This window comes from Corvus hawaiiensis, chromosome 1, assembly GCF_020740725.1.
Source record: "Corvus hawaiiensis isolate bCorHaw1 chromosome 1, bCorHaw1.pri.cur, whole genome shotgun sequence".
NCBI lineage: Eukaryota > Metazoa > Chordata > Aves > Passeriformes > Corvidae > Corvus > Corvus hawaiiensis.
Genome location: NC_063213.1, coordinates 5,926,480 through 6,403,107, shown reverse-complemented (window position 1 = coordinate 6,403,107; position 476,628 = coordinate 5,926,480). Strand labels below are relative to the sequence as shown.

Genomic DNA, 476,628 nt, shown 5'->3' with positions numbered 1-476,628 from the left:
GAAATCCTTCTAATTTGGCCAGTTGTTGCCCACTTTGTAATTCCAGCTATTTAATCTCTTTTAATTCTTATCTATAAGAGTTTCCCTGGTACTTGGATTATCATTTTATTAATGGAATTAATAAACCTCTACTTTTTAGAGTAATTTACTGTAAGGTCTTTGAGACATGTTTCACTTCTCAAAATTCCTGATAATGATAATCTGTCCAGCCCAATTGCTTAATAAGATCTGTGATAACTCCAAAGTGTTAACTAGTTGACCCACTTCCTATGTGCTCACAGCAAGAGACAAGAACTCATATAAAAGTCCTGGCAAGTAGCCATAACCCAAAATAATCCTGTCAGTGTGGGTTGAGGTCAAAATTTGGGTTCCCTATGTACTCAAGCACTGAAATTTCATGTCTTCTTCATTGTTGACATGTCTTGGGCACAAATTATACAAGAGAAAAGGACAGTCAGCCACCAAAGATATTCTTTAAATCCTGCCTCATTTCTTAGATTGACCCATCTACCTCATGAAAAAGGAGGCAAATGTCCTCAAAACCAAACAGAATTAACATGTATTATTTTTCCAAATCCAAATTGTTCAGAATAAATTTGCCCAGCTGATGTGTAGTGCTTGTTGACCAGGTGTGATAGAGAAGACTGGAGGAAACTCCAAGTGTTCTTTCAATAACTGAGAGGACTTGCATTTGTTTCAGTGGTTTCCTGTTAGAACTGTTTGCCTATGGGCTGTCTATGACTGAAGTCAGTCTGCACACCCCCTACTAGAGTTTCTAAGTGGTTTTGGTTTTGTGTGGCATAAAAAAGCCCTTGTAAGTGCTGGAGAGTTTATTTGGAGTGTTTGAGGAAACAGGACATTTATCTGGGTGCTCTCAAACCTCTTCCTTCCTATTGTTATTTTTGCTGCAGACCACTTGACATGTTTTTTGCCTGCTTTCCCAAGGAAATAAGGTTAAATGACAACTCAGAATATGTATATGGGCTTATCTGTTCTGCTGTCTCTTCTCAAGTACTTCTGAAATCTTGGGCCATATATCTCAAATTTGACAGTGGGTGGAGATGTCAAAGGGATTATATGCTAAATAGCTTTGCAAAAACAGATGTCTGAACAGGATAGATTGTTACCCACCACCAAGGAAAAGCCTGTAGGACAAGGTCACCCCACATACCCTTAAATGTATTAGGAGCACTCAGGAAAGAATCTTGTGGTTCATCTATTGAAGGCATCAATTCTGTGCTTTGGAGCAGGTGAAAAAGCAAAAAGGATGTTCAGTACGTTAAGACAGGAATAAAGAACAAGATGGGAAGATTTATAAAATCAAAAATGCTTGCCCATCTTGAATATTGTGTGGAATTCTCCCTAAAGCACCACAAAAGGTACAGAGAAAAGCAATGAACTGATTGGAGATCTGGAATGGCTTCCTTAAAAAAAAAAAAGTGTTTGAATACACTTGAATGGTTTAATTTGGAAAAAGACTGTGAATGAACATGAATGTGATAATGGTCAAAAAAATCTATTGTAATAGAGAAAGTGAATTCTATGTTTCTTACAGCATTAAGATTTAGTTGTCCTGAGTGAAATTTCCAGGCAATAAATTTAAAAGAAACAAAAGAAAGTATGTTTTCTCTAGAGTTACAGTTGTAAATTGCTGCAAGTGTATTGGAGAGGGCAAAAGTATAAATGTTCTCATGAGTGGATTAGAAATGGAAATGAGAAAAATGTCAGTTGAAGCCTCTTAAGCATAATGCTAATGCAGCTGCCAGCTGAAGAAATCTCCAAGTAAAGGGGTGGATTCAGCCAGCAGATTAAGGCACCTAAATTTGGTTTTCAGTGTGTAGGTGTCTCCATGTGAACCAGATGTCTAAGCTCTCCTTATACTCAGCAGAGAATTAATGTGGGATTTAGTTACATAAATGCAGGCATCGAGTACCAGTTTAAGCACTGTGGAGTTTTCTACCTGGCCTCCTGCTCCAAGAAGCAGCAGGTATCCTAAAAAGCCTGTTCTGTCTGAAATCTCATGTGGAAGTCGTTGGTATCTCAGTCCACCACAGTTGTCTCTGAGCACAGATGGTTGGCAAGCTGAACCCTGCTCATGGTTGCACAGCAAGCTGTTCAGCCCACCTCAAGGCAGATATGTACAATCAGTGGATTCTGAACAGCTGAATAGCTCTTAGCTTCATCACTGTATTGAGTAGTTCTGTATCGACTATAGGAGGAATTTGTATGCAGATGAAGACGTCGGCATGGGGATACTTCAGTCTAGGTGTCAGAATCTGTAGGCTTTGCCAGGCTGTACAGAGGGAATATTGCTTAGTTTTTAATGCTGTTTCCTGAAGTTTCCTTAGCTAGTCAGACCAGTGAGTTGATTCAGCAAGTATTGATTTAGGGGAAGAATCCAAGAGATTATGTATTAAAAAGCCATCTTAAAATACTCAGATCTGTTGGTAATGAGGCTTGTGTGAAGGATTAGTGACAGTGTGGTATATCATGGTACATGGATATGGAGTGACACGTGGAACACGGCTGCATGACGCCCTAAGCCTGGAAGATACCCAAAGGCCAAGAGTTCTGGGGCAACCACAGATACTGCTGCTGACACGCAGAATGGCCAGTTCTTAAGCCATTAGATCCTGTAGCTGAAAGGGATTTTTATTTTTTCACAAAGGTAAATCAAAACCAATTTGGATGATGACAGGCTTTGCACCCTGTCATCTGTGAATCTGACCAGTTAGATCTTGTTAGAGTAGCAGAACTTGCCTAAGAAGAATTTAGGCTAAGATTCAGGGCAAAGAAATCAAAAAGAAGGATAACTAGAAAAGCCAGATGATAATTAAATGAGTTTTGGAATTTTGAATAAGTTTTTTCCTCAGTCTCTCATGCTTCAAATTATTTACATTTTCTTGTTGGAACTAAAAAACTTTTAGCACTAATGCTGTCCTCTTGGGCTGATGAAAATTCTAACAAAACAAGTCAGGAAGCTCAAGAGTTTCTTTTTTGGATGTCCTACAACAAGCTATGAAGGAGTGTTTGTGCTTTTCAAACTGCATTGGGCACCAGCTGTGCTCCTGCACATTTGCTGTTTATTGACAGAATGCCTTGATAGTGCAATAAATGATAAAAATAAAGACTCCCTTTTAGTATTGCTGGTGTCAGCAGAGCATCTGCACCTCTCAAATGTTGTGCTCAGAAAGAGACGAGAGTAAACCTAATATGTTACAATAAACAGGTTCTCTCCCTTTTCCCATACATAAGACACAGATAAGATCTACAAACCGTCTAAATATATGAACCCATGCTAATGAAGCAGGAAACAAGTAGTGAGCTGGAATGATGAGTATGTGTGATGTGTCCCTTAAATCCACAGGAATATGAGGAAGGAGCCAGTTGCATGAGATGCAGTGCCTGGGAGAATTCATAGATCTGAGGATCTTGCTAAGAGTTGTTTTGCCTTAGCAAGGAATTGCAGCACTGAGCATACAGAGTAGTATTGTCATGCTCTCTTCAATTCCCTTCACATTTTTTTCCTTCATTTTTCAGCCCAGGCTGTGTTATTTTTCTGTACTTCTTAACACTTCTTAACTTCTCCTGTAGAGTCTCTCCAGAACTGTGGAAGAGTTGTGTTTTATCTTCGAGGTGTTGCTGACTAAATTCCATCTGGTTTTCATGTTCAGAAGTTCTCACTCTTAAGATCTGGGAGTGAGATGCTACATTTTCTAGAATTTTTTTTTTTACTGAAATAAAACTTTCCTTGGAATCTGTGGAGGGAGGTAATTGGCTAAACATTCTGTCCAGTGTTGCTCAACAGTGCTCAGATCACTTCACAGGCTCTGGAGTCTGGGCCAGCCTGGGCTGATTTCTTTTCCACTTTGGACTGTTTTGCAAAGTTTGAGAATGAAAACAATCCCATAAACCTAAGAAATCTCCTAATTCAATTGGCTTTTTACCAACGAACTATATTAGAACTCTACCAAGAGTTTCCTTCCATCGTTGTTTCAACTCCCTGATAAGAGAAGGAAAAAGGTTTATTTGCAGAGGAGCTGAGTCTCATTATCTTCTTTTTACAGATGTGGAAGTTAAAGCACAGCAAGATGAAGTTGTTTGTTCCAGGTCATCCAACAAAGCAGTGACAGACAAAAAAATAGAACTGAGTCCTTCAGTGCTTATTGTGTTGCATCACTCTGTCTTCCTGTTTTGATGAAAACTTCTAAAATGTCATTTTCCTAGGTAAGAATGTGAGAAATATTCAGACTTCCTGAAAAGTCTGACAAAACCTTTAGTTATGTCACATAAACAGAGGTTAGATAGAGTTCAAACTGAGACTAAGGCTCAAACCCTGAATTGTGGCATTTCTGTTATACAGGTATTTTTTTTTCTTTGTAATTTTTTCTTACAGCAGGTGTAATCTTTCATAAAAAGATACCTCAGCCTCTAGCCCTAAACCTGATGTACAACAGGATGCTGAGCCCTTTTGGTTTTTTTCACTCTACAGGGTTTTTTTCTGCATTCTCAGGGATGGGCTTTCACTTTTCTAGAACTGAGAAACGCGTAAAAAAAGGATGTATGTGTAACAAGCAAAGGATGACTATCCAGTAATAGTCATAGTTCCACTTGAGATCTATTTTTCTCACTGGTTTTATAAAATTATGCTGCTTTGTACTAACTAGGGGTAGTTCCTGCTTCTCTGTAGCAGTTTTGATCACAGAGTGGTACCCTTCTTCTTTTTCTTCTACCTCCCCCCCCCCCCAATCCAATTTGTCTTTCTTGTCTGTTTCTATAACACATCCTAAAAAAATTTCACAGCTTGACAATTTTCATGAACAATCAGACAGTGATTTAGAAACTTGTACTTTAAATAGTTCTTCTTTTTCAGGGGCCTGACATATGTTTGCAGTAAACCTCATCTCTGTATTGTTTTTTCAAGGAAGATGTGAAATTCAGTAGTAGTTACGTTTCCTACCTTATGCACATGTGAGAAACTGCAGAGGAAATTATATTCCTATAGCTAAGAGGACAAGAATTAGGAGAAATGACTTTCCCTCAAGGCACTCTTGCCATAAATCTGGATTTACTGCTTGATGTCTTCATTTGTTATGTACAGTATGTTGATAAAATTCTTTCTCCCATACAGTATATTGATAAAATACTTGCCTGTGCCTACTTTATCTGTTTAGATTAGAACCACTTGCAGCCAAACACAGTTTCTTGTTAGACAATTAAATATCACTACAAGCAGGGATGCCTGACCTCTCTCAGAATTCCCAGGCAAATCAAAAGCAAAACAAGGAAAAAGAATCCCCATCAGCAACGTACTCTTTGTTGCATCACTAACTTGTGGTTTACCAGAGAAATATGTTAAAGTAGGCTGTAAAAAACAGTATTTCTAAAATGCAAGTTTTAGAAGTGTCATAAACTTGATTTCAATAAATGATGAAAATGAAAATAAGTATTCTAATTGGTCCATACAGAACCCAAGAGCTGTGCAGTTACGTATAAATTTACTCCTTATTTAAGCATGAAAAAGATCTGTATGATTAAAATGCTTAAGGTAGTTTGGGGGCCTATTAAATTAAATTAATGACTGGAGGGAACCATTATTTCCCTATCTGAAAATTTCAAGCTCTGAAAGAAGTGAACTGCCTAAGGAAAATGGTGAAATTGGAAGATAAATACCACAGAAATCTATCCTGAATAGACATTGTGCTGTTTTAGGGAACAGCATGTTAATAGCAAGCGAATTCTGTGCGAGCTGTGAGATGCCCCCTGGTGTATTTCTGCTGAGACACTGTACATGGTCAGAGCAGGACAAAACACCAGGACAGAACACCTGAAGCACTGACAGAGGATAAGAATGTGTAAAAGGTACAGGAAGCTATGTAAGGACACAAAGCTGCAGAAGAGGGATTGGTAGCAATGTCATTTAGCATCTAACAGCCATTTGCAATAAGCAGAATTAACTGTAAGCTACTCAGGTTTAGGTAACATTTTCAGTAGTATTAGAATTAGCTGAATTAGCTGTAAGCTACTCAGGTTTAGGTAACATTTTCGGTAGTACAGGTTAGAGGATGCTGTATGGTGATGGGGATCCAGCTGGGGAACTGCTCAGCAGCATTTTATAGATGCTATAGATGGAAGGGAGGTTGGAGAGGCTTTGGAGAGCCACAGAGAAAGGAGTTCCATTTTTCACCCTGATGTCTCTGATAGAGAGCATTGTGAGGGTTAAGGGACCCCCAAATCTGCCTGTGCAGCCCTATTGGAATTCCTGTCACCACAGGTCACATCTGTCTTCTTCCTACTGAAAATTCTACTTGTTTGGGGCTGCTAAGAAGAGGAAGAAGCAGGGAGGGGACAGGAGAAAAGGAACTATTTCAGCAGAGGGGAAGGGAGGAATGGAAGGCACTGAGCCAAAGAGGAAGGCCTTAGAGGGCAAGGATTTCTGTTCCTATTACTGGGGTCAAAAACCACTGCTCCAAAGCACCAGAGCCCTGACAGTAATACCTGCTCCCTTTACCTTCAGGGACAGCAGTGGCTGGGCAGGTAGAAATCAAGTATGGCCTTTGTGCCTTGATGCTTGTGTGTAATCCAGAACCCTGAGCAGAGTCCCTGTGTCCCAAGTAGCAGTGCAGTGACTGCTGGGACATGCTCTTACAGCAGCCCTGGATTTCAGGTAGAACTTTAAGTAAAGTATCATTTGTTAGAGAAATGCTAGCAAGTAGCAATAGTATCTTGAAAAGGATAGAAGAGAAAGAAGTGGAAATATTTCAAGGTCTGAGATTAGGCTGGTTGGCACAAGGAGGATTTAGAAAAGTTGAGATTTTCTTGGAACAGTCTTGGCAAGGAAGAGAGAAGAAAACTGTGATTGGGGTAAGATAAATTAGAATCCTGTTGCCTCTAAACTGGTATGGATGGTTCTTCTCCAAACTTAAGTGGCAGTTCTAGATGCTAGGAAGTTGTCCTGTGGTGTTGATTATCCAGGACTTTCCAATGAATAAAGTCACATAAACCATGTATGACCTAAATATGTGTAGACAAGAGCAGAATCAAAAGCAGGTGATTTGAAGAGTTTGGTGGGGAGCTCCTGCACTATAAATTACCTGTTTAAACTGGATATTTAGTATTTGCAACTCTCTTTTGGAGGATGACTGAACAAAATGTGCTTGTTGCTTCATTCAAGCAGAAAAAGAGTATTATAAACTATTTTCATAAGTAAATTAATACCAAAACTCAGTCCTTTTTGTATGCCCTTGTGATGGAAAAAAAAAAAAAAGAGTATATAATTTTTTATCATTAAGAGAAAATACCAGTGGTTGAGCCAAGTATCTGATTTTAATGTATACATATTTTGGCGATCTTTTACTAATGAAAGTTTTGGTTCTCTTGTGGATTAAATAAGTGAGAACAGGGAAATGAGGAAATGAGGGCAAAATCCCTTTGAAGAGATCAATATTGGCTGTAACAAAATTTCATTTCAGCACTTCATTGCATAAAAATCTGTTGTAAACCAAACAATCCTGGTGGTGTTCTTACAACCTTTGTTGCCAAAAGAAAGAAGATAAAAATTTCAGCTTTCATTGTAATGAAAACCTCCAGTCCTTGTGATCGCAGGAATAAAGCCTTAAAGATTTGACAAATACATAAAATGATGGCTCATCCTACAGAGTCAAATTAAAAATAAAAATAAATGAAGAGACAAAGGGAAATGTCTTCTAGTATTTTTTAACAAACCCATTATTTTGTTTTTACAAAGACCAACTCCAGGTTTTGTTAGTGCTCAGGCTGGTAATGCTGAGCAGAAGTCCCAAATGTCGTCTGGCAGTGCACCAGTTTGAGTTAAACCAAAATGTATTAATCCATTCTCCTAAATGCAAGCTTCTGCTGTACCAGATTTTGAAACCAAGTTATCTGAGAGTTACAAAGCAATACCAGATGGTGACTGTAGGTTGGCTGGAATTTGCGGTCTCTCTCGTCTTGCCACGTTTCACCACTTGGAATATTCTAAATTATATTGTTCAGTTATTTGTCTCCTTGGCTCAGTTTTTCCTTTCTTTCATGTCCTGGACTAGTGCAATTCTTCATGGTTTCACTAGGTGGGTCCCCACAACAGTGCACTGGGGAAGCAAATTATCGAGTAGCCTGAACACACCCAGGTAACTTTATCTCCCAGTCAGCTTTATTTCCACTTTCTTTGGCAGAAGTTCAATGCACCACGTGTTTTGATGTACAATCTGGTGATCAGAGTGTTGGGAAGTTGTCATAAAGGGGCTGGTTCTTCCTAGGACTATTGCATTTCTAACTTACCTATTTCAAATGGAATTTAAAACCAATGTGGGGTTTTTTACAGCCAGTTAGGTTCAGTCCTATCAATTTTTACAATTATTTTACCTTTCAAAGGTTGATCAGCAGTGTTACATACACCCTTCCTTTCCAAAATCAAGTAATCTTTAATGTTTTGATACTTTCTATACTAGTCAAAAACAAACAAAAAAATTCCTTTTCTGTGTGTGTGAAGTATTAACTCGATGCCTTAAAGATCTAGGCATAAAAGAACACACTTTCAAGACAATAGTAGTATAGGAGGTAATATAAAGTCTGGTCTTTATTGGAGGCCTCCAAGGGGCAGATATGGAAAATGCCCACCCCTGCATGGGGTGAATACAGTTTTATAAGTTTAGCAAATTAGCATAATTTACATGAATCACCAGTTAGAAGCATAAGTGATGAAGCAATTCCCCCTTTTTGGTTCCACATCTTCTGTAGCCCCCCTTTAGATAGGAGCTGAACTTTGTTTATGAAAATGTGTATTGAAGAGCTGGTTTCTACCTTGGCTCCAGAGAGCCAAGATAGGATAGGGACCTTGGACCCCTGGGGTTTGGAGCCTCTGGAATGTGTTTTGTCTTTCTGCCTATCAGGGTAGGGAAGAGTTAGGGAAAAGTACTGGAGCTAGCTACGAATACACTAATAGGCTACAGAGCTACAAATATGTGTGTAAAGAATATAGAGAATATATAAAAGCAAAAAAGGCAAAAATCAATTCGGCATCAATTGACTACTGTTAAAAAGAAAGACGTTTTAGCTAAAATCTTCAAAAATTTTCTTTCCAAGTGTTTTGTATGTGTGTATTTAACACAGAAAAGTATTTACTCCCTAGACCTGACCAAAACTCAACACAAAGCTTCAGATCTCTGTATCCCATAATGTCACATAAAGAAGAGAAAGGAAAAAGAAATCATATATTACCAATATTTTTAATGTCCATGGTGCTCTGACTGAGGAGGCAAGTGTCTTCTTTACTGTTTCAGGTTGTCTTCATCCGGCAAAGAAAGAGGATCCTTTAACCTGCAGAGAGCTCTGTACTGTCATGTCCAGGCTGTTTCTGTCATTCAGACTTGTACACCAAAACCCCTGTCCCTTTATAGTGTAGTCTGTCTTAACTGACTTGACTTAGAATAGTTAACTCTTACTCTGGGAGACTTACCTAAAGATAATTTCAGTGCCCACTTCTCATATCTTGGCACTTACAGAATGAAATCAAAACAGACAATTTACATTATTGTGAGGTTTGGGATTACTTTTTCTTCCTCCTTTGTTGCCTGCTTATCCAGACTCACTAAGTGAATCTATTTCATCTGCTTATTTGACATGATTAGACAATTCATGTGGAAGCCTATCAAGAAGCACAAATTTTGATTGAACTGAAGGTTTTATTCCCTGTGATTTATGTTGAAAGGGCAAAAAAAGGTATAGAAAATTCTTACATTATGTATTACAGAGATAAACTGAAAATTAAAATTGATTGTTTTCTTGGTCAGTAACCAAATCACATTAAATAAAACTCATAATCATTATTGATTATATTTAAAGTCAGAAAATCTTGGTTTGTCAAATGGAAGATGAGAAAGGCTTTCATAGTACAAACAGACATGGTAGTACTTTATGTCAGAGATCTGGCTCAAAATTCATCCTCAGGAGTGACTATAACATCTGATTTCTTGTTTTTAGCAAGTAGGTAGGTAGAAGCTTCTGTGTTTTACCCAAACCAGTTTTAATGGTCTGCTTGTCCTCATTTTGATGGCAAGACCCAACTTGGAAAAAAAATAGCTTCTGTACTGTTTTAGTTGACTTATGTCTCTGAATGGTGGTTGTGAGCTCCAGTAGTTCTCTCTCCATTATCAAGCTTGCATCAGTTACAATCCCCCTTCTTCAACTGCAGTCCAGATCTCCATTTTAGGCTGAGTGCAAAAGCTCTAGGAATCCCAGGCAATGAAGAGTGGTGAGAATTCCAATAAAACCCTGACTGATATTTGGAAAGTGCTTTTGTGTCTGAATCTGAAGGCTCGATGTGGGTAGGGGGATCTCATGCTCTCCTGGAGTAGAGTCACCCTTCTGTGTCCCTGGGCAATGACCGCAGTGTGGTGGGAGTGCTCATCATTTCAGCTTGCAGAGTTACAAACCACACAGCCAGACACACTATATGAGGTTGGTCTGCTCACACTTGTCTGGCACCATCATTTCCTCTGGGAAAATGGCAAAGGCAAATAGCAACTTGTCTCTTTGCATGTAGGCGTGAGCCTCCTGAGAACGCAGAATTTGGCACCGTGTGCAAGCGAAGTTCAAACGTCCTCAAGCTATGAGTTGTTGACAACTTCTCTCAGAATAGACATAAACTACTTAAAGCAGTTTTGATGCTGCCTTATCTCAACATTACCTTCAAAACTTATCATGATTCCCAAGTCACTAAGTCACCCTGACCGGGAAAATGTGCCTGTGGCAAAGGGTGTTAACATTTGCATCGTCCCACTTGTCTGCAGGCAAAGGGTAACAGCACTTACAGCCTCATCGGGATCCTGGGAGAAGCAAGGCACACTCCATTAAATGCTTATGTCTTGCTGCCCCACAGTGGCTGTGTTTACAAAAGGAATAGTCCCCACAACAAAGGCAAATGGTGAACATTTCAAACAGCAGCAGTTTCTCAATGAGATTATCAGCTCTGCAAAACAGGCATTGCATTTGCACAGTTCCATGTTTGCTACACTGAATTTGAATGCAATTAAGCATGGCTGGTGTTGTCACACCTGAGCTACCAGTGAGGGACCTGTCCCTCCTTTAGAGGAGGTAGTATAGAAGTGCCAAGTATCACTCTTGGAATGAAATCAGGGGAGGGTAAAGACACCATATAAATATTCCAAGGCCTCTTGAGGCTGAGAGTCAGCAAGCAAACCTTGGCTACAACACTGAAATTCTGAGAGTTGTTAACGGAGGATTAAAGTGGCAGGCATCCTCTGGGCTACAGCAGGATTTAACAAATACCTGTGAATGAAACGTTCAAAAGGGACTCCAAGGCAAAGCTCGACTGCAACTTGGAGTGTGCACAGAGGGAAAAGAGAAAGCAGTCCAGGATCATGTTACTCATCTGATTGCAAAGGGCTCTGTTTTCAGCACTGCCCCCAGGGCTTTACCTGATCTATCCAAATAAGTCTGCCCTTCCCACCCTGCAATCATTCATACATAAACAACTCTAAATACTTTTCTGACTGTTCTGCCAGCTTCAGCTCTTCTTGCTTATTCAGTGCCTGCTCTCCTGCCAAAACAACAAACTGAGCTCATGTGGGTTGTGGTTGGGGGCAGAGGCAGGCAACAGTGGTCTGCTCATTTCCTTTGTTTTTCATGTTTCTCTTTGGCCTTTCCTTGGGTAGAATCCAAGGGATGGATCATTGCTGGTTCCATCATGATACAGAAGGAACAGACATCACTTTTCAAACAATGACAGCTTTATGAAGCTTAACAATCTCAGCCAAAGTCTTGATGCTATCATCAGTCATGTCTTTCTTCCCAGTCCCTGCAGGTGACTGCAGCTGGCAGGAGATCTTTTGACAGTCAGATTCTCTATGTTACCTCTTTTGGACCAAGCCTTTTAATAATTGGACAGGAAGATCTGGGAGAGATATGCTGTTTCAAGGCATAAATAACATTGTGCTGAGCACTACAGAAAGCTTTTATTTAATGTAGTTTGATTTGGTTCAAACGTGGTCATCTGGTTTGGGTTGCAACCATGGTTTCTGTAGATTTATGCTCAGTTTCTTCTTAGACTACTGACTGTCATACACAAATCATTTCACTGTGCCTCCTATTCCTCAGCTCTTCAGTGGGAATAAGAAGATGTTCTTGACTTACAGGACATGGAGATAAAGAGTGATGGGACAAGGAGTTTGTGAAATTTTCTGATTTTCTACTAATAGAGATCCATATACACGGGGCTGAAATGCCAAGAGTCTTTGCTACTAACAACAAAGAAATGTGGAGAGTATTGCTGGTACCCTGCCATCAAATCATGTGTTCCACCCCTATGGAGAAAGCTAGACCATGCAAAGTTGAAACTATTTAAGCTCTCAGAGATTGAGTGAACTTAAGCTTTGGGTACTGTGTCTGACAAAGTCACTGTGATGATGACTAGTTATAAGGAAGAAATGTTTTACAATGAGGGTGGTGAGGCACTGACACAGGTTGCCTGGAGAGGTGGTGGATGCCCCATCCCTGAAAACATTCAAGGTCAGTCTGGACAGGGCTCTGAGCAACCTGGCCTGATTTAAGATGTCCCTGCTTTTTTCTGGGGCTAGATAGGCTTTAAAGGTTCCTTCCAACCCAAACCATTCTATGACTCCGTGGTTTAAAGAAATTTAATTTTTCAATTTCCTTTTTGCCAATTGTGATGATTACTCAGACCTTCATTTTAGGTCACAAAGTACTTTTGATAGTGATCAACTTCACCTTTTAACCTGCAGGTATTAGCCCAAGGCTGTTCTTTTGCTTCCAACACACCAAAAGTATTTACCTAAATGAAAAAAAAAAAAAAAAAAAAAGATCCTCGACCAAGGACACAAACACATTCATGTTTGCCTTTTCTTATTCTGCCACCCTTTTTCACAAAGGGGCAATTGCAATGGCCTTTTCTGGAATGTAATCTGGGAGGTGATTTCATTTTTGCTGTGGTAAGAGGAACAGCACAGTCCTAGCAGCAACAGCATCCTGCCAGCTAGTGCTGCCACCAGAATATCAGCAGGAACCCTCAGCCTGACCATGAGCAGTTCCCCAACAGCTACGGATCAGGGGTAGCATTAAAGAAGCATTAGATGGTTTGACCTATGGCATTTTATGATATTTACTTGCTTCCCAGAAGTCTGGGAGGCTCTGGATTCCTTGGCGTCCAGCTGAAGCAGGAAGATAGATTAACTGAAGGACTGTTACTGTTTTGTCTTGGGTGAGGCCTTGTGGGCAGCCAGCTGTTTTATTTTGTGTATTGCACAAAAGGTTCCTTTAAATCTGTGTATTCTAGGGATGAAAGCTTGGAAGTGAGAGGGTAAACTGGGATTTTTTTGTCTTTACACAGCAGGCTTCACTAGCCAGCACTGTTGGCAAAAGCATACAGAAGAGAGAAATTCCCTCAGAGCAATGCTCATGCACACTGCCCTGTCATGTAAAGTTTAAACCAGAAGGGTCAGTCCAATATGGTGCTAAGGGCCTGGTTATAAAATTCTCTTGCTGCCTGTCCCTAGCTGTTACAGGTCACTGTTTGAGCCCTGTAACATGCTGAACATATTAAAGTTCTGAAAGTCAGGATCCAAAAGTCTAATGCTGTAGCTGGACTAAAATCACCATCCTTATGTGTACACAGGGGACTCTGCTGACTTCAGTGGGTTTCTCCATAGACAAAAGTGTTCACCTAGAATTAAATGCTTATCTGTTTGCAGATATTAGATGATGGGTGTCCTCCTATCAGGAGACAGCCTGAACAAAACCAGGAGACACTGTGGGGTCAGAGATATTTGTATAAATGACACAGAGTGAGCTTTCCTAGATCATCCTTTTATAGTGCCATGTTCTTGTTACACAGTTCTTACTTTCTTTCACATTTTAGAACAGAAAAATTATTGTGTGCTCTCTGTACTACAGCTCTTTCTGCCAAAGCTGCTTCAGAACAGAAGGAAAAGACAGCTTTGCTTTTCCAGCTATGGCTTTGTAAAACATTTTTGTCTGATTCAGTTAGGCTCCCAGAGAATGTTCCATGGATATGTAGCATATTATGTTATTGCTGCAGTCTATCTGTGCTAAACCCTTTATCATTCCACAGCCCTTTGAAATAGGAAAGGCTTGTAAGTCCTGGTTTACAAATGAGAAAACAGTAGCACAGCACTTAACCCCTGTAAGATTTCTCTTGGGCAAAATTCCCACATGGGAAGAGCCTGTTGCCTTCTTTGTTCTTGCCTCAGACCACTAATGTCAGTGATGTGAATGAACCATGCGGGATTGTGTCCCTGCTGGAGACAGGGAGAAAGAAGATATAACCAGACCAGCTCCCACATATTTCAATAAAAATTCTGAGCACACAGTACTCTGGAAAGGTGGGTCTTAAGTGATTTGGAGTAGGCACCCTCTAACTGCCTGTAAGAAAACAGCCAGGGATTCTGCTATTTGTGTGTAAGTCTCGACCTGTCTTTGTTTTCTTACACAGTAATGAACAAAATTTAAAATTGATAAGCATATTAATAAGTTAATGATTAACTTACTTAACAATGTTGGCCTTCAGATTGCCATTAGGAAGCATTTAAGCTAATAGAGAGGTCTCAGAATTCTTACTCTATCTTCTTGGCACACCTGTCTGTCTGTACTGATCAAATCTTTGAGGTTTTCCTCACAGCTGTTAAGAGATAGAAACTTTAATAGAATGTGTACATATGTTGTATGGGCAGGTTAAAGTCCATACAGCTAAAAGAAACTCAGGTCTCAGGTTTCCAGGTTTATATATAGATATTTTTCTGATGCAACAAAATGAAAAACAAACCCATAGAGCATGTGGACCCATACCAAGCTGTGGGTGAACACACTTTAAACCCCAACACAATGTAAAGAGGAAAGTGCTTGCTGCGTTCAGGCTTCTGTCCTAGATTCACCCAGACAGTTCCAAACTGTTTCGGTTTTCCTGTCAAGTTTCTGGATATATAACTTACATAACTGACATCTCACTAATATATTAAATGAGATATATACATAATATTAGAGGATCTCACCAGTATAAGTTGAGATGTAATTTATATTGTCAGTGTAAAAACTGGCATTGTAGTTGTGACTCTCTGTCTCCAACCCCTCCATTACTTCACTGCTCACCACTGCTTGGACTAAAACTTGCTGAACAAGTGTAGCTTTTCACTCCAGGAATTTTTGCTGTCTGCCAATGGCTTGGGCCTTGCAACTCAGTCACAGATTTCCCTTGTGACTTGAGCGAGTCCCACAGTTGGTGTGCAATAAGTATTCCAGGAGTTTCCCATTTACCCCCTCAAGGAACAGATCCATAATGCTGAAAGGAGTGCTGTATTCATAGGCCACCTATGTAGAATCTGTTTTACCACTAGAGAAGATTTGGGGATAAAACAATACTTAAACCCACAAGATTTTCAATAATGGAAAAATTACAAAAATATACAAGATGGGTCACTAGGATTGTGTTTGTCAATAAAGTGCTTTCATAGTTGGTCCAACATCTCATCCAGTAAAAGGCTGACACACTGATTAGTTTCTGCTGTCTACATCAGTTGGCTCCCCTAGAAAACTTGAGAGCTGCCTTTTTCATGTCCTTGTGATAAAGAGGTTACTCAGAGTCTGGAATAGCCACTCCAACCTGAAGCAGAATATCTCGTCACCAAACCCTGAGAACACTTTCCCTTATCTCTTACAATAGGGCACTCAGATTAATGAAGGAGATAAGGTTACTACTGTACTCTGTAAAATGCCCTTTTTTTTCTGTTGTACGATTAGAACACATTCTTGGTTTCAGTTTTGAATTAGTTTTGGTTTTGTTTGGGGTTTTTTTTCTTCTACAGGTCCTTTCAGACAGGGTGATAATTTTTGCAAATCATAGCTTATAAATATGTGCAATTCATAAATAATAAATTACTATTATAATTCCACTTGAAAATGCAGCTGAAATTTGCTCATTTTTAGGAATTTAATGCAATTAAATTTTTAACAATTTAATGAAGATAAATGGATGGCAAAAATGGGAATTGAAGTTTTTGGAAAGATAGTTTCTAGGAACTCTTAATTTCAAAGGCCTTTTTCCTTCTTAGCCCCTCAAAACCCTGCTTAGCAGGGAGATGGGAGAGTTTAGCCACCAGATATATTAAACACAACACTCAAGTGTTCTTTGTTTCAGTGTGCAGGGTTATGTATGGGAGTGTAGAGCCCTCATCCCTCTACACCTCTGGTGCAACCTTTCTCAGGTGTTTTTACTTTGATGTGACTTTGAACTTGGTACAGAATAAATACGGCCTCAGCACGGTGTGAAGAGCAGTAACACAGCCCTCCTTGCATTAATATTGCCTGTACCAGACACAACAGTACAAAGTTCAGGCAGCTTGTTGAAGGCTGAGCTGGACTGTTCCGATACGATTTTCTTTATCTTATCAAAAGTCCCCCAATGAGCTGGTGAGTCCAGGCTGTTTCTCGGTCTCTGGTTCCTTGGCTCACTCTCTGTCTTCAGGCTACATGAGTCAGTTTGCTGTTCTCTGGCTACTGTTTTCTAACTATCTGCCTATTTTTTCTCTGGTAATTTTTATCTGTAACTATATGTTAGGAATATTTTGGTTCACAAAACTCTGACTTGCCTTAATCCATCTCAGAATAAAACATTTCTCTCTCACATTTTCCTAGTTCTGTCTCCAAACGTAGCCACAAAAATTTTGATTGCTCTGTGTACTTAGCCAGGGCATTTGGAGTTCCCTGCCACCTCATTTTCTATGCACAAAATCGTATTTAACTTGTTTGCTGCTTCCCGACTTACAAATTCTACATCCTCAAAATGATGATTGGATATTAATTAGCAATTGCATTTTCACAGGGACAGTCAGAGCTGTGGTCAGCACCAGTCGCCTGAAGCCGTGGGTTGTAAACTTGGCCCATGACACTTATTACATCTCTCTAATCTGAGAAACGTTCAAATCACAGTTTAAGACCATTACAGACAGTTTGTCCAGACTGAAGTGAGGCTGGTGGGTGCATGTCAAATGCCAGCCTGGGACTACTACAAAATAAAAATCATTTTTCATATGTTTAGTTCCAGTTTTATTTCTCATGATGTGTGGCTAGTGGCTCATTTCTTCTGAAAGGCCTGTCTTTGGCCACTTTTCAGCTGACCTTATAAGATTGCACTATGTGTCTGAAAAATCAATTTAAAAAGAACTGAAATACACTTCTATTATATATTAACACATGTCCTTGTAAAGAAAGGCCATGATCTGAGTATGCAAAAGCTAATAATTGACCAACTTGTGGTGCCATACTATTTGTTCTATTTATTTTCTTTGCAGAAAGCATGCAAACTCTTTGCAGGGACGCTAAAAAAAATCTGTGGAATACCCACACCAAGTTTAAACAGGCACAATTTAAATGTTGAGCAATGATTATCAGTGTTTGTCACCAAGGCTGCAAAACTCTTCTACAAAAGAGAAAATTTAGATTTTATAGGTTAATAGTAGTGCATGAAAAATAGGTTTACTTTGGCTCATTTTAAGACTTTAAAAGAAACCCAACTGAAGATCTAATGTGACAAAGGCACATGAAACGACAGGTTTGTGGCTTTGTGTTACAAGAAACAAGTTCAGCATTTGACTTCAGGAAGTTTCTGAGGGCACTACGAGGTGTCCAGCATTTACTCAACTGTGTCTGCAAACCACTCGAACACTGAAGCTCAACAGTGACATTTGACTCAGAGCAGAAAGTCCTTGTGGTCACCTGGGGGGGGCAAAGAGGACAATGCATTCCTGTGTCAATTGTAGTGGCAGAGGGGACATGGTCTGGAACTATCATGTCCAGTGGCAGCTGAGAACTGATTTGGCCTCCACCCTTGTTTGCCTTCTTTAACTTATCTGCAGTCCTTTGTAATCCTTTTCCTCCAATGAGAACTGTCCTGTGCCCTGGAAATATTTCACTTCCACAGATTTCATACCACAGGACTATTTCTTCCCTAAACTACTTTTACCACAATAATCTTTCATAGAATCATCAGCATAGAATAATAAAATAGCCAGGGTTGGAGGGGACCTTAAAAATCACCCAGTTCCAACGTCTCTGCCATATGCAAGACACTTTCCACTAAACCAGGTTGCTCAGAGCTCCATCCAACCTGGCCTTAAACACTTCCAGGGATCCACAGCTTCTCTAGGCAACCTGTTCCAGTGCCTCACCACCCTCACAGTAAAGAATTTTTTTCAGTTTGAGGCCATTCCCTCTTGTCCTATCAGTACATGCTCTTGTAAATAGTCTCTCTCCATGTTTCTCGTGGGCTCCCTTCAGGTACTGGAAGGCTGCAATTAGGTCACCTCAAAGTCTTCTATTTTCCAGTCTAATTGGTGTAATTTTGAGAATAATTTTGAGTTTCCACGCTCATAGTGGTACCACACCTTCTTTGGCTTCACGGTACTTCCACGTGATGCCAGAACCTCTGGAAAAGTCTCATAATGTTCAGAACTATCTCACAGTCTGTAGGACTTAGGTTAAAATTAGTCACTCTTGCCTTTTCTCAGTAATTTTTGGGAGAACTCACCTTTCCTTCTGGGCAAGGATGTACATTCTGGGAAAACATCAGAGGACTTGGAGCATTTGTATAGTAAAATTCTATCCACATTGTTGTAAGGGAATAAGGGTCTTTCACCCAAATGAGTATATTCTTTAATTCAGTTTATAACTCACAATGACCATGAGAGATGAGCTAATCTGTGGTGCTTCCAATTCCAGCTTTGTAGCTTGAGAGCACCAAGACTGAAGGGTTACATTTTATTTCTCTTACTTAGAGTTAAGCTGGGAGCCGTATTTGAACAATGTAAGAACAGGGCAGACCCAGCCCTGGTATCCAGCTGAGAATTGGACACTAATCTTTTGGTAGTCATACCTTATTTGGCCTAATTCTGAGATTAACATTTACATTCTGGGTGGGAACATATTCCAGTCACCTGTTATTACCCTGTTATCATGCTGAATATAATTATTTTCATTAATATGTTGCCATTATCTTTTTTGCCCGTTTCTCATTGAAAATCTATTCCTTAACTTACTTGCTCTTATACTTAAGAAATTCTTCCAGTTCTAAATGTTTTCATGCCAGGTTTTTTTACATTTTTTCGTGCAGCAACTTTAGATTTCAGCTTAATTGATTTGACTGAGAACACTCTGAGTCAGGCTGATGCTTTTTGAACAGTTTATAAATCTGTAATTCCAGTGCTCTCCAGTTTTCTTCAAGGAGAAAGTACGTGTTTCCTCCTGCCCAGCAATCCTTTGATACCAAGAGCTACTTACTTGTTTAGAGCAATTCTTCAGTTTTGGGAGTTTGTTTTAATTTTGCTTTTGCAGCTTGAAATATGTGGCCTCTCATAGTAGATATTAAAGAGAAAACCAGCACATACTACCCAGGATCAACTTTGCTACTAATTGCTTACTCAGAGGATAAATAATGAAGCAGCTTTGCTGTGAAGAGAATTAATGAGGGGCATTATTTTTTTATGGATAAGAAAATTGCATCATTCACTCAACTTTACCATTGAAGCTGTAATTTTTTGTGTGATTCAGTGATAAATATTAGTGTGACCTTTGATGTGTACTTGTTTGGGTATTGGGATTCCCTCAGCTTCTCCTTTAGTGCTAATGAGCAGAATGCACTAAAAATATTTTTCCTGAACTTGCCCATGAACTTTCATGGGACATCAGTGCTCTATTGGGACTAAGCCTTTTGCTAAGGGATTACTGTCAGGTTCTGCAGACATAAATGGCAAAAGTTGTTCTCTCTTCTCCAAAAAGACTAAAATAAATTGAGTTTCCACTTGCAGGAATGGAAGTCTTGCTGATGAGTTGAATGACAACAAACCTCACGGATTTGAATATGAACGGCATAAATGTTTGTCCAAATACTAAAAAGTAAATTCTGAGTATTAACTGACTAAGAGTGGCATTTGACTATTCCATTAAATCAAACACATTGTACCAAGTACTTTGTATTTTATTTTGCCAGTGGGATAATATTTGTTTAATATGGATCCTCAAGTCCTGATAAAAACAAAACTTCCATTACGGTAAGATTGCAGGATTAGCCTCAGCTTTAGTAATTAATGGCCTGCTTCCAGCAAATTTCATATGGAATGCTTCAGACTGGTTTGAGAGAAATGTGCCACAAATGTTTATGTTTGCATATCAGCAATTCTGTATCTTTAAGATAGTATAAAATTAGACCTGTTTATGGTGGGTTTTTACATAGGAGTGGTTCTTCTATATTCTTAATTAGTTATACATTATTTAATTACTCTTGTAGTGTATGCAATCAAAATACAAATGTATTACAGTTCTGATTTGAAGTTGCCAGACATAAAATGCTTGTCATGATAATCTTCTAGATATTAAATATCAGTTCAGATATTCATAATTCTGATAATTCTGAATAACTGATAATTTTATTCATTCACACAGTAGAATAATGTTCAGTAGAGCTTACTACTGTACAGTAAAAATATCTTCCACATGATCAGCCTTGTGCCAACAGGAGTAGTGTGGATGGGCATGAGGAAATTTGACAGGAGGATGACTGCTCTCTCTCTCCTTTCACCCAAAGCAGCTTATCAAAACACACTGGACTGCAGTGTGTACTGCAATACTACAGCACTGAGACTCTTGGGACCACTCACCTCATGGTCAGCTCCCAGTGGACCTGGGTCTTGTGTAGACCACAGTAATGCTGGGCATAATGAACGTATTTCACTCAGCTTAGAGAGCCTCCCACATTTCCACCCACATTTTTATGCGTACCAGAAAATAAAAGAAAATAATTTTTTATTTCACTAGACAACCATAAGGTCAAGATTATACACTTTCTGTTGTCTCTGAAGCTTGCAGAGATGCTTGCAGAAATCATTTGCATCTCACCTGATCCAAGACTTCACAATTTTTCCAGTCATGCCCCTGCTCTTCACTCTCCTCCAGTATGTAAATCCTGTGCCATTCCTACATGGGATTCCTGACTTTCTTGCCCTGTCAGCCAGCAGTAGCACTTTTTCACACTTTGTGGCAGACTTTCTTGGTCTGTAGAAGTGGATATAATCTTGACATCTGCTCTTTCCAAGCAGATGTTTGTATCCCATGTCTCATGATTCCAGCAGGCAATTGCACTGTATTGATGCTCACTTTCCCAGCACTTTGTGTGAGCTTCTGACTGTGTTCTCATGCACTAAAACAAGAGAGATTCCTGCTGGTTGCTTCTGTTTGTTTGGCTCTCTAAGCTGACTGTTGAAGAAGGAGTAAAGAACACAAATAGGGAAGTCAAATTGACTTCAAATAACCTAAATTCAAACTGTTGTTCTCTGTGCTCTCCTTGCAGAGTTGAGTACCCAGAGAGCTGAGAGGACTGGCTGCTTTCTGCAGGAAGTTAAGTTGGCCCAAAATGAGGACCTATCAGTTACTATCTACAAAGGTAAGAACTACTTTCATTTTATGGAGGATATTCAGCAGAAAATACTCTGATTGCATGGCCAGCATAACTCTGAGGATTCATGTTAATTACCTTGTACCCTTCATATGTAAATTCATGCCTATCTAGGAATATTACAACTATAACCTTTTCATCAGTAACAGAACACAATCAATTAATAATTTTGTTTGTTCGTTTTGCCATCTGTCCTCAACATCTGGAAGTTCTCCTTGAGCCATTCCTTTTCTTTAACTCACTTTTTACCTTCAATGTATCTACTGAGCTTGCATGTCTCTCTAATGTTAACTTGCAATTTTTCATTTAAAGACTCTGAAGTCCACGTACTTTGCATAATAAGACAATCAAAATTTTAATCAAGAATAAAATAATAATCTTAATGAAGCTACACTGAATTATATTAACTATTTTTTGGATTCACTGTGGGGACCACTTTTATGTTCTAGGGCCATTTCTAGATAGCTGTTGCTTCTAAAGATCTTCTGATAAGATTTTAGACCCTCTTCTTAAGAAAAACAATAAAAATAAAATGATTTTGAGGTATTTTGTATTTATAAACAAAAATTCTTCCTGACATGAAATTATGTTATTATAAACCTTTCCTTACTGTCATTTTCTCCATTTTCTAACACTGTTAGTCAGATCCAAAGCTATTCTCCTGGCTTTAGAATCTGACTGCATGAAATTTGTTAAATCTGCACTTGCTATGTTATAAATATATACTTATTTTGTAATTACATCAGTGCTATGGTTATGTACAATCTGCAGTCTTTAACTGGATATATCCATCACCATTCATGTGTCAGAATGTTTTGCTAATAATCAAGACCCTTGGTACCTTCATCATTGTACATCTGAGGATTTCTCCTTGTATGGCTCATTTTCTGCCAAAACCAGGAGTAGTATAGTGGGAAGGAACTGTGTTGGTCTCTTCCTATGGAAGTGGTCTCCTGACAGGCATTGAAAAGACTGAAGAATAACTTCAGTTTAGTTTGCAGAGAGCCCAGGCATGCAGGAAAGCCAGGAGCTAACATTTCCATCCTTTTGGAACAGGTCTGAGCTGCAGATCTCGGATGGTACAGCAAGGCTTTTAGGAAAACTCTTACCTCTCAGACAGAGCAGCCATGACCAAGCTTCCTACTGGCAATGACCCCTGACTGGTGTTAATTCCTGAACCATGCCTTGGCAGTGTCTTGGAGAGCTGCAGGCAGCCTGAGCCAAAGCTCTGCAGGGACTGTGAATAATTTAACAATCAGGACAGTTCCAGGACAGTGCTCAGGCCTGTGCCCTGGTGCTCTGATTTGCTGGTGGAAATGACAGTTCTGAACCACCTTTCCAACCTGTCACCTTTTGTCCTGGGGAGATGGCATCTTGGATCTGCATGGATGCACACTAAACACCTGCTCATCATGATTGCCTGTGCCCATCACATCACACATGGAAAAGCATAAAAACAAATCCTGCAGCACCTCAATTACACAGAATAGGTACCTGGGATTAAAGAAAGTGTTGGCGTTGTTGCAAACAAGCCTACTTTGGAAAGACTGTGCTCTTAATACAAGAGAAATACGATTTATTTATGAAAACAAGGAGGAGTTGCCATTCACCTTTCATGCTTTTTAGATGTTTGGTTTTTGTTGCACACATGTTGTGATACCCATAGGTCCTGGATACCAAGGTGAGTAGCCAAGCAAAGTTTTGGTGCATTCTGATCCTCTGGAAGCCATTGTGCAGAAGAGGTTTCATATCACTCTGCTCTTTCTTCCTGTTTTTATTCAGTCCTCTGTCTCATCCATAAACTATCACCTCCTCATTGATCCTTCACACATAAGATGGTTCCTGGGGCTCTCCTGTTACAAGTTAATACCATGTGAGATAACATGTTTGGATTGTCTTACAGCTGTTGCAATTTTGCTTTCCCTAAACAGAGTCTTGCCACAGGTCACAGGTCTTAGCTGGAGGTCAAGTGGAGGAACACTGTTACAGGTGTGTTCTGGGACACTGTGCAACCAGTACCTTGCAGCATAACAAATTTGAAGTTGAACATGCAAAAATGATTTTCTTCGAGATCTTACAGACCATCCTGGAGTCGACTGCTTATGATTGCTTTGGAAACCTCACGTCTTTTTGCATCTGCACCATCAGGCAGTAACAGCTGATGTTTTGGGACAGTCTCACCCTCTTCACTACAGAAGGAAAGTGGTGTTCCTGCCCACTGTCCTGTCTGAGGCCCAGCACACTCCATGCCAAGGAATAAATTCTGGTATTATCACACAGAGAAGGCTCACAGAAAGTGTGTTTGTAATTCTTCAGCTCTCTGAATTCTTCCCAGTTCACTGGGAAGAACATGGAAGTACTTTCAGATTTGCACTGCTGAAAACACTTTTTGTTCTTATGTCCACACATATCTGGTAGAACCACGTCTCTGCCTCCTTTAAATGTTCTTTTAGCTAATGTACTGCATTATGCATATTGTTGGAAAAGAAAATGAAAAGCAGACTCCTCTTGAATTCTATCTGTAATTCTCTGTGTTAATTTGCACAACTGACAAAAATCACTCAATATGGGAAATGAATCTTCTTCCACTGGTTTTGCATATAATCTGTTAAATTAAATTTTGATTGAGGTTATCTGTCTAACTTGTAGGCCTATATATGCAAATCAAAAGCTCAAAGTATTGTGTTTGGCTAACAGCCAGAAATTCTGACTCACAATCAGTATAAAATACAAAAGAAATTTTTCTGTATCAGTAAGGAGGAAATTAGATACTTTAAAAAGGCTTTGTCATTTCTTCTATGACTCTTAAGCACTTAGAAAACTTCAGGCTGAACAGCATCATTCCAGTTAATGGAAATTTTTTTATATATAGAAACCAATATAAAAAAATAATGTCTCATAAGGTACTTCAATTATTGGAAGGCTCTCCTGGCTCTCAGAACCAACAGAGGTTGTGTGAACTTTGAAAAATCAGCCTCAAGGTCTTTTATCAAGCTGTTGTGGTTCAAACAAGAAATGTGTTTTTCATATTTGTACCTAGCCAGGTCTCCCAGACACTTTCTAGCAGAGATGACAGAGAGTATTATTCTTATTTTACTCTTACAGTGTAGAGATAAAAATGAGAAACAGAACTTACCTGTCAACGTAGTTTACAGAACAGTGCTGGCACTAATGCAACCACTCAACGGGGTTCAGGTCACAGCACCATGCACCCATCTCATTTCCTGCACCTGCATCTGTTCCTGTGGGGTCAGTGCTCTTCAGCATGAGGGAAACCTTGTGGGGATTGTGGCTCTGGAGCCATGAAGATGGGACACAGTAAGGCAAGCGCTGCAGCTTCCAAACAGGGAGCCTCCTGCTAATCCTTGCCCCAGTGCCCGTGCCAGAGCCTTCTGTGTACCAAATAAACCCATTCCATGAACCTACTCATTTTCAATGAAACTTTTTGATACCCAGGATCAGTTGTCAAGATAGAGAAGATCTGCAAGTGAAAAAGGAAGTAAACTCAAAAAACTGCCCCTTTCTTTGGCTGTTTGAGAGAAATTAACAGTCAGATTAAATTAGAGAAACAGCCTAGAAAGTTCCTATGAAACTGCTTCTCTCTCACTTCCTCTCCTCTGCGTTGTGGTCCGGATGAGAAGACATCACAGTGACTCAGTGGATGAAGCAGTGCAACAGCTCCGGAGGGAGTGACCAGCACCCAGCAGAAATGGTGTGACAGGAAGGAGGGAGCTGTAGGGGAGACTGTGCTGCTGAGCTTCAGGTGACAAGAGAATTCATTGCAGTAACCAGTCACGTACCAGAAGGTGTCTGACAGCCTGGAGAGGAAGCACAGCCATCCCTCCACACAACCTTATCTTTCAGCATAAACATTTGTCACTCTTTGCTGCTGTTATGTTCCTGGGGACCTTCTGGGGACAAGAAGCTCCTCTCATTAACCTCATTATCTCACCTTGCTTCAGCCACTCAGGCTTTCCTGGCAGACTTGCAATTTCTCTTGCAAATTTCCCCATGGAAGGCAATTTTAATTGCAGTTTTGCTGAAAACAATGCAATTTAGCTGTCTACAGGAATTTCCTCACGTTGAATCTATATTCTACTTGGCTTGAAATCTGTGCCCTGCACTGTGCTAAGTGTCAGCAGGTAGCAGGTGAGTGTGGGCAGACAGATGTTGGGGCTGTGTCCTCTCTGGCCTCTACAGAAGGCTTGTGCAGGGACTACTGCATCCCAATACTGCATCAGGTTAATTAGATTTTTCTGGGAATTAAGTTAAGGAGCCCTATGCAGCAGGGTCGAATTCAATCTAATAAATGTGTTGAACAGAAACTGAGCAATTGACTTCAAGTGCGCTCAAGGAACTGAGTGGCAAATTGGAGAACAGAGAAAGATGGAGAACAAAATCAGAAGGATGAGAACAAGAGATGAAATGTGAAAAGAAAGGGACAGGCAGAGGAGGAAGTGCAGAGACCAACATGACCAAATATTAACATAAGAAGAGAATAAAGAGAAAAACTGCTGCAATGAAGCACAGGTAGGTGCTGGGATATTGGATACCAGTAACAGCCAGACAAGGTCTTGGGCATCCAGATCTCAAAATATCTTGATTTTTACAGATTTGTCTCTAAATCCTGAAAGCATTTTAGAAAGGTTTGAAAGTCCCAAATAAGAATACATATATACATATCATTAAGAAATAATGTGGTTGATCTGAGAAATCATAATATTTATCCTGGTATGGAATATGCACATGGTAGGAAATTTAGTTCCCCAAAATGGGACTTCTGCAGGGTTTTGTGCCTAAAATATACCTACAGATTGCATGTGTGAACAATCTACATTAAATGCTCACAGTAAGATTAATATGTCATCTGCAGAGGAAAAATAATAGTTTTTTTCACAGATAGCTTTTTTTTCTCTAATACAATGATATTACTAACAACAAACTTTAAAGCATTACCAAAAAATGCTTGTTTTAATAAAGATTTAAAACCCACCAGCAACTCACATAGCTTTCTCCATTCACCACTTTTTTTAGACACACTTTTTCATTTAACCATAAAGTCTTTAAAAAATCTCGACATATTGCATATGAAATCTCAGCACAAAAGTTTGCTGGTGACATATTATTTTCCTTACAGCAACTATAATCGATATAACCAAGGCTCAAAGCAAAGTTTTATGGCTATTTTATAAACTTAGGAATGTACTCAGGGAAATTTATTATGGAAAAATTGACTCAACCTGTATTTAAGGATTAACTATGGCAAGTCCTGTGGCAGGGTGTAGCCCAAAATGTGCTGCTTCTGCTGAGTTACAGGTAGGGCTGAGTTACAGTAATGGGGAGCATTCAGGTGGTGTAGGGGAGACGCAAAGTGTGGCTGGTGTGTTTGAAATGCTGTTCTGCTTTGCCCCCCTGAGAGGTCATGAAACCTGTAGGTATTTGGGTGGTAAGTGTGGCTGCCCCATCCCTGGAAGTGTTCAAGGCCAGGCTGGGTGGAGCTCTGAGCAACCTGGTCTAGTGGAAGGTGTCCTTGCCCATGGCAGGGGGGCTAGAACCAGATAATCTTTAAAGGTCTCTTCCAATCCAAACCACTCTGTGATTCTATGATATTCTCCAAAGTGTTTTAGTACCCATTTGTCTCTGAAATTAGTAATTCAGATGCTTACATGCATCTGAAAACATGGTTGTTGGTAGTCAAATTGATCAAAATAACTTTAAATCTCATTAAAAGATTACAGTGTTGTTTGTTCATATACTGCCTACATTTATCCATGGAAGACAAAAAGCAAAGAAAGATAAGAACATGGTGCCTTAATCTCTGAAATAATTGGTGATTATTTTATAGCAGGGTCTTATTAACACTTGATTTTACAAGGAGTCAAGGTCCTGAAGTCTAGCAGCTGTAGGAGGATTTTGGCTTTGTTTTGTTGTTTGTTGTATTTTTTGTGGTTTGTTGTTTTTTGGTTGTGTTTTGTTGTTTTGTTTTTTTTTTTTAATGTGTCTCTAATCCTCAGAGCTGCAATGAAAAGTTTAAAAATATGACTGAAGGATCAAAGGTCATATTTGAGATCTTAGAGGGTCAAAGGAAAAAAAATAAGAATAATCCCTTATTGTGGTATTCTGAAAGTTATAAACATGCTTAAGGCAATATGCTGATGGAGAGAGGTTGATTTGTGGGTTTTTTAGGTTTGGGAGTTTGGTAATACTGTCTTTACGTCACTTTCTGAAGCTTCTTTTACAATAACCACAATTATTCATATAAACAATCTAAAAGAAGAAAAAAATAATTTAGATTTAAAACACTAAATGTAGAAAATAAATTATAATATTGTGGGAAACAATTTTGCATAAACAAGGGAAAGGACTATTTATATGGTAGATTCTTTCCACCTTGAATGTTTGCTAATTTAATGAAGAATGGCCAGGAGATCTGCTTGCTTGTGATAACCAATGCTAAAATCCTTCTAAAGAAATTCTACCCTTTTCTTCCCTAATTTTTTAACTTTCAAGACCACAGTAGCTAGAAAAATATTGTGACAGTTTTATTCATAGGCACGCTTATTAGTAATTTTTTCATTTGTTTATTCCAGTCATTCCCATATCCCTTGGCAACAGCACTTTGTTGGCAGAGTTCATATAAATGCTGGGAGAAAGCAGGTTTTATAGACCCATTCACATCCCTTCCTGACCTGGTGTCAATGTTGTTAACCCCTCTCTCATTTCCAGGTCTGTTTCCTTCCATGATATCCTGTAGGAACCTATAGGACAGTTGTCTATTACATTAAGAAAAGGGGTCACATTTTTATTTAATTCTGTATGGTTTTAGAGAAGTGGCTACAGACTTTACACCTGACCGAGCTTTGCACCTGTTAAATACAGAGACTTCCATAAGGAGGGAAATAAATCTTAATTCTTGTATTTCTTGATGATAACCACTGCAACCCTGTATTTTTTCAGAAGATTTTTGAGGAAAACTCTTCCCCCTTCTCTCCTCAATCGTTGTTTTATAGAATCCTCTGTGATTTGTTGGGAGCGATTACAGTGCAGGCTTTGTGAATACATACACGCACGGCTTTGAACCCAGGGAAAATCTCAGTTTAAGTGCTGTGATCAAAGGTCTGTGGCTGTAACGGGCTTGGTCTTATCCTCAAATTCAGTCCGTGTAAAAAGGTGCAGGGATCGTCAAGGAAAGAGCCACTTCTAAAACAAACTCTCATATTTTGATGCAGAATGTATGCTTGTTTCTATGCGTATAGAAACCACCTGCTGTTCTAAAGAAAAGACACCTCTCTCTCTGCTGTCCCAGACTCTCAGCCCTAGTGGCAGCCTGGCACCAAGGGTGGCACTGCCCTGGGTCTGCCCTGAGGCAGCAGAGCAGCCACAGGTGAAGCTTTTCCTTCTCTGAGACTCTGTGACGCCAAATCCATTCGCCCGCGGGGGCCGAGCTGCCTCTTTCGCTCGGCTGAATTTGCAAGCGCGTTGAAGGCTTTTTGGAGGGAGGGAGCGGAAAAATCTACGATCAGGAGTGGACTGCGGCCCTCCTGGGCTTGGCACACGTTTCCTCTCAGCCCGGGGGGGGGAAGGGCAGCGTGGGGCTTTGCCCAGCGGGAATGAGCCTGGCGGGGCCCCCTCCTTGCCCAGCGCCATCCCGGGGCCGCTGCAGCGGGCGGGCTGGGCTGCGGGGAGCGCGGCTGGGAAGCGACTGCCTCGGGGGAAAGAAATAACCCTCCCTGATGGCACGGCCGGGAGAAATCCTGCGGGGCGGGAGGCGAGGAGACAGCCTGGGAGGTCGGGAGGGAGAGGAACCGCGCCGCCTTTGGGCGTTTTTGGCAAGGTGAAACCCAGCCTTTTCGCCCACCTCCGTGCTCCGGCAGCCCGGGGAATGCAGGCACAGCTCCAGCTCCTCTCCCCCCGCCAAGGGGCCGCCAGGGCGGCCCGGGGCGAGCGGCAGCCGCGGGGAGCGGTCCGACTGCGGGAAAGTTGCGTGGTGTTCGTTTTGCAGCTCCTGGGGACCCTGCCGGGCTCTCGGAGCGCCCGGACACCTCCTCCCATCCTCCTGCCTTCCTTCCCTCCCTCCCCCGCCCCCCCCGGCTCGGGCTCCCCGCGGGAGTCCCCGCTCTGCCACAAGCGTCGCCCGCGCGTCTTCCCCTTTTCGGGGTTTTGGGGGTTTTTGGGTTTTTTTCTCTCTCTCTCTTTCGGTGAGAGTGCGACCGGGCTGGACGAGGGGAAGGAAACTTTCTCCCCCCCTCCTCCAGGATGCTCCGGATATTTTTGAAAGGGCGGAAGAGTGAGAAAGGGAGCAGCGTCTGTGAGGGCATCTCATGCTCCTGCGAAGGTCCCCCCTGACACCTCGCTGCTGGGATTAAAGACCGGAGCTGGAGAAACTCCTCCCCCTCCCTGGCTTTTCTCATCTTCCCCCCTCCGCTTGCCTCCCCCCCTTCCCGCTTCCCCAAATTTCCTAAGGCCATTAGGAAGGGGGGGAAAAAAAAAAAAGAGAGAGGAAAGAAAAAAGAAAATAAGGAGCCTGGACTAACTGCGGCCCGTGGGACGGTGGGGAGAGGTGGAAGAGGAGCCTCCCTCTCCAGATCCATCGCTCAGCACCGCGCTTGGGTGAAGGCATGGGAAGCACTGCCATGGACAAGAAGAAGGATGCCTCCAGCAGCAGCAGCAGCAGGAAAAGCTCCAGCCACAAGAAACTCATGTTGCGACTGCACATCCCCGTAAGTGGCTCCTTGCTCTTCCTCCCTTTCGGCAGCTGGCGTGGCTTGGGCATGTTTTTCTCTGACATGGTGCGCAGCGAAAGGCAGGGAGAGGTGTTTCCTGCGCCGAGCTCTGGAGTTGGGGCATGCTGGGCTGGGGGTGCACTCCCGCAACAGGCGAGTCCTCCACATCTGGCGTGGGCTGAAGAGTGGGGTCTTGGCCCCCCGTGCAGTGCTGGGAGCTCAGGATGCAGTGTCCGTGGCACGGAGGAGTATCTTCACTATCCTAGTTTCAGAAGTGACTCTTACTCCCTGCTGTACAAGTGCTCATGTGCCTTGGGCTGTGGGTTTGGCTCAGTTGATCTCACCCAGTTCCCTCTCACACTCGCAGCACCGTTTAGCAAAAGGTCTGTTCACCCCCAAACTCCGGTTTTAACATTTCCAGGTTCGGCTCCGGGAACTGTCCCTGCCTGTGGCTGAACCCGGGTTTAATCTGACTCTTCCCTCTCTCTCAAAAGTAATCCACTTCTGAATTTCCCAGGGCTGGGCAACCCAGAGCTCGCTCAGATTTGGATCCAAGCAGTCTGGTCATTGCCGAAAGAGCAGGGCAGTTGTATTCACAGTGGAGCAGACTAGTGAGCCATGCAGTCTGTTCACCAGCTCTGTTTTGTTTTGTGTATTCCACTGTAAAGTAACACACAAGAAATTAGAGTATATAGATACGGAATAACCACAGATCAAAAGTTTCTATTTCTAGTGAGTACTAAAAGGCTGACTGGCTGCATCTTCAGAATTACATGCCTCTCAAAACTTAGGTTATTGGTTTTTTACTATTAGATTATTTTACTATTAGGTTGTTCTTGTGATCTATGTAGCTATTAGTTTTCTATTCTCAGTCCTGATGTACTTTTGGTTTCAGTGCTTCTGGCAAGAAATGACAAAGTCCTTCTATCTTTCCTGTGCACTCTGTGTTTTATTGATTGTTGGTGTTTATGGTTTTTTTGTTTATTAGTTTGTTTTAAATCTCATTATCTCAAAGTGGGAAACAGTTCTACCCGTGTCTCTGCCAGGCCACCAAGGAGCAAAAAGATATTTCTGATTGTAAGTTTTTCCTTTGTTTTAGGAAAGAATAAGAAGTCAAAGCAAATTTATTAGGTGTCTTGAGTGTGTGGAATAAAATGGAGGAAAAATACATGACTCTTCTGCAGATTTTATTTTTCTCTGGGGAGGAATGCAAGCCCAAGAGCACAAGCCAAACTTCTGGAGCTCTGAGTGCATTCAGTACTAGAGGAAAAGGGTCTGTTTCTGCTAACATGGGTGTTGCCTATGTATTTGTGACAGAAGATTTTAAGCAATAAACTTTACCATGTTGCCAGTAGTACTTCACAATAGGGATGTAAAATACCAGCAAATAAAATGTACCACACCAAAGCACCACTCACCCTGTGCTCATTATTCCTTCCCACCCTGCCTGCAATATTGTCTCTGCCATCTCTTTCCACTGCCCCCCCCCCCACCTCTGACTCAGTCTAGCCAGAAACTCTTGTGGCAGCTGCATCCCCACTGCTGCTCCCAGGAGCTGCATTTTCTGCCTGCTCAGGAGCCATAGGTAGTTTTGGAGTGTCCTGTGATTGTTGCAGGATTTTACACCATCCAACTGGTGTTTTTGAAATCCCTGCTCACCACCAGATACCTGTGACCACACCAGAACTTAGAACAATTTTCTTCCTTTTATGGTGTGAAGCTAACATGAAAAAAGTACCTAAGGAACTCCTTTGCACTAAATCATTATTGATAGAGGAATGCTAACGTTTTTGCCTAATTTTCTCCCTAATCCGTGGACAACCTTTCTTTATGAGTGTTGCCTTAGTTCTGTCTTGGATAGAGCATTTTTAGTAGTGGGTCATAATTTTTCATGTTCATCCATCTCTTGGCTTTTTGCTCTGCAGTTTGTCACCTGGGTAGTGGCAGTGATTCAGATACAAGCCTGCAAATGCCTGATGTTGCACTGAAGTCAACATAAGTTTTGTTGTTCACCCAGTTGGAAGTGATTCAAGATTTAGTAATGAGATAACACCTTCAATCCTTCCTCTCCATCCCCAAGATATGATCCTTCTCTTCCATTCTACATCGTTCTAACATTCCTTAAATGGACTTTGGGCTGGCCAGGGTCTTTCAGGTTGTACGCACATTTTTAGTGGTTTTCTGTAATCTGGCAGAGTTTGAACATGGCTGTGCTGTAAGAAAGAACATTTTTCTCATTCTCCTTACTTGACAGTGGAATCTGCATTTGAAAAGATCTGTTTAGACTGTTTTTTTTTCTCTTTCATAACGTTGTCTTGGCTGTTGTTTTGAAGCATCATTCCTATTATTTCAGTGGCGCCTGTCAGTGTAGCTGTAGTTGTCAAGGGAGCTTTCACCAGACAGTAATTTTTATTTTGTTCATCCTCTTCTTTGTGTTTCTGAGATCATGTTTATTGCTGAGGCATGTAATTCATGCTCATTTGGATCTTCAAATTAGGAACAAGAGAAGAGCTAACAAGGTCTGAGTAGGAGAGGAGAGAGGAGTCAATTCTGAAAGAGAAAGTAATAGGACAGAGAGGTACTGTTGTGATGCAGGCTGGCCTAAAACATATTTATTGGTCACGTAGAAACGCTGTCTGAAAAAGTAATACATATTGTGAAAAGAAAAAAAAAGGTGACGGATGCAAAATACACTATAATTAGGTTAATTAGAGGATTGTGGAATAACAGGGATTTCTGAAAAGAAGGTTGTACACATTTCTTCTCTCTCCCACATAGTTTGTTTTGGGTCTGTCTTTGACAGTGGGAAAAAATGGATCCGTTAAAGAAAGCTGGTTTGTGGTTGCAACACTACAGGTTTTCTCAGGTACATCTTTCTCAAGGAAGAACAAGACATGATACAAAAAACCTGGGAACACTCTATTTTCACCTTCTTTCTGTGCCCAGTCTCCTTCAGCACAGGTGGGTGGTGCCTTGCCTGTCCTTCTGGGGGTGGTGGAGGATCACTAAGTTCCTGCAGGTTGGCTTTCCTCACTGCTCTCATCTTCTGTTCAGTAGCCAAGAATAAAGAAGGGGCCACTGTATTCTGTAGTGTGGCAGGGAAGTGTTTGCTGAATGGCTGGAATGATGGAACATCTTCTTGGTTGGTTGTTGTTTTATTTGTAAATACACAACTGACTTAAACTAGTAATTTAGATGGACAATAATATAATTGCAGGAGCCTTTGTAAAGGTCCTGTCAACTTCTGTCTGTCCCAGCAGCACATTCAGAAGTCTTGAAATTAGAGATGCCTAAATGGAAATTTCTGGTCTGAATATCTTTGAAAGCTGCTACAGTTTTAAATAGAAACCTTTGCTCTCTAAATGCATCATATCTGTAATATGAAGGCGTTAGCATTATAAAATTCCTTTTTAAGCCATTACAAGATAATGCTTGCACATTGCTTTGAACATTTTAAAAACTCTATTCTGAGATGGGATGCAATTGTCTGCTGAGTAGGAGCTCACAGCAGTGAGATCAGAATGTTCTTTTGTCATTTTGCAAAATCAATCTGTTCTAATGTTAACATTGCCATTGTAGGCCCTGGTGCTGCAAAAAAAAAAAAAAAAAAAAAGAGATATTCTGCTCTTGTTTACTTTGAATTTCATCTGGGATGGTTCAGTCAGTACCAGCAAAGTTGTTGTATTTACATGAGTGCAACTGACAGCAGAACCTGTCTCAAGAGCTTCACTATGCCAGGTGCCAAGCACCCACTGCTCTTCAGCAGGTGGGAATTGCAGGAGCTTGGCACTTCTTGGATTTTTCTCAAATACATTGCAAGGTGACTTTTTATTCAAAAGAACAAAGAAATTTTGTCACAATAAGCACAAAAGTAACATCTGTGGATGAATATCAAAACATCTTCAGTTCAGTGAGGTCGCTCTTGCCTCTGGTATTTCAGCCCTGACAGCAGAGTTGATGCCCTGGAAGGATGTGGTGGGAGATCAGGATTCTTTGTTTTCAATGCCACACAAAGAAACATCTCTGGATACTTTCTCCCATTTCTTTGTCAGCCTCTGTGATTTTGAAGAGACTCCTCAATGTCAAAATTTATTGCTGTTTCCAGGCTGGGTGTTATGTTGGGATGCCAGGCTGAACATCAGATGGCTTAAATAGTTCTAACCTGATAGATGACAGTGATGTTCTGACAGCTACTGTTGGCTGAGGCTCTGCCCCTCCATCTTGCTTTCCACACTTGCAAAGTCATTAATGGCTGCATGCCTAATAAATCACTGTGAAATGATTTTGTTCTGTCACAGTTTTTGCAGGGTGCTTCTTGTCTCCCGGTAATTGCAGGGTGGGCTGATGAGAACAGCACTTCAGTCTAGGAATCGCTTTAGGAAGCTGCAGATGGGGAATAATCTAGTGAATTCTTTCAAAGGTGAAAAGAAATCAGCTTCCAGTGTGATCTAGGAATGAAAGAAATGTTTGTTTTCTTGGTAGAAGGCGGTGAAGGGAGAGAGACAGGGGAGAGAGAAATGTTTCTCAAAAATTAAATCTGCAACTGTTCTCCCTCTCGCTCTCACAGGGCGGGCTGTGAGTTGTCCTGAGCCTCTGTGGCCTCGAAGTTTAAATTTGGATTCCTTCCTCAAGGGCTGATATATTTAAAGACAGGAAGGGGCGAGAGGTATTTGCTCAGGAGTGTTAAGATGGCACTTTGAATTTATCTCAAGGATAAAAGAAAGGATTCATGTTTACAATCATAACAGCTAGCAATGCAACTAAGGGAGCTCTGAGTCTTTTTTGTTCTAAAGCATAACACAAACAGACCATCGGCTTATAGAAAAGTGTGGTGTCTTATAAAACATCACTTTTTGTAGTAGGAGATTATCCTAAATGGTCTCACCCAACCTCTTAGACCATATTTGTTTATTTGTGAGCCTGTGAGGACTTTGAGCTCAGAGGAATGCAAATTTCCTTGGAGAAATCAGTCATGAATGTGGAAGGAACCTCATAGAAATATGGATGGTGAGACTTTTGGCCTCAGGGAAGTTTACACCATGCTTGTATTGGGAATTAGTGGAACAGAAGAAGAGTCATGCTCCAGAGGGATCAGGAGTGAAGTTGAGGGTAGTGATCTCTACCTAGGAGGTTCCAGCACCTGTTCACAGACCCACAGGGTTCAGCTTTTGCTCAGCTTCACCTGGGCACCACATTGCATTCAAGGGAGCTACACAGATATGACTGAAACCAGAATTCAAACCTCATTTTGTTGATGGTATACGGACAGTCATGGAAGTAGGTTGGTGTGCCCAGTGCTGGCTTGGCAGGGCTAATGGGAGCAGAAAGGAGCCAAAAACTGAGTCAGCATTGGTTGCCCAATCTGTGGACATTCATGTTGAGTGAAGTAACACAGGTGGTTCCCATCCCTTTGAAGAAAAGCTGAATTTCTGTCAAAAGGCATCCCATGCACAGGGAATAATGAAAGAGCAGAGTTGGTTACAAGAGAAATGCAGTATCCAGGAAGACATCAACAGCAGACAAGAGATGTCACAATGTGGGCTATTTGACCCTAGACTGATCACCAGGCTTTGGGAATTGGCTCCAGGCCTTGATCTGGTTGCAGGGGGCTGCTGTCTCAATTTTCTACTGTTGCTTGCACTGTAGGCACCCTGGAGAAAGTGTTACAGTCTCTCGAACAGGGAGACTTGTGCGTGTCTTCAAAGGCTAAAAGTAAAAGATTTCAATCTTGAATGGAGTGTGGGTTTTCTACTGAAAAGGAAAACATATGTACACACATACATAAGGAATATAAGATGCCATCAATAAATATAAACTATTATTGGTTGTTTGGTGACACAGTTCTGTACTGCTACTGAACTATTTCTCATACTAGCAGTGAGCTAAAACACTGATGTATGTGACAATTTCTGCTGCAGAATGATTTTTGTGTTTATTCTTTAGGTAGTTGTAGAAACTGGAGTGTAATGCTTCAGTTTAGTGTTTGCTTCTGTATTACTGTCTCTCTTAAGTTGCTTGCATATAAATACATATGAAATCTTTAAAGCATGAAAGCATTATTTACACAGTAGAGAGCCGAAACTTAACACAGTCTTTCAGTTTTTGACACTGAGGATTCATAGAATGCTTTATAACATCCTTCAAATTTTCATAAGATTTAGCTTGACAGTAAATTACATTATGTAAGCGTGACCCAGTGGGATGCAGAGCAAATGCATTGCAGTGTGTGTTTCATGGCTGTCATTTATTTCACACACCGTGACTCTTCAGACCTTATGGTCATTATTGCAAAGGGTGCCTGTGACGTTCTGCTCCAAAAACAGAACCTGTGTCATAAGATGAAGACTTAATCTATTTTTGTGACCAGGGTGAGAGAGCTATATGCCTTTTTTTAAGCTGCTGGAGAACACATTCATACAACTGGCGATTCATTAGGTGGAAGTGTGTGCATTGTCTGCCATGTTCTGAAGCCCTTATCGTCATTTATTTACAACAGGCATTGTGCACTTTTCAGTCAACTTTTCATGTCAGTAATGCTGCTGGAACAATGAAAATAAGAAAATACTCTGTTTCTGCAAGCTGAAGAAAGCAAGCCTCTCTGAGTGCTGCCTGACAACTCTACAAAACACAGGACTTCCAGTTACGGACTTACCAGGGGTCATTTATGAATGACTGAAGTTTGGGTCTCGTTTGTAGAAGCTACATGTCTGTTGTTTCCTTTAGAAGAGGTTGGAAACGTGTTTTCCATGGAATTGTAGAAATCAGTACTTGGTGAGCTAGATTGGGGTAAAATCTGAGTCCAAGCATGAAGTAACTTTTCAGTGAAGACAAGCTCTCCATAGAAATGGGATGGCTTTAGGAATGTGGTGGACTAAACAGGTGCCATAAGCAGTGCCTGTTGCCTGGCTAGTGGAAGAAATGGATTGTTACCTGCTTGCTATTTATTTTGAATGGACTGTACAAGGAAATCTGCAAAGAGGAATTATGTAGAGATTGCTCAAGTGTGTCACTCTATTTTTGCTACCTAGCCTTAATCCTTGGCAAATTTCCACTGGTACAGGACTGTTCTATGCCTTTAAATAGGTGTGCATTTAATGTGTTTGCTAAGCCTGTGTTGCCTTGCTTTTGGCCATGTGGATTTTAGCAGGTATAAGTGCAAACAAGTGTTTTTACAGAACCTTGGAATTGTTGAGTTTGGAAGAGAGAGATCTGGAGGTTGTCTAGTCCAGATGTTACTGCTGACCCAGTGGTCAGCTAGAGCACGTTGCTCAGGACTGTGCCCCATCAGATTTTGAATTTCCCCAAGGATGGAAACTCCCTGGTTTCACTGCTCTGACAAAACACACTCAGGCAAGTGAAAGTTCCTGGAGACAGACTATTGTTCAGCCACTACACAGGCACATGGAATTGAACTCCACAGTTGGTTGGATCTTGTTCCAAAGGCATAGAGTCAATCTGAGGAGTGAAATTGGATTTGACTAGTAGGAGTGTAGTGTAGAGACTTCTGGGAAAAGGATTCTCTGAGATGGATGTCGAAACTGGAGGCACAATAGTCCCAACAAGACTTGAGAAAGAAAGGAAGAGTAAGGACGAGGTAAAAAAAGGTGCTTAGTCAGTATTCTTATGCTGTGTATGAGTTTGCCAGCTTCTCAGTAGATCATTGCATGTTCTGGAATGTGGTTTTCATCATGTGTTGTCATTCCTTTTGCATAAATTCATTAGAGGGGGATTTGCTGTTACTATTAATCATGGCTTCCGTGTTGGAAGTGTGATCTAAACCAAGAAGCATGAGGAAAGACAGTTCCGGGCTAAGAGCACTAAATCATCAGCAATCTGAGTCTCTATCTGCTGTATGGCCTGAGGGCAGAGGAGGCGTAAACTGTGCACTGATGAATGGCTGAGGCTTGAGGTCCACAAAGAATGAACTTTTAAAGTGTTAGTGTGCCACACTGAAACACCAAAATGTCTTGTGGGATCTTCTTTCCACCCATGACTGAATGCTGTTAGATGTCTGTACATATGTTGGTGAAGACAGACTCTCTGAAGAATTTTAAGCCTTGACAGATTGTATTGGCTGGAGGAGGTGCAAAGAAACAACTTCATCCCTGCAGTGCTGATATTCAAGGAAACGACTGGAGTTTAAGCAATTTTTCCCATGTTGTATAGCAATGTGACAGTTGGATTCCTGAAGTCTTCAGACCCAGTTCCCTTACCTTAATCATAAGCCAAACCTTCTTCCTATGGTATTTGTTCCAGAAGGATCCATGTATAAGCTCAACCCAAGTCAAACCCATGTATAACGTTAACCTGAGTCAGCAGTCACGGGAAGTATTTTTCCTTTTGCTTTTTGAAAATATGTGTGAAGTGAAAGCATTCCAGTCTAATGTCTACAGACAGTCCTGCCATGTCTTAAAATAACACTCTTAGGCCTCTTGGCAGCCTGATCAGGAAGCCCAAGGATTGAGGATATTAGATAAATTAGAGGAGACTATTTTAATTTCCAGCATCAAAAGTGGTACCAATGAGTGTGCCTAATTATCACACACTCCATGTGGTTCATGTGGTTGTTGAAAGCTGTGAAATGTTAGTCTTTTTATTTTTTCTGTATGACTGGTGGCACATCAGTTGTAGAATTCTTAAAAAAAGGCATCTACAGCCATTTCACATGTAGTCATCTACATAGTCAAGAAAATGGGGTTTGGGTACACCTGAAATGGCCCTTTACCAGCCATGTTCAATCTACAGCAATCTCCAAAGAGTTTGCAGGCATTCTGTCTCCCTTCCTGCATTCCACTGACTTGTCCTTCCAGTTGCTGGAGCTGGGCATTCTCGAGTGCTGCTGTCAGCTAGAGCAGGAGAGACAATACCAGCATGGTCTCAACACCATTATTAGATGCTCCTTCCACTAATTCTGGATGAACTCTACATTTTTATGGGGAAATGGGGAGATTCTGCCCTTTGAAAAGTTGAGCCAACACTATACATAAACATAAAATTTATAGCCTGAAAAGAACGGGAGGTAGATGTTATTCAGCTGTTCTCTTTGCTCTTTATTTAGTGAGTTGGTGTTAAGGGTAAATACTAATTTAAGAGGCTTCTTTTAGTTGAGTGGTGATTAATTATACATTTTACTTATATTTTTTATGTGGTTTAGAATGACTCTATGTGCTTTAAGCTGCGCAGAGGCAGGAGAGTACATGCCAGCATTTTTCTTTATAAAGTAAATCCAGTAATTCAAAAAGTGCAATTACTTGAATTCCTTTTTTTTCTGTATTGTACTAAGAGTTCTGGCTCTTTTCACTGCTGCAGACCTGTGGACACGTCATCAGTTGGCATCCAAAAGTTGCTGTTAAAGGACCTCTTCTCATTTCCAGCTGTAAAACACGAGTCAGTAAAAGAGGAAATGTCTTACTTAACCATGTACAGGGGTGGGCTCATCTCCATTACTTAGTCAGACAAAGCTGTTTTTCACCAGTATTCCTCTGCTGTCCTGGTGGACCTCGACCAGTAGTTACCAAGGCAAGGGAAGCTGCTGTTCCCCAGCTGGATTTCCCAACAGACTGTGTGCATCCTCCCGTCCCCCTGCAGTGCTGAACAAAGGATGTTGCCTTACAATGCCTTCCCACTTAGCCAGTATGTTTTATTTTCATTGTCAGAGAAAATGCGTGGTAACTTGGTAAGCCTTAGTAACTCATTCGCTTTTGATGCCCATCTGTCTGTAGTCTCAGATCCAAAAATCTGCAAACAGCAGATGACTCAATTTACTTGAAATGCCATTCACAAGATTAAGCCTGGAGAAAAGAAAATAGGTGCTAAGAAGACTAGTAGCTCAAAGAGATGAGATTTTCAAAGGAATTTAGGCATCTTAGGTTCCTTTACAGCGTTTGAAGATCCTGCCAGTCCATTTGCACCAGGATATCCTTAATTACATTTGAAAATTAAGCTTTACATCTTTCAAACTTTCAAGATGCTATTCTTCCCTCTTTGCTATTTATACCTGCATTACAAACAGAAGCTGCTTTCCTATTTTTCCACTTCCAGTAACATTCTCTTGTGCCTGATAGCTAAAATGGAAAAAACAAACAAACAAAAAAACTACAAAAAAAACCCCCAAGTCGTAAATTGTTTTTTTCAATGGAACAGAGATTGAAAGTAATACTAGGAAGCAATTTGGGAAGAGATAAATAGCAGCTGCTCTCTTGATGATAAAGACTGAAACTAATACTGATACTTGGTGCATTGCAATCTGTTGTGACACACAATAAAGTCCGTGTTTGTTTGTCTTACATTTGACTGAAGGGACCAAGTATTACATGTGACAAAGACTTCAGAAAGAAATTTCTTTTCAATGTAACTTGAGAAAAGTCTGCAATCATTTAAAATTGTGAGAGGATTTTTTATTTATATATTTTTTTACCCGGGTAAACTTTAAAACTTTTATGAGCATTTAATGTGTTTGAACTCTCTGTGGGTAATTATTTGAAATTTACTTTCAAATATAAATGTTTTAAAATGAAAAAAATTATATTTCATTGCCATAATCTGCATATACTGTTTTGTCAGCAAGTTTATGAAACAGAAGTATTTGGGTTGAAGTAATCAAGGAAGAGGCACACATGTAAAAGAAAAGGCTGTAAGATCAATGGCATTTTAATGGGTGAGAGTTGTGACACACAAGCTGAAATCTGGAAACTTACATCTGGGGATCAATCATCTTCTCTTGGAGGAATGATAAAATCGAATTTCTTGACTTCAGCAACAAAGTGAGAGAAGATACTAACTACTCACTCTATATATTTCTAAAAGTTCGTTTTCAGAGGGCAATAGGTTCCTTTGTTTGTGTTTTATGGTCTTGAATGTTCTGTGCACCTGACTAGGTTAATTTAAAAAACAGGTAAGGACACAAGACCATATGAAGTTCAACAAGGGGCTGGGGGTCCTGGTCAATGGCAAGCTGAATGTGAATCAGCAGTGCCCTGGAGTCACGAGGGCCAACAGTCATGGGGGGCATCAGGCACAGCATCGCCAGCTGGGCAAGGGAGGGGATTGTCCCGCTCTGATCTGCACTGGGGCATCCTCATCTCGAGTGCTGGGAGCAGTTTTGGGAGCCACACAACAAGAAAGACTTTAAACTATTAGAGACCATCCAAAGGAGGACAATGAAGAGGATGAAGGGCCTTGATAAGAAACCGTGTGAGGAGCAGCTGAGGACACTTGGTCTGTTCAGCTGGAGAAGAGGAGACTGAGGGGAGACCTCACTGCAGTTACAACTTCGTGAGGGGCCAAGGAGGGGCAGGCACGGATCTCTTCTCTGTGGTGACCAGTGACAGGATCTGAGGGAATGGCCTGAAGCTGTGGCAGGGGAGGTTTAGGTTGGATGTTAGAAAAAGATTTTTTTCCCAGAGGGTGGTTGGGCACTGAACAGGCTCCCCAGGACAGCGGTCACAGCACCAACCCTGACAGAGTTCAAGCGTTTGGACAACGCTCTTGGTAACATGGTGGAATTCTTGGGGATGGTCCTGTACAGGGCCAGGAGCTGGACTTGATGTTCCTTGTGGGTCCCTTCCAACTCATCTTATTCTGTGATTCTGTGAAGTTCAGAGCCTGTGTGTATGGAGGAAAGCTGCCCTGTGTGCAGCTGTTTGCTCTAAACTGAATACATTCCGTGTGTATAGACAAGCTGGCAAATTGCTCATGTTGCAGAGAAATGAGCCGTGATGGAAAATACAATAGATATTTAATTATTTCAGGGGAAAACCCCATGTTATGAATATCCTGTGTTTTCATGTCACAAAGCAAACAGAGCAATGAGCTTGACCTTTAGGCTGTTTTTATTTCTGGTGGTTTTTGGTTTACAAGACTTAAGTAATTTAAAGTTCAGTCACCTGGGCTCTTGTGATAAGGGATTAACACATCTTGACTTGAGTCCTACTGTTCCAGATGTAACCAGGACTAACTTCTTCCTTGCCTCTGTCTGCTTCCCTGCATACAGCCATTGCTGTAGAAGGCCTCCAAGTCATGTCATGTCAAATAATGCATGGTCTTCAGAACTCACTGAGGGAGAGAAAAGTCTGGGAACAATGTGAACAGGCACAGCCAGGCACTTCCACTAATTGTTGATGTGGACGATGGAACACAAAAGCAGAAGAAGGGAGGGGGAAATGGAAATGTGTCTTGGTGTGGAAACGACTGTGTAAAAACAAATATGTCTGGACTTGCTTATTGGGAATGTAAATGTAGCACAGGAGAACTCCCACGACAAGAATCCTCTGCTTTAGTCTGCCCCTGCCAGATAATTTTAGAAGGTTTCTTTTTTTATTTATTTGCCGTAGAGACTTTTTGGGCTATTTGGGGTTGTGGACTTCAGCAACCTTGAATTGTAACAGGTAGTTGTATTTTACTGCTGAGCTAGCTTGAAAATGTCTGTGAATTTTTAGTTCTAGTAATTTCATATTGCCTAAGTATTGGAAATGAGAAACTTCAATGACTTAATAATGTAACATGCTAGTTGCATTTCAAAGTATATCATGCTGGAGTTAAATACATAAGTAACTCTCTTCCATATTGTGTACTCTAACCCAAAGCAGGGTGGAGTGATTTGCAGATCAACTGTATAAAATAAATGAAGTAAAACTGTATATTTGGATGTGTGGGGAGGATTATTCATAATGGAAAACCTCAATTTCCTCTTGAGAACTGTTGTGCTGAAATACCTATACTGTATTTTCTTTAAACTCAGAAACAAATCAGGTAAGGCAGTGATGAAGAGAGTTGATAGGATGAGCCTGAAAATGGAACATTTATCCTATAGAATGGGAGCTATATGGAATTATGAGCAACTGAAAATGAAATCAGTAAATTTAGTGAGATTAATAAAGTAAAATGAGTAGATTTATATTTTGCTACATGGTGGAAATTTTTGTACACAGGTAAGCTACCAGCCCATGCTGAGATTCTTCATTCCCTGGAGATGTAAAGTTTTTTTTACATCAAGAAGGCAGAAAACACAGGTGATGGACAGGGCACTTGCATGTTCAGGCACATGCCTGAAGGATGATCCTACCTATGCTGAAAAGTAGATATTTCTGCAGTGAAATGCAACAGCTGCAATCAGCACAATGCAACACAACTGGTAAAAATCCAAATGCTTACTTTGTCCATTTACTAAATGAATTGCAAATGTCTGAGTGAACTGAGAGCTATTATGGAGGCAAGAGGAAAGGGAATAGCCAGCAGAAACACCAATTTGTTGATTATATAATGGATCTGTCATTAGTAACTTGATCATGCCAATGCAATTGCTTTTTCTCCAAGACAGATACTTGTTCTTACCAGGACTGATTGAAAAGCACTCTGATTATGCCAAAGTGTGTTTTAAATGGAAAGAGGGAGATGGAAAACTATTTAACAGTAAAAATATGATTGCTGATAGCATTGCAGAAAAGTGACAATGCAGAAAGATAGCATGATTTTATCCAAGCAGTTAGATTGATTCCTTTTTAGTTAGAAATACGTAAATGCAATGCTGTGAAAATTATCACAAGGACAGCTGTGAAGACCGATCGTGGGTCAGAGTGAAAGTGAGTTCATCCTGTGAAATTCATCACAGCAGTCCATTGTGGCACTTCTATTTCGACAGGCAGGATTGGCCTCCTAGCAATTACCATTGAAAATATTTATCATTGTAGTGTGGAAATCTGACTTCCTGGCATTGGGCTGGGAACTTCATTTCATGGTAATCTCCTGAACATCTTTGCTGACTAAGGGTGATTCTGAGCATGTTGCCAAAAGATCTGTTTCTCCACCTTTTTCCCAGACTTCCAGTTTTCACATCAGATTTCTCTTTATTATGTGCTCCTATTTTTGTAATCCTGTGATTTCCAAAGGCCACTGTAACCTCCACACAAGTAATATTCTTTATTTAAACTTCTTTATTGTGTGGGTGACCACACACTGGGACAGATTATCCAAAGAGAGTGTGGAGTCTCCCTCCATGGAGATATTCCAGAACCGTCTGGACATAGTTCTGTGCCATGTGCTCTGGGACAACCCTGCTTGAGCAGGGAGGTTGGACCAGATGTCCCTCTGTGGTACCCTCCAACCTGAGCTGTTCTGTGATTCTGTGAATATTCCCTTAGCAGTTTTCCCTGAGTCAAAGGCACTAGTGCTCTCTCTAGAGTTTCCAAAACCCACCACAATCACAAAGAACAAAAATCAGGCTCACAGAAATATATAGGATCTTTATGGAAGGGATTTTTAGATTTGTTTACATCCATGAGACATGGGCAAACTTTAGGGGTGAATATCTTGTTTTTCAGAATTTTGGTGACTTTGTCTGCTCACAGGTGGAGTACTTAAACGCTAATGTGTGCCACAAGGTTCCTGCTGTTTCATGGGGGATACCCACAATTATCATTTTAGGGGATTTAAAAATTACTTTGAATGGCTTAGGTAACCTGTTCAGCACAGAGCACGGAGGAAGATCTCCAGCTTCCTGAGCTGCTCACCACTACTATGCTGAGTGCCATTCTGGTGTTATTTGCCTTAGCAGGAATATTTTCCCTGTCATCACTGGAGTTGCTATGGACAGTGGGGTTGGAACTAGAGACACTATTTCTGCATGGGATGGAAGTGTTAGGATTTCATTATGGCTCTGTGCAGGTTAGAGGGAGGGGAGAAATAACCACCTAAAGCTTGTGAGTGTATAAAGTATAAGTGAGCAATATATGGTGTACCAGAAATATCCTGGATACCAAAATATCAGTATTTTTGGTTTTGATTTTGCAGTAATTCCATTTGACAAACAACCGGTTTTCTTCTAGTTGTTCTGCTGAGAGCTTTCTCTCCTTGCACACAAATTTTACAGCTCTTCTTACCACAAGTTTTACCACATGTGACAGGATTGTGCAAAGTGTTTGATATAAGAGAGCTGTGATGGAGATGGGGGAGTGAAACCAGGGAACAGTGGTAATATTTATGGCTAATGCTATGATGCACCCTCTCTGCTATTCTGATTGTGTTACAGCTGTAATTCTGTAGCTGTGGTCCAAACGGGGAGACAGGTAAGAGGTTGAACCCACTGTGAGCCAGGAAACCTACAATATCTCTTTTACTTTTGGCCAGATGCCCAGACCAGAATAAATACATTCAGTCTTTCTCTTTCACATCCCTGTTGTAGAGACAAAATACAAAAATGGCCAAACAAAAATCTGACAGACCATATTTTGTTTATACAGAGGCTTGGTAACTATAAGAGATGAAGAGACAGTTACAAAGCTAAGCCCTGTACTTTAAATGGATTTATAACAGTCATTTAAATAAAGTATGCCTTTGTGCTCAGGCTGAGAATTTGTAAATTCAAACTGGTTTATGCATGTTTGCATAATATATGAGGAGGTTTTATGTGTAGTACATATACTTGGCTAGATGTTTTTGTTGTTGGAATGATCATGGTGATTTAGTTAATGTTGTTTTCTTTTCTAAGCATCATCTCAGAATTTATCATTATTTCATTAATAGAAAAAACCCTTCTTTTATCTGTCCTGATTTGTACACAAGGCCAGTTTGAGGGAAAGCGTGACTTTTCTGAGAAGCTTTCAGGAGTTCCAAGAAGGGTTTATTTCCATCTGCAAATTAATTAAAAATAGTCCTTAAAAAGTTCATATTTTCTTTTCTAGGATATTCTGTTACTCAGGCCTTCCAGCACTGCTGTCCATGAGTCTGATGGTGCGTCACTTTACAGAACTGCTCAGAAAAAGATCTGTGACACCAGTGGAGGGACAGGACTTTCCTCTGATGGCTGGAGCTCGAGTTCTTGTTCTGGCACTTTGGTTGGGCTTCACAGGAGGTTTATAGCTTTGGGAAGGAAACTTAATTATATGTTTTGGCAGTAGCCTTAACATTTTCTTGCTCTTCTTATTGTTGGGAAATTACATGTAAAGTGACTGGAACGGGTGCAACGTATTTCTGTATTTTATGTATAACTTCAAAGAAGAGTGAGCACAAATGTTTATCTCAGCTAAGTGTTTTCCAAGTACATGTATTCATTAAGCTGACTGTAGAAATTCAGTCAAACATAAGCTCAGCTCTTGCTGGTAATTCATTAAGGGATTCATCTAAAACTTTGTCCAAAGCTTTAGTTTCTGAATCAGGTCATGAACATCTCATTTCCTCACCAGTCCAAAAATACACAGTCAATTTGGTGGTTAAAGCCAAGTTTAACCAGACTGAGCAACAGTGTAACCTCCTAACCGCAAGCTTGCTTTATCTTGGATCCATGTGTCAGGGCTGAGGAGGAAGAGGATATCCTTGGAGTGTGAAACATGGCAGTTTTGACCCTGACACCCTGATGGCTTTATTCTCCACCTTGAAGGGAATGTGTAGCCCAAACCAAGCGCTCGCTCCACTGACCTTTGGGTGGTTCATTACTTGGCTGGGAACAGAGTGTGTAGAGTAAACTCTGGAGCTGATACAGACTTTTGCATATGAGAAGCCCTGAAGTGCTTTAGGAGTTATGTTTTGTCATACATGACTGACATATAGATAGCTATCATAGATATCTGGGACAGAGATCACGAGGTGCTTTGCTGGTGTTTAGCAGTGCTAGGAACATTTATGCAGGAATTCAAGGAAGTTACTTCATCTGGAATACATGATAGGGAGGACTTTGCCAAAATCTGCCAAGTGTGGAACAGAGTTTGGAGTAAAAATGCATTTTCTGAAGGAAACTGTTGTGAGATCCTGAATTAACACAAGAAGTTTGCTTCTCTGTGTCTGGAGAAGAACATGTTTTTGTTCATTCCATGTAAACTCAAGTTCCTCTGTAGCACTTTGCCTGTCTGCACTGGCCCTGGTTTGGAGAGCTTCCTATGAACCCAGTAACATCAGTGCCCTGATCAGGAATCAGGATCAGGAATGTAAAGTATCACCAATGATTGAACTGTCAGTTCTTGGATACATGCAGGATCCTGGTTTTTCCCCAGTCTCATCTTGTTACCCACGTGCTATTCAGTTTATCCTCTGTAGCTCTTATCAGACAAGTGTGCCTTCTAATATCAACCTCCTGTGCACTCAAGCTTTCACTTACACCTCAAACACTGGGAGACCTGATTTATTTGCTCTTGCCAAAGAAGTGGACCCTTGGATGATATCCAGGTTATTATTGATGGGGTATTTGATCCAAGCATTTCTTTTAAAACTCTCCTCAAAAGAAAGCCTGGGGAAGAGCCAACATAATAACCCTAATGCACTGCCCCCCTCTGTGTCTTTCCTTCTGCAAATTTTTAAATGTTCAGGAGAAATGCTTGAGTTAATGTTGTCCTAGAAATATCATTATTTCTGATGTGAAGCTTGGAAAGCAAAAATTTAAGAAGTAATTTGCCCAAGACCATAGCATGCTGGAAAGTAGAGCTCAATGGCTCCCTAGTCTTGTAACTAAGCTAAAACTCATCATGGTTAAAGCCAGACCATTGTAGGTGATTCAGCACTGCAGATGTCTTGGCCCACTCTACTCCTGATTCTGCACTGGCTGTGTATGGAGCTTTCCCTATGTAAGATCATCCATAACATGGCTCCCATTGGCCTCAGGGGTTTACCTGTGATGAGGTCTGTTGCCAGGCTCCTGTGTCAATACATTTACTGCCTTCAGTTGTGGACAAAGTCAATTTGACTCACTTGAAGCAAAATCAAAGAGCACCGTGAGCTTATGGCTCCCCATAAAACATCCCTTCCCTACCATTCACCGTTGTTACGGCTGATGGAAATAAGCCAGTGTTAAATAAGGGGTGGGAAAGCATTGCCCTGCCTGAAACTGAGTACAGCTGCACTTTTGTTACTCAAGTTATATGCAAGGGCAAGCAGTGTTTTGGCATGCTCTGGGCTCCTAAAAGCACTGCTGGGGCAGCAACGGAAGTTACTCCCACTATTTTAAAAGGCAGGTCACCAGTCTCCCAAAGTTTCAGCAGCTGAAGCCTCTGGAGAGCTGCCTGTTCCCTAAGCCCTTGGGAGAGCTGAGGAAGAGCCTGTGCTGTGTAGTTCCACCGTGGGAACTGTGGTTTGAACCTGCAAGGTTCAAAGCAGTTCAGAAATCCCCCAATGAGGGTCTTTTATTGTGGGTTTTTTATTGTGATAAAAGTAGTCTGCCTGATGGCTGAGACAGGTGAAAGTTGGGATTGTGATGGTGGCTGGTCAAATGCTGGAAATACCAATGCTGTGTATTTCTAGGTGGCCTTTCCCATCCATTTTCAGGAAGTTGGGTTTTTTTTCTTTTCTTTCTCTGTCCTTGTTTACTTGTAATTTCATTTTAAAAGCTCTTCCTTCCTCTTTCTGGGCTTGTCTTTCAAATCTGTTAGAAAGAAATTTCTTTCAGATTCACAGAAACAGTGTTTGCTTGCTTGTATGTTTTCCCAGGCTGTTCAGTAGGTTACAAAGATAATTTCTTCTTGGTTAGTTTACATAGGTAGGATTCTCTTGATTCCCTTCTGGAGTCATTATACAACCCTTCATCAAAACTTGGGACATTTGAAACTCTTAAATAAGCAGATGATACATTTTTATGAGCAGTATCCCATGTTTGTCATGTATATGTGTTTGTGGTTGTGCCTGCACACACCCATATTTCCATGTGTATTTTTTGTATGTAGTCCTTGGGGCACATCTCATCTGAGGCTTTTGAGAATGACCGGAACTGTGGCATTAGGGAGCCAGGATTTCTTATGACAAGTCTGGTATGTTTTGATGCAGGTGTAGCCAAAGAAAATGGGTATCACAGCCTGAATGTGGAAAAGGCCACAGGTTGTGTACCAGGCTCTTTCCAGACTTGGAAAACAGGTCAGAATTAGCCTTTCTGAATCATTGTATATTTTTATGTCAACCTTCACATTATACATAGAATAACTCCTTTCCTTTGTCCGCAGCCCTTCCTCATCTTTCAGTCATTAGACATCAGAGCTGTTTTTCTTCTGGAGATTAGTCAGTTATTGGGTCTCAACAGAAGGATCAGAATTTCTTGAGCCTAGAAAAAAAATCCTAGAAATAATAATTATTTATTTCCTTTCTTGCTCTAGAGGATGCATAAAGCAAGAAGGAGCCTTTAACCTGCCATTTATTTCCTGCTCCTGTAGGAAAACCCTTTAGGCAGTACCATCATATCTTCCCTGCAATAAACTTCATCAGTCTGAAAAGTGTTGATGTTGCTCTCATTAGAGCTTTCCTCCAGAATGTCACTCTTTTTCCCCTTCCTAATTTCCAACCTCAATTTGTGCAAAATAATTTTCCATTTTCTAATTGCACCCACAAAGTGCCCTTTATCTCTTGTCCCTTGTTGATGTTTATGCACCTTATGTAACTGTGGAGAAGGATCACTTACACTATCAGCTGTCAATTGCAGAACCAAGTAAGCCAAGCCCTTTTAGTCACGTCCCACGAGAGAGACTCTCTGTTCTTCTCATCATCAAAACAGCCTTGTGGTGCACCTGTTGCCAGCTGAATTAATCTGTCCTGAGCAGATGACCAGAACTGTACACATTATTCCAGATGAGCTTTCACAGTGCTTATATACATCAGTATGGGATTAACGCTTTTTATCTGTTCTGGAGGCCTCATGATGCCTGTTCTGTGCTTTATCCATAGCAACATTACCATGATAGCTCCCAGTTAACCTTTTGAGACAGGTACACTTCAGTTTGTCTCTATCCAGCTGTTGAATGCTCAAGTTTTAGACAAAACTACAGCCCTTGAATACATAATTGAGGGATTAAGGATTAAACTAAAAAAATTAAATTAAATTGATTAAATTAAACTTATTTCTGTTCCTCCACTTGTTCATATTATCCAGTCCTTCCCATGAGAGATCCTCATGTTTTTGTTAGGGAGTGAGCCCAGTACGTTGGTATCATCACCAAGGTGCCTATCTTAGCTTAAACACACTGTTACTCTTGCTGTTTACTCAGGTTTCAGGAAATTGTTTCATGAAAAGATTATTGCTTTTCTTTGCACTTGGGACTTGAAATTCCTTGTCCTCCAAGCTGCCCAGGATGTCAGCAAGAGAGAGCACAAGGGACTTCCCCTTTTCTCAGCAAGGTTAGCTGGCACTTGAGTGGCAAAGAAAAACAGCAAGAGGATGTAAAGTGGGTCACAAGGGTTTTCTGGGTGCAAACTAAATCTTGGCAGAATTATTAAGAAATTGAGGTGTCTCCCACAGCTGTCTGGTTTATTGCTAGGCCAGAGCTGGGCAGAGTCTCACAGAGATGGCACAAGACATCTACCAGATTTCGTGGTCATAGTGACAGTGACAGATCTTTGTGATTCAATATTACATTTTTTATTTGACAAATAATATATTTTCCTAAATTTTCCTTTTTAATCTTAATTTTAGCTAAAACTTAGCTTAAAAAAATTACATCATAAGGGAACATCTGTCAAAGTTTGTTGAATTACAGCCCACTAAGACGGGAGATGTTTTCTAAGTTATTTGTGTAGCCATAGGTTGTATAGCCTGTAGACCTCTTGTTGCAGAACTGTGAGTGAAAACAGATGAGTTTTGTGCAGGAAGGCAAAATAATTATCTGACCAAGTTATTAGCACAGTTTACATGTTTACATGTTTAGTTAGGACTACATCTGTCTTCCTTGCAGCAGTAAAGGATGATCTAAAAATCTAAAGCTGTCTAGAGCTTTAGATTTAGAGACAGTGACTAGAGCCAAGTGGATGGACTAGATGTTGGGTGGTTTGACTAAAACAACGTGACCTTTGGAGCTAAACCTGCTTACATTTTGTCTCCCTCTGTTTAGGGTAACCTGCTTTCCACACTTTTGTTATTGATCAGGTGTATATTTCTTGAGAGAAACTGAGCTCATGTAAAGTAGAAGTTGCTGAGATTCTTTTTCAGGGTCTTCTTCAGCTGGCTTGAGAGGTGCTTGGAATAATTTTTGAAGTTTTGTTTCCTTTGTTTTTTATGCTACACTTTATAAACTTTCCTTATTCCCTGTTTCCCTGACCTATCTCCTTATTTATTTTTTAATTTTATTTTTGCTGTTTTCTCTGGTCTCTTTGAAGGGCATGAGCTGTCCTTTTTCAGTGGTGATACTCAAGGGAAATAAAAGGTTAATACAAGATCTGGGCAAATAATGATTCATTTCCAACAGTGCTACCAGCAGAATTGGCTTTCAGCTGTGTTGTGTGCTGAAAACTGATGACTTACAATTGGCTAAAGCTGACGGTGGGGCTGGAACAGCTGTGGTACAGCAGGGCAGCAGAAACTTGCAGAAACAACCAGTTTTGTTAAAGCTGCAAAAGAATGTCGTTTTCGTCCCCTCTTGTGTAAGCAGGTGCTCCAAAGGTTTTCTTGTGCTCTTAAATACCTACTGAGAAACAGCAAGATTTCAAGAGCAAAGCTGTTTGCATGTATGTAAACTTACATAGTGAAATGTTTAGGTAATTGATTTGGTAATGCTTAAGCTTTAGTAAAGTGTGGGGTTTTTTCTTTTCCTCTGGACTTAGTGCTTGTGGTAAAATTACTGGATGAACAGCCCTGTAGTAGTCCATTTATCCGGGGAGCAGGTACTGCCCAGCCCCTGGCCTGGCATTTCCTTTGGCTCACCTCCCAAGATTCCCTGGAGAAGGAATCTGTCTGTCCACCCCACCACCATCTTGTGGAGGTCGGAGAAGTTAAGCTTTGCTGAAAGCTGTGATAGTTTTGTGTTGCAGACTCTGGACCATGCAAAATTCAACCAAGTACAAATTCATCTCGTGGCAGTGAAGCTGATTTACGAGGGCACTGTCAGGGAAGGCAAACCAGCTGCTGCTCCTGCCTGTTACTCCTACCAGCTCCTCTTTCTGCTCTGTTTCTATTAGGACCAATGTTCTAGCCGAGAGATAGAACTCTTCTTCTGGGAAAAAATATTTTCTTCTGGGAAAATGCATTGGTTTGGTTTGGTTTTGTTTTTAGCACTACCTAGAGTCTTTTCATCTGTGCTGGTGATGTTACTGCTGCTTCCTCTGCGGCTGCAGCGTGCACCCTGAAATGCGTCAGTGTGTTGCCATAAATGCTGAGCGCTTCGTTGTTTCCTTAATCCGTGCTGACTCCATCGTTTCTGGGTATTATCGGGAAAGTGCTCACCTCGGTAGCAATTACACATGGTCCACTGGACTTCATGTTCTTGCCTGCGTCACCACATGAAGTGGTGTTAGAACTGGTGAGATCTTCCCTCCAAAGAGAGAAGAAAACAGAGGGGAAGGAAGAGCGTAAGTGGCTCTTATCAGCAAAAAAAGAGGATTTGTTTTCAAAGGCTAAGCTGCTAATGCTGAATGACATCAAGAAAGAGATAAGAGAGCTGCTAAGTCTTTGAGGAGGGTGGTGGAGACAACGTGCTCCCTCTAAGGAGGATACAAAAGACAAAACAAAGCAAAACTGATACAGTTATGGAAAGAAAAAGTAAGCCCCTCCAAGAGGAAGCTTAGCAGAGAAGATGGGCAGCAATCAGGAAAGTTGTGATGTCCACATCAAGGAAGCCAGGGCCAATAGAGGCTGGTGAAGATCGTCCTCCATGTAACAGAGGTAAGATCCATAAGCAGCAGGAGAAAAATTTAAAAGGTAAGGGCCCTAATTTTCCTCACCTTCCTCCAAGCTATTTTACTATAGCTGCACTGTCTGGAAGAATTACTGCATCAGGATGGGTTGTTTCCATATAAACTCCCCTGGCTTCCAGTGGTTGATAACAAATAAGCTTTCATGACGAAAGGTAAAAAATGTCTTCTACTGATGTAATTTTTTCCAGAAACAGAAAGAAGTATATGAAATAGCAGAGAATGATATCCAAGACTGCATGTCTTTCTCAAGGAAAGGTACTGAAGAACCAATAAATGGATTTGAGTATTTAGCTGGGATGCCTAAATTACCTTCAGAAAACATTAGAAGTAAGAAAAAAATTTTGCAGTGTGATGAGATCAGATGAACAGCCTGAAGCAGAGGTGGCAGAATATCTGACCTTTGTTCTTGGTTAAGTAGCTGCCAGATTACCTGTGGAATGAGAAGCTTCCAGTAAACGCTGTGGTGAGATACCTTTTCGTTCCTGACAAACCTGAGAACTTTTTTTAAGAGTCAACCAGGATGTCTTGAGTAATGTCCTGATCTTTGATGTAGTTATGAGTGGGACTTGGTGAAAAGAACTGGTGGAAAAAGCAAGACCAGCTGGCTTTAGGAATTCACCAGGCTCTTTGGAGTTGGTGATGTCTGTTACTGAGCCATTTTACCTCATTTCCTAACAATCCTAGTAATAGTGGAAATGGAGATCTGACACAACACAGCCATACACAGCCTTGTGTATTTTGGTATTTCCCCCAGATTAAGTTTATTTTAGCAGTCTGAAATTTTGACAGGGGCATGGTCTATCCTTACTTTTTGCCATGGATTTTGCTGTATTTGCCATCTGAGCTTCTAGTGTGCTGGACAACACAAAGCATGGCTGCTTCAAAACATAACAGTCGACTTGTTATTAGTAGATTGTTTGTTTGTCCTCAGGCCTATTTATAAAAACAGCCCCAGGCAGGGAATTCTGCCAGCAGCCCAACCACTAAACAATTACAGATCTTTTCTCAGAGCTGTGTTTTCCAACCTATGCAATAATTCAGCAGCAAACCATAGTCACTGCTCACAAGTGTATGAAAGTAGCCATTTTTCTGTGTGGCACTGTTTTTGTTGGTTTTGAAAAAATAAAAATAGAGTCTCAAAAGGTATCCCTGTTCATGCTAAAAAAATACAGAATTTAGCTTACAGGTATCGCTGCCAGTTTAGTAAAACCAGGCCCAGCGTGAGATGCAGAACTCAAAAATAAGTCAAAGTGGTCAAATAGATATTAATCTAAATAGATATTAATCTAAAACTACACATAGGCTGCAAACTCAGACAAGGCATTCAAGGGACTGGTACTCATAAAGAACCAGGCTTTCCAGCTCCCTCCTATTAGGTTTGAGAAAAACAAAACAAAAAACCTAACAAAAAAACCCCACCACTACCACCAAAGCCCAAAAACAACTCTGAGGAAGAAGATCCAGGTAATTTTGAAAGGACAGTGTAATATCTGGTTTTACTGGTGCTATGCTATTTCATAGATTTCAATTCACAAGTGTGACAGGCGGTTGATAGGGTTTGCATGGTTAGTGGTGTAATGCGGATGAGATGCACCCTTTAATTAGTGGATATGAAACTATAGGGAGCAAATTATAGTCCCTTGGTGGCCAAAATGGGATAGAAGGAGGCCTAAACATTTGGTGTTGTTCAGACTGCTGTAACAGCATAGCAAGAGTATTTTGTGAAAATAGCCTGATAAACAAGTCAGTAGATGAGTCTGGTAAGTCTTTTGAAAGGTGGGAATGGTCAAATGAGGCTTTGGGGGGAAGTCCTCTCCAATGGAGATAACTTTGCATGAGGCTGGATCACTTCTCTGTACAAAGTTCAGAAGTCATGAACCAGAACATCTCTGCTCAGAGAATGTGGGTTTGTTAACCAGATTTGTTGTGTTTCAAGGGTTTGAAATGTTCTTTCTGCACTTGAAATACGTGTCTGTGTTTGCTAGATATGACACAAGGTTTTGGCAGTTTTGTACTTGATTTGTAATTTAAGCCTTAAGGAAGACCTTGAATTTGGGATTTAACCCCAAATCACCATGAAACTTGTTAGGTTTTTAGATATTGGGTTTTTAAAAACTGTTATTTTATTATTATTTTACTTTATTCTTCCTTGGAGGGAAAAAGAAAGCTAATCTGCCTGGCCGCTGCCATGGAGAGGTGTGGCAGGGACAATTTGTTCCGTAGATAACTTAGGCCTGGCTTATATGAATACACCCTTGAAACGTTCAGTCCCTCTGCTGATGTCTCAAGATTGAGGCAAATCCTGAAGTAGCTTAAGATTCAATTCCTCTGCAGAGGACAAGGGTTGGAAATGCAGAAACCCTGTGTTTTCCTGTGTGCCTGTGAAAACATGATCTGTTAAAGCTATGACAAAAGCAGAGCCACTGCATCTCCGGCACATACAGCAAACTGTAGGGATATGGAGCATGGATGGTGGAAGCTCAGCGTTGTCTGCTGCTTGTCCCACACACCAGCCTGGGAATGTGGTTGAGAAAGGTTGTATTTTAGGAGGCAAACTCTGTCCACTCCTCAGGTTAACGAAAAAGACCAAATATGTCATGTTTTGGATGTCATGGCTCAAAATCTAGTCAACCAGTACTGAAAAGTGTCTATGAAGTGTCTTGAACTAGGAGATGGGGGAGAGGGAGAAATCCTGTAGCATTTGTAGAGGCTTTTCTCCTATGGCTGGTTTACTTTCTCAAATGAAAACTAGTATATAGTATTGTATTAAGGAGCAGAGGCAGACCTTTAACAATAAAGTTTTAAATTATGCAAAGTTAGCAGCCTTTTTTTTTTTTTTTTTCTCCTTCCCATCCCATCCCCCCTGCCTTTTGCCTTGTCTTCTTTAGAGTTTAAAAACGGGGAGCAGCAGAATTGTAGCTTTCGGTCTCAGTTCCTCCTTTTTGCACAAAGCCCTTGTTGGATTGCCCTGATCTCCCTCCCTACAGAGTATTCAGCCACTCTTCTTATAAAAGGTTAAGATCTGATGGTGTTGAAACCTCTTGTTTACAATCATTGCAGAACTGTAGTATGGAAATTTCCATCTGCAGCAAGATTTAAAAAAAAAAAAAAAAATCCCCGCTGCTTTTGTGAACATTTGGATCCAAATAAAGAAATAGTGCCTGAATCAAGCATGTTAATTCTGATTAGCACATACGGTCTGTTCAGCCAAAGAGGTCTAAGGTAATATTCCCCATCCTCTGAAGAAATTACCTTGCTTTGCTCCTCCAGGAACCACTTGCAGAGGTACCTAAACTGCTCTGATAATCATTGTATTGAGGTCCTCTAAAGTGCAGTGCTGCCTTCCTTAGGGAGATAAGATCAAGGTAAAAAATTACTGATTTTGTTGCCAGCAGTGGGTTAATTTTTCTTGTTATTTAGCTCTTTCACCTGTTTGGGCAATGACATGTGCAAGGATATCAGTGCTTTTGGAGAGTAGTGTTCATAGTGCAAGATGCCTGTGACAGATTTAAGTCTATGATTTGATTGTTTTGGGAAGGGAAAAAAAATGTGGATCCTACAGGCCTTTTGGAGAAATCAGACAGTTAACTTCTCTAAAAACAGCGCCAGTGCTGCTTGTGTTTCACAGACTGTGTTCTATACATTTCCAGTATTACAAGGGGTGTAATTTCACGTAGGACTTGGATTTTCCGTATCAGTTCTGAGCACACACAAATAAAGCACCCATTGCCCTTGCAGCCACAGCTGCCTCTCCTGCTTCCTCCACAGCCCAGCAGGGCAGCAGTTGTGTAGTGTTTACATTGGGCACAGAAGGGTACACTGCTTGCATTTAACACTTGCTTTGAAGACTTTGATATTTTCTCTTAACGCAGCAACAGTTATTTAAATTCTGGGGTTAAGTTCCTGACAGAAGCAGATGACGAAAAGCAGACTTTATGACAAAATGCAGGGTTGTGGTATTGGGAAGAGGTTCTTTCCTAAGCTGATGCTTTTCAGTTGTGTGCATGTTAAGGTTTGTCACTGGGCCAGTCTGAGAAGGAGCATTGGATACGTTTGTGAAGCTCTTCTGCTGGTGCATGTGCTGCTGAGAGGCAGGAACTGACTGATCCCTTTCTTGTGGGCTGAGTGCTCAGTGCTCACTTGAGCACCCTTGGCCACTGCCTAATGAGCTCAGTGATCTCAGCATCTTCAGGCTGCTCTAAGTGACCGTGTTTTTTGCGTGAGAGCAAAATTGAGGGTGTTCCACTTCCTCCTATTTTGCTTTTGGGACAAGTTATAATTAATCTTCTCTTGCCTTTGTGAGCCCTAACCCAAAGCACTGCACAAGCAATAATAATCAAGGTTAATAATTCAACACTATAGTGATTTATATTTTCAGAGGCCTCTACCAGCATTACTCAGTTAACTGTCGCAATACTTTTATGTGTTTATTTTTTATGTGGGGAAACATTTTGCTGAAGTGCAGGGCTGTGTTGAAAGCATGAGGGAAACAAATGGTGGTATTGGGATGGATTCCAATAAGGCCTTTTGCCAGAATAAGGCAGGATGCCTTGGGTTTACCTGGCAAGGGAGAATATATGATAATGCATAACCTCTATACCTGCTGGGAAGAGCAGGCATCTCCCGACAGCATCCAAGGGGGCTGTGCTGTGCATGTTTTCAGCTGTGCACTGACAGCTGCAGGTGATTTCCTGTCAGATAACGTGGAAGGTGCCTGGCTGGCTCTCTGCTGCTGTGTTGATCACTTGCAGAGGTGTTCGCCTAGTGCTCATTAACTTGCTGGTGCAGGGCACGCTGGAACAGTCAGGCGGAATTTGTCTGGGGGAATGAGGAAACGCTGTAAAAATCGGGATCAGAATTTACTTTTAATCTGACTGCCTTTGGGCTGCCAATCTCCACGTGAAACAGTATCTGTGGCACAAGGAACACTTCAGTGACTGCTTTTAGGCTGGTTGGTCTTGTTTCTTTTCAGTCATAGAGTCGTTCCCCTGGCAGCATCCCTGTGGTAAAGGCAGGTGGACATTAAAAAGGAGAATGTGGATATACAGATGAAATGCCAGTGTGAACAGTATTCCCATCTCATAGCTTGGGTTCTGGATCTCTGGATCAGGTCTGCCCTGTCTCAGGGTGCTTTTCTAAAGGATGCTCTGCAAGCTCCTGTGTGTCAGGATACCACCCTTGTGCCACTATTGAGGTTGGACCAGGGTCACGCCAGCTTCACCAGTAGTGGGAAAGGCAGTGAAGTGGGAGGAAGGTTTCTGTATTCCTTGCTATTCCTAAAGCCATGGTTTCAAAAACAACAGAAAAATCCATTTCACAGGGTTTTTTTCCCAGGCTGTTCCATTGTTTTTGTTTGCATTCACAATCTTCCTACTTTGTACAGAAAGAAAAATCTACAGTGGAAGAGAGAATATCTTAAAAATGAGAAAAACCCACACACAGCTCTGCGGGAGATCACAAAAAGTTTTCCAAGTTTAATTGTTGCAGAGAGATGCACTTGTAAGGTCCACCTGCATCTGCATGGGTGGCTTTGCCTGGTAAAACAGGGGCACGTTAGAGGCGGAATCCTGGCAGTGGTCAAGCCAGTGGGATTTTTGCCAGTGATTTTAATCAGAGCCAGAATTTCACCCTAGGTCTATAATCTTATGTAATCTCCCTTTGAAGTCACATGGATTTTTAACCAATGTCTTATATAACACCAAAGCAATTCACTGTCCACTCAACAATGTCTGTTTTCCTGCATAACCAAAACGAAATGTTCCAAATGTGTCTTCCAAAACCTGAGATGAGATTGAATTTAAAACTGTTTGTTTCCCCCTTGTTTTTTTAAATATTTGGTGTTTGTATTTGATGTTGTGGGCGGAGTCTTCTTTTAAACCCTTGGTCTGACCTCACAGCTAAATTTTAAACTTGAGGTTTGTGATAAAGATGTATGTAGTTCCCTTCCAACCTGAAGTATTCTCTGTTCTCACAATCCTGCTTTGGATTTTAGAGAACTGCCTTTCAGGCTCATTTGCTGGTTAAGAAACTGATAGGCCGCTGAAAACACAGTTTGTCCCATTAAAATGAATATAATTATTAACCCTAATAATTCCATGTAAGAATTTGAGTTTGGGGGTTTTTCTCTGCATATTTGGGGTCCTGTAGCCACTGTCTGGCTCTGCTGAAACCTGAGGAAATTCCATTTCCAGTTTACATGGTCCCAGAATTTCACTCTATCATCAATGAAACATCTGAGACTTTTAAGACTGCAGATTTGTCTTGAGCCTTCTGGAGTAAAAAAGAGAAGGTGAGATGAAAATACGTTCAGTACAGTAGTAAAATGCTTCCATGCCAAAGACAATTAGAGGAGTATCACATAAACCACTATTTTGAGGCAAGAACTCCTGTGTTATTTTGAAATGAGTAGTTTCTTTCAGATCTTAAAGATTATGAATATCTGGAGTTTTTCAAGACAAGGCTGGCTAAAGCCCTGTGCACCCTGGTTGAAATTCCCTGTTGACCCTACTTTCAGTAGGAGCTGGGTCTAAAGACTTAGAAATTCCTTCCCCTTTGAATTGTTTTATGATCTTGAATCATGCACAGATCTCCTTAAATAAGCACTAGTAAATCCTTGTCAAACACAGACTATAAAGCATCAGGTGATAGTACACAGTTTGTCTTTCCAGTGCAGATTGTTTTTAAATTCTGTATTTACACAGGACTGAAAGCTGGATTTTTGCTTTGCTTTAATAAAAGTCAGAAGGTATATCAGTGACAGAGACAACTCTTAATTCCTGACCTGATGGCCTGATAATAGTCTTCCAGGTCTGAGGAGTTGTAACCTACATCTGGGAAGATTTTATACTCCCCAACAACAGCATCTTAATTCACAAGTAAAATTGCTGTTGACCTGGTTTATATACACGTATTTTAATTTAAAAACAGTTAAGGAAATCTTTCCAGCTGTATTAATCTATTTTTATTGTCAGTTTAATGAGTTACCTTTTTTACCTTACAGCAATACCTTGGTGGTTTGGGTTTGTTAAAAATAACCGGCTGACAGTTCCTGTTCTTTGTGGCTTCTTAATTTGTGTGATTTTTACCTTAGTAATTTTTTTAACTGTTCATTTCCTTTCAGTTCTTTTCTTAAAAGAAAAACCTCTGCAGATCAGTCAGGTTTGAATGAACTTGCAAGTATCTGACTCAACCTAAATTTGCTGTAAAGCACATCTTTGTAAAGCCATTAGTTTTCTTTGTTGAGGGTTAACTTTATATTACTTTGATTTAAATGCTTCAACCTGGGAATTGTTTCAAGTGGCGGATTAAGAGGTTTGTCTAAAGTACTTAGGAATGCAGGATTTGCAGTAGCAGGTGAAATAATTTGTCAGTTAAGTCTGGTAACCTGCCTCCAGCAGTTGTCAGTCTCTGTAGCCTTGGTGAAAATTGGTTCTCTTTTTCTCAGCATCCCTTGTATAATTGGGCTGGTTACTTGTGTAATGCAGTATAGGATAACTGTGGGGAAACACATCGTGTTTTTAAAGAATAATTAAGCTATTTACACTGCAAATTTGACCCATATTTTAAAATTTTGAATTTGGTACAGAAAGTTTAAGACTGTAAACCTGGTTTTTGTTCCCCTTCCCCCAAAAATGGACAGAAGGCTTTACTCAGTTTTCTAACTTTTCTGAAGTAATGTATTTTTTCTATAGAAGTCAATATAGTTCAGAACAAAAGAGTGCATTAGGCTTAGTGATGTACCCAAGAACTACTTTAAGACAATAATTGGTAATCAATAGATGACCAGAATTAGAAATCAGTGAATCAAAATTTGTTTGGTTGAAATAAGGCTGCATTTCTAAATGAGAAGATGACCATGGACTCAGTACCACTTTTTGGGATCCATGATTAGTAACCTGAGAGTTAAAATCTGCATCTGATATTTGGGATTTGGAGGCCAAAGGAAGCATGTCCTGCTCGCGTGACTGCCAGCCCTGACCTGTCACCACAGTGGCCTTTCCTTTTTGTCATCCTGAGGCATGTTTTCATCAGCCTGCGACAGAAAAATGGACATGTAACATTATAATCTCTCTGTCTAGCTCCCAAATGACAGCCAAACAGGAAGGTTTGGGGATTTTTTCCCCCATTTCTCTTTTGTCTGTTCAGAGAGTGCAGGCTGTAATCAGTTATGTGGCTTTTCTTTTGCATCATGAATGTCAGCACCTGAAGGAAAATCTTAAATTGGCAAGCTCTGCTATAAGTTGGACAGGTTGTACCATGCCTGTGTTTCTCCAGCTAAAACAAAAGGAGTAAAGAATTGTGTTGAAATGAAAGCTTTACATTTTTGGCTGCTCACTTCTACGTTTGTAATAAAACACTTTTGAAGACAGTATTTACTGCTTTGATACTAATCAGGGCAATGTTTCTGTATCTTGAAACTCCAAAACTTGCTTAATTATTAAATGTCATACTATGCCAGGGTCATATTTCACCCTTGCACTCTCAGCAACTCTTTATTATATATATGTTTTCACAGCAAGCCCACTGTGGTGGAACAGGGCTTTCCTCAGTGTTACCCAGACAGCGTGTGAAGGAAAATCCGTAAGCAGCAGAGCAGACAAGAACAGTGCTGGGATTTGGTGTTACAGTACAGTGACAGCCAGTTCACATCTTCCAGCTCCAGTCTTCAGCCAGTTCCATAACCCATGAGAAGATGAAGAAGGGTGTGTTGGCTGAGGAACATTAATGAGTCAGGCAGCTTTTTGCTCTTGAGCCTGTGATTGACTTTATGGGCACTCTGTGCTGTGTTCTTACTAAACGAAATGGAAAGTGTTTTTGCGTTTTGCAAGAAATGCTTATAGGTAGCTGAAGTGTTTGATGAGCAGCCTGGGTGGGATCTTAGCCTGCTTGGAGCATTTTGCAGTGTAAACATAGCATAAAAAATAGATCTGATCAGAAAATCTACTTGACCTGTTTGTGAGTTGAACTTCGCGCTTTTTCTGGAGCTCTCTTTCCTTCAGGTTATCCCCGAGTCTTGCTGAAGGGAAGGTACAGTTTCTGATTAAATTATGCCATGTTTCTGGTGCCAAACAAGAGGACTTGAGATGCAAAGGTTGGCACCTGCAGGACCTTACCCATTCACTGTGGGAGCAGAGGATGGCCTAACCCTAACTTCTGTCCAGCAGTCTCGCCTGAAGTTCTGAGTGCATAGGGAAGGTGGATTCGATGTGGTTGAAGGAACATGAATGGCTCTCAGTATGCTTGTGTCTGCTCGTGTGTTTCAGGGATTGTTTTCTTTGTTAATTATGTTATTTATTGGAAACTATAGACTTTGCATGGAGTCCTGTTTGTGGAACGTATGTATTCTATACCAGGAATAATTCAAATAGCTAAACACTGAATAAAAGCCAAGAAAAATTATTACAAGTTTTGTGTTTGTATTAATATATTGAAGACTGTAGCATGTGAGAGAGCTATTGGGACACTTAAAACCAGGACTATTCAAATATATATTTTTCTTTGCATTTGTTATATGGGGTGAAGGGAACCAGATCTGATGTTACGAAAATTATATTTCATTCCTGCTGTGAATCATCAGTTCATGATTGTCTGTTGTGAGAGAAAACAGTTGAAACTAGAGTGGATTCAGCCTCAATGAAATCAAAGCCAAGGTCTTAAGCCCCATTGGTGTGACACACCCTCTGGAAGCATTGGCTTCCCATTCTGGACCTTAGGAGATCACTCAGTCCAGACTCCTGCATTAAAGCAGGGTAGGTGGAGCGGGACTGGACTGAGGCCATGGATGGCAGATAGGTCACAAAAATCCAGCAGGATCAATGAAAAGAGGGAATGCCTGCTAAAGCAGCACATGGTACTTCTACAACCAAGCCTCCCATCCTGGCCCTGCACACACACAGATGTTCAGGTTGAAGCTCTGCCTCTGCTGAATCCAGATGGGAGGAGGAGATAATGCTGCAAATTCCCTTATCCAAGACCACCTTTTCTGTGAAAGTGGGGTGTGTGGGATGCCACAAAACTCAGATGCAGCCTCCAAAGCAACCAGACCATCTCTAGATAAGCTCTTTTTGATAGAAGCTCTTTCTAGTAAGATCTACCACCTTCCAAAGCAGCAGGTTCTTCAGCATCCCTTGACTGTCTCTTAAACTTTGTGACGGGTTTGTGACAGAAAATTATCCCTGCTGTCCAACCTAAATCTTCCTTCCTGTTAATTAAGTTGATTTACCTTTGTTCTTGGGTTAGTGATGATGGAGAGTATTTGACCACTGGCATGTTTATTTCTTGTCTTCTCTTTCCTAGTCTGGAAACCCCAGTTCTATCAGCACATAGACCATATGTGATTGTCCTCCTCTGGTTCTCTGGACTGTTCCATTTTGGAGCACTGTGTTTTGAAGAAGCTGTGGACAAACAAGATCTAAAGTTAGACTCACAAAAGTCTTATGAAGTGGGAAAATTGCCTGTAATGCTGTCTGACAGCTCTCCTAGTAGTGTACCTATTTGGATACATTTGGGGTTTTTTTGCAGTTTCATGTCACTGACTCATTCTCAAGTAGTTTTCCCTTTTAGCAGCCTGGCTAATAGCCAGCTGTTCCCTGCTTCATATTTAGGTGTTGCCTCCCTTTTTTCTCTAACCTGTTGTAGTTTATAGTATTTCATTTCATGGATGAGGATCTTTTCTTGGTTTGCAAGATCACACTGGTTACTCTTGCTGTCCTTAAAAAAGCTCAGAAACCTCATGCAGTCTAAATAAAATTATTTAATAATTATTGTGAACTGTCTTCTCAAAGCAGTCATCCAGGTGATAAATAAAGCACTGCCTACAACCAGGCCAACAGTGATGCTATGCAGGAGACTTCCAGCCTTAGTGGCAAGTTACTAATCCCCCTGTTGAGGGCTTTTTGAGGGGACACTTTCACAGTGATTTCTATCTGTAGCTTATTTCTCTAATTTGGTTATGAGAGTGTCCTGTGTGGGAACGTAAGAAGTTTTACAGCATTCAAGGCATATCACATCTATTCTTCCTTCTGGATTCACAGACTGCTGCTTCAGATTACATTAGATGAGTCTGTGATTTACTCATAACCTACCTATGTAAGATATTTCTCTTACTGTCATATGGCAACAATTCACTGGTCCCTCCAAATAATCCTAAATTACAGAATAGTTTTGTGCCTCCTACTCTGTAATTCCATCATTTGGATAATCAAAAGTACCAGTCTGAGAGAAGAAAACTTCAGAGCAGCCATTTATTTTATTTTTTTTAATACATATTTTTGGAAGTTTTTGTTTACTGCCTGTATATAAATTGAGAAAAAAGAGTTAAAGATTTTCTCTGCAGACCTCAGTGGTCACACAGGTGACAGTATGGCTGTTACTTGAGTGGGCAGAAAGTGCTTCTCATACTGGTGGAGAGCAGAGCATTATTTTCTTTGGAGACAGGAGTGTTTGAGAAGCTTCTGTACACTTTGTTTTTTCTCTTTATGTGCTTAAGAATGACCAAGTTTCGTATTATTTATTATTATTTTGTATTATTGTTGCCAATCTAAGACTGTTCTGTCATGTAACACGTCTCTAGAAATATTCTCTGCTCTGACACCTTACAGCATTTGTGTATAGATAATGTTTTCTTGAGTAGCTTTATTTTTTAAGGGTTGAGTACAAATGTGTGTTGAGTACAAATACAAATGTGCCATTTTTAAGTTTTCACTGGGTCCAGGTAAACACAGTAAGGGTCTTGAAAAGACCCTGTTGATTTGTGGCCTGGGGGATCTGGAATGTGGAAAAAAATCTAGAAAGGGGCTCTGGTGAGCAAAGGAGAGGAGAGCAGTCCTGTGCTAAGCAGGTAGGAAAAGTGGGGTTTGTGGAGCCAAAAGGTAGCTGTGGAGTCCTTCCTTGGATTGATTTGAGCATTTTTGGTTACAAAAAACCCAAAATAAGCACAATGCTTGGCTGTTACTGTGAACAATAGTTTGAAAACTGCTTCTGTGTGTGACATATGAACTGCAGAGCTATTCTGGCTGTGAAAGAAGTGTATTGCTAATCAAGAATATTCCCAAAAAGCCATTTCCCACAATCTGCTGGTGCATTTTTGTTGTGTTGAACAAAGAAATAAGGAGCATGTGTACATATTCATCCCTCTGGACAGTTTCTCAGCCTTCACAGAAGTATGAGCTTTTAGTTTGGTTTTTTTTTTTTTGAAGTCCATAATTCTGTAACAGTCCCTAATCCTCACCTTCCCAGTTATCCAGGTGTGACCATTTTTACTGATAGAGACAGCCCTGTTAGCAGCAACGCTGAACACATAATATTTAAATTTCTCAAAAAAAAAACATTGCCACAGAAAGAAAAATGTAAGTACAATTAAACTTCCTTGGGAAAGCAGCATCAGTGTGGGCAGTAAAGGAGTTGTTGAAGTGGTACAATGTGGCAAACGCGACGTTGATTTGATTTAAGGCTCTAATCACTTTCCCTTGCACATGAGTCTCATATCTGTTGTTAACTTTAATGAGACTTACGTGCCAAGCCTGCAAGGAGAATTGGTCCTTAATTCTCCTCACTGCCGCGCTGTTTCATTAGGGAGCGTTTCCATGTCTTCCTGCTGAAGTTTCAGTCAGCAGCACTGACACAGACACAGTCCTGGCGATGAGGAATTCTCCTCAGATCTGGGAGCTGTGGTGAGAGAAGGGCTTGGGTAGATCCAAGGCTTGTGCCAACAAGTGCATGACTAAACATCTAAAGCTCTTTACCTCCTGCTCTCTCCTGCAGTGACTCTGGGTGAATGACTTTCTTTGCCTTTTCTTTCCTTAGTTTCCAAAAAGGAGCAGGATTTGTCCTTATCTCCTTGATGAAGCTATTGGGAGGATGAATCAGGACGTGTTTGCAGAATTCTGGGCATGAAAACTTTTATTTGAATGGTACTTCTTATTAACCCCACCAGCATTTCTCTGAACTTTGATGTTAAGCTTTGGCCTACAAATATTGTCTGTGATTGCATAAAAACGAATACCAGGTGAGCAGCTTCACCACATTTTGCAGTGGCTTAATGAGTATGTTTATAGTAATGATCTTATTAACCCAGAGTAATTGAACAACAAGCCACAAATCAGTCGCAGCCTGGAAAATCCTAATTTGGGACCATTTTCTGCCTCCATCTGCATAACATTTTTAATACGTTGCTCTTCATTTTCATGCTAATTTGCCCTGTGTGTTTCAAAGACTACTTCAGCCTGTTGGCAGCTCAGGAATGGGAGCAGGCCTGCTGCTCCTTGGCAGCAGGTGAATACCTTGGCCCTTGAAGAGCCTTCCATAGTCACATTTCCCCAGCAGCTGGCAGTTCAGCCAGGCCTCTTTGCTGCAGAGCTTTTCTGGGGGAAATTCCTGACTTATTTACAAACTTCTGAATAGCGTTTTGGCTTCAGAATTTCCTTCTTCTCCCAGCACCCTGAGGTTTTGTCTGCTGGGCTGCCTTGGCTCCAGAATTCAGATCTTTTTGGCTTGAAGGTAGCATTATTTAGGAATTACTCAAAAACCTTTCAACCATGTAGGACAAACAAAGAGAACCAAATTACCATTTTAAGGTGTTGAGGTACTGCAGGAAGGTAGGTTGTTTTTCCTGGAGTTGTTCTTCGTTGCTATAGTTGATGCAAATATTCCTTTAGTTTTATGTAATACTATTTGTGGTCAAAAATATTCATGGATATCAGTAGGGAAACATGACCTGTGTGGGGCTTGCTGTTGTTGGCAATGTAATGCAGCCTCTGGGTTGCTATTGATATTAATAAATGATATTGTTAGCAAACAGTATTTGAGGGTTGTCAGTCACTGGGAGGTCTGCTATGGGTCATTTTGGGCTTTCTTGGCTCCTTCACTGGCAAAGCTCAATGTCATTTGGGATAACATTAAACTGAATTCTCTAAACTAACCCTGCACTTTTTCAAACTGAAACTGCAATTCCTGTGAGTTGAGCTGGTGACAAGTCTTCAGCAAAAACATGTATTCTGTTTTTCACTAATTACAAAGCTCTAAGATCTCCTAAGTGAAACATATTGAGTTATATATGGGCTGTCAATCATGTTTTCCTTTGCTCATGCTGCATTCCTACATAGAAAAATAAGCTAAATTATAGATTGTCACTTCCTTTAGTAGCTCTTACAAGAAATGTGCACACCTCAGTTGCTCAGCCTCTGGTCAGTAATGATGCCTCTAAAGCTTTACATGGATGTCTGACATGTTTTTCTCACCTTGTTTTTGTGGATATGGATGGTAACTTTGGGATTTTGCCTTGTTTTTCTCATACACAACTTTACTGGGGTGTTTGGCTTACAAAGCCATCAAGAGGCAGGGAAATTCTGAGAGCATTTCTGTAACAGCTACTGGCGAGTACATATTGCAAATAATAAATGTGGGCATTTCAGAATGGTTTTGCTCTGTTGGTTTAGATCAGCGTAAACAGGGGATGGGGATGTGTCTTTGTGAGGACCAGTTCATGCGGTTGTGCTCGTTTTTCATCAGGATACAGAAGGAACCCCTAGAGTCACTGAGAGATACCTCTGTAGCATTCACTGGAATCCCCAATAAGACTCCAAAGGCAGGAGAACCTGGGATGCCGCTGGCAAGGCCTGCAGGAGTAATTCATGGGGTTCTGTTGTGCTGCTGTCAGGCTCAAACAGGAGTCAAGCTTAAGTAGCTGATGACTCCCTGACGTTTTTTGGTCCAGTTCGATGTGCAGCCCTCCCGTGGTTGATGGGGTTCTCTCCACACAGCCCTCTGGAAGAAGGTGTGTGAGCTTGAGGTTTTAGGTGGTGGTAAGAAGGACTGAGATTTAACAGGATAATCCTGCCTTTCAGCCCCTGAAGGACACAATTTACTTCATAGGCTTGACCTACATGGCAACAATGCTCACGCTGAGAAGAGATGTAATCATGCTGGAATATGTGCATTTTAGGATGTGTTTGGGGTAAATTGTATCGTATATGTGAAACTAGAGTGTGAGCCCAAGAGACAGGGAACAGATACCTAATGAGGATGAAGGTTAAAGACTGAGTTTTATATGTGTGTTAGTTGGCCAAGCAAAATTATGAAAGGGCAGAAATAAGAGGAAGCAAAAGAAGTGGCAATTAGAAATGCAGGTAAATGTGTTATTGCCAAAAATCAGCCAGCTGAATTGATTGCAGTGTATCAATAGTTTAGCTAAATAAAATGAAGTACTCCCTAAAGTTACACAGATTAGTAAACTGCAGTGCATTATAACCAGATGAAGCCAGTTTTTACATACCCACTACTGGTTAAGGCAAGAATGGTATTGCTGAGATAACTTTCTTTCATATCTGAAAAAATTCCTGTATGATGCTGCTTGGAGACATCTGCTTTTGCACTGGGGGAAAAAATAGGTGTTTGCAAATGGAGTAACATAGAAGAGAAGACATGTTCCCAAAGTAACAAAACAATTTCTTAAATAATTGAGAAAAACTAAAAAAAAAAAAAAAAAAAAAAAAAAAAAAAAAAAAAAAAATTGAAAAATTAAAAATTCTTTTACAAGTTTGTAAGAACTGTGGTAGATTCATAAGACAATTGAAATATGGGGGGGGAAAAAAAAGGAGAGAAAAGAAAATGAAAGCAAATTTATTCCTGTTTTATCTTGGGATCCCATACTTCTCTCTTCTGTTGCCTGTTTTTTTATCTCAGCTTGTTCCTTCAGTGAAAGCAACAAATCAAAAAGTTTTGATTAGAAGAAATAGCAACAGAATATCAAAATCAGTTGAAATACATTAGATGTTAGTACAGTTTTGGGATGACACACTGGCATTATCCTAGGGATATTGTGGATTTTTTCCCCCAAGGGCATCTGCTCATTCCCACTTAGAGGATCTGGTGTGGAGCTGTGAACTTCTTACTGAAATGTTGTACAGCTACAAAACTGGGCCTAAAAAGCTGAGTTTGCTGAGATGGCTTTGATTTAACCTTTCTGTGTGTCTGGTAGAAATCACGATCCCCTGAGTGTGGAGAAGGTCATTCAGTGCTCACTGTGAGAGCATGGGATGTGTCTGACACGTGAGCACCCAGGCAGTGCTGCTCAGTGTGATGGGCTGAGGCAGAGGGACTGGGGCAGGCTGCCCTTTAGTGCCTCTGTGAAGATCCATACAGCCCATCCCTGCTGAAAAAAATACTGTGTCCCCTTGAAGGGGGAGATTTCGGCTTCCATTCCCTTTCACAGTTAGTCTCCTAGGCTCATGGTGGCTGGGATTTTTTCTGAGGTAAACTGGTAAGTGAGAAATCATCTGCATTTTTTTTCTTTTTTTTTCTTTTCTTTTATTTTTTTTTAAGCTAGCTGACAGCTGATTTCCTTCCTCTTTCTCTTTGAAGATCTGAACTCTTCTTTTGTAGTTGTTTGTTGAACTGCTGGCCGAAGGTCTGGTACAGTTCTCAAACCTTTGCAGCTCTGTGGTTACAGAACTTATTCTAAGATCTCAGGAACTGCGAACTCACGCCAGAAAGTAAACAGCTCTAACAGCAGTACAAAGAGCAGGGTTTTCTTTATTCTTTTGCACACAGATTGGTGATTGCCAAATATCCGCATCAGGTTTGGGGCCTGAATTGCTTGAGCTTGTGTTTGAGATTTCAAACAGAAACTGTTCATGATTAACATAGTGCAAAGCATGTATCTGTTTCCAGTTGTTGTCTTCACTAACCTTTTCACAGTGCTTTGAGCTTCCTCTTTGGTCTTCATGAGTTACACAAGGACTTCTCCGTTTGAATTCCTCATGGAGAGATAAACAGGAGGCAGAGAAATCAAACTAGACTGGCCTTGCTCTCAGTGCCTTGCTATTGGATTTCATAAACCATTTGTTTAAGCATGTTTGTCTTTAGTGGTTACCATCTCTGGGGTTGCTTTAGTTGGCAGAGGTACCTATCTGTAGAGAACATGCTGTGCATTACGTATGCCTAGTGCTGTTTTATGGACTATCACAAATCAAAGAGGATTTGTTTGAATTTCATTAGATGCTTCTGGCTACCCCAGTCCAAATTCATGTATAAGGCCTTTATTTAAAAATATTCAGGAAGTGTTGAAAGAATATTGGTAAGGTTACAAAGTCAGTGCCTCAAAAGCTGGGAAATGTTTGGACACAAGTAGCTTGTCCAACTTAATTCCTTTCTTTTCTGCAGATCCATTAGGGTGCCCATTTCTAAGCCTGTAAGCTACCACTGGAGCTGTGCTAAGGTACCCTGCCAGACCTTCAGCTTTCCTCATTGACACTGGGATACTGCTGGTATCTTCTCTCAGGGCAGAGGAGAGGATATGTCAGTCACAAACAGTAACATCTTTTCTGCCAAAGGACTCCAGGCAAATGGGTGAAGTGTTCTCCCGTAGAGTGCAGGCCACATGTGGATGCTGTGGCAGATGTCAGTCTTGTGCCCTCACCTGTGCCATCTCAGATGGCAATAAGGACCTCTGTTTCAGCCACTGAATGCCACCCTTTGTATCTGTTTACTATCCTGGGAATTTAAACACGTGGTCATATGTAGGCACTTGCGGTGAGACACCTGAGCTTAGGTGTCTCAGTCTTAGTTGACTCCTGCCCATGATGTCAGTTTACCCAGTCCTGTTGCTTTCTTCAGGAGGAATTGATTCTGTTTAATCTGTTGGAGATGGGCAGGAAGTGAAGTCTCTTTTGCCCATTCCCCATAAAGCTGTCTCACTCACATCCTATGCCTTCAGCCACTCTTCACTGTCTCTACCTCATGTCTGCTTCTTAATCCCACTTTCCATTCTGTGGGTGTCTGAACTCAATTTCAGTCTCCTTGTCCAGCAAGTATTAGATTCTATCCTCTTCTTCAGTCCCTTTCTCCTTTTGAGATATTCCCAGGCACCATGGCTGCTTACTAGTTAGACTGGCCACATTATCTCCCACATTTCCTCTTGTCTTATTTCAAGGAGGCCAGTTTTTCAGTCCCACTGCTGCCAGTGCTTGTCCAGTGTAAGCATGAAAGTCCCTGTGCAAAGTAGTTGAATTTAGGTCCATTTTTCTATAGAGAATAGAAACATTTGCTTTATGCAGTCTGTTCTGCCAAGTCATAACTCTTAGACCCAAACCAAGGAGGAGCTAGAAATCTCCCTCTAAAATTCACCTGAAAATTGTTTCTTATACAGAAATATTCTCTGCAACATTTTTTGGAATGCTTAAATATTTTGGCTGAAGTTTTCTCAGATAGTTCCTCTTTGGGCAGACGCAGCTTTGGAAAATTTCTGCTCTTTCTCATTATAGTTTGGCAAGACTTGAAGGCAACTTAAACCAGGTTGTTAAAATTGCAATTGCAAAACACTAGATTCAGATGCAATCCTTGTTTCGAGCATGTGTCCGTAGCTGTAGCCATACATCAAACTTATGACTTTACAACTAGTTTTGTAACATGTTAGAGGCACTGACTTGCTCTGCAGCTTTCTGAGTAGCTGGCACAGAAACTGCCTCTTAGTGATTTTCATAAACTGAAGAAATTTAGTAGTGGAGTAAGATCAATATGGACTGCTCTGCATTGTCCTGTTACCTCATTTCCTCAATGAAAAAAAAATAAAAGCCATGAAATTGGCCAGAGAGCTTAGCTTAAACTGCTGAATGTTTGTGGTTACATCTGGAGGAACAAGCTGATCTGCTGGTTGCTTAGGACAAGTTGAATGTCTCAGAAAATCTGTGTGCAGTGGCACTGGTTGCCATGAGCTGCAGGTGTGTGCGGGGATGTTTGTGAGAGACAGAAACTTGGAGCTGCATCCCTCAAGTGCTGTGTTTGCTTTTTGTTCCATGTGGATGACGCCAGTTCTTTCCAGGAGGTTCTTCTCTGTCAGCATTGGTAGTTGCCATCTCCAAAGGTTTCGTGCTACAAGGATCTACAGAACACTTATTACACCCTATATGCAGGGACCCACTACAGTCCAGAGCACATCACAGCCTCCAGCAGAGTGTCACTGAAACCAAAAGCCACCACCATGATGTACTGCAGGAAAGGGGCTGGAGTAATCAAGACTGCCAGCAGCTTTTTATTCTGAAATTTACTTTCCCAGCAGAAAGACTTTGTTAGATAATTTTCCGAGGTGGCCCTGGAAACAGGACCACACAGAAAAAGATGAAAAACTACCAAACAAAGCACTTTCACATCGGGGCAGGAAGGAAGGAAGAAGAGGAAATCCTTTCTGTCCCAAACAGCTCCATTTGTTTTAACCTTGAGCATGTGAATCACCTTTTCTTCTCCCAGTGATCCAATAATCAGTTCATGCAAGAACATTATGCTTGTCCCTTCAGTACATGAAGCTCAAACTCTAGCACTAAGTTAGACTAACCTCTTTGTTTTTGTAAACTTGAAGTGAGGAATGGATTCAGAAAGGTTAGCCATGTCAGAAACTAGTGGATGTTGTTGGTGCTCAGTTTTCTCTGGATGCTCCTGAAGCACTTGTCTGGGCAAGCTCTGGCTTGGAAGACCACAGCTAAAAATATCACAGGCAGGTTAAGGCTAAGACATTTTGAGGGATACTGGCTGCACTGCCTTTCAGCTGGGATGTAATCTAGAGTCTGACATGACATCTGGATCATTTCTGACTGGAGTAAATGTTGGACTTGGACCCGGGGAAGGAAACTCCATCCTGGAAATGCACTGCTAATATCTCTTTGGTGGCAGGAAAAAATCAGCGTTCCTGTAGGCAGCCATATAGCCCCCTTCTGTGCTCCTGACAATGTTAGGATTTGCCCAGGCTCACTCTTTGGACAGGATGCCTGTTAGGAATACGTTTGTACAGAAGAAAGGGGAATAGTTATTATTCTTGCCTAAAAATAACCACAGTATTGAGCTTCATAGTGCATTTAAATATAGTCCAGTCAGTGGTCACTTCCTTCTGTGCCCTTGAAATCTAGCATTTGAAATGGTGTTTTCCAGGCAGTTGTAGGGGTTTAAGTTTCTTCTTCCAGATGCTTTCTGCTTCCCTTCTTCCTGCCCTGGAGGAAATAAAACAAATTAGCTCCGTATCTACTGATGCTCGAGATGTTGTCAGTGTATTACACAAAAATCTGACTTCACAGAGTAGATTCCAAAGGCAATGCAAGGCTGCACTGCAAAGTTCAAGTTAGATATATTTCTTTTATTCCTTTCCCAAAAACAGTGCTTGCTGATAAACTTTCAGTGAAAATCTGTACTGATGCTCTGAAGAGAGGTAATCAGACTCTTAAAACTAAGGAATGAGTTCTGTATGGAAAAACCTTTAGTAAAAAAGCTTTAGCTGAGGTGGAAGCCAGTTTATTACACGTCTGTGTGCTGTCAGAGTTTCAGCAGGAGGTCCCTGAGGCCCTCCTGCAACTTGTTAAACGGGCATATTTCAGAAGCATTAGAGTGGAAAGGTGAGGGACTGAGAAATCTGCTTTCAAAAGCTGCTTTGCAATCAAGAGAGGCAGTGGTCTTGGAGAAACAAATATCTTGAGCTGTACATGGATGGAAATGTTTATTCTATTTTGGGACAGTATAACTGGTATTTTATGCCACCCTCATAATCATTCATTTCAAGTGCTAGGAGGGGGTAAACCCAGGGGTATTTTTTAGCTGCAATTCCTCCCTTTTTTTCTTCCAAAATAGCTGACAACTTATGCATTCTTAAGAAATTGCTGCTAATAACACACAGAAATAGTAATTAACATATCCTAAAATAAATCAAAATTTTTTTTCAGAATATATTACTGGACTGTAGGGGAAAATTATCTTTGGCAAGAGCACTACAGAGGTATCCGACAACAAGGGCAAGGTTGAAAGCCTTTCTGGAGTTGTTTGCAGAGCCCTCAACCACTGGTTATTTGTTGATCAAGATCCAAAGCTTTGTCATACTTACTGGTGGTGTTGTGGCCAAATGATCTCTCAGGTTTCTTGGTGCTTCCTTATTTAATGCCATATCATTATCTTTATATCATAATTTCAGTAAACAATAATTGTTACTGTATGATGTTCTGTTAAAAGGTGGTACCTCTGAAGAGAGTGTAGTCTAAAAAAACAACAAAGAATAGCCAGGAGGGGAGAAATGAAAACAGAAGAGATTTTAGGACAACCATTAATGATTTTTCCTTTTCATGATAAATAAAGAAGAGTTGTGGTTGTACCTGCTTGCTCTAAACTGATAATCCTGCATTTTGCAAATATGGCTGCACAGCCTGGTGTGGAAGAGTGATTCTTGCTTATAAATCAATGGAAGTATTATTAGATCTTGTATTAAGTCTATGAGATCTCATTAGACCTGCCACAGCAAAGCACATTTTTGCCCAGGACCATGTGGGGAGTCAGCTCAGAGACTGGGACTGGGACCCATGTCCACCACGCTGGTTCCCACTGGAAAATGTGTATAGGTTCAAAAGTACTAGGAAAAGAAGAAAAAGACATTTCATGGAACATGTAAAAATGTGCTTTGAATTACTGAATGTTGCCAAGAAACAAGATTTCAGTCTTCAACCTTCAAAACAGATGATCCTGCTGTTTATGGGATGTGTTCCTGTTCAGAAGCTGCTCTGGTGCTGACAGCTGGAGGGAAGTGGTTGGGCACTCGCAGGGGGATTTCTGTCAGCTCAAAAGCTTTTGGGCTTATGTTACCCAATGCAGCACTGTAACATAGTGATTAAAACAAACACTGTATAAATGTGGTATTTTGAGGTATGGAACTGGTCTTTCCAGGAGATTTTCAAGATGTGACTGGACAGGGTGCTAGATAATCTCATCCAGGCTCCTTTTCCATGAAAGGTTGGTAGGGATGATCTTTTGAGGTCCTTTTGAACTTGGGCTATTCTATGACTTGGGGAAGGTTGGGTCAAATTGGTTGATCTTTTAAACTGATATGACACAATTACTGTTCTGATTGCAATCTGCAGTATTCTTGCAGCATAATTCGTAGAATCTCCCCAAAGCAGGTTTGGGATTTGTGGTGCTGCCCCCAGTGGAGTCTGGGGCGTTTGGGGCAGGTTTGGAAGCCCAAGTGTCTGTGGAGGACAACTTCAGTGTGAGGAGTCACACAAGTGATGCTTTGTGTGTAGGTTGTAGTTGTTGCTGCTATTTTATTTGTGGGTTTAGGTCAATATTGTGTCAAATGTACAAAGTTTAAAAAAAACACCATCGCTTTTTCTTCCAGTTCTACAAAATGCTGAAAGTATGTTAAAAAAAAAAACAACTCTTCCTAGGTAAACCTAGTCAAGGTTTGATTGAGAGAAATGACCCATCAGCCTTCAGGGCTTGCTGGAATTTATCTACTGGGAATAGAATGTGGATACTCTGCCAACCTCAACCTCAAAGTCATCCTTCATCATTTAAAATATAGACTAACAGGGAGGCCACAGAAGGTGGGAAGAACTAAAAATATTCACCTGCAACCGTAGTTTTTATGTGTGTTTATATATATGTGTGTGTGTAATTTTTCAGATAGATGTACATATATTCACACACATTATCCTCCTATTAATCAGGATCAGGGTATGAGTAAAATTAATTGACTGACAGTTTACACCCTTTTTTTGTAAGGTGTAAAGGTTACAGCCTTTAAAAGAATTCCCCTTTAAAATTATTTCATTAACCTCTTAAGTGAAAAAAGCCTGTTTTATATACATGCCTGTTTGGGGTTAGTGATTGCTTTGTGTGCAATGTTGTCTTACCTTTAAAAAACCCAACGCAGACAAACAAAAAACCAAATGAAAACCAGAGTGCTGAAGAAATGGACATAAGTGTTTCTTCTGACATGATCATTTGTACTTGTATTTGATTTCTTAAAAGTTTTTTGGTTCTTTATTAGCTGGTTTCTTTACAATCAAATTGCATTCACTTTTCTTTAGGCAAATTTTGTGTCCAGGATGTATTTAAAGTGCTGTTGTCTGTGGTGAGAGACTTTGAGAGCACACTTCTGTTTCCGGTGTGGGTAGATTATTTTAAATTATTATTTACATGACCAAATTGGGAAGTAAAACCTAAACTTGTGTATTGTGTATGCTCTTACTTGGGGTTTGGTGGTTTTGGGTTTTTTTTTTTTTTTTGGTTGGTTGGTTTTTTGGAGTTATTTTGCAAGTAAGTCCCTGTGGTGGTAATCAAATATTTGATCTTAAAATAACTGCACTCTCACTGGGTGCATCCTATATGCAGAGTTGCCTCTGGGGGTTACATAAACACTGAACTTTTCTCATAGATGGCATCTATTTCAGAGCTCATCACCACAGGGCTTCCACTGTGCTTGTGGATGCCACAATGAAACAGTGGGGCTTTGCCTCCGAGCACTTTGCATCTTTTTGGGGAGGGGGCGTGGCTCTGCTGGGAGGGTCCCTGAGCTGCACCGCAGCAGAGGGGAGCCGGTGCCACCAGCCCCGTGTGACACATCTGCTCTGACACCAGCCTTGTGGAGCATCTTCCTGAGAGCTGGGCAACCACCAGTGCTGTGGGAGCAAATGAAACAGCTCTCAGGGCAATGGTCCATCTGTATTCCAGAAATCCCTGTGATCATCTCTAGCTACAGTCTGAAAGTCTGACTGCTCATTCTGATAGGAACCAGTGTAATTCTGTGGATGTAACTATTCCTAGGGCGTTCATGCCAGTCTGCAAATGTTCATGTGGCTCATACCCATTAGATTCAGCCCCAACTGCTGCATGTGTCTAAATTAAATTGAGTGGATAAACTCATTTACATCTTTTTTTGATTAAGCTCACAAATTCTTTCTGGTGAATTTGTAACTCCGAGTCAGGTTTCTGCATCACAATGTATTTAAAAGTATTTCTTTCCTGGCAGTGCTGACCTACTTTAAATGCTGCAAGGTGCTCTTACCTCCTTTTTTTTTTTTTTAACAGCCAGCTGATACCAGCAGAGATCTTTGTACTTGAGCTGCTAAACCTTTGATGACATTTTAACTGTTCATTCCTATATGTAGGCAGCCACTTCATCCTTTTCTAGGTGGGCCTTTGCTTCAATTCAGAGTTAATGGTTACTATTTATTGCACACCTACAAAAGGTAAAACCTACATACAGCAAAGTTGCTACGTGCACAGAGTGCCTTAGAAAGCCCAGAATGCCTGACCTGAAGAACATACCATCCCTATCCAGGCTGTGCAGAGATGTGAGGACGTGGGTAATTCACCTGGGCCCTGCAGGCAGGGGGACAACTTCAATGAAATAACTCAACATCCAGCACAACAGTCGAACCTAAGTCATGAGGTTTAAAGAAAATAAAACATGCTGTGAGCGTGCAAGAGCATCTTAATTCCAGGATGGGTGTGCTGTGATGTTATTGTAGCGGGATGTTTTCTTTTGGGTAAATAATTAGTGCTCTCCTGAGAGCTGCAGATGTGCTGTAGCATTGTATGTTCTCCACCACAATCTCAGAGCCAGTCTTAAAATGTTACAGGCTGCTCAGGTGTGGCTGGGTTTATGTGCAACTAATTACCATCTCCTTTTTCTCCTTCCTGCCTAAATTTTCCACCCTATTCCCCTGGCTTTTTTGGTACTGACTCCCCCATCCCTGTTGCTGGCACAGCCCTCAGGAGCAGTGTGTGTTGCCAAGGGAGGGAGCACAGAGCAGCCCAAAGGCAGAGAGATGGAGGAGGCAGCAGAGCTGAGGCATCTCCATTCAGCCATGTTGCCACTGCTGTGTCTTCATGGAAGTGCTGGTCCTTAGAGATCCCACTCTGGGACCAGTGAAGCTGAAAGTCATATTGGAGAATTCATATTTTCATAGATCCCAATACCCTTTGCATGCAGATATAAAAGGATTTTATGCTGAAGCCTGTGGTCAGAGTTCTTACCCATAACCCACCAGATCCTACTTTCCTGTGGTTTTCTCCCACTTCTAGATGCTGCAGTATCATTCTTCTGTTGTCTTGTGGGACTGTTTCTGGCCCACAAAGGGTGTTTCTCATCCAAGCTCTTAAGGGATACACTAGAAGCAAGGTAAGACCCATCCTGTGTCTTTCAAAACTTCTAAAAATCAGTGTCTTTGTAGAGAAGGTAAGCAATGGGGGCTCTGAGCTGGTCCACAGTGCTTAAATCTGGTCATCCTGAATCACCAATTGCTACTGATTCAAAACCTCCCAGAGCATCACTGATACCAGTGTGGCAGCCCCTCTGAATGCCTCAAGCAAAGCTGAATGAGGCACCACCGAGTCACCACCAAGTCCCTGACATAAATTTTGCTCTCTGGTTTATTCATCCTCAGAGACCAGGACATCTCTGAGGAGTTTCACCCACACCACAGAGGATTATAGTCCAAAGTGTTGGTCCTTCACTCCCTAAATTATTGAACATCATGTCCTAGCTCAGACTTAGTAATTTTCCCCAGGCACCCAGAGACCTCCACTGACCCCAGACACAGCAGAGCTCTGCACTGGCACCTCTCCAGAAGTGTCTTCATCCACCTCCTCCCCACCATGATACAGGAAAGAGGCTCCATCCCTCCATCTGTGAGCTCTAGACTGGTGGGAAGGGCAGTGGGGTCCATGTGGAGCAGGGCACAAGGCTGCTGTTGTGCAGCCTCCAGTACTGCCTTTGTATGAACAGCTCATCATTTCAATGTCATTTGCATTTGGGTATATTTGCAAATGCAGAGGAAAAACCCCTCTGTGTGAGTCCTGCTGAAGAACTAGATTTGAAAATGCAGTTCTCCCGCTTTTGGTAACCAAACTGGCTGAGGCATCCCTGGTGCAGTGTGATCCATCTTCATTGCAGAGGCTGGCAGGGTACTCCCTCCCCCGAGAGAGATGGGTGATTGCTCACTGGGGTTTGATATTTCTCACATGGATGTTCTCCTTCTGGCTTGTCAGCAGTGAGTCAGGAATCCCAGCTACTTGGTTCATTGCTTGATAGATCATGCCGAAAAATTGCACGGAAAAAACTGTGTCTGTTTTGAGATTAAAAAAGGAGTAAACTGGATTTTGTTTGTCATGGGGTATTTTTCTCTGCTCCTCTCTTTCCATTTTGTACCATCTCGATCACTCTTCTTTGCAGTTTTGCCTGATTTGGGGGAGTGGACTCCACAGTTCATCCCTACCTCTTACTCTTGGGGCTAAATGTTTTGGTTTTTTTCTTGTACTCCCTTTTGCAACTCTTGCAGGTCACAGCTGTCCTTTGCCAGACATCAACTCTTGAGGGACTACTTTGGGTGTTCTACTAAGAGCTGATGTAGTTTATAGTGCAGTTTAGGACTTTTTTCTCCCTGTTTCGTCTTCCCCTTGGGCTCTGCTGGTCTCCCAGCTGCTGCTGTGGCTTTCCCTGCCCTTCAAGGAGTTGCTTCTCTCATCTGAGCATTCCCCAGGTGCTTTGGCTTCTTTGCTGAAGGCTGCACGTCTGTATTGCGTGTTGCTTTTGGTTGCTGCTCCTCATGCTCAGTAGGAGTGGGGATAGGGCAACCATGAATGTGATGGGAGTGTTGGCTGTAAAAATGTAAAACATATTTCTTAATTACACACTGGACAAAAGCCCTGCCCTGCCATGCAGAGCTCTGGCTCACCATGCACTTCAATAATTGCTGTATCTGCTGTGTTCTGAAGTGATATCTTCACAGAGAGAAGCTCCATTGATTTCAAGGGACTGTTTGCCTTGTAAGAAAAAGAAAACTATAATGGAAGCTGGCTCCATGAACTCGTTTAATTTATGTAGTACTTACAAAACCACCAGATCTTTGTGGAAAATTATGGAATATAAATAACAACAACCAATAGCCAGACATTTTCAGTCTCTTCTGGGAAATTGTGGAAGGTTGCTGTACTGCCAGTTAGAAATTTATGATACTTTAGGCTTGTACTTGGACCAAAAAGACGAAATAGAGTTGGTGTTTTGGAACAGTTCAAGGAAATTGTGCAGGAATTATGTGCAGTCAAATCTGAAGTTGATTGAGAGGTCTGGCTCTGAATTTTTGAAAACCAGAATCATTAAACTCTTCAAATGGAAAAATAAACCAGTACAACAATGCCTGTTTCAGTTGGGCAAGCAATTCTGTAGCTTTATGCTGGTGAAAATGTGACAGTCATAAATCTGCTTTCCTCAGAGTTTGGTCTTTGGGCCATAAGTGAGTGTGTGATTCACAGACCAAGGCACAAGCAGGTTTTGGTGATTTGTTTACCCTCCAGCATTACTGCCTGGTAAAGTGTGAGAATCCTACAATCAGTCCAAATATATGAGGGATCTAGAGGTGCTCTAAAAGGAACTTTTTTAGAAAGACATAGATTTATATGAATAATGACTGCTGAGCTTGAGACACAAGGACTTAAGAATTGGGGGGGGGGGGAATGGAAAGCATCTGAAAAATCTATTGTCATGGAAAGTTGAATATATAAAGCATTTTCTGGAACATCCTGAATTGCCCTTAATATATAAGGAAATGAAATCGTGGAATTTTCGATCCCTGTTCATAGAGACTCATAGAACTTGTGGATGAAGTATGGTTGAATATGAGACTCATAGAACTTGTTGATAAAATATGGTTGAAACTTTGTGTGATTTCCCATATTGCACCATCTTGTGCTAGATGATGGGCACTAACTCACTGCTGCTTTTAGTCACAGAGCCTTAGCATCTCTGAGAGAGCACAGGCACGTGAAATCCCAATGTGAAACAAGGTATTTATTCAGAAATTAGTTGGTTTATCTCAGATCTTCACCACTTGCTTACACAGCCACATATGAGCCCAGGTATTCAGGATGGAAATATTTAATAAAGAATATATAAATATTTACGTAAATGTGATTTGGACACCTCAGGGCTGTAGATTCAAAAATCACTTGGACTGCTTCGGCAGGACACATCAACATAAATGCAAGTAGTCATTAAATAATGGTAAGAAATTATAGCAATAAAACCTTCTTGCCTATTTTTCATCCCAGAAGGGTGAGAGAAAATGGCAAATTATTCAATGTTTTTAATGGTTGTCAGAAACTGGACAGAATCCAAAACCTAGTTCAGCAAATATTTATGAAATGGTATCTAAACCATTAACTGTTCTGCTTATCTGAGATGTAGTTGTGCAATCTGTTTCATATTCCTTATCCAGAGGTGGGGAGGAAAAGGCATGTTTTTGAGGTAGAATTTGTGCCAATCAGACTTTGAGACCAGAAGCAGTTTTAAGATTAATTTTTTTAAAAAAACACTTTAATAGGTCTGGATGATTCTTGAAATTGGCTACATCAAACTGAGCCCTGTGAGTGATTTGAAAGGGATGATTTAGAAATATGGGACATTTTCCTGGCTGTTAATGCCCCATTTTATTTGATCTGATCACTAATCAGAATAATCCTTAGAAGTTAACTGTACAGAGAAGCATTTGACCTGAACTGTGCTTTGCAGGAGAACCTTTTTTATTCCAATATGAATCCAGTCCTCCCTTTTACCCTCTCTAGGTCAGCCACAGTTTCCTTCCTTTCTACTACTGCTCAAGGAGGAAAGACAAAATGGTTTTGCTTGCTCCAGCTGGTTGACTGGTTTCTTTTGTACCCCTTAGACAGAATTTAAGAGGAAGCTTGTTTATTTTCCTGAACTATTTGTACATGCTGCATGCGTAAAATATTCATTTAGCTGGGGAAAAACCTTCTAAACACTAAGTATTTGTTCATTTTGATGTTAAAAAGGGCTGCCAGTGATCTTGTCTTAAAATGATTCAAGTAATAGCTGCCATTTGTGAGTGAACACTATGTACCATTTTCAGCTTTTTTGCTCCCAAGGGCCTTGTGTTATCAGAGGCACTTAGCACACCAAAGGAAAGGAAAGCAGTGGATGGTTCCTAGGATGTGCTGTCTGCCTGGTGCACAAGGGATGTCAGCTGGACCTCATCTCTTTTGCTGCTCAAGAAAAGGTACTGCCTAGCCTCAGTGATATTTATTATTTGATGTAGACGGAATTAAGGGCGGTGTTGGCTGCACCCAGTTGCAAAAGGGTGAAGCATCATCCAATAAATGGGATTAATAGACTGAGTGATGTGTAAGCCAAGTCCACTTCACTGATTTAGTGATCTGGAGTCATCAATTAAAGCAAGCCCTCCATCTTAGAGAGTATTTCAGTAGATCATCACAAATGGTATTTTGAGATGACCAAGAAAGGATTGGCAATGCTCTGTGGCTCAGGATCTGGCTACCTGTTTCTCCAGAGAGGTGCCAGTTCATTGCATGGTATTTTGATACCTCTGTTCAAGTATTGGAAGCTGCAGGGATGACCTTTCCGCCTTTTGCTTTCTTTTGCTTTCTTTTGCTTTGTTCTAGCAGAGGTGTCTTCATCTGAGCCAGCCTTTGATAGCATCTTGGCCAAAGATATGTCCCCATGGTCTGGGGAGTGTTTGCATTGCCAGTAAAGGACACTGTGAGACTGGTTGGTGAAGTAATCAAAGCTGAATGTGGTTATAAAAGAGGGATTTATCTTGATGAAGAAAAAAACTCAGATCCCCACCATCCCTCAGCTCCTACAGGGAGAGTTTGCATTGCTCTGCTAAGCACTTGCTCATGTGGTGTCCTTTCAAAATAGCTATTATCTTTTTTTTTTTTTTTTTTTTGGATGGTGATACTTTTGATGATTATACTTTGTGCTCAGGCACTTTATTTTCCCAATGAGGTCTTTATAATAAATTAAAAAGTCAACCCTGTTTGTGCTGCAGATGGGAAAACTTAAGCCCAGAGAAATAATGTGACTTTTGTGCAGCTACAAAGTGGAGCTGTGGTTAAGTGGGGAATAGGGCTGTTATGGAGCAGCAGAGACTCCAGCCTCATGCATTTGCTGCTCTGTGCTTCCTTCCCCCAGGTATTCGATACTGATGCAGACGCAGCCTCAGTCATCTGAAACTTCTGCTATTGAAAACGGGATCTTTTTCTTCCTCCTTCAGATCGCATTAAAAACGCCTGCGGTTATTTGAACCCTCCGACTTGCCCTGTGCCCCCTGAACATTTCGCTAATGCACCCAAAGCGGTGCTTAATGACCTGCCCGCGCTGTCGGAGCGCTCCTGCCCCCGCCCGAGTTCGTGTGGCAGGTTCTGCAGCCGGGGGGGAATCGAGCCCTGCGGCGATGCCCGAAGCGCTCCTGGCAGGGAGCCCGCAGCCGGGAGAATCCCGCCCGCCTGCCTTCTCCTGCGGTACCCACCGCTCTGCCATCCCCGCGCCGTGCCGCGATGGGAGGCAGGAACACACCCAGCCCTGGTCCCCATCTGTTGCAGCATCGGCTCCAGTAGCAGAGCCCGAGATGTTTAAATGCGCTTGCCTTTAGGGAAAAGCTTTCAATGCAGTTCTTCGATGGACGTTTCCAGCCAGACTGCAGGATTTTTCAGAGCTGTAAGTCAGAGCGGGGGCTCGATTGTCGCTGGGTTTCTCTGGATTTGATTATCTTTATTGTTAAATTTATTTATCTTAGCACGGGAAAATAGGTTTTGCATTCATTTAGGTGGATTCCCGAGTGCACTGCAGGAGTCTGCCGAGAGGCAGGAATTCTTCAGGCTGTGTAAGAAATGCATGGTTCTTGGGTATTTTGGTTTTTTCATCGTGTTTTGTCTCTTTTTTATGCATGACTGGCACGGAGCTGTTGTACTGTTTTTAGAGCATTTAATTACAATAGATACTCCAAGGCTGAACAAAATGTTCTTTTATCTAGTTAAAGAATGTAGCTTGGGTTTGGGGTTGTTATTTTTTTTTTCCCTTGCATAACTTTTCGTTAATGTTTTGGAAAGAGAGATTATCATTTGGGGGGTGTTCATTTATTTTCAGCCTAAAACCATCTGGTCTCTGCATCCTGCAATGCTTGGTTTCTCCTACTGCTCATCTCAGAGCCTCCTGAACTGCTGAGCAACTAACTGCCATGGCTAGCCACTGCAACCCCAAATCACAGGTTTTCAGGAACTGCTGTTTTGCTTAATGATTTTAATTTGGTATTTAATGAGGTTTGTTGGGATAAAGAGATATATTACAGGCTTCATGTGTTCCTCCTTGCATTTTTTCCTTTTGATTACCAGAATTAATGCTGAACACATGCAATTTGCACTGCAATTAATGGATCTGTGAGATAATGAATGTCCAAAAGGGATGAGGCGGCTCTGTCCTGGGATCAGAGCCTGGAAGGTTTAAAGATCCTCCTTTAGTGAGGTGATGGAGAATAGCAAATGAAATTTAATTCAGTATAAGATGCAGGGTATTTTGCCAGCATCTTGTGTGTTTTGCTTGTTGTTCCCTGTGTTATGGGCCACAGGAGAGATGAGGGTGTCAGCCTTTGGGGAAGAGATTTCACCCTCAGCTCTGTCCCCTGTCATGAGTCCAGGAGGGGCTGGAGAGCAGAGGTGGTGCTGACTTGGAGCAGCCCTGGGAGCTGTGAGGAAACTGGAGTTGCTGCAGTTGGGAGCCTGGGGGACAGGATTATCTGATGGAAGAGGGAATGATGGGCAGCAGGATGAAATGGATCCTGCTGACAAGGGGCCAGCCCTCAACTCAAAGGGAAGAAACCCAGCAAAAGAAGACTTGGTTGTACTTCAATTTAGTACATTTTTATTACTGGGAGTGCAATACAAATGTATTTATTTTTTTAAAATGCCCCGGTTTGAAATAAACAAAAAAACTCACCCACCCTCCCAAATCCATCCCATCAGTCTGTACAAGCATGTCTGACATTCATCAAGAAGAAACTAAGAGAATTAAATGCAATATTGTTGCAAATCTTTAAAGGCAAAACACAGTGTAGATGGAAATCACCTGTAACCAGAGTTTGCTTCAGGCAGCCAAGAGCCCTCGGGTTTCCATCAGGAGAAACAAATGCTCCTGTCATTTCAGCCTGTTTTGCCACCCAAGTAGGGGCAGTGACAAGCTGATTTGAAGACAAGAAATATTTAATCATCTTACATTTAAAATAAATGGCAGTTAAAAAACTGTAAGAGCTTGTTACCGTGTCTGTATGCACATATGATTATATCTGTTTCCCATATGCATTGCCCTATATGAGAGCATGTTTTAGATGTGTGTAAAAATACTGATGCCTTACAAGTTGAACTCTGTCACATCTACATCTGGGAGGACACAGTCACCAGGGGAGTTTGTTTCTGCATCTCAGTTTAGGTGTCAGTGCCTTTGCTTTTAGAACTGATGTGTATTTTGATGAAGTTACCCTTTTTGTGCTGATGCAAGAGACACTTTCCTAATAGGCATTTAATGATTTCTAGTGCCTGATTGTGGTTCTAAGTCCAATTTCCATTTCTAATAGATCTCAAAATAAGTGTTAATAAAACTTGGATGTAAATATATACTAATAGTTCTACAGCTGTTCAGTACATATAGATAGAAATTAATGTTCCTGATGAGAAAAAAATACCCAGTATTTTAGGGCCATATTACTGGCATGAACTTAATTTTTGGTAGTAATGAAAAATAAAATTGTTATTCTGAATCAAAATTTCCTGCTTGTGGATTTAATTTGTCTTGAGGGAAAAAAAAAGCTTGGCTGTGTTTTGCTTAGTTTTGTTTCCTTCTTGGGTGCTCATTAATTTCATGGGAGGTTTTCAGTGATGCTCCTTGGCAGGGTGGGTGTCTGTGCCAGGCTGAGCTGCAGGCAGGGGCTCTCCCTGAGCCTTGGTTTGGTAATTCCACTGTGAGCTTTATTTTTTTATGACAAACGGGTTTGGTCTGTCTGCCACATGGCTTGGAGCAACAGCCAGTTCTAAAATGGCCTCTCCCATGCCAGGCTCGTACTCTGCCCATCTGTCACCGTGTCCGGGGTGTCCTGCTAAGTTGGAAATGTTTCCCACACTCTCCAAGCAGGATCAAATGCTTCTCGACACATTTTGATGCACAAATTGTCAGCCAAATCAAATGCAGATTTGCCTGTTTCAGCTCACCAGTGCCCGCTGGGTTTCCAAGCCATTGCAGAGGGCAGAAATTACTTTTGGCATATGTGGATAACAAGCTTAAGTTTTCAGTTGGGTTTCTCTGAGCGTGTGTTTGCTTGTCCTTTCTCCACAGCATGTTCAGATTGGTCCATTGTAACTGTGGTGCTTAAATAACCTCATGAAGAATAGTAAGATGGCTAAAATCAGAAGACCCCTGCTAAAGGAGTCAGAATATGATATGGCTCATTTCTAAGGTTTTCTTCCCCACACTGAATCTAACCTAGGAATAATTTCTTGAAAAAAAAAATTTAATGAAGTCATAGTCTTTGAAAGAAGCCTGAAGTTTACTTGGGGAAATATCTTTCTCAAAATTTTAGTACTGCATATACAATGCTTAGAAAAAAACCCTGGGTATGTGTCATTTCTTCCCTTTCCATCTGAGGATTATTTCCAAACCAGACCCACTGCAAAAATTTATTTTCAGTGGTGGCTATTTCTAGTGTGAGTGAGTAATCCCTTTGTTGTGTTCTTCTGTTTGTCTCATTGTTCACAAGATTTTCCAGATGGGCAAGTATTTTATCCATATTTCTTCCAGAGATGGTCACTGGTGTCTTCTAACACCTTCTTCCAAGCAGAACTGTGGTGCTTTTTGAAGCACATCCCTTGAGACAGACTTTAACAAGTGACCAGGGCTTGGTGTGGGTAGGCCTGGAAGTGTGGTATTTACTATCCCTTGGACATTGCCAATTCTCTTAACAAACATGCTTTTTCTCAGAAGTTGTATAGCTGGCCTGTTTTCTTAAAATTTAAATTTTGTGGTTTTTTAGTTGGACATGGTGGTTCCTTCATCTCACTCCACTGGACACTCACACCATCAGAGAGTTAACCCTGTTTTCTGCACAGCAGCCAAAGCTGTGCAAAGAGAATGTCATCTTAGTAACACTTGGAAGTGCCCACAGAGCTTGGGGCCTCATTATGCTCCCACTGCAGGGATGCCTGGAGCATGTCTCGACAGCGAGCAAATCCGTGACTGAAACTGGGCTGAAATGATCCCAGCCAGCCCAACACCGGAGCTCGGAGCGAGCTCTGCTGCCGGAGTGTTTGCTCAGCCTCCTGCGGGGATGGAGCAGCCTCCCCAGCCCGAGTGTTGTCATGGCTACGCTGGTACCGGTGTGTGGAGCCGGGGACGGAGCCGGAGTAAAGCACGCTCGGCACTGCCGCGTACGCCCTAGTAAGAGGCAGCCCCTTGTTTGGACAGCTTGCTTTCTAAATAAGGGGGGGGGGGGGGGGGAACCCAAACAAAAACAATAAAAACCAACCAACCAGCCCACCAAAAAACCAAAACAACAACAAAAAACAAACAAGCCCCCCCCCAACCAAAAAACAATTAAAAACCAAACAAACCCACAGCTTGATTCCCACTTTATAGGCAGTAAAGATGGAGAGGTGAGATGCACAGTTCACTTATCCTATGTTGAATCCTTCAGAGTATAAGCAAGTTGTCTGGCTTCTCCCATACCAGGGAAACAGGAGCAAATTGCCCATTGGAGATGCTGGCTTTCACCTTCTCTCTAGGCTGGACAGAAAGTGTGGAGTAGATGACAAGTGACAGATACCCTTAATGCCTTCCCAGATGTAATCCAGAAAGCCAGAGCAGGCAATGAAAGCCTCATCACTGAAGTGCACTGATGAAGCTGTTCTGGATTGGATATGCAGTTTGTAAAGTGCTCTGGATTCCCACAGCATGAGTGATGTATTGTAATTTATCAGTGTGCATGGCACTGTTAACTGAAAACTTAGGAATGGCACAAAATCTCAGTATCTCTTAGCTCAGTCAGGGGTGGGACCAAAACGACATGAAGGCTGGGTTTGGGCAGAATGCTGTACTATGAGTGTGATAAAGTTTTCTGGGTTGTCCCTGAGAATTTGAGGTTTCTTCTGTCCTTGGGGGCATTTTATGTTGCCAGCTTCAGCAAAGTGCACCTTTATTTAAAGAGTTCAGAGGGTAATAAATGAAGACATCCATTCTTTTGGGAAAAGAAAAACTAGTTCAGCTTACAAAATAAAGCATATTGTATTTATTGGTTTCTTGTTACATGTGGTGCTAAATCTGTAAAAAAAGCTGTAGCAAAGTGACTGTAAACTTTATAGATGTGAAGTTGTTCTCTGTAGCTGCAGAATGATATAGGAAAATGTGTCAGGAAAGCACCAAGAGGGGAATCTTTCCTCACCATGGACTCCATGTGCTGTCTCCCTTTGACCTCCCCCTCAGGTCTTCAGCACACGAAGCACAGAATCATCTTGTTCTTCCTTTCCTTCCCTAATTTCCTCTTTGCTTCTGCTTTTTTTCCCTTTCTTTTTTTTTTTAGTTGAGGGACTACTAGATCAGAGCAGGTCCCTCACTTGCCTGGCTTTCCAGCTGTAAGCTTTCTTCTAATTGTCAAGATTATTCACGGTTATTGACTGACAAGAATGGAAAGAGGAGACAACAGGCAGCTGTCTTCCTAAATGCAGTGAACTGGAAAAAATATTTTCAGTTTGAGTATTTATGGCAGAGATATTTTGCCTGGTGTGAATGTCACCTTTTTTAGTCATGTATATGCAAGGGAGAACCCTGCAAGTCCTTCTCAGATAAGGCCATCAGTTGGAGGTTTTCAGTTTTGATTCTGTTCTGTTTTACTCTTCCTTGAGGAAATGGTTTTTGAAGAGATTTGGCCAATAGAGAGTGGGGAAAAACATAAAAAATGCAAAGCACAGTGACTTTTAAAGTAGCTGAAGTGTGGAGATGACTTAGTAAGCCTCAGGATGATCCTTGTATTGAATCCCCTTCAGATTGTTTGCTCCTGTGCTGCAGTGGCTCAAGTGTTTTCATTACATTATGGCAAAATCGTCTTTTGTTTCCTGCAGTTCTGCTATTTCACTGTGGCTGAAGTTGTGTTTTGTAACAAATGCTGGCTTTTCTCTGCAAATACATTGGGATCGTGTGTCTCATTTATGTAAGACAAACTCGTAAGTATTGGAAAGCAAGTACGAGTATGTGCCATCCGAAGGGTAACATTTCCAGTCTCCTGCAGTCCTTCCTTAGAGTCTTAATTCCCTCATCACTCACCTAACCACATTTTCCAGGACTGAGGTGTGTCATCTTTTGCTTTTACCTTCTGTTTCTAAACTTTGGGTGCTTCGTGAATGAAATGTCTCGCCAGAGAAAGGTTGTCTTTGGCTGAGCACCCAGAAATAGCACTTAATAATGGGTTTGTATGTGCATCCTGCTGATGTCACAGGGACTATTGAGAATTTTGGTTTCCTCCCTGGCATGCTTTCTCTGCTGTTCTCTCACTTTCTCTCTCCCTCTCCTTTTTTTTAAGTGGCATTTCATTATTTGCCCGTTTGCTAGGTTGTCCATCTGCTGTTGTAATAAACACGCTGCCAGTCACTGCTGTGTGGTTCGTGGTGTGAAGGAGCTGACAAACCAGGCTGTTGTGTGCTTGGGGATCGTAGTCAGGCTTTGTCAGAGTGCCTCTATGCTGCTCTGTGACTTACTGATGAGATGGAGAGCAGCACCCTCCACCACAGCATTGCCATACAGCCGTGAGCTCTCTGCACATTATAAACATGGTGGGGCTCCAGGCAGGAGGGATTCCATCCCATCCCAGGCTGTCTGTGCTCAGCTCATCTGCAAAGGCTGAATCACCAATGAGATATGGTGGGGTTTCCTGGCAGGAGAGCACAAGGCTTGAAAGAAAACTTCATTTTTTTCTGTAAACAGCATAGGAATGTGTTCTAGTGATTTAAGTCTGAGGTTGGGAACAACACAAAAAAAAAATCCATGCTCTCTTGGAAGTTTTTCTGATGTATCTTGTCTACAGCCTCAGAAACAAAAACAGTGAATTTGCTGTAGATTGCTGGAGATTAATGCCTGTCAGGATCAGTGAAGAGTTTCAGAAATTAAGAAGGTTGTGCTGGATGCTGCCAGTATCCCATGATCAGGATAACTCAGGAAGAACAGCTTGGAAGACAGCTGTTTTCAGGGAAATATCAAAGAATTACTGGTTTCATGACTCTCTTTAACCCCTTCCCTTTGAGATTCTTAGTTTTAGCAGCTTTTTCTGCCCAAGTGGGGGCAATCCAAGCTGAAGGACCTGTAGTGAGAACAGGGGAGAAGTGGCTTCAGTAGCTCTTTAGGACCATGTCCATTTCTTTTTGCAGCTGAAAGAAATGCCTTTAAATTGCACATAGGCTGGTTTTCTTATGCCAAGTTTTCATATGCGAGATTTTTTACACAGAACATTGAATAATCACCTGATGGATGGGGATTTTCACATATTGAAATCTGGATTAGATTTCAGTCAGCCATTACTCCATAACCTTTTAGATAGCACCTCTTTGAGACTGAATATTTCCCATTTGTTCCAGGCATATCATTTAGGGTGGCTTACCCTCTGTTATTTTAAATCTGATGCTGTATCCACCTTGAAGTGCACACAGCTGGTCCTGCACAGTCACCCAGTAACCCCTGGACTGTGCTGCCTCTGGAATCTTCATGCTCTGGACAAAATCATAGGATCATTAAGGTTGGAAAAGGCCTCTAATATCATTGAGTTCACTGCTGACCTGCCATCTCCACCATTTCTTCTTGTCCTCTCACTTGTTTTGGGAGAAGAGACCAACCCTCACCTGGCTACAGCCTCCTTTTAAGGAGTTGTGGAGAGTGATAAGGTCTCCCCTGAGCCTTTTTTCCTCCAGGCTAAACTTCCCGAGCTGCCTCAGCTTCTCCTCATAGGACTTGTGCTCCAGACCCTTCCCCATGTCCCTTGCCCTTTTCTAGACACTCTCCAGCACCTCAGTGTCTTTCTTGTAGTGAGGGGCCCAAAACTCAGCACAGGATTCAAGGTACAGCCTCACCAATCAAGTCTCTATATCTTATTTCTACCATCTCAAACTCTCCAGACCTACACTTTTGGGTTTTGGGTTTTTTTTTAAATACAAATAGCCTTAAAAGTAATAGCAAACACATAAATTGGAATAGCTTTGTGCAGTACAAAGCTGGCTTGCACAAATCCAACCAGCTTTGTACATCTGTTCCTGCCCACTCCCATTGAGTCATACCGAGACTTAGTCACCATCATCCTCAGTCTCACAGTACAACTTATATATTTCTCTCCAAAACACATGCTACAGTCTAGATGGCATGGGGGAGTGAGAAAAGCAAAGCAATGAGCAACCTACTCCTAAGGGAATAAAGGAATGTAACAAGTCTTATTATACTTTACTAGAACTGGTATATCAAAACAACAATAACAAAAGGACAGAAGTTTCTGTGTATGTCAGTTTTGAATCTTTCCTTGTGCAATAATGGAGTGATTTGTTATAAATCCCCAAAGGCTTCTAGATAGGATTGTTCTCAGAAAAAGACAATTTTCTATTCAAGCACAGCTACCAAGCTATGCCCTCTATTCCATGGAGATCAGACTGTGGATTCTGCTCATAGGCTATTAGCATATGTAGCATAGGCTTGTAATAGGTACGAATTCAAGGTTGATCTAAAAAAAATCTGCTGGTGTGCAGAGTGCAATGAAACAAACTGTTCACAGCTGATGTTAATAAAAATCCCGACCTTCTTTGTCCTTGGTAGGATACTTGAAGTGCTCATAGCTCAGTAATATCAGCAGAGGAAAAGACTTTGTTAAGGTGTGATGCTGAAGAGTGCAGCTTTTAGCAATTTTTTGTGAGATCAGAGCTCTTGTCAGCACTCAGCTTTATTCCTCTGTATGTTGTTTTCTTTGTTTATTTTATTAAAGGAGCTGTCTCCCCATATTGAAAAGCTGCCTTAGTAAAGTGTCACCTTCTGCTTGAGTTATGTTGTAAAAAGAAACTGTAATGTCTGGCAGGCATTTCACATCCTTAAATTTGGTGCAATCCTAGCACATATATAGAACTTAGTGAGGCAGAAAAATAATGCCTCAAAGGTGACACCATCCGTAGTCAGGACTGTGTGATGCTACCCACACTAGGACTCTGAAGTTGTTTATAGCTGAGGAACCCAGACTTTCAGCTGAGGTTGGTTATGGGACTACCACAAAGCTCTTCTGACCTGAGTCACCTCTGAAACGTGGCCAAAGAGTTGACCATGTTCGTGGGGACCCACTGCCGTGGGCACAGATTTCACATCCCCGTGTTCACAGTCATTCCTCATGGTTGAATAGACAGTTGCAAAAGATGCCAGCAGGGAGCCGTTTGTGAAATACTCTTTTGATACCCAGCCCTGAAGTTTTGGACCACTGTCGAGTGGGGCCATAAAAAGGTTCTTCTTCCACCCAAAACATGTTGGAAATTGGTCTCTGGCCTGTCAGTCACAGCATGCCCCAGCCCTCGCTGGCTCTTTGGCTTCAGCCCTTGCAGAGAGGCTTTATCGGCCTGGCTGCCAAAGTAGCCTTGAAGTGAAGCAATAACACAACAAGAATCCTGTTTATTCTGTGTTGCTTGCTGGATTCAAGGCTTTAGTGGTCTGTTATTTAAGTGGGCAGCCTCTGCAACAGAATTGCTGGAAACCTTCTTCTGACACCAAGGTCTCCAACTGCAGCAACCTCCAGACCAGCGTGTCTGGGCAAGCCTTTTTGGCAGGAATTCTCCTCAGTAAGGAAAGAAACAGTGAAACTGTCTGGAAAAGGTGAAAAATGGTTTGTCTAACCAGATCTTGCTCCTGCTATTGACTATGCTATATATATGCTTTCTGCATCCTCAAATGTGGTTTTCCTTCCTATTCTCCAAAATAGTTCTGAGAAAAGCTTCTTTGTTTTCCCAGGATATCAAAGAACAAAAATTTTATTCTTACTTCTTTTCACATAATCCCAAATATTCTGATATAATAGATGCCAAAGGAAAAGGAGCTGGAATTAAGAAGAGTCATCCTCTAGATGTAGGGGTAACCCAGACCAGAATCATGCTAGAGTTAGTCTCACCTTTTGAGGAGAAATTTGTGTGAAGAATCTGTAACCTTCCAGATATCTGTTGTTTCCCCAGAGGAAATAGAGAAAGAAGTGGTAGAGAGGATAAGTGCAAATACAGACAGAATAATCCTGACTTGCACTGGAAGATCACCTGTTGAGTACGTGTTGTGGGAGATTTCCCTCCCCAAGAGGGAGCCTGACTGGTGACAGGAGCACTGAGCCGTGGTTCTGCTGTGTCACAGCTCTGCTGTCCTCCAGGAAAAGCTTTGCTGTCCCTAGGGCTTTGTTCTTCAGTGAATATAACAGGAGCTGCCATGACAACCTCTTGTAAATAAGAGTGGATTGAGAACAAAATAAATCTGAGGTGGCTTTGTGGCTGTAAAGTAAATCTAAAGTGCTTGAGAGGTCATTTTTTCTAACGGGATGGCAGGAGTGATGTCTGGCTGTCAGATGGTGCAGAGCGTTGGAAGGACTGACTAAGGAGCACAAGCATGACAGGAAAGCCAATGAAACTACCAAAACAGCCTTTTCATACTCTTAATTCCAGGTTAGCAGCACTTTACAGGGGTGATCACAGACTGTGGTCTCCGCAGAAGTTGTCTGTCCAAGGTTACAATGCAGGACTGATGGATACAGGGCATGATGCTGTTAGTTTCTCAGCCAGGGCTCTGCAGACTGAAGAACTCTTCCTCCTACCAGGATGTCACTGTGTGCCTTTGATGGAAGTTTTAAATGTCTCTGCAGAACCATGTGGTTGTCCAGGGCAGTTATTCCAAGTGGAGTAAAGCAGAGCTGGAGAGCTGGAAAGCTGTCTAAGAACGGCTTCAGTCCCTGGTTACTGGCAGAGAAGCCTTCAGTGTGTATCTGTTGGCATCAGATCAGAGCAGTCAAATCTGTGACAAGGGCAAGGGTTGCACCATTGGTCTGTCAAGAGTTCTGTGGTGTTTTGCAACACTTTTGGAGCAGGTTTTGTTTGTTTGTTTGTTTGTTTGTTTGTTTTTTTAAGAGTTAATGTATCATCAACTGCATCATCACGTGTTTCTGGATGAAGAGGAACACAAGAAAGAAATTGGTATATCTATCTTTATTCTGCAGAAATACTCATAAAGGGAAAAAAGACACCTAGTATTTCCTTGCTTAACCAACAGATTGGAACTGAGAGAGCAGTATTTGCAGCCTGGTATTTGATACATGTATTTTGTTCCTTCTGTGAATGGATGCCTTCATGTATAGAATCCCATGAGAGATGAAGAAATTGTTAGGTAGCAGTTACAATTATAGACTTTTTCACAGGACTAGAAGTACAATTATTACCCACTTTGAAATGTTCAGCAGTGCTGTATTAACAAAGAAAGGTCTCATGCTGCCCAGAAAGCTCCAGCTCCAGTTATTTTGGCTTCCAAGTGGAGACTTGTTCTGGATGTAAAGGCAGATGAAGTCAATACCTCCATGATAGCTGAGAGTTACAAATCAAAATAGAGTTGTCATCTGGGTTTCCTGATACTTTTAGACTTCAGACTTTAATATATATATGGCTTTAAACTTAGAATTGTAACTGAGAACTGAAATTTAGCTCCTAGAAAAATAGTTGTATCTACCTACCCCTCCTGGTTTTGAAGGTTTCTGCTCAAATAAGACATTTTGGTTTCATTCGTGGCAGTTCTAGATTTTCTGAACAGCTTTTTCAACCCTGTTTAGTAGACACATGTCCCCTTCAACCCAGTTTCTTCCATCCAGTCCCCAGCCTTCCTAAACATGTGGTTTTCTCCCTGGAAGTTACACCAGGGAGTAATACAGGGGTGCTAATATGTAGAGATCAAAAGAGGTTATTTTCTTGATTTATTCCATGAAAAATGACTTAGCTCACATCAGATTCCAGGTTCTGCACTACTGAAGATGGGTAGAGGAAAATGTTGGTAAGTCCTTTGGCTAAATTAAAGTAAACCCAAGGGGATATGCTGTTGTGTAACTTTCCATTAGGGTCTTAAACATCTTCACAGAGATTCTTCTCTTCAGTCCTGCAGTAGCATATGAAGTCATAATAATAATAATGATGATAATCTGTTTATTGATGCCATTTATGGCTGAATAATTTTTATATGGAGTAATTTTAATCTTAACTGCAGTGCCTGGTCCAGCATCAGTCAAATCTTGGTAAGAGTGAAAACCTAAACCGAACAAGTTGCCTCTTCCTTTGGTTTTGAGATGTTTCCTTATGTTTTTGTTTGCAAACAAAGGTGATGTGAAACACAGATGCCTGGGCAAGAGGGAGCTGCATAGTTGAGCCTTTGTAGATAGTTCCCATTGAATGTGTATAGACAGGGCTGGGAGCAGACAAATTTGTCAGGAATACATTTGTTTGGGGCCTAATGATTTGGGGCCAGCTTGGCCAAGCCTGGCTGCTGCTTTTTTTTTTTCCTTTTCAACTTGGCATGAATTACTCCCATGTGTTTCAGTTCCAGTAATTCAATATTTTGTTCCTTATTTTTGTTGTTCATTATGTAACCAGAATATTTTCAAACACTTGTAAGAATTATGCCCGAGTTATACACAATTTTTGAGCATATTTTGAATTTAGTATGATTACACAAAGCAATGTGATTAGACCTGTGGCTGTTCTGAATTCTGAAGACAATCAAGCCCTGCAGACTTCATGGATGGTGCTAATTTGTAATTAAGCTCTGTTTGATCACAAATTAGGTTTACGTGAAATTGCTATTTATTTATATTTTGAACTCTTTTAAATGGGTGCAGATGTGGTGGTTGAGAAGCACTGAATCATTGCATGGAAAGGGTGATGCCTCGCATCTGGGAGGTTTTGTGTTGGGGAGGTATTCCTGACATTTAGGACCCAAGACAGTTCTTCAGCACACAGCATTAGGCAACCTCATGCTTCTGGTCACAGAATTGCTCATTATGTACTTTTCTGATCAAACAGATGCTAAACTTGACACTAACATAATTTCCTTATGCATGTGGAAAGGAGTTCTAAAAACCCTGCGGCTGGAACATGAAGTATCATAAACAGAACAGACGGCAGGAGGTGGAATATAATTGCAGTTTGTTTTTGTTAGTTAAAAATGAACATGTGTGCTTTTCTCATGGTTTTATTGTCTTTCATCCTGCAGAATTGGGTGCTCCTCTCTCATTTGTGCAAGTGAATTGATTATTTCCTCCCTGAGCACCATGTCAGTTTTCTCTGTCTTTTTTTCAGAAGTTACGTATTTCTCAGAATGTTGACATACTTTCATTCTGGCTGTGTTTATTGCCATAAATACTCTTTAAGATCATACATCCCACTAAAGGCAAGAAGCATTTGCTGAGCAAGTGGATGTGTTTATAATTTCCTACCAATTTTTCTGTGGGCTTTCGGTACCTCCCCTTGAAAGTTTTAACACAGGACTTTTGACTTTGGCTGTGCAGGTTGTTTTTGATGGTGATGTGGTGCAAGTGCTGCTGAGGGCTCCCTGTTCACTTGTAACTTACATCTGACATTGTTTCATAGCCAAGGAGAATGATCAGAGTCCGTGTTATTGCTTCCAGCAATTGCCATGGGTAAAGCAATGGGCACTCTGAAATAGATCTGTGGGCTTCAGTCATGGGATGCTCTGAGGGAAGGAAAAAGGCATTAATAAAAGACATCAGTTTTTCTTCTCTGTCCTTGCAGGATCTCAGCTCTTTTGCCATGCCATTCTTGGACGGTGATGTGGAGAGCACGGACAAAAATGCTTCTCGCAAGGTAGGATATATCCAAAGCTTCCCCTTCTTTGCACTGCTTGAATCCCTTGGTGGTAAACACAGTTTGTTAGGCTTAAAAAAGCCTGGGTTTTCATCTTCCCTACCATACCATTAACCTGTTGAGAGTGGTGCACTAAGGTGAATCCAGTGGCTTTTGCAGACCTTACCGTGACGGTGCTTGTGCACTATAACCTGCAAAGCATGCAAGCTGCTGCTGGTACTGTTGTAAATGCAGATGTTGTGTGTAACACAGCTGTAAAAGAATGAGCTGATGTTGCATAGCAGTATTCTCAGGAATATTGTTAGCTTACAAGATCTGTGGTGGTGCTGCAGAAATAGTCACTGCCCAAAGGAGTACCTGTGGCTGTTGGTAGGTTTTCCTGGAATTGCCTCCTGATGGTTGCTCTCTGTCTGTGGAGGCTTTAACTGTTCACTGTCCTTGATCTCTCTGTCCTTGGCACTGGAAAAACGAACTGCCTTCATTTGCTGAAGCCATAGTGATAGAGCCTTCCCGTGAACAAAGTAGAAAGGTTCCTCCTTGATGTGAGATTAACTCAAGGTTATCCTTGGAGGCATTGATTTGTTCTTCTGATGCTATTAAATTAAGCCAATGTAGTCACAGAGTTGGCTTGCTTTAAAAAGGATTAGGGGAGCACATTCAATGGAAAACATTAGAGATGGTTATACCAATCTTCAAAGCAATAAAAATGGTGGGTGGGATCTGTCATCTTCAGGTCCTGGCCTCCTCATTTTCACAAAGCATTGAAGTGCAAGCTGGTCTGCTAAATGTAAGCCTCCTACCAGCCACGTTCTGAGCTTGGCAAAGAGGGATTCTCCTCCAACCCATAGACAACCCCGAAAGCTACCAGTTTGACTTGTCACAGTATTTACAAAGCTGTGGACCTCCATGATCATTAAACCTGCTACAATCCATTTGGCAGAGAGTCTGCAGATTTAGTTAAAGGCAGGAAAAGCAATAAATATCTCTTTACTGAAGCTGATCTGCATCTACAACAGTAATACCTTAGCTCTGTTGACAGCATGAGTTTCTATTCCTTTGCACCTCACAACTAAGGACAGATGTTTTAAGAATTTCTGCAATCCATCAGCAATTGAATATGTTTATAGCATTGGCCTTGTTCTTTTCTGTATTGGATGTTTTAGACTGAGGTAGGAGTTGCTGATGCTGGAGAACCTTTGTAGATGCCAGGGAAGCTCAAACATACAGTGCTACCAAAAGGTGCTTGTTTGGAGGGTTTGAATAAAGTGAACAATGTGATGGTTTTGGAAAGGATAGTCATGCTGGAAGAAGGCAGGGGTTTCTGGCTAAAACTTGATTTTTTTATTTACCTGCTTGCCACAAAGAAAGGTGAGAAGAATGCATGAATCTCAGTCACAAGGAAATAATGTGCCAAGGCTAATTGCACTGATGTGCAGAATTACGTGGTATCATTTAATGACTTCCACTCTACCATTCCTGAATCCTGCTGTTTTCTTATAACTGGTCTCAGGACTCTCTTTTCACAAAAGCACAGAACCATTTAGGTTGGAAAAGACCTCTGAGATTATTGAGTCCAACCTTTGACTCATCACCACCTGGCTTTTGAGGAGTTCATGTCTGAAGAGGAGCTGGAAGAGCGTTTCAATAGTTGCTTCTTTTTTCGTAGCACTGGTAAATTCTGGGGCAAGTTCCGCTTATGGAAGTGCAACTGACTTTGGAATAACCATGGAACTGGGGCTTAATATCTGCATTTTTAACTGACCTTCTTGACTGTGTAAGAGCCTGAGGTTTTTTCTACCATTATCCTTGGAGCTCTGTTCAACACATGCAACAAAATAGTAGGAAGGGAGCTGGCAGTGCCCCACTTCTGATAAAAAACCAGATCATCTTCTAAAACTCATTGCCACACATACCATCCTATATATTGTTTTCCTCAGTGTGAAGTATGGGATTTTTGCTGGTAGTGAATGATGAGTAGCAGCAGACTGCAGCAATTATTTAATTCTAACTAAAAGTTTGCCAGTCCCCACTGCTGATACATAAAAAAGTCCCCAAGCTACCCTTCCTTTTCAAGGAGGAGGGCTTTTCTTAGTTCCAGTTTGAAATCACCATCTGATGTGTAAATTTTGTCTATTAAAAGTCAGTATTTCTCAGTAGTTTGGCTTTTTCCATTCACTTGTCATGTTGGAGACAGGCAATTCATCAGGGATGTCTCTCTTCCTGCACTTAACTCTTCTGTCGCCTGGGCTATAGATCAAGAGGAGTTCACAACCCATCTTTCTGATCTGCCTTTAATTTAATTCTCCTGTTCTTTTTGAAAGGCTTTTAGAAACTGTATTAACATTTTTCACAGAAACTCTCAGCAGTTTACCATGCAAGTGTCTCTCAATCATTATCCTGTGACAACAATCCTCATTACACAGCTAGGAAATTCAAGTCTCGAATTATTTGTTCAGGTTCACGTAGGAATTTTTTGGCAGCGGTGGTAAAGTGACACACATTTCCTGAATTTCAACCTTAATCACTTCTCATTAATATGTCTACTATTATAAATGATGTATTCTTCTCTCCTTAATGACTCATGGCAGGAAGAGGATAGGGATAGTTTTCACCCTCCTCCTTTGAAGATAGAGAATATAATACTGTGAAGGGTCTTATGTAGAAGTGTTTGGCATGGTGTGATGGAGAAAGGTGCCTGTGACAGATATTTTTGCCCTTCTTATTGCCAGACAAATTGTCTTAACACTCACATGGGCGGCTTTGTCTAAAGCAACTGATATTGCTGACTGCCCCATGCTCAAAGGTGGAACTCTCCAGAAATGGCTTCAATTCTTCCTGCAGAGAGAACTTACAGGGTCATTAAAGAGAGAAATAAAAACAAGGACAACTGGGAGCTGAAAAGCAATCAGATTTACTGCATTTCCTCAGCCTGGGAAAAGACAGTGGAAGAGGGGCAGTTTGGAGACCTGGAAAATCACAAGTGATTTGGAGCATCATTCAGAAAATAATTCTGGTACAACAGGGCAGCAGTCAGGGATGAGTGGCCCTCTGCACCCAAATGCCTCTATCACTTTTAGAGGTCTTAACACCTTGAATGTTTATAGATCTTTCATCTAAAATGTAGGTTAAAGGATAAGGTGTGGAAATTACAGGAAACAGATAGCCATTGGTTTCAAATGAAAGCCCAGGGTTGTGAATGATCAAAAAGAAAAAAAAAAAAAATGACACAGGAAACTTGTCCATGGGGAACCAGCTAGCAAATTATAGATGGAGGAGGGAGGAGGTGGGAGAAAAGACCTTTGAAGAATAATATTGATTAATTTATTTATGGAAATAACGGAATTGTCATAAAAATGTAGACAAAAGCTTGGAAAAGAAGTATGCATTAAAAATTCTTTTCTCTCTGTGGGAAAAAGCTGGTGAGATGTTTACATTAGATGACAAAGGTGGATCTGTCCTATTAATAGCCTAAGTGTCTTTAAAGCACAAGCTGTTAAAGTAAAATATTTTAAAATTAAATCCAAACAACTCTGATAAAACACTCTTGAATGAAGTGGCAGAGCTTTCTCTGCCAAGTGTTGATTGGGAATAAATCATGGAGCAGAGATGAAGATTCACAAGACTGCTAAAAAGGCAATTACTGTGTTAATACATGATGTTTGCAATTAGGATAATGTACAGGTTTGTCAAACATTAGTCCTGCGCAAAACAATGAAATAGCTGATGTTGGCTAGTTAATGATGCTGTTACAATGGACTCATTTGGATTGAAATTAATTGTAAATGGTCCTTTTTGAATAAATGTGGGGGTTTAAATGAGTTATAAATTTGGTTGAGAAATGTCATAGTGTGGGTGTCATATATATAGAGAAGTAGCACAAGTCATTTTGATTTAAGAAATTGGAATGAGACTGAACAAACATGGAGCCTAGTAAATGAATAAAAACCTGGCTGCTAAAATAAATGGAGACTACCAGTGGAAAACTTTGTTTATAGGCAGACAAAACATTCTGTTGCTATACTATATCATACCTTATCAGTGGCTTGAAAGATAGACAGACTCATTACTGGTACAATTTTTGGTTCATACAAAAATGAGAGGGGAGAGAGTGGTAAATTCTGAGCAAGAGACTCTGATGAAGAATGACATGACTCACTTAAAACACGTTTTGCAAACAAACAGCCCATCTCAATTTTGCCAACTGGTGATCAGTTACCCCTAGGACCATCTAATGCAGACTTCTTGGGAAGTTTTTCACGAAGCCTGGGTTAGATTTTGAGAATAGCTGTAGGTAATCAGCTGTTTGTGGATTCTGGATGTGACTCAGGTGAAAGGATTAGTTTGGGTTCTGGGGGTATAAATGAAGGAATAGAGTGAAAGTAGAGGTTTTGTTATGACTGCATTTGGCACTAACTCACTGTTCTGCTATCAGCAATGCAGGGAACTGTTGGTAAACTAGAATCAGACTGTTGGAGAAGTAACTTCAATATTGAAGGATTCCAAGGAGTGCTTTGTCCTGCTTCTGGTCCCAAAATAGTTTTCGTTTTGTCCAGTGACTCATGGGAATGGCACGAGCAACCCCAGAACAGGGAGGAGAAGAAAAAAAACCACCACATTTTCAGCCCCTCCTTCACTGGAAAATAAATCTCCTTTGGATTTATTTTTTTCAGAGTCTTTTAATTGTCCATTTTTTATGAGCAGTGAAGATGGGGAGCAAGTCCTGGGTAGTGCCACATAGGGCACATATTGGCATAGGGCACCTGCAGTGGATGCAGGGAGCCTCAGGGCAAGGGCGTGTCGGACAACCACTGCACTGTGATGTGCACGGCTTCTCCTCATCCACTGCTTAAAAATAGATGTAGTTAGGGATTAGGAATTGGACAGGGAGCCAGCCCTGCTCTCCCCTTTCCTAATGCCTGCTTCTGTCGTTGAGCAGCCCTGCTCACTGCTGGAAACCTTCCCCTGACCACGTGTGCAGCAGTGCCGAGTTCTCAGAGCCTGCCAGAGCAGCCAGCATCATCCTGTTGTATTTTAATCTGGGAAAGTGTCATTGTACTTTAGTTTTGGGAAGTGACATCTCTGACCCTGTAAAATACGATGTCATCTCAATTGGTACAGCTCATGCAGAACAAAAGGGACCTGTGGTTGTGAATGTGAACACTGGAAGAGCAAGTCCTTCATTACCTTTCAGTCTAATGAAGTCAGCTCTTGTGTCTCTGTGAGCTCTTTTATTCCAGCAGAATGAGAGAATCATCCAATTAACTTTATCAAAGGACTTTTTTGTTGGGATTCAGTGGAAGGGCAGGAAACAAGTGCAGACATCTATCTGGTGTATTGTCTCTAATTGTGTTTACTGTCCCTGTTGAGGATGGTGGGAGGTAATTCCTTTTCTGTTACTTGCCTTTCAAAAAATTTTTAAGTGAAGAGGCAAAATAAAGGTCAAATAACTCACTGTTGTTAAAGCAAACAGAACTCCATAGTGCTCCATAAATGTTCTCACTATTCAGAGTTGGAGAAAAAGGGAACAGAGCTCAGGAGCATTTTATAACTTTCACTTAAATTCAGAAGTATTTTGAAAGGCTATTTAGATTCAGCCCATTTGTATTTGACAGATTATTTTTTCAGCCTGTTCTGAGAAATGAAACTGAATTTACCACAAACTGAACCTAAGCCAGAGATTTTTCAGAGAGAGCATCCTCTGGGGAAGGCTATGTGCTCAATCAAGGATCTGTTGCTGGAGCACCCTTGGCAGGAGAGCAGAGGGGATGGCTGTGAAGAGGTGCTGCAGCAGGGGCACAGGCAGTGCCTGGATTTCCAAAACAGTCTCTGCCTGTCCGTGGTCAGGGTCTTCTCAGCAGAGCTTGTTCATTTTTCTGGGCATGTAGCTTTGGCAGGACACTTCTCTTCCCTGCAGTTCAGTGCTCCTTAAGTTCTAGGTTGAGACCAGAAATTTCTTCTTAGAGAGGACTTTATCTGGCAAAAAAAGAGGGATCAGATTTCCAGTATAAAACAAAGGAACAAAAATAACAATGTTGGGAAAATTTCTGCCTGTGGCAGGGCTGAGATGGTGGTGTGAGGATGATGAGAGACCAGTTTGTGGGGAAATATGAATAGTTTGGTATCTTAGCCCATTGCACTGGGGATTATCATATGGTAGTGATTAAGTGTTGTGCACTTCAATATTTCTTGTGAAATAATGAAGAATTGCAAGCCAGGTAAGAAAACAGATGAAGGAAAAGATTGGTATTGAAAGGATGAGTGCTGGATGGAGGGACAGAACTGGTGGGGTTTCCCCAACAGTCCTGGGTCTTTGCCAGTAAAGCTGAGACAAAAAATAGAAGCACAGTAACCAAAGTTGTTGAAGGTGCAAAGAAAGGTGTTTTTTTAATCATAGGGAAGGATCTTATACAGGAGGACCCGGATGACCTTCAGGATGGATAATTCTTACCAGCACAAGATAAAAGGTTGTTCACTTGATGTATGTTAACCAGAGCAACAAATAAAAGAGGTCAGGGAGTGTTCTCTTCACCTGAAGATGAAGGGTTTGGGCACAATCCTGTTGAAGAGCCAAACTCTAGGCTAGGAGAAAGGAAGAAGAGATTAGGAAGAGAGAAAGATTCCATCATCCGGGTGAAATGACAGGGGCAGCTTTCATAATCTTATTCCTTTTAGTAAAATCTTCCAGAGCTGCTTGACTTGGGGCAAGTGCCCCACTATCACTTTATATTTCACTCAAAAAATTGAATGCTAAGTTTGCTAAATGCCAAGCACTGTGAGACGTGTCTCATTCTGTTGCTTTGTTTTCAGCAGTGGATCGTTCTGGATGTATTTTAGAAACGTGCCTATGATTATTTAGTGTGTACAACAGGGCAAAGTCTCTCCATGGTCCCCAGCCAGGGATCCTTTTTGTGCTCCAAAGCACGAAAGCTGATAGCAACTTAGAGCATTTTAGGAGATACTTACTCAGTGCTGTGCAAGGTGGCCAGTTCAGCCTTGAACAAGTGCAGTCAGTCACTACAACCAGTGCATCTGATGTAGCACAGGCTCTGCTCTGTTGCTTCACCTCCCTGGGGAGCAGATTGCTCTAGGCTGAGAGTAGGGTCACCAAGCTGCTAATTTAGCCCAAAGCCAGCTCCCCTGTTCGCTGCAGGCATAAGGTCAGGGGCTGACATTTCTCTCCAACATAAGCAGTTTTAAGGTCTAAGGAGTCCAGGGTTGGGCAGAGAGCTCAAAGATCCCATATATGCTCTGCATAAAGCCAACACAGGAAGTGTTTTGTTGTTGGTTGGTTGGATTTTTTTAATTAGGTGAACAATCCTAGAGGAAGTTTTCAATTTGCTTGATTAGATTTTATTTGTGCATTTATTAGTATTGTACTTGTATTGTGAGTTTGGATTCCTTATCTCCAAGACGCCAATTATCTGTTTGGGATAAAATGAGCCATATCACTGTGAGCGTTTTTGGTTTTTTTAGGTGTGTTTTATATTTCTGCCCGTTCTCACTTTACAGCTTCTCCTGGACCAAAACAAAGTGATTAACAGTGGTTACTAATGTGAGAAACCAGGGTGTAATACTTTTATTTTGCTACTACAGCTCAGCTGGGGGAATAGTTATTTTTCCAAGGCACATGTGGGAGTTTTCAGCCCACCTGCCTATCATAGCTTCAGGAAATGAGTCCAAAAAGCATGAAGAACAAGCTGATGAATGATCTAGCTGTGTAACCTGCCTCTAGCATCACTGCCAGAGTTGTCACACCGAGTCTGCATGGGATGATGGGGTTTATTCCACAGCAAAGATTCTTCTTCATTCCCAGCTGAAGCATGAAAATGAACATTGTCTTACGACTTTTGGATATGCTGTGATAACTTGCTGCTGATTTTACTTGCAGAAGCACCTAATAGTCTCTTTAAACTTGCAATACATTAGCCACAAATGATATTCTAAGCAAGCAATGCTGTTGTAATTCCCCAAGCAAAATCACAAGTGTTTACCCACCGTGATGGTGGGTGTAACCTGTGTGTAATTAACAGGCTGAGGAAGAATTCAATGTAGTAATTTCCTTTAATTTGGTAGTGTGCACATGTGTATTTAGCAGTGTGCCCCTGGTGCTCTGACAATTAATTAATTCATCTGCCTGGCACAATGGAGTGAAGGCAACTGGTTGTGATTGCAATAAATAAAAACACCCCACTGCTTCTGCTCAGAATTTGAGAACGATTTGCTTTTGTGCTTGACTTGCATGTACAAGGGAATGCTGACCTTTTTGACAAATTGTTGTTTGACACTTCACATCTCTAAAATTGCTTTAGTGTGTAAGGACACCATAGTCCTTTTGAAGTTACTCCTATCAGTGTGTCATTTTAACCAAACAAGCATGCAAAAAAGATAACGTGAAGCATTAAGGACAGTGCCAGAATGAGCTCCTTGGCTTTACAAATGTCATGGCTTGTCATTTTAGGAAAAATTATAATGAACTTATCATCCTGGAAACACACCTAAACTACAGTAGCAGCGGCAGATTTGTATTATTATTAAAATAAGCTAGAAAATGTTCTTACTCCTCACTTTCAGGCAGTAGATTTGGCAGCAGACCTGTTAAAATTGCAATGCAGAAGGAGGTGCCATTGTGCTACTTGGTTGTTTCTTAAACTGTGTAGTTGTGAAGAGAACAAGGCATAAGTAGTCTCAGGTGATTTACAGATGATATTTTAGTAAAGTTAATGAGCTTTTATGAGAAAGCTATCACTTTGGAACTGTTTTACCCATGACAAAAGTGCCATTTGTTTATTAGTTTCCTGTAGTGTAGTTATTATTCCAGCTCTCCGTTGAGGCACTGTGCCCTATTATTCTTGATAAATACTCACTGGGAGACAGTCTGAGTACTGGAGGACTTAAGAGTGGGAATAAAGGAGGTACAGTCCTCATGGCAGAATAGATGTGTAATTCGGATTTTCAAGACTGTACACAGCATCCATGACAGAGCTGGGAGGCAAACCTGAGCCTCAGGCAACTGCATTAAGCATGAAACACTGCTTTTTTCTCCTCTTGTGGAGACTGTCCAGAGTCTGTTGTTGCTTCTGGTAGTTGCTATTGCTTCAGTTAGAATTGACTTATCTTTTTCAAAAACTTCCCCTTGAGGACAACTGCTCTCCTAACTTATCTGTAAAAGGACACGTGTATGTTTGAGACATTTTTGCCCACACTGTCAAAAACAGGAATTCAGGTATAAAAAGTTGTTCTGTCTCTTGTCAGACATCTCTGTGCTGTGCAGAGGAACACAGAGCAGAATTCATCATCTATCTAACCAGGGCTGTGCTGGCACAGGTCTGTGCCCCTCCTAGTGACCCACGCTATTTGTGTCCATCTCCCAGACCAGGTGCCACTTGCCCTTTAGGTTAGAAACCTTCCCAAAAGGGAGACTGTAATCTCTGCAGGCCTTTCTGCAATTCCACACATCAGGACATGCTCCAGGTCTGTCCCACCCCAAGTGGAAAGAGGAGCTGGTCCAAAGTGCATTGCAGAAGACAGAAAGAACTACAAGAAGTGGGACCCTGGGTTATGGAGGGAGCAGCTGTTTGGCCATTATGCTGCTGTCTACAAGTGTTTTGGAGCTGTGAATAAACATTATTTTGAAAAGAGAGTTATTTGCATGGATTTTAAACTCAGCTGACCATTTTTAGCTGGGTTCATACACACAAGCCTTCACCAACCCAAAGGAGAGCATGTGTGCCCATGAGGTTTCCTTTCATCTAAATAATCCTAATGCAAGATGCTGTTTCTCCCTAAAATGACTCCCATGGCAGCAATGCCCTTACCTAACTGGACTGACACACATCAGGAGGCATCTTCACAGGCAAGAGCTGCTGCCTGCTCTATCCCTCCTGGTTTGTGTTGAGTAATTGGGCAGAGAGGAGCAGGCATGCAGAGGGCTGTGGGCACATCCACCTTGGCCTTGGCTCAAGCATTCCCCAGTGACCTGAACCCCACTGCTGCCTTCTGCCAGGAACAGAGCCCTTCATTCATGAGAAATGCCCCCAGCTAAAACAGCAGCCTTATACCCACAGAAGTACTTTGTGCATCCAGAAGGAAATAAACTTAATGTATAGCCCAGGCACGTGCAAATCCCACAGACATTTTGGGTCAGCTTCTGTTAATTGTATGGGGGAAGAATTTGATCTCTGCTCCTTTTTTTTTGTTTGTTTTTCTGTGTTCTTTTCTCCCCCTCACTGGGTGAGCCCACCCAGTGCAGAACTGTGCTGTGCTGTGCACAGATATTTACACTGCTGGAAAGCCAGCAGAGGTCCCAAAAGGGATACAACTGTTAGAAAGGTCATATCCCAGCTCAGGTAATTAGCAGGAGCGTCGCCACACTAAAATGGTTCCTCTATTTTTGGGATAGGAGGTGCAATCCCACAGTTGTGGCTGTGGCTGGCATCATGGAGACCTGTCAGGCACTTGGGGACTTGTGTGCTGTGCTGAGTCACATCATGGGATGGAGGTTTAAGTACTGTGGGTGGGTGCTTAAATTCACGAGGAAGACTTTGGGGCACCGTGTTTCCTTAACCACGCCCATTCACCGCCTTAAATAAATTCATTGCCAGTCATCTTTCATTTGTCCAAGGAAGGAAGAGGTATGTGTAACAAATAAGAGCAGTAGAAAAATTCCTGCATTATATGTGTGATAATAAAATGTGTGCACACATGGAAATGGTTTTGTGCAATTCAGGGTGTCTTTAAGAGCAAGGGGGAGCATGAGGCCAGAGAGGTGACACACACACACACCTGCATGTCAGTGGAGGCAGGTGCTGGGGAAGGTGAGCTCTGGCTAATCCACCAACCCAACAAACAGGAGTTGCCTCTGTTGGGACAAGTTCAGAGATCCTGAGAGGCCTGAATTGAACTGAATTAATGGTGATTTTTCTTTTTTCTTCCTTCTTCTCTCCTCCTCAGGTGGATGAAAGCTACTCAGCTGGCAGTCCTTCAAAAGGCATTTTCTCAAAAGGTCTCCAGAACCGACCTTCCAGCCCCGTTTCTGCCCCTGTGAGATCCAAACACAGTCCTGGCTCACCCAAAACAGTGTTCCCCTTCCCCTACCAGGAGTCTCCCCCACGCTCCCCACGCCGAATGAGCTTCAGTGGGATCTTCAGGTCCTCCTCCAAAGAGTCTTCCCCCAATTCTAACCCGTCTACCTCTCCTGGGGGCATCAAGTTTTTCTCCAGATCAAGAAAAAGTAAGAAATTGCTCATGTTATTTCAGGAAGATACACGGTACCCCTGGGCTTGGCCCATTCTTTACCTGCGGTAGTGAAGTAAGTGCAGATGAGGCATGTGCTAACTGTTCGTTATCTCTTTCACTGACCATGTGTTGTGGGTTTCTGACTTGCTGGCTATTAGGTGTGACTTCTGCAGGGCTATGGACACCTCAGGGGCACCTACCAGGGCTGAGGATGGAAATCACACTCCTAAGCTTTGCTTAGAAATCCTTTGTCCATGTTAGTGGGAGTTTTCTGGGTGGTTTCTCCAAGGTTGGTTGGACATCAGTGCCAGGACATGAGAACAGCTGGAGACATTCTCGGGATGTGTGGTGGAGGTGGGCACTGACATGAGGTCACTCAGGAGTTACAGGTTCTGTAGACCCCAAAGGGAATTTCAGCTGTGTTTTTAAATTGGTATTTCTTTGTCCTGTTGTAGGAAGGGAAAGCATCCTTTACTGGACAGAAGTAAATTATATATGTTTCCAGTCAAATGAGCATTAAGGGGATATTTGAGCTCCTCTGCAAGAATATGAAAGGCATAGCAAACCTTCATGTTTCAGAGCAGTTACTTTGTACAGCTTTATACTGGGCACAGATTTTAGCTTTTCAGCAGCCTGTGTGCTATTAACCACTGCTAGAACTCAGAAATGATCAGGATTGAGAACGTGCTTCAATTTTAAAGCTTTCTTACTGAACAGAGGTTCCCAGTGCTGGTCAACAAACCAAACCTGCTCTTCACAAGGGGTTAGTGACTGTGGGAAGGAAGCAGAGTTACAGGGGAAAGAAAGGAATAATATCTTACCACAGAGGGTGCTGGATTGTCAGACCAGAGTGAGTTTTCAGTCTGTGAACAGAAGAGATAATGTTAAATTGTTGGCAAATCTTCTGTGACGATGTAGGTACAGAATTGGTCATGCATATACTTGTGTTGGGCTGTGTGTTCCTGCAATGTATTGATAGTTTTCAGTGATTTTGAATAGTAGAGAGGGACCTTCTTATTTTTCTTCATGAGAATTTCTCTTAAAAACCTTGACTTTGATCAGAACAAGTCATTTCATAGTGACTTGTGCACAAGAACACACCAATACAAACCAATATAGGATTTTTCTTTACCAGAAGTGCTGCTGAAGGTTAATTGAAATGGTATCTTTTCCACTCCTTGCTTCTCTCTAAAGCACCATCAGGAGATTGAAAGTAGGAGTCTGTGCTTCTGAAGGACTTAGAGAAGGCTCTAAACATCTGTTCAAGGACATTTGTTCATCCCTGCTTGAAGTTCAAGTGTGCTTTTTACGCTCCCCTCTTGTTCAAACTTGACAATAATTAAAATCCATTTAAGCTCTTCTTGCTAGTCCACATAGATTTAAATATTGCCCCTAAATATTGGCAGTGTTCTGCTGATGGAGTACACAGAGAGGGGCTCTCTGCTGCATGAATAGCAGCAATTTAGACTGCAGAGCAAAGCCATCCTGGGACTTTGTAATCAACTTATCTAACCAGCCAGCACTATTTAAGTCCTAGCTAGGTACAACAGAATATTAAATAAAGGAATCGTCCAGGAGTCAGCAAAATCCTTTTGATAAGGTCACATCACTGCCTCAGGACCAGGCTTGGAATGGAGCCATGCTATATTTGAGCTAACAGAAAATACCCATGACCCTGCTGCTCCGAGAGCCTTGCAGGAATTGCCCTGGGCTTGGGTGCTTGTGGTCTTTTGTTCCTAAGGCAGGCAAGACAGCCTCTTGGAAAGAATGTGCTGATTTTAATTGGTGTTTAAATTGATAACTCTTCTCTTTCCACAGCTTTTGGCAAAATAGAACATTTCTTACCATGCTTTCACAGCATTTAGCTCTCTTACAGAGGGTCTAATCTGTAAGGTATCCTAATCTGAAGGTATCCTGCACTACCATGTTAAAGTAGGTTTTATTCAGAACATGCTAAACGGGGCAGTAATGAACTGCACTCTTAGAGTCTACTATATTTTATTAACTTTTATAGGATTTTATTTAGCAAAACGCTTTCAAGACTTCTGGAAAAGTATGGGTTAGCATTTCTGCTGTATTGTTATTTTTTTACAAGCAATACTTCTGCATTCTGCTACTTTGCAAATAGAGTAACCCTATGTACTACAGAACAGTAAGTTAATTGGTTGTGTGCCACTGAAAGCAAAGTCTCTGTGGCTTGAACAGCATTTCCTGAGAGACAAGACTTCTTAGATGCTCCTTAGACCAGATACCTCAGGCTTTTGCAGAGATGCTGTGCTGAAGAGCTCTGAGAAGAGCTAAGCCAGCACGTGGCTCCACATTTCTAAAGGTGCTTAAATGCTTCACTGCTCAAAATTGTCACAATTTATGTGATTAAAATTCCATTTTCTCAAACAGCTTGGGATACCTGTGTAAAAGTGAATGGAACTCAGGTTGCTTTACCAGTTCTGAAACTGTGTGTGCATTGAGATCAGCTGGACTTGCTGCGTTTGCCTGCCTTTACATCCCTGCTGGTGCTGGGTTAATTGCATTAAAATGAAAATTAACTCCGTGCTGGACTGCACTAGGAGGATCACCAGCAGGTCAAGGGAAGTCATCCTCCCCCTCTGCTTGGTACCAATGAGACACATCAGCAGTGCTGGGTCCAGTTGTGTGTTGGGGTCCCTCCCCTGCCGTGTAGCCCTGGGAGAGGGGCCCTGAGGGCACAGACACGGGGCTTCCCTGCCCCTGCTCAGCCTCGTTCCCATTGGTTGGTTTGTGTTCCCTGCGCGGGCAGAAGGACCCTTGGTCCCGTGACTGGAACAGTTCCTGGGCAGAGCCCCGGCCATGCGGCTGGAGAAATAAACATCTCTGAAACAGCTATCAAGAATCTGTCTGTCCATATATATTTCCTTTCCACGGGACTCCTGGTTTGATATATGCGTGTTGCAGGATCCCCACTGCAACAAATGGTGGAGATTTGAGAGCAGAACGATCCCCGATCCCTAAGCGACTGATTTGTGTGAGTAAACCCTGGAAACTTTGGATTCCTCTTCTTGGTTTTGCTTTGCTATTCCATATCTAAACTATGGAGGAACCGTGGGAAGACTCCTGGCTCTCAGAGCCGCATATGGACATTTATCTTAAACTTAAAATGATTCTTGAACAACGATTTGTAAATTTTAGCTTGATTCAAGCTCAAAAAGAACTGAAACACTTCCTGGCATGGTTGTTTAAGAACTTTTTCTATGTTTCTTGGGATTTAATTCTTACCAAGGGCTTTTGGAAAACCGTTTGGACACAGTTAATATTGGAGTCAAAATATATGCCGATGGAAGAATATTTTCGTGAATATTATTTAGTTACTGAGACTGTTGAGCAATGTCAGCTGTGTCCTGGCGAAGGGAAGCGTGGCGCAGGGACCATGCGGCCCAGGCCACGTGCACCGAGCGCTCTGAGAGCAGCAGCGAGGCAGTTCCCGCGCGCGGGCGGAGCCACGCGAGCCGCAGTGTCGGCGGCGGAGCGAGGCGCGGCGGGACCCGGCGGTGCCCGCCCGGTCCTGTGCAGCGCATGGTGGAGCGAGCCCCGTGAACGCCCGACCGAGAGGGGCGGCGCGCGGGCGGTGGCTGGAGGCGGTGGCGGTGGAACGGAGCCGCGCCCGGCCGAGACGCGCGCTGGAGCAGGGCGCGGGGGAGTCATCGCCCGGGGACCCGGCCGAGACGTGGGTGCAGCGCCCGGCAGCGGCAGCGAAGCTGCGACCAGAGGAGGCGACGCACGGAGAACTGAGCGGCGTGGCCCGGCCCGGCCCGCGCAGCCCCGAACGCGACCCCGGGAAGAGCGCGCAGGCACGAGCAGCTCCGAGAATTCCAACACGGGAGCGACCGAAGGAGAGAGCAAAGACGCAGCGAGACAGAAAACAGCAGCCACTCGGAAAAAGGAAAAGATCATAGCAACTAAGACCTTAGGGATAGTAAAATGGTATAATGTTAAGCAAAATTATGGTTTTATAACAAGGTGTGACAACCAGCAAGACATATTCGTGCATAGAACTGCTATTAAAAAGAATAACCCTGAAAAATGCATCCCAAGCTTGGGAGATGGAGAGGTGGTGGAATTTAATATTGTAGTAGGGAGAAAAGGGTTACAAGCATCGCAGGTCACTGGGCCTGATGGTGTTCCTGTAAAAGGCAGTATATATGCAAAAAATCGTAGTCATGTTAGACAGTATCTCCATTGTAAGTCCCCCCTACAGTTTCCCTTTCCTAATCCCACCTTTCCCTTTTACCCTATATCCTATTACCCCCAGTGTACTCCCAATCCGTTTTTTCATCCATGGTTTCCCTCACAAAACCATGCTTTTGCCAATTGTTTCCCCAAAAATCTCTTTCCAATGCCGAGTGGGGGATGAAAAGGGGAAGGGAAGAAGTTAAACCCTCTCCTGCCTCAGTTTCCCCACAAAGCATGCTCAGAGTTCTGTCTCCCTTCTGTCAGCCCTAAGATGTTCCACAGAATCTGTTTGGACATTTAAAGACTCAGGAGGGTGGCTTGTTTTGTCTTGAAACCGTTCTTGTTATGTTTATCCAGTTGTTTTCATTCTCTTTTTATTAAAATAAAACGGGTGAGGTGTTGGGGTCCCTCCCCTGCCGTGTAGCCCTGGGAGAGGGGCCCTGAGGGCACAGACACGGGGCTTCCCTGTCCCTGCTCAGCCTCGTTCCCATTGGTTGGTTTGTGTTCCCTGCGCGGGCAGAAGGACCCTTGGTCCCGTGACTGGAACAGTTCCTCGGCAGAGCTCCGGCCATGCGGCTGGAGAAATAAACATCTCTGAAACAGCTATCAAGAATCTGTCTGTCCATATATATTTCCTTTCCACGGGACTCCTGGTTTGATATATGCGTGTTGCAGGATCCCCACTGCAACAGTTGTGGGCTCCCCAGTACGAGAGAGGTGGGGACATACTGGTCCAGCAAAGGGCCATTGCACTGCGGTTGCTGCACGTGGTGTAGGGGGAGGAAGAAAAAGGAAGAGAAGCCTTTGTGGTGTCTTCCTAATGGGGTTATGACAAGACAGTGCCAGGCCCTTCAGGGATGGCCAGGGAAAGTGCAAGGGTCAGTGAGCGAAACGCCAGGAATGTGTAGGAAAAATGTCCTTGGAGGGGCTGGTATGGCAGCAGGGGTCCAGAGGGGCTGTGAAATTGCTGCCCTTGCAGATTTTAATAAATTGACTGGACTAGGCTCTGAGCACCACAGTTTAAAGTTGCTCTGAGCAGGGATCAGACCAGAGATCTGCAGATGTCCCTCCCAGCTGTGGCTCTTCTGGGAAACTCTGCACTTGAGTCTTCCCTTTGGGTTTATAACAAATCTGTATTTTATCCAGGCAATCAGCAATTAAAAAAAAAAGCATCAAATAAAAGTTCACAGGGACCTGGAGTTTGTTTTTGTCCCCCACTTTATCTGAAAGGAGTCTGTGCTGCACTCCTTTCCTGTCATCATGAGCAGTATGTGGGGGAAAGTAGATGCAGTCTTTGTTTTAAATAACATACCCCGTCTTCCCTCCACTTCCTACTCCCACACATTGTTCAAAACATAGACTAACCTGTTACTCTGCATATTCCCTGTTTTTCTTGGAAGCAACTTCTTCCTTGCTTGTTTTCATTTTAAAGACTATGTGTGGTATTCGCAGCTCTTGCTTTCCCATGTAGTTGCTCTTTTCCCAGCTATGTTATTTTGCCTTTTGAATATACACAGTTTAGGAAGGGCTGGGGTAGGACAGTGTTAAACCAGAAAGTGATTTGCAGATGTGAAACTTAAAATATTTTCCACTGCAGGCTGGGAGTTTAAAGGTTTTGCTCATCTTCAATATTTTATCACTGGTTTCGACAATATCCAAGAGCTCGTCTTTGTACCTTTTCTCTTTGGTTATCCCACTTCAGTATCTGGTCATAACCCCACAGGTGTGATCTGACAAAAGATTTGCCTTGGAAGGCAAAAATACCTTCCCACAATATGTACTTGGCTGCCAGCCACTTCAGGTAGTTCTTAAGTACAGCTTTGAAGCAGTAAATGGCTGGTTGGGGCTTCACATTCAGCATCCCACCTTTGTAGCAAATCCACCTCAGCCCCCTCTGGAAGAGGCTCTGGAGTGACCTTTTTGGGCGAGGTGTGTGCTTGGCCACTGGTGCAGCCCCTTCAGTCTGAGAAGTTCCCTGCAGAAAAATCCAAGACAGCTCTTTGCATGCTGGGTTTCTGCACAAATGCTCTGAAATTTAATTATCAGATTTATTTAATTTTTCATTTATTTTTTGTCTGAGAATTTCTTTGCAACAGCACTGTTAGACTGACAGCTGAAAACTGAATATGGGTTGAGGGTGAATTAAGCCTGGCTTTGAGGTAGTGCAGAGGGCTTCTTAGTGCTGTTCCCCTGCACTGTGATGCTTGGTAGATGCATCCCCCCAGTGCTGCCCACCTTCAACCTCCCAGAGCCAGGTGCCTTCTGCAGGTGGAGATTGGCTCCAGCAGCTGGAACCAGAGCTGGCTTCAGCCTGCAACAGTCCAACACTGTGTGTGTATATCAAAGGACAGGAAAGGTGATTGTGATTAATTGGGATGAACTGGAAAATATTGGACCTGAGCATGACATCACAGCATAGAATAAGAGATGGATACTGTCCTGGTTTTGGCTGGGATAGAGTTAATTTTCCTCTAGTGGCTGCTACAGTGCTGTGTTTTGGATTCAGTATGAGAATAACGTTGGTAACTGCACTGGATTTGTGTGGCCAGGTTTTGGTGGGGGGGGGGGACTACAGGAGTGGCTTCTGGGAGAAGCTGCTGGAAGCTTCCCCCATGTCCAACAGAGCCAAAGCCAGATGGCTCCGAGAAGGACCCACTGCTGGGCAAAGCTGAGCCCATCAGCAACAGTGGTAGCACCTCTGGAATAACATCTTTAAGAAGGGGAAAGAAATCCTGCACAATTGAGGATGTACAGTTCAGTGCCACCACCAGCAGCATGGGCATGTGAGCAGCCATGGAACATTAAAATAATTACATTTTAATTGGATATGAAAAAATAAGTGAATTAATATGACCTGTAGCTTGCAGTAGGCTCCCACAAAGCTGACACTGATTCCACAGGTTTTCTTCAGGGACAACAGGAGGAAAGGGTGAGTGAAGAGGTGCAAGTTGAAGTTTGAGGTGCTGTGAAAAGTGATTTCAAAATTGGCATTGTGGAACTGCTTCCCAGTTTGCTTTAGGTTGGCTCAAAACTGCATGAGCTGCTCTCATGAGGCACAACTTGGGACCTGCTGCTCCAAGACACTGTTGAGTCCTGGCTGCAGTGGGAGGGCATTTCCCATGTGTATCACTTTTGTGAGAGGTGTAATGCTGGGAGAAAGCAGTGACACATTTCAGTAAAGCAAATGGAGGTGATCCAAAGTAAACACTGGAGGATGACCTGCACTGGGAAGAAACACAATGCAGATGACACTTTTCTTGTGTGAGCTCTCCCTTCACAGCCAATACAGGTACTAATAAATGAGAACAGCTTTATTTCACCAAGTGGAAATTAGGGAGCTACCCCTGCAGATAGGCTAAAACCAAGTACCCTGAACACTTTATTAAAAATAGATAGTAGTATGAAATTTCAGTCATTAAAATGTAGCTTTTCTGATGGGTCTGGGTGACCCATTTGAAGGACATCAGTGCTGCTTCCCCTTCTGAAACAATCAGTTCAAGTAACAGCAGTACTCATGACACATTAATGATGCTGTCAGTTTTACCAGCAACAGGAAATCAGTTAAAAGGTTTCCATTGACCTGAAGCCTTGGGTTGTGGTGCATGGGAGCAAAAGATAAATTTAGCTCAGAATTAAAGGTTGCTTATGGAACTTTGAATTGAAGATTACACAGCTTTCAAACACCTTGATGCTGGTGGTCAGATTTGAATCATGGTGAATTTGCACTGTACTTGAGGAAGGAAATGTTTTTCAATATAAGGTTTTAATGTTCTGCTTCCTCTTAATAATTTTTCTCCTCCTGAAATTCAACTCTATTAACTGTGGTGCCTAAAGTAATCAATAAGGAAGACTCCTGGTGCCTCCATAAAAAGGTCCAGATGGTATTTTTTTCCAAAAGACTGTGAGAAGAAAGGCAGAATGGTTGTCATATACCTTATTCATTCGAATAATTTATTTTCTTGGAGAACATCTTGTGGTTAGACAATGCCCTCTGAGAAAAGCCTGTGACTACTAATTTTTACCCATAGATGGAGCAAGTAGCTCTCATTTGCAGTAACCCAGGAAAGAAATTGGGAAAACCCTGCCACATTGTTGCCAGTTTGTGCTATGATGCCTTGAAGACCTTTGGATTGTGGCTGATCTCTGCTAAAATTTTTCTTCAAGCATTAGACTGAAGTTCATCCTTTCCCAAGATTTTACTCCATATTTGTGGTATTTAGGTAACATCTTGGAGTGAAGTGACTTTAGTCCGGGACAGGCTGCTGTGGAGGGTTGGCTGCTGGGCACAGACATTTCATGTTCCCTTTGGTCGAGCTATTTCCCACCATCACTCTTCAGGAATGCTTCCCTGCAGAATGGCACCATGCAATGGGGTGTCCTTCCTCATGCCGGCTGCTGCAATCTACATTTGGATTTTTCTTTGCTAAACCAACACATTCCTCCCATAGTCTGGGAGCCGCCCAGCCTTCGGAGCACAGCTGCAGAGACCCATCAATTCCAGCCTGCACCAGGACTCTGAACAGCTGAGGCCACTCCATTTCCAGTTCTTTTCCCTTGTTCACAGTCTCCCGGCTTTCTGAATGGGCAGGAGGGGGGGATGCCAGGGGGAAAGGGCAGCTGTGATTTCTGGCTGTGACTACTGTGCAGGACAAGGGTACCAAGCTGGGGAAGGACAGGTCCACCTTGGGAGGGGGATGTAGACTCTTCCACAGTCATCCCATAAAACCTGGGAAAGGAGAAAAGCTGTTTGTCTTGCTTTATTTTTCAGTACTGGTATGCAAGGACATCTAATCATCCTTTCTGAAGCTTGCTTTGCCCTCAGAGGCAGACAAGAGGACCAACACTGTTCATTTTGGTCTCATCTACACTAGAAAAATGACTTTTTGTGGACAAAATGTGTCAGCACTGCTGCAGCTGAGCTGGTGCTGCACACATGGCCAAAGACCAGCCACGTTCAGCACCATTCCTACTGCCAGTTACTGACATCTGCTGTCAGCAGCAGATGATTTGTCTGCTTAAAATGCACCTATGGTGATTGTTCTTAGTTTATTTGGAGATATCTTTCAATGTGCTTCCCTTTTCACCTTAGTTTTCCATGGTCAGTGTTGTCTGCATGGGGGGAGTACATCCAGTATAATTTTATATTCCTGCCCTCTCTGTCTAGGCAAGAAGGATTTTTCAGATTGTCTTCAAATTCCTAATGATTTATATGCAATCATTAAAAAAAAAAAAGGAATTTTTTCAGTCTCTAACTTTCATTTGGGGGGTATGGGACAGACCTGCGACCAGATTCATTTCCATTTTCTATATCTTTCCTGGGGTTTCAGCTGTGGAACATACTACAAATAATCAAACTTTTAAATAACAACCAAAGTAGTATTTCTTGTGATGTATGGACAAGACCTTGGTTTAGTATTTGATCTTTTAGAGACTGCTGCTGGCATGAAGGGGAAATAGAAACTGCAGTTTGAGCATCTCCAAAGGCTGAGGAACTGCTGCTCTTCTTTGTGTCTTTTGATAAAAGATGCCTGGAGGGCATTGCTGATTGCAGGTGACTTTTCCACACAGGCAACAATGTAAGCAATACTAAAGCTAAAGAGAGTTTTTTGCCGTCTTAAGCTGTCTAATCACAGGAAATCATTTGGAAATAAATTATTGGGGAAGTTTTTGAGGTTGTGGGCTGTTTATATTTAACTATCTGTATTTTACAAATCCAAGAATACATGTAGGAGCAGACCTTCAATTATATGTCCATTTTCCATTTTGATCAATCATTTCAGAATTTGGTCCCTAAGCAAGTATTTGTTTATAAGTGCTGGAGAAATCCTATTTATTTTAGTAGGTTTGTTCACACATTTAAAAGTACACTTCTTTTCCTTATTCTAAGTGAATGTTTGTCATAACTCCACTGAAAAACCATTGTGCATCCAAGCTTTTTTGCTATGTGGTTGGAGTCTGGAGGAGTAATAATGACCTAAGATATCCAAGCTTTACAGATATCATGGGTTTTCAGCTTCTTAGATAAAGTGCCTGGAGAATGCCTCAAAAATGGGCTGAGTAAAAATGATAAATGTTGACTCAATCGGTTTTCTGATCTGGAAAAATATGTAATGAAAGAACCTGATCACAAGGCAGGAAAATGCATGGATTGAGGAATAGTGTGTATAGTAGAGTGGGTAAAATACTGTTAAATCCCAGGCTCAGGCCAGCTCTTAAGTAGCCCTTCTTGGGTCAGTGTGAGTTATGACTGAGCTTGGTCTGATTTTAAGAATAAAATAAGCCCCATAAAAATGATGGTAAATTGCTGTGCACTGTGAGAGTCAATAGGGCAAGGAGCTGATCACTATCATGTCTCAATTAATGGGCTTTGTGGAAATGAGCCTTTGCTTTTTGCAGCCTTTGGGGCTGTGAAAACATCTTGGAGGAGAGCCCTGCTGGTAACCAGTGGTTTGACTGAGAGGGTTTTATAGACTTCACGCAGACTCTGCTACCTGCCCACGTGGTTTTCTGGATTTGTTCCCTGCTTTCACATGTACATTTTCCCATGGACCATAAAGCCAACTGAAGGTAACATTCCCATTTGTATGGCAAGTAACCACGGGCAGGCACTGCAGTGTCACAGCTGAGCTGATGAACCTTCGCATGAGCTTCCAGCAGCTGCTTTAGCAACTCCTCACTTCCAGCAGTCACTGGCAGAATCCTGAACTGGGCAAGGAGAACCTGGATCATCTATTTGGATTCACTCAAGGGCTGGAACACTTTCTACTTGTATAGTGATCATCTGACAGTGGAGTTGTCATTAGCCCATTTGATCTGTACAGCAAATTTAGAAGCAGGTTGGTTGGTACTGGGAGGAGGAAATGTGGAAAAGCAAAGAGTAAAAAGTATAAAGCTCTGCATGGTGCCAGGTTTAGGATTTTTTCCCCCATGGCCATACCAAGTCAAATAAATGTCAGTCTGAATTAGGAGATCTAGGAGGAAGCCTTTTGTAATTGCAGTTTGACAGAGGTAAAACTTTTGTGTAATTCTAGCCTGTGTCACTGATCTAATTCTTGTTCTCTCGAATCTGTGTACTGCAGCTGAATCTTTCCATGCTGCTTTCTCTTTGACCAAAGTGAGCTCATGTTTCCTTTGTCAAAGCCAAAGAGAACAGAGATGCCACTTTTTAAAATTAATTAGTTTAGGATTTTCTAGCCCAGTGAGTTAATTGATTTGAGGTTTATTGTGAGTAGAATAATAAACACATCAGCTGGAGGAGGCTAGAAGTTCTTAGTTTAAAATGACAGGCAAGGTCTTTTACTCATGTCAGAAAACAGGTCTTGGGTCTAATTTTTGGACACTGATCTATGAACAGTTCCCATCCATCAGAACCTTTCAATAAATTTGTTTGATAATCCATCAAAACTTCTGACAAGCTTACCTGGCACACTGTGGGATTTACTGAATGAAGGACTGTGCAAAGGACCCAATTCAGGTTTATAAAAGCCTTTTATTACCCGCAGGCACTCACATGCATGTTAGCCAGAGGTCCAGGCTCCCCAAATTTTGCACCATTTTGTGATTTGCCCTCTCTCTGCTGCATCAGTGTTGTATGAAATGGTTTGTGCTGCTAAGTGGGGGTGTGTGGATGCTCCACAAAAAAGGTGCAAAGGATGGGGCAGGGAGATGAGAATTTGTGGGGGTACAGTGTGAAGCTGGAGTAAGCAAAAATGTTGTCGTGAATGTGATTTTGAGAGTAAAGCCCTGAATAGAAAACTTTCTGAAGGGAAGATTTTGGTCTGTGGAGTCATCTCTGATTATACATCTCTGGCAATAATCTGTAACTGGTCTTCTCACACAGTGCTTCCCCTTTGGTCTGCTTGGGTATTAGAATTTGTTATCCAGCTGGACAACTAAACCAGTGCATCTGCAGAGCATTGCTGAAAGATCCAAATGTCAGAAATTAACTATTTATGACAATCCTAAACCATTTACCAGTGGTGACTGCTAAATGACAAACTTAAAGCCAGCAGAGACCTTGCAAAGGTCCCTATGCCTGGGATCTCTAAGATGGATCAATAGACTCAACCACCCTCCCACCAGGGAAAGCTGGTTCTAGAAAGGACACCAAGTGTTAAATGAAATCTAAATTTTCCTATTTTAGTTTTAAAACAAAACAAACAAACAAAAAAAGGGTTGTGGATTTTTTGGTTTTGATTCGTTGTTGTTTTGGATTTTTTCTATACAAACTTTCTGCTATGCCCTTTCCTTCTGCAGTTCACACAGTATTTGAAGATTCTTCTCTATCTTAAAATAATTCTTGCCTTAGATGATGAAAATATTAATGTGTGTAGTTGATATGTGAAACAAGTACTCAGAGCCTTTGATCATCAACCATCAAAACACCTCAGTTCTTTAGTTAGATTATTTGGAAGCTTGCCTTGGGTTTCCTGTAAGCACACTTTACTGGTTGGCAGCTGTGGTGGGTTCCTTTGTAGTTTGTTTCTTGCAGCATCTGCTGCTGCTTACGTCTCTCTGAGCCCCAGATGGGAGCGAGTGCAGGGCTGGGAGCCCTGTGTGGGCGTGTGACACGGCGCTGCGGTGACAAGGGCGTGGGAGCAGCTGCTCCAGACAGTGCCACACTGTGCCAGCCCAGACTGCACCTCCCTGGCAGCTCCTACAGGATTGTGAAACATAGGTGCCCTCCTGTGGGCATCCCACTGCTTCTCCTTCTTGGGTGGAGAGGCTGGGATTGCCTTGTCTGCCTGGAGGTGCTTTGGCTTAGGTTTTGAGCAGAATGCTAAGAATCTTTGACTATGCTTGCTGTTGTTTTGTTTTGTTTTGCTTTTTTTTTTCACTTCTAAACCAATTAAAACATCAGGGACTAAAAGCATCCTGCCCTCCAAACTGTAATTTCAGCATTTGTTCAGGAAATCAACTTCTCCTCCCCTCATCCCAGGAGAGTTTGACGTTGCCCTCAGGTCAGGATATGGCCCTCCATATCAAGGTAGATATTTAATTGTGTTGGTAAATGCATGGACCATAATACAATTAATTTTTGGCTGGGGAACACATGTGAAGGTAAGCCATTAATCAAATATTCTTCAACAAACACTGTTTGTTGTTCGGGAGTACAGAGCATTTCATTTCAGGGTCACTGTGAATGTAGCTGCTTCATTGCCTGCCTGAGCTGGGCAGAAGGTCTCATGTCAGATTTGTTTGCTTAACCTCAGTATAAGGTTTCCATAGCTCTTCAGGTTTACAATCTTTCCATGAAGCTGTTTAATGGCAGAGAACTGCACTTGGCAACCTGAGCTGTAGCTCCAGCAGGATGATGCTGTTTGCAGTAAAGCCTTTGCTCCAGTTCCTCTCTCACACTGATGTGGCCTGGAACACTGAGCATCCAGAGGCCAAAACTGACTTTAATCCATGTGAAATAGAGGTGCACATCCAAACTCTGCAAAGGTCAAGACTTTCTGGAGAGAAGGTGAAAGAATTTCACATGAGCTAATGCTTAATATAGGAGCAAGAGTGGCAAACAGTGCCCGTGTGATTTATTCTGTCTTTAGCATCTGTATTAGTGCTGCCTCCTTTGTGTGTGGTAGAGAAGGGGTGAGTTTGGCCATGTTCAGTGCACCTTGAAGGATTTCTGAAAGACAAGCATCAATGGCAGCTGAAACATGTATCCAGGTGATAGAAATGGGCTTTTGGCAAAGGAGTCCTTGGCGAGGCAGCACCAGCCTAAACTCGTTCAGGAGAGTGAACCTCAAAAATAAATGAGTGGTTAGCTGAGTTTCTTCATCTTTTAGAAGGAAGTATTGCCTCTTTCAGCAAAGCTAGTTAAAATGTGCTTCTACCCCTGTGAAGATCAAATTCTGCTCTGTTACGTGTATTTAAATACATTGGATTTACTATGTCTGACTTTTTCAGAGTGGCACAGGGGAAGATTTGATCATTGGGCGCTGAACACAGTGAAACAATTTCCAGACTTGGGTGCCTGAAATTAATAGTATATATCCTTGCTGAGCCATTTAAGCCAGTTGATCTGAAGAAAAAAGCAAAGACCTTAAAAAAAAAAAGAGAGAGAGAAGAAAACCAGAAATATTTTGGCTAATTTCAGCAATATTTGCTCATCACCCCAATAAAGGTGGTGAACAATAAGCAATAGTTTCCTACATAGGGAGTCTAAGCTTTGCAGTATTGGGTTTTGTCCTTAAAAGCCAGAGGAAAACCCTTACCTCTAAAGCAATCAAAGGGATAAATAGTAAGTAGTGAGGAGTATTGCTGATCTGACATCTTGTATATTTGCTGGTGTTCACAGAAATCTTTCAAACAAATGATGGGGATTAGTGCAAACCCATTTGCACAGCTGTCTAGATTTTGTTGGATCAGAAGCCCAGTCTGCAGAAAAATAGGTGGATTATCAGCAAATTCTTCCTAATGGCAAGGGAAGACAGGTAGGGAGAGATGTTCTAAATTTAGAGAAATGGTCAAATCCATGGCTGTGGAGTGACAGATTTGGGCTTTGTTGCAGATGTTAAGAACATTTTTCTTTTTCCCTTTTTGTTGTTGTAGAAACAAAGACTAAAAAAGAAGCCAAGATTTAGCATTTGTCTTAATTTCAGTAATGTATTTAATGAATAGCCATGCCTTTGGGATTCCTTTGTGATAGGCCAACTTTAACTTGATATTTGTTTAAACAAAGTGGACTTACACTCTGGTATTATCCAGGCCACTGGAGTGAAGAATGTGTAAAAAATACTAGATTATGAAAATACAGAGAAGAAGATTATCATGTCTTATTTCTGCGTGTTATATGGAACAGCTGCATGTAGCAATAGTCACACATATCCATGCTGTCAGATAAATCCTGAAAGATAAGGCTCTCCTGATTTTTGGGTGGTGTGGGGGGTGTGTGGAGCTTCTGTGCAAGGGAGATATCATCAGGGGGTTTCTGCCCCATGCTGATGTGTCACTTTTTCATTTGACCACAGAGTTTAGGCATGATGGAGAGAGTTGAAATCTCAGACTTTTCTTTAAGGGAGAAAGCCCCACTGGACACCCAAGGACGGTGGCTACCTTGGAGTTGTCCCCAGCCTCAGAGAATGGTGCTGGAGGAGCACGTGGCTATTCCAGAGGTGAAATTTGGGGTAAGGCTCCTCATTCTGTATGGCTGTGCTGAGGGGCTGGAGAAGCTGTGGGTGGCTGCAGTCCCCTCAGTGACCCCAGAGAGGTTGTGCAGCACCCAGGAGGCCACAAGTTAGAGAAGAGAGGATTGAAAACCCTTTGGAAACTGGCCTTAGGTCAGCTCTTGTTCCAACTGCAGTTTCTTGGCATGGGTTTTGTTATTAAAGACATGTCACTGCAATTAAGTGGCATTAAAGTCAACCGAGCTGCTGCTGAGGGCTGAACAGAAGTCATGCTGCTGCTAAAGTCACCCATCATTTTGGGAGGAGCTTTGAGGCAGAGTGTTTGGAGCTTTGTTTGGAGAAGCTGGAAGCCACAGTGGCTATCACAGGAAGCTCCTATAGCCCCTCGGTTTGGAAAACCAGGATATGGGGACAATGAACATTGTCAGTGGAGGAGCTTACAAAGCAGAACATGTGAAAGATCTGTGCTGCAGAATGGGAAACTTACATCCAGTGCATGCAGCTGCTTCCCTGGAGAGCCCAGGCAAACTCAGGAAGGGGGAATGCCAATGGAGCATGGACCTACAGCAATGGTGCTGGGGCTTTAGCCATATTTGTCTCTAGGCAAGAGAGCCTAGAGGGGATCCAGCTGCCCTGGGCTGGGCGAGGGCTCTCACCTGTGCTTGGAAAGGAGAATTGGAGAGTATGATTCCCAGTATTCACACCATCATTTTCACCCCTTTATTACATTTTGTATTTAAGAAGATGTGTGCAGCTGGGAGGAGGCTTTTCTTGTGCACAAGCGTGTTTTCAGCAGGAGCATCCTGGCACTGCCTCCATGCACTGACTTTTGCATCTTCAAACACATCCAAGTGCTCTGATGGTTCCAGCAACATCAGACTTGGGGAAGGCAACAGCAAAAGGCATCACCACAAAATGAGCCTGTTGAGTCATCTCCAGCCTTTCTTTCCTCTGCCTATCACTTTGTCCATTCCAGTTTTAACAGTGAAAAGAAGAGACATTTTTAAGAGCTGGTTTCTGCTTCAAGGTTTCCATCTATTTTTTGTCAGGGTGAAGTTTTTCCATGTAAAATTTTTTGACAGTGCTTAAATTTTAGGATTTGGAGTGCTACAACAGGAAAGTGTCTTCTGCTCCCCACAGAGCTGTTGAAGCCAAGAGTGTCCAAAATCTCACGTCTGCTACCACAGTAATGAGAGGGAAAACAGGATTATGTTGAATAGATGAACCTCACATGTTCACACTGCGTTGTGCTTGGGATCAGTTGGGAAGAGTTATGAGATTGTGGTTCATGTTCTTGTTGCATTCAAGCTTTATTTATCCTTCTGAGATGATGCAGTCATGATGTTTAGTGTTAGAATATATGGATTTGTTAGGTTTTTTTTTAATGAAGAACTGGAAGAGGAAGGAGAGTATGCCCTTTGCTTCAGCATGGCTAAACCGAGTCATTCCCTGCTGCAGAGGGGCTCTGCAGGAATGGGGCACTGATGTTTGGGATGGCATTGTTGAAAGACCTGCTTGCATATTCAAATCCTGTGACATTATTAAATAAATAAATCAAGTGACATTAAAGGAAGTATCTGAACAGCACATCCTTTCCTTTGGAAAATAACCCTGCAGGGTACTGAAATCTGCTGCTGTGGGGCACCAGGATAACTGTGCATCATTCCTCACTTGGGAACCATGTCAGGGACCAGACTGGAAAAATTGTCTGCAGTGGATGTTTTTTACTTCTCTGTCATCTAGCTGCCAGGAAGAGGAGTTTAGTGCTGTATTTTGTATATGCACTGTTTCTGTTTCTGCATGAAGCTCTCTTAAGTCTTTCCAAATTCTTTACCATAAAAGATAATAAAACACTACAGCACTTCATTAAATGGCATCCAGAACTCTTCCAACACTAAGGCACAAATCAGATTGGGAGCAGGAGAGCAATAACAGGAAAGACTGTGGAAAATTCACTTCCCTTTGGAGTATCTGGATTTTTGCCATCAGAGAAAACCTGGAATCCATCCACTGTAACAAAAAATTAGCAGGTACTTAATAATGTACTTTTTTCCCAAGACTCCATGGATACCCACCAGTAATGATTTACTGTAAGCACGCCATGAAAAGCAATGTTAAATCCTGCTGCCTTCTGCTTTGGAGGTCACAGAGAGACAGCTGAGCAAATCTCAGCAGTGGCAAATACAAGGCATGAAATACTGTCACTGGGAAAGAAGGAGCCAAGTCTTAATCACATAAGCAGATTCTCATATACTTTTGCCATGATATTTTATAAAGTGTTTATATAACTGAAAAGATTAACCTGGAGGAAAAAAAAAAAGCTAGAAAAAATATTTTTACGGCTTCTTATTTATGGCTTTACTATGGTTGAGGAATTAGTTTGCATTTTACAAAGCCAAAAAGTGGGGGAGGAGAGAGAAGGAGGGATCTGAGTAAGGAGAGATATTTGCACGGCTCTCAAAATATTAAAGAAAACCTAAAATCCCAAGGAGTTACTTCTGTCAAATGCAGACACGCAGGCAAATCCGAGGCTGGAGCAGGACTCAGTATCCAGGCAACGTCAACATTTTTTGTTAAGCTACTGCCAGTGCCACTGACAGCTTTTGCCATTTTATGGTCACATTAAAAAAAGAAAATGCCTGACATCACTGAAATTCTTAGAAATTACTTTCTTATCCATCCAGCAGATGTGAGGCTCGGCAACACACGGCACATGCACAACTTGCAAAAATTCCAAGGGAGAAATCCTGTGATGAGTTCATGGCTGGGAGCTTGTGTTTCTCTCTAGACCTGGCACTTCGTTTCCCCAAAATTTGTTATCCTCTCCCTTGGACACAGATACTTGCTGTGGATTAGGGAAGGAATCGTGTTCAATTAAGCCCTTTATAAACAACTTCTGCCACTTCACTGAAGGCTGCAGGATTAGAGGAGCCCTTTGCTGTGCTAAAGAAGCCTCCATCTCTTCTTTCCTCGTTCGTTTTGCGTGGTGCAAAAGCCAAGGAGGTAAATGAGGTCAGGAACTTAATGAATATGCTAATAATGTCAATATATGAGGGGAAGAAGCCCTTGCTTTTGCAGCCTTAAAGGGGTAAGGTGGGACTGGTGGGCACAGAGCAGTGCAGCCTGGTGGGCTCAGTGCTGTAAAGAAAGGACACTGGTTTGCAGTGTCCTCGGAGAACCACAAGTGGTTTTGTACTGAAGTTGTTAACACAGTGAAGCCAAAACTTTTCTTGGAGCTGAGCAGTTAAAACTGTTGAAGAGCCAGCTTCATTCTTCACTGTGGACCAACTCAGGGAGCACTGAGTGCTCTCCAGGCATGGCTGCATGTTTTGTGCCCTTGGAGCAGAAAGTAAAACTGTCTGTCACTTTGGGAAGTGCCTGGTGACAGCAACCAAGGCAAGGTTGTGAAGACACATGGAGCTTTGCAATCATGGAGGGGGGTAACACAAAAACCCAGTAAAAACTTGCTGCTGACGTGAAGATGTTGAGCTCACTGCTGGCTAAGTAGCTAAGCACATTAGGAGGAGATGCACAGGGAGCTGCTCAGCTGCAGAAAGTCCTTTGGGCTCTGCTGGTGCCCCACACGTTCCCTCCCACGCCGGATTTGTGCAGGCTCGATGTGGCAGGTTTGTGCAGGCAGGGGGGGTAAAGACTGGGACAGGAGCATCCCCTTCTGCTCCCACTTTCCCCAGAGCTCCGTCCATGACCCTGAGTGGATCTTCTCCATGTTTTGGTGAAGTTTCATTAATTCATGTAGTTCAAGAGTGTGAATTTTGTAGTAGGTGACTGTGAATAGGGAGGACTGAAGGGTGGAGGGGGAATTTGAAGGACTGACTTAGGCTGCTGGTGTTGAGGGCTCTGATTCAAAGATCAGCAGGACCTTCCTAGTCAGTGCTGTGCTTGGCACAGGAGCTAGTGTCATATCTTTTAACATGTGCAGGAAAAAACCCACTTGGAAATTAATTTAAAGACATCTTGACAAGCTCAGTTTTGCTGGCAATGAGCCTGGGTTTTGCTACTGAGACCAGTGGAAGTTTGGTCTCTTGGGTTGAGGGTTGGTGCTTTCCACCCTGCACTTATCCCACTCTGAGCAATTCCTGAAGACACAGGAATTTTGCTGTTTGCCTTTGAACACATAGGCTTGTAATGGAAATAGGCAGAAAATAAACATGAAGGAATGCCAGAAACCTGTGGTCACTGTAAAAAACTACTTCATCTGCTGTGGGTCTTTATTTTCTTTAAGATTTTTTTATTAACTTTCTGGTTAATAGGAGTAGAGAAGGGATTAGTCTAAGCATGAGACTCTTGCAGTGCAGTAACATCTGAAAGCAGATTTTCATCTGAAGCTCTCACAGAGGTGATGTGAGTTTTCCCTGGTTGTGCAGTTGCCTGATAGCAGAGTTTAGAATAAAACCAAAGTCTATTAATGCACTCAGTCACATTTCAGTGCTTCTTCCTTCCCTCCTCTGCCCTGTCAGTATTTTATTATGACTAGAAACAACCTACTTGATTTAAAGGAATATGTGGCTTGGAGAAGTAATTTCTGTTTGTGTCTGTTAGCACAGCGGTTTTAATATTTTTTTGCTCCAGTGACGTGCTTGCAAATGAGCTGAGGGTCAGATTTGCCAGGCTTTATTGCCAGCTGCCAGGTGATGATGGAGTGGGGTTTTTCCACAAATATGTAATAATAACAAAAGTGTTCACTCTGAAACATGGGTAGGTTTTTACAGGCTGTTTTAGGCAACCTTGACTCTGAGAGCCGGAATTGCACCAGGTGGGATTATGGAAAGCTCATAAGCCTGGGTTAGAAATCTGCCCATGAGAACAGAGGCACCTGAGTGAGGGACTAAGGATGCAGGAGGCTTTTGAGGCAGACCAAGAAATTCAAGAGTCTCTGCTGCTGGATATATGCAGAGCTCTGTGACCATAACACCGAGTTTCTGCTTTGTTTCTTGATGTGGAATTTAAGGATTAGTAACATGAGAGCTACTTGGTAGAGTGCTTTCTACTTTAAGCACTGAAGCCACTGCATGACCCTTGACAAGATTTGGAGACCTGATGGCTCTCTATAACGAATTCAGGTCATCTGTGGCACTATTTTAGATCATTTTAAAACTACTTGACAAGGTACAAATAGTATTGTGATTAACCCAATGTATTGCTAAGCTAAGTCACCACTGAAAGAGATGCCATGATTCCAGAAGCCTCTCCATTTGAGGCTCAGTGTGTTTTGATGAAGTGAACAGGGAAAGATGCTGGCTGCAAATTACGTGTCAGCTGGGATATGCCTGAGCACTGGTCATGATTCATAAAGGGATCCTAAAACATAAATGACCAAGGAAGCATTGTGCAAGGAGTGACAGTGGTGTTGCCTCTTCCCCGCTGTGTCTCTGGCTTTCAAGCAGATCTCCAAGGACGTGGCTGACAGCCTTTTCAGTCTCTATTATTAGCTGTTGTGAAAAGTTTCAGACTATTTTTTCTCCTGTCAGGTATTTTGTGTTGCAGACTGGCAGAGTTGGCTTTTCCAGGAATATTCTCTTGCTGCCTTGTAGCTCCCAGGTTTCCAGTCCTTCTGTCATCTTGAGGCATAAAGACTCAAAGCTTTCTCTAGTTCATGTCTGTGTTGGTCCCAGCCAACCCACTGAGATTTTTCACACAATCCTAAAAATAGCAACTCTGAACTTTACAGCACTTGGTATTTTCACTCATACAATGAATGAACAGAGAACTTTTCACTACCCAAGCTGTTCCACACTATCCTTTGATTCACTGTTATAATAGGATTGTGGCTCCCACAGTCACAGCAGCTTTTTAGCTGGATGCTGTGGATCCTTTTTTCCAAGTTATCTGTCTGCCTGTTACACGAATTGGTAGAATCACCAAGAAATGGGAAATACTTGGGTGGTTTCTACATCACTGTAGAGAGCAAAACAATCCAGTTTTCCCTTCCATGTCCACTGTCTCTTTCTTTATCCCTTCTGTACCTTTGGAGATTGTTAAGGTGCTTCTGTACCACCTCAAAAAGCTTCAGGGTCTGTCTTTCTCACTGTGCTTTCACCTCTTCTAAAAAAGTCAGTGAAGTTCCTTTTGCTATCAAAATTGCTCAGTTTGATCTGGGTGCAAAGAATCTAAAAAAAGCCCCATTAAAACAAACAATAACAAAAAAACCTGGAAAAAGAAAGCAGAAATATTTTCTCTTCCAGACCTCATGTGTGAGATAATATATGTTTTTTTTCCTCTGTATTCCTCTCTCTCCTGGCATATTTGGAAAACTAATTCTGGTAAACTCTTAATGAAATGACCACCTCATAAACAGAGTGGTTTAACACAGCATGAAAAATATGTCCTTGCATAGAAGGACCAGAGCCATTGAGTCCAACAGACCCCTGTCTTGTTCTCTTCCTGGCCAGCCTCATGCCAGAGGAGGTCTGCTCCCTGCTGCTCAGGGACTTCTGGAAAGTCACTTCTCCCTGTGCAAAGAAGCTTCAATCCATGGCACTTAGCTCCCTTCTGCTGAAGGTGAAGAGGTGCTGTATGAGATGGAGCTGGTGGTGGTTCCTGAGATGTTTATCTTGAGAAGTTAACAGAGCTGGTTTGCCAGTTGTTCAGTTATTATGGCATTAAAGCATGCAAAGCACTTGGCTTTATTCCTTTGCTTACAACTAATGATGCTTCTGAATCATTAATTTGTAGCAAAAGGAAAGGTAGAAAATAAGGACAGATTTTGCGGGTTTTTTGTGGACTTTTTTTTTGCATTTAGGTTTTTTTGGTGCAAATTTGGGGGTTTTTAAATCTTTTATTTTTTTTAAAGGCCTGATGAAGGTCTACTGTATTTTGCTAAGGATGGCTTGAACAAACAGACGAAGGGAGCTGCTGCAATGCAAAAAGACTGTCCAGGGGGGTGGATTTCAGTGCAGCCCCTGTCTGCATACAGAGGATTCCTCTCTTTCTATTATATTCCCCTTGCTGGAGCAATCCCACTTGTATTAAGAATGTGGTGTTGGGTGATCTTGTAGGAATTTTCCCTCTTGGCATTATTCCTGTCTTTAGCCCACGAGGACGGAGTCCTGTGGGATGTCCTTGGCCATTGATGTAACCAGATTGGCAGTGGCTGTATAATTAGTTGAAGTCCTTCCCATGGATACCCAGGCTAGTCCTTGGGATTTCGTGAGCTTTGAGCTTGAGTTCAATGAGGAGTTCAGCTCACTGCTACAAGACCCTGCTTTCACTGCCAAAAAAAAAATTGTGGCAACACCTATAGGTGACTTCATCATAGGTTTCAGGTTCTTCTGCACCATCACAGCATCAAAGAGCAGGAGAGCCACACGTATACTCCTTGGCCCTGGAGATTCATAGGGAATGTTTCATTCCTCTAGAAGTTGCTGATCTCTTGCAGCTGAACTATGAGGTCCATTTTTAATCAGTGAAGAACAGGAGAGTCATCAGTGAAACTGCTGGAGCCAGGAATGGGAAAGGCTTTTCAAGCCTTATTGAAGCATTTAGCTTTTCAAGGTGTGGTTCAATTTTCTCTTCAGTCAGCATTTCTGTGTTGTCTCACATGCCTAACAGGATGCTGCTGACCACTGTGTCTGACTTTATGTTAGTAATACATATATAACATACATGTCTTTATTTCACCCACTGTGGCATAGGAATGGGTCACTTTGGGGTGACTGCCACCCCAGTGTTGCAGTAATCATAATTTTGTATTGTAAGAGAACACTTAAGATTATTTTCAACCAAAAATAGCAGGTAATACTATTACCAAGCCAGGACAAGAGTCTTTTATTGTCTTATTTTGTATGTCAGCAGATTTCTGGCTTTTGCTGTCAGATTAGTCTGCTTCTTGCAGGGAGCAGAGGGATACAGAACTTGAAATGGCTGAGAAATCTCATAATCCCATCTAGATTTTAGGATGAGGGTGTTGTTTCCAGTGTGCACTCTTGTCACTAAAGTTGCATTTTGGGATAACTGTGCCAGTCTGAACGTTAAAGCTGCAGTAAATGGGTGTGAAGCTGTGTCACTCCTAATGCTCCTGCCACCTTAGGAATTGCAAAGGCATGGCTGTGCCATGAGGAATGCTCACTGGGTTTGTGTAGGGATGACATCCAAGGACAGCTGAGCACTGGCGCAAACTGTTGCTAATTCAGTGAGTTTTTCTCTTCTCTCCAAATAAATCTCCAAAAGCAGAATCGGTGGAGGTCCATATTTCTGTAGAGTTATGATGCTCTGATTTTTTAGTCTCTTATGTTTCATGGCAGCTCAGTATGGGATAGTTGCAGGAATTTCACTTTTCGGGTCGTTTCACTGGCCATCCCAAACATATCACTTTTTTGGAGCAATTTCTGTCTTTATTCATTAGCTGACATTCCCTTTACAATCCGTTCAGTGCTGGTTGTAAGATTTTAATTTAAACTGAAGGGGTTATTTTGTTCAGCCCTACAATGCCCATTTTAACTTTAACATCATTTAATCTGTTCCAATTCTGCATGAGAAGTGAAGAAGCAGGAAAGAAAGAAGGACAGGAAGAGAACAAAAAGGAGATTTGTGATGTTCCAGTGAATCCTATCTCCTTCTCAAGGTTTTGTGGATCAATATAGTTGAAAGGCTTGACAGAAGCAAGAAGAAAGAGAAGCAAGAAGAGATGAGAAAAACACAAGTGGAAAATGCTTCTAAGGAACTTACTATCTCTGCTGGGTTTTTTTTCATAAAAGTTACTGCTGAGATGTTTTTCTTTAGCTGAGAACTTACTAAATTTTAGAAGTGGTGTTGTCACCAGACATCTTGTACTTCTTGGATCAAATACTGTTTTGGTGTTTTGAGCACAGCCAGATTGTGATGCATTTAAAAACAGCTCAGCTTTTCACAATAAGATCTGAAATTGCTGAAGAAGTGAGTGCTGGAAACATATGCACCAAGTTTATTAAAGGATGCGGAGAAATGATAAAATTGTCATTTGGATGGTATCATAGTCATCAGTCCCAGCTTATTGCTCTTCTGGGATAGATGCTCTGAGTCTGAAATAATGTTTTTCTTACTAGATATCACCAATATGCCAACGCTACCATCACTGTTCCTCCTATTCCTGCTGGTTTGTGTTACAAGCTCTGGAAAGGTAGGATAGGAGAACATCACAAAGACGCCAGGATGTAATTTAAAAGTAATTTACCAAGAATTCTGGGGAATATAGTGTGCACCTTAGGGGACTGCTAAAAAGAAGTGAAATTAGCTTTTAGATTTTTCTGACAGATTTTTCTGAGATTTAAATCTTTCTTAATGTACAGTGAAAGCAGCATGAAGTAGTATTAGAAAAGGGGGACGAAAACTTGTTACAGGGAAACACTTGGTTATGATTATGGGAAGTAATTGAGCCCAGCTTGGAGTCATAAACTTGCAATTCTTTTATGGGGTGTGAGCTGGGCTTGGACCAGATGGAGAAAGTGGTAGTTTGTGTTTCTCTTTGAAAACATGGGCTGCATGCTCTGTTCAACCAGCCTGCAAATGGTGTTTGGACTAAACAGGCTTTTTGTTATGGTGCATTGCATCACCTGGACTCTTTTTTTTAGAGCAAAAATCTCCTTTACGTATTTATTTGAATGGTTTTTTGAAATATTTTCCACATTTTCTATTTATATGAAATATGGTTGCAGTTAAAATCAGTCTGGTGTTGTAAGACATGTAAGCATATGCCAGCACCACTGACAGCATTCGAAAATGTTCAGTTTTGCCAGCATCATTATGTAGAGCTTAAAAATAGAAAATTAGAAAAAAATCCAATTTAGGGAAAACTTTAAGGACAACATGGCAGAGAAACATGATTCATGTAGAAGTGCAAGCATGATTCATGCTTTACCTTTCTGAGCGTGGATCTGAACTTTATTTCTCTTAGCAATGACAAAAACAGAGGGCATTTTGAACGAGGAAATTCTCAGCAACAGGGAAAGGGAAATACTTGGTTTTGCTGATTTGCAGTCAGCAGCCAGTTCAAACAGTAATTGTCACTAAGGGGATACATATTCCTCTTAGCCTTCCTGTTTTGAGCTAAATGAGCTCTTAAATTTCGAGGAAGAAAACATTGTTTTTTCCATTTTCACATCAGAATAAATTAAATAGGACTAACTGGTCCCCATTGCTTGCCCTGTGTTCTGCTGCTGCATTTTTATGTCAGGCTCAAGCTCCTGTTAAAAAGGCAGCTGAGGAAATGGTTTGAAATATCAGTATTAAAGTATTTTCACCATGGCACAGAATTTACACCTCCATGAGATGGATGAATCAGTTTGTGTTTCAAAGCTCTGATGGCTGCACTTGTTTGGTACGATGGCATCTTCCATATTGTCTATCTGATGACCAAATCTGAACACTCACCCTCAATTCTACCTTCTAGAACAAATCTTCGTGTCACATCCAGAGGATAAAAGATTTTTGTTATGTTTGTGCCTGAAGAGTCCTGGTGAATCACTGGGGGCAGGTTCTTTTATCCTAAGAGATGGAGAACTTAAAAGCAAGGAGCATCAAAAAGGGGGAGCCCAGCCACTGATGGGGCTTTTTTGGGCTCAGGTCTGGTGAGCTCTGCAGATACAGTGGGACTAGAGAACTGCTTCACACACATACACCAGTGTTTGTTTGCTCCCTCCCTGAAAATAATTTTGTTAAGCTGCCCACTGCTTGGTACCTCTCAGAGTGAGTTTGTGTAGGATTTTTGGAAGGGCACAGTGTTATCCTTACGCAGCTAAAAAACCGTAATACAGGATAACTAATTGGGGAGACTTCAATGTAGCTTGACAAGAGTCCATTTCATGGTTGTTTGGAAGGGATGGAAGGGATTTGTGTTTTCAATCTCCAGAACATAGATGGCCCCAAAGGAACTCTTTGGAATAATTAAGATGTAGTACCTGGTGTAAATGTGCAAGTATCTGCTAGACCATTAGCTGTGGGAGACAGACTGATTATACTCAAAACACTTAGTGCTTTTTTAACAAATTACTGTGAAAGTCAGTTGTTAAACAGTGTTGTTTCATTTTCTAGTAGCTCTGTGTAGAAACATTAGAGTCTTGCTGCTTCCCTTAATAAGGGGAAATGAGCTCTCCTGGTGCAATGGCCCTGCTTGAAAAGGTCATCAGCGACTATTTATCCTTGGTTGCTATCAGAAAGGGGGCTGTTTCCATGCTGAAGCAATAGCAATTTGTTTCATTCTCATTAAAAAGGGATTTAAATTTTTTGCTTTCTGATGACATTAAGTCATTCTTAGCAATCCTTTGGCCACCGAAGAATGAGGAATGCTTTTATAAAAGAGAGGCAGCTTGAGGTTCAGACTGCATTGGTGGTGTAGGCAGCACTTCTTGTGTCTTTGGCCAAGTGAAAACTGGAAAGGGAACTAAATAACTGTTGTAAAATATGCCAGGGGTGACTCCGGATCAGAAAGGAACACTTTGTTCTCAGTGTGCATGTCCCTCTGTGTGCATGGTGAGTAAGAGAAGAATGACTAGGCTTAGTAGGCAGCAAGGAGAATCCAGGTTTGGTTTTGGGGTGCTGGTTTTCAAATGGGAAGTACTTATGGAAGTAGGTTGAGAATCAGCACATGAAACGTGCTTGTGGGGAGAACCAGAGCTTGTCCCACTGCAGCTGCTGTCTCAGTTGCGGTGCCATGATCGTGGCAGAATGCAGGGAGGGGACAATGCAGATGAAGTTGCAGAGGTGAATGTGGTGGTCACACAAAGCCAGATGGGGTGTGCAGAGCTTAAGAGTTCTTACAGCTACATTAAACCAAATACTGAAGCTAACACAGACACTTTCCCATGCTAATTCCTCAACTCGTTGCTCCATTTGCTTCTCCTCTGTGCTGGGTGAACAGTGAGCCTCAAAAGAGAGGCTGGGGAAGGGGCTTTGTAAACACACTCTGCTGACAGGAGATTTTATGCCAAGGATTGTTATTTGGTGGAAAGCATCAGGATTTTCGCTTGCAGAACTGAAACAGGGGCACAAAGATGAGGGTAAAAGAAAGTAGGAGGACTAGTCAGGAGGGATAAGTCTGGGAACAGCTCCATGTTAATTATCATTGTGCCTCACTTGGAGATCAGTTCAGAGCCTTGTCTGGAAGGTAATGAAGTGTCTTGGTAATAATTTGATTGTTTCGGTTGCTAGGTGGAAGAACAGTGGTGTCCTCTGTACTGTCCTCTTCCACGTTCTCCATAGGGTAGACTTGGGGAAGCATCTGGTAGCTGAAGATGGCAGAGGAACCTCCTGTCACCTCTGCACATATTCTTGGAGTCCCCTAAGTCCCAAGACATCCTTGCATTAATGCATCTTTTGGAAAAAACAGAGCTTGCAGGGAATCTGTGTTGATAGAGGCCTTTTCTGCAGTAGTCATGGCTGGGTTTTGTTTTCCTTCCTAATGATACTAAGTCCCAGAAGCAATCATGGGCACAAGGAAAAAGGCGTGTTTCTTTGTAGAGGAAAAAGGTGATATAACCTTTAATTCCACCTAAGAATTAAAAAGATAAGACTCTCATTACTCATACAGGGTTCGATTTTTGAAAGAGCTGAGCCTCACAGTCTAGTGGTGTCCGGAGGAAAGGCTGATGCTCTGTGATTTTAAAAAAAGCTTTTGATTTAACAGAGCATTTACTATAATCTTAGGAAGGTTGGCTGTGATGCTTTGACCATGCCTTGGATCATGCTTGCACCCCTTTCCAGATGCTCAAGATCCAGCCCACGATAATCAAGCCTTTCCTAAAATAAACAGCTCTTATGTACAGACTCAGAGCCGAACATCATCATACAGCCTGACTGATTGGGATGAGCAACAGCCTCGTGCATGTTTGTCTCATTGAAAAGACCACGAGGTGGATTTAGCCGTGTTACAAACAGCTGTGCTGGTGCCTTTTGCTTTGCAGACAGCAAATTTGAACAGCGCAATCTACACTGAGCACGGGGATGGATATGTGCAGCACGGGGAGGGCATGTCACAGAGAAACTCCAGTCCATCACTCCAGCTATGGTTTCCAGAAAGTATCAGCCTTCTTTTTATGAATTGGCAGGAGCTCGATCCCATGAATCCATTAGTCATTAGCTGTGGAGGGCCGGGCATTCCAGAGCTCATGGACAGTCAGCTGGGCTCTCCTGTCACTCCCAAGACCCAGCACACATGAATCAAAATAGTTGGGTGATGTCACGTCACGGTGCCAGCGCGCCCGGGACGCTGCTGCCAGGATTTGTCTGTCCAGGGGTGGTTTCCTTTTACAGCCTGTTGAAAGAGTCATCATGCCGAGCTGCACATGACAGTTCCCTTCAAGAGGGCTGGTGGCTCCTTCGCACAGTCAGTATTTTTTAAACAAGGGAGCTTATCAGGTGGCTCCTGACCTTTTCCACATGAGCTGATCCACTGGGAAATGTTGTTTTGGTTTCCGAGGCTTCTGACAGCTGATGTATAAGACCTCTGTGGCTGCAAGCTGGGCAGACTTTGAACTTCTCCCTGTCTCCACACAGACCTGCAGGACAGTTACTGTATGCCAGAACTAAGGCTGGAAGTGCCTGGCAAGGAAGGGTCGGCAGCCTGCTGCAGGACAGCTCTCCACGAAGACACAGCCAGGCACCTCAGAGCTGAGCTGCTGGCCAGCTGGACTTCTTTTGCAGCCACACTGTCTTTCTGGAGCTTTATTTTCTCACAACTGGGCTTTTGGTGTAAGCCACACCTCTCCTTGCCCCTTGCGCTGCTCTTTTTTCTCCAACCCCGGGCATGAGCGACAGCTGCCGCCACGCGAGTGCATGTTGCAGCTCATGAAACGTTTTGGCAGCTTCAGAGGGAGCAAGAAGAGAAAGGAGCGATGCAAAGTCTTGGAGAGGCGCCACTCCGACCCCCACGGCCTGTCCGGTAAGGACCCTCTGCATCCAGAAAGGAGGGACTTTGCTCTTTGGGAGAGGGTGGTAGTGAATAATTGAGCAACAACGTTGTGCTCCCAATTTCACTGACTGAACCGTGCAGTTGTTGTGTGGAGGTTATTTTGGTGTTGGTTCGCACCAGAGATGAAAATCTGAGCTGACACCTGTAACACACATCAGCCATAACCTTTAGGAAAAGAGTGATGGTACAGGAAGCTTTACAGTGAATCCTATGGCAGTCAGAAGGGGCTGTTGCCTGATGTCACTTTAATTGAACAATAATAACTAAGTTCTGTTTTATCTATTGAAACATGAATTTTAAATAGAAAACTTTTCTTATCAGTCCCATAACGAATGCATTTAAAAACAGCTTTCTGATACTGCAGTTGTCGATATAATTGCGTTTGAGTTGCAATTAGGGACTGTTCTCTCTTAATCAAAAGCTTTTCCTGGTCACGGAGTATTAAATAGCTCCAGTGCAGGTGCTGAGTTGTGTGTGTCAGAGAGTATCTGTGTGTCACACAGGGATCAGCTGGTCAGGAGAGAAGGGATTTTTCAACAGGATCTGGCTGTTTTCTTAGTAATGGAGAAATACCAGTTTTAATGCATTTCCTATATAGACTAATGGTAGCTGGTTCTCTGAAGACCATGAGTGTTACTGAGCAATTCTGTTCTGTGACTAAGGGGGTTAAAACTGATGTTACACTGAATCAGCTGAATAAGGCTCAGTTTAGAGAGGCTGATGTGTACAAAGGGTAGGCAAGGCTCTTTTGCTCTCTATTGATCAGGAGTCACTGTGTCAAATCCAGCAGAATGATGAAGGTAGGAGTAGTGTTGGACCAAATGGATGGTGTGGAGACATATGCGTACATTTAGTGATGAGGAGTTACAACTGTTGGATGGGTGGCTGCCCAGGGAGCTTATTTTTCTACTATTTAATGTTTTGCAGTTTATTTAGTGATGGGTTGTGTCATTTTTAAGTTATAATCCTTGCAAACACTTCTCCTTTTGTTCCTGTTGTGTACAGTTAAGTGGTTTTAAATCTAAACCTGTGTACTGTGTCTTGTTTTGCATTTCCCAAAACCTACCTGAGGGTTTCTGTGAGAGTGGTAGGAAGGTCAAGGCAATGTGAATGAGAAATGACCCAGGTCTTTGTAGTTTCACAGTGTCAGCAACATGCACAAAGACAGATCACAGAGTTTATGCAACAAGAACAGGAATATTTAGCTTAAAGATTGCCCAGACATAAAATGCCTTCCCAAATTTCTAATTAAACACCCTAAATTCTCATGTAGATAGAAACATACATGCAATTTGTTGATTGAATGTTGAATGGCACTTTGGACCACTAATTCACTGTCTTGTTGTGGTTTCATCAACAGAGGGAATAGCCAATATCTGCAAAAAGATTCACTGCCGGAAGCACTAAACATGGTGTTGCATGTCTGCTTCCCCTGAGTCTAACTCTTAAGCCCTGTCCTCAACTCCCTTCATGGAGAAAATCATTTGTTCTGCACCAAAAAACCTGACTATATGAACTGTACCATTTGTGGCAGAGTTATATAAAAAAAATTGGAAGTGTAATACCAGCAGTGCCAAAACATGTGCTCCTTATTTTCCTCATTCCCATTATTCCAGATTTGTAGCCCACTCCAGTGGTACACAGCGAGCACCAGGCAGAGTTTTCTGTACAGTTTTTACTCTACAGGCTTTGCAGATGCCATTCTTGTAAGAGTGTGACCAGGTCAGCTCCCTGTGCTGCCATCATCAACAGAGAACTACTGAGTCACAAGAGTGGGAAAAAGCAAAGGGGATGTGTCCAGGTTACTTCCTTCCTTGGATGCTCTGCTGCGGGGATCGCCTTTGCCATCCCAGCAGAGTCTGAGTTCCTTTCAAGAAATGGGTTAACACACTTAGAAATGCCTTCCCCTCATGCCCCCCCACCCCAGTGGCCTTAATTAATTGCAGGGAAATGTCAGAACAAAAGCTTTGCATTATTTGCTACATTTAATCTGTATCCTGTAGCTATTAGGCCTCAATAAACACTTTCTGAGCAGATTTCAAGGGAACTGCTGGCATTCAGCAGGTGTTATGATCAGTATTAGTGTGTGCAAGAGCACTGGTAGCAGCCAGGCTTGGTGGCTCCTCGGGGTTGGTCACAGATCAGCACATCCCATTTGGTTGTCATCTGCCACCAGGGGTGAGAAATGAATGACAGCAGCCTCCCTGTTGCTCAATGAGCTTGGATTGTATTCAGAAAAGGGGTGGAAAAGAAAACAAGAGGAAAATATCCCCTGATGCCCCAAAAGGGGTAATCTGACACCTGGACTGGTTGAATTTGAAATTTTTGATTTTTCTTGTCCCATTCTGTAAAGTGTTTTAAGGAAGAATCCTCCAGTCCTTGTAAATAGGATTGGGCCAGTGCAGCTTCTTGGCTTCCCAGGGGTAGATGCCATCAGGCATCTAAGATCTCAGCTAAGATTATCAGCTAGTACCATTCTTCTGTGTATCTGTTGAGCTAAACCCCATCCCTCCGCTGCACCAGTGCAGAGGTTGCATCCTGGTGGAGAAATGAAGAGTGGCATTGCCAAGGATGGTCGTCTCTGTATTTCCCTGGGTTTGGAGCCTTACAGTCCTTTCATTCCAAGTGAACAGCGAGGGGAGACCTGAGTATGGCCAAACAGAAGCAGAGAACACACAGAGAGGGAAAGGAGGAAAACATGAATGAGCACCAGGAGCAAACGAGAGCAGAAGTGAAGGCAGAGATCCCACAGTTTGCTCCAGGAGAGGAGCAGCCAACAGGGAGACCTCGAAGCTTGAGCTGTCCACCAAACAGCAGGGAAGCTGATTTATGCAATAGGATTTTTGCAGGGCTGAGGATGGGGATTACCCAAAATTTCTCCAGTGTCTAGATCACCACTGCATAGTTTCCTCCTTCCTCTTGCAGTTGCGGTGCAGGGTTCTAGCGGTTTCTCCTCCTGGCAGCTCTCACCACAGCTTGATGAGTTGTACATGGATAGGCTCTGTGGCATTTCTGAAGGGGAAAAATTTTTGACCCCAGAGAGGTTAATTGCTCTACCCTTTAAAGGACACCATGTATTCCACAAAGGACTGTGTGACATATGCAAAAGGAGTAATGTTTAAAGTATTTTTTCCCTACCCAAGCCATGAGTGCCCAGCAAAGGAACCCTTCTGCAGCACATGTGGCTGCTGTGAGCCTGCACCTGGGCTGCCTTGTGCTGGGCATTTAGCCTCAAAAAACTCCTTTAGGAGTCGTTTAGCTGCATGGAAATGCCCAGGAACTTCTCCTTGCCCATGCTGCTCCTCTTGGGGTTTGTTACTTTTCTCAGGTGGCTTTTAATCATCAGGTGCCAAAGCTGAGCCCCAACAAGCCAGGTCCAAGGGGCTCTAAGCGACCCTCAGTGCTGCCTGTCAGCACCTGTTGTGTCCCACCTCAACAGCACTCTTGAGGATAATTTCCCTGCCAGTTGTTATAATTAGGTGCATATTAGGACTAAATTAGGAGTGAGCCTGCTGGATGTCTCAGACCCCAATAAACACATGTGCAAAGATGCTTCAGCCCCGCCATGTGCATGAATCAGGCGGTCCTGGAGTCGCTCCATAACTTGCTTGATGCACGTTTTATCTCATGTCTCTGAGAACCACCGTGGAATGGAATCACAGAATGACGGAATCACCAGGCTGGAAGAGATCTTCAAGATCACTGAGTCCAACCCATGCCCTAACACCACCTCAACTAAACCATGGCACTGAATGCCACATGCAATCTTTCTTTAAACACATCCAGGGATGGTGACTCCCCCACCTCCCAGGGCAGACGATTCCAGTACTTTATCACTCTTCCAGTAAAAAACTTTTTCCTAACATCCAGCCTAAATTTCCCTTGGTGCAGCTTAGGACTGTATCCTCTCGTTCTGTCAGTTGCTGCCTGGAGAAAGAGACCAACCCCAACCTGACACCTTTTAGGATGTTGTAGAGAGTGATAAGGTCACCTCTGAGTCTTCTTTTCTCCAGCCTAAACAACCCCAGCTTCCTCAATCATTCCTCAGAGGGCTTGTGTTCCAAGCCCTTCATCAGCCTTGTCACCCTCCTTTGGACACTCTCAAGCACCTCAACGTCCTTCCTGAACTGAGGGGCCCAGAACTGGACACAGCACTCGAGGTGCAGCCTCACCACGGCCAAGTACAGGGGAAGAATGACTTTCCTGGTCCTGCTGGCCACACTATTCCTGATACAAGGGGAGGGGCTGCTCAGGCTCTAGAGTGCATCTGGGAGGTGCTGTGAGGTATCTTTAAATACTCAACCTAAAGGGAAATGTCTTCCCCTTTCAGTCAAAAACTCAAGGGGTTTCTTCCATCTCTTGTCATGGTCCTTCCCAGACCCCTGGGGTTGGGTGTGAATGTGGATTGTGTGTCGAGCAGAGAAATTATATTCTTCCTTCTCAACAATGGAGATGTGGTGACTGCCTCCATGACGTCCACATGCAGGTAATGTGCCGTGGTATGTGACCAGCTTGCACAGCTGTCCATGGGCGGGACTGACACCAAACCAAAGAGCTGGTGCTTCACAGCCTCTCCAAGTGGAATGAATACCCAGGGGATAATTCAGCTTGGCTCTCATCACAAGCCTGAGAACAGGGAGAGAAAACATGGGAGAAGTGCCGGGTGAAAACATGAAGCACAGAAAACATGATGGAGAAGCAATTGCAAAAATGAAATGGGGCTTGATCTCCTTCTCTTCCAGTCTGGAGAGCTGCAGCTCACCCAGTGCTTCACCCCAAAGTGGGTGGTGCTGCACGTGGGAGGATCAGAGATACTTATTTTTCTCATTCTAGTGGGATGTTTTTGTTATGAGGCAGTGGGGGAGAAATCATAGTGAAAAAAATTCTGAAGAAATAAATGAGAGTGAAGGAATTGCTGCATGTTCCAGCACTGCCATAAATGACCTGAAAGAGCAAAATCCTGTTGCTCCACTAAAGCAGCTTAAAACCACCATCATCAGAGACTGGGCATGAGAAACTGAGACAGCTTTGGTTTGTTAATGATTTTCTCTACTGGTTTTCATGCTCTGTTGAGCTGACAGTGATTTTAGAAGATGTGCAGCCCCGGCTGATCAGTAGTCATTAATCTTGTACTACAGAGAGCACCGAGACCTGGAAGCTGTGAAATTTCTATAGTTGGTTGTCGGGAAGGAGAAAAGCAGTGACAAGTCTGATTAAATATCTGAGACTTTTTAATTTGCCACTTTCTGCTTCCTTATAGTCACTGTCCTGGTGCTTTCTGGCACCTCCTGGCTTTGTGCACAGCTTTGAGGCATTCTGAATGGGGGGAAAAGGACTGTGGCCGTGAAGCAGTAGAAACAGCAAGGTATTTTCAAGCAGGTACCTGTACATTCAGATAGTAATAAACCTTATAAGAATACACTGATTTGGTGGAAACTGAAATGGAGGTAGATTGAGCAGAGTGCAGCATCCTGCCTCTGCAACCCTTTGCAGGCTTAAAGAAGATGTAGACTCTGCCCTCACGATGAGTTGTCCAAGAATGCAAATTCTCTGAGTAATTTATTTTCAAAGAAGTTATTTTTGCCTGAAGGGCAGGTTAGACATGTAAAAATACAGTATGTTCTCAAGGCACAAATTTCCAGATCAGTGCTGCAAATGAATCTGCCCACGGACTCTTCTTCCCAGTCCTGCTCCAGGCAGCTCTGTGTGTCTCATCACAAAGTTTGGTCAAAAATATCTGTATTACTATAAATGACTGAATTACTCAGCACTGACGTGCTGTTGTCAACAACGTGGTGGGTGAGAGCAGCCGTGCCAAGCCTCCCTTTTGATGGGCTGCTTTACAAACCGTGCAGGTTTTTGGGCAGGGAGATCTCCAGTCTGGGAGTAGTCCATGTGGTTCTGGTCCTTGTTGCTGCTTGTGGGTGCAGTTGTTTGTCCCCCAGACACAGCAACAGCAGAAAGACTAAATTTTTTACTGTCTGAAGGACACTTTCCTGTAATTCTGCAACTATTCAAATAGTGTTATTTGAAAAGCGGGATAAATGTTATTCCTGAAAGAAAGAAATTAAATACAAATCTTGGGATTGAATCTGAGCAAAGATGTGAAATGCAAGTATGGGGAGGAGTTCATTGAAGTGGAAAAGGACAAACTGAGATAGAAGGAAGCTGGATACTGACTGTGAGTGAAAGAGGGTGCAGATCCTGCCTGTTTCTGACATCATATGATATTTATGTATTTATCAGAATTTCCTTTTTCCACCCTCTCCTTCTGTTATTTTCAGGTAACAAGTCATTTCTGATATGTATGTAATGCTGGAATACTATCTCTGTTACTTCTGATATAAATAAATATCTGATTCATTTTTGAGGCTGAAATAATGTAGATAAGACTTTTATATGTGACACCTCAGTTTAACGAACACAGCCTGGAGTGCCTTCATGATGGATGCTGGAGGGTCACAGCCTACATGCTAAAAATCACTGGAATTACTCATTTCCATGCATCCTCTCTCATCCTTATTACACCAGCTGGGAGTAGCATAGAGATAATTTTTTCTCTGTTTTCGCTGTACTTTCCAAGGGTTCTCACTTCAAAAGAATATCTGCATGAGAAGCTGTTATCCTAGACTGACTTTCTACTTATTTGAATGTGCTAAGCTAGACCACAATTTATTTATACTCCCATGCATCCATATTACAAATCCTGTTGCCAGATTTTAAAAGCAAATTTCAAGCCCAGGTCTGTTTTCACGGCCTAAAATTGCACTTGACAGTAGCATTTAGGTAGGTGGGTACTTTTGTTTAATTAGAAATCAATGTTTTGGACTATTGACTCCTTGCTCAAAGTTTCAGTGAATTGCCCAAGAGTGCAATTTCAAAGATGTTGTTAAGGCAGTTTGTTTGTCAGGTTTAGTGGATCAGCAAATCCCAGGAATTACCAAGATTCAGCTGTTTTCTACTTTCACCTCTATTCTTGTCCAACCTAAAAGCAGTTCAAGGACTTAAAAGTGCTCTTAATGCTGAGATTGAATGCCTTGAAATTGTTTCAGCCATTTGATTGTCATTCCAGAGTCACACTGACACGTGAAGGCTTCGCTCTTGGGAGATGAAGGGCTCCTCTGTGAGATATCGTGGTGCAGCTGGCAGGCTTGGCTCAGGGGCCTGAACTCTCCCTGCTGGAAAGGTCACACAGCCTTACTTGGTTTAAGGACAGACCCCAGTGCTTGCACCAGAGAGTTCCCATCCTGTCCTTTTTCTGCTCCTCCTTTGATAAAGTTGGGGCCATTTAGCTGGAGGAGGAGTGATGGGATTAGCTGACATTAATTAGCAGCATCCTGTTGTTTCTTCGGAGTTTTTTCCAGGCATTGGAAAACAGCTGCTTCCCAGTGCTCTGTTCCCTGTGGGGCAACAAGGACCCTTTTGACACACTCGGGGCTACAGTCACCGGATGTTTAACAGATCCTGCCCATCTGGCCCCATGGTTTTATTTCAGTCAGAGCAAGAATGATGAGAGTGAAACGAGGATCCCTGTGACAATCCTGCCTCCCCTGGAGGGCGATGCTCATGGAGAGGAACAGATGATTTGTGACATTCTCACTGCTTGCACAGAGTACAGTTAGAGATGATAAACAAGAGCAGGGCAATAAATCAATTTAAGAAATAAAGGTGAGGCAGAAATGAGATAGCGAGTCAAACTGAGACATGAAGGAGATGGAAAGCTTGCAATGGCAGGGTTCTTGCTGCAGCAGTCACAACAAAAGTTGGGTGGGTGTTCAGAGGTGAGGGTTGCATCAGTCTCAGTGAGAGAAGGGCTGAGTTGAAAGGATGAGAAGCTGGAATAAGGCATATAATTGCATTACTGAATTTAGGGATAGTTAACACCCAGGGATCAGTATGGGGACTGCTAATGTTCGTCAGGGACCTGGGTGGTGAGGTGAGCCTGCAGCAGGACATACTGGGTCCTGACTCCCAGTGAGTCAGTCACCCCAGGACTTGGGGTTGTGGTGGATATAATCTGGAAAATGATCCAGAAATGTGCTGGAGCTATCAGTAGGTGAAGCACATACTGGGCTACATCAGGAGGAGTGAAGCAATCCAGTCTAGGAAGTTTTTATCCCACTCCACCTTGGCCTTGTGGGGCTGCACCTGGAACAAGGTGTCCAATTTCTGGTTCCGCCCCACCTGAAGGACAGCAGAATGCAGGGAAACTGGAGAGGGTTTTCCTGGAGGACTGTCAAAATGTCTTTTGTGACCCACAGCAGATGTTTTGGGTTCTGTGAGGAGAGACTGAGAAAACTGGGGGGGATTTTTTGTCCAGCAGAGAGAAGACTAAGGTGCAATTTAATAGCAGCTTGAAACTGAAGGGCAGTTTCAAAGGTGATAGAGCCAACTTAGTAGTTGCAGATGGTAAAAGAAGGTGGAAAAGGCAAGAGTTTATGGCTGAAGAGGATCAGATTCAGGCAGCAAAAACTCCCTCAAGAAGCTGGTGTGGTACTGGCACAGGTACCTAGAGAGGCTGTGGCCTCCGTCCTAAGAGATTTTCAAGACTCTTCTAATCAAAGCCATGGTTGACCTGGTCTTGGTTGATCCAGACCTGTTTTGAGTGGGACACAGAAGAAGAAGCCTCCAGACATCCTTTCCAATAACATTTCTATGATGCTCAATTGTTCCGTTACAAGGAAAGCTGAAGTTGCAAATACTGTGGCTGTACATTCTTTCCCACCCAATTCTCAATGCAGGCACAAAATTGTTCTTGTTTTTGATGAATATTCATGGACAGGATGACTTCTTGGTAGATACCAAGCTGGTACAAGCTGGCCGTGCTTGTACAGCTGATTTGGAGAACGGGACCACTGTGAAGCCCAAGACCAACACCAATACATTTATTGGGCCAACAAAGGCAGCAAGATGTGTGTGTTTCCTATGACAGGCACCCAGGCTGCCTTCTGGCTGTTTCATATGCTTTAAGCATCACCCTGAGAGTCCAGGGCAGTTTTTAATGTCCCCTGAGCTGAGCAGTGTCTGGGCACCCCCAGCTACTGCCCCACTTCAGGGAATGTTAATTTACGCCTGAGGAGTTGCAGTGGGACTCAGTTTGTATCAGCTATGTGTCACTATAGCAACTCCTCACTTAACCAGTCCCTGCACTAAAAATAGATCACCTTGATCTCAAGGAAAGAAAACCAAAGGAAATCAAAAGGGGCAATGATAGCAAGAGCTGTAGAGTCAGGTATTGACTGAAGTCTGGAGCATTTGAAACCTCTTAGGAATAATCTATCACATAAAACAAATATTTCAGGGGAATCTGTTTTTCCAGAAACTCCTCTGTGCCACTGGGTTTGAAGCTTTCGCAAAGGACATGCATGACTTTTTATCAGAGGGATGTGTTTGCAGCTATCACCCAGCACATGGGATGTGAAACCCTGTAGGATGTTGTTTAGCTGGTTAAACCACATAAGGGGACTTATCTTCCCAATAAGCAGATCTGCAGCTCTGTCACTAGAGCTGATAGCCTCCTGTGCTCCTGTATATGAGTTATCAAAATCCCTACTTGTTTATGAAATTGTTGCTGGTGTCTGCAGAAATCTGTGAGGGACCCAAACCTGAAAAAAGATGAATGCTGTTGGCGAAGTCGCCACTATCTCACGTTGCAGTTAAGGGGAGTTGAGTGTTTTGGCACCTGATAGGGACAGGGCCCTCTGTAAGGGACGTGCAAATGATACTTGATCTTATTTTTCCTCCAAACCCAGCTAGTGCTTGCATCTTATCCTGGTGAAGATAGGGCAGTAGGTGTGAAGGTAAAATAGCAACAAGATTAAAAGCTTGTCAAAGAACTACAGAATTAACTGAAAATGCTTTTGATGGGAGAAGAACAGAATTTGCATAAAGACAGCTCATAAATCACAGGCAGTACATATGATGCTCAGGAAAGGGTTAATTTAGCTTCTAGAGATGACTGGAATTAGTATCATGTATTCAGCATTATCAGTCAGCAAGAGTTTTCTCTTGATAAAGGGTCAGATTATTTTAATGACCTTTTAGGGCTGAGAATTTGCAGACATAGCTGATACTGAAATGTGTAGGTGCTTAACTGCCCCTGCCCTGTATATACTGATTCTTGTTTCATTTAGTACTATAAATTGTATCTTTTACATTTAGTTAATCTTCCAAGAACTAAGATAAGCAGCTTTCAATGCTGGCATGCACCTGTGCAGCAGGGGAGGGTGAGAGATGGCACCAATCCCCATTCCCTCCATCCTTGTCAAGTTTACAGCATATTATTGGAAAGCAAAAATGTAGCTTTAGTTCTTACTACATTTTTTGACCTCACTTGAGATCCACTGCTTTTACACAATCTGGGGATCAGACCCATATTCCTCACCTCTCTCTTCACCAGATGATCTTTTTAATCAGCTTTGGAGCTGTGAAGGAATTGCATTGCAAAGTTATTGGATATCCTAAGTGTATTCCCAAACAGCAGACATGGAGGCGTGAAAATAGAAATGTAGGTTTTGCAAACAGAAGAAAATCATTCATTGAAAAGGTCCTGCGATGCTAAGGCCATAAGCCCACCCCAAGAATGACTCCAGCCCTCTGTCACTGCATTTTGGGGAGCAAAAGCTTCATCAACGTTTGGATGAGTATCTCTAACACACAGATGTTAATGAGGAAGAGATGAGAACAAATGAACTGTACATATCATTCAAAGACTTGCACAGGCATAGTCAACAAGTCTTCTGGAGATGCTGGTTGCCATCACTCGAGGTGACAGTGCTGTATTTGCCAAAAGGCAGTAGTTCCCCCAAACTGCAGAGTTAGTGCCATTAAATGCCCTGTCTAGTGCTTTTAGTCCCAGCTCCAGCCTGGCAGCAGATTTGGCACAGTTACAAAATTTGCTATAGGAAAGAGCAGGGTACCCAGTACCAGTATTCTCCTTCATGACAGTAAACTAGTTTTTACCTCTTGTCTCGGTTTTGAAAGACAGGTGTCTGTTAAGGAAGGCAGAGGCCCCCCTTGAAGTGGCAGATATAACCCCTTTTCCCTCCAAGTTATTATATTTTGAAATCAAGGGCCTTTAGGCAAAGATGTGGGAAATAGGAATAACAGTTCTTTACTATATATATATATGTATATAACCAGTCAAACAAAACAACAACAACTCTGGCAGTAACAGCAATCACAAACCCAGTGCCAGCCTTCTCGGCTGTCAGGCCCTTTCCCCTCGGGTGCAGTTCCGCTCGCAGCCGGCAGGGGCGCTGGCGGCTCCCGGTGAGCAGGGCAGGTGCGATGGTTCCCCCGCGGCTGCAGGGGGCGCTCCGGAGCGAGCTCGGGAAACCCGCGGCTCTGGTGCCCTGGGATCCCGGGAAGGGATGGAACAAAGGCTTCACAAACCCCTGGGCAGCCGATCCCGGGCTCTCAGGAACAGCAGGCTGGAATGGCAGGGACGAACGCAAATCCCGGGTGGCAGACGAGATGTATCCAGATGGGAAAAACCACGGAGGCCCAGGCAGGCAGGGCGAGCAGGGCTACAGCGTAGCGAAAGCTCGAAACAGCAGCGGGGCAGGACAGCCACAGCTCGGTCTCCAGCAGGGCAGGGAAAAGCGGCTTTTGGGGTCCCGGCGTTGCTTCCAGCAGGAAGAAAGAACGGCCAAAAAGAAAGCAGCAGCAGCTCCTTTCTCTGCAGCTTCTCTCTCCGGACGCTCAGAGCGAACTGTCCCCACACCCAGGTGTAGACAAAAGAGTAGCCAGGCCCGCCTCACTCCCCTTTTTGTCTTTCTTAAGTACAGCTATTTGTCCCCTAGCAACATGCATATGGGAGAAAATTCCTTTAACAGGAAAACCTAAGACTAAACTAAAACCCCAACATTATCCACCCCGAATTTTTTCCCATACTAACATGTTACATGAAACTTAACTTTTTTTTAACTATATAAATCTATGCATTACCCAAATTATATACAAATATACATGCTGATACTGATACAAGTACAGAGCCATGGGTAGTTCACCCTAAAACAAGGTCCTCTTGAGGTAAGCATCGGATCTCTCCATCCTTTTGCATCACCCACCAGGTGCAACCTGGTCCCTGAGCAAAAACAACCCCACGGATGGGTTTGTCTTTGCTCAAGGCAGACTTTACCCAAACAGTTTTTCCAAGCATACCTCTCATGTGCACCACTGGAACCTTATCTCCATCTGTTGTTTGTAGGGGTTCGGATTGGGCAGGGCCTGCTCGGCTGGTGGAACCTCGAGTGTTAACTAACCAGGTGGCTCTTGCTAAATGCATCTCTGTTGCAGTGGGGATACTGCAACACGCATATATCAAACCAGGAGTCCCGTGGAAAGGAAATATATATGGACAGACAGATTCTTGATAGCTGTTTCAGAGAGATGTTTATTTCTCCAGCCGCATGGCCGGGGCTCTGCTGAGGAACTGTTCCAGTCACGGGACCAAGGGTCCTTCTGCCCGCGCAGGGAACACAAACCAACCAATGGGAACGAGGCTGAGCAGGGACAGGGAAGCCCCGTGTCTGTGCCCTCAGGGCCCCTCTCCCAGGGCTACACGGCAGGGGAGGGACCCCAACACATCTCCTAGTTTTTGAAAGTCCCCCCACCCAGTGCCTTCAAGGTGGTTTTAAGCAGTCCATTACACCGCTCAACCTTCCCAGCTGCTGGTGCATGGTAAGGGATGTGGTACACCCACTCAATGCCATGTTCTCTAGCCCAGGTGTTTATAAGGCTGTTCTTGAAATGAGTCCCATTGTCAGACTCGATTCTCTCAGGGGTGCCATGCCTCCAAAGGACTTGCTTTTCCAGGCCCAGGATGGTGTTCCGGGCAGTAGCGTGAGGCACAGGGTAGGTCTCCAGCCACCCAGTGGTGGCTTCTACCATTGTGAGCACATAGCGCTTGCCTTGGCGGGTTTGAGGCAGTGTGATGTAATCAATCTGCCAGGCCTCCCCATACTTGTATTTGGACCATCGCCCACCATACCACAGAGGCTTCATCTGCTTGGCCTGCTTGATCGCAGCGCATGTCTCACAATCATGGATAACCTGGGAGATACTGTCCATGGTTAGATCCACCCCTCGGTCTCGTGCCCACTTATAGGTGGCATCTCTGCCCTGATGGCCTGAGGCATCATGGGCCCATCGAGCTAGGAACAGTTCTCCTTTATGTTGCCAATCCAAGTCTATCTGGGACACCTCTATTTTCGCAGCTTGATCTACCTGTTTGTTGTTACGATGTTCTTCATTAGCCCGGCTCTTGGGGATGTGAGCATCTACATGACGGACCTTCACGGATAGCTTCTCTACCCGAGTGGCAATGTCTTTCCACTCTTCAGCAGCCCAGATTGGTTTTCCTCTGCGCTGCCAGTTTGCCTTCTTCCACCTTTCCAGCCAACCCCACAGAGCATTGGCTACCATCCATGAATCGGTGTAGAGGTAGAGCTTTGGCCACTTCTCTCTTTCAGCTATGTCCAGAGCTAATTGGACAGCTTTGAGCTCAGCAAATTGGCTCGATCCACCTTCTCCTTCAGTGGCCTGTGCAACTTGTCGTGTGGGGCTCCATACAGCAGCTTTCCATTTCCGGCTAGCGCCTACAATTCGGCAGGAACCATCAGTGAAGAGGGCGTATTGTCTTTCACTCTCTGGTAGCTCGTTATATGGTGGGGCTTCTTCGGCACGTGTCATCTGCTCCTCTTCTTCTTCAGAAGATAACCCAAAAGTCTCACCTTCTGGCCAGTTTGTAATTATTTCCAAGATCCCAGGGCGACTTGGGTTTCCAATTCGGGCGCGCTGCGTGATGAGGGCAATCCATTTGCTCCAAGTAGCGTCGGTGGCGTGATGCGTGGAAGGAACCTTTCCCTTGAACATCCAACCCAGCACCGGTAGTCGGGGTGCCAGGAGGAGTTGTGCCTCTGTGCTGATTACTTCTGAGGCAGCCTGGACTCCTTCATAAGCTGCCAGGATTTCCTTCTCGGTGGGAGTGTAGTTGGCTTCAGATCCTCTGTAGCTTCGGCTCCAGAATCCCAGTGGTCGGCCCCGAGTCTCACCAGGCACCTTCTGCCAGAGGCTCCAGGACAGACCATTGTTCCCGGCTGCAGAGTAGAGCACGTTCTTCACCTCTGGTCCTGTCCTGACTGGGCCAAGGGCTACGGCGTGAGCAATTTCCTGTTTGATCTGGGCGAAGGCTTGCTGCTGTTCAGGGCCCCAGTGGAAATCATTCTTCTTGCGGGTAACCAGGTAGAGAGGACTCACGATCTGGCTGTACTCGGGAATGTGCATCCTCCAGAAACCTATAGCACCTAGGAAAGCTTGTGTTTCCTTCTTGTTGGTCGGCGGAGACATTGCAGTGATCTTATTGATGACCTCAGTGGGAATCTGACGTTGTCCATCTTGCCACTTTACTCCCAGGAACTGGATCTCTCGGGCAGGTCCCTTGACCTTGCTCTTCTTGATGGCAAAACCAGCTTGCAGGAGAATTTGAATTATTCTCTTTCCTTTCTCAAACACTTCGGTTGCAGTGTTCCCCCACACAATGATGTCATCAATGTACTGCAGATGTTCTGGAGCCTCACTCTTTTCTAGTGCAGTCTGGATCAGTCCATGACAGATGGTGGGACTGTGCTTCCACCCCTGGGGCAGTCGGTTCCAGGTGTACTGCACGCCCCTCCAGGTGAAGGCAAACTGAGGCCTGCACTCTGCTGCCAGAGGAATGGAGAAGAATGCATTGGCAATGTCAATAGTGGCGTACCACTTTGCTGCTTTGGACTCCAGCTCGTACTGGAGCTCCAACATGTCTGGCACGGCAGCGCTCAATGGTGGAGTCACTTCATTCAGGGCACGATAGTCCACAGTCAATCTCCATTCCCCGTCAGACTTGCGCACAGGCCAGATGGGGCTGTTGAAGGGTGAGTGGGTCTTGCTGACCACCCCTTGACTCTCCAGCTCGCGGATCATCTTGTGGATGGGGATCACAGCATCTCGATTTGTCCGATACTGCCGGCGGTGCACTGTCGAGGTGGCAATTGGCACTCGTTGCTCTTCCACTTTCAGGAGCCCAACTGCAGAAGGATTCTCAGATAGTCCAGGCAGGGTGTTCAATTGCCTAATGCCCTCTGCCTCCACAGCAGCAATCCCAAATGCCCACCTGAGTCCTTTTGGGTCTTTGTAATAGCCATTCCGGAGGAAGTCTATGCCCAGAATACACGGGGCCTCTGGGCCGGTCACAATCGGGTGCTTTTGCCACTCCTTCCCAGTCAGGCTCACCTCAGCTTCCAAAAGGGTCAACTGCTGTGATCCCCCGGTCACCCCAGCGATGGATACAGGTTCTGCCCCCACATGTCCCGATGGCATTAAAGTACACTGTGCCCCAGTAGCAACCAATGCATCATATTTTTGTGGCTCTGATGTGCCAGGCCATCGGATCCACACCGTCCAGAAAACTCGGTTCTCCCGTGCCTCTTCCTGGCTAGAGGCAGGGCCCCTCTAGCCCTGGTTATCATTCTTTCCCTGGGCGTACATGCTCGAGGTACCTTCAAGGGGATCCGACATATCATCCTCCCTTCTGTAATGCCTGGCAGCTCGGTCACGGGAGGCTGAGGCTACCTTCACCTTAGCGGAACCCCCTCGGTTAGTGCCTCCCTCCTTGAGTTCACGCACCCGCGCTGCCAGGGCAGAGGTGGGTTTCCCATCCCACCTTCTCATGTCTTCCCCATGCTCACACAGGAAAAACCACAGCTCAGCTCGTGGGGTGTACCCTCTCTCTCTAGCAGGGGGACGACGGGCTCTGACTTGGGGGCCTGTGACTCGCACTGGTGCCACACTGACCCTCCTCATCTCCTCCCTCATCTCCTCCCTCATCTCCTCCCTCATTTCCTTCCTCATCTCCTTTATCTCCTCTTTGAGGTCCTGGACCACAGCAGAGACATGAGCTTTCAGCGGGCCATTGATCATGCTGTCATAATGCCTGAGCCTGTTGGCAACAGAGCCCACTGTTTCTCGGGTATTGTCAGCATCAATCGTTGCAATGAAGGTGGTGTATTGCGATGGCCCTAGCCTTGCCAGGTTCCACATCATCTGTCCTGTGCACCTGACCTTATCGGGGTCATTATCATGCTGTCCATCCTTCCCAAAGAGTACCTCTAATATTGCCACCTCTCTTAGCTGTTGGATCCCTTGCTCGAGTGTCTTCCACTGCATTCTATGATGATACTCCTGCATTCTTTCTTTGTGAATGAACCTTTCTCTCACACTCATTAAGAGCCGCTCCCAAAGAGAGAGAGGCCCTGGCTCTCTCACAAATATCTGGTCCACACCTGGGTCCTGGGTCAACGATCCCAGATACCTTGCCTCACCACTATCGAGTTGCACACTTGTGCCTATAAGGTCCCAAACCCGAAGCAGCCAGGTGGTATAAGGCTCACGCCCCCTTCGCACAATGTCGTTTCGCATAGCACGGAGACTGTCGTGCGACAGGGACTCAGTGATGACTTCTGGCTCTGGCTCTCCTGCTGGTTGTGAGGGCCCTGGTTGCCCATCATCATTAACTGGTCGTACTGATTTGGTCTTATACTTCCTCCTTTGCACAGGGGCGACCGCTGCTGGCTGTGGTTGCCCTTGTGGTTCAGCTGAAGCCTGGACGGTTGTAACATCCGTGGGTTCCACTGCTGCACCATCGGACTCACCCTCTTTGGGGCAGGGAGAGGGTTTTTCATTAGCTGAGGAGGTGTATTCCCTTAGCAATTGGCATATCTCCTGGCGCACCTGGCCCATCTCCTGGCACATCTCCTTGCGCACCTGGCCCATCTCCTGGCACATCTCCTGCATCTCTTTTTCCAGTACCCCCACCCAGTTTGGGTAGTCCATTTCTGAGGTGGACTGTTGGGCGGTATCAGTCTGTGGGGCGGGATCTCTAGTGTCTGGGGCTGTGGCAGGCTCTGGCTCTGGGGTAGGATCTCTAGTGTCTGGGGCCGTGTCAGGTTCTGGGGTAGGATCTCTAGTGTCTGGGGCCGTGTCAGGCTCTGGAGCAGGATCAGGCTCTGGGGTAGGAACTCTACTCTCTGGGGCCATGTCAGGTTCTGGGGCAGGATCTCTAGTCTCTGGGGCTGGTGTCCGGGTAGATATCTAAGCCAATCTCAACTTATCCTTGAATGCTAAATAGAGTAGGCCTATCAGCAGCAGATGGTTAGTATTCAGAGGGAATTTAAACCCTTCGAAAATTGATGGGGTGGGCCCAAAGAACTGGTTGAGGGGTTGGGAGAAAACTTCCCCTGGTGTCATTTCCTCACAGAAGGTACCATTGTTAACATAACCCCAAAAACATGTGCTCAGTGTGTGATAGCTGTTTATCCATGTGCCCACATTCCGGAGGAAGTTAAAAACCCATGAATTCCTCACCTTCTCGACCCATAACGCAAGCTGGATAACAGCAATGGTAGCCTTAGTCAGAGGACCCATACTCAAGTAAGGAGCTGCAAAGGGGAAGAATATAGCCACGGCTACGTGCCACCCAAACCAGGGTAAACTAGACCACATAGTGCTGCCTAACAAGGTTCCAATATCCAGCACACAAAATAAAGTTATCCAGGAACTGTTACTCCTTTTTCACCTCTATCTCTTAATGCCCTCAGGCCCCACGTTGGGCGCCAAGATCTGTCTCGGTTTTGAAAGACAGGTGTCTGCTAAGGAAGGCAGAGGCCCCCCTTGAAGTGGCAGATATAACCCCTTTTCCCTCCAAGTTATTATATTTTGAAATCAAGGGCCTTTAGGCAAAGATGTGGGAAATAGGAATAACAGTTCTTTACTATATATATATGTATATAACCAGTCAAACAAAACAACAACAACTCTGGCAGTAACAGCAATCACAAACCCAGTGCCAGCCTTCTCGGCTGTCAGGCTATTTCCCCTCGGGTGCAGTTCCGCTCGCAGCCGGCAGGGGCGCTGGCGGCTCCCGGTGAGCAGGGCAGGTGCGATGGTTCCCCCGCGGCTGCAGGGGGCGCTCCGGAGCGAGCTCGGGAAACCCGCGGCTCTGGTGCCCTGGGATCCCGGGAAGGATGGAACAAAGGCTTCACAAACCCCTGGGCAGCCGATCCCGGGCTCTCAGGAACAGCAGGCTGGAATGGCAGGGACGAACGCAAATCCCGGGTGGCAGACGAGATGTATCCAGATGGGAAAAACCACGGAGGCCCAGGCAGGCAGGGCGAGCAGGGCTACAGCGTAGCGAAAGCTCGAAGCAGCAGCAGGCAGGACAGCCACAGCCCGGTCTCCAGCAGGGCAGGGAAAAGCGGCTTTTGGGGTCCCGGCGTTGCTTCCAGCAGGAAGAAAGAACGGCCAAAAAGAAAGCAGCAGCAGCTCCTTTCTCTGCAGCTTCTCTCTCCGGACGCTCAGAGCGAACTGTCCCCACACCCAGGTGTAGACAAAAGAGTAGCCAGGCCCGCCCCACTCCCCTTTTTGTCTTTCTTAAGTACAGCTATTTGTCCCCTAGCAACATGCATATGGGAGAAAATTCCTTTAACAGGAAAACCTAAGACTAAACTAAAACCCCAACACCTCTCTTAGCTGGCAAGATGATTCTGCCTCTAAAGAGGCTGCTGCTTCCACTGAGATGCAGAAAAGCTCCCCTTCATACCCCAGAGCAGGTGACAACTTTCTCCTGCTGTCAAGATTTGGGTTTATTTTCTTCCTTTCTAATAGGATACAAGAGTTTTCCTTTCTATCAGCCAGGTCCTTGTTTAAAACTTTATGGAGATCCTTCCTGGCAGCGGTAATAGGAAAACTAGAGACTATGTGAAGTCTGTTTGAAATTAAAACTAAGGGCTGTAAAACAAAGGTCTTATTGTAAATCATTATAATTTTTTCTCAAAATAAACACCAGTCTAATACAGAGCACAAAGCGAAGCAGCAAGATACCCATACAAGAAATCCCAGCAGCATAAACTAACCTTGAGATGTAGGACACTAATACAGAAAAACCGTAAAATACTCTGATTTACAAAACTAATCCTCACTGAGGAGACTTGTAGAGAAATTATGATATTATGGAAGTGAAGTGCCAGCTGAAATGAAAGCCTGAAAAACAATGAATGAGCAGCACTCTTCAATATTTAATTACAAAACTCTCTGGGAGATCAAGAGATGCTGCTTCTCTGTTGTGGGGAGCTGGTGAGTGGTCAGGACCTGAAATGATACACCTGGTGCTTGCTCTCAACCAAAAATTAGATCTGTGAGGCTCATACATGAAGGGAAAAGTCAGCCTAAACTAGAAAATAATTAGACTGAAGAAATCATACTAGTGGAGGTTTCTTCCTCCGTGTGGCGATGTGGCCTCAGTCTCACTGCAGCTGCCAAGGTGGGTTTGTGTCCCTGCCTCATCCCTGGATGACCACAAAGACCTGATTGTGCCTCTGCTGCAGTCCTGCTATGCAAAATGACTCCACAGAAGCCAACTTTAAGTTATCTAATTGCCAATTTAAAGGAGAGTAGCAGCTTCCTAACTGCCCAGTAATGGAGTTCATAATTCACCTTGCTTCCCAGGCAAGCCCTGCAGCTGTGCTGACACGGCGTGTCCGAGTGCTGTGTTTAAAGGTGACTTGGATCCATCCTCTCTGCATTGCAGGCAGGACAATTCCAGCTTGCTTTTTCCTCCCCAACTTCTTTCCTAATAGGATTCAGGAATCCACCAGGTCTGATCCTCTCACTGCTGTTGCAATATCTTGTAACCATAAACAGGCCACGTAAGCTTGGACTTGACTCCTCACACTTCTGAAAACAGCAGCCTGAGCCCCTCATCCTAGATTCCAAAATAAGCACAAAAAGGAGGATTTGACCTCAAAAGGCATTAAATACTCTGCAACAGTTGCTGTTTCTGAAAATCAGATTTAATGCCTAATGTCTTTTTACCCCTTCTTTTAAGACCTTGTCACAGACTCTTGACTAATTGGAGCAGCACATATCGACACACTTAGGTGGGTGAAAGGTTTTGGCTAATAACATGAGCAACTCCTTGTCATTGTGTTATTTGTTCAGCTGTAGATCGTGGAGTATCTCTAAAAGATGGGCACCCTTAGTATCATTTCACAAATGGTAGAGTTTAGGCTGTAGAAAATAAGGTGTTTTATCATAACCATCGTGTGGATGGCACTAGGATAAAGGCATGTCCTGCTTGGGTGTGAGGTTACATTACTATTTTTACTGCTTTGAAACTTACTTTCAGTTAGAGCACAAGAACAAGTGTACCAGGTCAGGCCAATTATCCATCCAGTTCAGTCTCTTTTTTGCCAATTGCCACTGACATAGGTAGTGTAAGAACAGGACAGGAACATAAAGGACATGTTTCCTATTGTACTCTCCCAGCCTTCAGCACTTTGTGGCTCACATCCTAAGCTAAAGCTGATGTTTAGAAGGTTTTAAATAGTTTCTTTCTAGGATCTTGTCCAATTTCATTTCAAAATCTAACTTCTGTCACCAACAGTGACACCTGTTCTGCTGTTTAAGAAGTATTTATTTGTATTTGCTTGGAGCTTCCCACCAGATAATTTCATCTGATGCTCCTTCCCTGTTTGCTGTCTCAAACCCATGCCAAATTTTACAGGCTTCTGTCATATTCTTTCCTTGCAGTCATATTTTCCTAAACTGAAGAGTCACTCTGTACCTTTGATCAGCCTTATCAGCCTTTTCTACATCTTCTCTGGTTTTACTGAGTCCTCTCTGAGGTTTCTCAGTAGAAACCCAAAGTTATCTCTTGCAGCATATAACTGCAGCTCACTCTGCACCTCTGTATCATGAAGCTGCCTTTGAGCACAGCCCAGAAGTGACCAGATAGACAGGAGAAGGTCACCACTGATGGCACCCTGGGGCCTGACCTGTAGAGCTTGACACAAAAGAAGGTTATTTTTTATTCTGCAGCCCATCCATTTACCTCTGTAGATTGTCCACTCTGGTATGCAACCCTTGGCCACCCAAGTCACTGCTTACCTGAAAAGAAGTGGGCTTGACCTTCGTGGTACATTTTTCTCCTATATTGATGAACAAGGAATGGGTACATTTGAGAGGTAGGACACATAAGGGGAAAGCATTTCTTGGTTCACTGATAGGATTAGGAAAGTAGCTTGGTAAGACCTGTAATAAGGATAGTCAAAAATAGTTCCCTGTCTAGCAGATGGGAAAATGATAAACCTGAAAAGTGTTATTATGTGATTTATCTGTCTGGAAGATTTAACTCAAATAGCTGGAAAGCTTTTTGCAAAGAAAAGGCAGAGATCAGACTGCCTTGAAGACAAATTCAACTGTGCACACAACTGTGCCTATAGTAAAATAATTCTCTGAAAAGTGGAGTTGTATATTTATTATTTCCTTGGCTTGTGTCTGACTATCTAATCAGTCTTTGTACATGTCAGCAGCACATCCATAATAAGAAAGGGCTGTGTGGATTGTGTGAACTGGAATTAGAAATGTGATAATCAGCCAAACTGTTGGAGGCAATGTAAAGGCTGCCTGGCATTTGCATTCCTCTAGCTGAGGAGAAAAACCTTATATGTGCAAATGAGTTCTTGGGGTTTTTTTCCTTCCTGGTATGTTATAACCAAATTTCTCCTGGAGCAGCACTTCCCTGACAGCGGGCCAGCTCACACTGGAGTGCCTCCATGCCTGGTTAGACCTGTTCCAGCCTGGTGGTGACAGCTGTGCTATTACTCATATGGGAGGTGATGTGGCAGATAGAGGCACAGAGATGTATATATGCCATGGAAAAATTGCTGATATATAGGTGGGCCCACGGTTTCATCATAGGGAGACCACAATTAGGATCAGAAAATCTATTTTCCCATCTGTAAAATTCTGATAATATTAATCCATCCCATCAAGATGTTCAAAAGTAACTAAGAATTACAAAAGAAGCCTCACTTTGTGATCCTCATGGTGCCTCAATATCCTAAATTGTTATCGATCCTGAAGCAAGCAATATGCCAGTTACCTGGTTATTCTTCAGTCTCAGGATTTTCTGTCTAAATTCTCCTTGGCTCCTTTCTTCCCATATTTGGATTCACATCACTGCTACAAGGTTATCAAGGTATAAGGAGACTGTAAGCAAAAGTCTGATGTTGCAGAGGAAAGGTGTGAAGTGCTGAGCTGGTAAAAGCAAGGTTAGAAGTGATGAGTAGGACAAGTTCAGCAAAGTCTGATCCAAAATTCAATAGCAGCTCTGTATGGCTACCACACCTTTCCTGGGTGCAGGAGGGGAAGTGTGGGTGGGCCACTGGTGTGTTGCTGCTCAGTCCCTGTGTTCAGCCCTGCCCATACCCAGTGTCCCTGCTTGTCATGGTGAGAAAATGAGACAGAAATAGGTGAGACTTGAAATGTAGAGCTTTTTCACTTTAAAGGTTTTTGTGACAAGAGCTGTCCTGACATACCCCCCAGGGCAGACATCACTTATCAAACTATTCTTTAATGTATATACTTTTAAGCCATTCCTGGAAAGTATTTATCTATATTTATAAAATGTCAAATTTGACATTGCTCTATACATAAAGAACATCCTGCTCCCAAAAGCTGCTAATCAGCTAAATGGAAATGAGAGAGGTTTTGCATGTTTTAATGGTTTGGATAACTAAAAGATAGATGAGGTGTTAGCTCACCCTGCAGCAGGGCAGACTTCTGTCCCTTGTTGGGTTACATGACCCAACACAATCACCCTCATGCCACGAAGAGCTGGATATTTAAGTTCTCAAGGGTACAGCTTGAGAGAGGGAGGCAGAACAAACCCCCTTTATGCAGTTCTAAAGGCATAATAGGACAGGGCTGTATCCGTTTTCTGGTTTCTGAAATTCAGGCTCATTATCCCAGCCCAAACCTACTCCCTGCTCACATTGATGTTGTGTTTAGTGGCAGGTGCCAGAGCTCATCCCGGCTCCACTGGCATCTGGAAGAACAGGAAATACAAAGGGAACTTTAAGCCTGCAATCTAGGAGACAGTCTGAAGAGCTCATAGCTAAGACACTGTTCACTGATGATGGGAAACAGGAACTCACATGGGGTTCTTGGATTTATTCCATTGTTTAGTGGCAAAAGGAACATTTCAGGACAGAGGAAGCTGATTATGTTCTTTGCAATAATATTCTTCATCGAAGACAATGAGGTGTCCTTCTGGTTAAACAGAAATATGAGCTGACAAATGTAGTTATACACTTGAAAAGTAGCAAATCTGAGCTCTGTGTTGCTTACTCAGGCATTGTGAAGGATGTGAGAACAAAATAGCTGAGTTGTATTTAAATGCCATATTTTGCAGGAAAGTGATACGATGATGCAGATCGATTCCCCCCTTGCACCCAGTCTCCTACAGCTCTTTTCAGCCTTGAGAAAAGACTTGACAGAAGAAATCTGACCCATTCAATTTTCAAGTCCCTTAGGTGAGGTTGTTCAGGAAAATGTGTTGTCATAAGAAGAGGAATTAATGTACCAGATGAAAATTAGAGTTGTGTTCACTGCACTGGTAGCTTGAGTTTCACCCCAGCTGACTCCTACTCACATGCAGGAGGTTCTGACTTCGATTATGGGATGCTCTGAAGCTGAGCTGCTTTGCTCAGGGGGGACTGTGCTGCTGACACTCAAACTGGAGCAGGGAGGGGGCAGCTGAATTGCAGAGGGGCTGCTCTTGCTGCTGACACTGCTCAAGTCAGTAGGACTTTTTTTTTTTCTCTCTCATTCACAGGGAAGAAATCAAATATAGTAAATCCTGGCTAACAGTGGCAGACAGCTCCTACAGGAGAGGGCAAGGAGCACAAACAGGATAAGAGGGTAACAAGGGGATGTGAGGGACAGTAGCAGAATGGTGTCAATAACTGGAGGATTTCATAAAGACTAATTGTGTATACATGCAACGTTTTTAGCGTTACTTACCCAAAACACATTTTGCCTAAATATCTCTTTTCAGGAGTCTTATTGTAGCAGTTCCAAAGAGTCTTTATGATCTATTTTCTCTCTGCCATAATGTATCATGGTCTGGGGTAGTAATAGAGGTTTCAGTCTTGATTCCCTGTTTTTTACAGAAGATGATAAGCCTCAGCCACAAAAAGATGAAGGAAGTCCACCAGGATAGATTCAGTATCAAAACCAGAACTGAAATTTAAAGTTTTTTTATTTCAAATTGCACTTCCCTGCTCACATGAAGGGGACCTTTCTGCTGGCTAGCTCACCTAGTTTGTGTGTAACAGGTGCTTCTATTTAAATTAGCATTCCTGAATTCCCATTTTTCTTGGGCTTGTATAAATCACATCACTCATTTTGTCCTGCTTGTTGCTTGTGAAGAATTTGGAGAGTAGACCAGACAAACTACATCTCCTCCTTGGGTTACAAAGCGGGTAACTCAGGGCCTGGTTTGCTCAGGATGCCTTCAGCTGTATCAGTGCCTGTTTTCCACTTGCATATCCAAAGACAGTGTTTTGTGCTCAGTTATCTCATCCATGTAACTATCCTCAGGTCTCTCATAAGTGTTTCCCATGGGCAGGTGCATTTGCAGAGATCTTTGTTAATTTTTCCAACAGAAATAGTTTTATGAATGGTAGGAGGACAAACACTGACTTTCTGCTGAACGGTGATTTAGTTATTAGCGAGTAAGAGCAAGCAGACAAATTCAGGTAGAATGGGATTTTTGTTGGTACTATGTCCCTTTAAATGTGGGATTATATTTCGAGGTTTGGGAAAGCCAAATGGACACAGAGAATAATCCTTAATTTTGCAATTATGACAGACACTGCTGAGCACACAGAGAGGAAACCAGCATATTTTAATGCACTTTTTTGGCTCACTTGGAGGAAATCTGAAGGCCCATATGAGTGTGTCTGCCTCTGACACACTGTGATGACACACAGCCACCTTACAGGTGTACTGAGTAGGCTTTAATTTAGTTAAATCAGGTAACCCTGTGGCAGGGAACTCTCTGCATAAATAGCCCAAGGTGTTGGCAGGCCTCGTGAGTGCATTTTCACATCTCTTGGTTGTGGTGCAGACACGCTCTTTGTTGCAGTCAGTACATTGTTTGCCCAGATTTTTTTGTATTGTGAAGTTTAAAAGGATGCTCAAGAAAATATTCTGCTGAGTTTCAGATGACTGGGATTGCCATTTCAGATTGGGGTGTTGATAGGGCATAGACTGCTTAGACCAAAGAGAGGGGAAATGAAAGGTTTTGATTTTGCTGATCAGAGCTTGCTGAGTGATTTTGGTAAAATCAGATAAAAATTTTCCCATTCAGGTGCTGGCAGTTCATTTCCTAAAGCCCTGTGGAAAAATGCCAGAACGGTTTTCAGTAGTACAGTGGAATCTCTGAATCCAGTGAGTGCCCTTTGCCTTAGCTAAGGCACTTGGGCAATTATTTGAATAATTTCGATGGATTTGGGTGTCAGATCAAGTTTGCAATTCTTGCCTTAAGCTCTCTGTTTACCCAGCTGGCAAAAAACGTGGAAGAGTGAGCTCCCTCCTGTGAGGCTACATTTCGTAATAGTGCTGAATGTGGAGGGAGAGCCTCATTTGGCAACAAGCTCACTATATTCACCATTATCACCAATCTCCCCTAATTTAATTTAGCTGAATGATCACCATCTGATGCACATTAATATAGGATGGAGAGTTGAAGATTCATTGATCTGAGACAAATATGAAATGATGGTTGATGCATTGTAAGGCTTTTGGAAAAGGAGATGGTATTTGCTGTCCCTTTGTTGCATCCCCCGTAAGTTTTGAATCATCCTGCAGTTCTGGGAAGGAGTCTGCAATTGCAGTATCCTCTGCTGTGGGTATTTCTGTAGGGAGAGGCAGCTGTGCTAGAGCTCATGGTCTTTATTTTACCAGTGCAGTCAGTGAGGGAGAAGTAGGACACGCAGCCAAGAGTCTAAAAGTCAAAGGCGTGCTGATGCTTCCAGAAAGGAGGTGTTGGTAGCACAAGTAGTAATGCAGTGTGTCACTAAACAGCAAAAAAAAAAAAACAGGAACAGGTTTTCTTCCCCAGAAAACAAGTTTCTGAGAGCTTTCTGAAAAGGAGGTGGAAGTGTCAAACTCCCAGAACAGGAAAGAAAGGAGCAGAAACTGCGAAAGTTGTTTGGCTTTTTGCTTTCTAACTCCCTGTGTTTCATTCTAATGATTTAATGGGCTGTTGAAGGTACGTGGGTGAGTTCTTGGAATCTAATCCACCTATAAAAATCTCAACTGGTCCTGTCAGTGCTCATTAGCTGACATAGAACTTCCTTCATTTCAGCCTTTCATCTCATGATAGAAGAGGTTTGCAGGTGGGGCCTCTGGGTAGGTTTGCTGTCCTGCCTTCTTGGGCACATGCTGAGCATGACTCTTCCAAAAGCAGACTCAGTGTGAATCAAGCTCATGTGATGCTTGAACCTGAAATACATGAGCTATGGATCACAAACTTCTAGGGTTTTGAACTCCTGTGATTTTATTTTAAATATAAAATATATGTGACTAGGCGTTCCTGTTGTCATATGGTTTCAACACAAATATTACCCACGTTAGGCACAGAATTTTAGTTGTGTACAGGGAATGGTAATGCACAAGAGTCTAAAGCAGTGTGGCTGTACACAGTAACTGGTGACAGACCAGGGACATACCATCTAATGATACGACCCATTGTACTTTTCAGTGAGTTATTCTGTGTCCATATGGTTTTTAATGCCATAAGTAAATGCAGGTTTTTATGGCATTAAAAATCACAGCAGAATTTCTGAGCTTAGCTTTTCAACACTGTAAAAGCTTCCTTATGTGAATAACTCATGGAGAGACTATTCATAGCAATAACTGCTTCTTCCAGCCCTAAGGATTTCTATTTTATTTTGCATAAACCTTGCCATACAGACAGGACAGGGAGCATCTGTCCTGATAACATTATGGAATTCAACTTTTTATAGGAGATAATATTGAAACATAGGCATGGGGGTGGATGAGTCAGAGCTGGCAATCAGCAGAGGGGCTTCGGGGCAGAAATGTATGGCTATTTCTTACTCCAGGATCGTATTTGCCTGGGATTGGTGTTACAATTATTTTCTTCTCAGAAGATGGAATAGGAGCTGAATTTAACTTCCTGTTTAAAAAGCATCAAACTGTAGTGTTCCTTCTACATAACCAGCAGAGTTACTTTAGACTGTTTTTCAACCCTTGTTAAAAACTCAGGGTTTGGCAGTCAGGCAGGCTGGGTTTCAGGATTTTCTATGACTAAATTCCTGGTACTGTTTGGAGTATTGGAGCCTGACAGTTATCTGTAGCTGTCTGACAAACACTTGCTTGTCTTCAGCTGTTCTCACAGGCAGCTTTGCTTGATTTCCATGAGGGTTTTTTTGGCAGCCAGTTAGATCTAAGAATACATTATCAGTCTCCATCCAGATCCCCATAACTTGTAAACCAGGCTGCACCCAGGCTATCTGGAAGGAGCAAAGGGGAGAATCTCCTCTATAGGCTGTGGAGCAGCAGAGATGATCCAGGGCTGTGGCAAGTCTTTTGATGGCTGTGGTTGTCTCTGGCCCTTTGTGAGTGCATCCTTAGCCCTTCATCAGCTGGGACCCAGCACCGCCATAAAGTTGGTAGAAGGCAAAAAATGACTTGCCAAGGCAAAGCTGCTCTCTGTGCTAAGAACATGAACACAAAGACCTTGCTGGGGAAGGTTTGAACTCATCCCTCTGCCCTCAGCCATGCTTTGGCTGGTTTGGCCCATCTCTGCCCCATCCTTGCTGCTGCAGAGGCCAGCGATGTCTCTCGCAGAGCCTCTCCATTTCCTGTCCTTCCCAAACTGCATTTGCCCGGTTTTATGGAGACCTTCCACCTCTGCATCCAGCAGGTTTGGCCATGACAAGAAACTATGTGCTAAGTTCTCAGCACAGAGCAAGAAGTGTAAAAACGGGAGGTTTAACCTCGGGGTGTTTCACCCAGGCATGTCCCAAGCCCAGGTGTCTCTCTGTAGTGAGTGGTATAATATTTATCCCACTGCAGCGAGGCTGCCAAGCCACGTGGCTCGGCAATCGGACATGGAGGCGGATTATTCTTTGACATGTTTAGAGAGGCACACCTACCAGGCAGCATGTCTGCCCACATTTGAAAGAATCTTGGTTTAAACAAGAGGGATTACAACATTCAGTGTTCAGTCTCAGGCTGCAGCAGTGATTTCAATTAATTAAATGGCATTGGGACAAGTTTGGGAGTTGTGTAAGAACGTAAAATCGAATATGAAGGAGTCATGGAAAGGCGTCTCAGCACAGCTGTGAAATGAGTGAGGCACCTTCACTGCCCCGTTCTATTGTGCATTTGGGGCTAAGGATTTAGAGAATCACCATTTTATGTAGTGGCAATCAATTAGACAAATATTGCATTGATTTAAAAGTATTTCCACTGGTTTTGAGATTCCTCTTGCTGACTTGTGATGGAGCTGAATTCATAGTCCTTCCACTGACACAGAAAATAGCCTTCATACTGGCTGGTAGGATTGTAATTGTTTTCTCATTCTCCGCATTACTGGTGTATAAATGCTTCTATTTTGACTAGTGAGGGAGTCAATTTTTTTTTAATATCATAGATATTTCCATTTCAGTTTCTTTACCACACCCTATGGGACATCAGAAAGAACAGCTTGTTATTCTTCTTTTTTCTTAGACATGCTTTATACTAAAGTCCCCAAAATTTGCTTCTCTAGTATAGTTTTATGCATAGAAAATCTGAAATATGTCCAGTCTGCGTTTTTACATGGAATGGTTGCTCTAAAAACCCAAGTTATGATTTTTTTCAATTTCCTTATTTACATGTGTACACATATACAGATACAAGTACAGGCAGCTGGAAGTTGGTAACCTGTAAATCTGGTAACAAATCAAATGTCACAGCCAAATCAAAACACAGTCCCTGACCATGACTGAAGTTGTCACACAGATTTCTGTAGGAACTAACGCATGCATGGAAAAGACCAATTATACGTAAAGTGGGGCAAACCCCACCCCCCATCCTGAATACAGTAGTTCAAGTTCTTTTGAATTTTAAATTCAATTGGGGAATAAAAGTGGCAGAGACTGTGCAATTCAGATATGAGCAACCTGCTCTAGAAGTTACTCTGAGGCAGGAAGTGCATGAGTAGATATGCAGAGTGAGTTGTTAACTCTCTTGGAGTCCAGATAATGTTTACTGGAAGTCTCTCTATTGATTTTTATTGGGATTTAGATCAAGACTTTTTCTTGAGAGTGAAATGAGAGAAGGAATCAATCACAAACCATTTCCCCTTTTCCAAAATACAGCTTCACTAAATAACAACAACAATTAAACAAGTCAGCTTATTGTGGCTTGTTCCATCAGTTTTGAAGATGTGGAGCACACATTTCAGTGTTGCTAAGACGGTGTCATATTCTATTTTACATTTTCCCAATATTGTTTGTATAAAATTCAAAAGGCTTCTTAGATATTATAGCATGATATAGCAAGTCATAAATCATCACTGTCTGGTAGGTAAGAAATGTCCCCAGGATTCACAGAAAGGGAAGCAGAATCAGAGGAAAATAAGATTGTGGAGCTGGAATGCTGTTTAATTTCTCTTGTTTTTATATCCTATGCCATTATTTCAGTTGAACATTTACAATTTTTTGTGATCATAACTCATAAATTGTTGGGTTTATGATCATATTATGTACAATGAAAGTCTGATTCTTGCTTCATAAATAGGTACAAATCAGGAGTAAGTTGAGATATTTCTTTTTCATATGTGTATATAAATGAGAAAAGAAATCAAAAGTAATTTATGAAGCAGAATTACCAGTCTAAATTTATTGCAGCTTATTGAATCCGTAGTCTCTAATGTCCCTGGCTTCTGGAATCATGTTACTTTATAAAAGCTTTAATTTTCTTTCCTTAAAAAAAAGGAAACAAAAATAAAATCTTATTTTTTTATTTTTCTTCTTGGAATTTATAGCCCCTCAGAGTGGAGAGAAATATTGGAAAGACTTAATGTCTCAAAAGAAGAAAATGCACATAGGAATCCTGGAATTTATAGGTTTAAATACCATGACACTTTGAGGGTTGAGCTGGTGATTTTTTGTGGCATTTGAAACCAGTCTTAGTGATGAACACAGTATGTGCACACAAATGTTGTGTTCATCACGGTAGGACCATATGCATTAAAATGTCTGCATAGTCCCAGTGGACTTTTGTTTGTTGAATCCTGGGACATGGCAGTGGAAAACCAGGCAGCTAAACCAGAGGTTGGTTTCATCATCAGAGCTGCATTACACAGGCTCCACATGCACAGCTTTTGGTACAGTTCTTTGAAAATTTTGGCTCTTGGTCTGGGTTGTGCAATGCTCAAGCAAAGGTGGCTGAGCTGCCTGTGATGCCAGTCAATGAATGAGTTAAAATTGGATCAGCTTGTGAAACATCTGTGTCTAATCCGGTGTTTTGGTAGCTCTGCTGTGGCCATATCAAGTCCACTTATAACAACATGGCAATTGAAATGCTGGGTTATATTTACATTTGAGAGGGGAATGGTTTGTTGGTGTTGCTGTACCTAACTTAGAGTGTGAGATCCGGCGTTTGTGCCAGGGGATCTGAAACACCCTGAGCAAAACAAGGTGTTCGGGAGCATGTTCAGCTTGGCCACGCTCTGGGGTTATGGCCAGCAGAAGCCACAGCTCTCAGAAGTGACAGTCTTCCCTTATGCATGGAGTAGATAGATAAACACAGCCTAAGAATCCAACCCTATATTAGTTACATTGAGTTATGAATGTATAAATAACCCCCTGTGAATCCCAGAGGGAATTTTTTTTAAGAACTGTTCAACAAAGGCAGCAGCTCAGTTTGGAAATCGCAGAAAAACCCACCCTCAACTTCAGCAGAATGGCTGGAGAGGGTTTTAGGCCTGTTCACAGGGGTGGGGGTGGAGCCAGCATCCTCAGCCAGAAAGCATAAGGGCCACATTAGAGGCAAAGCATAAAGATCCCCTGGGAGTAGGACTGGAGCAGGGGGAAATTAAAATAGCATATGTACTCTATTATTGAAATGTGTATGTATTACAGATGCTCATGTAAGAAAGGTTTCATGGCATTTCAGTGAAGTTCACTTGTTTCTGTCTGCAGCACAGACCTGTGCATTGCAGGCTTGTTCTCACAGGGAGATCTGGGAAGCCCCGGCGCCACTTGAAGTAAGGAGTGGTCAAATGAGAATCAGTTTAATTATCCAAGTGGAATGAAATGTATAGAAGATGGAAAGCAGATCAGATCTGAAAGCTGCCTAAAGCAAGACAGCTTGTCTTTAGGAAAAACAAATAAATTCATGATTAGCCATGATTAGCCACATTTCAGACTGGAGTCACCCCGTGTGTTACCGTGATGATAAGCATGTGCTTTTCCCATGAATTTCTGTGGCACGTTCCGTTTTACACGTTATCTGCAAGCTGGCCTCTCACGAAGCCAAATATTTGAGCAGGAGTCATCTCCATGGCATTGGAGGGATCCGATTAGCAACCCAAGTGCAAGCGGGGGCAGCTGAGTCAATGGCAGAGGCTGACCCCAGCAGCCTGCCAGGAACGGGCAGCTCCGCATTCCAGCTCGGCGCGGTGGGAACGCGGCCAGCCCCAGCTGCCCAGGAAAAGTCATAATTAATGCATGTCTCTGCCGAGGAACAGGGATGTGCCGGGGCCTCTCGGGAAGGAAGGGAATGCACTGGTTTGTGCTTCTGCCCTCCATTCAAAGAGCAACTTTTAACCATGGGGAGCATGGATTTGTAAACCGAGATGTGTAGGTTGTTATTTTGGTCTACATCTCGTTGTGGATAATGCTCTACATTATTTGATGTAAATGATACAATGGGTCTGACTCCAAAAGAAGTGTGTAGCTCAAGGGATAAATTGCATCTCTGTTCTCAGGGGAGTAAGAGATGCTGCTCTGGTTAAGTCTAATGCAAGCTAATTTCTGCAGAGCCCAGTATATTCTACTGCTGCTGTCTTGCCTTTGTTGGGTTTTGTTTCACATGATTAATTAACCATACTGCTGCTTCCAAGCACCTGAGACCCCTTTGAAGTTGCAGTTTGATCAATTGATATGTGTTGTGCTACAGGTATAAACAACCTTAGTGCATTAAACTGACACTTTAAGTAGTTCTGCAGCGATAAACTTTCCTAGGAAGAAGTTCTTCCTGCTGAATCATGACTCTATCTTCTCGCAAAATCTCCACCACCAAATGTTGGCTTTGGTCTTTAAAAATGCCAGTTGTTCTAAGCAAATGTATTATCACTTTTAAGAGACAAAATATGCATTGCCACATGTTTAAGGCAGTTGTATTGGCAAATACAGCTCTCCAGAGAGAAGAGAACAGAAGCCTGGAAGGGATCTATACAGTGAATAATCTGCTGTAGAAGAGCTTACTGTGAGGACTATTTGGTTACTTCTTCTCTGCAAAGTGCTCGGTATTTGGGGTGGTGTAGCTCTTCCGTGACAACATTGCAGAGCTGAGTGAACATGTTTGTATTTGATGCCATTTCTCCTAGGATTTGCAGAAATCTGGCTCTGTGCTTGGAGCCATCTGACCTTCCCCTCCTTTGGGAAGGCCTGCTCGCACGTGGGTGATGCCACCAGGGAGAGTGATGGTGTGAGCACATTGTGCTCCTGGTTGCTCTTCCTCAGCAAACCATGGGGGCAGGAACACCATGACTGCCAGGATGCAGGAGGGAAGGAAGAGATTTGTTAATAGAGTCTGGTAATCCCCACAGGAATATAGAAGGACATAACAACATCGCATTTTCAGCAGGAATCGTCCCTGTAACCTTCATGAGGGAATGAAATCCTGCAAGGACAGCACCTGGCTCCAGCAAGGTCCCCATCTCCGCTAGTGATGTCATCAAAGACACATCTTCCACCTGTGCAATTGCATGATTATTTCTGGCCTTAGTCCTGAATCTGAATCCTGTTCACCAGGTGCTTTAGACCTTGGCTAAAGGTTTTAGGCCTGCCTGAAAGGGAGAGCCCAGAGCTAAGTGAAGGAAGGATGAAGTGGCTGTGGATGACTGTGAATATCAAGGCATTTCCTGCACCCTTCACTTCGTATATACTGGTGGCAGACAGCTTCCCTGTGTTCAGCACACATTTCTCCTTTCTTGCTTAATTTAATTGAGATAAATCCCCTGTGCCAGACAAACCAAAGGGCTCCAAGTGTGACAGAGGAAAACCAGCTCCACAGGGAAGGGGAGGAGGAGAGGAAGGCAGTTGAGGGAAAGGACTGAGCCAGTTATCCTTGATCACATTGTGGCACGTGGCCGGGAATCACAGGGTCCCCGGCTGCATGTCCTCCCATCTACAGCAGCCGTCCACATGTCTGTCACACTCTGACACTGGATCTGCAGCAACTGTTGCTTCAGCAGCTGCTGGCACGTACTTATCATCAGGGGTGTTGAAAACAGAGCCTGAGCAAAATGTCATTAAAACTCCAGCTCTGGGCACCAACAAGAGAAAAATGGAGAACTATCAATATGGGATATATCTTTAAGTGCAGGGTTTGGGATATTTTCTTTTGGATTTTGATTGGTTTCAGGTAACAACCAAAGGAATAAACCAAAATATAGTTAGTAATGCATTCTGTTGTTCCTGTATGGATTTATTTCTACCTATTTCTTGCACTCTGCTGTAGTACAAAGCAGTGACTGGGAGCCCTGTAACCGCTGGTGGGACACAGGGCATGGGGAACAAGGTCACTGATTGGTGCCGTTGTGTCTCAGCAATGACAGAGTTACATAATTATGTCTGTTGAGAATCCTTTTTTCCTTTTGCATATTGCTCAGGGACTCTCACAGATTGGGCCTTGTTTACCTTGGCCATTTCAGTGGTGGGGCCCGCTCTGGTTGATACCCGTTTGTTTCTGCAGCTCTCGCCTCCTCCCATGGCCAGCTGTGCCCCCTGCCCAGCTCTGATTATTTTCCTTCACACGAAATAGTTTTGATTCACTGTCAGAGCCCTTTATTTTCACTGTGCCTTTGTTTACTGAGATGAAGCAATGCACTCAGAGCCCAGAGTAACACAAATAATTGCAATTTTGGGGAAACTGGTCCCCTAGCTCCTGAGGTCTCAACCTTCCTGCTCCGCCTGCTTGGTACCAGTGGTACCAGCACACCCAGCTCCCACCTCATCTTGGTTTTAACCTACAGCCGGTTTTGCTGCTACTGCACTTGAATGGAAGTCAGTGCTTTCTCCAAAAACTGTTTGCTGGTTGCAAAGTTTCAGGTTTGTGGTACGAAGTTGTTTACCTCCAAACTCCAGGACTTTGTGGGGTGGCAGAACCTGGCACAATCTGTGCTTGGAATAGGGCTGAGCACTCTTTTGGCATCACTGACGTGGACAGGGCTGAGGCAAATGCTATCACAAATCCCACACTTGGCTCCACATAGTGTGAATACCTTGGACATAAACTCTGCAAGACCAGTGGCCAGCCACGTGATGGTCCAGAGATCTCAGCTGGCCTGGGCTGGTGTTCAGCTTGTACCAACCACTGATACAGCTGAGTTGTTCCAAGCTGGATCCCATTCAAGTTCTACAGAACTTCACTGAGATGCTTCATATTCAATCTCATTTCAAGAAAAAACATCAGTGCCAGCTGCCTTCCCCAAAACAGTGACTGAATTACTTTTACAGTGGTGAAACTTCAGCAGACTACATCTGTTTAATCAATGCAATAGCGGGGATTTTTTTTAAAAAAGAGAAAAAAAGGCTTCTTTTGGCCACAGCTTTACAGTGTAATGGAACAAGTGGTGCAAATGAACTGCTGAAGCCCCTTGGTGTTCCAAGAGCCCATAAGGATAAATATTAGGGTAACTTATGGAGAGCCACGAGCATTATTCTGTACCATCCTGCCCTCTTTTGAGAAGAGAACATTGCAGAACTTCGTGGCGTTCTTTGCAGTCAATCTGGAAGCTCATGGTTGATAGGAGTTAAGGAGCTCATACTGCCTCTGCAGTATCATCTATTTTTCTGGAGATATTGGGAACATAATCAGTCAGAAAAAAACAGAGGCTCAGGAAAGCAAAGAATGTGATTTTTCTTGGCAAGTGCAGTCTCCTAATCTTATGTCCTCGGAATCTGGACTGGAAAGACTAGACACCAGTCCCCTTTTCTGACTAGTTTTTGCAAGACCTGGCTCAGCTCATGTGCTGTCAGCCATGAACCCTTGTCTGGGTGGCTCTTTAAAGCCAGCTGGTCTTTTACCACCTGACTGATTCATTTGTGTTGAGAAGCAGCAGCAAACTCCCAGCATCAAATACATTTTTTCCAGTGTTCCGTAAACTGGGGTAATATATAGAGGTTTACTACTTGCAGAAGTGCCTGAATACTTGTCACAATGTTTGTGGAGGCAGATTCAATCTGAATGGCTTCCTGAGCAGGAGCCCTGGGTATCTTGGGGATATGCAGACATTGAGATAGCGATGCACTTGTCCCAGAGCTGCCAGTGCTTCGAGGAGCAGGTTGCAGCCCTTACTTGCTTTAACACCTGAAAACAACCAGTTTCCCACTGTAATAGTTACTTGTTACAAAGACAAAACAGCTCATAATTTATTTTCATGAATGAGGTCAAAACAGTGCAGCTTGGGAGGGGAATGACTGGTGCAGTGGGTTGGTGATGAGATAAAAAGCTAAAAAGCCTTTCCCTGCTAGGTTAAATCCAGCTTTGGTCAGCAGTGACTGAAATCTTTTATCATTTGGCAGTTGTTCCCCGTGGCCTTTGCGGTGCTGGCTTTGCTCCCTGACATCTGAGTCAGTCCTTGCATAACCAGCCCCCTCCTCGGGCCTGCACAGGGGCTGGGGAGGTTGGCAGGGAAGCATCCGCTGCCCTTGCTGGGATCACACGTGTCCTGTGAAGAGACCTTCTGCTCTTCAGAAGGGTTCAGGTTGAATGTACTTTCTTCCAGGTTTGAAGCCCTGACCCCTGCCTGTTTCCAGCTGTCCCACTGGGCAGGGTGGTGAGGTGGAGCTTGTAGTAATCATCTGCTCCAAGCTGAAGAGCAGCATTTCAGTGGCTCTGCCGGGGCTGTCGCAGCAGCCTCACCAATTGCTCCATCTGGAGTCATCCCTTCCCCAGGAGATCTGGCCCTGCCCTCAGGTCCCTTCCTCACAGCTTCCTCCGAAGCCCCTCTCCTGTATACACAGATTCTCACGGGATTAAAGCCTTAACTAGAAGAGTTTACAAGTCTTCCGTGCATTTCCTTTCCTTGACCATTGCAGAGTTAACAGAAGACAACAGGGCAGGCAGTCAGACCTCTGCCCACAGGCTGCCCCCTATTGCAGAGCTTCTTGAGTAATCGATGTGGCTTTCTTACTGACCCTTCTCGGGTGGGAAATACTGGGAGCAGATGCTTAAGAGCTGTCCATGCTTCTTTTCTCTGGCACATTAGCAGGTCAGAATTGCTCCTGCAACTGCTCCCCTTTCAGTATATAAACACTTATGTTGTAGACTTTGTCTGCATCTCTCATGCCCATGATTTTGGATACTGTGTTGTCCTAGTCAAAGAGGCAGCAGGCTTCAAGGAAGAGCCTCTGCAAATGTACGTGCTTGGAGATGCACCGAGTTTTATCCTGATGCAAAGGAAACACCAGTCTGTTCACCTTTTGATTTTTATGGCTGCTGGCTTTGCCTGGCTTCTGCAGCTTCCAGCGTGCCACTCCTCTGGGTTTGCACCTGGCTGGCTGTGAGCAGGAATGGCTCAGCCTTCCGGAGTCCAAGGACTGAAGTGATGCTGTAAAATCCTACCCCACTTTGGAATATTAACATGAGTGGGAAGTGAGGCTGGGTTGGCGTGTCAGTGTGAACTGCCTGTCCACAGCTGATGCTGGTGTGCAGGAATGGGACCAAAGTCTCTGGGGACATAGGGAGACACCTGCAAAAGATGAGAACAGGGGTGATGGAGAGGAGCAGAATGAAAGGGCAGAAGTAGATCTGCTTAAATAGATCACATTTCCCACTGAGCTGGGGGAATCTCTGGCATGGAGATGTCCTCTGTTCCAACAAGCCTGCTGTTGAGGTACTCACTCTCAACATGCCGAATCCTTTTGGCTCCTATGTTTTCATTTGCTTTATAGCAGGATGACAGCTCTGGGGAGTAGAACAAGCCAGGAATGACTGTGTCATGCGCTGGAGGCACGCTGTAATAGTGACCTGGGATGGGCCGTGGGGTGAAGCTGGGGTTGGATGACAGGGGAGGGGAAGGATTTCCTAGAGATGCAAACTGCCTGGCCAGCCCTTGGAAAAATGTGCTCTGCTAAAGGGCCCACGTGCTCTTTGCTGCCAGAGACTTGCAGCACCACAGGGCTGCGTGTTGAGAGATGTATCAACTGTGACCTGTTGGGCAGCCAAGCAAAGAAAGCCACCCTGTGCGTGCTTTTGGGGGCTGGTCTTGCAGGTACTCTGGTGACTTGGCAAGTGGAGGAGATAGGTCTAAATCAGCCTGCAAGTGGAAGATGAAATTGCAAGAAAAAAGAAAATGTGTGAGGAATTCCTCTAACTTATTCTCGTAGCATCAGTCTGTACTGGTCCTGAAGTGGAGAGTTAGATATAACATTTTAGCAGGAAGCATGGAGGGGAGAGGAGATGGTTGGTCTGAAGACGAGGGAGGCAGATCAGAAGTGAAGAAAGCCTATGTGGCTGGGAAGGCACAGGCCAACCTTGTGCCATGTAGTTGGTGCAGAAGTGTCAGAAATGTTGTGGTCAATAGAAACACTTGGCAACAGAAACATGAAATCGCACCAGGTGTTGGTTGATCCAATGCAATGGACATCACTGAAATGTTGTCCCCTCCCATGAGTTTGAATTTCACTCATGGGCAGGTAAGAGGAATAAGATGATGCAGTTTAACTAGATAGAATCATCAAACATCCCAAGGGGAGTTTTTGTTCATTCCATGTAACTGATATGTATCCAGGCAGGAGTTTGAAGTTCCCTTTAGACTTACATTAGCAAAGTAGGGATTCATTTCTGGCTGAACTCCTTAAGTAGGATGGGCCCAAGTGTTCATGGCTTTCTTGGGCAGGTAGCATGCTTGCTAAGTCTGTTTGACTTCACAGCTGTGGCAACACCAGCATCTAAAACTCTGTAGCTGTATCTTGTGGTAACCCTTGGATAGCCTCTTGGGGTACTTCCTGACTCCATCCTGAAGTTTTAATGTACAGATGTGATATTGCTGCTCTTCAACCTCATTTCATTACTGAGTATCGTAACAGTACTTTATGGGTAAGAGTGTGGAGAGTCACAGCAAGAGGACAGGGCTTAATTTGATTTTAATCTTACCCATTTTCTGTGCTGGGAGAAGAAAATAAGATGGTAACTGATTCCTCATGTGTGGACAGCGTGGACTTGCCAGTGGTTGATGAGTACATCACAGTTCAGGGCATTGATACAGTTGTGGGTGCATGGCTGTGCAGCTGTCTTCTCTCCTTTTTCCTCCCTTGTGCCCTCAGCCAGATCCTAGGTGGACAACTCTGTCCCACAGGAGAACTTGGGTTGTAGTTTCCTGTACACTTCCAGGGGTATAAACCAGCAATGCCACTGTACAAAGTGATTCTGCTTTGCTCCTGGCCCCTTTCCCACTGCTGCCTGCCTGTGCCAAGAGGAGTGTTTGTACTGCACTGGAAAACCAGTCCAGTTTAGAACTAACCAGAAGGACGGAGGTCTGAGGTTCTTTGTCATCCACATCACCTTGAGATCTAATTGTGAAAGGCAGAAGAAAGCTGGTGCTGCATGGATCATTTCAAGGGAAGAGGAGGGGAAGTTCTGTGCTGGCTAGTGTCTAGAGAAAGCAGCCATTTACTGCACTAACGTTCTGCTAAAAGCACCATCCAGTACCATCTAAGGCAATGGAAATTATGCTACCAAGTGGCATAAGGAGCAGGAGCAGTCCCACAGCAATTTATTTTCAATCAAACAAGAGCCATGAAGTCATTAGTTATTTCTTGAGAAGGCTTTGGTAGGTGTGCTAGAGAGCACTGTGTTGTCTCTGCCATGCCATATGTGCACAAAAAGATTAATTCCCGGGTTAGCAAGACAGGAATGATGATGAGGCACCAATCTGACTCAGACACAGTAGGAAGAGGCAAATGCCACAGGCTGAAGCAGTGCTTGGACTCTTGCTGAATTTTGAAAAGAGCTAGAATGAGAGATTTTTTTTTTCTTTTGATGAAAGAAGACTAGAAGGTTTTAAAAAATTAATATCAGAAGCAAAGAAATGTCAAATTGTGGCTTCTTTCTTCAGCTACAGCTTTCCTGAGGATGTGGAGTACTTTGCAAATATTTAATTACTCACACCTCAGTGCCCTTGCAAACATTGCAGAGAATAAACAAAATTAAACTGTGCTGTGAGACTGGTAATCCAGCTGTAACTCTGGTGCTATTACTGGCACCTCTGGAGCTATCCTACTCATTGCAAAGTAGGAACCCGAGGCTAACATAAACCGATAAACTAAACAGAGAACAGGTCCCAGGGCCTGAGTCCTGAAGTCTCTCTGATAGCCTTATATCCTGCTATTCCCAACCTCGGGAAGTGTCACAGTGTACACACAGCCTTTAGCTGTATGCACGGTACAGTGCACATTCCCCTGGCACCAGCCCTGGAGCTGTCATGCCTACCCTGCAAATAGATACCCTACTGGTCTTTATGTGCATTAATATTCTGTCTCTCGGTTACACAGCGAGTGGATGTCCTGTGCAGATGAAATCGCCCACAGGGATTTCAGTGGGGTTCTTATTTAGACTGTTCATTTTGTTGACTTGCACCTCTAATGACATATTTGTAAAATGTTTGGAGCTTTTTTTTTTTCAGTTTCCACGGGGTATTCCTCTGCTTTAGTGTGTTACAGAAATAAGGTTCATGGTTAAGGCACTGTTTTATTGCAAGCAAATCTTTGCCTCAATTACCTAATTTTTAAAAAATTTGCACTGGATGAACGTATTGTAAATCATAGGTGAAGCAACAACCTACCCTGTTCTGGAACCCCTCACGCAGCTGCTTTCGAAAAGCTGACATTTAGTGCAGTGATTAAATATGAAATCCCTAAATGTGAAACTAAGCATCAGAGCAAGTAGGTAATTACCTCCAAACTTGTCTTTATATATTGTGCATGCAGCGTTCCTCCTCCCACCTTACCCCCCTAATTTTCCTCCTCTTTGCCTGCCAAAATGCAAACCCTTCAGGCCGGGGCCTCTGTTTCCCTGTCTGTCTGTGAAGAACTTTGCACGCAGAGGATGGCACCAGAAGCAGAACGTGAGCGGTGATGATTGTGGCTGTGCTTCGGGAGCTCTGCTGTGCAAAGGCAAGGGAGAGTGGCAGAAAGCAGTTCTAGCAGCCTCTGGCAAGAGGGCAGGGTGATGGAGGGACAGAGAGTGTTGGCCACCAAAGTGTCTCCAAAGACGGGCAACTTGCAACTTTCTGTAATGGCAGGGGAGCATTTAGCTCAGCTTGGCTCAAAACAGAAGAAAGCCTGGGTAGGACAATGGAGGTTAATGTGGAAAGCGCTGTTAAATGCCCGCCTGAGCAGCCAGCCTCTTTGCTAAAATAGAAAACAAAAGTTATTTCATTAAGGGCTCTGAACACAAAGTACTCAGTGAAAGTTTAAATGCCAGGTGGTGTATTAAGTAAATAAAGGCGTCCTGCTGTAGGCATTGTTTCTCCCAGCAGCCGGCTATAACCAGCAGCGGTACCAGCGACCATGTGAATCCCTGCCATGTGATGCGGGGCTGTGCCCGGCCGAGGCGCTGACACGGCGCTGGGAAGGCGGCGGGGACTTTCTTTCAGCAGCTCCCAGCACATTGATTGATAAGGGCCAACTGCGGCACGTGGCTCGTTTGCCTGGATTGGCTTTCGCTCATTACTCATCTGGTGTGGATCAGAAACGCGGGGCTTGCACAGATGCCATGCGTCTCTCCAGCGCAGTTTGAATGAAGAGGAGTGATTGATTTTCGTTTTAGTGACGTTTTAGATGGGTATCACAGCACTGCACGGTCAGGTTTTGTTCTAGCCCAGCGGTCGTCCCCCGGCAGCGGCTGCAGGATGTCACATCCCGTTAGCGGCAGCCCCGGGTCTGTGTGCAGCAGGAGCCCTTTGAGAGGTGGCCCTCCTAAACTGCTCCTGCTCTGCGGTCAGTGGCAGGACAGGGGAGTTGCCTGGTGAAAGTGAAAAGCTGGTATTTGCAAACTTCCTGACCCCGTGCTCTGTGGGTGATGGATGCACAGGAGGGTGAAGCATTCTTTGTTCATGTGTGCCCGACCCTCCTTCTCCTGCTTCTCCTCGTTCTATAGGATGTTTGTTCTCCCACCAGGCTGTTACCTGCTGAGGATCTCTGTTCATACTTTTCTCCTCTCAGTGGCACTTTTGCTGGCAAGGTACATGTTGTTGGCTGTGTTTCTGACACTGTCTTGGCCATAGCCATCTGGTGTCTGATGAAGTCTTGGTACTGAGTCTCTCAGTATAATTACCATGCCGAGTTAATTGTTCGTGCCAGCCCAGGCACTTATTCAGTGACTACCTCAACCATTACTAGGACCTCTTCATTCATCACCTGTCAGGCTGTCGAACAGCAATGGAATGTGCATTTGGCTGTCTCAAAAAAAAGCCATTCTTTGCCATCAAGCTTGTGAGTGATCCCCCTTTCTTTGCTCTGAATTATTTGGCCGTGGTCTCTTCTCCAGTATTTGCAAGACAAAGGAGAAGCATTGGCAGAAAATTAGTAGTTAGAAGCCAGGCTGGAACCTTGCTGCCAATGAGAACTAGAAAAAGCCCATTGGGAAGGATGCTCTCCACCAGGATTTCTGGTCTCTGCTTGCTGTGTTTGGATCTCATGTGTTTATTGCTTTTTGAGCTGATATAATGTGTCAAGTCTCCTCAGATTTGGCGAGTACATTTAAAAAATGCGAGATAATCAATGTGAGGTTCTGGGCAAGGTGGAAGATCCTCTGTCTAATCATCATTGCAGGAGAGATCTGCAGTAAACCCCTTAAAGGATACAGCATCATCTCTTTTAAGGGATACAGGCAAGAGTTTCTGCTGATCAGCCTTTCCTCATAAAGGGGCCTTGAGATCTTCACAAAGCAGCACAATTCTCAAAACCTGCTAATTAAGCTCTTCAGCTCCTGATTGTCTCAGTTTTACGAGGAAAAGGTGTTACATTGCAGATTCCGCAGATACAAGTGTGGTTTCAGCACATAAATAGACCACAAGTAACAGGCTAAATTCTGGTAACCAGTGGGGCTTTGTCTTTGTTTTACAAAATGAAGTAACATCTGAAGCAAAAGCTGGAGCTTTCAGGGTCAGGTATTTCTGTGGCTTAGACCACTTAAGAAGTGGTTTCCTTTACTGTGTTAGAACTACTATAAATAAATTTGATTTTTTAAGATTTTTTTTTAAGTGGCAGAAATCTACGTTTTCCTGTGAAATTTTCAGGCAGCATATGATATTTTAATTACTTAAAAGGTGTATTTTTCTCTCCCTCTGATTATTGAAAAAATCAGAGTTGTGTTTTTGGAAACAAGTAAGCTTCCCATTGCATGGTGTACCCACTACATGGAAAAAAGCCATGGAGTTGTTCCAGTAAGACTGAAACAAATGTGTTTGCTAATGCAGCTGGGATAGATGCTGCTCAGCTGGAACCGGGGAGCTTGGAAGGACTGGAAGGCCTGACCATTACATGGGTGATTCACTGTCAATCACAGATAAAAGCTATAGGGTTCAAGAGTAGGAGCTGTAATTCTTACATGGTGGGAAGCACCTGAATTGGTGTGTAAGTGACAATGTTAGATAAAACAGGAAATTTCCTGGGCAGTATCCATGCTGGGTTTTGGTACAATAACTCTTCAGATTTACTCTTCAGGCTTATTTTATTATTTTTTAAACTAACGGATATTCTACAACATTTAGTGCCAATGTCACCAGGACTGTTTGGATGGAAACAGGCAGTAGCCATTTACCTGCTGATGGGTTCAGAGCTTTACTGCCATTAAGTGGCATTAAACCTCATTTCATATAATTTGCATTGATTTGCTTATGTGTCAGAATTAACATAGTATTGTGTCTGAAGAGTGAATCAACTTAATGAACCAGCAGCTCAACTCAGATTCACTTGTGCTGCAGGGTACTTAAAATTCAGCAGCCACAGCCTGCCACCTTCTCTGTTTCACTGCCAGCTGAGAATGCAAATGAAAGGACAGTGTTGTCCTGGGAAGGAGTCAAGACAAAAAGTTTCACATGGAGACACTGCAAATGGAAATTCCTTTTGGTTTTTTGTTTTGGGTTTGTTGTTTGGTTTTTTCCCTGAGAAGTTTGACTCTAAATGGTAAATGAATATATCCCTTTATATAAACTTGGAAAACTCTTTTAGCCACAGTTTTATGTATTAGCAGTGTTGCTATTTGCTTGATTAGGTACAGGGTGAGAGAATATTGACGTGTGATTCCTAGGGAAAGTGCAAAAAGTGATTTCATTTTCATGGCCAGTAACTCTCACCAGTTTCAGCAATTTCATCTTATGCACACAAATGCAAAAGTAAAAGTTTGAGAGCAAGCTGCTGGCTCCATCCTTTGGGCCCTCAATGGGGAGTGTGACCCTATTACTGTCCCCCTGAAGCCAACCTCTGTACAGCAGTGTTAGCACATCCCTGAAATGCCTACCAGCATCCTTTGGGGGCAGGTGGCTCCAAAGGTTCATGGGGGCAGCAGCTGTTTTTCTTTCTGGAAAAGGATTGATGAAAAGGGAGGCGTTGGCAGGAATCACTGGGCTGTGAGAGTCCTTCCTCCCAGAAACCACCAGATGCATCCTGCCAGGTCAGGCATGAAATGTAGGTGACAGAACTCATTGTGGGTGTCACCCTGGGAATGTAGGAAATGTAGGAGGCATCCACCCTTCTTCCCTTGGGAGTACACGGATGACAACGCAACACTTCATCCTTTCCTGTTAAGGATCAGTGGAGGGCTGGTTTGGATCAGAATGCCCAAGTATGTCAGTGAAAAACTTAATCTGTGCAAAATAGGGGCTTTATTTAAAAGAAATTGTTGTAAATACCCAGAGAAACAAGTGAAGGAAGCAACACTGATTTTATATGTCTGTGCCCAGCTCCATACCAGCCAGTGCTGGGTGTGACTTGAGCCAAAGGTGTGGGCACTGCCATTCCAGCAGCACTTCCTCGGGGCTTTTGCATCCAGCCCATGATGTGTGGCTCAATCCCAGCTGAAGTTGCTCAAATAGAAGCACAGAACTGTGTTGGGGCATCCCTGTGTGCTATCACTGTCACGGGGAAAGCAGCTGGAGGCAGCCCCATTCTGCTCAAAGTCTAGGCTATCCAGTTCTGTTAGGATCTCACATACACATTCAGTGTAAAGTTGTGATATGAAAGTTGTTTTGCACCATGTATTCATGTGAATTTTATGAATGTTCTTATTCATATACATATTCAGTTATGCAAATATTAGTACTTACGATTCATCAATATGGAGACTACAAAGTTATCCTCTTTATTTGCTCTTGTTTTGTCCTGAGAAAGGTAATGTGAGAATGAGTCAGAACAAAGCAAAACTCTCAGATTGTTTCAAAACTGGATAGGGTTAATCAATAGGAACTATAGAATCATTGAATCATTTAATGTTTTGGGTTGGAAGAGACCTTAAAGATCATCCCGTTCCAACCCCAAAGGACAACCTTAAAGATCATCCAGTTCCAACCCCTTTTGTTAGCCAGACACACAGCAACCAATCTGCTAGACCTTTTTCTCTCTTTTTGATTTTTTTCTAAAATTCTTTTGTGCTCTGAAGAAAAGAAACAGCTATTCAGTTTCATAACATGAAAACACCACATTTTGTTCATATTGTTACCAGAACTAGTAGGGTTTGTAGCCAATGTCAAAGTTTGTTTCTTCCTCAAAATCCTACAGACATACTGAATTGTTTCAGCTTCATTACAGAAGAATCCAGAATTGTTGCCTGGTTTTCACTGCTTAATTGTTTTAAGTACATTCTCCCAAATAAACTGGTTTTAGCCATGGGATAGAGTTGTATCTTGTTTCTTCACTGGATTCCTTCTGCTGTAGTAGAGCAGGGCACCTACTGCATGTACAGATAATGATATATTTACACCAATGCTGCTGTTCAGTTGGCAGTCCAATAGGACTAAAGTTAATACAAAGTCCTGTTACTCCTGACCTGATTATGGTCTGGAGATATATTACAGATTTTCATTCTTTGATGTGGAAGGCTTTTACAAAAAACTTCATAGGGTTTAGGGTGTTAAGCTGTATCACAGCAGTCAAAAGTATTTCGTTTTAATAATCACAAAATATTTAATATTTCCTATGTGATTATGACTTTAATCTCAGTATTGTACAAATGTAAATAACATAGATACCACAATAATGCTATGAGGTAGGCTTCTAAAAGACTGAAAAGCTTAATTACATTATTTTATCAAGTACCCTGCAAAATAATTATATTTTTTCCTCCAACTCTGTGCAGAAACTGAGTCACAGACAAATTGAACCTCAGATGTATTAAGGTGTGCCTCACAGCAGTACTTTATGTTTGAAGTGCCTGGTTGAAACAAACAGTTCTAAGGCTCAGTGTTCTGGAGTCACAGATGCTCTTAATCCATAAAATACTCATGCCAAGTATCCAAGGCTGACATGCAAAAGGAGATTCACCACCAGTGAATGTTCTTGTAAGATGGAAACCACGCTGTCTGTCCTGCCTGGGCTGTTACACATCTGTGATGAGGTGACAACAATTTTCACAGGATGTAAGAGATGTTACTTCCATGGTCCCCTTTGATCCCCCTGTGTCCTACGGATGTCCTCTACACTTGGCAGGCCAGACTTGCTCGGCTGCTGAGTGTGTGGTTTCTGTATGTCTGGTAAAAGCTTTTCTGGCAGAGCCTCTCAGCCCTGGAAATGGTTCTTGTGGACTTTCTGAATACATTAGCACACGATGAACACATCCCAGCAGCAAGACTTTAAGATCTAATGGTGTTTTTCTCCCTTTTAGTGGTTTTCCATTTGCATCGATTACAGCTACCTCAGTCTCCAATCGCAGCACTCAGGGAACATTTGTACATCCATAAAAACACAGAGGAGCATCTTCCCCAGAACAGCTTATTTAAATTTGTCTGTAAGCAAAAACTGAACAAGCAAGTTAGGTGTCCTTTCAGTCCTTGAGGAAGTGGAACACACTCTCCAGTCCCCCTGAAATGAGCAGGGGTTGAAGACATTCAAAATGCCAGGGTGGTTACTCTCGCCTCACTCCATGGCATGGCACATCAGCCAACATCTGTACCTGCATTCAACCCCAGTCTCCTCTGGGCCTGTGGCTGCTTGACTGGCAGAGCTGCAGGGCTCCTTAGGAAATTAAATGGAAGTCCAGCTGCAATTTTGGAACAGGACCAAAGATAGGAACTGAGTAGGGGGACCTTTTTGATTCCAGAAAAGCTAAATTTATCAGTGAGAATTAGGATTTTCTTTGAAGGAAATAAATACAGTACTCTATACCACTAAACCCATAAACTAATAAAACATATTAGAGCCTAATTATTTTGCAGGTTTCATGTTGAGTGACTATTATTAGAAAGTTGTCTCTTATTATGTAAAAGCCATCAAGAAAGTTTGTTTTCAGAGAAGAATAATAGCTAAAGAACAGTTACCCATATTACATGTTAATTCCTTTAAACACAGAAGATGCTAACTCTTCCCCAGATATGTCAGGAGTAATAGTTTCTTCAAGTAATAGATCCCACCCTGAGTTGTTGATGTCCAGTGTTCCAAGTCTGCCATCTTAGGAAAAAACCTCTGGTGCAGTAATCTCTGGTGGAGCCCTGAAAGCTCACACTGAGGACCCAGACTGACCATGAAGATGCATCCTTGTGTTCTCAAACTCTCCTTTGAGTGGCTTGGGATTTTATGCTCATTAATCTGCTCCCTTTTGATGGGCTTGAGTCCCCTCTGGACTAACCGATCATCTACACAAATCTATGGAAGCACAAGAAGTGAACCAAATTCAGAGGTCTTACAGCCCGCTTAAAAATACATATCCCAGTTCAGCCTCATAGTTTTTATGCGTCTAAGTCTGTCCTGATTTATGCTGGCATCAGAGAACCACCCTTGGTTTGCTGATGTACGTATAACCAGAAACACAGATGTTGGAACCTGAATTTTCTAACTGGTGGTGGATGTCTGCTGGTTCTTAAATGGGTAATAAACACAGTTTAAATCTGTCTGTTCACAATTCAGACCTGCCCTAGGAACATGACCAAAAATACAGCTGGGGTAGATACACATGTCAAATAAAAACCAGGGTGCTTACAAGAGAAATTATCTGCTGCTGACACTGATTTTTGGCAGAAGATAAGATCAATCTTTCTCCTCAAAGGCTGCTGAAAACAATTCTAGTTTGTACAAAGGCTGTACAAGAGCTTTACAGAAAGCAAACTGAGGCTCAGAAGAAATATGCCCTGTTCTTTTTTGTCTCTGCTCCTGATTGTATTTTAACTGCTGGCTGAGATACTGTTAAAATAATGAAAAAGAAGAAAAAGCAACCATTAAAGCTTTTAAGCCATGTGCCATGAGATAAAGGTAATCCTGATACTCACAGGAGTATTAAAATGACAACAATAAAGTAATACCCATGCTGAGTGTCATTTTAGAAATAAGCAGTCAGACAGGAGGTTAATACAACACAAACCTCCAGCCCTCCCATCCTGCCACTGTGCCTCCCTATAGTGGATCAGACAGTTCAACCAGCTTAAGAGTTTTTAGTGGCAAGGCAGAGATTCCCTTTCATAAACAAGGAGGTGAAATCCATACTTTTAGTTTGGGGAAGTGTGATGAAAAAGTACAGGATTTCTGTAAAGCTGAGATCTCCATCTGCTTTTCACCTGAACTGATCTTCGGTAATTATTGTTCACAGCCTCTGGCCTCTCCTCTTCTCCATCTACCCCAACACAAGTGACCAAGCAGCCCACGTTTCCTCTTGAATCCTATAAGCATGAGCCTGAGAGACTAGAAACACGGATTCATTGTTCCTCGCCTCCGGACACAGGGCAGAGATTTTCTCTGCCTCCATCTCAAAGCGCAGCCAAGCCTCCCATCATGACACCAGCTCCCAGTGCTACCTCAAAACCAGTAAGTAAAGCTTGTGTCCGGTTTTCCACTGGGAAATGTACAGGGTTGTGTGTGGACTGTGTCTTGTGGTACAACTGATGGGCTGCAGTGTGTGTCCATACTGTGGGACAGAATGAGAACAAAGCCTTTTACTTCAATTTCCTTCAGAATTTGGCTGGGAGGGTATTGGGAATCCAGAGGTGGTGGCTCTCTTCTGATTTACCTAACTAGTAACTAATCTTTGCACTACCTTCAAAGTGAGTTTTGCAATGGCTACAGATCTCGGCATACACTGCTGAGATGCCACCCCAGAGATGGATAAAATTTTATTTAGGATCGTCTTTTATCTCCTTTTAAGAAGAGCTGATGAGAGAGTTAGCAGCCAAAGAGAGCACATAAAAAAGAAATTCAAAGTCTAAGCTGCCGGGGTTCTGAGTTCCTGCTGCCTCTGGAGTCTGAGATGACTGGAACAGCTGGTGACTAATAGCACAAGTCGCTATCACACCTCCTGCCCCAGCTCAGAGAGTAGAAAAAGAAGGGCAGCTCTACCAGGGCATTTATCCAGCCTCCCACATAGCACAGGTGTCTTCATAAGAGTGGTTTCTTCAGTTCCTGGTAATGCATGAACTCAGCAGTTCCTGGGAATACATGAATTCCAGCCTCTGATATTCTCCAGTACTGCATGGCTCTGTGCCTCCTCCCCTCTCCCTTGGCCAGCCTGAGCTGCAGAGGCATCACTCTCCTTTTCTTTCTCCTCTGCCATTTTGCCCATTTTCCCTTTTGTGTTAATTCCTTCACATTGACTGTATCTTTCCATTCCTCTGACTCATGGAACCAGCAGACCATGACATGTCACCAGAGTAAACTACCCTGCATGTGCCTTGCCCAGCTTTTTCTCTTTTTTTCCCTCTGAAATACAAAATCTTCAACATTTTCTGTATCTAGACATCTAGAACTGCAAAGGGCATACAGGTTCACAAGGTCAGTTGCTACAAATTCTGTTTTGTTCCAGTTCTCAGTAATTTATTTAAAAGCAGGAAGTTTCCTCCCACTCACCCATGGGAAAGTTGTTCCAGGATCTGAACACGGTAACACAGCAATCCCAAAGCCTTTTTGCTTTTGTGTGAGGTACCTCCAGTAGCAGCAGCTGATGTGATGCTGAAAGCATTTGGGTCCTGGATCAGAGTTCATGTGCCATGTCAAAGTCGTTCACACACATCCCATAAAACACCTGCCCTGTTTTGGGGGGCCCTTCTCTAAACATGAGGAAGTCTCTGGTTTTCAATCTCATTTTTTCATGGACAGGTTATAACTATTTGCTCTTATAATTAATGGCCGTTTTCATTCATTGTTTGCTACATCCTGTTTTACCAGTAGCCAACCTTTGTTTTTTTAGATCAAGCAAGCCAAACTCTCCCTACAAATTACAGACTTTCTGTTCTTCTGCTGTGCAAAAGTAAATCATTTAAGTATTAAAATAAGTCCTACATTTGTAGTTAGGGAACCCCAGCAGTAGTTTTTCTCCAGCCAGCTCACTGCCTTTCCATGTCAAAATATTCTTGGGAATATACTGACCAAACCCAAAGGTTTGTAGGATAGAAAAATGTTTTGGGTAGGTTTTAGTCAATCAGTTATATTATTTGCATATGAATGTGTTTATCTGTGTTATGCAGCTACAGAAGAGTCTTTTGTACCTGTTAGAATAGAAGTGAGGAAACAGCATAATCTTAGCACATTCCGCTGACTGAAAGACTGCAAAGTTTGTTTTGGTTTTGATTATCTGCTGATTCAGAAAACATGAAGCTGAGTACAAGATGCCAGAATAAAGAAACAAAATTCTCAGCAGGTTTTTATGAACAGTTGTGGTTGTATATGTGTACAAGAGAGAGTCTGGGGGGGGTAACTCAGAATGCTGGACTCAATTCTCTCCTCTTCAGAAGATACAGAAATACATGGGATGTGTAGCACCTGATTGTCTGGTACCCTCTGTACTCATTTATGTCTGAGAGCAGTGAGTGTGCAGAGCTGCCAGTGAATCATTAGGGTTTTGGTTTACTTGGCAATAAATGTCAGCAGCCACAGATCAGTGAGGAACAAAGCTCTGGATATTTAATTTTCAACAGAGACTGGAGAGAGAGATTAGATTTGCCATTCTCTTCTAGAAGGAGACACTGTTAGAGAGAAAGGCTGAGTTCCCGCAGAAGGACATGAATCTGAAGCTGATGAGTGTTCCCTCAGGACTGCTGTCTTTCAATCCCTGCAAATTATTGACCCAACATTCCTTTGCAAATACAATAGCAGTAGACAAACATTCTTGACTTGAGTACTGTATTTCAAGCATTTCATTTATTCTGAGCTGTGTGTTCGTAAATACATCATTTCACAATCATGTGCCATAAACAAATCTGTAAGAGGCAAACTCAATTTCTTCTTTACTTACATCACCATTTGCTGGCAGAACAATTTCAGTTATTTTAAAAATACGTTATAAATTACATGATAAACGGTTTCATAGTGGCCATGCTGTTAGGTGATCAGTTTAATGATATGGAAGCTTCTATGTTGACATCTGAAATGAGAAGTTGACTCTTGTCTACAGGGCTCTGTCAACTTAAATCTCATTTACTTATTACATTGCTTAACTGGTAATGATAATGTGTGAGACCCCAGAACTATTACAAATGATTCACGATTGCCATATATATTGCAGTAGGAAACCCTTGGACCCAGACACGGAAATATATTATTTTAAAAAAACCCAAACAAATCAGAAGAACAGATGACTATAGGAAGATGCAGTATCAGGACTTGGAATTGGTCTTAGCCCATTTTTATAATTGATGGCATTTAAAGCTGGTTCTGAAATTGTTTTTTACCTGTCTGAGACTCAGGTGCAGAATGGTTAAATCTGTTCAGTAAGAGAGAAGACATGGAGGGAAGAATAAAAATACTTATTTCCCAGCAGATATAACCAAAACCTTTCATGTTGTAGTAGCACTTCCAACAGTGGGTATTTTGATGTGATTTTTAAGCCTTTGATTCGGGGGGGGGGGGGGGGGGGGGGGCGGGGATAAATAGCAGGAGGCAGTTCCTCACAGAGGGAGATCCTCCTTCAGTGAGTATGATCTCAACACAGTACACAAAGCTAAGCAATTAACCTCATGCTAAATGGGTGTCTGTGGTAATCACCAAGGTCTGGATTTATCCCGCCTAAGTTTAGAAACCTATCTGAGCTGCTTAAGCTGGGAGTTCGGTAGCTCCACTTGTCTCTGTATCCCCCAGAGAGGCATTCGCAGAGGATGAATCAGATCCCCAGGGGGCTGAGGAGCCTCCGGTGCTGACTGTGAAGGGATTGACTGACCGAGGCACGCTTTAGATGCCCAAAGCTGGAAGTGCTGGGGCTGTCACACACCACTGCAGCAGCTCTGTCAGGCTCTCCCCTGCGTGTGTGGGTGTTCCTAGTGGCTGAGTTAGAAGGTTATAAAGAGAAATTCAGCTGATAAGAGATCAAAGCTGTACCTAGAGATTACTGTGCGCTGCATTAAACGGTAAAGGAGCAACTTGATTTTTCACAATGCAGTTCAGGACTCTGTACTTTGGCCTTGTGTTGTTTGGATGGTGTAACCTTCAGGCAGGAAGTGGTAAATGATAACTCTTCTCTAGTGTGACATTACGAACCATGAAAGGAATGCAGAGAGGTTGCAAATTCAGTAAGGAACGTGTTTGCGCCGTTTCCACCTTGTCCATATTTTGAAGTGGAGTGTGGTACATTGGGCATTATGTGGCTGGATCCTTTTCTTTCATCCTTTCTTCTTCCCCTGATGCATAAGACACTGTGAAAATGGCACTATTTCCTGCAAACACAAGCATTTCTGTGGTACCTCATTTCCTGGCCCTTACAGGTTTCCCCTTTCCCAACATGAGAGGAGCCCAGGCCAGAAGGTGCTGGCTCCAGATTGGAGTGTTGTCCTTGAGGTCTCTTTTGGTGGAAGACAAGGCTGGGGCTTCCTCTGCTTGCAAGAAGTGACAACGGCAGAACATGCCTACAAGGGGTCCTTTCCATATGATTGTGTAGTGAGCCACTGTCCTCCAAATAACTTTCAAGCCAAGTAATGTCCCAGAGTGTTCTTAACAAGAGGAAAAGTCAGCCAGAAGGTAGTCAGAGACTTATCTTGTGTGACTGAGTCCTGTTAAAACTGCAGACAGAGCACACAGAAGGGAGTCTGGTCTGTATTCATTTTGCACAGTCCTTGCTGGTCCAGCATATGGGAGAGGAGAGACGTAATGTACAGCTGGGACTCTCTTCCAGTCCTGGATAAAAGGGAGAAACCAGATTGTTCCTGCAGCTACTTGCTTGTTAAACAGTAGCGCTTCCCTGCAAAGCTATTCATGCTGTTTCTTAGCCAAAATGTAGTAAACTCCAAAACAGGGCTGTTAACTTGTTCAGCGTGAGAGGCTGTTACATCACACCCTGTGCTGGCAAGGAGCCTGGGAGCCAGGATGTGTGCAGCAGGTCCTTTGGTTTGGCTCTCTCCAAAAAGCCACCTATCAGAGCTCCATAATCTGCTGGGTGAGTAAAGAGATTGAAATTTGATGAAGAGAACAGAAAAGTGTTCTTTGATTCTGAGGTTGTCTTAAAAAAAACCCGAAACAGTACAGGCAGGGGATAAAGGAATCCAGTTTTCCAACGTACCAAAACTCCTTATTTCAGCATTTGTGTGGTTTAAGGCAGTGTATGAGAGTGCCAAGACATTACTGAGATTCAGCTGTGATTCACACCACAGTGAACTGATCACCAAAATTAGAGCCCAAAAGGCTCTCATTTAGCGGTGACAAAGCTCTGGCAGTGCTGGTGTGTCCAGGCTTCTTTTAAGTGCCTTAATAGCAGCACTCAGGTAGGTGCTTGTGTTCCCTAAGAGATCCCAGGGGCTCTAACAAGCTATCCTTGCTTAACCCTTTCTCCCTATGGGAACTGTTGCTATCCATGTGAAAATGTGTTTAAATTTAAAATATTTCTCCAATAGTGAGCACATTACTAATTAGTTGCAAACCCAGTAAAGGAATCACTCTGCGATGAGCTCTACAACAATTATGAAAATACTCTTGGGAAAATGTTTGGACCCACCTGATTTTGATTTCAGTCTCCTTTGACAGAGCATCATGCTGGCTCCACTGAATCGAATATAAATTCATAGGAGAATTATTTAATATGGTGGGAAAGTCCGTAGTGAGATTTAGTGCAACATAAAGAATAAGTGAACCAGCTCATTTGAATCTGAACTTTACAAAAATAGAAAGCTTCAGCTGTATCACACTTTTTAATTACAGCTCCCATTTTTTTAATGTTCTGTTTCCCCACTTCACTTTCTCCCTATTAGCCATATCTTTTGTATCCCATTTGGTGGTTTTCTCCCATTTTAGTATTTAGAATATGCAAAAAGCATCTTGTTTTCCCTTTTATACTGATTTGTTGGGGTTTTTTTTTAAAGCTACTTACTTGTTTTAAAAGAAAAAATGTTCAACCACAACCTCCTGAAACACTGGTGTCCTCATATATTTGTATTCTGGTTGCAGTGTCCAGATTCATGCAATCAGTCTTACAATGCAGAGAAATTTTATTGCATAAAGATGATTTTTTCTGCCCTAAGGAAATGTGCATCTGTGTCAACTTTAGGCTTTTTCTGCAGCTACAGAAATAATTTAATTTACTATCTATGGGTTCACTCAGTGGAGAATTTATTTTAATGACATGAAGTCCTACCATTCCTGTTCCTCCTGGTCCTAGATCAAAAGGAGGAAGGTGAGGTGGAAAGGATGAATATCCAGCATGCTGAGTCCAATCGATTCCCAGCTGCTTCGACAGCTCTCATGAGGCTATAAGTAGCTAAGGCAATTAAAAGTAGAGCATCTCTGGGGCTTTTTAAAGATACTCATTGGTACTGCAAAATCATGACCCCAGCACCCTGAAGACAGAGTCAGTAGCTTAAACCTAAATTACTTTTATCACCGTAAATCCTGCACTATGCATGGTATAAAAAGGCTAAACCTAAGGATCTGGCCTCGTGTGTCTATATAAATAGATACCTTTTGGTTAAGTACCATGATGTAAGAGGGTGCTGGAGGGACAGCCTCATGTTACCCATTGAACTGATTTCTCATGGCACTTTTTTTTCTGAATTTTAGACTTGTTAATTTAATAAGCATCCTGTTATTCTGCGTAGAAGATCAGAACTTCTGGTAAGAGTGACCTCCATCAGTGATTAGAAGCCGGATGTCTACTCTGTGATTTAATATAAAGCTGCAGTTTCATGCAGGGTCAGTGACAGTTTCTTACCAGCTGTATCTGGGCAATTTTGGAACACTGAAATTATCCACCATCAGGGTTGTTAATTCATAAAGCAGTAGGGATTATAGACCAAAGTTTTTCCATGAGAATGGAAGAGAGATACACAGCTTTGAACCTGTTTGGCTGTACCTTTCCTGCTTCTGGATCAGACTAGAGGGAAAGTGACCTAAGAATAAGGAAAAAATTCTTATGGAAGGGAACTCCTAGAATTCCTAATCATCTTCATCTCTCTTAACTCAGTTTTGTCTGTATTTTATTTTTAGATGCACTGTCTTTAATGGCCAACAGATCTTTAAAGAATGTAAAAGGCTGGTTGATACCAGAAGGAAATTTTCTGTGTAAAGCAGTCGTATTCCTTTCTCACTTCCTCACAACATTCCCCAATGCCTTCCTCTGACTGGATGAAATAAACTGGTGAAGTTAGGAGAAATAAAGGAGACAACCCAAAAAGGGCTCACTCCTGTTTGCCTTCTTTCTCTCAGCTTTCACATTTTATAGTGTCACTACCTGCTTGTGCAAGAGGAGAGCAAAACAGCTCTTTAAAAATGCAGCTGGTTTGTTTTTTGGTTTGTTTTTTTTTCTTTTAAGATTACAATCAAGCAAGTTTGGCCATTTGAAAGTCAGCTGCATGGGCTGCTGACTCAGAGAAGGACTAGATACCATCTTGGCAGCAGCTTGGAAAAATGTTTCCATTGTGCTGGTGAAATGAATGCAAAATATTTATTCTTTGAGCTTGTTCACAACAGCAGCTCAGTTCTCAGCTGGAACTGAGGGTGGGGCCATGTGGAAAGCATTTGTAGGAAGACAATAATGATTTGTACAGGGCCCAAGGTGTGCATAATCTTAATTTATGATTAACAAAGGAGAAGTCTCCTGCCATATGGGGTTTATAAGTTGAAGCGTAAACCAGTGAAGTAATCAACAGAGAATAAAAGAGATAAAGTAATGGAGGGAGAAGGTCAGCAAAACAAAGGAAGGGAGCAGAATTCAAGGGGGAGGGATTACTTCAGTCTTTTTGCATGTTTAGGGTTACAGTAAACTGCCAGTGCTAAGGTTAGTACCTTAGACTTTTGAAATTTTGATTTATCATACTTTGTCACTTGCAACTGCACAAGCCAGGGCATCTGTGGTATGTAGAGAATCTTCTTCCTTGTACCTCTGAACAGAAAGTTATTAACTGCTATTTTGTGGTATATGAGCACATATGATTCAAGCAGAAAAATAAACATGCTTTTTGCCCTGGGGACCTCGTTGTCCAAGAGCCTGATCTAGCAAAACAGGCCAGGCAAATTCTAAAACTGTAAGAAAGCATTGGCTTAAGCAGGGTTGTTCCTAAACACTACCTCCAGTGCATGCCTGCAGAAGAGATTTTAAGTGTAGCCATAACAGAGTTAGCAATGACAGAAGGCACTGAGGAAAGGTAACCTGAAGGTTACAGTACTGGGTTTGGTTGGGGTTGCTATGTATTTATGTTGCTGAATCTCAGGTGCTGTTTTGTTCTGGCTGATGTCAATGTGGTGATGGCCTTGATCCAGGAAAACACTTAAATGTGTGGTTGGATTTAAGCACACTGGTAGCTCTGTTGGAGTCAACAGTACTGGAGCACTTAAAGCTAAGTGTGTGTCAAGTCACTTTGCTGGATCAGGGTCTTTGTGCAATTTTTATGGTCTATTAAAACATTTAAAAATGACAACAGCAGGTACTGAAGATGAGAAAGGAAGCTGAAGGACAGAGGATGAGAAAAGAGGAAAATATTAAAGGTTCAGAAAAGAGAGGAGAGAGGAGAGGAGAGAGGAGAGGAGAGGAGAGGAGAGGAGAGGAGAGGAGAGGAGAGGAGAGGAGAGGAGAGGAGAGGAGAGGAGAGGAGAGGAGAGGAGAGGAGAGGAGAGGAGAGGAGAGGAGAGGAGAGGAGAGGAGAGGAGAGGAGAGGAGAGGAGAGGAGAGGAGAGGAGAGGAGAGCTCTTGGTGACAAATGCTGCTGACTGAGTGGCAGGGAGGGTGGCAGCTGGAAGATGGCTATCTGCCTGCTGTTGTGTGTCTGGCATTTCTTTGGGTGTCAGGATTGTATTTACTTGGAAACATTCATGGTGTGTCCTACCTCAGGACCGAGCTCCTTGTGTAAATGGGAACAGCTACAGATGGAGACACAACTTATGAGAGAAGACACCTGACCCCTTTCCTATCCCTTTCCCTTGAGGCTGCCAGAAACAACTGCACAAAAGTACATCCCAACAGACATCCTGCACACAGGAACAGGACACTGCCAAAGCTGATCTCTTAGGAAGCACTGTGAGGAATACAGAATCACAGAATCATTCAGGCTGGAAAAGACCTCTAAGATTATTGAGCCCAACCTTTGACTGGTCACTGAGTGCCACATCCAGTCATTTCTTGAACACCTCCAGGGATGGTGACTCCGGCACCTCCTTGGGCCTCTTTTCCAATGTTTAACAACCCTTTCCATGAAGAAATTCCTCCTGATGTCCAAACTGAACCTCCCCTCATGCACCTTGAGGCTATGGCCTCTTGTCTTGTCACTGGTTGCCTGGGAGCAGAGCCCAACCCCACCTGGCTGCACCCTCCTGTCAGGGAGCTGTAGAGAGTGATAAGGTCTCCCCTGGAGCCTCCTTGTCTCCAGGCAAAACCCCCCAGCTCCCTCAGCTGCTGCTAACAGAACTCACTCTCTAGACCTTTCTCCAGCTCCACTGCCCTTCTCTGGACACGCTCCATCCCCTCAATGTTTTTCTTGTGAGGAGCTCAGAACTGGACACAGCACTTGAGGTGTGACCTCACCTGTGCTGACTACAGACGGACAATCATTTCCCCAGTCCTGCTGGCCGCACGAGTCTTGATACAAAATAGTTGCCACAGAAAGTGCACAACTGTCTTTCCTGGAGTATGCCATGAGGGCATGGCTATGGTACAATATAAACAGGTTACTAAGTAGTTTCTTCCATCATCAAAGATTTTATAGGTACAGAGGTTACACTCTGAAGATACAGATGTGTTCTTTGGCCTTCTTTTTCTCATGACCTCGAGCATTTGGCTGTTGCTGTTTCAGGGAAGAAATCTTGGAATTCACTGAGGGTTTCAGTTGCAGAGTCATTAAGGAAAGCAAGAGTTTAAAGAGGAGAAAAATAATGCCAACAGCTGATCAAGGAGACCTGGCTGCAACCATCTGCACCATCAGAGATTACTTGTGCAGCCCCATGTCACTTGGTCTCTCAGTGCCTCAGTTTCCCATTTATAAAAAAATGGGGCTACAGTGCTCTAAGTCAGAAATGTTCTAGTGATAAATACATTAAAAAATTATACTTAACTCAGATATTTTTTGAACAGGAGCTGCAAGTGGCTTAAGATAAGCTAAGCAGATTCTATCTAAGATAGAATCTGTTGTGTTTAAAGTTTGTAGCAACAAGCTTTTACACTCCAGGCTGTAACTGTGGCCAGGAAGCCCTCATGTTTTCAGAGCACATCAAGATTTACACAAAAGATCACTGTGAAGTCAGCTGCTCTTCTGAGCCCCAGGGAGGCATGTCAAGAAATAATTTCAGCTCTTCGCCGACATTTAACTACAGACTCAATCTGCATCTAAGGTTACATGCTATGAACCCAGCATTTGACATATCCACACTGAAAGCATCCACTGCCCATGACTAAACTTTTGTATCTGCATCTCTACCAGCTCTGCAGGAACATGAGCATGGTGGCTGGCTTGCTGGAGGTGTATCCCTGCTCCTTAGTGTGGAACTCATTTCACTTTTTTCAGTTCTACTTCCTGGAATACAGGGAAAAGCCTTACCACTATTTGCATGTCCCTTTATGATCTTGTTTGTAGTCATGAAACATTGAGCTCAGGTGCTTGATACGCTTCTTGCTCAGCACAACCCTTGTTTCAGCCCTTCCAGAGCGTGTCAAACCACAGAACCAGCACTGAACACAATCTGGTTTCACTGGCAGTGTACCTGGAATGATGGAAGGATGTAGTTAAGAGGCTGTTAAAAGGGAAAGCATGTGTGGCAGAAGGAAGATATCCATTGCATGTTGCTGTCATGGCAGATTATTTTGTGCATAGCAATTAAAAAAAAGAGGCAGCACACAAAAATGAGGCCTGGAGTGATCAGCAGTAATCTGGAATGAATTCAGGAAGGTTAGGTTCCTCCAGCTATGCACATTCAGTGCCATCTGAAAAACAGCTTTTAGTGAAAAATTAATTTACTTGGAGATTACAGGTCAACCATAGTCTGTATGTTGAAGGAAGTTCATTAATATGTTGGGGGTTTTGTGCATAATAGCAGCTACTGTGAGATAACAGGCCTCACAAGCTATAGTGGGGCCCCTGATAGCATTCATGCCTCGAGTTTGTCAGCTGCAGGGTGGGCTTGAAATCTAATGCAAACACACAAGCCCTGAGTGCTACAAGGAAGTTCTCCTCAGTGTTCAAAGTCTTCCTAGAACTTCACTGAAAAAATACATCATTATATTTGCCTGCCTCTTTGAGAGAGCTTCCAAAAGCTCCTTCTGTAGCTCTCCTGGGATTCTCAGTTGTGGTGAGCCCTGCAGAAAGTGCAGAAAGTTTCCTATTTAGCTGGAGTTACCTGCACCTTGAGGCACAGCAGCTCGTGCCACAGAGGGGGTTATTTGTTCAGTCCAGGTCCATGCAAATTTCTTGAAGTTTTATTGAGGTTCTGGGTGACTCAGCTCTGAGCAGAAGGTTGTCTGTATTTCTCAGAAAGCCACCCTTGTAACTCTGCCCTACATCTGATGTCCAGGTTCAGTAGATCTGATTCCAGCCTTTCAGAACTGCTGATGGTCATAAAAATGACAGGCTGGGAGAGCTGGGGCTGCTTGAAATGGAAAGAACTTCAGGGAGACCTTAGAGCACCTTCCAGTGCCGTAAGGGGCTACAAGAGAGCTGGAGAGAGACTCTTCACAAGGGCATGTAGTGACTGGACAGGGGGAAATGGTCTTAAGCTGAAGGAGGGAAGGTTTAGAATAGATTTTAAGAAGAAATTATTTACTGTAAGGCTGGTGAAGCACTGGACTTGAGGTTGTGGCTGCCCCATCTCTGAAAATGTTCAAGGCCAGGTTGGATGGGGCGCTGAGCCAACCTGGTCTAGTGGAAGGTGTCCCTGACCAGAGCAGGGGGTTGGAACAAGATGATCTTTAGGATCCCTTCCAACCCAAACCATTTTGTGATTCTAAAATTACATTTTGATGATGTACTACAAGTAGTTTACTAGAATTTTGCATAGTTTACTCAAGCCTCAAGTGTGGTATCAATTAACTTCAGGCTTTTATGGGGGAAAGTGTTTCATTTTAAGTTTAAAAAATATCACTGAAAGCTGGTGTAATAAGTGTTCACACAGTGAAGTCACTACTCATGAATGAGCTTTGAAATATAACCCTAAGATGAAGAAAGCAAAATGGTAGATAGTAAATGTGTTTATTTGAATCAGATTTGGCTCTGAGTATTTTTTTTTCATTTGTTATTCTCAGTGGCCTCAGTTCTGCAGATTACTCATCAGTACTCTGGCCTCAATCCAGCTAAAGTACTTAAGTAAGTGCATAACTTTAACTAACACGAATAATCCTGTACTCAATGCCAGCAAATGAAGACACACATCAATATGGGCTCACTTTCTTCTTTTCCATTCACTTCAACTTAGTGGATGCTTACCTGTTTTTACCATTAGTAGCATCTTAATCTGTTCTGTTTGTTTAAATGTACATTTCTCACAAGAAAATATCTACGATATTCAGGCTTAGCACCTGATTGCTGCAGCTCTCTCCCGCAATAATTTCCCCTTGCTCTTAACTGAGCCCCTGAGTGTGATGAGAGGTTGGTCCTATTTCAAAGAGCCTAAGGAGCACTCAAGCATATGTGTAAAAGCAGCTGAAGTCTTTTTGAGCATATACAGTAACAAATATTTACTACAAGAACACTTAAAAACTCTGGAAGAGATAAAAACCAAGTGGCATCCCTGTGTTTGCAGTCAGGTAGAACACTTGTGACATCTGTATTCGTAACAAACTCAGGTTGGTTCCTCACAAGTGCTTGACTTTGACAGTTGTGTTCAAAAGGACAGGATTTAAATTGTTGGGCTGTTTGATTAATAACATGTCACACTGATAATTTTGATTTGGACTCCACCTATACTCAACATGAGTAATCTGAGGAAGGAATGCTGGCCACAAGGGCTTGTCTAGAGAATGCCTCTGATATTCTTGACTCAAAACTCCACCTTAGCTGAGTAGCAGAGTGATACAGGATCAGACACACAGCTACAGATTAGAGGTTATGTAAACAAATCCTGACTCTTCTCCACTCCTGCCTTGACTTCTCTCTAAGAATTTCACTTGGGATCTAGTCTATTCCTTCATATTTTCCTTTCTTTGAAGTTTATTTTTCAGAAGTGCTTAACTCTTCTCTCACTGGGACCATTTTTTTTGCCTTAAACTGAGGTGCTGGAGGACACTGTTTGTGTGTAAAATAGGTTGTTTCTGGTGTTAGATCAAAGGAAGTTTTGTAAATCTTTTCTGTTCTCAATTAAGTCAGGAACAAAACTCACTGGGATTAAAATGCAAGTTCATTTCCATACAGAAATATTTAGGCAGGGCTCACCACTAAAAATGTGAAATCTCTCTGCACGTTCATTTCACGTATCTCCAGGGTAAGGAGATTTCAATACTCAGTATTGCAGTGGGGAATTAGTAGAAAAGAATATTGTCCATTTCATCATCTTTCCTTGTGCAGAATGCACTCCAAATTTCCTTTTTTTTTTTTTTATTATTAATGATTTGGCTAAAATTTATTGTTGTTCCATTTATGTTACCCATTTGGCCTGCTGAAGATCCTCAACTGCTTATCACTAACAATTAACTCTGTAAAGTAATTAATATCATAGCTACTGTTATGTGGGAGGATACCTGTAGCAGGAGGCTCGTTATAAAATGTAAAAGCAATATACAGTTCTTCTGTATTCCATGCCAAAAGGCTCCTGCTTTGGATCACTGTGTGAGTCATATTCTGATGATATTGGGATGAAGTAAAAAAATCCTTTCAGGGTAGAGTTCTTATCCAATGGTAGACTCTGTCTGAGCTGTTTCGAAATGAAATCATTAGAGCTTTTTCAGCCTCACTGTAAATACTAGAAATACATTTAGACTAGATACTCTTGCTCCCTCACTTTCATATCTGCTGCAGGACAGGTGTGCCCCTAATTCGTCGAGGGCCTCTCAGATTAGGGACAGAGCACCCAGCTGAATCCAGTAAGGATCCAGTGAGGAACATTGTCAGTGACAGGCTTTTTAATGGGGCTTGGCTACCCTGTTCTAAACAAATTGTAAAATCTGAGCCACCTTCATTACACACAGTATGCACTGACGTGAGTAGAGCATTTAATATTTCAAAAGCCTTTTAAGACCAAAGCAATTTTTATTGCATTCCTTCTGGATATGGGAAATAAAAACCCGAATCCAGTATTTTGTATGAAGCATCCCCTTCCTTACTGGTTTGTTTGGTGCTGGAGCAGACTTTCTTTAGAATAAAAGGTAGAAACTACAGTTCCTGCTCAGCTGCTTTGTTCACTCTGAGCTTTTTGAGATGAAGAGGACTCCGTGTCAGACCAGACCCAGAGCTCTGTGCTGGGACCGTATCCTCAAACACCCCACAGACTCAGGGACTGCCACTCCAGTCAGCATTTGTACCACACAGGTGGCATTTTCAAATACAGAAGGGATCCAAGCTGGGATCCTGACCTCAGCCTCACTGATTAAAGTGTTCTCAGCTGTCATAAACCCACCGGTATCAGTTATCACACTATAGCAAAAAACAAGTAGGAGTTTAATTTACAGTTTAACCAGCAGATGAAAACTTTTTCTCTCCAATAACTTGTCCTTTTCCACTTCACAAACCAGGCTAAAGTAAACCAAAAATAAGCAGGAAGTGTTCTAAATTAATTTTGCACAGATTGCAAGAGAATAAACATATTTATGACATACATTTGGGAAAAATGGTAAGTTGTTCTTTGACAGTTCATCAGGAGAGGAGTTGTTAACTACTTCAGTTGTGTAGAACTGTAATTGTAGTACGGAGCAGTAGCAAATGGTGGGAAAATTACCATTCGTAGTTTACTCTTGCATTCAAAATGGCTTTGCCTTGATTTGCATTTAGATGGGAATTCCTTCTGTTGCTCTTCAATCCATTAGGTTTTATAAGGTAAGTAGCTTTTTTTTTTCTGAAGTGCTGGGAAGGGCATTCAGTTTTACTGCTGAGCTGTGCAGGTGGCACCCCAGCATATCCATATTCAGCCATCAGGAAAGAGAAAGGCAGCCTTGAATTTACCTGGAAATGCCTATTTCTAAATAAAGCACAGGTAACACTTTTGTTGCAATGCCTGAGTAAGTCTGTTCCACACAGAGTTGTGACTTGCAGCAGCATTTCTTTTTTTAGGTTATTCATTCTATTCCTACCTAGTCACCAAAGACCAATATGTAATCTTTATTAGTACTCAGACAATATTTGCTTTAGAATTTTTCTCTTTCAGGATTAAGGCTACTTTTTTGAAGGGAGGGAGAAAAAGAAAATTTACATTTGTATTAGATGCTTAGTAAACTGGTTTTTGTACATAACGTACATATAAAGAATTCTCATTGAATTATCATACTAAGACTATAAATATTTTTCTAAAGATTGGACAAATATAGAAAATAAAAAAAAAAAACCAAGTCTGGAAGGGACATTAAAAATTCATTTTCCCCCATCAACACAATCAACTATATGAAAATAATAATGAAAAAATGAGATTTTTTTTAGCCTATTAATCCTCCTGTGATGAAGATTTTAGAGTTTTTTTCAGCAAAACATGCTGGTGCTTCACTTCTCTTGCACTCAGAAAGTTCTCCCAAAGTCCAACCTAAGAATTCTTTGCTAAAGGCTAAGTAGATAACTTCTCATCCCATAACCAGTGGACGCAGAAGATAATTAATCATTTTTCTTCTTGCAAAAACACATCATGTTTGGAGACTGTTGAGGTATTTTCCTTCCATCTTCTTTTTTTTCTTTTTTTTTTTTTTTGCCTTTGTAGATGAAGAAACTGGGATGTTTTCAAGTTCTTCTTTACAGGTCATGTTTTCTGAACACCTAGGTCATTGCTGTTCCTTTTTTTAGACTTAGTTCATTCTTCAGTTTAATCCCTAAAACTGAATGCAGTATCCCAGCTGGCATCTAACCAGGGAATGTGTAGAACAGATGCTCCATGTCTTACCTTTAACACATTTGTAAATAGTGTGATTTTTTTTTTAATTTCCAAGAAACTGACATTGTAGTCTCACATTTAGTTTCACTCCCAGGTCTTTTCCTTGCAGGACTTCTGAAAGTCAGTCCTTTCCCATTTTATTTTTATTCCCACACACAACTTACCCATATTAAAGTGCATCCTGTTTTTCAAAGCACTGCAGCAATTTTCAAGATTATTTCAAGTTCTAGGGCTGTCCCTAAAAGAGCAGCTTCTTTTACCACTGAGTCACTGTGAGTCATTTGAAAATGTGGTCAGATTATTCATTATTTCTTCATCGAGCCATCGGTGGAAACACTGAATGATATTAGACAGAACACAGACCTCTGTGGAACCCTCTCTTAAACCCTTCCAGTTAGATAAAGAAATCTTAGTACCTTCCTTGAGAATATTGTTGTGACCTTTAGCAGTTGTTTCACCCAGACAATCTGGTTTGCTTGTGTGTGTGTCAGGCAAGTGTCAAAAGTCCAGTGAACTCACACTGCATCTGCTCCCCTCAGCACTTCCAGCCTGTCATTAGAGAGACTGAGAGTGCCTTGGCTTTGGGTGCACACCTTGGCTGTTACTGATGATCCTTCTTCCCTTTATCTGCTTGAAATGGGGGTAGTTGTTCTCTTACACATCCTGGAATCAAAGTTACACCAAAGAGTGTAGGGCAAGATGACAGGAAACTATATAAAAAATGATGATCTGCTGATGTTAATCAGGGTTCACGTTCCTGAACCATGGCTTAAATACTTAGCATGTTCTTATGATAAAGAATGATGTTCCTTCAGTAGGACACAGGACTGAAAGGACTCCTAGATTATCAGAAAAAAGAAACAGAGATTATCAGATAAGCTTTAATGTATTCATTATAAGTGCATCTATAATTTACAGGACTGATTTTACTTCCACAGAGTATTAGTCACTCCTCACTCCCTTTACCCTAGGAAGCTAAAGAAAACAGCCAAAGTAAGCAGTTACCAATTAAAATTTACATTCCAGCCTTCCCAGAAATCTTAAAATCTCTTTTGTTTACATCTACCTTTTATGACTTTTGCTGTTGTATCAACCATGAATTGTTTTACTTTGTCTCTACAAAGATTGATGCCACTGCTGTATTAAGGTTGTGTTGTAGGTCTGTGGGGGTTTTTTGGCATAAATAGCATTCCTGTAAAAATGTGGCAAACAAAAAATGTATTCAGGCAGTTTTGGGTTTGCACATATTTCTCTTCTTAACTTTTCTCTCTAGCATTTATGTTGCCTGGCAGTATTTAGGATACAAGTGTGTACTGTCCTGTTGCAGTGGGTATCTCAAACAGTTAAAATGGGTTACCTGATACACTCTGATAGCAAATTTTTGAAGTATAATTTGGATAAATCCCTTGGTTATAGTTAAGGGAAACCTTCTGTGGCAGTAGAACAAATAGGCACAGAAAACCTAGGTAGGAAATGTTGCAATATATAATATCACCCTACTGGAAATTACAGGTCCTTTTAAGGAAACATTTTTTCTTTACCCAGTAATCCTTGTGTAAAATTACAGAAGGAGTTTATATAGAGACAATACTGTTGAAAAGATCTTCTAATTTGTCTAATCCTGTCCACAACGAACAGGACAGTGTGTTGACCATGATTTAGGCTGACTTAAGAGTGGGTTGTTCCCAGAAGGTGTGGTCCCACTGTCACTCCTGCCCTAGACAATTTGTGTGCCAGTGCTGATACAACTAAACAGTGAGTTGGATCAGGAGCTGATCTGGATAAAACCCAATCTTTTCTTTTAGTCCCTTTGGTTTTCAGCTGCATCAGTTTCCTGTTCTGAGTCACTGTGTTGCCTACAAGCCAAAAGGAGCCAGAAAGCAAAGCGAGGAGCAAAAGGAATGCCATGATCAGCAGCTTGTGCCAAAATCGGTTTAAACAAATAGTGAGACTGCAGGCACATTGAAGGATGGGGTTTCAGCCTTTAGTTCTCCATTTCCTTTGGGTTTCTTTTTTGAGCAGTGTGGATGGTACAACATGTTTCCATTACAAATCTCTGTTGTATATTAAATTACTGTCTTTTTATTATGCTGAGTTTCTCATAGTACTCTTGGTCTGGATGTAGATTCTGCCACTGTAAAACCCCAATCTTGCAGTGAGCTCTGAGGTTCACAGCACAGTGTAGGCTTAACTGACTTCTTATGAACATATCATGTTCTGTAGCAGGTGAAATTCAATGCACACCTTTCAGGTCTCAGTGTCACTTCCAGCTACATTTCCTCATGGCTAGTGCTTACTAGATAATTATGGGGAGTAAATAAAAAAAAAAAAATAAAATCAAGGCAGTTATTTCCAATCAGATAGGTCATTTTCTTCTCTTCCTTTGGTTAGGAAATGATGTTAAAAATTCTTATCACTATCAAGGTACACGATAAGGAAGATAATTAATTTGGAGCTGTTACAGCTAGCTCACAGAGATAATTAAAAGCTTCCAAAGCATTTTGATTAGTAGGCTGAAAATATTATAAATTAATATGAACTGCTCTGGTATCTTGTGTGAGTGGTCAGTTAGAACATTTACTGAAATCCTGTAAGTGTCTTAAAAATACACCTATGAATGAAATACTCTAGAATTTTATTTTCAAAGGATCTTTACAGTAAAGAAGAACTGACTATTGTTAACTTCCTCATATATCCTTAGAAGTGTCCTTAGAAAGAGGCAGCTTGGGAAAAGAAAAAAGCTGTCATCAACAGTTAGTTTTCTTGCTTGAAGCTTCACTGGACTTGAGAAATTACAAGACGGCTTTCTGTTTTCCCATAAATTTTGGCACTCTCTCCCCATCATAGTTTTATTTTCATTATCTTTCATATTTCCCTGCGTTTTATGCACATTACTGTGCTGTCCTAGGTCTAATCAACCTTCCCTCCTTGAAGGGCTTGCTGAACTTTTGAAACGTGAGCTTCCCCTTGGGACCAGTAGGTTTAAAATGTTCCCTGATGGCTCCTGTGACTCCTTTGGAGTACCATCCATGTGTGTCTGCCCACAAGATCTGCTGCTATTGCCAAAGAAATAATCTGTTTATCCCCTTCTACAGCATCTGTGCCTGAACTGGTCGTGCTGAGCTTCCTAAGCAGCCAGTGGGGACCTGCTCATTACAGTTAAGGAAGCCCAGCTAAAGCTTACCACACCTCACCGTCAAAATAAATGTAAATGACGAATCTATTTCGAATATTTTCTTATTTCCCTTGCTTCTGCCGTAGCCTGGCTTAGGGGCTCTGATGCAGATTTGGGGGCAGTAAATCCCATCCCTCGTAAACGGAAGCGTCCCGTGGTGTGAACCTCGTCCTTCAGTCTCTGCTGCCAGGGCGGCTTTGGGAGGGCAGAGCCGCGCCGCGTACCCGGGAGACGCCGACATTCGGGCTAATCTTGAATTGTAACTTAATCTGGAATTGTTTTAAATGGGAACGAGCGCGCCCGTGCCCAGAGCGGGTACCCCGGGATAGAGCGGGTACCCTGGGACAGAGGGCACCTCGGGACAGAGCGCGTATCCCGAGATAGGGAACACCCCGGGATAGAGGGTACCCCGGGATGGCGGGTGTCCCGGGATAGAGGGGTATCCCGACATAGAGCGGGTATCCCGACATAGAGCGGGTGTCCCGACAAAGAGGACACCCCGGGATAGAGAGGGTATCCCGGGAGAGAGCGGGGGCCCCGGGATGGCGGTACCCCGGGACAGACCGGGTATCCCGGGATAAAGGGCACCCCAGGAGCGGGATAGCGGCTCGGCGCACTTGCGGGAGCTCCCGTCACACACAGGGGAAACCCCCTCAACACCCCCTACACCCCCCGGGGGGCAGTGGAACCGTCCGCTTCCCCGCCGCTGCCTCGCAGGTGAACGCGCGGGAGCGTACCAATCCCCACTAGCGGGGGGAGAGAAGGGTTTCCCCCGCTTCACCTTCTCTCGCACTCCTCTAGTCCAGAGCAGCCCGGAGAACAACCGAGCCTGAGGAACGGGATGCGAGAGACAGCGGCCTCGGCAGAGCTCTCAGGGCACTAAACCTCCCCCTCCTCGCCCTCCCTTTTCCACGCGGAAGTGGTAGCTCCTTCCCCCTCCCGCCGCTGACCAACGGGCTTGACTGCAGCAAAACGGAACGTACCAACCGCTCCGCCGGGGGGAGGGGGGAGCAGCGAGGCGTGGCGGGAAGCGCCGTCCTGCGAACGGGCGCCTGGGGAGCCGCTCCCGCCGAGCGGGGAAGAGGCGGCGCCCGCAGGAGGCACGGCCGGGGAGCCCGGGGGGAGCCCGGGGCTTCACCCGGGGGTTCATGGGCTGGGGGAGGGCGAGCCTCGGTTCCTCCCCCCGGTTCCTCCCCCCGCGGTGTGTGCGAGCGGCAGCGTGTGCGGAGGCCGAGGGGCAGCAGCCGCCGTCCCGCCTTCCCTCCCCTCCGCCCGCTTCGCGCTACCACTCCCCGCCCGATGCCGCCGCGGGGCCGGTGAGTCCGCGCCTGGATGCTCATCTCCTTCTCCTCTCTTCCCTCCCGCAGGCGGCGGCAGCGGCTCCGGCTCCCTCGCAGCTCCCGGCCGCCTCCGAAGGGATGCTGGAGAAACTAGAGCTCGAAGATGAAGGTAAAAATCCACGGCAGCAGCGGGGGGCCGGGGGCGGGCTGGGGACACCCACGCGCCCGGCAGGGTCCGGGCGGGGACACGGGAGCGGGGGATCCCCGGCGAGGAGCGGGGGATGCGCCGTGCCCAGGCCGTGTCCTTGCGGGGCGGGTCGCAGCCTCGCCGGCCGCGGAGACAGCCCGATGCCGCTGCGGTGCTTTTGTGCCCGTGCCGTTCCCGTTGCGGCGCTTTTGTGCCGGTGCCGCCGCCGGGCCGTGTCCGATCCGCGGCTGCCGCCGGCTGGGTCCCGCTCCGGGGGAACGCAGCCTTCATGGCACCCACACCTCCTCCTCCCCGTAAAACACCCGTTCTCCTCGAATACGTCTGCGATACCAAATATAGACTTTGAGAGCAGTGATGGAAAGCTCTTTCAACTAAAGCTTCCACTCCGTATGGCAGCACATACATCTGTTCAAAGCGGCAGCTGTACACTGAATTTTCCTTATGTGGCTGCGCTCTGTGGTTGTTCTTTGCTGTGCTCTGAAGAGCTGCAGTTCTGACAGAGTGTGCTGTGCTTCACAGGGCAACTCCTGGCAAGTTTTTCCTTCTTGCAAGCACCAAACCGTGCTGTGGGAAAGCGTGGATGTTTTTTTTCCTCCAACTTGCACCAAGCAGCCACTTTACCTCTGAAAGATCTGTGTTGAATATCTCGAGCTTTCATTTTCAGAAAGGATTAGCTTAGTGGATGCAAATGTGGATGCATGGCTTAATCTCTATGCTCAGCATTGTGAGGTGGCTAAGACTTCATGGGATGTGTTTTTCTGTAGTTGGTAACTCCTATTGTAAAATGTAGGACAAATATTTAAGGAAAACTTTGGAAATAGCAGGCTGAGTCATTCTGTGAGAAGATATATCTAAGCTTGTATGCTAATAAGGCAGCTTCTTGGTTACTAGCATGCTGCCTGCAGTTGTGAGACTGGTCTGGAAAAGTAACACCTTTTATTTTAATCTTTCTGTGTGAGAGAAAAGGAAGCTCTTAACAATTGCATTCTTTGAGCTGCTTTTTTTTTTTTTTTTTTTTTTTTTTTTGGAGTCCAGACAGAGTTTGAATTGCAATGAAATGCTTGTGCCTTTGTGCATCTTGAACATGCTTAAGTATGAGTATTTGGTGGGGGGGATCTGGTACTAACTTGTAGGGGTTTTTTTCCTCACACTGTTTAACTATTTTTGGTTAGGCATTCATGTTATGCTTATGGAGAGGTACAAAGTTACCGATTTATCTATTTATTTTTACATAAAGCTTGCTACTGTGAGATACAAGTTCCTAAAACCTGCTGAATCATTAATAGTTAAGCCATTTTAAAATCTATTTTAAACATCTTACAAATGTAAGTATCTGGAAAGGATCTCTAGGTTAAAAAAAAATCTGAAACTACAAACCTTCAGTTTTGAAACACTTTTGCACTTTTAAAAGTATAACATAGGGTTATGTGGAGACACTTGATAAGAGTAAAGATCTACATGTCTTCTAAAACCCTGCAATAAAATAATCTGAATTCTTTAGAAAGTTTAGTAGTTTCAGATTTTTTTTTCTGACTTTCAAGCTTCTGTTTTGCTTTGTCTCCTAATTCGTTTAGCTCTAAAGTGCAGGCTTTGCGGATGCTCACGCTGGGTGGGTGAGAGCAGTTCAGGGGCCTGTCAAAAGATCATGTCTAATAGCAAACCTCTGGCCAGTTTAAAGTAGGGTGTGAGTTTTGAAAGGAAGCAGTCACCTTATTAGCCTTTCAGACTAAATGAGAACCTGGCTTTAGGCCTGATTTAAAGCCAAGTGTAAAGGATGTAGAGTGCTGTATTCAGAACCTAGGATGTGACTAAAAGTGAGAGTGTGAATGTCAGACCAAACCCTGCTGCCCAGAGTGCTTCTGTGTGAGAGGGCCCAGAGAAAGAGACTCATAGAAAATTGAGATGCAGCTGGAAATGCGGCAGCTTAGTTGCAGTACCTGTTTTATGACCTAAATTTTTGCACTGGTTGCTGTCGTTGTATTTGTGCTAATATTGGGGGTGGGAGAGTAAAATGACATCTGAGATGTTCACTTTGTTGTTGGATGGCAAGTGGTAAGTGCTCAGAAGTTGAGAAACACCTTAGAAATCTTGATAAGGTTTCATTAAGTGGCTGTAGCCAAACTGTAACTGATGGATCTTTTGTCAAACTTAAAGTTTCTCTTCTGACACTTAAAATTGTGAGTTGAATGAGAAATTTGAGACTTGTTTTGGAACTGCTTTCCTGGCTTTGGAGTACTTGCTCTTGTGAGCTTTCCAGTTCTGTATCCATCAACAGTTGCTAACTATTTTGTGTATCAAATTATGCTGCAGTTTTGTTGAAACAGGGAGCTTAATAAAAAGAGCTGAAAAATGAGGCTCAGTGTGTGCACTGAATGCCATCCGGTATGTGAAATGGATTTGTTTGTCCCTGTCCTGAAAGGTTACACAAATGAGAATGTGAAAGGACAGAAGGCATTCATTTAATTTGGATTCTAATTAAGAGAGTGAAATTGAAAATAATGGTGCTAGAAAGATTTATGATCTATGTAGTACTGTAATGAAATATGCTGAGTCTGGCCTGATGATGTGACTTCTAAATAAAACAGTGCTGTCAATTGAAGAGCTGTTTTAATTTTGTTTATATAAAAAGAATGTATATAAACTGGTTGGTACCTAATTAGCATGGACAGTATTAGATAGGATGTTATTGTTGCAGAGAGAAGTGCTGGTCATGTGTTTTGCTTAAAACATATTCATATATTTGGCTGAACTCTCTAAGATCAGCATAACTTCCTACTGGGTGGGTCACTGGCCCTGTCTAGGGCTGGCTTCATAATGTTGCTTGGGTGATGTGTGAGTCTGTATCTGAGTGAGATGATGTTAAACAGCTCCAATGCACCACGGCTGAAACAGGCTGCAGGCTCAGTATGTGCACAGAGGAGAAGGACTGGATAGGCCAGGGATATTTATTTTATTTAGGGCTCCCTAAAGAACCTTTCTGCAAGCAGCAGTCAGAGCAGGAAAGGAAAAACTCCCATGTAAGAAGTCCAGAGTCTCTTTTTAACTGAAGGGTGCTCAGCTTAAACAGAAAACTTCGAGTAAAATAGTCTGAACTCATCCTGCTCATCATTCCTTGGATGGGAATGACCTACCTACATTTCCTCAAAAAGTGTGAGAGCTACCTGTTGATGGGTGTGGAGTTTTTCATTGTAGCCTGAAATACAGTGCTGAGACCTCTCATGAAGGTAATAAATTATCAAAAACTGGTTATCTTCATACATATAATGGGTTTTCTTCTTAAGCTCCAGTGTTTGTGCAATAATGTTTCTATAGTAAGATTATTTCTGCTTCTGATAAGTGTCAGGAGTGGTTCTGGGTTTTCTTTTACGGATGATATGATGAGCTTGGAAAAGGACAACGAGAAATTATTCCAAAGATCTCATATGAAAAAGGACTTTAGTTAATGATTTACACTTACAAGCTTTAATTTGTTAAGCTGGAATTCCATAAATGGTTGTATTCCAACATCTACCTGTGCTGTGAGAGGAGAAACTAGGGTAGAGTAGCAAATGGATGCCTGTCAGGTGTATTGATTCAGTGGGTATAGTTCTAGCATGTTATTTTGGAAACCAGTTTTGTTGCAATGTTGTCTCTTACCCATTTTAAGCTCTTCCTTCTGCTCACATTGAGTAATTAAGTAGTAGCTGCTGAAAGCAGAGTTAACTACTTTTCTGTAGCATCTGCAAACCCTTTTTGGAGGTGTTTTCTGCAGACTGAGTTAATTTAATTGCAGGGTTACGCTGTGTCTGTGCTCAGTTCCTAGTCTGGAAAAAGGGAATTCTGCAGAGTGTGTGCAGCAGTTGTAGCATCAGCGTCATGGGACCGATGTGCTCCTTCTTGAACGCTCTACTTCTCTGGATTGTTGCACAAGCAGCATTTAGACATTGGATAAACAGTTGGCATTAGAGTGGAATCTCTCCTAGGAATGCTCTGGCCTTCATCTCACTCTCCCTGAATCATGCATCTCTTCTGTTACCTGCTCCTTTCTGGCTGTCCTTTGAAATAGACTTTCACCAGTAATTGCATCTTCTCTTCGCTGCTGTTGTGTCTGGGGTCATTCCTTCCCTGCTCTGTGGGTTTTCTTACTGTGTCTTATTAAAAGTAGTTTCTTGAGCTCTTCCTGCCTGCCGGCCTCCCGCTGTCAAGTGAATATCTGAATCAAGGTATGAAAATAGATGTCACTCTGGGGCCAAAAATAATTAAAAGAAGCTTGTAATAAAATGCATGTTAATAGGCAGGTTGGGTTTTGTTTCCTTCTTAAGACTGAAGGATCAAGTGCTTGGGTTAGGAGGTGGTAAAGTTAAGCCATTGTTTTGCAACTGTAATTAATTTCTAATAAACATTCATTATGTGATTGTTACAGCTGATGCTCTCTGGCACATAGAAACAGCATTTTACCCACAAGATGTGCTTTGAGATACCAGGGGACACGGTGATAGTGATAAGGGGATGTTTTGTATTAAGTTTTCCGTAGTTTAGAATCCTGAGTGAATAGTAAGAAATTGTTAAGCAGAGATGATAATTGGTATTAGTAGATTCATAAAATCTTTCCTATGATCTACTTTCCAAAGTAGTTAAAGAACAACATATGTGGAGTATTCAGATGTTCAGCTTTATTCGTTTATGCAAGAAATCATGGTCAAGTGCTCCACCGTCCTAGGCAACCTTGTCCTTTGCCTTCCAGTTGGCTATATAGTAACATCATACTTTTTTTTTTTTCCCTCCAGGAGACTTCCATCCTCAAAGTTTAAAGGTGGAAATTATGTATAAAGTGATACGTAATTAAAAGTATAAAACTTTATTGAGCAGTGCAAGAGAAACTATTGAAAGTTTGTTGTCTTCAGTGAAGGCTGTTCTGTGATCCACACAAGAGTCTTTATCTTGTGCAAGTATTGCAGGGGATTCATGTGAGCCCAGTGCACACTGTCTCCAAACAGTCCTGTTTTCCTACTCCTACAGAAGATACAACTGTCTTATTCTTAACATGGTATTTAGCCTTACAGTGAGGAAAGCCCTACTCTGTTTTGACTAGGAAATCCATTTAGCAGCTAAAGTTTGCAGTCTTCCTCAGGAAGCAAAAATTTTTAAGCCTTACCCATCTAGGAAGTGATGTTTTAGTACAGCAAAAGATACATAGGACATGCTTCAAATCTCTGCTTTGGGTCTTGAGGGTTGCAGGAGCTTCTTGATGAGAAAGCTTTCATAAAATTTTAATGTGGTCAAAACATGTATTTTCCCTAACTTTTTTGTGGAAACAGTGAAGCCATTCTGGCTGAGACTTCCTAGAAAATGCTTACCATGGCAGAGATTCCATGTAATTGCTTTGGCAAAGCTGCAGGGAACTGAGAACAGTTTTACAGGAAGTGTTGGGGCTGATTGTGTCTAGCCAGTGTTGCACCTGCATGATTTGCAAACATTATCTTCTGAGTGAAAGCCATTGTTGGCCAGCAGCTATCCCTGAGAAATATTGGGACAACGAGGTGTTCTCTTCTACTTGGATGATATTGCTGCTTCAGGCTATGCATATGTGTTAGTGTCTGATGGACAAGTACTGATTTACAGTCACCTTTACCAGCCACTCCTGCTGGTGTTGTCACTTCTGTGTGCACCAGATGAGGGCCAGCATCAACTCTGGCAAGAGCTTTGCTGGTCCAGAAGCTGCTAGGTTTGATAGTGGGGCTGTCACAGCTGGTAAGCAACTGCTTGATAGGAGGTTGAAGTCTTTGGCCAATATCATCTCAATTTCCTGGTTGGGAGGTATTGAGTTCACAGTGTCTTGGGCTTGAGCAAGGATAGACCTGGAAGATGTGATGTGACAGTGTCAGTGTGGCCTTGTAGGTGACTCCAGAATGCTGTTTGTTACTTGTCTGTGACTGCTTTGCTGAGCACTACCAGGATGGAGAATGGTGACTACAGAGCCCTTCCCTTAAGAAACTTCCTAGGGGGTGGTTTTCAATGTTGTATCCAGTAGACTTCTTTAATGCCCTGCATGTATGTGGGCAGGGCAGTACAGATGAAACAGGTAACTGTCTTGGTGGTTTGATACCCTGTGCTGTTAAATTTGGCTAACCTGATCAAGTCAGTGCTCTTGGAAAACCTACTGCCTTGGGGCATGGCTGAGTTCTGAATGGAGGTGACTTGGTTCAAACTGTAATAATGCCAGTGTGACAGGAATGCCAGCAAAATATTTGCATCAGTTGGCTCAATCTAACTGTTGCTAAACAAGCATAAGAAATGTTTCTGCTTATTAATCATCTGCAGCAGATGTGGGTGTTCTGTAAGATAGGACTTTTTTTGTAATGTGCGCTGTGGTTTTGATAACTGAAGGGTGCATGATCACAGCATTTGGAGCCTGAAGTCATGACACTGACGCCATTTCTGCTTTTTGTTAGGAGCTTGATCTTTGGGTAGCAACAATCTGTCTGCAGGTACTTTGTTGATTTGAGTATTTTTAGCTTCCAGAATGTACAACTGTATTAGCATTGGATGGGTTTGGGGAAGTAGATAAGTTTGAAATGCAGCATTTCCAGAGTAAGTACAGGAGTTGATGGCACTGTTTTTCTGAACAGTTCTTGTATCTTGAAGCAAAATGTTCCTCTCCATACTGGGACTGTTTGCCTTGGATGCCTGTTGTGGTAGGCTTTACTGTGGCTCTTCTATGAATAAAGAAGACTGACAAATGGAAAACCTGGCAATTCAGGGGGAAATCCTTCTGTGGAAGGGTTGCACTAATGGCTGGGATTAACATAAAGCCCAAGCAGTTTAATACAAGCCCAACTATGTTAGAGCAAAGTCAAATTTGTCTTTTAGGCATCCAGCTTGGCATCTGGATGGAGCTTTGGAAAGCTTAAATAACCTTGTCCTAAGAGTGGACCACACCTAAAAGGTTTTTGAGTATGATGTGGATATCTTCAAGGTAGCTTCTGAATACTATTTGAATAAAACTAACTTGGTTTTAGGTTCTTTCCTCCTCTGCTGAATTTTTTATGGATTTTACAGTTTCAGTGAACCAATTGGGTGATTTTACCAATTTTGACTGTGGCAGAAGTTAATGGCGCTCCTACATTTTGTCTAAAAAGCAATTTGCCTGTGCTATAGACCAGTGGTTTTACTTGTGATGTGATTTTTCTTTTGCCTTTTTTTAGGGTGTTTCTTAAGTTGTATTGGGGTTTGTTTTGTTGGGTTTTTTTAGTATATTTTATTTTTACGATATTATTTTTATTTTCTCTTTTTATTGTGATGGAATGTTTCATTCTGACACTGGGCATTTTAAGAAACAGAATCAGAAAGGATTTCTTTTGTACCGTTCCCTCACACTGTGGTATCCTTTTTTGCTGCTTATTTTGAATATCTGATGATTTAAAGACAGAGAGAAAAAAGATGTCTGAGATGCTGGACAAGGGAGCAAACTGAAATAGACACAGAAAAAGGCCATTTATGAGGAAAACATGAGGCTTTGCTCACTTAGCTCAGTAGAAGGAAAGCCAAGAAGGGATGTGGTAACACTGTGTGTATGAAAACATCTTGTAAGGGATGGGAAGGGGGTAAACACCAGGGAGGGAAATTAGATGAAGAACAGCATCGGCACAAGAATAAATGGATATAAACTCTTCCTATAAGAGCTTTGAAACAGTATTCTGACTTCCAGCATAGTTACTGTAGGATGGGTTGTAGGACAGACTTTAATGCTTCGACCCGGTTCAGGATGGAGCGGGATCACTCGGGGAAAGGGATTGTGTGGCTGCCTTTGACAGAAGTCTGTGAATGCCGGAGTGCAGAAGGTGAATGCTCTGCTCTACACAAGCAGTTGCATGGATCTCTCCTGCCATAGTCTTGCTTGAATTTCTCTAGTATAATTTTGAGTCAGTTCCTGAAAAAAAAATAAAGCAAAAAGAACCCCTCAAAAACTCCAGTGCTGTTCTGTATGGATGTCGTGTCAGCTCAGAGGAAGGTCAACTTTGGGGAGAGCTGCAGTTTAGCTGTGGTATTTAGGAGGGATCAATAAAAGCTGTAAAATGGGTTCCAGAAAACTGTTTCCAAATCTGTTGTGTTGAATGTGTGTTGGAAGTCACCTGCTTGAGTTAGGGAGCTGTTGGTTCTTTCTCTGTGTAGCTTCAAGCTACACTTGCTGTAGGTAAATCTCCTAAGGGGTGTATTGGAACAGAACACTTGATAGTCTATTAAAGCGTGCATACAGAGTCAAATTTTTATAAGAAATGCCAATAATAGCTATTTAGAGGGTGTTGGCATGCATGGGGGGGGAAGAAGAAGAAGTGTGCATGGGCAGACTAGAGAGAAATGAAAATGTAAATATGGAATTATTAAAGGCTTCAAGTTAAGATATTGTAAGGATCATTCAGGGTTTGAGATCAACATTTTATTAGACCTCACAAAACTGTTTCTTCAGCAAACATAGTCCAAAGCCCTTATGGCTGAAGTCTTAAAAAGTATTTCTTCCTTAAAGTGTTGATACTTTGAGTTCAGTCTTCAGTGGAAGATTGCTTCTAGATTAAGTATTTGCCCTGTTCTGTAGGGATATGGCTGCAGCTTGTGAAGATGCTGTGTGCTCATTTTGAAAATGCTTGTCGTGTGATTAATGCTTTGGTTAAGCTGTGTGTTTAGGTTTGACTAATTCCTAGAAGACTTAAATGACTATTTTTTTTCTAAAAGTGTGTGCAAATTGTGTATCTAGTAGGGCTTGGGCTTGTTTTCAAGATACAGCAAAAGTTCAAATTGTTTACTAATCTTCCAGCAGAGATACAGGCTGGTTTATTCTCTCATTAATCACATACCTTAAACTTTCCTTGAATCCAACTCTGCACAAAGTGGTTGCTGATATTAATATTCAGAAGTTTAATACCTTTTTTAGTTTCTTGCGTTTCGTGTCTCGCAATCTTGAAGAGCAGGCCCACATTCCAGACAGGCGACATCTTAATTTAGATCTTTGCTTGGGATGCTTAGGGAAAAATTGTAGTGCCTGTTGTCAAGGGAAGATCTTGAACATGTTTTAGAAAATTCTTCAGGTCATCTTATTCTTTGTTGTGGTGAAAATCTTAGAAGCGTTAAGGTTGCAGGCTGAAGTTGCTGCCTTTATTCACAAAACCACAGGGATGCTTTTCTCAAAGATCAAACCTTTGACCAAAAGTTGATTTAAGAGATACAGCACTGTTTCAAAAGTATTCAGTTGGACTTTTGATACTGTTTACCAGTTAGTTCCTAAACAAGGCAGCTCTTGCTTGTACACAAATAAGTTTCTCTGCCTGCCTGGACAAGGAACTTCAGAGTTACTATGATTAGGTCTGGAATGTGGAGTTTCTTAAGCTGCCCATCACTTTTTTTGTCTGTCTCAAATCTCAGTCATCATTTGCTTATCCACACTTCCAGTGGAGAGCTGGAGTAAAACAGAAGCGTTAACTTCTCAGCCCAGTTACCAGGACTTACTAACGCCAATAATGAGGAACAAAATTCAGTGCAGGATTTTGAAGCGTGCTGCGACTGTAAGACTGCAACACAATCCGAATCTTTCATTGTTTCAAAAAAGCTATTTGTATCAGTTTTCTCTTACAAGTCTTAGGTACTGCAGGAATTTGAAGACATGTGGGTATCTAAACCTCAAAACCAGAAAAGTGGATCTTTTGAGGTATTGTCAAGAGCCAGTAACTCCTTTGTTCTAAGCAGGATGTGCTTTTGTAGACACTTGTCTCATTCTACATTTAGGACCTTTCAGGAAGGATGTTGTACAGTGTCCTAAGGTTGCTTTGTTCTGTTTAACCAGCTTTTGGAATGCAGTAATAGCTCTCTGACACCTGTGCTGGTTTTTTTGTTTGCCTATTTGTTTAAGCAAACTGCCTTTTCTTCCCTACTTCTGCCATAGCAAATTAAGTTAATAACGAGGTACATCTCTCTCAATAGTTGTGATATTTAGTCACTCCATAATTTGAACTCTTCCAGTTGAGTGTTTCTTTCAGATTTTGATGTTTTCTGAATATTTGTATTATCTCCAAGTCACTTATAAATTCAATTTGAAGACATTGTGAGGTTTTAAGTCTTGAAACCATTTCTAACTCTTACTGCAAGCTCTTCGAAGCATGGTCTGTTCCTGTTTTGAAGATCACTAAAGAGAATAAAATGAATAAAATGAAGTCCTGATCCTCTGATACTCTTTTGGACTGGGAAGTATCAAACTACTGGTAAAAGCACTTCCAGATTGACTGGTAGAAATGTAAAGTCCTGCAGTATGACCTTGTGTGCCTTTCTGCCTGATTTGCATAAGGTGGGCCTTGCAAATGTTCCAGCTTGGGGAAGAGTTTGAACTGGAGTCCATCCATGTCTTGTTAAAAACACACCGTTGTCATCCAGTCTTGCAAACCCACCGAAAAAAAAGAAATATTACTAGTTTTGCTGCAGCTGGGATTGCTTGTTAGGCAGCTACCATGGGGTGATTCTATCTGTCTTTTCTTCGTGCAGTAATATCCGTGCTTGCTTTGAAATCAGTGTCTCAACCATACTGTGATTTTTTATTATTATTTTTATTTTGTATCTACTTTCTTTTTCATCCAGTTGATCATTTTATTCTGGGTAAAAACTGATTAGTCTGAACTGTTCCTGACACAGCCATGTTGACTTTCTCCATGGCTTTTGATGAGCTGCTTTTGTAGGTGCTTACAAATACACTGTTTTTAATAATGTGCTTCAATACACTCCTAGGAATTCTGACTGCATTTGAATTTGTTTGGCTTTCCTTTAGACTGGTACTATATCTTCTCCTTCATGAACGTGCAGAGTTGAGGAATGGTTGCTTTTAGCTAGGGTGACCCCTGCTCATATACGTAATAACCTGTGGTCTGTGTATGAAGCAACTCCTTGTGACAAGGGGAGAAAACATCTCAATTACCTTGGTGACCTAAAGTGGCTGAGCAGTTGCACCGACTCTAGAATTCAGAGAACACACTAAAATGTGTGCAAAAAGAAAAAAAGTAGGTGCACACAGGACTGAAGGTTGTGTTTGAAAGTGTCTTAAGCAAATCTGAATGTAGTTCTTAAACATGTGTTCTGGTTTCTTTTAGCTTTTACTGTTATTAGAAGGATTAACCTTCTTCTGAAGACCTGAGCAACAAGACAGTGCATTTACTTCTCTATTCACTGTTATTTATCTGTTCATGTACCTGTTCTCCCCTCTTACTTTGTGTGCCTCTGGACCCTCTTCCTATTTGCAGGATGAGGTGCAGTTAGCAAGAGAGAGCTCACTTACTCTGTTGTTGTTCCTGTGTTCACACGTCTTTTTTAAGTCCTTTTCCTTTGTCACATCATATATCCATGCTGTAATATGCAATTGAATTAATCTTGGAACACTGAAGAAGCTCCTGATACTGATCTCTAGCTACATTTCCTATCACTTCTTTGTATCAGAGTTTTTTATGTCTGTTAACCTGTTGTAATCTTTATCTGCCAGCTCATGCATTCCTTTAGATTGGAGTGGGAAATGTTCAATCTGCAACATCCATATTGAATAGCCCGTGGCTGCATGAATAATGCTACTGTGTAACTTCAATGTGTGGTCTTCCAGGATATTTTAAAGCGCTTTGCAGTTCTCAGAAAGAAAAATAAAGTCTTGTTTCTGTCTCTACATTCTCTCTTCCTGTTCTTTGCATTCGAAAGCCTTTCAGCTTGTGATGGAGTTATTAACTCCTATCGCTATCATCCTATTATTTCCTATATATTGGACTGTATACCTGTTTTTTTGTTTCCTCTGTGTAATTGGAAGTAGTCCATTGCTAGTCTTGGCTGCCATCTCTGCAACAGTTGTGTCAAGCCTGTTCTAAAACTTCTGGGGTTGTCCTGTGTAGAGTCAGGAGCTGGACTCTGATCCTTGGAAGTCCCTTCCAACTCAGGATATTCTGTGGTTCTGTAATTTATCTCCTGCCATATAGAGTGGGTATCCTGGTGACCATCCTGCTTTTTCTGTCTTTTTTTACGACTTAGTCTTACCCTGTGGCTGATTACATGGGAGGTTGTTTTGGTGGTGTTTTTTTCTTTTTCTGAGATAAGTTTCCTCATGAATAAACAGAAATCAAATGATACAGTACAACACTGCTTCTTTTCTCTTGTGCTTGTTCTTCTTAAACTATGTTAGTATTCCCTTCCTACCAAGTCTGATGTTGATTCAGCTTCTGGTGTCTGGTTTCTCATCCACTGTTTGCAGTGTTCCTGGCTCTTTAGCAGACAGCTCAGCAAACTCAGCAGCCATGCTGCCTTACCATTACTCTGTGACAAATTGCATTTTCTTGTTCTCTGACAGCCCTTTGGTTCCCAAGTTTTTTACTGGGTATACCATGTACATTTTAATTTGTATATCATTCAAACCTAGCTAAAAATCTGCCAAATGAGCCGTATTTGTCTTCTAGAAGGTAGGTTGAAGTAAAGCTCTTGTTCATGATCACAGCAACATCCTGTACACAGTGAGTACTGCATCCCTCTGCAGAATCTCTGTCCCTTTGCTGAGGAATGCTGATAAAATCCTGCCTGGACATTTGATTCCCAGAACATTATTCTTGAAACCCTGCTTCATCCAGATGCCTCCACTTCCCTTAAAAGCTGTGTTTCAGGGCCTGTTGGTGAGGAATAGTTTATGGTTCCTTCTGAGTAGTGTCACTGTTGCTCTTGGAGTGGATGAACTGTATCCACTGTGGATGTTTTTTCCAGATCTGTATTATGTTAGTGACTTATACTAGAGCTCCTACAATCTCCAGTACTGTGAAAGCTGTGTAGGAGGTTTTCAAGGATATTAAGGAACTCCTTCAGTAAATTCAGAGCAGGAATTATCAGAAACTTTAAAGCCATTTTTGGTGACAGTTTTCAGATAAAACCGCAGTCAGAAGAACAATTTACAGGGTTGATGATGTCTTTTACCTGTTGTATTCTCTGCCAAGGGTTATCTCTAAAAGGAGGGAGAGAGGGTAACTTGTCCTGGCTTATTGAAGTGATTGCTCACCCTGGTGTCTTCTAGCAGCATTTGGCACACCTAAGCTGATCTTAGATGTGGATGCTGTCCTTGTCCTGTGTAGCTTCTAGTGTAAGAAAAGGGCAGGAGATAAATAAATAGATATATAAAAAAATATATATATAAGTCTGTATATATATATATGTATATATGAGAGAATACTATAGAATACTTTGGTGTAACACCTTTCAATAAAGTTTATCAGTATAATTACACCAATAAATTTGACTTAATGTATTGCAGTTGGATCAGTTCCATAGTAAACGTTGTGGTCTCTAATATTTTAATTCTCTGGCATCTGAAATGTGATATTCAGCATATCACATGACTTCTAAAATAGAAGTATGGCTTGGAGTACCCTGAAGTGCAGATATGTATGTGTGCAGTAAGAGAAAATGAAGTGTGTTTTCCACTAACTAGGTTATTTAGTACAAGTGAGAACATTGCAAAACTACATTTCTACTTCCCCATTTCCTTTTGTCCATTGGATCTGGCTGAGGGGAGATGATTATGCCAATAATAGTCAAGGTGAAAAGTAGTGCTGGGAGCTGGGAGTGCTTAGCTCAGCTCCTGCTGCTGTAAGAAAATCCTAAGCTTTTTAAGTTGCACAGTTTCTATGCTGATTGTTATTAAAAAATCAGAGGGAGTGGTGTAATTACTGCGTACATTTGTGGTTTCTGTCTTCCTCCAAGCTGTTCACCAGGCCGGGCAGTTATCTGAGTGTATTTTTTTACATACTGCTATCTGCTGGTTTTTCCCTACTTTTTAAAAGGCCTTTAAAAGTTGGCAGTTGATTTCATACGAAGCTTGGAGAAGTCAGTTATACAAACAGTTGTTTAGGTTAATAAGAAGGTTTAGGTTCAGAAGTTTGAGTTCTTCCAGTGACTGAGGGTTGCCAGAGGTCCCAGCACTCAATCTAGCCATGAGGACACGGATGCTATGGGGAGCTGCTGTGGCATGGTTGTGGTGGAATTAATGCTTTAAAGAAGGTGAGAGAACCCACCCAGCCTCTGTGAAACCTCTGTCTTCCTTTCAAATGCTCTTGAAACCAATGACTGAACTTGAAATATGACTGGATACCAGGAGCATAATACAGCTGTAACATAAAATATAATAGAAAAGGTAATGATGTTGTATTGTTGAAATCAGGAAGCACATGTGGTCCAGGATCTTGTTGTTGGGCCAGCCCAGTAAGAACACAGCCCAGAAATGCAGGCTGTGGCTTGCAGTAGACACTTCTGAGGAAGTTTCTGTAGTTCTTTTATGTTGCAGTATTTGGAAGCTTTTCCATAAGTGTTGACATTATATTCCTATTCTCAATCTGCAGGCACTTCTTCCTTTGTTTGTTTTTCCCTCTCCTCTTTTCTTCTTTTGAAGGCCTTGAGATTCTGAGGGGAAAGCTACAGTAGGAAAGTGCCGTGCGTGGTGGCAAAGGTATGAGTGGAACTGAAGGCATCTGTTCAGTAGATCTCTGAGGAAATGGCTTCAGCAATGCTGCAGAAGTTTCTGTGTCATTCATGAGTATTCAGATGGTAGTTCTACCTTGGAGCTCTCTGAACAGACAATTATTCTTAGTATGGAGTCCCACTGCAATCTCTGAGTCAGTATTGTTGAATAATTAATCTGTCAAAAAAAAAGCTGTGATGCTCTTGTAAATAATATTTACTGGCTGAAATAAAAAACAATAAAAAACAAAAGCATCTGTCATGTTATAGGGAAGGCTGGGAGAAAGGAAGGAAGTAAAAATCATTTTATTGAATAAGATTTGGGACAGAAATACAAATAGATTGATCTTCTACTCTTCAAAGGATCTCTAACAGTAGGAACAAATAAAATGACAGTGCAGAGAATTTACTCTGTAAAAGCCTCTCTGACAAGGTGCTCAACTTCAGGTGTCAAACAGGGTTTATTTGTAACCTTCGGATGACATCTCTTTCTGCTCTATTAAAAATCACAAGAAAACAGCAGTGGGAATTTGGATATTTTTCCCTTCACCTATGGCTTGGGGAAAGGGGGTGCACATGGGCAATGTCCACTTGCAAAATAAGTTTCAGATGAATCTTCAAAAGGGAAGCTTTCCTGAACAAGCATCCCCATGGAAATAAATACACATTCAACTACTTATTAGTGGATTCTTCTCCTGCCCGATCCTGCTCTAGATTCAGATGCCTCCTGCTGGGAATCTGCTCTGTGAGCCAGCTGATTTCCAGAGCATGAGCTGTAGCGAGCTGAGGTTTGGCTGGAGGCAGTTCTGTGTTCATACCTTCTGCATGTTGGGCAGATGATCTCAGGTGCAGATCAGAGATGACGTGCGGAGACCGAGGGAGGTTGTAAGTCAAGCCAGAAGGGATCTGTCCATGTCTGTCTGAAGGAAGTGCTGCTTTGCAGGTGCTAGGTAAAACTGCAGAAGCTTCAGAAAGAATGGGCATTTATTGGGAAAACAAATAAGAGTGGAACAAGAAACTAAGCAGGTAATAAAGTAGAAATATCCTCATGGAGACGAGGGTGTTCTTACTTGATTATTTATGTTTGCAGCACAGTGGTGGTTGGATACAACCCAAAGCAGCAAGTTTTTCCTCAGGAAGGGGAGAGAAACTGTAAAGAAGATTATGCCCTGTGCAATTGTGCTATGCAGGACAGATGGGTGTGAGTGCATTCCTGAGATGTGCTGAGCCTTTGGTTCGGGAGACCTTTTTCTCCATTGAACAGCTGTGTATATACATAATACACAATACCTGTACAAAGATTTGGGCTGTGGCAGCTGTTTGGTATCCCCAGGTAGCTGAAGGTGTTAGAAGGTCTTAAATATCCTTTCCAGCAGGCACTTGATGGAGTGGTGTAGGACATGAGAGTTAAGTCAGTGGTGCTGATGTTTTGCATGTTTAGTTAATAACTAATAAAGAGGTGCATTGTACTTATTTATAGTATAAGGATGTTCTGTAGCAATAAACCTCAGTTCCAGCTGGACAATTGGATCCTTGTCCAGATCCTGCTAGAGTTTCCTAGCTGTTTACGGGGGTGTTAACAGGGCTCACAGATGGTTGTCTCATGCTTCTTTTAATTGTAACTTTCCAGTTAAAATTAAAGGGAAGCAGTTGCTTTGTGGTGTCTCCCCTGAACTGGAAGACGGCAGAGGGTGAGATAACACTTCACCAGTCCTGTGCATCTGGGTGGGGATTGTTGAGGTCCAGTTGAAGTTGTGTTTGGAGGGTGGGAATGTTTGGTAAGTGAGAGGAGGGTTTATGGGCACACCTTCACTGTGCTGTGGCTGCTGTGAACAGCCTCCCCTGATTGAATTGTTTGGGCTCACAGTTACTGTGCTTGTTATCCTGATGCATTTGAAATTTGTTGGTGAGTTGGCAAGACTCCGTGGAGCCATGACGTGCTCTGAGTGTTCATTTTTTTCAGCTGGTTGTTCTGTGGTTTACAGAGTCGTTGAATCACGTAGGTTGGAAAAAACCCCTTGAGACCATCAAGTGCAACTATTAACACCAGTCCCATGTCCCTAAGTGCCACATCCACACCTTTTTTGAACATGTCCAGGGATGGTGATTCCGCTATTCTGGTGGACTTTGAGGTGTTTCTATGTGTGTTTCTACCTATAATATCTTAGTTGTTTATGAACTTGAGATTGAAGTAAGTAAGGACTCTGATACTGCACAGAGGGACTGCACTTAGGGTTGTAGAAGCAAACATAACTTTCTAAAGACCAGACTTACTGGTCTGTCATTTCAATATTCATGTAATATTGTTTCTATTTCTTAGTATCTCGTCCCCTCTCTGCTTCTAATTTGTGTGTCTAAAAAAATAACTAAACAAAACTGACACAACAAAAATCTCTGACAGCTCCATTGCAGACAGTAATTAATTTCCTGCAGACAGTAGCCATTTATGGTACTGCAGAAGTTAGAGGATGATAAGTGGTAGTATATTATAGACTTTACAAACTTACAAACTACTTTTTTTAGCTCTCCTATACATGCCCTTGATGAGTCCGTACCCATTCCTCTTTGGGATCACCCCAAGAAGGTGGCTTCCTACCAACATTGTCCAAGTCTGTCTGCCTAATCCTTTCCCTCTCAGTTACCTCACATGGTTTCCTAATTTCTTACCAATTTTTCCAAGTTCCTTCTATTTCCACTTCTGGTCCTGACTTCTGTAGGAGCATAAATCCAACAAATATTTTTTTTCTTCTTCCACTTCCTCCATTTTGGACACTGTGTTCTCTATTCCTATGGAACTTCTATTCCATGTTGTTTGTGTTTCAGCGGGGAAATAGGCTTTGTTTGTTTGTTTGTTTGTTTTAAGAGTAATGGGAGTAGGAGATGAAGGACTTGCTTAGTACATAGAAGAGGCTGGATCCTGGAGCAGCCACTTGTAGGGCAGATCCAGCTTTGCTTCTCTAAATTTGGACTGAAAAGCCTGTGCTGAGCCATTTGGTAGAAATGACAAATAGTTTATCCAGAGCAAGATAACTGATTTTGAGCAAATCTAGCAAATGAGAATTCTGAGTTTTTAATGCCCTAATATGAAGTTCTTTAATGATCAGTAGGTATTTCAAGGGGTTTTTTACTTATTGTCTTTTTTATTCTGCTCTTCCAAAGTTTAATATATGATCAAGTTTCTGTGGATTATTACAGGGTCTAAAGGGTACATCTCTGATGGAGGGATTATCCTTGACCAAGTTCTAGGTACCTGCTGGAAAGAATGGAGGGCCAAAGTGCTTAAAAAAGAAAAAAGTTAATGTACCTGAGCATATCTGGGGGTTGTATGCATATGCATCTGAACTCTGGCAAATGCAAAGGAGATTTAAAGTAATATGGACTGGATTGCATGTCTGTGCTATAGACATGCCATGCTACAACTATTCCAGCCACGTGGATCCTGTTTTTGTAAATAAAGTGTTGGATTTGTCATGCTCTGTTTAGCCTGAAGAAAATGAAGCTGATTACAGAACCTGCCTGCTGCTTCTTTAGAAAATAGAAAATTACTATGTGGCAGTGGAACAGGCAGAGGTAAGATTCAAGAAATACTAATTTAAGGAGCTTGAGTTAGTCAAGCCCGACACTACTTAAGTTTCCAGCTGTCTTCTCTGTACTTAACTAGAGTTCAGCTGCATATTCCAGTAGGTTGCTGTTGGGGGAAAAAAAAAAAAAGATATTTTAAAAAATGTAGCTCCTCAGTACAGAAGTCCTTTCTCATCAAAGAAGAACAATGCATTTTGTCTTTGTTCTGTTTAATCTGAAAGGAAAGATGAGTCTGAAATGCAAAGTGCAAACCTGTGACTGTCTGTCCAGATCTGAAAGTGTGAATTTGACTTTTGCCTTAGGGTTGTCCTTCTGCGGTGGTGTTCAGTTGATTTGCCATGCTTTTTATTGCTCTTTTTTTAAAGGTTACTTAAATAAAACAACATAATGTTTTTACTTGCAGCACTTGAAGAATCGGAAAGTGACATTTATGTGCGATTCATGAGGTCACACAAGTGTTATGACATTGTTCCAACAAGCTCTAAGCTTGTTGTTTTCGACACTACGCTACAAGTGAGTATACTCCTTTCAGTCTGCCTTTGCTTGCAGTTCATTTTTTTTTAATGTTTCCTGACTGTTAAATGAAAGCTGATCTCTTGAAGAGAAGCACTCACTGCCATAGTGCTGTGCTTTGACTGTACAAAACTGTATTGTTTCAACTGTATCTTTCATGTTATGCTAGAGGAGGAGTTGGGGGAAAGACTTCCTAGCAGAACAGAAAGAGAGGATGTAATTTGTTCTGCAGTTGGAATCTCTATCAAAATAAAAATTTCAAATGAGCCCAACTTATATTGGCCTCTTCATGGCTACCTGAATCTACAAAAAGACATTTGATGTAAGATCCTTGTGCAACAGCTAAAGAGTACCCAGGTGCTATGAGTCTGTTCCTGCTATACTGATAAGACAATTTAGGACTCAAATGGATGGCTTAATTATGCAAATTATTACATTCTCCAGAAAATTTTTGTTTTCAGCTTCTCATTTTGCATTTAATCAGTAAATCATCTGCTAGACTCTTGGCTCTGTCTGAAGAGTTTGTTTGCCAAAAGAAGGCATTAGCTGCCTGCTATAGAAGCAGACTAATCTGTTCTGCAGTGTGGTGGAAAGCTGTGGCTTTCTTTGTTTCCTGTATTTTGCAATTGGTATTTTTTTGCTTGCTTTGGTTTTTGCTGTTTCAGTGTGTTTTTCCTTGTAAAGATGCTCCAATTCTGACTTAACTAAGCCCATTAAGTAATTTTGGTCTGGAATGTACTACTCAGACCTCAGCTTTCCACAGTCAGAGGCAGCCATGTAACAGATACTCGTTCCCAAAACATTCACAGAACCGTCTTGTGTATCAGATAATTGTATATAATGTTGGACTGAGTGCTGTGATCTGAAAGGTGGAAAATCTGCATTGACTTTTTCACCATCTTAGAGGGGGGAAAAGTTCTTCAATGTTTCCTTTCTTGTGCCTGAAAGAGAGGATGACTGTCAGCTCTTGAGTAAAAAATTCAGACCTCTTTGATCTGAAAAATCAGTTTTAGGATGGTGGGGTTCGCTGTACTCTTTCAGCTCTTCTCAAAGACTGTTGGCCTCCTTTTCATTCCAGGGGGTATTTTTTCCTCACACCATGAGATGGCGTGCTGGGAGTTGGTGCCTGCAATGGGCATCACCCATGGCCTGCTTTGTCAGTGCTCACCTGGGTCAAAGGCTTGAGCCTCGTCACTGTTGCAGGTGGAGAGATGATTGTTCTTTATTCCGTTAACCAGTTAATCTTGAGGCCCTTGGGGCAGGCCACTGATTCCTTTTGGAGTCTCCAGATTTCTTGATGAATTAGATCATGCCAGATACCGGTTTTCATTGCTGGAGCTGTGTTGAGATAATGCTATTAAAGAAGTGAGAGTTTCCTCCCCAGCTCATGAGCCAGTGGGAGGTAACACCTGGGGAGACAGAGTGTGAGTGAGTGAGTGAGCCTTGTGAGTTTTCACCATAAAGGAGAGCAGGTGACTTAATGGTGATGGAAAAACTTCCACCAGCACTTCACCAAAGTCCCTGTCTTAATTGGCATCTCCAGTGATGGTCATGGATTACAGCTAGAGGAGAACAAGGTATGCCTTGGTCTGTGATCATGGAGTCGTATTCTCAGTCTGCTTCTCCAGGTGTTTGAAAGCAGGGAAGGGAAGTCTGGAGTTGCTCATTCAGATGCTAGTATACAATAAATACAGACCAAATCTTGAGTTTGTATTGCTGGTGAGGAGCTTTTTTCCCCCCTCTAAACTGCTTTTTTTTTTACTTTGCACTATTACATTTAATCCATTTGCATTACTTTTAATTTATAAAGTCATAATACTGTAAAGCAGGAGTCCTCTTCCAGCATGGGCACTGTCCTCCAACTTAGCAGATTTTGTGAAACTGTTTAAGAAAACACTAAAAAGGTAGATCTGAATGATTACCTGGCCTACACTGCTAGGAGGTCTTTTAAGTATTTCCCTTTGGTTCTTTACCTGGCCCCCTGTGTTCATGTGCCACCATCAGTGTCTTCAAACCACATTATGGTCATTCAGTTTGATTGGTGTGGCTGGTGCAGGAACGTGTATGGAATGCAAAAATAGAATAGCTTCTTTTGTTTGTCTAAAACAGCAGAATAAGTACATGGTGGAGAATTAACCCAATAAGGGTGGGCAAATAAAACTTCTAAACTGTTCTTTGCATTTTAATTTTTAATGTAGAAAGTATTTATTGTCCAGTACTTCAGGACTGTGTATCAGTTCATATTTTGAAAACACAGCTCTGAAACATTCAGTGTCCATGAATCCTCTCATATGGATATTTGTCTTTGCTGGGTCTGTTTCATTCCTACCCACATCAGTGTTTCTCCTAATTTAAAAAAAAAACCAAACAAACAAAAAACATCCACCAAAAAAAAAAAGATACGGTGCCTTGAAATAGTTCTCCAGAGATTTGAATTCTGGTTTTGAATAATGTTAGAGCTAAAACACACAACATAAGGGCTCACTTTCTGCCTCCTTTAATAAAAGCTGGTAATAATCAATGGAGGAAGAATTAAAAATGGAGCTGGGTTGAGTTCTCATGGCATCCTTTGAAAGATTCTGGATTTCGGATTTTTGTTTGGCTGCAGTATCCCGTCTCCCTCTGCTGGTCAGCGATCATAGCACACATGATGTGTTTCTACCCTGGAAAATTATTCATGAGATACTGTGGAAAGTATTCTAAACCTATTGTTAGCTGTGGGAAAAGTGGAGATATTATCCTTATATAATATCCTTATATCCTTATATATCCCTATGTAATTATATATCCTTATATAATGTGGCACCAGGTCATACCACTGAAGCAACATTGATTCATAAAAGTAAATGTTTAGTCTCAGTATCTGTGAAGGAATTAGTGTAAAGTTTCATAAGGAACCTTGTTTTAGCCCTAAGAGAGGGGATGGTGAGATGCCCTTACACTGGAAATAAAAAGAAGGCTTTAAATAGCAGAAATAGCAGCTAATAAAGAGCAGGATGGGCTGAGTCTCTTCAGCCCTGCTTATGTGTCAGTCAGAAGGCATGGGGGGCTTGATTCCAGCAGCTGCCAACAGCTCCCAGTGCTGGCACAGCACGCTGGGCTGGAGTGTCCAGAGCACACGTGTGTGTTTTACCTGGCACCTGCACGTGGCTGGGACAGCTGTGCTGTGGCTCTTGCACCTCTGCTGGGCATCAGCTCCTGTGGTGCAGGAGAGCTGTGCTTCCGCAAGACAGTGTGCCCCTTGGCACACAGCATCCACACTAAAGGAATACAGTGTGCTGAGCCCTGCTCTGTTGGCCTGCCTGAGGCCAACTAGCACAGCCCAGTTTGCCTCAGTGAGGTTTCACTTAGGGCTGCCCCAAAGCAGGATCTGCATCCAGTCTACCTGGCTGGAGTGGTGCCTATTCCGTGCTGAACCCTGGAAGTGGCAGATGTTGCCTGGGAAAGTGCTGGCTGGCACAGTTTCTTTGATTTAGACTGACAGTGGACTGTTCTTTCACCCTTTCAGTTTATTAATACTTATTTGCTCCTCATAAATATTTATAGAATCATATTGAACTTCATGACTGTGGCTTTCCCCTGCCTGTGACCCACAACTGCTCCTTGTTTGTGACAGGCTGCAGCCTTTGGCTTTTCCCAGGGAAGATGCTATCTTTGCTTGGCACATATTAAAGAAACTTCATAAAGTCTGATCTGACCAGGAAGAGAGTCAGGAGACAATTAGATGTTATGAGCTTTCCTGTGAAGTATGGAAATTTGACTGTGGATGGTGGGGAAATGGAGCAAGTTGCAACAGTGTGCAGCTCACAGTGGGTAAACTTTCTCGTCTTTTGCACACATCTCCTGAGATGCAACCAGGAGAATAAACCCTTCACAGCCCCTAGCAGGAGTGAGGGGGTTGTCCTTTGAAGGGCTACTCTAAGCATTCACTTACTGCTCTTCTTCATTCTAATTATGCTAAATATAACTATGGATCTGGATTGTCTTTATAATAGACTTCAGGAAGTCACTGAGCTGAATGAAAATTTACTGCTCACCAGCTTGTGTCTTCACACAGCATTTGAGCGCTGTGCAAGTGTTCATGCATTTAGTGTGCAGATGATCTGGAGGAAGGAGGAGACACCCAGGTCTGCCTTTCCTTTCTTGTTGTTGGTTTTAACCTGTATCAAGTACATACAGTGACACAGCCATTGGATCTTTTCCTTTGATGGAAAACAATTCCCGTATTAAATTCAAAGATGAATGAAATACAACACTTAGTTCACATTCTGTCAGGTTACTTTGTCTAACGTAATTTAATGTGATTTCAATTTTTCCTTGTTGCTGCATGCATCTGGTTGTTTTAGAGACCAATGCATTTCCCCCCCACCCTGAACTGTATTAGAATTTTTTAAGGAAATGCCTCTTACCTAGCTTATAGCAATCTCTGAAGCTTAACTCCAGAAGCTTTCTTAAGGCCAGATTTTTGTCTGACCTTGAAAGAAATGTATTAATTTGTTGTGGCTTTGCCCAGACTACATAAAGATGAGAAGGATTAGCTTGTTTTCTAGTGCAGAGCAATTAACCCTTGAAGAGGAGCGTAGAAGGTGAATGTAAGACAGGGACTTCCCTGCTTTGTATCAAGCAGCAATATGCAGTCCAAGAGTGATCTGTTAGCAAATGTAGTGGCTGTGTCATGTGGAGCTTGCATAAGCTCTCTTTGGGTCAAAAGCTCTATCTAATCTTTGACTAAATGATATTCATGCCTGTTACGAGTCAATTTGGGTTTTAATAATAAAGCATATGTGGCTTTTGCTTACCGTGACCTTGAAAGTGTTTTCAAAGCATTTGTCCAGCACTTCTTCATAAACTAATAAAAATCATGTTTATGTGTAAACAGTCATCAGAATAAGCTTTCAGAATGCTGAAGACTCTTTCCTTTTATTTCCTTCTATATGCTGAAGAAATCTTTGTGTGGCTTGGTTAAATTATTTAACCTGTTTGTTTAATGAAATTACCTAAGTTGTTAATGGACCAGGTGCTGTTATCACCAATGCAGGATTTTGTCAGAACCTGTCACGCTAGTAAGAGCTTAAATAATTTTCTACCACATAACTAAAAAAAAAAAATTTTAAACAATGTTCTGGAAACTTCTTTAGTGATCTGACAAGCTGGCAGTAAATATACCTGGTAACTTCTGCAGCACATACAATGGATTCAGCATTAGAATGGAAGAGGATTTGTATTTCTCTCCCTTGTGCTGACTCTATTCAGTAAATGGATTTATTATTCTGGTTCCCTCTAGGTCATTCTTGACTGGGGTGTTGCCTCTCGCCACGGTAATGAGATAAATCAGGCTTCCAGGAATAATGCTCCAGAATGATTTGCTCCCAGAACCGCACAGCAGACTCTGGGTCTGCTGTCACACAGCTTTACAAAAGGATTGACTGTCTGTTCCTTAGTTGGCTTTGAGGTTTTTCCCTGATGAAGCTGCTGCTGTCTGCATTTCTGAGGAGTGTGAATAGCCCTCCTTGCTTACACTGCCCACAGAACTGTAAGAGAATCATCTAATTTAGCTTTTAATCAGCATGTGGGCTGAGGCAGTTGAGCAGCCACATAAAAGCTCCCTTCATTGAGATCAGGCTGGAATCAGTAGCACAATATGGCAAGACTGTTGGGTTTTTTCAGAGCTTCTCCTGTTGCTGGTATACAAGCATAGGAGTTTAATTCCTGCAGCTCTCAAAACCAATAGGAAGTGTTCATTTGTGGATCTCGGAGGAATGATAAGTGCCACTTAAGCAGAAATTTCAACACAGGGTGTGGGTAAGGTGTTTGTGCTTGCCTGAGTGAAAGTCGTATACCATTCTTCTTGCCTTCTCTGCCCCATCACCACTTTTTGGATAAGATCTTAATCTGGGACAGAATTTCTGTGCCCTTCCCCATGCAGTTGTTGCCACTGGCTCTTCCCATCAGATTCACCTGATGTTCCCTCTTAGCCCATTGTGGTGTGCAATCTGACAGCAGAAATCTGCAGTTTGGACACATTGACACAGAGTATCAGTGCTGGTCTTGGTTTGGTGTCTTTGCTGGACTGGGACCTTTTCATGGGAATGTGGTGTGGGGAAGAATTCTGCATGTGGACATGGCACCTGCTCCTTGGGGAAAAATCTGGAACAAGTACATAGTTTTAACTTGAGAATAAGACTCCAGCTGTGACTTCTGGGGTTTGGCTTGAGCCTGAAGGGTGGTATTAAACCATCACATCTTAAATTTTACTAAGCTATGGCCAGTAGAAGTGCATTTTCTACCAGGAGTGTTCCCTTTGCACCACCTGTGAAAGAGAAATGAATTTTATCTGGTTTCATATAAGCTTTCCAAAATTCAGCTGGAGCTAGAGGACAAATGTTTTTGGGTGAGGTTTTTCAGATGTTGAAGCAAATGTAGCCACCCTGTTAATAAGAGATCTGTCCAATGTTTCTCCAATCTACTTGGTAAGGTAAAGGAGGAAATTCTACTTGATATGGTCCAAGACCTGGTTGTCCCTCGCCCTGGGCAAAAGTCTTTATTGTCTTTAAGTAGTCTCTTTATTTAGTCCTTTCAGAAGGAAATGCTTCTAACAAATTCATAGACCAAAGAAGAGAATAATTGGAAAATGAATTTGAATGCAGCAGTCATCATGCTGAGATGGTTGGTTGTGTTTAGTCTCCCCAGACAAATCAGTTTGTAAAAACACTGAATTACGTAAATGCACTACAAGAGAGATTTTTAACTTTTCAAAATAGCTCCTTTACAGGAGTGTAGTTCTCTGTAACTTAAAAAGAAGTCTGGATTGGGCATCACAACTTTATTTGAAGGAAAAAAAAAAGGAATTGCAAGTTAAATACAGTTCCCAATGTGAATTGCTTCAAAGTGAAAGTGCGTGGTGGGTTTGGAGAATATTTAGTTCATATTGCTTTTGTATTATCAGGATGATAATTGTGGGATCTGGTGATGAATGCAGGAGTCCTCAATTCCAGCTTAGCTCATAGGAATAAGTCCTTTGAAGGTGATATCAACAGCGAGGAAGAGAAGCACTGTCCAAAGAGCTTTCTGTGGCAAAGCTGTGTTTTCAGCTTACTAACGTGTGTACAGTATGTTCCCAAATAATGTTTCATGGGCTCTGTTCAGGTGGCAGTCTCATACAGAGGAAGCACTGCCTGAAATCCTGGTGATGTGAGGGAGTAGCAGGGGAGATCTGTTGTACACCTGTCTTATGCAGCAAGACAATCAGCTTTACCTGCAGGAGTTTCTTCTTTTTCCTCGCTTGGAGACCTGCCAAGGTTTGGGCAGCCAGAGAACTTGTCATGCTGCTTAAAGAAATACAGTCTTGTTTGTGTTGGGCTAGAAACTGTTGCCTCATTCCTCATGTTTTCACATCAAAAGCATTTGGGAGTCAGTTGGCTCATAAACACACTTGAACCAAGGGAATAAAGTGTGGGTTGCCCAGGTTTTATGCAGTACAAAGGTTGCAGCAGAGCCCTGATGATTTTCCTGTTAAGACAAAGACCAGTTGTTCTACACTGTGTCTTCCTACTTGGTAAGAACTACTGAAATGAGAGTGTTTTGCCTCTTAAGAAGGAATTCTCAGAGTAACTTTTTCTTGCACCTTCATGCTCTTAACAGTGAGAACAAAGTCTGTGTCTGGAATGACTTTGCCACATTTGCTCATGCTGTGAAGATAGAGATGAAGCTGTTCTCCTTTGAAAGTATAGAACTTTTCCCCCTTTACAAGGGGAAGCCATTGAGAATCCTCCTCATGCCATGGTGTTTGGTATTTAGAGCATGTGAGTATATGAGTATAGGAGTTCAACCTCCTGCTTTAGTTCTTCAGCTGTTCTTACCCAATCTGCTAAGACTGGATGCCTTCCTCTTGTAAATTCCTTTCAACTACATGTCAAACTTAGTACTTTGTTATGCTAGGAAAGGTGGTTGTTTCTCAGGGACTGCCTGAATGATTTGGGTTTGATACTGTGGTCCACATGTGTATTTTTGGAGGCATGTGTTCCCTCTAGTTTTGTAGTCCTTAAAAATAATCGTAAAACAAAACTGGGAATTTGTCAACTTAATCAGTGAAAATGATGATGAATGTTGTAGATCACCTTAGAGCATCCATCCATCAGGAGTCAGAGATGATAAAAATGTCAAGGTTCAGCTGGGTCTGATACTGCTTTTATGGGAGCTCTGTGCCAAAAATTAGAAGAAGGAGCTTCTTCCTTTCAATTCTGATCTGATAAAATACACATTTCCTGGGGTTACATTAGGGGCTTTGCAGGCAAATGCCTGGTGCTGGCTTACACAGTGAAAGATGAGGCAAGAGAGGTCCATGTTTATCATCCTGCCCTTGGATGGCAGCCGCACCACAGAAGCTCTGTCAGGTTTTTTAGCACTGTCCTTGCTACTGGACAATCATTTGCATCATCCTCTTGCTTCATATTGGCATGTCTGAAGGTGCTCTGTAGCTTTGTTGGTTATTTCTGCTACCTTTGAGCCTTTTCACGAGGCACTGGTGCTGAGTTGTGTCTGTCAGCTCAGTAGGATTCTCTGCTCAGCTCTGACCCTTTAGCACCAGGAACTGTGACAGCTCTTTTCTCCCAACAATTTGTCAAGGGCATGAATCTTTTTGCAAGGCAAATGAAGCGAATTATTGCAACGGCAGCAGTCACCCTCCTTGCCTTATGGAACAGTCCTGGAAGACAAGTCTGAAACCACTGGTTACTTCTGGACATAGTTACAGTTTTCATAACACAGTGTTGGGTAAAACAAATGTGTGTGTGTGCTGTACACACACTGAATTTTTGGAAAAGACAAAAAAGTTTTCCTTTCAGGTGTTTCCCTCATTCACAGATGTTCACTGGAGAGAGCATTTCTGCAAGGGCCTGTAAAATCACTGGTATCTCATAACAAAGGGTGTCCCATTCAGTGTTTCCCGTCAGTGAGGAAAAACTTATTCTCCAGTCTGGTGAAATCTTCTACTGCTGTTTCTGGTTTCACTGCCCAATAATCGAGTTATTTTAAGAGCTCACTAACCGTAAGGGACAAGGTTTTCCAAATATTCTACCCAAAATAGGGCTTTTATGTCTGGATCTCTTGCTTTCTTGGTAATGACTGTTGTATTGGAAGAGGCTTTGTCCTCCTTCAGACTTGCAGTGGAAGTGTTTGAATGGTGTGCAGAACAGTGACCTCCAGAGGTTCTGTCTAACCTAAATTAGTCTGTTTTTTTATTCATCATATTCACAGTGTAATAAGTTCCTGTTGTGCTCAGTGTAGTGTAATAGCAGCTATTGTTGAGGTGATCTATGGTATATCTAGGATTTAATTGCTGTGTTCTTTTGCTATAATGTGACTCTTCTACTTAGGGGCAAAATCTTGGAGTAGACAGTCACACAAAGGGGGATTCCTCATCTAACTGTAAATGTCTAGACATCTTAGTGAGGGGGGAAATGGCATCTGTGTTAATCAGGTTAATCCCTGGGGAAGGCTGCTGAGTCATGCCCCAGCTGACAGTGAAAAGTCCGGTGAATATGCGAGGTCAGGGTAAATGTCAGAGTGACCTCTACATTTGGGCAGATAAATCCTGTTTTTAGTGGTTCATTGTGTGTGTTAGGACATGGTTAATAAAACAAAAGTGCTTTGTTTAAAGAGTGTTTGTACATGGTGTTGAGCAGCAACAATCTATGGGCTCTGGCTGCTGAACAATGGGTTTGTGAAGGTCAGGCCAGTCCAACACTGTGGAGTCGCGACTAAACGGCGCTGTTGGAGGTCCAAAGATGGGACATGGTGGAGATGTTCAAAGGCTACTAACCATATATCATCAGAAAGCAAGGTCCTTGTGGGTATTTTCTGCATGAACTTCACTGAAACATCTAAAAGTGCTGGGCAGAAGCCCAGCTCCACACCCCGGTGCTTTGGCTGACCACCAAGCAGTACTTGGGGCAACTGAAATTGGTCAACCACAGAAACTGCAGGAAAGTGTGAGTGGATGAGTATATGTTTGTGCTTGCAAGCAGTTTTAGCAAATAAGAATTAAGTTGAGTTTTTGTTTTGTAATTATCTTACTTAAATAAGGGACAAGTATTAAGAACTGATGGCATTGTTACTTTATTTAAAAGATGGCCGTGTAACACTTTCTACAACTGAAGACAACAACAGCAGTGTCACTTGAGCTGTGGTCTAGGAGGACAGCCCAGGGGGTTGAGTTTAAGTATTTCTTTACTAAATGTGGGTGATTTATTCCATCAAGTGTTTAGTATCCTAGTGGTTAAGCTAAGATCTTGGTCTTTTATGAAGGATTTAATTCTGAGCTGTCTTAGTAGCTGTATCTGTTCAGCAGCCCTCAGTTTTTCCAAAATGTGTCTTTTAAAGCGAGACAAGATGGAGCCTAACTGAAGATTCTTGTGATTCTTGGAGACAAATGATTTGCAAATAAACAGGATCAGGGCAAGAACTTACCCTTTGAAGAATTCTTTCTTTTCCTTCTGGATTGTCTACAAGCTCAGCATCTTGAGTAGTATCTTTGCAACTGTCTCTCTTGAGAATCTCTCTTGATTCTTTTCTGAATCTGAAATAATACCTCAAATTTGCTGTCTCACCCATCTGAGCATGGTGCTAGGTGCTGTTCTTTGCTGCTACTGTGTCTGGGAAAGAAGTAGTAGCAGAAATTTAGAGACTGCCTGAAGTGCTGTAGTTGGCTTTCCACACCTTTTCTGCCACAGGCATTCCTCTATTCCAGGTTATCAATTACAGGGTTTGTAAACTTGCTGGAGGAGTTGCGTTGCATGATGGCTATCTCAGAGAAGGCTATTTCCCCCTGGCCTTAATAGATTAGCTGTTCCCTTCTTGCTCTGATCCAGCCTGAACATCTTTCTCTTGTGAAGAACTGGGGACATGAACTGACAGTGACTGTGACCTCACGTGATGGCTCTTGCTGGGGAAAGATACCAAAGCTGCAGGCTCAGGGTTTTGGGCAGTGTGAGTGTCCTTCCCCCCTTTTTTGGGGAAGAATGGTTAGAACTTACTTTACTCCGAGGTGGAGTTGGTCTGTGCGAGCTCACATCTGTCTCGTATCTGCTCCCCAAATGGCTCACTGCTTTTGCTGCCTTAACTCAAAGTGTGATGCTCTTATGTGGGAACACTTCATGTATCTTGCCTGCAGGGTTTCTTTGTGGTTTCAGTCTTCCTCATGAGTTAGGATGCTGCTGTGGTGGATTTGGTAATGTTTGTTAGCCTGACTCCTCCTTGTGTCAGCGGGTTGGCTGAACACCTCTGGCACCTTTCTGTTTAACCATTTTCTAGATAAATGCTATGTATTTAGTCTTGTGGCCCTGGTTTTTCCCCATGTGGCTTCTTCAGTTTCAGTGCAGTTAAGGGATGATAGCTGATGGTTATTCCTGTTCATTGGTGATATGGCATCTCTGAAGTCAGGAGGCAACTTTGAGGACTGTCATCTGCTGATGTTTGGAGGGTGGATGTGCTTCTCATGGTCAGGGAGAAAGCAGTCAGGCTGTGTAGACGTAGCAAGAAATACAGGTCACTGCCTACATTTTTCTTTGCCACTACTTTATTGAATGCTGATTCCATTGACTGTGAAGCCCTTTTATTCCTAAATCTGTTGTGGAGAGGATCCCCTTGGCACATAATTTAAAGTAGACCTTTAAGATACTGCTGTGAAATCATGATCTGTTCAGATTTTAGTCATCAAGCAATTGCAGTTCTCTGTTATTTGGACTAAGGACCAATTTAATGGATATAGAAATACAGGTTGGTTGTGTCCTAGTTTTGTGCCGGGTCAAGACCTGGACAAGAGCCATCACTTCTGTATTGTGTTTTCCATAGGAAAACTATTTAGGGGGGTGGGCAGGACAGGAAGGATGTCATGCTCAAGCACATCACCAGGAGAACAGGATTTTGAGGTGCACCAGTGCCTGAGTCCTTCAGAGAACCAGAGTTTACAAGGAAGTGTTTCTTTTCAGAATGACACCATGGCCCTGTAACCTCTGATTCTGGGGAGGATTAATTCATTAAAAAATTGAAATACTTGGTTGATTTCTTTAGCAGCAAAACAGGCTAGGTAATTCTTTTAACTCTCAGTTATATTTAAAACAATCAAACAATTTTTTAAAATTTGTATAAATCAGGTGTCTAAAAGCTGTAGGGGACATGAAACTGCTATTGTTTCAATCTCATTTTTTTAACAACTTGCTATAGTAAACATTGACTAGGACGTAGCACAGTCTTCAGGTGTTAAACTAAAGGCTCCCTCTAGTTTATGGATATATCAGAGGCTTTCATTTAGAATACTCAAAAAATAAAAGAAAAACAGATTTGGTTTTGCTAAGCTTTTTTCTAGCTTTTAAATCATTTTAAAAGTAAAAGGCTTAAGGGGTTTTTTGTTTGGCATTTGTGGTTTCTGTTCCGTTTCGAATGCCAGCTACCTGTTTATACTGCTTCTGATTTTTTTCTGGGGAGAGGGGAAATCCTTCTGTTGGTGTCTGGTATGCTAAATCAAGGCAAAGATTTATTTAGTTTTCCTTTTCTTTGTTTGTTTGCAGGTAAAGAAAGCCTTCTTTGCCTTGGTGGCAAATGGTGTGAGAGCAGCTCCACTGTGGGAGAGTAAAAAACAGAGTTTTGTAGGTAAGTAGTTCAGACATATTTCAGGATTACTTGGATTTCCAAGGTGCTTTATTGTTTCAGAAGGTGATCTGAGCCTGGATATCATGTAACATCCTAGAGAAATACTGGCAAAGAGAGTTTCTTTTTCCTCCTTGTGAGGAGTGGAACGGTGCCAGCTTTCACAGCGTTTCTGTGCCTTGAGAATCATGATCCATCTTCTAGGTCCCAACCTTCTGAAATTCAGTCTCTAGTATTTGCATGTCACTGTGTATTTAAAAATGAAGGCAATGGTCACAGAAAGGAAATTTGAAAACAGGAACTATAAAGAGAGTAATTTCATATTCCAGTATCCTAGTATGAGTGCAATACAAGCCTGTCTCTCTGTCTGTGCTCAATAAGGTGCACTAAGGATCTCTAAAACCAGAACTAAAGCTACAGAGGTGTCTCATGTTGGGAGGAAAACATTAGACCTATGTATTGCTGTTTTTAAAAATCCTGTCATTAATTGCCACAACAATAATCTTACAAAACTAGATCTCTGTTGCATTTAGAAAATGGGGTCACAGTGGCAGTGACAAGTAGAATTATATGTACTTCTTGTGACCTGGAACATAGGCTGAGGATTCCTGGAAATGAATGGTAGATGCTTAATAAAGCATTTGTTAAAATACTTTAAATCCAAGAGGGGAGGAGCAGTAGTTTCTTGCAATACACCATAGGAGTGCTGTGGTTTTTATTTTCATTTCTTTTCATTTCATGTTCTGTCTGTAACTAAGCTCTACTGGTTTAAAGCTGACCTCCAGATAAATTTTTCCCTTCCCCATTTCTTAGTTTCTTTAGTTTAGTTGTAAGCGTAGTAAACAGTGGCGCAATTGCATCTTCTCAAATCTAGAACTAGAAAGCTCAAAAAAGATAATTATTTTCAGGCAACTAGACTAATCATCAATATTATATTACATAGCTTGGTGTTGGTGCTTAAAATATATATAAATGATGGATGTGCTGTTTTTTTCTTTTGAAAAGTCACATTTCAATACAGACCTTGAGGATTACCATGGAAATGATTGAATGAAGTTCTGTAATAAGTAATAGTCAAGAAAAATGTATTATACTGTTCCTTCATTTGAGTCTAGGAGTCTGCCTGACTTGGCAAGTACATAATGAAAATGTGTCTTATTCAAAAAGAAAATGAAAGGCAAGAGTAGTTCTCCAGCCTTGAAAGATGTTCTAAACCCGCTCTTTTCTTTACATGCTTTTGGGGGTGGATGTGGCCTGAATTCCAGGGGTTTTTTGAGTCAGATCGAAAGTGAGGAGAAACACATAGGTTATAATTTTGAATATTACTTCAGATGCGTTTTTATTCTTAAACACTGTGTCAGTGTGAAAGTGAATAGACGTGGTTTTGAAATCCTGCTGTTAAGTAGTCCAATACCAGTATATTTTACATGGATTTAACATTTATTATATTATATGTTGTGAATATAAATTGAGAAAATAACTGAAAGTTCTGTATGTTAAGCATATATCTAAAGACCTTTTTTTTATATATTGCTTGTTACAGGAATGTTAACAATTACAGATTTCATTAACATACTGCATAGATACTATAAGTCTCCAATGGTAAGTATGATGTTAAACTATAATTTGATCATTTGCCATACAGTACAGAGACTGAAATACCTGAAGGGTTTAGGATGACTGTCATTATTATTTAAGGCTTTGGATGGTAACTTACAGAGGCTTGGATGCTGTAAAAAATTACTGTTCTTGGAGTGATGGTGTAGAATAAACAAGTCAAACTAGTTAAATATATGCAAATATTTAGTTACGTGGCTGAATTGCACCATCAGTTGGAGATCTGTTGACTTCAATTAACTGTAATTTGATATTCCCATTGGCAGTCAGTTGATGAAATTCTCTAGCTTGCATGTTCATACAAACATTTACATCCCTTTCTTGTTCCTGTCAAATCACAATTCCCCCTCTACCAATTAAAACATATGTACTATGTTGTACTAGCTAAAAAATTCAAGAACAGTTGGATGGAGCAGACATCTCATGTATTTGCCTTCTCAAAGCTCATGTTACTTTTTAATAGTGAAATTCTCATCAGATGCTAGGAGCGTGGTGCACTGTCCTTTCTTCATGTTAAAGAATTGTTTTTCTCTCCTTGGGGATTTACAAGGAGTAGGGGGAGGAACAAATGAAAAGTGCTTGCACACTGGTAACTTCTTTAAAATTGTTTCCATGTTGTAATGACCCTCTACATCAATATTACTGATTTTTCCATGAGACTTTACCTAATGAGTTGTCACTCATTTACACTGTGTAAGGTCCTATTCATGGGTTCTGCTTAAACTGGCAGCAGTAAGGAGAAATAGCTGAGGAGTGACAATATTGGACTTAAGTGACTGATGCAGTCTTCTCTAAGAAAAATAAATGACTGTTCCATCTGGGAATGCTCTCATCTTGATAGATGAAATTATGCTGAAAATATAATTCTTACAGTATTTTAGTCATTCTTTCTGAATGCATCAGGACATACAGTGTGAAGCACATTGCTATTCATGTGCTAGATAATATCCACCGTTGAATGATGAGAAATACCCAGGTACTTTCTCCCTAAAGAAGTGTTCTTGCTTGTTAGTGATCAGGTAACATTAATCTGTTAGCATGAAGCAGTCAGGTGATCAGGGTAAGCTTGACTGGTGTGGGTGTGTGAGGAATCACCCAAGGGATGCTTGTTTTAAGGTGATGCAAATTACTGAGGAGATGCCTTTGAGTCCAGAAAAGAACTGGACTGCAAACCTAGGCCAGTAAAAGGCTTTCCTGTCCCCTGCAATGATAAATCCAGGATTTTAGTTCTGCATTGGGCAGGATTGCACCCTTTCTTCTTGTTACAAGAAATGTTGTGTTGGACTGTTCTTATTCTTGTTAGATTTCTGGCAATGAAAATTTTTCAGGTGTTTACAATGTTAATGATGGATTTAAAATTACATTACTTCAAGTTGAACTTCCATCTACCCATTGTAGGTTCAGATTTATGAATTGGAGGAGCACAAGATAGAAACCTGGAGGGGTAAGAATATTTACTACTTGGTTGATAATTTACTAGGTTCTGATGTTTTTCAGTATAGTGTATTTGTAATTCATTGTAGACTTCACATATTTTTTAATGAAAGCAGAAATAGTAAAAGCTTCTCTTTGGGCTTCTGTTCCTTATTTTTCTATCTGAAACAGCAATGGACTGGTGATCTGGGCTGTATAACATTTTGCCCCTCATTCATGGTTCATACCAGCTGGCTCTTTAAGAAAGGGAAAAAAGCAAGTGGAGTGAGACAGATGTGGAGTGGGAATGAACAGAGCTGTGCCTGAGTGAGCTGCACGATGCATCCAGAAATCCATACAACATTCTGGGTGTGAACACAAGTTCTGAATGCAGGGAGGCAGCTCCGTGTAAAAATAGACTGTATCCCATGGAATGATACAGGGAGGTAGTCTGTGCTGCAGGCACTTACAGAACCAGAATGAGTAAAGAATTATTTGCTGTGTTTACAGTGACCTCTGCTGGTATCAAGCTTAGTCCTGCTTTTAAATTTTATGTCTTTTTAATGTCAATATAGAGCACTGTGCATAAATGGTAGAATAACTAACTGTAAATTGCTATCTGCCACTTAATTTTGTACGAATGAATTAATGAAATGCTTTCATAAAAAAACGTAATGTTTTTGTGTGAAGTGGTAACAGTTTATTAATTTTCTATCCACAGAGCTTTATTTACAAGAGACTTTTAAACCTTTAGTGAACATCTCCCCAGATGCAAGGTAGGATTTCGCTGTTCACTCTGCTTAACTTGAAATACACTAACGCCATCTCAACACTGAATTTAAGGCTTCTTTATGTAAGAAGGAACAATTTATACTGTAAACTACAGTACAGTCATGAAGGACTGTCTTTTAATAAAATTGAGAAGGGGTGAGAGCTTTTTATTTATTGTGAGTAATGACTTTTTGGATTATCCAGAGAAGGGAATTTTTAATTGAACTTTTGCCTTTTATCAGCATAACTGTTCTGGTAAATAAACTAGACATGGATCAAAATTAATTACTCCAAAATATGCAAAACAGGCAATAGGATGATGCTTCAAGCTAGCCTGCAGGTCATCTTTGTTTCATGAAAATAAAAACTTTAGAGCACTTCAGCTGTCTTGTTCTCAGCAGTCACAGTAATTGGAAACTTAAAGTGCTTTTCAAGGCAAGTAACTTTCCTTAACTAAAGGAAAGACAGTATCTCTCTGGTTTGTTCGGGTCTGCCACAGGGCTGTGTTTCTTAAAATATAAATGACTGTCCTTCTTGATGGAAGTTGAAAGAAGTAGTTTTTAAACAATCATTATGCCTTATTTACTAAATAATTTAAGAGACTTAGTTGATCACTTAAATCTTGAGTACTACTTAATTGCTGAACTGGAGGGTGAAGTTCTGGTTCTTGCTTTCAGTTTGTGGACTGGGATTGTGCCCTGGCAAAGGCAGCTGGTGAAGGGAGCTGTAGTGATTACACTGAAGTAATGATATGCTGTATCCTCAGTGGAATTGCCATTTAGTCTTGAAAAATTCATTCCATCCAGTCATGAGGAATGTATTTTGAATGGTGACAGGTTGCAAAGAATATCCTTCAGACAACAGAAGAACTTTAATTGTTTTCAGTCAGAGGTGCAGCACGAGGAACCTTGCCACAAAGAAGATGCAGTAAAACTTTTATAAAAGGTTACAGCAAGTCAGCTTCAGACCTGATCCAGAGGTGGGCTTGGGTTCTGTGACAATCAGATTGCAGCACTTAAATGCTTAGTCCAGGAGTGGAATCTGCAGCAGTGGGGGAATCTTGGCTCTGTGTACATTCAATGGGGCTATTTCATCCCTGTGATGGGCTCAGAACACACAGCTTGTGTATGGGAAGAAGCCTGCTTCAGCAAGTAGGTATTTATCAGAGTTTTACCAAATTTATTACTTGCTAATTTATTGCAGTTGCTGGTCAGCTGCTTTTTCATGGTCTTACTACAACCAAGGGAAAAAACAAAGTGTCACTTGCAAGATGAGTGGACTTGCACAGGTTGGAGTGTTGCTAAATCCCAGTCTGCAGTGCATGGGAATGTTTTAGATCTCCTAAGGATAACTTTTTTTGCCAATCCCCAGTGATAATTCAGTGAACTGATTAGATAATTGTTTTGGGTTAATTGCATATATGCACGTAGTCATAAAAATGCTCTTTGTGGAACATGTTACAGAAGTTTGGGATTGAGGTTCATTAAGTGCAAGAACTCTGTTTTTCATTTTTTGTTTCTGAACAGAAAGACCCATTCTGAGTGCAGGGATACTGCAAGCAGAGTACTTGCTGGAAAACCAATTTACACTTGTGAAGAAATATTTCTGCCATACTTTATACCACAAAATGAACTTTCCATCTCATTTTCTTAATGGATTTAGATTTCCATGAGCATATAGTTGTTGATGTGTTGCAAAACAAAAAGCTGCAAAAGTTAATTTGAAATCCCTCAACTTCTGTTTTTTATAACATTAAAGATAATGCAAATAATTACCACATATACTTCATGTGGGTTTGTAAATGTGTGCATATATATCACATGGCATTACTTGTTGTTAGCTAGAATTCATTAAGAAAATAAAATGTTTTTCTCCTCAGCCTTTTTGATGCTGTATATTCGTTGATCAAAAACAAAATCCACAGATTGCCAGTTATAGATCCAGTCAGTGGAAATGCACTTTATATACTTACCCATAAAAGAATCCTCAAGTTCCTCCAGCTTTTTGTAAGTATTTAAAGCTATGCTGTGCTTAACTGATTTTTCCCCACAGTAGAATGTAATTAAGTAATTAAAGTCTTAGTGCAGAAATTTCTTTATGGACTTCCATATTCATTGTGTCTGTGTGTATCTTTAATTGGTAACAGGGAAATTAGAGCTTCGTGTAAGGCCCATATTTTACCTTTACTTTGTTTTAGTCCTTTAAAGAAACCTAAACACTGAGGACTTGTCTGTTGGATTAATCTGCTGTCCATTCTGGAACATCTCCTTGGCTTCAGAAGCTTGTTTCCATGAAAAGAAAAATGAATTGTCTTCCAGAGATGAGATTGTCATTACTTTCTGTAGTAATGTTAGTCACAGCAATGAACAGGAGGCCAAACCAAGCAACAAGAGTTCAGAATAAATATTCAGATTAATGCTTTTCTATCTTCTCTCTCCAGTTTTAGTGGGAATGACATAGTTTAAGATCTACAGCTTTCACTGATGTGTTACTGCAAAAAAACCCGAGCGAAAATCTTAGTTACATTGTCTTAATTTAGAGCTGCTTTGAACAGAAACTCCTTCGGTCTGAGCTTGTTTGGGTTTTGTATTAATCTGGTAGCAGGAAACTGCAGTGACCTGTAACCATCAGTTGGAGTCTGCAGATGGATGAATGTAAATGTAAATAATTCCTTCTGACTCCCTTAGATGTCAGAGATGCCAAAGCCTGCCTTTATGAAGAAGAATCTGGATGAACTTGGAATAGGAACATATCACAACATTGCCTTCATACATCCAGACACTCCTATCATTAAAGCCTTGAATATATTTGTAGAGCGAAGGATATCGGCATTACCTGTTGTGGATGAGTCAGGTGGGTACAAAAGTGTGGGAAGAGAAGTGGTGCTGAGCCCTGGATTGATGCTGGGGTGGGGGGAAAACACAAGAAAGAGTTAAAAAAAAAAAATCAATAAAAGGCATGGGGGAAGAAAGGGAATATAAAGAAATACTTAGGCAAAGTGTAGGTTGATGGGCTTGGAAGAATTTCATTATTTGATAGGTTGTTTGGGGTGTTTTGTTCAGTCTTTCCTGCTTGACCTGTCATTTCTTTCTGAGTAATTATAACAGATGAAAGCAGGAAGCAAGAAAACGGATTTCATGTTTTAAGCGCTTTGTTAAGTTTTGTTTTTCTTTTCTTTTTAGGAAAAGTTGTAGATATTTATTCCAAATTTGATGTAATAGTAAGTATATCTCTCAAATTCTACTAAATACTTTATATGTAGTAAACGTTTGCAAATTAATTTGGTAGTATGACAATTTTATTTTATTCCTTAGGGCTGTAGTTAACAGACTGAATGAAAGAGATCCAAGTCACCCTGCACGTCATTTTTTTTTCTTACTACTTTTATTTTAAGTTATCCTTAGTAGTACTAGTTGCACACAGGCTCCTACTGCTCTGGATGTTACCCAAAATTAGATCTGGCTGGGCATAATCCAGAGGAGGGGATCAAAGCTGGCGAAAGGGCTGGAAGGAATATCCTATGAGGAATATCTGAGGACTCTGGGTTTGTCTGGTGTGGAGAAAAGGAGGCTGAGGGGTGATGGGCTCATTGCTCTTGAGGCTTCCTGGGGAGGGGAGGTGCAGAGGGATGTGCTGAGCTCTTCTCCCTGGAATCCGGTGGCAGGACACGTGGGAATGGTTCAAAGCCACACTGCAGGGGCTTTACATGGGACATTAGGGAGCATTTCTTTGCCAAGAGGTAGTTGAACACTGACCAGGTTTCCCAGGGAGGTGGTCGATGCCCCAAGCCCGTCAGTGCTCAAGAGGCCCTTGGACAGTGCCCTTAATAAGTGCCTTAGCTTTTGCTCCTGCCTGGAGTGTCAGGCACTTGGACCAGGTGATCACCGTAGGTTCCTTACAGCTGAACTGTTCTGTCCTTTTTGTTTGTTTCTGTTTTTGAGTGAGGACTTCCTTTTTCCAGCTGCTGCCACGCCACACTCTGTTCTCAAAGAGAATGCAGGTTTCTCGGTGCAGTCTGAGTACTTTGTACAGCTTGACCTTCTCAGGGATCTAGAAACCACTTGGCCCATTCTTCTGTGTCTCTGACTGCAGTCTTGCATCTGTATTCCTTCTGCTTTAGATCTAATCCAGGATGCTGTTTCTGTATTACCCTCAGGATTCCAGCAGCACAGTCAGATTCATGCCATGATTTACCAGCCTCCAAGGGCAAGGGCTCTTCTATTCTCATGGCTTTCAGAAACTTGAAAAATATTTATATATATTTATCCCTGTCCCCTCCTAGCTGTGTGCACCTGCTTTCTAATTGCAGCATCTGACAACTACATTATTTTCTAGAGACTTCACTGCCCAGGTTGCCACCAACCAGCTGCACTAAGGAGGAATCCAGATGTCTGAAACCCTGCCTAGAAGGCCTTCAGTAAAATGGAGAATAGTCTCAAGTGGAAATACTTTAAGCTTATAAATATCTCTGGCTGCAAACATTGTTCTTATTACCAAAAATTCTGTGCTATCACTGCTCTTGCCTGTCATTTCTAGGCATTTGTCTTTGTTATTTGGGATTCTCTACTGTGTAAGATCCTGTTCTGCCATAAAAACTTGTCAGGGAATAGGCAGTAGCTATAGAGAGAAGGACCTGATCTGTCAGAGACAATCAAATTTCATGGTTGGTGCATTCAGTGTTTCAATTTATTTTGTAACTGTATTAGATTTTGAGGCAGGACATTTTTCCTTCATTTTCCATTCTTCTTCAGAAAGACACCAAAAGGAAGAGGGTTCCTTGTGTTTTTCACATCTTTCCTCACTTTAAGTGATGAGGCAACAAAAATTAATAGGATTTTTAGAGATGTTGGATCATTTATTTGGAAAAATATGTATTGGGAACTGGAAAAAAACCCCACACCACGAAGATACAATTTTTAGAATATAATTGTTTGCTCCCAGCTAGTAACATGGGAAAGAGTTACAGCATCTATTGATTACTTGGGATTTTCCTCATATGTCCTAGTTTGCTTATTAAGGTGGGGGGAAAACATTCTATTCTTAGAAGAGAATCACCTCTGAGCTTCCAGGTTTTCATCAGTCTGCTTCAACCTGATCTTCAGCTTTAAAAGAAGGAAACAAAATGTAATCTGAAGTGTCTGATCTGGTCTTCCAATAAACATAGAATTTCCAAGATGGTGATTTTTAACTTTAACCATGTGGCTAACATGCTTACTTGGTGGTTGAAGCTATGCCTGTATATACATCTGGCTAAGTTGATAGATTTCTGATAGATTTCTTTCATTTTGAGAGTTCTGAATTCATTTTCAGGTTCTTGATTGGAGAAGCCTGGGAATGGAGTGATGTATAGAAATAGCTTTATATTGCACTAGTTATTGTGTGTAGGGTAACTTCAGTTTGCAGAGGCTTTTTATGTCTTCTCAATGTCCTTCATTAGGACCTGGTTAAATGAATTAACTAAAATTGCTTTTATCTTCATGATCATCTCAAACCTGTCTTGTCATGCTCAGTGTAATTCAATCAAAAAACTTGACCCGAGTATCTTTTAGCCAAAAATTAATTTAATTTTATTGCTTGGTCCAGTGCTTTCATTTAAAAGCTCTGTCTTTGTTCTTCCTTCAGTGTCTCAGCAGCAAAATCAGTAGGCCAGGGTGTGCCAACACTGCTGAAATACCACTATGGTCTCACATACAGAAAGCTTTTGCAGGTCTAGACAGAGTCCCCTCACTGCAGGCACGGTTCTGTTCTTAAAATGAAAGTTTAAAATGTCAGCTTTCAAATTCTTTTAATCTCTTCCTTTTAGTGGTGGGGATGGAATTTCATTTGTATTATTCTTATAGTAGTTACTAAAATACACCCAGACACACAAATTGTCATCAAATGACAGCACCAGCTGAGTCCAGGAGAGGGAGTTTGAGCCCGCAAATTAGAAAGGTGAAGAATGTGAATTTGCTCTCCACTTAGATCTCAGCCACTGACATCTACTCAGTGGGTGGTGCTCAGAGCAGTTGGTGTCCTCCCCTGTCCTGTTAAAAACAAACAACAGAAAAATTGTATATTCTGTGTGGCATGAAATCTGAAGAGCTTCACCTTTACATTTGCTGCTCATGACAAAAGCAGGATGAGTGACACCAAGCCAAAGATCAGATACAAAGTAAGATTTTCACTGGCCTAATGCATATCACCAGTTTCAGCAATTAACCCAGCACGTCAGGTGGTGTTCAGCATCATTGTGTTTGACAGTTCCCAGAATCTGAAGCTGAAGAGCATCTGCTTTGTTTAATATGTTATTTGGAATGGACTCAGCTTAGACCAGAAATGCCTATCTACTTGATGCCAAAATATTTAGTTTATTGAGTACTTTGTTGCTAAGTACTGAGCTGTCTGATGTGGCCTGGGTTTGTTTTTCTGCAGAATCTTGCTGCTGAAAAAACGTATAATAACTTAGATATCACGGTGACACAAGCCCTACAGCACCGCTCTCAGTATTTTGAAGGTGTTGTAAAGTGTAGTATGCTGGAAACACTGGAGACCATTGTGGATAGAATAGTGAAGGCTGAGGTGAGTCCCTGCACAATAAGTTACAATTTGTGTTATGAAACTGATGAACAGTACAAATTTATCCTCTTTAAGTTGTTTTGATTACTTGGTGAAAGTATTTTTTAATAATTATGTCTGTTAGGTCTCAGTCTGCTCTCTAGATTCAGATTTTAGATGCTTACAGGGATGTGCAAAAATATTATACAGTGTATCTGTAATAATATTCAGTTATTTACATTTCTGTTTACTGGCATTAACTAAACTGAATGCAAAGCTTTCCCAAGTGTTTTCCAAGCCTGCTATAAGTTTTGGAGACAAATCATTTGTTAACCTCCAGTTTATAGCTTGGCTCAGGAAATATATTGGGTGCAATTCATTGATACATATGGAATACTGCACTGCTCTCATAGAAATGCTGTGAAAGGGCCATAAAGCAAATTCTTGTGAGGAAGCCTTCACTAACTGCTCTTGTAAATTTTGTATCTGTGTGCTGTCCATTCTTTTGGTGCTGTTTATCTTGTTTGTTAGTTCTGGGAACTTCCTTACACACAGAGGTGAATGAGTTTGTAGGTTTTCCTCCCCTGTAAGGCTTCTCTGCAGCAGAAAATCAATACTCCCAGTTTCAGTCATCTCTGTGGTGTGATCAGCTCCATTTAGATGCCTTAACTTCATCAATTACAAGATTTATTTATTTTTTAGGGCTGTAACCAGGCATATAATTGATAAAAGGAAAACTTCCACTTTGTTAACAAGCCCTTAGAACCTCCATTAGGCAGTTTTTTCTTTTAACTTTCTGCATTTTCTTGAGCTTCCTCCTGAAACAGAGTAATTTTAGCACTGCTGATACACAGATTTCAAACTTGGATTATTTTATTACTATCTTAAGATGCTTTAGACATTTGGGTTTTAAGAACAACTCCTACCCTCTCATTCAGTCTAAACACAGATTACATGTAAAAATGAGTCCGTCAAAACTACTACAAAGCTATTTTTAGCTGCCAGCCAACTGCTTGATCTTACAGGCAATTAAACAAATGAAACAATTACATTGTCCATTTTTCTTGAATTCATTACACAGAGAGAGGAATAAAATGATTAAACATGTGCATATGCAGAAACTAATAAACCTGTCTAAAATATCACCAGCATAGTTTCCTCAAAAATAAAACATTTTTTCTCAACTTAATAGCGAAGAGAGATAATTCACATGGGTAAAATAAACATGTAGTAGGCTCTAAACTTTGGACAGACACTTTCTGGTTCTGCAGTGGCTTTTCACAGCTTTGCACAGGCCAGTGAGCCTCAGGATACAGGAGTATCCACCTAATTTCCTACAGTTAGGACAAAAGTTTTGTAGTGTCAAATGTTCCATAGAAGAGGTTTGTAAGGATAAGATGATTATTTGAAAATACAGTCTTACTGTTGATAATCTTTCTTCCAAGTTGTGTCCTTGTGTTTATTTGCATGGACAAATTGAATCCTTTTTCTGTCTTAAATTGTTTAAAACGAATTGTTTTAAAACCAATCTGGCACTCACTTTTCATTGTGTAGTCCTGTGAGAAAAATAAAATTAAAACCAACTCAGAGATGTCAAAATACAACAAGTTTTAGTGCTGTGCCTCTCTGCTGAGAAAATTAGGAAGTATTTTTCAGAAGGAATTCTCACTTCATTACTGTATCTAATTTTTTGGAGATCACAGGCTGAGTTGGGCAGAGGCTGTAACTTGAAGAAAAGTGTTTGATGTGAGTGCCACATTTTGAGAGCAGAAGTATTTTCAAGACCTAGATCTCGACTTACCTGTCACTTCATATCAGATTCTGTTGCCATGTCAGCTGGCTGTGTGCTTTTTAAACATGCACTATTTTCATTTATGTAGGGCAAGCATGTTTGTGTTGCTGTGAGAAAATTGCTGTTACTGACATTTTGAACCATTTTGGGTTGGTTTTTTCCTACTTGTCTTCATAGTGCTTTACTTTAGGGGTTTTGTTTGTTTCTTTATTTGGTTTTCTTTGCTTTGTCTACTTTAAATCAAGAAAATATGTCTCAGACTCTTCTCCCTGCTGGCAGGTTCATCGTTTGGTGGTAGTGAATGAAGCTGATAGCATTGTGGGTATCATCTCCCTCTCTGACATCCTACAAGCTCTGGTACTCACACCTGCAGGTACGGATCTGCCCTCGGGGCTTTGCCATGAGGCACTGGTGGTGTGCACACCCTGCTGGCTTTCATTTATTTCACTGTGATAAATGTCTGATTTTCAGCTTCTGTTAACTGATTATAGTTCTTAAATGCACAAGTCATTTCAGGAGAAAGCTGACAGAATATTAATTATCAGTTTCCTGTTCACTGAGGAGGGCATGCAAAAGCTTCGTGAATGTCCCTGCTGTTCACGTGTCTTTTTTTCTAGAGAAAAAAAAAGGGTTTGATTAATGTTTTAACAGGGTGAAGCTGAATGTATAGACAACATCTACAACAGGGCACCTTCCCCACCTTCTGAGTTTCTGTACTCTGGCCAAGTGTGGGTACAGCTGTGTTTTCCACTAAAAAATCTCTTATTGGAGCCTTGCTGTTGTCCAGCTATGGTGGGGGTTTTTGTTGGCACAACTTAAGTCAGAGATGGCACCTCAGCTCACCAGAACTCTTCCAGTAAAAAACTCTGCTGTGATCCAGTTAAATCTCTAGTGATCAATCTAAACATGATCAGGTTCCTTTTAACAAGAGTATCCAGCAATAGGTTTATTTCTGCTACTTTTATCTAGGTTGTTGGGGATTGGTTTGATTGGGTTTTGTTTGGTTTTGGTTTTAAGTTTTGCCCAAGTTCTTAACCTGCTTTATGTTCTTAATTGTAACTTCACTTTGACCACATCAGTTACTTCAGTGTCAAAGCCTTCAAGCAAAGCCCTGTTTTGGCTCTGTGAGGAAAGCAAAATGTCGTGAGGATTATCACCATTTTGCCTCAAAAAAAAAAAATCAGACAAATAGAGCCAGATACATCCTTAAAAAAAAAAAAAAAAGTCTAAATGTACCTTGTTTAAATAGTAATATTTCTGTTCTGAAGAGAAGTAATCGGTGATACTGCTGGAGGTATTAAACATCTGGTTCCTTTTAATGACCTGGAAGAGCAAGGAACCCAGCTCTGTGTGAAAGTATGGATGAGAAATCAGCCCAGAGGTCTGGGTCAAATGGAATCCTTGCCTGGAGAAAGAAGAAGATGGAGGTGTAAAGACAGGCAGCTGGTGCTTCTCCAGGCAGAGAAAGGAGTTTCATCCATTACTGGAGGGTAGAAGGATCCCAGGAGAGCAGAATTTAGTGCTAATGGGGCAAAGTTCAGACAGAAAAGATGCATTTGGATACTGACAGCCAAGAGCTTTGTTGTACTTGGAATTACGTGGACACCTACGTTGGAACTCTGAGCTGATCTAAAAGTGCTCCTGAATTACTGCAAAGGGCAGTTCCTGCTCCCACTCTGGGGCAGCCCCACGCTCTGAGATCCCTGAGCTGCTGTAATTCACTGAGCTAACAGGAAACTGAGCCAGCAAAAAAAGCTGCAGTTTTGTCAGCCTGGCACACTGAACCTGCCCACAGAACAGTCTGGTACTGAGGACAGGGGTTAGAGCAACAGAGAGGGCAGGATTATGTCACTGGAAGGGATGAGGGAAGGTGTTTTTGGGGAGCAGTTGAGCATTAGACTGCATTTCCTTCCACAGGCAACTGCCCAGTTTTAGACTAGAATTTGTCTCATGCAGGGAGGATGTCTGTGATGTAAATCTGATTTGTAGAGTATGAAGTGGGACTTAGCTCCTAAGAACACCAGATAAATCATGTGTACAGTTCTCTTCACAGATTGGAAAGGAAAATTTATTGACTGGCAGGAATTAAGACCAGCCTGTGTTTGGGAAAAAATTAGCAGTTGTGGTGTGAAAACTGGATGTATTTAATGAATCTTTCAGTGTTTGATTATACATTACAAGTAGCAACTCCAGGTTTCTGGCAAGAGATTCTTGCTCTGTAGAGTTGGATGCTGAAACCAAGCTCACCATAGGGTTCAGTCATTGCCCAGCATGTTTAAGTACCTGGAGAAGAGATGAGATGCTGCACAGTCCTGCTGGACAGGTCTCTCAGATCCCTGCTGTAAGCAAAATCTGCCTCTGAGCCAGGAAAAATGGGTCCATCAACAGAGTGTAGTTAAACTGAATTCTTACATAGTTTGTGCTCAAGCAGGACTTATTTTTTTGGGGCTATTGTGATGATTAAGCTTGGCTCTAGGCTGAAGGACAGGTTTGGGCTGTGGGTTTTTAGTTGAGAGTTTTTAAACTAATTTTTTTTTGTGCTGAGGAGAATCTTCAAAGGCACTTGGAGTAACTTCCCAGAAGGGTTACTTAGATTTAGCAATGAAGTTAGAGCAACGCTGGTCTCAAGGCCTCCCTCGCTCTGTCTCACATTGGCATTTAGCAGTCCTGCAGTTTATTCTTTATAAATGTTGCATCCAGTACTCAGATTCTGGTAATGCCACCAGGGAAAGTTGCAGCAGTTGGAATGAGCTTTTCCAGTTCTGTGTGCCCAAGGAAATCACAGCTGGTTTCCTCTTCTGTTCCCAGGTGCCAAACAAAAGGAGAACGAGAGCGAATGACTGCTGTGAATGTACGCGTGTGTAGGAGAACTTGAACAAAGTTTCTGGGTCGTTTGTCTCAAGAGCAGTGACTGCAATCGAACAGAGCAGGATGGTTGAGAATGTGTTTTGGGACTTAGTGATGGATGACGAGTCTCTTCCCCCCAGTGATGTCGCAAAAAAAAAGCAGCATGACAAAAGCTTATGTTAAAATGTAGGCTCGTATTTCAAAATGTCTTCAAAACATTTGCTGGAAGACTTCACATGATGTCCTTCATTAAAATGCACTGTATTCTGAAACTTTTTCATTTTGTATTTGACAGAAGTCACTGGTCAGCAATGGATATATGTGACATAAGGCAAGTGTATGGCATATTCATATCATAGTGCCTTATGTCAAAATACAGCAATATGTCATCACTGTTGCCCATCACTGTCAAAGGAAGTGTTGTGCTAAACGAGACACTGTATTTGAATGTGAAAGTCTTTAAACCTAAAACCAAATCAGTTTCAGTTCTCATTAGATTTGTCATAAAAGCTGTAATTTGGGTATCGCTAGACTTCTTTAAAACTTCAATGACAGTTTTGTGTTCAATGTTGCATTCTGAACTGAAATGTAAAATGAGACTGATTTAAAAACAGCTTTATTTATTTTTACTTTCATGACAATTTTTTACACATCTTTGGTGGATAGCTAAAATTTCACCATATCCATTAATAAACTGTTGATTGTTATACAAACAAGTGGGAGATTTTTCTCATTATTTAAAACTGTGCAGTTGCAGAAGCTGCGGCCTGTTCACCAGTCTGTGTTACGTGAGCTGAAGATTTCGGAAGCATGGATTGAAAGTGCTCTGTACTGTCATGCACAGGCACCATGGAGGAAACGAGGTGCCAGAGGACAATATTTTCACCTGTATTAAAGTGTAAAATGATGTTTGTACAATGAAAACCCGAAACTTTTTATTGTATATGATTTGTACAGAAGCGGAGGAGTGAGGAAAGCCATGGGGTATTTGCTAATGTAAATGTACTGTAAAGTTTGAAGATGAGACTTTTATAATTGTAGATTCTTGTAGATGGAAGAAATTAAACCCTACAACATCAGTTTGGTTTTAGCAGTTCGTGCCAAGTTCTTTCGCATGTATGGATGTACGTGCATTGGGATTAGTGCAAACCAGGAATAGGAGCATTCTTATTTTTATTTGACTTTAAAGGTGGCTTATGCTAATGAAATACTGCAGGCAGGACTTCTGCACTATGTTTCCAGCCTGAATACTGCAGTGGAATAATGCAGGAAAGGGCTACATTATTTTTTCATTTATAAACATGGAGGTAAAAGGTGAACAGTTTTCAGTTTGCTTATAAAATGTAAATGTATTAGTAATAATAGTAATGAAAAACTTTCTTCAGAACTTTTCCCCTTTCTACAAGAATTTAAATTTTTAACTAAATGTGTGAAAACTTTTTTCTTACAGGTATCTTTCATGACCAAAAATATTCCTGTAGTACATGATGGAAACTGTTCACTTAGACATTCTCCCACTTTCTTATGTTGTGAAAAATACAGTCAGGTCTTCTCCAGCACCTTTTCTGACTGGGTAAATACTGACTCTGTTCCCTGCAGTTCCTGATGGTGTTGAATTGGAGCAGCTGCTTTGTCCTAACAGCAACAACCTCGGGGTCTGGTGCTCGTTGCTGCCATCAGAGCTGACACCAGCCCAGCTCTGGTTATCTCTGTGTGGGAGATGGAATGATTGAAACTAAAAATAGTGGCTCTCGTTCTTTGCAGGGTGTGTGGAGGGGAGAATTTGTGGTAGGTAACTCTGATTAAGGGTAAGTGGGCAGCAGTGCTACCTGTAAATGCCACACAAACCACGTAGGTGCAGCTTTGTGAAAGCCAGGGTTCTGTTCCAGCACAGGGCACTGCAGCTTCCTCTGGGACATGGGATGGCAGGGAGTTGCCCAAAAGCATTGTGAGATCTCTCTATCACTTGCCTGCATGAGCACATTCTTCGGCCCTCTGGTCAAGCTATTTTTAAAGATAAGGGTTGAACCACTGATAACTTTTTAATACGTATTTTATAGCACAAATTCTTCTGTCCCTGTTCCATGCAGATGCTGTGTGCCTGCCTGCATGCAGCAGTGTGCAGAAAGCCAGAATGAATTTGCAGTTTTCAGATAACCACGTCTCATTTTCACATTATTACAACTGCCGTTAAAATGTTGTGGACACAGGACTAACAAAATTATGGAGAACAGCCTCCTCAGTGGTACAAAACTGTGTTTAGAGAATTTTCACCCTTTCTTTCTGGAATTCAGCTCTGAACTCCGCATCTGTGAGTGGCAGAACCGTGGTGTGACCCCACCAGCACGAATAAACAGCAGTGCCATCAAAATGCACTCTGCTTGTGCTGGCACGAGTGCCAGTGCTGATGCAGTAAACAAAGCTAAAGAAATCGTGTCATTTTTAATACAGATCAGTTTTCTACAGAGCTAGAAAAATGCGTGTTCCAGCATAAGGGAGGGACAGGAGTAAGTAAATGAGGGTGGAGAGAGGAGGGGTGACTCAGCAGCGCTGCCGCATGTTCCAGATTAAAGGGACAGTGTACTAAAGCTTCAGTCTAGGGCTCTTCATGTAGCTCATTAGAGGCCTCAGCCATGAAAAAGAATTAATAAAATGTCATTAGACTCCAGTTCTTGTGTATTCTCCCATCTGGACAGGCAGCAAGCAGTACCTATAGATCTGAGACCACAGCAACAGCTCCAGAAGCTCCTTTTTTTGCCACAGACGGGACCATGCTGCAGATGGAGGTGTCAGTAAATGTCCCCTGTGACTCCTGAAAGCCTCTTTGGTAGTGCAGGTGAAGAAATGGGTTCTATTTTAACCAGCAGGACTGTAATAACATGTGATTGATGCCTTTGCTTTCCTGTGCATTTCCTTGCCCAGCAATAGATGTCTGTGAAAGATAATTATTCTGAAGGGCTTCTTTGTCTTGGAAGGGCTTTTACCTGCTCTGGATATTTTTGGCTGCTTAGGTATAAGAAAATGTTTCCTTGTAGACTTCAGCCCTCAGTATTTTTCAGTACCTAGAGATGCTCTGAACTAAGGCAAAATCACCCTTTGCTGACATTGATGAAAAACATTTTCCTGTTTTACTTCTGGAATCCTTTAGGTAAAAGCTCCAAGATCAGACAGTATTTGCTGTTTGCTAGGAACTGAAGTCTAACTGTTGTGTATCCAAGGCCTATTCATCTTTTACTAAGGGATACTGTTGTGCTGGGAATGTTGGAGTAAACAGAAAGAACAAGCCTTTGATTTCCAGGGTCTGAGCTCTTGTCCTCATGGCAGACAGGAGGAATCTGACTGAAGCAGTTCCAAGACTCCACATGGAGAACACTCCTTGCCATTTCTAGAGGGAGCATAGCATAAGTTGGAGTTTTTCAGTTTTGGTCCAACTAGAAGTGAAACTACACATGCTTAATCCTGTCTCACAGCAGGCCCTGTAACTGCTCCCACTGAGCTCTCCAGGCAGCTTCAGAAGGAACCAGTTCACTTCTAAAGTTTCTGGGAACTTTCACCCATATTGAACACTTATTAAGGGTAATTTCCAGAGGAAAATGCCATTCAGAGTAATTTAATGCTATCCTTGTACTCACATAATGCATTTATGCAAAAAGAATGTTCTGCAGACACTGCTCTTTACTCTTCACTTTAGGTCTTAATTTAAATGTGGTTTTGAAAGTCACTTTCTTGGTACTCATTTGTTTTCTGGTGGTTGCAGTCAGACCTGTTCCCACTGAAGTGAATTGGCAGGAGGTGACCTGTACTCACATCAAACTCAGTCCTTCAGAAAAAACCCTATGGAACGTGTGTCCCTGCCAGCTGTACACCAGGACCTGTAGGGCACCAAGCTGTGGTGTCAGCAGCCCCTCTGAACTGAATTAGTCCCTTAATTTGCTTCTGCTAACATTTTGCCAGCGTTTCTATCTGAATATTGCAAAATACAATCACTGTGAAAAGGCAGGAGGGAGCAGAAACAAGTGCACGGCTGAACTGAATGTACTTTGTAACCTCTGTGGGCAGCTAAGGCTGTGCTGTGCCTGTGGAAGCACGCCCGGTGCAAACACTGGACACACTTCAAAACACTCCTCGGGAAGGTCCCGCTTTGCTGAAGGACAGAGCAGGTAATTGTGCTGGTAATTGCTGCTGCAGGAGTTGAAGGTACAAGTCAGAGCTGTTCTGTGTTTGGGATGTGAGAAGCTGGCTGCCTGTGGGTTTGCACGTACTGGATTAGCATAAAATACTTGGCTGTTGAGTTACCTTTACTACATGAAATCTATTACGGTTTTTCAATCATCAGGGAAAAGTAGATACTGGCAACAAAAGAAAAGTCATGCTCCATTTGTCCAGCCTCCCTCAACATCCTGATCTCCCCACAGACACTCACTCCACCGCTGCTTGCAGTTTTCCCCTTTGGTATCCCCTTTCAGAACCACATCCGATGCGTTGCATTCTTTGACCATGCTGTTATCTCATTTACAATAACATTAATGTCATTGATCATCTGAACTGATCCCAAGGCTGTGTGTGATTTGAGGGAGTATCTGGCAGAGGGAGACAGGGAAAAGGCCTGGGGCACAGCCAGGGCAGAGGCACACAGGGTATGGCGCTTGTCCCAGAGTTCTCTGAACTCCTTTGTAGCTCAAAATTTGCAGTGTAGACATAAGGAGGCTGCAGCAGGAGCAGGGAATGTACAGGCAGAGCCCTAATTCCTCATGCTACTGATGCTATGGAATGCTGCCCTGGGAAAACACAACCTGAGCATCACACCTGGATTCTTCTAAGGGAGAGAATTTCAGCAAAGGGGTACTTGGTGTGGGAGGCTGTTCAGCCCTAAACACACAAAGAGTAAGAGTTCAGACAATGCCTGGATTAGACACCCACAGCCACAGGTGTGCTGTCCCTCTGCTCAAAGCACTCTAGGAAGTGTTTAGATTTCACCTGGGCAGGAGAAATGCAATGACAGCCTTACCACAGTCCAGATCCTCTCATCTCTGCTTAAGCTACTGCCGCTTGAGTACCAGTGTCCCAGAGTGCTGCCAAAGGCCATCAGTAGTGTCAGCCAGCCCTAGAGCATGGAAAAACAACAAACTTCCCTGAAAGCTCCATATTTGCCTGTATTCTGAGTGTCCCAGCCAAGATAAAATGAAGCACTGATGTGATCCTGTTGGAGTAAGTATTAGCCAATTCTTTCCAAAGAAACCATAGAAAAAGAGGAAGTTTAAGGTTTTTCTTCAAAACAAACCCATGCCCAGAAAGGATGAGTTCTGTGTTCCTGCTGACAAACATCCTAAGGTGAGACAACTCCATTACAATTTGAGGCAATAAAAGGGGGCGGGGGATGGAAACCCTGCAGCACTGAAACCCCCTAGACAAGCACAGAGCCAGGGGCAAATTAACAGAAACCAGATAAATAAATAGACATGGGTCCAAAAGGTGAGTGGGATAAGAAAAAGTAAGGGAAAAGACCTAATCAAAAGAAGTGGAGGGAACAAAACCAGAAACTCCCACAAGTGGAAAAAATGCTGATGCTCACCACTCTGAGCATGTGGAGGGGTACAGATATATTTTCTGAAAATACAGATTAGGTTTCACCAGAGTAAAAAGCCCAGCACCAAAATACAACAGGCAAGTAATTAGAGCTGTAAGGAGATGGAAGTTGAAGGCATAACTACCACAAACATCAGGTATTTTTCCAAATCTATGTATATCATTGCAAGGTAATTCTTCTCTCAGTCCTCTCAGTCTTCTGGCTCAGTAAAAAGCCCAAATTTTGGACCATGGCATGGTTCCAGAGGGAGCAAATGTAAAGATGATGGCACAGCTCCAAGGGTTGCTTCTGCAGGTTTACAGCTACTGCAATCCTCATGTCCTTCATAAACAATTGTCTTTTTTTAAAAGACACAAGACAAAGAGGAATATGGTGCTGTACATCAGGCAGGGCTGTCCCTCTGCACCTCTTGGAGAGCTTTGAACAGGCTCCCTGTTTACAAAGGCTGGATTTCCACAGGCTGCTGCTTTTCTGCAGGCCCCCCAAGTCCCTGCGGGGCGATGCTCGAGGGCTGTGATGAGGTGGGAATCTGCGCTGTAATGAGGGGAAAAGAGAAGCTGGACACAGAAAATGAGCACGCAGAGTTATATCACCACAGCCATCACTGAGAAAGTACAAAACCCCATGTTTCCTCATGAAATGACTATCCTTCCATCATGTACCTATGCACTGAAGGCTGTTATTCCTGCTGTTATATATATATACCAGCACTTGTCCTGTAAAACCCCATAATCCAGAAGATGAAGGGTATAATTAGACTATCCCAAAAAATGCAGCTATCTCCTAAAAACCCGTCTGCTCCTCCAGAAGCGAATCACTTTTGTGTACAAATGGCTTTCTTTAGCTTTAGTTCCCCGCCCTCTCACCAGGTTAGATGAATATGTGGGAATTGATGGGTGAGATCAGGGAGAAGCCAGTCCATGTCACTTAACATCACCCAGCTGTTAGGTTGGTTTATTTGTACCCTGCCATAGTTGCGTGTTAGGTATCAGTGTTCCCCAAAAAGACAAGATGCACATTGAAAAAAATTACTTCTAACTAACATTCATTTTTCAAAAAATTGTGGAAAGGGTAGACTATTAACCCAAGGTGTTCAAAATCAGTAGCAGAGGGGGAAAGTACAACTTTCCTGTTCTTCATGTCTTTCTCCCTTAAATTCTGCATCCATTAGGTGTTAACAGTCACCAGCAGTACATGCAGCTCTCTTTTCAAAGCGGAGAAGTCTCCACGGCTTGAATCTCATTTCGATGCCCCCAGACGCCTCCCCGCCTTCCCTTCCATGCAATTCCCAGCACTTTATCGACGCTGGGACCCGACGTTTCTCCATAAATCATCGGCGCGCACGGGGAACGCTATGAAGAGGCACCGAGATCAATTCAAACAAGCGCCACAGCCCGGCCGAGCGGCCCTTCCCGGGACGGGCCGTGACCCTGCAGCCTGAGGGCCCCAGGGAGGCGAGAGGGGCAGCGCCAGATCCCACTGCCCGCGGAGAACCCTGGGACGGGGACAGAGATGAGGATGGGGATGGGGACCGGGATGAACAAGGTGACGGGGACAGGGACGGGGACAGGGACGGGGACAGGGACAGGGGAAGGGCCGGGGCCGGCCGCGGGCAGCGCGCGCGGGACGCACCAACCGCCGCACGCCGCGCGCGCACGCGCGCGAGCCCTTGGCGCGCGCCTCCTCCCCTCCTCCCGCGTCCCCGCTCGCCCTTGCCCGCCCGGCCCCGCCCCCTCCCCTTCGAACGCGGCCGTTGCCGCGCCCCGGCCAATCCCCGCCCGCCGCCGCCGCCGCGCCGGCCAATCGGCGGGCGGGAGGGGGGCGCGCGCCGGGCGGGGGTGACGCAGAGAGTTTTTTCCTGTGACGCGCAGGTGCGTGCGCGGGGCCGGCGCGCGGCGGCGGCGGTCACGTGGTGCGGCCCCGCCGCTGCCAGCGCCGCGCGTCCCGAGCGCGCTCCGGCCGCCGCCGCTCCCCCCGCGCCCCCCGCATGTCGCTGGCGCCGCGCCCCGCGCCCGCACAGCCTCCCGCCGCCGCCTTCCGCAGCCGCAGCCGCCGCCGCCCTTGATGTGGTTCGGGGCCGGGCGGGGGAGAAGATGCCGCCGTCCAAGTCCCGCAAGATCGCGATCCTGGGCTACCGGAGCGTGGGTGAGCGCGGCGCGGGTGTCGCGGCGGGGGTGCGGGCGGGGTGCCCCGGGTGCCGCCGCATCACCCTCCCCCGCGGCGGCGGCAGGTGCAGCGGAGGCAGCGGCGCTTCCCGCCGCCCCGAGCGCGCAGCCGCGGCCCGAGGGAGGGAGCGAGGGAGGGCCCCGCCATGGCGGCGCCGCAGAGCTGCGGGCCCGCGGCTGCCGTGCCCTTAATAGGAAGTTTCACCCCCTCCCCCCCCGCCCGCCCTGAACGCAGCCTGGAAAAGCGGGATCGGAAGAGTTGGGGAGAGGGTTCCTGCCCCGTCGGCTCAGGGATGCTGGGGTCCAGCTTCATCCAGCGCTCCCTGTGGAGCGAGCCCGGAGAAGGGCAGCGGAGCTGAGGAAGGGTCTGGAGCGCGTGTCCTGTGAGGAGCGGCTCAGCCCGGAGAAAAGGATGCTCAGGGGAGGCCTCGTCGCTCTCCACAAGTCCCTGACAGGAGGGTGCAGCCAGGTGCGGGTCGGGCTCTGCTCCCAGGCAGTCAGCGTTAGGACAAGAGGACATGGTCTTAAGCTGCACCAGGGGAGGTTTAGGTTGGCCATCAGGAGGAATTTCTTCCCAGAAAGGGTGATCAGACACTGGAATGGGCAGCTGAGGGAAGTGGTGGAGTCACCGTCCCTGGAGGAGTGTAAGCAAAGACTGGACGTGGCACTCGGTGCCGTCGGTGACACGGTGGTGTTGGGTCCTGGCTCGACCTCGGTGGCCTCAGAGCTCTTTTCCAGCCTCGGTGATTCTGATTTAGAGCCAGTTTGAAATGCTGGGGAAGCCAGGTGGATCTGTTGCCCGATCTGTCTGGCCTGTTTTTGCCCCCTTGGAGGTGTTGGTGCGGCAGCAGCAGCGCAGCCGCTGTTCCCGAGGGGTCGCGTCGGCTCCGGGCTGTCCCCAGCACGGCGCTACTGGGACAATCCAGCACGGGCTCATCCACTGGGACGAACTTCCTGGAAGCGTCCAGCACGAGTCTATAGCAGCTGATAGAGGGTTTTGTTCCATACAAAAGGTGTGATCCTTTCTCCCGCATTCACTGTCTTTGATGGAACACGGTTTCCGATGTTTCAGCATTTGGGTTCTTGAAGCAGAGGGTACCAGGCTGTAGTACAGCCAGTGCTAATCGATCAAACTTAAAAGCATAGATCAATGTGGAAGATAATGTGTGGTTGGGGGAAAAAAAAGATGCTACGGAGAGATACTACTCTGATATAAAAGGGGTTTATACATTAAAGTAATGGCTGTATCAGTAATTTGTCTTACATGGCACACAGCGTAAAGAACCCTTTAAAAAAGCTTTTTTAAATATTAAAAAAACCAAGGGGAGCTGTTTCTTGGATTTTGTGCATAACTGCAGCCAGATTGGTGTACAAAGGATGATGAATTTGTCCAGTCCTTAAACAGAACTGTGAGTAGTAGACTGATCAGTTTGTACAGTCTGTATGGCATCACTTGTTGCAGTCTGTTCATTGTCTTGTGTGTTATGTTTTCTTTCTTCTTTGAGCACTGGTGGGAGCAAGCAATGGGGAGTGTGAGTGGGAAGGGAGAATGCTTGAAATTCTGTCCTTTGGAAGTCTGTGATGGGAACTGGGTTTACTGTTGAGCTTTGGTCCTTCATCTGTTGACATTGACAAGAAGCAGTCAAAAAATCAGACGTTAGAAGGGTGTAGGACCAGTTGAGGAAAAACAGAGAAATAGGATAATGTTAGTTTGGTTGGTGATGTGAGGAATAGCACTCATGGAAGGGATGGGCAAAAAGTTACCTAACTGTTAAAGCCTGCTGCTGAACTTCCTCAACTTAAGTTTTCTGAGACTAGTGTGGAATTGGGCTTGATGGGACAACGCCAGTTTTATTAGGAGAGCAAAAGTTGTATGAACACAGAATTAAGAGGGGAGGAAAAATCTGGTTTACTGGAATTTGCCTTTCATTGTCATTAAATTTCTAGGTAAATAATTAGGTTGAAGTTCAAGCAGTAGAAATGGGCCATTGAGGTCTTACTTCCATCTTGTAAAGCTGTCAGAAAAGCAGGAAGGTTAAACTGTGAGATTTAGGCTGAGTACTTCACCAAATACGCCTCCTAAAATGTAGTAGGATGGGGATTTAGTTTGGCTTCAGGGAAACGTTTGATTAAGTCTTGCTTTGTATTATGATGGTAAGAATATCACTTGAGCCCTGGGTAAGAAAGAATATAATCTTGTTTTAGGACAAGTGTTTGGGTGGTAGAAAAGGAAGTACATTTCTTTTGGAGGAAATGCTGCATTGTATAGAGGTAATGCTCATTAAAGTGGGAAATAATTCCAGAATCTGAAGGACTGGAAGGAAATGCTTTCTACATTTCCTTTTGTAATTAGGGAACAGCATTGTTTTGCTATTAACATTAATCTTGACCCTGGAATGAGGGAGGCTAAGTCTGGTGAGTTGTAAAATGCTTGCAGTTTTTTTTATAGGTTGGCCTGAATTCTTAGGTGACCTGCTGTGAGAAGTTGGGTGCTCCCCCTGTAACTACAGTGTTTGAGATGAAGCTGTCAGAAAATGGGGAGCTCTTATTCCTGTGTATCTCTCAGGTGCTGAAATAGCCAGGTTTTGATGATGTATTTCAGGCACTGAGCTGTTCCCTACTGCTGATGATTCAATGATGCTGTGGGTCTCTCAGGTTACAAGCGTGTACAGGGAAGGGTGGGCACGTCCTCCACGGGGATTTGTGAAACAGGGTCTGAAAATTGTACTGGCTTCATGCTAAGCCCTTGTTTATTTTACTTACATTAAATTTTAATCTTATCCCAGTGCTGTTGTCAGGTAAACTAGAGGTTGGGAGTGGTATTCTGGTATAATAGTTCTCGGAATAGAAAATTCAGGAGTCTGCTTGTTTGAATACACTCCCTCTATCTTTCAACACCACCGTCAAGCCTTTCATACGTGAAACTCTTATTCTTTGCTGATGGGAAAGATCACAGTGGAAGCCTCGTGAGTTCCCAGGCAGGCATACTTTCTGAGATGCAGACAGAGTATTTGCCAGGAGCTTCAGGAGTCGTTTTTTGGTGATGAAGACCGATTATCTGTGGATATAGCATGCAGGTCGTGGCATGACGTGAGACAAAATCACGCAAGAATGTCTCTGTTGCGTTTTGCTCAGGCCTAAATTGGTCTAAGAAAGTTAAATTCCATTATGTAAGTGTGCTTGTCTCAGCAAGGTTCTGAGTAGAAATCAGATGGATTTCATCCCAAGATCTGAATAGCTTCACAGCAGAGGAACTTGACTTCCATTACTGTTAGTTGGGAAGTGACCAGAGTGAGCCAGCTACTTGACATTTGGTTCTGGAAGAAGTCTGTTTTATGCATGATGAAGCATAAAATTTTCTAAAGTTACTGCCTTCACTAAAAAGAATCTTCATACTTGTATTGTGGTTATAATTTAATATATCCCAAATATAATTGGAAATAATGGATTTGCTTAGAAATAAATCAAGCAGGACTAAGATTTTCTGAATCTTTTCAGAGTAACCGCCACTCTAAAAAGCAGCGTAGTAGTCATCAAAAATGCTTTGTGCTCAGTTTCATTCTTTCTCTGTTTATAGAGCAAATATGCAAATTCAGACCACAAGTGCCTGTATGAAAGAAGAGGTTTCTTAGATCATCTTGTAAAGTACCTTATTACTGGGATTCTCTGTATTATATTGAACTGATAGATTTAAGATAAGCAGGGAGGTGGTGTTTGGATCAGCCACTTCAGTCTTAGGTCATTATCTCAGCCTGGTTTCTGCTGTTCGTATGAGTTGTGCTACTGGTTTTACAGACGTACTTGCAGAAACTGGAATTCTCTTTCTGAATTCTACACGTTTGGACTGGTCATCTGAAAATGCTTTCCTGGGAAGTTTATAGCTCTGAGGGGGAAATCCAGTTAAGAATAGGGGTCTTAACCTGTTTTCTTCCCCAGATAAATAAATCAACTTGTTTTGTGTGGGTAGGTGTAGAGCAGACCGTGCTGCAGGCAGAAGTAGTCATGGACTGACTGCAGCATGCAGGTATCAGAAAAAAATCCTGTGATGGAACAAAATGATCTGTCAGGGTTCGTTTTGTGTGGAAAGGCTTCCAGGTGGTTGTATTAAGCTTAAAAACGTCTCTCCCCCCTCCACCTTGCCTGAAAAGCAAGAAGGGCAGAAAAAGCAGTACCTTCAATATGGACCTGTAAATAATAAAAAGAATTGTTATGGCAAAACGTAGTTACGGGGTTTGAAAACATGAGTTGTTTGAATATTAGGAGGTTTGCACTGTAAAATGGAGCTGAAGCATTGCTGTTCGTGTCGGAAAGATGGCATCTGCTCGCACAGCAGCGTTCCGCCCCGAGCAGGGATCCCTCTGGGATTGGACGGGGAAGTGGTAATTTTAGCAGGCGATAAATTGCCCGTGTAAATGTCAACAGAGGAGGAATGGAGAAATTACCACTGTCGTGTGCTGTAATTTGGTTTACACAATCAGCTGTGTCCGCAACATGGGAAAGCCTGAGATTTAACAGGAAAATTGAGCGGTTCGGGAGCCAGCTGATACGTAAGGTTAACATTTTCCCGAGTCCCTTGTAAGTGCCAAGATGACTTCCACAGCTCTTCCCTCGCCAGGGCCGCAGTTGGCTCTGCCAGGGTGCGGCAATGCTGCGAGGAGGAAAGGTTGCAGCTCCCAGGGGACTGGGATGAGGCTGGAAATGCCAGCTTTGATTGCATTTCGGTGTTAGTGACTGCAATAGTGGCTACAGCAGGGAAAGTTGCTACAGAGCATTTGATAGCAGTAGCTGGAAGCACTAGAGGCAGCATGTTCAGCTGTAATATCAAGCCACCGTAGGGTTATTTGAGGACACTGCTCCAGGATTAACTCTTAAATTGCCTACTCTGATTTGTCAGTGGTAACAGTTGCACGTTTTGCTTGTATATATGGGGGTGTTTTGGTGTTTGATTACACAACTTAGAGTTAACACTGACAGGAAAAGCCAGATGAAATGTGGATCCTGTAATTTATAAGCTATATAAAGTTGGAGCTCTTCATTTAGATGTACTACAGTGCCTTAAGTATAGGTTCTGGCTCAGGCAGCCACCTCTGCGGTACAGGCTGCTGCGGAAACTCGGCATGACCACGCGCCCGGGATTACAAGACCAGGCTAAAAAGTGATAAATGCCGATTTTGATTAACTTCCTGTAGCTCTCCTGAAGGTGATGTCCAAGGGCGTACTTTAAAAACTGCTCAACTTAATTGTTTATTCCATCCAAAATCGAAGCAGCTTCTCTGTGGGATGTTCATAATGCACTCAGGCTCTGCGAATCCTGCATGAGTCAATTGGCTGGTGTCATCTCAAATTATCCTAAATCAGAAGCTGCAGACATGAAGCACGGTGCGTAAAAACACGAAGCAGCCCTTGTCAGTCGTGAGTTTGTCTCCTTAAGGATTTGAGAGGTTCCCTTTTGTTTTCTAAGGTCTGTATTTGAAGTGAGTGGCAGATTTGTTGTGAACTTGATAATGTGAGAAAGGAAAATGTGCTTCCTGAGTCTGGGGAATGGTTGTTCCTTAAAATTTCTGTCTTCCAATCCTGGTCTGGACATTTGCATTCCAGTATGGTTCCTGCAACTTGGTGGCACCTCTCCTGTAAATGAGGCTATATGGGATGGGGGGAAAAGGGGAGAATGTGGACAAAATCCATGTTATATGCTGCCTAGCAGGCCTTTTAACAAGATTTCAGATTATTAAGTTTACTAAAAGCATATTAATAAGGACCATTACATGTTGAATTTCATTTTTGAGAAATACAAAGTACAGAGGATTCTGAATTGGGTTTTTTGTGGGGAGAAGTCGCTTGTATCAAACTTTTCACAAGGAAGTAAACTGAGGCAGTTTTTGAACAAAGCACCGAAACAGGCTTTCAGGTGCAGCTTTTCTCAAGAACATCCAAGCCACTTCCTTTTTTAATTGCCATGTAATGAAGGCAGCTGCAAATGAACTCTGTAGGGTGGGGCATCTCTTGGCCCAAGTTGAGCTAATCCTGCGCTGTGGCCGGAAGTTGGACCTTGCTACCCCCACCCAGGTGCTGGCACTGGTGTGATGGAAGGCTGTCCACCAGCTCAGGGAATTGATTGCTTTGAAAAGTAAAGCAACCAGAAGGGAAAGCTTTTGTATCCTTCAGCTGGTTGGCTCTGTGAGTGCAGCCCTGACAGGGGGAATGGGGTCAGGAGCAGAGGCTTTTGGGGGAGGATGGTGGAGGCTCTTTGTGGCTGTGCAGACTTTCTTTCACTCAGGCTTGTTATGGAACCACACGTGTGTTTTCCTCCACCACCTGAGATAGGTGTGGATGCTTTTTGGTCAGCTTTCAGCAGTGGAACTTCTGAGCTGGATTCGTGCTCTTGATGGAAAAAGATGGCCTTGTGCAGGTGGTGAGGTGTGTGCTAGGGAACCATGGAGGAATCAAGTTTTCAAGGTTCTTGTTTAAATAACCTTCTGTAGTCAAATCTAATTGATTCATGCGGAATTGAGGAAAAGTTAAATATTTGACCTGGGGTAAACCTAAGCCTTGTTCTGAGAGTCTTCAAATTCAGATGATGCCTCAAGTGATACAATCTGGAATATTCTGGAAACACGTGCTATTAAAGATGTTGCAATGGATCAAAGCCAAAGCTTCAGGAAAAGACCTCTAAGAACGTGGAATCCCTTAACCCAGTGCTGCCTGGTCCACCACTGAACCATGTCCCTGAGTGCCACATCCACACATCTTTTAAATACCTCCAGGGGTGGCGACTCAACTGCTTCCCTGGACAGCCTGTTCCAATGTTTGATAACACTTTCTGTGAAGAAATTTTTCCTACCATCTATCTAAATCTAAACTTCTCTTGGTGCAACTGTTTTCTCTTGTTCTATTGCTTGTTATTTGGGAGAAATGACTGACCCCCACTTTGCTACAACCTGTCCAACGACGTGAAAGGCATTCAGGGTCACTGATTGTCTTCCTACTTGGAAAGCCAGTGGAAACAATCTAAACTGTGTTGCCTTTCACCGTGGTCTTCTGTCTTTGATAAGATACCCTACAAAGTATCTGTTTCTTGCAAATACTGGTTGACTCCTCAACTTGGTTGACTCCTTTGGTTGTGTTTAGCGACGCTTGGAGCGCAGAGATGAATCACAGCTACTGAATTGTTGAGAGGCTCTGGTTCTTCCTCAGTTTACCATACACAGTTTGGTTGCTGGGCATGTACATTTTAAGAATAGCTGAATGAAGGATGCTGGATGAGACAGTGGTGAATGAGGCAGTTGTGCTAACGGATGACACGGGTTCTGAAAATGCAGATTTTGGATTATCAAGCACAGTGTTCCACAAGATGAAGTTAGGACAAGCAAAAGAGCGGTTTGAGCCTTGGGGGCTCCTGCAAAAGGGAAGCCCACTGGAATTTCTCATGGGATTCTTATGTGAATTAGAGAACTTGAGGCTAGAACACAAGGAGGAAATGTACAGCAGTTTGTTTTGGATGGAATCATCAGGAGTTTGTGGGTAATGGCCAAAGGTTATGAGGCATAAGACTAAGTGCATGATTTCTGAAGGGCTTTTAAGGAATGAAAGACCCTGTGTGACACTTGGAAGATTAGTTCAGAAAAGTTGTGGTCTTTCTGTGTTACGTAGATATCAGCTGCTGAAATCACAGTTCCCTGATAGATTATGCTTTAAACAGTGAATTTGTCTTTCAACTTTTTTTTTAGTATAACACTAAAATCTCAAAGATTGAGGAGTCTGTATTTCTGGGATGGTTGTCAGTGTTCTTGGGTATTTTAGATTACAGGAACCAGAACATCATGTGTGCCAAACCTAGTTATTTGTGTTCTGTGGGGTATGGAGTTAAATTAATTTTAATTTGGAAAAAGAGGGAATATATAAGTGGTCCTCAGTGTGTGGATGTAAACATGTGCAAGTGTAATACAAAATTAGGATATGAACGTGTCTCTTGACAACATTGTCTCCAGAGTTAGTGGGATACATCTGTCTAGCTTCAACAACTTGTCAGATTGTATTGCCAAAACTTCATTCAATATGTATGACCTCCTTTAAAGGTACTCTTGCTGTATGCAAAAGAGCTGGGATGCAATATGTAGGAAAACTCCATTAAATCTGTCCCACAAACTGTCAAAACAATCAAGCACTTGGCATTAATGCAGTAAAGTGTATTTTGCTTCAAGGCTTGTTATTCCATCAATAACAAATTTTGGTCTTCTGAAATCTGTTTCAAAATTAGCATTTTTTAATTAGAACTGGAAGTTTCTGCTTTGAAATGTGCATATAAACAAGCACCATGTTTCTTAGTGTGCTGAAGTACCTTGTTCTCCATTGCTTTCTTGGAAATGCTGTTTGCTTCTTTTGTATGGTTTGACCCTGGTGAAAAATTCTAAAAGAAGGTGTTGGTTGTGCTGTTTTGACCTTTGTATGTTGAGAGAAAACATCAAAACTCTTCATAAACCTTTTGAGGTTGCTAAACTTAAGTGTAAAAAAAATGTTTCAGTTGGAAGGTAATTCAACATTTTCTGAATAGTGAAGGTAGGAAGAATAAGTTGTCTGAATGTTTCAAAATCTTGTTCCTTATGCAGAGTGTATAGGAGTCTTAGGCACCTAAACCTTTTTTCTGCTTCTCTGTCCTCAACTGCACATTTTTATCACACTTTTATCCCCAAGTGTGGTGATAGGACAGAGGAGGAGCTAACATGAAACTTGCAGAACTGATGGGTTGATGTGCAGTGTGCAGCAGACAAATACAATGTTCTACTGTGTCTGCTGAAGCCTGATCTGACTTTAGGTTGTCTTAGACTGTAGTTCAATACTCAGCTGCTTGTCCAGGCTGTGTGGTTGTGCTAGTGGAGCACTGGGAAGTGAAGAATCCAGCTTCTATTTGCAAGGGCTTCCTCAGGTGCTGGACCTGGACTGGCTGGAAGATGCTTGATTGAGAAAAAATGGAAAAATAATTTCATGTCAAGTTGCAGGTGTCATCCTCATTTATCCCCCTGGGATACTGTCAGGGGGTTGGGGGAAGGCGGGAGTGAGATGCAGTAGTGGGCTTTTTTTTGATTTATTCTGTGTTTTTCTTCTTCCCTGCAAAGGTCAGAGTTTTGTATTGTGACCTTTTTTGCTATATAAGATGAAAACTGAAGATAGGAAAGTATGATTCTTATCCAAAACCTGTTCATTTGAAGTACCTTGTGAGCCAGCAGATGGATACATGCTGGTTAGGAAGGTAAGAAAGCCAGCTGGCTGTCATGGCAGGCAAGAACTTGATAGTATGATGTAGCAAACAAGGGTTACCTGTTCTATCTTCTCTGCCCTGTGGCAAAATCAACTATGTCATGTCATATCTGGCAGATCTTTGGCTTAAATTCCCTTAATGTTTCCCAAGGTTGGGGGCTCTAATGATTCTCCTGGTATTCTGCATGGTGTTATTCTTACCCCGGAGTCTTGTTTTTGCCCTGCTGTTTTACCCATGTGTGTCATGCAGAGATTTTGGTATATTATTACTTTAAACCTTCCTTACTGTTGACAGATTGTCCTCTGTATTCAGCAGCTACTCCTGGGTAGATGGGTAAGTGTGTAAATGCAGGAGGCTTGCAGCCAGCATTGGCAGGGAGGGGTTGATGACTAACTCCAGCTGGGTAAAGTGCAAGGCTGTGAGGATGGCATTTAACAGATTGTGGCTTTCTTCAACCCTGATAAATAGAGGGAAGGAGCTTCACATGGTAAGCAGAAGTAACATGGAAGGTGGTGCCTATGCAGTTAATTCAGAGAAGATCTAGAGTTGAAATGGAGAAGAGACAACGGTAACAACAAAAGCTGATTGGAACCTGGTGATGAGGAGAGAGTTGTGTAGAGGAAGGAGCAGTTCAGGCACACCCTGGTTTTTATGTTGGCATGGTTGTGTATAGATCCACTGGGCTTATGCAGGAGAAGTGGTCAAGGCTCAACAATGTGAATATTAATCAAAACTGTCTTAGTGTTTACTAGTGGATTTGTGGACAGAGATGTGATGGAGCTGACCATGTCCTGCTCTGCCGGAGGAAGGAGTCAACACAAATCTTTGTCAGTATCCCTGAAATCAGCTTCCCTCTTCTGTGTTAAGAGCTTTTGGTGTTGTCAGGGTTGGTACTGCAGTGCCTGATGCTTCGTGCAGCCGTGGGGACTTCCCCAGTGTAGGAATAGCAGGTGAATAGTGCTGTGTGCTGATGTTGTGTGCTGGTAGCAGCTGTCCCATGAGTGTCAGGGTTTGCTGGCCACATGCGTTGCTGGCATTGGGTTCATCGGACCTGGGACCATCAGTGGTGACACAAAGAGCCTGAAACATTGGCTGACCACCTCACAGATACATACTGCTGCAGGGTGGAGCTGTCTGTTGTTGCCAAGATCTTCTAGTGGTTATTATGCAGTTTGATTTGTGTATTTTTATAATATGTTGTAAAAGTAGCCTGTCCTTGTTGGCACAAATAAGTTGTGTCTTCCAGCTTTTGCCCACAGCTGGTGGAGAGCTCTGTGGACCTCCCTTCAGAGTAAGGCTGAAACTTCTTAGCAGTAGTTACAGAATGTACATCACATTATTTGCTTGGATGATGTTACAAAGAGAGGGAGTATTATCATTATTGTCTTGTCGGGATTTTGTCAGGTACGTGCCTTCTGTCATCCTACAGCAAGGAAAAGAGAAATACATCTCTTACTATTGTTCCTGCAATTCCAAGAAGATCCTGGGGCCCTCTGGTCATATGCCTTTCAATAGTACTGCCAAGATGGTCTATTCCTCACCCATTTCAGGTGCTTTTGGTATTACTTGGTGTTACAATATGCTCAGGGTCATGTTCCTAGACTTATGTTCTTAAATGATGCCAGGAAAGGTTTGCTGACATTTTCAGAGCCTTTGCCATCTGCTTGGTGGTTGCTGTAAGCAGTGATTGATGTATGGTGGCCACAGTGTTGGCAACCATGAATCCTATGGCTCCAGTCCTAAAGGTCCTTTTTAGGGAAGACCTGCATGTCAGTGGAACTGAGGTCTTTCATCTTGGTAAGGGTTCTCTTTTACTGGTGAGACTTGCAGAGGGAAGAGTTCATCCTGTTTTCCAATGGAACTGGGAAGTTTATCAGGCAGTATCTGTGCAGAGGGTGGAGAATGGTGCTGGTGACTGCAGCTGGAATGATCCACTTCAAGAAAGAAAGGCAATTTAAGTTATACATCCCAGCAACCTTTAGCCCCAAGAAACTGACCGGCAGTGGGGAGTTTGATCCCTTGTGTGGAAACTAAAACCTTGAAGACGGGAAAGGGGAATGCATGGAATGCATTAAAGCAAGGGAGATGTGTTATTTCTGATGACATAGCATTTAAAACGGATTTAATGATGAAACAATGGCAGTTCCTAAAAGGATCTTTCAAAGACATTTCATTTCATGTTGTACCTACCTGATGTTTCAAGAAAAGGTCAAGTTTATTCAAACACCTAAGTGTGTGTTTAGGGAGAAAGGACTTGGATTCTACCCAGCAGCAGAAGTTGAATTTTGCCCCTTTGGGGAGAGGAAGTCAGTACAAATTTCAGGCTCTTTGCCTCTAAGTGTGTCATAAACTGAAATGTTAGGATCTGATCTTTAAGCTTAATAAGCTTCCTTTTAGAAGTTGTTAAGGTTTAACCCAGTGGTCAGCTGAACACCATGCAGCCATTCACTCACTGATGGGGGACAGAATTGGGGAAAAAAGGTAAAATGGAATTGGGATAAAGACACTTTAATAGTACAGAAAAGGAAAGGTAAATTATAGTAATGGTAAAAGAATATACAAGTGATGCACAACTCAGTTGCTCACCACCCACCTACCGATGCCATTGAATATCTGCTGCTACCTGAAATATTTTAGGCCTTATGCTGTGGGAAGGTGGTGCAGGGATGCACAGTTTCTGCAGGAAGTCTGAAGGGAATACAGAGGATGGTATTTATCTGAGAAAGTACAGGTTGACTGTCTGGGGTATGAATGTCTGAATTTCCTTTGCAGTTAGGGAACACCAGGATGCAGTTCTCCTGACCTATTTAGAGGATCCTGGATGCAGCCAGATATGCATGCATTCCATGGTCAGGTGAGGTGTATGCCACAGAGGTTTTCTGGTTTTTTTTTTTTAAGCTTTTTAACAGCTTTTCCCGTATTTGACAACTGACAGTAAACTCATGGAATTAAAATTCATGTAACTTATTAAAAGGGAAATAGCAGGAAACCTGCAGCCCTCTGCTTTTCTGCCATCAAGGGTAACAAGCAGAGGTAACTGGACTGTGTGCTAAAATAGCTGAAAGATTTCTTTTGACAGTCCTTTGCTGTGGTTACTGACTTTATTGGAGACAAAATGGACTGCTTGGTAGTATAAGCTGTTGCAGGAAAGCAATGGAATTTTTCCCTACATACTTGCTTGGACGTGTAATACATTGCAACAAAGTGTAAGGGACCGTTGAGGAATGAGCACTGCTGTAGGAGGGAGCAAGCCTGCTGCTAAATATCAGGGAATAAGGCACACGCTCTCTTCTTGCTTTCCTTACAGAAAATATGATTGAAAATATGATCTAGATAGCATTAAGACTCTTGGCTTGTGTTCAGAAGGCTCACTGCTGCCGACCTAGCAAGGGCCTGCAAGTACTCTTGTGAGTTTGACTGATTGCTTTGAAATCTGAAAAAAATAAAGGAAGCCATGTGGCTTTCTTTCTAAATGACTGCTCTCAGATTTCTTCTGGCTTGCAGAGGAATACCTTTGATAAACCTCAAGAAGATTGGGCAATGCAGAAGGAAGGGAAACAAGCATCTCCCAGCTGGCTTGTGCTCTTGGGTGTTACAGACCATCATGTGAAGCTCCTCTTTTACAGCAGAAATAGTTCTTGCTACAAAACCTTGCCTTAGGCTGTCAAACAGATTTCCTTGTATGCTAATAAAAAAATAGATCAGGAGAAGCTGTAGCAATGAGACAGAGTGCCAAAGATGTTAAAAAAGAGTTTGTGTTGTCCTGAAAAGCTGATCTACTCTTTGGTTTGTCATAAAGGGTTCTGCAATGTTTGAGGCTCCTTATCACATTACCAAAAGAAGTGTCATTGAGGTCCTCTGACTTTCACTCTTACAGGATTGTAACCTTTAGCCTGTCCTCCAGAAAGCTCAGAGAGCATGTTGAGAGAGGAGTGCCACCACTCTGTGTTGCAAATCAAGCACGAATGTCATGAGCAAGTGCAGGAATTGAGCTCTTTGCAGGGATTGAGGAAGAGTTTTTTCTCTAAGCAACAGAAAATAATTTTTTAGTCCTCTTACTGTAATGCTGACATCACGAGGAAATCACTACAAAAACATATAAAACTACAGCTCAAAGTAGATGTTTATATAATTCCTCACAATTAAAAGTCTAATAGTAGAATTATGTTGCATCTGAGTGAAACAAAACTACTCATTGTATTGCTGTCTCCAGAGATTTAGAAACAGAATTCTTTATTGACCCAGATGTATCATTTTTATAGTCATTAAACTAATTCACCAAACTACAAAGCAATGATCAGCAAAACAGCAACTACACAGCCATAATTAGTACCTGGGGGGGGGGGGGTATCTTAATTAACCATAGAAAGTTGCTCATGATGTGGCCTGAGATGAATGATGAGCTAGTGATGGGTTCTGAGATAGTGTTCGATCTTGTGAGAAGATCTTTGTCGAAGAGGGATGCTGTAATCCTCTTTGCTGCCCAATTAACCCCCATCGGCTCCAGGAAGTTGTTCAGTCCCGCTCTGTGCTCTGAGGATGAATAGATTATCTGCACTATGGAAATGCCACTGTCTCTCTTTTTTGCGTCTTGGTATTGTGAATCAAAGAAGATCAAGGTCCCAACATGCAGGTTAAGTCAAGTGCATCTTTTGGTATGAAAACTTAATCTCTGTGCAATGTAGTAAGTTGAGTGTACAGCCAGACTTACCTAAATTGACATGACTGACAACATTTCATTATGAAATTTGTTGAATGCTTTTTGTGACAAAGCCTAAAGTGGTTTGTTCTGTGGGCAAGACTGGTAGACCTAAGGAGAGTCTGAGACTAGGTAAGTCTAGTTACTAAGTTAGTCTAGAGACTAGCTTAGGTAAGGTGCTAGGCTTGTGGTAGGAGTAGATGAGATGCTGCCAGCTGTTAAATGTTTGATTATGCAAACTACATAATCAGGCATTTTAATAGCAAAAGATAGGTTAGAGGAGCTCTGCATCTACGCTGCCAACAGAATTGCAGCTCTTCAGTAGTTGTTGTTCTTAAGCAGGACAAACTGTTTACTGATGGCTTGTGTGGGCAGTTTCAAGGATTGAGAAACCCTTCCTGTTGAGATAAGCTGTGCTGTGCTGCCCGTGGCTGTCAGCGTGGCCGTGCCACGTCCGAGGGCAGCTGTGCAGCCCCGCTTGCACAATGCCCTGCTTGTGGAGCTGTTGTTTGACTTGCTTGCTGCCCGGTTGCATCATTTTTGTCTCCTGGGTTTGGGCGGAAGTGGGCTGCCGATGAGAGTTTAATCTGGGCTTTCCCCCTGCCTGTTGCTAGGAGAACGGGGTGGGGTGGGGACAGCAGGCAGGTAGTGGTGCTCAGAAGAGGGGCATGACCTCTTTGGGGAGGCCAGCTGTCCCCGAGCCCACCCAGGCTCAGTTACTCATCTGCTTGGTAAACTGCCTGGTGTTGTAAAGCTTGAATTTTAAGTCTAGATTATAAATACCACAGCTCTTGTCCAAGTAGTAAAAGGACAAGTAAAACACAATTTGGCAATTGTTTTGCCTTGACAATTGCAATGGCATTTGAAACTGATGTGCTATGATTGCACTAGTCAGTGTTTATGGGATGTTCTGCTTTATGGTGTAAGTGGTCTAGTGTACGAACAGAAACATGACAGCTTTAGTTTTTGAACTGGCTTTCTGTCTGAAAATCTGCTCCTTTTCTGTTTTAACAGCGGAAAACTCTTTTCTTTGCCACTCTCACATAATACCATAAATAATGAATTGTGTATGCAAATACACTTTGGTTACTTGTGGACAACTTGAATTGAGTTTTCAGCCACCTGGGACTTGTATTCTAAACACCCATGAAACCCATTTCTCACAGCCTATGCCTTCTGCCCCATTCCTTCAGGGAGAGAGAGAGTCAATAAACTTGGAGGATTTTGATTACAACTCTGCCATGGAGTATCTGGTGCTTTGAGTTACTGTAGCAAGGCTCTGCACCCAGCTTCCAGCCTTGCTTCTGCTCGTGTCACTTCTCCTTTTGGTCTCAGTGGATGTTTGTTTTCCTAACACTCGAATACAGTGGATATGTCAAATGTACCAGCATGGAGGATGCTACAAAGGAGAAGCTTAGCAAACTGCAAAAACGTGTGGCTGTGTTCCAAACGAGGGCACATTAGAGCTGAGCCTCTTTGAGGTGTGCACCCTTGAGTAATCAGCTAATCAAGCCTTTGCTGCTGGTGTCAGACTCTCATGCTGTTGAGGCTGCAGTGTGCCCGTGGTGCCTGCGCATCCAGACAGCTGTGTCTTCCCTGCTGTGCTCTGAGATGGAGTTGGCACACCGGCAGGGCTGGTGCGGTTGTGTGTGCTCCCTTGGCCTCACGGACATTGTGTTTGTGTTGCAATCCTTGCTGAAAGCCTTGTCTGATCATTCTGGGGCAAGAGCAGATAGGAGCTAAATTGTCAACTTGATTTTCCGCTCTGTCCATGAGCATAGGTCAAAGGCCTGGAATAAAACCTGTGGGACAAAGTTCAAGCCAAGCTGTTGTTTACGTGGTTCTGCCTGCTGCTTGCTCATGGGCTGCGACGCTGTGGCAGGGTGTTAATGACTCAGGGTTTCCATTTCTCATGACTGTGGAAGCCTTGGTTTAGTGGGATACAGTTGCCTGCAGTTACCCCGAGGGGATAGGTGCTGAATCCCGGGCTGGAGAGCTTCGCTGTGGCTCATGGAAGAGAGAGCAAGCTTCCTCTTGTGATCATGAACACATCATTGCTGGAAGGCTTGTTATAAAGCTTGGAGGAATTTAGGAGGAGAGTGTTGGAACACTGGTTTTGTCTGTTTCCTCCTCTTTCACTGTTAGGAGGAAAGCAGTAATTAATACAGCTGAGTGTGAAATGCAGCATTTTCTGTTGGCTCCGACTTCTTTCTGCTATTCAGTTTCTAGGCTTCACACAGACAGACGGCAGCAGTCAAGTCTTTCAGTTAGTTCAAGATCCTTCTTAGGAGGAAAAGAGTTCAGTGATGATCTTTACTGAACTTATCTCTCTTATCCTGAAGATCTATCAGCCTAATATAGGAGTAGTTAGCCTTTTTTTTTAAATGGAGTGCTTAATGTGGTGGTATTGGCAAAGAATCTGGGAGCGTGAACTCTGGGTAGCAACTTCATAAGTTTATAGCTAAAGAAGAAATAACTTGAAAGTTCACTCACTTTTGAAAGGGTGTCCAAAATACACAGTTTCAGAAAGTTGCTGAGATGCACAGTTTCAATCCTTAATCTGACCTTATTAGGATGATTTGGGTGATGTGTATGTGTGTGCCTTGCTGGAGCAATGGTGTAAAGTGAAATGTCCTCTGTCAAGTCATGCACATGAGCATGACACCCTCAGTTGTGGTGTTAGATAAGACTGGAAAATTGTATCTTAAGAATTTGATTTTAGAAAAAACAACTCAATAAAATCTTGGTGATGGTTGATTTTTGTGGTGTTTGTCTGGAATTTTTTTTAGCATTGTTCCTTGAATAAACTGCCATGATTGATGGGAGACAGCAAAGGCCTAAGCATGGCAGAGAATGAAATGGAAGACTGTTTTTTTAACATCTCCTGAAGGAATGCTTAGGAAAAAACTTTTCCTGTGTACTGGAAGTGGGCAATTTTTACCCAAAGCATTTTATTCTTGAAAACAATGATAGTGTTATTTCTACCACAACGTTGGTTACTTAAGAGGTCATTGAGAGGTTTCAACTGAGTTGGATGGTCTTGAGTCAAAATTTTGACTTGGGGTTGTATTTTGTTTGTGCTTCTTGATGATGAAAAGGGTATAAAGGAGCATGAAGAATATGCTTGTTTCCAAAAGCAGCTAATGCACTTGGCAATCTTTGTAAGAGTGTATTTGTCCAGTAAACATAATGTAATAGGATCTAGGAGATTCCCAAATGTAGAAGATGTGCTGTAATGGAAATTGTGTTAATGCTTCAGTAATGCTTTGAGAAGTCTTCAGTTGCAGAGCTTTACAGGTGCTTTTTATGGTCAATGTATGTGATTCACCATCTTGTAAAATCTTTCAAGACTAAATGAGTTTTCATTTTTTCAATCTGCTACTAAGTTCAGTGCTTTGCATTACTCTTTAACTGAAATGGGGAACATTGTCTGGTAAAGTAGCAGTTAAATTGCTTTAAAAAAAAAAAAACCAATTATGCCCCCTCAGTCACTGCTTAAAATACAGCATCCACTGGCCTGTTGTGGTGTGGCAGTAGGAGGATTAATAGGAGAGTATATTGGTCTCAGGAATTTTGAGATCATCCTTTTGTCATGGGAAATATGTCCAGTCTCCAAGTAAAACCAAATTTGGCTAATGCTATCCAAGTTTTCGCTGTGATTACTGAAAATTATTTTGAATTTTACTTGCTTCTTGACAGAAAAACGTTCCAAGTATAGCAGTTTGTTAAATTTAGTTCTATGAGGATTGTGTGCTGCTGCTTTTAGATTTGTTTTAAACTGGAGGAGTCATTTAAATTATGCCCTGTTAAAACAAAAGCAGAACACATGCCGAGTAGCTTTTGCACTGCTTTTTATATGTTCAGGAGACCCAGTTACTAGAAATAGGCACTTAAATTAAAAATAGGTCAGTTGTCATGTATAGATAGTTTAAATGAACCACACAGAGCTCATAGTGGCTAGATAGAAAATTGGTGTATCCGCTAGTAAGCACTGAAGTGATAGTAACCTGAAGACTTTGTTTCATTCCAGATTTTTCTTTCATTTGCTTTACAGGAAAATCTTCACTGACGATTCAGTTTGTGGAAGGACAGTTTGTTGATTCATATGATCCAACCATAGAGAACAGTAAGTAAATAACTGCCAAGCTGCTCTTCTGTATCAAACTAACTTGTATCAGAAGCCATTGGGGTTATACATATTTCTTATGTGGGTATTTATATATTAACATTAAAGCCCATTAATTAACACAGAAGTTTTATTATTCTTTTAAACCAGTGCTTACATTGTTGTAGCATGGAAATCACTGTCTGCATATTTCTCCAACAGCTGGGCTTTTAGCACTAAATGAAGGGACACCTAATGAATGTGGCCAAAATGCCTCTCCGTGTATTTTATGTATGTTGTTGAACATCTGCTTTCCCTAATATACTTGGGGCACTTTAAATTCCTTACATCACACTGTATGAAAATGTGCCACTAAATACAGGTATTCTAAAGTCTCACATAGGATCAGTGTATCCAGATGAACAGAAAGCCAGCAGTACCCATCAGGATTAAACGACTACCTTAGAAGGTAGATGTGCTGTAGTGATGATAACACGATAATCTTTTAAAAAACTCCTTTCCAGCAGCTTGATAACAAGGCTGGTACACAATCAGCCTGCTGCAAATACTGGGTATTTGACTTCTCAAGTGGTTTTTTTTCTCTTAGCAGTTTTTTTAAATAATTTTAGCACCTTTGTGAGTAGCTGGCATAGCAGGTGAGTAAAGACGCTAATGCTAAAAATGCTGCCAAGAGCAAAAAGTCACTTCAGAGGTTACCTGGCATTCATTACAATCCAGTCACCTCTTTCTGAGCTAGCAATGGCCATAAAGTACTTGAACAACTGCAGTGGTGGGCTGAGTAACTTGATCATATTGGCTTACTTTAGTCATGTGGCAAATAAAACTGGTTTCATTATCGTAGCCCTGGGGTTCTTGTATTTTAATGACTTCTGAAATGCAGTGGTGTAGCAGACATTTTTTAGTATTTTGAACTTCTGCAGTAGGATGTTAAACCTGTGTGATACTCTGGAAGTCTGAATGAAGCAATCAGCAGAACAAGGTTTCTTTTGAATATATATGTGGTATAGAATTACAAATCAGTAGCTATTGGGATATTTTACTTGGGATTATTTTATTGCTTAGAACTAAAATTCAAATGCTACTTTTTGAGAAACTCTAAATTTGCTTTAGCAAGTCAGAGTGGATAATTTGGCCCTTGGCCTGAATGTTAGCTCTTATACAGATGTCATTAATACTAACACTTTCCATTGTCCCTTTTTACTTTGTTTGAATTATAAGTCAGATATGTCTTGAATTAGAGCTGCTAGCAAAACACTGGGGATTAAGTTTCTATATTTTAAATTTTAATGCCAGTTGGGACAGGTTATTTTTTACTATCTGTGCCATATAAATGCAAATTATTTAAAGTACTCTTTTAGTTTTATGCAGCTACATGGGGATGAATAAAAATCGAGAGACGTGGAGTCAAAGTCTCTACAAAATACTGAGTCTGTGTCTTCTCGTAGGATTTTGACACATTGGTACAATATTGTCTTGTTTCATACTTTACCTGTGTGTAGCTGCTGTCTGTAATTGTAGTTGTGTGTCTCACAACTTCAGCATTTCTGAACTATACAAAAATACACTGTAGATGAATTTTGCTCTAATTTGACTCTCGTAGTCTGCACTGTTTGCTTGATCTGAGTTCTAAGCATTGAGCATGTCCTGGCCATGAAGACTTGTTGGGAGGGGGCATCTTGAAAAGCCTTAACTTTTCCCTTGATTTCTTACTTGTTTGGAAAACAAACAACATTATTCATTTGGTGTAAGTCTTGTGATCTGTGATGTGGCTGGAGGAATTTGCTTCCTGAAAGGTAGAGAATTGAAGGGTCCTTCTGACATCAAAAAATGTTGCTGGGAAGTAAAGGTTGAAAAGATAGAAGTTAAGCCCTGAGGTTCAAAACAGTGGGAAATCTGTTCCATCTTTAAGCCCCAGAAAGCCTGATAGAGTTAATGTTTTAAAAAATGCTTCTGTGAGGAACAGACAAGAGAGCACATTCTAATTTAACACTAAAATTTAAAATTTATTGAAAAATTTTTTGAGACAGATACGAAACTAGTTTTGTTGGTTTAGGTGTAAAATAATTCTTTTGACTTCAGAACATCATATTTCAATTTTTTTTTCCTTAATATAAATCTTTGTTCATTGAAGTCTTTGGACACTCCCAGCTGTGTTTCTGATTCTATGCAGGGTCATAAGACACAAAGTAAGTGATCAACTCTTATACTTTTCCTAGCTCGTGATTTCATATTTGGTGGACAATGTTGGCAAAAAGGGTTGAAAAGTCCAGGCTCTAATACTAGGGACAGTGTTGGAGAATGTTGCGTTTTTCCAGGGCATTATAGCAGGTTGTAAAACCTGTTCCGTTTCTTCTGGTGGTTGGGTCTACACATGTAACAAAACTTGGAAATTAAAAGAATACATGGGAAAGGATAGTCTGGCCTAATTGTTGGTGGTAATTTATTACAGTATTCTACCAGCAGTGAAGAAAGGGTAGAAATCTGCAGTACTGCTGCTAATGCAATCTTTCTAATTTTTGTCTTTAAATAATAAAACTTGCACAAAATATTGACTGCAAGGTTAAATTGTATAGAAGGCAGTCTGTAGTCAAGCTCTTCCAGGAACAAGTTGTGTAGCTTATAAGCCTTGAGCAATAGGAGTAAGACCTAATATTGAAGAAATTTCAGGTTTTAAGTGTGAAAATCTCTGCCTTTGGAAGTGGTAAAAGGAAAATAAGGTGCATCAGATTTTGCTTGGTGTTTGTGAAGGTTAGCACAGTTTCACTGCTACATTTTCCTTTGATTATATTACAGTAGCACCAAAAAAGTTAATTTATTTCAGTAAGGAGCATGTTGGACTCCGTTGCTTCTACTAAACTTGTACGTCAGGAAGAGTAACTTGTATCCTTTTGTGGCAGCAGTGGAGATGAGAGATAATTGCTTTGGAAAAGAGACTTTCCCTGTCTGAATGTCCCAACAGGAGTGACATCTCAATGGGTGGCTAGTCTTGAGACAGCCGGCTTGAGAAACTAGTGGAACTACTACTTGCAGGAATGTTGGAAAGAGAAGAAAGAGCCTTGGAGAGCAGGAGCGTGTGCAGGGAGTCTCTGTGGAGACTGGGCTGGATGGGGCTCTGCAGGCAGATCAGCTCATGTGAAGTAAGACCAGTGCAATTTAAAACTCAACAATTTTACAGGAATGAAAACTAGAATCTGAATTTGTAACTCAAATAGGTCAGAAGGAACAGGTAGTGAAGATGTGCATATAGCTCCACCCACCTCATCTTTGCAGGGATGTCTTGTGTTGCAGGTAAGATGACTTGACTGCCCAAGTCACAAATGTGTCCCTCCAAGGCCTGCCAGGCTGCTTTTTCATTTTTGTTGCAGTTTTAGAGGGCCTTCTAGCACTGTTCCCCAGCTCTGTGGTCTTCCTTTCTCCTGTAAACAGCCTCACTCGCTCCCTAAGGAAAGGAACATCTTTCCCCATGGGCTTCCTACCTCCATCCCGTGTTTTTTAATACAAATGTGAGTAGAAGCATATTAGAAAGGGGCAGGGGGCTGAAGGACCCTTACTAGTTGTGGAGGGGGCACCTATAGGTTTAGATGAGTCTGACAGAAAATTTTCAAGGCTAAATTTCTACACATGCCTTGGCAACGGCACTGGAAAGGTGAACTGTGCTTCTCCTTAGGAGCTGCTGGTGAGCAGCTTTCTAAGGGGTGCAAGTGAGGCTTCTGAGGAAAACTAAAACTAGCTCTGTTGCATCACACATCTCAGTGTTGTGAAAGATGTCCTTGTAGATTAGTGGCAGGCATTGACTTAGGAATGCAGATGAGTAGAAAAGGATGCAGGAGGTGGTAACCAAGGAACCCTCGCCAGGTAGTTGTATTTAGCTACCAGCCAGTGATGATGTTATGGCAATGATGTTACAGTACTCTTACACTTTTCCTCACTGTCACTGTTTTATCTAAAGGCCTGCATTTCTTTGCCTGTTACTATTTGGGTTTTTTAATCATAATGGCTTGTTTCCACAGCAGCTGTCATTTGAGTTGCATATGCAAATCATTTCATTCATGCTGGTCTAATTGCAATGTACTTGATCTTCATGTACCAATGATCACTGGAGTTGTGTTGCAAGGTGTGAGAATGTCCTGTTCCAAAATCTATGTTCCAGTTGATGAGCAGTGTTTTGCAGATGCTCACATTACGATTTAGAGGTGCAGAGATTGGTCAGGTCTGCTGAAATGTGTTCTTGGCCCACCAGGAAGAGCCAAGTTGTGCAGGGATCGTATTGTTGTTTGTCTTATGCACAGGCACAGCAGAAGTCCCAGGATGATAGGTGATGGAATTGGAAGTGAACATTTCCCTGGATCAAGGGGACCAGTTTTTTCACAAAATTAAATTCTTAACCAGGAATGTTTTTAAAAAGCTTCAGCAAAGAAATGGGAGTCATTAGTTGTGACTTCATCGAAGCAGATTTGTCTTCACCCAGTGGGCTGCGCTTAGTGCTGCAAGATACTGCACTAACAGCTCTCCTCACCAGGCTGTGGTGACTCCTCCACTGTTTCCCTTCTCCTGTCTCTATCACATTCTGCTTCCAGTAATGATGATGATGTCGTTGTTGCTGTGTCTCTTTTAGGCTTCTAGAATAGTCTGAAAAAGCTTCTGTCTGTCCCTTTTTAAATATTAACTTCATGATGTTCTTGAAGCTACTTTGACTGCAGAGTGCTTTGATGTGTATGTGAAGTGTCAAGAGACTGGAGAGGCTGTTACTTCCATGCACCTGTTAATGCAGGGTGTCTCCAGAGGAGTCTGTTTTCCCTCTAACTCCAAGCAGTGAGATTGTATATAGCAACGCTGCCTGCAAACATCTGTTCAAACAAACAGTTTGTCCCCATCATAGCATTCATCCAAGGCAAAAAGCCATTGTGGATCCATGTTTCATAACCTAAAACTTTTGTGCAGCAATAACAACAGCGTCCAGACTGATTTGAGGGGAGCACATGTGCTAAAGCAGCTTTCTTAGGGGACAGCCAGGGTAAGGCAGTTAGTTGCTGTCTTTGAGGCTCCATTTCAAATGTCATTTGCTGATTTTGTAATGGAAACTGTAGGTATACTTTTCACTGTTGATTTAGACCCTGTTAGCTTGGCTTTGCTGTTTGAATTGCTCCCTTTTTTTGAGGATTGGATTTATGAGGTGGGTTGAAACCTCCAGTTTCAGCTATTTCAGCCCACTTACTCAAGATAATGCTCACATTGTGGGGACTTGCCAGGGCAACGAGCTTTGGCTGAGAGGAGGAGAGTTAGCCAACTCCAGCTACTTCAGGCATGGGCAGGAACTGCACGGCAGGGTCAGGAACGTTCAGCTGTGCAGCTTTGGGAAGCTGTTGGACAACTTAGCTCACCTAAGTGACCTGTTCATCTGACTCTGTTTCCCTGCTCATCACTGCAGTGACAGATGAGGTTTCTGGGGACTGTTGGTACTTGGGGAAACCACCCCAACCAGAGGATAACACAGACTTTGCTCGGTGTATCAGTACTGTCCAGCAATGGTGTCTGGAGTGTGTCTTGAAGGCCAGATCAGACCTCCAGATCCAGGTTTGTGTGCTCTAGTTGGGACATTATTCCTGCAAGAGCTGTGACACTGTTTGCTTTTGCAGTTGCGTAACACAAACACTGAGTAAGATTCCTCGGCTCACAGCGCGTTGGCATTTCATGAATCTGAGGAAGAGCAGCAATTCTCATCACTTTTAGGGACTGAATGTACTTCGTGACTGGGGACTGCCTAGGCTGGTAGCTACAGCAAGTGTGAAAGCAGCACGGTGAACTTTTAGCTAATTGTCATTATTTAGGCTTAATATAATCATAAGTTCTGTGTGTTTTAGCCCCCAAAGATTTTTCCTTTTTTCAATCCAGATCACTTACTTCATAGTATTTACATTTAGGAAATTGATCTTGCTAAACTGCTTGGAAACCAAGGAAAATATCCTGTAATAAGTTCAAACTTAGCTTTGATGCCAGTTGAATTTAAGTGGCTTGTGTTACCACAAATTACAGTTGTCTGTAAGTCTCATAGAAATGCATGCAAACCCCCTTTTTATTCCTTTTATTCCCTCTTTCCTTTTAAGAGAGCAAAGAAGCTGCTGCATCCAAATGTGAGAATCATCTGAAATTTGAAGTCTTAAATTAAATTTCTGAGTTTTGCTATCTGCAATAGACTAGTTAAAAGTACAGCACCTGATCAGCCTTTATTGCTACTTAAAAACCTGTAACTGGAATTGTTTTTCTCTCATGCCTTGGCTGATGATAGCACAGATGAGTGACTTTTGATCCCTTCCTTGTGTGTAATTCTGACCTGTTTATGTATTTCATTTTTGTTCTAGCTTTTACAAAACTGATCACAGTAAATGGCCAAGAATATCATCTTCAGCTGGTTGACACTGCTGGCCAGGTAAGTTATCTTTCTTTGAGTCTTTCTTCCAGGTGAAGACAACAGATATTCATACTCTGTTGAGCTTAGTTGGTAGTGACTGTGCATTCAAAGGTGCAAGTTAACTTAAAAATGATCCTGACTTGTTGTTTAGTCACTAAAGAACTTTTTCTGTAGTATTTATTTAAAGGTTTTGGTTTGTGTTTTGTTACTGGGTTTTTTTTTTCCCCCTATCTATTGAATTAGTGCCTAAAAAAGGGAAGAGGGAACTGCCTTAACACTGATGTCCCAAAAGTTCATCAGTGGCTTGTGTGATATTTACAGAGTAAATCAGCAGTCTTGCTTTAGATAAAAAATGGCACTTGGATAAACCCTGGGGAAATTTTTCATGGCTTTTTCCTATTCGTGTGCTCCAGCTACACCAGCATGACTTGTATCCGTGAAGCAGTCATGGGCAGCAGACAGATTCATGTAGGTGGTACTTACTGAGTTACCAATAAACTGCTGCAGTTTGTCTGCATTTTAATATGATGGTTCACATGTGTGTCTGAGCTCCACGTCATGACAGGGAGCAAGGAGGAGACAGGGAGCACGTGTCCTGCAGCATGCTGGGGAGCTTTGGGAAGTTCAGGTGTTCATTATTTACAGGTACAGGTGTTCATTACATGGTGCTGCTTGGCTGAACCTATGTACAGGAGTGCTGCATCTTTTGAGAGACTCTATATTAGGGAAAATGACCATCAGGGACCACTAAATCTCCGTATTTTTATCCTAAAGTTTTTTTTGTGCTTACATGCCCTTGCCTTCGTGATCTCATACTATGCCTCTGGATTTTTCCAAACTATGAGTAGTGCTAAACAATGTTAGTGTTGTAAAATATTCTGCTAGTACTTGAGGCTTTAAAGCTGCAGGACACCTGCTCATAGCTGGGAGACTATTCAGAAGGGTTGTAACCTTCTAGGTATGTTTGATTGCTTTCTTGGAAGAGAGCTGTGTGACTGGGGAATTGCCATGCTGTGTTTATATGGTGTCAGCCCGTGGTGCTCATCAGCAACACATGTAATCACTCAGAGGTGTCTGAGCACAACACTGGCCGCACGTTCCGGGGCAGGATTGCTGGATGGGAAATGCTCTGCAGAGAAGAGGGAGGGTGAGAGAGGGCCAGGCTGAGGAGTGTGAGCAGCAGAACGAGCTCCATAGGTGTCACTCTGTGCCATTGAGTGCACTTGCATTACAGCTCCAATTGTGTAGCATAGTGATAAAAGAAGAATTCCTCTCTGGGGAGGAAATTGCCTTCTGGGAAGGCAGCATGACTCACCACTAACATACCTCTATTGCTGAGGATTAATTTAATGTTACACAGTATTGTGGAACCTAGATAGCTTATTTGCCAGCCTGTGGTTATTTTCAGATTTAATTCTTCACAGAACGATTTTAACTTTGATTTCTGGCTCACAGGGTTAGAGGGGAGAGATGATGTTGGGTTATGGAAGGTGTGGCTTGGACAGATTTCTTTCTCAAGTCTGTCTTGCTTAATGGCCCATAGGGAGTCCTCACGTGTATACAGCGCAGCAAGAATTGTATTGTAGACACTTTTGAAAACCTGGCTTTGGCTTGAAAAGTTGTAGCAACGTTATTTTATCACTTGAAAAATTTCTTTATTTGACCCGTAAGTTCCAGGGAGCATAGCAGCTTTTCTTCTTCTTGTAACAAGCTAAAAATAAAGTCATGAATTGGGAACAGTTGAGATTATGGCACTTATTTTTCTTGGTATTCCTCTTCTGTCCTGTGCCTCTGTACTTTCCTGGTTATTTACTGAGCTTTGTGCAGTTTAGTTCAACAGGGGTCTTGATACAGGGTCACAGAAGAGGAGTGTAAAAGGAAATGTTACCTAACACCAAATTCAGCTGGGGCAGTCCTGGGAAATTCTGGGTAAAGTCAAGCCACTACAGAGTTGCACTTTCACCTGTTTTACACAGACTTAGCTCAGATCCCTTCTGTATTGACTTTGAGATTTCACATCCAGCTGGAGTGGCACTTTGGCATTTCAGAGAAGATTGGGGGGGCTGCCCTCACTGTGTAGCAATAAAGGCAAATGAGCGCAGCTTTTGCCAAGTGTTATTCTTTCAAACTTTTTTTGGCTGGATCTGTGAATTTGATTTTATGAAGAGTTTTTCCTCTTCTGCCAGTGAGGGAAGTTTGATTCCTTTTGGCTGTCTAGATTTAAGCTGTGTGATTGCACTGCTCTACCTGTTCAGCCATGACAATAAACAGAGAGGTTATTTGATCTTCAGCTAAAATTACCATCCTCAAAAGCATTGGTTTAGCAATTTGAGAACTCATACATTAGGAAGTATGGCTCTTGTCAAAATGGAAATGTTTCCTGGGAATATCTGTTGGAAGAGGCTTTTAACATTGGATTCATAATATTTGTGTTGCATTACCTGCAATATGTCAATTTTGTTTGCCTATTTGGTCAGTCCCTTTTCTAGAGGGGTAATAAATTCAGTAATTAAGTTTCTGGTGGTTTTGTCTGGGTTTTTTTATTTATGCAAACACTTGTCATATAATGTAAACTTATAGTTGTCATAAAGCAACTAATAACTGTATTTTTTGCATCTCTAGCTGGTAAGCATTAGCTGGTAAGCCACAATTATTCGCTTCCTACCAGATTCCTTAGGTAATTTAGATGTGATCAGTGTCACTTGAAATTACAAACTGCTAGATCCTGTTGTCAGCTGTTGAAATTAAGATTTTGAAATGTATCACCAGCAAGATAAGAGGTGTAATTGCTAATTAGTGGTGGGACAGAGTGGATGTTTTGTACTAATACAAACAGATAATTAAGCAGGATAAGAGGATTGGGAAGAGCTTCAGCTCATCCGTAGTCTTAGAGGGAAGAAAACATAAAAGCTGTAGATTAAATTGTTGCATATCCAGACTGACTTCTAGCTTTCTCTTGGTTTGGTAAAGATGCCACATGTGACATTATGATGAAAAAATTCTGGAAGTGCTACCTATACAAAATGTCTTAGAGATATGACCAACTTACCTGATGGTGATCTGATGGCAGCAAGTTCTGAACTGTGGCACCCTTAATTTTAAATGCAATATTCCTTCCACAGGATGAATACTCCATATTTCCTCAGACGTACTCCATAGACATCAATGGCTACATTCTTGTTTATTCAGTCACGTCAATAAAAAGGTAATAAAATCTGTTTGTGTTCTTTTCTTTAAATATTTCCTGGGTTTAGCTCCTGCCTCTGGTATATTTTATGTGTGATTATTCAATTAATCTCTCTTTCCCTTAGAAGTATAATAGGAGTGAGTATTAATGTTTTTTCAGAAACGTCCCCTCAGACCCATATGTCACAGATGCTTCTCAGAATAATGTGCAAAGTACCATTAAGAAATGAGATAGTGTTAAACTACACTGTTTTGAGGTGTAAGTAAAAGTACAAAGGATTATTTCAGAAATAAGTAGAGTTTATTGGTCTTGCATCAGATACAATGGCAGACTTAAATACAAAGCTAAAGGGCACTGTACATTTATGTGAAGTACCCAATTTGTTGCTAGATCATTCCTTCAGCCTTGTAGCTTTTTACAGTACTGAGATTCCTTTGACTTCTTGTCTTGAATTGTCCTGATTAACCATAGAAATATTCATACAAACAGCAACATATGACTTTTGGACTGTAAATGCACTCTTGGCATGCTGCAGCAATTAATCTTCCCTGAAGGTTGTCCCAGAGAATCTCTCTTGTCCTTGCTGTTCCCTGTCCATTCTGACAAAAGGACAGAATCCATCTTACCTGAAGACAGGCAAGACACATCGGCCTTTGTGCGACTTTGTCATCTTCTGTTATTTCCTCCCTTCCTCTGGTCATCTTGCTTTGTTTAAATACTGGTTATCCTTGAATAGGTGTTGATTTTCTAATATTGTACAGCATCTTTATTAGGACAGCTGAATATTTTCTGAAATTTTTGTTTGAATAAAGTGATTAAGACCTTAGACCTTCCAGCCTCATCAAGTACGAGAGAAGTTGATGCTTCCCTTCTATTTTCAAAGCAGCTGGTGAGCTTTTTACAAGTGCTGAAGTGTTTCATATATTTTGCTCTGAATCAAACAAAACTGGATATTTCAAGCTCTTTGATAGAATGTCATAAAATACAGGTAAAGCAACTTGCCTGTTGGCTCTTTTTCTTCTCAAAGGAAGGATACAGTCTGGTTATAAACTTGTGCTTCTTGCAAGGTCTTTAATGTCGAACAGATTTCACAGTTCTTCATTCTTGGTTTTCATCTTCAGTTCTGAAGTAGAGAAGGGCAAGCATGTGTTAGGCTTTTATGTGTGTCTAGAGATACTAAACTACCAAACTGTTGGGTCTGAGTTTTTTAGTGAGAAGTTCAGTGGTGGTGCTGATTAACTTGTATGAAATAGGAGTCAGTATTCTCTGCCCTAAGTAGACAGTGGTCCACTCCTAAAGCAAATACAAAGGTGTTCACTGATATATGGTACTTGGAGGACAGAAATGCCTCTGACTGAAACCAGTGTGCATCACTCAGAGGATTCTGCAACCTATGCTGTTCCCTGTTTGGCAGCTGAAGGACATGTTCTTTCTCAGCCACTGCAGTTGTTGCCTCATGGTGTCTTGAGCTCAACAGGTGAAGAAATGAACATCTGATGTTGTGGTAGCATTCAATCAGTTAAACCAGGTTTTTATGGTAAAAATACAAACAGGACAAAACAGAGTGAGGCTGTAGGTCAAAAGTCTTTTCATCACTATTTAATCTTGATCAGTTTATTATGAGTTTTTATTGTTGTTGTTGTTATTTCTTCCTTAAAATTTCGAAGTGTCAGTGATCCTGTCTTATTCAATTCCTTGTGTTCTGTATCAAGACAGTGTTAAGGTGATAGGAAAGATCTTCCACAATACTCTGGTAGCTTCGATGACTTGCCCAGACAATGAGATCACAGTCACCATCTGTCCTGACTTCTGTCAAAGTGTGTCTATTGATCCAGCTGGGCGAGAGCTTTGACAGCAGACTTAATAGAAATGCTCTTTTTAAAGTTACCATCTTCCCTGCTAACCTCCAGTGGGAAGTTTAAATAGAACTTGAATAAAAGCTACTGGCCTACATTTTTCATATTCCCAGGCTCTCAGCAGCAAGGTTACTGGAAGGCTTTTGCTCTAGTTCAGCTTAATTAAATTCCAATTTTGTATCTTGCTAGGTTCCATGATTTTGTGTAACACGTTTATCTGACAGCTAGTAATGGTTTTTTTTGTATTTCACACATTGAACTGTTTGCTGTAACCCATTTGCTTGACAGAATTGGATGGGACCTCTTATGGTCTCCAAATCTCAGAGTTTCACAGCTTGATGTGGTGGTGCAATTTTTGGATTGGTCAGTCCTTGCTCCTTTTTTGTCCTTTCTCCTTTCAACATTATTAATTTGGAAAGCTTTCTAGAACATTAGTTGGTCAAGCCAATTTCATTCCTGGCAGTTCTTAGCAACTTGTTTCTGTGTCAGAATTGTGTTTGAGTTTAAACAGCACTTCTCCTGTGGTTTCGACCTTGATCTGTTAACGTGGATCAGTTTTTTACTTGTAGTATTTTCACTAAAAAAGGAAGCTCGTGCACGATCTCAGACAAGCAGATAAGTACCCAAAGTGGGGAAATGGATAACCTAGGTTGGACAAGAGCACTTGGCAGCATTGTGCATGGGAGCCTCAGGTGAGGAGTCGCCAGGGTGCTGTGGTGTTTTTCTGGCTAAGCTGAAAACAACACACCTAACAGGAAAGGGAAGCAGGGATTGTACTGTCCTAGGGATTCAGTTAGCCTGTGGATAGTGTGCTAAGATCTTTCCTCTTGCTTCAGACTGAGAAACAGTTTTGTAGTCTGTAGCAGATGTCTTTTTGGTAGCATTTTTATTCTTTCAGTTTGCAGGGTCACTGAGTTTGTGCGTAGCAATGCCTCTCGACTCTGTCACAGCCAAGCTCCATTCAACTCATGTTTCCTAAGTAATTATGAGTGTCTAAGGCAAGTTCTCAAGACTAGAATTTCACTAATACCTTCTCAGCATAAGCTCCTTGGGTCCCTGAAGTCCTTTCATTGATTCCACATTTTCGTGTAATCTGTAGTATCCTCCTTGAGTTACCAGTAGCAATTTGTGCCAGACCAAGTCACGCTTATGTTTACAAAGAACTCATTTTCTTGATAGGATACACTGAAACTATTAGCTGAGCATGGAGAAGCATTGTGTTCCACACAGTCTCAAATATTATTGCTGGAGTCTGACAAATTGACCTACTTGACAGAAAATCCGTCTTAAATGTGGTACAGTTTATTGTTCTGGAAGTGAGAGGTTTTAATGCTTTGAATGGTGTTTTTAGGCACCAGGTCTTTGATTGCTCTGAGCTGGAAGCGTGTTTGAGTGCTGCTCTATTTTTAAGAGTTTCAATTCTAATTGAAATGCAGTGCAAGTCAAGGCACTGCCTGTAGCTAACAACCTTGGAAACTGGAAAAGTTCAGGTCCCTTTTCTGTTGTCTAGTTGTGTGTCTCATCCCTGAGCCTGTGCCTCTCTTAAAACAAATCCGAGCTGTGCACTTCATGTACCAGCATTTTTTCTGTAATGTAACCAGAGGAGCACAACATCTGCTCTTCAACCCTGTTTGTAGCTTGTTCTGCAAAGTACTGAATGTCAAATGCAGTGGATTTTGTTAGTGAGGTTTTTGACTTGATATTTTATAGTACTGCTTCTTACCTCCTGTCATCCAAACTTCACCTATGTGGTAGGGGAACAGACAAAGAGTATTTGAATAATCATTGTTTCAGTGCCATCTTGCTAATCAGTTTACTCACTTCCCATAGAAAATTAAAATTTTGGGCTCCTTTTGGCTTTTACAGAAATAAAACATAATTATTATATATGAACTAAATGTGCTTTAAAAAGAATGTGTTCTTTTAAGATGGAGCTTGCCTAACTAATTACTTTTTCTTCCAATTTGCTTTAATTTGACATACTCATCCAGGATTGTTGGACTGCAGCAGTTAAATTTCTCACTGCTGATAAAAACCAGATGAGAGGTGGGAGGGACTTGGGGTGATTCTGTGTTAGATGCATCAGTCCTGGGTAATGTTATTTATTTCTGCAAATACCATAACTGGGGAGGCTGTAAGAGTAGGCTCAGGCTGGTCTCTGCTGCTGCTGGGACCAGTTTGCTGTTATTACAGAAACGAGTAAGACTTCCAGCATCTTTGTAGTTGTGCATACATAGAGTAAGTTTTAAACACAACCTACATATGCATTTAATTGCTTGTGTATTGGGTATTGAGGATAAACATCAGAGTGCATGTGTGACTTCATCCCTTTATTTTGCAGTTTTGAAGTGATAAAAGTTATCCATGGCAAGTTATTGGATATGGTGGGAAAAGTCCAGTAAGTAGTGACACTTTCATCTCATTTCATTGCAGGCATGTTGCTAGTGCTTTGTTCAGTATACTGTAACTGTTCTGAAGTTCTGAACTTTCTTTCACAGAATACCCATTATGCTGGTTGGAAATAAAAAAGACCTGCATATGGAACGGTATGTGAACTCCAGAATGTGGGAAATGCAAGGCAGCAGCCCACATTCCTGTGGCTGCAATGCGCTGGGTTTGTTCTTGGCTTTCCAGAGCCAAAATCAAATTGTAGGTTAAAATAAGTTACTGGCAAAGGAATTGTGTCCAGAATGTGAACTCCAAGCCATGAACTTCTGTTGTAATGTTGACTTTTTGCTGTGAGGTTCTAGAGACAGTCATTAACACACCGGGTTTTTTTCAAAGTAAGTAACAGAAGTGTATTTGTCACAAGAGCAATACAAGATGATATTACAGATTATGAAAACAAAGCAATACTTTGGGACAACTGCACTTCTGGGTCACAGAGCAGTTTTACCTGGCCCAGAAGTGCATTTGGCAGCAGCCAAAAGCAAATGCTTTGGATCAGACTTCACAAGACGTTCTTATTACAATGCACTTAAGTGTTTTGGTACTCTGAGGTATTTCTTGACATAGCAGATTCCAATTCTTCTGCAAGTTATGAGAAACATATTTTTCTTTCTTTGGTCAGGGTGATCAGCTATGAAGAAGGGAAAGCTTTAGCAGAATCCTGGAATGCAGCTTTCTTGGAATCCTCTGCTAAAGAAAATCAGGTAATGGATTCAAGAATCACTTTAGTCAAATAGCAGTGTAATGGATGACTCAGAGTTTCACTAAATAAAGGAACCTAAAATATTTGCATGTACTGTACAGATATTTTGTGTAGATGGAAGCAGAATGGCTGTATGCACTCAGGTTTATGTACACAAGTTTTTCCCTGCAACTGTCAATGGGAGGAGGAAGTGAAGAACTGTAAGTTCAGCTTCACTGAACATATCAGAACATATAGTGACAAACTAAAGCTCAGATCCACAGGGTGGGTGGAACAGGGTCTGTTACCTTAAATCGGAGTCACTGCTGGCAGAGCAGTGATTTGATGTAAAGTGATGAACCTCATGTTTTAAGGTCCTGGGCAGGCTCAGTCTCTCTAATGGGGGAATAATCATTTTGTCTCATGTTTATGGTCAACAATGCTACAAGTTATTTGAGTAAAGTTGGATTTTCCCTGAAAGAAAGACTTGGATTATTTTTTGGCAACAGATATGGAACACTTGGAGTTAGTTTATCAGTATTTCTCTTTCTGGCTAAGGCTTGCATTAACCTTGTCAAAACTGGGCATGATGGAGGCATGAAATTTCTCAATATCTTCTCTGTATGCAGGAGAGCTTCAAATGCATACCAAGGGAAATCAAATTGACAGTGTAAAGAATAAACCTGTTTAAAATGTCTGATCCTTTTTTTTCCCACCCTTTTTTTTTAAATAACTTAATCTGGATTAGGCAAAGCTGTTGCCTGTGCTTTTGAAACGCATCTTCAATATGCTCTCCTGCATACAGAGAAAATAAAAAGAGCACAAGATGCTCCTTGATTTGCATTCTCTGTCCCAAGCATCAACTTTTGGCATATGTTCACAATGTGTAACAGTGCAGCAATTGATATCCAACAGAAGAATATCTTACTGATAACATTTCTGGAGTTTTTATTGTTCTTGAACCAAGAAGAAAAAAGTCATGTTTATTTATGTAAAGAAGCTACAAGCTTTGCAGGATGCTTGGTATGTCCTGTGTGTTAACTTGCTGCACTGACACAGTCTCCTGGACTGCCGTGTATTTGTGCTCCTGTATTAAGTTAAGCTGCCAGCTGTAGTTTATGTATCAAACTTGGTACCCTTCAGGGAAATCAAAATGGGAATTGTATATCAGATATTCAAAATCCTGAACAGTCCTGTACAAATCCCACCCAAAAAATCCAGAAGTCCTGTGCATTCTGGCTGTCAAAGGTCTTCCTTTCTGCAGGATCCTTCAGAATAGTGATTGCAGGTCGCTGTAAATTCTGTTCCTCTGGATTTAGCAGGAGGTTGTTAGAGGCAGGTGCCTGAACACAATTCCTGCTTCATGCCTGCTACATAATACACTTGGTAAATTTGTCCAGCTTCAGAAGTCTGGCAGATCAGATGTCACTTCTGAGATGGGCGCCCGCAGCATGTGACCATCCTTCAGGCTCTCTGGCACGTTTCCTTCAGAGGCTTGGGATGCGTGGAATAAAGTGTGAAGGAACCCAACACTGGCACTGCTGCCTCAGTCTTCTCACACGTTTCCAGCTCCAAAGAGGTGGAAGATTGAGTTTTCAAAGCCAAGTGTGGAGTCTGGAGCTGTGAGGTGCTGGGGGAAGAGGAGACACCAGGCATTGTAACATCTCTCCCTGTGAGTTGGACCAGGAGCACTTCTGAACTCATTTGGGTTTTCTCCTCCAAATCCTAATCTGACAGGATCAAAAATGCTGATACATAGACTTCTGTCAGGACAGGGCATCTTTTCTTACTCTGAAACTGTCTGGTCTGGGGGGAAAGAGGGTTTGTTTTGAACTTGATAACAAGCTGTGTTGTCATTTTCCTGGTACTGAGTGTTCATCTTACGTAAGTCAACATTACTGGAAAAAGAAGTCTATTGGCACTTCTTGCATGGAGGTTCATCCAAATAATCACCTGTACTGGCGTGGTACAGCAAATGTAACTTGACTATGAAGATTAATTCCAAACTTCTTCCAGAAGTGCTTCAGCTTTTGTTTGTTTAACAGAAAGCTGGTTTATGCTTAAGGCATGAGTTGGACTGGATCAGGGATTTGGAACTTGAGCAGAGTTCAAAGCTTCTTGACTGGGAGGATGTGTTAATTCTCTTTAAAACCAAGCCCATCTGTATTTAATGGATTTGGAACAGAAATGTGACAATTTCTGATGTGCTGGTCTGAGACTGGTTGTGTACATGATGTTCTTCACAGTGGTGAGGAGAGGGGATCTCCCTGATAGCGAAGGCTCTTTTCCCTCTCTTCTACCTTCCTGCTTTGCCCCTCCCACCCCCAAAAAATCCTTTTTGGAGCATCTGTGAGAGTCCAAGGAGCATAACCCAATTATATTGGGCAATTAAAATAGTTCTATAGATTAACTTAAACAAACTATGCCTATTCTGCCAAGAGTTATCAAAAGATAACACGTCCTAGAAATGGCATGACTTGAAGTAGATGGAAAGTGAGAGAGGCAAAGATTAAAGCTGCAGTGATGATAAATGGTAGTGGCTGGCAAGAGTTCTCAAGGTCAGATAGATTTGAGTGTGTTCCAGCTCCTCCAGACGTGGGTGACCTGGTAGGACTTTGGGAGGAGCCTGCATATCACCAGCACATCAGTCATCAAGGGAAATCCCCGGGCTTTGGGAAGGCAGTCCTGACACTTAATGGAAAAGACCTCCCTGAGAGGGCTGCTGGGCTGTTACTGTCATATCTTCTCAAGCTGCTTAATTATTACCAGACATGTTGAACTGCTTTGGCTAACTTCAGTGACTTCAGGCCTTTCTTGTGGAATTCCCTGCACAGTGTCACCCAGGCAGTAGTAGAGTGCTTTGTCTTAATCCCAGTGCAATAAAGTCACTCTTGGAAATACAGTCAGAATCCAAATTGGTCTTAAACCCAGGTGAAGCTGGGAGCCAACTTCTACTGGAAGAATTTAGGAAGTAACAAGCAACTAAGTTGTGTTCATCCAGTTATGCAAAATTCATTAGATAAATTGCAAGAGGAGCAAAGAAATAGCAGAATAATTGCTTCTTACCAAAATGGAGCTCTCTTAAAAAGCAATTGCTTGGTTGTGCTTTTTTCAAAGGCAGCTTCATCTTGGAGCTCAGAAGTTGCACTGCTTAGTAAATGCTTCAGAGTAGCTTGGAATCCAGAGATCTGATGTGTTTGGACTGGCAAAGGATGGGGGGCAAAACCCTCTTTTACCTGGCTGTTGTTGAAATTCCTGTGACCAGTTCTGTGCTAGGATAAACCAATAGTGTGAGCAGCTGAGAGTTTCCTCTTTGAAATAATAAAATAGTTGCCAAAGGATGACTGCAGCACTGTGGGCTGGGTTTGGGTGGTTGTACCTCCCTGCTGGCTCCTGGCAGCACATTCCCGACTCCCTGCTCGTGCAGGGAATCTGCCTCCCCAGCTGCCTGTCCTGCTCACACCAAGGGCACATCTGCAGCAGCAGCTGAGCCTCTGGTGTCCCCTGCTCAGGGATGGGCTCTCCAGGCAGCAGGTGTTGCCCAGCCTGGCATCTCTTCTGTTTCCTCAGGGAGAAAGGTAGAAGGAAAAGCCAGATGGCTTCCTGTGGGCTAGGTGTGACCCACATTCCATAATTGGACCATATGGAGGCAGATGCATATAAAGTCTGGCTGTGTCCTTTATTCCTTGTCACAAAAGATCTTCCTGCATTGTTTAAAGGCTCGGTCTGAAACTCTTCAGCATGTTTGAGCTGAATTACAAATTCCAAAGTGTTCACTGTAGGACAGTGATTAAACCTTCCCAGTGTATATGTATTTTCTGTGAAATGAATTAACAAACCCTGTGAACTCCTACATCTCAGTGCTTCAAACAGCATGTCTTTGACAGGGAATGTGCAGCTTTTTGGTTGACAGAGTAAGTTGTGGAGGTTTTTTAATGGGCGCTGTGAAACGTGGGCAAAAAGAACTTGTGCAATAAAATGAAACCATTGAAAATTTCAACTCTAAGGAAACAGTGGTGCAGTATATTTGTAAATCAGTGCATCACCAGGTTTTGATTAAAGCAGTTTGATAGCAACTCCAGTCCTGGCCATGTTTCTCCTAAAGTCTTAATTTGCCCAGGAAGGGTGTTGTATCATTACTGAACTAACAAGCCACTTCTGTCAAGTTCTGTTGGGATTGCAGGAAACTCCATTATAAGGAGGAATACCCTATTTCCAGCTGGTGAAGTACTTTAAATAGTTCCAGAGATCATACTGTGCACAAACAGTATAAATATGGGAAACTTTAACATTAAGTCTAATCTTGTTAAGATTGCTGTAGGGCTTCAGTCAATGGGATTAATTTGGAAGTGATCCAGTTAAGAATTATATCTTGTGGAGGTGGAAAAACATCTGTTAGATCAGAATATGTAGCCATAAATCACAGGGTGCTCTTCAGCCTGCTGATTAAAACCAACAAAACCCCCTTTTTATCCTCTTTCTAGCATGGCTGCTTTTATATAATTTATATACTTTCCTATGCCTGAAATTCTGAAGTGGATGGCCAGAGCTTGGATCAAATGGCAGTCTGAGACAGTCAGGAGACCATTTCCAAGCTGAAGATTCACACACTGAAGCTCTAGTCATGCCGTTCAGGCTATTTAAAGTGTAACCCCTTTACTCTCAAAAGGACTTCATCAAAAGATATTGCTCAATATTAGTGATAGTTCAGCTTGTGCTTTCCCCTCGTGTCCTTGCACTGTGTCTAACACTGATCTTACTGATAGGGACAATGAGAAAATCAAGAGTTGTAAAGTCATCCCTCATACTGAGCTGTGCAAAGTCACTGTTGAGAGCTGGAAAATCTGCTGCCTTCTGTAATTACTCATTATCTTAGAGATTACTGAGAGCAAGTGGATTGGTTTATTCTCCGGAGCAGCGCAGCATCCAAACCTTCCGTGCTGTCAGTCACTCGGGGCAGGCTCACCATGCAAAGTACAGTGATTACAGTTGTGAACAAGCTCTGTTGTGAACCTGGCTCAGTTTGTGCCTGCCCTCCCTGCCAAGGGTTGCTGTGGATGAGGGTTTGCACTTCCCTTTGAAACTAAAATTACTGCGTATTCCCTCTTCACTTTCAGAATAAGCATTGGATGTGCGTTTATCTGCTGATGTAGCTGGTAAAACTGCTAACATTTTTTAGTTTTTCTTTCAGTAAGTGGGAGGTCCCTCCTAATGGTGTGCTCTCTCTTTGCAGACTGCCGTTGATGTTTTTAAGAGGATAATTTTGGAGGCAGAAAAAATCGATGGGGCAGCTTCACAAGGGAAGTCTTCATGCTCAGTAATGTAATTCCACTGCAGAACCTGAGAACACTGGGAATACATTCTACCTGAAGAAGCAAAACTGCCCATTATCTTTAAGGATAAACTATGCTTCTTTTTTTTTTTTTTTTTTTTTTTTTTTTCCCTTTTTTTAATTTTTTTTTTCTTCTGTTAACCTGAAAGATAAAGAGTTGGTTTGGAGCCTTTCCCTTCAGATTATGTTAAACTCTGACTCCTGTGCAAATGGCTTCACTTCCATTTTCAAATTCTAAGCAATCATATTTTCAATTTATATATTGTATTTCTTAATATTATGACCAAGAATTTTACTGGCATTAATTTTTCAGTGTAGTTTGTTGGTTAGAATAATCATCAAAATGATGCATATTGTTACACTACTATTAACTAGGCTTGGATATCAGTGTTTCTTTGTGTTAAATGTATACTTGTAAATAAAATAGCTGCAAACCTTAAATGTTCTGTTTATAATTTTTCGTTGATTCTTCCATATCAACTTTTTTTTTTTTTTGTGAAAAATGTTCACCTGCTGACCTTAAGAGGAGGCGTGAGATCCTTGGAGCCAATGGATTGTTTGACTATTGCTTGGGAAGTTGTTTGCGAGTGATCCCAAACGTTTTTGCTACTGGAACTCCAGGCTGGCCAGGCAGCTCTGCTTTGCTTTGTGCCCAGTCACGGGAAGGAGAGACAAGTGCCAGCGTTATTTGGAAGGGAAGGCCTGGGTTTCAGTCAGAACCTGCTCTGTGTTTTCCTCTGTAACCGTTGAGTAAAGGGTGCGCAGACCCGCCCCGAGTTCCTGCGCTACGGACTGTTCACGCGGACTTGTGACTGGGAGCGCTGTCAGGATGGAGTGGATTTATCCAGGTCACAAGCGTAGACTTGTTAAGAGAACAAAAATGTCATTTAAAATAAACTGCACGTCCTGAACAAATCAGTGTGGGCTGTTTGTTGTGAATTCCTGTGCTCCTGGGTAGCGCTGGTAGAGGTGAGCGGCCTCTGGATGCCTGGCCATGGATAGTTCAGGGTCCCTGCACAGCTTTCTGTGACCAGTTCCAAGCTTTTCCGTGGCTTTTGGACTAGAGGCTTAGCAAGCTGTAATGTCTCAAGTCTGGAAACAAACTACTTACAACTACAATATATTTTAAAATTTACAATATATTTTAAAAATTTGCAGTTGACCTACTTTGTACTGAAAAGCAGAACAAAACCCAAAACAGTGAAAACAAACAAGGCTGACTTGGGGAACAGTTAATGAAATGAAGTGTTTCTCCTGCATTTTTGTGTTCATTTGAAAACTTAATTTTTGGCAGAAGTACATAGGAAGGGAAAGTTGGAGTGGTTTTGCAACCAGAATTAGCTTTTACCTTCCAGTCTGTCCTAAAAGATACAAATGAAGCATTTTGTTCCTTTGTTTTCTTTGTGCAGTTGTTCCCTCATAAGATATAGAAACTGGTCTACACCTCTCAAAAGTGTATGTAGGAAAACTTGGTATTGTCTTTGCTCATCATGAGAGTAACTGGTAAAAAAAAAGTTGCCCTTTTTCTGCACTTAGGATATTTCCCAGTGTTTCTGAAAACCCGTGTTCCATGGATTCTCGGACCTTGTGCCAAGCACAGGTTGCGTAGCTGGATGATTGTCATGCATGAGGGATTGCTGGAGTTCAGCAGAGAGCTTGTTCAGGGAAACAAGTCCACACTTTGATTTTGGAACCAGACTGAGCCGGGGCTGTTTCCTGCCCAAGAACCTGCAGCACTGGAGCAAGGGTTGCTGGGCTGGCAGTGGAAGGCTGAGGATGCAGAGCATGGCCCGAGGAGCACAGCACAGGGTGTGTCAGTTCAGTGTGATCCTTCAGTGCCCGATCCCTGGGATGGATGAGCTGTTGCATGACCTGAGGCTGTGGTGTTGTATCACTGACACAATGTCGTGTTCTGCGTCACAGGGTGGAAATTCTGGAGTAACACAAACTTCAGTGACCACATCTGCTCCAGTTTTTTGTCAAACTGGCTGCAGGTGTACTGGCATCAGTCTAGCCCCCGAAACAGCTGGTGCATTGCTTCTTGAGGTGTGCCAGCTGCTGAAGGTTTTAAAGGAGATGGATGAGGACATGTGCAATTTAATACTCTGGGATAACAGGTCCTGCCTTCCAGTGGTGAGGCTTTCCAGAAGGGCTTAAAGGCAGGCCCTGGCTCTCTGGATGGCTTGTGGTGGGAGTTTCTGAGACTTGAAAGGGACATTTCATGAGGACATTTAGTGATAGGACAAGGGACAGCGGCTTCAAACTGCAAGAGAGTAGGTTTAGAATAATTAATAGGAAGAAACTCTTAAGGGCAGTGATGCACTGGAACAGGCTGCCCAGTTTATGGATGCTCCACAAAGCCAGGCTGGATGGGGCTCTGAGCAACCTGCTCTAGTGGAAGGTGTCCCTGCCCATGGCAGGGGGGTGTGAACTGCATGGGCTTTTGGGTCCCTTCCAGCCCAAACAATTCACTGAGCCCTGGGAGACATGTACTGCTCTTGCATTTGCTGTAATAGCTGGAGAATTGAACTCATTCACATACGTTCTTCCCTTCCTGTTTCTGCTTCATCCAGTAAAAAATGGAAATTATTCCACTTGTCCCAGCCTTTCTCTGCTAATAAGATCTAAAGGCCAGCCATGTGCAATAGTCTTGCAGTTCTGCTGAAACGTGTAGTCAAGCGTGAACTCCTCGTCCTTGGCTGTACAATCTGAAAGAGATTGCCCTTGGCTTCTCAGGGTGGCACCTTCAGCAGCTGGAGTCTTAACAGAGGCTGGGGCAGCCTCGTGCTTCCTTGTACTGAGCTGGCACAGGTTGGTTCTTCACCCTGAGAGCCCTGAAGTGGGCGGTGGGCAATCGCAAAGTCCTGTTATGTACAGAAGCAAAATACTGCTGCCTAGCAAACTGCTGCTTGCCTGGAGTTAATGAATTTATACAGCTTTGTCTGCCAGCTGCCCTGATCCTTTGGAGGCTTCTGGAGGATTGTGATAAATGGTGCATGGATGAGCAGGTAAGTCATGGAGGAAATAAGTTCTCTGGTCCAGGCTAGGAGAAGAATTATGTAAACCTAATAACGTTGTTCTTAAGGGATGATCATTTGCAAAAGTGGAAGTGCAAAGATCCTTTTCCTGTTGAGGAAATGAGGGAAATTTTTTCACTGTGAGGTTGAGTGCATTCCACCAGCTTCCCACTTTGGACATACTCAAAAGCTACTTGGATGTGGTCCCAAGCAACCAGCTCTGGGTGACCCTGCTTGCGCAGGGGCTGGGCCAGGTGTCCTCCAGAGGTCCCTGCCAACCCCAGCCATTCTGTGATTGTATGAAGATTAACTACTCTAAGTCATGTTCAGTTCTCATTGACTTGTGTGGATTTACAATGCCCTGGTTTGGAAGTGACTCTTGCCTTGCTTGTGCCCCTGTCCAGCTCCTCGCTTTGCTGTGTGAATAATCCTGAGTCCCAGAGCAAGAACTGCCTGTCTTCCAGCCTGCTATGCCTGGAAATGCCAAGGACGAGGAAGGCAGTGGGGCAGGTGAGCTCAGCAGGGGAAGGATGGACTGCAGGTGCTAAGTGGATACATGAGCCGCCTTCTTCCTCTTGTTTCCATGCATAGTAAAGTTTGTTCCTGCCTGATTAACTCCATGACGGGGAAAGTTTGGGGAGTCAGCTGTGGGTCTCTGTGTAATGCTTCTTCCCAGCTTCTGGAAAGGGTTGGTGAGTCCATGCCAGAGAAGAAAAAAGCTGGGAACTGTTCTCATTGTTCCTGTGTGTCTGCAGTAGCTGTGCTGTAGCATCTGGACGAGGTGCAGATGTCCCAGGCGCTGTGCAAGCGCGGTGCAGGTGGTGACCATGTGCCCAGGCTTGCTGGGCTTAGCCTGCTAATTACCACTGCTGAGCTTGAGCCTCTCCAGAAGGAGAAATCAACAGCTTCTAATTAGCCCTTATGTAATCAGGACTGCTCATCTTCAGAGCATTTTGCTAATACTGACTCATCTTCACAACTTCATCTAATAAGGTCAAAATCGCTCCCCTTTGTCAACTGGGGAGGGGGAGTGAAAACCTTTGCACAAAAAAACCTTTGCCTTCAACTCCTGCAAGCATGCAGAAATGTAGCTAAACTGGTCTGGGTGATGGGTGTCCTCAGCATGTAGCTTTTCCTTGGATATCCTGTTTCCCTACTGGAAGTTTTACTGTTTTGAAATACAATGAAAACTGAAAGGATTTCACCCCCCAGGCTTTCTGATGCTTTCCAAAATGAAGTCCAGGTCCCATCTCAGATGCTGAGATGTGCGATGATCCCTGGACAGAATACTGATGAAAACAGGACTGTAATGGGCTAAACCTACCAGCAGGTCCCATTTCCAAGGTGAAGAGCTGTTTTTCCTAGCAGGAAGCCACCCAGATCCATCATTCTGTGGCAGGGTTTGCTCAGTCTGAGAAGGTTTTTTGGAGTCCTTACCCCACATGGGTGACATGAGGTGTTGCTGGCATGGGATGTGTGGTGGGTCAGGGTGTAGGATGGCCACCCTTGATAGAGATATTCTAGAGATTTTTATGTTGTAGTCCATCCATGCTGAAGGCAACACATTGAACCCCAAACTAGTGCCTGGCAGCTGATTCCCTTTTCCAGCAACAGGGGATGTATTCTGCCAGTGAGGGTGTGGGTTGGATGTTTTCCAGAGATGTTCTGCAGTCAGTGTACCCAGCCCTGCAGGCAGCTCTGGGAGGCAGCACATGGTGTATTCAGGTTCAGGGAGTGGGTTAATCACCAGCAGAAATTGGTACTTTTGGCAGCTGGTCTGAGATGGGCCAGGTCTTCAACAAGCAGCATTTATTTCACACAGAAACTCTCCCTTGAGTCATGAAGATGGTTTCTCCCTCAGGTCTTGCTGCTCTGAAGAGGCCCACAGGATGTGCTCATCATTCCCAGCAGCAAGCCAAAAATTTGTCTGTGGGAAGGAGCAAAACCCATGGTTGTTTCATATTTAATGAGCTCAAAGTATCTCCTACTGAGTTATGTGAAAAATCTATGAGCTTTTCAAAGCAAGGTGGTGTTTTGAAAGCCCTGAGCTAGGGATTTTCTGTGCCAGGTCTTACACTGTTTTGCAAATACTACAGGCTCCTCCCGAAGCTGTGGCCTTGTCAGAGGATGTGGAGCAACTCTTTGGCTGCTGCTCCATTAAGGGTTGTGTGGGGCTGCATTGGCTGTAGGAGGTACCTCTGAGCAGAATGCTAATCCAGCTAAGCCTCTGACACAGAATATTCCTGTTCACATTAGCGAGGTCACTCCCAAAGATTCACCTCCAGGAGTCACACCCTGCTCAGCTCCCCTGGCTCTGGCCTGGACAATTTGGAGAGCAAATTGTCTCTCACCACCTCACTCCTCAGTCTCGTGGCAGCAAAGGCAGGCAGGGATAGCACAGCCTGGAGCAGCCCCTGCAGACATCAAACCCAATTCCTCCCTCTAAACCAAACCCACAAAAGAATGTCAGATTTTTGGGTTTTCACTGTTAAAGCCAAATACTCAAACTTGTAAGTTCATTTCCGATGTTTTGTCCTTAAAGCAGCCACAGTGGAGGAAGGCTGCCCACAAACCTTTTGCTGTGGGACTCATGGTCAGATGTGATCCTGCACCTGGGCATGAGCAGGAGGCAAGGTCAGCCCCATCATGACATGCCTGAAATGCTGCTAGTGGCCACAGGCTCCTCAGGCTCTCTTTTCTCCCTTCCATTGATAGCCTTTCTGTCTTTGGCAAGGAGTTAAGGGGGTTTGTCTAGGAATTACCATTTATATTTATCCATATTCTTTTTTTCCCATCATTTTCCTTTCTTATTTCATATCTTTAACATGGTTTCTCAAAGAAATGAGGATAAAGTTGCCACACTTTTTCTCCATCTCTCCCGAAATAGCTTTTGAACCTGTTGGACAATTTCTAAGAAATCTGACAGCCAGGCACAAGTCTCAGGTTCATCAAGCTCTGGCACATTGAATTAAATGTCACACCTTAAGAGAAACAGGAAAATCCCCTCATGAGACAGAGCTGGAGGAAACCAGGCTTTTATCGTTCCATAAAAATCTCCTTCTGAGGCAATATTTGCTTTCCTGGGTGCTTTGGGGCAGTTTGCCATGGGTGCCGTGGGTCTTCCTCTCCAGGCACCCAACAGCTCATGGTCAATGCAAAGAGTGCATGAGCTACAACCTCAATGGATGGAGAATTGGGTCCCAGTGCCACCAACAGTGTCACCCCATTGTCCTTATGCTCCCAGCCATGACTCGGAAGAGGGACACTTCTCCTTCCCTCCCAGGGCACTGAGTGCCACAGGGAACTCTGCTGATGCCCCCATCTTGGCTGCTGCTCTTCCAAGTGGGACTTCCAAGTGCACTGTTGCTTTTCCCTCCACCATCTGGTGATTAATTTAACACCTTAAAATTGGCACCGGCATTTCAAAGAGGGTTTGGGCAGGGTTTTTTTTTTCAATCAGATGCGGCTTTTTTCATTGTTTCCTGCCTCACAGCACAACATGTACGTGTGAGCCGTGTTCCCGCGATGCCGGGGCAGGTTTGCCTGCATCAGCTGGAGGATATGTTTCCTGTCCCAGCACAAAGTGCCACCTCCCTCCTTCCTCCTCCAGCGCATCCCAGTCAGTGACATCCTCCAGCTCAGCCCACATGTGTCTGCACACGCGCTTATTAACTTTTACATCTTAATTGAAAGGGTGGCACACGTTTGAGCCCTAATAATGACATCCTTTCTCCCGAAGCAGTCTTTAATCTCGAGATGAAGCCGTGAGCCGAGGCAGCAGTGCGGGGCTGCCAAGCCAGGCTGCTGGCACCTGTGGGGATGGGAGTTACCTGCCAAGAAAGGAGGTTTTAGGGTTCAGATAGGGTTCGGAAGCGTATGCCTGATGGTCCAGGGAGAGAGGCGGCAGCAAGGGGAGGTGATGGGGGACCAGTGAGTGAGGAGGAGGAGGATTCAGTGAGCAGGAGCTGTGTGTGAAGTCTCTTACAGAGCTATAAAAAACATAAAAGACAAATCTCCTTTTAACATGGCCCCCTGGTACATCTCTGCATGCTGGTCCATGGGCCACCCCCATACATCTGCCTTTACCTCTTCCTAGCCTGGCTCATTAATATAAACTGATGGGGTTTATGGGCTGGGAGTTTCCTTTGCTATTTGTCCTGGGAATAACACAGTTAAAATTGCTGGATATTCTTATAACACAGATGAGGACTTTATGGTCTCAAATAGCTGCCATGTAAGTTACTTTAATATGGTAACTTTATGGTCCAAAAGTCCCTCTAATCCTGACTTAAAGCTGTGAGTCAGGACTTCAGTGCTGGAAGATCAAAACCTTCCTGAGAACGATGCTCATGAGTAACATTGGTGGGTTTGTGAGCCCAACCTTTGCATTTTGGAGGGGATCAGGTCCTCAGCTTTTGGAGGTGCCATTTAGAGATGTTCAAGGGTTGAATGAGAAACCATTGGTTTGATGGATGGAGCGCAATGTACGTTGGTGAGGAGCCTTCCAAGGACACCCTCTCTTGGCTGCCACACTGCAATAGGTGGGAAGAAGCTGGGAAAAAGCAAACCTAACACAGAGAAATTATGTGCCATGCTTAGAGATGATGCTGTTTCCTCATTTACTTGTTATCTGTTCTGAAGAATAAGACAAAGGACGGAAAAAAAAGAAAAGTAGGGGAAAACAGAGGGAGGAAGGAAACAAGAAATAGAAATAAAGAGGAAAAAAGGTCAAAAAAGTAAAAAAAAAAAAAAAAAGAAGTCCTCCAAAAAGGAGCAGTAAATGTGCACTGCTAATCAACCAAAGCCCTGCCAAGCAAATCTTTTGTCAGATCATCTGCCCAAAATCAAAAGCCCGGACTCAGCAGGCCCCGTTACCGGCGGTTCTGCCTACGAAGCAGGAAAGCGCAAAGCCCCCGGTTCCCGCGGCTTTGTTAAAAAGCCCTCGCGACACCAGCCCCGGCCCGGCCCCCCCCCGCCCGCCCCTATATAGTGGGTGTCCAATGATCTGTCCATCGCGGTTTTGGTCTGGCTCCCGCTTTTGGTCTTGGATAACAGCCAGCAGAAATGTCTCAATACTCAGGAAAAGTAAGTAACGACCCAACCACTTCCCTTTCAGCCTGGGGCTGGAGAGCCCGAGCATCCTCCGGGTGGAAGGAGTTGATGAGGATAATAGAGCCAGCAGATGCAGCATGAGTGGTGATCCCGGGAGCAAATTTGGTAGCAGGGATGGGGAGGGTGCGGCAGAAGGAGCTGTGTTTCGGGAGCCGAATTTCCTGTTTAAACATTCCTGCTGGAAATATGTGTGAGTGAGCACAAGGCGGCGAGAAGTGTCATAAATGCGGGATGCACTGCGTTCCCAGAAAAACAAATACGCTTCTTAGGAAAAAATGCCAGTGATGCCGTGCTCCTTTTGCTGGAAAGCAGCTAAAATACCCCAAGCCACCCTGAAATGATGCATCTGCAAGAGATTCCTATCTGCTTGGAATGGGAGTCTGGCTGTATCCCCGCTCCTCACCGCGGGCCCGTTCTCCTCCCTCCCCCCAGATCACTTTCTACGAAGGCAAATGCTTCACAGGCAGGAAGCTGGACCTCTGCGGCAGCTGCAGCAGCTTCCAGGACCAAGGTTTCCTCAACCGGGTCAACTCCATCTGCGTCCAGAGTGGAGCCTGGGTCTGCTTTGACCACCCCGACTTCCGAGGGCAGCAGTACATCCTGGAGCACGGCGAGTATCCCGATTTCTACCGCTGGAATGGACGCAGTGACCACCTGGGCTCCTGCCGGCCCGTCGGGATGGTGAGTGGATGCTGCTGGCATTGGCTCTCCCAGCCGGAGCACCGTTGGGTTTTGTTTCTCCTGGTCGCAGGAGCCCCGCAAATAAGTGTCACAAAAATTTGTGTTCTTTAGAAATAGCGTGTCCCATTGAGGACGAAAGAGTTTCCTGGGTAGGTTTGCCCCTGTTTGGAGTGGTCTGTGCAGGCCCCAAAGCCGAGACAGTCTCCTGTGTCCCCAGACAGGAGGAAGATACATCTTCTTCCTCCCACAATGAAACGCAGTGCCTTTAGCAGGATGAGATATTCCTGTGGTTTTCCAGATGAGATGGCAAGGTCCTGCTGGTACCATGTGCTTTTCCTTTTAATGTAAGCTGCTATGAGATATTCACAGGGGAATTCGGAAGGAGATTCGTTGCCCAAGGCAAGTTTGAGCTGCGGCAGCTCCATCTCCCCATGGACCCGGAGGGGAAGAGGGCAGCCCGAGGGCTTTCCAATGAGAACATGGGGCTTCTCCTAGCAAATTTTAGCTGAATTCTCTGCTCTTGCAAACCACCCTCTGACCCCAGTAATCCTAGACTAAACTCACTATTTTCCCTTCCCCTTATCAAGCTTTTAAAAGCATTGTCCATAGGAAGATCTAAATGGAAAGATTAAAAATTAGCAAAGAACAATGAGTATGGGTTGGGTCTTTCCATTGATTCTCCTATCACTGAGGGCCTCTGGGGCAATGATGAGCCCACTTGGAGCAGGTATTTCTCACTGGCCCTGAAACGGCTTTTGGCACAGCAGCGGGGCTGTTTCGGGTCTGTAACATCATTCCAAAAGCACCTCCATGATCCATACATGGAGGGATGCTGTGCCCCAGGCTCTGGACCCTGGCCAGCACAAGGATGTGCTCCTCCTTTCCTGGCCCAAGATTTTCCCTGTGAGATGCCAGCAAGGGCTTTGAGGCATTTGTGCAGCGCAGATTCCCGGAGGAATGTTTGCTCAGGCACGGTATCCACTTGGCTGCTGCCGGCGGCTGCCTGCTGCGGGGTTTGGCACTGCAGCCCGGCCTCCTTGTGTGCTGACGTTGTTTATTTGAAAAATGCATTTAGGTATTCTTTGAATTTGACTTAAAAATACCCTTTGAGCTCGCTCTGTCCCACATTGCTCTGCTGCAGGCTGCAGAGATCTTCCCGGAGTAATTTATGTTGTGTGACCGTCAAGGGCTCACACAGCAATGATGATGCTGGGAAAGTTTCCTTTGCTTCCCCTGCTTTTATTTTCCTAAAAGAAAGGCACAACATCTCCCACCAGGAACAGCAGCTATGCATGAAACTGGAGGCAATACAAATTAGTTTAGGGGAGTAGTCCCACTTCTTTGTACACTCAGGATATGTTTCTTTTTTCCTGTTTGGGTGCATAGAGAGTCTGATGCTGCATTTGGGATGGAGGGTTTGTGGGCTTGGGGTGTGGGGGAGATGGACAAGGGGCTGCGTGTGCCTGGGCACCGGCACCCCATGATGTGTTTGCATGTGAACATCAGCTGCAGGAAGGTGCAGCTGGGCACAGGGACGAGGAATTTTTGGCTGCTTTCCTGGTTGATGTGCTGGGAGGAGTTTGTGCATGCTCTGTGCATGCTGGCACCAGTGGTCTTGGATTGCTCTTCCCATTCCCCTTCCAAAGCACCCTTCTGTCTCCCTCTGTCTTATAAAAGCCAGAGAAAGAGTCTGTTGCACTTTTTTGGTGTTGCTGTTGACTCCAATCCCTTTGTCCCCAGCACGGCGAGCATTACAGGATCGAAATATTCGAGGGGAGCCATTTTAGGGGTCCCAGCCTGGAGCTGACAGAAGACTGCTCCTTCCTGCAGGGACAAGGCTGGGACAAGACCTGCATCAATGCCCTCAAAGTGTACGGTGACGGCGCGTAAGTAACAGCACGTGTCCTGGCCACTGCCATGCTCCCTGCCCTGGGCACTGCAGGGGAGAGTGGGCTACAGACACTCTTCCTTCATGGAAAATCCTGTCAGTGCTGGGGGCACTTGGAGAAAGCTTAAAAATGTTTGTTAAGCCTATGGTTAAAGGTGAATGTTGGCACCTGCCCACGGAGAGCTGCTTCAAAGGGGTGTGATTTTTGGAGGGTGGCAGCTAAGCACAAGCTACCAGAACTCTGAGACACCTCTTTTAAGGTGTATGAAACAAGAAGCCTAAAACCATCTTCCTTCCTTCCTTCCTTCCTTCCTTCCTTCCTTCCTTCCTTCCTTCCTTCCTTCCTTCCTTCCTTCCTTCCTGCCTGCTTTCCACACCTCTTTAAAATCCATGCTGAAGCTCTCAGGGAGGGTGGATGGATGGCTCCAGGTGATGCAGGTCAGGGCTTTTGCTTTGCAAGTGGCTTCACCGCACCTTTTCCTATGATGGCAAAAGTGAGGCAGCAGCACGTCCCCTTCACACTAAATCCTGCCTCTGAAAGACAGGGCCAACAGCGGTGGTGATGCCCAGGCTGAGGCTCAGCCCCAGCCTCCTGCCCTTGCAGACGCTCCTGAAAGCCTTGGCAGGATGTCAGCTTTGCCTTTTCCTTGATGTTTGGTGGCATTTTCTCAATAGTGTTGGTCAGTTTTGTGGGTTTTTTCTCTTATTGTCAAATTTCTTTTGTCTGACAATTACATTTTCACTGCAAGCATGCTGGGAGCTGGGAAATGCCATAACACCCTCCCAGGGCCAGGCACAGTGTGGGTGGAGGGAGGCACTGGGGCAGAGAGAAGCCCCTGCAGAGGAGAGAACACAGATACCTTGTTCTTCACCTGTCCTGGACTGGATATTGTGCAGCTCACAGGCACGCAGTGTGGGATGCTGGACCCTTTCTGCCTATTTTTTTCTCAGAATAGGGAAAGGTTGTTGCCATCCAAGCTCAAGATGTCCTGATTGCAGCGAGTGTCCTGCAGGACCCTTTCTGATCCAACCAAGGCCTCTCCTCTTCCAAAAATCCAGGCTTATGATTAGGCAGCGGCAGTTCATTAAGGAGCAGAGCTACCCACTCCTGATGGGAAGAAATGGCTGGAGCCCACCAGGGACCCTGTTAGTGCTGAGTATATGAGTACCAGCACTACAAAGCCAAGGGGGAGCCTGTGAGTACTCTGGCAAGAGCTTTAGGGCCAATTTACTGCTCGGGTCCCTGTAGCAGAGCCTGGAGCTTGAGAAATTGGGAAGCTGCCCAGAAACTTTCAAGCACTTGAATTTTTCAGATTGATTTTCCCCCTCCCCTACAAAATACATAAAGGGCACAAAGCTTGTTCTCCCTCGCATGGGAGCCTGGACTGTTTGTGTTAACATTATAGGACTTCTCAAGGTCTGTGAACAGTGATAAAAATATAGAAAAAAATAAAGCACTGAAAGGAGCATGGTGAGGAAACTCTCTGAGGTTTGTAGCATTACATTCAGATCCGGGGTAGATCACTGTTGGACATGCTTGGAAAGGTCTGTAAAGGCAATTAAAAGGCAGGGCAATGCAGAGGGACGTGCTGTCCCAGGCTGCAGGAGGAGAGAGGGAAGGATGAGATACCACAGCAGAGAGGTGAGAGCAGGGAGGAGAAAGGGACCCTGTGGCACTACTTTTCTCCTTTGGATGGACCATCTAAACCCAGGTGGCTCCAGAGGTGCTGCAGGTGTAGGTGGTGCTGGGCATAACCTGGCAAAGCTCTCCCAGGATCCTTGGCTGTTTGGGGAGCAGAGGAGATGGGGTCAATGGAGACAAAGGGAGTTTCAGCCACAGTCTCACTCTGTGATTTTCACCCTCAATTCCCACAATGTGACATCTGTTGAATACAGAAATATTTGTTTCCATTTCAAAATCCATGGATGGTGTCATGTGCTGATAAAAAATTGCTGCCTGCGCTTGTGGAGGTGGCCGTGCCCGCGGGAAGTGATGATGGATCATCTGGAGACATGGGAATGGAGACAAACGTCTGCCTTTGGCATGGTTCCTGGTGAGGTTGAGGGGGTCCAGCACCTTCCCTGCTGCCCTTCTGGGGCGGGCAATTGCTACCCTACCTGAGGGCCCACCAGACAGGGCGATGGTAAAGCAGTTTAAACCATTCTGGCAATGAATTGCTATTTTGGAGCAGTTCTGAGGTGTCACCGCCTCCTCGGAAGCTGTTGCAGGTTTGTGGCGAGTGGCTTCGCCCGTCCCACGGGCAGAGCCAGCTCCAGTATCACATATGGTATCATCTGATTTTAGATGAAGATGTGTGGTTCTTGTCCTCCTTTGTGCCTCAGCCACTCCACAGGGAACTGCCTAGAAATAACAATTTTAAAAAGCTGAATTCGTTTTGTGGTCCAGGAGAGAATACCCCAAAAAGAGCTTTTCTACACCACAGTGGAATAACTTGAAGGAACCAGAACAACCATTATTCTGCTGAAGCATTCATGAGTGTTTGGTAGCTGTTCTGCAGTCGGGTTGTGAAATACAAACCAGAACAGGTACCCAAATGCTGCTGCCCAATGAACATTACATAATTCTCAGCAGAGGTGATACCTGCCCATGGCACTGCTCAAGTCCTGCGTGGAGAATGAGTGACTTCAAGCTCCACTGAAAGCCTCCTGCTTGGTCCAGGCTGACACTGCAGCATTCCCCTCCTCGTTTGTCAGTTTGAGCAGTCAGTTTTGGCTTACAGAGTTTGAGTTGGTTCCATGAGCATTTTATTCCCATGTCCTCTGGGATTATGTGCTAATGAAACACAGCACCGAGATGTTTGAGGGCTGTGTGCTATGTGCCTGGATCAGCTCTCCCATGCTGGGCTTGAGGACAGGATCATCTCCTTTTTTTTGTTTTCTGGGCTCCTGACTGACTTGATTTCCCCTCTCGCTGATGGTCTCAGAGAACGTAAATTTTAGGCAATAAAGGAACAGCTAAGTAAGCCATACAGTCCTTCACTCATCACCTTGCACTGCCAATACACTTCACTCCCATCCGTCTGCTATTCCTTTCATTCCTTTAGTTTTTGGGTTTTTTCAGCCTTCCCCTAAGCAGAGGGACAAGTCAGTGGGGGTTCTTATGACCATACCAGGTCACTAAGTCTGCTTCCATCTACACCAAAGCCTGTCCCATTCCCTCCGTGTAACGGTGCAGACACATCGACCATGTGTCTGGAGAGAAACACAGAAATCTTGGGAAAGACAGTGACTATGAGGGGCTGCTCTTCCCCCTGCTCTTTTCCCCAGGGTCCAACTGTTGTTGAAAGATGTCCTAGAGCAGAGAAGAGCTGAAAGAACATGTCCTGTGGGCAGTGCCCTGTGGACATCCCTGTCCTACCACCCTGCAGTACTTCCAGTAGCATTAGCAGGAGGGAGCGACTGAAAGGTGCAGAAAACTGGAACGGGAGCCCTTTCTCAAGTGCGAGGGAGGGATAGTGAGCTGATGGTGAAAGAGGTCCACAATCATCTAATAATATGGAGAAATGCATGTAAGATGAAGGGAAGGAGTAGAAAAGGAATAAAGCTGGTGTGCCTTAGGAACTAGGCTGGGATGTACCTAACGGAGGAGGAAGTTTTTATAAATTTTTTTAATTAAGCTGAAGAGCTGAGGACACCCTCTGTTACTGCACACCAGGATACGTGGTGGGGATACACTACCCTTGTGAGCAGTGGGCAGCCTTCTCCATGTACTGCAAAGTGACCATCAAAGGAAAAGGCTGAGGATGACTTCGTAATTCCAGTTTGGATATCAACTGGCTGCAACAAGTGCCAGAGAATGAGGTGTTTGTAGGAACCATGTGTCAGCGATGCCACGCACAGGGCTCTGATACTACAGGATACTCTTTCACAAAACCAAGGCACAGTATTCCATGCTGGTATCCACCTGCTGGTCCTGATCCTGTACAGGGATCTGGGAGAAGGAACCACCACAGTCCCACCTTGTGTCATCTCAGAAACACAAAACAAATCTGTCAAGGAACCTGTAAGGTGCCTTGGATAAATACCCTAAACTTTTCTTGTTTTGTTTTTTAAATAATGCCCGTGGGTGGCTGGTTTTATAAACAACTTTTTCCTAAGCCTCCAGCTTTTTGCTATGGATCAGACTGATCTGAGTTCACCAGCTGTTGTCTTCAGGTCAGCTGCCTTCAGGCCCAGCAGTCTTTGACCCCTCCAGTACTTGAAGAAGTTTCTCCCTGGAAATCTCACATACAGTAGGTCCCAACCCCAGTGTCCCAGCTGACTTCTGCAAAGACAGACCACAGAAACCAAATTATTTGGAGGATTGCATTTCTGCTTTGCTGTCATTGCTGAGCAACTAGATGGGAAAAGCAGCAGAGATCCTCATAAAATCCTAAAAAATATGGGCATGAGAGGAAAGAGGCAGAGATGAGCAGCTCAGCAATGACAGAGTGGAAACCTGACTGTAAAACTGTCAGAGCAATGGCAAAACTTGGTTAAAAAGCATGGGACATTCAAACAGAGGACAGAGGTGACACTTGTGGCCACATTAAGATCATGACACAGTGTGACTAAGGGGGGTGAAGGGAGAGAAAAGCAGCAGAATTGTCCCTCTTGACCATCAGAATTGCTCCTGACTTGCAGACCTTCAAATGGAGAAAGACATGCCACAAGCTGGGGTGATGGAGAATGATGTAGCCAAGCCAGGTGAAGCAGTCAGGCATGCCAAAGTCACCAAGGTTATTGAATGTTGTATCCATTTGACTGTATTCCAAGGGAAAGTTGTCATTAACTCTGGATGTAGAGATAAAGTAAAGATAACCCAGTCAAGCCCTGCTCTCTGTTGGAAAGCATCAAAGAGGCCATTAAGAATTACTAACAAAGAGAGGAATTGCTAAATATGGTTCCCATTATAGCTAGTGAATCAGTTCAAAGAGGCAGAATATCCATCAAGCATTGCATGTTTCTCCTTACAGTCCAAAAGGGGTTTATCCAGGGGCTGAGGGGACTCATGTCCTTCTTTAGCACTATCAAATGCTATTAAATTGTTTCTGTTGCACATGGTGAAGCTCAGAGAGAACCATTCCTACAGTAATGTGAAGCAGGGAGCCCTTGGGCCCAGGCTTTACTGCTGGTGTGACCCAGAGCAGTGTTTTCTAAAGGCAAGGTCCAATCTGGCCGTGGGTAATTGCCAGGCCATGCTGGGGGAGCGGGGAGAAGTGCCCACAGTGAACTCCACTGGGAGATTCCTGTGCGCGGGATGGGGCTGGCAATGAGGCTCTGGTGGTTTGCAGTACAGCGGTGCCTAAATGCAGCCACTCAGAGTGGCCACTTTGCATGAGCACAGTGCTGGGACCCAGGGAACCCTCCCTTTGTGCCCAGGTGGGTGCTGTACGAGGAGCCCAACTACCGAGGCCGCATGTACGTGGTGGAGCGCGGCGAGTTCAGCAGCTTCAATGCGTGGCAGGCGCGCAGCGCCAGCGTCCAGTCCATCAGGAGAGTTGTCAACTACTTCTAGCTGAGCTTTCACCCTGCCAGCCATGGCCCGCTGAGACTGAGCATCACCCTCCTCCCCACTCACTGACCCCTGGAATAAATTGTTAAACACCAGCTTTTGGCTCTAAGCACTTTTTTTTCCATAACTAACATGAGTTTGAGAGAGAAAAGGCTTGTAATCTTTCTAAGCTTGATTTACATGCTGCGAATTTGCTTTCTTATTCTGCAGTGGTTTATAAGGAGGACATGGGAGGATGGGCCAGAACTGTGGTGACAAGAAGATCTAGGAGCAAACATGCCTGCCATTGTGGTCGTGGTCTGACACATGCTCCCTCTGCCCTGACCACGGCCACCATGTGATGGCCCCAGCTGACTCCTGATGCCTGGAGGGGGTCACGTTGATGCACACACGGGTGGGGAGTGCAGGTGAAGAGCCCTCAGAGGCCATGTGAGGACACACGTGAGGATCGTAGCAGGAGCTGAGCAACTCGTGAGGTCTGTCTGAGCATGACATGCTGGTCTTGATGCAAAGGTGAAAGAAACCATTCATCCTGAGTTGCTTTTAACTTTAGATCAGTACACATTAAAAATACATATTAAAAAAAACCCCAAGGCTGAAGGCACAAAACCTGAGCAACCTTCTCGTTGTTCCCTCAACCCTTCAGATGACATTTTGAGGGATCAGCAGCAAAGGAAAACAGCCACTGCACTGCCATTTATTTCACAACCCTCTTCCCATCTTTCTGCCCCTTCAGTGCTCCCATCCCAGTCGTTTTGGTGCCCCTGAACCCCGTTCCATGGTTGGCAATTGGGATGGGAATCACTCTGCCCCTTCAGCTATGGACTGTCTCCTGCAGCCTGGGCACTTCCCCTGGCATGCAGCCCCCAAAAGTGCAGTAGCCTCCCTTCATAAGCTGTGTTTAGCATTAGCGGGGGGTTTCAGAAAGGGGTAATTCTATTCTCTTCACTCTGTTACTCTATTAGCTATTAAACCTTGGCTGTCTGATAGATCCTGACAGGCATGGGCATGGTGCCGGCAGAGCTGCAAAGCTCTGTGTTAATCCAGTGGGAAGGCTGCTGATCTAACTCCAGCCCCAGCCCTTCAAAGGGACATGAGTGAGGCTGACGGGTCCTCAGCACACTGGAGCACGAGGTGTGTGTGTCTTCAGGGCTGCTCTGCTTTGCAGGTCTGCAATGGGAATCTGCCCTTCCCTGAGCGATGGGGAGGAGCAGGACTGTGCTCTGTGCCAGGATCTGGTTGGTCCCGTGCTGCGTCCCAGTCTGACACTGGATCCACTTGCCATTCCACCAGTTCACACTCATCCACCTTGTCATTCATCTTCCACTTGGATCTTGGCTCCCTGTGGCTCTCTACCAGTAACAGGACTGGGGTGACTGGTAACAACTGGGCCTATATGAGTTTATGTGCTGTTCCTGTGATGAAGTGACACTGTTGGTAGAGTTGCATTCATTGAGATTTGCCTCAGCTGCACATATGCTGTATATGTGTTATGAGGGGATATGGAAATGCAAAGAAGTTCTACCTTGTGAATTTAACAGCAGTTTGGCTGATGTCTGCCTTAGCAGTGATACAGAAAATCATGTCCTCTTGCAGATAGCCTGTTGTCTGTCTGTATCCTCCATGCAGATCATCACAGAAGCACTTATAGTTACACTAGCTCAGGTCTCGGCTTCAGTGGCCATGTCCTGGGTGGCTTGTGGTGACGTGGTCCATTAGAGCTGTAAAAATATTTAAGATCTATAATGGGTTGCAAGGTATTTCTGTGTCAGAGAAGGCAGGGAAATGATTCATTCATTGAGTGGGATGCACAAATGTACAACTCGTGCATCAACTCTTGCGTATTTCATTTTCTTTTAATTAGATGCAGCTTATGAAAGATTTTAGGAGTCCTTCCAGGATTAGCGTTGCTCTTGCCTCCTGAAGGCTGTAATCGGCTCCTGAGCAAAATGCACTCTATTAAAAGTTAATATTCAGTCATATGCAGTGCTCTCTATTATGACCTCCTGGCCATTAATCTGTTAAAAAAACCCCAAAAAGTGGTCCCAGAGAAAGACAGGCATCGAATTGTGATGAGCTTTAAAGGAGGCTTTTCATTCATTTGAAGCACATTCAATGTCACGGTGCAGCATGAAGGATAAAGAAACAAAGACTTAAAAATATACAATGACTAGAGTCCCAGATGCTCCAAGTATTTGGAGGACAAAAGAAAATAGAGAACAACCATCCACCCACATTCCCCTGGGAACAACAGCAGACACTCCTACACCTGGGTTTCTTAACACGCGGTGCACACAGTCAGGGGAGGTGACCATCCCACTGATGTTGGGGTCAGAGCTGTGACATCACACATATTCTGCTGTATGGCTTCCAGTGGCCACTGGTTCAACTCCCCTCCGTGCAGAGCAGCGTTAGAGGAACCCACTGACATCCCTGCTCGTCCTCAGTGGAAGCGTGGGACTGTGCACGTACACACAGCTGCACAGGCTGACTCCAGCATCCAGCTACTGTGTGCAAGCCCACTTCATTTACACACTTCAAACTAATTATTTGTTTGTATGCTGTAGCAGATTAATATTTGCTAGTTAAATTGTGGAAGTATACTTAGGATCCCCGTCTTGGACTGAGCCTTGTGCTAGGAGTTAAAAGCACAAGAAAGGGCAGTCTGGTTAATCTGTGCTGTTGTGTGGAGCCCTGTTTGTAGCCAGCGAGTGTTTAGCTACCTATAGCACATTTTACACAAGTCTGTAATATGCCTACAGAGTAAACACTCATCATTTATTGACATCTGATATCCCATTTATGAGCACACTCTCAATGCAAAGAGCTGGTCCCATGTGAAGGCTATTTAAAAAAATCCTCTGTGTGCACAAGTCTAATCTCGCTCAAAACTGGCAGTGGGGAATTGAATTCCATCTATTTTTTGCTTATTTGAAACCTAAGTAGGGTGGCCATGGGCCTAATCCAAACACTGATGCTGCAGGAACATGCATTGCGTTGGCAGCGGGGGGACGTGGCTCTCGTTCTCTTCCTTTTCCCTCCCCCTCCTTGCTAAATCTGCACTTGTTTAAAGGACAGAATGTACAGATCCCATATGTTTGCTAGTGGCTTGTTGGTGGGGTTTTTTCCTTAAAAAAAAAAAAAGATTATTGACATTGCTCTAGTATGAAATGGTATGATTTGTGAGTTTATAGCGTATAAAATATAAATGACAAAAATGCCAGCTCGATGTGAAGTGAATGTGAGATTGTGCAGCAGAGCTTTAAGCTGCACATCATTAAACTGTATGGCTGAATGGACTCTGCTACGTGAACCGAGGAGGCAAGCAGTGGATTAAGGAAATTGGAAACTACTCCACAAAATGCCAAAGATGAAAAAAAGATTCAAAATGAACAAAAGGGACAAGTTATTAATTACAAGAGAGAGAACTAAAAGAAATCAGCTTCATTTGGAAAACCAGGAAAACCCTAATAATCAGTATTACTGTGCTTGGCCAGGCTGCTGCAGTGTAATATTCGGAATAACTTTGAATTACATCTGGCCCCAAAGCAAAGAGCTCTTGCCAGAATGCCTGCACACACAATGTCCTTTCTTTGTAGCTGGATAACGTGCAAATTTGATGGAATATCTCTTTCAAATGAACCCTTGGAAGATATCTGAGCAACTGCAGTGCTTTTGCCTTGCTATTACTACTTGGTACATGTACATATATGAAGGTAAGGAGGAAACGGCCTACTGAGGGCATGTGTGATGTTGTCATGTTCAAAGGAATCTCTCCTCAATGCTTGCACAGGTGAAAGGGCTGCACAACCGCCTCCTTTCCCAGGGGAATCAAAGAGGTGTTATCCTGCTGTTGAGGCAGCCCCACGCTCACACCTTCCTGTGCTTTTTTCTCTCCTCCTCCAGAGACACCTCTCTGGATGTGGTAGAAATTAATTCACTCCTTGGTGTCTGCTGGAGCTGTTTTATTATTTCTTTAAGTGGAAAGTCTGGCTCAACAGTGACCTCTTTGACTGAGTGCAGAAAGGAAATCAAGATCATCAAAAGGTTTCTCTGCAGTCTGGCACCAGGAGGAGAGCCCTGGTCGTTGTTAAAGCCTAAGCAATGGCAGGGTAAAAATGTAGAGAGAACAGAGTGACTGGGCTCTGGAAGAGGCTGCCCAGAGAGGTTGTGGAGCCTCCTTCTCTGGAGATATTCAAAAGCTCTTTGGACACAGTCCTGAATAATGTGCTCCAGGGGACCCTGCTTGAGCAGGGAGGTTGGACCAGATGATCTCCAGTGATTCCTTCCAACCTTATCCATTCTGTGATTCTATGATATTTGGGAGCATTGACAGATATCTTGGCTCCCATGCTTCGTCTAGTTTGGTTTTCACTTTCTTTTCCATGTTGTATTGAAGTCAAAAGAAAATTAACTTGGGTGAAAACACATTTGGCCTTGAAACTTTTACTATCCATGGGCTCAAACTCTTGTCCAGGAGTAAATCTGATATAGCTAACAAGTCCTGAACCAAATATCTGCATAATGTGGTCAGCATCATCAACATTGCAAATGGGGATTTATTGCAGGTTTTAATTTTAAATAATCTGGTTTATTGGAGAGGTTAAATGCAGTTAAATCAACCTTCAGTGGCTGAGGCTCATGTAGTTTGGTGTCCCCTTGTTCCAAGAGTCACCCTTCAGTCAGCAGAGGAGGTGCAATAACATCCCACACAATCTGAGCTGTTCCCATATTTACTGGAGGCTGTGACAGAAACCAAACACACATGGAAAAGAGTGGAAAAGGACAGAAATAAAACAAATATGAATTTTCCATAGAGCAACAGGAGCACTGAAGAAAGAGCAAGTGGGTGTACCAGGTTTTCCACGGATAGCTGACCATTACTACATGATTCAGAATGAGACAGTTTGTAATCAAGTCAAGCTGTCCTGGTTTAAGCATGTGAACATACGGAGGAATGTACCAGTGTATTCAGTCAAATTGCGCATGAAGTAAACATGAAATCATACAGAAATTTTTAATTTAAATTCCTTCTTTGAATATCATGATCTCTAGTGGATTGTAGTAACATCCACATGTCCTGTAGGCATTCACACCTGCACTCACACAGTCCAAAAAGCACTGAAAGCTCCCTCTCAGTCAGAATGGTTTCATGAGCTCCTGCTTGGGAGTTTGGGATGTTGAAGGATCAGTCCCTGCTCTTCCATGGAAAAAAATGCAATTTTAAAAATATTTGTTTAACTCATTGCAGCAGTTCTGGTATGCTGCCACTCAGTTTGTTTAGCCTGATATAAACTAAGTTCTTTTCTCATGTAAGTATTTCTTGATGGCCACCAGTGTTGCTCATCATCTGTGATGGGCTAAGCAAGCAGTGCAACTCCTTCCCTGCAAGACACCGCACCAGGCAAGGCTCCTGGTCAGCACAGGTTTGTTCATGTTTTGGGAGAGGTACTTTTAAGCTTTGACGTTGCTGCCCCGCGATCGTGGTGGTGAGGATGTGGGTGAATGATCCTGACTCACAGATGGGCAAAACTCTGTGGTTTCAGCTGACATTCCTTTTTTTTTTTCTTTTTTATTTTTTTTGTGCTGTTGGAAACCAACAGCTTAGAAATAGCGAAAGAGTGTTCATGGGACAGACCTCTTCCTTGCGTACTTTGCTGAAGGTGGCCACCACTAAAACCAGTCCCTTACACGTACATGAACCAGTGCTACAGAAGCCATAAGGTACCAGCACACAACTGAGCCCTCTCCGCCATGGAAACACGCCTAACATTATGAGATTCCTTTAGTTCTGCAGGGCAGGCTGTATATAAATCCTGCTCTTAAATCAAGTTTTCAAGAAGACAAAGCACAGTGTGGGCCACTCCACATGCAGAGCTGACCTGCTAAACTCTGCGAGTGCAACAGCTGCTCCAGCAATGTAAGTGGGAATCAAAACTGCTGAGATTTGCAAAACTTTATGCGGTTGTCTTTGGTTTTCTTGGCTGGTAATGCAAGAAAAAAACAATAACATTTGAGTCATCTGAACCAATAATAATAGTAGTAGTAATAATAATAATAATAATAGGATTTCAAAGGTTTTATTTTGTGTGAGTCCTGCTATTATTGACTTGCCCTTCGAAATGATTCTTCAGAAAACAATAGAGCCTCTTTTTTTTTCACTGGGGGTTGGGACCAGATTCATTTGTCATCTCCCTTCTAAAAAGAGAGGAAAAAAGCCAGACAAACACCATTTTGACTTCTGGAATTTATCATTTGTGTTCAGGTCTCTCTGTAGAGTTGACAATCAGCATTTCAAAGGTTTCAGACTTCTCTTCTTAAAACTTATTAATAAATTATACTTAATAGTCAGCTCCCTTGACAATTAAACATCGCACATCCCATCAGAACCAGGGGCTTCCACGCCACTGGAAATACTTCTGCTTATATTGAATGATTCTTCTTTTCAGCTGCATTCAGACAATACATGTTTGGAAACACACAAAAATAATTCTGGTAAGAATCCAAAATCTCTGTAACAACCCCCCATGCCTGGGATTTGTCTAATAGTTTGCTATTAAAGAGTTCTTTGGCTGGAAAGAAGTACCAGACAGAGTCTCCCTTGTTCTAGTTCTTTGTTTATTTTTTTTTCTTTTTCTTTTTCTTTTAATTTGGTATTTGACTCCTCAGCATGAACTTGCCATCAAGATGATGGAAGCTTCAGGGGAGGACATAGGTTACCAGCTTCTCAAAGCTTGCACTGATTTATTGCAGAAGTTGTTCCTTTCCCAACACCTCCCAAGCAAGACAGAATAACAATGGTATGAATAATAGTAACAGCAACAATAATAAAAACATTCAAATCAGTGATTTTTCCATTTAGGTCCAAATCACCTCTTGAAAGATGCAGCAGAGCATTTTAGCTTGTATGGAAAAGACCCAAAACTGTGTCAGCAATTGTCAGTCTCAGTCCTTTGCTGTTCTTGCCTTCTGCTGGGTGCAGCAGTGACGGGGACGCTCTGATTTCCCGGCAGCACGGGGTGATTACCCAGCACTGAAGGCAGTCAGTGCAATTAGTGTGAATTAGGGCAGGCCCAGAGCTGTGCCTTGGCTCCTGCAGCCTGTCCCAGAGGGACACCGGCTGCTTTAGGAACCTGGTGCAGAACCGGCTCATCAAGCAAGCCAGATAGTTCAATCACATTTATTTAGCATGACTGCACCAATTTACCGCAGCTGAATAGCTGGCCCACAGCGTGCGCATGTTCCTAGACGGTTAAAAGTCACTCTTGACATTTCCCTTCCTGTTCAAGGGCTCCAAGCCTGCATATTTCAGTAGTGCCTCTGGAAAGTAGCTATTGTTTTTATCTTTTCAGTGGTTTAGTTGTGAAATTCATGCTTGGAAGAGGGGTGGGGGCAAGTCCCAGAACAGCCGACAGAGGTAAATAGCATTTTCTCTGTCCTAATTCTTTTCTTCTCTCACTTCTGTGCCATTGTAACTCCCTGAGAATCCATCTCCATGCCTTAAACAGCAGATATTCACTGACATCACTGACACCCTTGTAGAGTACTGATTAGATGAAAACAGTATGTCAGATTTAAGGCTGGAAGTCAATCAAGGCCATTTGTCTAATCAGCTTCTCTTTTCCTTCACCAACACAGAAATCAGAGTAGAAAGCACCTTCCTCATTAACCAAGGGTAATGGAGACCAAAGCCGAATTTAGAGAGGAGAGAGGAAAAGTATATTCCCTAAGTTAATAACTTTAGCTAACGCAACTGATTTGACTTAATTGAAGTCAGTTGTAGAACTGGGCTCTGAATCTTTTCCTCATTGCGTGGCTCGGCCTAACAGGGAACCCGAGGGTTAACAGCACAACTGCTGGTTCCCTTTGTATATATCTGTATGACCATAAGTAATGCATATTTTGAGCAATTGCATCCAAAATGAACAGATCTGTGAGAGGAGATGGATCACTCACAGAGCAGAACAGGAAGAGCCTTCAGCTGTCTTCCAAAAGCATGGGGTATTTCTTTCCTAGGTCCTAGTGCCTTTCCCAGCATATCCCGAGGCTCGAACACTTAATCAGCATGATTATCATCACACAAATGCTGCCAGAGAGTTTGATTTGCACAGTTACTTCTTCACTAAATGAATAACCTTTCCAAAACCCCATGATGCTGGAGCCTCTGTCATAATTCTTCTGCATTTTGGACGGCTTTTCTGCCTGCTTGGGGTTTGGCGCTTGTGTAAAGAGGTGTAATAAGAAAAGTTACTCACAGGAGAGTGTAAGATGAAGCAGGCAGCTCAGCCTGATTTAACGAAAGCCTCATCCTCCTGGGGCTGAAGCCTGGCCATGGTATGAGCAGATGCAGCAGCTCCTATTGCTATTTCAGGGGGAACTGATCTGCTTAGAACAGGGGAGGGATTTTATTCTGGGTGAGCAGATGTTTTGCTGAAGTGGTGTAAGCAGCAGAGAACTGTGCTGGGTCCCTGTATTTCCTTTGTCCTTGGATCTCAGTGGGTGCATTGCTGCTGCCTTGTAGCATGATCAAGGCCATGATCAAGGCCAAATTCTGTGTGAGTCCACCCTGCCTCAGACCCCCAGAAGGTCCCTCCTCGTGTAACAACAGTCCAGGCTGAGATTTATGGGGGTATCTCAGAAGCAGCTTCCCAAAGCATCCCTCTGGGCGCAGTGAACAACTAACAACCTGTGAGTGACTCGGCTGAGCCTCCTGGTCTTAGTTTCCTAGCACAGGCTCTCATTGCCCCCTCTTTGGGGGTGGGATGGGGGAGCCCAGCTGCCCTACACCTCCAGAACCAGGGCTGAGCCCAAGGGCACTCCGGTGCTTTTTGCTCACCCTTTCCTAGAGCTCCACCTCTGCTGCAGGGGCTTCACAAGTGTCTGTGTAAGTATCTGTGCCTTCTCTCTGTGCCAATTTATTCTTGAATACCACCAGAATATAGCAGCAAGCCTTCTAAGGAGCCCAGGGCCCTCTCTCTCTCCCTTTACAGCCTTAGTTATTGGCTTCTTCTCTGAATCACAAAATGTCCCTTTCCCTGCAGCCAACTCACTGCTTTTTCTCCCGTTTCTTCTCCATTTCTCTCTCTCTTTCTCTTAAATAGTTGGCAGGAGGCCCTTTCTTTCCTAACTTCCAGTCATTTTTGCCAGGTGACCCTGTGAGTAATCTCCCCCAACAAATAAGTGAAGGCCTAGTTAAATGACCACTTCTGGCAGGAAGGATATTCCTCTTCTGAACCCCCTCATTATTCTCTCCAGTGGGTCTCTCAGGCAAACAACACGAAATTCTGATCACCCGCGTCCCCAGACCAGACACAGCTCAGTGGCACACGCACGTGGTTTTTATTTCCCCCCCCAGTGAATGGCTCTGGGAAGAAGTTAACCTCTTGAGGCCAGGAAAAAGGCAGCAGAAGACTTAATAGCTTCAGTGATTCACACATAATACTCCATGAAGTGGCACGGCAATTGCCTTTATTTTTCAGAGTCACGCACACCAAGTATTATTTTTTTTTTGGTCAAGTTTAACCCAACAGGCATTTTAAATGTCACGGTTTATATCCTAGATGAATTTCACTTGGGAGTGTTGTTGCTAAGACAGACCATATTGTGGCATCAATGTTTAATCAGGCCATTCCCTCAAACTCAACAGGGAGTTCTGCCTGAGATCTGGAGGTATAAATCATGAAGTTTTGCTGTTAGCAATTTTTATTACTCACTTTATGCCTCTTTGTGAAAAGGAAGGGAAGATAAAAGGAGAGGGAGAGAGTTTAACTGAAAAATTAAATATTGCAACCTTTCTGATGAAATCTGTCTACTCTACATCAGTGAAAGTGCAGCATCAGCCCCCTTTGGAATTCAGTTTGTTTTTCCTCCCAGTGCTTAGATGCCAGAGTTTGGTACTCCTGACACTTGCTCAGTGAGGAGCTGGATGCTTGAGCCCAAAGTCTGGTGCATGGACCATGTGGGGTTATCAGTAGACTGCTCCTTCACCATCATCTTTCTGACCATGTAATGCCAGTATCCGCTCAATTTTCCAGCACAAAGAACACTCCCTGAATCTCCCAGCCCCACCTAACCCTTTGTTCTGGACGTGGTTCAAGTCTGCACAGAGTGTATCAGTGCATTGTTTTCATGGGCAGCTGGAAAACCTCAGGAATGAATGGAAACAGACGGTTACAGACCAGCTAAATTGCAATCTCTCCTCTCAGCAGGGAAGGACTCCAGTTAGGGTGCCTTCCCAAAACAAGAGTGGGATGAACACTACTGGGAACTCAGGGGGGAGGTAAAAAGGAGAACAGAGACAAGGAAAGATTTATTCACCAGACAAACTGTGGGGTATGGCTGGGGAGTGAGGTGGCATCCTGACGTCTGATTTGTAATGCTGGTGTCAGTGCATGGCATCAGGCTTCCTTTTTGTCCCTCCTCAACAAGACATCAGACTCTTTTGCACATGGATTTTGCCATTGATTTCAGTAGGATTTTGCCAGGCACTGGCACTGTGGGCCCAATGACGCTGCTGCTGTCCCAGTTCTGTTCAGCCCAACAGGAACACAAGAGACAGACTGTGCCCACTGGTGAGGCCCAAACTCATACGAACAGAGGTGGAGGTTGTTACAGCACAATTTCCCTGAGCAAACCTATGTCAGATCAGTAGTAGTAAAATCCATTCCTAAGGGTGAGAGTATTTGAGAAGGCAAAGCCATGTATATTGTGAGGTGCACCTTTGTAAGGTGAGAAGAGCACCTTATAAAGAACATGAAGTGCCAGAAAATAATAGGTGTGTCATGAGAATATTTTCTCTACAAATCCAACCTGAGATGTTGCAGCTGAGCAGTTCAAGCTTTGGAGGTGCTTGTAAACCTCATGGCAGGCTGAATGTTCACCCTGGCATCCTTCTCTTTACCAAGGACCACTGTGATGTTTGGTAGAGAAAATGAAGAACAGCATTGGCTCTAAGTGTGCTCTGGCAGAGACACAGAGCAGGGCAGAAGCTTTGACATCTCTTGGAATGGTACTATTTACTCCCACCATGAACTACACCCATCTAAGGGCTTCCCTGCCTTTTTCAGACTCCTGCAAGGTGTGCACTTCTTGTGGCAGCTGTGTCAGGAGCAGGGGCAGTCCGGCCCTGAAAGCCTCATACAAAGTTCAGTCGAGGCTGCAGAAGATTATTCTGTGGTCAATGGGTTTGGTATCAGTTGTTCCTGTAACTTTCTTAGCAAAAACGAGGTGTAAGAGACCGTGACTGCTCCCCCTTTACCCAAGGTTTGGCTCTGCTAACAACGAGGCAGACAAACAACTGAGAATTCTTCCAGAGGCCAGATGTGAATGCAATTGTTAAAATACTGCTTGGGTCACTGGCTGCAACTTCAGCATTTTTGGAAATTTGTTTTTGTACCAGTGTCAAAGGCACTGGGGATCTCTGCTTGCATCAGTACAAATCTGGATTAATGCAGTTAAAGCCAGAAGAGTTGTATCTGTGCAAAAGCAGTTAAAATGGGCTCAGAATCAGGCTCAGAAAGTTACCCTTGTGTCACTTAGTAAGATATATTTCTTTTGGCTTCCATTTAGATTTGGTCCTTAAGGAGCCTGTCATAAGAGATATATGGTCTGGGCAAGAGGCCAACTTACCGTCTGGAAGAAACAGCAGGGCTCCCATCGAAGTAGGAAACAGGGTAAAATGAGCTTTTGACTATTATTTTGTAATTTTGTAAATATTTGTGACTTTGAATTATTCAGTAAAGTTCCCACTATGCCGTGACATGATGGAAGGGCCCTGTCATTTATAGACTGTGGGGAGAAACCTATTTACAGTGATCTTTCAAACAGCTGCCATGAGATCTTCCACTTCCTGGCATGTCACAGATTAAAAATTTCTAGGAAATTGCATCTGCTTTCTTAGTCAGGGAGATAAGATGCCTTTGCAGCAGTGCTTTTAAGCCATTGCTTCATGCCAGCAGAAAGTTAATGCAATCCTCTCTCCGCCTACTCCAAGTTCACAGCTAAATTCCCATTGCTACCACGGCCTGACCTTGGGGTCAGCTACTAAGAGCCCATTTGTGCAACATTACCCTCACCTAACCATTCATTAAGTCACAAAATCCAGTTGATTTTTCAGATCCCAGGCTTTCAGCCTCCTGGCATTGATTAGGGGCAGTCCACTCACCCAGGTGAAGCAGCAGTGGGCAGCAGAGACGCACATGGGTTTTGCAGATGGGTGTTCTTGTTACAGCGGTGTAGGAAATTCATAAAACCAAGTATTTTCAGGAATAAATGTTTTGGAAATACTGCTTCAGATCTGATTAAAAACAAAAAGAATGGTTTTTACAGATAAATACAGGGAAATCTAGTGTAAGTGACAGTTTCCAAGCACCTTTTGCCCTGGAGGGGAATTTGCTAAATGTTTATACCCAAACTAGGCTTCTGAGCACCCTGGGGCATTTTAAGCTGCAAAGAATTCACACTCAAACGAGGAAAGGAAAAAACTGTGTTGCCTCTGTTAAAGAGGCCAAGTTGCAGAGGGGTCAGAAGGAGCTGCGATGCTGAGTTCCGTCGTGCATTCAGGTCTCCGGTCTGAAAGGATAACTTCTGCTCCTCCATCCTCACTTCAGAGTAAGGCTATATCTGCTCCATGGTGATAATTAAACCCATGTAAACTTAATTTGCCTTCACCAATGTCAACTTTTACAGCAAAGTGAAGCCACTTAGGTGTTGATAATGTTTTGAATTAAATCAAACCACTGGAAGCTACATTTAAATCTATTTAAGGTTAAATTTTATTTACATTGTACCAGTGTAACCGGATTGATTTTTAAATCAAATTTAACCTTACCAGGGAAATTTTTAGCGTAGAGTAGTTCGCTCAGTGAGGGACCTTGCCTCTGGAGACACCATGTAACATGCTTTTGTTTATAGTTCTCATTGACTATAAGGATGTGGTTGAATCAAAAAAAACAGCCAAGGCTGGATGTTCATGCAGGATGTGCCACTTTCAATCTTTCAGGACCCTGACAGTAGTTTTAAGAGACTTAGTTGGTTTTTGCAATTTTCTGAGGTGAAAAAAGAGGTAATACTTAATTATCAGCAATTTTGAAAGTGATTGAGGTTGACAGCCTGAAGCAAAGCAATAGATAAAAGAGAAAAGAAGCTGGCAGCTGGAAAGGCCCTTCTTGAAAGAATGAGGAGGGGCGGGATGATGGAAGGGGTTAATTCTCTAAGAAAGATAATTTGCATTGCTGCACACTTTATTCTTTTGTTTTTGGTCGAGCTCTCTGTGCTGACTTCTTTGGGGCGTTATTGGCTCTGCTTCTTTGACAGAACAAAGAGCCTTTGTTGTCCATCAAAGACCATTACAACCCATCCAGATACCCAAGGCCCCAGGAGGGGGTGGTGGACATGGAGGAGCTGCCTGTGTTCCTTCCTCCACAAACAACATCAATAAAATTATTGGAAGCATTTGCAGCATTACTGAAATATTTTCAAGGGAAATGTTCTTCAGCATTTATATCAGAGCAGATAGTGACGTAAATACTGACTTAGTAATTTCTAAGGCCCGGGAGCCTACCTTGTGTTTCTGAAAGTCTGGCAACTGAGTCTAAGCACAGATAATTTGGGATGAAGTTGTTCACAGAGATTTTGCACCTAATCATTACTGTCTTGTGTGTGTGGGAATTAAAGAGTTTCCCTGTACTATGTTGTCTCTGGATCAGAGACGTGAGCAGGTCGAACCTTTGGTGGAATGAAGGTATGTTTTAAGGATAAAGGTCTCAATTTGTTGTACTTAATTGCAGAGAATTGGGAACCTCCTGATGTTGGACCCCTGTCACAATCCATGGTGAAGGGCCGAAGCATCCCTCTTCCCTTCCAAAAGACATTGTATCTGATCTAAACTCTACATTCTTCCTTTACTTCTGATGACTGCCTAAAAAATCTAAACTTGGCTCCAAACTTAGCAATAGCCACTGGATCCTGCAAATTGTGTATTATAAATCCAGCCATAAACATCTAGAAGCCTTCTTAAGGTTTTATAACTACCTGGATGTTATAGGAGCAGCTCATGCCTCTGTGTATGTACACATCTGTCTGGATGAAGGAGGATTCACTGCAGGATTTGGGCCCTGAGGAGAAAAATCAAGCAGCAGGTAACTTTCTTTTACTTTCTTCATTATCCTACAATTAAAAACCCACCACAAGAACACAAATGCAATAAAGAAAACTTATCTAAAATTCAGGCAGATAAAACCAATTGAAAAAAGATTTTAAAAAACCCTCAAGAAAATGAATAAATATTCATGAAAATATTCAAAAGCTCAGATGTTTTCACAAGTCACCACAGGAGGGAAATATTAATTTGAAATAATAATAAAAAACCTTGACAAGGCTTTAAAAAGAGCAAGGGGAGGAACAGCACACCCTCTGCTCCTACAGCTGATGCATGGCTGAGCTTCGGCCAAGGGTTTCCCCTCTAGCTCAGCCTCCCCTTGAGATTTAAATTGTGTGGGTTTAAAATGTGCAGACCTGCCTCAAACCTAACAAAAGGTCCGTTCCATCTGAATTTTTCCTTTCATTCACACCACAGCAGCACAGGAAAATAAAAAGGAGTGCTAATCTATCCTACAGTTTCCCGAGCAAGGACTCTGGGCAGGGGTTTGTGAGTAGATTTGACAGATGTACGAGCAGATGGTGAGGGACACTCCCTGAGAGCAGCCGATTCCCAGGCCTCCATGTCCAAAAAAATATCTTTTCACAGATAATGTGATTTTCAGAGGGAAGAAATACAGTTCTCATGTCTCAAACCAGAACTTCTCGGTCATTTCTTGAATGCACAGCGGTTGTGTGGAAACGCTTGTCTTCAGAAAAGAGCTGGCTGGGGACCACAAGCCACAGGGCTCGACCTGACGCTCACAAAACCCAAATTTGCAGGCCGACAGCTCCGTCTGGCAAGTTTCTCCATGGCTGCATGGCTACAACTGGCAGCTGATTGGGGATCACCTCGTGTTTGCACTGGGTGTGACATATTAGTCCTGTTTGACCTCTGCCAGAATGCGATGTGCAAAATAACACATCCTGGGAATTATCCATTTGACGCATACATTTCTGTCCAGCCCACATGCTGGGGCACCTCATGCCAGAGCAGGGCTGGTGCCCTGTTAAATGTCAGCGAGCACCTGCTGAACCCCAATACTGCACCAATGCTGTGAAACAGAGCCAGGGCTGGGGCTTTGACACAAAAAGGTGCTTTTCAGATCATATGGGGCAGAAGCTTGGAGAAGAGGTTTTGGGATTTATCCTACCCCTGGCAGCATGTTTTTAGCTGCAAATTAGCTGCAGCTCCCCTTTTCTTGTGGTGGGAATTCACGTCGGACCCTCCTGCTGCCTTGCTGGGAGCTCTTGGACTCTCCACATCACTTTGCCCGGGGGATTTATCTTTCATACATTTAATTACACCATGGTGGGACAGAACCCTTCAGCCCATGTTGTCAGAGCACTCGGCCAGGTGGTTTCAGGCACCCCAAAGCTGGGGCCCGCTGCAGCAGCCGTGCCCATGGGGTGCAGGGGCTGGATGGGCAAGGGGTTGCCATTAATAAGCTCCTGAGGCGAAACGTGGCAGGAGCTCGCCCAGGGAGAGGGGCGAGAGGAGGAACAAAAGGCGATGGCTTCCCTCAACGCAGCTCCCAGCACAAGCCTCAGCGTCCCCACGGGAGTCACAGGAGAAGCCAGGCAGGAAAGGCCGCTGCCGGCCGGGACACCGCGGCGGGGCGGGTGCCCCCGGGCGTCCTGAGGGGCGAACGTGCCGCAGGAAGCGCTGCCTCCCCCGGGACAAGCCCAGGGGCTCCGCCGGGGATGCGGGGGTGCTGTCGGGCTGCTCCGGCTGCAGCGCGATTGTTAACGGGACCTCAGCCGGGAGAGACCCTCCCGCCCCTGCGCTGCCCCCGCCCCGCCGGGAGACTGAGCTGCGGCAGGGGCGGCTGCAGCCCCGGGAAGGGGAGTCGCTGCGGGGCGAGGCCGTCCCGGAGGGGCAGCGCTGCCGGGCACCTCCGGAGCGGAGGACGAGGCGCGGGCGGGGCGAGGCGGCCGCCGCGGGGGGAAGCAGCTCGAACGTGGAGCGGGGGGTAATGGAGGCAGGGCCGGGGCGGGGGGTGAAGGCACGCCCCGGGGTGTGCTGAGGGGGCACGGCGGGAGCCCTTCCCGTCTCCCCGCGGGGCGGAGGCGGCGGCGGCGGTGGGGGGGGGGGTCTCTGTGGTCGGCCCGGCGGTGGCTCCGGTGCCCCGGCTGGAGCAGGTTCCCCCAGCCCGGGGGGCGAGTGCGGGATCGCTCCGCTGGAGCCGTGCCGGGGACGGTAAGTGCCGAGATGCCGGCGGCCGTGTGGAAGGGATGGCGGTAGCCCGGGGCGTTGGGGGCCGCCTGAGCCCGGGCTCCCATCTCGGAGGCGTTGCCTCCTCGGCGTGCCCCAAGTCAGCCCTAAGATTGCTTTCAGAAGCAGAAGCTTCGGCGAGGGCACCAGGTAGCGGTACCGCCGCCCGGGCTGAGTCCCCGCAAGGGGCTGAACGTGCCCCGGTGCCCATGGAAGGGGCACCCCGCGCAGCGCGTGCGCCCGTCTGCCGCCGTGGGGCTTCGGATCCTGCGGGGAAACAGGCGCTCAATAGCTTCGGCTCATCCTGGCTGAGGAAACGATGCATCCAGGGAGAGATGAAATGATTTAACGCGCCCTCCCGTTCCCCCTTTGTGTCCCTGTGCAGGAGCCTGGACTGCTGCGCTGATGTTCCGGAGTTGAGGTAATGGCAGAAGTCTGTCTGTGGGGCACGGCCGGAGGTCCCGACCACGGTCTGGGGGCTGCAGAGCGCCCGTGATCTGCGCCGGGATGGGGAACAGCGGCTCGGCCGTGAAGGTCTGCACGGATCACCAAGGGGGCATCAACTGGCTGAGCCTGAGCCCCGACGGGCAGCGGCTGCTCACGGGCAGCGAGGACGGCACCGCGCGGCTCTGGAGCACCGCCGACAGCCAGTGCCACGGACACTTCCAAGGTACGGCAGCGGCTTTTCGCCTGGGGTTTGGGTCTGAAGCATGGCACAGGCCACACAGCATGTTCTGGTCTCTTTCAGTCCCTGCCGGGCAGCCAAAATCCTGCTTGTTTTGGTGTTTATTATAGCAACGTGAAGCAGGAGCTATTTCAACCCAAAACAGGTTACCAGCACTACTGAATGCACGGATCCTTTTATCTCAGGGTGTGCGAAGTTGTTTAACTTATGTCAATTTCTAGAAGCCCTGTTTTACACTGGGAAACAATACTGACTTACTTTTTGTTATTCTCTTCCCCCCCCTCCCCCCCCCCTTTTTTTTTTTTTTCCGGTCCTTTTAATCATCTCATTTCCAGGTAGTCTTTATTTAGAACCTCTTGACCCAGAGGTCTGGAAAGGAACCTTGCTAAAATAGGTTACTTTTGTTTTCCCTCCTCATTTGACACACAGCAATGTTAATTGCTGGGCTTTTTCAGTTTCAATTCATTTTGCATCTTAAACAAAATTTATCCTTAGACTAGCATATTAGTAATTGAAAAGAAAAAAAACCTCTGTAGACAGGGCGGTCATGCAAACATCTAGATATGGGATAAAGATGTTTGTATTCCCACTCATGTTCTTTTCATACAGAAAAAATAAAGCTGTTAAATTTGGAATTTCTAATGTTTTTTTCTTCCAAAGAAGAAATCACATTGCTGTGATTTCCTTGTTGTTTGCTTGCTTGCTTGTTTTTCACTATGGAGTATTGTCTTTTTTCCCCACATCCTGCCATGGTTCTAGCTTCTGGAAAACTCGCTGCATTTGCTTTAGGCTTAGAAATCCTTTTAAACCACTAATTAACTTTTAACTAGAAAGAGAAATGTATTGGATAGCATTCATTATTATGGAATCTGCCAGTAGTGCCAGTGTTTAGGGTAAACTCTGAAGAAGGTTGGCTGGGTGGTTTGTTAACTGTCAGTCGAATCAGATAATTGTATGTATTTTATACTTTTGCACACACAGAGTTGTCGTGTCAATTTTAATTTTACAAGCTATAATTACTGATAAACCTGTATCTCTAGTGCAGTTTCAAGCTCTACCACAGCACAACCAGTAGACTTGTGTGGTGGCTGCTTTTGGCCAGACCAGCACCAGACCTTGTCTGCCACAGGGGGTTTTGGCATCCTGTGTGTGGGTCGGGTATGACTGATGGTTAAAATCTGACTGGCAGACTTTGGTGCGGTAACCAAGGTGCTATTTTCATCTCAGAGCTGGATTACAAGATGCTGTAAGAAAAATCCCAGTGATTTCAACCTGATCCATTCAGGCTGCTTTGCAGAAAGTTTCACAAATATGGGAGAATGAGTGTAGTTTTGCTTATAGCCCTGATGATCTGTTTAATTTTTGGCATCTGATGAATTTTCTTTAGAGGAAACAAGCCATATGTTTGTAGTGTGGATACTTGTTTGCTTTTGAACTACAATAAGGCTTTTGAACTATAGGAGTTGTAGTGAAATCTGTTTTTTGCAGTCAGTGAAACTGTTTTACTGGGCAGTCTTCTTTCCCTCTGTTTTTTTACCATCTCTTTATTTTACAACATTCTGTTTTTCTAATACCTTTGTCCATCTGTCTCTCTTTAATCACATTTGCCCTTCTTAGTTTTTTTTTTTTCTCAAAGGATCGTATTTAAGTCACAGTAGGGCCCACCAACTTCAACCATAACTGTCACTCTTGTAATAGTGACTTAAGAGGAAACTGTTCTGCTCCTGAAAGCTTACAGTCTAAATGTTAAAACACAAGGGTTCAAGGTAATAGTAGTCCAATGATTAGATAGGTGACAGCAATTTCACACAAGAGGTCTTGGATGAAGCTGGGACTTGAATCCTAAGGTGATTTTTAAATGTGGTGCATTTATTGTTACAATAGAAAAATGACATATCTTGCTAAGCAACGCCAAAAGCTTGAGGTGGTAATATTGCTTCCTCTTCTCTAGCATTGCCTTGTTTGTCAGTGGGATGTTTTTAGACCAGTGGTTGTGTCTGTTTTTATTGTAACTGTAGAATCTCTGTATACTCTGAATACTGTATAAACAATTGTGCTCTTGTTTATTCTTTCTGTGTAATTTTCTTGAAGGTATAGTGATATTTAGAAAATTCTGGTGTTTATTCATGTTATTAGGCATGGTGGGAGAAAGAATTGGCTAACTATTTACCTGATATGTTTTTTTGTTTGCTTTTCATTCTGCCTGGACAATGAAATTAAACTTGCTGGTAAGTCTCAGGTCATTTTTTCAGAGTTTCATGCTTTGATTTATGACTGTTTGTGTCCTGACAATAAATGGGCTGGGATGAAATGCAGCCTTTTTCTCCCTGATTTCAGAAGAAGGAAGAAAAAGCATTTTTTAATTTAAAAAAATAAGCTCGTTTTCTACTGGTTTCAAACTTAATTGGTCTGAGTTTTATTATATTGATATTAGTTTAGTTCATTGCATTTTTATAATACTGTTTGATTTACCTGATTGGTGGAACTGTACTGTTTTACTCTTTCACTTAATCCTGATACTAGTGAATTTTTCTGCTGTGACTTGAAATGGTTGTGCTTTACACAAATCCTTAAATGTGAAGAGCACAGTGGTGCATTTAAAACTGGAGTTTTGGTACATTAGTTTGTATTTTTCTTTTGGTTAAGGTGAAGAGCTGGACTAGTCTACATGCACAGTGACTGATTTCCTTTGTTATTCCTAGGACATGAAAGTTACATCACCTTTTGCCACTTGGAGAACGAGGCTGCCTTCACATGCAGTGCTGACCACACCATTCGGAAGTGGGACGTAGTGACCGGGCAGTGCTTGGCCATTTACAGAGGCCACACATCAATTGTCAACAGGTGGGGTTCTCCCCTCATGTTTCTGTCATCTGTTATCACACATTTTATCATTTCACTGCAGTTCCCCATTACTGCACTCATAAAAGGGGCTGTGGAAACCCCAGAGTTCATGTTCTGTGCTGCAGTGATTAGTTTTTCTAGCAACACTGCTGACACAGATAGGAGAGAAATGAAAGGCACACAGCAGGGGAATGGAATCCAGGTCTAGGAAAGAAATTCCAGAAGAAATTATCCAATTGATAACAGATGCTTCTGATAAATAGATTTAAAAACATTGCGGCAAGCTTTTGTGTCAGCAAGAGGGATAAAATCAGGATTTTTCTGTAATTATTATTTCTGTTTGGGCAAATGAAGTAATAATAAACTTACTGTGTGTGGCTTACTGGCCTGTCCATCTGAAGTGTGTAGTAATAGTTGGACTGGATTTAATTAATGACAAATAGAGCAGTCAAAGATTGGTATTTTTTTAACATTTCTTTTCTTGTGGGCATGTGGGCTTTTTAGTTCCTTTCTAAACTCAAAACACATATGATATGTAGCGAGATTCTGTAAATAGTTAGGAAGGCTGGCTCTGTGTTTTGGCACTGGCCTGATTTTTGCTTGAATCAGCAAATGGGAAATGTGTTCCCCATTCATATGATTTTGTTGCCTGTTTGAAAGGTTCCAGAGGACCAAGCTCAGCTGACAAAGAAGGCAAGTTATGGATGTTCTCTATCTCTGGTTTGGAAAGATGAACTGTAGAGATTTTTCTGTTATTGTATGTTTGTGCAGCTACAACTCATTATTTTGAAGGCCCAGGAAGCTGAATTCCTGAGCTGTAAACTCTGGTTTGCTCTTCAGTTATGTAATAAGTGGGGTGCTCTTGCTTTACCTTTTTTGAGATCCTGAAATAAGTGAAATTAGGTGTATTTTTTTTTCTTGCAGTCTCCTTACTTGATGATGGAAAGATGGCTATTTTCACACTGTCAGTTATAGTTCAGATTCCTGGAATGTTGTTTTGCTGCTGTGGTGTTGTTATTGTTCTAATTCTAAGTTATTGTCATAGGTCTGTTTTTAAATAATTTTTTATAAAGAAGTATAAGTGAATAATTACCAAAAATTAACTAATTAAATAAAAACCCAACAAACCCAAACCAAACAACACAACAAACTTCTAGGTATTATATATAACTTAAGAAAGTTCATAATCCCAGATGGAAGGGATTTTAGCAAAACAAAATGCTCAAATTTACAGTGCTATAGTGTGAAAATATCTGCATCAGTGTACCTGAATGAGGGATCTCAATTTTAAAAGTAGAAACAGGGAAGTGTTTGGTTTTTAAAAATGCCAAAGATGTTATGTTCATGCTGCTGTTTCATACTTTGGGGTACTTGGCACTGAAATTGGAACAAAAGATGGTTATGTGAAAAGATCAATACTGTTCATACACACAAACTTTATTTTTTGCAGAATCCTGGTTGCCAAGGACTATCTCTTCAGTGGCTCCTATGACAGGACAGCCCGCTGCTGGAGTGTGGACAAAGAGAAACAAATCCAGGAGTTCCGGGGCCATCGGAACTGTGTCCTGACTCTAGCTCACTATTCCTCCAGGGATGTGCTGGAAGAAGAGGAGGAGGAAGAGGAGGAGGAGGAGAAAGTGAGCAGGGACCTGCTGGTGACAGGGAGCACGGACTGCACTGTGAAGGTCTGGTGGGTGTCCAGCGGGCGCTGCTACCAGACCCTGCTGGGACACACTGGGGCCGTCTTATGCCTTATACTTGATGCACCAAACAGGGAGCTGTTCTCTGGCAGCACGGATTACACCATCAGGACCTGGAATATTGTCACTGGAGAGCAGCTGAAAGTCTTCAAAGAGCACCAAGGATCAGTAATTTGCCTAGAGGTAAGGGCAGAGGTTTCCTTGAGAGCCTTTGGGTGTCTATGTCTTAACTCATGTGGGTCTCAGGTGTCTTTTCATTCATAAAGAAGCTCTTCTGAGACAGGTTATAAATGGTGAGCTTAAATATTCATGTAGTAACAAAAGAATAGTGCTCTCTGGTCTTGAGGCAAACCCTCTTTCTCTAAAACACTTTCTGATCTCCTCTTAGCTTCTAGTGGTTGCCCTGGTCTAACTTCTAGCTCAATATCTATATAAATCCCACTAGGTTGTGGAACTCATGAGTAGGTGTGCTGAGAGCACTGTTCATCTGAGTGGGATTGTGTAATCAGGCTCACTATCACCAGACTTTGAAGATAATAACCTGAGCAAATAAACAGGGACAGGGTCAGGTAACTTAAAAAGGGGACGGGAAAAACACTCAGAGTAAACCAGATAACTTCAAAAAACCCAACCCAAAGCCCAACCCAAAACTGTGGGCAAAAGGTAATAGGAAAGCATAAAGCTGAAAGAAATCCTACATTAAAGACCACACAGACATGATTTGAGAGAAGAAAGGGAGAAACAGATGGCCAAGACAAGAGAACGGGCAAGGAAAATGGAAAAGAAAAGCAGAGCATGGGGGAGAGAAATCAGGAAATGATGGAGGAGAGAGGGGAAAAAATGTAATGTGATCTGAAAAACTATACTCTGTTTTTCTGTTTGCAGTATTTTTCTGTTGAATGCTGCCAGGTTTGTTAATGTTGCAGGGAAGAGGAGGAGTTCAGGCAGATGAAGCGAGAGGGAAACTATCGCACAAGCACTTATCCTGTACACTCATTATCCACCAGAAAATGCTAATAGTGTATTTAAAGAGAGTACCAGATGGTCTGTAACTCAGTTTCAGGTCAGCATAAATGTTTATACATGTATGTGTCTGACTGAAGTTAATGACAGTAGTTTTTCTCGCTGCTCTCCCTGTTTGTGTTTGCTGTCCATAAATGTTTTTCCCTTACAGAGGCTGCAGGATGTATCTTTAACAGCTCTTTAGTAAAAGTTGCCTTTGTTTCTAAATAAGGTAGTTACAGCTGACACTAGTGGACTAAAAACATAGCAGTACTGAAGGAATTCTGTTTTCCTTCAGTTTTAGAAAGGAAAAAAAAACAAACCCCCACAAAATCGTATTGCCCTGGAGTAATGTTTGTCTTGCTTGGATAAATTCTCAGTGTTAAACCTTATTTTTATGATACTGTAGTAATGTACTCTGAGGATGCTGAAGTAAATCTGTTGTTGTCCTTAGTGTCACGCTATGTTTTGTTGTTTAATTGTAACCCTTCTCCAAGGCACAGATTGTCAACAACAGAGGTTGCTTTAATTTAATTGGGTTCTTGCTAAAATTGTTACACAAAACTGGCTTGACCTCTCCCAGAAGCCTGGGAAATTCAATTACGCCCTTTGAATGCTCAGGAATGAGCAATGCTTGTGAGCACAGTTAAACAATGGCTTTAAACAAACAGAACTTCTTGTACGGGAGAAGAAAAGCAAAACCAATACATCTATTTGGAAAACCTGAACAATTCAGAGTACACAAGACTGCTGCTGCTGCCAAGACTGTGTCAGCAATAGCCCTGGCCAAATCTTCTTGATATGGTAGCCCCTCACTTCTCTCATCACCAGTTAGTGTGTGGGGCTGGGAGGGTCCAGCTGAGGTACAAACAGCCCCCACAGAGAGCATTTAGTGTTCAGGCCTCTCAAACTTATCCCAGCTTAAGCAGTCACTGCTGTTGAATAGCTTTGGGCTGTCGATCTTTCCTAATTCCTCTCTCTGCTTTTCTGGGTTCAACACTATCCCTTCTGTTCCACTTGGCTGCCACTCAGCACAGCCCACATGGTATTTTCATTCTTTTAGAAAGGGGTCAATCACCAGAATCCATACAAAGATGTTTCAACAGAAAGGAAACTTCCTGAATAGAGGTGGTTTTTTTATTACTATTTTTGTTTTGTTCTCAATATGTGCTGGGGGCCTTTTTTGCCTCAGGCTTCCTGGTGACAGTGTTGCAATCTGTGGCAGTGAGTTGGAATGGTATTTTTTAGACCCTGGGTCAGGAGGACTCGGAGGTAGTTGTGATTTGCTTACAGTAGCCAGCAGTTTTAATTGATGACAGTAATTTGTTTTCTTCAGTGCAACAGTGAGCTGCTAATTACATCCGATTTTCACTCTCCTGTCCTGGAGGAGCTGGGTTGGTACCAGGAATTGAAGGCAGTTACCTGTTCTCTGGGTGGTACAATGCTTGTGTGGGGAGAAAAAAAGGAAAAGAAAAATAGAGACTTCTTTTCATTTTATTTATTCAAATAAAGATCCCTAAGGGAGGGTGACCTTTCAAAAAGTTTGAGAAATACTCAATGCGATTCCTCATCCTGGACGCAGATCAGGAAAAATTTGGATATTGAGACCATATTTTCCCCAACTTTAAAAAGCTGTTATTAACAGGAATGCTCCGGGATGTTCTGAACTTCTGCAAATTACGTCTGGCCTGTTCCAGTCATCTCCCATTACTTTCCAGTAAACACCAATAGTGTTGGTGTAGCAGTGAATGGAAATTCCTGGAGCTTCTTGAAGGAGTTTTCTGGGTAGATAGCCATAAAGCACACCCATGTTTTCCACGCTGCTTCCTGCAGTGCTGGTGTGTGGAAAGCCGGGGAGTGATGCTACAGACACGTTGAGATTTTCAATGTTCCCCAGTTGCTTGAAGATCCTTTAAGGTGTTGTTGCCAGGTAGTGTAAGTAGGGGAGCCTGGAAACGACTCTTACCTAGCATGGCAGAACAGAAAGTGTTGGTGAGCTTTGGTCTTTCCCTTGTCCCCTGTCCTTGGTGGTTCTGGACAAGGGAGAGATGAGGGTGAGCTGTTCATATTCCCCAGGCTTGTCCTGCTGTCCAGGAGTCAATCTGGTGAAGGTGACCAGCTGAACCCACTGTGTGTGCTCTGCTGCCAAAGGAGTTCTGCAGCTTGTGATAATACCACTTTTCTCTTTCTTCCACCATTTAAATTGCACAGAGAGAGGTTCTGCTGGGAGGCTTTCTATCTGCAGTGGGAACTGGGTCCATGTTAGGTGCTTTGGCAGCATTGATTACATGACTTTCCCAGTCAGGCAAGGTAACTCGCAGTGGAGCAGCCAGAACTCTTCACTCTCCTTCTCCTGTGGTGTGTTGATAGCTTGGCAGACAAAGTACAGCAGCTGTTTTGGGAGCTCCCTCTTCGTATAAGAGCCAATAATGAGATTTTATAGGAAGTGATGGGAAAAAGCAAGGGTGGGCTGAGTGTAATCACATAGCTCATGCTCATTCTTCCACTTAAAAATTTCAGGCCTGGCTAAAGACCAATATTTGCAATTAAAATCAAACATGCATTTTCTTTAATGTGACTGCCTGCAATAGGCTGAATAACCCTGATTTAAATATTTACTTGTGTATGTTTTTCTAAATGTCTCTCCTAAGAAGCTTTGCAAACTGTTCACAAGGATTGCTTTGTCCTTGGTGATTGTTCTGCCTCCAAGTATTTATCAAAATTGTGCTGCCCAAAGCTGGCAGAGAGAAATGATCCAGCTTGGAATTTAGCTTGGATCCTACAGCAAACATTCTTGCAAGAAAACTCCCTTTTGAAGAACGTGAACATGAGTGGGCAAAGACTTGCTTCTGGTTTTCCTGCAAAAGATCCTTTGTTTGGACCATTCCCTTCAGTTGCCTTTTAAAGCTGACTAGAAGAAAAGAATGCTTTGAACAAAGCCACTGCCTGAACTCTGTTTATGTGCTTAACTGTTGTGATCATGTGGGGTAAAGAAATGTTTTCTTGCCACACCAGTTAAATTAAGTGCACGGATTTTTTCATAATTTGTGTTTGTATTTGTTGCATCAGAGGATGAAGATGTGAATGAGAGGAATGTGAAGGTGTGCAACACCTCTAAGAATGAAACATGTTTCTGGGCCATCACTTTGCACTGCGGTAAAAAAGTTGAAAAACATTCTCTTAACAGCCAGCCCAGAGAGCTCATTCTAGATGGATTCTCAGGAAAAAAAGTGCCAACAATTTCTTGACCACAGGGAGTTTGTTAGCTTGTTAAAATGGATGTGGTTTGAATGGGATCCTGAAACTCTTAACTCGGCCCAAGCCTTACATAGTTGTAACTTGAGATTGGTCCAGCTTGGTGATTTTGGACTTAGAAGTGGCTGTGAACAGAAGACCAAAATTCCAGATTGTAGGAACACTGACCCCCACGAGAAGAATAAGGTGGTGATGGGATACGTGGCTGCTGATGTGAACTCATCTTGGAGTTCATGGGAGCCAGTTTGAGTGCAGTGACCTGTTGCAGTGGGGATCCTGCAACACGCATATATCAAACCAGGAGTCCCGTGGAAGGGAAATATATATGGACAGACAGATTCTTGCTAGATGTTTCAGAGATGTTTATTTCTCCAGCCGCATGGCCGGAGCTCTGCCCAGGAACTGTTCCAGTCACGGGACCAAGGGTCCTTCTGCCCGCGCAGGGAACACAAACCAACCAATGGGAACGAGGCTGAGCAGGGACAGGGTAGCCCCGTGTCTGTGCCCTCAGGGCCCCTCTCCCAGGGCTACACGGCAGGGGAGGGACCCCAACACCTCACCCGTTTTATTTTAATAAAAGGAGAATGAAAACAACTGGATAAACATAACAAGGACCGTTTCAAAACAAAACAAGCCACCCTCCTGAGTCTTTAAATGTCCAATCAGATTCTGTGGAACATCTTAGGGCTGACAGAAGGGAGACAGAACTCTCTGAGCATGCTTTGTGGGGAAACTGAGGCAGGAGAGGGTTTAACTTCTTCCCTCCCCCTTTTCATCCCCCACTCGGCATTGGAAAGGGATTTTTGGGGAAACAATTGGCAAAAGCATGGTTTTGTGAGGGAAACCATGGGTGAAAAAACGGATTGGGAATACACTGGGGGTAATAGGACATAGGGTAAAAGGGAAAGGTGGGATTAGGAAAGGGAAACTGTAGGGGGGGCTTACAATGGAGATACTGTCTAACATGACTACGATTTTTTGCATATATACTGCCTTTTACAGAAACACCATCAGGCCCAGTGACCTGCGATGCTTGTAACCCTTTTCTCCCTAGTACAATATTAAATTCCACCACCTCTCCATCTCCCAAGCTTGGGATGCATTTTTCAGGGTTATTCTTTTTAATAGCAGTTCTATGCACGAATATGTCTTGCTGGTTGTCACACCTTGTTATAAAACCATAATTTTGCTTAACATTATACCATTTTACTATCCCTAAGGTCTTAGTTGCTATGATCTTTTCCTTTTTCCGAGTGGCTGCTGTTTTCTGTCTCGCTGCGTCTTTGCTCTCTCCTTCGGTCGCTCCCGTGTTGGAATTGTCGGAGCTGCTGGTGCCTGCGCGCTCTTCCCGGGGTCGCGTTCGGGGCCGCGCGGGCCGGGCCGGGCCGTGCCGCTCCGTTCTCCGTGCGTCGCCTCCTCTGGTCGCAGCTTCGCTGCCGCTGCCGGGCGCTGCACCCACGTCTCGGCCGGGCCCCCGAGCGATGACTCCCCCGCGCTCCGCTCCAGCGCGCGTCTCGGCCGGGCACGGCTCCGCTCCACCGCCATCGCCGCCACCCGCCGCCCGCGCGCCGCCCCTCTCGGCCGGGCGTTCCCGGGGCTCGCTCCACCACGCGCTGCACAGGACCGGGCGGGCACCGCCGGGTCCCGCCGCTCCCCGCTCCGCCACCGACACTGCGGCTTGCGTGGCTCCGCCCGCGCGCGGGAACTGCCTCGCTGCTGCTCTCAGAGCGCTCGGTGCACGTGGCCTGGGCCGCACAGTCCCTGCGCCAGGCTTCCCTTCGCCAGGACACAGCTGACATTGCTCAACAGTCTCGGTAACTAAATAATATTCACGAAAATATTCTTCCATCGGCATATATTTTGACTCCAGTATTAACTGTGTCCAAATGGTTTTCCAAAAGCCCTTGGTAAGAATTAAATCCCAAGAAACATAGAAAAAGTTCTTAAACAACCATGCCAGGAAGTGTTTCAGTTCTTTTTGAGCTTGAATCAAGCTAAAATTTACAAATCGTTGTTCAAGAATCATTTTAAGTTTAAGATAAATGTCCATATGCGGCTCTGAGAGCCAAGAGTCTTCCCACGGTTCCTCCATAGTTTAGATATGGAATAGCAAAGCAAAACCAAGAAGAGGAATCCAAAGTTTCCAGGGTTTACTCACACAAATCAGTCGCTTAGGGATCGGGGATCGTTCTGCTCTCAAATCTCCACCATTTGTTGCAGTGGGGATCCTGCAACACGCATATATCAAACCAGGAGTCCCATGGAAAGGAAATATATATGGACAGACAGATTCTTGATAGCTGTTTCAGAGAGATGTTTATTTCTCCAGCCGCATGGCCGGAGCTCTGCCCAGGAACTGTTCCAGTCACGGGACCAAGGGTCCTTCTGCCCGCGCAGGGAACACAAACCAACCAATGGGAACGAGGCTGAGCAGGGACAGGGAAGCCCCGTGTCTGTGCCCTCAGGGCCCCTCTCCCAGGGCTCCATGGCAGGGGAGGGACCCCAACAGTGACCCTCAGCAAAAGGATGTGTCCAAATCTCTTTGGAGAACCAATTGCCTCTCCTTGGCTGTTTAAAAATTGTTTCTTATAGCAAAGGTTAATTGGGAGGGCAAAGTCCATTCCTGTAAGGTTGAAATACCTGCTAAACAGCTCTTTTGCAGATATTTTTGGCATTCTTACGGGTAGAAATTGTCTTAAGCTGCTGCATTTATCCATTCAGCCAAGCTTGTGAAGCAACAGGGTTGTGATTGTCTTGAGAGACCAACCCTGGATGTGATAATTAGTTTTTTTATTAAAATTCTGGTGTGTTTGGGGGCTACAACCAAGCTTTTTCTTATTAATGAGACCTGTAACTACTGAAGTGTTTACAACTTGTCTTTTGCTACTGCTATTACTCTGCAACTCACAGGCAGTTTGACTGAACCTTTTCATGGAATGACATGGAGTTACATCTCCAGTGCTTTGGCCCGAGGGTTAAGACAAATTTGCTCCATTCACGTCTCAGCGTTTCATCTGGTTCAAAGCAAAATCTCTCATAGCAATGAGAAAAATTAACAATCAAGAATTGCAAATATCAATGCAATGGTTTTTTTTCTGCTGTCTAGCTGAGGCTTTAGAACTGGGCATCAAACTGTTGTCAGGTTTTTAATGTTTTTGAAGCTGTGTGGGTTTGAAATGTCCACTCAGCCCATTGGTATCTGAGCTGCAAATCTGTTCTGTGTTGTCCACTCTGCCACAGGTGTCCTTGCCTGGCCATGGTTTTCTGTGTCAAGAGCTTTGTTGGGCAGTTGGCCAAAGTGAACCAAGTGCTCAAAAGCCAGCCAAGGAAAATACAGGTTTGGAAATACCACCTCTTCTCTGGGCAGTCACAGACTGGAATATGTAACTGTGTCTACTAAATGTTTTTAAACCACAGAGTGTGAGGCCAGCTTGTAAGGTGCTTTGGCTGGGGGAACAGAAAGTGATGATGATTATTATTTTAAATACAGATTAAATGCAGATATCTGAAGTGTTGTAACTTAGGCTGGAGTTGTAAGCTAGACCTATCTTAAGTCAAGTGAAGGAGGAGTGATCTTGCCTTAATTGATCTGGCTACACCTGAGAAGGTTGTCCTTGTTGGGAAGGAGAAATAGCAAGTTTTAAGGCACGATCTGTTTCAGATGTGCCTCGGGATGAGAGAGAGGAATTGTCCTAGACCACAGTGACTGTATGGGGACTATCTTAGCTGTGGAAAGCTGTACCAACTTGGATGAGATCATGCCTATCATGTCACTAAAGGCATATCTGATTTGCAACTTCAGCCTGAGCTGAGAGCTCTTGATGGCTTTCTCCACTGATAGCCATTTCATGCTGTTTTATAAAAATGCCATGGGAATGAGGGGCTGTGTGACAGTCAGAGCCTGCCCTGGATTTTGCTGTTGGGTCTGCTGCAAGCTCAGTCTGTGGCATCTGGTAGATAGTTTAACCTGTTAATATTTCCTTTTCCATGCAGGGCTGAGAATCCTTTGCTACTGTGCTCACCTGCTTAAATTGGTGAGGGGGAGGAAGGTGCACAGAAGTGTTTCATGGGGCAGCAGAAAGGCTTTGAATGTAATGGAAATGGTTGATGTGCTGACCATCTCACCAGCTCTCAGACATTGAAAAGCCAACTATATCCAGGGCTGCAGCAAAACCAGTGTGGGCAGCAGGTCAAGGGAGGTGATTCTTCTTCTCTGTTCTGCTCTTGTGAGATCCCACCTGCAGTATTGCATGCAGCTCTGGAGTCTTCAGCACAGGAGAGACATGGATTTGTTGGAGCGTGTCCAGAGGATGTTGTGAAGATGCTGAAGAGAGATGGAGAACCTCTGCTATGGAGACAAGCACAGAGTTGGGGTTGTTCAGCCTGGAGAAGAGAAGAGAAGAGAAAAGAGAAAAGAGAAGAGAAGAGAAGAGAAGAGAAGAGAAGAGAAGAGAAGAGAAGAGAAGAGAAGAGAAGAGAAGAGAAGAGAAGAGAAGAGAAGAGAAGGCTTGGAGAAGACCTTAGAGCCCCTTCCAGTGGCTCCAAGAGAGCTGGAGAGGGACTTTGGGCAAGGGCATGGAGTTATGGGACAAGGGGGAAAGGTTTTAAACTAAAAGAGGGTAGATTTAGATTAGATATTAGGAAGAAATTCTTTGCTGTGAGGGTGGTGAGGCCCTGGCACAGGTTGCCCAGAGAAGCTGTGGCTGCCCTGTCCCTGGAAGTGTTCAAGACCAGGTTGGATGGGGCTTGAAGCAACCTGGTCTAGTGGGAGGTGTTCCTGCCCATAGCAGGGGTTTGGAATGAGATGATCTTTAAGGTCCTTTCCAACCCAAACCATTTTGTGATTCTAAGGCTCTTAAAATCCTGGTGCTATAAATTACCTGAGTAAGTCCACATAATTTAATACATTTTTATATCTAACAAATTAGCAAATCCAGGCAAGCTGCAGCTCTCTTGTTTCACTTTGGCATTGATACACCCACTTAAATGTAGAAATGAAGCGGCCTAACCTAATGTACCATTAATGCAGAGTGGCATTTACCTGCAGGAGGTTATAATTTAGTGTTTTTCCTTGCTCAGTGGGCGGGTTGATGCTGCTAGCAAGATGTCTAAAAAAGAAATGCAACACTTGGCCACGAACCACACAGCAGGATCTTGCCTTAGAGCATCCTCTTCCATTTAGCAGGTGCACATGACAATGCTCTTCATGCCCATTCAGGGAGAGACTGAAATTTAAAAGTCCTTCCTCAGGCTAACTTGTGGCTCTCGGTTTTGTTAGTGCCGCTGGCCATTCGCACTCTCTCCGCATGGAGATGCCGTATTAATGCTGTTCCTAAAACAGCTTAAAAGTAATAGGAAGTGACATTTCAAAGTATTGCTGGCTTTTTACAGTGGTTTGTGCTTTACAAGCTCCTGGCATTTAGCTATGAAATCTCTCCCACAGGCCAGGTTCTGCTGGGAGGATGTGTGGCATGTCCTGCTCCAGCTGGGCTGGTGGGAGCTGTGGCCAGGGAGCCTCTTGGTCTGCCTGCACACATTTCTTGTGTGGGTTATCACCATCCCATCACTGTAATGCTTCGTATCTCAACCTTTTTTTTCATGTTGTAACACAGGGCAGTGTTGTTTTGTACAAAGCTCACTTTTGATGCCTTTTGGGAATGGGGTCTTTCCCTTTTGGATTGGGAGTGGAGATGGAAGAGCATGAACAACATTCCAACCTTACAGATACAGCGTATGCAAAGAGTGGGGACCAAATCTAAGGTGGCAGAAGAACCAGCTCTTGAAAGTGCCCTACAAGCAAGACCATGACAAGTTGGTTTGTCATTTGTTGGTTTCCTGGAGATACCAGAGAAGCATCAGGGGTTTGTGCACTGCTGGTCATTTGGACCTTCTGATGTGTGTGTTTGGGGGCAGACAAGGTACCATTCATTGCTCCATAGGCAAATTCCACTCCTTGGTGGGGGGTCAGGATTCTCCCTCCTGTCTCTCCATCCCTGTGATGCAGAGGTTGCTGCAAGTCTGTAAAACTTACCTTGAGCTACAGCCAGGTGTTGCAGTGACTGGCTGCCTTCAGCAGGAGTTGGGCTCTACAGAGCAATAGCTGTGAAAACCTTCAGTTTGATTTCTTTACACAGACAGAGAATGCCAGATTTTTCTATGCACTGTGGAGTTTTTCCTTGCTGAGCTTCCAGGCTCGGTGTAGTTTGTTTACTGTGCACTGGCTGGTTTTTTAGTCTTGCACAGGTCAGTTATTTTCTCTCTGTCTCTGTTCCCCAACTGCAATCCTTCCTTTTGTCATTCCCTGTCCTGTCTGTATGGAACAAACCCCATCCTCCCCACCAGTGAGTTCTCACAATGGGCAGGATGACTGGTGCAATGAGGCACTGTTCTTCTTTGGGAAACACAGAGCAGAAGACAATCTGCTTGAAGATATTTTAAAAACCTGTGGCAGGATGGTTAATTATTTAATCATTCAATAACAGTCTGAAAAGACTTGTGGAAATGTAGATACAGAACAGTTTCAAGGAAGAGCTAGTCATTCCAAATACTGACTTGTGCAGAGTGATAATAAACATAAGCCCTGGTTTATGGTGTGTAGGATTTTAATTTTAATTTACCTTTTTTTTTGTTTTTTGTTACTCAGAATTGTTCTGAATTTTTTGTTGTAACTAAAACTTACAGTCTGGTAAGAATTCTTGTCAAATATGCTTTGCAGAAACTGCACTGCTGGGGGTTTTTTGAGGCTTTAGTAATGAAACTGATTATGGAAGTAGGGTTAGCATTGTTAAGCTCCCTGGAATCCTGCTTGCTGGCATCAGCAGAAGGGCTAAATTTTTATGTTCTCAAAGCTGGGAGCTGTTTTTAAGACCCAGAAGTCAGTGGGAGATGCGACTGTGAGGAACTCAAGGTTGGTTTGCTCACCACCCCTCTGTTTCAAGGTGCAGCTTGTTGCTCATTGTTGAGTTGGAAACTGACTTGGGATGAGTCCCTTCAGTGCAGCTCTCTCATGGAGGTGCCTGAGAGGCCATTGCTGATGTGTTTTTCTCTCCCCTCAGCTGGTGAATCGTCACCTGTACTCGGGGAGCGCGGACAGGACAGTGAAGTGCTGGTTTGTAGACACTGGGGAGCGGATCCAGACGTACAAGGCTCACAAACACAGCGTTAGCACTTTGAAATACCATGCTGGGATCTGTAAGTTGCCTTTCCTATGTTGTCCAGCCCCCTCCAGTCTCTTTTCAGTGTTTGTCTTTGATTGAAGGTTGTTAATGGAGAATAATTTTGAATGCTTGTGAAGTTGTCACTTTTTTTCAACTCCAGCATGTTTACATTCAGTACCAAACTGCTGCACCACTCCATGTGGGAAGCTTAGACCTTCCCTCCATTTTCCACCTCCCTCTTCTCACAAATGAAGAGGCAGTTCTGTTGTTTTTGTTGCCAAGGGAAGTGGCTTAAATCCTGAGCTGTCTGGGGGTTGTTTGTGTAGCTGTGGTTTAACCTCACTAGTCTGGTGTCTGTCACCTGCTTCTGCTGTGTGCTAGGGAGAGAAAGTGCTGCTGCTGCTGGACACACAGCCCTGTGCCAGCCTCTGCTGCCTTGTAGACTCTGTGTAACACCCTGTCCTAAACCAGAATCACACTTCAGATGCTCACTGCTCCTTTCTAACTGTTAGGCTTCCTGTTCAGGCTCTGACATTCTCCTAGACTCATTTTCCACAAGTTTTTTCCCATTACCTGTCCCCATTCATGGATTTGTTCCCCAAACCAACTTTCTCCAGTAGCCAAGCAGTGCTTGCCTTAGTAATGTTCAGGACTTAGCTCTCCCACTTTCACTCTTTACAGTGGTTTCTGTACATCAGTGTCTATTGCTGACACAGCAGTATGTTCTGACCATCAAACCTCCCTCTTTAAATCCCTCTCTGTGCTGGCTTTCCTTCTACATGTCTGGGTTTGGGTTGCAAGACAGCACTTCTGTTTTTATCAGGGAACCTCTCTCTGTGCCATCCTGGTCTTATCCTGCCTCTGGTGTTGGACCTGACGTACCTTCACTTGCTTCCCAAGAAAGATCTTCTTCTCTCCTTCTTCTCTCCTTCTTCTCTCCTTCTTCTCTCCTTCTTCTCTCCTTCTTCTCTCCTTCTTCTCTCCTTCTTCTCTCCTTCTCTCCTTCTTCTCTCCTTCTTCTCTCCTTCTTCTCTCCTTCTTCTCTCCTTCTTCTCTCCTTCTTCTCTCCTTCTTCTCTCCTTCTTCTCTCCTTCTTCTCTCCTTCTTCTCTCCTTCTCTCCTTCTTCTCTCCTTCTTCTCTCCTTCTTCTCTCCTTCTTCTCTCCTTCTTCTCTCCTTCTTCTCTCCTTCTTCTCTCCTTCTTCTCTCCTTCTTCTCTCCTTCTTCTCTCCTTCTTCTCTCCTTCTTCTCTCCTTCTTCTCTCCTTCTCTTCTTTCCTACCCTGAAGAAGATGGCCATGGATGTCTTAAACTAACCTAGGCATTCACAGTGCTTTCCTGATTTTGGTTTCTGCACTTCAGCTATGAAGTGAACACATCACACTAAATGAATGGTTGCTATCTGGGCTTTGATCTCTCTTTTGGCAGCTCCTCAGTGTGATGGTGATAAATGGCTGACAGATGCAAGATGGTGCATGTTAGCAGAGAGTTGTACCTGCACAGTTAGTGGCAGTTGTCTGGCACCATGCTTTCCTCACTACATTTATAAACCAGTAACTGAATTGATTTCTTAATTATGTTTGGAAACTTAGCATGTAACCAAGCCCAGAGGTAGAATTTTAGTCAGGAAACCTTTTTTGGTCTTCCTTTCAGCATGAGTCCCACATCACCGCTTTTATTTGTAATTTATTTATTTGTAATTTATGGTTATTTCAGCTCTCCTCACCTACATGGACGAACTACCCCATTCTCCCCTAGCTGCAAGTAGTAATTTCTGCTGATTTCAGCTTCTGCAGTTGGCTAGAAGGCTGAAATGGAAGGGGAAAGGGTCTGAACCTACACTGCACCTTGAAGTTATTATTGCTCCAAGATGCAGGCAGGTAGAGCAAGGGAAATGAAACCAGAAATTGTAATCCAGGATGATCATTGGTAGACAAAATACCAATGATTTTGTGTGTTTGTGTGTTTGCCCCCTTTTCATTATAAAGACACAAACCCAAACATTGAATTTGTCAAGACTAGCCAAAGGTGAGCTAACTGTGCTAAGTTGGTATTTGCCTGATCCTGTGAGGAGCGTTCGTGTCGGGGTGAGAGATGGAGACTGTCTCCTTCAGTAATGAAACCTCCAGAGCTGCATTTCTTCAGTGTTGATCCTACTCTTCATGCAAGCAGTAGAGACTAGACCAGACTGTAAAGAAAAGAAAGTTTTAGCTCAAACAAAAGTTTCATTATCTGATGCCACCACCATCAGCTCTGCAGCTTTCTCTCTCTTCCCCCTCATTCTACCACCCTGTCCCTGCCATACACATACATTATTTTTCCACAACACTCTTTTTTTAAATTAAAATAAAGACAATATTGCTGCATTTAGTCAGATCTGTGAAGAACATCCTGGTAGTGTGATAGAAGAGTTCACAGAGTTATTTAAGATCTCAATTTAAATCAAATGCAAAAATACTAAAAGTGTGAAACAGGGAGTATCGAATTGTTCCACTTGAAGGGTAGAAAAAGTGCTCTAGAAAAATATTAGGGATTTGTTTGAATGCACTATATGCATTTAAATTAATGAAAGAGGAAATTTCCCCTTAAAATTAATTTATATAGTATGATTGCTTGCATTATTGTGGTGCATCCATTACTTATTTCCACACTATCTAATAATTTTGTTAGAATTGGAATTATAAAGAGATGTTTACTGGATACCAGTGTTGGAACTAGTGTAGCTTAAAATTCTGTCACTTCACCTGGGACGGATCAGAACTGTCTTTTAAAAATGTGGAGAAAACGCTTCAGTATAAATTATATTTGTTATGGTTTATGTCACATTTGCACCAGTGCATGAAAAAATACATCTCAGCCAAGAAGTGGTAATTTTCTGTTAGAAGATCTTAATTCTTCTGCTTTCTCTCTGATCAGTGCCCAAAGGCTCATTGCTCCAAAGAGTTTGTGGTCTAAATAAGAAAATAGAGTTGAAGAAAGATGAAAAATACATGTCGGTTTCCAAAATCACTTTATAGAGTACAGGGAGTCCAGACAGATGTGAAAACTAAGCATTAAATCCTCAAAATGTGTTTCCAGTGGCTTTTCTGCTTGTGTAATTAATAGCATGGGGAATATTACAGCTGGTTCTCAATCTAATTTATTTAATGATATGTTGATTATTTCTCTCTTGAAGTATGTGCACAGCTGTTAAAAATTTAATGTGGTTTATATTTTTTTCATGTTGCAAAAGTTCCAGGGGAATGTTTCAAAACTGTTCTCCCAAGGATCTATGAAAATTAAGTAAAAAATGAAAACTAATTTTATTTTGTTGTTGTTGTTTATTTCACAGGTGGTATATATAAGTATTTATTTAAATGCTAAATCTGAGTTAGATCAACAGCTCTTCTTTGAAACTCAGAGGTGCAGAGAGACTTCCTAAATCTAGAGTGACAGTTCAAAAGACATAAAGGATGTCTGTCAAAAGCAAAGTCCTGATGGCTGAAGTAAACTGGCAGCTGCATAGTGAAAACAGCTCTTAATTGGTTCCTACTCCCGGCATGTCTGTAACAGAATTAAGTGATTTCCATTCACTGGGAAAAAAATCAGTACCTGTTCCCTGCTTTACTTTGTTGTTACTCATTTGCAGAGTGGGACATGATGCTTTTTCAGGACTCTGCTGGAAATTGAATTATAGTGGCCCATATAAAGTGACATTGATTTTCCACATCCAGATGTTTCTTGGAGGTGCACCCATGAGGTGCCCAGCTCCCTGCTGTTTCATTTGAATTTAAAAAGCTCGTGGCAGTACATAGTCTGTTCTCTCATCTGTTATTGTAGTCCTGAATTTACTACCATGATAATTTTTTCACCCTTCTTTAGAGATTCAGTCCCTGACTTCTCCCAAAAGATAAGGAATCTGTTGCCTTCAGGCACTCCAGTTTTGTAAAACTCTTTCCATGCTAGTGGCTTTTACAAAGACATGAAATGCAGGGACCAGTGAATATATTGCTTTTTGCAGCTCTGAAATATTTTTCTCTAGATAAACTTGAGGAGTTTGGGTTAACTGAAGGAAAGTGAGTGTTTATAAAGAGAGTTTGTAACCTTTAAAGCAGAAAAATGGGCTCCTTTTTGGGCATATTGCTAAGTACAAAATCTAAATATTAACATGGCCTTACAGTTTCTGGATGCACCAGTTGTGGCGACCTGATCTGAAGATCCTGAAGTGCTGAGAAATTTTTCTTTCAACATGTAAGGTACTCTAAGGAAACCTGATGAATAGCCAACATTCCTGGTCATGCTCAATTTAGTTACCCCAGCCCTGCCCCACTTGTAGCAGCAGAAGTGATGGAGACACTGGAGTACTGAATGGAAAGCTGTAAATAACTCTGGCAAAACAAATGAAAGGTTGAGTGGAAATCCTTGAAACCAGACTTGAGATAAATTGCCTACTTAGAATTATTGAGGCACGTTTAGGCAGGGAGACATCTGTGGAAGTGAAGAGCAGAAATAGATACTTGAAGCATGTGTGGAGTGAAATGCTGGTGTGTGTAGGAACTTCAGTCTGAAGACAGTTCAGTGTTTTGAAAAATACAGCTGAAAGTAAGCATGCTGGGGTCAGCAGAATAAAAATGATCTGGTTTGACTGAGGAGAGAATCAAAATGATATGTCATGGTCCCTTGGGAGCTGGTTTTAGGTACATTTATGAACTTGTATGAACTGACCTCACGTGACTGCTCACATCTGGCTGTGCTGTGTGGTTGTGTGTCAGTGTTCACAGGAAGTGGTGATGCCTGTGCAAGAGCTTTCAATTCCAGGAGTGGAGTCCTGCAGAAGATCTTCCGAGGACACAAGTTCATCATCAACTGTATCCAGGTCAGGAAGGGGCTTCATGGTGGGGTTTCTTCCTTTTGGTTGCTCCCTCATTTGTTTTGTGGGAACTGGTGTGGCTGACTGTTCTGTGTGTCTTGGATTGGATGTTGTTCTAGGATAAGACTTGAATATTCTGTATGTAGTTTTACAAAAGCTTGTTAATAATAATAAGTGAAACCACAGAATAAGTCCCCAGGGACAACCCCATGTCTGGGATCGGGGATTTTTCAGGTCAGGTTGGATAAGCAGCCACGAGAACTGAGACAGATGAACTGATGCTTTGTGAGGCATGGAATGGACTCCAGCCTCATGAGACCCTTTCCATTACAAGACACTAATGATAAGTGTTTGCAGTGCTCTAAGGGGAAAAGAAATTCCTGCCTTATGCAGGCAGAATAATTATAGCATCATCCCCCGAACCGCCCTGGGGCATGGCATCCCTAAACAGTCTGAAGCAGCAGTGATATCTGACCCACATCCTGCCAGGCAAATGGAGGAGTCTCTGCTTCTGGCTAAAAACTGAAAGTTAATGTTTGCATATTGTCTAGGCTCAAGTGAGACTGGCATTTAATAGTTAAAACAGGAAGAATTAATAATCCTTGGTGGCCATGCAAAACCCATGGAATCTTAGAGGGGTTTGCATTGGAAGGGACCTCATTTCAACCCCCCTGCCACGGGCAGGGACACCTTCCACGAGACCATGTTGCTCAGTGCCCCTTCCAACCTGGCCTTGAACACTTCCAGAGATGAAGCAGCCACTCTAAGAACCTGCAGCTTTCTGCCTTGGGAACTCAGTATAAGCTGTGTGCAGAATGAAGATTTTCATTAACAGTGTGAGACGTTGGTAATTCTGGCAGGCTGACAGTCCAAAGAAAAAGAGAGGAGATAAAATTTCTTTTGGAGTTGATCCCAAGCACATAAAGTTGTAAATATGGTTTTCTCATGTATATTCTTCTGACTTAGCAAGGGGCTGTATGATCTTAAACTTCAAACTCCCAGTACCGGGCAGTTGCTGTGTAGCAGGTGGGCACCTGGATGTGTTTGGGGAGTACCTGATAGAATCACCCTGGGCAGCCCCAAGAATAGACAAGACCAAAGCTTGGCTTTGTGTTCTTCTTTGTAACTTAATTTCCAGCTGTACAGGGGCAATAAAACCTGGGAAGAGAGAGCACTGAGAAGTGGCAATCTTAAGGGGATCTTAAGTATATTAAGGAGAGCTGGATGAGGGGTGTGGTGCTTGTGGGGTGCTTCATGTAAGCCAGGGGGATGCTCACTGTCACAGCATGGGCAGGCTGGCACAGAGTACCCATGGCGGGGACAAGACTGATGCAGGAACAGGAAGATCATCAAGACTGATTTCTGGCTTCCAGGGCAGGATGAGGACAATTGGGAACATTACCAACAGCAGCAAATGGTTCATAAAGGAAATGAAACCACAGCAGTGAATCCAGGTTAAATTACTGCAGGCTTTGAAGAACAGTGGAGTTTGAAGGAGGAATTGTACTTATAACTTACTGCAAAGGAGAAAGGGAAGCGAGAAGGGAAGCATTGCAGAACCCCCTGCTGTCCACTGATGATGATTTTGGTGCCTACTTAAGCTCCACATCAAAACCAGCAGTCTGAAAACAGTGCAGAAATTCCCAGCCACAGCCTGCTCTGACACTGGGTTTAGTTCTCCATTGCTTTTCTAGAGGGTCTGGGTTATAAATAACTTGCTGTTTATGGCTCTGTGAAGTGGCTGAGAAATGAGTCCTGACTTGGTAATGTCTCATCCCACTTCAGCAGCTTTTGTGATAATTTATACTGACTCTTGCAATGAGCTCAGGCCTAAGTGTTGGGATCAAGCTGTGTTTGCTCTGACTTTTGACAGTTTGATTGTGCCGATTCCAAGCCGTATGGCTCGGTATTAAGTGTGACCCTGTTGTTCCAGATCCACAACGAGCTGCTCTACACAGCTTCCCATGATGGCACACTACGGATTTGGGACATCCGGGGAATATGCAAGAGAAATAAGCGACGCTTGAAGAAGGAGAGGTCTGTGCAGGGCAGGAGCTCCCAGAAGGGGAGTCTGTCTCGTCTCTTCAACAATAAAGTTGGCTGTATGGTACAGCAGGAGAATGGGGAGCACGAGGCTGTTGAACTGATGTGACTGCCCAGAGCAGGCTTTATGTCAGTGAGCAAAGCTGAACCTTTTGTTTTCTGCACCACTGTGTCCATGTAAACCAGAACTTGGAAAGAGATGGGAAGTGGCTTTGCCTGAACCTCTGTGTGAGGAGCCAGGATTCTCTGTGGCTGCCAAATGGACTCAGGTCAGATCCTGTGGCTGCAGATGACTCAGCTGAGCAGCTCTGGGCTTGGGAGGGGAGGCAGCGTGGTTCAGGTGAGGTACCACTCTGTGTGTGCAATTAGGAACTTTCCTGATGGCTGCTGATGTCAATTCCCTCAGGCACAGAGGTGTTTCATCTCTGGCTGCCAAGTGCCTAATGAGATGTTTTGCCATTGCTGTTGCCCGCTCCCATGACCCCTGTTCAGCCCAGTGTGGCAGTGAAACGTGTCCTGCAGTGAAAGATGGCCTTGAATTCCATCTTCAAGCTGACCTTTGGGTCAGGCATTGGCTGACAAGGCCAGCACAGGAGGGTTTGGCTCTGCAGCAGGAGTTTAAAGCAGACTAGACACCTCTCTGGGAAGCTGGGAGTAGTAGGACAGAAATTAATTTGTTTTTTTTTTTTTTAACAAAACATAAGCCACAGAACAAGCTAAACCTCAGCCCTATTTGCTGACCTTGTGTTGTCTTTCCTCCTCCCAAAGCTGTGTCTTGCTACGTTGCCAGTAGCATTGGATAAACAGTCAAACTCAAGAGTTTTCCCAGTCTTTTTCCAGGTTCATCCTTCTCTGATAACCACTGAGCCATGAATTAACAAGGGTTCTTATATTTTTCTATTTGCAGATATCGCTCTTTGTAGAACCAGTACAAAAATATCTAACCACATGTTTTTATTTTTATGGCTTTATTTATTCTGTACTACAGCAAGATAAAACTGCTGTAATCCTTTTTTAGAATGGATTAATAAACATGTGGTATCTACAGACAACTGACTGTCTAGTTTTTATTTTTGTCTCATATATGGGGGGGAGAGGGGGTGTGGCCTGGCTGCAGAAGCACAGCAGTTAAGAATGGATGGAATATGGGGAAAAAAAACTCACATAGATTTTTGGAAACATTTCTTGCCTTCCCCCCTCTGCTAGGGTTGGAGTTGGATATGTGTGGAACTGTCCTGCCTCCCAGGAGGCACCAGAGTGCCAAAGCTCAGTTCCCCTATCAGGGGAAGGAGTCACCAGACACAAAAGCACAGACTTAAGGGAAAGCAGGGATGAGAGAGTGCTGAGCCCTTACTCAGTGCTGCCCTGGTGTCACCTGGCACACAAAGATGCCACTGTGTGTCAGTGGGCCAGGCCCATCACAGACCCTGCTCTCCTCTCCTCCTAAGCGGCTTGGGTAGTTCTTACCTGACAGGTTTCCACATCTAGTAGGAAACAGCATTTAAATTATGTGAAATGCCTACCAAGAGCCTGATTTGGGAGGTCATCTGCATTGTGCAGACTTAATTCCACTGTAACCCTCTCAGGCTGGTCATTGTATCTCAGTGACATGTTTCTGAGCTGGTGGTGGCTTGCCATGCAGCTGACTGTATTTTGCTTCTGAGGACAACACTAAATAGGAAGCCTTTAGGAGATGGACAGAGTTGCTCAGACCCCCTGGGCTGTATTTTCTGTTTAAAACTTCACATGCACTACCTGAGACACAAGAGCCAATCTGGGCATACAGCAGCTGCACATGCAATCAGCAGAGAGAGATCTCAAAGAGTGGAATTAATGAGTCATTACCACTTCTGCCTGTTGCTAAACATATCAGTGCCTCCAAATACATGGTCAAAATTAACTTACAGCTTTCAGCCAATGCCTCCGGCCCTGCTGATCACTTACAACTTCGATGGCAGAGTTACATCATTGATGAATGGCTGCTCTGACAAGCACTGCATGTTATGATGCTAATTTTAAATTCCCCAAGGACAAACCTTCCCTTCTGAAGTTGTCGCTGCCAGTTTGCTGTGCAAGCCACTTCAGAGGAGAACTGCTGCCTCTGCAGCCCAATGCTGCCTTCAGTGCATGCCCAGAGGCTGGCAGGCAGTGCCAGCATGCCAGGAGGCTGGGGAAGGAAGGAGTAAATTTTTATGTTTCCACCTCCTTCTTGTTAAAACTACATCCATGACTTGCATGTTTTCAATTTGAAATTCTTTTCTCTATTCTGTTTTTGCTCTGCATTTTGTCCAGAGGTTCCTCAGTGCTGGCCTGTAAAGAAACACTGTATAATGGGTGCTGGAGCTGGCTTTCCCTCTGAAGCTCATAGTGCTGGCTTTGGCAATCCTTCAGCCTTCAGGGTAGAGATACAAAGCCACTCAATTTTTATAGCACTTGCCTTGATACAGAAGAATGAAATACAAATAATTCCTTAACAGTGTAATCACTGCCTGCTTTTTGCTGTGCTTGGCTGAGGGAATCCGTATGAAAACCACTCCCCGCTGCTGCAGCCGAGCAGTCATTGTGCAGGCCACAGCCCTGCTCCCTGCAGTGCCACAGCAGTTCAAGCCCTCATTTCCTGGTCGGTAAGTGCCGGGTAAGGAGACACTGTCACCACACGGTTGATGTTCTGGCTGTAAGTGGAGAGCGCGGCCGCTTCCCTGCTCCCACCGGCTCCGCACGGGGCCTGGGCTCCCTCTACCGAGAGCGTGGAGCCATGGAAAGCGAATAAACCACGTCCAAGCAAAGCTGCCAGGCAGAGCAATGTCTGTTCCCGGTGCAGAGGAGCGCTTACACAGCAGGAAATGGGATGTTATAAAACCACAAAAACCCCCAAACGCTTCTTCAGAGCGCTGGAGCTGGACACAACTACTAAGACAGCGCCTGAACCAAGCTCTGTTCAACAGCTGACTGCAGAATATCCCGTAATCCCCTGGAAATCCATCAACCTTAAGCCACACACCTGCAGAGGTTAAACGGAGCTGCTTGGGGAAAGTGGTTATTTAGTTATAAAAGGAAATTCCAGTACATCACTCCCCCAGCCCCAGGACAGGGCCCTGCCAGGTAGTTCCCACCTTTTTAACAAAGCACAGAGGTCTCTCACCGAAGGCAGAAGCAGCACAGTTACCTTTATTGCCTGTGTAACACCTGCAGCAAGGGACAAGCAGAACACAGTATAAACCCACGCACAACAGATACATTAATGTCTCTTAGAAATCTTTCAGAAGAAAAGTTGGAAAGCTGATATACCTCTACAGCCTCATGAGCTAAGGTTTCTCATTTACAAACCCATGTTTTTCTTTTAAAGCTGGTATTTTAAAATGGTATAGAAATGCTTCTTTACTAAGCGAGTTAACTTATTTCACAATAAAAATATAGTTTAGTTCTATTAAATTTTCTTCTGAAAATAAATGTTTCTATTTTCTATGACAATAAATTACAATGTATCACAAATGTAGGCTTTAGCAGAGTTACAAATAAGCAGGAATTAAGTATTCCAACTATAGTTCAACTGAATTCAAGGCCCTTAGTAAGAGATAAGCTGAAGGTGCATTCATGATCCAAACTCAATTTGACAAGGTAAATACATATAACTGAAGTAGATTTAATGGGATTTAGTGCTGTGGTACTTGTATATAGGATAAGTATTCATGAATTATCTGTTCTTCTTCCTCGAGTGTTAAATCCAGATAATCCTCTTCATGCTCAGGAATATCCTCTAGGATTTCATTGACTGCATCAGTCTCCATGTCTTCATCTGTTGGTGAACTAGAGGAACCTTCCAATAAAAAGCAGCAGCAGTGAATTCACCTCTGAAAGAAGTTGGTGCTCTCCCTGTTTCACCAGTGTGGCTGCTCTGCCAGCCCCTTCTTGCACAACCACCCCTTACAACTATTCTGCAAAGGATAGGGCAGGATGGACATTTTTCCTTGTTATTTAAACATGGTGTAGGAAAGCCTTTAATTATACAACAGGGATCACTACAGCTCTGACAAATAATGAGAGAAAAAAATACGTGCAAGCTTCTTCGTTAAATGGAAAGTATCGATTATGGTTCTATCCTGCAAGGGACACGAAGGAGTATGGAGGCAGGTCAGCCACCTGCAGAGCACAGATCTGGAATAAACTCCTCAGCCCTGCCCAGGACACCCTGAGTGTCACCTTTTCTTCTGAGCTGCACCTGCCTGCAGCTGATGCCTGTCCCCTCTGGTCCCTGCGTGGCATCACTGCAGGGGTTGCAGCTCACCTGGGACAACAGCTGCTTTCCTGTAACTGTGTTCCCAGTAAAAGCAGCCTGGGGCATTACTGGAGCCCCTGTGCCACTACTTCAGCAGAAATTACTTAACTATTTCCTACAAAAGCCTTGCCTTCCTTTCCCCCCTGCTGGATGCAACATTCTCACCTGCAGACTCTGTGAGCAGGTCTTTGGAAGAAGTGGATTCCTCTGATGGACTGGACCCTTCTGAGGACAGCAGCAGTGAAGGGGGAAGAACTCCCCCATAATGAGCAAGGGTTTGGGAAGCCACGTGGATGTTCCCTTTAAAGACCTTTAAAGCTTGCTCTGCTGACTCACGGCTGAAACCCATGTACATCAGCTGCAGGAGGGGGAAAAGGAATAATAAAGAAAATCTGGGGAAATCCAAGCTCATCTGACACCAGGGTCTGACAGGAATCTGCTTCTGCATCTGACAGTCATTCTCTCACACAGAGAAAAGTGCTGCATGCCAGGAATTCCAGGACACTGACTCTGGTTTACTGGAACAGTTAACAACAGGGCAGTGACCTATTAAAGGCATGGGGATGTTGAGCACGATCAAGAGCCTCTTGTCTAGTACCAGACCAATTCTTTTTCTGTTTTCAAAATGAAACTTCATAGCACTCCAGTGTATCGGGGGGTACATGTGCTGTTTACTTTTCCTAGGCAATACAGTTTTCTTGCCTGTTACACAGGCAATTACACAGCCACACTAATTACTGATGAGCTTGTCAGACAGCCTGTCATGAGAAATACACATTCCAATTCTTTCCCTTGTGCACTGCAGAGTTTAGAGACTTGAATAAATTTCTCATTTGCTGTCTTTTTTGGGGATAAAGCATTATTATGGACATACTTCCCCTCCACATCCATGCATGGCAGGCTGGTGCAATGGGCAGGAAGTACACACAAATTACACGTTAGCCCGAGTGACTTCACCATTAGGAGTGGATGCCAGACCCTGGAGTGTGACAGCCTGAGTGACATGGGTCAAAGAATATTTGTGAAGCTTTGCTTAAGGAAAATCTGCTCTCTTTGCAAGCGTAATTCAGAGACAAGACAAGCAGCTCACAAGAAAGCAAGTGGTCTAGCTTACTTGCTCAATACTTTCTTGGGAAACCTGAAACTGGTCCATGGCCACAGAATCATCACCATCATCTTCCAACAGTAACTCGGGATTGTCAAGAATAAACTGCAATAAACCAGAGAGATTAGAATAGAGCAACAGAGCTACAACAGTCTTCAACTCAGTGGTGTATGCAGCCCAATGGTTGATAAAAGCAAACCTCAGCCAACTTAAGTGGTATCTGATTTATTGGGTCAGGAAGTGCAAGTGCAGTCATTAAAGTTCAGAAAAGGTAGCTATGAACTAAAAAACATACTACAGAAAATAAGAATCTGCTAAACAATAAAAAAAACCCCAACCAAATTCCTTTTGTACAACACTACTACTACTGAAAAATCATTTACCTTAAAGGCTTGGTCCAGGTTTCCCTGTGTATTTTGAAGAGCTACCTGAGCAGCTCTCTGTGAGTAGCCCATACTTTTCAGGGTATTGATGTCTTCCAGTCGCTGCCGCCTTTTAGCTCTTTCCTCCCTCCTGATCTGCGCCTTTTCCTGCAAGAGCACAGATACTGCAAAGCTCACTGTGCATGGGAATGCTTTAACACACAGCCTGTGCATGTAGGGTTTCTTGGATTTTTTTTGCTTTAACTTTGAATCTCTTGAGGAAAAGGCTTTTTTTTTTTTTTTTTTTTTTGTAAATACAGACTGTGCTGCCAGACACTCGTTCCTAAATAAAGCTGCATTTCCATGAGCCAGCCCTGTCGCCACACTTCCGCTCCGCAGATCGGATCTGGTGCCATCGCAGCTATTCCCGGCCCTGTGTGGTAAGTGACAAACCCGTTTGGCAGATGGGCCCACAGACAAGACTTGCCAAGGACAGACAGTCAGAACCAGGCAGGGAGCCAAGGAGTTCTGTTCAGCCTTCCCTCAGCCAGTTGGCTTTTCAGTCCACACTTCACTGTTTTACGTCTAGAACTGCCTCCTCAGCATACGAAACATCACTTCAGATCTGGACAGCACTGTCTTCACTCACTCTAGCACAAAAAAATCCTTTTTCCCTCCTGGATCTTCCAAGTACAAAGCCACAATAGGGGGCAGCCAAGCCTGGGAGTGACAGCTTGGTCCTGGTGGTTTATTCCCATACGGAGCACTGCTGAGTAGCAAACACTGGTGCAAAGCCTTTGCCATGTGCCTCTGTGGTACAACCACAGGTCTTTGGTGCTCTCATTCCATCTGTTTTGAGACAGAGCTACCCTTGTTAATGCATTAAGTTTTGGTTTCAAACTTGTGCCAACACATCAAACTGTCAGCTACACCAACAGTGCCAAAGCGAGATAATCCAAGTCCTTAATTTAGCACCACGCTGCTCTGGCCACACACACACATCTCATGACACCCCAACTCAGATGATCTGTGATTTAATGCTTTCACTGGCCCTACCTCTCTCCTGTTGGTGATCAGATTGGCAGCATGCTCCACATTCCCGTGGCATGCTCGCAGGGCAAGGCGAGCTTCCTGTTCCGAGAATCCCAGGAGAGAAAGGCGATCCACTTTATCAGGATCTATGGACAGCTCTCCGTATAAAGAAGACGCCTGGATATGGAAAGAGCAAAATGTCACCACTTATACTGTTAACATACAAACAAAAAATGCCTCCCTGCTTCTCTGAGTAAGCGAAGAACAGATGCAAGATGGAACCCAAACTGAGGGGCTGGAGTGAAGGACTCCAGAGTTTTAGCTAAAGCTGCCTTACCTTCTGAATGTACTCTGCAGCCTCCTTTTCTCTGCCACTGTGGTAGTGCCCGATCCCTTGAAGGAGGTAAAGCCGTAGAAATAAAACCTTTTCACGACCGTAGCTTCCCTAAGGAATTGTTTAAAGAAGGAGGGTGGACCATGTAGATAGAAGAATGTGGTAGAATACCAGTTCATTATCAACAGAACACTCTACACATTCAGAGAAGACACAGTCAGGGCTTTGTGACAGTCAGTGTGCAGATAAAGCATCACACCTAAACCCCTGATGATGTCTGTGCATATAAACACACGCTTACCATGACCTTTTTGCCAGGCCCAGTGTTCTCCATGTGCTGACAATTACAGAACCAGATGACAGGCTAATGATACACAGGAAAACTAAACTTCTAAAAGCCAGTCTCGCAATACTTGAACAGTAACTGAATACATGTAGAAAAAAATCCCACCCTAATTAAATCAAACCCAGCATACTTTTATGTCAATAAGCCTTTCGTGGTTCTCCCCATAGCACCTCTGGAAGCATTTCTGTGCTGTGGATAGCTTTTTCTCTGCATCATCCAGGCAGTCCAGCTGCTCCAGACGGAAGTAGCACCAGACTATATCCAGCTGCAGCACTGCGTAATTATCAACCGTGTTCAGCAGCTCCATGCTACACTCACTGGAAAATAAAACAGTTTTTTTTTTCTTTTCTGGGAGAGGGTTGTTTATTTCTTCCTCACACACACACTTTTTAACACTCATAAGACAACATCTTAGAAGTGTGCACACTCATGTTGTGGAAAGCACACTCTTCATATCTGAGGCAACAAACTGATGCCAGGGGAACGGGAATCAAGTCCTGATCGCCCATCCTGTACACTGACACGCGGGACAGATACCAACCCTACATCTTAAAGTGTTACAGTAACAAAATGAGCTGTGGCTACTGTTTTAAGATGGCATCTCTAAAAGCATAATGGAATTAAACCCTGTGTAATCTTTGGGAGGACTGAGAAACTGCCTCGGTGCACATGAACACGCTAAGTACTGTGCCAGTCCCCTTGCACACCCACACAGATGAGAAACAGACAGGGACAGTATGACTTTCGGGATCTCAAAGGAGCAATTTATGGCTCTGACAGCTGATAGGAAACTAATTTACTTGCAGAAGCCCTGGTATGGTTACTGATCTCAGCTATCTGTTCCACCTTTTACAAGAAATTATTACTTCACAGGAGCAACTGCAAATGAATATCCGTGACTGTCTCTCCTGCAATTTATAACCCGGTACATGAATATTGACAGTTTCTGTTTATGTTGTTATGAAAGATTAACTTGCCCAGTGGCAGTATCTGTTTCAGCTGTTGTACATGAAGCCACCTGTCACTGCAAGTCAGAGCTTTATCTGCTGTTTCCCATCTGCAAGACGGGGTGTGAAGCAACCCCAAGCAAAACTGGCCGTGATTTATAAGCATAGGTAGAGTTTGTGCTGTTCCTTTATGGGCTGACAGTAAAGAGAGATGCAAGGACTCAAAATGTTCTTACCAGAAGTGTTTATCAGCATCCAACAAATATGGCAGTGCTATTTCATATTCTTTCTTCTTCATTAATGCTCTGCCCTTCTCATGGTAACCCATAGCCAGCACAAGCGCCTAGAAAAACAGATTGAGACTTTTGACTGCACCTCCCCAGCTCAAAGAGCTAAAAGAAAATATCCAGGTAATCCATCGGAGTCCTTGTTCTTCCTAGAAAAATACCACTGTACCAGTTCTGTAAGACCAGTGCCATTTCACACTGCTTCACACTTTTCTCCCATCTGATAATGTCAGATATTGCCTAGTTAAAAGCAATGGATGTTACTGGCACATGAAATGCTGCACCACGCTTACTTTAAGAATGCAGCCCCAGAGAGATTTTTAATGGTGAGTAGTACAAAGCTCAGCATTAGAGTTCAGTGGTACAAAGCTCAACTACACCTCCTAACAACATCAAATTTGTTTCGCTTTGCTATCACAGTTATCTTGCAAAACCTAGAAATTCACCTCCTGAGAAACATTATAACTGAAAATTAAATTTTGAATGTGTCAAGAAAACACTCCTGCAACGCAACAAATGGAAATGTAATAATAATTCTGGATAGAAACAACCTGCAATACTTCCTCTTATTTTTGATCAATACTGATGAAATGTCATTCACTTGAACACCGGATGCTTTAACTCTTCAGGTGAATTATTATGTTCACCACTTCATTAGAACAGCATGCACTGTTAGAGTGGACAGTGTCATCTCCATCACCCAGAGACTCCAGGTGATGCAGAAATCACAGCAGGCCTCAGGAGAGGCTGGAACAGCAGTTGGCACACACTGGCTCAGTTCTTCACAATTTTTTTTCTGGGGTGTAATTCCAAGTATTTGTAAAAAATTTGTTTATCTTCAGAAAATCCAGTAATCTTGAAAGGCAGCACCTATTGCTAGTCTTCTCCTTCAGTGGCCAACATCAGGTGTGTCACTCCTTCTGTAACTCAATACTTGCACTCAACCAAAGCTATTTTCAGTTGAGAATGTGGAACACTCTTGAATGATGAACAAATTTAAGTTTGAAAGGGGATACACTGAAAAAGATCTAAAAACTATATTAACAGAGTCCAATTTAGAGAGACTCATCAAGTTCCAAATGGAAATAAGGCCTAAGAAACAAGTTACTTTCATGCCTTTCTAGGACACCTAAAATTTATAACAGGCACTAGGATACAACAAAATTAAAGCCCATCTTAAACTGCAAAAGTAAGATATGGATGATACAGAGGTCAGTGCAAGACTAGACCTGTAATGAGATCAGCATTCAGAGGTTGTCTCCAGGTGACTGAAATATAGAGTTTACTATAGAGTTCACCTTAAATTTTATTTCTAAATTATTTGAATTAAACAAACATATAGTGGACCCAGGGTTACATCCCCAGAAAGTCTGACTGTATTTCAAACCCCTATTTTAAATGTTTCACAGACCAAGCTTTAAAGAGCCATCTTAACAGCACTGTATGATGCTTTCACCTACTTTTTTAGCTTGAGGAGGAATCGGAATTGACCTTCCAGTTTGATTAGCTATATCTAGGTATGGAACAGACTCTGGATCCAAGTACTCCTCTGAAAGATATAAAAAAGTTTAAAATTTAAACACCACCTTCAACAGAGCAACTCTGCTGCCATAAGATTATGTTAGTAAATATGTTGTTAAACAAAACAGCAAACAACAACAACAACAAAATCAGAATTACATATAAAGGCTGCATGTGTGTTTTTCTGGACATAGCAACCAACAGAGGCTCTGGCCAGGTAAACATGAGGAAATTCTAGAAAGGTCACTATGGAAAAGGCCTTGTGCATGCATAAATTTAGATACAGTATTAAAAATTACATGAATTATAAAGAAGGTTTTTTTTTTGCAGAAGACAAAACACCTATATTTTACACAACATAGCATTTGAAATGATGTATCAACTAAAGCATACAATATTTAAAAAATATAGCTGAGCACAGTTGATAATGCTGAAAAAAAATACAGCTCAGTATTTTTCTTCCCACATCTTTAATGCTTATAACCAAACTATCAATTTTGTTTTAACTTCCATTCTATTTACAATGAAAAGATGATTTTCTTGTAAGCAAAAGACAGTTACGGAAGAGTTTGTTGAGATTAAAAGCTTCTGCCCTGAGGTTTCTCTCAGGTGAAACAAAAGGGTTGTTAAACCCTTACTACACTTCTCACAGAACCTCCAGCCTGGGAGCCCATTACAGACTCTGATCTGTACTCTGGGATTGGCTGTAATTGACAGTGGCAAAAACCATAAAGAGACCCCATTCAGGATTCAAAATTTGGGGTCTAAATCACTCCTTAAGTCCAAAAAATGCAAACACCTCTGTCGTGTTCAAAATCTGATATTATGGTAAGAAACTGGCTGTCACCAGCTTTGAAGCTTTGTTCAGGTGTTTCTGCATTTGGCAGGAATTCATTACCTGCTCAGCTCCACAGTTCCTTGCTTGTGGATTTGTGAAACAATGGAATAGAGAAGTGATTTAAACTCACCATCAAGCACTGCAGTTCACAAACACAACCTCATTTTGAAAAATTATTACTGTTAAGTGAAGTAAATCCCTTTAACTTAATCCACAGTTGCCAGGAATTAACATCCAAGGGAATAAGAACACAACAGCCATGTTGCAGATGACAGTGACAAATGAGTTGCTCTGCACAATGAGACCATGGTTACACACAGCCATAGCTGAACTACAAAAAGTGTTTCATGACCTATAACACATCATGCCACTGTGCTTATGTCTACAATAAACCTAAAGCTTCTCACAAGTCTTCAGACCTGTAACTGCCAAGGGCCAATTAAATAATTGATTCGTATTATATCCTTCTCAAAGTGCCAAAGTTTTTTTGTAGCATTCTAGTTATGTAAAAAGGGTAGAAAATAAAGTTTTAGCCAACTTAAAATCCAGTTTTCAAGTAGGTAGAAACCTACAAAAGTATGAACTGAAATTCAGCCATGGTATAGGCACTCATCCACATTGAAAGGCCTCTGAGAATATAATTTTTGATGCACAAAAATTAATGAACACCCACCTCCCCCTGAACCCAACCAGCCTACTTACCTCTCTCTGCTAGAATTTCCAAACCCTTCTTAGTTCTTTGCATCTTGTCATTTATTTCTTTTTCTTTCTTACACTGAAGTTCTTCTTCCTGAACTTTTCTTTTGGTTTCCTCATCACTCTGTTCCAGTTGAAGCACCATAACTTTTGCGTTGTGTGTGACACCCTGGTCTTCAAGAGTTTTACCTGCAAAACAGAGTGTGAATTACACAATTCAAGTACTGGAAGTACTGAAATTTCAAGACTTGAGAACTCAGTCAAAAACCATGAAAATTACCGACACAGTCAGCAAAATTTAGAATCAGACTTGCATCTTTAAAGTGCTTTTGAAGCGACTGATACGTTTCTTTCCTTGTTATTTTCAAGACATACCAAAAATACCATTATTTCTGTTTCAGTTAATTGATCTTCAGGCAAAAACTGGAATAAGAACATGTCCAGGATCATACACAAGAGGACAGGACAGAGGAACTGGGAACTGAATCCAAGTTCCTTTTATCAGTTCCATGGTTCTAATTCTGATATATTCCAGGGCCATCAGCAAAGCAAAAGCTGTATCCTCACTTCCCACATGTCTGACAGGTTGAACATGGGCAAAGCAATACAAAAAGTCTTTGCAAGTGCTATTACACAGTAAAATTTTGGAAGAAATTTAGTTTCTTTTAAATGTGCATTTTCAGTGTTTCAACGCTAGAAAAGGGGATTTTCAACATTTATTACAGTATTCCTTTAACTGATCTAATTCTATTTAAGAATTTTGATCATCATAATTTATTACATTTCCTGTAAAGCAGAACCTGACAAATATAACTGCTATTTTTTGGAAATTTCTGAAATTAATATAGTTACAAGGCCATTTTTCTTCTGAGAATTAGAAAACTAGAAAATTAGCATAAAGGTATCCTTAACTAGAGATACATACCCAGATCAAGCTGCTTCTTATTTATGATTATTTTGACAGCATTTTCTTGTAATGCATATTCCTGTGCTATCCTGTGAAATAAATAATTTCATCCGTGAGCATAAATTTGTAGGCTACACAATATTGTTGTTACAATAGCAATAAAGCCTAAAAATTAGTGCTTATAAAAGGCTTAAAATTTCTGCTACAAAAGGCTGCTAGAATTAAAATAACATCATCAGAGAGCTTTGTGTACCATATAGGGAAAATCTGGGATACAAAAAGGGAAAAAGCAAAACAGACAGAAAAGAATCTGATTATTTTAGGCTTAAAAACACAAAAGAAAGAGAAGGTAATGTTCACTGTTCAGAAGATCTGCCTGGTTACAGATTTGGAACACTGATCACTGGTGCCTTCTCAGGTACTTGCTGGGGATTTACACAGCACTATCTTTTTCCTGTTTTCCATTTGTTAAACCACAGCTGTTCCCATGAAGAACTGCCCTACAAGGACACTGGACACCCTGTTCAGAGAATACATGCTAAAAAAAAGCTTAAATCAAACAAAAAGTGTGTTTGTTTTAAATTGGTTTTTTTAAAATGCTGTATGAAGGATGGTATCTCATGAGAGAAGCATGAAGGGTGATTGCACTTACTGGGATCTGAGCTCCTTGCCTGTGATGAACAGACTGGTTTCCAGTGGGATTTTCCTGCTCTGTAGTAATTAGGGGAAAAGAAAGAGGGAAGGAAAAGCACGGTATCAAGATACTTCGGACATTTTCTTAATTACAGTAACATTTCTTTTTCAAATAACAATTATGTTTAGAGGCTTATGGCTGGACATACATAATAGTAATTTCCAGTCCTGTACCTGCTATATAGTGCTAAAAATAAGCATTATAACAGCAGACTATTCAGAATTAAATAAATCTAAATTCAGAGCCAAACAATTTAAATTAATTTAATTATGCACCTCCAATCTTAACTGTGCTTTGCAATTATGCTACTCACCTGTGACTGGCTAGGTTATGATTAATTCCTGTTAGTGTCTCTAGTCCCAGATTAGATAAACTGGAATTTTAAATTAATTCATTCCCCTCTTTGCCCAGCAGCATTATAAAGTAGAATTATGAAACTATTTGGTTGTTGTATCTGCATGGCAATCACTTAAAACTCTCTACCCTTTAGCCCAGGTAATTATTTTTCACTACAGGAGTACTTTATGCCTGAAATTAGAAGTTGAAACCTGACTTTAAAAGGGCAAAACTTAATTCAGTTCTCTGTTGGAGAAGCTTTTAGGAGTCTGCTCTAGAAGGCTGAGCTTTGGAATGGGCTGCCCAGGGAGGTGGTGGAGTCTCCATCCCTGGAAGTGTTCAAGAAACAACTGGAAGAAGCACTATGTGCTATGGTTTAGTTGACAAAGTGGTGGTAGGTAAAGGTTGGAATGATGATCTTGGAGGTCTTTTCCAACCTTAATGATTCTGTGACTCTGCAATTCTATGAATCTATGAAGGGAACAGGTGAGTGCCATCACAACAGAAAATCCTGCTTTTCATTTCCAAGTTCAAGCAACATTAATAGGCTGACTGCACTTGAGGTATTCTTCAGCTGAAAAAATACACCTGTTCTTTACTGCTAATACAAGCAGTCACATCAGAAGGAATCAAATTGAAACAGACACTTAAATAGAACTTATTTTTCTTAATTAAAATATTATTTGTCATGAAATCCTAAAGGGAAAAACTACTCATCTCCTCAATATCATATTCCTTTGCCACGATATTCCTGTATACCTGGGAAACTGAAATATGTAATTCCCCCTCTCCCCATGTTTTATATACCTGACACAGATCACTCATTCAAAAAGCTGAAGTAAAAATATCTGCATAGACACAGATCTAGAACTCAAAAGCTCAAAGTAAAGCTACTTATGCAGATTTTTTTGCAGTGTTACTCACTTTTCTACGAGGCAGATATATATCAAGTCTTGCAATCCCAGTCACTTTAAAATTCTCATTTCCTGTCCCACGCTCAATTGCTTTACACCGTATTTCTTCAAGCATATTCTCTGTATCATTCTCATTGATATTCAGCTTGGATGAATATTTTTGTACAAGCTCCTGAGAAAACGAGAAGAAAAACTGGGTAAGTGCACCAGCAGTATGACATGGAAGATGTATGACATCAACTCAGAGAAAATATTTACCTTCATCTCTTTACCAGCTTCTTTTTTTTCATCTGTATATGGTGGTTTCCATAGCTGAATTTTGTCCTCTCTTAAGCAGCTTGTCAGTTTTGCTATCAAATACTTCTTTTGTGCCATTCTTTAAAAAAAAAAAAAAGGACAGTTGGAAGGGAAAATAAAGAAAAATAAACAATCCTTTAATATAGCTTTCCTGTAGTAAGGTATTTTGGTTTTCAAGAAGTCTAAATGACATTTTGGAATTCTGAAATAAAAGATGAGTATTAAATGTATTTCATGCATTTTGGTGAGGAGAGGAAACTGAGGCCAAACTATGAGAAAAAATGGTGAAAAAATTATTGAAAAGAGGGTGAAATTTGGATTGGAGTAGAGATAACTTAGAAGGGCCCTGCCATTTTGAGACAAATTAAACCTCTTCCTATCCCCTCATGTGAACTGTGATTGCAGAAAGTGTCAATACATCAAAATTGACAATTCAGTTGTTCTGCCCTGCTCTGGATGGAGCTGCTCAATCCACCAGTTCTGATTTAGCGCAGAGAAAGCAGGAAACTCTGAGTCAATCAGCATGTCCCTGGGAAAAGAAACAAAAACCAAACACCCCAAGAAGCAGGGAAGGCACACAGAGGGCAAGGAAAGGTGCATGCAGAGATCTCAATGGAAGAAAAAAAATAACTAGGTGCATGATAAAGCATGGGAGACTCGTGGCTCTTGGACACTGGGAATCATATGGAAAATGTCCTTTAATTTATACAGAAAAGCATTTAAAATGTTGGCATACATGCACTAAGGTTGGCATGAAATTTGATTAATCAGCTTCACTTTTCTTTCAGAGTGGCTTCCATCTTTCATTCTTGTTTATTGGCACACAGCTCTCAGGAGAAAAGGGAAGAGTTCTCTGTTTCAAAAACTGCTCCTGGCTCGGAAAAACACTATTTGAGGCAAAAAAAATATAGGCAAATATCCAATATGTGGTAAGTTGACTGGTCAGCCTTACCTCAAGCCCAGCTTTAGCTGAGCTACAAAGAATTCCCTGGAAGCTGCACTGACAACAGTCTCCCCTAAACAGGAGTCAGAGGGATGAACTGGGCAAGTGGATGGTTTAACAATCTTTCCAGTTGGATTGCTGTAATTTGCACAGTGTCTGTCAATACTAGCAGAGACAACCACACATTCTTTTTCCTGCTGGGATGCAACTGCTATTATTTTAGAGCCAAGGCAAACAATGGCATTTACAAAGCAAAAGTGACAAAACCACTCAATTTTCAAAACATTGCACTGTAGTTATTAAAGCAGCTTTCCCAAAATACGCCAAGGAATTCTCATGAACAGCTTGTAACCATCATTTTCCACTTTTAAGTTATACTGAAGACCCATTTTATACCCACAATTCTACTTAACATTAACAAAAAAAGTTGCTCATGGTTTTGGGTCACCCAGATAAAATTTAAAACTGCAGTCTATGCTTAAGATTAAGAACTGTAAATACAGGTGATATTTATAAACTGGTCATTCATCTGTTTAACAATATTATAGCTTAGTAAGTTTGTGATTTTTAATTAAGCTATCAAAACAGAAAACACCCTTGCAGTCTCCAGTCAAACTTATTCTTACAAACCCTTTATATAAAAAACAAAATTTTGCTTTCGCAAACACAAAACCTATGATTTTATATGTAACATTTCTAACACTTAAAATAAACTCCATCACACCATCACTAAATTGCATGAGAATCCATAGCAAAAACATCTGTGACTCACTCTTCCATCAGCCACGAAACGCCACAAGAACTCCTGACACAATTTCACTTTCGGTATGAATTTAAAGGGACTTTCTCAAAACTCCTTTGAGTAAACAACCGGGGGTGTTTCCCAAGAAGCACTCTGAATGCAAAACTGAGCTTTTGCAAATAAAATTTCGTCCTCTAAGCCCAGTTTGCCTTATACGTGAAATAAAACAAGTGGAGAAATAAGATGCATGACATAAGATGCAGCAACCAAGTTCAAAAGGCAAATTGTTGGTGGAAAGAACAGGGGATTGTCAGAACGGCTGGATAATAAAGGAGGACACATCAATTTTCCCTAAAAAGGAGGAAAGCACAGCTCTGTCACATTTCTCCGTGCCTGAAGGAGGGGAAGCACTGAAGCAGCGTCATGAGCAAACACACAAGGACGACAGCCCCATCCCTGCGGGCCCGGGGTGCCGGGGCATCCTCATCCCTCCCCAGGAGCACATCCAGTGCCTCCCGTGCCAGGGCAGCTCCGGCACCCCCAGCTCCCCGCTGTCAGCGCGGCCGTGCCAGCACGGCCCCGGCCCCGGGCACCCACCTGCGCCCTGCGGGCTCGGCACAGCCGCCGCCGGGGGAAGCTCGGGGGCCGACGCAGCTGCTCCCAGAGCTGCTTCCCGGCAGGGAGGGAGGGAGGGAGGGAGGGAGGCGACGGCCGCTGTCCCTGAGGGAGAGGATGGGGAGCGGCTCCTACGGCAGCCCGGAAGGCCCGGGGAGACGGGCGTGACGTGCGTGAAGCCGCGCCCCGCCCGCCATGTCCGCGCCCTGCCCTCACTCTGAGGGGCCGGGGCGTGTCCGCTGCCCGACGCGCGCTGTGGCAGAACTGCCTTCGGTCGGGGTGCTTTCGTGTTTGGTTCTTTGCATGCTTTCAAGCCTAGTGAAAAAGAAAGGAATCACAGAATCGTAGCGTCAGTTAGGCTGGAAAAGAGCTCTGAGGTCATCGAGTCTGACGTGTGACGGAACACTGCATCAGCCAGACCTGAGTGCCACGTCCAGTCTTTCCTTAAACATTTCCAGGGATGGTGTCTCCACCACCTCCCCAGGCCGCTCATTCCAGTATCTAATCTTCCTTTCCTTTCCAAATGTCCAACCGAAAGCTCCCCTGCCACAGCTTAAGGCCGTGTCTTCTCATCCTGTCCCTGAGATCAATGTGTGTAAGGGCCTGAAGAGGGGGTGCCGAGAACATGGACTGGGCTCTCCTTGGTGGGGCCCAGAAACAGGACAAGAGCCAACGGGCAGAAACTGATGCACAGGAAATTCCATCTGAACATGAGGAAAAACGTCTTCCGTGAACAGTGACCGAGCACTGGAACAGATTGCCGAGAGACAGTATGGAGTCCTCCCTCACTATTCCAGAACCACCTGGATACAATCCTGTGCCATGAGACCAGATGACCACTGTGGCCCCTTCCAACTCAACCCATTCTGTGGTTCTGTGAGACATAACTTATGAAAGAGCAGCTTACAAGTTCAAAATGATGGCCAGGTGTTATAAAAATAAATTACTTGTTGGTAGAATTACCAACCTTGTTAAGGTTTAGGGCTTGACATGTTTCAGTAATCTCAGACCTTGGGGAAGGTTAACAAAGCTTGGGAAGAAGGAGCTGCTACTGATAGTGACACAAAGAATGCAGAATTTACAGGCCACAAGGACATTTGGCGGAACTCGAAGATAAGGAAGAAGCAAATAAAACCAACTCAGCTCCAACTGGGTTAAAGGTAATTCCAGCAGGGACACATCACAACTACTGACCCAAGAAACCCACAGACTCAAAAGAAGAGAAAGACTGAGCATGCAGAATAATTAGCATAAGAAGCGAAAGAATCATTAAACAGTAGAAGATAGAATACTAATTAACAAGAGAACTATCTAACTCGGAGCAAATGAACAATAATGCCTTTGTTTGCTAAAATGTATAAATAGTAAAAAGTTTTGTTAGTTGGCATACTTGATTCGTGGAGTACCACGAAGCACCCAGGCTTGCACGACTCTGAAATAAATCATGTCTCTCTCAAGTGTGTAATTATTGGCTTGTTGCACACTGGGTAATGAACCTGATTTTGAGGACAATAGCAGGAGCTTCTGGCTCCAGAGTATCTGATTGCTCATCCCTAGGATGTGGTGGGGGTCCCCAAGGCTGCCTGAGGGACTGTCCCTCCAGAAAAGGCTAGGGTTGGGTCTGAGTGTTCTGTAGCCACCCCTCATCTACCACCTCTCTGTGTGCGAGGCACAAATGTGCAGGTTGGGTTTTTTCCTGTATTTTTTGAAGGCATCGGTGTCGTAGGTGAGATTTAACATGGGAGTTTATATTTCCCCATCAACAGAGTGGGCAGGGTCTTGCCTGGTTGTGAGGCTGTCAACAGTTAACCTGGGTTCAGAGACTGGGTTGGAAGAATACATGAGTGGTGTGGAAAACCTGGTGCTAAACACCACCTCAGGCTGAGGCAGTGCTCCAGTGTCACTTCTAGTCCCCGAAATGTCCTGGAATGGGAGCAAGGTGCAAGGCTTCAGGGATCTGGCTGTACAATATGGGCTGCTCAATACTGTGTTTTGTATTTGAGGCTCTCAGAAGGCCTGGAATGGTTTTGAGACCTGTAAAAGACATAAGATTTTTTTTAATGGGTAGCACCAGTTACAAGTAACTCATGCGGGCTGATTCTTTCATGTGACCAGCAGCATGCTGTCCCAGCAGCAAAGGGATTTTATTCTATTTTATTCTATTTTATTTATGTGTGAGTGAAATCATTGCTCAGCAGTGTGAAATATTCTAGAATGGAGGGACCTGCAGGACTGTCCTAACGTTTTCCTTAGGAAGTCATGCGGACTACATGAGGGTCCCGTTTCCAGCTTTGGAAATGGGAACCTCACAGGAATCATGGGCTTGTGAACAAGACATTGAACTAGAATTTCAGGATTCCAGGTTCCCCCATGTGCATAAATCAGTCAGGCTTGCCTACTGATAAACTCAGAGTAAACTTGCTTTATGGCAGTCTTAAGTTCAGTGCTTGAAACTTAGCCTGTGGTAACAGTGATGAAAGCTCCTGCCCACGATGGCCAAACATGAAGAAGTTAACAGGAAAGGTATTGCCCACTTGAGAAGTGGGACTTTCTAGTATTTGAAGTTTTAGTTTTTTCCTGATTTTCCTATTTCATTTTCACCACAGCTGCTTTAGGAAAAAACCCGTCATTTTCTCATTAGACAATTGTGTGTGTGTAGTATTCCAGTCTCTTGAAATGTTAGTATAGCCACTTTTCTCATAACTGAAACTACTCCACTAACAAATGAAAACTTACTGAAAATGTTCTTTCATAATGTCCTTGGAAATTAAATTGAAAGATTCTCCAAAGGCAAAATGCCTTTTCTAAATTAGTTCCAGTCAGTACAAAGCACAGTAGTATGCTAGAGAAGCCTGAGGAAAGGATAAAGTGTTTGTATGAAGGAGTTTACAAAGGAGTTAGTTACTTAGTCCATGCATAAACCTGCACTGACTTTAAAACCAAGGTTTTCAAGGTCCATGTTTAATTAAGATAACTAATTCAATCAAAGGACAATGAAATACTTGAAGTATTTTCTTCCAGGTAATTTGTTTCATGTGGACTAATTGTTATCTAGTACTTTTTACCTGTTATACCTATTAGGTATATCTATGCTTTATCTTTTTTTTTCTTCCTAATCACTCTTTAAATACTGAACTACTGTGAAGAAAAAAACCCAGTTACTATGATATCCTACCCATTATTAAATGGGGAGACATTTCCCATTTCCAATTTTTGTGAAGCCTACATTTGAAAAAGAGACCTGTCTGAACACTTGCAGCCGGAAGTGGGCGATGCATAGCTCCTGTTTGTGTCATTGAAAAGCACCTGCAAGAGAGGGTCTCCTCCCTCTAAAGATCTTGCAGAAGGGGAGACCTCATTATTTCTCTAATGAAACACTAGGGATAGATGGGAACCAACAATATATTATGATAAATTTATGTATCAGAAAGAAATTATATTTACTAAGTCTCTTTACAACAATAGAAATGAGCAGAGGTTTTATTAATTGATTTAAAAAATACATCAGAAATTATCTTGAATATCTTGAAAGTGAATGATGAAATAATATGTAAAAAATTATAAAGATATTAAAGATTATCTAGTCAGAATCTTCCGTGGCTAATAAAAGTAGTAGACCCTCAGCAGGTTGATCTGTGTAATGAACTGGGAAGACTACTTGGCTATTTTAAGTTTTAGTTAAGTTTTTGACTAAGTTTTAGGTATTACTGAATGTCCTCACTGTGAGACATATAATCCAAGCCTCCTTGCTGCTTCAGAAATTCTGGGCCCTTTCCTATTTGGGAAAGGGTAAAAGTTCATTTTGTTGCAGGCTGGCATGCATTTTGTAGCAGAAATCTGCTGATGTGCCCAAAGTGCTGCAGTGGCTGATTTCAGAGGAGGCTTTTGGCAGGAGCTTGAAATGTTGCAGCCGTTCTCTTCCCTGGGGCTGTTCAACACGCTTGAGCTTCCCAGTTGCCTGAGCTCAGACAGTTCACTTGCTCCTTCATATTCCTTGGTCTTCAGTGTGTCATTTCCCTTTGAAATCAGTCTCTGGTTGTCAAAACTCCATGGTGCCTTGTTGCAGTGGGAAAGATCCCAGGAATCTCCTTGTCCAGGGCCCTGCCCCAGGCGGTGAGTTCCCAGGTGGACACGCCATAACAAGTTGTCTTCTGAGTCGCCACTGTTGGTTGCCTCCAGTGTGACCTTTCTGACAGGGACATCTCCTCTATATGACTTTGATCTTTTAACTTTCTTATTAATTAGAACAGGGTTGACCATTGATTCTGGAAGAATAGATTCATGTCCACCTGCAAGAGAAATGCATTTGTGCACGTTACTATGGTGACAAAAGTCAAAGGTATGATTTCTGCAGCATAAACTAATCTGAAAAGCTTTAACATGAGTTTATCTGTGCTCTTTCTTTCAGTGGCTGAGAGTAGTGCAAGTTCTTCTGATGCCAGGTTAAGGAGTAGAACTACTTCATGCTTGCTTTTGCAGTTCTGAGGGCATAAATGGTATCCTAGTTTTTCAAATGAAAATGGAAATTTATCAAGACAATATTGATCTAACTGGTACTCTAAGATGCATTAACAGCACAGATTGAGAATCGACTTTCAGTAATTAATTGGTTGTAAGCAAAACCTCTTAAGGCGAGTAGGGACTTGCTCAGTGTGTTGGCAAGTGCTGTAATTTGAAAGACAAAAATGTTCTGTTTGATACAGTTTGAAGTTTGTATTCACAACTTAATAATATTTTGACTATTTCTAGATGAAACAAGTTGTGAATGTCTTCTTTTTATTAATGAGGGATCATTAACATTATAGGCTTGTATTTTATTATTTTACTGCAATTTTACTATTCCAGTCCATATAAATTGTGTAAATACCTTATCACACTAATGTTGCCTGAATGATCACTTAGAGGAATCTGCTTCCTCTGTGAAAGGTATAGAGTAGCTGTAACAGTGGGAGAGAAACTGGTTTCCTTTTTTTTTTATTCTTCTACCCCTACAGCTTGATTTCTAAAGCACTATTAAAGCTACTGTTAAAAATGTTTAAGATATTAGGGATAGAAATGCTAATACTTCTTTAATTAAATTGCTGGACATGACTGGTTGTCTGTGTCTTGAAAATGAACAGAAACCGATCTATTGCACTAAAGATAATCCATTGACACAAATGAAATATACTTCAGTTAGTATAAATACAGTTTAGAGTAGGGGCTGTGCAGAATACTGGCCTTATTTACAGGGTTGAGTTATAGCGACTGTGTCTGTTGCAGTATAAGTTTTGAAACACATTACAGGGAGAAAAGTAGACATAGAAGAGTGCCAGTTATATTCTGAGTGTCTCTGAACAGCTGTTTTAAAAGGATTGTAACCCTGAATTTGAAATGAAGCTAGTTCGAGTAGGATGCTGCCTGCACAAATACCCAACAGCAAACCTCTGCTTTATAGCTGCCTTTTGTGTCATCTTTATGAATAACTATTTGCAGATGTCAGACCCAGCTGATTTACTGGCAGTAAATGAACCTGTACAACAGGGATTTTGCTAAGCAAGAGCTTTTACTGCTGCCTTTGGCTCCCACTGCCAAAACAACAACCCCAGCATAATATCACAGAACTTTTTCTGCTCCTTGGCCATGCAGGGTTGATCTGATAAGAGCTGTTTTGCAGCATGGCTGGGAGGGAGAACCATGTTAGCCCACATTGGCTCTCGTGCTGCGTTACTGGGAGAAAGGAGACTGAAGCACGTGCAGAGCTTTGAGATACAGGTGTGTTTGTGCATCCATCTGTACAGTGAAGTGTGTTAACAGAATTTCTTAGGGTGACACCACTTGGAGAGATAAGAACACACAGTTCTCTACCATGCAGCAGTGAGAATCAAAGTTATGACTGGACCTTATCCAAGAAGTAGAGCTGAGCTTGGCTGGCTACAAAAAGGTCCACGTGCAAAACAGAGCCCTGTGTGTTCTGTAGAACGGCACAGTATTGCACCAAGCTGTGAAAACCACAGCTCTCTGTGTGTTGGAGACAAATCAAGAGAGAATGGAACTGAGAGACTGAGGGGAAGCAGCTTTGCACGTTCTTGTGGATGTTAACTCTGCTCTTGGTTGAACTGACATTAATAGGCAACTTCAGGTGTTATCTAGAACCTTATGAACTGGTCATCAGAAGAATTATGATCTGTCTTGAGCTGATCAGAAAGTTCAGAGTGACAAATATAGTCCAGTTTTAATAGTGTGCACTGGTTTTGAGTTTAAGGTTGATTTGATTCCTTGCTTGGCTACAGATGCAGCACACAAAATTGAGCAATGACCTTGGATAGAAATGCGATAGTCCTGAACCACTGGGTGTTGAATTAACACACCTTCAGCACTGTCCAAACTTCTCAAGAAAGCTTTCTTTCTGTCTTTCTGTCTTTCTGTCTTTTTTTTTCCCTGTAAATTGTGTATTACAGCCTTGTTGCAGAGTTGTTTACCATCTGGTCATACTCTGTCATCATCAATAGAAACTTTTAAGGTTCTGGAGTGGCAAAAGTTAATCTTATCTCAAGTTATCTTGGGAAATACTTGGAAGAGATTTCTGCAATCAGAGCCCCAGTATTTATTCTGTTGTGACTGCATGTGCTGAATACTCCCATTTAATTCCTAAAGTAAATACTGTTTTTCAGCTTCTTAGCCAGTAAATAGTGAATACACTGTTGTATTATCCCATAGATGGTGCCTTTCAAATATTGTCATGGTCTTTGTTCTCAAATAATCAGGAATGGGCAGAAGCACGGATGTGGCTGTGTGTATTGGGGAAGAAACAGAAAAAAGTTGTTTTCAGGTGACTTCTTGGTTACTAACCCCTCTGTCAAAAAAACAGAGAAGTTAAAGGTCTTAAGTTCTGTTTAAAGGTCCATGATTTCATGACTCTTGAAGACAGGTAGTGACATACAAAGTCCTCCAGAAAACTTGGAGTTACTGTTCCAACTGTGGTGCAACAAACATACAGTGCTCAAAATCCCTGTGGTTACATGGAAGGACAGCTGGTCTGCCAGGCAGGAGCAAAGCAGGGTTTTACTAGGTAGAAGAAAGACCTTTGTCAGGGACTTTTAAGACCCCAAGGGACTGAAGGTGCTTTCGTTCCATGAGAGTTTTTGTGTCTGGCCTTTGAAGTTTGTGTGTATGTGTGGGGTTTGTGGTGGTGCTGTTGTTGTCACCCCTTTCCCAGTACAGCCATAATTTCCCCCTCTAGGTAGGGAAAAAATTTTCTGCTAGTACGAATCACTGATACATACATGGACTTCCTTTTGGAACTACCTGAATTTCGGGATAGTGTAGGGCAGTCCTATATGGCAGTGTTCATTTCTGCTCCACATATGCTTGAAAGCTGATGCATGTAACAGGTGCAAAGTGCTGAGCCATGTAATAGGTTTTCCCAGCTTCCACAGGAATGTAAAAGATAAACTTTTAGGACCTTGAGAACTCAGCATAACTAAAAATGCCCAAACTCCGACTGCTTCTAACAGTGACATGAATTCTTTCCACACAGGCTGCTTGAAGATAGAAGTTCAGTGCAGCAGGTTATGTGGTCTTGTGAATGTTTTGGGGCATGTGCATATGTATAAAAATATTTGTATGTGGATTTTTAGCCCTACTACGTTTTAAACTCCCCAGAAACTGTGCAGTCCTATTTTCTAACATATTTTAATCTTCAAATTACCTTGCAAAAAATCTGCTCTGATTACATTCATTATATCTGAAACTTCATTTCAATTAATCTGAATAAAGGTTTCTGCTCCCTTTTTTTAAACTAATGTATTTTTGCTATAGCTGATTAGATGGGCTGTTTTTTCTTCAAGTTAGCTGCTTTTTGATACCTGATAATATAAGCTTGTAGATATATTTTTTTCTTCCTCATAGAGATCTTAATTCTTTTAACATGAGAATTTCAAAACATTTGGATGAAAGAATATTGAAGAAGCAAATCTGTTGTACAGTTCATAATTACATGTTTTTTCTGATTGTTTTGATCATGTGTGACACAGCCAAATGCTAGAACTGCTGAAAAACTTAGAAGAAAATGTAAAGAATGAAATAACCTAAGTTCTGCACTTACTGAGCTAAATACTGAGAGGTGAATGAAGCATGTTTTGAATACTACAATTAAATTCAGAAGACAACTTCATTAGTTGTCTTAGTATTCTCAATATCGCTTTAACTTGGAAATCTGATGTATCAGTGTAGTATTGTAAGCAGTAGTCTAACTAAAAGCTTTAAAATAATGGCAAGTTTCTTACATAAACTCTGTTTGACATAGCAGGTAGATGAGTGATACATATTACTTGTTTTTCTAGCTATGCACTTTCCAAGCAATATGCACTGAAATACTTTCAAAACAGGACCTTTTGTTCAAAGCTTGTATCTTAGTTACCCACTATGACTTTTAATTAAAGTTATTTTTTAACAAAACCCCAATTTGTGCTTGTTACTTGCTATTTGCCATTGCTTCCTGTAGTCTTTCTTTATCCAGATAGAGAAGGTAAAAAGAGAAAGATGACCCAGAATTGCTAGTTCTGATGGAAGCATTCAAGAGAGCAGAAATATTACAGAATACGTTGTACAAATACACTTACCATAGACATGAAGAACATGGTTCCTGTAAGAGTTACTATTTATGTTTAGAACTTTATTTTACTGGTAAAAAACCTGTAAAACCTTACCTCAAATATGTTCATCTGTTGCAAATACATATTAATATTTCACTGACATGAAGCTTATTGATATAAATATAAAACCATCTTTCAGCAAAAGGAATAAAACCCCAAAATGACAGAAAAGGAATTTACTTTTACCTCTCTTGAAGCTGAACACAAAAAGAATGAAACTAGGAATTATTAAAGATTTAAAGAAATAATTTTTACATTACAAACGCATTTTTTTCTACGAATACAAGCGTACCTGTTTTATATACAATAATGTGTGGTTGCAGTTTTTGCTTCTGTTTTATATGGTCATACTGCTCCTCAAGTACGCTTACATCCATCTTGGTGAGCTTCTTATCACCGTCTGAAACCTGTGGCTCTGAGCTATGAGTCACTGAAAAAATACCAGTCACATATTTGTAAGCCTTCACCATCTGTTCCAACAAGGAAGAAAAAGTCATGCAGAAGCAGGACATTTCCTTCATTGTGCTGGCAAAAAAAGCAAATCAAGTATGAAACATCTGAAATCTTCTTAAATGAAGGGATAACTTTCTTCCAAGCACAGTGACTTGTGTCAGGGGTTGCCTGGTCTGCACTGAAGCTGTGGATGTCAGTCGGGTTGTTTTCATGCCGTGTGCCCGGAGCTCCTGCATACAGAATTCACGATCAGGACTGGATAGCTGGATTTTATGTTTACTTAAGGTTGTGAGCTTATGAACCTTTGCCAAAAAAAACAGTGAAGTACAAACCCTCGTTCAGCACAGTCAAGTGCAGAAAAGGCTGGGTAATACTGGTTTATGTAGCAATGCTAATTCTTAAAGGCATGCTGTTGTGGAGGCATCCCCAGGCCAGGAATTCCACCTGGGAAATATTTTTCTATGTTTTTTCCTGTGTATTTTGTGTCTTTCCCCCCCACCACTCTCCCTTCCTTAACTTTCACCCAGTTACATTCTTGCTGACGCTCCTTGGGGCAGTGGGGTGGGAGGGGAGGATTTATTATGCCTTCATACTTTTGTGCTTATTGCTCCCTTTTAAATAATATGTTAAAAAGTATTCAGGCCTGGGTGCAGAATCAAAAAAATATGGGCCAACAACACGTGGAATTGGGAGGCTGGAGACAGGAACACTTTACTCTGATTCATTTAGGACTTCTGTCTTTCTGTAGAATGAAATAAACTACAGGAATAATAATTTTGTTACTGAGAGCTGAGCAAACTCTTCAAATGCATGGTAAGCTAAATTTTAAAACTTAATGAACTTCTAACAGTATTATCTCATAATGAGGCACGAATTTGAAAAAACATGTGGCTTTTGATCGTATCAGGTGAAGTATAAAGCTATGCCTGGGCTGTGTACTCCAAGTTTTTGTCCCTGAAATAGGTCCATCAAGGGCCCAAGACAGTAGTATGTGAAAAAAAAAAAATGCAGTTAAACTGTAGTTTTAATACAACTGTGTGTTTGCTCGTTTTCATGCAGTGACACAGTTTTGGTAAGGGTTTAAAAGGTCTTTCTCAAAACTAATTTGAGTAAACAGTATTTCCTAAGAGCCACTTTGAATGCAAGACTGAGTTTCTGTAACTCAAATGTCATCCTCTACAGACAATTTACCTTTTGTGTGACATAAACCACATAGAGAAATAAGGCTTGAAAGCCAAACTGTTGATGGAAGGGACAGAGGATTGTCAGAACGGCTGGCTAATAAAGCAGGGTGCATTAATTTTTCCTAAAGACAAGGAGGAAAGGCACTTGGCACAGCTCTGACGTGTTCCTCATGGCTGGGGGAGTGGAGGCACCAAAGCAGCGTCCTGTGCATCCCTCTGAGCTGGGAGCACCCTGTGGCAGCCCCAGGCACCCACCTGTACCCTGCGGGATCAGCACAGCCTCTAGGGGATGCTTGGGGATCCACCCAGTTGCTCGCTGAGCTCCTTCCCAGGAGCAAGACAAGAGTTGCTGTCCCTGAGGCGAAGGCGCTGGAGCGGCCGGGGTGGGGGCTGTGGGCACAGCAGCAGCAGTGGGCTCTGATGGAACCCGGGAGCCTGGAACACAGGAGCCAGGAGGGCGCTTGTCACAATGGACAATGTGATGTATGGCCAGAGGAAATAGCAGTGGATTCCACGATGGTTTTTTTTCCATTTTTGTGGACTTGAAGTCCTGTGATACACTTAGAACTGTGAATCTCCTGCACTGGAAGTGTAGGCTTGGGTTGCTCTGTGCAAACATCCTCCATCGAGCACAACAGAAGTCACAGAATCATGGAATATCCTGAGTTGAAAGTGGCCTACATGGATATCAAGTCCAGCTCTTAAGTGACTGACCTATATGGGGATCAAACCCACAACCTTGGTGTTATTAGCGCCATGCTCTAACCCACTGAGTTAAAGTCAGTGGAATTGTAGGGAAGATTAATAGTTTGAAGTTGCCCTGAGTGCAAAGAAAATAGTAGTTTCTCTTAGAAATGGATAACACTCCTATTGCTTTGACAACAGGTTTTTACTTATCCATTGGTCTATTTCCAAGATACCTTGTGAGGGGGTGTTTTATTTTTCTGGCTGAGAAGAGTTTGTGTCTAGAAGGACATAAACCACAGCTGTTAGACTGGCAATAACCACTCACTTGTGAAAGCTTGCACAGGTTTGTGGTGTCGTTGTGGCACAAGAGAAGTTCATAGAATCATGGAATGTTAAGGGTTGAAAGGGACCTTAAAGACCATCTTGTCCTATCTCTCCTGCCATGGGCTGGGACACTTCCCACTAGACCAGGTTGCTCAAGGCATTGTCCAACCTGGCCTTTAACACTGCCAGGGTTGGGGCATCCACAATCTCCCTGGGCAGCCTGTTCCAGTGTCTCACTACCCTCACAGTAAAGAATTTCTTCCTAATACCCAGCCTAAACTTCTCCTCTTTCCATTTGTACCCATTACTCCTTGTCCTGTCACTACAAATCCTGATGAAGAGTTCCTCTCCAGCTTCCCTGTAGGCTCCCTTCAGATACTGGAAGGTTGTTATGGGATCTGCACAACCTTCCATTCACCAGGCAAGATGTTAAACCCTCTCTATAAAAACCAGCTGTGCTAATACAGTTACATCTGTGTAGCTGAAATGGTTACATTCCTTTTGTGCACACGCGGTAAGAGCAGAAAGATGTGTTACACTCTGGTAAGGAAGGTGTGTTGTTAAATGGTATCAGGGAACTGAGTAATTAAATCCAAGTTTTGTTTTCTAACAAAATACTGGGGATAGTCGGGAAGCAACAATATGTTATTATAAAATTTATATAGAAGAAAAAGATGCCATTTCTTAAGATCCATTAAAAATAAAAATGAGCAGAGGTTTTATTAATTGATTTAAAAAATACATCAGAAATTATCTTGAATATCTTGAAAGTGAATGATGAAATAATATATTAAAAATTATAAAGATATTAAAGATTATCTAGTCAGAATCTTCCGTGGCTAATAAAAGTAGTAGACCCTCAGCAGGTTGATCTGTGTAATGAACTGGGAAGACTACTTGGCTATTTTAAGTTTTAGTTAAGTTTTTGACTAAGTTTTAGGTATTACTGAATGTCCTCACTGTGAGACATATAATCCTAGCCTCCTTGCTGCTTCAGAAATTCTGGGCCCTTTCCTATTTGGGAAAGGGTAGAAGTTCATTTTGTTGCAGGCTGGCATGCATTTTGTAGCAGAAATCTGCTGATGTGCCCAAAGTGCTGCAGTGGCTGATTTCAGAGGAGGCTTTTGGCAGGAGCTTGAAATGTTGCAGCCGTTCTCTTCCCTGGGACTGTTCAACATGCTTGAGCTTCCCAGTTGCCTGAGCTCAGACAGTTCACTTGCTTCTTCATATTCCTCAGGTTGCATCATAAATGATTGACTGAATTAGGCTCATATCCTGCAGATCTTGGGAATGCCCTTGGAAGTTCTGTGCCTGCAGGTGACAAGACTCTAGTTATGCAGTGCAGAGCTCTGGGAAGGCTCAGCAGGCTCACGTGTAAGTCTGCTGCAGCTGACTTGTTAATAATTACTCCCACCTTCCCAATATGTTTGTGTCTTACAGTTGTGTTACCTACCTCAGCTGCAGTCCTTTCCTGCCTTAACCAGGGAGAGAACAGTAAACACAATTCTCTGTCAGACACTGGATACTCTTGAAGTTGGCTTCTCTCTACCCCAGAAAAACCATGTGTCACGTTAGAATTGTTCTGATGTACCATGGCTTTGTTATATATACTTTGATACTCTGCCTTCAGCAGTGACAAACACCTGGTGCTCTCTAGCAAGCAGTGCCTCAATTGCCTTGTTTGTCCGGTGTTCTGAGTTGTTGTCACATGGAGTCTGCCTCTGGACCTTCAGGTAGTTGGTTTATACATTGGGACAGGAGATTTAATTAACCTCATTACAGTTTGAGCTGGCATTCAATACAAACATTATTAATGGTCATAAAAGTTACCCAACCTTTTTAAAATTCCAGTCACACTATTTGACTCTCTGACCTCCTGTGAAAGTGACTTGTGCAGCAGCCTGCCTCTGTGTGGCAGGAGGAATTACTGGGATAGCATCCTTAAACCTGAAACATAGGCTCTGTCTTCAGAAATGCGTGCTTCACTTCTTGTTAGAAGAGCATTTAACGTGTAGCGAGTTTGTATCTTATCAGAAATTATTATTAATTGTACTGTAGCATTCCCGTGGGATCATGGAAATGTGAATAGTTTCTACAAGGCAGTCCCTTCCCAAGCAGTTGCACAGGTAAGCAACAAAACCACAAACTGGATAAAGGACCCAGATGCCTGGTGAAATGAAGGGAATTAATCCAAGTGGTACAGCAGAGTGGTGGAACTGGGAACAGGATTAGCTCAGCCAATCCCATATACATTGCAATTTGTTTCCTTTTCAGGAAAAATCTTGTGAATAGAGTGTCTTCACGGAATTTTTAAAGCTGGAAAAGATCTTTAATGTTAGCAAGTTAACCCAGTGCCACCATGTTCACCATTAAACCATGTTCTGAGGTGGCATTCCCCAAGTGTTTTTTGAACAGTTCCAGGGATGGTGATTCCACCACTTCCCTGGGCAGCCTGTTCCGAGGCTTTATAACCCTTTCCATGAAAAAAATATTCCTAATATCCAATCTGAACTTCTCCCAGTGCAATGTGAGACCATTTCCTCTTGTCCTGTCGCTTGTTACCCAGGAGAAGAGACCAACCCCCACCTCACTACAGCCTCCTTTCACGGATTTGTGGAGAGTGAGAAGGTCCCCCCTGAGACTCTTTTTCTCCAGAGTGAGCCCCCACAGCTCCCTCAGCTGCTCCTCATCGGACTTGTGCCCATTCCCAGCTCTGTTGCTCTTCTCTGGACACACTCCAGCAATGTCTTTCTTGTCATGAGAGGCCCAAAACTGCACATAGGATTTGAGATGTGCTTGATTCAGTCTCAGGAGGTGTGTGTGGGTTTGTGTGTATGTACGTTTGTGCAGGTACACTTTGCCATCAAGGCATGTCTGTATGTCTGTATATATATAGACACTCACACATATATATATGTGTCTGTGTGTTTTCTGTGAATAATTTGCAACCAGGATATGATTAATGAAATGAATTGCAGTTCTAATCTGCATGACATCAGAAAGTACATGAGGTTAATTGTGACTTTGATGTGTAGTGAGCTGATGTAGCTAATCCTTATTATGCCACTGGGATAAACTTGAAAATGGATTACCCGTGGGTTCTGTTCTTATATCACAGTGGAATTCCTTTTAGGTATTGCCTGTTTAGGTATTATTAATAAATAAAAATAAATTTCTATTGTCATACATGCACACCAATGTGTGATTTCTTTTTAATCAGTCAATCAATCTTTAAATTGAGTTACCTGGAGCTCCAGAGCCCTGTACGCTTTCCCAGTACGCAGCAGGTGGCACTATTGGAGTGGCATGACTGTGTTTGCCTGAATCTGAAACGTTAGAGGTCTCCATTTGGGCTGTAGGTTGCTGAGGAATATAAGCAGCCAAGCCATTTTCTAGCACTGGCACACGTATCTCTGAACAGCACTATATGTCCTGAGAATTTATTGCCATGATTAGGTTTGTGTCAAAACTTGTTCTTTTTTAATTGAACAAACTCCTGATCAAAACATCATCTGAGTGGTTTTCACTTGATTATCCACTGAAGTCTGAAGTGCCCTATTTCCCTTAAGTCTTTTCTTCTATCACAATGGAACCAATTCTTCATTTCCTTGAGGCAAAAAAAAATTGAGAATACTTCATAGTCCAAAAGCAGTGGCTTTTAGAACTTGAAGTAGATGTTTACTGCCCTTGACCTTGGTTGCAAAATCTCATTTAAAAAGATGCAACTAATTTTATCTCATACTAATTAATTTGCATGTAGTAAATTAGATTTTTATTAAAAATTGTTTGGAGGACCTTTTAGGAATAATTGTTGATTTAAAGATAATTAAAAATGCTCATAATGGTTAACTGACTGAATGCACTTCCTGTAACGCTGGGTTTTACTGCACACCTGAGACCAGAGGTATATTATTCATGATATTCGTGTGCTGAATTATAGACATGTTCAGCACTGTTCATGGAGGTTAAAAAGACAGAATACAAATGTCTGTAGATTTTAACTGGCACTGAAAAGGAAAATGAAAGTTACTGGGGTAATCCCTTTTCTCTAGCTTTTTATAGTGCTTTTTAAATTTTAATTTAAGTACAAACTTGGAGTGTAAGAAAGTGACTGTTTTATTGTTAGAAAATGTAATAACACAAAGAGAGAAGCAAGGTGGCTGCTATTATTTGGGTTCTAGACAGTAACAGTAGAATCAATAGTAATTGTTTACTTTTTAGTGAGATTTTTGATAAGAGCACACACATTTCTATTGTTTGAAAGCACAACCTTAAAGCATGCCCCAGTTACGGGGTGTTGTGAGTAGAGCACAGGACTTTCTGATGGTGCAAGATTATTTTTGGTGCTCTCTGCATGTCCTTGCTAATGGCGTGAAGGATCCTACGATGGAAGTTTTCAAGATGATCTCGAGATGTTTCCTCTGACTTGATCTTTCATGTGCTTTCAGACCTAAAGGGTTCAAGTATGTCAAAGGGAGGGACCAGCTGTCCTTCAGGTCACTCTGAAGGTTTGGTGAGCTTGGGTTGTATGTAGTCCATCTTCACATTTCCTTGATAGGATTCTAATTATCCCTTTTATTCCTTGTGTCTTTATATAAATATAATTAGGTGGTGTGTGTAGGTAGGCATATACCAAATATCTCTGATCCTGCACTCCTTCTGGGTGTCTCTAAAGGCTTAAATCAAGAACACCAAGTTAGCGCTGGGGTATCATACCAAATATCTTGTGCTTTACATGCTTTTGCAAGAAAGATGCAAGGTTGGCTTGCATCAGACCCAGCTTACTATGTTTAATGTTTCTGAGGCTAATTAAAGAGCCACAAGATTTCTTATTGGGAAAAGAATAATTGTGTCAACAGGCTCAACAATGCTTGTTACTAACATGGGCTGCTGTGGTTTATTGCATCTTCATAACTTCAGTCTCTATGTTGGACCAGCTGATCCTTGAGGTTCCTTCCAACCTGGTATGCTGTGATTCTATGATTTAGTACTCACATATCTGGCTTTGCAGGTGTTGGGAGCTTGGTGCTATCCAGTTTCCTTTGCAGAACCACATTCTTTGCTTTTTTTCTTAATTTTTGTGGATGGTAAATGTGGTCAGAAAGAAGTTGCTGGATTCCTGTAGGTCAAATTCAGTTGTGCTGCTTGTGAGGAGTTAAATGCAGCAGATGTTCTGTGTGTGTTTTTGTGCCTGACATAAGCAGCATTTAAAAACCTCTGTTCTTTTGTATTGACTTGCTGAGGATTAAATAATATTTCTTTGGAGTGTTAGTTGCTACAAAAAGTAAAGTAAAATGCTGAAATTTGCTTTGTTGGAAGGCTGCTCCCTCTGTTGGTTGTCTCATTGATAGGACTGGAATCTCTCCTGTGCGAAACTATCAGCCTCCAAAACTGAGGGTCAGGAGTTGTTCATTTTACAGCTCTGCTATCCTTGCCCACCAAGAACTTCTGAAATTCCCTTTAGAAGTGACAATGTGCAGAGGCAAGTCTAAGAAGAAACCGAACGTATTTACCAGTTAGAGATTTTAAACAAATGAACTTTTGACATCTTCCCTCACTGTTTCCCTGGCCTCCTTCTATTCTATACCAGCTACTTCTCTGGCTGTTTCCTATCCATGGAGTTATGAAGGCTACAGTTCTAGGAGGTGACAACAGCCTGTGGTTTTTTGTTCTCCCAATAGACATAATAGGCTTATAGGAATTGTGTGGGAATTTCAAGCAGGGTCTAAAACAAATTGTATAAGCTATCTAACTTTTCTGCCTTGATTTTTCCACCTGAAAACTACAGGATTGTGATTCACTCTTGATTGCAAGAAGATTTTTGTTCCTTGCAGGATGGTGCTGAAAAGTGAAAGGTTTGTCCCTTATTAGTTTCCAATTCAGGCATTGTTTTAGTAGGAATGAGTTTATCTTTAATTGCTTTTAATCAATAAGATGTACTTATCTGTAAGTGGAGTTTGATAAGAATCAAGTACAACGTGAAAGAACTGGTTAATCTGTTGTTAATGAAAAGTTTTATCTGTATGACACCATCTAGCTTCTGAGATGTTTGCTTTTGAGCATTAGAGCACAAACCACTTTGGTATTCATCTTCAAGAAAATCTGCTGGGTGCATAAGTTAACTTTATTAAGCCTTGCAAATGGTGGTAGTTAGGATAGTCCTCCAAAGAGGATGGTTAAGTACTATTACCATTGTGAGAATGAACATGGTCTTGAAGTCTGTGCAGAGGAGGAAAGTATCCTAAAAATAATTTGTTATTCAGAAGCATCCTTTACTTTGCTTCCTTGCAGAAATCTCATGAGGAATTTGTACTGCACTTCATAATCACTGGTAGCCTAATTGAGTCAAGGAAATTACATCTGTGAAACTAGAGTATATAAAACCACATACAATTCCACAGTGCCTGATTCAGTACCCACTGAAGTCAAAACATCTTCTGCTGAATTCAATAAAAGTGAAATTGGAGGATTTTATGTACATGATTAGATAAAAGCTGCAAATTGACCAATACCTACGAAACTGACGATATAGTTGAGATTATGTAGTTGAGCCATCATTTAAATTCTTTTCTTGTATCCATTATTTGTGTGCTTGTGTGTGCTTTTATATGGAATCCTGCACCAATTCTTCATGAGTTCTCTGTAAAGGGCCTTAACTGCTTAATGCAGTACCACACCTGGCATTTTGAATATGCACATGTCAAAAAATTAAATCAGCCAGTAGGTTTGTGGAATAATTACTATACTTAAATAATCTACATTTTCAGTCTCCATGTAACAACTATGCTCCGGGCTTCCTCTTGTGGAACTCATTCACAGGGATTTTGCTGGATCTTTGTATGTGCCTTCCTAGAATCATAGAGTGGGTCAGGTTGGAAGGGATCACAGCAGGTCATCTGGTCCAACATCCCTGCTCAAGGGTTGTCGTAGGGCACATTGCACAGAATTGTGTACAGATGGTTCTGGAATGTTTCCAGTGAGGGAGACTCCACAACTCCACAACGTCTCTGTTCCAGTGTGTGCTCACTGCACAGTAAAGGACTTCCTCATATTCAGGTGTTCAGTAAAAAATCAGCCACCTCAATCCATTGCTTTTAAACATCAAGTTCTTATTCTTACAGAGTGAATAATGAGACTTTCCACTGCATTTGGAGGTATGGACAAACATAATGGCTATGACAAGATCGTGTGCAAAAATAATTTAAACAGATAAGCATGTATTTAGGGAAAGAAAAACACTTTTGGTGTTATAATGCCATCTCAATAAAAAGAACAGAAACTTAATCTTTTAATTTATGGTACTGTGGTATTTTATATTCTCAGTACTTGGTTAAACATTGCTGGAGATTTTGTGATAAGAGTATTTGCAATGCTAAGTAGAAAGGGAATGACCTTTAGAGCATTGCCATTGTTCAGATATTGTTCCAGTGGTAGGTCTAATGCTCAGGCTGAGAGTTGTTGTTTTGGTTTGTTTTTTTTTAAATGTGATGTGTTAATGTGTTATTGTTGTGTTACTTGGAGCTTAACATTGTAAACATCTCCCACCTCATTAGCAGCAGTGCACGTGAGTCAGGTCACTTGGCAAAAAGGTTGGTTTGCATAGGACCCAGCTCACTATGTTTAATGTTTCTGAGGCTAATTAAAGAGCCACAAGATTTCTTACTGGGAAAATAATAATTGTGTCAACAGGCTCAACAATGCTTGTTACTAACATGGGCTGCTGTGGTTTATTGCATGTTCATAACTTCAGTCTCTATGTGCAGTGACTCTTACCTGTCCCATTGCTCCTACTGTGCCTACCTATGCTGATGCACCAACGTGAAATACCTGCTTGGGGCTTAGAAACACTTCTCTGCCCTGCTACTTAGAATAACTGGTTAGGTGCCCAAAATCTACTGCTGGAAGCAGAAGGATTGTTAGCTTTGTAGTTGACCATGCACTTCCTGTGCGAGTGAGTGAGTGTGAGTCCTTCCACATCTCATTAAATTATGTAGCCAGTATAAATCAGGTTAGCTGGACTGCTGTCAATACAGTCATCCTAATTTATATCAAAGGTGTGGTCTATCTGCTCTCTAGCTTGGCATATCTCAGAAGATGTGATGATAATGAAGCCTAGAATTTAGGCTATCACTGTTTTCGAAGGAGTTCCCCTGTGCAAAGCTGAAGAGTGCAGTTAAATCTAAGTTCATATCAGGGTACAGCTGAGATCGGAGGCAGGTTTTGATACTGGAAGTGAGACTAAAAAGTGAAAAATCTCAGTGTGTAGGAATGTGGAATACAGTTAATTCATGTTTTGCAATGAATTGAAATAAATGTGCAGTTGCCGTTAACTTGACAGTAGGGAAAGAAAAAATAGCTTTAATTGGCGTCCTAGTTGTAACTTATCTAAACAGCCAAGGGCCTAGGAAAGCATGGAAGTATTGCTTCTCCATCAGGTCAGAAACTAGTTAATAGGAAAAGGGGAATAAACTTGCTTTTCCCTTTACTCTGCTCCATGTGTCTTGAGTGATTAATCTGTGCTTTGCCTCAAGCTGTTAATCTGCAGTGGTGACATTTCAATTATAAACGGCATTTTGTCCATCCCCTCTGGAAATTCTGGATTTGTCAGTGCTAAAACATCACTAGTACATGAATGCAACTTCACTGATAAATGCACAGCTAAACCTTCTTTGCTTCAAGAAACATTTTTGGAGGCTTTGGCAGTATCTTCAAGCATGAATTTGAGTCCAGAAAGAACAGCAGCAATGCACATTTTCCATACACGAACAATAAATTGGAGACAACGCTGCCTTGATGAAAAGATGGGCAACAGAGTGACTGGGTAAGGCATTGATTCTCCAAACTTCCTTACTTTCTTTGGAGAAACGTGAAGAGTGAAAGCAGCAACAATAACATTCTCACTTTGTCCTTCAGTGGATTTTCCTCCTGACTTGTCTTGCCCCTTTGTTCCTAACTTAAGGAGATTTGATAATACAAGGGTGGTTATCCCAGCCCCAGCTTTTCTGTGCTGTTTAAGTCAAATGATTTCTTGTTATTTGAGACTATTCTGACCTGATTGCTGAAGAATATAACTGATTCTTATATCCTCACAAGATTGCTTTATTTATTTACAAACTCTTGTTGCCTTTCTACTAGCCAATACCTATTTTTAAAAAATAAAAATCCACTAATTTCTCTTTTTCTGAAGTCATTAATCATTCTTACATTTCTTTTCAGAACAGGCTTCAGTTTCGTTTTTTCAAATCTTTTGAAAATTGCAGCACTTCAAGCCTCAGCCTTTGAATCTGTTATTGTTTACAGGGACTATGCAGCCAGTGAAAGGGCCAAGCAAGCCTCTCCTGTCTGGCTCACCAGTCACATTCTGCATTATTAAAAAACCCAGCCTCTATGTGTTATTTGATCCTTTGTTTTCTGGTATAAATTACACAGAGGAAACAGTTCTTGGTAACATTTCAAAAACATTATTTCCTTCACAGCCTCTGGTTAAGTGAGACCTTTGTTCAGGACAGGTTCATCCAGCATGAGCTCTTCAGGGGCAGGCAAATTCCACCACTACTTGGTGGCCATTGTTTTAAAGGTTGTTCTTTGCAATAGTAACTAGAAATATTGAAGGTATAAACCTGTGGGTGTTAGGGCTTTGAGAAATCACTGGATATATTTTTAAATGCTCCGTCTATGACAAAATTTCATAATATTTTATAATTAGAATCACAGAATGTTCTGAGTTGAAAGAGACCCACAGGGATCATCATGTCCAACTTTTAAGTGAATGGCCTATATGGGGACCAAAGCCACAACCTTGGCATTATTAGCACCATGCTCTGACCAACTGAACTATCTCAAATTAAGTGTTTGTACTGTAAAAACAGTTTAAGATCCTGGGCATGGAAAACCTATTTGACTTCATTAAGGCTCTGCTGAGATACTTCTTTGATTGCAGAGTAGAAGCATATTTTAGATGAGTCTTCTTTTGATTAAGGAATACCACTTTGCTTGTCACATTCCATGGCAGATAATGGAAAAACCTAAAATCTCCCCAACCTCCCAAGTGAAAAAAGGCAAGCTAGAAAATAATATTTCAGCCAAAGTAACAATACTGTGTTTTTAATGTAATACTGTGTGTGTTTGTGCTGATTAGAGTGCGATACCGCAACAAGGCTGTGGGATATTAATCCCAGTAATGGGATATTAAAATTTAATTAATTCATTGGGACTGTGGTTTGAGGTTGCTTGTTTTGATTTGATTCTGGTTCCTGGGTGGTTCCTTCACAGAACCTCTGGTGTTCTCTCACCGTCCTGGGTGCTGCTGCTGGGGATCCCGTGTATGGGTGCTGGTTATTGGTGCTCAGCCCCATGCACAGCCCTGGCATGGTGTCACCCACCATCACATTACCCCACCACCCCATCATCCTGATGCTGACCCCCTCAAGATTTGAACAAGGCTTTGTGTTAAACTTCGCAGGTTTTTTTTTTTTTTTAGTTGCTAACCAGTAGATGTAGCTGTTATGATTAAGCAACTGCATTGTGAATTCTGTATGCTTGGCTTATCTGTTGTTTTAAGGAAAAGGGAAGACAGTCCCAAGATGAATGGGCTGGCTGGACAAGAGCCACCAAGAGTGAATTCAGCAGAACCGAGCAGTAACTGGGGGAAAGGTGATTGTGGCAGTGGATGATCATGACCACCGACCTATGGACCACCTACTGAAAACGGACCCCAGACTCCAGTGCGGGGAAAAGTCATGTATATTGCAACCAATGAAAGCTGACGCCTTTGTTTGTTAAAATGTGTAAGCAGTGTAAACTTTTGAAGTCCTGCGCGCCAGCCTTTTGTGGGTTACCACCCAGCGCCCTACCCTGAGCAAACTGGAAAGAAGTACAGCATCACCTCGCCCCGGTGTGTGAACTGGGGCTGCGCACCGGGGAACGGGCCCGCGTTCGGGACAATCCCACCACAGCAGCACCCCACCACGGCCCCAATCCACCATCGCTTCACCCCCCGAACTCTTCCCGGCCCCTCTGTGCGAGGGATGGGGCGCTCGTCCCGCTGCCTGCTTCCGGAGCACTCATTAACCGCGGTGCTGCCGCTCCGCAGGGCCGGGCCGGCGGCTCCTGCCCGGGGAGGCCGGGCCAGCAGAGCCGCCCCCTTCGCGGTCCCTGCCCCGGCTCCCGGCTGAGGGCGAGGGCCGTGCCGTGCCATGGCCGCTCCCTGCTACCTGGGCTGGGATTTCAGCACGCAGCAGGTACCGCGCCGCCTCCCCCGCCCCTCCTCTCCCCGTCTCGGCCGGGCGGCGGGGCCGGGGGCTGCCCTGGCTGCTCCGGGCCCTGCCCGCTGCGGGGCTGCGCTGCCCGGGACGGCTCCGAACGCAGGCCCGGAACGCGGCGGGTGCGGGGGATGCGCTCGGCGCTGCTCCGGCCGCCGTGCAAGATCGGGGCCAGGCCTTCCTCCTCTCCGCCGCTTCCGTCCCCTCCCCGCGCCTTCCGTCCCCGCTTTCCTCCTCCCCGCGGCGGGTTTGCCGTGCCGGGCCCGGCCGGGTCTCCGGGCAGCGGGGCGGTACTCCCTGCCCGGGGCTCGCACCCGCTGCAGCCTGACACGGCTGATGCCAAATTATTCACAGAATGACGGAATCACACAGTTCTTAGGGTTGGATTGCCCACAGATGTTGTGGAGTCTCCCTCCCTGGAGGTAGTCAGTAGATGTCAGGACACAATCCTGTGCCATGTGCTTTGGGACAAACCTACTAAAGCAGGGAGGTTGGACCGGATGATCCACCGTGGTCCTTCCAACCTGACCGATTCTGTGACTCTGTGGAAGGGAGCTCTGGAGATCATCCAGTTCAAACCCCCTGCCAAGGCAGGGTCAGGTGACACAGGACCACATCCAGGTGGGTTTGAAATGTCTCCAAAGAGGGAGACTCCACGTCCTCCCTGGGCATCCTGTTCCAGTGCTCTGCCACTGTCCATGTAACAAAGTTCTTCCTCTATTTGAAGTGGAACTTCCTGTGTTTTAGTTTATGGCCATAATAATTCCCAGCACTTCGTGTGTTTTAAGATGTCTGTGGCCTGCAGAGAGTGCATGTACCTGGTTATTCTCATGTCCCCTTCAGCAGCATAAATGCACCCTTCATCCCTTTCTGCTTGCCCCATCTGAAGCAGTGGGTTGTGTGTCCGAATGTGTCCTGCTTCCCCATCCTGCCAGGGATGAGTTAAATCCTGGAAATGAGTGCTGCGGCCCTTCTCTCTATGCAGGCTGCTTGAAGACCCCTCTGCCCGCTGCTATAGGAGCTGGGATTTGCACCCAAACCCAGATTCCCAGTGTCCTTGTGTGAATCAAGACTGTGAACCTGGATCTTTGGGTTGCTGCTTGAAATTCTGCTTTGTCGGCACAGCCGGGTATTGCTGCACTGTGAATAGAAACTGTGCCCAAGTTGTGCAGAGGCCTGAATATGTTAAAAATAGGTGTTTGGACATAAATTGCCATTATGGTTGTGCTGAAGTTTGGGAGCTTGAAAAGACACATCCAGGTTAGGTCGATCAAGTGTTTTTACAGGGACATGCTGCAAGAGGAGAGCCAATTAGGCTACAGTGGGTCAGAGCCATTTTTAAGCTAGTGCAGGTTGGTAATGAGTTGTGCCAGGGCATAGATAATGGCCCTACACTGCTATGGTAAAAATGGGGAAGGCCTTGTTATTTGAATGCAGCTCCTTGAGATGACAGTCTTTGTAGGGTTTTTTTTTCATCAGTTCCTTTAGCAGCAGTTTGCACTCTCTCCCTGGTCGAAAGAGGCACAGAATGTGACCTACCTTCTTGCTTTTCTTCTTGGCTCTTACTGTCTTTCTTCAGAACTATGTGAACTTAAGATAGATGAGGAAAGGTTGTGGTACCCTTCTAATTCATGCATACAAGAAGGCTCAGCTTTATGGAGTTGGGGATGTTGATTTCCATATGTTGCAGAAGCTGACAATACACTTATGTAATGCCCTTTGAGCTTTGCCAAACGGGTAGAGTTTGATTTACTCACCTTCTGGGGAGCAGAGAAGGTGTTCAAGGTACCCTAAGGGGTCTGTAAGCTTCCTCGGTAAGATGGGACAAAAAAAAGGAGGTGAAAAAAAAAGAAGGCATCTTTAATCTAGATACTGTATTCTCTGGAGAAATTGGGAAAACTGGCTACTGTGATGCAAGCAATGAACCTGGTGATATGTTTGCTGTTCTTTAGCACATGCCTGTAGCTCGATCTTGTGAATTACAGGAGAAAGAGAATGGGGAGAGGAAATACAAACAAAACTACATGTTGCTGAATTGATGACATGCTAGAAATTCACATAATAACTTGTTTAATGTAAAATTACGCCCATACTTTCAGTCAGTTGTATGCCTTGGGGTGATCTTTTTTTTTTCCATTTTGTCTGTGGGAATTAAATTATTATAAATGACTTATGAGTGCTATTCAATTATTGCAAGATTTTGTTAACTTCCTGTTTTATATCTCCTAGTTGAAAGTCATTGCTATTGATGAACAGCTGAGGGTCATTTATGAGGATAATGTTCATTTTGATAAGGACCTTCCGGAATTTAAGTAAGGCTTTTTATATTTTATATTTTACTTGAATAATGTAATTTAAAGCTTTGGAGATTGGGGTGAGGGGACTGTTGCCCTATTGGTCTCATTGATATGTATGGAGGCATGGAAAAAGGTCATGCCATGTTCATGTTTCCCACTCTGCAAAGGTAGTATATGCTCTTGCCTTCCTTGCATGTAAATATGACAAGAGCTCCCAACAGGAAATAAATTAAGAAAATAGACCCCAAAATGTTATATATAAACAAACCTTTTTTTTTTTTCTTTTGTGACTTCAGGCTTGTGGACATGACTGGGTGGGATGCTCTCAGAACAGCAAGTAAATTACTTGAGGGGAACATCTAAAAGGCATTTGGAGGCAAATTCAGTTGTTCAAATCTCACAATAAGATGTAGAATGGCAGTATTTGTTTACTTAAACAATAGACTAGCATTGATAAATGTCATCCTTCAGTCACAAGCTTCAATAAAATACACTTACTTGATGGTTTAACAGCGAAATTGAACTTCATCTTTGAGGTTCAAGTCACTAATTGTGACAGAAAGAACTATGAATTACATGGAGCCAATGAGCAGTATCAGCAATGGATTCTGTCACAGATCTTGCTTCAGGATCAGGGCCTTTTCTTGAAAATTACTTACTTTGCAACTGGGTCAAACATGTCACCTCCTAAGAGCTGGCTTTTACTTTTTCATGTTTCAAATACCAATCCTTGCTCTTAACATAAAAGCATTGCAAATTCTCCTTGGTCATTAATAAACTTGAAGAACTCTGCTTGGCAGGGAAAAAAAGTTGCTGAATTTACCAAGATAAAATCCTGTTTTTCTTTAGGACTCAAGGTGGAGTCTATATTCACAGTGACAGACTGACAGTCACTTCACCAGTGCTTATGTGGGTCAAGGTATGAACAAACTTTATATGGTTGAACGTTTCCCTTGCTGTTACAGAAATGAAAGTTTATTCTGAGCAATAGTGGAAGTCATCACTCAAATCAACATAGTCCTTTTGCTTACATTCTGTTTCTTTGAAGTGTTGTTCTGTGTCTTTGGTATGCAAATAGTAATGCTATCAACAAACATAGTAGAAGTTGCTAACATTTTGATGGGTTTTTTTGTTTGTTTCTTCACTCTCTACTATTAGAGCATTCTGTGTGTGAAAAATTCCCTCCTGACTTTCCCTCATTTGAAAAAAAGACTATTGGTGTTTTTTTTCCCTCATACACAAATGGGGCAGCTGTCACTTTGCCTTGCTTAAATCTGTGTTTTTGTAGCACCCAGGTTACTTAAACTATTTTTTTTAGAATAAGCTTTGTTTACCAATTGATGTTGCAACTCGTAAGTGGTGAAAGGGCAATTTATTCACTAATTCCCAGTAACTTTGGCTGATGTTTATTTTGAAGTACAGCATTTTTTTTTTTTAATTTTAAAATAAGGCCTTCCTTACTTCTGTGAAGATTCTACAACACTTAATCTCACATGGTACTATGTAAATTTGTCTTACTTGAGGAATTTGAATACTTAAAATATATGAAATGTCACAGAACTCCCAGCTGGTAATCCACAGTAGCTGACAAAGGTTTGGTAAATTTGCTTGCAGTTGGTTTTTTGAACCATAATGAAGAAGAACGGTTGTAATTATTAAATTAATAATATGATGATACAGGTATATATGACGTTTCTTTGGAAGTCTTGCAGTGGTCCATTTGTCAAGAGAGTCTGGGAATTGCTGATCTAAATTAAACTATTTAAAGCTAGATTAATTTTTAAACTTCAGAAAAATGTGTCAAGAACAAAATTTACCTGTGTGCTTGAAGTGCTAAAATCACTTGAATTAGCCTTCTGTTAAAGACTCTGTGAATTTGCTGACACTGGGGGCACTGGTATTGAGGTTACCTAATGTCTTGTAGGATGGGGTGCAGGGTGTACCCCATTAAGATTTCATAGATTTTCAAAAATAAGAACAGAAAAAGATAATCTTGCTTTGTGTCTAGCACTCTTAAAAGTGCTTTTAAATGAATTGGAATTCTTTAATTTTTGCCTCTTATTTAGGATTCAAAGAATGGATCTTTGTGATTCAGCTTCTTTAAAGATCATATTTTTCCCCTGTGTGACTCAACTTTTCTTTTATGGACTCTCACTTAATAAATTAATTTATGCAGATTTTTGAGAAGTCCATAGTCATTAGCTAATTTTTCATTATCTGCCAATGAACTCTTATCAGTGATGACATGAATTTACTGTTGAATTCCAGATTGTGAGTATGCATAATTTGAGAGCTCGTTACTGTCATTCTTGATTCTGTTTGTTGTTGTAGGCTCTGGATATGATCTTGGAAAAGATGAGGTCTTCAGGCTTTAACTTCTCTCAAGTCAAAGCTTTGTCTGGTGCTGGCCAGGTTAGTTTATAAAGAAAAGTTCTGTTTTAATGTATTTCTTTGATGGAGTGTAAGGTAGAGTGATAAATTTGACCAATTGTATTGCAGAAGACTGTAATGGAATAAAATAAGATCTAAATTTTTTTGTAAGCATCCATAGACACTCCTCAGGGGAGCTTGACACCTGAAGCACACAAAGCAATCACTAGAAGATAGTGGGAGTGGAGGATGAGGTTTGCAGTGTAGTTTAGATCAGTGTAGTGCAGAACTGCTTGGCTTCCCATTGTTTTAATTTTTTGTTCATTTTGAATTTCAGCAGATCCAGGTGCTTGTGGAAAATGGGGTGGAAAAAACAGAAAGGAGCACAGTTTGCTAAAAGCACAGTAACATCCCACTGAGCAGTTTTTTTTGGCTAGGGCAGGGATCTGCCCAAAAACAACAAAACCCAAATGATGGGAGTCTTTGATGCAGAAATGACAAAAATGCTGCTGTGATTTAGCCTGTAGTGCATAATGCCTTTTTTTTGAGATTTATAAAACCCACCCTGACATTTAGTCAGTTAGCCAGTCTCCTCCTAGTACTCCAATGAATCAACAAAGGCTTTTATAACTTTCACAGATGTTATTCAGGGTGAGGACAGCACCAAAGCAATAGCTAATTCTGACATGCGAGGTTTAGGTTATTCATCTTGATGTATCTGGGGCTAATTAATCAAAACCCTTGCTTTTATCTCCATGTTTCATTGATTGCAGTTGAAAGTCTGAACAAAGTGTCTGAAAATCAGAGCTGGTATCAAGGCTCTGTTATGAATTTTTCAGTGGAGCAGAAGTTGGGGACTGCCAAGTAACCCTACCTCAAATGAAAAAAGGGAGCGTATTTCCAGACTGCCCATATTCCCTTTATTTTGCCCACCCTCCAGCAAGGTGGGCAGGCTTGTAACTGATGGATCAGGGGACTGTGCTGAAATAGCCCAGAACTAAATCTTGACTGTGGAGCCCTGGCTACAGCTCAAAGAACCCTCAAATAAGTATCTAATGCCATTAGCAGTTTAATAATAGTTCCCACGAGAAGATGCTGTAGTTCAAAATAATATTCTGGTTTAGTGTCTGCTTTGCTCAGTCTTAAAGATTTTTTTATGAGACCCTTGATTTCAAAAGGAGCATTTTTGGGTACTAGTTTGGAGAAAGTTCTTTTGTTCCTTAGAGTGTAGGATCAGAATATGAACTTTGAAGCTTGGGAGGGCATCTCCAACTCCTGTTTCTGTATTTCCTACAGCAACATGGGAGTGTGTACTGGAAAAAAGGAAGCATCCAGATTTTAAAGAATGCATCATCTGAACTGCCTTTACATCAGTCACTAAAGGTAAGGTGCACAACAGCTCTGAAGGAAGAGCTACACTGTCCTTTTCCTGATCCTTACACATTGCTTTTCTCCTTCCTCTAGTTTGGCTGGGTTGCATAAATGAAATGTAGTAGTTATTCCTTTAGTTGCAAGGCTATTGACATTTCATTTTCTCCTGAATGACAGTATGTGTTGCTTTAAAAGCTTACAGGTGCCAGTAGGTGTCCCAGAATCTTTCAGTGTCAGAGTAACAGCCTGTTGTTCTAGAAAATGTAATATTTTTGTGAACAATCTGTAAATATTTTAAATTCTTTAATATATTTGTATTAACAAAAAATTGTGGTAAAAAAACAGTTGTACCTGAGATTCCTTGAATGATGTGCAAGTGATTTCATAAGAAAATATATCTATTAAAAAAAGCAGTTTACACTTACCTCTGAAGGGATGGATGTGTAATGCTGTGTGGACTTAAAATCCTAACCAAGTACCTTGTTGAACCTCAACATTTTGTATGTGTGTGATTCGCAAGCTTTGAACACAGACTTGACAAAGCTTTTATTTAAAAAGAAAAACTGGGAGGAATCAGCTTTCCTCTGGAAGACCCTTACTTACTTCAGGGTCAGAAAGGACAGATGTATGTTGAAAGGGAGACTGATGTGTTAAATCACTAGTTTTGGAACCGTCTCATCTGTGCAAAACCCATGGAAATGGCATTAAAATGCTGGAATAAATGGTGTATTAATCCTCAGTTGTATTTCAAAAGGGTTATGCCAAGCATTAAAGAGAAATGTGTTAGTAGAGCTGTGGGAAGTTAATCTGATGGTTTGCAGAGAAGTTCTAAAAGGCGAAGAGGCTTTGGCTACCAGAGGATGTACTGAGACATTGTGCTGTAGGGGCTGTGAAGTGACAGGAGAAAAAGAATGTTGCTTCCCTCTGATGCAAAATTTGGGTTGAACTTACCATCACTGGCCAACATTCTGCTTTCTGTAATTGTTGAGAGGAGGGCAGAAGGCATGTCAGAGAACTGAGCTGTGAGCTGATACATATGGCTGCTGTATTTTTATTACTCTAGCAGGGACTTCTCAGAGATTAGACTTCCTAACAAAGGGTGTTGTTCATTTCAGGGCTGTTTTTCAGTCAGTAACAGTCCCATCTGGATGGATTCCAGCACAGCCTCCCAGTGCAGGGCGCTGGAGAAAGCCGTGGGGGGAGCCCAGCAGCTGGCAAGTGTCACTGGCTCCCGGGCCTATGAGGTAAGGAATGGATGGGGAGAAAGCTCCCAGCAGAATCCTGTGATAGAACCAATTCTGTCATCACAGGGATCTGCAGCAGGTAACCATCAGCCACTAACTATGAAAGGCAGAGCTTTTGAAGAAACTCCAACCATACTGTGCTTTGCATTAGTCTCACAAAGGAAGATACGGAAATTTGTGAAATGAACTGGAAATTTTGCTTCAGGAGGCAGTTGGAGTGAGCATTTGGCCAGTGGTTCCCAAATACAGTGTTTGGTGGCCATGCTTAAAGTCTCAGGGCCTGGTTGTCTCCTGGGGGCATCTTGTGTAGCCACATTTCTATGGGGATGGAAACCCAGTTTGTGTTCCAGGTTTATTTAGGGGAAATCCATCCACCTATTTGTGGATAACCTGTTCTAGGATACTTCTGCAATTAAAATATTGGCCTTTTAATTTTTCCTGGAGGCTAACAAGCAGCTGTTGACCTAAGAGAAGTGTTTCAGAGGTTTGGGACACTGTCACAGATACAATGTCACTCATCTCCTCTTCCTGACTCTTCCCTCCTTGTAACTGTGACAATGAGTTATGGAGTGGGAGCAGGCCTGCCCTCCAGGCATCTCAGCACCTGGCTGCTCATACTCTTGGTTCAACAGAATCAGTCTTTAACCTCCCAAACTGATGTTTCTGTTTTTGAATCATCATGCAAGGTTTATGGCTAATGTTAAAATCAGTTAAAATCACTAACAGTTTATTTTTCACTTGCTAAATGTTAAGGTTTCAGTGCTAGAAGGTTTTTTGGCTATTTGACATAATATGTCAATGAAGAATAAATATTCTTGTATCTGGTTTTAGCCTCTGCTGGAGTTTCTGCTTTGAGTACAAAACTTCCTGCTTTAATTTCAATTCACCTGCCTCACAGGCAGGTACATAGATTGTGTAGCTTAAACCTTTTCAAGGATTTGAAGGCAGCATTTGAATTGTGCTGGTTCCTGTGCATAGAATAAATGTGATTCATTCCATTGAACTGTCATTTCTGAAATGTAAATTATGGATAGTAATGCTTTTCCACATGCCTTTTTTTCAAAAGGTGAACAAAATTCTCATAATGAGACTATGTGTTATACCCTGTTTAGTGCAGATTGCCTGCTGTGCACTGACTTTCATCATGCATCAGGCAAATTAAATATCCAAAGTGCAATGTTCTGAACTCATTACACAGAGTTAATGATTATTGACTCCATTTAGGGTTTGTGTTTCTAAGCATTTGCATTTCTTTCTCAGCGTTTTACAGGAAACCAGATAGCAAAGATTTACAGCCAGAATCCTGAGGTCTACAAGCAAACTGAGGTTGGCTTATCTTCAATTCTCTTATTGGAAAACAGATTTGAAAATCTTTTAAAATTAATTTTGTGCAGATGTTTTTACCAACCTTTTTGCTAAAGATTATTTTGATTCTTGTGTTTGAATTTAGGATGAAAATAGAAAATTTCATTATTTTATTTTTTAATTTTGTTACATTATTAATAGTTAGGCAGATAAAATCAATTCTGCGTGTTATACTTCTCAAGCTGCTGAATAGAGTTTTAAACTGAATTTGCTGGGGGAGGTGAACCTCAATCCCACTCCTACCAATTTGGTGCCACTATCAGAAAGAGATACCCAGAGCCTGGAGAGGGATGGCAGGTCAGCAGGAGAGCACCTGAAGGACAGCAGCAGCCAGTAAAGTCACCTTCATTGGGGGTCCAGCTTAAATGCCTCTGTTCAAACGTACGTGGCACGGGGAATAAACAGGAGTTAGAGAGTTATGACCCTATTGGCACCGTGGAGCCATGGTGGGATGCCTCCTGAAGTGTTGGAATGGAGGGATACAGGCTTTCCTAAGCTGGTTAATATTCAAAGATCACCTCCTTCAAGCTCTGAAGTGATGCATACCAGCAAAGATTAAGTCAGGCAAAAACACCAGGAGGCCTGTGTGGATGAACAAGGAGCTTCTGGACAAACTCAGACACAAAAAGGAGGCCTACAGAAGGTGGAAATAAAGGCAGTAGCCTGGCAGGAATACAGAGAGGTTGTCTGAGCAGTCAGGGATCAGGTTAGGGAAGCTAAAGCCCTGACAAAGTTAAATCTGTCTAGGGACATCAAGGGCAACAAGAAAAGCGTTTATAGGTACATTGGTGGTAAAAGGAAGACTTTGAAAAATGCAGGCCCTCTCCAAAAGGAAGTGGGAGACCTGGTTACCCAGGCTATGAAGAATGCCGGGTACTCAATGACTTTTTTGCCTTGGCCTTCACTGGTAAGAGCTCCAGCCACATCACCTGAGTCACAGCAGGCAAAGGCAGGGACAGTGTAGGCGAAGATCACATTCAAGACCATCTAAGGAACCTGGAGGTGCACAAGTCCATGGGACCTGGTGAGATACATCCATGGGTTCAGAGGGAAGTGGTGGGTGAAGTGGCTAAGCCACTATCCATCGTATTTGAGAAGTTGTGGCAGTCTGGTGAAGTTCCCACTGACTGGAAAAGGAGAAACATAAACCCCATTTTTACAAAGGGAAATAAAGAAGACCTGGGGAGCCACAGGCCAGTCAGTCTCACCTCTGTGCCTGGCAAGGTCATGGAGCAGATCCTCCTGGAAACTGTGCTGAGACACACGGGACATAAGGAGGTGATGGTGACAGACACCATGACTTCACTGAGGGAAAACAGTGCCTGAAGAATCTGGTGCCTGCTATGATGGGGTTACAGAGTTTGTGGAGGAAGAACAACTGATGTCAGCTACCTGGGCTCGTGCAAAGTGTTCAGCACTGTCCAACACAGGATCCTTGTCTCTAAACCGGAGAGAAATGGATTTGACAGATGGAGCGCTCTGGGGATTAGGAATTGGCTTGGTGGCCACACTCAAAGAGTTGGGGTCAGTGGCTCAATGTCCAAGTGGAGACCAGTGATGAGTGTTGTTCTTCAGGGGCTGGAATTGGGACTGGTGCTGTTAAACAGCTTTGTCACAACGTGGACAACGGGGTTGAGGGCACCCTCAGCAAGTTTGCCAGCGACACCAAGCTGCGTGGGGCAGTTGGTGCTGAGGAGAAGGGACACCATCCAGAGGGACCTGGGCAGGCTGGAGAGGTGGGGCTGTGTGAACCTCCTGTACTTCAACAAGGACAAGTGGCTTTCATTTTCCACTGAGGAGTTAACTTTGATTCTATTATTACATTTTAATTGCATTGTGTTGTTGGTTTCCTCCTGATTTTTAATTTTCAGAAATCAGCTTGCAATTCCGTTACTATTTCAGTTTGTTGACTCTGCATCTAGCTGTGACTGAAATGCCATGGTTTGAAGCAAGGTGAAAACTCCATGAAAAAAACTATGTGAATGAGAGAAGGACTCCTGTCCTGTGATTAGAATATGCCAAACATCCAGACCCATGAAGCCAGGATGTTCCTGGTTTTCCATTACTTCAGTTTTTGATAGCATTATAATCTTTTTTTTTTTTTTAAATCTCACCCCTGTATGAAGCAGTTCATTTCATGAGAAAGTGAGTTGCAAAGTTGACTCTCTATTTTATGGGAGAATGCTTAATTTTTAGTTTTATTTCCTTCTTTTCTTTTACATTCTCATTGTAACTAGTACGGTATGAGATGGAACAGAACACTAAGAGGGTCTGATCATAAGTTTAAGACTAAATTTAGAGAAAGATATGTTAATGCGGGGAAGTGGGTCCGTGGAACTGAGAACTGGTCAGACCAACTTCAGACTCTGAGGGCTGTTTGAACTGATGGCAACTTTTAGCAGTAAAGCTTATGCAAGATGTGTTCAAGCACATACAGCTCTCTGCCAGAGCTGCTCTTGGGGACCCTCAAGGAGCACTTAACAGCGTGGCAATCTCAATGACGTGGGGGGTGGATATTTTTGCTTCTGTAGGTCAGCTTGTTAAACTGGCTGGCTGATTCACAGTTTAACTTCATCCTTTTTTCCTTCCATTTCAGGCAGCTAGTGCCCACTGGGGCACCACAGAAGGTAGGCCTTTGTTATCTGAGCACAATGTGATGTATTCCTGGGGAGAGATGCACGAAGAGCAAGTGCATCATTAAATTTCCTGGTCATTACAGCCATCTCTTAGAGCTCTGGCTATAGGCTGTCCTTGAATGCTGTGTGAAGCAGTGGTTTTGTGATCATTAATAAAAAACCTGTCATTGCTGTCTCGCTCCACCAGCAGAGGTTTGATTCTGTTTAGTTATTGGGTGACAGCTGTATTTCTTCTGAGCAAGTCACACCACAGAATGAGGAATTTGTCTGCTTTTGTGCCAGATTCTAGGAATAGATAATACTTGATCGTGCAGGAAGCCTGGTGGTGGCTGGTTAACTCGGTAGTTCACACAGCAGATGTGAAGAGGAAGCAGGTTCATGGTGGATCAGTGTCTTGTGTCATGTGGGGCATTTTTTGGCCAGCCCTACAGATTTCTGGATTTCATGCAGGTGGAGCATGCCCTGAGGCAGAGCTGCAGGCAATGGTTCAGTTCAAAGCTGGTTATTACCAGCTCCTGGGAGTAACTGCTGGGAGGTCTGGGGTCTCAGCGGGAAGGAAGGCAAGGGGTCACACAGAGGTGTTAAAGGTGCTCGAAGAACCTTGGCAGAGCTTCTAAAAGCTTACAGACCTGTGCTCTGGGTGGGGCAGAGAATTGTTCTGGGCATTTCCTCTCTCATGAACACACAGGTGGTTTTGTATGGTTGTTTTTTTTTTTTGTGCGTGTGTGGTTTTTTGTTTGGCTTATTTTTTTTTCCTTAGAAAGTTTTTTTGTTTGAAATGAATTTCTGTGATAGACAGAAGTGGATTCATGTTAACACAGAGTATGCTAACATACATGTGCTTTGCATGTTTCAGAAGGCAGAGCTATTAACAGCTTTTTTCATGGGGTTACTTTTAGATTGATATGTGCTGGATTACTGCGATGGTCAGAACTGAATAATCCTCCTAGGTGTATTTTTGTGTGCTTTCTGGGCCTAACTTTAAGCATCTATTAACATTTGCTGTTTCCAGTTAATCTCTTTGATTTCCAGTTACTTTCTTGGAAGTGAATACAGATGGGACTCACTATTTCTCACTTTTTTTTTTGCAGAGAATCTCTTTGGTCAGTAGCTTTGCAGCTTCCCTTTTCCTAGGAACTTATGCACCCATTGATTACAGTGATGGTAAGTGTGGGCTTTTTTCATAGTAACAATTTAACAAGGAAATTTTCCTTTCCATCCCCGCCTTACATAGGTGGGGGACAAGGTCTATGGTATATGTTTTCAGTCTTTAAATTGTAATTACAAGTATATTAGATTTTAAACTAAATTGCTCCTTTCAGTTTGTTGTTTGCTGTGCTTATCTATCCCCATCCTACTGATTCCCACTTCTATCAAATGGATCCACAGAAAAGATTCTTAAATGCAATTATAGCTTTTTTCATTATTTTGTGATGTATAAAGGAGTGGTGAAAGATCTCTTAGAGGCATCAGAAAGTTGTGGAATCTTAAACTAAACTTCAGAATTCTGATATTTGTTCTTTGGTTTTGCTGGTTTCTCAGAGGTGCACAGGATGTGAACATGATGTATACTGTGATAATTTTTTCCCCACCTAACTGGAGTATGAATCTACAACAGAAGTATATTTTCAAAATGAACCAGGAAAAAAAGCATAAATAAAGCAAAAAAGTACTAAACCCAGTTACAAAAAATCTTCTATCTCTCTTTTCATCATAACAAAGACAAAAAAAGTGACAAGACTACTGTCTCTCTTTTCTGTTGTGTGTTATCTCAGTTATCCAGCTTTTAAATGGCAATTTAAAATGGCAGTTACAAAGGAGAGCATTTTCCTGGGAGCTGTGCTGTTATTTCTAAATAGCATTTCTGATTTCTGCTCTGAAACTAAGAGAAGATACATTTCAGAGCTGAAAGGTTAGATAACAAGGCTCTCTATGGAATTTTTGCATTATAGAGACATGGTTGACACCCGTGTGTTAAGACCAATTTGCTTTTTCTCCTTTGTTATTCCATCAAATCTTACAGGAAAAGACAAGGCACCTCAATTTAAGCTAATGGACAACTTACTTGCTATCAGTTATACTCGAGACCTCAGAAATGGCAAGGCAATCCACGCTTATTTTGTAACACTTCTGAGATTATTATATCTGTTTTCTGGTCCTGTCCTTTTAGCCAAGTATTTCACAGCTGAATTTTATATTTTTGTGTATTATTGGCAACAAGAACTCTTTGGAGGTTTGCACTTTGCTCCTCAGCAGGTCCAAATACTGAGCACTTGAGTTGCTCAGCCACCCACTGTATTTCAAAGAGAGATAGTGAGATCTTTAGGTGCTTTTTCTGATAAAGAAACATATTGATTTTTTATTTTTCAATGAGAGTGAAGTGTTAATTTTGATTGGAATGTTTAAAATTATAAGCATTAAAAATATCTTTGGTTTGAGTTTGTTTTTTTATTTTTTGATAATGTTACTTTTCCTTTTCTTCTTGGAAGCAAGTGAAGGAAAGCCATGCTTCTCCAATTTCAGAACATGAAAATTTGTTGGAAAACAAAATATTTTAAAGTAAAGAAAATTAAAATTTCCATAATTGGAAAATTTTCTTAGAAAATGAGTCACATTTTTCAAACAGCTCCAGGAGAGCCTGTTCTGTTAGACCTATGGATATTTACAGAGCTTGAATAAATGTTATGTGCTGTTCAGAGCATGTACGATTATTAAATCTTTCTGTGAAAAAAGATAAGAGAACTAAGCAGGGTGTTACTGTTCTCTTTACAAGACAAAAGATATTTTGGCATTGTAAGCTATATTTTGCCTCATTCATTCCTTTCTTCTGTTAATATAATGAGAGAGAATTCTAATTCCAGTAATAAAATATAAGTACAGTAGATGCAGTAGTTATTTGGATGCAGCTGAAAAACTTGTTTACTTGTCACTTATAATTTCTTGCAATTCACTTGATCTTTTACTTTGCACCTGTGTATTGTAGTTTAAAATGCATCTCTCAAAATAATATTCAGATAATAGACCTATTCTTCATTTCTGTAGGTTTAACTTCAGGTCATATCATCTTTAAAAGACCATGTCAAATTGTTTAGCTCTACACAATAACTTATCTCTCTAAATTTGTAGGTTATTGTGGGAAATGTGCTATTCAGTTTCAGGATTTTTTCCTTTTCTTCTTAAAGGTCCAATCTTGTAAGGTTCAAATCACTTGTGAATGGCTGAGCACCCTGAGTGATTGATTTAAAAAAATGAAATTACCTTCTAGTGGAATGAAGAATGATTTTCATTTTTATTGTGCAGATGTTAAAAGGAAGGTACATCTGGGACCTAAACAACTTGAACACTTGGGGCATTGTTTCTTTTAGAAGACACCTTAAAGAACAGCAATTCAGCTCTTGACCTGGAGAAGCTTTATCTTTTGAAATGCTTTTCTAAGAGCCTTAGGCAAATCGTAGCTTAGCATACTTGGTTTTGTTGTTCTATCAAAAAACGATGTGTTGGACTGAAGCCTTTTCAAAAGGAGTGTAGTGGGCTGAATTTACTCCTTCTGTAGCTTGTGTGGTGTCAGCAGTTACGCTGCTCATGGCCTTATCTCACTGAAAAGGCAATCCAGAGGGCTGTAATGCAGAAACAGATGCACTTAACTGCTTATAAACGTATGCAAATATTGATCTTTACTTTGTTGATCAGTTAAACCAGTTAGTCTGCATCGTTGGGTCATTGTAATGAAAGTGTTTGTATTCTCCTTTTCCCCCCAAGTGTTCAAGCACTTAAACTTTTGTATATGTAGTAAATATTAGCAAGTCCTGATTGTGCTCCTGGTCATTCTGTGCTTAAAGTCAGTGATGTTTGCAGTGAAATATGGAATTCTATTCATCCACAAATTGACCTTTTTCCTCAGTTCTTGCTGTGCCATGGCCTTGGCTGTTGACCTTCACTGCTGATGGGGTGACAAGTCAAAGGGCTGCCTTTGAATTTTGTTTTTCTCCCCTGACTTCTCAGATTATTGCTGGTTTTAAGTGTTGCACTTTGTGGTGTAGGTCCTGAGCAGAGGTGCTGGAGTTAGAAACGCAGTGTGCATCACTCCTTGTAAAATCAGAGGAGCATTCAGCTCTGTTTTTTGTTTTCCACTGGCTAGAGGTTCCCATGCCAATAGCTGGATAGGATGAATCCAGCCCAACAGATTAATAGTTCTTCTAAAACAGTTGTTTCACATTTTTTAAATGAGTTTCTGAGGTTGAGGCAAATTACCTCATCTCTCTTTTCTCAGGGCATATGAAAGTCTTTGTGCCGCTGCATCTACCAGTCAATAAACTGAAGTGTTGTTTCTGTATAATGTAAACATTCAGTTATAAAGGTTAGAGGCTTTTCTGCTTTATGCAGGAAAGATTGGAGGCTGCCCTAATATCTTGCAAAATTGCATTGGAAGATACTGCTGAAATGTTTGTTTAGGCTTGTAGGGTGTGGAGCAAGAAGGATTTAAAAAAAATCTGCAGAAAACAACAGCTAACTTTTCCGTAGAAAATTCCAATTTATTTAAAGATTCTATTCCTCACTGATTAATTTAGTTTGGTGAAGGTGTTCTTGGCCTTTTAAATCATGGAGTTTTCCAGGAAAATGCATAGATTTGTGCATTTCCTTGTAGAAAGCCCTGTTAGTCCTGAGAGCATGGAACACGTGGCTGTTCACACCCTCTACTTGTGAAAAGTGCAGATGGTGACTCTGGGTGAGTTTACCTTGTCAGGACACAGTTTACCCTGGGAAGGAAGGGATTGCAGGATTCAAGAGTGATCTCCCATAGAGAACTGAGAGAAGCTGGAATAATTCTTGCCATTTTTCCTTTTCTGGGTGTGTAGTAGTGATTTTGATGGCAGAAAAGTTATTTGCATCCTTTGCCTGTGGGAGAGTTGTTGCACTTTTTGCTCTATCAAATTCCTGCTGTTGCATCATAGGACAAGTATGTTAAATCTGTTTAATTTGCCTGAAATAGGATTGATTGATTTGGAGAAAATTAATTCTATTTTTATGTTATTAAATATAATCAAATATCCTGCTGTTTGGCTTGGGTTATTCTGGTGTCTCAGCTCGAGTATGCAACACTTTTCTGTTTACAACACTGTGTGGAGCACTAGGTCCAGACCACGCTGGTGGTGCTTAGGTTTGGACTGATAAATATAAAGTTTGTTTACAAATGCTATTAAACCCATTTTTAAGCCTATATGAAAAACTCTGCTGGGAGTTGATGGGGTGGGCTCATTTGTGCTCAAGTAACCAGCAGCAGAGTGTATGTGGAGTTTGTTGCAGGATCTTTCTCAGAGCAGAAGCTCTGCTGGAGCCTTGTGATGTGCTGTCTGAGATGGGGGTTGAATCCTTTTCTTCCTCTGCATCCCAGCACTGCAAGCAAAGTCTTGTTCCACAGACACTGCATGTGGCATCAACTTCACCATCTTTATGATTTAAAAAGCTTGAAGATGTACTGAATGGAAGGAAATACCAGGTTTTCCACTGTGCTCAACTGAGGATGTGGCTGTGTTTCTGAGATAAATAAGTGGTGGGCTAAGCAGTCTTTGAAATGAAAATGGTATTAATCTAGAATAAGACTACTATGTCTCTGAACAGCACGAACCAGAAATAAATACAGATTTTCAAGTCAAATGAAATGTGCAATTAAAGGCATCTTACAATCATAAGCCAGGGGTGTGGAGTACTCGGTATGTTATATAGATTTGGCCACTAACCAACTTCAATTAACTTCTAAACCAGAAAAGAAACCCAAAAAACAACTGAGGAAAGAGCAATGAGAAACCAAACCAAAACTGCACAGGCCTTCTCAGATCAAGTGATAGTTCTGGTGGGGAAATAGGTGACCAAATCAGTTATTTAGGTTTTTTGCATCCTGTAAATCAGTTCACAGAACCTGGCCTTTAAAGGTTTGCACACTTGCAGGTTTTGCAGATTTCAGTTGGGCTGCTCAGCATTCCTGAAAATCGAAGCTATGGTATTCAAAACTGGATACCGAATTATCCTCAAAATTAGAGACTTTATTTGAAAAATTGAAAAGGGAAATGTTGATATGGGGGAAGATTAGTCAGCATGGATTTAGATGCTTGTAGGATACTCTACTCAAAGGTAAGAGTAGTGTAAAACCATCCCACCCAGGGGGGAATTTCTTCACTTTTAGATCTCTGCTGAGCACAACACATCTTCAAGGGACATTGCTCCATCACCTTTGCTTAATTGTTGTGAAGTCCTTGTCTAAGGTGCAAGATTTGGGGGGTAGTTGATGGGGAGGCATTGATATTCTTGTTTTTACTCATAATTTGTGAATGACTGAATTGCCTAGTGCACTGTACATCAGAGAGGCATTTTCTGCTACTTTTGCAGGTGAAAACTCTCCAGAGGCTGAATTATCAGTATCCTTTATTCTTAGAAGAGCTGAAACTGTTCTTTTTAAATGTAAAACATACACCTGTAAATTTTCTGTTGTTGGAATTTTCTGGTCTTTGCTTAATCCTATGCACTTCCTGTTTTGATCTGTCTTGTAGGTTCTGGCATGAACTTGCTGCAGATTTGGGAAAAGGCATGGTCAAAGTCCTGCCTTGATGCTTGTGCCCCTGGATTAGAGGAGAGACTAGGATGCCCTGTACCATCCCACTCAGTCCTGGTATGTGCCTGCCCCGAAGAGTTGTAAGCAACAACTGGGGCTTTGTTGGGAGTTCTGCTAATGGCACTTGGAGTGTATTTGTGTGTGCAAGACTGCTGATTTAATATTTCCAGCTGTGTTGTGAAGGTGTTTTTCAGAGCAAATGCAGACATTTTTGGAAGCTGTTAGCTGGCACCCATCACAGCTTTGATCTCCTTGGATTCTTGCATGCCCTGGGCTCTACGAGAGACTCTTTGGTAGATGCTCCAATGATAAGAATCTTTGGGGTCCTCTCCCGTGCCCCAAAGCCCTTGGTCACCGCAGAGTTGTGCACAGGCATTTATTGCTGCAGAAACAGAACCCAACATTTATATTTCCTGACAGAGATCTTGTTTTAAGCTGTTTGTAGAGTTAATGAGGTAATCTTTGTGAATAATTTGGGATATTTAAAGCTCCTCAGTTCACATAGCATAATGGTGAAATCAAATCAAGCCTCAGATCTCCTGACTAAATGAGTTTAGTCTTACTACCCAGCACAAAACCAGCTATTCTTTAGCCGGTGAACGTGAGACACTGGAGATACCCATTAACTGAGCCCTCTGAATTCATTGCTGATCTGTAATGGAGAGGAACATATTAAAAAATCCTTATAGATGTCCTCGTATTTTTTATGGATAGTTTTCTTCTGTTTTTTCTCTATGGCTATCAAATGTGGCTTATAAAAATATGGTTCTTGACCTCTAAAATAATAGGGGTCATATTCGAGCATTTGATTCTGTGATGTATATTAATGTTGTGTTTCCTCTTATGTTTGCATTGAATTTCTAATTTCTATCTATTAATATTCATGTATATGTGCAAAACAGATAGATGTGTTTACGTTACTTGATGTGAATGACTGAAGAAAGACCCAAAGCTAAAATGCTGCTATTTGCTAGCCTATTTCAAAATCTAATCTGAGGGTATTTCTGTGAGCTTCTCAACAGCAACAATGAAAAGAGTGCGTTAAAAATTTTTAAAATATTCATTTATACTTTAAATGCTCAGAAATTATTCTTGTAGCTGCTCTAGGGTTTTTCAGTTCTATGTTACAATACATTATGTCATATATTGCAAGATTACATTCCATTTTTTTTTGAGCTTTTTTTCCTTTTTCTTTCTTTCCTTAGGGGCCTATTTCTCCATATTATAGTCAGCGTTATGGGTTTAGCCCAGACTGTAAAATAGTAGCATTTACAGGAGACAATCCAGGTGAGATGATTAACTGTGCAAGATTCAGTGGATATGATTATGTATGTACTGAAATTCTAAATCAATCTTACTGGTTCTCAGATGCTGCCTATAAAATGAAAGAATATTGTTTTTATCAGCATTAATTCCTCTTTCCAGCACCCTTCCATCACTGATTCTTCTGAGATAGAAATGTCTTGGATAAGCTGTGTATGACGAATTAATTCTCTTTTGCCAAGCAATCAGAGGTAAATTCATTTGCCTCTTGATAACTTTCCGTTTTTGTTTGCCTGCCCATAAGAAACTATCCCTGCTATGAACTGCTAACATTTTAGCTTAGAAAATATGAATTTAAAAAATGCTCTTCTATCTTTTCAAGCAAAAAGGTGGAGATGGACCTTGTTGGCTTTCTTTAAAAATTAGAGCTATCCTTTAGTCAGACTGATAGATCTCATATTTTCTAAGGGAAGGTGTTAATTTGGGGTCAGTTTTTTTGAATCCTGGAGACTGTTTTAGTGTAAAGCAAATTTTTCTGTTTTTCAAGATTGTGAAAATAAATACTTGCCTGTATTACAGTAGCTTGTGCAGGTCTGAATCATGATAGACACTTCATCATGATATATTTTACATTCATATTCTGGGAGTTGGGTAAACTCTGCATTATCCAAAAGTCCAATTTTTTCTTCTAGAAAATCACATTCTACTTCGTCCAATAAATATGCGATTAATCTGATGGGAGTGGGAATGTTCCTCCTTTAAAGTGTGTTGTTAATCAAGGGTCCACTGTATTTAAAACCTGAATACATAAACCATTCGATAATCATGCTGTTCTGTAGTCTTTTGTCTTGAGCTTTTTGATTTTATTAAAAATCACTCCCTCACCCAAAAGCTTTGCTCCTCTTTTATGGTGGATAGCCCAAGGCCATCAGGAGCATATTTGCCATTTATATTGTACTTTGAGATGATGTTTGTCATGTCCTATGGTGTCTCAGATAACAGGCTGTAATTGAGTCAAAGAACTACCATTGTACCTGGTATTCTTTTTGCTTTCAGCATCATTGGCAGGGATGAGACTTCAAGAAGGAGACATTGCAGTAAGTCAGAACTCACTCCTGAACACTGTCTGTGTCCTTGGATACTTGAAATACATGAAATGTAAATAGCTGCAGTTGTCAATTAAACATACCTGCTAGTGTTGATTTGCTGTTTATTGGATTTATGCTTGTTCTATTTCTATCAATCTGTAAGCTGCCTGAAAGATTTTAAGTAAACTCTCGTGACTATTTTTAACTAATGCTCCAGACATTAAAACCTAAGTCTCCATCTAGTATGTATTTCACTGGCATGACAGCCTAAGTCAGAGCAAGCTTCAACACGAATCCAATTGACTTAATGTGTAATTTAAAAACAATTAGTGGTAATAACAAATGGTTTTAATTTAATTTCTGTATTGCTTTCCATGCACATTGTGATAAGGCTTCAATTATTTTTTTCCCCCTCCAGATTAGCCTTGGCACAAGTGACACATTGTTTCTGTGGATCCAAGAGCCAACTCCTGCCTTAGAAGGTCATATCCTCTGCAATCCTGTTGATTCTCAAACATATATGGCACTTTTATGGTAATATCATTTATTTTTTGTACATCTGGGATCAATAACATATATTTCTTTCTCTGCGTTAGTGCTTTTTATTTCTTTTGTGAAATGATAATGAATAGAACATTCAGCATTCTCTACGGTATATGGCAATCTACTGCTGAAACATTTCCATCAACGTTATAGCATTCCTATTGTTTAATTTGAGGAACTGAAGCTGCAGAGTTGTGGAGGATAAATTCTCATGGCAATAAAAAGCTGAAATTATTTTGGCATACAGATAGAGCCAGTTCACTGTGTACCTCAGGTAATACATTTAATGTACAGGAATAACAAATCTGCTGAGACAGAATGTGAAATGTATGAAGCCTGACCAGGCTGTGGAACTTGTGCTCCTGTAGTGGTCCAGTGAGGTCATAATGGAGTGGGTGAAGATTCCCTTTCCAGAGAGAAGCATAATCAATGCTGTTCAGGGATGTTTTAGGGCTGTGCTTGAGGAAAATATTGAGATCTCAAGAAACCCAGCTGAGAATATGATCCTCATGGTAGCTTTTGGCTGCTGTGATTTGGGAGTAGTTTGACCCCTTGCCAGCCAAGTAGGTGGAAAGGTGGTCTGGAACTGTGTTTGCCCTCACTGAACCACTGCATTCTGGATTAAAACTTCCAATCCAGGTCATAGTGTTTTGGCAAATATTTGCAAGTAATAAATAGATAAATTTTGTGTCTAAATCCCCTACATTGTAGATGCTTGAAACTCAAAACTTCAGCAAAGCTCAAGTCTGCCCTGGAGCTGTACTGTTGAGTCCCACCTGTACAGTAGTAGATGACAGTGGGAACAGTGTTCATGAAGTTGAGTTCAGAAACATGATGTCAGTTGCAAGTTACTGAGTTTTATTGTGTGATTTCCCAGCAGATTTTGTTGTTTGTTTGTTTTGTTTTGTTTTGTTTTGTTGTGTGTGGTTGGTTGGTTGTTCGTTTGCTTGCTTTGTTTTTAATTTACATTTTTCTTCTACCCAGTGTTTTCTTTACTTTTGCTGTGTAAAAGAGCTATATAAACAACCTGTTCATAACAGGAAAGCAGATACTGAGGCATTTTTCAGAATAAATGTTACACTGCTGTTCTTTCACTGCAGCTTAACATGTGGTTTGGTGGTGGCCTTGGCAGTGCTGAGTTAATCCTTCCTGTTCCTCCTCTGTAGTAATTTCTGACCTGACACTGCCCCTTTGGCACCAATGCCTCTTTATTTCTAGAATATTAGAGTTAATAGAGGACCCTCAGTAGAAAAAGAATGCCTGGGCTACCAGGCAGAGTATTTGTATAGAAAACTCAAATAACTTCAGCTGGTGCTGCTGAGCACGTTCAGTGATTTCCTTGCCCTCATTTTTGATATTTCTGTGCCTCTCCTGCTGAATTGCTGTGGTAACTCTGTGCTGGAGAGTATTCAAGCTGCTTTCCCCTGGATACGAGTCCAACACTGCAGTATTTTGCAGGAGTGTGATATTCACAAAGAAGGTGACAGTGTAAAGTGTGCAAAGACCATAAAATGTGAAGAGATGAATATTTTACTGCATGGTTTGTTTACTGGCTGTGGTGCTTTCGTTTGCCAGATCCTGGCACAGAGAGAATCATAAGTCTTGTTGGACCCAAGCTGGTTCCTCACAGGTACCATGCTCCTGAAATGATAAATGCAGTGTGGAGACATTCCTGCTGCTCCTTGCAGAGTTATCTCAGAGAGAGTGGTGTCAGGGCAGTTCTCTGAGGAGATGTCTCAGCTGTTCAGAGCTAGCCTGGCTTTAGCATGGCCTGCCAGCCTGGATCTAACCTCACTCACTGGAGAAATGTATATCACCATCTCTGCACTGTGTTCCTCAGCACCTCCTGTAAAAGTTGTTTTCTCTTATCTCACTCTTCCTTCTCTATCTCTTTCCATAATGAAGTGATTGTATCTTTTAACTTTCCCAGCTTTATTCAGCTGATAAACTAAACAATAATATCAAGTAAAGGAACAAAATGCTTTAAAAATTTAGAGCTAAACATTTTGGAAAATGCATATGGTGTGTTTGTGTGTTTCAGTTTTAAGAATGGTTCTCTGATGAGAGAGAGGATCAGAGATGACTGTGCTTCAGGCTCCTGGGATGAATTCTCCAAAGCCTTATCATCAACTGTTGCTGGAAACAATGGAAACTTGGGTATGAACCTTAGCAGGGCTGGGACTTTGAGGATTTGCTTAGACACATCCTGCTGTAGGTGTTGTACCTGCTTTTTACTTGGGTCGTGATAAAGGTCAAGAATTAAGTTGGCTAGAGCAGTGAAATTGTCTAATGTGTTCTTGGAAATGCTCTGTTGACAGCCTAAGTGTCATTACAATGTTTTCCTTCAATATTCACTGACCAAGGAAATTATATTTATGGATCTCCTTTGGTCACTGGAAGGGTGTTAGTAACATATTAGCTGTAGAATGTTTGAAACTAGTAATTTCTGAAGGAGGCTTTCATTAAAGTTTATTTCTTTTTCTGAAGACTCAAACCAAGTGAATTAAGTAGGTCCATATTATTTCTTTCTCAGTCATTACTCTAGAATCTTGTTCATGAATGAGTACAAAGCAATGATGTCAAGGAAAGCCCAGATTTCCTGCATTTTCCCCAATGTGTGTCACAGAATCATTTCATCCCTGTTTTTTCCCCCATGTTATGGTTAGTGAATGAAATGTAACAAAATTATGATGATGGAAATAATTTAAAAATACAATTAAACCCACGGATTTGAAGTTTTACATTATTTTCTTTCCCACAGTTTAACAAGTCTAATATATAGCTCTGAAATAAGCTGTTGAAAAGTGAGCACATGTCTAATCAAGATTAAAATGGACCCATTGCAGAGCAGGGTTTGAAATCATCACCATCATCTCAGGTGTGAATTAATATGAGTAAAATTTATGTAAAAATTATAGGCAGCAAAGTTTTTAAATGTAGATATTTAAGCTACAGAAGACTCCACTCCTTAGCAAAGTGAATTTAAGATAGAGCCTCTTGACACTATGAGATTAGATTTTTCATTTTTAGAAGCTCTGTTATGTTGTCTGTCAAATCCAGTCTCTGTGGGGTATTAAAATGACCGGGAATCTCTTTTCATTAGAAGACAAATCAATTCAGGTGTTTTAGAAAATGGGAAGAAATTATTCTAAAACCCCAAAGTCGGCCAGTTTAGACAATATTAAAGAAATTGGAAGTTGATGAAAATATTGTTACTGAACCAGGACAGTGCCTTAAAGATTTAAGATTTGTGTTATAGTATATTCACTTGAATATCTCACTCCTCTATAAAATGGGTGTTTCATGGAAGTCATCCTTAATAACCTATATACTAGAATAACCTCTGAGTATACCTGTAAAAATGCAGTAATCTCCATAATTTCAGTGCCTGGGGGAAGCAAAGCAAAGGCATAGCTGGTTAAATACCCCCTTTTATTCCTTGTTCCCTGCACTCCCTGTTGTGTGAGAAGGTGCCTCTGCAGAGGTTTGGAGGTCAGAATTGGAATGTTGGGATGTGCTTCCCCTAACAGGGCCTGCAGATCTGTGACACACACAGTTGCTTACTGGCAAGTTTGCAGAATGTTTAACCAAAAAGGTTATGTGTGCTAAAGCACAGTATTATTTTGGGTTTTATTTTGCCAATAATCACAGGTCTCATAGGACAGCGCAGTTTTGTTCCAAGGTCTGAACCGTAGAAACTCTCCTTAGTTTCTTAGCTATTCTGTTCAGTTTTTCTGTCCTCATTTTTTTTGGTCTCCTTCCTTGAATATCTTTTCTGACCAACCCATCAACACGAAAGAAATATTTTTCACAGTTTTTGTCTAGCTGTCTACAAAGCATTACAGCATTTCCTCAGATGTCATCAAAACTATTCAGAGCCCGGCTCTGCTTCGTGGCTTAAAATATCTGATGTTCTCTAATAAGCTCATGAAATCTAATCCAGGGTATGAAATGTTCCAATATTCCTGTACTTTTCTTACCAACTTGCCATTTTTTCTGTGTGTGTGTTTTTTTCTTCTTTCACCCTTGCATATGACCTACTCATACTATTTCTAGTATGATGTTGTTTGGCATGTTTAAGATCCACATTTTGTAAACTGAAAGAATCATAGAATTATAGAATATCCTGAGGTGGAAGGGACCCATTGGGATCATTGAAGTCCAGCTCCTGGCTCTGCACAGGAAAGCCCCAGGAATCCCACCATGTGGCTCAGAGCATTGTTAAGAAGTTGATGTGTGTACTGAAATTAGTAAAGAAACAGGCTGTGTGGTGACTCAAATGTCCAAATACATGATTAAACATCTATTATCATTTTAGCTGTGTGCAGAAATAAGGTTCCAACTCTGGGCCTGGGAGCAAGCATGACACTCTTTAATGTTCCTTGAGGCAGGTTTCTACTTTGATGTGATGGAAATTACTCCTGAAGCAGTTGGGATTCACAGATTCAACAGAGACAACGAAAAGGTAATAATAATCTAGTTAATGTCTCATACTTTGAAGGAGTGCTGTCAAGGCTTCAAATCTTAGCCATTGTGTTTTTGGTGGTTTTTTTTTTTTTTTTTTCTGTTCTGTCTGAAATATTTACTTTCCAGTTTCATTTATTGATGCAAATCCCTGGGATGATTTTCATGAGGAAGTATTTGGTCTGTAGCTTGAGAGCATCTATGGAGAAATGTTTGAACTTGAACTTATATGGTAGTTTTTTATGATATACTTTCTTTACTGGAAAATGTGGATTTACTGAAACCAACACTGTCTTTGAGACAGGATTAACTTTAAGCTTACTGAGAACTTTGTACACGTACATGACTTAGTCCTTGTTTTTTAAGTTTCAGACACATAGATTAGGGTATGTTGAAACTTTGGGCTGTAATATTTTGTTTATGTGTGTGCAAACTAAAGACCTCATTTTGTTCTGGATGTCTTGGAGTAACCTACAAGCCACACAGTGAGTGGTATGTAAGTAACCACAGGCTCAAGTCCAAGAGCAATGAAATACAAATTAAGTTATGGGAAGTTCTTTGAATCTTTTTTCCTTTTTTTTTTTTTTTTTTTTTTGAGGACTGGATGTTGTTCAAATGCCTGGCTTTCTGGGTGGTACTGAAACTCAAGGGATGTCTTTGATCAATCATGACTCCCAGTCGATTAGACCTCACGTAGGTGAACAGAGATTGATGCTATCTGGTGTTTGCAGTGCAGCTCTACTCTCTTAAGTGTTGGTCGTTAAATGAATGCTTAATCACCTCGGGCTGTTACACAAATGGAGGCACTTACTGCAGTGCATGGAGAAACTCAACTTCATGTTGATTCCCTGTATTTGTTTGCAGTTCAATATTCTCCTGCTTCTGTTGCCTGCCTCGTTGATGAAAGGACAGAAAAATGTTATAGATAGAAAATAAATAAATTAATGAAAAGATTACCCAGTTTCACTTTGTGCAGACAGAAATAGATTTAAACTTCCGTGACATTGCTTAATTCATCTGAATTTTATCTAATTGGTTTAATTTTATATTTTTGAGGTATTGATTCTTAAGCAGTTCGTGGTGATGGGAAATGCATAGGGAAAAGTTTACAACTTGCCCTAAACTTCTTCCCCTTGTGCATCAACTTCAAGTTCGATGTATTTGCCAACAGCACTGAGGTTACGGGTTGTGTTCTCTGTCATGAGTCTTTAGGTCCATCTTGTGTGTATGAGTAAAGAACTGGGCCTAGATGAGAGCAGACTTCAGGGTGAAGACAAGGATAATCAACTATAAACCTGTCTTGTGTTTTTAACCACTCTGCAGCGTGGCATTGTACGCTGGGTAAGGTGTTAATTCATTCCCTCTTTCGTACAGGTCTCCAACTTTCCAAAGGAAGTAGAAATACGAGCACTGATTGAAGGGCAGTTCATGGCCAAGAGGATTCATGCTGAAAAGCTGGGATACAAAGTCTGTAAGTATGATGAGAAGCTGCAGGACCAATGGTACTAGAGACCAAAGGCAGTCTGCAGTGATTCTTGTTGTGCCTGATGGATACAGAGACTGGTATGAATTCTGAATTTGGTCTCTTGGAAAAATTATTGATGGCATGTTGGGGGCAAGTTTTTGCAGATGTTAACATTAGAAGGACCAATGATTTAACTTTAAGAAGACTTATTTTTCAAGTGTTCTTGCTGTTTCATTGTTTCTGAGCTGCACTGTCCATTTTTAAATAAGAGTTTGGGCTTTGGTAGCTTGTTAAGTGAAAAGAAGACCAGCCTTCTGCCTTGAGCACAAGACTGTAACTCAGAAAATCTGAAATCTATGTTCAGTTCCTGGATCTGCCATAAGCTGGTCACGTACCTCTTTACCTCTGTTTTCTGTTAATAAGGCAGAAGCCTTTTCTCTGTCTTGTGATTTAGAAAGTGAGGGATCCTGCTTCCTAGAATTTATGATATGTTTTTAGCACATTGGAACAACAAAGTCAGCCAGTATTTTACCTAGAGAAGTGGGATCAGATCATTACTGGGTATACAATTCTACAAAAATAATACAGGCAAGTCTGTAGGATTTTTATTGGCATTTTCTGTCAGTGTATCAGCCAGTGGCGTCTTAAAAACACTGAATTAACTCTTCTGGAGGGTTTTTAATAAATATTTTATTTTTTAAAATCATATTATTTTTATTTACATCCTGACCTCCTTCTTCACAAGTCATTGCTTGACTCCTGCCGCCAGGCTTTTATATATAATCATGAAGGACAGAATATTTTTATTGTTTATTTTTAAGAGAGAACTCCAGGAGCTGAAAGTTGAGAAAATGCAGAGATACTGGAACAAATCACAAGGCTTGACAACACCACCTCATAAATTTACGCTGTAAAGGTTTTTGTGTTATATATTTTCTTATATAGTTGAAACTGTATTTATTTGTGGAGGTTATTCATGGAGACAGGCAGAGTTTCAAATAGACTGTTTAAAATACCTGTTTATCCTTCATTCTTAGATTCTGCTGCACCAAAATCTTGGCTTAGCCTAGAAAGCTCATGGCTGAAGACACTTTTGCACTCTGTAAATGTCAGGGGTTAGACAAGCAGCAGAATGTGAGAAGGACTATTTGAAGTACCAGACAACCCTGACACAGGAACAAATGGGGACAAATTATCTGTAAATACATTTAGGCTGAGTAGGGCAGCCAAAAATCTAAATAGTTTTAGGGTGTGGCTTAATAAGCTTTAAGAATTCTTCTTTAGTATTTTTTTAAATGCTGTACCTGCCTGTAATGAAAAGGAGACAGGTGTGATTGGATTGTATTCCTGTAGATTCCTTGGAATATCACATACTTTTGTTTTGTTGCATCCCTAGGGCCTTTTAGCTATTTGGTAACTTAACAGATGAGTTGCTTTAAAAAAGAACTGCAGTACATAGTGTAGGCTGTGTGCATCTCCCACTTCTCCTTAGTGGTATTATTTAAATGTCATACTCTGTTGTTTGTGTAGTGATGGCAGGCTCACATCTGCATTTGTTGTGTGACAGCTCTGAAAACAGGGTGTGTTCTGAATGTGTTTCAGGGTACAGATGAGCATTGTGGGAGTTACTCCAGCATTGCCAGACTTTCTCTTGTTTAATAGCTGCTATTTTTCAGGCTGCCTTTTTTTTTTTCCTTCCTTTTAATGTGATTTAAAAGCTTATTTATTTTTTGGATGAAATATGCAGTCAGGACCCTTGTGTTTATTCAATTCCTTTTAGACCTTGCCTACATGGGGGATTTACTTTGATATTTCCAGGAATCAAGCTGATTTACATTCAGAAATATAATCACAGCAGGGTAAATCTTGGCTTTTTTTTTTTTTTTTTTTTTTTTTTTTTTTTTTTTTTTTTGCTGTTGTTTGCAGCAACGGGAGAATACAGTAAGAAGTGCTCACAAGATCTGGAAGGTTCTGTGATGACACCTATTAAATCAATGTGTAAAAGAAATGTATGTGACATGGTCAGTCACAACAAACGCCTTGCTGTGGTGCCCTGAGGTTTGTGTGGTGCTGTCACAGTGGTGCACGAGTCAGAAACCTGGCTAAGAATTTCCCTAGCTCTGGCACCAAGGTGCTGGAAAATGATTTTGGCAGCTATGAACTTGCCTCTCAGTTCTTGGGCCAAATGCAGTTTGGATGGCTGTAATCAGAAAAGCAACAGTGTACGTGAGAGAGAATTTTGTAAAAATAAACAAATAAAAATCTGCCATATAGAGTTTGTCATTATGCACTGTGAACATGACAAACATTAGATAATCCCTTAGAATTTGCTTCCAGTTAATGAATATATTATCTTGCTAGGAGCAGTGTTTTGTATCCTCAGTGTAGCTGGTGCTGCGGGAAGGAGTGCAATGATGCTGAAAGAGCTTTTTATATGTGAGGTTTTGTTCCCAGTTGGATGTGTCCGGCACATTATAGATCTAATATAAATTACAAATAATAGTTTAAAATACCCCTTAAAACAACTCCTCAGGTGCTGTTTGTGCTGCCTGTGACATGAGCTCAGATTTCAGTGCGGGTTTGGTACCAGTAGAGGGCAGGGGATTCTGTCTCATGAATTTTGTCTCGGAGGCTGGGACGTGTCAGTCTTGTTCTGAAAATGGCAGAGTCACCAGATGATCCTTAGGAGAAAGGTTAAACCTTATATTAATTGTGATTTAAGGGCCTTCAAAGTGTGTGTCACTCTGTTCTAATTGCTCTAATCTTTCTCAATCAGGTTTCAGAGGAAATCATTCAGTAACACCCTGTATCCTGTTTTGCTTATGTGCTCAAGGGGTGGACTGAGTGTTGAATCTAGAAACAAACAAGTGAAGTTTGGTCTGTCCCTGTTGTTTACATCCTCCCATTGAGAGATTAATGAAGATAAGGTGAAGGTTTGCTGTTCTGCCTTTATTTTCCGGAATTTTGATTGTATCATAAACACCGTCTGTTTTGTCACTTCCTTTTAGTGCTTGCAGCCATCCCCCTTGGAAAGCCAAGCTCACAACTGTAGTTCAGAGGCTGGACTTACAGCCATTCTTGCTGCATGGTTTGGGGACTCTCTGAAGTCAAAACCATGGTAACTGTGTGGAGAAATGACAGTGTCTGCGGCTCAGTGACACAGGTGATCACAGCAGCTATAAAGCTGTCAGTGGTACAGACTGATCTGCCAGTATATGCTTCAATAATCTTGATGATCACTTCAGAGTTGCTTCTATTCCTGACCAAGCAGTCCTAAAGTTCATCCTAAAATTGACACTGACCGGAGAATGTTGCCATGATCCTTGCTTGGACCTAGTGAGGCTCTCCTGGTGAAGACCCACAAAACTGATTAATTTTGGAAGCAAAATCCATCCTCCTCCTTTCTGATAGGTGAAGTAAATATTGCCATGATGTATGTTACATATACTGAAGGAAAACAGCACACAGGTAGGGGTTCTGTGTTGATCACACATGTAGTCAATAGATATTTAAATTACATTCTGCTCTACGGTGTAGAAACCTTCATGTCAATTGTAATCTGAGCCCTGAGTCAATACATACTGGATCAGGTGTGTGCTAGAGTTGTGTTAAGTAAGCTTTTGTGGGACTACAGCAGCAATTAATAAATCCTGCCTGTAGGAAGGCAGGTCATCTGGGGTGGGGTCTGTGTTGAAGCTGTTGACTTGGGACAGGGCTTTCTGTCTTCATGTTTTTGTGCCCATCAGTGAGTTCATAATACTCCAGGTGCCCAGTGTGCTGTTCTGTCACCTTCATACCTTTAAGAATCTGATACTGCTGCCTAACTGTCCTCAGCAGGGGCTGATGGATAGAAGGTGCCACATTTTACAAGTGCAGGCTTTGTCCGTAAAGCCCTGTGTCTGTGATTATCGTGTAATTTATAGTTTCTTACATACGTAAATCCATCACTCACAAATAATGTTGGTGCCCTGAATTCTAGTGACTGTATTGGTGCTTAAGTGCTGGCTGGGGTGACACTGACATGCCTGGGGCTTGGCACTGCTGTAAGAATGAGCTGATTTTTTTCCATGGGGTGCATTCTTGAAAAAAAATAGCAGTCCTGGAGTGCTAAGAAGAAAAAAGGGAATCTCAGAGCATGCTAGGCTTGATTTCTCAGTGATTAGAGGGGGGACTTATATTTCTGAAAAACTCAACTTATAATTACATGAGGGCAAACTCCAAGGTGACAAATTTCCATTTTCTTCAGGTGGTGTTTTCTTCTGATGCTCTTCTCAGCAGGCTGGAGGTAGCAGTAACGTGTGGCATTTTCCCTGCAGGGAAGGCAGTCTGACAGAGCCAGGGATGCTCAGATAATAGAATCAAAGAATCATTAAGGTTGGAAAAGACCTCCAAGACCATCACATCCAACATTTGACCTAACACCACCATGCCCACTAAGACATGTTGTGAAGTGCCACGCCCACTCGTTTTTTGAACACTTCCAGGGATAGTGACTGCACCACTTCCCTGGGGAGCCTGTTCCTAACTATCAGTACAGCATGGAGGAGTTGTGTTTCATTGTTCCTGTTGTCACGTGGAGCCACAGAAACCCATAAGTGAGACCTGAGGCTGTTATTCCACAACAAAGTGTTGGGTTCGTTGGAGGATGAAGTGGCTCTCCTGCTTGGCAAGGCTGGGTGCCACTGCTCCTTGGGATGCTCCAGGGATGCCTTTGTGTCTGGCTATGAGACAGATTTTCCTGCTGGTAGTTGTCCTTGACTGTCTGGTATTTGTGATTGTGCTCTCCAAAACTCTTGCGAATTATTGGGAACATGGGAATACTTGTTCTGTCAGCCTTTGCTTGCACTGCTAAGTGTGTGTTTACTCCAGTTGTAGCAGTGTTTTGGCTGAAATAAGGAACACTGGGAGTGAGGCCATTTTGTAGTTGCGTACAGATTAAATTGATGTTTATGCCCTGCGGGATTTAAATTTCTTAGAGAAATCAATACTAAAATGTTGTGTTGGCTTCGTGCTTGTCTCTTGCTGTTTGCTGCTGAGAGTGCTGATGGTGTTTCAGCAGCATGAGGGTGCTGGCTCTGTTAGGGGCCTTTTGCTTCAGCAAGCTTGTGAAAACAGTTTAAAAATTATTAGAGGACAGTGACAGGTTAAAGTTTTCTTTTTGAAACAAGCTAGTGAATAGTGGTAACAGCCAGATTGGAACATGCAGAACAGAGATGGGGCACAGCGTACTGCTTGGCATGCACTACAAACAGACCTCATAAATGCCTTTGCATTACATCTTAAACCTATATTTTTGAGGGAGGAGTGTTGGCTCAAGAAGTACTTTGAAATTCATCAGAGGCAGGATCTTCCTCCCAGATAAGCCATTCTGCTGCAGAGGATATTTGTATTTTCTGATGAAACTTCTGGCTGATAAGAGTGCCAGTGTGAGATGGGCAATAGCTTGCCAAGAACCTGACTCTATCCCCTTCTATTTTTCACAGAGCATCAGCCTTTTATCACGTAGCTGAGCCTTCAAGGCACAATCAAGCAAGGCTTGGTTTTAAGCCAGTGATCTGGAAAGGTTGGTTAGCTCATTACCAATTCCCTGACCAAGTATTTTACAAAAAATGGCTTTTTGTTATTAGTTGGCTCAGGAGAGTAAAGTATTAGTTTAACTAATTTTTTAAAGGTTTAGATAAAATGTCTCTGAAGGAAATGACCTCATGTGCTATAAGGAAGCTGCTTACGTGCTCTAGAATTTTTCATGCAGTGACTATTGTCTTGCTTTTATTTTGTTTTATTGTTGTCATACATATACAGGAAACACAATGAAGACAGAAAATCTGAAGAGTTAATAAAAAGATTGGAAAGGGTGCTATCTGTCTTTCTTTTCTGACACAATGATAAAATGTTGTCATTGTTTGAACAATTGCTTTTAATGTTTGGTCAGCAAAAGACCAAGTATGTAAATGGTTCAATTCCTGTGCCCTGATGTTAGGAGAGATTGTTTATGGCTCTGTCAGTGGATGTACTGTTCAAGCAGTACTCAGAAAAATAGTCAAGCTGTCAGTTTGCTGAGTTTGTTAGAGCTTTGTGGATCTCTGGAAGCTGGGGACCTGGAGATCAGTTGGGTTATCTACTAAATCTCCTTTTATTGCTTGTTTTTTGAGACTGATCTACAGTTTTAAATCCAATTAGATTAGCAAGGGAATGACATGACTGCACTCTATAAGTACCTTCTTGGGGAAAGGAAACTTGATAGTATAGGACTCTTGAGCTTTACAGGCAGAAACATTATGGTTCAATAACTGGAAGCTGAAAGCAGGCAAACCTCAAATGACAAGCAAGGTGCAGATTTTTAACAGAAACTGAAATCAAACTGCAGCAATTGACAGTGGTGTAGTGAATTCTTTAGCACTGGCAGTTTAAAGAACAAGATTTTTATTTTTTTTTCCCTTAAACCAGGTGCTCTGGTCTAAAGAGATCATTTATGTTATAGAAGAGTGAGTTTAAAAGATGAGAGTTGTCCATTCCATCTTGGACACATGGGAATCTGTAAGAAATGCCATTTCTAGGAAGTTCATCTGATTCACAGCTATATAACACTGCTGTGTATTAATCATTTATACCCAGAGCAGCTTCTGGTATCACTGTAAATGATGCCCTGTTTTCACAATCATTCTGCTTGTAAAATACTACATTTACCTTAGTTGACACTTACTGAAATGCTGCATATTTATTACTTTAAAATCTTTCTTCCTGTGTGTTCCTGTATTTTCATTTTTATTGCTCAAATGTGACAGTCCTGTTAGTGAACTCTAATCATCTCTCCCAAGACTCCTTAGTCCTTCCAGCCATTTTTCCTTTTTTTCTGGTTTAAGGTTATTCAGCTTCTTTTACATGTCTCAGGTTATGCATCACTCCTGAGCATTGAGTATCTCAATGCTTTCAGCTGCATCAACCCACACTTGGGGTTTTCAGTATTAACAGCAGTTCCTACTTGACAAGTCATTCTTTCCCTGCTTCCTCTATTTGCCTGCACATACAGTGATTTTTAGCTGTGATTGTTTGCTGCACGAAATTAGGCAAGGCAATTTGCCCTCACTTAAAAAGAGATTACTGCCTAAATTTTAAAACCAACTTTGAATATCTAAAGCTTTGTTTCCAACCAGATTTGATTTCCAGAGGTCAGCTACTCAGCCCTTACCCAAATTATCTCAAGAAAAAAATAGCCAACCACCTCCCACATTTCTTGTTTAAGTGAGACCCAAGTAAAGTTCACACAACTGTGGACAACAGTTATTTTGCTTTCTACTTGTATAACTTCAATTCTCTTCAGACATGAGGAATTAATTTGGGCAACTTTTTTTTTTTTCTTATTTCTGGCCTGTGGTTTTCAAGAACACACATGAACGGTATTCCTTAAACTATAATGTTATTTAACCTGTATGTCTAACTTAGGCACTAGCACAGGTGTGTGGGGGGCATGTAAAGTGACAGGTCTCAGCCCCAAGGCTTTCACAACATCACTTTAGTCCAAGTGTAAAAGGTGGCAAAGGATGGGAAGTTAATGAAAAACAACCTTCAAGTGCAGTGTGTACTTCTCCAGTTCTCTCTCTGAGGTAAGAACAGAAATGTGTTACCTTTTCACTTGGAGGCTGGAATTCGGGATCAGTGACAGGACCAACCCAAAGAAGAAAGTCGGGTGTGTGGAAGAGCGAGATTAGAGCATCCACAGAATTAAGTCCCTTGATGACATGGTGGGTGACATGAAATTCCTGATCCCGGCTTCTGGACAGTGATATAATTTTTCTCTTTGATGTTCAAAAGGCTGGACTTGACAGTGTCTTGCAGTGACCTCCGGCTCGTCAGTGCTGTAACTTTCCTTGCTGGAAAATCCAAAGAATGGATAAAAGAACACAAAGAAAGTTTGCTTGAATCTGAAATTGTCTTTTTCTGACTGCAGTTAGAGTGGTTGTACAGCATCAGACAAAGTAAAACTAAACTCAGGAGTACCTGCTGAGCATTGTACATCAGTACTACTCAAGTAGAAAGTGAATTTAAAAACGGCCACTTCTCTACCACTTCTGTTGGTTTTAAAGTATTTGTGTTCCATTTGACAATATCTGAAGCTTAATAAGAAATGTCAAGAAATCTCTGAAAGCTGGAAATTTGAAATTAAAAATAGATGCATATACAATACAAGCAAAAGGTGGGTTTGTGATGGTTTTATTTTTCATAGTGTCTCAAAGTGAATTAGTTATTTGGAGGATACCTCTACTACAGATAACTGCACTTGCCAGTATTTATCTGAAATGTTCCTAAAGATTGCCTTAGCACTTAATGTTTCACCTCTGGTTGTGCCTATCTTGGTGGATTCTTCTGAAATGCATATTTATTAGACATTTTCAGAAGTTCTGGTGGATGAAAGTTCAATTAGCTCCTGGTTGTAGAAATCAGCTGCATCTTCTTCAAATACCAATCTCTTTGATTTCCACTTTTGCAGTTACAATAACAAATGAACTGACTTGTAAACATGTTCAATTTCTAAAGTTGGTAGCCAAATTTCAGCATGCTTGTCTATCTTGTAAATGTACTCCATCGCTTAGCAGCTTCCTTCAGGGTGTTCTTATGTGTTGTTTTCAACAGCTTAATATCACTTCTGTTGCATTTCAAATATGGGCTTTGTTGGCAGAGGGCTTTGTATCCTGGAGGTATCTATGTGCTGAAGGAAGGCTCCTGGGAACTCCATTCCAGGGCATCCCTAGCTGCCTTCTCTGTGTTTCCAGGAGTGGTCATTCAGTTCCTTCCCCCTCCATTGCCAATATCTGTAGATGGCAATGCAGAGCAGAATAGATGTCAGAATTTGTCTGCACGTAGCCATTTCCTTGGTGGCCAGCTTAAAACATACAGAAATGTCATATATTTTATCCTGTACCTGTATTTTATCTATCACAGGCAGCAGCCCTGTGAGTAGCATTGGAATGGAGGTGGTCACTGGTCACAGAGCTGGAGGGATTTTGAAGGATATTTTCAAAAGTATCCATTCTCTTCACTTAAGATGCTCTTGATCTTTTTTTTTTTCTGTGTTTATTCTGGTCAAAAGCGAACTTTTTGTTATTTTGAAGTAGTTCTAATTATAATGGTAATACAAATGTACAAGTGAAGAGCTGCTTGACTAATCTCTTCAAATTAAGTGCACTTCTATTTAAATGACTTAAGGTTACCTGCAAATGAACTGTTTTGCTGCAAAGAAAGTGATACAAAGCTCATATTGGGTACTTAATGTTGTGAATGCAAAGGTCTGGCACCCACTGAAATGGATGAGAACATCTGAAACCATTGTTTTTGAGTATGACACATTAGAATAAGAAGTTGCTGGCATATCTATCTGAAAATGCAGAATTGTGTTTATAAGTTAATTGCAAGTAGTTCTTTAATAATCATGTGTATCTGATGCTTAGGAGCAATGCCACAAAAGTATGGAAAAAGTGATCTAATGGATGGTGTGTACCTAAGAGCTCCACATAAAAAGCTCAAAGAACAATTAACTAAGTTGAACGCAGTGTTTTAAAAACAGCTTCATCCATTTTCCTGCCATTTTTTGTGCTTTTCCTCTAAATAACTCTAATGTATATTAATTAATTGCTTGAAATAATACCAATAAATCTAACAAGGTTTGTCTAAAGCTTCACTGCACAGAGGAAACTTCATGTTTGTTTCAGTGGTGAGAGAAAAAAATCATTTACGGAAAATATTAAGAAAGCTAATATTAATTTAGATAGAACTTAATGAAATCTTTAATGGCTTTTTAAAATTATTTTCCTTAGATTGTAATTTGAATTAAATCATTACTATTGTTAAATTAGTTAAACACTAAATTAAGAAATGCAAATGAAGTGAGCCCAAAATCCAATGTGGTTATTGTTTTTATTGATATACGTAGGCTAGTGGTGCAGAGCAAATTTCAATTATATCTGATCTGTTATTTGCAGTACAAGTTCCTGACTCTTCATTAAGTGTAATACATTACATTAAATGCTTTGTTCGATAAAAGCTTGGAAAATACCAGTATTACAATAAACCTCTTGCTGCTCTTGCCTCTTGTTTGGGCTGTTAACACTGTGTATAATGCAGGCTTCAAGGCTTTCTGGTTTAAAGTTTGAAAATCCTGCCCAGCTGTGATCATCAGAGGAAGATAAATGTAGGTAGCACAGTCACAGGAGGCCCAGGAGCGAGGGAGAGTTGCTGAAGGCAACTCCATTACATACATGAGTTCACCTGAATAAATGTTCAGTGACTTCTGTTTTGCTAACTTTAAATACTGGTAGCTAGCGAGGAAAATGCTCATTTCACATGATATATCTCTCTCTATGATTAAAACATCCAAAATAAATGAAGCATGCCTCCACATATCAGAGCTAGATTGATCCAAGTTGTTCTTTGTCCTTTGGTTTATATCTTTTTATAATTTTTGTATTTATAAATCCCTGACTGGAATCAGTAGAAATCCAAGGAGGAAAGAGGAAAGTGTGTGTGCCATTTTGGGCTTGCCTGCTTTGTGCACAGCCAAGCTACTTGCCTGTGTAAAAGCTCATTTTTCATTTTTAAGCTGTGTTTTCCTCGGAAGCTGTTCGGGAAGGTGAAATGGAGCATACCAGCTGCCAAACCTCCCCCTGGCTACCCTGTGACAGTCCGATATTGAGAGAGGACACCATAAGCAGGGGTAGGTCTGGCTGCATGACTGGGCACGTGGTGGGACCAACATTCCTGAGCTGTGCCAGGCTTGTGCCTGTGCCTCTGCATCCATCCTGGTGCTGCATGGTTCTGGATCAGGTGATGGGGCTTCTCAGGTGTTCTCCAGAGCTCCTGTTTAGCAGCTCCTGAGCTGCTACAGGAATCATTATTATACACTCTGGAAGAACTTGCTGGTCCTGTTGAGCCCCCCTGCAGAAGTGTTCTTAGCTTGTCAGTATAGTGATAAAAAGTACTTTCAGCTCAGTGTGCTCATCAATTCAGTTTGTTCTGGTGGTGTCAAGGCATGTGTCCAGCCCCAGTGGAGGAGCTGCCTCTGCTCTGGCTGCTCTACATTTACAGCAGGGTGTAGAGACAAAAAACATGAGACCTCCATCACTGTTTTTCAGCCTTCTGGAAAGCACTGTTGCACTTGGGAATCCATGCAAGTGGGATGCTGCCAGAGCAGTGGTGACAGCTGATGTTTGCAGCAGTTGCTCTGGTTTCACTGTACATAGATCCCTTTTTTCTCCCAGTGTATGAGATAAGCAGTGCAAGTAGCTTCATAATCATGCATGTGAGTACAACTGATTCAGCTTCAGTCCATGGTTAACCTTTTCCTGGCAGAATAACTATTGGAATTGATGTGATGGAGGCTTGGGAGGTGGTTGCTGCTCTATTTTAGCCTAATGGGGTGAGCATAGCTACTGTATACAAGGTGCTACTTGGCTTTGGGAGATGGGGTTCCAATGCTGGAATTAAGTTGTTTGCAATGTCCATGTCTACACTGGGAGCATGTGGCAGAGTAGGGCAAGACATTGAGCACTGAGCATGTTTTGTGAGCCTTCTTCCCAGTTACCAGAGAAATTTTTGCCCATTGTACTCCAAATATTGAAACCCAATCCTTTTCTCATACTGTCTCTGTCTTCCTCCTCTTGTTTCAGTTTCTTGGAATTCTGAATCATCCTGCATCCAGAGCCATTCTAAATGGTTCTGTGAAGGCACTGAAAGGCACCATAATGTTTTATTACTGGAAAGAATTAAAAATCCCCTGTTTTCTGCATCATGATGAGGACCCTAAGGATATTTGCCATGTTGCTTTGTTTCATGCATTTGAATGCTCAATAACTGCTACCATACAATTAGCAAAATGCTTCCCTTTCTTGATTTCCTCCAATGCTCTTCATTGCACAAATCCTTGGAGTGTGGCTGCAGAATGACTCCCTGAAATGCTTTTGTCTGCCAGTGTAGTCTATTCATCCCAGTCCATTCCCATGGTCATCCCTGATCTGTGCTAGGAATAGAAATGACACCATTCTGGCTGAAAAACCTCCTGGAAGATATGCTGGCTTTGTTGATGAGGGTGGTGGCAACTAGCGAGTGTCTCCTCACAGTGGTGGTGTGTAGAGAGGAGTTTCTGGGTTGGAGACAGAGATCTTTACCTTGCAGGAAATGTCTTGTGGTTTTGAGGCTGACATTGCTTGGCCTTCTCTTGAAGATTTTTGAAAATGCTCTTACATAGATGTTTTCAGGTACTTCTTTCAGCATTAGGGGCCTTTTTGCCACACTGCTGTCAGATAATAACTAGACTTCCAGAATGATTTTCTGGCCTTCTAGGACCATATTGCAATGGCATCATTTCGTACTTGAGCTGAATTGAATGGTGTGGCACCAGCAACTTGCAAAGAATGAGGATCTCTGCATCCAGGCAGAGCAAACAGCAGTTGTTTTAAATGAATACTGTTAAATGGGAATCAGTTATGGAGAAGCCCTGGAAGCACTGGCATAAAGGAAGCGTGGTTGGTGTTGACCTTTAAGGTTTGACCATGCTTCACAACAGGAGCTTGTGCTGCTTCCTCCTGCAAAACAGCATCAATGAAAGCACTGGGTTATGAATAGTGCATCTGCTGTGAGTAGTGAGGATAAATACTGCTGGATTAGAATATAAATCTTAATCAGGATTAAGCCCCAGCAAATATGTATCTATGAAGCAGAACGTGCTATATGAATAGGGAACAAGCTAGATAAACAGATTCTGTAAGTTCAGAGACAGCTCTGCTTCACTCTGTAAGTGGTCGTGGCCTTTTTCACTCCAAGGAGCATTCTTATTGCACTGAATACGAGGCTTTTCTTTGACATCAAATTTGTTCGCAGAATCACTGAACTGTTTGGGTTGGAAGGGACCCCTGGTGATCATCCAGCCCAATCCCCCTGCCAGGGTAGGGTCACCTGGAGCAGGTGACACAGGAATGTGTCCAGGTGGGTTTGGAATGTCTCCAGGGAAAGAGACTCCATGACCTCCCTGGGCATCTTGTTCCAGTTCTCTGCTCTGTTTGTTGGCCCACAGCTGAGAAAAACTTGCTGCAGCATTTGTGCAGGATTCACTCACCCCATCTGAAATTCTATCAGGGCTGAAATGAAATGTGAGCAAGAGGAAGAACCATGTAGCAGTACAGGTTCATTTGTTTTCACATGAATACATTAGAGCAAAATCTCACTTTCATGAATCAGCATTTCCTTTGTCAATAACTTTCAATATTAAACAGTAAGGTGACACCAGGATTACATTGGAGGAAAAGTAAATTAAACTGCAACAAAAGATTCCAGAGGGTAAATGGACACTTCAGGTCTTGATTTAGGTTCAGCTAGAGAACAGAATGGGAATAACTGTTTCCTCCCCACCATGTTTCAAATTGTTTTGTAACTGAGAGATAAAAAGGACATTTCCAGATTATTAGTGGATACCAGCTCATCCAAATCCCACACTGTATTGAGAAATGATTCTCTTATTCCCTTCCATGTTCTCTGAAAATTCTAACACTCACTCAGTTTGACAAGATGTGGAGCACATAGTAGTGCACATCCCTTGTTGCCTAGAAAGAAAATAGCTGATGTTTTAACATCCTCATGTGCTGAAATGTCATATTCTTCTGCTGAAGTGCACTGTTCCCTCCTCTTCCTTCTTGCCAAATCCATTTTGTGTTTCCACACATTAACCTCTTCCTGACCTAATGCTGCTCATGCATGAAATGCCCAAGTGCTTCTAGGTTGCAAGCACAGCAGTTGTCTGATGTGTTAGTCTTGACAGTGATGCAAAGGAAATGCCCAGGTGTATGAATGTTATTAATAATTTTAGTAAATAGTTATTTAGGAATGTGTATTTTGGTGAAAAGGCAGTCTTTAAATCTTCTGAAACTTTTTTTAAAATTACACAGGTATCCTGCTATTCTGATCTTAGTGGCAGGAATTATTTTACCTTGAGACACACTTGGTTGATATCCATAAGTATGCATGAGTTTACATAAATACAAATACATAAATGCATGCACTTCTTGACTTGTCAGTGTAGTGGCAGCTCCTCCCTCACACTTAATTGTGTGAGTCTCCTGTATTCTTTCCCTTGCCATTACAAGTTCAGACAGCCAATCCTGAGATGTTTTCAAAGTTCACAGAAAATTTAGAAGGCAGACAAAACCAAGAGGGAACACACTTTCTGCAGGATCATTGGTGGAAATTCAGCTGCTTCTTTAGTTGCAGAGTAGGTTCTGTAGAGCCAACAGCAGTGAAAGCTCCCCTACCCTTCAATCACAGCTGTGACTTAAGAAAGCACCTTTAGAAGAAAATGTACATATTTTTATAAAAATGGACTTTACCTTTAGTCTGGCCAATTTTTTTTTTGTTTTTATTGTGGGCCTATATTTAAATACAGACGTTGTCATCTCATTGACTTGTTGATAGTAATGATGCTGCTTGTGTTTAAGCATGTTCTGAAGCAGTTTCCCAAGTTCCAAACTTGAATTTTTCACCTCCTCCTGAAAGCCAGTGAGAAAACTGAGTTGTGTCATTTGTTACCCAGTGTGTACTTAGCAATTCCTGGCAGAAATCCCTCAACCAGGGCCATGAGTCTCTCAGAACAGAGAAGTATCAGCAGTGAGACCCCGAGTGTGTCAGTCACAGTGAGTATAAACATTGAGAGGTCTTGTGATATAATGAGAAAAGGCCAAAGAGGTGAGCTGTGCAACACACTTCTCCACCCAGCGTACACCTAATCCTGTCTTACACATTCAGCTGTATCTCCAGGCTTATCCTCTACTATGGTGATGAGGAGCTCATGCTTGTGACTTGAATAAATCATGTAAGTTGCATGTTAAACAGAAGAATGGTCTGTTGGGAGCCTCATCAAATTCAACAAGGAAAAATGTCAAGTCTTGCACCTGGGGCACATAGACTCCCTGCATTGGTAAGAATCTGGGGGAAAGCTCAGCTGAAGACGATGTGGGAGGTCTAGCTAAAATGAGCCAGCAGTGTGTCCTTGAAGCAAGGAAGGCTGACAATGTGCTGGCTGTACCAACAGAAGCACAGCCAGGCAGTTGAGGGAGAAGAATTATTGTCCTTTATTCAGCAGCCCAGCAGTTGACATCTGGAGTGCTGTGCCTGGTTTGGGGCCCCTTAATGTAAGAAATTTATTGACAAACTGGACCAAGTGCAGTGGGGAGCCACCAAAATGCCTTGGGGCTGGAGGACCTGCCCTGGGCAGAGAGTCTGGAGGAGCTGGACTTGCTCAGCCTGAAGAACAGGAGGCTTCAGAGGGGCCTAATGGCAGCTTGTTGAGGTGCTCTTGTCTGAGGTACACAGCAGAAGAAGGTGAGGCAATGTCCATAAATTGATAGAGGAGAGTTTCTAATGGGTTATATAAAAAAAAAAGATCACAGGGAGGAGTATAAATATAAAACATTTTATTAGTGAGCTCTTGCTAATAACTGAAGGTCTTGAAACCTTGTCTGGGAAATGTAACACGACAAGGCTAATTTTATGTTGTCCTCCTTCTGAATAAAGTTGGTATATTGACCTAGTTCTGTCACTTTGCAGCCACAAGCCAGTTGGATCCCTCAGCTGCCACCCCATCTCATTTTGCCTCCTTTGGACAGATAGAGCTAATTACACTAGGTACTCCATCCAAATTTTTATGGATTAATTTACAGCATGATGAACAGAGTCAGTGATGGAGATGCAACCAAGGAAGTGAGGGGTGCTCTGACCTTGTCATTCAAACGGATGTGGAGACATACTGCTCTTTTCCCAGATGGCTCTTGAATTTTACAGAAAGTCAGTGACAAGTTTAATTACTTCTGACAAATAGAGAATGCTTTCTCTTCTATCTGCATTGTGTTTTACCCTTCAGGACAGTGGAAGAAGGCAAAGCAGCATCTTGACCAGCCACTCTTTGGGTGGGATATTATAGACTGAAGTTTCGGGGTTGAGGTCCAGGGTTTTGGCTCCCATTGGCTCCTGGTGCTGTCAGGTTTAGATGTGTCTGATGCAAGAAGGTGCTTAGGTACCTCTCAAGTCAATGAAACTTCAGTGCCTGCCTAAATAATGTTCTGCAAAGAGATGTTTTCTCGGCAATCAAGATGTAGTTTACATGCTGTATGGCATTTGATAACTCCTGCTAAACAGAGAAGATTGATGTGAAGTTGCATTAACACGTGGGTAAAAAGGTCAAGATTGTTACAATTTCCAGAATTATGATAGATATAATTAAGGTTGAAAGACTTTTATCTTTTTATAACTTTTGAAACAAACACACTGAGGGGGGAAATGGCTGCACTTGGACATTTGGGGCTGGTAGAATCAAATATTTCTTTGCAAGATTTGAAGGTGCCTTATTTGTTGTCTTGATAGTGAATTTTTTAAACACCCAATGTGAAATACTTTCATGTATTTAGTGAATAGTGAAAGGGAAATTGTTCAAGGTGTGTCTTCCCAGCTGAAAAGTCTTTTGGATCACCTCTGGTTTTACCTGATTTGCAGGCCTTTGTTCAAAAGAGAATTAAGGGGAGGCTCTTTCAAGAGTGCTCAAAGCTGAAATAGTTTTGGTGCTGTTTGTGAAGGTAAGAATGGTAATCCTGAGTCAGGCTGAAGGCCCAGCTAGTCCAAACTCTTCCTCTGACAGTGGCCAGTCTCTAATATACAAGCAAGGCTTGAACATCCTCCCAGTCTGCAGCTTAGCAACTCCCCGAGCCTAAGGTTTTTTTTATATAACATTTGTTGACAGATATTTTGCCATGATTTCTTTAATCACTTTTTAAAAGCATGTAGTTTTTTGGCACCCATGGTATCCTGCAGCACTGAGAGCTTCACCTGAGCTGTGCGTCTCATTGTGTGAGATGTCCCTATTTTTTGTTTGTGTTGAGCATGTCACCTGATAACTTCATTTGCACTTTGGTAGGATTTGTACTATGAGAAATAGAGAATAGTTATTCTGTATTTATCATCTCTGACTTCCTGTGCTCTGCTGGCCTCCTCCTGGTATCCCCTTAGCCATTTCTTTTCTTGGCTGAAGAATTGTAATCAGGACTTATTCATGTCTTGTTGGAAGCTGTCCCACACCTTTGATCAGCCTTGTTGAGTCTCTCTATATTGTTTCCATTTCTGCTATGTTCTTTTTGAAATGCAGGAGTGGTACTGCACTGAGTATTCAGAGACTCAACTTTTATTTAAAATGTGGCATATTGCTGTTTCTGGCTTTATTCTTTTTATAAAAGTTTTTAATACACTTGCTTTTTTCCATTTTTTAAGTATTCATCTGTTATTTTCATGAAATTTTAAAAATATACCATGCTTTACTCAAAGGTAATACTTCAGAGCCTGTTGGGTGTGCAAATTTAGGTCTCTTCAGAGTTAGATTTGTTTTCTAATTCTCTGCTTTTTCCCAGATTACCTTTCACTAGCAGCTGAGAAAACCGATCACTTACTTGTACTCTTTGTGTCATGTCTTTTTAAAAAATGATCATCAATTTTTGAGACCACGTCCATTCTTATCCTGTGGCAGCCTTCTTTCTACCAGAAACTTTGGTGAAGAACGTTCTCAAAATACCTGTTGGAAATCTGTGTTTATGCTTGTGTAAAGCGTTTCTGTTTTCCTCAGGTAACATTGTAACAACTGGGCACTCCATTTATACACAATTTTTGCATGGGTAACATATGATTTGTTCTAAAACATCCCTTGTTGACATCCTGAACCCATGGATTTTCTGCTTAGGAGAAGTCAAGTGTTGCCTGGGTTTTTTTCCTAGGGTTCTTGAGAAGTTGTAGCATAAAGCATATGTGAGCATGATGTTTAGCCTAACATTTATTAGTTTATTAGTTGATCCTAATATAGGGATAACTGTAGTGTGTCATGGTTCCTGGATTGCCTGTCCAGGCAGTCTGTGTGATCTCTTTGTGTGTGTTTTAATCATTTCCATCATCCTGGGCAAGTGGGTTGTTGTATGGTCCTGGTATTGATGTGATATTCAGACCATATGGATTATGTTACAAATTGGTACAATTAACTGTTTTGTCTGCTCTGGCTTCAGGTTTTCATTAGTGTATAGCAACACTCACCACTGTGGTTTTCCTGTATCTTTGCAATATAATTTGTTCTTTTATTATACAGCATGTAATGATTGCCTGCCTTTCACCAGTGTGTTCCTTCTATCAATATCCTCAGTGAAAACCAAGCATTTTAAGCCTTTCTGTCTTATTTTTTAACATTTCTAGTGTCAATATAACAGCACTTCCACACTTGGCTCAGTATCTTATTTTTGTGCTATGATTAAAATGGAATTGTGTCTTCTTTGTGGTTAGTTGTTAAGATTTATTAATATCTGCCCTTTTATTTATAGATACAAAGTTTTAATGATTTCAGCCCTAGAAAATGTGTCATGTCCATTTGTGGCAACCTTACTGTACTTCTAAGTTTAAAGATTCTCTTGTAAGATTATAATTGTAAATGCTGGTAGTTTGGTACCAGCTTGACTTAGATGAACACCATCCTTTATGTATAAGCAGCATTTTTTCCAAAAGTTTCTGCAGTTCCTACTGAAACAAAAATTCATAGAAAAAATGAGGAGTTACACCAGTGTGGAGGTTTTTTTTTTTTAAATGCCAACTGAAATATTTAACAGACTTTATTTATTAACAGAAAGAGATTTGTTAGAACAGGTGAATATGCGCGATATACAGTAATCTGTGGATACTGGAAATGCAGAGTGGTAGTTGCCAAAGCAGTGGGCATTCAGGTGTTGGCTATGACTTTGGAAGAACTAAGCTATAGAAGAACATTTTGTTCTACTGGTGACTCGGCAAAAGACATTCAGAATCCTCAGCAGAGGGGAGAATCAGGCTAATGAAGGCAGATTCATGGTGTATGGGTAGGATTTGGTCGTAGGAATTTGAAAGTTGAAGACAGTAAGCTAAGCAGCTTAACATCTTCAGAATAAGAGGGAGTGAAGCTTGTAAGTGTGTCAAGCTGTTTGCTTAGATCTGGACTAAGGAGCTTAAGTAGCTTATAACGCCACAAGCTCCCGAGCTCCAGAGAAAGGGACTTACAAGCTGTGCAACAGCCACACTTCAAAGGCCTTACAAATACAGCTGATGAAGCCTGCAGGGCTTCAAGGGAGCATGTCAAGTAAATGTGTCTGTCTGTCTGTTTCCCTGTAGCATCCAAGTGCTTCCTTTTGTTTCCTCCTTACAAAGTTATGGGCCACTCTCCTCCCTGGAGTTATCACAGTGTTAAATACTGAAGTCAGGAGGTTCTGAAAATGAATTTAGTCATGTCCTTTATACATATTCTAGCCTTTATACTCACTTAAAAACTATAGTATTATGCATGCTGGGATGTACCACTTGTTTTTCTGATAAAATGTTGTACGAGGAACTTGAAAATGATGAAGAGTCCCCTGCTTATAATGGGGGATAGAAAATTATCTCAATTGTACTATCTCAAAATGTAAATTAGCTGTCTTCAAGGTCTTCAGCTTTAAACGTGTTTGGTTCTTGTTGAAGTCTTTAGGACTAGATCATCACAGCTTGCAAAGTTACACTGTGTTGCTGTGGTCCCACCCAATTCCCACTGAAATCAGTTGGCTTAGTTGGAGCAAAAGGCTCCTGCAAAGCAGAGATGGTGACTTTCACAAACTTTTGCTCTGCAAAATAGCTGTGATGTCCTCAAGAGTGTCATTACTTACTAGTCAAAAAAATTACCTTCATAATGGTGCTGTCTTAAGAAATTTTGTCATCTTGAGCTTGTTCTGTCCTGATTTCATTGTCTACTGAAGATGCACTTTCAATTAGGGGCATATGACTACATTTCTGTTTTGCTCTAATTCCTTGCTCCCCAGGTATTTAGTTTCTATGTATTTCAAAGTAGATCCTTACATGCAGCTTAGTATTTTTGTCTGTACAGACCGAAACATACGATGATGAAAAATGGATGTTTGTACATTAGTATCTCACACGGGCTGATTTTGAAAAGTAATCTTTCAGGATATTTTGCACTGTTTGCAGTTAGATGTAGTGTTAGAGTAATTCAAATCACAGTGTGGAAGAGGGTGGAAATGACCTCTGGAACTCACCTAGTCAGAGCAGGGCCAGTTGGAGGAGATGGCCCAGGACTGTGTCCACTTTGGTTTTGAATCACAGAATCACAGAATGGTTTGGGGTGGAAGGGATCTTGAAGATCATCTCATTCCACACCCCTACCATGGGCAGGTACACCTTCCATTAGACCAGGTTTCTCAAAACCCCAACCAACCTGGCCTTGAACACTTCCAGGGATGGGGCATTCAAAAGTTTTCTGGGCAACCCAGAGGGTGTCTTACCACCCTCGCAGTAAAGCATTTTCCCCTCATAGCTAATCTAAACCTTCCCTTTGTCTCAAAGGGTGGAGGTTCCAGAGCCTCTCTGGGAAACCTGCTGCAGTGTTTGATCACCTGTACAGTTAAATTAAAAGTTTATATTTAAAAGGATTTTTTTTCTATTTCAATTTGTTCCCTTTGCATCTTGTTCTATCACCAAACAGTACAGAGAAGAATCTGTTGTCTTACTCTCCCTCATGAAGTATTTATGCACACTGGTAAGATTCCCTGTGAGTCTTCTCTTCCCCTATCTGAGCAGTTTCAGCTCTCTCAGCCTTTCCTTGGATGCCAGATGTTCGAGTCCCTTAATCATCTGCACGGCTCTTCACTGTGCTCACTCCATTACGTCCATGTCCTTGCACTCTCTTGCCCAGCCCAGGCCCAGCACTGCTGTTGTTGTGTGTCCCATGTGCTGGGCAGCTCCTCATCCTGCGAGTGCTGTTCCTTCTAGAGCCACCCAGGATGCTGTTGGCTGCCTTTGCTGCAAGGACACATGGCTGGATCTTGTTTGCCTTGCTGTACTCCAGGATCCTCAGATCTTTTTCTGCTAAGCTGCTTCCCAGACGATGGCCTCCAGCCAGTTGGTGCATGGGGTGTTTCCTCCCCAGTTGCAGGACTTTTCACTTCCATTTATTGAACTGGTTGAGGTTCCTGTTGGTCCATTCCTCCAGCCTGCTGAGGTCCTGCTGATGGCAGCACAACTCTCTTGTGTATCAGCACTCCTCTCAGTTTTGTGTGACTGGCAAACTTGCTGAGGGTACACTTTGTCCCATCATCTAGGGCGTTAATATTGAACGGTATCAGACCAGTGCTGACCCTTGGGATACACCACCAGTGAGTTGCCTCCAGCTGGACTTTGTATCACCGTTCACAACCTTTAAGTCCAGCAGTTCAGCCAATTTTCAGTCCCCCTCACAGTCCATGTATCTAGCCTGTACTTCATCAGCTTGTCAGTGAAGATCTTGTGGGAGGCAGTGTCAAAAGGCTTGCTAAAACAGAGATAAACAACATCCCCTGCTTTCTCCTCTTCCATCAAACCAGTCTCTCACCTTAGAAGGCTGTGCTGACGAATTCCAGTCACCTTTCTATCCTTCATATGTTTGGAAATGGTTTCCAGGAGGTTTTGCTCTATCTTCCCAAGGATCAAGGTGAGCCTGACTGAGTGGTAATTCCTGATATCCTCCTCTTTGCCATTATTGAAGATAGAAGTGACATTTGCTTTCCTCCAGTCCTGAGGAGCCTCCCTGAATTGCCATGACCTTTCAAAGATAAAAGAGTGGTCTCACAATTATATCAGCCAACTGCCTCAGCATTCAGGGGTGCATCCCATGAGGTCCCATGGACTTCCGTGCATTCAGTTTATATAAATGTTCCCTAACCTGGTCTATTTCACTGAGAGTAAGCTTGCTCTGATCTGGATTTCCGTCCTGGCCTCATGGACCTGCCATTCCTGAAAGCAAATCAGACTGAGGCAAAGTGTGTGAAGAATTTTGGTCCTTTATCACGCAGTCCTGTTCCCTTGCTGTCTGTGCTGCAGACCTTGGTCTGTGTCTGTGTGTGTGTTTACTTGTGGGCTCCTTTCCAAACAAACAAGCCTGAGTTTTGTGCTGATTTCCCAGACAAGCTTTTCCTGTTCATGGCTCAGGATGTCAGCCAGTTTCCCCAGTGAGCCAGCAATTCAATTCCAGGGGAAGTTCAGCTTGGGTGAAAACAAAGAGAGCAGTACACATTTTTCTTTGGGTTTTTAATTACTTCCGTCTCTGTATCTGAAGCATTTTTCTTAAAAATACTTCACTTTGCAGGTGTTGCCTCACAGACTTTCTCTCATCATAACTTTTCTTATCGTCTGTAGCCATTAAAGAGTTCAAAATACTTTTGGCAGGGGCCTTAACACAGGTGCCCTGGAGCAACTCCCATTGGGATAATTGCATTCTTTTAACTTAAAGTCCCCTTTTTGTCAGGTGTTATCTTAGGGTCCATTTCATGTCAGGAGTTGCTGTGTTGTGCTGTGCTGTCTGCCAGAAAGGGATGTATTTCACTGTGGACTTTTCTAGGGCTGAAAGTTTTGTATGCAAAGTAATTTTTTTATATATATATATACTGGGAGGACAATCCAATAAACCATTTTCCTTCTTATTGGAAATTGAAATAATATTGCTTTTGGGTGGAAAGAAGTGTACGGGGTGGATTTTGATGTCTCATTGATTGTAAAGCAGAGCTATGGCTGCAGTTCACAGTGAAAATGTGGGGTGATTTCAGTGTTGCTTTGACCCTCAGGAGACTTGGCCTGCAGTCCTCGTTCACCTAGAAGAGTATGTTCTCTTGTTCTCACATTTGAAATCAGGATGCTGGTAATTCCTGTCTGTCAAGGGTGTTCTGAGCACAAATTGACTATTTTTGGACTGGGATTGACAACTGCCTCAGTTGTTAAATGGGAAATGAGATTCAGACCTGGCGATTTCTTTTTTTGGTGCTTAATTCTCACATGAAAGCTCTGATAAGGACCCTGAACTCCAACATGTACAGGGATCTAGACCTGGATCACTGAAGTTTTCAGATTCACAGGGGGTTATTTGCAGCTTGGATAAGATGTTTGTGTACCAGCAGAGGAGAATAAACCAGGTTGGCACTCAGTTCTGGAGAGCAGTAGTTGTTGCTTCAGCAAACTTTGAAGCATATGGACTGGATTTCTGTGTGGAAGGAAAATGGAAGATGTTTGGTAGGGCTCCCATGGTTTCTTCTGGGAATTTGTGGAAGGAAATAGGAGCTGATAGGCCATGTAGCCTTTGCATGGTGAGCATGATGTCTTTGATATGTCAGATCTCTGACACATGTAGTGCACAGGAGACCAGGGCCCATATGGTAAACCTTGATGCATTTTGTATTCCTCTCTTTCCAGCCAGTCAAAATTTGAGCTTAAGAAAGGAAACATGAAAGCAGAAATCTGACCATATGGCAACCCTAATTAAGGGGGTCATGTTAGTTTTTTCCACCTTCAAACTCAATGCAGTTATAGTGACCTCAGTGCTCTTTGCTTTCCTATGGTGCATTTCAGCATGGAAAGTTTGCTTTCCTGAGCAGGGAGACTGTGAGAGCATGTGCAATCAAACACTTGTAGTTTTGTTTCATAAGAAATGATGTGCTTTCAAAATTTCTGTTCAAACTGTCTCGTAGTTAAAGTCACGTTTTAGGGGGCTTTTGTGAGGAAACATGAAGGATGCATCTCCTTTAGGAGGCTGAGATCCCTTTTTTGAGTGATAACAGAAGTGAGTCTTGAGCCTAAATTTAACATAAATCAAGCCAGTGTCTTTGCTGTTGGGTTTTGAGTCAGTCTGTCTTCTGCTTGGGGCTATTCTGCCTCTTATGAAATATTCACCAGTCCAGAGAGACAGTGTGACTTTGTATAACTTGATGGTGAAGGAAAATCTGTGGGATAAAGCAGATCCCAATTCTGGTTCTGTCCCTGCTCTAAATCAGGGGATTTATGTCCTAATTGAGTCCACAGGCAGCAAGGTGATAGTGTTTATTCACTTTCTGATCTTTCTTCTGTTGCACTTTTCCAGTGTGGCCTTGAAAAACTCTTCAATTAGCTGTTGAAGTTCAACAAAGCTTATCTGGCAGAAAAATTCTTGACCAGCTCCTTCAGGATTACTTAATGAATTATGAATTACAGAACAAAGGTGCTAATATGTTCCAGGTAATAGTACATAGGGTTTCCCATTTTATTCAGTCAGTCTTTGCTAAAGTCAGTGCCTCTCTTTAGATTTTTGGCTTGATTACTACTGCTGCATTCCTACTTTTCATGAGACAATATAAGGAGAGGGTCTAACACTGTCTTTCTCATGACTAGACCTTTGTTTTTCCCTTTTTGTGTGATTTTCCATAATTTAGATAGCTTGACAGTGTGTCTTAGTGGATTTTTAATTTTGCAGAACTTGAGTCGATTTCCTGTTGAAAAATTAACCAGTCCATGCCCTTGAAAAGTCATTGCATCTGTTATTACCTCCACATGTGATAAGTTTAAGAAAATGATTAGCAAAGGTGTCACTCATTTCTGCATGCTGTATATCAGATCGGACTGGCTGTGAAGTAGTGAACCATATTAAAGCTGTGAAATCAGCCCTGCTCTACAGGGACTACAACCAGCTGCACCAATTTTACTACTTTTTTTCCCTTGCAGATTCAGGAATGATTGGAATGGAGTTTGACAGTTTATTTACAGATTTGCTGTGACTGACAGGATGCCAGAGGGGAAATGTTTGTACTCCCTGAAGATAGTTTTTAGTAACTAAGGCTAAATATCTGACAGGACTTCTGTTACAAAACAGAATGTGATCAACAGTTGTGTTACTGCAGAATTCAGTGCAATTTTTCATTTAAAATACAGCTAAAAATACAGAACTAAAGCCAGCATTTGCTTTGATGTAAAATGTCCCCACAGAGAAGTGTGGCACTGGTGAATTCAAACCTTTCAGTCCAATTCTGATCCCTCATCCCTGTAAGAAACTGGGGAAAGGAGGATGAAAACCACTCACATTCCACTTTTCTTTCCTCTTGATCATTGATTTTCAAACTTAAAATTTCTAGGGGCCCTAAATTTTCCAGTATGTGACTGGGCTTCGTGCATGGTAAGTTCAAGTCTCCTTGGCAACCTATGTGTTTCTCTTACGTTATGGGCTGCCAAGAGTTCATGGACCATGCACTGAAAACTTACATCCATGTGTGAGATATTAAGGTTCCTTGAGGTTTAACCTTGAAATGAAGAAAACAAAATTAATCTTGTTTTCCTCTTATATTCATCCCTTGGCTTTTAAACTAGTGCAAGTGGGCTTTTTCTTTTTCATGATCATTCTTTTTCTGATTCTCAGTGTAAATCTGCAGCAACCTAAAGTATCCTTGTGGTGTATAAAAGTCTTATACAATGGTAATTTGAAAACAGAAGCCTTTTAAAAGAAGATGCATGAGCTATGTACTGTATTATGTACAGTATATGGGTTGTAAAATTATAGTTTGTATTCCCAGAATTAATATTAAACTTTTAGTCATGAAAGTATTTTTTGTTCATTAGGAGCTCTTTGCTCATTTAAGAGGCACAGAAGCTTTTGTACATTGAAAAGGTTAACTGTGCTCAGAGTAAAGGTACTTGAATAAATTGTTTTATGGGTGGCAGAGGTTGAAGGTGGGCAGATTTGTCTAGCACAGAGAAAAAATATTTTTATTAGATTGTTAGGTGTTAAGAAGTGCTGCCAAGTTGCCAAATGTTATCTGAGTATTCATGAGCAAGGAATGCTGAAATACTGCAGGGGACAGAAAACAGGCACCTGAGTGCCTGTGTCCTTACTTGCATTTAAGGATTTCTGTGTGGTAGGAAAATGGAAGATGTTTGGTGTTTAAGACAGTCCTGCTGGTTATGTCAAGTGTCACATATTTTAGTAGGGTTATTTTTTTCTTAATTTTGTTGTTTTTCTGGCTGTATTGATGACCTACTGCAGACTGTATTATTTGCTGTGTGTTTTTGTTATAATAAGTCTGTGCATCAAGGAAGAGATGTAGAGCACAATGAGCGAAGAATAAATGAGAAAAGGCAAAATGAGCCTTTCTCAGTCATGATCTTCTAGTGACTAAGTCCCTTTTTAATACTGATATGTGAAGAATGGCTTGCAGAAAGACCTGAATACACTGTGCTGTAGCACAGCTCTAGGGAAGATTTCTCTGGCTCTCTGGTTATCACCAGGCTGAGCCCATCTCCCCAGTGATGAGCTTCTTCCAATGTAGTCTTTACTCTGGATGCTACAGGTTTGACAGATGAATTCTTTTCTGCCTTTTTTAATTGTTGGTAGTAAAAAACATCACTCTGGGAACAGAGACTGGCATCCAGCTCAGCCCTTTCCTGGTGAATTCTGTTTTCATTAGGCTGTATGGCTGTGACTATTCTGGCCCTGTGGCTCTGGCAGTCCTGGCTGCAGAGTGACTTTTCTGTAGTGGCAGAGTGATGGTTTTCTCTGTTGGCACCATTGTTATCCACGCAGTCAAGGAGTTCCTCGTGGAATGGGAATGGTGGTTCACCTATTCCTGTGCCTTGTTATCCTGACTGTTAAAACCTTTTCTTGCAACAAGTCCAACTTTGGTGTGTGAAGGCTTAATACTGCCAGGCTTCCTTCTGTCTGTGCTGGCTGTGGAGTGGCAGAGTGATGGTTTTCTGTGTCTGCACCACTGTTATCCATGCAGTCAAGCAGTTCCTCGGGGAATGGGAATGGTGGTTGTGGCTCTGTGGCTCTCTGGTGCCTTTTAGGACTTAAGAAAAGTGACCAGAAGACTTAACGGTCAGTGACCAGTGTGCCTGATATTATAGTTGAAGTTCTTCAGCAGCTGTGTTATGTTATTAAAAAAGGATTAGATGATGTAGCAGGAATGGAGTGTTTTGAGATCAGCAGCAGAGCTGTGAACTGGAATCATGAGCATTACTAAGACTGTCATCCAGTGCCTAAAGACAAAAGTATAATTACCATGAGAAGGTCGTTTTTCTAAGCAAAGGACAGTTGTAAACTGCCTTTACCAGGAAAAAAAATCAGTATTTGTTGCATTGCATCATTGAATTATTCATCAAGATCAGACACTTTCTTGTTCAATTTACTTTGTCATTTTCTTCTAGCTTATTCTCAGCAGTTTGGATGAAAATATAACACAGTAGCACCTGCTTACAAGAGACATTCAATTCACTGGATGTCTTGATTGGAAAGACATTTGCTTTGGTCCAAGGTAAAAACAAATGCTCTTTGTTTTAGTGGGATATTCATGTTTTATGGACAAATAGCTAGAATTGGTGTTATGATATCTTTCTGTTAACCTGGTCTAATTATTTTAGTGAGTTATTTCAGACCCTTAATTTAGAATAAATGAGATTTACTCATGGATCAGGTCCTGCATCTTTTCTTCTGTTCTATACAGCCTGTGTCGAAACAAGTGTTTTCCCACCAGTAAGATTTGATTGTCTAGAAAGGTGTAAACATTCCTTTTTCTGAAATTGCTTCATGTATATAGGTGAAAATAACACTCTCTTAGGAAATTCCAGGCATGGTTAGATTGTTTCAAGACCCTGGTCAGAGTACTGAAATGAGTAAATAATAATTTCTCTGTCACTTCACAAGCTTTCCTTCTTATACACACATATAGAGAGAAACTCAGAAACAGCAAGATGATCAGAATCTGCCCCCATATGTTCCTCTCACCATGATCCCTTTTCTTCTCTTTTGTTGCTTTCTCCCATAATTTACTTCGTTTGCATATTTTAGTGTTTCATACCATGGTGCCTGAGTCAATTTTCTTTTGAATAATTAAACAGGTACATGCCCTTGGAAAGTCATTGCACCCTTTATTGCCACTTAATGTGTTAACTGTGAGGAATTGGGAAAAGATGTTGTACGTTTTTGTTGACTGCTGTTTTATGTGAGGATTGGATGTGTTGTAGTGAAAGGGACTGAGAGATTATGCTGGATTTTGGTGAACCACATCTCAGGTACCCAGAGGATGTACCCAGAGTGGAAAACCTTATCCTTTTGCATTTGAAAGGAAAATGTGAGCAGCCTCTTACTGTAACATAACAACAGCAAAAATGATAATAGAAATAATAATTAAAAAATTAAAACTGATTGATAGAGTCAGTGGCTATTCAGTGATGTCCCATACTTATCTGGGGCTGGGTTTTAGGTAATGGAAGATTTTGGCCTTTGCAGAAGAAAATTCGGAGAAAAGAATTGGTCCTGAGTCCTCTGCTGTGTTTTTGGGAGAAGGGGAAGACAGAGGGAAAGGACGGGAGAAGCTTTTCAGCTTTTTAGCGAAGGTAGCTGAGACTTCTCTGGAGGGATGACAGACGCAGGTGGGGATTGGGGCGGGTAACACACTCTGAGGTGCTGTTAACCCAGGAAGGCTGGGTTAACAGGGAAGTTTCTGTAAGCAGTGGAGAGCTCCAGGTTCTCATTAAAATCCGGAGCCAGGTGAGCTTGAGCGTAGCTGTGCTGCAGATGCAGCTCTAGCAGTGGTATTACAGGGATTTGTTAAAATTGTGCTGGCCTGGATAAATGAGTCACAGTTTCCATTGTAGGAACAAGGAGTGTGTGCCAGGGTAGGCCAATGACAAAATGTGCTTTGATAAATTGCATTTTATTTTACTATTGCCTGGTAGTCATGCTTTACTTTACCCCCTCCTTTATCTAGAGAATACTCTTAATTGTAAACATATTTCAGTGTCTTTGGTCACTCTAAATGACATTAAAATGTTGGTTTGCCTTCGTTGCTCATTCAAGCCCTACTTTTTTCAATTAGGGTGCTACTAGAAATTTATATTGATTTCTATGTGGGTTTTTTTTCCTTAGGATAGCACATATCTCTGCTTAAATGCTACAAAATAAACCAAGGCAGTTTTTGCTTTTTAATGCCAGCAGATAGGGGTTTTTGGGATTGTGTGGCTCGTTACTCAGCATGCAGTGAGAGCCAGGGAGAGATCCCAGCTGATCCCTGTGGCCAAGGCAGCTGCTGGACTCCAGCTCTGTGGCAGGCAGGTGAAATCTCTTCTCCAGCTGTCAAAGGCAGAGAATTCCTTTAAAACATAAAACTTCTGCTTGGTCAAGCTTGAGAAAAAAGTGCAGACTTCAGCTTATGCTTTTGATGTGTGAGTTGACTAATAAACATAGAAATATGAGGAAAAGGTTATGGCAGGGTGGGTTTGGGTTCAGTGCAATTCATAGTGATTTATCCAGAGGAAAGGGATTCCATCCATTGATACAGTTATCTTCTCTTGGCCTTTGGAAGAACTTTCCATAGAATTGCTTAGCTGTGGCTAAAATATCCCCTTGTCAGCATGACTGGTGTGTTCAGCCAAATGCTAAACGAAATATGCCTGGTTTTGGGGTTCATCAGTGGGAGAAAATGTGGGGAGTATGGCAGCAGTTTATAAAAGAGCAGCCTCTTGAATTATGGAGATTAACATCTCAGGGAAAGCTGCAGGCACAAAGCATACCTAAATAATGATCATTGGTTAAAAGGCATCAGTGCCTTGGAGATAAAGAACTGCTATAGATTGTCAAAGAGATTATCAAAATCCCTCAAACCAGACAGTGTTAATGGTGCAGATCATGAAATGTGTGGTGACTGAGATTTAAATGTGTGTTTTGATATGGATTGTATGATCACTCATCAAAGGATTCAGACCTGTTGTTTTTTAAAAAGTGTTTTCTTTACTATCTGAATCAAATATTCAGCTCAGCAATCTGTGGCAGGTTAATTGAAATGCAGTGAGAGTGCAAAATCTGAATCAAGCATGAGGTTGGCAAACTTTGTTTATCCTTTTATTTATGCAGATCTCTAAAAGTAACCGCTTAACTTGAGAACTGTTGGTGAAATTAGTGTGATTTTCCATCCTTCCTCAGATAGGAGGTATTTGGGCCATAAAGGAATAATTTCAAAGATGTCTTGTTTGGCTGGATTGAGTGAAGGTATTTCAGGAGTTTGAGGAACATCTTATTATTAGTAGCCTTTTAGTTAAGTTTCAGTGGCCAGTGATGGACTTCATCTGACTAGAGTGAAATTCTGTAAGTGGCATGCCAGAAATATACCAAGGTAATTTTTGTTGTCTCCTTTTTCCTCAGAAATTATTATTTAATTATACTTGGTGACACTGAGTGCACATTAGAGGGAGGCATTTATGATAATCACTAAAGCAAAGGGTATTTCAGGTTTATCCTTTGTGAGCTGTTCTTGTTGTTCTGCTGAATCCATGTGCACCCCTGCCTGTCAGAAACCTGTGCCACACCATGCCAGAGCTTCTAACTGGGCTCCTGCCTTTAGATCAAGTGATATCCTCAGACACCATCAGCAGGAGAAAAACAAACCCACCAGACATAAATTTGTAAAAGTCTTTGAATTACGGTGTGAGGGGCTGAAAGTGTTCTTTCCTTCTCCTTAGCTGGACCTTTGGTTCCCCTTGCAATGGACTCTGAATCTTTAACTTTTATGGGTTGTATGGGAACATGAGGGCAACAAAGGATGGTTCAGGTATTAGAATGATACACCAGGTCCGTGTATGCGCAGCTCAGCTGCAGGGGATTGTAATAACAATAGGAATTAAAGAGCCCTTTGGTATCAGAAAGTTCCCACTTTTCAGTGGCATGAAGCTATTCATGTGTGGGAGCCTGTGTTTGTACTGAGGGGTTGTATTGTTCAGTACCCAACAGTGTACCCTTCTTAGATCTAATATTTCATTTAAAAGCAATTTGCCTGAATAAAATAAAATATGCATGATGGGTGAACACAGATGAGCTCTGTTAATGTATTCTAATTAACTTGCTAAAAATATTTTAAAATCTTAATAAGCTTAAAGAGAATTTCTGATGATCAGATGCAATGTTAATGAGCATGGTATAAAAACATAAGAAGGTAAAGTGTAAAGCTGATTGGCAGTTCCAGTGCTGCCTGTATACCTAACACTTTTCTTGGGCAAAAGAAAGATCTTTGGGTTAAATTTGACCTTTTGTCTTGGTATTTAATTTCTCAACATCTATTTCTAGAGAGCTTAATGAGCAAAACATTAAAAAAAAAAAAAGAATTTACCTGTTTGATTTGGGGTGTAGTGGGAATTTTATTGCTTAATTATGCCTTAGAAAAACATGCTAAGGACATTTATAATAAACTATCTGTGTTCTTTGTGTGTGGGAGAATGACTCTTTTCTTTTTATATATGCCATAAATCTCAGATTGTAGTCCTTTTTCTCTCCAGGCTATTAGGTTTCTGCAGACTGTATTTCATTCCTTAGCACCTTTAGTTGCTTGGCAACAACATCTGATTTACATGAACCCAGCCCCGTGAATGAATAGTTACCTGGAACCTTTCTGTGCAGAAACCCTGAGAAACGTAGCAGTTCTCCCATTCACCATGACAATTATTAGGAAATATTAATTGCTTCTCTCTATTCATCTTTCCATAGCCTTTGTTTTTCAGTTTAACGGAAACAAACTGTATTCTCTGTTTGGTTCTAGCCTGCCAGAGGTCATATAATTCATTTATAAATAATCCACTTGGACAGGAGGAGGTTTATTAATAACAGAAGGCTTTAGTGGTGCTCAGAGACCCAACTGGTACAAGTGGTCCCCAGTGCTGTGTTCTTTAGGTACAGAAAGAATGAGTTCAGAGGAGTGAAATAACTCAGCACAGTCACACAGAGCAGGTCAACGTGATTTTTTCCTGTGAGTAGGTCTGGTATAGTTTTTAGGGAGAAAAATGTTGCCTCCTCAATTTATTTTCTTCTCTTCTTGATATAGGGAACTTAATTGAACAAACAAGGTAAACAGATTTTCTGCTACCTCAGCTAGTGTTTGGTGAGCAGTTACACCCTTCTATCAATTAATTTTATTCTTGTGAAGTACCTATCAACCTGTAGGTTATTTCTTTTGAGAGGAGTAGGAGGTATGAAAGAGAAAAATCAAGAAGAAAAATTCTTCAACAGCACGGAATGAACACAAACCAGTCTTCCTAGACTAGGAGATGAAAAGCTACAGGCAATATTTGTGGATGCCAAAACAGTTGTAATAATTCTTTTGAAAAAATGTTTGAAGAAAACACCCAAATTGCCTCGTTTTGGAAGTTCTTTTCTGTTTTTTATCCAGCTTATCCTTTGCTAAAATAAAATACTGCTTGGGCTTGACTGTTTTCTGTTGCATTTCCAGAGGCTTTTATTGCTGCTGCTGCTAAGACACAAAGGCTGGTGTGGAGGGAAGCAGAGCAGACCTGAGATCAGGTAGAGATCTGCTTTGCAAATCTAGATTCCAAACTGATTTCCCCCCCATGTTTGTTGTGCTTTGGGTTTCTCTAGAATCAAAATACTTGATAACATGTTCTCTCCTCTTGTCACTTGAGTGGCATTCAAGGTCAGGTCATTTTCATCCTGTGCCTTTTAATTATATCCCATGGCTTTAGGTAATGCTGAACTTGCAGCTCATTATTATTATTATATTTTCTCCTGTGGACATGTCTTGCTACTGATGCTCATACTCTGCAGATTAACTAATGCAGAATTGAATGCATTTGTGATCTAAGTAATGAAGAGGCCTTTGTTCTATTCTTGGTTGTTCTTCTGATTTTGTGTGACCTTGGGTGGCTCATTTATCCCCTTCCTTGCTTTTCTCGTTTTAACCTTCAATGGATGGTGTCATGTGTTGATTTGCCAGTGTCATTTTCTATTTCCCTTAGAAGATTTGCAAGGCTGAATATTGTTGTATGAGGACAAATCTTTGTTAAAAAATGAAACAGTGTTTTTTGTGTTCCTAAATAACTCAGTAACAAGCATTATTTACTGATGTGTGATCTGTAAAGCCACATGTGGTACTTACAAACATCAGAGTTGTGATAGGCATGGGAGGGTGTGTATTTTGCTGAGTTTCAAGCACAAGTCTTTCCTGTGTCAGAATATTTTGAGATACTAGGCTGTGCTGCAATGCTGCCTACAGAACACATTGTAAAAAAATTGGTTTTAGTCCATGGAGAATGCCTAAGGTAGCAGTGACCTTTTGATTAAAACTATTTTTTGGGAATATCTTGCATGTTCCCGTCTCTGGGTGAATTTGTCACCTTCATCTGGGAACTGAGCAGCAGGAATTGTCAGGGTTGCTAGAGGCACTGGAATGCAGCTCAGTGCAGAGCTCTCCAAAACCTTGGGCTCCCTGTGATGGGAACCACAGGACACCTGACCTCCTCTTACATGGCATTGCAGAGTGTGTGCCTGTTGGAGCTACAGACATTCAGAGCTGGAGCATTCTCTCCAAAATTCTCCCAGGCAGTTTTCCAGTGCAAGATTCTCTGTGATTTATCAGGAGTTTTTATAAACTGGTAAATAGCTGGATAGGCAAACTGACAACATGCAGTGTCAGACACTTCTGGGACAGACATTTTTAGTGCTCTTACCAACTCTGCTCTTTATTTTGATAGTGGTTTCAGAGGTGAAGACATTTCTGCAAGGCAATGATATTAGACCAGGAGCACTAAGCATCAGTGGTTTGTGGTCTTGAAATTATGCCCTTTAATGAGTGGCAGAACTTAATATCCTTAGCTTACCAAGAAGAAATACAAGACGTAATTTAATTGTGGTCTGTAAAGTGCCAACATGTGAAGGAGAAACCTAATTTTAATAATAATGTTTTAACTGGAAGGCTAAAGCCACAAAGATCAAGTGACTAGAAGTTTAAAGAATAAAAATATAAATTATGGGAAGAGTGCAACTATTTAAAGGTATTAAAAATGAAAACAGCCAGTAGACACAGTAAATTCTCAGTGACTTTAGCTGAGGTTCTGTGTCTTTCTGAGGTCACTGTAGTTCAGCGATTACAGATCTGGGCTCTGGGATCGTTGTGTGGAAGTTGTGTGATCTCATTTTGGCAAATGGTCCACTCTGATCTTTTGCTGTTTTGGAGCTGTCTGTAGGTAGGTTATTAAAACACTGGATGAGGTGGCCAGATTTCAAATGCCTGGTTTGGATCTCCTCTAGGTTTTGTTTGCAGACTGGTACCACCTGCTTCAGAACATTTTTTGAGAATCAGTGAATTTGTCACATTGGTTCCAGATTTCTTGTTTATTTGCTGAACGACAGGAATTCTGAAGTGGAAGGTAAAGATAGAGGTGTTGCCAAGAGTCTGTGAATTAATTGTGGCAGCATAGGGTAAATCAAAGCAGGTTGTTCTTTGTTAGGTTAAGCCTTTAATTGGAGCTTTGGCTACTTTGTAGATGTTTGAACAACTGCAGAAAAGTTTTCGTGGTTATTAGTATTTTTCCCCAACACACAGTTTTTATAATATCCAAACTTTGGGTAACAGAAGAGGAAAACTGAGTTTCCAAAAAATAAAAAATATAAACCTGATGTAAGCAGTTACATTGGTGCATGAGTCCTTTTTATCTTACTACTTCATGCAATATATTACTTATTTTTTCTTTAATGAATTGATTCAGAACGTAGAAATTAGACAAGCAAGAGACAGAAAGGTTCATTAAATTGCTTCTAGTAATATTGTCTTCAGGAGAGGGCTTCTCCCCAATACATTTGCAGTGTTGACCAAAGATTTGAAGTGTTTATAGAATCACAGAAAGGCTTGGGTTGGAAGTGACCTTAAAGATCATCTAGTTCCAACTCCTCCATCTTTCTTCTATCTCTTTCCTTAAAAGCTTCAGAAAAATATTCAACCTTTATCTGCAAAAATTATTGGTCTGAATCTGCTGCTTTTTTCCCCCCCCTTGCTGTAAGCTCTAGTGCCGAGTTGTGGATTTTTTTTTTTAATACCTTACCTTTGGAATTTGTCCCAGGTTTCATTATAATATTCTGTCAAATAGAGATCTGGGTCTAAAAAAAAATAAATTAAAAAATCGCTGTGACTTGATAAGCAATTGCAGCTCTGCAGTATTTCTACAAGAATTGCAAATATTTCAGAGGCCTTGTTGCAAGCGTGTCAATGTATATGTTATAACAGTGTTATGACTATTGATCTGCTTGTTCCCAAAGAACTCTTTACCACTCATGAACCAAAGTTTTCCCTGCAGTATAATTCTCCTGAAGTCAATTAAGTTGAATTGTATCTTGAGTAGATTTTGTTTCTTCTGTGGAACCTCTTGGGCTGTGTGTATTTTTTAGGGGTGATCTGCAGTAATTTAAACTGCTGTTAGGAGATAATTTATGTGCATGTTTTTCTTTGTTTATTTCTTCCTGAAATCCATCAAGAAGGAGAATGCTTTGAGTCAACATTAAATTTTAAGTTAATCTCTGAACTGACCAAGACTAAGAGGATTTTCAGTTAGGTAGTTTGGTGTCTTCAAGCTTCAGGTTCTGAAATACTAAGTTTTGTCTTGATTGAAACAAGGTCTTAGGAAAGCCAAATTTGGCATCTTCATGAAGATCAATTTCTTGAGAACATAAGGTGGCCTGTGACTATCAGTGCCAGATGAGCCTTGGTTGCTATACTGTTCCTACTCTGTTTCAACTTAGTTGTTGCTCCTCTGCTCATTTTAGTGGTGTTATTCTTGCCTTCCAGCAGTGTGAGCAAGAAGAATCATGCCTGGTCTCCCCCACATCATTGTAGAGACTTTATTTATGTAAGTAGCATAAATGTTGAGAATATTAGGCATATTTGTCATTGCTGCTGAGAAAATCAAAGCTTTTTTTCCCCCTCTGTTGAATTACAGCTGATTTAATGGTAGCTCTACTACCGTGGCCTCAGAGGGTGATGATCAATTCTATCTGTAAAAGTTGTTTTTCTTCCCCAGGCACTGAATTTAAAAAATAAGACTAAATTTTGTGTCTGGAAAATTTCTGAGAAACATTTGAGCAACCCTCAGTGAAATTAAAGCATGTTACAAAATATATGAAAACTTCTTCACTTGCCAGTTAGAAAGCAACCATCCTCTATGGCAAACCTGGCTTGCTTTTGTCAGTAATTAGCTGATGTTTCAAAGTGAAAGTCAGAAACACTTCTAAAAAATAGTTTCTGAATGGCTTTTACTTGGGCAGTTGTATTTGTCTAAATAAAAAAAAAAAATAAATAGAAAAAGGAGAAAATAGGTGTATTCCAGTTTCCATTACTTTTGCCTCATTCACGTAGATATTGTTTAGGACCCAATCCTAGAACTCTCAGGGACATAAAAGGCCATATTTTAAAGGGTTTAGAGAAGAGAAATCTTTTACCATAGCAGGAGTTAAATTTCAGTGTCTTTATATGAATAAAGAAAATTAGTATGAATTTTGGAAGAGTTAAGAAGCAAGGAGGATGATTTTGGATCACTTGTTTGATAAATGGGACAAAATAACCATATATTTTTGTTTTGGTTTGGTTTGGTTTCTTTTTCTTGAATGGAAAGCTAGCAAATACTTTTTTTTTTTGAAATTATAGTGTTTGAAGTTAATCAGAGAAATAAAGGAGGGGCTGATACTTTTCTTGTTGCTTGCAAATTGTAAATTGCAGTTATTTGCAATCATGCTTGTAACTGGCATGGGTTCATGTGCATAATCAGCTGCTTTTTGAATACATGTTCTATTGTTCTGTTTTATTTATGGATTCAGTTGTGATGAGAAAGACGTTATGAAGCTGTTTGGATGAATTCTTGGAACTGTCTTTTAAGAGGTTTGAAAGTCAGAGAGTGCCTGGAGTTTGGCATACAAACCAGGGCTGTGGGTAGCACACAAAATTTAGATTAAGAAGTTGAAGAAATTTCAGCTTCAAAATGGAAGGTCAAATTCTGGTTTTGGACTTTGAGGTTCACGAACCAGCAAAATTTTTTACTGACACAGACTTTCTGTTTGGTTGAAATACAGCCCGATCCAAAAGCCCTTAGGTCAGGAGTCATCCCACCTATTTCAGCATCTGGATCTGTTACCGGTCTGATCTGACCCACTCCTGGTAGAACGGAAGGCTGAATTTCTACCTCCAGTCTCCTTGCATGAACGATGTGGCAGAAGACTTTTGGTGATAATTATCAGTGTTAACCTTCTGCTTGGTGCTACGTTTATCATCATAGAATCATAGAACGCTCTCAGTTGGAAGGGACCCGTAAGGATCATCGAGTCCAGCTCCTGGCCCTGTAAAGGACCATCCCCAAGAATCCACCATGTGTCTGAGAGCATTGTTCAAATGCTTCTTGAGCTCTGTCAGGCTTGGTGCTGTGACCGCTGTCCTGGGGAGCCTGTTCAGTGCCCAGCCACCCTCTGGGTGAAAAATCTTTTTCTAACATCCAACCCAAACCTCCCCTGCCACAGCTTCAGGCCATTCCCTCAGATCCTGTCACTGGTCACCACAGAGAAGAGATCGGTGCCTGCCCCTCCTCTGCCCCTCACGAAGTTGTAACTGCAGTGAGGTCTCCCCTCAGTCTCCTCTTCTCCAGCTGAACAGACCAAGTGCCCTCAGCTGCTCCTCACATGGCTTCTCATCAAGGCCCTTCATCCTCTTCATTGCCTTTTCTTTGGACACTCTCTAATAGCTTTATACCCTTCTTATATTGTACCATCCAAACCTGCTCACAGGCCTTGAGGTGAGGCCACCCCAGTGCAGTTATGTGCCAATGCCGTCAGAAGGGATGTCAGACTGCTCAGGAAAGACTCATCCTGTGTTACTGGTTCCAGTGTCCCACTTGCTGAATCCACTTGAGCAATGCTCTTTGAGCCTGCTCTTTATAAAATCTTTGGTTTTCCCTCCACTTTTGATCTGAATCTTCTTAAATTGCTTCATTTTCTGGGAAGGCATTAGTTATGTGTTTGTAAATATACCATGATGCAGGACTCCAGTCTTTTTGGGACCACTGACAATGCTGAACATACATAATTGTCATTTCCCTCTTTTCTCAGTGACAGATTTTTTTTATTTTTCCTATGTACCTTTTAATGAAAGCAATATTTTGGCTGAAAGCAAGAGACAGGAGATGAACTTTAACATCACTCAGTTCTTGCTGGATCTCTGTGGAAAGCACAATGAGTATTTTTGTGTGCATAGTAACGTGCACAGAGTGTGCTGCCTTCTAAGCCTTGTGTGGGAAAGTGCCTTTTGCTCAGACTTCCCACATAAACAAACTTCTTTACTTGGGTCTTCCTCCCTCCTCCTGTCCAGTGAGAATCATTATTTTAACTCTATTTTGTCAGGTCAATCACCGTGTTCCACAGAAGGGAATAGATCTCCAGAAGATGTGCATCTGGCAGAACAACACTGTGCCATATGCAGCTGCAAACCCTTTCTAGATAGGGTTAAAATTCAGCATCAGCTCTCTAAAAAATAATTAGTTTTTCAATAAGAAGCAAATAAACTGGTTGGTTAGGTACTATGCAGGGAGCTTTTGATTAAAAGATGTTTAAATCTGATTCTCTCAACTGTCAAGGAATTGAATTCATGAATTATGTTTGCTACAGTTGTTGGTTTTTTTAAAGTATCACTGTGAAGTTCTCTTTGTGCAGTGCTGTAGGGGATGGATGGTAGCTTCTGACAGATTCAAACACAGCTGGCTGAGACCACTGCTGGTGATGGATGAACAATGTCTCTGTTAATGCCTTTTATGCATAAATGATGGGCTTGCTTTATTTATTTATAAGATGTATCCAATTACACATCTCAGAGCAAATGTCCACTGTTCAGTAAAGCACACAATATTGGCATTAAAAAGACAATCCCTGGAATCAGTGATCAATGCATTTTCCTCATTCTCTGGAGAGAGACTGAAATAAGAAGTAAACCTAAAATTCATCAAATTCGAGTAGTTCTTTTGGGACCTAATCCTTATCTGGAAGAAGTGATGGAAACTCAATGAGGGATGCTGTTGTCTCTGCTCTGGCCACTAGCAGAGCACCACATTCACCTGAGATTTTGCTTCCATTTGGCCTGGATGGATCAGTCCCACCTGTACAGCAGCTCAGAGTCGGTCATCCCACAGTGATGGTTAAAGTTCACTTGGCTGTAACCTGCTGGGATGTGTTTTGGTGAAGTGAGCCATCCTAATTACTCAGAGTGAAAGGGAATTAATGGTTTTGCCCTTCATGTAGCTTCAGCATAGGGTTTTGGGTGCTTTTACAGTGTGTCTGTGTGTGTTTGTACTCATGAGTGGATCCAATTTAGAACTTGAGCTTTCTAACCAACAGCAGAAACTTCACAGTGTAAATTAGGTTAGTTTCTTTTATCAAGTAGGTTAGGTATATTCTGAAATACTTCTTAGTATTTTGTTACAAAAGAATTAGTCTGGATTAAGGTGGGTGTGCAGATAATCAGCATTTATCAAACACTTAATAGTCAGCATAAATCAAACACTTTTAGACCTGAGATATGGTTTGGCCTCTTGGAAGACACCTGACTCAAGTAATGGTGGGGTAAATGCATACTTGTCTTTGGTTTGTATAGAATAGCAAATGCACTGTAAATTCACACCTACTTTTCTGATAACTTACTGGTATAGAAGTGGCTTGAATTACAGTTATGGCATGAATTGATAATGTAGCCGAAACCTGAATGTTCTGACTTAGCAAGAATTCTCCCATCCATTCCTGGATTCCAAATGAAAACATTTGGGAAGTTGTGGAGCAGAAGCCCTGAGACAGTGAGCTGGCATGCAGATGGAAGTACAGGAAGCAGCTGAGCTAAGATGTGTTTGCTGTTCTCACAGGGGTGGTTGCTGTTTGGCTTTGGCACTTTTATGTTGTCCACTTTGGCACTTTTATGTTTCCTGGTGGTGGAAGCCCAGCAGTGGGTTTGGCCCCTTTCCAGAGGCACTGGAGAGCAGGCCTGCCTTATTCTTTGGTTTGAACTGCTGGAAAGTGTACCCAGTGTGTTTGTTTCTCATTTTGTCTTGCTGGCTGTCTCTGAAATGTGGTGTTTTCACATCGGATGTGGTAGTTCCGCAAGAATTTATATTCACAACAAGGTTTAGCAAGACAGAATTGTGACTACCAGGCAAATCATTTAGAGTTCGGTTTGGTTTCTAGGAACAGAGGCTTACTAGTTATTTTTCACTGGTTTCTGTGCTATTATGTTGTTGTGATAATCTTGGCAGGAATCTGTCACTCTGTGTTGGTATAATTGAAACTTGTTTTCCCTGAGGAATCACTCTGCTGTTTGTTTTATTTGTTTGTTGACATTGACAGAGATCCTAATGGCTTTTAAAACCCAATTTGTGCATCACTGAATATCCTCCAAAGAGGAAAATAAAATTGAATTTATCAGTAAAATAGGGTCCCCCATGCAATGCTTTGTCTGGGTCTTGGGCTCCACCTGAGTACCCAGATGGGGTTCTGGAAATGGTTTGGGGAGCTGCATTTTCTGATTATTTATAATTCTGTCTTCAGGGCTTTCGTCATTAAGATACTTGGAAGGATAAATGACAATAAGTTGTTTAGGGCATCAGTCTAAGTTGCCCAACTTTGCCTTGTGAGAAATAAATTATCTTTAGCTTTTATTAAAAAGGAAGTTAAGATAACAAAACAATAACTACAGTGAAATTTCCCTTTTGGGAGGGTATACATGATGGTATCATTTATTATTGTCATAAATCAGGGTAATTAAATGTTTAGATTTTTTTTAAATGTATGATATCAAAGTGTTTATGCATTTATTTTGTTTTAAGCCTTTGAAGAACTTCAGTGAGACTGTTTGGACTATTTATGTTCATGATGCCTTGCTGAATTGTGATTATGGATTCATGTGTGTCTTGTTGCATGCCATGCTCCAGAGGAACATGCACACAAATAGATGATGAGGCACACGGCAGACATTCAGGAATGTAGAAGAAAGGATGGGTTTCTTTAAGCCTAAAGAACACAGGGTATTTTTTTTAACTCCCCCAAAGATGTGGGTTTGCAGTGGATGAAGATTCAGATATTTTTTGTTTTAGTGAAGTGATTTAGACCATCTCTAATTGCCTTTTGACACACTTTGTTGTCATTCAAGCGCATAGGGATTGCCCAGGTTTCAGAGAACTCTGACTGTGAACGTCATGAGGAGATAAGTTTGGAAAATACTGCTGATTTTAAAGGTTATCTGTCAGTTTGTATATATACAGCTATGAGCCAAACTAATCTGACCTCAAGCCAGAGCTGTAATATAATAACACTGCCTTTCTTACTGTGTATCTCCTTTGCAAATCTCCCTGACATTGATAGCACTATAATAATAATAATAGATCTGCAATATTTATGTTACCTCTCCTAAGGAAGTGTTCTAATGTGCCTTGGAAAATTGGGTAATTAGTGTTATCTCCTTTTTTACAGAAGGTAAATTAGAGGTGCAGAGAGAGAACCCTGACTCCCACCTCCTTGTTCTCACTGCTTGGTTCAGTAGTACAAATCTTGACCATATGTACTTTCACTCTGATTTGTACTTTCTATTGCATTGCAGTGCCTAGAACAAGGATTTTGGCTACTGGTGGTGCATCCCACAATAAAAAGATCTTACAGGTAAGTAGAAAATTAAATCCTGAACTGAACTTGCAGTTACATCTCCATTTTTACTTTGCTGTACCAAATCCAAATCACTGCAGCTGCAGAGGAAGGTGTGGATATGGAATTGTGACTCTGCTGCAGGTCTTTGGGGTTTTTCTTCAGGTTTAGTGTGAAAACCTTTAGCCCAGTGCTAATTTTATATTGAACTTAGAGGTTTTTTTAGTTTCATGAATGTGTATCTTAAGCACTGGTGATTTCCAGGTCTCATCACTTACATCAAATCAATCAGCAAAGAAATCAAGAAGAAACTTCTTATATAATACCTGAGATTTTTTTTTATCATTCAGGTCAAAGTTGAGCCATTGGCTGCTTTAAACTGAAGGGGAGTTACACTGTTGTTAAACCCTGCAAAAACCCAACCACAAAGAAACAAACAAACAAACACCCTCATAGAAACCTCAACCCCCTGTCCTTGTGTTACTTATTAGCATCATATCATATACTGGGAGGAAGCTACACTTTTGTATGGTCGTTCCTCTCTCTTCCCAGCCTCCTCTTTTGCTGCTGTTGCTGCACATCCAGCCTGGGTAAGATCCTTCATCCATCTTCTGGAGAACAGAGAACCGTTTGCTCTCTGTTTCTGCCCACTGAGACTTGGCAAAGCCTCGCTCACAAATGGAGAGAGGCCTCTCACCTGGCTTTCAACAACACAGAGCGAGACATCTGGATTGGGATTCATCCTGCCCAAATCCAGTCACCTGTGATGTGATGTCTGTTTACGATCTGTCAACCCTGTAATAGTCGGGGGAGATCCCGTCTGTTGCAATGCAGAGGAAAACGGATGGTGTTTTAACTTAACAAATGTAATTGTCTCCCTCTGGGTGATCTGAGGAGCTTTCTGGGCTCTGAAGGCTGCCTTGACAAGCTCCCCTTTAATCACAGGCTCCAACACTGACCTGGAGGTAGACATGTACACCAGGAGTCCTAATCTTGGGCCAGATCTTATCACTGGTGATAGTGAACACAGGGTGAAATGTTTTCTGGGGATTCCAATCCCTTCCCGTCAGCTCCAGAGAGTCGAGGCCAGCCTCAGCTGCACACCATTCTCTTTGACAATTGCAGTCAATTCTCTGCTCCACAAAGCCTGAGCTGGATTAAATGGAGATCGAAGAGCGAAAAAGCAAAAGGCTGTTTTCTCCTAAGGCATCTAAACCACATGTGTGTGTAACTGCTGGTTGTACAGCTGATTGAGGAGCAGCAAATTTGGCATGTTTTGCCTGCAGATGTCACTTCTCTTCACCTGCTTTGGTTACTTTGCCTAAGAATGTGACATTGGAAAATTAACTGATTGGTTAATTGCTTAAAACATTGGTCCTTACAGGAGTAATTCTGCTGAGGGTACATCAGGAAAGATTGGATTCACAGATGAGTTTGTTTTTAAAGCTGTATTTCCAGTTTGGGTGCCAGGAGGATCTCCTTGCTGTGGAATGGAGGCAGAGAAATGAATGTTCTTAAAATACGTAATTTGGTAACATCCACAGCTGAAAAATCATGGGGTTGGGAGAGTGGTGGCTGGGGTGCCTGCTCTTCACGTATAACAATTCAGCTGGTTTTAAAACTCATTAGAAGTGCCTTAAAATAATATGATCAATACAGTGTCATTCATTTAATTCAATCACTGGTTAATTGGATCTTTCTTTTTAATTTAATCAAAACCTCAGAAACCATATCAGTTGCATAAAGAATAACAGCTTCCACCCTTATCATGGTCAATTTTGGATAATTTGTTCCAGGGCTACAAAAGACTATCATTTAATTAATCAACGTTCAGTAACTCCTATATTTTACACCACAAAGGAAACAACTTAGGAAAATCTGTTAAAAAAATTTAGTAGAGCAGCTTTCTTCACAGTTCCAGGAAGCTTTTTATAACATATGTGGTGCTTGATTAATGACCACATGGAATACAGTGAAATATCTTAAGCAGTAGAACCTCTAACAGTGTCCTTTAAAATTATTTGTGAGAGATACCACAGTTCCAAATGACTTATTAAATATATGGACTTAGAATAATTTTTATTTTAGAATTGTGGTAAAAAAAAAGTTATTTGTTAAATTGTTAAAATGTTATTTGTAGTATTGCAGCACTTCTTAGCAATCAGTATAGAGCTGCATTGTATGAGGCTCTGCAGAGATGAAAAAACAAAAAATTGTTGTCCAAAAGGACAATTTAAACTTAAGACAAGAAATGCCTACTAGAGATGAGGTAAAGATGCAGGTGGGAAATGTGTTGAAACAAGGTGGTAGCGTTGGCTGGCAGGATGGGCAGTGGGACTAGAGCTCTGTGACCGTATAATTTCCAGAGGACTTTTTAATAGACAACCATGATTAATTTTTCATTTGTCCTCTAGCATTGAAGCTCATGTGTTGCTCAATGCTTGCTTGCAAATGAAATCAGCCAATCCTGACTTGTCTGTCTTACTAGAAGAGAGTGATTTAAGTGTATAAGCTCAGGCTTTCATTGGGTTCTAGTTAGCAAACAGCTACTTTCATTTAAATTGTGAAAATCAGTGATTTTCAAAGGTTTTGATTTGAAGATTCTCCACAAAACTTCAGAGAAAGAAAAATCCTTTAGAAATTTCACATACTATATATTTCTATAGGTGATATGGATTGTACTTTTTAGTCATCTTTTATGAAGCCCTGGGGTACATCAGCAGCAGGGTTATAAATTCCAGGGTCAGGGTTACCTTGCACTAATCCAAATAGTTTGGAATGCTGGACATTCTGGTCTTATTTTAGACTCAATTGCATGGATTTAAGTCAGGTGTGACACTTTTTCCTTTGGCAAAAGTAATAAAACCAGCACAAGTTTTATCTGAATTGTTGCCTGCTTCTTGCATTGCTCAGCCTGAGGGGCACCTGCAGTCCTAGAAGTGATGAAACCAAAATGGAAAGCATTTGTTGACAAAGTTCTTGGAAAGGAGTTATTGAACCTCCTATGTCCCTATCCAAATATGTCTTAATTTCCCCCGTTCTGTATTGTTTTTCTAAACCTAAACTGTGGGGAAGAGCACATGTACTCAGCGGATGTGAGGTGCTGATGGTGTTGATTTCAGTGCAGAACAATGTGTGGTCGAATAACTTTAGTATCTGTTGGATACCATAATAAATTCTTTGCCTGTAAAATTTTATTTCTATTACTCAAGCCAAGTGTCTCAATATATCTTCATAGCTAAGGTTCCCTTAAAAATAGGAAAACTGATAAATTTAGACACTATGTAATCAGCTCTTGTGTCATTCTCCCTGCTGATCCTAATAGGATGGGAATGGTGGAGATGAAGAAGAAAGGTTTAGCAGGCCTTCGTATTGCTGGAGGTTAATTTTATCCAAGCTGAGAACTGAGGAGTTATGACTGGTTCTTCTCTCCTTCCTTCCCACTTGAATCAGCCATAACACGATGGAAGAAAACAGGCTCCAGTTGTGGGTTCCTGAGCAGGTCTCCTTGCCGTGATGTAAGCCTTTAGCATGGGCTGATTGTGTGAGCTTTTGAGGGATGACGCTTGAACCCAGTCTCCTCTGAGCTTGTAACCAAGAGATCTGGAGAGAAATGGGACTTCATTTTCTGGCTGCAGTCACCTCTCTAGCTCAGAATTACCAATACCCTGTTGTGTGACAAGTTCAGGCCTCATTGTTGTCTGCAGTGCTTCTTTCCACGGGTTCCTGAGTGCTTGACTGGGCCTTGGGACAGCTGCTTGTTTTCCTGAGCAGTGATGGAGGATTTCTTTTCCCTTTGTGTTTCATGGATGCTTTGATGCTCCTCAGGTCCTGTCTGATGTGTTCAGCGCGCCCGTGTTCACCATCGACACCGCCAACTCTGCTTGTCTGGGAAGTGCTTACAGAGCAATCCATGGTAAGGCTGCCAGGAGACGCTTGTGAGCAGTCAGGGAATTTAATTTCACTTGGTTAATACTTGGGATTAACGTTGCTGAACATGAGGGGGGAGTAAAGCTGTGCGCGTCTGACTGGAAGGTCCCACAGGTCAAAGAGGGATTTTGCTCTTAGTACACTTGGATTAGGCCAGAGAATATCATTGACATCATAATTCCAAGCCTGGTGGCTGCTTCTCAGCCAAGGGATGGGGTGTGGGAAGTGTTGGTACTGTCCAGGGAAGGTCTAGGACCTTCACATATTGAGTTGCTACATCCATGGAGGAATACAGCCAACTGAAGGTCCTGGTGTAGCCTGCTGCCCTGGTTTGTGGACTGGGCTGTAAACTGGGTTGCTGAAATCGCCAAACCAAACAAAAGGTTGATCCCACAAAGAAGATCTATGAGGGCAGGGACAACAGGACTAGTAATACTGCTGGCCAGTATTAAACTTACATTTATATCTTCCAGCTTTTAAACATCAAGTTGAGGGACATGCATGGCGTCCTGGGTTCCATGCATTTTCTCTTGTAAAAGCATAAATCTTGGGATACTTTTAGGTTCACCAGTCATTTTGCTTCACCTACTGTAAAACAACAGTCCAAGCACCAGGTTTTATATGTTAATTAACTTATTAACATAATTAATGCATGCAGGTGTGTGTTGAGAGTGGGCTGTCAGCTATTTAAGACTTGAATCCCAACCATGAAATTTTATTCATGTATTTTTAAATGGTTTCTAATATCTTACAGCTAAACAATTCAAGGAGTGTGGAAATCCTTGTTTAGGTCATCTTTAGTTAGCCTCAGGTTTTTTTGATTAGAAGCTTTAGGATTTGGGCTTTAAGACCAGGGTATCTTCTCTACAGGTTCATGTAAGACATGGGTAACTTCTCTACAAGTTCATGGCTAACTTCTCTACAAGTTCGTGGGATTGCAACAAGCATGGCAAGGATAGCATCAGCCATCAGAAGAAATCAGCCAAGTTTTAATTTTAGAAGCAAATTCTGCTGTCACATTATAGCATCTAAAGACTATATGCTGTCTTGCATTTGAAAACAGCACAGAAGATTGCACAACCAAAACTTGGGTTGGTGTGTTTAATGCACACAGCATGCTCTCCTCTTTATTTCCAGAAAAGGCACAAGGGTTCTGTCAGGCCAGGTAGGCTTTTGCAGGACAGTGGAAACACTTGGATTATCTGTATATTTGAAGCTACAATGAAACCATTTTTGCACCTTACGGGTCGAGTTTCCAAACTGTTTTTCTTTATACTCAAACTTTGCCTGCTGCTTCAGAAGCCTCCCGGCACCTAATGCTGCAGGCAAATTTTTTGTCCTTGAATGCATGTGAAATGTGGAGCCATCATTAAAGTTTGTGTGGATATTTTGTGTGTGTGGGAGATGTGTATTCCCTCTGCCAGTTTGGCATATGAGATGTGGAGGCTTGGCTGACAGAGCGTTTGAGCGAGGATTTCAGATGCCATGCTGATGGAGGGACTCCTCGGCTCATGTCCTCTGCCAGCCAAGCCCCAGGGGGTTTGCTGTGTGTGTTCCTAAATGGCATTTTTGATTGATGCCTTCAGCTACCTCCCTCTTGGCCAGGCAAAGGAATTGAGGAAAAGTGAGGACTTACTATTATAAATGAAATACTGATGGCAAGGGCTCTTTAATAATATTACAATGTGCATCTGGGGTGTTTCACAGTTAGCCTGGGGTTCTTAGCAGGTGTACAGGGAGCTCCTGAAATGCTGTGATTTGCTCACAAAGCAAAATGCTGTGGTAGCAGAACTCCCCTATTATTCTGCTTCCTTACATATAAATATATTTAAAAATTTGTACTATATTTTCTTGAAAGTGTTTTCACTTCTCTTCATTTTTATGTTTAGTCACATTTTGTCCTTGAATCCCTTGCTTCCACTTATTTTCACTGCTGTTTACTGTATTGTTGTAACTATAAATAATTACTGATATTGTTGAGTAGCATTTCTGCTGCTTACCTATTCCCCAGGGTACGAATTGAGTGATTGGCAAAAACTCAATCACAGAGTCCCCACTTCCCAGGCTAGCTCATAGGAATGTAAGATATTCTGCCATTTATCCTTCAATCCTGAATGCTGACCTGACCAGGGAAGATCAATATAATGTATTAATTTGCTAGGGAGTCAAGGCACATCCCTCATTGTGTTTTTTTGCATTGATCAAGATTGTGATTCTCATTGCAGGACTCGTAGATGAGAGGAATGTGTCCTTGGCCGATGTCGTGAAATTAGCAGCGGAGCCCAGATTGGCTGTTACACCCACCCCAGGGGCTGAGGAGGTGAGCAAGCTTGGGAATACCATTTTTGTTTTCATTTCTTGTCTGCTTCAAAATGTAGTGGTTTGCTAATTATTCTAGTAAAATGGATGAGTTTAGGAAAAATTTGGTTACACAACTCTTATTCCTTGTTGTGAAGACAGATTTGATTTTGGGAGATCTTTGGTGTTGTAATGATGATAATCACTGCAATAACCTGATCCCACCATCCAGGTCTGTGAGAGTGAATTTTCCTAACAGGGCATGACCAGAGAGCAAAATCTCTTCCTTAAGGGATAGAAAAAGTTATAAAATAGGTTGAATTTGGATACAGGTCAGTCAGGTTGTAACTGATAGTCTTGACAAAATAGTCTGGACTTGTTTGCAGCAAGCAGCATGGAAAGAGGGGTGGTGACTGTGCTTTCGGGCTTATTGGAAAACATCTCCAAAAATCTTTCCTGTCTGATTGTAAACAGTGGTCAGCAATTGTATATAATCACTGGTAGCTCCCACTTGGAAAACATGCCAGCTGGGAGGGTTCAGTAGGCACAGGTCTTTGGTGCTGTGCCCATCCTGTGAATTTCAGCACGTCTGAAGGTGAGGCTTGTGCCTTATGGCCCACGTAGACAAAGCAGAAGAGATACTCATTGTTGGTAACTATGGGATTCCAGCCCTTGTAAAACCCAGGAAGGAATCATTGTCTCAGGCTCTCCAGTGCAGCCCTGCACGTCTCACTCGCAGCCAAAGGCTTTAGTTTACAGCGGCTTTTGAAATATAACACGCAGTAATAAATAAACAATACAATATAGCAAGATTCCTAGAGAACATGTTTAAATAACAAAGGTGAATCTCACCAAGGTCTTCAGCTGTGCAAAAACTTCTTTTACATCAGCACAGCCTTACACACTCCACCATTTATGAGATTTGGATGTGCCCTAACTACAGGCAACAAGGTTTTAAAGCTTTTATTTAAACTGGGAAATTAATGATCTGCCAGAACTACTAACTCCCAGCTACATGTGTAGAGGAGCACCAGATATCATCATGAGTAATAATAGAAATGATCATGCTGTATTGTGCCTGCCAGCGTATTATTTAATTATTAACTGAGATGGAGGAGCTCAGTAATCGAATAGAAGTCCCCTTCAGAAATATTAAGACATTGAATAATTTAAACTTGATTGATCTGATCTCATTTACTCAACCTTCCTCCCTCATTTTAAAAGATAAAATAATTAACAGCAGTGGCCTATGCCACGTGTGTTGCAGCTGAAGCTCTCTGCAGGGAACACACCACAGGAGCAGCTCCCTTGTGTCTGATTCAACCTCACGTTGCTGCCCTGTTCCCCCCCCCAAAATGCTGTGTGCTCAAAAGCTGCCAGCCTGGCTGGGGTGGAGGTGGGGAGAGCTCAGAGACCTGCTTTTGACCCCCTGGTGCTGCTTCAGCTGTAAAAATCAAGGGCAGGGAATACAGCTGTCACTCACAGGGGCCTTGCAAGCACCTTGTACCCCTGCAGGGGCCAAGCAAACCTGACTGGAGAGATTGCCAGGGAATTCATCTACCTCTTTCTATTTTGCTGTCTACATAAAATGGCCTGGAAGCTAAAAGAGTTAATTATCTCCTTCTCAATACTTTCCTTTTCCACATGGTTAGTCCTGGCTCTCCTTGCACATCTTTTCATTGGTTTTAAATGATGTACAGTAGTGAATTGTTGCCCCAGTAGATAGGAGTGAATGACAGGGAAGTAGTGGCCAAACAGCATGGGAAGGAATAACCATTCCTACTCTTTAGCTTAGCTTTCCAGCTTCATTCCATTAAAAGCAGCTTCTTGCAATTACATATTCCACGCCATTTCTTTTTCTTCCTGCCTTATAATTTTGCAGTTGATGGTGGATTCCCTGGCTAGTTTCATGGCTGTGAAACTGCAGAAAGCCAGAGGGCCTGTCAGTAATACACTGTGTTAGCATGAACAGTGCAATAAAAATTCATAATGCAATGAGTCAGTTTGATTCTGTTTTATACAGAGCTGCATCTCCCTGTCCATCCAATTTCATTCTGTTGAGGTTAGAGCCTTTCACTTAAATGATAGTTCTTTTTATAAACTTCAAAGTCGTCCCGAGGTTAAGTCCTGTCTTGCTGAGGAGCTCTTCTGAAAGAGTCTGGCTCACCAATGTGAAATTCCCCCAACCACTTCTTTACGTTTTTTGGACGGCTACAGCTAGATCTTGGCAGGGTGGATAAAAAACAGGTCATAACACAGCAATCTGCTCTGGTTTCATCCTTTCTTCCTGGTATAGGTTGGAGACAACATGTGTTAGATCATTGGAGAGAGGAAAACCTCCTATAGACAGAGGTCAAATGCGACAGTTTGATGTAGCTTCTCCTTCATTGCCAAGGCCTATGCCCGCAGTAGGGGTTTCCAGGAACCAAAAATGCAAAAAGCGTTTCTTTGATTTCTGAGGGATCATTTGTGATAATGAATGTGATTTTAAAAAGCAAGGGCAGGGCGCACAAAGCAGCTCTTCTGGTTCAATTAAACTGATGGGCTGGTAAAATAGAATAAAGTCACAAGATGGGGAACATAGAGCTTGTGGTGGGCAATGAATCAGTAGTTAGTGGAAACTGAAGTCTCAAAAGTTCCAACTTGCCTGGCAACAATGTGACTTTGTCCTGTGGCAGACCATCCTGCCTTGAAGAGACTGTTTCAAAGAGGATGAATCCCTCTCTGTGGGTATGACCCCAGTCTCTTAGCTGGACCTGATTTCCCAGTATTTTTTGTAGTATATGGGTATTAATCTGAGCTTTTTTCTAATTCTGTCAGTACCCAAACAGGTCATGAGGTGTTCTGGTGGAAATCACTGTGGTGATAGTCCATGGTCATTCACTCAACCAGCTCAAGTCAGTCATCTGTGGGTTAATTTGATGAATCCTTCTTCCTTTTTTTTCAGAATAGCAAAAATTAAAGAGTCATCTCACCTCTCTGGGGCCTCCTCTCTCCTCCGAGGAAAAAGATTAATCAGAACCACTAAGCATGACAAAAATAACCAAGAGATTCTAGAGCAATAAATATATGTTAACAGACAGAAATAATCTGTTATTCCAGCATTAGAATTCAGATCTATTTTAGTAATCTATTAAAACAGGGATGGTTGGCTAGTTGGTTAATTAAGCAAAAATAAAACATGAGAGAGAACATGATTGTCTGGGAGTTGGTCACTTGTGTTTATAGAAGCTGTGTGCCTGTGACATAGCGCCAGATTGGTTGTGATATTGTCCTGTGGGATTTTGTAGGGAGAAGGCATAGAGCAGCTCACTACCTCTGGATGTGTGATTTTTGATTGCATTATTGACTCTGCTGAGGTGTATTAATCTTGCAAAAATTCAGGAAGGGAAAATGTAAACCTAACAGGTTTCCTTGACTTTGGCGAATTGCCTTGTAAGTGGGTGGATTTATAGAAGTGACCCTATTACCCAGGAAGGTTATAATGACCTATTTATTGATTTAAAATAATTATATTTTGTTGAGTTAGATTTTGGAGGGGGGAGGTTGCTTTCTAGAATTGGTTTGGGTTGGTAATTTAGTGCCGAGTAAGTAATAATAATGCAACCACAAAAAATATAATAGGTATTGATAGAAGTTTGATTAAGGTGATTTGTGTAGCCAATAATTTTTTTAACCTATTAAACTGATTAAGATAGGCTTGCAGAATGGATATCTGAAGTAGAGAATGTAATTGTTTCAGGTGTGGTTCCTTGGACAAGTCTTCAGAGTATTTCAAAACACTGTTTCATTATCTCTGCTGTATGACTATTCTTTCTCTGTTAAGAAAGGTGAACAACTGCTATGATTGGAAAAATAAAACAACTCTTGATTTCTTAAGCAAATCTCTATGAGTATTTTGGCTTTGGTTTTAAAAAAAGGAACTTTTCAAAAGTAGCAAGTGTTTGTGAGAGACTGATTAATTTTAATCTATTCAGGGTAGATTAAATGTACTCAGGTAGATTAAAATTAGATAATCATCAGCATCATCTTTGTAATTTGTAAATTTTGAATTGCTCCAGTGATTGGCTAATGGAGCGTTGCAGGAGATAGGAGGATCCCTGTGGATGGTCACTTGTAGTAATAATTTGTAGCTGGTTTTGCTCTTAGAAGGTTGTAGGCACAATGTAAACTGTAAAAGCCCTGTTGGGTACATAGGCTGGTACTGTGGTGAGATGTAGTTTCAGGATGGCACATTTTATTTGTGCTAGAGAACAAGGTAGCATTGTATGAATGCATTTTTCAGAGAGGGCAGGTTAAATTAATCTCTGTTATAATGTATTATTTATCATTAGTATTTTCTTTGGATAGTTGTGGGACTGTCAGAATGTGACCAAATTGTCCCAGGAGAGAAGTTGAGGGTTTGTAAATGAAGCAGTCAGCATACTCTTGATGTTGTGGAGTAGGGTGTAAAGATAAACTGGAGAAAGGGCCATAATTAAGCAAGGACAATTAAATTATGGACAATAATAAGGTTTGTGTTGTGATACATGTAATTACTTTTGTTAAATATCATGGTTTGATAGATTAGGTTTGAGGCTATGACAGAGAGGGAATTTATGTCCTTGGTTTTTATGCATTATTGAGAGTCCTTTATTCCCTTTGGACCCCAATTATAAAAATACATCTATATAATTGCCTCAGGAAAGAGACTCCTGGAACTGCACAGGGGGAGTTGCCCAAGGTTCTGTGCAGGCACTTCAGTCGTGACAGACGTGGAGCATCATCTTCCACAGACACACCTGAGTGCACACTCAGGCCATGCTCTGGGCTCGTGCTGTTTGGCTTTTCTTCTCTGTGTTTCGTGGGAGCTGCACTGCTTCGGCCCCAAACCTCAGCTGTCATGAAAAATACTGCTTGTGAAAAGCTTGAGGTTCTGCTGCACTTAGCAGCTATGATGTACTGGTGGTATTACAGCCAAATTCCCTGAGGAGGAGGAATTAAAGGCTTTGCTTATCCCTCTGAGCTGTGCAGCTTTTTACCCCAAAGAACAGGAATAGAGTACAGGAAATATTCTTAATTATTTGTTTGCAATTTTTTTTCATATGGTCCATAATGCAGGATTCATTTACACTAATGGCTGAGAAGCTTATTGCAAATGCCTGAATTTGCTCAATTAGCAAGCTAAGTGCTTAAGTCCAATAAACAGGAAAAGAAACTGTGTCAGTAAATGTGGTTGTTCATTTATTTTGACACATTTTAATTTAGAGTGACATATTAACAATAATACTTCCCAGCCTTCTGGTAAATGCGTTGTGTGTATTTTGTAAAAATACTGATGGGCAAGTAATAGGGAGCCTGCTTTCTCAGTGCCTGAGCTCACTTACCAGTGCAGCTTTGCTGTGCTGAATCTTTGCTGAGAAGCACTTAGGGTTTATCAAATTTACAGAACAGTGAAGTAAGAAATAGCCAGTCTTCATTACAGATGCTTCAGTGAATAGAGGAGCTGGTTTTGTTTGAAATACTGATGTTCCCAGTATAGCCATAGTTGCCTGCTCAATGTTTTGTTTACTCTGAAGTGCATATTTACCAGAAATGGGAGCAATAATATTCTTTGGGAACATGAAAAGGATATATATATATAATCTGTACTTCTCTGATCCCTCCAGGCCCTCATGTAGTTAGTTAAAAATACCATGCTGAGTAATGTGACATTTCATAATAGTGGTGCATTTTATTTTCTAACCCTGTAAATCTGCATAAACCTCCAGGATCTCAGCATCACTGTCTTGTGGAGAAGAGGATGTGGGGCACACGCATGTTAGATGCCTGGCCTGGGGTCACTGAATGAGTCTGTTGCAGAGGCAGGAGTGAGTAGGATTCTCTGCTTTAATCAGTGGAAAACACTGTAGGACTCAGCCAGTGTGAGATGGCTTTAAAAACCATTTTATGATGCCTTAGCTAACAAACAGTGTCTCTTTCCAGTTGTTGTGCATGCTCCTTCTCTTCTACCCCTTCATATATTTAATCTGTTGTAGAAATGTACTTTATCTTCTATAACATCTGGTTTGTAAAAAGATAGGAGTTGGTATAAACCACTTCCTTCTGCAGAATGTGTCCATTAGGTCACTTCCACCTGCTGTTGTGAAAGGTGGAAATGGGAATGAAGACAAAAATCCAGTTTTCACTGGTCAGGCTTAAACTATCATTCAGGAGGAGGGAAACATAGAAACTGGGTGTTTTGCCATCAGTTGAAAGACAGAACAAAACCCCACTATTTTGTGTTTCCTAGATGAGAAAACTTTGTGATTTCTTTTTTTATCTGTTAAGGTGTGGCTGTTACAGACACTGAGGCTACCACAAGACCTGCAGTACAGAGACCTGCACAGAAACAACCCGGTCTCCTACTACATCCCCGTAGTTTATACCTTAAAAATTCTCCTCCTGAATTTTCATGCATGTACACACACAGTTGTTGGCTGTCCTGAAAAGGATAAAATGCATTGAAATGCTAGATCTGGCTTACTGATGAGAGCAGTAATTCAGTTTGCTGGGTATGATTCATTATGGCTCTATAACCTCTCTGAACCTGGAGCCAGGAGCGAGGCTGCCTTGATTATGAGTCAGTGCAGAGGGCTTGTAGACCAGACTGGCAGCCTCTAGGATTCCCTGTGGCAGGGATATGACCTTATGGCATCCTCCTAAGGACTGCTCGAGCCTGTACCGGACCCTACACTGGCTCCTGGCAGTCCCTTCTTTGTGCTCGAGCCAGCAAATGTGCGAAGCTGTCCTGGTGTGGCTTGTCAAAGTACTGATTTTATTAGAGGGACAGTTGACATCAGAGAGAGGAGATAAGGAGAAAGGTGCATCTCCAAGATCTAGGTGAAGTACAGTTTTTGGTTGGAGCCAGAGTAGAGATTTATTCAGGATTTCTGCTATGTAATAGATCTCACCTATATCCAAAAGCACAGGACATGTTTGAGTGCGGGGTTTTGAATACATTTGAGTCTTGATTCTTCTTTTTATGGTTGTATCAACATTGGATCTAAACCTCCTGGAAAATTCTAGCTAGGGAAATATGAAAAAGCTACTCAGATACTCTGTGTAGTTGTGGATAGCAGCTGGGCCTGCATTTGTCCCCCTGGGCCTGGAATCGGGGAGTGAGGAACATGGCCACGGAGCAAATTATGGATGGGAAAGGTTGTGGCTGTGAAAGATATGAAGGAGAGAAGCAGCTCAAACAGGTAGAGGAGTCCAAGAGGGAGTATGAAGTGCATTTTAGAAGGCCCTGGTCAGCACATTGGCTAAGGAGGACCTGTCTGACTGTGCTGGAGAGCGGCAGTGGGGTGATTAGTGAGGCAGAGGAGGAGGGGACAAATGCACTGATCCATCCTGGGGCAGTGGAGGGAGGCAAGGACAGGAGTTCTGCCTGGGTGATTAGCACAGCTATTACTGAGGGGGCATGTCACACTGGGAGAGGTGACTTTAGCTGAGCTGCTTCTGCTGGAAGTAATGACTTCTGCTTATAGCAGGAACGCAGTCACAATAAGAACAACCTGTGTGTGTCATAAAATTAAGCTGTAAAGGTGATGGTTAAAAGGACTGTGACATTTAAAGAGGGAAAACTCTGCAGCATTTTCATGAGCTAACTGGGGAAAAACCAGCCCAAACCTTCAGGTACCTGTGAACATGCAGCATTTTTCATGTCTGACGATGGTTTTTAACTGCATTGTAATTTAAAAATCTAATTTTTCAATGAGACATATTTATTTCTTTTTTCCTTTTTAGCTCTATTGTCCACTTCTGAAAAGATATGCTGAGCTTGAACAGAGGGTTATCTACAACCCAGTCCCTTCTTGTCTTGTGAAATAGAAGCAAACAAAATTTATATGTGGGCTGAGTGGACTCCCAAGGAGAAGATCAGAAGAGATTTGCTCAGAATTTACTGGAGCTGTTTAAATCATTTCATTCCTCTTTGTAGACAAATAATTTTTAAATGTCTGTGTTTGAGTGTGTTGGTGGGAAAAAATTACATTGTGATTGAAAACCTGATTAAAAAAGCATCATATTGCTCTGTGTGTTTGTGGCCTCAATTTTTCTTAGGTACTTTTCAGACTGTGCTTGCTGTTTTGGAAGAGCTGGGTGACAAAGTCAAGTGCCTTGTTTATGTGAGTCACTCTACCCTTCTCTGTCAGCTTTGATTCCATGTGTTTGGCATGCCAGCCTCTGCATACCTGTCGAGCAAAGTATCTTAATTCCTCAGCTTCTCCTGCTTTAATGTTTTGAGACTATCTTTCTGTTCATCTGTAACTTGGAGATGTTTATGTCTTTGCCTACACAAAAAGCATAAGCACACTGACTTAATCCTAGCTTTCTTTAATATGTGGAGAAGGCTGATTAAAGTCTTTAAAGACTCCCTGGGATCCTCTGAAGAAGGGGAATTCTTGTCGCATGACACTGTGGAAAGCCTGTTGTGTGATAAAACACGATATGGCAGGGGTTTATAGATTGTGGAAAGCACAGAGATCTTAAGTGATGCAAACACCACTGTGCAATGTTTTACTTGACATCAGTTTTGTAAAAAAGAAAATAATAGACCAAACATTGGAAGTTTCACACATCTCTTTTCTGCTTCAAAAAGCAGTCAGTTCACCTGCACACCAGCTTAGGGTTATTCTTTTTCTTCCTCCTCCTTGTCATGGCAGCTAAATTCTCTGTGTCCTGCTCTGCTCTGAACAGGGCAGGAAGGTAATTTTTTTCTTCCACCCCCAGTATCCCATTTCTTTCTTGGAGATCTCGAGCAGACTAGCTGATTGTCTTGCTCTGTTGCTACTGTTTCACTTCAAATGTTTTAGTCCACATTAAGTAGCCTCTAGCTGAGAAAATCTTAGAAAATGTGAGCCAGGAGATCTTTCTGCAAAGATGTGTGGAAGTTGCAGAATTTGAATGAACATCCCTGTGCAAGTGGGAACACTTTACTGCATTCTGTGGAGCTGGTATCTTTCCCTCAGGATAAAATTTCTCCTGGGAATAAAGCAGATTGTTTAATGAAAGTGACTGAAGCCTTTCTTCCCTTCCTGTAGAAGCTGTAATATGTCTTGGGAATAAGCCAGGGAATTGTAGAGAGTAGAGGATCTCTTTATTGACTGAGAGCTGGATTGTGCTCCCACTGGAGTAGGGTGACTCATATTCTTCACATTTTGAGGGCATAGGAGCACTCTCCCTATCCCTGCCACATCTCTGTTGAGAGTGGGAGCCCTTTGCCATGACTCACCTCTGGAGTGGCCAGGGAATACTCTCATTCCTCCTGTGCTCTCCCTTTTATATATAAGTGCTTCACTTTTGAGTACGAACAGTACCTTTTTTTGTTCACAACTGAACTTCTCCTGATATTAGCATGATTACTCAGGAAGGTCAAGAA

The 476,628-nt window shown here is 42.3% G+C and overlaps 7 protein-coding genes across 17 annotated transcripts; 5 read left to right on the top strand and 2 right to left on the bottom strand.

The window, feature by feature from the left end:
* Positions 1-29,611: 29,611 nt before the first annotated feature.
* On the top strand, positions 29,612-252,459 carry PRKAG2 (protein kinase AMP-activated non-catalytic subunit gamma 2). 5 transcript variants are annotated; one of them, XM_048321787.1, is made up of 17 exons: positions 81,504-81,641; positions 82,577-83,101; positions 96,247-96,318; positions 107,269-107,548; positions 184,717-184,931; positions 205,059-205,140; positions 223,649-223,758; positions 236,325-236,406; positions 237,947-238,005; positions 239,419-239,464; positions 240,155-240,209; positions 242,084-242,210; positions 242,892-243,057; positions 243,387-243,424; positions 246,619-246,765; positions 248,813-248,906; positions 251,342-252,459. In XM_048321787.1, exons 2-17 carry the CDS (start codon positions 83,021-83,023, stop codon positions 251,371-251,373), a joined length of 1,686 nt encoding a protein of 561 aa, XP_048177744.1. In that variant the 5' UTR covers positions 81,504-81,641; positions 82,577-83,020; the 3' UTR covers positions 251,374-252,459. The 5 variants fall into 5 exon arrangements, with proteins under 5 accessions (XP_048177658.1, XP_048177817.1, XP_048177744.1 ...); XM_048321701.1 differs by lacking the exons at positions 81,504-81,641; positions 82,577-83,101 and adding an exon at positions 29,612-30,231; XM_048321860.1 differs by lacking the exons at positions 81,504-81,641; positions 82,577-83,101 and adding an exon at positions 52,429-52,789.
* Positions 252,460-258,979: 6,520 nt separating this feature from the next.
* On the top strand, positions 258,980-297,568 carry RHEB (Ras homolog, mTORC1 binding). 2 transcript variants are annotated; one of them, XM_048321489.1, is made up of 8 exons: positions 258,980-259,112; positions 277,142-277,213; positions 283,573-283,640; positions 286,745-286,827; positions 291,007-291,063; positions 291,164-291,211; positions 291,736-291,817; positions 297,029-297,568. In XM_048321489.1, the coding sequence occupies exons 1-8, from the start codon at positions 259,061-259,063 to the stop codon at positions 297,119-297,121; spliced, it is 555 nt and encodes a 184-aa protein (XP_048177446.1). In that variant the 5' UTR covers positions 258,980-259,060; the 3' UTR covers positions 297,122-297,568. The 2 variants fall into 2 exon arrangements, with proteins under 2 accessions (XP_048177446.1, XP_048177530.1); XM_048321573.1 differs by lacking the exon at positions 291,007-291,063.
* Positions 297,569-305,122: 7,554 nt separating this feature from the next.
* Positions 305,123-313,419, top strand: CRYGN (crystallin gamma N). Of its 2 annotated transcripts, XM_048321359.1 has the most exons (4): positions 305,123-305,229; positions 305,689-305,937; positions 307,678-307,823; positions 313,208-313,419. In XM_048321359.1, exons 1-4 carry the CDS (start codon positions 305,209-305,211, stop codon positions 313,341-313,343), a joined length of 552 nt encoding a protein of 183 aa, XP_048177316.1. In that variant the 5' UTR covers positions 305,123-305,208; the 3' UTR covers positions 313,344-313,419. The 2 variants fall into 2 exon arrangements, with proteins under 2 accessions (XP_048177316.1, XP_048177238.1); XM_048321281.1 differs by lacking the exon at positions 305,123-305,229 and having other exon boundaries at positions 305,392-305,937.
* Positions 313,420-329,278: 15,859 nt separating this feature from the next.
* WDR86 (WD repeat domain 86) lies at positions 329,279-354,276 on the top strand. Of its 4 annotated transcripts, XM_048321082.1 has the most exons (8): positions 329,537-329,676; positions 330,077-330,361; positions 333,079-333,220; positions 334,671-334,910; positions 334,995-335,103; positions 346,233-346,368; positions 351,084-351,187; positions 353,115-354,276. In XM_048321082.1, exons 2-8 carry the CDS (start codon positions 330,199-330,201, stop codon positions 353,331-353,333), a joined length of 1,113 nt encoding a protein of 370 aa, XP_048177039.1. In that variant the 5' UTR covers positions 329,537-329,676; positions 330,077-330,198; the 3' UTR covers positions 353,334-354,276. The 4 variants fall into 4 exon arrangements, with proteins under 4 accessions (XP_048176950.1, XP_048177122.1, XP_048177039.1 ...); XM_048320993.1 differs by lacking the exon at positions 329,537-329,676 and adding an exon at positions 329,279-329,449 and having other exon boundaries at positions 334,671-335,103; XM_048320907.1 differs by having other exon boundaries at positions 334,671-335,103.
* A 2,094-nt stretch (positions 354,277-356,370) lies between these two features.
* NUB1 (negative regulator of ubiquitin like proteins 1) lies at positions 356,371-370,583 on the bottom strand. Of its 2 annotated transcripts, none has more exons than XM_048320691.1 (15): positions 370,399-370,583; positions 368,078-368,195; positions 367,830-367,991; positions 366,528-366,586; positions 365,894-365,964; positions 364,975-365,157; positions 363,374-363,462; positions 361,863-361,969; positions 360,810-360,996; positions 360,337-360,444; positions 360,024-360,176; positions 358,989-359,135; positions 358,615-358,710; positions 357,666-357,858; positions 356,371-357,041 (listed from the first exon to the last, which is right to left on the bottom strand). In XM_048320691.1, the coding sequence occupies exons 2-15, from the start codon at positions 368,192-368,194 to the stop codon at positions 356,878-356,880; spliced, it is 1,836 nt and encodes a 611-aa protein (XP_048176648.1). In that variant the 5' UTR covers position 368,195; positions 370,399-370,583; the 3' UTR covers positions 356,371-356,877. The 2 variants fall into 2 exon arrangements, with proteins under 2 accessions (XP_048176648.1, XP_048176739.1); XM_048320782.1 differs by lacking the exon at positions 370,399-370,583 and adding an exon at positions 368,853-368,939.
* Positions 370,584-373,903: 3,320 nt separating this feature from the next.
* On the bottom strand, positions 373,904-379,724 carry C1H9orf152 (chromosome 1 C9orf152 homolog). Its single transcript, XM_048322240.1, has 2 exons — positions 379,345-379,724; positions 373,904-374,705 (listed from the first exon to the last, which is right to left on the bottom strand). The coding sequence occupies exons 1-2, from the start codon at positions 379,571-379,573 to the stop codon at positions 374,134-374,136; spliced, it is 801 nt and encodes a 266-aa protein (XP_048178197.1). The 5' UTR covers positions 379,574-379,724; the 3' UTR covers positions 373,904-374,133.
* Positions 379,725-392,766: 13,042 nt separating this feature from the next.
* On the top strand, positions 392,767-475,289 carry XYLB (xylulokinase). Its single transcript, XM_048320556.1, has 19 exons — positions 392,767-392,940; positions 395,191-395,273; positions 396,108-396,177; positions 397,590-397,670; positions 398,925-399,011; positions 400,115-400,243; positions 401,504-401,569; positions 405,336-405,408; positions 410,790-410,908; positions 412,057-412,138; positions 413,171-413,211; positions 413,621-413,736; positions 415,787-415,902; positions 418,137-418,210; positions 419,584-419,680; positions 460,960-461,018; positions 464,829-464,916; positions 467,156-467,250; positions 474,996-475,289. Exons 1-19 carry the CDS (start codon positions 392,896-392,898, stop codon positions 475,077-475,079), a joined length of 1,605 nt encoding a protein of 534 aa, XP_048176513.1. The 5' UTR covers positions 392,767-392,895; the 3' UTR covers positions 475,080-475,289.
* The last annotated feature ends 1,339 nt before the right edge of the window (positions 475,290-476,628 follow it).

Coding starts and splice junctions, on each gene's coding strand:
- PRKAG2 (XM_048321701.1), top strand. CDS start 30,130: ATGGGAAGCACTGCCATGGACAAGAAGAAGGATGCCTCCAGCAGCAGC. Junction 30,232..96,246: donor TGTTGCGACTGCACATCCCC/GTAAGTGGCTCC, acceptor CTGTCCTTGCAG/GATCTCAGCTCTTTTGCCAT. Junction 236,407..237,946: donor TAAAAAACAGAGTTTTGTAG/GTAAGTAGTTCA, acceptor TGCTTGTTACAG/GAATGTTAACAATTACAGAT.
- CRYGN (XM_048321281.1), top strand. CDS start 305,629: ATGGGAGTCTGGCTGTATCCCCGCTCCTCACCGCGGGCCCGTTCTCCT. Junction 305,938..307,677: donor CCTGCCGGCCCGTCGGGATG/GTGAGTGGATGC, acceptor CTTTGTCCCCAG/CACGGCGAGCATTACAGGAT. Junction 307,824..313,207: donor AAAGTGTACGGTGACGGCGC/GTAAGTAACAGC, acceptor CTTTGTGCCCAG/GTGGGTGCTGTACGAGGAGC.
- C1H9orf152 (XM_048322240.1), bottom strand. CDS start 379,573: ATGAAGGAAATGTCCTGCTTCTGCATGACTTTTTCTTCCTTGTTGGAA. Junction 374,706..379,344: donor CATTATTGTATATAAAACAG/GTACGCTTGTAT, acceptor TTTCTCTTGCAG/GTGGACATGAATCTATTCTT.
- RHEB (XM_048321489.1), top strand. CDS start 259,061: ATGCCGCCGTCCAAGTCCCGCAAGATCGCGATCCTGGGCTACCGGAGC. Junction 283,641..286,744: donor TGGTTGACACTGCTGGCCAG/GTAAGTTATCTT, acceptor TTCCTTCCACAG/GATGAATACTCCATATTTCC. Junction 291,818..297,028: donor CCTCTGCTAAAGAAAATCAG/GTAATGGATTCA, acceptor CTCTCTTTGCAG/ACTGCCGTTGATGTTTTTAA.
- WDR86 (XM_048320993.1), top strand. CDS start 330,199: ATGGGGAACAGCGGCTCGGCCGTGAAGGTCTGCACGGATCACCAAGGG. Junction 335,104..346,232: donor GATCAGTAATTTGCCTAGAG/GTAAGGGCAGAG, acceptor CTCTCCCCTCAG/CTGGTGAATCGTCACCTGTA. Junction 346,369..351,083: donor GAAATACCATGCTGGGATCT/GTAAGTTGCCTT, acceptor GTTGTGTGTCAG/TGTTCACAGGAAGTGGTGAT.
- NUB1 (XM_048320691.1), bottom strand. CDS start 368,194: ATGGCACAAAAGAAGTATTTGATAGCAAAACTGACAAGCTGCTTAAGA. Junction 363,463..364,974: donor GGAAATTCTAGCAGAGAGAG/GTAAGTAGGCTG, acceptor TATATCTTTCAG/AGGAGTACTTGGATCCAGAG. Junction 357,859..358,614: donor CCCAAGAAAGTATTGAGCAA/GTAAGCTAGACC, acceptor CCCCTCCTGCAG/CTGATGTACATGGGTTTCAG.
- XYLB (XM_048320556.1), top strand. CDS start 392,896: ATGGCCGCTCCCTGCTACCTGGGCTGGGATTTCAGCACGCAGCAG. Junction 401,570..405,335: donor AGGTCTACAAGCAAACTGAG/GTTGGCTTATCT, acceptor TTTTTTTTGCAG/AGAATCTCTTTGGTCAGTAG. Junction 412,139..413,170: donor ATTTACAGGAGACAATCCAG/GTGAGATGATTA, acceptor TTTTGCTTTCAG/CATCATTGGCAGGGATGAGA.